Source organism: Lepidochelys kempii, chromosome 5 (genome assembly GCF_965140285.1).
Source record: "Lepidochelys kempii isolate rLepKem1 chromosome 5, rLepKem1.hap1, whole genome shotgun sequence".
NCBI classification, from domain to species: Eukaryota; Metazoa; Chordata; order Testudines; family Cheloniidae; genus Lepidochelys; species Lepidochelys kempii.
The window spans coordinates 15272073-15848788 of record NC_136384.1 but is presented as its reverse complement, the minus strand read 5'-3'; the positions used below and the strand labels follow the sequence as shown (position 1 = coordinate 15848788).

Genomic DNA, 576716 nt, shown 5'->3' with positions numbered 1-576716 from the left:
GGCCAATGGGAGCTGCAGAGTTGGTGCTTGGGACAGGGGCAGTGCATGGAGTCCCCTGGCTGCCCCTACGTCTAGGATCCAGAGAGGGGACATGCCGCTGCTTCTGGGAGCCATGGAGAGCCACGGTAGGCAGGGAGCCTGCCTTAGCCCTGCTGCACCACCGACTGGACTTTTAACAGCCCGGTCAGTGGTGCTGACCGGAGCCACCAGCGTCCCTTTTTGACCCGGTGTTCCAGTCAAAAACTGGAAACCTGGACACCCTAATGTGTGTGCAGAGCTTGCCACAGACCTCCAGCACAGGGATAGCAAAATGAGAGCTGTATTGACAGGGACACCAAAATGAGAGCTTCACTGTGGAAACTTGGAGTGCCGGATTGCTACCAGTCAGTGGGAAATGATTTTGGAGTTGAAAAATCCACTGTGTGTGGGGGGAGGTGGTGCCATGCAAGTCTGCCTAACCTGGATTTGTGTTGGAAATGGCCCACCTTGATTATCATGCACATTGTAGGGAGAGTGGTCGCTTTGGATAAGCTATTACCAGCAGGAGAGTGAGTTTGTGTGTGTGTGTTTTTTTCAAAAAAAAAAAGGGGGGTGGGGGGGTGAGAAAACCTGTATTTGTGCTGGAAATGGCCCACCTTGATTTTCATACACATTGTGAGGAGAGTGGTCACTTTGGATAAGCTATTACCAGCAGGAGAGTGAGTTTGTGTGTGTGGTTTTGGGGTGGGGGGGTGAGAAAACCTGGATTTGTGCTGGAAATGGCCCAACTTGATGATCACTTTAGATAAGCTATTACCAGCAGGAGAGTGGGGTGGGAGGAGGTATTGTTTCATGGTCTCTGTGTATATAATGTCTTCTGCAGTTTCCACGGTATGCATCCGATGAAGTGAGCTGTAGCTCACGAAAGCTCATGCTCAAATAAATTGGTTAGTCTCTAAGGTGCCACAAGTACTCCTTTTCTTTTTGCGAATACAGACTAACACGGCTGTTACTCTGAAAACTGGTCATTAATCATCTCCTACTACATGTGACTCTCAGCAGGACATAATGGATGGCTTTGCAGCTATGGGATTTCTGAACTGCGGTGGAGCAATAGATGGCATGTGTATCCCTATTCTGGCACTAGACCACCGAGCCACAGAGTAGATCAACAGAAAGGGCTACTTTTCCATGGTTATGCAAACTTTGGTGGATCACTGGGGACATCTCGGGGACATCATGTGGGCTGGTCAGAGAAGGTGTATGACATTCACATCTTTAAGAACACAGGACTCTTCAGAAAGCTTCAAGCAGGGATGTTCTTTCCTGAGTGGTGGATTACCACTGGGGATCTTGAAATGCCATTAGTGATCCTAGGGGGACCCAGCATACCCCTTGCTCTGCTGATCATGAAGCCATACGCTAGCCACCTCAATATTACCAAGGAAAGAATCAAAAACTGACTCAGAAGGTGCAGAATGACAGTGGAATGTGCTTTTGGTAGACTGAAGGGACGCTGGCATTGTTTATTTATAAGACTGGATCTCAGTGCAAAAACATCTCTGTGGTTACAGCTGCCTGCTGTATCCTGCGTAATATCTGTGAAGCAAAGGGGGAAAAGTGGCCACTGGGGTGGCATGGCTGACTCCTGGGTTTGGACAGCCGGACACAAGGGCTGTTAGAAGAGCTCAACATGGAGTTATGTGGCTCAGGAAGGCTTGGAAAGAGCACTTTAACAGTGAGCCCTGGTAATGTGTTGTGGTTTATTGTGCTCTAGCTGGCCCTGCTAGGAATTGTGTGGTGCTTGGTGCACATCTACAAATATAACCTTATCAATGCATCTATTAATTTTGTGGTGCTTGCTGTTCATGCCATGGGCCTGTGGCTCAGGCCCCCTGGAGGTATCCAGAGTGGGGCAGTGGTTGATGGTGGGGTGTCCACCAAGTATGGCCTGCAGCTCTTTGTAAAAGTGGCAGGTCTGCGGCTCAGCACCAGCTCAGCTGTTGGCCTCCTTGGCCTTCTGATATGCCTGATGCAGTTCCTTCGCTTCCACACAGCTCGGCTGCTGGTCCCTGTCGTAGCCCTTCTCCTGCATCCCCTGTGCAATCTGCTCACGGATGTCCACGTTTCTAGGGCTGGGCCATAGCTGTGCCTGCACAGTCTCTTCTCCCCACAGGCCCAGCAGACCCAGTACGTCCTGTCTACCCCAAGCCAGAGCACATCTGGAGTGAGTAGCCAGCGTGGTCAGCTGGGCAGTTGCACACAACAATGGGGAACTGGTAGTTGTGCTCACCACGCTGGACAATCAAGAAAAGGCATTTCAAAAATTTGCAAGGTTTTAAAGGGGGGTTGGGGGGGGAGAGGGGGAGGCTTCCAGTCTCCATGACTCCTGAACAGTGGAGTTCCCAACTGTAACCAGAGCGGTCAGTGTTGAGCATTGTGGGACAGCTGCTGGAGGACTGTTAGGGTCAACGTAAGTAACAGAGTCAACACTCATGCTGCATGGACCTCCATACATCCACCATGGCTCCACACCGCTCAGAGAGGCCGTGTTACTATGTTGCTGTAAGGGGGCGTTTACATCCGTGAGAGACAAACTGAAGTGTAGACACATGCACAACTAGGTCGATGCAAGGCAGCTTATGTCAACCTAACGTTAGTGTAGACCAGGCTGCAGCGTCTGTGTGTGTGTTATTACATTAGAAATACTAGTCTTAGGTTTTCATGCAGGGTGCATAAGAGCTAAAACAAGAAGTCCTTACACTACCGTGCACATACTTTGCCAGGCTGTATGGGAAAGTAACTGATATTGGAATGCCCAGATATCTGCTACCCTAGACCTTTCTGCAGCAAAGACTTACACACCTGCTTAACTTTATGCACTGTGAGTAGTCACATTGAAATCAATAGCGGTCCTTGCAGTGCATAAAGTAAGCATGTGCATAAGTCTTTGCAGGATTGGGGCTGTACTTAATTCAGACTCTCTCAATGTAGTCAGATTAATAATGAATGTCCTGATCCTCTGCTTTGGTACTGAGCAACTCCTGGGTGATGCTGAGCAACCTCACCTGCCGCTGAAGTCACAGGATGTCAGGGGCATTAAGTACTTTGGGGACCTTTGGAGTTGATGGAAAGACTCCTGTTGACTCCAATGTGAGCTGGAATTTATATTTAAAACATCAGAACAGACATTACTGTGTATTAGATGCACATTGTAGGGGGTGAGTTCCGCTGTGGGAAGAAAGAAGAGAGATGCTAAGTTTCTATAACAAAACATTTATTTTGCTAAAACAATGTGGTTTAGGTACAGGAAAAACACAGTGATTTTCTTCGTACCATAGAAGCGTCACTCCTCCCATTTCCTGTCCCTTGTTTCCTGCCTCCTTCCCTCTAGCGTCATTACTCCCAATCACTTGTCTTTCGAAACACAATAATCGTTATCCTATCATTTGGATACTAGCCACAGGTCAGACATTAATGTCAGCCAATCAGAAGTTTCCAGTGGTGTCCATAGCTCTTTCACCACTCCGCAACGGTGTCCATGGTCATGGTAGTTGTTCTAGAGATACAGTGAAGAAGGCACTTTTTATTCCGAGACCCTGTTTTCAGGGAGTCATAAATCACTGATCTTCAAGCTGAAATGTCTTAGGTTTGTTCTTAGTAAAAATTACATTGAGTTACTGATGTGTTTAAAACCCAGGATTTTATGCTGCAGGACGTTTTTCAGGTCTCTTCTCCCCCCACACACACATTTGGATGTGGGTAACTTTCTGGAGCAACTGCTTTTTAAAAACTTTAAATGCAGCTGACCTGGGAAGACTGCATGGCTCAGGGGTTGCTTAATAGGCTTTGGGTACCTAAACTGTCTACTGTCAGGTCAGTCAGCCAAACCCTGGTAGGGCTAATAGTGGTTGAAAGTCTTTATAGTCTACCCACAATTAAGTGGCTTATGTGAAAAATATCAGTGGTTTCAAACCAATTCAGTGGACTGGCCTCCATATCACAAAATCCACTGACCAAAAGGGAGGAGGGGAGGGATAGCTTAGGGGTTTGAGCATTGGCCTGCTAAACCCAGGGTTGTGAGTTCAATCCTTGAGGGGGCCATTTAGGGATCTGGGGCCAAAAATGGGGATTGGTCCTGCTTTGAGCAGGGAGTTGGACTAAGATGACCTCCTGAGGTCCCTTTCTACTCTGATATTCTATGAAAAGAGCTGGCTACCAAATGTCATGCCTTGGGCCTACCTGCTGCAATGTCACAGGAAGGATGCAATGTTTTCCCCAGTTTCTGTGTTGGATCCTGCCTGGTCTTTAGGCAGCTGAGCCTGTCCCTCTTTAAGTCCCAGTTTTCAGTGCCCCATGCAGGTTCCCTGCTTGGCTGCTCGCTACCGCACAGAACAGGACAATCAGGGGGAGAGGCAGAGACAACAGTGTAAAGGATCCTTTTTCAGCTGCCTCATCTTTGGAACTACACTTGGAGGGAACAAAGTGCCAGTGGGATTTTGGTGAGGGTCAGGTTCCTAGGCGGCCAAGAGGCTCTGGACCTGTATGTGCCCCATTCCTGTTAGTATGGGAGGAGATAGAAGAAGCTCATTTTTGTCAACAGAAGCATCACCCAAAGAGCTGAACGAATACTGGCAGCAATGGATGGTGGACCCCATTTTAAAAAACCCTTGAGCTATCCAGTCACCTCAGGTAATTATTTGTATTGCAGTAGCACCTCAAGGCCCCAGTCTGGGATCAGGGCCACATTTTCTGGTCATTGTATAGACATAAAAAAGACACTTCCTGCCCTGAAGGACTTATAGTATTCTCATATGACCTGAAACAACAGTTGAATCTGGCGAACAAATAAAGTGAGGAGGACACCTGTGACATTATTGACATGAATTGTGACTGTATATATCATTGTTGCAAACACTATTATATATTTGCAGCAAATATTGTACAAAGGTTGTCATGTGAGGTGTCTATGAAAAGGTTATGATTTGCTGGTTATGATTATGCTACCTGTATGTGTGTATCATTTTTGTAGGTGAACTTGTGAATATTGGCTATGTACTTGTATCTCAATGTGTTTGATTCCAATAAGATGACCAAATGCTTCAGTAATGCTACTTAGAAAGGAATTTGCAGATTAAGTGCCCAGTCAAGAAACACTTAGCTGACAACGGACCTTGGGAGACTCCAAACACTAACTGACAATGGACCTTGGGAGACTCCAATCCACATGAGAAGTCTTCCTGGGAACGTTCAAGGTAGCATGTGAGCAATGGCTGCTCTCCCTGTAAAAGAACTGAGTCATGCATGGACATGTGACTTGCCCATGTGACTCCAAACTCCATCTTATTACGGTGATTTTGCACAGGAGAACAAAGGGGTTTCTGCTCACAAGAGAGAGAATATAAAAGGCCTGGGAAACCCCTCCATTTTGTCTTCAGTCCTGCTTCTTACCTCTGGAGGAACTTTGCTACAGACTGAAGCTCTGAACAAAGGACTGAATGACCCATCCAAGCTGTGGATGTACTCCAGAGACTTGATTTAAGCTTGCAGTTTATTCCATCACTGCTACAAGCCTGAACCAAGAACTTTGCCATTACTGTATGTAATTGATTCCATTTAACCAATTTTAACTTTCATCTATATTTCTTTCTTTTATGAATAAACCTTTAGATTTTAAATTCTAAAGGATTGGCAACAGCGTGACTTGTGGGTAAGATCTGACTTGTATGTTGACCTGGGTCTGGGGCTTGGTCCTTTGGGATCAGGAGAACCCTTTTTTTCTTTTACTGGGATATTGGTTTTTATAACCATTCGTCCCCATAACAAGTGGCACTGGTGGTGATACTGGGAAACTGGAGTGTCTAAGGGAATTGCTTGTATGACTTATGGTTAGCCAGTGGGGTGAGACCGAAGTCCCCTCTGTTTGGCTGGTTTGTGCCTTAATAGTAAAGGAAACCCAACCTTGGGCTGTAACTGCCCTGCTCAAAGCAATTTGTCCTGAATTGCTACTCTCAGTTGTGTCCTGCCAGAGGCAGCATTGTTACCACATCATAACAATAGAATCATAGAAATGTAGATCTGGAAGGGACCTCGAAGGTCACTGCCCCTTGTGATGAGGCAGGACCAAGTAAATGTAGACCATCCCTCCCACGTGTTTGTTTAATCTGTCCTTAAAAGCCTCCAGTGATACAGATTCCACAACTCCCCTTGGAAGCCTATTTTCAGAGCTTAACTATCCTTTTAGTTACAAAATTCTTTCCTAATATCTAACCGAAATCTCCCTTGCTGCAGATTAAGTGCATTACTTCTTGTCCTACCTTCATCAGCCATGGAGAACAGGTGACCACTGTCCTCTTTAAAACAGCCCTTAACCTATTGGAAGACTGTTATCAGGTCCTCTGCTTAGTCTTCTTTTCTCAAGCTTAAATATGCCCAGTTTTTTAAGTCTTTCCTCATAGACCTGTTTTTCAAAACCTTTTGTGGCTTTCCTCTGGACTCTCCGATTTTCCTAAATGGTGGTGCGCAGGACTGGACGCAGTATTCCAGTTGAGGGCTCACCAGTGTTGAATAGAACAGGACAATTATCTCTCAGGTCTTACCTATGGCACTCCTGTTAATACACCAAGAATAATATTAGGCTTTTTTTCATCCACATCACTTTGTTGACTCCCATTCCATTTGTGATCCACCCGAACCCCGAGATCCTTTTCAGCAGTACTACTGCCGAGCCAATTGTTCCCCATTTTGGAGCTGGGCATTTGACTTTTTCCTTCCTAAGTGTAGTACTTTTGCCCTTGTCTTTACTGAATTTCATCTTGCCGATTTCAGACCAGTTCTCCAATTTGTGAAAGTGGTTCTGAGTTCTAGTTCTGTCCTCCAAAATGCTTGCAACGCCCCCGCCCCCGCCCCCCCAGCAATTTTTATAAGCATGTTCTCCACTCCATCCACCCAAGTCACTAATGACCAGTATTGGACCCAGGCCTGACTCCACTAAATGCACCCTCTGAATTTGACCGCAAACCATGGACAACTAATTACCCTTTGAGTACAGTTTTTTAACCAGTTGTGCAGCCACCTTATAGTAATTTCATAGAATCATAGAATCATAGAATATCAGGGTTGGAAGGGACCCCAGAAGGTCATCTAGTCCAACCCCCTGCTCAAAGCAGGACCAATTCCCAGTTAAATCATCCCAGCCAGGGCTTTGTCAAGCCTGACCTTAAAAACCTCTAAGGAAGGAGATTCTACCACCTCCCTAGGTAACGCATTCCAGTGTTTCACCACCCTCTTAGTGAAAAAGTTTTTCCTAATATCCAATCTAAACCTCCCCCACTGCAACTTGAGACCATTACTCCTCGTTCTGTCATCTGCTACCGTTGAGAACAGTCTAGAGCCATCCTCTTTGGAACCCCCTTTCAGGTAGTTGAAAGCAGCTATCAAATCCCCCCTCATTCTTCTCTTCTGCAGGCTAAACAATCCCAGCTCCCTCAGCTTCTCCTCATAACTCATGTGTTCCAGTCCCCTAATCATTTTTGTTGCCCTTCGCTGGACTCTCTCCAATTTATCCACATCCTTCTTGAAGTGTGGGGCCCAAAACTGGACACAGTACTCCAGATGAGGCCTCACCAATGTCGAATAGAGGGGAACGATCACGTCCCTCGATCTGCTCGCTATGCCCCTACTTATACATCCCAAAATGCCATTGGCCTTCTTGGCAACAAGGGCACACTGCTGACTCATATCCAGCTTCTCGTCCACTGTCACCCCTAGGTCCTTTTCCGCAGAACTGCTGCCTAGCCATTCGGTCCCTAGTCTGTAGCTGTGCATTGGGTTCTTCCGTCCTAAGTGCAGGACCCTGCACTTATCCTTATTGAACCTCATCAGATTCCTTTTGGCCCAATCTTCCAATTGGTCTAGGTCCTTCTGTATCCTATCCCTCCCCTCCAGCGTATCTACCACTCCTCCCAGTTTAGTATCATCCGCAAATTTGCTGAGAGTGCAATCCACACCATCCTCCAGATCATTTATGAAGATATTGAATAAAACCGGCCCCAGGACCGACCCCTGGGGCACTCCACTTGATACCGGCTGCCAACTAGACATGGAGCCATTGATCACTACCCGTTGAGCCCGACAATTTAGCCAGCTTTCTACCCACCTTATGGTGCATTCATCCAGCCCATACTTCCTTAACTTGCTGACAAGAATACTATGGGAGACCATGTCAAAAGCTTTGCTAAAGTCAAGAAACAATACATCCACTGCTTTCCCTTCATCCACAGAACCAGTAATCTCATCATAAAAGGCGATTAGATTAGTCAGGCATGACCTTCCCTTGGTGAATCCATGCTGGCTGTTCCTGATCACTTTCCTCTCATGCAAGTGCTTCAGGATTGATTCTTTGAGGACCTGCTCCATGATTTTTCCAGGGACTGAGGTGAGGCTGACTGGCCTGTAGTTCCCAGGATCTTCCTTCTTCCCTTTTTTAAAGATTGGCACTACATTAGCCTTTTTCCAGTCATCCGGGACTTCCCCGGTTCGCCACGAGTTTTCAAAGATAATGGCCAGTGGCTCTGCAATCACAGCCGCCAATTCCTTCAGCACTCTCGGATGCAACTCGTCCGGCCCCATGGACTTGTGCACGTCCAGCTTTTCTAAATAGTCCCTAACCGCCTCTATCTCCACAGAGGGCTGGCCATCTCTTCCGCATTTTGTGATGCCCAGCGCAGCAGTCTGGGAGCTGACCTTGTTAGTGAAAACAGAGGCAAAAAAAGCATTGAGTACATTAGCTTTTTCCACATCCTCTGTCACTAGGTTGCCTCCCTCATTCAGTAAGGGGCCCACACATTCCTTGGCTTTCTTCTTGTTGCCAACATACCTGAAGAAACCCTTCTTGTTACTCTTGACATCTCTGGCTAGCTGCAGCTCCAGGTGCGATTTGGCCCTCCTGATAACATTCCTACATGCCCGAGCAATATTTTTATACTCTTCCCTGGTCATATGTCCAACCTTCCACTTCTTGTAAGCTTCTTTTTTATGTTTAAGATCCGCTAGGATTTCACCATTAAGCCAAGTTGGTCGCCTGCCATATTTACTATTCTTTCGACTCATCGGGATGGTTTGTCCCTGTAACCTCAACAGGGATTCCTTGAAATACAGCCAGCTCTCCTGGACTCCTTTCCCCTTCAAGTTAGTCCCCCAGGGGATCCTGGCCATCCGTTCCCTGAGGGAGTCGAAGTCTGCTTTCCTGAAGTCCAGGGTCCGTATCCTGCTGCTTACCTTTGTTCCCTGCGTCAGGATCCTGAACTCAACCAACTCATGGTCACTGCCTCCCAGATTCCCATCCACTTTTGCTTCCCCCACTAATTCTACCCGGTTTGTGAGCAGCAGGTCAAGAAAAGCACCCCCCCTAGTTGGCTCCTCTAGCACTTGCGCCAGGAAATTGTCCCCTACGCTTTCCAAAAACTTCCTGGATTGTCTATGCACCGCTGTATTGCTCTCCCAGCAGATATCAGGAAAATTAAAGTCACCCATGAGAATCAGGGCATGCGATCTAGTAGCTTCCGTGAGCTGCCGGAAGAAAGCCTCATCCACCTCATCCCCCTGGTCCGGTGGTCTATAGCAGACTCCCACCACTACATCACTCTTGTTGCACACACTTCTAAACTTAATCCAGAGACACTCAGGTTTTTCTGCAGTTTCGTACCGGAGCTCTGAGCAGTCATACTGCTCCCTTACATACAGTGCTACTCCCCCACCTTTTCTGCCCTGCCTGTCCTTCCTGAACAGTTTATAACCATCCATGACAGTACTCCAGTCATATGAGTTATCCCACCAAGTCTCTGTTATTCCGATCACGTCATAGTTCCTTGACATCACCAGGACCTCCAGTTCTCCCTGCTTGTTTCCAAGGCTTTGTGCATTTGTATATAAGCACTTGAGATAACCTGTTGATCGCCCCTCATTGCCAGTATGAGGCAGGAGCCCTCCCCTCACAGACATTCCTGCCTGTGCTTCCTCCCGGTATCCCGCTTTCCCACTTACCTCAGGGCTTTGGTCTCCTTCCCCCGGTGAACCTAGTTTAAAGCCCTCCTCACTAGGTTAGCCAGCTAGTTCATCAAGATCACATTTCACTAGTTGGCTTATGAGAAAGTGATACGGGACCGTGTCAAAAGGCTCACTCCGATCAAGATACACTATGTCTACCACTGCCCTCCTATGCCCTAGGCCAGTGACCCTGTCAAAAATGAGCATGCTCAGTATAATAAGCTGCACCAACTGCCCAGCTGTTGTCCAGCATTCTGTGGGCATTGCAGCAAAGGTCAGGTTTAAGGGGGGAACTGAAGAATGACAATGCAGCGGCTATACGGGGAGCTTGTCTGGTGCATAGGGGATGGCTGGGGAGAAAACACAAAAGGTGTTTGAGGGGAAAATTAGACAAGAGGGCAATGAAGACTGGCACTGTCGGCAGAGCACAGCTGGGGGGGTCAATGACTTGATAGCCTGTTGGTGTGGGGCTGACCCCTGAAGGTAAAGACAAAGTTGTGTCTGTTTCTGTGAACAGTGCTGAAAGTGGGTGGGGCCACAGGGTGTTGCAGATCCGGTGGGGGGGGGGGATTAAAACTTAGGGGCAGGGAACAGAGCTTCTTCTACCAGTGCCCTGGGCTCTTGATGCTGCCCCATACTGCTCCTGGCAGGGGTTCTGCACTATACCCCTATGGGTGGTCACTGTCACTCACTCATTGGCTTGTCTGCCTGTCCATCACACACACACACGGGGCCTGAGATGAGCTGTAGGCTGGGATGTGCAGGAGCCCCAGGGAGTGGCCGATGTAACAGCTCTGGGAGTGTGAGGGGGCTGACCCCAGCACAGCCTAGAAGCTGGGGAGGGGCCAGGAGAAGACAGACCCTCCCCTGCTGGCCACCCAGAACTCTGTAGGAACAGGCTTGGCACTGGGCCAGCAGAGAGGGATGGGCTGGGGGAGCAAAAGCAGTACCCCCAGAATGGGCCTCAGGGATTCAGCCTCCCGCACCCTCACTGACTGTCACTGCACACACACCCCCTCCCCAGAGACCCACAACCCCACTCACTTCACCCCAGCCCCCCAAGCACAGAAAATCCCACAACTCCACTATCACTGCACCCACCAGCCCCGCTTCCCCAGAGACACTCGCAACCCCAATGACTGTCACAGCACCCTCCCATTCCCAGAGGCTGCAACCCCAGTGAATGTAACTGCACCCCCCCAAAGCTCAGAGACCCGAAACATCATTGATCTCACTGCACCCCTCAGGTCCCAAACTCACAGGATATATTTTAATAATTTGTATGAAGTCTATTGCTTCATTTAAAAACAGTAACAATGAGGTATAAATAGCTTACTGGGCTAAAAATTGCACGTAATTACATAATACAGGTATAAAAGAGATTGTGAATTGTCTGTATCAAGTGCTTGGACATTTTCTTCATCTGGGGTTATGATAGACACCCACACACACACACACACTTTTTTCAGGCTACGTTAAGCACTGTCCGTGCATGAAGGGGAGCCAGGGGGATCTAAAGGGAGTGGTGAGGCAATGATTTTGACAGAAGCATATTGAACATACCTGATATGGCCAGGGAAGAGGTGGGAGGAGGCAGCAGCCTGACAGGGCAAGTTTATATTTGTCAAGGCTACAGAGAAGGAGATTAGTAGTTAAGATGTGAGATGATTTGGGCCTAAAGGAGAGTTTTCGCTCTACAGACTGAGAGAAAAGGCCAAGTTTCATAGTATAACAGTGATTGATGGAAACCAATGAAACAGGAAAAGATTTGGCTTTTGACTTCAGTGTGCTGTACAGGATGTGGTTTTAATTAATGTCTTCGTATCCATCAGGATGTTTGTTTAAACCTTATACAACCTTGGTATCAACACTGAAATGAGACCAGAAGCTCTAGTTCCTTTTGTCACAATGACATCGGGTATTTAGCACTGATATATTTTAAAAGGACACCATCCATTTAAACTTCACAACTCTAATTCCCCACCGTACTTTTACTACAAATAACTTCTAAGGTGACCACAAATGAAAACAATCTGTGGCCCACGGGCTGCATGTGGCCATTGGCATAATCCACTGATGGGCCACGAGACAGTTTGTTTACATTTGCACGGCCACCCGCAGCTCCTAGTGGCTGTGGTTCACTGTTTCCAGCCAATGGGAGCTGCGGGAAGCGATGTCGGCTGCAGGGACATGCTGGCTGCCACTTCCTGCAGCTCCCATTGGCCGGGAACAGCAAACTGCAGCCACTGGGAGCTGCAGGCGGCCATGTAAATGTAAACAAACTGTCTGGCAGCTCGCCAGTGGATTACCCTGACGGGCCGCATGCAGCCCGCAGGCCACAGGTTGCCCACCACTGAATTAGAGGAACACCTATATTCCAATATCTTCTTTAATTGTTTGCAGTGTTGTTGTAGCTGGGTTGGTCCCAGGATATTAGAGAGACAAGGTGATTGAGGTATTGGGCCAATTTCAGTTGGTGAAAGAGACCAGCTTTTGAGCTACAGACACCAAAAGAAGTAAAAGACAGTACCTCACCCATCTTGCCTCTCTAATATTTTCTTTATGCATTTGACAGCACTTCACGTACATCTAACCTGCTTGCCTAATAGGGAGACAGATATCTCTTTGAGAAATCTAGAGAGAAGAGGGGAGGAATGAGTTGTGTCTGGGTCACTGTTGCTAGGCAGATGCATAATTAACATTTCATGCCTAGAAATTTCTGGAATTAGGCGCGGTAATTTGGGGCATGCTCAACAGGTTTCCTGTAGCTGGACTCATAGACTTCACTGAAGGCAAGTAGTCTGGGCAGCTGCTTTACAAAAGGACGTGTGACCCTGCGTAGGTTGGGAGAAGCTCAGTTACAGGTGCAGAAAGTAGATAGTTTTCCCCCTGCCTGAAGCATTTTGCTGCAGATTAGTGCTATTGTTAACTTTCCAACACAGGGTAGCCCTGGCAGTGTTAGTTATGGAAAGGGGAAATTGGAGCGAAAATGAACTGCTTTTGTTTTAATTGTATACCCAGAATGTTGTTTGATTTTTAGCCAAACTGTTTAAGCAATATGGGTCACCAACTCTTTTCTTATATAACTGTGATGATGGGGAAAGAGTCATCTTTAATTTGTTGTTCTCAGTTTTGTAGTTTTTTGGTAACTATTATTTATTTAATACTTAATACTGATTGGTTGGTTATTTAGTTAGCTGACTAGCTAATTGAATGACTCTAGCAGTTCAGCAGAGGAGGACAAAGTCTGCATGGGTTCCGACTGGAGATGTCTGCAAGCAAGAAGAGGGAAGTGATTGCACTGCTTTTCACTCAGCAAACTATAGCGAGTTGATGAACAAAGACTGAGACTCAGGTGAATTCAACCTAAGCTTTTGGACCTCTGAGTTACTTCCCACTGAGTTTCTGTGGGGCCTGATCTGTTTAGATTTACATTTTTTATTATATTTCTGTATAATTGTGAAGATAATGTAAGTAGATTAGGAAGTAGTCTTGTTATGTAGTCAAAATTAAGCAATTATTATTTTCTTTATCATTGTAAGATTTTATAAAGTTGGTACTTCATAATTAATTCATTCCTTTTGATCTTTTGGACTTGATTGTGGGGAGACTGACCCTGTACAATCCTTGCTGAAAATCCTTAGTGAGTGAATTCTGGGTCTCCATGTGCTTTTCCAGATGAGTTGTGAGGAGAGGGGCGGTGACATAAACTCTAGTCCACCCAAAGGTTACAGACAATCAGTTTTGCTCTTTCTTCTGTATAGTCAGTTTTCCCAATTGTCTCTGAGGAGCCTTTCACTCAGCAACAGGGGAGAGAAGAACATTTAAAAAGAAATAACAAAATAGACAAAGAAGTCAGTAAAGGGACTTTGGAACAATTATAGGATCTGGAGCTACTTTGGGCTCAATTTTAAAAAGCATACTAGATTTAAAGTTAATGGTGTCCGTTTAAGTACCTGTAGGCTGGACTATCATATCAGTCAATGTTATTTTACTATCATCAGTCAAAGTTACGATGTTATTGTTACTGCAACTTGCCTGGAATTAAAACAAGAGTTTAGGACAGCAACTGGGGGTGCTGGGAAGATGAGACCCAACAAAAATGTGAAGCTAATCCTCTAGCTTTGTGCCTTTTAGGGCCCAATCCTGTGAAGTGCTGAGTACCCTCCTCACCTAGGCCCAGATCCACAAAGAGATTTAGGTGCTTAAATCCTGGATTTAGGCTGTACTGCAATCCACAAAAGACATGTTGAGCTGCTGCCTCACCCTGTAGGTGCTTAAACTCACTCACCACCTAAATGTTTGCTGTGAACGTTACCTAGGTGCCTACCTTTCTGCCTCTGGGTATGTGCACTGGTGCCTCAAGCAACTGGATGCCTATCTCATGACTAAGCCTCAGGATGATCGTCAAATAAAGTGCAAATAGGCATTGTTCTGCCTGTCTTCCCTGTGGGGCCCGATCTGGTAGGTGTGCTGAAAGGATGCCTAACTCCACACAAAACAGCTGGAGGTGGGCTGGTGGCCTCCCTTATAACCTTTAGCCCAGTGGTTAGGCAACTCACCTGAAATGGGGTGTTCACCCCACACCGGAAAGGAAAGCATTAAAAGCAATCTAGGGGGGGCTGCACAGGGAGAAGCCAATTGGAAAGAGGCTGCACGGGACAGCCAATCAGGGCCCATCAGGCTAATATAAAAGAAGCTGCATGGCCACAAGCAGTCAGTTGCTGCAGGGAGCCCAAGGCGAGAGGACTGTGTCCCCAGCGGGCTGTAGGAAGGTAGCACCGTGGACAGAGCAGTTGCTGGCAGGGACCAGGTGTGCATGAGGAAGCTCCTGGCTGGCTGCTGGGACTTGTGGACTGGAGAAGAGGGTGAAAAAGGTGCTAGGACTGCGGGAAGTGGCCCAGGGAATTGAAGCAGTATTGGCAGAGAAGTTAAGGAGAGGCAGCAGGAGGCTGCTATCTACAGGGTCCCTGGGCCAGGACCTGGAGCAGTGGGCAGGCCTGGGTCCCCCTCCCACTTGCCACTGGGGAAGTGCCTGGACTATTCATGGAGATACTGAACCCCCGCCCCCGGAAGGGGGAAAACACAGATGTTGACATGGTGAGAGAGCTGATTCAAGAAAAGGACACTGCAGTTCCTGGGCTGAGACAGTTCTGCAGACGGAGAAGGCGGCAGGGAAGGTCACCAGGAGAGGGCACACCAGCTGAGAGCTAATCCCTGAGACGGCCAGCAGGAGGCGCCACTCTGGTGAGTGAACTCCCTGAGGCTGACACAGGGTGTGGGAGACCTCTGTTCAATTTTTTGCTCTGCCTAACGAGAGGGGATTTGTATAGGGGTTTCCCGCCTTTCAGGTGAGTACCCTAACCACTAGACCAGGGGTAGTTAATGGGCGGACTGCAGGCCAAATCTGGACCACCAGATGCTTTTGAATGGACTGTGAAATCTTTTTATTTACTTATTATTATCATTATTGTTGGTTTTGTATTTTGCCTGGAGTCTGGACCTCAACTGTACCTTGACCAAGAAATTTGGACCTTGGCAAAAAATAATTTGATTGCTTCCTGCCTAGACTATGGGATGTTGTTAAGGCCCTTTGTTTTCTGTTTTTATTTTTATTTCCCAGGAATTTATCAGTGTGTGTTCTAAAATTTAAAAAATGGAGGGGATCAGTAAAAGCTGAAAACAAAGGGCAGGGGGAGAGGTGCTCCGTGCACACGGGTGGGGGAAGGGGAGATGGTCTCAATGTAGTGGTCCCAGCTCCCTGCCCCTCTCGCTTCCCCCCCATGAAAAGAAAGCAGAGGGGCCACTCTGAAGGGTACTCTGTCTGGTGGGGAGGGGGTCAGTTCTCACTGGTACAGCCTTCCACTCCTTTCCTGACTCTGGCCCCTCAGTGAAGCCCCATCTGCTTCCTCTGCCAAAAAAAATTCTCAGATAGTGAGAATAGCTCTATACCCCAGTGGTTAGGGGCACTCCACTGAGAGCTGAGGAACCCCTGTTCAAATCCCTTCTCCTCACTGAGGTGGCATTGAACCATATCTTGGGTGAGATCACTAATCCCTGTGCTAAAAGATATAAGGGAGTTGTCATCCTTCTCCTTCTCTTTCCAAATGAGCCCCCCCATTTTGCATCTTCACCATTTTTAGAGGAAACAGCTCAGGTGCCTGACTCCAGCCAGGAACCCTCTCCTGGGGATCCCAAGCAGAGATAGGCACCTCCCTCCAGACCCAACTTAAGCACTAAACTCCCTCTCATCCACATCTGCTACTGGCTAGCTTAGGCGGCTCCCTGCCTAGTGTGCTGGCTTTTGTGGATCCCATTCTCAGGCATCTGTCTCTTCCCACACGTTCTATAGGGAACCTAGGCATCTAACCCATGGTCTGTGGATTCCACTGGGTGGCCGGACACCTAAAAGTTAAACATAGCAACACTTTGTGGATCTGAGCCCTAGTGACCTCAATGGGAGTTGAGTGCTTGTGACCTCGCAGGATCAGTGTTTGACGGAGTCATGCCTTTGGCTTCATCCAACTCCCATTGGAGTCGATGGAAAGAATCCCATTAATTTCAGTGGGAATCAGATTGGGCCCTGAGGCCTTGATCCTGCAAAGACTTATGCATTTGCTTAACTTTATGTGCTCTGAGCAGCCTCATTGACTTCTTCATGACTACTCCAGTGGCTAAAGCTAAACTTGTGCATAAGTCTGTGCAGAAGTGGGGCCACAAATTGTAAACCATTTGGGACAAGGGCACGGATCATTTTTGGGTCTGGTTCTGTTCAATATCTTCATCAGTTATTTAGATAATTGCATAGAGAGTACACTTATAAAGTTTGCAGACAATACCAAGCTGGGAGAGGTTTACAAGTTCTTTAGAAGATTCAAAATGATCTGGACAAACTGGAGAAATGGTCTGAAGTAAATAGGATGGAAGTCAATAAGGATAAATGCAAAGTACTCCACTTAGGAAGGAAGAATCAGTTGCACAAGTGCAAAATGGGAAATGGCGGCTGAGGAAGGAGTACTACAGAAAGGGATCTGGGGGTCATAGTGGATCACAAGCTAAATGAGTCAACAGAGCAACACTGTTGCAAAAAAAACAACAACAACAAAAAAACAAGCAAACATCATTCTGGGATGCATAAGCAGCAGTGACATGAGAAGTAATTCTTCTGCGCTACTCCGTGCTGATTAGGCCTCAACTGGAGTATTGTGTCCAGTTCTGGTCTAGAAGAATGACTTATGAGGGAAGATTGAAAAAATTTGGTTTGTTTAGCCTGGAGAAGAGAAGACTGTGATGGGCCACAAGTTTTCAAGTACATAAAAAGTTGTTACAAGGAGGAGGGAGAAAATTTGTTCTCCTTAACCTCTGAGGATAGGACAAGTAGCAGTGGGCTTAAATTGCAGCAAGGGAGGTTCAGGTTGGGCATTAGGAAAAACTTCCTGTCAGGGTGGTTAAGCACTGGAATAAATTGCCTAGGGAGGTTATGGAATCTCCATCATTGGAGATTTTTAAGAGCAAACACCTGTCAGGGATGGCCTAAACAATATTTAGTCCTGCCTTGAGAGCAGGGGACTGGACTCTCAAGGTCCCTTTCAGTCCTGTGATTCTATAATTATCTATTTAGCAAGGGCCACCTTCTGTATAGCCTCATGTATTCTTGAGGTGCTACATACATCATAATAGCAACTAATAATTTAATTGTAAATTATTTTCTTTGGATACTCACTCATCTGAAAAGAACCCAAGAGTTTGTTGTTCTTTTGTTGCACAATGTTTAGTTTGCATGCAAGGTCAAAAACAAAAGCAGATGTTTCTTCAAGTTGAAACTCTGTAGATGTTGCTTACATGCAAGCCAAAATATCATTTGACTTTGATTGTTTGGGCTTTATTTATTAACATAATTAAGGAAAATATTCAGTACACAAATGCTAACCTCTTTGTGTTAATTAAAAGTTTCTGCTAGAGCACTCTGAAGTAATATTGAATGCTTCTCCCTTCTTTTCCATACCAAGGATGGGAAGGAGTGGGGTTTTCAGCTGCTTTTCTCTTCTATATGGGCAGATGTATAAGCAGGAGATGGGTGAAAACAAGAGGGTTTTGGATAAGTGTCCAAAAGTCTGACTATTTGTCTGATATGTATAGAAGCCTCTTGGGGGAGAGTGCATGTCTAGTGGTTAGCACAGTTGATTTGGATCAGCACGTTTGAGTTCTGTTTCTGCCTCTTCCACTGATTTGTTGAGTAACAGTTGAGCCAGGCAGTTAATTCTCTCTCTGCCTCAGGTTGGGGGTGGCTGTTTTTTACAGAGTTTCTATCCTCTTTGAAAGATGCTGGGTTAACAACACTGGGCATTACTTTACCCACAGAACAGGAGACAGCACTGCAAAGTTCCCATCCAATGTGCCTCAATCCTGCCCAGGAAGCACTACCAGTCTCCATGCTCAGTCAGTTCTTGGCCTCTCTTCTGAGACTCTTTGCAATGGTGCAAGTTAATACCCATTACAGTGGTAGGTCTTGCAATGTGGATTCCCGTTTGATAGCTCTGAGACCAACAAATGCATTTGACTGAGGTCAGTGAACTCTGCCTTAATTTACACATCTGTAAAATAGATATGTCAATATTAATGTACTTGCTAGCATTATTTGATATTTATTTGAGGTCCATGATTGTACATGTATTATTAATTGGGCTCTCCCACAAGATGACCGTAAAGATCATTCCAGGGAATAACAAAACGTGGTTACTTCATGGAGATCTGTAAAAACACAGGTCCTCTTCTGCCTAACATTTCAGGATACTATGGGGCAGTCTCTTCTGAGAGGAAAATGACTAATAAGGATGATTTCAAGGTGTGACCAGAGTCCTGGGGGAGCCCACTGAGGTCACTCAATTATGGTGAACTGCAAAGAATGGGGCAGACAATCACCAAAGCTGGTGGATATTCCAAAACTTACATTTACCAAGCCAGCACAAAACAGCTTCTGTAATACTTCACTGGTTACCCAGAAGCCAACAACACTGTTCTCTTAAAGCAACCCAGCCTCAGTCCTCCACCCAGACACCCAAGTCAAATATGATGAGGATTACTGAAAATCTTATTCATCATATAAGAAAGTTCTACCAATCCCAAAGAATAGGACACATTACCTCCCAGGTTAATGAATATTCCAGCTGTTACCCGAATACATGCTTACAGCCAATTCTTATTAACTAAACTAAAATTTATCAAAAAAGAAAAGAGGGAGAGTATTGGTTAAAAGATCAGTATACATACAATGCTTATGTTCAGGGTGATTCCAGGTTAGGACGGGAGATCTCAATGTTGGGCTTAAGCTTCCCCTGCATGAAGCATCAAGTAGATTTGAAATAAAAAGGATCAGGACCCAACCTCTTTTTTAATACCGTTTCAGGCCTTCTTTGACAGGTTGGAGTCCTTCAGTGAACAATAGGCAATTATGGAGACTTATTTCCTAAGCACCAATGGTAATTAGCTACACAAATTAACATAAGGCAATTTATTCATTAGGCAGTCTGTCAGAAACTTCAAAGAGACATATAGACAATGACTTTATTGCACCCAAGATTCTCTGAATAAATAGCTGTAGTGACAGACAGGAACTGTCTGTTTACATGGCTAACCTTTACCAAGATATGAGTACACACATACAATTAGTATCCCCTCTAACTTCTAACAATATAGGTTTGCAGTTCAAAATTCTAGGCTATCTACCATGGAATGGCCATAATTACTATTTACATACTCTTCTAACATGTCTAAAGGTTGGCTTTGGGTCATTTAGCCTGCAAGCTGCTTAATCCTTTCTGGCCATGTGTCACACTTTGTATAAAATTTGTTTCAATTATATAACAGTGGTAGCAACAATGATTTGTGTGGTCATATTTTAATTCGATAATGTCACACAACATACTCCACTTCTTGAGGTATATTTTGCTCATCTGAAACTAAAACCAGCCTTGCTGTTGATATTTTGTTAGCCAAAAGGAGGCTGCACATGAAAAATTTAACCAGACTTAACTTTGGTCCAAGTTTGGGATTGTTTCTTTTTTTTATCTGAGCCAGTTTGCCCATTCCTTTATAACTAGGATCACTGATTATAAGAGATGGAATAGTGTGACCAGGAAAGAATTTATTGGTGGAATCTTATGTTCGTAACATGAATCTTATCTCTTCAACCCCCTCCCCAGTTTTCCTTCTTGTGGCAATCTGTGTCAGAAGGAATTTACTTGGAATACTCTGCCTTCTATGTCTTCTTTGTAATGCTGGCCATGAAAATCCTAGAGCTGGGTGAAACGTTTTGCAGAGTGACCTAGAACAAAAAAGGTAGGGATGTACAACAGTATTTTTTTCTTTTTTCAAACCTCAGAAAGAGATCTGATTCCATTTGACTTTAAGTTTGGAGTCTGGGTCAGTTCTTGTTTAGGTCTTGTCTACACTACAAAGTTTTGTCGGCAAAAGCTGCGTTTTGCCAACAAAACGGGAGGTGTACACACTACAAAGCTACTTTTGGCAGCAAAACTCTGCTGTTTTGCTGACAAAACAAAACCATCTCAATAAGAGACATAAAGCTTTTTGCGGGCAAAGTTAAAGCGACAAAGCATCCGCGTACACTGCTGTTTTGTCGACGTAACTGGCTTCCACCAGTATCCCACAGTGCCGGCAGTGACCCGCTCTGCTTACTGTTTTGATCTCTGCTGCCCTGCAGGCATGCGCCTCTCTCCTTTCAAAGTTCCAGGAAGTATCTAACAGCTGTGGGTGCTGCTCTGTTCTGGGAACAAAGAGAGCAAATCATTAATGTGGTATACTGTTGTTTTCCCCTGCACTCAGAACACAGGGGCAGGCAGACTGCTGCTGCGGAAGGGGCGGGAGGGAAGGAGGGCAGGAACTGATGTGCTGTTTTGACATTCCTCCGTACCAAGAGCTCACAGAGCGGCTCAGGATGCCACTTCCGGCAGCTAAGGATGCTGTAGGAGAACTCGGCAGGCAGAGCGGGCTGCTTGGGCAAGAAACTGCTGTGTCGAGTAGCAGATCTGGGGGCTATGTTGGGGGGCTGTTCCCCCTTCCCCTGCCTCAGGATAGGTCGGTCAGACTGCTGTCTGACCCGTCTCCTCCCAAACGCACCCTTCTCCCTCCCCCACTACACTTCAGTTGAAAAGCGGCTGACAGATGGGATTGAGAAATCTGCATCATGTGATGCTGTACCTGCCCCATGAGGCATTGCAAACCCTTCGCAAAGCACCCTGGCCAGCTACACAGTGGGATAGCTACCACAGTGCACTGCTCTCTGTGTCGATGCAAGAGCTGCTAGTGTGGATGCACTCTGCTGACACAAGGAGCTAGTGTGGACATGTAACAGCAGTTTTAATTAAAGAGCTTTCATTAAAGCAGCATAACTTTTGCCAACAAAACTTTGTAATGTAGCCAAGGCCTTAGGAAAGACTGTTATACCCATTCTTATCTGCGGTATAAAGTTTGCTGACACTTTTGCACAGATTTTAAAAAGTTGCTAAATTCTGTGTGTTCACTGCCAAGAAAAAATTCCTTGGAAGCCAGTGACTGTATAATTTGTGTTGGGATGTATACATTCTAGCAAGAGTAAAATCATAACTCATCCCATTGTTGTTTCAGGATCATTACCTTCAGGTCCTCAGATTTTTGCAATATGGCACACGTGAGGCTACCTTTGGAGCTTCACTTGTGGAAAATGACTATCTGTGTTGCACATTCTCTATGGTTTCCAGTGCTAAACACCACTACTGGCTTCCAGTTCAATTCAAGGCATTGATTTTGCTCTATAAAGATTTTATCATTTGGGAACTGTCTGCATGTGGGGAGATGGTACCACTTGCCCGCTGTAACATCTAGATAAGATGAGAAAATCTGAAGTACTCCTGCTAACAATCTGGTATTGGGGCTTAAAAAGCTGGAGTGAGTGGGGTTACTCTGGAGAATTGTGTGTGGCATTGTTACAAGAGAGTTGTCAGTTGGATGGAGATTGACTCTAAGCATGTGCATTAAAAAAACCACCCTACTTGGTCATTTCTATACTGCCTTTCCAAAAAGTAGCTATTTTCTTTGCATAAGCAACCATACCTCTGTTTTTAACATACAAAAAGGTTTACTCACCCCTGAGTTAAATCCTTCAGGGGGTATGGCACAGGTTTTAGATACTTACTTCCTCTGCAAAACCACTGTATTGATGGGATATGTGCCATCAGCGACCCAGACAAAAGATTTCCTTAAAGCCACAAGGATAGCCTGCCCAAAATGATTTTGTAAGATCGCTGCACTGGCCTTGTTACAGGTGGGGAGATTTGGAGAGTTAAGCTATTCTTGGGACAGTTAGAGTGAAGTTCATAAGTGCTTAGTGCTGGCCTAACTTGGCTTTGATTGAAGTCAAGGGGAGTAGTCTTCGGCCCATACTCAGCCTTTCTGAAAAAATCTCATTTTAGGAAAGTAAGATTAATGGAAGAAATCAATGGACCAGTGGGAAAAAGGACAAATTTGTCTTGGCAAGTTTTGGGGAGGCTGCTAAACACCAGCACTGGCCCCTGGAGTCAAACAAACATGTTCACTACCAAAATGGTGGTAGTTGCTTAAAGGCACAATAGGCTTCTAGAAAGCAAAACCCAGCCCACCAAGCACAAAGAAATTAGAGGGAAGTTACCTAGCCAAAGTAGAAATTCAGATCTTTAGTTCAGCACCAATTTGTATGTGGATCAGGCTAAGAGATAAGGAAAAGTGCTGTCTTGGCTGAAAACAGTAACTCTTAACTAGCCTGTTTCCTTCTCCCCTAGTAAGGTCGTCTTGGAAATTTCTGGTTTCAAAGTAGCAGCTGTGTTAGTCTGTATTTGCAAAAAGAAAAGGAGGACTTGTAGCACCTTAGAGACGAACAAATTTATTTGAGCATAAGCTTTCGGGAGCTACAGGTCACTTCATCGGATTTCTGGATCACTAAAGATCTCAGAATGAAACACTAGGAAGTATCATATTAGAATCCCTGGATAACTTATTTGCAGTTGATTAGCAGTATTTTTTTTTTACACAGATGTGCAAATTCAAAATGCACTCACTTTGCAGTTCCCTTTCAAAGGGAGGGTCATCCCTTTGGCAATGCAGGATTGTTACAGAACATTGTCAATACCTTTTTCTTTTTTCTTTTTAAAGTTAGAGGAATGTAAATGCGGGTGTTTGGAATGGCTGAAGTCTCACGAATTGTCCTGCTGCAGTAACTTGTCTAGACTGCTTTTTTGTTCTTAAAGCAAGTGTAATAAACTTCACTTCAGTGAGAGAGTCTAATCTAAATGTGGGCAAAGCTGTAGCAGGGAGAGCACCCAAGCTTCCTCACTAAAGTATGGAAAACTTTGCAGCTGAGATGGCGTAGAATGTGTTTCCTTGCCTGCCTCCACTAGAAATTCTTTCCCCTAGTCCCAATGGCTAGCATTACCCTTATGTTCACTGATCTCAGACACCATAGTTGAAGCTTAGACAAATTCAGACCGGAAATAAGGCACGAATTTAACAATAAGTAATGCTGTGGATTTTATGTCACTGAATTCTTAAATCAAGGTTGGACGTTATTCTAAAAGATAAACTCCAGGAATTATTTTGGAAATCAGACTAGATGATCACAGTATTCATTCTGGCCTTGGAATTTATTAACCACATCCTGTTCTCAGTGACTTCACTGGCAACAGTGTTTGACCTGCATTGTTTACAAGTTTGAATAAAATAGGCAGAAGGATTTCATGGCCAACTTACAGGGTGTTCTCCTTTCCCAGAATTACAAACTGTGCACCTTATTTCTACAAGAGACTTGTTTATTTTTCTGCTTAAAGTTTATAAAAACTGTTATTCCAAAGCAAAGTTTAAACTTTTTACAAATGTACATTTGAGAAATAAATAGTGTTCAAAGTCATACAAAAAACATAAATATACAAATAGAGCTTCAAGACCACTGTATAAATATATGGCATGGCGACAAATCACAGATAGTTACCAGAGGCTTCAATTATTGAAGACTGTATATAACCAAGACAAACATCACGCTATTCTCCAAATATGTATGGTTATTTTAACTTTGGTTGGAATGAGACACTAAGAAAGAAGCCAAACTAACGCACCCTTGTTGGCCCTTTAAAGAGACGTGGCTGATGACGGTCTTCATAACTTAAAGCATCAGGCCGCCTAGCAGCTCTGGTGTTTGTGTAGAAAGCATTGCACTTTCACACCAAAACCAAGAGTGATCCCAAATGTATTAAAATGCCCCCACCCCCTGAAAAGACAGTCAGGTCACCTCTGGCCTAAGCAGACTGAGTACCTGCAAGAATCTGGCCTTTTCAGAACAGTAGTTTCCCGCAGGATGGATTAAATTTAATTCCATTACAAAACCAAGCTTAGCTGGAATCCTGGAATAAAAATATCGTTAAAACACTTTTGGGGTGGAAGGGTGGTTATGTGTTGTAGGTTAAATTAGTTCCCAAACCTTGTCAAGTGCCTGCGTGTGCACATACTCACACAAAACCTTAAAATGTGCCTTGCTGCTACAGTTGCATTCAAGTTCAGTTTGCAGAGGTGAATGCATCCTCAAAATACATATTGCTGAATGATGTCAAGCTTGCCTGTAGCAGTACAGATACCTTCCAAGTATACAGTAAGTCGATGGCTGTTGCCCTTCTATATGGTTCAGGACAAGATCTGCATGAAGCAAGTACTGGATAGTCCTTGTTTAAATAAAATACTGACGTTTATCAGAACAAACATTTTAAAGGAAAGTAGCTGCCAATAACTTCAGGATCTGCGTTCTCGATAGAACAGAGGGGGATGGAGTAGTGGACTTTTTTACAGGATTAGCCATGTGTACTACAATATCTGGCAGATCTACAGTAATGGTCTCTGGGAAAAGCAAAGGACAGAATGGAGAGAAGATGGAAGTTAGAGGAGAGACTACCTTGTGCTTAGCCTTTTACACTTTGCTGGTTTGGGCTACTCATTCTTCCACATCGTTTAGTGCAATTTTAGACTCTGTAGTACTCCTAAGCTGTACATACACTGTTATGCATCCTCAGTAGCTTAGTCACCAGCTATTCTGATCAGCTAAATCAATTTCCCCTTGACTTCTACGGCACATAGGTAGACTAGAACCAAGGCACAGATTTATCTCAACTTTGTTGATACTTCCAATGGTCTGGGACAACTGGGAACAGACTATGCAGAGCATAACACAGATCAGGAAAATTAGGTTAATGCACATAAACTAGACTCCCCTAAGTAGGGTGAGTTTAGTAATTTTAATAAGTTATTCTAGGACAGCAACTGAATGCATATGGATCACTCCTCACCAGAAACATTGCCTGCATCAGTTCAACAAGACCGAGTTCTCTGTCCTGAATAGTAAGTGATACTAAGACAAACTGCATAAATGTCTCTCCACCTATGTAATCTTCTGCAGTAGGCTTCTCATATGTTTTGGATAGTTAGGTCCTTTTGTGCAAGTCTTCAGAAAAACCTTCAGTGGCGATTCAAAGCTGATCTAAGGAAAGAGTGGGGAGAAATGGATGAAAAGAAGAAATACCTGGTAAAATGCAAAGCTGGCTTTTTTTTTTTAAGTTCAAAATTGTAACATATGGATTCGTAAGAAAGCAAGCCATGGACACGTGAGACAGGCTGAAGACTAGGTGCAATTTAGTATTTTGTCTTATTTGGAACCTTTGCCTACAATAACTTTCAGAGAGCTGGAACCTTTTATGGGAACTCCAACTTGTACCAAGTGTAACGTGCATTTAGACAGACTTGCAGATGGCTGTGATGCAAGGCAAAAAGTGTAATTGCTAATAGACAAACTATATGTTTAAGATCTTTGACTCTAGAGCCTGCACATTCAGTTGTATTCAGGAATGGATTGATACTTTGACCTACAAATCTAACTACAACTTACTGAGGGCATAACTACATTGCAATTAAACACCTGTGGCTGGCCCATGTCAACTGACTCAGGCTAAGGAGCTGTTTAATTGTGGTGTAGACATTCACGCTCAGGCTGGAGTCAGAGCCCTGGGACCTTCCCCCTTGCAGGGTTTCAGAGCCCAGGCTCCAGCCCAAACTTGAAGGTCTACCCCACAATTAAACAGCCCCTTAGCCCAAGCCCCACAAATCCAAGTCAGCTGACACGGGCCAGCCACAGGTGTTTAATTGCAACGTAGATATACCCTGAGGGCCTAAATCTGCCCATCCATTAATACTCATCTACTTACTTGTCAAGTAAGCTACTACACCAGATGAGAAAGGGTGGTAGATTCCAGCCCCAAAGCAGTAATTCCAGGAGTGAACCTACACCATGAGGAAGAGTCTGGTTTGCCAGCTGTCTTTCTGCTATGTAGGCATTACTGGAAAGTGCATTACTGCAGCCTGCCTTTGTACCTTCTGGGTTAGGTCTGGGTATTTGTTTCAGCTAGCACATTCTCCAATTCCTTTGCCATGAGAATCTTATATTGGCCTTTGCACATGATCTCGTTTGTGAAATTCTTAATACACACAGCAGCAACACTAAAAGCAATTCACTATTTCTGCCAAATCTGGCACTAGATACCATCTGATATTGCTCAAAGACAGAATTCTGCCATCTGAGGTCACTGTGCAAGCAAACTTTTTACACAGGGCTTTGTTACAGCGTTTGCAAAAGCTCTAACAGTTTGCATTTTGATTAGTGTTGTACAGACTCTTCTTTTACAGCTTGGACTTTACGTCCAAGAGGTGCTAGACCTCTAGTGTATCTCAGATGAAGTCAGTGGAGTGATCTAGAACAAATTTGGACTTTTTTTTTACTACATAGGATAGTTAGAGTCATCAAATCCTCACTACTTAACACTTGATGGATTTAAAGTCACACTGCAGGAGCAATCCGAATTGATCAGGAGGGTGCACTAGAGTTTAGAGTACCTCCTTTGTAGAAGCGGTTATATAGCCCTAAATGGGCCAGCTGAGTTTTCATGAACATGCCTTTAGTAATTAGGAGTCCACTGAGTTCTATTAAGCTTTCTTGCTCAAGACTGTAAGAACATCTGTTGCAAATTTCTCCCCACTTACTGAAATTTCAGTGTCAATCTGGTTATACTTGTCCTCATTATACACAGCTTAATGCCTTAGACAATAGGATTTCAAAAGGTAAGCATTTAATTAAACCCTACCTTGTTTGGTTTTTTGTTGGCCATCCATCTCTACATTTCACAAACCAAAGATCTTTACCAGGAGATATGTTGGTCAGCTGAAGATCCTCTGCACAGAAAGTTAACCTGAAAGGAAAAGGTCAGAAGCCATGGAGACATTACACATACAAACCGATGCAAGTTATTTATACACTTTAGAAAGTAGCTTCTAAATGGAACACATAGCCATTATTCTTTTCTAGAGACAGAGAAGGGGTCAGCAAGAGTTATAGCACTGTTCACTGGCAGGAAGGCAATTCTTGTCAGATTTGGGCCATTTCTATTTCAAGAATGCTGTTTCACCACTCCTTCTAGAGTATTAGTTTTTAACAGTGATCAGTCTGCTATTGAATGGCATTCACAATAATTAGTTTCCTTCTCTAGTTTAGTGCTTTACAAGTAACATAAGGGGCAGTAAGAAGCCAAGTCCTTGACACAGCATGTATATTCTTCTGAATTAATTAGCTTCTCTAACCGGCAACATCAGGAAGTTCACCACTGTAAGCCCTGCTACAGGGTGCCATCTGACAGAGGCATTGCTTGAACCATCAAAGGTCCCTCACTGAGCAGCCATTAGCTACTTTTCTTGCTGTCTTTGACACATCTGAACACTCTTGATTCGGAAGTCTCAAACTCCCATCAAGTCACCAGTGTTCCCTAAAGAAATACTGCTCTACTCACTTCTGTTGCGTTTCCCCAGACTTCACACGTATACGTCTGATCTGCAGCTCTTTGGAAGGTTTAGCAGATCGGAACCAGTAACTTTTGAGCTCTCTCCACAGATTGTACCAAGACTGAGATGATCCCTCCCAGGTGAGCTTGATCCGTAAGAGGTCACCAATGTCTTCTTCAGTATAGACCAAGAACGGGTTAGTAGAATTCAGGCCAATTTGCTCAAGTCTGAAAAATAGGCAGAGACTCAGCATTCTTCCTCATTAATGAAGCAACTTACTGCACTTCTCAAACACTTGTGTTGGGAAAAGAAGAGTTTTAGAGAGAGCATCAAGCATTCCACACAGGCAGTTGACGATCATGGTTCTAATTTGTTACTGGTTTGATTAAAGAAAGTGACTCTGGCTATCTGGTTTAGTGTTATCCTTGTGGGGTGTCTCATATTTGGCTCCTTCATTTTTCTAGCACCTCCTAAGGCAACATGCAGTTACAATTCACATCATCCTTCTGGGGGAGTAAGTAAAGGAACTATACACCCTTTTTGTAATCCCCCAGATGAGGAATGCTTTTTGCCAAGGACAGACTACAGGGGGATGCTTTTAAACCACATAAAAATCCTCCATCATGCAAGGCAGAGGAGAGGTCTTTGGTAAGATTGGTGGTAGGGAAAGAAAAGAGGAAACAAGGCACATTACCCCTTACAGCCCAGGGATTTGTGTATCAGACTGGAAGCCAATCTACTGTCTCCTACATGGCAGTTCATCTCCCCAAGAGTAAAATCTGGCACTAATTAGGTTGCTGCTTTATCATCATTCAGCAGATCTTTGGATATTAGACTCTACTGCAACAATAGCAATAATTCTTTCTCAACTCTACTTTTATTGTTAACAGTTGCTTCTAGTTCCATGAGTCCTTCCCACTGTTCTGATCAAAATAGGGAGATGAGTCAGTTGAACTCCACTTACATTTCCAGAGAGAGGGGCTGAGACTCGCCATTGGTACCATGAAGAGTGACTGAGAACGTGGGTTCCGTTTCTCCTAAACTTTTGTAGCTGAAGATATGCATTTTCATCTGATAATGGTAAACTGAAGAGAGACAAGCACAGAGTCCAGTTTGTGAATAGAGGGCATTGTTTATTCCATGACAAGTTGTGGTTTGCAAGATGGTGCCAGCTGGCAGAGACGAGATCACCCATACAAGTAGCCTTAATGGGGGCCTATGAGCCTTAGCTCAGATTAGAAAGCTGATAATTACTCAGCCACAGATGGAACTCTAGGACCATTCCCTGAGCCTTGTGTTGCAGCAGAATCCTAGCGATCTTCTACCTTCCCCACACAGTTCCTACATAGAGGAACATTGTTGAAAGTGTCCTCTTACAGAAGTAGTCAGGGAAACATTTGTTTTAGTGGGGAGGTGGAGTGTTTATGTTCTTCCTTAATATTAAATGTTGCTATCTTGCTACCAGGAAGCAGATTTTATTCACGTGTATTAATGAAAGTTGCTTTTATTGTCACCATCTGTTGCACATCTGTACTATTTTAGTTTCTGCTAAGCCCTCCAAATTCTAAATCTGAATTCAAGAATTCTGAAACAGAGGGAGATAACTTTATAGAGAACAGAATATTTTTGTCAGAGAGATGAGTGGGTTATGATCTCAGTAGCTTAAAAAAAATACTACCTCTGAAAGGCATATCTGCTCTGGTTTTTAAGTACATCTTGCTGTTCCTTTTGTTCCTCATTTTCTTGGCATTGTAGCCAATGCTGTTGCAGCGGTTCTTTCGGCAGCTCAGGCAGATTCCCTTCTTGAAACGGCTGGAGTCGGTGCACTGAAAGGCGAAGCTCTGCTTATCTTGGTTCACAAGGGAGTCCACAAAGAGGTGTACAGCTCGCTCATGTTCACATCTAACAACATCCCCAATATCTAGCTCAATAGAGAAAGATGTGGTGGTAACTTCAGCAATTTAACATTCACCACCCCAACACCTACAATCTGCTGCAAAAGTTAGTGAGTTAAACTAATTGTAATTCAATACAAGTTAAGTCTGACCAAAACCAGATACGCTTCTCAATTAAAAACAATGAAACATTAATACAATACATTTAAGGCTGACAGACTTTTGTTCATACACATTTAGCTGTAGAGATGGAAGGCAAGACTTCAGAGCCAGTATAACATGGCCTGAAGTAGAAATTCATTTTTCAGCTCCTGATGCTTAACACCAGACTTACAAGATTTACTGATTTCAAGAGGAGAGGGCAGTCTAAAGACAGCTTAGATGGAGAACTGCCTCTTGTTAGATTGTAACTATTATTCCAATACACCTGCCTATGTAAGGTGTGTGTCTCTTCTCCCCCCCCCCTTCCCCAGTCAATTATTAAATAAAAAAATAAGAACTTACTCCCATATGCAATTGCTCCCAAAACATCACTTAATCCACAACCAGGCTGGAAATCTCCCCCGTTGGGATAAACATCAATGTGACCCACAGGCATCTGGATCCCAATGCTAACACCCAGTGTTTCCTTCGTAAATGTATGAAGAACGTCCACAAAGTCTGCATCATCAGGGGAGAGACGTCTGTGAGGATCAGCTCCTTCAAACATAGGGCCAGCTGGATCCAAGCCTGTTAAGCAGAGCGCACAATACAGCAGCAGCAAAAAATCTGCTAGGTACTTTCCTAGCAGAGGGTGACGCAACCAGACCCTACCCCCACAGGGTACAATCTAGAAAAACAAGTGTACAATTTTCATTCAATCACTGTCACACGGAGTGAGTGTGTGCATTAATAGCTGGAATCTTCCCAGGTTATTAAGGGACATTCCTTCAAAACTGCTGCTGTTAGAAGCTGTGATTCAAAGAACAGAAGTTTTTTAAAAAAAAAAAAAGGTAGTGAAATGTCCATGGTGCCGGACACTCCAGCCACTAGGCACTTGTGAGTCTGTATTAGAGGGGTCCAATGGCGTGGCAACCAGGGCAAGTACCACCACGAGGTGTCTGATCACCAGGAGAGAAAGCTGGTCATTTGTTTAGCCATTATTCATGTTGTGAATGGAGGAAGTTTGTGTTGATACAGTTCTGAAATGTGTCACTGTTAGTGCTTAGGTATTAAGGGCTAAATCTGGACTTCAAGAGGAGCAGTGAGTGAGCAGTGGATTGAACAAGTGAAGGCCTTTACCCTGTAGGACACTTTATTATCCCTTCACATGGTGTGGAATGAATATAAAACTAGAGGCGTAAAGTTTAGCTTAAATTTGGTTAAAGAAATGTGTTGTAAAGAAAGGCCCTAACTAGCAACTAAGAGAAAGGCCTTGAAAGTAATGAGTTATAAGTAGGGAGGGTGGCAGGTTCAAAAAATAACTAATGAAATAAGGGCAGTTTCTAAAAAGAAGGTCTCTGACTGATAGAGGTGACTGCAGATGGTTTTAAATAAGACATTGTCTGTCTTAAAATGAGCCAACATGGATCTTCCCACCCCACATACCAGTGTTATCTCAAAAATTAGAGCCTATGTGAACCCAGGTGCAACAAATAAAACCCGTTAGTCAGAAAGGAGGAGGGGAGGAATAGCCTTGGAGAAAGGTGGTTGTAAATCTTATCTGGACTAAGACTAGAAATGAGGGTAAACTGTCTCAAATTTGTTTTTCGCTGACATCAGTAATTGGCAATGACATCTCTTGTTAAAGGGTATAAAAAAAAATAAACTCTTAAAGGGTTCATTGCTAATACCTGCCTGACCACACTGGAGCCGACCAATATGGATCTAAGCATCCCTGGGTTTAGCCTGTTTTAGTATCTTGATCAAATGCTTATCAATATTTTGTTGCTGTTTCGATGTAATAACTTATTTAGGCATGTTTACAGCAATTGTATAAATAACATTTGGCCTTTGGATTTAATAAAGGAATTTATAGTTAAGTTAGCATTGTGCTAATACCCTGCATAAATAGTAACTCCAACACAAGGTAAGTTCTGTGGGTAGGTGTGTTAGTTGAGATTTTCATGTAGGGGCATAAGAGATGTGACTTGGAGACAGGTTCATTAGTACGGGAGGGGCAAAGGAGACAGTTTATGAAGCATGAATTTCTATAGGGGAGAGGAACCACTGCAGAATCCAGAAGGTAAATTGGCAGAGGAGAGATTGGTGGGGAAGAAGAGAGAGAGGTAGTAAAGAAAATCTGAACAACTGACCTTTCCCAGTGTTCAAGGGATCCAAATTCCTATTAGTAACACCATATTGATGCCTTGGACAATAGGAAATTTCTTTATGGTAATAAGGTCTAGACAAGAGTAGCTGGTTAACACTAAGAACTAAAGATAGGTCAAAACCAAAATGTTTTGTCTGAACCATCCTGTACGTTGGCAATTTTTAACCTGAGGAACCTGGTTATAAGTAGAGCCCCTTCCAAATGCACAGTCCATTTTAGTCAATTTCATGGTCAGAGGATTTTAAAAATCGTTAATTTCATGAGTTCAGCTATTTAAATCTGAAATTTCACAGTGTTGTAATTGTAGGGGTCCTGACCCAAAAAGGAGTTGGGGGGGGAGGTCACAAGGCTATTGAAGGGGGGTTGCAGTACTGGTACCCTTACTTCTGCGCAACTGCTGGTGGCTACATTGTCTTCAGAGCTGGGCAGCTGGAGAGCAGCAGCTGCTGGCTAGGAGCCCAGCTCTGAAGGCAGAGCTGCCGCCAGCAGAAGCAAGGATGGCACGGTGTGGTATTACCACCCTTACTTCTGCTCTGCTGCCTTCAGAGCTGGGCAGCCAGAAAGGGTGGCATGGTATGGTATTGCCACCCTGACTTCTATGCTGCTGCTGGCAGGGGGCTGCCTTCAGAGCTGAGCGCCCAGCCAACAGCCACTGCTTTCTGGTCGCCCAGCTTTGAAGGCAGCGCAGAAGTAAGGGTGGCAATACCCCGACCCCCCTAAAATAACCTGGAACCCCCCAGCAATTCCATTTGAGGTCAGGACCCCCAATTTGAGAAACGCCAGTCTTCCCCTGTGAAATCTGCATAGTATAGGGTAAAACGACACCAGACCAGATCTCACAGTCCAAGACCCATTTTTCATGGCCGTGAATTTGGTAGGGTCCTAGTTATAAGCCACTACTAGCCACTACCCTATTTTGTCTTATCTAATAAAAATGAACCTAGTTGTCTCTAAATTGAGGGCTTGTGACATTTGGAGGTCACCAGGTGGAAATGTCAATTTCCACTGTTTAGTAACTTTAAGTACTAGTTTATTCAAATGGTAGTATTATCTGCTTTCCCCGGTCACTTATACTGGTTTTGTTGCAAGTGTTTATGGGGAGATGCATATCTTATCCCTACTGTAGCAGGTAATTAAGCTATACACGTTATTGCAGGGAAAGTCCTGTTCCCAATGAGGCCCTCCCCACCATGTTTCCAAATAATCTCTACAAGATCCAAGTCATTCCACATGGAAAGATGAAAGTTTCTCTTTAGACTACTGGCTTTCTGAACCAATAGCACTTTACTAGGAAGTGAGTCATGGAGGGACAAAGTAGCTCTTCACAAAGGAAGAGCGGAGTTTAAAATTTGAAGTCGGCCAAAAGGGAAGCAAATGGCTCTCACGCTTAGGCTAGCTTGTAGGCCATGTCTACTCAGAGATTTAGAATTTTGATAGCAGGGATGGATCTGAGAGCATCTGAATGAATCCGTGTTTAGCTTGCACATCTAGTTGGGACCTGAAGCCAGTTAGTGCCAGCAGTCTCACTTTCATGAGAAAGCGTCAGGACTAATAAAAATCCAAGGATCTTTTTTTCTGGCAAAAAGTGAGAGGTAGAATCGCCTTAGTTTAATATCCTTTAGATGCAAGAAAAGCCATCAGTGAGGAGTGTGACTGGAGAATTACAAAAGAAAATAAGTTGGATACTTTAATTATTACTAACCCCAGACTAAGACATCTCAACAAAGCAGTTCAGATTTTGAGGTTCTGACAATCCTGTTAATATTGCAGGAGGAGACAAAAGTATTGCATGGTAGCAGTTTTAGGACAGCCTTACCTGTAATTCTGCCTATTGTTCCATTTGCATAGTTACCAGCATATCCAGCAACATGGGCACCAAGACTGTACCCAATTAAGTGGACATTCTCAAGCAGCAGGTTCTGCTTTTCCTGCAAGTGTAGAAATAATTAAGTTTGTTCATATTTTCAAGAGAGTTGATAACTCATATCTAGAAGAGGGACTCAAACTGCAAAGTTTAGGTCTAGACATCCCCAGTGTAAAAGTGGTTTTGGATCGTGCCTGTAACTGTTATGTTTTCTCAAGACACCGGCAAGGTGATTCAGTCGTTTGGAGACTAGTCAGTCCTGTCTTGTTTCTAGCCTTCAGTCACAGTAAAGGTATGCTTTGAGAAACTATCTGGAGTGAGGAGTCTGGGCTTCAGTGCATTCAACTTTAGTAACTTAGTAGCAGCATTAGCAGGGTAGCTTTTATTTTTTCCAGCAATGGTACTGATTTTTGGATGCCAAACTTGACATCCAAGTCATCTTCAGACATCTTCAGAGGTCTGAGCATCCAAATTCCAACTGAAGTCAATTGGTTCTGCAGGTGCTCAGCACCAAGGGCGCCAGAATGTTTGTAGAAGTGGGGACGGCCAACGGACACTGGAACCAGGGGGCTATGCCCTCCCCTTTTTTACATGGGCATCATTTGGGGGGTGCGGGGGTAGCGTTGCACTTCCCACCCCACCCCCCAAACTGCAAGCCTTGGGTAGGCGTGGAGAGGCACCACCAAGGGGGCTGCGATTTGTGGTGGGGGATCAGCTCAATTTGGAGGGCAACACTGCCCCCCAAACTACACCCATGTTAAAAAATGGGGGGCATGCCTCCCTACCCCAGTTCCAGCACTGTTGCTCAGCACCTCTGAACACATGCTCAAAGAGTCTCAATCTGGGGCATCTGCAAATAGAGGCACTCAGTCACTGGTCACCTCTTGAGAACTTGGGCCTTAATTTTGATCAAGTGAAGGGTCTAAACTTTTAAATTCAGTAAGCACTGTATATCTGCTCTTGTTTGTAGCATTAGATAAGGTCATCCCATTGGCCAGAACTCCAGTCCTGATGTAAGCAGATGTATCCTCACTAAAGCAGGAATAGAATCACTTAAGAGTTGCTCCTGCTTACACTAGGTTTGAATTTGGCACATCTTTGTGCTTGACTGTGCCACTGAACTGAGATCAAGAATTACACCATCTTTCACATTCCAGAAGTGCTAGAACTGGTGTACGTTCTGTTCCCCTGTGCAAATTGAACGATACAGTACACTACAGCACAGGGGGCAGTATTACAAGTTTTACCTGTAACCAGTTGAGCACCCTTGCAACGGCCTCTCCAACCACCTTTGTGTTGTTCACAGCATCAGTATAGAGCTGATGGGCAAGTCCAAGCCAGTCCACCACCACCACATTAGCACCCTTCTCTCTCTCCTGAAGAGCGGCCACCAGGCTTTCCAGCCAGTTTTCAAACAAGCCACTCATCTACAAGAGAGAAAATATAAGTTCTTCCTGGTCATAGAAAGCTGGACACACACATGCCATTAGGTTAGCCTTAAGCTTTAAAATTTACATGGTCAACTTTTTACAGTTACAGCTTTAACTAGGCACCAGTGCTTGTATCCAGCACTTCGCTAGTATCTCTATAAAAAAAGAGGTCTTCTCTTGAACACTGTCTCCACGCTTCATTTAGAAAGTTCGATTTCTTTGGTCAGCTTCATGTGGCACAAATATAAAATGAGGATAAAAGACCCGGGCTGGTCAGTTTGATTTTGCAGAGTTCTTATAAGTGCTAGCAACATTGCATCACTATGCTAATTATGCCTTCAAGCATAAGTAGTAGGAGGTTGCAAAGTACAGAACACGAAAAGTACAGTAGCCTGTATATTCTACACCAGAGACTACTTGGGCCTCCCCATACTGGAGGACGGGGGGGCGGCCCACAATCTAAAGGGGAGGACACATGACCGCCTCACAGGTCTCCTCTGCCCAGTGACACCTTCCGCCATGCAGAGATGGACAAGTGGCTCGTCCAAGGCCCCATTCCTCCACCCAGGGCTGGCCTGATCCTGCCGGTCACCCCCACTTCTCGTAGCCCCTTTTTGGTGATCAGTTGGCAAGAGCAAAGGGGTCAAATGCCCAATTTTGCCAAAAAAGTTGAGATATCCAGGGCCAAAACAGTCACCTGGTCACCCTAGGCCAGGGCTCCCCAAACTTTTTCAGTCATCCCCCTCCTCCCCATCCCCGCTGCGAAGCGGAGGCCTGGAGCTGGAAGTGGGGTTGCGGTCGGCAGCATGACCAGAGGTGCAGGTGGGGCACAGCCAGGAGCCGTGGCTGGGAGCAGAGCCATAGCTGGGGCTGGGGCAGGGCTGGGGTGGGGGCAGAGCGGAACTGGGGGCAGAGCAGGGCTGGGTGGCGCTCCCACCCTTCCCCCGTGGGGGCTGAGCCAAGCCCCACTGTGCCTCCCCCAGCCCTATTATGCTGCCCCCTCCCCTCCAAATTTTCCTCTGTGCCCCTCTAGGGGGACATACCCCACAGTTTGGGGGCCACCGCCCTAGACTGTGATAAGAGCTGCCCAGGGAGCCTGGGCAGCTATGGGGAGCCCAGAGCCCTCCATCTTCTGGGCAGGGGGCTGAGGTGCCTGAGAGCCCCTGGCCTGTGCGCCTGAGAGCCCCTGGCCTGTGCGCCTGCCCCCCAGGGCATCCCACTCAGGGCAGGTGGAAGGTCCAGGGCTCCCAACAATGGCCCAGGCTCCCTGGGCAGAATATAGAGGCTGTGTAGAATATACAGGCTACTGTACTTTTTGTGTTCTGTACTTTGCTTGTACCACGGCCCCAGCTTCCGGCCAGGCCAAGGGAAGGGCCTTGGGGGAAAGGGGTGAGCAGGGGGCGGGGCCCCATGGCGGAAAGCGGGAGGAGATGTGGAGGGACCCAAATGTTCTTTGTGCCCAGGACCCCAATAAATCTTAATCTGCCTCTGGGCACTTGACCCCTCCAACACCCCTTCTAGGGGTCGCCTCTGTTCTCGACAGAGACACATGCATGAAAACTCAAGCATACCAAATAATATTGTTAGAGCCGTTCGTGCTGCCCAATTAAAGAGCACAAAGAAAACTAAACAGTGCCTAGAGCTACATTGAATTCCCCATACTTACTGTCCATCCATGAATAATAAAGAAGGTTTTAGCTGTCAAATTGAATTTGCAGTCCTCTAAACATTTGTCTTGGCCTATGGAGAGAAAGCAGTCTTCATCCCCTGGAACTGTGGAGGAGCGAAGATTAAACTTCACTTGTAGTTTCTGAGCCTGTGCAAGTTCTTTTTCTTTCTTCGGCAGCTCAGCAATAGTGTCATCTGGAGACAGATCAGCAGGGTGCATGGTTACTACTTTTATGGTCTTATTCAACAAAGTAGATGCAAGGTAGGATTTAGAAGTAGAGTATTTTAAGAGTTTGCTGCCCTTTTGGTGTCAAACGAAGGCTGGGATATGGGAAATCAGATTCTCCACTTCTTCAATTTGAGGAAGGGGAGGTGATTTTCTGGTTCACACAAAATACAGTACTTCTAAAGATACCTCTAAAAGACACCAGCTGGCAGAGACAGCTGCACAGGGAGGATACCTCAACTTCTTTAAATGCCCTTGTCTACATCCTCTGCAAGTGATTCAAAGTCAGACACTACATCCCCCTACTTATCATCCATCCAGTAGAGCAGCATTTTCCAGCTCAACAGCTGGCTTTTGTTCTGTCAAAGCAAGAAGCTTCATGCCGTGTTCTTCTAAAGTTTTGAAAAACAGGTTTCTCAGTAATATCCAAACTTTTCTGAGGCCTGGGGCTTCTTTAATGGAAGATTGGGACTTCTGCCACTTTCCTGTAATTGAACTTCACACAGGATCTCCTACACACTATGGCAAACTATCCTGATTACAGATTGGTGAGCTGCCCAGTCACTTCAGTCTGCTAGCCACAGTAGTTTGGTATGGAATTACAGGAGGGAGGGAGGGTGTCCAGAAGGATGCCATGGGGGGATACTGTGCTGTTCATTTAATTAGTGTAAGTCAGTTATGCAGAGTAGATAATGTTGATTGGCTTTCAGGAGCATGGCTTGCTGCAGCTCAAATAGGCCAAAATGTATTGACCTTCCAAAATCTAATTATCCATGGAAAATGCTGCAGCCCTTATTAGCACAAAATCCCCATTGACTTTGATGGCAGTTCTGAGAAAGGGTTACAGAATTTGCCTTTCCCCTTCCCATCTGTACTTTAAGTGGAGGCAGGGAGTGATTAACAGCTGGGTTTCTGTGGAGCAACAAGTGCTATATTTGACACTGAATCAGTTTAGAATTCATTTCAAAATTGGTGTCGAGTTTTACTGTAAGTGCAACTTTTATAAACTGAAGGGAAATTTAGCCCTCGTGCAACTCCTGTGACTTCAGTGGAAGTACACCTGCTTTATACCACTGTCCCTTTACTAGAGTTTTACAGCTAACAGGTAGGATCAAGCCCACGTTAACATGAGATTACGTGTCTTGATCACCTCAACATGCTATTTGCCTTGTCTCTATCACCTTACAGAATGCACCAGGGCTCAGGAGAACAGGTGAGCAGAACTAGCTATGAAGAGGTGTGTATGTGAGAGTGTGTCTAACAGGTTTCCTGTATCCAGGCTCCAAGAAGTGACAGTTAGTTAGGGGTGCTGTTCGAGGGTACTGCTTATGCCTTGCTACACTATCTACATAACAGTTTGTTTAAAGCTTGTAGAGTGAGTAAAATATTTCTAGCGTTCAGAGGGAACTTTCATATATTTCCTAGAGCACTAGCTCGTCTACCTGTTCAGCTGAAAAAGGCTACTTCGATTTCCTACCCCATGCCTACACTGCGTGATGCATGTTCCAGCTTTCTACACACTCGTCTTATCAAATACTTAAAAAGAAATCAAGTTTTCTCTTAAGAGGTTTGCTATTACAGTAATGGAACCACCTCTCCCAGCAGTTATCCCCTTCAATCTGAAACTTTAGTGCCTTGTATGGATCAAGACTGTGGGTGGTAGGAGAAATCCACCATTATGTTAAACTAAACTTATATGAACTTTATTTTTACAATAGCAGTTTATTTAATACCCAGTACAAAAAGGTATGAAAGTAGGCATTGAACCAACCAAAGGAACACGGCCAAGAACAAGTTAAAGTCACCATGGAGTTATAAGTGGGGCACATAAATGACTGGAATCTGACTGTCTAGTCCATGCGTTAAGTCAATGAAATCACTGTTGCACTGATCCTTACACTAAGGGCTGGTGTCAGTTACCTTTCAGCAGTTCTTCCTTTGCAACCGGTGCGGAGTCCCTCGCTGCAATGCCAAAGACAATTCCAATGAGCAGCAGGAAAGCAGAGCTTCTCATTGCTTAAACGAGTCAGGATCTCTTCTTTTTGCGCGCGCGTGTGTGTGTGTGTGTGTGTGAGGGGGGGGTCTCTTCTCTTTTCCTGCTGCTGGCCGTATTCCAGTCGGAGCCGGGGAGATAGATGCACCCGGCTTCTCAGCCTCCCTCCTCCACCAGAAGGAACGAGAACGTAGCTCGTTCAAAGGAGAGAAAGGGAGAGGAGCAACTGCAAGGCGCCTAGAGCTGCCGGTGAAGCCTTGCTCCTGCCAAGAGGCGGGCTGGGGGGTAGTTGTTACCGTCAGAATTGGGAGTCACCTGACCCATGGCCAGATGGTTTTGACTAATTTATGCGTGGCTGCGGGATCCGATTGGTCACACCCTCCCCGGACGCGAGGCGGCAGTTTTCCAAATAGTCTGAATGAAGCCGGCAGCCCGCGGCGCAGCGAGGCAGGAGGGAGCCGGGGAGCAGCGTGGCGTTGCCGGCGGCGGCGGCCCGCCCTGCCGCCACGCGGGGCCGCTGGAGGCCGCCTGAGCTGCCCCCTGCGGTCCTGTGCCCGGGGGTGGCAGCGGGATCTTCCCGCTTGTCAGAGCCGGGCTGGGGCACGTCGCCCTCGCGTCCTCCCGCTCCGCTTCTCCGGGGTAACAGGAGGCCGCCGGGGGGAGGCTGAGTCCGTCCCCTTTCCGCAGCTGCTCTGGGGGAGGAGGGGACTCCGCTTCTAGACCTAGACTTGGGCGCCGCAGCGGGGTCCCAGAGTTGCTGGAGCCAGCCCTGATGCTTTACTGCTTCGTCCCTGGCACAGTGCTGCTTTCTGACTCAACACCCTTACCCCCCTCCCGCCATGCTACTGCCTTCTCCACCCAGCCCCTTGCCTGCTCCTCTTCCCCCCACACCCCCTTCCAGGGCAGCTACTTCCTGAGCCACTGCCCCCATGTCTGTCTACATCGTCCCAGTGCACCCATCACCAGGGGATCAGTTCTGGGTCCGGTTCTGTTCAACATCTTCATCAGTGATTTAGATAATGGCACAAAGAGGACACATAAAGTTTGCCGAGGATACCAAGCTGGGAGGGGTTGCAAGTGCTTTGGAGGATAGGGTTAAAATTCAAAATGATCTGGACAAGCTGGAGAAATGGTCTGAAGAAAACAGAATGAAATTAAGAAGGACACATGAAAAGTACTCTACTTAGGAACAATCAGTTGCACACGTACAAAATGGAAATGACTGCCTAGGAAGGAGCACTGGGGAAAGGGAGCTGTGGGTCATAGTGGATCACAAGCTAAATATGAGACAACACAACAGTGTAACACTTGCAAAAAAAGCAAACATTCCAGGATGTATTAGCAGGAGTGTCGTAAGCATGACACGAGAAGTAATTCTTCCACTTTACTCTGTGCTGATTAGGCCTTAACTGTAGTATTGTGTCCAGTGCTGGGTACCACATTTCAGGAAAGATGTGGACAAATTGGAGAAAGTCCAGAGAAGAGCAAGAAAAATGATTAAAGGTCTAGAAAACATGACCTGTGAGGGAAGATTGAAAAAATTGGGTTTGTTTAGTCTGGAGAAGAGAAGACTGAGAGGGGCCATGTTATCAGTTTTCAAGTACATAAAAGGTTATTACAAGGAGGAGGGAGAAAAATTATTCTCCTTAACATCTGAGGATAGGACAAGAAGCAATGGGCTTAAATTGCAGCAAGGGAGGTTTAGGTTGGACATTAGGAAAAACTTCCTATCTGTCAGGGTGGTTAAGCACTGGAATAAATTCCCTCGGCGGTTTGTGAAATCTCCATCAGTGGAGGTTTTTAAGAGCAGGTTGGACACACCTGTCAGGGATGGTCTAGATAATACTTAGTCCTGCCACGAGTGCAGTGGACTAAACTAGATGGCCTCTCGAGGCCCTTTCCAGTCCTATAATTATATGGCACTCTGTGGATGGCTGCTGACTTCTCTTGGATCCCCCCAGGGCTGCTTTTTAACAACACTTGCCCCCAGTAAACCCAGGGGTGGCATCTGTGCCCTTTTCAACAACCCCCATCCCAGGGTACTGGAAGGGATACTGCTGCTCCCCACTCCAATGCTCTGACTGCAGTATCCCCAGGGAACTGACTCACCAGGCCACTGTCTGCTCCCTATTGTGGAGCACTGACTGCTTCTTGCTCTACCCTGAAAGTGGCAACCTTCAGGGTGGCACTCCAAAGAGCGAGGCCTGGAGCTTACTGGCAGCTGGCCCAAGACTGGAATTGCTCCTGAAGGAGGGGAATAACCATGTGTATGCAGGGTCTGAATGAACTCTCCCCTGACAGCTAGTGATGAGCTGGGGAGGGGAAAAGACTTCAGGACCAGACTGTATTTACATGAACACACCCACTCTGCCTAGGTATGAGCAGACAGAGCTGTAGTGTTGGGTTACCCCGCCAGTGGGTTGGAGCGACCAGCAGGGTGGCGACACCAGAGCAAGCGCTCAGATGGTGGAGCGAGCAAGGTGCCTTCTCACTTCCAGCCCCCACAGGTACAGATACAGATACAAACAGATACAGCTCTGAACTCTGTGTCTTCGCTGACACTGTGAGTGGGATGTGGTGGAGGGAGAATGGGGGCAGTATGTTAAAGGACCTTTTGGTTGTTGGACTCGAGAACCTGAGGCAAAAGACGCTACCCAATGTAGTCTCGGGTGGGTGTTTTGTTCATGGTTTTATGATTATGAATCCTGCTTGGGGCATTTTCCCTAATCAATGCTGGGTGACTTCCCTTCTTTCATTAAAACTTTCTGTTCTACACTCAGACTCCATGCTTGTGAGAGGGGAAGTACTGCCTCTGAGAGGTGCCCAGGGGTGGTGTGTAATTTTCCTGGATTACTGAGTAGGGGGGTTGAGCCGGTTCTGCGTTGTATTGTTGAAAAGGAACCCCTAGATATTGAACCCAGCCCTGGTTGCTGCCAGCTCCACCTGGTTGAAGGGTTACACGTGGATCCCACCACCATTCACTGCAGTTAGCTTTCCCACAGCAAAGACTATCTGACAATGGTGGGAAAGGAGGAGGAATAATTGCGGCAGAGTAATTCCTGACTGCCTCAGTGGAAGATGGAATGTGGGCCTTGTGATGGAGGGGCTAATTCTGAAGTTAGGGGCTTGGACAGTGTAAATGCAAGGACCAAAAATACTGTCTGCAGTGACCCCTTCCCTCAGTAACCTGAATGGGCTGGAGAAATGACTACTCTCCTCATCTCAGCCATCTCACCATCTCACCTCCCTGTCCTGAGAGGCAGGGGTTGACCTGTCTCCCATCTGTAAACCAGAATAGAGCTCCCCGCAGAAAAGACAGGAAGGGAGTCAAGTTTTGAGGTGGGGGGAGTGTATTCTACTTGGAAAACCAACAGCGTTTATTTCCATGCCACCTTTCACACGGAATTGCCTCCCCCAGGCACTTTCCAAATCGTTACCGTCTCGACATTTACATGCACTTTCTAAACCATTCCCTCTCGACATTTAAAGCCTTTCCGAGAGATCTATTTTTTACTCTGTGCTCTGCCACTGACTCACTGTGTGTCCTGGGGCAAGGCCAGTTTGTCAAAAGTGGCCTCACATTTAATGTGTTTCCATTTTTGGGTGCCCACCAATGACACACTTGATCTGATTTACACAGGTGCTGTACTCCAGATGAAGTCACTAAGAGCTGTAGGTGCTCAGCAATGCCCAGAATCAAGCCTTTAAGGTGTCTCAAGTAAGGCATCTGAAACCAGAAGCCACTTTTCAAAAATGTGGCTTTGCCACCTCTGTGCCTCAGTTTCCCCATCTGTAAAATGGGGGTTGTGACACTTTCCTTCCCTTTGTTAAACACTATGAGGTCTATGAATAAACCATGCCATATAAGTGCTAAATCTATGAATAACCCATGCCATATAAGTGCTAACTGAAAAGTGAGAGTCCTGTGAAATCTCATCAAAAAGATCAAAGAACTTCAGAGGGTCCAGGTAACATATCTAGACTGAAATTTTTAATGGGAGATAAACAGCAACAAGCTGTGTGAATGGGGCTGAAGGTGAACTCACAAGCTACTTCAAACTCTCATCCTGAGCAATTCCAAGGAACTTCATTCATTAACACTAGATAAACCATTCAATACCGCAGGTCTATTATTTGTATTACCATAGCACGTAGGAGCCCTAGTCATGGATCAGGTCCCCATTGTGCTAGGTGCTGTACAAACACAGAACAAAACAGTCCCTTACCCAGCACTAGTGCATTTAGTTAGCCAGATAATAAATGTACATTTCCACATGGATCTGCAAATTATTCTCTCTTATAACTATAAACCTGCCTCATTAACCTTACAGATGGGGCAAAAGTGGAACACTGGGTCTGAATGGCCCCTCCTGAACTTTGGATCCAGGTCAGTAGAAGAACTTCTTAGCTTGGGCCTAACTATATAATAGACAGAAGCAGGAAAGTAGATAAGAAATGTGGATTGGATTCCGTACTGGGACGAACTCTCTGCAGGCCAAGCCATCTTTAGGTATTTTACTTTAGTCACAAACAAACAAGTCATTCTCTTAAAATGAGCTATTATGATGGCTTTGGGCTATTTGGGGTTAGCAGGGTATTTATTATTGAAATTAATGGCCCAACAATGGGATTGGGAGGTATTCCAATAAAGACTTTTGATTTGCACACCAAGGATACAAGTAAAACTGAATCAGAGTTTTATATTTTAATCTCTGATCAGAAATCCAGGGTATGGTAATGACCTAATACTAGGTTAAAAGAAAAGGAGTACTAGTGGCACCTTAGAGACTAACCAATTTACGAAAACTCACGAAAGCTTATGCTCAAATAAATTGGTTAGTCTCTAAGGTGCCTGTTCTTTTTGCGAATACAGACTAACACGGCTGCTACTCTGAAACCTAATACTGGGTTGTTAGGGTTCCTTTTCAATTCTCTTCCATGCACACCAATACACAGAACCTCTCCTCGTATATATTATCCACTGCCCTCCCGCCCGCCCCCTCCCGCTTCCCTTTATGTTCATTCCTCTTCTCCAGTTGGAGAGGAAGTGGAATGAAGGATTTACAGCTTTTTTTTTTTTAAAAGGTTTAGTTATAAAATGCAATTTGGGCATCAGGATTTAATGGGATAGACTTTGGTTACCAGGTTCCCTTCCCAGCTCCCTCCACCTAATCCGGGTTTGAGACGGATGGGAGCGGGGGCGGGGCAGACTCATGCTGGGGAATGAATGGAGCGATGGGGGGAAGGGACGGTTTTGACCGGCAGTAACCCTGGAGCACACAGGAGCTGGGGACAGGGAAAGGGCAGAGAATGTGCATCTGCTGGGCAGGGACACCGACCTGGCTAAAGGATCTGAAGGGAGTGTGGCAAATGGAGTGCTGCTGCGTGCACCCTACTGTTGGGACTCCCTCTGAGACCTCTTTCCTCTCGATTTCCCAAGAACTCCGTTTGACTACACCTACCAGCACCCTGTGTGTCAGGGACGTCTGAGCAGTCACTGACTCCATTATACTCTTATATGATCTTGCGCAGGGCACTTAGTGTATCTCCAAAGAAAGCACCACAGCACACACAATGCACTGCTCCCTGCTTCATACAAAAGAACAACCATCTCCTTTCCCAGCAGTTTTCCTTCTGATTCTTTTCCAGAACGTCCTCCTCTCCAAACCGGGCAAGAGCCCTACTTCTCCGCCAGGATTCAGAAAAGCAAAAGCCTTTCACTAGCCCATGGGAAATGTTGCCTGTTACACATCTTGGGCCAGATTCAGATGTCAGGTTCAACACCACTGAAGTCAATGGGGCTACTTGTGGAGTAAGCGTAGTCAAGAAGGGTAAGGGCAATGTGATCTGACCCTTGTCATTAAGTTATACAGTCTAGTAGTTGACTGAGCACAAGTCAGGAGCCCTGGGTGGTTGCTAATTATTATTTGCACAGCGTCAATTGTGTGCTGGATGTTCTGTAGATCTGATGGAGATAAGGTCCCCCTGTGATAACTTCCACTGAACAAAATGTTCCAGGTTTAGCAGAACTATTACAATAAGAAAGGGAATTTCCAGTTTATCTGCATTGCTGTAGCATCTGGGAGCCCCAGTCATGGACCAAGAACCTACTGTACACAGGACAAAGAGAGAGTCTCCGCCCCAAAGAGCTTACAGTCTAAGTACATTGTAGCCCATAGAACTAGCAGTAATGCATGGGACCTGCAGGCCTGTAACTTGTAAGACATTGGCTTCAGCAATTAGCATAATGCTTGAGGCCTAAGAACTTTGGCACAGATAAATGGCAAACAGTCACCTGTAAATTTTGGGGAACTGGGCTGCATTAGTAGGAGCATTGCCAGCAGATCGAGGGAAGTGATTATTCCCCTCTATTTGGCACTGGTGAAGCCACATCTGGAATATTGCATCCAGTTTTAGGCCCTCCACTACAGAAAGAATGCGGACAAATTGGAGAGAGTTCAGCGGAGGGCAACGAAAATGATTAGGGGATTGGGGCACATGACTTATGAGGAGAGGCTGAGGGAAGTGGGCTTATTTTGTCTGCAGAAGAGAAGAATGAGGGGGGATTTGATAGAAGCCTTCAACTACCTGAAGGGGGGTTCCAAAGAGGATGGAGCTAGGCTGTTCTCAGTGGTGGCAGATGACAGAACAAGGAGCAATGGTCTCAAGTTGCAGTGGGGAAGGTCTAGGTTGGAAATTAGGAAAAACTATTTCATGAGGAGGGTGGTGAAGCACTGGAATGGGGTACCTAGGGAGGTGGTGGAATCTCCATCCTTAGAGGTTTTTAAGGCCCGGCTTGACAAAGCCCTGGCTGGGATGATTTAGTTGGTTGGTCCTGCTTTGAGCAGAGGGTTGGACTAGATGACCTCCTGAGGTCTCTTCCAACTCTAATCTTCTATGATTCTGTGATTGTGCAAAATGGAGAGAGGTGTATGAAATGAAGGTAGAGTTGTAGGACTGGACCCAGCAGGCCTGAACCAACGTTACCCACCCATCTTTTCTGATAAAAACTGCATTTTGGGACAGAGTGTGCCCCAATAGTTAGAAATACAAAACACTTGAGCACAGCCAACATGGGGATGAGATTTTAGCATGGGCTGGTAGTTTCCTTTGTTTTGTTTTTTGGCAGGGAAAGGACAGTTTGGTTTTTGGTGAATGGAGGGGAGGGAGAGTAGAGAAAGACCAAGGACAAAGGAATAGAGAAAGGAGACTAGACTGGGATTGAGACTCTTTCTACACTACAGACCTTTAGAGCAGCACATCTGTCAGGTCTCTCGTGTAGCCGCTCTATGTCAATGGGAGAGAGCTCTCCTACTGGTATAATTAAACCACCCCCAACGAGCAGTGGTAGCTACGTTGGTGGAAGAGCATCTCCCACTGACATAGTGCTGTGCATACTGGTGCTTTTGTTGGTGAAATTTATGTTGTTCAGGGGTATGTTTTTTCACACCCCTGGCAAACAAACATTTTTCCAACAAAAATGATAGTGTAGACAAAGCTTTAAGGGGGAAATGTCTGAGTGGAGTAAAGGAAAGGAACCCAGAAAATTCTGCATAATTGGCAGGTGACCCTAATGTCATTGTTTCCCTTTGCTCGCACATACACGGTAGATTCATTACCAAAGAGCAGAATGTAGAGATGGAAAAAGCTTATAAGATCCTTCATACCAGTGGTTCTCAACCGTGGGTACGGAGGGGTCTTCGAAGGGGTACATCAATTCCTCTAGGTATTTGCCTAGTTTTATAACCGACTACATAAAAAGCACTAGTGAAATCAGTACAAACTAAAATTTCATATAGACAAATGAGAAAGTCAGCAATTTTTCAGTAATAGTGCACTGTGACACTTTTCTATTTTTATGTCTGTAATTGTAAGCAAGTAGTTTTTAAGTGAGGTGAAACTTGGGGTGTGCAAGACATATCAGACTCCTGAAAGGGGTACAGTAGTCTGGGAAGGTTGAGAACTACTGCTTCAGACCATTCTCACTGCCAATGCAGGGTTGTTCCCTGCTTAATATTTTCAAGTGATTTACATAGTCAACACCTGCCTACCTCCAGCCAGTTAACCTTCCTGGCTCTAGCTCTGATTACTTCCAGCAATTGGGATTCTACCACTTTTTCCATAAGGCTGGCCCTCAGTCTATGTCACCTTTGGAATCTCACCACCATTGAAATTAGGGCAGGCTTTTCCATTAGGTCACCTAGTTACCTCTCATGGCAGGATCATTTCCTACAGCTCCCATTCTTATGACTTGTCCAGTTTAATTTTACATGTCTCAGGCAATAGGGCTTAGCTCCACTCTGGATGCTTTCACTAGCTCAGGACTTGTCTGCACTGAGAATTTGCCCTGGTCACAGCCATCGGTAGCCGACCACCAGCATACCTCTATAAATCCATATTTGCGCTGATGTGTGTGGTTTGCCCCAGTTTCAAGCAGGGTTAAGCTGCACTAGTGTTAATCATGGCATTGCCTGTGTATATTAGGGCTTTGCACTGGGGCAGTTACACTAGCAGCTGTGGCTGGAAATCCCAGCGTAAATGAGGCCTCAATTCCATCCCATTTCTTTCAAAGCCATTCCTCTGTGAACCACCCTCAATACATTTCTTCTCTCCTCCCCCTGCTCCCGCATAGTGATTCCTTTCAGACACTGAACAGCTATGAGGACGCCAGCAGACAGATAACGCTTCGGTTCCTTCATGTTCTTCCATAAACACGTCTTTTTGCTTACAGAATAAGCTATCTCCTGGAGGTTTGGTGAAGCCAGGCCACAATCATCCGTGGCATTATCCTCTGTTGAAGGCCCAGTTTGATCTCTGCCAACCTGTCTTTGCTGAAGGTAACCCCCTCTCACATTTCTCCTAATCTGTTTTTTATGCAGCATCATTCAGGTTCAATATCCCCACTGATATTTAGATGCAGTAAAAGTGATCAAGGAGGATAAATTGCAGCTAGATGGCCAGCTAAACTGTCGGGCCCCTAAGTGTTCTGTTAGCTACAAATTTACTTTACCACAGCACATAATCCTTAAATGAATGCCTCTAATTGTGAATAGATATTTACAACAGACCCTGCCAGGGATCTGAAAACCTGTAGTGGGCCTCATGTCCACCACTAAATCCCCCGGCATCTGTTCGGTGTTCTTATCAAGCACATGCTCCCCTGGTGCAGTGTTCAGGCCCACTGTAGCCCTAAGAGCTGCAGTCTAAAGAGTAAATCCATGCATTCCTGGAAAATGTTAATTCTCATTCATGTTGTCAGACAGTGAGGAGAGTTACAGGGTGTACTTGCCTCCAGGCATCTCTGTCAGCTGTAGCTCACGAAAGCTTATGCTCAAATAAATTGGTTAGTCTCTAAGGTGCCACAAGTACTCCTTTTCTTTCTGTCAGCAGTGAGATTTTCAGAATGCTTTGAACTGAATCCACCCCCTCTTCCCCTGTGGCAAGTTGCTAGTCTGTGGTGGGCTGACCCTTAACCAAAGACAGGCTCTTTGCCTGTGACCCCTGCTCCCGCTGGCCTTCTTAACCAGTGCAGGCCAAGCTAGATCCTTATTTTAGTTGCTTTCTCCCCAAGACCTCTGACTTGCCTTAATGTTCAGATTGCTCTTGACTCACAGTGTTCTTCCAAAGTGTCTCAGGTAAGAGTTTCCTCTTTCTAGCTACTATGTTTCCAGGCAGGTGTCTGCTTGCTATTGCTCCTCTCCAACACCAGTTCTTTGTCTCAAAGACCCCTAGTACTGACTTGGTCCTTACAGTTGCACTCACCCTTTGAAGGTGTGGGGAAGAGGGATGAATACAAAATGGTGTTTTTCTGGCTTCTGTATCTTCACTTTTCTCCTCATCCAGTAACAGTAATTTTCTTAAAGAATAATATTTCTTTTCCTTCCCAGTTTTCTAAGTGCACCAGCTGCCTTTCCCATCCCTGCAGAAATTCTGATACCCTGCTACTTATCTACATATGTTTATAGCTCTCTTGAACTAGACTGGCCCTCTCACTCTCTTCCTCCAGATCTCTGGGGATGATTTGCCCAGTCCCTGAGGAGAGTGTGTGTGAGTGCCAATGAAACCTTTGGGTGGGGTAGAGTTTACTTCACTGCCCTTCTCCAGGGCCTAAAAAACCCCAACTCCCACAGAAAAGCACAGAGAGACCCACAGTTCAGTCACTGGGAATTTTCAGCAAGGATTGCACAGGGTCAGCCTCCCACAACCAAGTCCAAAAGGAACAAAATAAATGTACTTAATTATTAAATACCAACTTTATCAAATGGTATAATGATAAAGAAACATAATAACTTAATATCTATAACATAACATGGCTACTTTATAATCCACATCCATTACCTTCATTGATATATAAACATAAATAAAGAACACAAAATTAAATCTAAACAGGTCAGTCTGCACAGAAACACAGTGAGAAGTAACTGAGTTCCCAGAATCTTAGGTTGAGTTCACCTAAGTCTCAGTTACAGTCTTTGATCACCAAAATCTATACAGGCTGCTGGTCAAAAGAACTGCAACCAGAGGAACTGATGTCCTGAGTTCTTGCCGGGTGCTTGATTCCCACTCCATCCCAGGCCCCAATCCCACTGTGCCCCTTCCCCCAAAACCCCCACCCCACCTCTTCCTGCCCCCACCCCTTCCTGCCCCATTCTGCCCCTCCCCCCACCTCTTCCTGCCTCACTCCTCTCCCTCCCCTCCCAGTGCCTCCTGCATGCCGCTGAACAGCTAATCGCACTGGGTGGGAGGTGCTGGGAGGTAGGGGGAGGAGCTGATCTGTGGGGCTGCCAGTGGGCACTGAGCACCCACTTTTTTTTTTCTGGAGCACTCGCAGGCTCGGCGCCCATGACTGCAATAGTAATTTCCCTCCACCTGCTTGTAGAAATCTTAAGCTGGAATCCATACAGACTCTTCCTCCTTCTCTGCTGAAATCACTCTGTTAGCTAGTCAGCTAACTAATTAGCCAATTACTCAGTTTAAATATATAGATTATTTTTTAAAAAACCCCTGTAACAAGAAAAATATGAAACTGAGAATAGCAAAATATAAATGACTCTTTGCACACCATCACATCTTAAATAAGAGAAGAGTTGGTGAATCATACTGGCTGAGACCATTTAACTAAAACGGTTTGGCTAAAATCAAGCACCATTCCAAGTGTACAATTAAAATTAAATAGAAGAAATTAGTTTTCCCTCCCAATTTCCTCTTTCCATAACTAACAGTGCCAGTGCTTCCCTGTTGGAGAGTTAACAACATCACTAAACCGCTGCAAAATGTTTCAGAGCTAGGGAAAACGGCCTGCTTTCTGCTCCTCTGGTTCAGCTTCTCCTAACCCACGCGGGGCACATGGCCTTTTGTGAAGAAGCTCCCATGACTACTTGCTCTCATGGAGTCTGAGTCCAGCTGCAGGGAACCTATTGAGCATACCCAGAACTACCACCCCCGGTCCAGAAACTTCTGGGTGTGGAGTGCTAATTGTACGTCAGCCTAGCACAGCGGTTTTCAATTTGTGGTTCGTGGACCCCTGGAGTTCTGCAGACCGCGTCTAAGGTGTCCGCGAAAGGTGACTACGAAAATAGTTTCAGACCCCAGAAAAGGCATGCTGTTTTGTCTGATCAGTCAAAAGTATGTGAATATCCCCACCTACTGGTCAAAACCCAGAAGTGTTCTCGTGACTGAAGCAGCCCACAGTTTAGCACCCTTTCTTATGGTGCATCAAATGCCATGCCGAGCACATGCAACATTGGTAGCTGAATTCTGTTCACTTCGTTTTCAGTCGAAGGCTTCTATGGTAGGGGTCCACGGGCCAGAGGTTGAATTTCCAAAGGGATCCGCACCTCCATTTGAAATTTTCTGGAAATGGAAAAGGCTGATAACCAATGGCCGAGCAACAATCACTCAGGGCAGGTCTACACAACAGCTGGGATCGATGCTCTGAGATCGATTCACTGGCGGTCGATTTAGCCAGTCTACAAAAGACCCACCAAATCGACTGCAGATCGCTCTCCAGTCGACCCCTGTAATCTACCCATGATGAGAAGAATAAGGTAAGTCGACAGGAGATTTTCTCCCATCGACATCCCGCCCCCCAGTGTAGACAGCATCACAGAACCAGACACAATGACAGCACAAGGGACCATTATCAGCTTTCTTTACTCCACATTTAGCATCAGGAAGAGATACCCCTAAAAACATTAGAGTTTTTTTTTTTAAATCCCTCGCCAATGCATCTACATTAGCAACTTCTTCCCCACTGATAGGAAATACTGGGATATATTCTGCTTCATGACAGGTCATTGGCCTGCATGTTATAATACAAGAAATAGTCTTGGCCTGAATAGGCACAGAACTGTGTGATGATAAATCAATATATTCACATAGCTGGAGTTGCGTAGCGTAGGTCGACTTACCGCGGTAGTGTAGCCATAGCCTCAGACACAACTGATTCCCATCCCTCCTTCTCTATAGAGCTCTTAAAGAGATACCTACCTATTAGGCACATGGGTTACACCATCAAAATGAACATTCAGATTGAGGCTCAAAACAGACTGCAGTACATTGTTCAAATGAGCATTCACTTGCCCTGGTTTTGTGGCTATCAGGCATACCATTTGATGATGGGGTACATTTCCTAAGAGGATGACATGAATTCCATGGAGTTTGGAAAGGTGGAATTAAATAGAGGGAGAGGATTTATAAAACCTGCTATTCCTGTCTGCCTCCTCAGCTTTTGTAATAGGCTCAGACAGTCCACACTGAGCTCTGAGTGTTGGGAAGTGAGATTCGCTGCTCCCCGATGAAGTCACTAAGAGCTGAAATCACAAAAGACCTGAATTAAGCAGTGGAACATCAAACATGGCATCGCAGAAGGGGCAGTGAGTGTCCAACCGCAGCAGCATGTGACCAACAGTGATAGAGAAGAGCAGCGGCAGCATGCCACCAGTGGCAGCAGAGAAAAGCAGCGGGGGCAGCAACAACCAGCCAGTTGCAGAGGCACACAGCAACCACAGACATTGCTCCATGCCCCCGCCTCCCCCAACTGGGGAGGGAGGTGAACGCCTGTGAACCCTGGATCTTCGCTAACCAATGTAAGTGGGGTGCAGCGGAGGGAGAGGGGAGTGATGTGTTAAAGGGACATTCATTCTTTGGACTTTCCCATCACAGGGTGAGAAACTAGGCAAAGGGCACTGCCCAGCGCACTGTGGGTTTGGGTTTTTGCTTATGGTTACATGCTTTTGAATGTGGTTGTGGTGTTTTCCCAAACGAATGCTTGGTTCCTTTTATTAAAAGTTCTCTTTTGTTACCACAGACTCAGTGCTTGCAAGTGGGGAAATATTGCCTGTTAGAGGCACCCAGGGTGGTGTCAAGTGTCCCCAGATTACTGGTCGGGGCTTGAACTGGTTCTGTTTTTTATTGCTAAGAGGAACCCCTAGATATTGAGCCTGTCCCTTGTTGCTGCCGACTCCACCTGGCAGAAGGATCACACTGGATTAATACACTCCCTGTCATCCATATTAGAGGATATGTGTCGATATTTTAAGCTACAAATGAGCTTAACATGGTGTCTTCTATTTCAATAAGAGCAAGACAGAGAGGTATAAATTCAGCTCTTGGAAATACACAGTCCAAGGCTGTACTACATGCCAGCTCCTCTCTCAAATGACTATCTTGTTCTTCTGAATTCCAGCGTTCCTTTGATATATATAAAATATGTCTTTAATTGTTAGGGTTGCAAAGAGAACCTCAAAATGTGAACCAAGGATAAACTAATGCAGAGATGTCTACTGGACCGTGAAGATTGCCTGGAACAATACCTCTGACAGGTGTGAACTCTCCTATTCTTCTCAGTAAGGTCTTAACGCAGACATTAGTTTACAATGGTGACATTTTAAATTATTTCATTTCTCACAGATTTGCACAATTTGCTCCAACTCTCGTTTTGTTGCCACAAGTAGGTGGTATTTAGGAGAAACCATCATTTCCCTCCCCACCCCCCCAGTTAACGTGGAGCTTGACAAAGGCCAGTATGGACACATTCAACCTCACTGAAGATAAGCCAGTGACATTCAGAGAACACGCATTATCCTATCTTAAGCATCTGCCTAATATACTCTGAGCGGCATCTCATGCTAACAACTCATTTGGGCGGAGCTTAGAAGAGCCTCACCACCTTTCCCCGCCCCCCCAGCCTGACCCCTGGATGTACAATCGAAAGTTAATATAAACAAATCTACACGCTAATTGCATGTGAAATGTGAAGAACCTGTTGTTATGTGCAGGAAGAAAAGGATCAGGCAGGATCTGAAAATGGTACCCCACCATAGAACTCTTGTTTGCTCTCTGGCTGTTTACCATTTATTGCTTAACTTTTATCCTCTTAATTACTCACTCCCTTTATCAGTGGCTTGTATGTGAATAGAATATGGATATTATTAAAATGAGCAAGTTTACTGTAAGGGCCTGGGGTATGTATTATTAATTATTTATGTGTGTTTCCCCGCTTGCCAGACATTCAAGAAGGCTCAGTCTGTGCCCCAAGAAGCTCACAGCCCAAGGATAGGCAGGCAGACAAGTAGATAGAGGTCAGGGTAGGGGAGCAATGAAAGGAATTTTCTATACAAATCAGTAACAGGCAGCACAGCAGAAGTGGGTTCTTAAGAAGTTAAAAGCAGGAGCGAATAGGGGCCTGGTGGATGAGTTCAGAGAAGTCATAGTGTTCAATTCCCAGAGGCCTGCTGGGTCACCTTGCGTATGGCACTTCACCTCCTTGTGTCTGTCTCCACATCTGTAAACCGGGGATAATTATACTGACAGGTGAGATCTACTGATGAAAAGTGCTATAAGAGAGTTATTGTTATTATTCTAATGTGGGGTCATGTGGAAGCAAGCATAGATGGACTATAAGGTGGATAGAAAGCTGGCTAGATTGTCAGGCTCAACGGATAGTGATCAACGGCTTGATGTCTAGTTGGCAGCCGGTATTAAACGGAGTGCCCCAAGGGTTGGTGGTGAAGCACTGGAATGGGTTACCTAGGGAGGTGGTGGGATTTCCATCCTTAGAGGTTTTTAAGGCCTGGTCATGCTTTGAGCAGGGGCTTGGACTAGATGACCTCCTGAGGTTTCTTCCAACCCTGATATTCTATGATTCTATGATTGCCTATATTTGTATGCTTGTCTGTCTGTCTTTCAAGCAGAGTGGAGGGGCTGGAGAGGGGGAAGGAGGGAACGTTGTGAAAGTTATTTAAGGAGGACAAATAAATAAGGATAGATGATTTGAAGGAGGTGACTAGTAGTTTATATTTCATGCAACAGCAGATGGGGAGCCAGCGGTGGCTGGGATTCAAAATAGGGGAGTGACGTGATCAAGTCAATAAGCAAATAAAATGACTTAGAGCTGCATTTTGGGTGGACTGAAGTGGACCTGTGTGTGTGTTTTGGAGAAGAGAATGTGGCAGCAGTCAGGGCAGGCTACAACGAGGGCCTGGACAAGGGATTTGGCTGTGGGGATGGAAAGAAAACACAAATCTTGGAGATGTTGCAGGGAAAGAAATAGCTGAACTTGGACATGGCATGGATGGGGCCAGGGAAAGGGATCACCTCCAGCTGCCAGCCTGAATGACAGGCAGAAAGGGTAGTGTCCACAATGATGAAGAAGAGGGGAAGTGGAGAAGGTTTGAGAGGGAAGGTCAGGAGTTTGGTTATGTGCATGCTCAGTTTAATATGACAGCAGGAGGAGACCACTGAGCCAGAGAGTGAATGACTCTGTAGCCCACTGGTTAGGGAGGTGAGAGACCCTGGGTCCAGTCACTCTGCTCCAACCACGCTTTCATTACTTATTCACAGTGGAACAGCTTCAACAGGAGAGACTGAGGGTGTCCCACATCAGAATATCCCATAGTCTTGTGATCAGAGTACTGTCTTTAAAATCCTTTTTCTCCTTCTGGCAGAGAGGGGAATTGAACTTGGGTCTCCCACCTCTCAGGCAAGTGTTCTAACCAGGGGCTAAAAGTTATAAGGTTAGCATTGGTGGCACCACCATTGTTTGTGGAGCAAGGCACAGACCTAATTCAATCCTGCAAGAAGTGGCTCAGGAACCTAAACTGCTGACTGCAGGCAGCGGATTCCCATTCGTGGATTGCTAAGCACAGATGGGCTACCAGGAGGTGCCTGACTTAGCCATCTCCATCTCCATGAGAGGGGAGGAGCAGGGCTCAGCACTTACCCCTGTTGGCTGGCTTAGGTGTCTCCCTGCTTTGTGTGCTGGCTTTTGTGGATCACATTCTAAGGTGCCTATCACTGCCGTTCATTGTACACGGAGCCTCATCACTTAGCTCAGGCTTTGTGACTTGCACAGGTGTTTCTGTGATTTTTTTCTAGACACCTAAGACGTTGGCTCAGCATTGCAGCACCTAAGGCCCCTTGTGGTTATAGGCCCGTGTAAGTCCCTGATATGTAACTTATATCTGCAGCTCTCAAATTGCATTGATAGCCTTAATTAAATAAACTTTCCAGCATTCCTAGAAATTAGCATTGTCCACATTTTATAGAAGAGGCAATTGAGACACCGGGAGATCCAGGTTACATTTTCAAAAGCTGCTTCTCATCTTCAAATGACTCTCACATTTTTCAGAGCTCAAAATAAGACACTTAGAGGCTGATTTTCAGAGGAGCTGAATACCATACCTCTTTTTTTGTTTTTGTTTGCTTATCTGTAGGTTTGTCCCATTTACAAAGGACTGTGATTCCAAATATCTTGACAACAAGCTGTAAGGACCTGCCTGTGGGGGAGGTTTAGATTGGATATTAGGAAAAACTTTTTCACTAAGAGGGTGGTGAAACACTGGAATGCGTTACCTAGGGAGGTGGTAGAATCTCCTTCCTTAGAGGTTTTTAAGGTCAGGCTTGACAAAGCCCTGGCTGGGATGGTTTAACTGGGAATTGGTCCTGCTTCGAGCAGGGGGTTGGACTAGATGACCTTCTGGGGTCCCTTCCAACCCTGAGATTCTATGATTCTATGATCTTGTCTGGAACTACCCTCACCTTGAGCCAACTGTTAGATACGTGTACAGCTCTATTGTAGCAAATATGTATACATGATTTACAGTTTAATACCCTGAGAGAGTCACAAAAGTCTAGCTATAAATCCTCATTTGAGATCACCTATGTGACCTGGGAAAAGCCATTTAGGCTGAAATTTAACAAATGCCCACCAATTTGGGAGCCTCCATTTTAGAAAGTCCAACTAGGACTTGCCTGTCAAAGGTGTAGAGCAACCTGAGCTCCAGTTGAAGCTGATGGACGATGGAGGTGATCAATGCCTCTGAGAACTGGATAATAGGTATTTCAAACTGGATCCCCAAATATTTAAGTGCCAAAAGTTAGTGGGAGTTTCTGAAAATATGGGCTGCTGCCTCTCTCTGCCTCAATTTCCTCATCCATAGAATGGGGATGATAATAATTCCCCACTGTGAGGATTAATTCATCAGCACTTGCAAATTACTTTGAGATCCTGCAGAGAGACTGTGCTTAGATGCCAAGGTACAAGGCACTTGATAAAGATAGGTGGATGGAGTGGTAGGTGGACGAAATGCACTCTAGAAGTTCACATCGTCGCTATTAACATACAGCCATTCAACTTTCTCTTCTTTTATTCTGAAGCTTTTAATTTATTTATTATCACTTGCAATTTATAAAAGAAATTATTCCCGAAAAGTTATTATCCTTGCTCCATCTCTCAGATTGGTTTATTTTATCCTGTTGAAACACTTTCCCAGTCTATTTTTATTCTCATCCTAATCTGCCACCTAGCTGCTGCTCTCTGATTTGCTCCTTATTCTTTTCTCACTCTTAAAGTTCAGTTGTTTCCTATTGTAAATAGAAGTGACCTTGAGCCAGTAGTTAATAAAACTAGAATGAATGTGGCATTGCTACAATAACCAGGCATATGCATACAAAACACAAGGCACCATGAATGTCTTCAACTCAGTCATGGTTATGTCTGATTTCGTTCATTAAGAAGTTTGGCACACAAGTGTTTTGCACACTGAGATGTAAACAGCTGGCATGTCTGAATTGACCTGTAGGGTTTAAGTATTTCTTGTAGTTAGGGAAGACATCTCTTTCTTAGTACAAACAAGTCTGTCAGGAGCTAGTCTCCACACAAGCTCTCCAAAATACTGCTATTGCAAGATAGCTCCTGCTTTTCATACACATGTTCCTGTATACATGGTGTCTATGCATACACAAGGCATGTTGCTTCCTAAAAGGCTGTCTCAAATTATTCACATTCAGCGTGCTTCCCACCAACGTTACTGGAGCAAATTTGTTTTACATTGAAACTCTCGTCTGTGTATTCTGTCATCTACTGTGTTTTATTTACATATATGATCACAACCTAAGCTTTAGACATACATAATTTTATGTAGCACTCCAGTGTGTAGTAAACTTTACTTTCACTTTTTGTTCCATGGTATAAAATGATTTATATAAAAGTCACACTGGTGCGGTATACAGCTGTTGTCCTACAGTCTGCAAAACACACCAGTCTAACCTGCAAATGATGTGTGGATCAGTAGTTCTCAACCAGGGGTCCGGGGCCACCTACAGGGCCTCAAGCAGGTTTCAGGGGGGCCTCTAAGCAGCACCAGCATTAGACTCGCTGCGGCCCAGGTCAGAAAGCCGAAGCCCCATCGCCTGGGGCTGAAGCCCAGGTCCCTGAGTCCCACCACCCGGGGCTGAAGCTGAAGCCTGAGCAATGTAGCTTCGTGGGGGCCCCTGTGGCCTGGGGCCTGTCATAAATATAAAGGGAAGGGTAAACCCCTTTAAAATCCCTTCTGGCCAGAGGAAAAATCCTCTCACCTGTAAAGGGTTAAGAAGCTAGGATAACCTCACTGGCATCTGACCAAAATGACCAATGAGGAGACAAGATACTTTCAAAAGCTGCGGGGAGGGAAAAACAAAGGGTCTGTCTGTGTGATGCTTTTGCCGAGGACAGAACAGGAATGGAGTTTTAGAATTTAGTAAGTAATCTAGCTAGATATGCGTTAGATTATGATTTCTTTAAATGGCTGAGAAATTAAGCTGTGCTGAATAGAATGGATATTCCTGTGTGTCTTTTTGTAACTTAAGGTTTTGCCTAGAGGGATTCTCTATGTTTTGAATCTAATTACCCTGTAAGGTATTTACCATCCTGATTTTACAGAGGTAATTCTTTTTATTGTTACTTCTTTTTTACTGTTTCGTCTATTAAAATTCTTCTTGTAAGACCTGAATGCTTTTTTCATTGTTCTTAAGATCCAAGGGTTAGGGTCTGTTGTCACCTATACAAATTGGTGAGGATTTTTACCAAACCTTCCCCAGGAAGTGGGGTGCAAGGGTTGGGAGGATTTGCGGGGGAAAGACATTTCCAAACAACGCTTTCCTAATAAAATAAACCCAGATAAACGTTTGGTGGTGCCAGTGGAAGTCCAGGGGCAAAGGGTAAAATAGTTTGTACCTTGGGGAAGTTTTAACCTAAGCTGGTAAAAGTAAGCTTAGAAGGTTTTCATGCAGGTCCCCACATCTGTACCCTAGAGTTCAGAGTTGGGAAGGAACCTTGACAGGGCCCAGGCAATTGCCCTGCTTGCTACCCCTTAACGCCAGCCCTGGCTTTTATATGCAGAAAACCAGTTGTGGCACAGGTGGGCCGTGGAGTTTTTATAGCATGTTGGGGGGACCTTAGAAAGAAAAAGGTTGGGAACCTCTGGTGTAGATAGTTGATTTTATAGGGCTACTAACCAGCTCCACCTAGTGGCTTCTGGTTTTTTTTTTCAAGGGTTTTGCATTTGCAGTGTGGGTGATCTGCTGTGGCTCAAGGACACGGTATAACCATTAATGAAGGGGAGGAAAGCAAAGAACACAAGTTCTGTTACTTTGGTATATTTCCTTTCATACACTTTCCCCTGTATGTCGGGAGTGAAGGCATATTTAGGGCTGACAGAAGCCTGCTGTGGCTCTTAAGAGTTTGTTCTGATAACAGTTAACAGAATAAGCATAAGTAGAACTGTGCATGTGTAAGAAATTGCAGCGTAAAAAAGAAAAGATAAAGTAATTAAAAAGCTAGAAAAGACTGGTTTGAACTAACACAAAACCTGAACTGATGGGGGAAAAGAGTTAACATGGAAAGGAGACACTAATACCTATGTATAAGAAAAGATAACAAAGACATAAATAAGTTTGTGTAACAAAGAAAGGTTGAACCTGTATTGTCTGGTGCTGGAAGCGACTGTGATGAGATTGTCCTGTTGAGTTCCTACTTGGGGGCAATTGATCACTACCTGTTGAGTGTTTTGCCTTAATAAAATTTGTTCGACCCACCTGCTGAGTGAGTGCTCTTTTCCCCATGTGGAACGTCCGGTCTGTCCCCGGACCCCGCCCCTCCCTGCCAACACTTACCATGCTTTGGGTGTTCGCAGAGATGTGTGCTTGCCAAGGGTCAATGAGAAAGTGATTGTTATGTTGCAAAAGGTGTATTTTACTGAAATGTTTCAATGCTGTGCGTGAATTTAACAATCAGCTTCTGTGCATTGTTCCTTGTGTTTCGGCAGATGTGGCCTTCAGGAACACCCCCACACACCAGCTGAGCATCTCCACCAGATAAGAAATCTCCCAAGATGGCGCAAAGAAGATATGTTCTGGGAGATACTGCACTTAAGTCATGGAGGAGAAAATGCAGATGCTGAAGTCCTTAATAATGCTGCAGACTGAGCAGATCTGTGCCCGCACTCCCCTGCAGCATATTCAAAACTCTTTTCCATGCCTCCCCTCAACTCTGCCCGCACAGTCTTTCCGCTTTCTGAGACTTCTTGGTTTCCCTTTCACTGCACACCCTTGGACAACTTGCAAAATGATAGCTGGACCTACACACAGCTGTGAAAGTCTGCCCTTCCCTGGTACCTCCTTTCCCACCAAGCATCTTTGTGTGTTTATGTGTGTTGTTTCTTGTTTAATAAAAGCAAAGTTTTTGAATGGTAACTCATGTTTATTTGTTTCCTACAAATAGAGATAGCAGGCACTACCAATACATACACAGGCAGTTTAATCATCAGCTTACTGGAATGTAAGGCCCCAAATTTCACCATTGCTTCCTAGGAAAATTACATGTAATGTAACATTGCAGCACCAATCACAGAGATATACATTACTGGTTCTCATTTTCAAAGTGTTGCCTGAAAGCCTCCCTGATTCAAATTGCCCCCCTCTGGGCCCCTCTGATAGCCCTGGTATCTGGCTTCTCAAAATAAGCAGCCAAGTGGTCTGCCTCAATACTCCACCCCTGAGCAAACCTTTCACCCCTAGCATCACAGAGATTATGCAACGTACATCACGCGGCTATGACCATGGGAATATTATCCTCATTAAGGTCTAACCTGCCATAAAGGCCTCGCCAGCGCTCCTTTAATCTGCCAAAGGCACATTCCACTGCCATCCAGTAGCAGTTTGGAGTCACCATCTTCCACGCAGTGATTGCCACATGCTTCTCTACTGATAGTGCAGCTCCCATTCTGGTGTCCTTGCACCACAGTCCTGGGGCAAGCTCCGCACACAATTCCAGAAAGGTGGCTTTCTGCATCCAAAAGTTCCGTAGCCACTGCTCGTCATCCCACACCTGCATGACAATACAATCCCACCATTCAGTGCCTGTTTCCCGAGCCCAAAAGCAATGGTCTATCCTATGCATCTGTTCTCTGAATGCCAAAAGCAACATAAAGTTGCTCCTATCCATATCACACAGCATGTCAGGCAACTGGGAGTCTTATTCAGTTAGGAACTTTGTGATTAACTGCATTGCCATCCGTGATGTCTTCATGACAGTTAACAGAGCATAGGAGAGCAGTGCGAGATCCATCCCTTCTCACAAAGATGCCAGGGTGCACAGCAAAGAACGGCCATTGAAAAATTCTGTGAAAGAAATCCAGAAGCCCATGAAGTGCCGAGACAGAAAGCAATGCATCATGGGACACCGAGCCCAGTCCCAAGATGCACTGCGATCTGTTCTGCCTTCCCACAACACGTAGCAACAGAAGGTGTTGAGATGGATAGGTACCCACAGTAAATTGCTCACACTGTTGATGATAGTGCCCCAACTGTGGACGCACTCTGCCGACACAAGGAGCGAGTGTGAACATGACTTTCCAATTTTTATTATGCCAATTTTTGAGTGTCAGTGTCACTTTTGTCGACAAAACTTGATAGTGTAGAGAAGGTCTGACTCTTTTTTGTTTATTCTCTGGTTACGAATAATCCAGCTCATGATGATCCAGGCTACCCACATCTTATTATAGATGGGCTCCTTCCAGAGGTGAGGGAGGTAGTTAAAATGGTGTGTACTGGTCTCCACTCACGGTTTGGTTGGGAAGTGTGGCCTAGGAGTCACGGCCACAACCCCAGACTGCCAAAGGGGTTGTGGGGAGGGGAGCCCAGGCCCTCCCACTCCACCGGGCTCCGGCCCAGGGCTCTTTCAGCTACCAGTAACCTGGCAACCAAGACTACTTAGGGCTGTCCTCCCTGGGCCTCTTCCTCTCGTCTCCCCTTCTGGGGTCATCTCAGTCCCAGGCCTTCGACTGGTGGGAAAATCCAAATCAAAAGGAAGCAAGAGGGAGTCACCACTGTCCAGGGCCACAGGATACTTCCCTCTCTGCTTGTCTCTGCAGAGGGTCCTCCCTTCCCTCATGGAGGGCCCCTTTCGGCAGCTGTGTCAGAGCGGTGCGGTGCGGTGCTGTGCGGTGCAGTGTGCTGCAGCTTGGCTTGGCTTGGCTTGGCTTGGCTCGGCTCGGCTCGGCTCGGCTCGGCTTGGCTTGGCTCGGCTCACCTTCAGAGCTGCTTGCCAACTGAGTAATATGCTGCCTTTTAATTCCTCTAGCAGATGGAGTATTTGCTGCAGATGTGGTGGGGCGGGGCTGGCTGAGCCCAAAATGAGCCCTCAAGCTCTTGTTTCTCAGTGTGGGGTTTGTACACCCCATCATGTGGTGTTTGATACAGGTTGTACTAATGTTCAGATTTTGGTTGTAAAAGCAAAATATGCTGTTTTGCCATGCCCTGGAATGGGGCCTGAGTGGATGAGACTAAAGCTCTGAGGGTTGAAAGTGCCCAGGAACCCAATGAGAGTAACGCGGGAGCCCATGGGTATTGGAGAGGGCATGGACAAGGGAAAGGCGGTAGCCGTGAGTACCCATGGATTCCCTTTGCGGAAGAGAGGTGTAATGAGGAACAGGAGGAGGAGGTGCAGAGGCTTCAGGAACTGACCTTGGGAGCAGGGAGCAGTTTGCTGGCTGGAACTGTTTCCTCCACCCCCAAATAGGGATAGCAAGGCAGCCTCCTCCCACTCATCCAGGAATCTTACCTACGTTACCTTGAATGTGTGGGGATGCCCCATGGTGTCATCCGTTATCAAAGGCATTCATAAGCCAGCTTTGCTTGATAGTGGGGTGTTTCTATTCAATGCCTAGAATTCAGGCAGGGGATGTCACACACCAGGGTATTACCATGACTAGAGTGATAGGGCAAGGAGCCAATCACTGGCTTACTAAGCCCTTAAATGTAATTATAGAGCGTTTTTCTGTTACTCATGTTTTTGTTGTTACCAGATTTGCCCGTTACTTTGGGGTACACTCATTTATTAGGGTTACTTTTCTCGGGGGGGGGGCGGGTCTGTAATTCTATCAATGTACTGCTCGTGTCACTTGTGTTCTCATACGGAGCTTTACTCCTCCCTTCTGCAAGTTCCCGCCCAATGGAGCTGTCTTGCAGGACCTAGGTTCCCCAGGGCTGGGTTCTTCCAGCCACAGAATCAGATGAACACACACACATTAACTGAGCGCGTCTGAGAGGACCAGGTTAATCAGCACTCCCAACCTGACCCCTTCTATGTCCCTGGACTTAGTAGGCTGGATCGAGCAGCACTTCCAAGCTGTCACCCTCATATGCCATGGGCACCGCACCAGAATAGAGTACACCTGAGCAGGCTGGATTGAGCAGCACTTTCAATCTGCTGCCCTCATATGTCCCAGGTTCAGCACATCCCTATCCCCACTTTCATGTTACAATTGTTCTGGTAGTAACCCACTTGATGAGCAAACCCCACCAGATTTTTGGGTGCTGCAGGGATCTTTAGCTTAGGTATGAGAAGCGTTGCTGCAGAGAGAGCGAGAGAGAGAAGCAACCAGCTTAACCATGAAAGTTATTTATTGCCAGGTAATAACCATACAAGGGGAGCCAAACAAACAAAACAATTAAAATGTTAAATCTAACTTAAATTTAATTACAAAAGTCAGCTTTAGAAAACTATAACTGATCACACAAGACAGGGTCAGAAGGCTATACCTAGAGAGTTAGGTTCTCACCACTTTGTGAAGCTTGAATCGATCGGGGGTCCCAGGTGGTGGTGGTAGCTGAGGGTCTGGAGTGCTGGAGACAGGCAGAGCCCCCAGCACAATCAGCCAGGAGAAGATGAAGTCCCAGTGAAATCGAGGCAGATTTTGGATCCAGGCATCAGAACACTTACTTGAGCATGGGTAGGGGTTTTTGTAGGGAAAGAACAATGGTTCAAGGGAGAACAAGAGATTTGTTTATGGGTAAACTAATTGCTGAAGGGAGTATACCAAAGTGGTTTTGTTCAGGCTAGACAATGGGAACTGATCATTCCTGGCTATGGGCGGTGTTCCTTCCAGAGAGCTCACAATGCAATTAGGCAGCTTCAGTATTTTGGATACCAATAAAGGATGTATTTCTAGAATTGGTCTAATAACTACTGAGCTGAGAGTGTGCAGGCATGGGTTCATTAACATTTGGAGCAGAGATTCCCCATCATGCAGTGCTTCCCTGCTTTTCTGGTCCCAGAGTTCAGTGCAGTTCTTGCCTTGGAAGCTCTGTTCTCCATTGGTATGGTAATAGAGATGCCTCCCTGTCCCATCTTTGATGCAAATGAGGCTAGGGGAGTTTCCTTAATCCTGTCACCCTTGTCCCAGGGGTTTAGGTGTGTCTTCCACTGCCTTTTCATTGCTTTTTGTAAGTCTTTCTTCTGATTGGCTTTGGTTCAAGGACAGGCTGGCAGGGGGGAGGTCTTTCATGATTCAGACAAGCTGGGTACAGCACGCTGGTTCTCCAAGACCGCAGAGCTGATAGGTAACATTGTGGCCCATGACTCTCAGCAGACACAGCTACACAATGTGCTGGGCTGAAAAATGAGTATAAAAGGCACAGAGATAGGCTTAAAGGTGCTGAATATGTTGGCTGAAAACTGTGTCACACTGGGCGAAAAGGTAAAAAGTTTACAATCTCAGAACTTTGCAGCTCGTGAGGTGTTAGGAAATGGCCTGTTTTGCAATGACAAACTGAAGCTGAGTGATCTAAGAAAAAGAAATGTGAAGTTAAAAGGAGTTTGCTCAAACTCTAAGAACATTGTAGAGCTTGGAAGGGATGACAATCAGAGGTGGTGCAAGTGTTAAAAGTGTTAAAAAGTGATAGCTAATTACCAGTAGGTAGAGCTTATGCTCTAATAAATTGGTTAGTCTCTAAGGTGCCACAAGTCCTCCTTTTCTTTTTGAGAATACAGACTAACAGGGCTGTTACTCTGAAACCTACCAGTAGGAGAGTGAGTTTGGGGGGGGGGGGTGGAGGGTGAGAAAACCTGGATTTGTGCTGGAAATGGCCCAACTTGATGATCACTTTAGATAAGCTATTACCAGCAGGACAGTGGGGTGGGAGGAGGTATTGTTTCATGATCTCTGTGTGTATATAATGTCTGCTGCAGTTTCCACGGTATGCATCCGATGAAGTGAGCTGTAGCTCACGAAAGCTTATGCTCAAATAAATTGGTTAGTCTCTAAGGTGCCACAAGTACTCCTTTTCTTTTTGCGAATACAGACTAACACGGCTGTTACTCTGAAACCTGTCATTAAATTGGCTGAGACTCAGGAAAGAATAAAGAAGTTAAAGTGGCAGTAAAACAGAATGTTGCTAAAATACAGCAGTTAGATCCCTGGCCAAGAAAGCCAAAAACAAAAAACATCACCTTGAAAAATTTGTTCTAAGATGAAATATAAAAATAAAATTGCAATTTAGAAATGTGAGCTGCTTAATTTAGGGGCGGTCCAACAAACAATGACAAAGATATTTTGATGGCCAAGCTTCTGGCAAGGAGCATTAAGTGGGAGATCAAGTACTTGTGCAGTATGTCTCAGATAAAAAGCCCTTTCCAAAAACCAGCTGGGAGGATCCCTCCTGTGTAATGGACAAAGGTAGTCCAGCAGTGTATCCGGTTCAGGTAAAGAATGAAAAAGGGGTGGTGAATTGAGGAATGCATGGTGTGTAGGTGAAACCATATAGAGGGGAGGACAGAAGTGAATAGACTGCTGTAAAAAGAGGGAAATGAGAATATTTGTTATCTTTTTCAGGTGTTCATCACCATGAGAGGCATAAAATGAATTACACTGGGGTCCGTGGAATTCGTGATGCAGCAGAGGAACAAGGCAGTGACAGTGCATGAGGTGGGAAATGCCACCCTAGTGTTATGATTCCCGGGTTATCATGAAGGAAAGCCTACAGTGTTCTGGTACAGACTGGACCCCAGCCAAGGTGGAGGATCCTGCAGCACAAGCAGCTCTAAGGAGCAGGGACTTGGACCAGGGGACCTAGGGGGACCTAGAGAGACCAGTGGGTTTTAAATGGGACAGTAGTGGCTAACCTAACCATTCATAGCACACAGTTAACACATGCGGGAAGTATTTTATTTCCAATAATTTATTTTAGCAGATCACTGACCTACCGTGCCAGGAAAGTGATTGAGCCTTTGACCTTTTCTCTGAATGTAAATAAGGACTGGCAGAGTACCACTACCACTCCTGAGCATACTGGAGTAACAATGCCTCCTACTCCAGAAGTAAAGCAAAATGATGACCCATGCCCAGAAATGGAAGCAGGATCTGACAATGGATTAGTGATAAATCATGACTATCAAATGATGTATAATAATGTACAGTCCCAACTGATACTGTAGAATTGAATTTAATCAATTTGACATTACTACAGCGGCTCTATCATGCAAAATATGTGCAAGTCTATATGCAAGTGATAGCAAAAGTGGTGCAAAATTGGAGGTGGTGGAGGGGTGGAATTGGAGGAAATTTGGTGGCCTAAGAAGGGAAAGAGTCAAGGGAAGAGAGATAAGAGATATAGAAACAGTAGTAGGAGTTAGGGCAGTGGTTGCCAAACTTTTCAGGGTCACTTCCCCCCTTACCGCTGTCTGCATTCCCTCCGCACCAAAACCGGGGCCAGGAGCAAGGCTGTGGCTCCCAAAGTGGGGAGGACAGGGGTAAGTGGGCTGAGGCTAGGGCCACAGCTGGGGGTGGGTCTGGGGCCGGGAATGGAGCCATGGCCAGGGGCAGAGGCTGGGGGCGGGGGCTTGGCCGGGAGCCAGGGCCGCAGCTGCGGGCGGGGCCAGAGCAGAGTTGGGAGCTGAGGGGGGCTGGGTGGCATTCCCTCCCCACCCCCTGTGGGGGCTGGCCCAGGCCCCAATGTACCCTCTGTATGTTCCTCCGGGCTCTCCTAGCTGGGTGCACCCCACAGTTTGGGGACCTCTGAGTTAAGGGGTTGGGAACATCAACATGGATATCACAGTATTGTGGGAGGAAAATCAGAAAATGAGAGTTCAGTTACAAAATCTGTTAACAAAGTTAAACAAACAACAAAATGAGGATATAGGGGAGGATTGAAAGGGTGTTTGGGATGCTAGGATAACAGAACAGCTGTTTAGGGAAGTGGAAACAGCAATCAGTGTAATGGGGAAAATCAAGAACCATCCTAATATATCAAAGGCAGTTACTGTTTATGGTATGGCAGCTGCTTAATACAGGAACTGCAAGTGGGACTAAAGGAAATTTCAAGGTAGGGAAGTGCCTGGGTTCATAACAAATAAGATGCTAGAACAACAGACAAAAATAAAAGGAGTAGATTGGAACAGAGTTAAGCACTACTCAAGGGTCTGTTATGCTGAGACTAGGTGCAAGCTTGATGAACAATAGATCCTTCCTATGGTACTAGCAGTACCAGTGGACACAGGACTAAGTGAGGCATTACGAGTGCGTAGTGTCCAGTCCATATGTATGCTGGAGCCTACCATGGCAGGTTACATCTTAAAGGAATATGTCCCTCATCCTCAGATACTGTTAATGGCAGGTGGGGGAGTCTGGAAAGCCCCAGATACCTCATGTTGTTCCTAGAGGTATGGTACCTGGTTGTGATGTATTGCAAAGTTCATTGCTGTGTGGATTCACCTTGAATAAAAAAACCTGAAATTGCACAGTATGGTTGAGGCAATGGGGCAAGGTCAAACCAAGGTTGCAAAGGCTGAAGAAGGCAAATATTGTGTAACCTATTAGGTCACACACTTCCAGTATAGAACACAAACATGTTCTGATGACTGGCCAATGTTCTGTTTAGTTCCAAGAAAGGTTACTCGAATAGGGGACAAGGTAATTTTTCCAGATCCCCAGTATGAGATCCATAATGTATCACCTGATGCCCTTCTGATGGCTGCTGCCCTAAATCGTGTGGTACAACTAAGCTGAGTCAAAAGAAAAGGAGTACTTGTGGCACTTAGAGACTAACCAATTTATTTGAGCATAAGCTTTCGTGAGCTACAGCTCACTTCAAGCTTATGCTCAAATAAATTGGTTAGTCTCTAAGGTGCCACAAGTACTCCTTTTCTTTCTGTGAATACAGACTAACATGGCTGTTACTCTGTAAGCTGAGTCATTCCACTATTGCATTTAAATGTGCAGGCCTTAAGAAGCAGATGTCCAGAACATTTGTTGACCTTAAGACAGGCGAGTTGAAATATTCAAAATGACAGATACACTGGGGAAATGCCCCAGGGTGGAGATTAGCATACAATATTAGGAAACATCCATAGATACACATGATATCATGCAAAGGCATATTTAGGCCCGACAGAAGCCTGCTGTGGATCTTAAGAATCTGTTCTGATAACATTTAACAGTGCAGGCATAAGTAGAACTGCGTATTTGTAAGAAATTGCAGAGTAATCATGTTTGTAAGAAAAAGAAAAGATAAAGTAACTAAAAAGCTAGAAAAGACTGGTTTGAACTAACAGTAAACCTGTACTGACAGAGGAGGAGAGTTAACCTGGAAATGAGAGACTAATATATATGTATAAAAAGATACAGTGTGTGTAACAAAGATTGGTTGAAACTGTATTGTCAGGTGCTGGAGGCGATTGTGATGAGATCATACTGATGAGCGTGCCAATTGTGCATAATTGATCACTATTTGCTGAGTGTTTTGCCTCAATAAAAAGTTTTAGACCCATCTTCTGAGTAAGTGAATCTCAATCCAAAACTGTCGGTTTATTATGAATCCAAACTAAGTTGACTCTTTGTTCTCTAGCTGTTCTAAGGACAGGGAATGGCTGATACATGAACTGTCGTGCATCCACCCCAAAGTGCTTTGCACTCATATCTGCACCAAGGCTCAGAACTAGGCACCCACCAAAAAAGAACTGTTTTCTAATATTTAAATTGCTCTAAAACTCACATGCATTAGGATATTGTCTTGGAAATGTTATGACACAACAGGGCCTTTAGTGGAGTTTGTAATGCAAATTTGGGATTATTTTCTCAAGGAGTTCCTGAGATACAGCACACCTCTCCATCCCTCTCCCACCCCCATCTCCCCAAAATGAGCTGCTTAAAAGAATCTGAAAATTGTATAACTTTTTGCGGGGGAGGGGATGATAGGAGAGAAAAGGGCTCTGGGCCTCAGGAAGTGTATAGGTTTCAGAGTAGATGTGACGAAGTGCGAATATTCTTAATGTTTTCTCTGAACTCTGTGTGCATGCCTCAGTTTCCCCATGTATTACTCAAGTATCTAGGTAGCGGGATAAGGGGGTGTGATTGTTGCAGAGACCCCCTAGAGGGGAGGTGTGACTGCTGCCTGGGGACAGCGAATGGCTGATACTCTGTATCCTGGCAACTGATTGCCGGGGCCCCCTCCTCTGCAACCAAGAACAAAGAGACGAGGTGACCTGTTTGCATGGGAAAGAGACAGCCTGGAGGAGGGGCAGTGGAGATGTCTGAGGCTGGGCTGGTGGAAACTAGTCAGTCTCCTGGTTTGGGACTCAGGGGAGAGAGCCCAGGCCCTGGATCTGCCCCAAGATGTAGTTTACTGAATATTCCTGATTTCTGTGCTAAGATCTGTTCTAGGCTGTGTTCCTGACAGCTAATAAACCATTCTGTTTTACAACGTTGGCTGGGAGTCACTTCTGACTGTGAAGTTGGAGTGCATGGCTCCTTTGGGGGCATGTAATGCTTTCCCAGGTGTCCCATCCAGGTGGACTCACTTCCGGGAGCTCTCGGTGTGAACAGGGATGTTGAATGCTCCGAGGTCAGACCCAGGAAGCACTGAAGCCAAGGAGGCCCCAAAGGGAGACACACTGCACTAGAGTCCTGTCTGAACTAGAGTCCTCTCGGTGTGAACAGGGATGCTGAATGCTCCGAGGTCAGACCCAGGAAGCACTGAAGCCAAGGAGGCCCCAAAGGGAGACACACTGCACTAGAGTCCTGTCTGAACTTCATTCTGAGATGTGACTCCGTGACACATGGATTGTCCCTTATTGCAGCTGACTGGTACTTATGGACAAGTTTATGAATATTTCAAAAATTATTGCATTATAAACTCTTTAAAACCTCTGCAGCCAGAGAGTTTGACTCTCTGTAAGCTGTGGCTGGTGGGCAGGACTGTACCTGGCAGATGAAGCCTGGTATGGCAGTATTAGTCCAGATACAGGAAGGACTAGCTGCCATATTGCAAATGACACTAGAGAGACTGGTGCAAGAGTCCCTGCCAGGACGAATCAGTTCTCCGTTGAGAGAGGCTCACTGGGCAGTGTTGTGATAACTGGTCATGAGAGAGGTTGACGCATCGGCACCAACTTCTGCTCCCACCAGTGAGTGCTCGACCCCCCTCTGCCCCCGTCCCGACTCCCGCCCCTGCCCCGCCCCCATTCCAACCCCTTCCCCAAAGTCCCCTCCCCAGTTCTGCCTCCCTCCCTGCCCCTATTCCTACTCCCTCCCCAAATCCCCTCCCTGGCCCCACCTCTTCCCTGCCTCCTCCCCTGAGTGCGCCACATTCCCGCTGCAAGCACAGCAAGGTGGGAAGCGCTGGGAGGTAGACTGAGGAGCGAGGATGTGGCGCGCTCACCGGAGGAGGAGGTGGGGAGTGCGGGGGAGGGGGAACCTTGGCTGCTGGTGGGTCCAGAGCACCACTAATTTTTCTCCGTGGGTGCTCCTGCCCTGGAGCACCCTTGGAGTCGGCGCCTATGGGTTGACGTACAGGCTTCTTGGTGAGATTTGGTGGCAAGGACCCAGTATTCATGGTATGGGAAAATGAGGAGTCCATGATGCCTGACATGAGTTGCTACCACTAAAAATACCTTGGTAAACATAGAAAAATCTGTTCTTACCCCTACACATTCTTTGGACGTCACTGGAGCAGCCTTGAACTCCATCACCACAAGGGCATAGTTGTCCACAGACAGATTCCGGACCATGAACAATATCATAGCTCATATCACAAGCTACCCTCAGGTAATGGTCAACACATGTTTGTCCCCACATGGCCTCATGCACTCCATTTGCAAGACTCCACCTTAGTTGCCTTCAAGCATGGCTACAGTCGATTTACTCCCCAAACCGTCATTCTATGAACCTTATGTTGGCAGATCCCACCAAGGTACTGTCCTGACAAATCCTCATCACTTATGCACTTATGAGTGAGTTTTGACTCTTTTCTCCCCTCTTTGCCGGACAAGACCATCATTATGGATGTGTCCCTACTAGGTTGGGGAGTCCATAGGGATAGAGCCCTACAAATCTGCAGATATCCGCTTTATATCCAGATGCGGATATCTGCAGACCATGTTTGAGGATCGCAGATCGGATGTTGATACAAATTTTGTATCAGCGCAGGGCTCTGCACATGGGCAACCATACTGCACAAGAAATGTGGATAACTTGAGAGGCCAGACTGCGCATCAATGTCCTCAAATTACAGGGAGTAAGGAACACGTGAAAGGCCTTTTTTCTGTTCATCTGCTCTCACCTTGTCCTGATAATTTCAGACAACACTACAACAATGGTCTTCTACATCAGTACACAAAGGGGAGCAAGATCAGCCTCCCGGTGTGCAGAAGCAGTCCATCTCTGGAATTCGTGCATTCTAATCCTGTCCTCTACATTGCTTGCAACTATGCCAAGCTTAATGTCATCTGCAAATTTTATAAGCATACCTTTCATTAGCCAAGTCATTAATGAAAATATTGAAGAATGCTGTACCCAGGACAGACCCCTGCAGGACTCCACTAGATATGTCCTCCCACTATGACAGTAAATCTTTGATTAGTATTCTTTGAGAAGTTTCAACCACTTATGCACTCATTGTATAGTAATTTAATCTATATCATATTTCTCTCATTTCCTTTTGAGCATGTCATGTGAAATTGTGTCAAAAGCCTTATTAACATCCAAATAATATCACATCTACTGCTTCACCCCATCCAGTAGTCCAGTTATCCTGACTAAAAGAAAATTAGATGTACTGAAGAAAGAACAGAATCCATTTTCCAAAGAGTATACAATCTACGCATATGAATAGGTACAATCAGTGGCACCAAATTATCATGAGGCGTATGAAAGTCATTTCATGACAATAAGGTGACCATCTGTCCTGTTTTTAAATGGACTGTCCCGTTTTTTGGGACTTTTTCTTATATATGCGCCTATTATCCCGCACCCGCTGTACTGCTTTTTCACAAAAAGAACAAGGAGTACTTGTGGCACCTTAGAGTTGCTATCTGGTAACCCTACATGGCAAGGACAGTTTATGACCACATACCTAATTTCTGCAAGGGTGCCACAGAATTTTTCTTGCATCAGCCACTTAGGACTTTTGTAATTGGTGCATAATGTGTGGGGACTTTTTTATTAATTGCTGTTGTTAATAATTTATTATTAAATTATATTTTATCGTCTGGTTGTGCCCAGGACCCTCACTCCAGGATTCAAATAAGTAACAAAAAAGATCTGGGGGTTTGGTTCTGACCCACTTTCCGTGATTATGCCTGGTACCCTCCACATCCCCAGAACTGGCTGCATTTCAGGCTCTGTGGGATTTTTGACATGAAAGATGTTACATAAATGCATATTAATTATAAGTTTGAAATCACACAACTGACAGTTTTGTCATTTTCTTAGACGCTGGAGGTCTCAGTACTGGGAAAAACCCCAACACCTCTAGTTTTAGTCTTTTGCAGCACACTTTGAATTACCCAAATACATGTTATTTGCAGACGCTCCCTTGGTGCCCTTCTCGTCTATCGCCCAGCTCAGCTGCAGCACAGCACTCCCTAACTGAAATCCCATCCCACCTCGTAGACTCTCGCGAGACTTCGAGGTTTCAGGAAATCTCCCAGCAGGCCTTGTTCTTTCTCTTCCCCGGTGCGGGCGGCCCCTGAGGTGAGTCTGTTCTGGCTGCTGCGCCCGGCTGCCCCGGACCCGGCTTCAATCCGCCGCCCTTCGGCGCCATCCTGCCCTGGGAGTCCCGGAGCCGGCACCGGGCGGCGAGGGGACGGGCTCAGCCGCCTGCTGGCACCGATATTTCCGTGCCCGGGGGCCGCCACAGGGAGGCCGGGGGAGGGGGAGCAAAATGGCGGACTCTGAGTGCCCCCGCATGCAGGCTCCGAAAGACCCGGATGTGGCAGCTCGGGTGAGGAGCTGGGGAGAGGGCGCGGGGCGACAGAGTCCGTATGTCGGGTCTCGGGCGCCGGGGTGGGGGGACTGGGCTGGCTCACTGCAGCCGGAGGCGCGCTCTGTGCGTGGCTCGCTAATCGCTGCCCCTGCCTCTCCCGTTAGCGTCTGGGTAAGAGCCCTAGCTACCCCGGGGAAGTGAGGCTGTTACAGGCTGCAAGGAGCCCACTCGCTGGCTGGACCATTTGCATTGCTCGTTCTTGTGCTCGCGCTCATTGCTGTAGGATCTGAGCACCGGTGCCCAGTGCACTAGGGCTAAAACGTTACGGCAGTGGCTAGATTTCTATCTGAAACTGCCTGGGACTAAGATGTTTTAGGTAACACTTGTTTATAATTACAAGTTCTCTCTGTGGGTGCATGTATGTCTATGTGGTTTATACAACGAGTTTTCAGTATGGAAATCCACCTCAAAAAATGGTTCTGTGAGTCCCCCCTGTGTGTGTGATCTCCCAGAACTCCTGATAGATTAAGGATGTTTTACTGTTGTGTTGCAACAGGCCACAGGCAATGTGAGCGGTTTGTGAAAGGGGTAGGTTTTAAGGTCATGTGTATAGTGTATTTACCCTCTTAAAAATGCATGCTGGCAGTGTTTCCATTCTAATTTATATCAAACTGTTCTTAAAAACAGTTTTCATGAGAAGGTTGTGGCTGCAGTGATGACTTTCTTAGGACACCTTTGGATTAATCATGAAAATAAAATGGATTTCTGAGCGGCTGCTTCTCTCTGCTATCTCAGCCAAAGTAAGAAATAACTGCATATTGGACACGCATGTGATAGAACTCTGAAATCTATCTCTTTGTTAATGTTTTCCACAGGTAAGCTCTGAAAATGGTCCGCTACTCACTTGATCCAGAGAACCCCACCAAATGTAAGTGCTTTTTCAAGTATTGGTTGCACTTTTCAGGAATCAATCAGGTTCTGTAATTTCAAAATGTTGTTTTTTGTTTCCATAGCATGCAAGTCAAGGGGTTCTAACCTTCGAGTCCACTTCAAGGTATGCGGAGTGTATGTTTGGAAATATTTTTTTTGAGAATGTAAGGAATAGAAAAAACATTAATTTTAGAAGAAAATGCTTTCTCCCTTTGTATTTCATGAATTCATTAAAGTTACTACTTACGCAAGTACAGTAGGATAAAGTAGTGTCAGCACATGGGTAGTTCTACTGTGTAAGACTAGGTGATCACAATGGTTCCTTTTGGCCTTGGAATCTATTAAATCTGTTTGTAGTGGTAGTGTTCATAAATATAGAAACAAGACAGTCTGTGTCCCAAGGAGTTTGCTGTCTGATTATTATACAATACAGTGGGAAAAGTAGCTGCTTATAATGGGAACGTAGTAATTGATATATATCAGATCAGACCAGTGGTTCATCTAGTCCAGGGATCGGCAACCTTTGGCCCACAACCTGTCAGGGAAATATGCTGGCAGGTCGGGACGGTTTGTTTACCTGCAGTGTTCTCAGGTTTGGCCGATCGCAGCTCCCGCTGGCTGTGATTCCCCGTTCCAGGCCAATGGGGACTGTGGGAAGCAGTGGCTAGCACGTCCCTCGGCTCGGCTCGGCCCGCACCGCTTCCCGCAGCCTCCATTGGCCTGGAATGGCGAACTGCAGCCAGTGGGAGCTGTGATCTGCCGAACCTGCAGATGCTTCAGGTAAACATCTGCTGGTAGGCCGGAATGGTTTTTCCCTGATGGGTCGCGTGCCAAGGGTTGCTGATCCCTGATCTAGTCTAATTCTTTTGTTTCAGGCAATGGAAAAGTGTTCAAACATGTTGGTTTAAATGTTTTGTTGTTTATATGCTTAGGGATAGAGACATCTGAGAAGTTCTGTTAAATTTCATTAAATTATTTTTTACTGTTAGTAAAGACCATTATGCCAATCTTACCCATGTCATACTGACCATCAAGGAAAAATATTTGCATAATTGCAGTGTAATATCTGGCTACATATGAAAGAGTGCGTTCTTTATTGTTGGAGAAACAGTGTTGTGTGGCTGCAGTGATGACTTTCTTAGGACACCTTTGGATTAACCATGAAAAGAAAATGGAATTCTGAGCAGCTACTTCTCCAGAGGTTAAATTTCGTCTGTCATGCATCTTCCTCCATTTGATAGCTATTAATTCATTATTCAGCTATTAATATCTTCCTCCTTTCAGTTTTCTTATATGGCTTTGAAATTAATATGACCCCTTTTTGTTTCCTTGATTTTCTAATTGTTTTTTGGTTCAGTTCTGAGAATAGCCTTTACTGGCTATTTGGCTCTGAAGTAGTAGATGAAATAGCATTAAATTAGCCCAGTCCCCACTATAATAGAAGAGTGTATTATGTGAATATTTTGTGTCTGAACCAGCTGAATATTTGTAAATTTTTATGCATTTTATTTTGGCAAACATTGTCCAAATATCAGTAGTCGTATAATTAATAGGAACTATAGTCAAGGGTTTGGTCACTGCTGCTTGAAAGATCTGGTCCCCCACAGTGACCTCAAGGAGCAGCTAGGTTATACAAGAACCACAAAACTGTCAGTTGAAGTGGCAAGTGGATGGGGCTTATGGGTGCAGGAAGCACAACATTCATAAGTCAGTCCATGATTATGGAATTGAGTACCAGACAGATAATGTCTGCTAACCTCGTTGCATCCAAAACTAAATAAAAAATAATCTTACTCTGCGTTTATTAAGCTCTGCAGAGACAAATTATGCAACAAAACAAACTTGAACTAATCAGCTATTTTCCCTTCTCTGCTGAGTGCCTAGATGGAAGAATACTTAAATTGCCAGTAAAAAAAGAACTTAGAGAAACCTATCCATGAATGTACAATACTTTGTTTTGTTGCTAGAACACTCGTGAGACAGCTCAAGCTATCAAGGGCATGCATATCCGGAAAGCCACTAAATACTTAAAGGATGTGACCCTAAAAAAACAGTGTGTTCCCTTCCGTCGTTACAATGGTGGAGTTGGCAGATGTGCTCAGGTAAGAGTTGAGATTGAAATTTGGAAAGACTCCTTGAATAATTGATTCTCATGATAGAAGAGGGCTAGGTTGCATTGTTTGTAGCCCACTACTGATGACAAGCAAAAAATGGTGTATTTAGATCATAAGCAAAAAAGTATGAGCTCAGTCCATTCTAATGAATGTAAACCTCTGTATAACTTCACATAGTTGGCAGCTTTTGCTTAGGAGGTCCAGGGCAGCAGTCATTAGCAGTACTGTAAGTCAGAACTGATGTGTTCAGACATGCATTGGGGAGGCTGACATTATAGCACTCATATCTTTTTAAAAAAACAACAAAAAACGTGCACACAAAGCCAACTTGGACATGTATATAAAATGAGAGGACAGATGTATTTTGGTTGATCCTGGACACTGGTAAAGGGGAATGGAAAGCTTGTGGGGGGCTAGTTGCATCTGGAAAGAAAGTACAGTCATTTTGGTGTGTTAGCTAGAAAAGCAAAAAAGGGATTTCATCCTATATTTTTGGGTTAGAATTGCTTGTAGAGTTATGTGCATTTGTGGTTGCTATGATGACTTTCTTAGGACACCTTTGGATTAACCATGAAAAGAAATGTGTATTCTGAGCAACCTTTGTAAAAGACAGGTGTTTGTTTTTGTTTTGAGTAAAATTACAACTAAACTCTTTAACGTTCCAGGCCAAGCAATGGGGCTGGACACAGGGACGTTGGCCTAAAAAGAGTGCAGAGTTCCTACTGCACATGCTCAAAAATGCTGAGAGTAATGCTGAACTCAAGGTATGTTGAAAATGCAAATGGACATGGACAGTTTAACGCAGTAGTCCCCGAACTGTGGGGCCTAGCCCCGTATGGGGGCTTGGAGGAATGTTGGGGGAGCACAGTGGGGCCCAGACCAGCCCCCTTGGTGGGGGTTGGGAGTGCTGCTCAGCGGCAGCTTGGCTGCCAGACCCCACTCCTGGCTGCAGCTCTGCTCCTGGCCGGGGGGGAGGGGGTTGGTGGTGGACACATTCCATTATTGATAAAGGGGGATGTGAGAGGAAAAGTTTGGGTACCACGGGTTTAAAGCAGCTCAAAATCTTGGATCCAAATACTCCTACAACGGTTAAAAATCTGAAAGGTCAGAGGAGTCTGGAGAGCTTTGAGTTGTGTACTCAGGTCTGGATCTGTGGTTTTGGTTTGGTGTTGTATCTATTAACATAATTAATTTATGCAAATCTTTGGAGCACAGAACAAGGTGGGAAGTCTTATAAATTATACCTAGTTCATACACTAAATTTTCAACTTGACTACATAAAGAATGAGTACATGTGTCAAAAATGAGTCTAAGATCCACAGTTAGGTCTGTGGTTTTTTTTGTTTGGTTTTTGTTTGTTTTACACATGGAAAACTTGCATTTTGTTTATAGTGTTGTAACACTAAATTGTAGTGACCTGTGGTGGCAGTGATGACTATCTTAGGACACCTTTCGAATAACAATGAAACAAACTTCATTTCTGAGCCATCATAATATTGAATGTTTTTTGTAAAAGGCAGTCTGAAATTTTTAGTCTTCCTGAGCTATTAGTTGGCTCTTCCACTTTATAAATGCATAAAAATGCTATGTACTTTTGTGAGATTTGCCATGATAAACTAGCACATATTCCCATGCAATAACTCCAGTTTTCGTGTTCCGTCATTTTTGGTACAAACAAAAATGTTTTGTTACTAGAGTAAAATAAACCTAGAATAACCCTTACAAGTTTCTGTTGCATTTTTTCAGGGTCTTGATGTGGATTCTCTGGTAATTGAGCACATCCAAGTCAACAAGGCCCCCAAAATGCGCAGGCGTACCTACAGAGCTCATGGTCGTATCAACCCCTACATGAGCTCCCCCTGTCATATTGAGATGATCCTCACTGAGAAGGAGCAGATTGTTCCAAAGCCAGAAGAGGAAGTTGCTCAGAAGAAAAAGGTAAGAAGATAACTTATTGAGCAGTGGTATTATTGAGTGGTTTTGCTCTGAACTTGTGTATTACAGACTTGTTCATTTGTCAGTGTGTCTTAAACAAATCTGAATTTTTAAATTTGCATTTTTCAGATAAAATTGTTGCTACTATGACTATCTTAGGACACATTTAGAAATAACCATGAAAAAATGCATTCTGAGCAACCTTAATAGTGTTACAATTTAAATATACCATTCAGAATATGAAAGGATTCTCTGTACATAACTTCACTGAAAGAGATGGTTTTCATTTGTATGCTTTCCAGTCCCTGATTTAAAAATAATACTTATAATTATTCCTGAAGAAAAATCCACATGATAATGTCAAGGTAAAATAGCCACACTAAGAGGACAGCTGGTGAAATAGTACACGTTTCTAAGGTTTCCAAACTCTTATGTGAAACTGAGAATGACAGTGGCCTAATTGTAGGCCATGTTGTTGTAGCTGTGTTGGTCACAGGATATTAGACAAGGTGGGTGAGGTAATAATACCTTTTATTAGATTAACTTTTGTTGAGAGAGACAAGCTTTCAAGCAACTCAGAGCTCTTTTTCAGGTGTGAGAACGGTACTAAGAGCGTCACAGCTAAATAGAAGATTGAACAGTTTAGGACAGGGGTTCTCAAACTTCACTGTACTGCTACCCCCTTCTGACAACAAAAAATACTACACAACTCCAGGAGGCAGGACTGAAGCCTGAGCCCTGCCACCCCAGGTGGGGGTGGGGGGCAAAGCCTGAGAGCTTCAGCCCCAGGTGGGGGCCTGTAACCTGAGCCCTGCCACACAGGGCTGAAGCCCTCGGCCCCCAGCAAGTCTAATGCCAACCCTTGCGACCCCATTAAAATGGGGTCGTGACCCACTGTTATGAGAACCACTTAAGTAGTTAGCGCATATTCTAAGGGATGACTCAGGGTGAAGTGGCCTGATAAAATACCCCTGTAGTTATAGGACAAAGGGGGGGGGAATAGTGGGTTACTGATTTTTTTGTAATAAGCCATAAATTCAGTGTCTTTATTAAGACCATGATTTTTAGTGTCGAGCAAAGTTATGGATTTAAGCTCCCACGCTTGTCTTTTGAAAGTGTTTTGCAGGTTTCCTTTGAGGATGGGGACGGATAGGTCACACACAGAGTGGTGGTATAATCTCTTCTGTAGATACAGATTTTCATTCTTTCCTTTTTATTTTTCAGATCTCTCAAAAGAAGCTGAAGAAGCAAAAACTTATGGCTCGGGAGTAAATCTGACAAAACAGATGTACATAAATAAAAAAGAAAACTGATATCATGTGTGCTTCTTTTCTTGGGGAATTAACTTTTTTCAGGGTTTTGCTTTGTTGAGCATAACTTATTTGTAATATTTAATGGGTGGGGTTTTTTGCTCTATTTAAATATTTGCATGTTACTATCTGAGATTCTTCAAGGCTTTAAAAACTACTCCTTTCTAAACAGTTATTTACAAATTATCTCCCAGATTGGAGTTTGAAAATTGTATGTTTGGATTATCAACTGTGGCCTTCATTATAAGACACATCACAAAAGTTTCAGTAAAATCAACTGGTAGTGTAAACTTATTTTACAAAGTGTTTTGACTGCTTTTTAATGAACTTACCTTTGAAAGTTGTGTAATGTCCAGAGTTATGCCTGGTCTTTCATTTCTATCTCCACTACATCACTTTGGAAGCAATATTATTTTAGCTTTCATAAATGAGAACAGTAGGTTGAATAACTTGTAGTTGTCTTAGTTGAGGCAGGAAATTTAGTTTTGCATATATTGAATTTATTGCTGAAAGATGGCTATACATTTCAGTAGATTTAACTCTTCTGTTTACCCACAAACCAGTGCAGCATGTGCTGTGTTGGTGCAGATTTCTCCATCCTGTCCCAACAGTTTTTCAATCATGTTCTGTGGGAAGACCACTTTTAGGAGGTGACAGATGCCAAGGATCAAATGGGCATCAGGGGAGCACATGGGTACATTATGATGGTTTTCTGTGTAGATAGCTGTCCCATCATGAGCATGGACTGAGTCCAACCATTTATTTCACCTAGGCTGCTAAACAGTTTCTCATTAGTTACATTGGTTACCAATGACCAGAGCTGGATTTGAGGTGATAATAGTTGAAAGGCTTCCAATCCCCTGATCAGTCTTGTCCCTGGTGTATTTGTATTCTTGGAATAGATTAATTTGCTTGTTAACCTGCAGAATTACTCTAAATAGCACCATTTGACATCTGAAGTCTTGCATTTTTATTGTAAAAACAATTACATGTTTGGGATTTGTTAGTATTATGACATTGTTCATTTTTATATTGTCTACAATGCAAACATTCAGAAAAGGTTTTTCCTGAAATTAGGAATTATAATTCCTAGCCTGTTTTCTCGTAATCTCAGTAGTCTTCCTTTCTATTCTCCCCAAAACCTTGGGGAAATTTAAAGTATTTACATCTCTCATGTAGCAAAGTTTGAGGAATATATTTGATCTAAAAACACTGTACTCAAACTGATATTCTGAGTTGTACTGAAGTAAATGTGTGGACAAAAGCTAACTGATTGCTATTAGATCTATTTCTTCTACAAAATATAAAAATTACAAGTCAGCCTTTAAGGTGAAATCCTAATTTTAAAGCAGAGATGGGCAACTTTAAGGTAGTAAAGGGGCAACAAAATCCACTAAAAGCCTTTGGTGGACTATATAATCAATATTGATTTATTTTTAGTTTATTGCGTAACTCAAATGTTTGACGGTACAGTACGTTAGCATACAGCTAATTATTCAGTGTAAAACCAAAGTTCTTAATTTAATTTAAGAAAACATTTAAACATCTTTCATTAATATTTTTCAATATGCAGAAGAGCAGGGGATTAATAAATGAAAATAGCAACGTAATGTTTTTTCTCGGCTTATTGTTACAGTATCTTACAGTGAAACTTGAGGGTGAGCCTCAATGTATATATCAAATTACCTCTATCAATTTTAGTGCATCTAACTTGTTAAGATGGCAGAGTGTTTTCGTCTGTCAGTCAATTCCTTTTGTTTGACTTCAAGTGATTCAGTGTAGAGAAGTTACTTTCACAAATGTAAGCGCTTCCAAACAGAACAGTTTCGACAACCACTTTTTCAGATTTGGGAAACAGGACTCTGAAGCAGTTTCCAAAACTGAATATCACTTTCAGGGGCTGCACCCAAGAAAAAATCAGCCTGCAGTTTGCAGATACTGTTGCAATTCAGAAGGCTGGTCATTGACAACAGCTGCAAGTGGATCATTAAAAAAGATCAGATGAGGCTGAAAACTTGTAAAATTTGTTGATATTAAGCATAATTTCAACATCAGTAGTGTACCTGCTAAACTGACTTGCATTTGTGCCATGCTGCATGCAAGTGCAGCATGTTGTAAAGTGGACAAAATCCAAATGCAACAGCTGAGTCTTTTGAAAAGTGCACCTTTGCTTCTGAAACTATCCAAGTGATCAATGAGGTCTGACAAGTCTGGTCCATGCCTTGCAATTGCAGATTCCAATAATTTAGAGGTTCGTTTGTCGATAAAAAATACCATATTGAAAAGAAAAATGGAATATTCCAGCTTTTCCAGGAACATCTCAGTATCAAAACTTGCAGTGTTTTTCAGAAAAGCAATTATCTCTTTGAAGTGCAAGAAACCTCTCAAAAAGCATTTATCACAGTTCAGCCATCACACTTTGCATCCACTTCTTTGAGAAAAGCCACAAATCTGTGAAGATACAGTGATGTGTTGCCACTTCCAATCAAGTTTGTAACTCACAATCAGGTTCATGTTGAAACCTGACCTTTAGTTCACTCACAGCAGGTGCTCCATCTGTAACAACAGCCACCAACTTTTCAAAAATCTGCAACTGCCTCAACTACACCGAAAATATCTGGACCCTTTGTTATGTGTAATGAGGTTACCTTTTTTAAGTTCTTCGTGCAGATGAAAATTACTATCAACCCAAGAAGTGCACAGCCCCTCCCTCTAACACAGGAGTGGGCAAACTATGGAGTGCTGGGTAGGAAAGGCTGTGCATCCCCAAACAGCCTGGCCCTCGATCTCTATCTGCCCTCGACTGCCCCCTTCAGAACCCACCACCGATCCAACCCCCCCAATCCTTGTCCCCTAACTGCACCCCTGGGGCCCTACCCCTTATCCAACCCCGCTCCCTGACCCTTAACCACACTCTGCCCCCTGACAGGCCCCCTGACACTCCCATGCCTATCCAACACCCCTGTTCCCTGACTGCCCTCCCCACAAATCTCTACCCCATCCAACTGCCCCCCTGGGACACCCTGCCCCTTATCCAACCTCCCCATCCCCTTAACATGCTGCCCAGAGCAGCATGTCTGGCAGCTGCACTGCCCAAAGCCAGCCATGCTGGCGGCGCAGTGAGTTGAGGCTATGGGGGAGTGGGGACAGTGGGGGCTGAGGCCTCACTGAAAGAGGAAGGGTTGGGGTCAGGGCTCCTGCTTGTGTCCCACTTTTGCGTTTTGAAAAGGTGGTAACCCTATTCCCATTTCCCAAGCATTGAACAGCGCTACTGGTATGGTGCTAATGAGACTGACCTCCTTTATAAAGTGCTTTAAGGCAGCTCTTGTCAAACTGTGGTCAACAGACCACTCCATTCAAGCGGTCCACAGATCATTCCCTCTAAGGTGCGCGCCTGGGTGGCTGCACAGAGAGAACGGCCATCCACCTAATTAGTGGAGCAGCACAGGTGTGCCTTCACTAATCAGGTGCCTGGACCCTGGAGAAGACGCACATGTCAGGTGAGGTGGTGGCCTTGGGGGAAATAGGGGGTAGGTGAGAGGGGGCAGTGGGTGAGAAGAGGGACTGGGGGGAATTTGGGACGTGCAGGGCTGCGGCGGCCAGAGAAAGAGGCGACTTTCCCCAGCTCCGGGGCTGTGGTTGCTGTGGAGAGACCCCCCTCCTTCCCAGCCGCGGCAGGGGGGCAAGGACACATCCGTCGCACTAGAAAGGTAAGAGTACGGCTATTAAAATATCAGTTGTGTGCTTTTATTTGTAGAACAACAACAACAAAAAAGCGTATTAAGGTTTTTTTATCTAGAGCTTTTATCCAAAGCGCTTTACAATAGTTTGTTCAGGGCACACGCATTTAGAAAGGCCCTTAAGGGGTCCACCAACTGTTTCCAGTTCCCCGGCGGCTCAGCGGAACGGGGGGGTCGGGGGCCCGCTCCGCTCTAAGCCGCCTCCGGACTCTCCCCGGCCGCGGCTCTCGGCGCTCCCGGCCGGCTCGAGACACGGCGGGCGGGGGCAGAAACGGTCCGGACGCCGCAGCTTTGGCCGCTGACGCTTTGCCTCTGGCGTCCTGGCGGTTGGCGGCCACGCCCACCCCTCATGTTTTTGCGCACGTGATCAACGGGGCTCCTTTTCCCATTGGCGCTGGGCCGGCGACGTCATCAATCCCGTCCGGAAGGCGGAAGTGAAGAGGCGGCTTCCGGCGCGGCGTCGCTCACAGCCCGAGCGGTGCTTGGCTGCGGTTGGGGTCGTCGCAGGAGGAGGAGCCGGCAGGTGGGTCCGTTGCGGTCAGGGAGTCCCTTGTCCGTCCCCCTCCCTCCGTTCATAATGGGGGGGCGGGCTGTTCCCTCTGCCTCCCCGCGCCTCCTGCCGGGCGCCGCCCCTGCGGGAAGGGGAGCTGGCGTCTCCCTGGTGGCTTCCCCCGGTGTAGGGAGAACCCCCCACGCCCGCCGTCCCTGCCTGAGCTCCCGCCCCACCGGCTTGTCCCTGCGCGGATTCCCTCCTCCCCTGCCTGCTTTCCTCGTTCCCCTCCTTTCTGGTGCCCTGGACGCCCTCCCCCCAAGCCTGTGACCCCCGTGCGAGGTGGAGGCGGTGAAAGACGCCGGGCCCTTCTTGCCCTATGCCCAGGGTTGCTTCTGGCCTTGTGGAGGTGGCTGGGCCCCTGGCGTTTTTTGTGCTTATCCTTTCCCCCCAGCTTCTGGAAATAAATCCTTTTAGGAATGTGTGTGTCATAAACAGGAAAAGAGTTCATGTTTTTGTTGGTTGGTTTCAATCCTTTGTGCTGGTTTTCTAATAGAAAACTTCTCAGTCAACAATTCCAGCTTTGTGGCTGCAAAAACAAAACAAAAAAAACCTCTTGTGTAAAAAGAATACTGACCTTGAAACCATCTGGCCATTGAAATGTAATGCATGCCAGTTCTGGTCTTTGCTGGAAGACTTTTTGGGAGAAGGGGTGTCTAGACACACATTGATTGCTTGCATGCATAACTTAATGGAAGAGTTGGGATCGACTGAGGTTTTAACAAAGATTTCCTCTATCCACAATGTTAAATAGAATTTATGAAAACAAAGAATTTAACACTGACTAAAATCCCTTCCCCTTTCCGTTGCTCAGCCTTCACTTTCTTATTTCATGAACTCTCTATTCTTAGTCTTTTAGACAGCACCTGAATTTCTAATATAAAGAAATAAGCAGGGAAATCTTCAGGTCCCCTTTTTACAACATGAAGAGGAGGCAGAACAGGGTGACTAAGATCTTCACTGTTTCTATTGTATAAGCTGTTGGAAGGATGAATAGTAAGCAGAAGACATGTTGATCTAAATTAGAGACTGGCTTCTTAAACTTAAAGCATTGCAAAGATTTTTATAAGTTTTTTTTTTAAGACTTTTTAAAATGTCAGTCCCTTGGTTTTCAGTGCTATTTTATTGCCTCTTGTATCAACAGATTCTGTCAGAGGATTGGAAAGAACCATGGTGTGCATTCCTTGTATTGTCATTCCAGTTCTGCTCTGGGTCTATAAGAAATTCCTTGAGCCATATGTCTACCCTATAATTTCACCTTTCATTAAGCGCATATGGCCTAGGAAATCTGTGCAGGGAACACTGGCCACCAAACAAGGCCAAGGAGACAGTACTGGAACTATTCTGGGGACTTCAACCACAAACCTAGGCCCAACAGATGATTCTGGAATGTATAAGGTAAGTAATATATTTTAATGCATATGGGAGGGAGGTAGCTAAGCATGGAATCCCCAAGTAGAGCACCCTATAACAATCCAACCTGGAAGTCACAAGGGCATGGTGGATTGTTTTGGGGGAAATTCAGATATGACAGAAAAGGTTGTGAATGTCTAACCAGATACAGAGTAACAGCTGTGTTAGTCTGTATTCGCAAAAAGAAAAGTAGTACTTGTGGCACCTTTAGAGACTAACAAATTTATTTGAGCTTAAGCTTACGTGAGCTACAGCTCACTTCATCGGATGCATTCAATGAAGTGAGCTGTAGCTCACGAAAGCTTATGCTCAGATAAATTTGTTAGTGTCTAAGGTGCCACAGGTACTACTTTTTCTTTTAACCAGCTACAGTTTTCTCAAGTAGGAAGAACAATTGCCCCAAATCAACCTCTGAGACCTCTTAGAGAGAACAGAATCATTGTAGAATGGCATGCTCTATCCCAGCTATAGCTAATAATTCTGCTTAAAAACTTTTACTTTTCCACTCCAAAAAATTCAGGAATTAAATCTTAAATGACAGATCATCTGATGCATTAAGCAGAACAGAAGCCAGTTTCCTGTACTGGCTCTGCAGTCGCGGTAAACAATAGTGTGTACTGACCAACATGTTTCAAGTGCTGTGGTTTTTTTTTAACATGATAACATTTTTGTACCATAATTGCACTTTAATATCCAAAGAAATGGGCATAAGCTCTTCTATATACATTTTTTTTCCTCTGGCCTTTTAGAAAGTAAGAATTGTATATAAGGCTTTACCTAACTTTTTTAAATTTCAGTCTGTTACTGCAAATTTCTCAGAACTGAGGCAGATGTTCTGAACTTGTCTCTTCATTCTTTCCTCCCCAACTAAACTCTAGGGTTCTGAATGTGAAGAATTTTTTTTTGACATGGGTTCATGGTACTATCATTTACTTCCAATTTCAGATTGAAAGCAATGGGGTCGCAAATGGATTCACTACGGAGGGATCAACGGAAGTTTCTGACAAGAAGACTGATTAAAGGAACTTGTTCGTTAGGAGCTTCTCATTGCTGCACAATGTGAACTGGTGATATTGTTCCCTCTTTGAGATTTGGTGGCCCTTCTACCTGAAACGAAGCATGAGTTTGTTGCAGAGGGTTTCCTCTGCCACTGAAATGTGTGAGTTTAGCAGCTTTCTCTTTAAGATGTTTGAGAAGTTGTTTTAAACTATTCTTATTCCTTACTACATTTTCCTCACTGAAATTCTCTGCATCTGTAATGCAGTTCAGATGATATGGTTAGATATCCTAGATTAATTTATTTTTTATCAATAAATGAAGCTTTACATGGTAAATGTGTTAAATTCTTATAGTTGTCTTGTAATTCATCTAAAATCTATGTATTTTACAACAGTTCCTGAAACTCAAACTTCATTGTAGCTCATTACTCTGCTCTCAGAGCTGCATGCGAAAGGTTAGGGTTTCATCCAATATAGTTTGATGGAGTAATGTGCAATCTCTTGCTCTAAGAGCTATAACTTTCCCCATCTCTGCTAAACATGTTATGGATTGTACTGAGGACACCTGCGTGTTTCTTGGCAATGCTCTGAAGAAAATTTATAAAAGAGATCTCCACCTGGTAACCAATAAGCTAGAATAGGTGCAGTATTTACAGGATATATTTAGTTTATTGGACGCAGAAAGCAAGCCCGGAGGAATGGCAGGGACATAGCATGAGAGAATTACTACTTTGTGCAAGCTGCTGTAGTTAAGATGGTAGATGTCAGAATTGTAAAATTCAGAATGAGTCCAGAAAAATCTGGTTAACCTGCTTGTGTAACTTAACTAAAACAAACTGGCATTTTATTAAAACATTTGTTTCTTATAAAAATGTTTCTAGTTTCGTTTTCTTTCTAATTTAAAATTTTTGTTCTTGTAATGGAAAGGTCTCAAAGCTCAGGGGAATATTATATAGACCGGGACCCCACCACAGGGATGGCATCTGAACAGCTTGCTTTGTTTGTGGTGGCTTCCTGACTTCTCATGCTGTGCCAGGTCTGACCCCCAATAGAAAAAGAGGCTTCCTGTCCTGCTGTGCTTCATTAATGGAAACTGTGCTGTTTTACATGCCTCTCAGCTCTGCAGAGTGTAAAGGTAATAGTCCCTTTCTGTATACCTCTCCAGTGCAGGTGGGATACTGTTCTGTTTGGAGTGGTACATGAGTTGAGACAATTCAGAGGACAGAAGCAATAATGACCCATGGGTGGAGGGGCTCCTACTGAAGGGTCCAAAAATGCCATCAGTCTGGAGAAGAACTATTTTGGGTGGTTCATGGAGGGCATAACTAGGAGTAATGGAATGAAAATAGGAAAAGTTACTGATGTATATCAGGCTCTGGCCCACTCTTCCAATGCATGTGACTGGAGCCCCATCTCTTGGGATGTCCTAAAACTGAACTTGAAAAGATAATAGGAAACATTCTTGTATGACTAATACATGGTAGAGGGGAGGGGGAACTGAACTTCTTATTTTAATATTCCACTTAACAGTTGATTATTTTATTCTGTATGGCACAGGTAATACCTGTAGTTAAAGTTCCACAATAAAACCCTGTTGCAGTTTTTTATAACTTTGCCAAACTTCAACCATTGAGATTGAAATTTTCCATGCTTTAGTGCCTGTCTCAGCCTGAACTCTTTGTTAACTTTAAAAAAAAAATGGTTCAGCTGATTCCAAGAATGAGATTAGGGGAAAGTGTTGTTTTGGCCAGGTTAAATTTTTTTGCACCCATTTTGTTGAGAAGCTCTAGGGCTAATGAGCTTTGGAGCAGGGACTTGAAATTTAACCCGAGTCTCTTGTTCCTGTTGCTGTCCCTGTGAACACTTGCCCAAGTTATAAGCCTTTGAAAGATCTCAGTATGCAGATAATCAGACTTGTCGTGTTGGCTTCACAGTTCTTCCAAAGATTCCATTTGTGTTGAGCATGCTCTAGCTCAGGGCTGCAGGGGCCATGCAGGACCTTCCCTGCAATGAAGCTGCTAGGAAAAATTACATTCAAAACACTAAGGTTGCAAAGTCAAGCATTTGTAGGCTAGGAAATGACACTTGTTGCAGAGGGTAATGGGGTGAGGAGGGGAACATGGCCTCTAGTGGCTATAGAATCAGATGAGGCAACGGCTCTGCCCTGAGGATCACAGGTGAAGGCAGAGTCTCTGCAAGCAGGAATCCATAAAACAGATTCTACAGAGGGTGCTGGGGCTGATGCTGAGGTTGGTGGGTTTGTCTGCAGAGTCATGGGTTATGGTTCACACATTTCCCTTCTGCAGTCACTCCTCCCTGCTTCTCTTAGGCCTCCTGGATTTCTTGGGAGGCTCCCACCTAGATTATTACTATTCACTCAGCAGAAGCATGATACTTAATTGAATAGATATTGATGGATACAATAGAAAATCTTAAAATAACGTGCTACATAGCTATATACATACACACACTGGATGTTGCCAGAAGCAGGGTAAGTGATCAGATGTAGTATGCCAAATCTTATGTTCCTATCTCTGTAACAGTTGCTTTTCCTTCCACTTTTTATATTTATCTGAATTCCCATGAATTGAAAGTACTGTACTATTATCAGAAAATGAAATTAGGCCAAGACATTAAGGAATATCCCAGAATATCTCAAGAGGTAATGAGAAAAGCCTCTGGCTATAAGCAGAATTAATCAGAAGCATGACAACTGCAATATTATAGTTGTTTCCAGTCTTATAGGAAAGTGGGTGTTTTATGAATCCATGAATAGGACCCAAGTTCTGTGAGTCAAGGTTATAAATGTCCCAATGTAAAGGACTGTGTATGAACAATAATGATTTAAAAACTAAAATTTAAACAAGTTAAATAGACATTGACTGATGGAGTCACATCACTCCACATTGGACTGTGAACATATCAGATCTTATAAGCTAAACATGGATGCAATTAGTTAGCAATTAAATATGAGACAACCAAAGAAAACCCAAATCCTGCAGTCAGTAGTGTATGTGATGCAGTAGGTAATATCTGCAGTGTTTTTGTAATCCTATTGGTCCCAGAATATTAGAGAGACCAGTTGGGTGAGGTAATATCTTTTATCGGACCCATTTCTGTTGGTGAAAGAGACAAACTTTTGAGCTTACGCAGAGCTCTTCTTCAGGTCTGGGAGAGGTATTCAGAATGTCACACTTAAATGCATGGTGGGAGCTCGAAAGCTTGATCCTTACACCAACAGAAGTTGGTCCAACAAAAAGATATTATCTCAGCCATCTTGGCTCAGTAGGTGATAGTCTAGTGGGCCCCTGTACTGCTGGTGGTTTTGGAGGAGACATACAATTGGGACTCCAACCACACGAGATCATTAAGATCCCATAGTACTTTTCGCATGAGTTTGCTTTAATTCTGATGTCCTGACTAAATTAGCTATACTCTACCTACTTAAATTCCCCTGTAGAATCAAGGGGATACAATTTTTTTCTTTCCATCCTAAAATATGGTTATGCACTGTTAAACAGCTCCTGTGTTCCACCCCTAAGGTAATGGCATTTATTGGTGGATGAAGCAATCCCCAGTTATAGTTTGAGTATTTTAGAATCTTTTAACTAACAGGTGCAAAGTAAATCATCCTGGATCTTGTTATCTGGGATCTCACTCTTGGGAGCATTTATTAAACAAAACACCCCTTGGCTGCTCTCCTGCCAACATCGATACTGCTGCTTCTTGAGGATGGTTTAATTATGCTGAGGAGAGAGCTCTCTCCCATCGGGGCTACATGGGAGATCTTACAGTGGTGCAGCTGCAGCGGTATAGCTGAGCTGCTGTAAATCTGTAGTGTAAACATAGCCTTAGCCCCTGTCCCTAGGTCAGGATAACAGCACTTTCCTATCTCACTGGGCTGTTGCGATTCTGAAGTGCTCTGGTACTATAGTGATGAGAGCTGTATAAGTACTTTAGATAGAAGATTAGATAGTCTTTCTTAAAGCTTCAGCTCCTGGAGTCACATGGTAAATGAGAATATTGGCATTTGTTTAATAGAAAGTTTTTCTAATAAACTTCTCACAGTTGTGAAAGAAAAACATGAAAAAATAGATTCTAAGGACAGAAGGGACCACTGTGATCTTCTAGTTTAACCTATTATAGCCGAGGCCATATACCTGCATTAATTCCTGTTCAAAAATAGAACACATCTTTTCGAAAAACATCTAATCGTGACTTAAAAATTGTCAGCAGTAGAGAATCCACCACAATCCTTGGTAACTTTCTCTGTTAAAAAGTCCAGTATGAATGCTAATAGTTTCAAAAACCAGAATGCAAATAAAACAAGTCCAAAGTGTATTCTTTAAATTGAATGAACCCAATCTCTTGAGCTTGTCTCACAATTTTTTAACACATCAGGTTGTTAATACTGCCTCTCTCTTGTTAGGTTTTTATACCAGTACTCTCTGGATGACTTCTGCTGTCTTATGTATCTTGAACATTAATTGCAAGTTTAAAATTCAGGCCTGAGCCTTTCCCTTTTCTCTTGGCTTATGCCCTACCCTGTGATTTAAGACCCCTTTACCAATATTTAAAGCATCTTATATTAAGGGTAAATTACACCACACCCTGGAGATAAACTTTAAGGCACTGACAGTAAGTCAACACAATTTGTAACACAGCAACATGGAGAATACGGCAAGGAAAATTTGCTGAATAATGCAGTAGGAAAGGGCGTTCAGGTCATGCTCCTGAGGCAAGGACAGTTCTCTCTCTCCCCATTGCAAGGGAGAAATGCCTGATTCAAGCCCCTCTCTTGTCCTCCAGTGAATGGTAACTGGGGTAGATTTCCCTGCCTTATGGGCACTACCCGGGGTAGGTCCCCCACTCTCTCCCTGCCCTCTTCTAAGGGCACACTACCTCGGGCAGGTTCCCACCCCTTCCCTCCACTCCCCTTGGGGCACACTACATGGGGCAGGTCCTCCCACTCTCCCTGCCTAGGGGCACACTACCTGGGGCAGGTCCCCTCCCCTCTCTTCCTGCCCTCCCCCTGAGGGCACACCACCTGGGGCAGGTCCCCCGCCCTCCTCTAGGGGCACACTACCTGGGGCAGGTCCCCTCCTCTCTCTTCCTGCTCTCCCCCTAGGGGCACACCACCTGGGGCAGGTCCCCCACCCTCCCCCTAGGGGCACATGACCTGGGGCAGGTCCCCTCCTCTCTCTTCCTGCCCTCCCCCCTAAGGGCACACTACCTGGGGCAGGACCCTCCTCTCTCTTCCTGCCCTCCCCCTAGGGGCACACCACCTGGGGCAGGTCCCCCGCCCTCCCCCTAGGGGCACACGACCTGGGGCAGGTCCCCTCCCCTCTCTTCCTGCCCTCCCCCTAGGGGCACATGACCGGGGGCAGGTCCCCCGCCCTCCCCCTAGGGGCACACGACCTGGGGCAGGTCCCCTCCTCTCTCTTCCTGCCCTCCCCCCTAAGGTCACACTACCTGGGGCAGGACCCTCCTCTCTCTTCCTGCCCTCCCCCTAGGGGCACACGACCTGGGGCAGGTCCCCCGCCCTCCCCCTAGGGGCACACGACCTGGGGCAGGTCCCCTCCCCTCTCTTCCTGCCCTCCCCCTAGGGGCACATGACCGGGGGCAGGTCCCCCGCCCTCCCCCTAGGGGCACACGACCTGGGGCAGGTCCCCTCCCCTCTCTTCCTGCCCTCCCCCTAAGGGCACACTACCTGGGGCAGGTCCCCTCCCCTCTCTTCCTGCCCTCCCCCTAGGGGCACACAACCTGGGGCAGGTCCCCCGCCCTCCCCCTAGGGGCACACGACCTGGGGCAGGACCCTCCTCTCTCTTCCTGCCCTCCCCCTAGGGGCACACGACCTGGGGCAGGTCCCCTCCTCTCTCTTCCTGCCCTCCCCCTAGGGGTACACCACCTGGGGCAGGTCCCCCGCCCTCCCCCTAGGGGCACACGACCTGGGGCAGGTCCCGTCCCCTCTCTTCCTGCCCTCCCTCTAGGGGCACACGACCTGGGGCAGGTCCCCCGCCCTCCCCCTAGGGGCACACGACCTGGGGCAGGTCCCGTCCCCTCTCTTCCTGCCCTCCCTCTAGGGGCACACGACCTGGGGCAGGTCCCCCGCCCTCCCCCTAGGGGCACATGACCTGGGGCAGGTCCCGTCCCCTCTCTTCCTGCCCTCCCCCTGGGGGCACACCACCTGGGGCAGGTCCCCTGCCCTCCTCTAGGGGCACACGACCTGGGGCAGGTCCCCTCCTCTCTCTTCCTGCCCTCCCCCTAGGGGCACACCACCTGGGGCAGGTCCCCCGCCCTCCCCCTAGGGGCACATGACCTGGGGCAGGTCCCCTCCTCTCTCTTCCTGCCCTCCCCCTAGGGGCACACCACCTGGGGCAGGTCCCCCGCCCTCCCCCTAGGGGCACATGACCTGGGGCAGGTCCCCTCCTCTCTCTTCCTGCCCTCCCCCTAGGGGCACACGACCTGGGGCAGGTCCCCCGCCCTCCCCCTAGGGGCACACGACCTGGGGCAGGTCCCGTCCCCTCTCTTCCTGCCCTCCCCCTAGGGGCACACGACCTGGGGCAGGTCCCCCGCCCTCCCCCTAGGGGCACACGACCTGGGGCAGGTCCCGTCCCCTCTCTTCCTGCCCTCCCCCTAGGGGCACACGACCTGGGGCAGGTCCCGTCCCCTCTCTTCCTGCCCTCCCCCTAGGGGCACACCACCTGGGGCAGGCCCCCCTCTCCCCGTTCGTGGACGCGCTCAGTAGGAGTTAGGCAGGCTGCTCCTCCAGCGCTCACGCAGAGTCTCCCCCCCCCCGCAGAGAACTACATTTCCCAGCATGCTCCTCCTCGCCTGGCGCCGGCCGCGGACGGACGCAGCGGGGGGAGGGGAAGCTGCGGCGGTGACGACGTGGAAAGATGGACGCGGCCTGATCCCGGCGGAGCCGCGGGTGTGTGGGGTGTCCGGAGAGCGAGCCAGCCCGGCAGCCGCGCGGGGAAGGGCGCGACAGCCGCCGCCCCTCACCCCCTCTCACGGGAGCGGGAGCCAGGTGAGTCTCCGCCCCCTTTCCCCCCTCCCAAGGTGCGGGCTGAGCATCTCTGGGGAGAGGGGGTGGTGCCTGGAGGGGCGGCTTAGGGTTGGCTGGGGCTCGAGACGTGGGGCTGGCGGTTGGTTGTGTCTGGGTGGGGGTCGCTGCTGCCCGGGAGATGGCGGTTGGGGGGCGGGGGCGGTGTCAGGGGTGAGGGGGGGGAGTAGGACTGGGGGTTGCGATGGGGGGGGGCGGGCGATAGCGGGTGGCAGGTGGAGGAAGAAGTGGTGTAATGTAAGAAACTGCTCCCTGTCGGAACGTGCTACACCTGATGTAGCTAATTCCTACAGCGAGCAGTTTCTCACGCTGTCGGACTGTGCTACCCGGAGCAGGGAGGGGTAGTGAATTGTTGCCATTAGCAGTTACTGGTACGTAGGGTTGTTTTTATGTGCAGACGTGCCCTAATTTACTCAAACTTGACAGTGCTGTAGGGTGAAAGCATAAAGCGTTCAGCTTCCAAACGACCCTGCCTGGATTCATTGCAGTGGGATGTGGGACAGGTGGATAATTTAAACTCTGAATTTCGTTAGGCTTGGCCTTCAGTATACTTCTGTGCTGGTGCGATCTCCGACCGTTCTAGTTTGTCACCTTGGCAGGCATGCACAGGCAGCAAAGCACTTGTCCTGTTGCCTCGACTGAGAAAGGGGTTTCTGATCAGAGGGAGTGTAGATTCCAGGGAGCTCCTGTGGCAATAGCTCATTGCAGATGAAAGGGCTTGTTCACAAAGACATTTTGAAGTCTGTATGGTAAAGATGAGCCAGATGGGTTTGTCTCCATGCAGCTATATTTTATTCTCTGGGGGTTGGGTAGAAAGGAGAGAGAGAAGTATTTTGGATTTCCTCTTTCCCTTACTGAGGGCCATCTATGCTCACCTGAAATTTTTCCTGGCAGAAGTAGTTGCTATCTATTTATTACAGGTCAAAATATGGCTGCCATCCCACAGAGACATTGGTGGTGGTGGAGGTTAGAAGAGGGCAAAAAGTCCTTTCCCTCCCCCCCCCCCCAAATACTCCCATGCATGTGGAAGCTGTAATGTTGCGGCTGCCTGATGGCAGATGGGTAGGGGCAGAAGGCACTACCAGCTATACCAGAGGTGGGCCAACTATGGTCCGCAGGCCACATCCAGCTTGCAGGACTGTCCTGCCCGGCCCCTGAGCTCCCGGCCAGGGAGGCTAGCCCCCGGCCCTTCCCCCGCTTTCCCCCCTCCCCTGCATGCGAGGTGGCAGCACGGCTTGCGCCCGCCCACCTCCCAGGCTTTCCAATAAGCCTGTCTTGCTGGTCTGAGCGGCATGGTAAGGAGGAGGTGGGGGTTGGATAAGGGGCAGGAGGTCCCAGGGGGCAGTCAGGGGACAGGGGGCAGTTGGATGGGGGGGAGGTTTTGGGGGTGGGGGGGATGGTGTGGATTGCACTCTCAGCAAATTTGCGGATGATACTAAACTGGGAGGAGTGGTAAATATGCTGGAGGGGAGGGATAGGATACAGAAAGACCTAGACAAATTGGAGGATTGGGCCAAAAGAAATCTGATGAGGTTCAATAAGGATAAGTGCAGGGTCCTGCACTTAGGACGGAAGAACCCAATGCACAGTTACAGACTAGGGACCGAATGGCTAGGCAGCAGTTCTGCGGAAAAGGACCTAGGGGTGACAGTGGGCGAGAAGCTGGATATGAGTCAGCAGTGTGCCCTTGTTGCCAAGAAGGCCAATGGCATTTTGGGATGTATAAGTAGGGGCATAGCGAGCAGATCGAGGGACGTGATCGTTCCCCTCTATTCGACATTGGTGAGGCCTCATCTGGAGTACTGTGTCCAGTTTTGGGCCCCACACTTCAGGAAGGATGTGGATAAATTGGAGAGAGTCCAGCGAAGGGCAACAAAAATGATTAGGGGACTGGAACACATGAGTTATGAAGAGAGGCTGAGGGAGCTGGGATTGTTTAGCCTGCAGAAGAGAAGAATGAGGGGGGATTTGATAGCTGCTTTCAACTACCTGAAAGGGGGTTCCAAAGAGGATGGCTCTAGACTGTTCTCAATGGTAGCAAATGACAGAACGAGGAGTAATGGTCTCAAGTTGCAGTGGGGAAGGTTTAGATTGGATATTAGGAAAAACTTTTTCACTAAGAGGGTGGTGAAACACTGGAATGCGTTACCTAGGGAGGTGGTAGAATCTCCTTCCTTAGAGGTTTTTAAGGTCAGGCTTGACAAAGCCCTGACTGGGATGATTTAACTGGGAATTGGTCCTGCTTTGAGCAGGGGGTTGGACTAGATGACCTTCTGGGGTTCCTTCCAACCCTGATATTCTATGATTCTATGACGGTCAGGACACAGGGAGCAGGGTCGTTGGATAGGAGATGGGATCCCGAGGGGTCAGTTAGGGTCGGGGGGTCCCGGGAGGTGGCAGTCAGGGACAAGGAGCGGGGGGGGTTGGATGGGTTGGGGGGCCTGTCAGGGGGCGGGGGTGTGGATGGGGGTCAGGCAGTCAGGGGACAGGGAGCAGGGGGGTTGGATAGGGGTTGGGGTCTCGGGGGGGGCAGTTAGGGGCGGTTGGTCCTGGGAGGGGGTGGTCAGGGGTCAAGGAGCAGAGGGGGTTGGGTGGGTCGGGGGTTCTGAGGGGTGCAGTCAGGGGGCAGGAAGTGGGAGGGGGAAGATGGGGGTTGGGGCTAGGCTGTTGGCGGAGGCACAGCCTTCCCTACCTGGTCCTCCATACTGTTTTGCAACCCCGATGTGGCCCTCAGGCCAAAAGGTTTGCCCACCCTTGAGCTATACTGAGCACCCTAGAGAAGCCATGCACTGTGTGGTGTGTATACTGCTACATCTACTCTATACTGGTGAGGGCAACCCTCACTTCACAGTGCTCCTGGTGGTCCCGAGGCTTCCGCTCGCTTCCACCAGCACAAACACCCCTCCTACCACCACTGCTTGAAGATGTACCACCTTCTCCTCCTCCACCCCATTGTTCAAGCTTTAGAGCTATAACTGGGCCTGCAGTTGGTAAAGTGCTCATGATCTCTATAAAACATGGCGTAGAATGATTATAACTGTTGCTACTGAGGATCTCAAACTCAGACAGACCTAGTGGGGAGGCAGAGTGTTCTATTGAAAAAACAATGTGGTGGTTTCAGTGAGGTGAATAGCTTTTTAGAGGTTCAGGATTCTCCCATGAACAAATAAATGAGCCAGTGAAGCAGCCTCACAAAATAAACAAATCTATCCTGCTATTTACATTAGGAGCATAATTGATGCTGAATACTGCAGCTGACAGAATGTGATCTAAACAAGTATCAGACAGATCTCTCTATCTTTCCCAGAGCTTTTGGCTCAGCTCTGCACATGCCTATCCCAGTCACACTCCCTGTTTTCATCTGGCTTCTCTCACTCAACACAAAATGAAATACACACAAGATGACATTTGGAAAGATGAGAGTTTCAGTTGATGAACCTGCCAGGTAATAGCTGCTGCTGCTGGAAATACAGCAGGAGAGTATACCAGAGAGGCCTTTGAAGAATTTACAAGGGGAATCCAGAAAGTTTATAACTTGGGATTCTGCAGAAAAATATAGGGAAGTGAGCCAGGATTTCCACTGACTTGCTGTGTAACCTTGGGCAAGTCGCATCACCTTGTGTGCCTCCAGTTTCTCCTCTCAGCTTTCCCCTCCTCTGGTCCAGGGGTAGCAAAGTGTGATGGAGGAGGGTACCTCTGGCCCAATTTGGTATGAATGTGACGGGACATCAACCTGAGAGCACAGCATGAGACAGTTCAAAGGTAGAAAACCTTTAGGGATGATTGATGCCTTGTCACAATTTGTTACCATTGTGAAATCCCCATTGTAAATGTGGACTCAACTATAGAGAGGTATTTTTCAAAATATAAAACCTTTACTATTGTAACAAGATATATAAACAAGAACATTTTAGTTTTCATTCCAACAGTTTATTTAAAAAAAAAAAAAAAGCATCTGGACATATTTATAGATACAGTTATTAACACTTTTTTCTTTACTGAAATGTATAGTACTGTTACATTTCTCTACTTCTCATTTATATTTCAGCAGTGTTATTTGAAGAAAACCAAAATACTCCTCTTAACAAAATCATTCTACAATGTACATTTTAGTTAAATAGCTGAACTATGAACACTTGTTGCATCTGTACTCTTTCTTCCTATCAGTCAGGTTTTTTTCATTGATTCCCTCTGGAAGGAGTGCACATGTGCCCACCTCTTACAAGAGTCGCACTGCACCTTTGATAAGTAATAGATGAGAAAATTAAATCACAAAACTAACAATTGTACAGATCATTTCAACTAACTGGTAAAAGTTACAAAATAATATTGTTTCAACATATAATCACTCAAGATATGACTATCAGCAGCAGTGGAAATACTTGCTACTGTGGAATTATTACAAAAATCGTGATCCTTAGCAGGTTATTACGTTGGGACAATATGCAACTGGCTACATCTTCAGCCATGAGCTTTGTTCTTGTACTGCACATAAAAATATTCTTCTTACTTTTCTGCTCCGATATATGGTGTGTGTTTCTCATACCATTTTGTGTTTCCTACCATCATGCCATCTTTATTATTTTTTTTTTTGCAAGTCACATAACTGCAGTATAAGCAGTAGTCCTCCACACTCTCTGAAAAAATCAATAAAATGTTGTCAAATAATGGTTATATTGTGACCAAAACTGTAAATAGAAGGCTTGATTTATTCATTAGTATCAATTACACCAAAAAAATTACTGGTTTGCAAATACTTTTCCTTTTTGGGGGTGGGGTGTGGGGCTCATAGTTGAAATTTTATTTGGAGCCTCACTCTATGATTTTCCAAATTTTGGTTTACTGCTGGTGGTCTATAAAGATATCGACATAGATTTCACTGCTTGATCAATAGCAACCATTCACTCCCACCACATTTTTAATAGTACTTACAGACATTATTCATGCAGATTCACCATTAGAGAATCAAATATGTGACATATCCCATTGTAGGTGTATTAAGATAATTCTTTGTGATATGACTTTATTCCATTCTTTCAGTTATCTTCCCATATGCTATGGGCCCATTAAGTATATGTAACAAAGTTATTAGCTGACTCTTTCATTAAAAGAATTGCTATTTTTCTTCTAAATGTAGTTAGAGCCGCTTGTAGTTTCTATAGTACTGTAGTCTTTATACTGTAAATATGTTTCTGCAAACTAATAACACTTCTAATTGGAAAAAACATCATAATCATGTATCATTAACAATCAATATTGAACATCTGGTACTGAATACCTTTAGGATTAGTGGTCCACAGTTGTGCCCATCACTTTGTCTCTTGTGTTCCGCTATTTTGGTTTTCCAATTCCCTGACAGTTTTGCTGTTTGTTGGTAGAGGAAAGACCTGAAATTTGAAGGAAGTACAGTAGCCAACTGTATAGGAGGGTTTTGCTTTTTCTTGCAATTTCTGTACATGTTTTGTAAACCTTTCTTTCTCTGCTTGCAAGGACTGAATGATCACATGTATGCACTTGGTTTCATATAATTGTATCTGAGTCTTATGCTACATATATCACTTGCTTTGCTGTGGCCAGTGTTGCTACTAACACCTCATAACTCATGCTAAATGCTAGTATTTTGTGACCAATTTGTTAGTCTCTAAGGTGCCACAAATACGCCTGTTCTTTTTTCAGTGAAGTAGTTAGCTGTGCTCAAATCTCACAAGTTCACTCAATGTCCATTATTAAGCACAAGTGCATGGTGTTTCCATTTCTCTTTGTCGCTATCTGGAAGATATTATCCTCATTGTAACAGTTTTTAAAAACAATTTTCACAATAACAATACATGTGAATTGTGAAAGTAAAAATCACCTCCAATCCCTCAGGAATTCTCTTTCATATGTCATCTCATTACCCAAGGGGTCAATTATTACCAACTCTTTGGTTTCCATTAGTGTTATCTGTAAGTGAACATGCATCAACGTATGTTGTTGGAAATATGATAATTGCAACAATTTTCTAATGATTTTTCTAAACATTGCATGCAGATCTTATCATTGGTAGTGTGTTACTAATACACAAGAGAAAATCCTATTGTTAGTTCCTTGAATACAACAGTGCAGACTATATTCTTTATACTTACATTGCAAACAGAATAACACAATCTCTGCACTAGTGTTTTATTTTCTAAACTGCAGAATTTCAAGATTTACATTACAGTTCCATTTTCATTTTCCATGTATTGAAGTTATTAAAAGCCCAGTATAACAGGAAATTATGTCACTGGTACACAGCTCTATTTGAATCCTATGTAATAATATATTAAGTGCAGATAATCGCAAAGTATAACATTGGAAAGCATCTTACCACAATAACCCAGTGATTTGGAGAGTTGAAAGGAAGCACGACTATATCACTTCGCAGAATTCCACTCTGTGATCATTGAAAGAAGAATTAAAAATGCAGTTATATTTGCCTGTGAAGCAAAGCAGTCAGTGTGGATTACATTGTATTTCCCAATTTCAGGACATGCTTACTATTACTCATTCCCCAACATAGCATAGTATGATGGGGTCAGGCCTGATGGCTATAGGAGAGTGGTGGAAGGCAGGTATATTAGCCCCAGGATAAACAGGCCCCTTTTCCCTTGGAAACTGAGCAGGGGTTACTTCACCATAATTGGGACACCTGGGGTAAATCAAGGGGCTTGTCAGAACCTATTAAGAGCCTTCCCTCCAGCCAGCTAGAGGTGTGTGATAGGAGCTGTGGGAGAAAGGCGTACCACTGGAAAGGTGGGTGTGCAGACGCTGACAAGCACCAGGAGGGAAACCCCACAGGTGCAGAGGCAAAGGGCAGGGGAAACACTGCCCAACAGGGCGAACAGCCCTTCCAAACCCTGGAGGTCTGAGGGAAGAAACGCCACCAGAGGGGAGAGACTGAACTGGGTGTCTGGTCTGTCGCCACCACGTCTGGAGGTGTTACCACAGACTAAGAGCCTCCCCTCCCGCTCCCCCCGTCAAGGGGGCTGGGAGGAACCCTGCTCAGGCAAGGTGTGCACAGCAAGCCCAGGGACATGGGGAAATTCTGAGGGAGAGAGGAATACTCCCGCCTGCCGCTAAGTGGAGGTGGGAAACCCACCGAGGAGCAGAATGAACTCTGCCATAATAGTTTTTACTGTTTCTTAAGACTGTGCTTAACTGCCTTTCTGAAAATGGGAATTGCCCATGTTGGGCACGAAAGCTTGTTAACATTTACCTTCTCCATTTTCATTTGGCTTGCTCTGCCTGACAGAATGCTAGTAGCAACTACTGAGGAGATGGCTTTTACACTCCAGGAAATTGTTAATGTGGCACACAAAAAAACACAATGCAATTCATTTTTTAAAAAAGGGCATGGAAAAAATCCTTACTGTTACAAAAAACATATGTAAGATAGTTGACAAATCTTACGTTTTTAAGACCGCATGCGCTCTGTTGTACTTACTTTAAGAACTGACTAAGCAGTGCATATACTTGTGTTGCTATCATGGCTGCACTGAGCTGTATATCAAAACTCTGTACATGTCACGGATTGTATCTCAGGTATATACCTCAAATTACTTCTGAGTACATGTTTGGCAGCAGTAAGTACAGTGAGATGCAGCAATTAGAGGTTTGTATTCACAATTCCAGGCTATGTGCAGTTAAACATGTCTTAGCACATATTCATCTGATAGTTTGATAATTGATATAATTGCTATTTCCATGTAGCATCACAATAAGTGGCCTATCTTTCCACTTGCTTTCTCGACCACACAACACAGATACGCATCAATAACCTACAACAGATGTTGAAAGAATAGTTAACATTTGAAAACATCTGAGCAATCAATCCAGTCACCTTCTGTGTTTATAGCTATTTCAACGTATGTCATCGGTCAGTCATCTTTCTAGCATCAGGTCACAAAATGCAGCGTCATACAAACTGATTTTTCTTACTTTGGCCTCCAGTCTGTCCGCAATCTTGTGCGTCATTATGAATTTTACTCGAAAAAAACAAAACCAAATGCATATTACGTGCATGGTAATGCAATTACTTTTTTCCTCTGTTTGACCATCATGAAACCGTTCTTACATGAAAGCTATCGACATGCAAAGTGTTAACAAATTCTTTAAAAACAAATGTGTGGTAAGCAATACCTTTGAGAAACCATTCTTTGTCTTTATCATCCTCCATAGGCATGTCATCAGCATCACTTGGATGACTGCTTGCAACTTCTGCCACTACACACTCCTCTTCTTCTGTGTCTGTGACCTCTACCTTTATCACGTGGCTGTCGTGAGGCTTGTGAGATATATTGCCTCCCATTTCTCCTACCTCTTCTGAGGTGGCTGTTTTTACAGTGTCATCCACTACAGTTTCCATTTCCATGTTTTCCTGTGATCTGTTTTCAGCAGCTAATGTTGGAGGCTCTTTAAATAGTTTTAAATGGGAAATACTGTACATGGATCCTAAAAGTTTCCCTGAGATAGTTTCTAATTTAACTAAAAAAGAAAAGGAGTACTTGTGGCACCTTAGAGACTAACCAATTTATTTGAGCATAAGCTTTTGTGAGCTACAGCGAATACAGACTAACACGGCTGTTACTCTGAAACCTGTCTAATTTAACTGTTTTGCCCTCTACAGTGGTAACTTTGTATGGTCCACGGTAGGTAGGTTGCAGCGGCCCTCCCTTTCTTGTTTTCCTTCTCGCATTCAGTAACGTGACGCTGTCCCCAACCTCAAATGTTGTTTTCCCATGTTTACAAGTCTTAGTTTTGGCATACTGTATTTGTTGCTTTTCTTGTGCTTTAGAAATATTACTAATAGCCAGTTCAATGTCAGCATCACAGCTAGATTTCATATTTATGCTGTACTCTTTGTAGTATTCCTCACTGAGTTTCTCAAAATCTGTTGGCTTTGTAAACAAATAGAAAAGGAGTTGTGTTTTGTAAAATGAACAATCACAGAATAAACACATGCACCGGAAAGTTGATGGTTCTCAAAGACACTTACCATGTAATTGTCTGAGGCTTGGCCTGGCAATGTTGCTTCAAAGCCATACAGTAGTCAAAAGGGTGACATTTTGGTTGTTATGTTTGGTTTTGATTGCAAAGAAAATAAAATGTCACCAAGAAATTTGTCCCAATGACTCCCAGTGTCATCAGCCAACTTCCGCAATGCTCTGTAACAAATGAAGATGGATTATTTGTGGCGGGGAGGGGAAAGGACTGTCTTTACTGAGAGAAATTATATGCAATCCAAAGGGCGAAAAGAGGCCATCCTAGTGCATTGGTATGATTATTTTTTTCTTGAAATGCAAGACAATAGACTTGCAATTTACTAAAATTTTGAAGCAACTTGTAGCTTCTGTCATAGTGCATTCTCCTTGCTATTAATACTGTAATTTTCCCAGCCCTAAAATTACCTTTTAATGGATTTGTTTGTGTTTTCAGCCAATCCAGTGGTTTGTGGGTGCTATGGGCTGATGAAGCTACGTTGTATTCCCAATTTTTTGCCAATGTCTCGGTTATACTGAAAGAAAAAAAGTTATGCCATAAACTTTCCTTTGGACAGGTTTGGTGGCTAAAAAGAGACCAAAGAATAAAACGTTATAGCAACTCTGATGGGGTGACCAGCAGTAATCCTTGCCAAAGTTCATAGAAACTTGTTGAAAAAATGCCCATAAAGAAAAACTCACAAGGGCAATGAAGCCCATGTTCACTGTCAACTATCTGTGTTCTGAAAGTATGGTTTAAGACATAGTCAAAAACAACCTCAGAAATAAGTATTTACCTCATTAATGAATTCTGACCCACAATCTGTCAGTATATGCTGTGGACATCCAAATCACTGTATAATTTTGTACATTTTCTTTGACACCTCAGATGCTGACTTATTTCGAAGTGGAAATACTTCAACCCATCTTGTAGGATAGTTTGTGGCTGTCAGTATATACTGGTATCCCTTCTTTGTTGCTGGTAATGGTCCTATTAAATCCATTCCCACCAATTCAAAGGGCCGAATGACCTGTATGTAAGGGAACCAGTTGGAGTCATATTTTGGATTTCTCTTATTTCATATTCTCAATAAGCTCATAAGTAGTAAGCATACTGAACATTGTGATGTGGGTTACACAGCCACACTATCAGAATCTAATTTCCATTTGTAAAAACAGAATAAAAAGAAGTCAACAAAAAAGTAATATAGGAATACATATAAGAAAAATGATACAATAATAAACCTGCAGAAATACAGAAGTGCAAGGAGCAATAGAGCTCATTGTTGCACTCTGTTGTGCCACTGACATGCGTTGCGTTCGCTGGGAATTAAAGGCCTCGTGTAGCAATGGTAAAAATGGATAATAAGCAATTACCTTTGACTCTCTCTAAGATTTCTTAACGGTTTTTAAGGGAAGAGAATGAGACTTGATGTCATATATATGCAGTTCACACTAAGAACATTCCTAATGCTTTGACGCTGGAAGGAAGGTAAAAGGAAATTCTGAAGAAATTTAGTAGATGTCTCAGAGTTGAAAACTCACCTTTATGCTTTTCAGGGTGATATCCAGCTTTAATTCCTTTCTCACTTTCTGGCAATGCAGACATCGCGAAACCTAGTTTAGACGGAATAATAGGATGACATTAAAATTCTTGTATGAAAATATTATTGCAAGGGAAGGGATTGTACTTTTACAGCAAAAGTATAATTACTGTTCTTTGCAATGTAAATGTAAACTTTGTCTTTAAAATATAAAGTAAATATTCCAGGATTTAGTTTTATTCCGGTACAGACCCAATCGGCAATGTCTTTTGTCATCCCAGGCCAATAGTAATTTGTGTTCATGGCAATTGTCATTTTGACTATTCCTTGATGTCTACCCTGTGAGCTGTCATGATACTGTTCAAAGAGTTGTAGGGCTTGTTTCCTGGTGTGCACAACGACAATCTTGCTTCCTTTGGCGGAATGGAAAAGTGTCCCCTCTGATAATCAGAGAAGATGGAGATATGATGACATCACCTGCTGAGCTTAAGCAATTATCAGATATTTTCAAAGTCCTAGATTCATTATAAGGCATATGCATATACAAGATAGCTGAATACAGAATGGGTCATTCTGCCTTTGGTAAGGGGTGGGTGAGTGACATTTGTGAGCTGTAGCTCACGAAAGCTTATGCTCAAATAAATTGGTTAGTCTCTAAGGTGCCACAAGTCCTCCTTTTTCTTTTTGCCAATACAGACTAACACGGCTGTTACTCTGAAACATTTCAATATATGACTATAAGTAGATGTTAAATAAAAATGTTAAGCTAGAAGTCGTTGTTCAATGAACATTTATGGACTGTTGTTTGTAGGATACACTGGATAACATGCTTGAGAAATAAAGATACAATTTAGGCTTTTTTGGTAATATTTATATTTCATACTCTTCTCATATAACTGAGAAATACAGTTACAGTGCCTACATATGTAGGTGTGATAGAGTGCTAGGTAAGAAACCCTGAGTCAGCACTCTGTTCATAGCACCTCCAATCAGGCATAGCTGATTGGAGCTGATGAAGCAGCCCTGTGCCTAATTTGTGGGTGGGGCAGCAGAAAGGCTAATTAAGCCATTAGCCAGGCACAGGAAGGAAGTGGAAAGGGGGGAAAGAAGGCAGTGAGAAGGAGAGAGCAATTACTTTCCCCTTACTTGTGAAGGCGCTAGGTATGCTGTGAAGGTGGTAGGACTAGGGTTACCAACTTTCTACTTACTCAAAATCAAACACCCTTGCCCTGCCCCTCCTCTGAGGCCCCACCCCTGCTGGACCCCTTCTCCAAGGCCTGCCCCCCGCTCACTACATCACCCCTCTCTCTGTCGCTCGCTCTCTCCCGCCCTCACTCACTCGCTCATTTTCATTGTGCTGGCTCAAGGGGTTGGGGTGCGGGAGGGGGTACAGGCTCGGGGTGAGTTCTGGGATGAGGCCAAAAATGAGGGGTTTAGGGGGCTGGGGGTGGGTTGTGTGTGGGAGTGCAGGCTCTGGGGTGGAGCTGGAGATGAGGGGTTTGGGGTGCAGGAAGGTGCTCTGGGCTGGGGCCGAGAGGTTCGGCTGGCGGGAGGAGGATCAGGGCTGGGGCAGGGGGTTGGGGCACAGGAGGGGGTGAGGGGTGCAGTCTCGGTGTGGCGCATACCTCAGGTGGCTTCCAGAAGCAGCAGCATGTCCCCTCTACGGCTCCTGTGCGAGGTGCTGCCAGACGTCTCTGCGCGCTGTCCCATCCACAGGCACCTCCCCCACAGCTCCCATTGGCCACGGTTCTGGGCCAATGGGAGTTTCGGAGCCAGTGACTGTGGAAGGGGCAGAGCAGTGCACAGAGCCGCCTGGCTGCCTAGGAACTGGAGGGGGGGACATGCCACTGCTTCCGGGAGTCATGCGGAGCCACAGAATGCAGGGAGCCTGCCTTAGCCATGCTGCGCCGCTGACTGGACTTCTACCGGCCCGGTCAGCATTGCTGACCAGAGCTGCAAGGGTCCGTTTGCGACCAGGCATTCCGGTAGAAAACTGGACAGCTGACATCTGTAGGTGGGACTCAATTATAAATAAACTGCACAGGGTGTTGAACCAGAACAAGGATCAGTGCGTGGTTTGTATACCGAGACAGAAGTGGAACCGAGGAGGCCCTGTTGTGGTAGGCAAAGGAGATTTTCTTGGAAATGTGAAGAAAACTAATCCTAGTCCCAGTGAAGGTAAATTTAACACTTCAAGTAATCCCAGTGTTGCGAGATCAGGACCATCATGTATATGCTGAAGATTCTATTGTGTTCTGTGTATTTATTACATGAGAAAAAGAATTGCTTACCTTCCAAAGAAAAGTTGGCAGCAAATCGATGCAGGTTAAGTCTTCCTGCTTTATTCATTCCTTCTGGATGTGTCACTCCTTTTATATGCCAATAGCTGTGCAATTTTTTCCTCAAAAGATTTCACTGAGTATTGATCACAGAAGAGAACATTACACACTGTTTCATAGCTATTGTATGAAAAACCCTTAATGAAAGTCTGAGCATTTAAAAAGAAATCTTTTATTAGTCCCTTTCCACTGCATAGTAGGTCATACAGTCTATTAGTAAAGAAACATTGAATGCACACACAATATTGAGAGTAGTGAAAAGCATTATAAATGTTATGTAAAATACATATTAATTCCCTTTGAAAGCAAGCTCATAGGCAGAAAATCTGCCATTGTGCTTTATACAGACTTCCACTTTTGTCACTGTTATACACGTACACGGAGCAAAAAGGTATCACCACAAAAATTACACTCAGAGCCGTGGCGCTCACGTGTATCTCATTGCTCTCTCATTTAATTTTTGAGACATTTTCTTGAGTCTTTTTCCTCACTGTTAAACCTTAACTTGTTTTGTGTTTTTTTTATTTCATTAGTTTTTAGCAGTGAGGAAAAGGCCTATGTCTGCAAGTGTAGACACAAGAGATATTATACACACCTGAATTATTCTTCAGTGGTTGATAATGTCAGATCCTTCTCATTCTCAGTAGGCTGAAGTGCCTGTCTTCCCAGAGCGAGGGAGAGTGAGGCCCCCTCATGTTGTCATTGTCCCCCTTTTTAAATCTCCCCCCCCACTTGCTGGAAGGTTCTTTTGCCATGACCTGTGTCAAACAGTTCCCATTGTGTAGAGCTATCTCTGAGAGGTTTCTGTTGCACACAGTTCCTTATGCTTGTGTGCATTTCTTCAGTGAGCCACTCACATTGTCTGGCCTCATCCAACATAGCACATTTGAAATACAGAGATATGGTCAATGTTCCTATCTTCAGATACAAAAATGATACATGCATACAAATTGGATAAACACATTCAGTAGGTCATAACTTTATCAATGATCTTGCATAAAGTATATCTTAGCTATGTCATATCCATATCATAAGCATATTTTCATAAAGAATATGGAGTATAATGTCACACCCCACTTCTATGCTTGTTGCTCTGCAAATACTAAAGGATCATGCACCTTGGGATTGCAACGTTCCTGACAATAGTGGAGAGTCATCAGGCTCCATGCTTCTGTGTGAGATGGCAGGGAGTGAGGAGGGCCAGGCAGGTTTGTGGGTTTAGAAAAAAAAAAGGTGCAAACATTATATATATGTTTACTTATGGGATACATATAAAATTAGGGGATGGTTAACAATGCATTATGGGAAATTGATCCCATGAGTACAGTCGCCCCTGTGTGACCTGTTTGGGCCCCAGCATACAATGCCAAACCAAAGCTTCCCAAAATACAGTATGGTGGACTGTGATGAGTTGCACAGTGGGATATCTATTCATGGTGCACCTCACTCTGACTCTATGCAAGTACTTCTGGTGAGTACCCTCACACTGAGACAAGGAGTTCAGTAGGCATGCACACAAGTGACATAGTAACCGTAGTGAGCCTATGCTGCCGTAACTTGAGTTAACATACACTTGTAGTGTAGATATGACCTTAGGTATATGAAATGTTTGGGAGAGGTAATAGGAAAAGTATGAGGGTAGACTAAGATTCATGCACATGTTTGGGCTCCAGCTTTTGTGGAACTGGCCTTACTGCACCCTAAAGGCTCGGGAACAAAGAGGTGCATAAGAACAAAATATCATGTATTTATTAAAATGTCTTGACTTCAGGGTGTATAACTCATGTCTTCAGAATTCTTGTGGTTGTCAAAGTATCTTGGGGTTGTAGATGTGTATTCATTATATTTTGAAGGCCAAAAATATAAATGGGTTCAACAAAGAATTAGGTCAGTCCCTCAGGATAGGTGCATCAGCTATTAGTCAAGATAATCAGGGATGCAGCTCCAGGCTCTGTGGTCCCTAAACGGTTCTCTGACTGCCAGATGGGGGGAGTGGACAGTGGGATGGTTCACTCAGTGATTGCCTGTTCTGTTCATTCCCTTAGAAGCACCTGGCTCTGGCTGCTGTCAGAAGACAGGATACTGGACTATTCGTCTGACCCATTATGGCAGTTCTAATGTTCAGCAAAAGTTACAATAGATTTTTTCCTTTGAGAAAGCTGTTATAGGAGATAGTATACTGCCTTTATTGAATATTTGAGAATCCAGTTGTACACACAAGCAGTGGTATGCGGAAAAACACTAAGGGCTGGATTGATAGGCAAAATAACAGTTGCAAAATTCAATCACCATTGGTGGATTGAATGAAAAAAAATTTTTGAGACCAGTCCATAAATTCAGTCAGATGGGAACTCACATGACCCAACAGAATAAACTTCTGCTCTAAAAATAAGAAGAAAAAGTTAGAATTAAAAATTCCAAATTAGAAATCACAGTAAAAAATAGCAAGTGCAATACTAGAAACACAGATGTCATTGCTAAAACTACTAGCATAAACTTACTTATACATATTTACAAAGAGTATTTGCTGTTAAAATATAAATTAAATAGTGAAATGACATGCATCTGCACAATGACAAAGCTAAATGATGAAGTCCCGAGAGTCCCAGCAGCAGCAAAGACAAATGGGTGAATTGCTATGAGACTGTATGCAGTCAGATACACGTATTAGGGATTCTTTGTTTCTGAGGGGGGGTATATGTAAAATATTTCACTGAATTAAGTCAATTAAGTCACTGCAGCACCTCAGTAGGTTACATCAGACAAAGAGGAGCTGCGGTGACTAGGCTTTGGGATGCCTGTGCCTTTAAGAACCTAGCCCTGGAAAGCCCGTGCTGACAGGTACTGTCCTGTGGGAGGGTAAATAAAAAAGCCGCTCTGCCCCCTTTCCCCCCCATTTTTGCAAACACTGGTGTCTCAGTCCACTGGGGTAACTGTTACCCCCCCATACCCCTGCCTGTGCTGGGGTTTTGCTCTCTGGCACCCTCTGGCAGCGCCTCACCCCTGGGCTTAACCCTGGGTCCATCCCCCCGCAATTTTGCGCTTCAGGCCCTACCCTAACCCTGCCTCCAGCTGCTGACCCCCCCCCCCCGGTTAGTCACTTTTCGCCGCCTGCTCAGACCCTGGTCACCTTCCTCCGGTTTGTCTCCTTTGCCTCTTTTTAACCTTTTTAAAAAGCAGTCAGCAGAATCTTACGTCTAGAAAGGGCAGGGTGAAGGGCAGTGGCTTCAGCAGATGTTACTGAGCATGCTCAGTACACCATAAGTAGCACATTCCTACAGAAAGTAGTTTCCTACACTACACCTGCCCTCTCTGCAGAGCCTCCCCAGCTCACAGGGAGACACATTGGAAGTGGCCTCCCTTGGGCAGGTGTATCTCCACTGGGAAAGGGGCCGGGCAGGTATTTTAGGGGTGGTGACCTTTTTGAGAGGGGAGGAATTGTGACTTGGTAGGGTTTGGAGTTGGGGTGTGTGTGTGTGTGTGTGTGTGTGTGAGAGAGAGATATTTGTAGGAACATTGGAGTGTGTGTGCGTGCGTGCGTGAGAGAAGAGATTTGGAGGGATGTTCTATTTGGCAGGGTCCTAACTTGATAGGCCCAGAGCCCATTTAAACAAGGGGAATTCCAAAAAACATGCGTAAGATTTAAAAATGTGTTTGAAATGCAGAAAAATCCTTCATCATGAGCTGGTGATACAGTACTCTTAAAAAGTGTCTAAAAGACTAATCTATAGTGAAGGAATCTTCCTTTCCTCCTAGCAGATCTGCCAGAGTAAATGGGGATGACAAGGGAGGACTAACTAAATATTGTTGAAAGAAAAGGAGGACTAGTGGCTCCTTAGAGACTAACCAGTTTATTTGAGCATAAGCTTTCGTGAGCTACAGCTCACTTCATCGCTTGCATCCGATGAAGTGAGCTGTAGCTCACGAAAGCTCATGCTCAAATAAATTGCTTAGTCTCTAAGGTGCCACAAGTACTCCTTTTCTTTTTGCGAATACAGACTAACACGGCTGCTGCTCTGAAACCTAAATATTGTTGGATTTCAGTATAGTTCAATAACAAGTGTGTTTGCTATGCCTTGGTTGGTGCTGCCATCTGTACTTTGTTCCATTTACAATGTTCATTATTTTAGATAAACATACTAGTGAAAAGAGTAAGATGAGATTCAAAACAATTTATCATCGCAGTATCTGAGTGCCTTGCAATCTTTAATTTATCGTTGCAGGTAGTAGTAGTAGGCATCCTTCAGTCTTGAGAGACCATGGGTATGCATCCCTGAGAGGTAAAGAATTTACTCAGTTGGTTTTATGGCAGCCGCGAACGTGGCTGAAGGGACCCACTTGAGAGAGAGAGAATCTCTGCCGCATCTGTCACATTTAAAGGTGATGTTTCGAGGCTTTGGGCTCTGCCTTCTGCGAGGTCTTTTCTCCTCTGCTAAGCTGGACGGCTTCCTCTCATAACTTCGGAGTCCTCTGTTAAGCTCTTGTTTCCATAGGCTGCGGTCTTGAGTCTGATCTTCCCATTTGTCCACATCCATGTCCATTTCTTTGAGGTCTCACTTGCACACATCCTTGAAATACAATTTTGGGCGTCCTTTGGGTCTTTTTCCAGATGCCAATTTGCTGTAGAGGATGTCCTTTGGAATGCACCCATCATTCATTTGGCACACAAGCCCAAGCCAGTGAAGGCATCTCTGTTTGAGGAGTGTTTGCATGGTGGGTATTGCTGGCCCATTTGATCACCTCAGTGTTGGTGACTCTGTCCCTCCAGGAGATTCCAAAGATTAAACAAAAGCTATGCATATAAAAGCTGTTGAGCCTCTTTTCCTGATGAGAGTATAAGGTCCATGTCTCGCTCCCATACAAAAATGTGGTGATAACACATGCACGATAAACACAGATCTTTGTGCGTTCTGTCAGTTTGTTGTTTTCCCATACCCTCTTGTTCAGTCTAAACATTGTTGTGGCAGCTTTTCCAATGCGGATGTTGAGTTCTGTTTCAAGTGAAAGGTTGAGTGCGATAGTGGACCCCAGGTATGTCAACTCACAGGTAGAGAAGTGGTATTATTCCTATTTTATAGATGGGAAATAGAGTGACAGAGAGGCCCAGGGGCAGACAGAAAGTCTGTAGTAGATCAGGGAAATGAACTCTGGGTTCCTCGTTCCCAGATGAGCTCTGTAACAACTGGAAAAAGTGGTTCTCCTTTCTTCCTTTTTCTCTTTGCTTTTTCAAAGTGTCATAGGAGAGAATGCAGGAAATTTTGCCCAGATTTAGTGTGATGCACATAGGTGTTTCATACGCACACTGTAGTGTTCTGACTTAATGAAACCATCAGTAACGTATATTTTCACGGTACCCACTATTCTCATACTGTTGCACGTGTCCATTGGCTTGCTTTGCTGCTTTGGATTGCAAGTACAGGGTGTACTGCAGTAACTCCCAGCACTATCTCTGTGGAGAGTTCCCAGTATAGTGATAAAATGCTCAGACTTATCCTTGCTGTTCACTGAGTCTTCCTCCTTCTTTGAAAGGATTGGGCTTGCTATCCCCATATGTGTTGAAGATATATGTTGTAGCAGCTAAAGTTGCGAAGATAATGACTTTCAGTGCATGGTTAAATAGTCATGCTGTGGTCATCTCTGTCTAGGGAACCTTTTTGTTTGTATGCTTGTGAAGCCTGGGCCCTGTGCTGTTAGTATCTGTTGTTTGTAGCAGTTTACCATGAGAATAGTCACTAAGAAATTTCCCCAGTGTCGTCTTGTTGGAATCCTAAGGGATTCTCCTCAGTGCTCCAAGTTGCATCTATGATCTTTTTATATGCAGAGTCTAGAATGAGATCTTTAAGAGAGTTGTCTGTTTGTATATATTTTGTGTTATCAACGCCCTTACTAATTATGCCTCAGTTGCAATGGAGTGGTTCCAATTCTTGCTGTTTTTCTTTTTGCATTTAATAGAGCAGAGGACACTTACGGTGCTCAGGAAATAAATAAAATACTCAGCCTCTACAGTGAAACAAAACTGGTAATTGTCATTGACGTTTCCTAGTCACTTTCACTCTCTAGTTTCCTTACTGGAGAACAGGAGTTGGCAACCTATGGCAAGTGTGCCAAATACGGCACGCGAGCCGATTTTTAATGGCACGCTGCTGCCTGCCGGGTCCCAGCCACTGGCCCCGCTCAGCCCACTGCTGAACCCAGGCCGGGACCCCAGCAGGCAGCAATGTGCCATTAAAAATCCTGCCCGCTCTTCTCCGCTGCCCCCCCCCCCCGCACTCACGGGGGCAGGGTGATGAAGCTTGGTCCTGCCGGCTGCTACTGCCTGGCAGGCAAGCTCCCTCCTCCCCAGCCTCTTCCACCAGAGTGCTGCGTTCCTGCCCCTCCAGTTGATCGGTGGCAGGGAGGGAGAGGAGAAGTCCCTTGTGAGGGTGGGGGAGAAGGGGAACTGCAGAGCGCTCTCTGCTCCGGGGAGGAGGCAGAGAAGAGGTGGGGACAGGGCCTTGGGGAAGGGGGGTGGAATCAGGGCATATCCCCTCCAGCCCCCTGCCCAGAGCAGTTTCACAGCAGGGGGCTGGAAGCACCCCCACGACCCTACCCCACACCCTCAGCCCCGACCCCTGCACCCCCCACAACCCCAGCCCTGACTCTAGCACCCCTCACACATACCCAGTCCCCCCATTCCCTGACCCCTGCACCCCCCATGACCCCAGCCCTGACTCTTGCACCCTCCTCACACACCCCTAGCCCCCTGCCCTGACTCCTGCACCCCCCACATTCCCACCCCCACCCTAAGCACCAAACGGGAGCTCCTGCACACACCCCCACACACATTCCCACCTGCACCCCTCGCACCAAATGGGAGCTGCCCTGGTAAGCACTCCACACCCAAACCTCCTGCCCCAACCCTGAGCCCCCTCCCTCATTCTAGCTCCTGGCCAGACCCTACACCCCAACCCCCAGCCTGCTCCTTCACCCCCAGCCCTGTGCTCAGCTCAGTGCAGAGAGAGAGGAAGAGAATGGGATAGAACCAGGGAGAAGGTAGGAACCCACTCTATATGGGCAGGGCTGGGATCCCAGACTGGCAGCGGGCTGAGTGGGGCTGGCAGCCGGAACCCTGGCTGGAAGGAGCCGGCGGATGGAACCTTAGACCGTCAGTGGGCTGAGCGGCAGCAGGCTGAGCCGCTGAGCCCGCTGCCGGTCTGGGTTCCCGGCCACTGGCCCCACTCAGCCTGCTGCTGGTCTGGGGTTCTGGCTGCTGGCCCCTTGCCAGCTGAGGTCCCGGCCACAGGCCCTGCTCAGCCTGCTGCCGGCCTAAGTGAATGGAACCCTAGGCTGGCAGCGGGCTGAGCGGACCGGTGGCATAAGATCAGCATTTTAATTTAATTTTAAATTAAGCTTCTTAAACATTTTGAAAACCTTGTTTACTTTACATACGACAATAGTTTAGATAGACAGAGAGAGAGACCTTCTAAAAAAGGTTAAAATGTATTACTGGCACGTGAAACCTTAAATTAAAGTGAATAAATGAAGACTCGGCACACCCCTTCTGAAAGGTTGCCGACCCCTGCTCTAGCATGTTGTTCTTGGGTTCACAGTTAGGCTGGGAAATACTTATTTTAAAATATATTCTAATTAATCACAGTACGTTTTATATTAGGGTGTAAGTCAAGCACTGTCTTTTCATTATGCATCTCTCTAGTGCCTTGGGCCGTGAGGTACTGATTCTGCAATCTAAATTTTGTGCCTACAACTAGAAAAGAAGTTCTTGTGGCACCTTAGAGACTAACCAATTTATTTGAGCGTAAGCTTTCGTGAGCTACAGCTCACTTCCTCGGATGCTTATGCTCAAATAAATTGGTTAGTCTCTAAGGTGCCACTAGTACTCCTTTTCTTTTTGCAAATACAGACTAACACGGCTGCTACTGTGAAACGTGCCTACAACTAGTTTCTTTCACTGCATATAATATGGGGTAACATGCTAGTTCTAGGCAGTGGCAGTAATCGCTTTTGGTGTTTGTAGGAATAGATAGATTGCCCAGATCTAGGAAATATTTAATACATTTTAAAACCCTCACTGTGTGATTTAGGCCCTGAGGAACTCTTTTTAGAACCCTTCATCCCAACCTTTTAGTTGTTTGTGGAGAGCACAGGTCTAACCTTGTGTATGTTTAAACCTTTCCCATGATCACATGAGAGCTCAGTCCACTTGTCTCTCCCCCTATTCCCTCTGCAGTTCTGCTACTGGACATTTCTTGGTACTGGAGAAACTAACTGTCTGATCTCAATTTTTTCTTCTAGCTGGGGGGAGAAAAATGAGGAACAAACCTCCTTGGAAACTTTAGATTTAGTGCTGAGAGGCTTGACCCTGGATGTCTAAAATGTTTTACTACTTACTGTATTTGGTGCTCAGTGTATTGTGAGTTTCAGTGCAGCAGAAGTTTTCTTTAGCAAATATCAGTTTATATTAACTTAGAATTTTTTGACAGCTGTGCTCAATCTCAATATGTTTTTAATACTCTTAATGCTTTAATACTCTTATGACTAAGAGTTGGGCTTGCAAATTCATCTTTAGGCATCATAAAAATAAAATGGCAAGGCTTTTTATATAAAGCAGATACAATGACATATTTAAAATCTGAGAAATCCTATTTGGTGTCTGATGGTCTGTTATCCAAGAGGGTGAATAAAGCAGATCATCCTCATTTTTCAGAGCCTGAAAATGCTGTTCAAAATAGGAAACCTATTGTACCTTGCGGTAATTAAACTGATTGGCAAAGTTATTTTAATTTAGAGCAAGTGGTGGGAGCAGCTGACTCTGGTGGTAAGTGGTGGGAGCAGCTGACTCTGGTGGTATAGGTTGGGGGTAAAATACAAGACAGAAATCATAATGTGGAGTACAAGGTAACGTAGATGAATGTAAAAAAAAGCTAAACAAAGGTGGATTACTTTTGTTCTGTGCAGTATGCAGTTTTATACAGTGTACAGATTTCTAGCTATGTTTAAACTAGAGACACTTAGCTCTATTTTAGAGTCTGCATAACACTCACATGTGGCCAGATTACAGCAGCCAAAATAATTGCCTCTCTAACACTTGATCTATGCAAAAAGGTTATATCTGTATCAAACTTAATGAACGTCTAAGTATCTTTCCCATACCTACAAGGCACTGCAGATGCCCAGTTGAGATTTCCTTTGTGGAAATGTATTGTGACCAGTAGGCAAGTTCTTTGGGAGAGGAAAGTGGGCCATAAGGTTGAAATGAGTATACTTACAGCTTTTGTATCAAGGGAAGTCTCTTCTGGAAAGCGCCAGCTCTAACCTGGGTAAATCTGCCTGGATTGCAAAACAGTGCTTGGTTTGACATGATTTACATCATATGCAGCTGCCAGTTTTAACCATAATTTAAAGTGAATTGCTAAAGTTTTGAAATTTAATTTTTCTAGATACATATGTGTAGTAGGTAAAGAAAGAGATGGACAAAGTTGCCCTGGAATTTTCATACAGTAGTAACCAAACATTCTGATGTTAAGGAATGCTTCCAACAATAATAATTTTAATAGATTTTTTTTTGGTTAGGTAATCACTCGAAAAGAGAAAATTTGTCAAATTCATGCATTTAAAATGTCATCCCTATTATTGTGATAGCCCTCAAATTTTTATTTTCCAGTTACTGAGCAAAAATAAACAGTGAGGAGACATAGTACTATTATATGGGTGGGTACCATATTCCTAAACTGTAAAGTCAGTCCTCAGTTCAGGGGATGGAACACACAGATGTAAATTAGGGTTGTTAATTAATTGCAGTTAACTCACGTGATTAACTTAAAAAAATTAAGCGCGATTAAAAAAACTAATGGCACTGTTAAACAATAGAATACCAATTGTAATTTATTAAATATTTGTGGATGTTTTTCTACATTGTAAAATATATTGATTTGAGTTACAACATGGAATACAAAGTGTACAGTGCTCACTTTGTATTATTATTTTTGATTACAAATATTTGCACTGTAAAAATGATAAACAAAAGAAATAGTATTTTTCAATTCATCTCATATAAGTACTGTAGTGCAATCTCTTTGTCGTGAAAGTGCAACTTACAAATGTAGATTTTTTGTTACATAACTGCACTCAAAAACAAAACAATGTGAAACTTCAGAGTCTAGAAGTCCACTCAGTCCTACTTCTTGTTCAGCCAATCGCTCAGAAAAACAAGTTTGTTTACATTTACGGGAGGTAATGCTGCCTGCTTATTATTTAAAATGTCACCTGAAAGTGAGAACAGGTGTTCGCATGGCACTTTTGCAGCTGACATTGCAAGGTATTTACTTGCCAGGTATGCTAAACATTTGTATGCCCCTTCATGATGTGGCCATCATTCCAGAGTACATGCTTACATACTGTTGATGCTCGTTACAAAAAAAAGTGTTAATTAAATTTGTGACTGAACTCCTTGGTGGAGAATTGCATGTCTCCTGCTGTTTTACCCGTATTCTGCCATATATTTCATGTTATAGCAGTCTCAGATGATCACCCAGCACATGTTAATATTAAGAACACTTTCACTGCAGATTTGAAAAAACGCAAAGAAAGTACCAATGTGAGATTTTTAAGAGTAGCTGCAGCACTCGACCCAAGGTTTAAGAATCTGAAGTGCCTTCCAAAATCTGAGAGGGAGGAGGTGTAGAACATGCTTTCAGAAGAGTTAAAAGAACAACACTACAATACAGAAAGTTCAGAACCTGAACCACCAAAAAAAAAAATCAACTTTCTGCTAGTGGCATCTGACTTAGATAACGACAATGAATGTGCGTCGGTTTGCACTGCTTTGGATCATTATTGAGCAGACCCACTGCCCCCTTCCCTCCAGGGGCCACAGAGACGGTTCCCAGCCAAGGGGAGCTGCTGGGAGCTGCTGCCTCACCCCTCCCTCCTCCCAGGGGCTGCAGAGACATGCCAACAGTCAGCCACTTCTGGGAGCGGCGTGGGACCACAGCAGGCAGGCAGGGAGCCTGCCTGCGCCCCGCTGCGCTGCTGGCCACGGAGATCGCAGTTGACTGACAGAGGCTCCAGGATCGACCAGTCGATTGTGATCGATGGGTTGGTGACCACTGGTTTAGAGCAAGGAAGTTTTCAGCTCATCAGGGTATTGTAGTGAAAGGGGCTGCTTGTTCAAAGGGCTAATGGACCATGGGAATGTTCTGTGCTGCCAAAGCATTAGTTGAACTGTTGCACAGGTAAAATGGGCAAAGGCCCTGGAGGCCTACTGAATTAATCGGAACAGAAACTGAACTGTGGACAAGACAATCATGACCATTGCAAGAGTGGAAAAAAATAAAAAAATCAGATTTTTTTTTATAAAAGGCTTTTTCCTAGCCTATCTAAAGATAGTTTTAATTAAGATACATTATACAGATGCTCCCCGACTTATACAATCATTCCGTTCTGGAACGCCTTATGTAACTTGAGTTTTGCGTAAGTCGGAAACGTATACCCGACCATTATGCCAAACCTCCCTCCCCCAAAAAACTCCTATTTCTACCTTACGGAGCTTTTTCCGTAAGTGCGGATTTGCATAAATCGGGCCTTGCGTAACCTGGGGAGCGTCTGTAGTTCAAAGATATCTCATCATGGAATAGGGATTATAAATTCTAATTCTATAGTATGAGACAATATATTCATGTAATGTTAAAGAAAAGTTTTGTAAATGAGTTCCAATAGTTCATGGATTAGGGACCTAATGATATGGGGTTCCAGGGGCTTCTGTATAGATTATTTAGGTTAATCTTTCTATCTACCCAATGGGACTAAGTGCTCAGTCTAGAAGATACCATCAGAGATGCTTAGTTTTGCAGTTCTCAAACTGTGGATTTGTGTCTCCAGAGATAACATGCTTGTTAACAGCAAAAAAGTTTTTAAATAAATATCTAGAGGTGAGAAATAACAGACCTCAACCCTATTGTCCCTCTGCAAATTTGTGTACAGAGTCAATCCCTTACCTCTCTCTCTACAAGTGCAAAGTTTCAAAAAGTTCAATGAATAGAAGATTGTTGGGGACACAATAGATCTGGACAAGGAGAAGTCTGGAGATAGACGTGAGAAGGGAGGGACAGACAGTAGAAACAGAAGTGAAACTGTTTGAGCAAAATATTCCAAAAGTCTTGAGGTCTTTCTGAGAGTAGCCATCATTGATTTGAGATCTCCTATACCATTTTCTCACTAGAAGGGAAAACCTATAATGGCAGCAGGCCGTAAAAGAGACCCAGTTTGGGTCTCATCTATCTCTGAGTTGTGAAGAATATGTATTAAGGTTGTAACAACCAACAAGAATGCACTTTTATGTAGAAATCCATGATTAAATTGAGTCTTCCTGGCTAGTGATTTAAATCAAATCCACCCTGACAGTTGCACAGAAGGCAACCCCTAACTACACTGCTTGAAGCATTTCACCACCTCTCCTGCTACTGCTGGATAAGTGCATGAAGTTGGTTTGTAATGATTGTCTAGCACAAGTTAACAGCATCTACTAAGGGAAGAGAGTTGTCACTGAGATTCCTGCATCCTTCTTCCTTGCTAATGGTGCCAAAAAGCCCCCCGCCCTCTGTCAAAGAAAAACCAAAACCAAACTAAGCCTACCTGCCAGAGTGGAGAACTGCACAAGTTCAGTGTGTCAGACAAGTCCACAGACAACACTCATCAGGGGAACCATGATATTCACAGCTTTGTTGGAAGAGCAGTGGCACCAAGGACACTTGGCCGGGGGTGGGGGGAGGTGTCGTTTAGCTCTGATGAGCTGCCATAGACCTTGGATTGTGACTTCTAGTTATTTTTGTGGCAAATTCTTTTCCCAGTTTGCTGCACGTGGGAGTGAGCAGAAAGCAAATAGTGTAGCTTACATAGTTTGAGATAAGCTGAAGCTCTGAATTGTACAACTTTACAGTGGAAAGTAGTGTTCTTGTTAAAGCTTTACAGGGCCAAGGTCCCTTTCTATTTCAAACTTCTCCCTACTTTATTTGTCTTTAATGCCTGTGGAGCTCAGAGAACTGTTAGGTTGTGTAGTGCACAGGTCACTTGACGGTTCACTTCACTCTTAAAGGAGCCATGCTGTAAAATTGTTCAGCATAAATGATACTGGTATTCCTTGCATAGAAGTGAGTTTAAAAATTAGAGTAAGCCATTGCAGAGACTTCACGTCCAGATTTTGGAAGTGTTAGAACTGGAAGAAAAACAGCAACTAAAACTTGTGGATAATGAAAAAAGTCACACCATGCCCAAAAGTGGGTTAGATGTGGTGAAGAGTTTACAATCTAACTTTAAAATATGGTGAGATGGGGTGTGTAGAAAGGGGCTGGGTTAAGGAAGGACAGAGGTTACAGCGATACAGTCATGCAGTCAGTCAGTTAAGGCATTCATCCGTCTTGGTTCATTTAGACCTTTTTGTTAATAATAATAATAATTGTCTTCTTGTGAGAATAGTAGGAATGGTGAATCTTGAGAGTTTTTACTTGATGGATCACAATGAGGGGCATTCCATAAGTGGGGGGTGGTATGAATAAAGCATTGTTATGGTGAGAAGCAGACAAATGGAGCGTAGAAGCTGGCCTTGTTGGTGGAGTAGAAGATTCAAGGATCTGTAAGATGTGATGAGACTCGATTGGATCTCTAGGCAGGGACAGTTATACAGAAGCTTGAAGGCAAAGGCAAGAAGTTAAAACTTTTTGCAATAGACTGGGGAGAGCCAGTGAACTATAAACTTAGGCCCTGATTCTGCAAGCACTTACACATGTAACTGTGCACCTGAGTAGTTAAATGAAGCCGGTCAATTGGACTATTCTGTGAGCCTACTCTTGTTAGGTGTTTGGGATAAGGGCCATGTTTGTGTAGTACCTAACACAAGGGATCTTGATCAAGGCATCTGGGTGCTATTGAAGTACGAATAATCACAAGGCATTCAGAGTGAGATGATATGGTCATACTGGATGAGTATGATAATGTGAAAGAAAATATGAATGTCTGAACAGAGACTTTTAAATGCTCTTCTGGGCCTTCAGCAGCCTGGGGAATTCTTTGTATTGCAACCTGCCACTAACTTGATGGCAAGGTTTGCATTAGGATTATACGATCATAAAATAGAATGCACTAGTGAATATAGAATGGTTATTCATTAACTGCATAATGTTTCCAGATGAAATGTGCTCTATAAAGTATAATTCTCAAAGTACCAATATGCTCACTTAGTGAATCAATACTTTGACGTCTTAGTATAACTACTTGATTAATGCTGAATACACAGTATTATATAGATATCTTTTATTTTCTCATTTTTTGTAGTGCTCTAATCTACCTTGTTTAAAGGAAAAGAGCATCCGTTTGGCTCATTCTGGCAATCTTCGAGTTCCAAAGGTAAGAAGCACTTCTTATTACGTAGAAACAGAAGTAAATCAACATTTCAGCATTTTAACTAAAGCTAGCACTTATTAATTTACTATGTTTGGCAGCCACTTCAAATGTGAAAAGTTAGTCTCTTATTAATAACAGTATTGCCCAGAGGCTCCAATCAGGAATGTGGAACTGTTGTTGTAGGTGATGTACAAACACGCAATACTATCTCTGCCCTTACCCTTCTTCCATCACTTCAGTTGTAAGAGATACAGTCAAAAATATACAATTTACATGCAATCTTTACATACATACCTGAACTTTTCCACCTAATGTATAATAATCAGCTGTTTCTCAGTCTTGCCATCATTAGTTGACTGAATTCTTGTAAGTCTCTGAGTAGAAGTGCAAGCCTAGTGTGAGAGTGCTTTGTGAGAGTCAGTATTGCATTAGATTGAATGTTAGTTTATAATCAGTATATGTTTAATATGCTAATACAATTGTGTCAAAACACATGGCTTGGAGGCTAGATACAGCCTTCATGTTGGAGTTATACAGCCTACATTTGAGCCTAGACTCAAATTCAGATTGGTATTGGTGTGACCGCTATGGGTACACGGTGTCCAGTACTGGTGTCCACAGTTCAAGAAGGATCTTAATAGACTAGAGAGGGTTAACAGAAGGGCAACGGGAATGACTGAAGGATTGGAAAACATGCCTTCTAGTGATGGACCCAAGGATAGCAATCTGTTTAGTTTAACAAAGGGAAGATTAAGAGGTGACTTAATCATTTAAGTACCTACATGGGGAGCAGAAATTTGACAATAGGCTGGCTCTTCAATGTATCCACCAAAAGTATAACAAGATCCAATAGCTAGAAGCTGAAGCTAGACAAATTCACACTGGAAATAAGGTGACAATGTTGTATGTGTATGTATTTATAGATAAGTATTATATAATCTTCTTACTATATGTTCCATTCTATCTATCTGATGAAGTGGGCTGTAGCCTACGAAAGCTTATGCTCTAATAAATTTGTTAGTCTCTAAGGTGCCACAAGTACTCTTGTTCTTTTTGCGGATACTAACATGGCCGCTACTCTGAAACTTGTCACAGGGTTGTGGTGGATTCTCCATCACTGGCAATTTTAAAATCAAGACTGGATGGTTTTTGAAAAGATATGCTCTAGTTTTAAACAGGAATTAATTCAGGGAAGTCATATGGCCTGTGTTATTCAAGAGGGCAAATTAGATGACCACAGTGGTCCCTTCTACCTTTAGAATCTATTAATTTGTAATTATTACAACGTTTTCATTAATACCGTCACCCCCTTGTAGACTTCATAGTTGTGAATGGACATTTAGTTTGTGTTTTTAAAGTTTTATGGATGCAGTGCTGTCTGCCTGAATCTGCAGACAACCTGAAACAGTCGCTCTGAGAAGGGAAACTGCTTTACCTGAGCTAGATTTATTAGGGTATCAAAGGGACCACATCAACTTGGAAATCACAATTCCATGCGAAAGTTAGTTCTTACGACAAGTAATCTCTAAAATTACATGGAGAAAATGTTTTTCTCCATTTATTTTTAGTTTCCTTGCTTTGTGCTTAGTCAGTTTCATTGGTTTGTTGATGGCCAGCTGGATTGCTCTAAAGCAGTGGTTCCCAAACTGGCCCTCCCCCCTCCCCTGCCCAGGACATACATATAAGTACATATCCTACCCCTAGGAGTGTGTGGAGGAATGTTTGGGAGGGCCTGGGCAAAACCCCGGGGGGGGGCAGGAAAGGAGCGCCCCTCAGCTCTGCTTTGTGCCAAGCCGCAGCTCTTTTCCACCTGCCGCTCAGCTCTGCCATCATGCCCTCTCTGCTCCCCGGCCAGCTCCACCTCTGTCCCCAGCTCTTACCCCATCCCCAGCTCCACCCCCACCTCTGCCTTGAACCCATGCTCCTCTGCTGAGGAAGCCTTGGCTGTATAGTAATGGAGCGAGGGTGCAGACAGACTCCATTACTGGTAAGGGGAGGCACAACAGGAAAGGTTTGGGCACTACTGCTCTAAGACATTGCTGCTGTGGCAAAGCTTACATGCATTCTCTGCCTCTGCTCTGCAAGAGGGTGTTTACCGGTAATAACAGCAAAGCTGAAGAGGTGAGAAGAAGGTGGCGGAGAAAGAATGGGCCTGGGCATGTTTGGTGATGGTTGTGGCCGCAGGCCTGACCAAAAGACCCATATAAATTCAGTGAAGGAGCAGAAAAATCCTTTCCTTTCCTTTTTTTTTTTTAAAGAAGGAAATAAACACATGCTATTTGAGAGAAAATTTAGCTCCTGGATTCCAGTACGCAGACTGTTGAAGCAGGGCAGATTTTTGTATACAAAACTCTGGAAAGATCTTGCATGTATTGCTCCACTATGTTTATAATTTATGGGAAGAAAAATTATTTTCCTTTGCATTTATATGGATCTCAAATATTCAAAGTTGTAATAAGTAATGATAAAAAAATATGGAAGGGATTTAAAACCTCATGCTAAAGGCTTAAGCAAATCTTTAACTATTAGAGATCAGGATGGGACCTGATCTTCTTACTGGTCTGCCTACTGTGGGGTTTTTACACCTTCCTCTGAGGCATCTGGTTCTGACCACGTTGGGAGACAGTATATTGAACTCGCTGTGGCCTTGGGTTTGGTCCAGTGTGACACTTCCTGTGTGGGATAGGTTAGCTGGTTGGAGGCCAGCATTAAACAAACAATACCAGAAGCTAAAAGCATAAAGCAAGAAATTTGTGTTTGTATTTCTTTATCCCAACATTGGTAATAATAATTTCCTTATTAATTTAAATGTCATGTTAATTACATTGTTTTTGCTTTTATATTTTTTCTTGAAAAAATAATAAAATTAAACAGTTGTAATTTTATGAAGAAACTGACATTCCCTTTTTACTTCTGCAAGGACTTGTGCATTTATTTCATGTATTTGGGGAAGCCTTATATAATATTCCATCAGTTATTTACGTGTGTGGTGGGCAGCATCTCTCTTTGCGTGAAAGCACTGCTGTAGTATCTTTGCAAATGAAAGAAATTGGTGTTTCTGTTTTATCTTTTATTTTGTACTGATTTTAAAACTAGTATTACTCTAGCAGTGAAATGTCTCTCAGTAACAGGTATGGCGATAGTTTAGAGAAGTTCATGGACAAGTGACACTGTCACACTCACACTCTCTCTCTCTCTAAAAATCCCACTACGGTTAAGTGAAATCATTCAAGATGCTGATCAGCTCCTAATATCACTTATGCATGTAAACCCTTATCCTGTTGCCACCCAACCAGCATGCAGGATTCCACAGTAGCACCTCTTAACCCAGAGGATGACAAACCAGTTTGCAAACTTAAACAGTTATACATTTTGTACATTTTGTACACCCCTGAAGTGCACCCACTTCTGAAATGAAACATAGCCAGTATTTAACAGTGCACTGGTTTAGGGCAGGACATGAAGAATTTCAGATCTACCTGAAACTTCATGGGGAGTGTATGTAGGCAGAAAATAATTATCCAAGTTAGAATTCAGTCAAGGCACTGCGGGTTGACATGCATACTCTTATTAAGGATCCATGAGATCCATAAGACCTTGATTTTCATCTCATCTGAAAGATGGCACTTCCAGTAGTACAGAGCACCATGAACGTATGCAGGGCATTGGTTCAATGTGAAGTCAGAGGAGAGAGTGCCACTTACTGATTGCCAGTGTCTCTTTCTGCATCACCTATCCACAGGTGTTCCTTGAAAGTCTCTTGCCCAAGTATGGACACAGCCTTATATAGCTCAGTTTGTGGGATCTTATGAGATTTCAGTGGAAGGGTGCTATGTCTATAGGGGTGGGGCATTTTGTTAAGTGCTTATGCAGCTTGGATGGTCTGGAGTCCAGGTTAGTTTTATTAGGTCTTCATATATTTCCTTTTTAATCCAAATACCTTCTTCTAAGCTTCAGTTGCCCTTGGCTAGTTTCTTACTTCTCTAGTGGATTAATTAGTTAACGTTTGTAAAAATGGGAAAGCATAATTGACAGTCTGGAAGAATACACAGAACAGGTACAGCACAGCCAAGGATAATGTGATTATTTCCCCATATAACCTACTGTGTGCTGCTAACTAGTTCTGCAAGTATCACCTCTGAAAATGAGTTAATTCTTCATGAACATTTGGTCTTAGACCTTTCCACTAACCACTGGATTGGGACTAACCAACTCATTTCACATAGGTCAGCGAATAGCTATGAGACACTAATGACATTAGGAGGCTTGTCGCCTGATCTAAATTTAAAGTATTCGCCTAGAAGTGATAATATCTATGTGACGTTGTTGTGGTTTTGAACATAGAGAAGGGGAAAATCATCAGTGGTTCACAGGAATTTAGTTGCTTGATTCCCATTCTTGCCAATGGCAGTCACATACCCAAGGGTTTGTCTACATTGCATGCTGCTTTCGGCGATGCGTTGTGTGTATATATATATATATATCTCCTCTAGCACAGGTATAAATAGCAGTGTAGACTGTGAGGTATTGCTTAGGTTGGTAAAGACACCCCAGAAGGGCGTGGGTATGTACTTGAGTATATATCCTACACAGCTCTCTACTTGCCCAAGCTGTGCCTCCCCGTCGACATTGCTATTTTTAGCAATGTAGTGTCCAGCTGCCTCTCTGCTGCCTCCCTGTAGCTGGAGCAGGAAAAGATTCTGGCAGTGGGGGCAGTGCTGCTGAAGCCATCCTCTGCCACCTCCCCTGTGCTAGAGACTTTCACTGACATGGGTAGCTACACAGTGCAATGTGAACACAGATTGCTTTTCATTGCTGCACTATACGCTATACATCTCTGCCAGTAGTGTGCAGTGTAGATGTACTCTGAGTATCTGTGCACGACTTTGAAAATGCTAAATTTTTGAATAGTGGTCTCGCTAATGTGCCTGCTTAAATTGTAAGTTTCCTGCTACTTTCCCTTTTGCTTACAGCTGTTGTGTCAATGTGTTCTTTCTCTGACCACAGCTAATGAAGAATTCAGTGGAGAAGGCCTGGAATGTACGCCAATCAATTTTTTTTAATTTGGATATTAACTATATCTTACTGTCCTAAACTGTTGAAAGTAAACTATTCTAGCCTGCTCCTGTGCTCTTCAGTTTTGTGTCTTTTCAGCAACTGTTGTAGTTATGGAACTAGAGATTTATTGGTTTCTAGTTTGGTAAGTTCTGTATATCCCTTATATGTGCCAAAGATGTGTATTCCTGTTACTAGGATTTAAATATTTCCTCTCTCTCTTTTTTGTAGGCTTCTGTTGAAGGAATGAAGCTTTAAAAAGGAACTTACAAAATAAGAAAATGGGCGCAAACAGTAGCAGCATTTGTGAGCTCCCAGAAAATGAGTACTTAAAAAGATTATCGGGAGCCGAGGCTGTCTCTGAGAATGACCCATTCTGGAATCAGCTGCTTTCTTTTAGCTTTACTGCCCCAACAAGCAGGTAAGAGGATGCTTGCTGAAGGACTGAACGTTTGTGACAAATACATGAGCAATGGTGCCTAATAACTCTGAATGCAAAATAGACTTATTTTTCTTCTCTTTTGTGGAGGTAGGTCTGTGGAAAGTCCACCTGAGTGTGGGCTGTTGAGTACAATTCCACCATATTCTCTCATTCTTGCTGCTGCTTTTCCTCCTCATTGCAGCTGTAATTAGTCTCCTTTCTCCTCACAACCAAGAAAGGTCAGCAATAGGTCTATAATGGTGTTTGTCTAAATAGGTTGCTGGAAATGCTGAAGAATAACAGATGCGTGCCCCCTTTGCAGGACCTATAGTTTCCAGCTCTAGCAGATTAAAGCAGTGATGAAGTTATGGGTTAATCCTGCCATTGCTGAGCCCCTTAAACTCCCATTGAATTTAATGGGAGCTGAGGGTATTTAGCATTTTAGGTGATTGAGCTGTAAGTTTGTTACTGGATAGGGTCCCTTATAGTTTATGTTCTTGTGACATACCAGGATATAATCCAGACTTATGAGTAGCTGTATCACCCTGGTCCTGTAGCCTGGTGGGGAGCCCTTTACAATGCTTTGCTACTATAGTCTCCAGCCTGGACTGCTCACAAATGGTCTCCAGCATGTAAGTCTTCTCAGCTATGTCTGTGTGTGTGTTCCAGCCAGCCACAAGTAGGCTCTTACCAGCCTTAGTTATGCTGCAGGGTGACCCCATCACAGCCCTGGTCCTGGATTTCCCCCCAGAGATGTATGTCCTGTACTGTCCAGCTCTCTCCTGGACGGTACAAATAACTGAGTCTGTTATTCATGTAAGGGAATAATATGCACACAACTTTTTACCCCAAATGGAGTTACCAGACACTTTAACTTGAACACACTGGATTAGATAAAACTGTAAAAGAAATTAACTACGAAGAGGGAGATTTTAAGTGACTACAAATAATGAGGCATAGAAGTCAGAAACGATTACAAGAAAGATAGAGAGAGAATGCTTACTGGTGCCTAATTTAACAAATTACATTGGATTCAAAACAAAGTTTTCTCACCACGTGCTTTCATCAGTCTTACTGACCAAACTCTTTAGGTCAGGACCCCTCCCACAGAGTCCAACAACTGTTTCCTTTGTCTTTTCAGATGCAGTAAATGCAATGGTCAGAAAAAATGGGGGTGGGGAGGGTCCCTTGGGGTATTTGTTCTTCCTTTTAATAATTTCAGTCCACCCCTTGGAAAACATTTCCAGCTGAGGATTGGGAGACAAAGAATCTATGTGGAAGGATATTCCCTACTCTGTTTTTTTTTCTCTTCACCTATTTGAACTTCCTTTGTTTTCCCTCCCTGCTTGATGACTCTGTTTACTTCTTAAATGCAAATTAAGGCAAGCACACATTCCTTCTTTTGTTTAGGACAGACCTGACTTTGGGCAGGGCTGGGGTGTTTTGAACATGTGTTAATAAGATCATAACGCAGAATCTGAAATAGTGTTGTCACGCACATTTTATCAGGACAATACTGATCAGCAAATTATGAGTTTTTAAATACTACCTCACAGGGCATACTTTGTATAAAGATTATTACAATAGTGTGTAGGGTGTGAGTACAAGGGAGTATTCATCACAGTTGTTTCCTAGCACTTAATCATGAAAAATATTTTATTATTTTTATTTTTAGTGGCATTTGGAAGTTTTAAATTTTTTTGCTGGACAACTGGAAGCAGGGCAAAAAGTCTATACTGGCTTCAGGGTAACAGAATCACTCTTGATATGATGCATATGGTGCAGTACAAAGCTTGGCTTTGCTGTTCTTCACAACTCCCATATCAGACTTGTGAAGAATCACAGAAGTAGTATTGAAAGTGAACCCAGCCCTTTGGGTTCACATTTAGCCCCCAAGACAAGGCCAATTGCTTTTTGTCATCTTTCCATTTCTTTCTGCCTATTTTTAAGCCTGTTTTTACCAATGCAACAGGTAATACTTGAATGACAGTTACTGAAAGGATTGTCTCATCTCACAAATATAAAAGATTTTGTCATATAGTTGTCTAACTCCATCTCAATCATACCATTGATCAGACACTTTCCTGGCTTCCTTCTGCAGAAGAGAAGATGTTTGAGTAGCTTCCAAAGCCAGTTCCCTGTCATACTCAGTCCAGTGGAACACAATCTTATTTCAGGCTTTTCTGCTTATTTCTATAAACTTCTTGTGCTTATATACAAATGCTAGAAGTCTAAATATTAAGATGGGTGAACTTGAGTGCCTTGTATTAAATGAGGATATTGATATAATAGACATCACAGAAACTTGGTGGAATAAAGATAATCAATGGGACACAGTAATAGCAGGGTACAAAATGTATCAGAAGGACAGAACAGGCTGTGCTGGGTGGGGGAGTGGCACTATATGTGAAAGAAAGCGTAGAATCAAATGAAGTAAAAAATCTTAAATGAACCAAACTGTACCGTAGAATCTCTATGGATAGTAATTCCATGCTTGAATAATAAGAATATAGCAGTGGGGATATACTGCCGACCACCTGACCAGGATGATGATAGTGACTGAAATCCTCAGGTTGATTAGAGAGGCTATAAAAATAAAAAAACCTCAATAATAATGGGGGATTTCAACTATCCCCATATTGACTGGGTACATGTCACCTCAGGATGGGATGCAGAGATAAAGTTTCTCGACACCTTAAATGATGGCATCATGGAGCAGATAGTCCTGGAAACCAAAAGAGGACAGGCAATTCTTGATTTAGTCCTAAGTGGAGCACAGCATCTGATCCAAGAGGTGAATATAGCTGAACTGCTTGGTAATAGTGTCCATAATATAATAAAATTTAATATCCCTGTGTGTTTGTGGGTGGGGAGGGAAACCAATGCAGCCCACCACAGTAGCATTTAACTTTAGAAAGGGGAACTACATAAAAATGAGGAAGTTAGTGAAACAGAAATTAAAAGTTACAGTGCCAAAAGTGAAATCCCTGCAAGCTGCATGGAAACGTTTTAAAAACATCACAATAGAGGCTCAATTTAAATGTACACCCCAAATTAAAAAACCTAATGAGAGGACCAAAAAAGTGCCACTGTGGCTAAACAACAAAGTAATAGAAGCCGTTAAAAAAAGTGGAAGTTAAATCCTTTTGAGGAAAATAGAAAGGAGCATAAACTCTGGCAATTGAAGTGTAAAAATATAATGAGGAAGGCCAAAAAAGAATGTGAAGAACAGCTAGCCAAAGACTCAAAAAGTTAAAGCAAAAATTTTGTTTTAAGTACATCAGAAGCAGGAACCTGCTAAGCAACCAGTGGGGCCACTGGACTATTGATATGCTAAAGGAGCACTTGAGGACGATAAGGCCATTGCAGAGAAACTAAATGAATTCTTTGCATTGGTCCTCACAGCTGAGCATGTGAGGGAAATTGCCAAGCCTGAGCCATTCTTTTTGGGTGACAAGTCTGAGGAACTGTTCCGGATTGAGGTCTCTTTAGAGGAGTTTTGGAACAAATTGAAAATTAAACAGAAATAAGTCACCAGGACCTGATGATATTCATCCAAGAGTTCTGAAGGAACTCATATGTGAAATTGCAGAACTACTAACTGTGGTATGTAATCTATCACTTAAATCAGCTTCTGAACCAAGTGACTGGAGGATAGCTAATGTGATACCAACTTTTTAAAAAGGCTCCGAAGGTGGTCCTGGCAATTACAGTCTGGTAAGCCTAACTTCAGTACCAGGCAAATTGATGGAAACTATAGTAAGGAACAGAATTATCAGACACCTAGATGAACGCGGTTTGTTGGGGAAGAGTCAACAAGGTTTTTGTAAAGGGAAATCATGCCTCACCAATCTACTAGAATTCTTCGAGGGGGTTAACAAGAAATTGGCCAAGGGGGATCCAGTGGATATAGTGTACTTTGATTTTCAGAAAGCCTTTGACAAGGTCCCTTACCCAAGGCTCTGAAGCAATGTAAGCTGTCATGGGATAAGAGGAAGGGTCTTCTCCTGGATCAGTAACTGGTTAAAAGATAGGAAACAAAGGGTAGGAATAAGTGCTCAGTTTTCAGAATGGAGAGAGGTCAATAGTGGTGTCTCCCAGGCGTCTGCATCGGTACCAGTACTGTTCAATATATTCATAAATGATCTGGAAAAAGGGGTAAAGAGTGAGCTGGCAAAATTTGCAGATAATACAGAACTACTCAAGATAGTTAAATCCAAAGCAGACTGAAGAGTTACAGAGGAATCTCACAAAACTGGGTGACTGGGCAACAAAATGGCAGATGAAATTCAGTGTTGATAAATGCAAAGTAATGCACATTGGAAAACATAATTCCAACTCTACATATATAATGGTGGGGTCTAAATTAGCTGTTACCACTTAAGAAAGAGATCTTGGATTCATTGTGGATAGTTTTCTGAAAACATCCACTCCATGTGCAACAGCAGTCAAAAAATCTAACAATTCCTAACAATGTTGGGAATCATTAAGAAAGGGATAGATAAGAAGACAGAAAATTTCATATTGCCCCTATATAAATCCAAGATATGCCTACATCTTAAATATTGCATGCAGATCTGGTCTCCCCATCTCAAAAAAGATATATTGGAATTTGAAAAGGTACAGAAAAGGGAGGGGGGGGGGGAATGATTTGGGGTATGGAACAGCTTCCAAAAAGGAGAGCTTAATAATACTGGGACTTTTCAGCTTGGAAAGGAGATGATTGAGGGGTGACATAATAGAGGTCTATAAAATCATGAGAGATGTGGAGAAAGTAAATAAGGAAGTGTTATTTACTCCTTCTCATAAAACAAAAACTAGAGGGCACCATATGAAATTAATAGACAGGTTTAAAAGAAACAAAATGAAGTATTTCTTCACACAATACACAGTCAAGCTGTGGAACTCTTTGCCAGAGTATGTTGTGAAGGCCAAGACTATAACAGGGTCAAAAAAAGAACTAGATAAATTAATGGATAGGTCCATCAACGGCTGTTAGCCAGGATGGGCAGGGATAGTGTCCCTAGCTTCTGTTTGCTAGAAGCTGGGAATGGGCGACGGGATGGATCACTTGATGATTACCTGTTCTGTTCATTCCCTCTGGGGCACCTGGCATTGGCCACTGTTGGAAGACAGGATACTGAGCTAGATGGACCAATGGTCTGACCCAGTATGGCCATGCTTATGTTCTTGCTTTTTCCTCAGTAATGATTGATCTGGGTAGATTATTAGTGCACTGTCATAAATTTGGTTATTCTTCTTGGCAGATTTTAATAATGATGCACCCAAGATAGGATGCATGTTGTCTAGATTCTCCTCAAAGGTGTCTTATTTATGCCTCTTTAAGGGTGAGAGGAGGGCCTGAAAGCTATGTGTCAGCCTCAGAGAACAATCGTGCAGCCTGACCGCCTCTTCCACCGTTTCTGGGGTAATACAGTCTAGCTACCTGGTAGTGGGAATTTGTGCATCAGTTTCCAAACTTTTTTGGGGTAACTTTGTCCATCTGCCACTTAACCAAGGCTCTCACTATACCCATCTTCTGCATCATTGCATCTGCCCTCCTCCTCCATCCCCTCCCACAGGCTCCATTTTCTCCATCCTTGTTATCATCATCCCACTAAAGTTCCCAAGAGTTCTACCTACACTGCTCCCACCAGCTCAAATTCAGATTCCACATTCACAACCTTCTCAGCCTCCACCTCCTTACCGCTGATGACATTTGCCACAACTCCACCCTTTCCACGTCCCACATCTTTCCTCATCACCATCATTCCCCCTCATGTCACCATTGCTAACCCCATGCTCATCTTCCCACTTCCTTTTCCCTTTATCTTGCTGTCTCTGGAATGCCTGCTCCATCTCTAAAGAGATCTCCATTATCCATGATGTCGTCTTATCTTTCTCCCTCCAGTTCCTGACTCTCTAAGACCTGGATCCCTTTTGTTTTGTCTGACATTGCCTCTACAGCTTCCTTCTTACGAAGGCCTGTCCTTCTCTCACATTGCCTATACTGGATTGGACTTGCTGCTTCCAACCCCTTCCTCCTCTTGAACAGCACTGCCTCTGACTTGTCTTTCGTACCTCTCCATGTTGCTGTCATCTTTTGTCCACTCAGCTCCGCCCACTGATCCTCTTGTCTGGTTCCTCTGTCTCTTCCTCGCATCACAATCTCACATGCATATTCTCGGTAACTTCCATGTTGATGACCCATCCAGCTCTCTGTAGTTGCACGTTTCCTTGTCCTCACCTCTTCATTCAACCTGCAGCTGTGGCTCAACTCTCCTGGTCACCCAAAGGGCCCTTCACTTGACTTGGTCTTGCCAAGCATTGCTCTGTCCCTGATTTCTCTGTTGCTGAGTTTGAAGATAGCAGGCTCTCTCTTAATTAGTGGAAGCATTATCTGAAGATAGCAGGCCCTCTCTTAATTAGTGGAAGCATTGTCTGCTACAAAGAAGTCATGCATTCTTTAGTGATCTGAAGCAACTAGATCCAAACTATTTTATTGGCTATGCTGAGTGCACCAAACTGTCTGCAGTCTAAGATGACATATTTAGCTTTTACCTGTTTTCACTGAAAACATGTGCTGTATCCATTCTGGACTAATGTTTTCTGTCATTTTAAAAATACTTCTTTAATAAGGAGCTATTTTTCAAGTGAATTGTAGAGAGAGTTTTACTAATCTTAAAACCTTAAATTTTGAACATGAATGACAGACTGAATAAAGATGGGAAGATATTATATTAGAAATTTTAGTAAAATATGGATATGAATTTACATCAGTCCAACCCTTATTTACCGTAGCTTTTAGGTGGCTGTAAACTTGATGTTCCAAGGACTGGGTATAAGACAGGTATGGGGTGCCTATTTGGAATTTTCAGTAGGGTTTCTTATAGTTGGCAGGTGGACTGAGCCTCATGCATGGGTGTAGGAGACAGTTCAGGCAACTGGGAGATGGATCATCTCAAAAGGTATTTGGTATGTGGGAGTTGGTCTGCAAGTGGATGTTCAGATGAGAAAAATGGAGGGAATTAGCATCCTGAAGGCATGTTGTTATGCTCTTATCTAGAAAGATAGGAATGTTCTGTCTTCTGGGGAGAGGAAGGTTGGATGGGGGAATATTCAGGAGCCTAACGGAGGATCTAAAGGAGGGATATGAAGGGGTTGGTTTGCTTGTAGATGATCATAAGGGTTTGGTAGGTGGGAAGTGTAGTGAGAAGGAAGAATAAAGTTGTGACAAACTCACTTCTGTACTTTCTTGGTGCAATTGACTGAGGAAAAGCATACTTGTTTGCTAAGTATTAAGGGTTGTGTACATAGTGTTAAAATTATATTGTGGCTTTTTAGTGTATTGTTTAATATTTTCAAAATATTAAACAGTATACTGATTGATGGAGAAATGTTTGGGTTGTTTTTTTGTCTTGAGGAAAGTCTGTCTCTTAGGGTCTATTCAGCAACCTTTACTTGAGTGAGTTTCACAGTATCAGGCCCTATAAATGTTTTGGTTCTGTATAATAATCTGGAGTGACCAAGATCAGGAATAAAAACTGGTGTGAAGAATTCAGTGTACTGAACACCAGATGGTGCTCTTGCATGACAACTAGAATAGATAGTATTTTTAGAGGCATAGTACTGTCTTCTATGTGGCTTAATAATTAGGAGGAAACATGAATGTTTCTAGTTAAGCTGTGCCTAAGAAGTTTTACTGTTTTTACAAATAGTGTCAAACATTGCTCCCTGCATGCCACCTTGAACCAGTGGCTGAGCTGGATGATCTTACTTACATGAGCAAAATAAGAGTTCAACCACTCATTGTAAAAAAAGCAAGGTCAACCTTGTTAAGAAATCAGGGGTTAACCATGCTTTATTACAGTGGGTATTAAATATAGCTATTCCTGTTCACCCCAGAGGATCAGTCATTTTAAACAATGGCTTGAAGGGGTCAGGTTTGTCACTTGTCAAACATGGCAGAATTTTTTTTAGTTAATTCTAGAGTTATACCTCTTCATTGTAGTCTCTTGCAGAATTGGATGGTTTATCAGTAGATGCTAGGTTTCAGAGTAACAGCCGTGTTAGTCTGTATTCGCAAAAAGAAAAGGAGTACTTGTGGCACCTTAGAGACTAACCAATTTATTTGAGCATAAGCTTTCATGAGCTACAGCTCACTTCATCGGATGCTAGTTTTCAGGTTTTAATGAAAACGGTATCTATGCTAAGTTGAGGTAACTGATGGTGACTCTTCAGGGGGATAGTTTTCATAAGTGGTGTTGGATTAAATTGGGCAAGCTCTTACAAAGTTAAGGTGGATGCCATCTCCTGTGAGGACGTATATGTCATGTCAGCTTTGGCTTTTTAAGTTTTTAGTCCTCTAGCTCAGTGGTTCTCAAAGCTGGTCCGTTGCTTGTTCAGGGAAAGCCCAAGGGCCAGGCCTGTTTGTTTACCTGCCGCGTCCGCAGGTTCGGCCGATCGCGGCTCCCACTGGCCTGGGGGAAGCGGCACGGGCCAAGGGACGTGCTGGCTGCCCTTCCTGCAGCCCTCATTGGCCTGGAGCGGTGAACTGCGGCCAGTGGGAGCCGCGATCGGCCAAACCTGCGGATGTGGCAGGTAAACAAACTGGCCCGGCCACCACGGGCTTTCCCTGAACAAGCGGCGGATCGGCTTTGAGAATCACTGCTGTAGTTAGTAGTGTCAGGAGTGGGGAAGTTTAAGGGGAGATCTCTTCTCTCTTCCAGATCTCTAAAACTTCCTGGGTGTTGGGGCCAACAAGCTCCTATCTGTTACCTGCTACAGTGGATTCCTCCTCCTTCCCCTCCACCCCACCAGCTATGTGTGCTCTTTGCCCCTTACACATAGGAGGAAGCACACCAAGATGCAACATGCCGTCTGTGAAGAAAGCGGGTGATATTGGTGGTGGTGTTATGACTATTATGTGTTCCTTTGATTGTTATGATGGGGTTCTGCCATGTAGAGCCAAGGAGACAAGTGTGTAATAGCCAGAAGAAGGAGCTGAAAGGGAAACTGCTAGCTACCTGCAGCCCCTTGCGGCATGAGTGATAAGCTGCAGGGGCAAACGTTTGACTCACTCTATAGAGTGACATTTGGCAGCCATTGCCAGTGGGACCTCAGCAGAGTTTATGGGTAACGGAGGGTGGGCACTGCATGTGTATGTGGTATTATAGGGGGAACAAGCAGCGACCTCTGTTAGGTTGCCCAACACTTTCCATTGTAGACGATTCTGCATCCTTATTTTTGAGGAGCTCTAATACTCTGTTTGCAGTCAGGCTGTGGGTATTCATCAGGCAGACTCTCCTCAGGCTACAGAAGTGCCTTTTCTTTATCCCATGAAATTCCCCTAGTTTCAGCCCCCTTGTCCATATACATCATGATAGTCTTTAATTACATGATCTACATGTGATTTTTTTCCTACCAGATTCCTGGCTCATTCAGTTCAAAGGATGGACACACAAGGGGGCTGAATTAAGGTTACACAGGCAGCTATAAATTTGGCATTTCCTAACTTTTAGTTGCTTGACTTATCAGCCTAAATAATGTTTTTGTACGCAGAAGAACTGTTAACAATCTGTAGGCCTTTATCTAGCTTTGCCTGGTTTTAGGCCAAGAGCCATGGGACATGACATGTGATGTGTGAGCCTTGCTCTCAAGTCAGGCAGAGCAGTGCATTGCTGAGGGGAATGTGACCTTATTTTGAGGACTGTTGTTAGTTACAATGTTTTCATGATGGAAAGCTAAAACAGAATTAATTAAAGCAGAACTTGCTGAAAATCATAAGCTTAATATTTAACGTTCCACTTTGTTCTTTCCCTTGAGTTTTAGAAATGGCTGGTTGAAGAATAGTGTGCATGATTCTTTAATGGAAAGACATAAAATGAACAACTCTTAGGTTGCCTTAATATGGTGCATTTTTAAAATTGGTACAATAAATTATATGCAGCTTTTCATTCGATGTGCGTCTTATGAATAGTCCATTAAAGTCAGCATTCCCACAGTATGAATTTACTGAATGGGCTGATTCTTCTCTGTTTTGTGAATGATGGCAAGGGAAAAGCTTTGCTTAGTCAAGGGAAAAAGGACCAACGCGGCTACAACAACACTGCATAAGGGGGAAAGCTTCCTCTCCTCCTCTCTTTTAACAACCCCCTCTTCCCCCCCGGGGTGGTTGTGTACTACAGTTTGGGTCTTATTTATGCCTTATGAAGACTCGCCAGTGTTGTAGCATGTGTGTAACTGCAACTTGTGTGGGTGGTATTCTGACTGATGATTTGAGCCACTATGTTTTTTTTAAAGTAGAGATTCTGTTTCTAATGAAAAAAAGAAAAGGAGTACTTGTGGCACCTTAGAGACTAACCAATTTATTACAGCATAAGCTTTCGTGAGCTACAGCTCACTTCATCAGATGCATATCGTGGAAACTGCAGCAGACTTTATATATACACAGAGAATATGAACCAATACCTCCTCCCACCCCACTGTCCTGCTGGTAATAGCTTATCTAAAGTGATCATCAGGTGGGCCATTTCCAGCACAAATCCAGGTTTTCTCACCCTCCACCCCCCCACACAAATTCACTCTCCTGCTGGTGATAGCCCATCCAAAGTGACAACTCTTTACACAATGTGCATGACAATCAAGTTGGGCTATTTCCTGCACAAATCCAGGTTTTCTCACATCCCCCCCACCCCCATACACACACAAACTCACTCTCCTGCTGGTAATAGCTCATCCAAACTGACCACTCTTCAAGTTTAAATCCAAGTTAAACCAGAACATCTGGGGGGGGGGAGGGGTAGGAAAAAACAAGAGGAAACAGGCTACCTTGCATAATGACTTAGCCACTCCAAGTCTCTATTTAAGCCTAAATTAATAGTATCCAATTTGCAAATGAATTCCAATTCAGCAGTTTCTCGCTGGAGTCTGGATTTGAAGTTTTTTTGTTTTAAGATAGCGACCTTCATGTCTGTGATTGTGTGACCAGAGAGATTGAAGTGTTCTCCGACTGGTTTATGAATGTTATAATTCTTGACATCTGATTTGTGTCCATTTATTCTTTTACGTAGAGACTGTCCAGTTTGACCAATGTACATGGCAGAGGGGCATTGCTGGCACATGATGGCATATATCACATTGGTGGATGTGCAGGTGAACGAGCCTCTGATAGTGTGGCTGATGTTATTAGGCCCTGTGATGGTGTCCCCTGAATAGATATGTGGGCACAATTGGCAACGGGCTTTGTTGCAAGGATAAGTTCCTGGGTTAGTGGTTCTGTTGTGTGGTATGTGGTTGTTAGTGAGTATTTGCTTCAGGTTGCGGGGCTGTCTGTAGGCAAGGACTGGCCTGTCTCCCAAGATTTGTGAGAGTGTTGGGTCATCCTTTAGGATAGGTTGTAGATCCTTAATAATGCGTTGGAGGGGTTTTAGTTGGGGGCTGAAGGTGACGGCTAGTGGCGTTCTGTTATTTTCTTTGTTAGGCCTGTCCTGTAGTAGGTAACTTCTGGGAACTCTTCTGGCTCTATCAATCTGTTTCTTTACTTCTGCAGGTGGGTATTGTAGTTGTAAGAAAGCTTGACAGAGATCTTGTAGGTGTTTGTCTCTGTCTGAGGGGTTGGAGCAAATGCGGTTGTATCGCAGAGCTTGGCTGTAGACGATGGATCGTGTGGTGTGGTCAGGGTGAAAGCTGGAGGCATGCAGGTAGGAATAGCGGTCGGTAGGTTTCTGGTATAGGGTGGTGTTTATGTGACCATTGTTTATTAGCACTGTAGTGTCCAGGAAGTGGATCTCTTGTGTGGACTGGACCAGGCTGAGGTTGGTGGTGGGATGGAAATTGTTGAAATCATGGTGGAATTCCTCAAGGGCTTCTTTTCCATGGGTCCAGATGATGATGTTTCTAATGCTTTGACGTCATTAAATTAAAAGGAGAGTGGCTTCTCAAAAGAAGAATATTCTGTCCTGTCAACCTTTTCACATGGTCAGGCAGCAACTTTCACTCAGTCTCTGTTACTGTGACACTTTTGCTGAAGTCTCTGGGCCAGATTCTGGGCCAGTTACACTGGTATAAATCCAACATAACTGAGTTGAAATGAACTGGACCTACTGTAGATTAAATGCATTGATTTTAATAGGATTCTGGACTGGAATTATGCTGTAATAATTGAGAGCAGAATCTGGCCCTCTACTAATATTAAGCTAGAGATGAGACCAAGCTGAATATAAAAACATACAAGGAATGATAGCCATCAATTTTGGTCAGTAAACTGCCTTTCTTGGTCTTCTCCCCAATCTTTGCTTTTTAAAAAGGTTGTTTCTTACAGGAGATTACTCATCAATGGAAGAAACTCCTTGTGCTATAAGAAGTGATTACAGAAATAGAAACACAAAATAAATTAAAAAAAAAACATAAATATAAGATCAGGTGCTAACAGATTAAAATGTGAGTTCAACAAAGCAAAACAAAATTCTGGATTGTCCAAACAAAATACTGTGTGTGAATAGTGATTAGCGTAATACAAGAGTCACTCAATCTGAATAAAAAGAAAAGGAGGACTTGTGGCACCTTAGAGACTAACAAATTTATTTGAGCATAAGCTTTCGTGAGCTACAGCTCACTTCATCGGATGCATCCGATGAAGTGAGCTGTAGCTCACAAAAGGTTATGCTCAAATAAATTTGTTAGTCTCTAAGGTGCCACAAGTCCTCCTTTTCTTTTTGTGAATACAGACTAACACGGCTGCTACTCTGAAATCAATCTGGATAATGGCTCATAATAAGAGTGAGCAAACAATGGATTTGCTTGGTTCACTGGCAGTTCTGAAAAATAATAATAAAATCATGTTGGGGCCTTTTAAACTGGTTTTAATAGAAGTTAAGGAAATTTGGAAACAAAGGGTGAGATTCACAAGGGATATAGGCACATTTCACGGGGGGTGGTTGTCTCCTACCCACCATTAACTCAGTAGCTCAGTGGTTAGGGCACTCACCCAGGACGTGGGAGGAAGGACTGGAACTTGGCTGTCTTCCCTCCCAAATTAGTGCCCGAACTACCAGGCTATAGTCATTCTCTCGCTCTCTGGCTGAACGAGTATTTAATTGTTTATACCAAGTGGAGCAGCTTCCACAGGAGAGATTGAGGATCACCTAGAATATATTCCTATAGCCTGTGGTTAGGGCACTCACCTGAGAAGTGGGGGACAAGAGTTCAAGTCCCTGCCTCACATCAGGCAAAAGGGGGTTTAGACCCTGGGTCACTCACATCCTGGATGAGTGCTCTAACCACTTGGCCATTGGATACAAGGGGGTCCTTCTCCTCCTTCTTGGTTTTGTGAATGGCACCTCAGCCTTTGTTAATCTAGCCAGAAATATCAAAATGTGTCATTTCAGAAATGAAAAAATAAACCATGTCACAGTTCAAGGCTGCTGCCCCTATATTCTGCCTCTGTAGTCCAGCAAGGGCACCTACTCTCAGGCTTCTGGCTCCTCTGGTTGTCACCTCTCTTGGGTGGTGACTTGTCTTACCTCCTTCTGTCCAGAGTATTTGTAGGCTGCACAGCTTCCTGATTGTACTGTGAATTCACCTGGAAAGTCAGGCTGCCTAAGCGGGCCTGCTTTGCTTTCCTCCTCAACAACAGTTAACAGTGCAATTACCATAGTTATAAGTTACCACATAGTATTTCCTCTGCAAGCCTACTTTATTCTTAAGGTAAAAAAGCATTACAGAGAAAACATGAATAAAAGAACCTACACAAGTGCTAATAAGCTTACTAGACATCACTCCACCTCTGACATTGGCTCTGGCGGGAGCAGTCCTTCGACATCGTACCCAAAGGGTTTCCTTTATGGTCACCAGCTCATCACAGCTTTAGCTCAAAACAAGCACCCAGTCTTATGGGGCCTCAGTAGGCCAATTCATCCATTACTTCCCTAAGAATTGGAGCCCTTGATGGCCTAGAGGTCTTGTCTGTTGGCTGGTTCAGGAAGAAGGCCCTGAGCCAGTTTAAAATCAATTTGGCTATTTATCCAAAAATCCTTTCTTTGTCTGTTGGTCACTGTAGAAAGCAGTTTGGACTAGTTACTTACCTCTCCAGGGAGGTGGCGTCAAAGGGCTGAACAGAGGAAATATATTAGCATCCCCCTCCTACTAGAAAAGATACAGACAATGCCACAATAACATAAACACAATTGCATTTTGAGAACGGGCCCCAAAGGTATTGACCCTAATTCAGTAAGGTTTAACTTAACTCAGTAAACTTTATCTTAATTCCATAGGGTTTGATCAGGATATTGTCAGTCTGTCACAAACCATTTCAACATTTCTGATTTCTTTTTTTTTAACCAAACTTAATTGCCAAAACTGACCCAAATTCATGAAATGTTGTGGTCAATACAAAATTTTGCATTTCAGCAAATTAATTTCATCTAAAAAATGTTGTCCAGCGCTACTCATCATCTGCTGTGGGGTTCCACTGCACTCTCTCACTTATGAGTTGTGAAAGGTTGACCTTTCCTTGCTATAGTGTTTCTCAAGTGACTTTTGCTTTGTATGTGAACATATTAAATTAATGTTCCCCCCTGTCATAAATATAAAGGGAAGGGTAAACCCCTTTGAAATCCCTCCTGGCCAGGGGAAAGCTCCTCTCACCTGTAAAGGGTTAAGAAGCTAAAGGTAACCTCGCTGGCACCTGACCAAAATGACCAATGAGGAGACAAGATACTTTCAAAAGCTGGGAGGAGGGAGAGAAACAAAGGGTCTGTGTCTGTCTGTAGTCGTCTTGGCCAGGGACAGAACAGGAATGGAGTCTTAGAACTTTTAGTAAGTAATCTAGCTAGGTATGTGTTAGATTATGATTTCTTTAAATGGCTGAGAAAAGAATTGTGCGGAATAGAATAACTATTTCTGTCTGTGTATCTGTTTTGTAACTTAAGGTTTTGCCTAGAGGGGTTCTCTATGTTTTTGAATCTAATTACCCTGTAAGATATCTACCATCCTGATTTTACAGGGGGGATTTCTTTATTTCTATTTACTTCTATTTTTTTATTAAAAGTCTTCTTGTAAAACACTGAATGCTTTTTCATTGTTCTCAGATCCAAGGGTTTGGGTCTGTGGTCACCTATGCAAATTGGTGAGGCTTTTTATCCAACATTTCCCAGGAAAGGGGGGGTGCAAGTGTTGGGAGGATTGTTCATTGTTCTTAAGATCCAAGGGTCTGGGTCTGTAGTCCCCTAGGCAAATTGGTGAGGCTTTTTACCAAACCTTGTCCAGGAAGTGGGGTGCAAGGTTTTGGGAAGTATTTTGGGGGGAAAGACACGTCCAAACAGCTCTTCCCCAGTAACCAGTATTAGTTTGGTGGTGGTAGCGGCCAGTCCAAGGACAACGGGGGGGAATATTTTGTACCTTGGGGAAGTTTTGACCTAAGCTGGTAAAGATAAGCTTAGGAGGTTTTTCATGCAGGTCCCCACATCTGTACCCTAGAGTTCAGAGTGGGGGAGGAACCTTGACACCCCCCATCCCTCAAAAAACCCAAAATGTATGCAATGGTAAGTTGTGCGGTAAATAAGAGTGGGTTTTTGCATGTTCAGTGCATTGCTAAATTAGCTTCCCAAGCATGTACAAATCAGTGTACATTTGTTTTGAATATTGCTTAAAGTGCTGCTACTGTTTTTTAAAAATAAAGTTCTGTGCAAATAAATTATCCCTGTCCCCTCCCCGAGCTGGAAAGTGTTCACAACTTGGTAAAATCAAAACCACTGGAAGATCCAAAGGCATCTCCAAAGGTAATTGGACCACCTTCAGTTGGTGAGAGAAAGCTTTCTCTCACAGAAGTTTGTCCAGTGAAAGATACCACCCACCTTGTCTCTCCTTAGCAATACTTTGAAAGAGCAGTGGTCGTTGTTCATGCTGCTATTTGCTCATTACTAGTGATAGGCAACTCTCCTTGAGCAAGGCTGGCTGAGAACAGTGCATGAATATTGGCATAGCATGTACTTCGGAATCACAAGCCTCAGTGCTCTCCCCCCAAAGCCCACTTGACTGTAATGTTGGTACTTGCTCTAAGCAGCGTCTATTCTCTTGTGGCTGCCCTCAACCTGTGGAGGCTGTCTGGCTCAGTAAAAATTCAGGCACGTAATTAACTGAACTGTCATGCTAGAGTAAAATATACAACTTGTTAATGACTAATGTGTGTATTGTTTGCCTCTTCCTCCTCTTCAGTACAGTGTTAACACCTATTATATCCATACAATGGACTTCCATCTATTTATATTAGCCAATGTGATAATGTTAATCAGAATGAAATAAGAATTAATTGAGAATTTCTTCACCTTGCATTTATGACTTTGATACCCTGACTTTGAGTTAGTTGTTTAAGTAACTCCTGCTTCTACTGGGGGATTTATAAGACTTTCACCGGTAGACCTTCTTTCCTTGATACTTATCTCTTGAACATGTAGTAACTGCAAACACTCTACGTGAGGGCTCCATTCACCAGGGATTCCTTTGGCCTAGAAATGTTGGAAGTGCAGACTGAAGCTACTGTTTCTAGTGTGGTAGTTCATTATGTAGAGCAGTGATCAAATATTGTTTAAAGTAATCTGTTGGTTTTTTTTTCCATAAAATGTTTAATAATAAGGATGTAACTTGGTAAAACAAGAATGAAAAAGTGTCTCTAGGACAATATTCTTCAATGAAGATGTAAATAAATATTTCAAAAATTAACCTAGAAAAATATTCGTATCCAGTTTAATAGCATCACTGATTTCAGTTAAATTTAATTATTGTTTGAGAATAGTCTGTGGAGAGTAATCCAACAATGATGGTGGATGCAGTGTTGTTGTAGCTGTGTCGGTCCCAGGTTATTAGCGAGACAAGGTGAGTGTGGTAATATCTTTTACTGGACCAACTTCTGTTGGTGAGAGAGACAAACTTTGGAGCTTACACAGAGCTCATCTTCTGGTCTGGGAAACTTACTCAGACCTTGTCTACACTACAGGTTACTTTAGTATAACATTGTAACTTGTTGTAACTTATGTGATTAAACCACATGCCCCTGAGCAACATAAGTTATACCGACCTAAGCGCTGGTGTAGACAGCTTCTCCTGCTGACATAGCTACCGCCTCTCTTGGCAGCAGGAGTTTATTAAGCTGACGGGAGAGCTCTCTCCTTTTGGCTTAAAGCGTCTCCACCACAAATGCTACAGTGGCGCAGCTGTGCTGCTGTAAGTGCTGTAGTGCGGATGTAGCCTCAGGCTATCTCTACACTGCACTTTTGTCATTAAAGCTTTTGTCGGTCAGGGGTGTGAAAAAAAATCCAAACACCCCGACCGACAAAAGTTTTGACAAAATATGCCTCACTGGGAGTGGTTTTATTTTGCCAACAGCAGATCTCTCTCCTGCCAGCATCAAGTGGCTACACTGTGCCGTGCCACCGTAAGGTAGGCAGTATACACATAGCCTCAGAAAGTTACAGCTAAATGCAATTTGGAACAGATTGTTTAGCATAAGTGGTTAACACACATTTCAAGGGACCATTCAAGTTGAAGTGGCCCATTTACACCCCTCCAGTCATAGGGAAGAAAGGAGTGTGGGAGAGTACCTGGCGGGAGGGTTGTTAGTGGGTTATAGATTGTTTGTAATAAACCATAAATCCAGTGTGTCTGTTCAGTCCATAATTTTTAGTGTCTAGTAAAGTTTGAATTTAAGATAATCTTTTGAAAGTGGTATTGTGCAGGTTTCCTTTGAGGATGAGGACTGATAGGTCAAATATAGAGTGATTGCTTTGTGAAAAGTGATGGAGTCTAGCTTAGGTTCCTTTCATTCTGTGACGAATGTACAGGGACTCTCAAAAGTTTACCTGATAAAGTTGAGGGCTCTTTGATTGTTCTTCTGTGTGTATAAAACACATCTTCCTGGGATGAATTATTGCTTCAAACATACTTGATAGGTAGGTAGAGTGTATATTACTTTTGTGATTCTGATTCATAGGTTATTTCGCAAATTTGTTCTCCTGTCTGGGTGAGTAATCTTCTGAACAACATGACTTTAAGCATACACTGAACCTTATACCTGAAATCATAAATACTTTTTTGAAAAAAGTCCTACCTGACAATAAGGCTGCCATTACTTTATGGGGAGATTTTTTTGGCAGGGAAGGGGGATTGGAATTCTTGAACTGCGGTCTGTGATCAATCCACAACCTGAGCTTTACTCCTTGAAAAATATTCTCTCGTTGTTCATCAGTATTGGAAAATGGTTTGAAGTCTAACACTGCTACACTGTGGATTAATGAAAGGATCCATGCTTAAGATAAGTTTCCGTCTTTATATTCATTCATTAACTAAACAGCATCTCCGGGGGGGATGTGGTGCAAAGCAAATCCAATGGCTAGTGTTGTTGCTCTCATGCCACCTCATGAATCTTGGCTGATGACATGCAGAAGCATTTTCTGCATAAGTGGTTAATATAATCTATCTTCTGTCTTCATAACAGAAAAATTATTCAGGCAACTTTTTCCCCTTCTTGCACGTATTTTTTTCCCCTGCTTGAGTTTAGCTGGCTGTTACAGTTTACATGGCAGTTTACTTTGCATTTCCTGTTAAGCTTTGCCTCAGCTTCCTAAAAATGGGCTGATTTTTTAGGTGTACACTGCACCCTCTTCATAAGGCATCCTTGGGGGCCTAATAATAATTTTGAGTCGTGAAGGAATAGTGTTACAATGTTTGGGCACGGTAGCAATGCTGTACTTGTGGTGGAGGCACTTCCATTATAACCTTCCCCCCAGGTGCTTATAACTCTTGTGCTGAGATTTTGCAGGCATGTTTTTACCTAACGTGTACAATTTTAAAATGGCAAAATACAATTCTGTTTTTCTTCTTGTTGTCTGAACTTGAGGAAATGGGGTGTGTCTGGTTTTCAAGGTTTTAACTCTATATTTTATTCTCAGTGGAAAAAGACTAAAGAGGTAGAGAAGTCTGTGCTGTCCAACCATTTTGACCAAAGCAGGAAGTCTGTCTGGTTCTACAGAATGGTGGTAGTTTGGGTTTTTTCAGTTTGCTTTTCAAAATAACTAGGGAACAAAAACTATGTTAAAAGTGTTATGGTTGCAAAGATAAACACTCAAAATTAGGAAATACAAGAGGTTCAGTTATGAGATTATTGTCCCTTCATATTGAAAGCTTCAATCCTGTAGCAATTAAAAAAGCTATATTAACCATGTAATCTGAGTTACAAGAGCCTTTGGTGTCTTTTTAAGCACTCCTATTAAAAAAAACAACAACACCACACTCCTCCCCTCCCTTTTTGTTGGATTCAGATTATACTGCGTCCAAAGAGACACCCCCACCCTCTCCCAAGTGTAGTTGAAGTGCAATAAACGTTCTCCCAATCTGTCAGTGTCTGGAAGGAATACATCCTGATGACAAGCAGCCAGCTGGACAGATTTTTAGATAGAAAATTGAGAGAAGTCCCTGTTTCATTCAGACCCAGTAAATTGTAATGTCTGTAGGCGTTGATTCTGTTTCCCATTTTTATACCATTTGTCTTCAATTACAGCTGTGTTTCTAGAGCTGAAATAAGAGACCACCTCAGAGATGAAATTTTAACATTTCAAAAAATATGTATTGGCAAGTAAGTTTAATCTTTCTGAAATTCAGCTACAGAATGCTACTATAAAGCAGGCAACAATGCAAATGTGAGTTTCTCTGTAGTCAAACAAGCATAAATTAAAATTGTAGAGGCAGAGTATTAGACGTTGTGCCAGGTGACTGCTTTCTCTCTCATGCATGCAGTCAATTCACTATGCTGCAAAATAGTCTAATGCACAGGATAATCTGCTGATTTAAAAAAAAAATTAAATTTCAATTTGATGGCTCATCTCACTGATGAAGTTACTCTGTCGTGGAGCATTAACACTGGCTTTACTACTGGAAACCTTTTTAATAACTCCTTTGACTGAAGATCTTACCAAAACCCTATTCATTGGCTCCCATACGCTTGAAGAATGTAAGTATTTGCTCCAGGTTTATTCCCCTCCTAACTAAGGGCTTGTCTACATCATGCAGCTTTTAGCGACAAGGCTGTGTCGACAGCCTTGTCACTAAAAGTCAGCGTGTGTGAATACTCTTTTGCGGTATTTTGTCGGCACTTTTGCTGACAAAATATTTCCAGCCCTATAGGCGGCATAAACTTTGTCAGCAGGAGAGCACTCCTGCCGACAAAGCTGTGTTCACACTGCTGCTTGCGTCGGCAAAACTTTTCTTTTGCGGGGGGGCTTTTTTAAGTACCCACGAAAGACAAAAGTTTTGGCGACAACTGTGCAGTGTAGACAAACACTAAGGCTGTGTCTACGCTGAAGTACTTCAATGTAGACACTCACTGCAGCACAGGAGGGATTCTCCCATCACTGTAATTACTCCCCGTCTCTGAGAGGCAGTAGCTAAATTGATGGAACAATTCTTCTGTGTGTGGAGTTTTTGCACCCCTGGGTGATGTAGCTGGGTCAACCTAACTTTTCAGTGGAGACCTGTAGAGCCCTGCATGGATACAAGATTTATATCCACAGCCACGCCGGAGGAGCTGCCCGTGCTGGCTCCTGCGAGCGGCAACCTGACATGCTGCTGCTTTCACCGCTGCGGATCCTGGCCTGGTTGCAGGCCGTGGCCCTGCTGGTTTCGCTCATTGTCGCTAGAGCCCTGCAGCTTCTCGGATATCTGCATCCATGGATATAAATTTTGTATCCGTGCAGGGATCTAGCAGCCTGGTCTACGCATCTTTAATTACTTCGATTTTGTTTGTCAGATAGCCAGTGTTTTCCAATAGGCTAATGCTCAGTAAGGATGGGGAATGACTTAGCAAATTGATTATGATAAGACTTAATGCTTATGGAAGGCTGTATACTAGGGGTACTAGGACAGAGACTCTGCCACTGATTTGTGGTGAACTTGGACATCATCCTTGACTTCACTGTGCCTCAGTTTCCCCATCTGTAAATTGGTGACAATGATATTCCCTCACCTTTGAAGTGCTTTGAGATGAGATAAAGAGTGCTTGGAAGTACTAAGTATATGTTATGTAGCATATCTCATCTTCAGACATTAAACTGGCTTGACTGTATTTGTATTCTCAGACCTGCTAGAAAAATGCTGCTTAAAACAGTTGTCTCATTTCTACAGTTCAGACTCTGAATTAGCTGCTTCTGCACAGAGACTGTAGATGCCTTCTTTGACATCCTGGGTTTTGGACCAGTAAAACATTTCCAAATGGTGCCCACAGACCAAAGAAAACCCCTGTCTGGAAACTGAGCTTCCTTTTTCATGCAGTCAAAGCCACACTGGCAGCTGAGCCCCCAAGAAGGCAGAAACACCTGTGGACAGCAGAATTGGATTTGATGTGAATGTAGTCTTGAGTGTCATGCAATTTGAGACCTTAATCTTGTTAGGAAGAGAATGTGCAGCTAGTCTGTGTGTGCAGGTGGAGGAGACATGGAAGTGAGAGTAAATCATCCATTTGGAACATGGAAGGGCTTTTCAGGATGTAAGAGGCTTCACTAGGAATCTCTGAAGTGATTTTTGAAGTTGATGGATATAAATGGGTTTGGCTTATCCTTAGGTGTACATGAATGTTTACTAGCTAGGAGTGTGTGACCCAGACACTGTGTGCTGCCAGTGGGCAGAGGGCACAGTGGGTGCCTATGGTTTTATAGGGATCTCCTGGGTCAGATATATGCATAATAGTTCACTGAAGGGTGGCATTGTGATCTCTGAGAGCCAGTAGCCCACTGGTCATCATAGTCATTGTGAAATGTATGTATGGATAATATTTAAGGAGTTATGTATCTATATGGGAGATTATGTTCTTAAGGTTTTGAAGTTAAGGTAGGTCAACAGAAAGTGACATACCTCAGAAATACTCTGTGGCCAGAGGAATTGGGGATCTACTCATTGCAGGCACAGACAAGGCTTCCTCATGCTAAAAGCAGGTAGTAGCAAGGTGCCTCACAACCCTGGGTACCCCTGGGAAGCGTCACAGAGTGGATTTCTGTTTGTGATCATCCCGTAAATGTAAATCTATACATCTAGGAACAAAGAATGTAGACTATGCTTATAAGATAGGGGACTCTATCCTGGGAAGCAGCGACTCTGAAAAAGATTTAGGGGCGGTCGTGGATAATCCTTTGAACGTGAGCTCCGACTGTGACACGGTGGCCAATAGAGCTAATGCAATCTTGGGATTCATAAACAGAGGAATCTCGAGTAGGAATAGAGAGGTTATTTTACCTCTGTGCTTGGCATTAATGTGTCCACTGCTGGCCTACTGTGTCCCGTTCTGGTGTCACACTTCAAGAAGGATGTTGATAAATTGGAGGTAGTTCGGAGAAGAGCCAGGAGAATGATTAAAGGATTACACAACATGCTTTATAGTGATAGACTCAAAGAACTCAATCTATTTAGCTTAACAAAGAGAAGGTTAAAGGGTGACTCAATTACAGTCCATAAGTATCTACATGGGGAGCACATGTATAATATAATAGGCTCTTCAGTCTAGCAGAGAAACGTATAGCATGATCCCATGGCTGGAAGTTGAAGCTAGGCATAAATTTTTAATGGTGAGAGTAATTAACCATGGGAAAAATTTACCAAGGGTCATGGTGGATTCTCCATCACTGACCATTTTAAATCAGGAGTGAATGTCTTTCTGAAAGATATTCTTTAGGAATTATTTTGGAGATGTTCTGTGATGTGTGCTATACAGAAGGTCAGACTAGATGATCACAATGGTCCCTTCTGGCCTTACAATCTATGGATCTTTCCTGCCCACTGTCCTCCCATTTTCTCTCCTACTCCCACAAATATACTTCCATATTAAATGCTATGGCATTTAGTGAAGTGAGGTGAAGTTTGGGGATGTTTTTGGGTGATAAAGATTTCTCCAAACTTCATTTTTGTCACTGCACACAACCCAGCTGTGGAACTGGGTGCTCACCACAGAAGCATTTGGGCCCCAGGTTTCTGCAGATATGCGCCTTACTTTGTCAACTTGTAGATGAAAGGAAGTACTCTTTTAGTCAACATATAGTTAGACTATGGAACTCATTATCGCAAGATGTTATTGAGGCCAAGAATTCAGTAAGATTGGATGTTTATATGGATAACCAGAATATATCCAGAGTTGTTATAGTTAATGGGTAAAATAAGAGTATTTGTAAGGGATTTAAGACCTCATATTTCAGGGTTAAAGACAAAATCTAACCTTTAGGGATGAAGATTAGATCTTCATGGGGGCAAACTATCTGATATCTTTCCACTGTAAAGGGTTATTGCATTTTCCTATGAAGTGTCTGCTTCTGGCCACTGTCAGAGACTGGAGTACTGGACTAGATGGACCATGGATCTCATGCATTATAGCAGTTCCTATGGAATCTCAATTTGGAGGTTTCCTTGGAGTATGATGATTGGTTTGGCTAATCCATTAAATCCTGTTTTTCTATAGTTCTTTTGCGTGATTTGAGGGTGAGTGGGAGAGCCATACCTCCCAGGAACTAATCTGTTTCATATTTTAACCCACTGGAGAGGTTTGGGCTTCTGGATGCACCTCTCTTGGTTTTACAGGGAGGAATTCTATTGAGAACATGTGGGATGATATATAATTACTATATGAGCATGCAAACTGGAATGTACAAAAACAGCTTGGGCAAAATATCTCACAAGTAGAGGAGATTTGAGCTTTAAAGAAGGCTCTTGAGTCACTTTCTGCCAGAGAGAAAGTATACTCATGTCTTTGGGAACCTCTGACTGTAAAAGAGACTGGCAACTAGGTTAGTTTATGCTTGGAGATTTCTGAAACCACTGAAGTCGGTCTTTCCCCTAATTTCCCATTGTAAAGAGGGCTGAATAACTTTTAAACATAAATACTTTCAATTTCCGTAACATTTTCTGTCCAGGGACCTCAAAACATTTTGAAAACCGTAAGGATTGAATCCTCACTTTTCCCAGGCCTACTAACATACCTGCATTGGCAGGTGATACTGGGGTCTACTCACCCTTCACATCCCTTTGGTAACCTGTGTTTCAGATGATAAGCAGAGGGAGCCTGCCTGCTTACCTTCTATAAAAGCAGGACAAAGATGTATGGGAAATGCACAAGGGAAAAGATGAACAAAATTGAGAGAATCTACGGAGGCGAGAGAACTAGGTGAGGGTGTGTGCTGGAGCTGAGAAATAACAGTGCAGTAGAAAGAAATTAGTGTGTAGAAACCTTTGGGGCTGTGGAGAGAGAATGAAAAGATACAGCAAGACAGATGAAGCTTAAAAGAGGCAGAAAGAGGAGAGAATGAAAAAGCATAGTTTTCTATTCAACCCCTCTATGGTAAAGCAAACAAAAGCCCTCTAGATTTTTCTCAGCCTTGGGCTGATCTGATATCCTTCCCCTGGCCCAAATCCATTTAGGATGTTTGTGCCACCCTCATTTTCATTCTGAAAGACTGACCACAATGCTCCCTCCTGTATTGATTGCTATGCCCATTTTATAGATGACAGCTTCAGATCACTAGAATTGTTTACTTACACCAGCAATGAATTTGGCCTTGAGAGGTTAAGTGCCTTGCCCAAGGATAGCTGAGTGAGCTGATGATAGAGCGAGGAGCAGAAATCTAGTCTCTTAACTGTCTTCTTTACTTGCTAGACTCAGCTCCACCTCTAAACGTCTCTTGGTGCTTAGTGAAAATTCTGGTTGTGATATTTACCTTCTTTGTATTCAGAAGGTGACAAACTTAAAAAACAAAATCCCATTTCATAGTTGCACTTGGTAAAATATATCTAGCTCTTTTTGATGGGATAATAGGCAGTTACCTATAGACTGTCAGCTTGTCAGAAAACTCATTGAACTGCAGTTATCCTAGGCCGGGGGTTTTGAAAATGGAAGTTCAATAGACTCCAGCTTTTCTACTGATCATAGCATGTTTCTTTGTACCAGGTTTCTTAAAACAAACAAGCTGGGCCTGGAAGCGTAAAAGACCCCACCCAAAAAACCTTATTGGCTTTATATATATATATTTAGTGAAATACTTCTGTGATGGATTGTATTTACTGAGGGACAACCTATCCTAAATGCTCAATTACTGAGGGACAATCTACACTCATTGCTATATTTCCTTTCCACAAGCTACTCTCAGTATAACCTTTTATGAGTGATGTACCTGAATATTTGGATGTTAATATCTAAACTGTATCATTAAATCTATTAACCTTAATTTGGGTTACTGCAGATTATGTACTATATGTATTTTATGACTTTTAAACCAAAATTTGTACTTTTGGATAATGTAAGCATTATACCCAGATGTATAAACACTCTTTCCTTAACCTGTGTATTATATAATTTTAACATTAGCTTTAATACATTTTTTTAAATCTGTTCTTTTCAATGGAGTTTGTCAGGTTAATAACACTAAATTGGAAAAGGGGAAATTTACATTCTGTTGTTAAGGAATCTTGTCTTTCCTTGGTAATATTGGCAGGAGATAAGATCCTTAAATATCTAATATAGAAGCAATATAGAGGTGTTCCATTTAATGTGGCCTTGGGCAAGATGCCTACATACTGTTTCTGTTTTTCCTGTCTCTAAAATGCAAATACTTGATTTACTTCACAAGGATTATATGAGGATTAGTTAATTTGTACGATGCTTTGCAGGCCTACAGACTTAGCACCTCTAGTGGTGTATGTGTATTTTATAGGTTTCACATAGTTGGGATTATTTTAAGATTGTTTGGTTCCCTTCTCTCTTCCTCGCCATCCCCCCTTTTCATTGTAAAATCCTTATAAGTAGCTGTTTTGATATAGATATGTAATCTGGCAATTAGTGAACGTGTAAAAATCCTGTCCTCATGATATATACGTGATTTACAATTGCATCTGTTGTAACCACATGCTATAATTATTGAAACTGGGTTACAGTATTAAGTCTGAAATTAAATGTTTGCTTATGGAGGCACTTTCAGTTTTAGAAAAACGTTACATTCTTCCTTTTATATCCACACATGATGCAACAATATTCCTAGTACAAAAGCAAAACTTTTTCTACAAATTGAAACTGTAGACCTATGTTTATTTTCAGGGGCTTATTCCAAAACAAGCATCGGACGAGTGAAGTTTAGGACATAGAAATTATCTGTCCGCTTTAAATATGAATTGTTTGACAAAGTGAGATGAATGTTAATTGTCCATTGTGTGGCCACACTACTTCAAATAATGCATGCAGTCTGTGTGACTGAGGTAAATGGAGTAACTAAAATGACAGGTTTCGGTGGTAGCCATGTTAGTCTGTATCAGCAAAAAAAGCGAGGAGTCCTTGTGGCACCTTAGACTAACAAATTTATTTGGGCACAAGCTTTCTTGGGCTAGAAGCCATTTCATCAGATGTATGAAGTAAAAGATACAGGAGCAGGTATAAATACATGAAAGGATGTGGGTTGCTTTACCAAGTGTTAGGTCAGTCTAACGAGATAAATCAATTAACAGCAGGATACCAAGGGAGGAGTAATGCGGAACGCAATGCCATCCACAGCCTCAGAAACAACTCTGACATCATAATCAAAAAGGCTGACAAAGGAGGTGCTGTTGTCGTCATGAATAGGTCGGAATATGAACAAGAGGCTGCTCGGCAGCTCTCCAACACGAGTTTCTACAAGCCATTACCCTCTGATCCCACTGAGAGTTACCAAAAGCAACTACAGCATTTGCTCAAGAAACTTCATGAAAAAGCACAAGATCAAATCCGCACAGACACACCCCTGGAACCCCGACCTGGGATATTCTATCTACTACCCAAGATCCATAAACCTGGAAATCCTGGGCGCCCCATCATCTCAGGCATTGGCACCCTGACAGCAGGATTGTCTGGCTATGTAGACTCCCTCCTCAGGCCCTACGCTACCAGCACTCCCAGCTACCTTCGAGACACCACTGACTTCCTGAGGAAACTACAATCCATCGGTGATCTTCCTGATAACACCATCCTGGCCACTATGGATGTAGAAGCCCTCTACACCAACATTCCACACAAAGATGGACTACAAGCCGTCAAGAACACTATCCCCGATAATGTCACGGCTAACCTGGTGGCTGAACTTTGTGACTTTGTCCTTACCCATAACTACTTCACATTTGGGGACAATGTATACCTTCAGATCAGCGGCACTGCTATGGGTACCCGCATGGCCCCACAGTATGCCAACATTTTTATGGCTGATTTAGAACAACGCTTCCTCAGCTCTCGTCCCCTAAAGCCCCTACTCTACTTGCGCTATATTGATGACATCTTCATCATCTGGACCCATGGAAAAGAAGCCCTTGAGGAATTCCACCATGATTTCAACAATTTCCATCCCACCACCAACCTCAGCCTGGTCCAGTCCACACAAGAGATCCACTTCCTGGACACTACAGTGCTAATAAACAATGGTCACATAAACACCACCCTATACCGGAAACCTACTGACCGCTATTCCTACCTGCATGCCTCCAGCTTTCACCCTGACCACACCACACGATCCATCGTCTACAGCCAAGCTCTGCGATACAACCGCATTTGCTCCAACCCCTCAGACAGAGACAAACACCTACAAGATCTCTGTCAAGCTTTCTTACAACTACAATACCCACCTGCAGAAGTAAAGAAACAGATTGATAGAGCCAGAAGAGTTCCCAGAAGTTACCTACTACAGGACAGGCCTAACAAAGAAAATAACAGAACGCCACTAGCCGTCACCTTCAGCCCCCAACTAAAACCCCTCCAACGCATTATTAAGGATCTACAACCTATCCTAAAGGATGACCCAACACTCTCACAAATCTTGGGAGACAGGCCAGTCCTTGCCTACAGACAGCCCCGCAACCTGAAGCAAATACTCACCAACAACCACATACCACACAACAGAACCACTAACCCAGGAACTTATCCTTGCAACAAAGCCCGTTGCCAACTGTGCCCACATATCTATTCAGGGGACACCATCACAGGGCCTAATAACATCAGCCACACTATCAGAGGCTCGTTCACCTGCACATCCACCAATGTGATATATGCCATCATGTGCCAGCAATGCCCCTCTGCCATGTACATTGGTCAAACTGGACAGTCTCTACGTAAAAGAATAAATGGACACAAATCAGATGTCAAGAATTATAACATTCATAAACCAGTCGGAGAACACTTCAATCTCTCTGGTCACGCGATCACAGACATGAAGGTCGCTATCTTAAAACAAAAAAACTTCAAATCCAGACTCCAGCGAGAAACTGCTGAATTGGAATTCATTTGCAAATTGGATACTATTAATTTAGGCTTAAATAGAGACTTGGAGTGGCTAAGTCATTATGCAAGGTAGCCTGTTTCCTCTTGTTTTTTCCTACCCCCCCCCCCCAGATGTTCTGGTTTAACTTGGATTTTAACTTGAAGAGTGGTCAGTTTGGATGAGCTATTACCAGCAGGAGAGTGAGTTTGTGTGTGTATGGGGGTGGGGGGGATGTGAGAACCTGGATTTATGCAGGAAATAGCCCAGCTTAATTGTCATGCACATTGTGTAAAGAGTTATCACTTTGGATGGGCTATCACCAGCAGGAGAGTGAATTTGTGTGGGGGGGTGGAGGGTGAGAAAACCTGGATTTGTGCTGGAAATCACTTTAGATAAGCTATTACCAGCAGGACAGTGGGGTGGGAATAGGTATTGTTTCATATTCTCTGTGTATATATAAAGCCTGCTGCAGTTTCCACGATATGCATCTGAAGAAGTGAGCTGTAGCTCACGAAAGCTTATGCTCTAATAAATTGGTTAGTCTCTAAGGTGCCACAAGTCCTCCTTTTCTTTTTAAGGGAGGAGAAATAACTTTTGAAGTGGTAAGAGAGTGGCTCATTACACACAGTTGACAAGAAGGTGTGAGTAACAGTAGGGAGAAATTAGTATTGGGGAAGTTAAGTTTAGGTTTTGTAATGACGCAACCACTTCCAGTCTTTATTCAGACTAATCTGATGGTATCTAGTTTGCAAATTAATTCCAGTTCTTCAGCTTCACTTTGGAGTCTGTTTTTGATGGTTTTTTTGTTGAAGAATTGCCACTTTGAGGTCTGTTATTGAGCGACGAGAGAGATTGAAGTGTTCTCCTACTGGTTTTTGAACGTTATGCTTCCTGATGTCAGATTTGTGTCATTTATTCTTTTGCGTAGAGACTCTGGTTTGGCCAGTGTACCTGGCAGAGGGGCATTGCTGGCACATGATGGCATATATCAGATTGGTAGATGTGCAGGTGAACGAGCCCCGGATGGTGTGGCTGATGACTTAATTTCCCCAAGACTAATTTCTCCCTACTGTTACTCACACCTTCTTGTCAACTGTCTGTAATGGGCTACTCTCTTACCACTTCAAAAGTTATTTCTCCTCCCGTGGTATCCTGCTGTTAATTGATTTATCTCGTTAGACTGTCCTAACACTTGGTAAAGCAACCCACAGCCTTTCATGTATTTATACCTGCTCCTGTATCTTTTACTTCATAGAATATCAGGGTTGGAAGGGACCTCAGGAGGTCATCTAGTCCAACCTCCTGCTCAAAGCAGGACCAATCCCCAATTAAATCATCCCAGCCAGGGCTTTGTCAAGCCTGGCCTTAAAAAATTTCTAAGGAAAGAGATTCTACCACCTCCCTAGGTAACGCATTCCAGTGTTTCACCACCCTCCTAGTGAAAAAGTTTTTCCTAATATCCAAACTAAACCTCCCCCACTGCAACTTGAGACCATTACTCCTTGTCCTGTCCTCTTCTACCACTGAGAATAGTCTAGAACCATCCTCTCTGGAACCACCTCTCAGGTAGTTGAAAGCAGCTATCAGATCCCCCGCCTCATTCTTCTCTTCTGCAGACTAAACAATCCCAGTTCCCTCAGCCTCTCCTCATAAGTCATGAGTTCCAGACCCCTAATCATTTTTGTTGCCCTTCGCTGGACTCTCTCCAATTTATCCACATCCTTCTTGTGGTGTGGGGCCCAAAACTGGACACAGTACTCCAGATGAGGCCTCACCAATGTCGAATAGAGGGGGACGATCACGTCCCTCGATCTGCTCGCTATGCCCCTACTTATACATCCCAAAATGCCATTGGCCTTCTTGGCAACAAGGGCACACTGCTGACTCATATCCAACTTCTCGTCCACTGTCACCCCTAGGTCCTTTTCCGCAGAACTGCTGCCTAGCCATTCGGTCCCTAGTCTGTAGCTGTGCATTGGGTTCTTCCGTCCTAAGTGCAGGACCCTGCACTTATCCTTATTGAACCTCATCAGATTTCTTTTGGCCCAATCCTCCAATTTGTCTCGGTCCCTCTGTATCCTATCCCTCCCCTCCAGCATATCTACCACTCCTCCCAGTTTAGTATCATCCGCAAATTTGTTGAGAGTGCAATCCACACCATCCTCCAGATCATTTATGAAGATATTAAACAAAACTGGCCCCAGGACCGACCCCTGGGGCACTCCACTTGACACCGGCTGCCAACGAGACATGGAGCCATAGATCACTACCCGTTGAGCCCGACAATCTAGCCAACTTTCTACCCACCTTATAGTGCATTCATCCAGCCCATACTTCTTTAATTTGCTGACAAGAATACTGTGGGAGACCGTGTCAAAAGCTTTGCTAAAGTCAAGAAACAATACATCCACTGCTTTCCCTTCATCCACAGAACCAGTAATCTCATCATAGAAGGCGATTAGATTAGTCAGGCATGACCTTCCCTTGGTGAATCCATGCTGACTGTTCCTGATCACTTTCCTCTTATGTAAGTGCTTCAGGATTGATTCTTTGAGGACCTGCTCCATGATTTTTCCGGGGACTGAGGTGAGGCTGACTGGCCTGTAGTTCCCAGGATCCTCCTCCTTCCTTTTTTTAAAGATTGGCACTACATTAGCCTTTTTCCAGTCATCCGGGACTTCCTCCGTTTGCCACGAGTTTTCAAAGATAATGGCCAATGGCTCTGCAATCACAGCCGCCAATTCCTTTAGCATACATCTGATGAAGTGGGTTCTAGCCCACGAAAGCTTATGCCCAAATAAATTTGTTATTCTCTAAGGTGCAACAAGGACTCCTCGTTTGTTTTTTTTTAAATTACAAGGTCATAGGAATTGCAGTACTGCACTATAACAAATTTATTTAAATGCAGTAATTGTATTATACAAGCGGCAGGCCTCTATAGGCTCAGGGATTGTTATTGCTCATATAACTAAATGCTTCCTTTCTTCGTCTTCAGTGCCGAGCTAAAGCTGTTGGAAGAAGCCACCATCTCAATCTGCAAGTCTTTAGGTGAGAGAGATTATTTTGATGTCTTCACATATTTCTGTGTTTATCAACTTTTCTGATAAATCAGTGTTCATGTAAACTTCTATGTCTGTATTTATTTAATTTTGCTCATCTGCATTTCTATAATGAGATTTTTAAAATCATATTTATCTCCAAGTGGAAGATGAAAACACATTCTACTAATCTGTGTTGCTTAAATGTAATATTATCACGTTATTCTGGGTGTTGCCAACAGACGGAAGTGACTTGGGCATAGTTATTTTAGTAATTGAGCAGACTTCTTTTAAATAATGATTTTTAAAGCATTGCCCCTTTAGAAGTAGAAGATCAGTGGACAATATATAGAGTGTCAGTGGGCAAAGATGGAGTCTAGTGTGTGATACCTGTCATGTGGAGTTGACACTTGAATTAGAAGACGAGTGCATATTCTGCTTCTCATTCTGAATTTTAATTTGATTCCCTGGATGTTTTAAGTTTTAACTTGCAACGTTAACTCTGTTCTTTACACTATAGAAACTTCTAAAATATTGAAAGGGTAACAATGCTGATAGAGAGAGATTATGCAGGGAAGAACCAGGGATGGTAGAAGGGTGAGGAATGAAATGACATTGTCACAGTCAAAAAGAAAAGGATTACTTGTGGCACCTTAGAGACTAACCAATTTATTTGAGCATGAGCTTTCGTGAGCTGTAGCTCACGAAAGCTCATGCTCAAATAAATTGGTTAGTCTCTTAAGGTGCCACAAGTACTCCTTTTCTTTTTGCGAATACAGACTAACACGGCTGTTACTCTGAAACCTGTCACAGTCAGGCACACTTTCCTGATAGTGAGATCTATTGAGGTGTGGAATAGTCCCCTGAAAGAAACGCTGTGGGTCCGTTGTTTGGAATGTTTTAAATGTAGGTTGGAAAATGTAGTGTAGTGAACAATCTTGCAATATCAGAAACGTTGACAGGAGAATCTTGGAGGTTTTTGTCATCTTTAACTATAGACTGTTTAAAAAAAAAAACTAAAAAAAGTAGGCTTGTTGTGTGTGTGTGTGTTTATTTAAAAAAATACATAAAATGTGCAATGGAGAGTAATTCCCACTCTATATATCCTGTGTTTGAATTAATTATTCTAACTTAAATTACAAATGTACTCTAATCTTTTCAATCCCTCATCTAGTTGAGAACAATCCTCGAACAGGAAATCTTGGGGCATTGATTAAAGTTTTCCTTTCTAGAACCAAAGAGTTAAAAATTTCAGCGGAATGTCAAAAGTAAGTTGGCAGTGAAATGCCGGGTGTTCCCTTTTATGTTTTAAATGTTCATTTTGTTGATAGCGCTTGGGTAATGCAATGATGGCTGCTCCATAAATACCTTAATTGGCATGGTGAAAATTCAGGTTCTCTTAAAGTTTGTTTTTGTTTTTAAAAGATAAACTAATTTCAGAGGAACAAGTATCTTGTGTATTTCAAGCATTGGGAATGGAGCATAATATGTAAAGCTGTGCCATTACAGAAGAATAGAAATTTTCCATTTGCTTTACTGGTGTGAGTGGGTCTAAATGTTGCAACAAACATATGTTTATGTAACTTTGGATTAATCTCTTCCCTTCCCACTCTGCAGTCCTAGGCACTGCAGTCCCATTCCTTTCTGAGGGTGGGCATGACAGACAATAAAAATGCTACGCAAATACTCCTTTTTGCTAGGTTCATAGTCTGTGACTCAAAATTCCTTGGAGCATAAATAAAATTTAAGAGAACAAGTGATGCGCTAGGGATTTTGTTTCCCTTAAACTGTAGTAGCAGTGGCTCTGATGCCATGCTACTGGCTGCTTATTTTGCAAAATAAACATTTATTTTTCAACTTAAATGCTTTTTTAAGGCATAGTATAAACCATCTGATGATGCTTTTTAGCTAATCTAAATTTATTTTAAAATCAGTGCATTATTTCTAGAATACTTGAAACTCTGACCAGGCCAGAATAGAAAATGATATAAAATTCCACTGCTTTCAAATTGTATGATCAGATTGTCTTTCTAATCCTCTTCCCTCCCAGTGGGGGATGGAAATTTCAAGAGGTTATACTTTCAGAAGTATAGTTTTCCAAGAAACTTTCCAAAGATTTTTTTTTTTTTCCTGGAAACTTCTTTCCTGGCAGGGGAAGGAAGAGGAGTTTGCAGACATTTTGAGGCCAACTCCTCTTCTAATCTAGGGATCCATTGAGAAAGAATCTGTCTTATGTCCAGAGGAAAGAAGTCCTCCTTTTGGCTGCTGCTGTGTTGGCCCCTCAGCCCCTTGACAGCATGGCTTCAGCAGGAGCTGCATATATTGCTGTTGACAGGGTCCCCCTGCAGCTGGACATAGGGACCCAGAGGGACATAAAACAGTTCCCTGCTGGATTGCCTTCATGCCTAGAAATCTGGGGTTAAAGTTGTGAAGAGTAACTGGACTTACTGCTGTTGCTCCTGAAATCCACTGAGCATCTTCCACCTCGAGTGTCACCTGAGGAATATTTGTGCACGTAAAGGGATAAGATTGGGGATAAATTTCCATGCAGAAAGAATGAGATATTTGTAGAGGTCTCAATTCATTTGAGAAGATCTGCCCGATTGTAAGTAGGAGTGGGTCCCCAAACTTTTTACCTTGCACCTCCCCTTTCCCCTGTCCGTTCCCCCACCCCTGCTCCCCCTGGAGCTGGAGCCAGGAGTGGGAATGAGGGATATGGACAGGGATAAGGGGGCTGATGTTGGGGCCATAGCTGGGAGATGAACCTTGGCCAGGGGCTGAGCCGGCAGCTGGTGCCCTGAGCACAGGTGCCAGGGCCCAAGGCTGGAACCCCAGCCACGCTCTCCCAAACGTTCCTCCATGCCCCCCTGGGGGGGCGTGCCCCACAGATTGGGGACCTCTGGGATGTAGAGATTAAAAAAGATAATAGGGTAGCTAGTCAATTTCCTGAAGAGAATGGCACTTAATGGTAACTATGACGTTTTTAATAATAGTACTAAACTATATGTAGCAAGAAGGCTGCATCCTCTTGAAAAGAAGCGTTTGTTTAAATACATTTTCCTTGCTATTGAGTGTCCACACTTGAGACTTGCCTTTGCCTCATATGGGCTACAGAGACCTTTCCATTCACTGTTACACACAGGTGGTCATGACTATTGCTGAACATTAATAAGTAAAACATTATTGACTCTTGTTTACTTTTCTGTTTCCCTTCTAGCCATCTTTTTATTTGGCAGGCCCACAATGCGTTGTTCATTATTTGCTGTTTGTTAAAAGTGTTCATATGTCAGATGTCAGAAGAGGAACTGCAACTTCATTTTACTTATGAGGAGAGAATGCCAGGCTCATATGGTAGGTATTAAATATTGTCATGGAAACAAACAATGCCCCTGGGATGTGAATTTGTTGAAAAATGTTTTTTATTATTACTATAGCACCCAGTTCAGCTTCAAGTCCAAATGTCACTTTAAAATTTGAAATAGTAAAGTAATTATGCTATATACTGAGGTGTTCATCAGCCATGGAAAAACCAGATGGAGAAACTTTGAACCTGAGGAGATCCTGAAAGTGTGTCGGGTGGGATTTTCAAAAGCACTCAGCATGGGCTTACCTCTGCTCCCATTGCAGATGAAAGCTATCTGATCAGAAGACAGCATCATCCATATTTGTGCTCCATGAGCCCAACCCCAAAGTATAAGACCTGCCTAATCAGAGAACTAGGTTCCAAGCCTAGTAAAGGGGGAGAGAAGGGATGGGTGAAAGAGGAGACTCAGGGAGAAATATCATCTGCCTTGTTGAGTACAGGGAGATGGTGAGAACAAGAAAGTCGTTTGCAAATATACCTAGGATCAGCACTGTATATTGTGCTTCCATGGTAGGAAAAAATGATTTTATTGTCTCTCAGGAAATTGCATGTTGAGTAATTTGGGGGAATTTGAAAGCATTTGGTTTCTTAAACCAGCCACTCATCAAGTTCACTAACATCTAGAGATCTTTTTCCTTAATTGTTTGTGAGAAATGTGTATTTGATCCTCTTTGGTATTACTAATATGAAGCAAAAATGTTGTCCTGTAAGGGAATGTTCAGATCCATTATCTCTAATTTCTAGTGTCCTGCTGGATGCCTGCTGGCTTAATGGCAATGCTTTGGACTTTTATGTAAGACACCTGGGTTTGATTCCCACTGCTGATGGTTGTGCTCCCTAGTGTTTTAAATAATGCACCAACAAAACCTTAGTCCCCCTCTGCCCATGCGATGTGCTATGATTCTGCCAAGATCACAAGCTAAATAGAAATAATTCTTGTCGGGATTTGGAAGGAAAGCCTTCATCCGATGAAGTGAGCTGTAGTTCACGAAAGCTTATGCTCAGATAATTATGTTAGTCTCTAAGGTGCTACAAGTCCTCCTTTTCTTTTTGCGAATACAGACTAACACGGCTGCTACTCTGAAACCTCTAGGGATAGACACTCTGGTGTGTCCTTCAGACCACAGCTGCTGGAATCTATTCCTGCAGTTGTATCTGAAATTCCTCCTCATTGTCTGTGTATTCTATTTTTCATCTTTTTGATTTTTTTTTAAAGGAATGTACAATTTTATATGTAAAAGACAGAATTTCATAAAAAAAGAGCAGCCAAAGGGAATAAAGGGCTTTAATAATATATCAAGGGGAAAGAGCAGCACTATGGATACAGTAGAGCCATTAATAAATGATGCAGGTAAAATTCACTCATGGATAATGGAATACAACTATTAAAAAAAATAAAACTCTGACTCAACAAGAAAATACAGAAAAGTGAATTTAAGCTGAAAATTAGGAACAGCTTCCTCACATTGAAACCAGTTACAGTGTGTTTCTCAAATGCGGCCACCATGCCCGCATGCACCCACCAGAGGCTTTTCTTGCAGCCACAGCTTCCTGCGCAGTGATGGAGGAGAGGGGGGAAACAGTGGCCCCTCCCCTGGGGCTACCAGAAGGGATCTGGGGGCTGCCCTCCTCTGCAGCCACAAATGCCAGAGGAGCAGGCAGCTGATGTGAGTTCCCCACTTTCCCAGGGGTGGTGGGGCTCGGGCTTCTGGCTGCAGCCCTGGGGTGGCAGGTGCCAGGCTGCAGCCTCAGGGCTTCATGCTGCATCCCCACCTGGGAGCCCTGGGCTCACCCCTACCCCCATTGCCCCTGGCCCCCACTGCCTCCCTACCCACCTCTCCATCTGTGGCTTAATTTGTCCCCTGGCTTGCCGGGGCTCTGTAAGTCTGCTGTGAAAAACTATATTTGTATGTTTGTTAATATCACTTTTCACTGCCTCCCAGTTGGCTAGTAAGTCTGCTGTGAAAAGTTATACATACAAATATACATATATAATTTTTCACAGCAGCAGCCTTACTAGCTAGCAAGTCTTAAGAAAAAAGCAATCAATAAAGCAAAAGAAACAACAAAATAGACAAGAATGTGCAAAGCACATTATTTTGTTTCTATTCTGTTTAGGTCCAGTAAAGAATAGAGACAACTGTACATTATTTTTATTATTGAGTCTATAAAAAAACCTACATAAATAAATATAAATGATTTGGATATGTGCATATTTATTTGTTTTTCCTAAAGTTAATTAAGTATTTTAGGAAAAATTGTCAGAGTGGCCACCAAAAACTTTCTTGTGGGAACTTATAGAGACTGGAATAGTCTTCCAGTTAAGGTAATGGAAGCCCATTGCGTGGAGTGTTTAAATTTAAGATGGGCAAAAGACTGCACTGATAGGAAGCCGGGCTGCATGATCTTTTATACACAATCTCTTACAATTTTTCTGTGGTTCTGTTGAAAAAGTAATAATAGAGTCATAAATGCATTTCATAATGCAACAATTGGTGAGTGTAATGTAAATGTTGAGGCATTATTATTTATATAGCAGTCACAATGCATAAGTCGCATTGACAAATATCAGTTAACTGCCCCAGACCACTTAAAATGGAAATAATTTTCATTGCAGAAGTAAGGAAATGAAGAGCTGAGCTTACTTTAGCAACCTGAATTGTTATTCTCCTTATCACTTGCTGATATGTATTACAAAAAGTCTTTTAAAAACATGAACGCTGTGTATCCATTCCATTTACAATTATAAAAACATTCTTCATTATAATGCTTTATTTGCTGAAGACTGTTTTGAATAGTGTTGTCATTCTGAAATGAGACATTATTGTAGAGTGCACACACAAGGAGGCAGAGTGAAGGTTAGTGTGCAAACCTTGCCTCTCAATTTCCTGTCTTTACAATAAAGTTTTGGTTAAGGTTCTAATCATATGTGGCTTATTGAATAAAACTAATTACTTTGCTTTCTTCAGCATGGATGGCTGGTGTCAGAATTCTAATACAATACGTGTGGGTTGTGGAAAAAAGAACGCACAAGCATTTGAATATGGGCTTCCTTCAAACAGTCAGCCCAAGCAAGGGCATGTGTCTTGAAGACATAATAATTGTTTGTGCATAGACTAGTGAAAACCATTCATTAAAATCTATTTAACTCCTTGGCGCCTGCTGTTGCTCTGGGGAAACCAGACTTCTGGTGCCAAAAGATTAACAGCTACATATTGAAATGGTTTAATGTCTTTAAGCTGTGATGAGTAATCTCTAAGAATGAGGTCAGCTAGCTGATACATTAAACAAGCAGTGCCTGCTTACAATAAACTATCACTGCAGAGTGAATGTGGGCTTTCACCTGGTAAAGAAATGTTGCTGAGTTGTATCGTAACAACAGATGGGGAAATGCCAGCATTGTAACAACAGACAGGGAAATGCCACATGAGAAAAGTGACATTTAAGTGCTTTATTTTACAGTCAGAACCACAGTAATTTTTTTATTCTTAACAATGAGGGAATTCCATATTCTACAGTATTCAGAGTGACTAATATCACTGAGCTACGTCTGTACAGTAGATGTCTAGATATCTGTACAGTACTTACACAATATTTAGCACCATCTGACTAATTCATAAAGATATTTATGAAGTTTAAGTATAAGTTTGTGCATATGGACTAGTATAGACAAAGTTACTGAGCATTCATCTTAGATGAGCAGATTGTTAGTTGAATGCTATAAATTAAAAGGGTAGCTGTGTGTGGTCTGTTGGTTAGAGCAGGGGACCGGATTTCGGGAAATCTGGGTTCCTTTTCAACTCTGTCACTGCTTTGCTGTGGACTTGGGCCACTTACTTCTGTGCTTCAGTTTCCCCCTCTGTAAAATGGGATTATTTCTTACAAAACTCACTGGAATACTGGTTTATTTGAGGATCCTAAACAGTTTTACACAGTATTACGATTATGCATCTAATACTGTAGTAGGCTAATGGATTTTTACAGTCTGTAAATTTATGATATTGGAAAAATAAATGACTAAAGTGTCATCAAAAGAATACAATAAAAAAAAAAGCTGCTGTTTTTTGACCTAGTAAAGCAAAGAGGAAAAAATGTAATGAATTTAAGGTCCCTTGTATAACTATACTAACAGTAGCTTCCCAAAGTAATTTTTTTCATTCCTGGTACCTTAGAGTTCCCCCTAGTGTCACAAAGTATACGCTGATTTATTATTGCATTTTGTATTTGCTTATTTACCTAGCACTACATATGATGAACTGCTTTCTTATTAAAAAGAAACCATTTTGAACAGTTCTTACTGGCTTTTCAGCTGCTGCGCTAGGTTATTGGTATTTCTCCCTCTTTCAGGTGGCTGTGCGTTTGGGGAAACCTTATACATATTCTGAAATAAAGTACAAATAATATGTACATAAATGAAGACATTAGTTCCATATCTGGATTCTGAGGATGTTATCTGCTTTAGCTTTGTTATGGTTTATGAAGGACCTTTAGCATTACAGCCTGATGTACAGTTGGGCTTACTGTTATTCCTTATTGATTGTGCACAACACTAGATGGCCCACATCGACTTCTTCCATCCACAAACATAACTTTATTTAATCAGTAGAAATTATTGTTGTAAAGTTAATTGTAATCCACTTTCAAAGAATCACCTTCCATGGTCATTCAGAATAATCCATGCTTCCTGTGATTCCAGCCCTTCTCCTTATGTGTCATTCACCTTGAGGTTGAGAGAGCAGCTACCTTTTTTCAAGGTCACCTTGGCAAAATTCTTCCAAGGTCTCCTAAAAGCCGCCCTGTAAGTCACTATTGTGTACAGTCTGCTTTCCTACTCTCTCTCTCTCTCTTTTTTTTTTTTTTTTAGCATCTGTTCTGTAGTGTTTCTAGCCAGAGGCCCATATTTTAGTAAAAAGCACTCCTTGATTTTAATGTAGCTAACTTAGATACCTGGGATCTTGGCACAAACTGAGAACATAGCATTGCAGTACACCATAGTCTTGCTATAATGAACTAAAACATTAACACCTGCTGCAAGATTTCTGCTCTTTCTAAAGGGAAAAGGTTGTACAATGTATTAGAATAATGATGTGTGGGAAAATATTGTTGCCATTGGGCACTCACTATCTTTTATAAATATGTAAGCATTTTGTGTTCGGCAGATCATTGAATGCACAGTTTTTGACAGCAAATTATTAGATAGAGTATAGTAGTGTCTCATCTGAAAGATGGTACCTACTCATTTTATGTATAGTGTGTGATCTATGCAAGCGAGTCCAGCTTGTGCTTTCTCAGCAGACTATATTTTAGGTTTAAAGAGCTTCATATTGTTGTATTTAGCATCAATTCAAGTGCCCAGTGGCAACTTTTGTGTTCCAAAGAGTGTATAAGAAGAAAGGCTGTTAGAAGAGCATACTGTTGCAATTACAGTACTCGGCTTATAATGAGGAAAGTTATAGAACCAAGCATAAGAGGGAAATTGAAACATAACAATGGCATTTGTCTCCCTTCTATGGCTAGACCACATAGGGTCGTCTTCTGCATTCAGAAATTTCTATCTAATGCACTTGGTTATTTAGTACAAGCAGAAGAGGTTCATGTTTTTAAGCCCAGAGGTCCTGGGTTCAATCTCTGCAGATGACCTAGTCACTGCTGTTATTACTTAATGTTTTGGTGACTGTAAAATTCAAGACTATATTGTATTTTAAGAGTAAAATGAAATAAATATTATCCATTAGTTTAATGAGATTCTGAACTCTGTTAATAATTTATTTTTCCTTTTGTTACCTGTGCCATGGTGTACTAGCCACTTCACATTCTACTTGGAATTAAATTCTAACACTGTGTAGAGGATTGGATGACTTGTGAACTAACAATGGGATAGTGAGTTTTTCATCTGTAGGGGTGAAATCTTGGCTCTATTGGAAGTCAGGTAAAAACTCCAGTTGACTTTAGTGGGGTCAGGGTATTCACCCTAGGTGGTTGTTTTCTGTCTGGCCTAGAATTTTGAGTGAAAGTAGTTGATATCAGGTGGCTGTCCAGCATCCTGTGGAAATGAGTTGACTTCATTTGTTCTTTGCTGACAGCAGGTAACCATATCTCAGAATCTTCTATCACATTTTTAGCTCCTTATTGTGAGTCTTAGCAGAGAAGCAGAGGACTGAACAGACACATCTGAACCTAGAGAGTTAATCTCTTGTCAATCAGACACATTAGTGAAGTTTTTGCTGCCTGTACCATGCTGTTTCTGTGGGTAGAAAGTTTATCTTCATGGCCTTCAATCCAGTGCCATTCATACACACAAAATTCACTTGAAATAGATATGTGATGGTTTGTCCCCCTTTAGGATGCCACCTGATGTGCTGAGATACCACTGAGCCTGTCTGTTACGTCAGCCTGGGTATCCTTTTTACCTGTCTTGCTGAGCCAAGAAATTCTATTAAGCCTCCTCCAGCGCACACACAAGGAGGGCCACACCAAACTGCAGAATAGAACAGACACTGAGATTAGTTCTGCGAAGGCTCAGCTTAAGGGACTTGTCTCCAGCACTCAGGTGTCCACTTCTCTTGGTGTGCAGACCCAAAGATATATTATGAAATCTGTCTCCTCCCTCAATGTGGAGGAAGGGATGCACAACCTCTTAACACCCCTGCCCCACCCCGAATTGTGAATTGTACAACTGGGGTTATATTATAAACAAGAAATAAGTTTATTAACTACAAAAGGTGAATTTTAAGTGACTATAAGAGATAACCAACGGAACAAAGCAGATAACTGAGCAAATAAAATGAAATATGCAAGCTAAGCTCAAGATACTTTAAGAAACAGGTTACAAAATGTAATTTCTCATCCTAGATATTGTCACAGGTAGATTACAGAAAGTCTTGAAAGGCAGCTGCACTGGCCTGCAGCTGGAGATTTTAGGTATTTCCACTCACAGACTGGATGTCCTCCCAGCCTGGGTTCAGTCCGTCTCCCCTCAGTTCACTTCTTGCTTTCAGGTGTTTTTTCAATGTCTCTTTGGGTGGGGAGGCAGAGGAGAACCACAATGATGTCACTTCCCTGCCTTAGATAGCTCTTGTGTGTGATGGGAACCCTTTGTCTCCCAGTGGAAGAACACTGGCATTCCAAGGGGTGGATCCAGTACCAGGTGACTCAGACCCATGTCTCTGCAGGCCTGTGGCAGCCATACTTGTAGGCTGTCTGGAGTGTCCATAGGAAGACTAAGCTCTTTCACAGTTCATTGCCTCTGCCGTTGGCCCATTAGCCCTGTCTGGCTTTTCCATTGTTGTATCTGAAGGGCTGGTTGGGGGTGACACCCAAAGTAACACATTTGAAATACAGATACATAGTTAATATTCCTAACTTCAGATACAGAAATGATATCTGCATACACATTGGATAATCACATTCAGTAAATCATAACCTTTCCAACAGTACCTTACAAGAGCCATCTTACCTAAAGTATATCTCAGTTATGTCAGATCCATATTATAAGCATATTTTCATAAAGAATATGGAAAGAAATGTCAGAATATGTACCAACATAACTGTAAATCCATGTAGCCCATTCCCTGACCTGCAGCAGAAACTCTTATTTTTTCTGTATCACCCAGTTACAGTTCATTGAGCTGCTAATCATAACTATAAAATATTACAGTAACTGCAGAAACCCCCCAAAACTGCTCATGGAATGTGACTGAGAATTTCAAGTGAAAAGGCAGGAAATTAAAAGCTACAGTTTCTCTGAAAACACACTTGATCTTTTGCATATGTAGTGTTTTCTGTTACTGCATATTTCCATGCAAACAAGTGTTTAATGGAAAAAACACAGCAGCTATATTTACTACAGCCATTTGATGAGTACAGAAACTTTCATTAATCACATAGTGGAACTTAAACATTGAAATTGCCAGTGTGGAATCATGAATCAAGAAAATGCAGCCTGATGAAACTGTGTCAATTAAAGTAGATCAGACTGTGACCCAGAGAATAGCAGCTTTTCTGGGGGTCTTTTTTATAGTAAACCAAATGGAAACACCTTCTCTTTTCCCCTCCTCCCAGAGCATCAACAAAACACAGATTACTTTTAAAAAGAGCCATGGAAAATTGTCTCTCTTCTTGCAGACCTTACCCATCAGGTTGACAACGTGGCTGATTTTTGCTTCATTTTATATTTACATTTTTGCATATAGGGGATTTTAAAGAAGTAATGTAATGATTTAGTCCTATTTCACAAGTGGTTTGGAAATACTTATTTTATTACTTGTTTTTAGATTTTCATCTAGGACTGCTGGAGGGGGAAGCCTATGAGCTCTGGGCAGCAGCAGAGAAGCAGGCAGCAGCAGGAAGTGAGGCTGCCTCCTGATTAGCTTCCTCACCAGTGACCTTCAGGCTGCAGCTAGCAGAGGCTATGGTTTCTCCTGTGTGAGCTGCCTCAGACTTCACATGCTGCTGCCAGTGTAGGGACAAGAAAGTTGCTCTACAAGGCGGCAGACACTCAGTGTGCATGCATACAGCTGGGAACAGACAGGGCAAGTAGCCCAAGGAAATGACTAACCAGTCAGACACATGCCCAGTTGCCCAGCAGCTCAGGTTGAGTGTCAGTTCTACTACAACATGCCCGCTCCCTGTTGATGCATGCATGTGTGATCAGTAGCAAAGAAACTTCTTGGATTGGTTGATTGAGTCACACCACATATTTTCAAAATTGCAGCCATCATTTAGTGGAGCTGAGTTAGTGGAGGTTTTCCAGGTTTGCAGCCATCATTTAGTGGAGCTGAGTTAGTGGAGGTTTTCCAGGTCCAGGAAGACAGTGCTAAATATTAATAAAAGTGATTTGGGCCATATCTTTGTATGTAGTATAACAAGTGTAGGCTAATGCTTTCCTTGACTTGTCCACTGTTAATTTCAACCTCACAGGTACTGTAGAGATGATGTGAGTTAGTGACTATGTAGGGACCGGGCACGATGGAGTTGTAATCTGGGCTCTGTCATTGACTGGTTCTGCACTAGATTTGTCTTCCCAAAATTTTCCACCATTGCTACCACTCGTAGTAACAAACAGTAGGGGCACTAATGCACACCATCAACCAGCTGTTGTTGCAGCTCAGATCAAGTGTAGAAAGCACAGTGGTTAAAATCATGATGGCTGCCAGTGCTTTGTCTACCTAGAGCAGTGGCTCTCATCCTTTCCAGGCTACTGTACCCCTTGCAGGAGTCTGATTTGTCTAGCATACCCCAAGTTTCACCTCACTTAAAAACTACTTGCTTGCCAAATCAGGCCTAAAAATACAAAAGTGTCCCAGCACACTATTACTGAAAAATGGCTTGCTTTCTCATTTTTACCATATAGTTATAAAAGAAATCAATTGGAATATAAATATTGTACTTACATTTCAGTATATGGTATATAGAGCAGTATAAACAAATCATTGAATGAAATTTGTTTGCACTGACTTTGCTAGTGCTTTTTATGTAGCCTGTTATAAAACTAGACAAATATCTAGATGAGTTGATGTACCCCTGGAAGACCTCTGCGTACCCCAGGGATACACGTACCCCTGGTTGAGAATCGCTGTGTCTCTTTCTATGTCTGCAACTGGTGGAGCTGCACCAGTATTAGCAACAGTACGGCACACTAAGAAAAATGCCTAGTTGGCTTTGGGCAAGTCGTTTAGCCTCTCCAGTGTCTGTTTTTGCCATCTGCATCATGGGTGGTTTAGAAAATATTAAATGCTAAGTATTATTCCTATCACAAAATCCTATAAATAAAATAACCCATGTTTTGAAGAATTTACATAGCTGGTTAGTTAAATGGTGTTTAAGCCTTACCTCTGAATTTTCTGTCTCTGTGTTATTGTTTATTACTTTAGCATGGTTACTAAGACTAGATGACGTACCTCTGATTTCCCTCCATGCAAATTGGTTCGAATGTTATCTGGATTCACTTATCCCCTGTATGATTCGAGAGGGTACATCTCTCCTTTAATCAAGCATCTAATCTGTTAATATGAATGAGTAGGGTGTGTATTGTGTCTATCTTACTATTGAAAAAACATTGTTTATGAAAATACCTAGTTTTCCATTTTTATAGCTCTCTCTCACGTTATAGATTTGGCATGCATCCGTTTCATTGTCTTGGCAAGACAAAAATTAAACAAGAATGCATATGTCCCAGTCTGGAAAAGGATACATAAATTGTTTTAACAGAGTGCCATTGGTTACAGTAATTAACTAAAAAGGGATAACTTCTTGCATAATACATGAACATGCTAGAGGCAGATGTTTATCCTTTATGCTCAGTGGACATCTTCATGTTCTGTACATTTATAATAGTTCAAATCACATTCAACTCTACCCTAACAAAATGTGTTTACTATATGATGGAAAGATTCTTCTGACGTGCCCTTGATTTTATTTTTATTTCCAATTGCTAGGAAGAATTTTTAGAATACTTTGTAAGTTTTGGTCAGTTTATCAATTTTGCAGTGTTAGCATTTCCAACATTCAAAAAGTTAGGTAATTCCAAACTGAAACTTATCTTAGATTACATTACCTAGGGTTCATTTTTGGCTGTGGTTTTAAGTCCAAGGTTAAGTATGCTCATTTACTAATCCTGGTTTGTTGCTAACAGGAGCTACATTGTGTTACTCGTGGGGGATTCTATATAAAGGAAACCATGTTTCCGTAATAAAAAACGGATTTCCTTTAGAATGTGCAGTTCACTAGGTGACAATTTTAATGTGTTTTTAATAAACCAGTTGTGGAAAGAAATAATTTTGCTTTATTGTGAGTAGTCCTTATAGTGTGCTGCTTTAAACTGAGCCCTGAAATTAGGAGCAAACTCAGGTTAAACAGAATAGCACGAGTACTACTATACAGCGCTACCATAATTTGATTACGTTGAGCTTGTTGTAAGACATGTTTAATTGAACATATGAAGTACACCAATGTTTGGGAATTTTTTAATGCTCTGCTGCCCTTTATCTGATAGGCTGAAGGACAAGATTTGCCTGCTGTGAAGCATTATAAATAGAAAAATGAGAGTAAATTATGTTCCAAAGTATCTTTCTCTAATATGAAATGTTAAATTAAACACAGACACACCCTGCTGACTCAAGAATACATCTGAAACTTGCTTAGAGCTGTGACATTTTAATCTCCAAGGGTTTGTAATTGAGTTTTGCTCCATAAGAGAATTTTTTTTAAATTATGTTGTATGAATGTAAAACATTGGTGCTCTTATTAATTAGAAATACCTGGAATTCTTTTAAGAGACATTTTTTGAAGCACCAAGTGTGAGGTGAGTATTTTATATCTTGCCCTGGATGCATTTATGAGTTAAACAGTGAAGAACTCTTGTTCTAGCAAATAAAACCCTATTGGATTTCTTTGGAAGAGAATAATTCTTGATGGGCTCTGGCAGAGGCCTTGTTCTTAAAATGTGCTAAGCTTTGCACTAAATAAATACAGTTTTCCTTAAAAAGGGTTAAGTGATAATAAACTGGAGATTGAATTGCTTAAGTCTCCTAATGTAAAATGTGGACTGAATTCCTTTTGGAGGGAAGGCCATGATTTGGGATGATGAATAGTATGCATAGAGAAGTGTCCCTTCTGTTCTCCTGTCTAGAATTTATTAAAAAGATGCGAACTAACCTGTTCCTTTGGGCATTGTGGGCCTGTCATAAATGTAAAGGGAAGGGTAAACCCCTTTAAAATCCCTCCTGGCCAGAGGAAAAATCCTCTCACCTGTAAAGGGTTAAGAAGCTAAAGGTAACCTCGCTGGCACCTGACCAAAATGACCAATGAGGAGACAAGATACTTTCAAAAGCTGGGAGGAGGGAGAGAAACAAAGGGTCTGTGTGTCTGTTGGTATGCTGCTTTGCCGGGGATAGAACAGGAATGGAATCTTAGAACTTTTAGTAAGTAATCTAGCTAGGTATGTGTTAGATTATGATTTCTTTAAATGGCTGAGAAAAGAATTGTGCTGAATAGAATGACTATTTCTGTCTGTGTGTCTTTTTTGTAACTTAAAGTTTTGCCTAGAGGGATTCTCTGTGTTTTGAATCTAATTACCCTGTAAGGTACCCACCATCCTGATTTTACAGGGCTGATTCCTTTACTCCTATTTACTTCTATTTCTATTAAAAGTCGTCTTGTAAGAAACTGAATGCTTTTTCATTGTTCTCAGATCCAAGGGTTTGGGTCTGTGGTCACCTAGGGAAATTGGTGAGGATTTTTACCAAACCTTTCCCAGGAAGTGGGGTGCAAGGGTTGGGAGGATTTTGGGGGGAAAGACCTGTCCAAACTACGTTTCCCAGTAAACCCAGTTAGAGTTTGGTGGTGGCAGTGGTGAGAGAGAGTGGTGGTGGCAAGGACAAAGGATAAAATTAATTTGTACCTTGGGGAAGTTTTAACCTAAGCTGGTAAAAGTAAGCTTAGGAGGTTTTCATGCAGGTCCCCACATCTGTACCCTAGAGTTCAGAGTGGGGGAGGAACCTTGACAGGGCCTGTTCTGCATCTCTATTGTTAAATCAGCTAAACAAATAAACTTCTTCAGAAATGTGGTCAGTGATTAAACCAGCTAAATTGTGTTGGCTCTTCCCCAGCTGCCTCATCTAGAGGGAAACTGGATTAAAAGTGCCTCCTTAGACTGGAGATCCTCAGCTAGTATAAATCGTCATAGCTCCATTGAAGCTCTCTCCTGCCGACAAACAATGGCTACATTGCATGCCTTTTAGCGGCATGGCTGTTGCGGCACAGCGTGTCGCTAAAAGGTGCATAGTGTAGACAAAGCCTTAGAGTGATGGGAGAACCTTCAGTTTAGGGGGTTTTAGTTTTGGACCATGATGTGATCTTACTCTGTTCATTTTTATTTATATGTAATCTTTTTTTACATGCATCCAGAGCATTTAATCAAATAAAAATAAATATATACAATTATGTAACTGGAATCCTTGAAAGTCCTTTGCCCCTCCTTGTTCTCTATGTATAACTGGGTCTATCACCTTACATTTTAACTGGAGACTATGAATCCTAAGGATCTACATTATGCATCTACTGTTTGGCACTCCTACGCCCACTCTCCATATTGTGGCAAAGCGCCATGATAGCCAGCTTTCCCTTCTTGTGGTTCTGCTGACTGCGTAAGGATACTTCATGGTTTATTGCATAGTAGGCTTGTGGGAGACTGTAACGGGTACTCTTTTGCTGCTCTGGTGCCTCCTAGTGGCCCATATGGGGATTAGCTTGCCGCATGGTCCGACGCTCCTTCCTTATTCAGCTTGTTGTCCCACTCACTTGCTCCATGGTGTCTCTCATGCTCCCAAAGGTGCAGCACTTTCCTCTTTGTGGCTTAGCCTTCTAGCCAAGTCACATTGAAGTTGCCCTCCCTTCCGGGGTATTATCAAAGTCTTCTTCCAAACTGTCCCTGGCAGTCCCCAGATCGGCTGCCCCTAGCATGCCACTCCCCCAGTGTAGAGGAACCTGGGCCCATCCTCTACACCGGGTTCCAGTACCGGAACCCTCCACACAGAAGCTTGGGTCTCTGTTATGCCCGCCCTTGCTGCTCCTTGACTGGACTGCTTCCTACTCTGCCTATTACAGGCTCCTACTCTCTCCTCTTGAATCAGGGAGTGTGACTGTTTCTCCCCAGGTGAGCTTCATTCCTAGTTAAGCCTCATTTGCATCCTAGCTCTGCTCTAGATGCAGCCTCTGGCTAATTGGCCTCTGTTGCCTCAATTAACCCCTCCAGGGTTAGTGTACGGTGGATGCCACATCAAAGAGACACAGTATTTGTTGGTTTGCTGCCAGGGTCCAAGTGTTTGGTTTGTTACGGTAAACGACTGTACAAACTTGCCATGGCAGTACTGGCTTGCCTTATGGGGTCACTGTGAGGTCAAATTAGCCACCCCTCCCCCAATATTGATAAATAAGCGTTTACAAAACTTAAGTCAAAAGGCTTATAAACCAGAATTCCCTCCGTTGTGTGCAGTCCTAACATTGTATTGCGCTAGTGCAAAAAACATGAAAGCAAAATAGTCTTGATTTATAATTCCCAGAAAACAGATATTGTAAGGCCAATGCACCTTTGCCATAAAATTAAAATACAGTTGCCTAAAAAGGTTCACCAAGCAGATACTCCTTACCTTTAAACTAGAAAATATATTAACCAGAGATTAAATCAAACCTGAATTAATATCCACAAACACCAACCTTCATCAGAATCCTCAACACCAAAAGCCCATAGGAGGTGATGGATCTTTTAACATGCCCTGAAGGGCCATTGAGATTCAAAGGGGAGAAATGACTAGTAATTGATGGTTCACAAGAAAAAGTGAAACTGACCACTCATCTTAATCACCCAAACTGAGTGAAATCAAACCGTTAGTAAGAGGTGGATGTTTCAGCACTCAGGAGTCAGGTTGACTGGACATAATTTTTAATTAGCTCAGGCTTTTAGTGTTCTTTGGCTCAGGGACAGTCTTAATTCTTGGTTTGTTCAGGGCCTAGCATAATGACATCCTGGTCCATGACTGAAACTCATGCGAACTACAATAATACACATAAATAACAACTAGTTGCCACTGAGGCCTAGTTTGCCCACAGGTTTTGTACCATTGATATCAGTTAGGGATGTGATCTTTCTACTGAAATACTTGTACCAGTACAGCTCCTGGTGTAGATGCAATTATCAGTATAAATATAAAGGTTCCTTATACCACAATAGCTTATTAACCTTCCCTACAGAAATAACCGTATTGGTATAAGGCACCTTTATTCAAACATAACTGTGGCCAGACTAGGGGAGACTGGGAGTTGTACATCTTTGAGTGCACCAGCATGGTTAGTGTGTAGACAAGGCACCAAGTGCTTTGAGCTTAACAGTGATATTGGCATACTCCCTCTCACATTAACATTATATCATTTTATTTGCCTGGTTGCTCCCATGCTAGTAATTTGATACCTAACTTTAAAAAGTTTCAGTATGAGTTGAATCTGTAGTTTCTTTTCATATGTTTGAAATTCCAGAGACAAAGTGTGTCCTTTTATTCTGTTTCAGGAGTGGAATGTGAAGACCTTATAGAAGAGTTGCTGTGTTGCCTCATTCAGCTCATTGTTGAAATTCCCCTTCTGTAAGTGCTTTTGACAGGGATTTCTGTTTGAAACTTGGGATTTGTACTCTGTGGAGGGAATGTGTTCCTCATAATTTCCAAGTTTACTGTGCAAAAAAGAATGATTTTATTTGAGCATTAGCCAATTGCAAGATCATCATGTCTCATATAAATAGTGATATATTGTCCTCTGGATCTGATCTAAGTATTTTACTGCCCTAGATAAACTGCAGGCATGCAGCCCTCCTCAGTCCATCTGTTCTGCCCTGTCCCATTTTACTTGGTAGTTTCATTTCTGACCCTGCACAGTACCTCTGGGAGTACACAGAAAGCACAGCTACTACATTCTGAAAAGGTGCTATGTGCTTGGGAACAGCGGCACTCACTGTTATGGTGCGGACAGGGGTGAGACTCGGCATCATTCCCCTTCAGGCGAAGACGGCTGTTACTATAGGTGCTAACCTGAAACTCCTGCGTGACAGAATTGTAATTGTGCCTGCCTGCAGCACAGGGACACAACAATGTGTGAGAGAACGGCTTCTTGCCTCCTGCACTTATGCAGGGTTCTGGGTTTTTAAATTAAAAATTATGTTGCTCTTTTTAATCTAAAAGGTAATGGTGATAAGCTCTATTTCCAAACTACAGTTGAATTGAAATCTGAATAATAAAGAAATTATTGGGCAGACTGTTTCTACAGATCTCCAGAAATCCAACAGATTTGGTACCATGTTTATGTGATACTGCATTTTCACAGTTTCTACCATGTAAAAAATGTACATTGATTACCTGTTCATCTGGGAGATGTGCCTGGAAACATTCTTCACTAGGGGCTGTCTTTTTGTTCTGTGTTTGTACAGTGCCTAGCACAATGGGGTACTAGTCCAGGACTGGGACTTCTAGGCACTAGGATAATACAAATAATAGGTTCTTTATCTTCTAACCTCATTTTTATGGAATGGTACTTGCTTTCTTTTATTTGAAATAATGTGTTCCCCACACCAGTCTCTCTTAATTTTAAACTTCATTTCTCCAGTATAAATTTTAACAAGGCAGCTTTGGTCAACATTAACTTTTCATGTGTGTGATCACCTGGTAGCTTGTGCCTAAAATACGTATTGCCCAAACTGAAATGTAGTCAATTCTGAAAGAACTTCAGTGGAATCCATGTTTCTAACTTTTCTCAGATTATCTGTTGCTGTATGCATTTCACTTCATTGTTGCAGACTCGGGGCTCGTCTCTACTACTGGGTCGACCTAAGTTACACTACTCGAGCTACGTGAATAACATAGCTGGAGTCGACTTACCCCGCTGTCTTCACTATGCAGAGTTGATGTGAGGCGCTCGCCTGTTGACTTCCCTTACTCTTCTCTGAGAGCTGGAGTACTGGGCTCGACCAGAGAGCGCTCTACCATCGATTTAGCGGGTATTCACTAGGTCCGCTAAATCGATCCCTGCTGCAGTGTCGATCTCCCGATAGTGGAGACCAGCCCTCAGTGTTTACATTGCTAATTGTGCTTCTGATTGGAAAGCTGACAAATCTGTTTGCTTATTTATCTGTTTGATAAAGATACAACTGTTTTTGAAATATTGTGCTCATTAAATAGAATTCTGTCAGCGTTACACCAGTGTTTTGGGCTGTCACTGTTTCATGAATTAATGGTATGATTTAGAGTGTCAGTCTGCAGAGCAAAGAGGCATTGTCAATGCTTCCTGAAACTGTTACACTTTTTGTTCAGAACAAATTAGAGGAAATACTAAGAGGTGAAAGGGCTGAGACACATGGAGGCATTCATAAGTCCTGTATCTTTTTGTTGGAAGGCAGTCCACTATCATATACTGTGTGGAGCCCAATGTCATATATTCTGTCATTCTAGTTGTAAACATATTCTACAGCCAAAGTTGACTTAACCCTTTTCAACAGTTGGACCCTAGTGTCAGCGTCTCCACCTTTTCTGTGAATATACCTGTTCGGTATAGTAGTAGTTGTTGAAAGCCACAATCACACCAGCAGCAATATAGGAAGAAACATGTAGTGGGTTGATGGAGTCTTTACATACTTTAAAAAAAACACTTAGCTCTGTGGGAATAGGGTTGCCAGGTGTCTGGTTTCAACTGGAATACCTGGTCGAAAAGGGACCCTGGCAGCTCTGGTCAGCATTGCTGACTGGGCCGTTAAAGGTCCGGTTGGTGTGGGGCTGGCAGATTCCCTACCCAGCTCCATGCGGCTCCCGGAAAGCAGCTGGCATGTCCCTCTGGCTCCTAGGCATAGGGGTGGCTACAAGGGAAACCGCAATCACTCTGCAGCTCCCATTGGCTGGGAACTGCGGCCAGTGGGAGCTGCGGGGGCAGTGCACAGAGACACCTGGCCACGCCTCTGCCTAGGATCCAGAGAGACATGCTGGCTACTTCCTGGGAGCTGCCTGAGGTAAGCGCTGCCTGGAGCCTGCACCCCTCGCCCCCTCCCACACCCAAACTCCCTTCCGGCATCCGCACCCCCTCCTGCACCCCTGTCCCAGCCCAGAGTCCCCTCCTGCACCCTGAACCACTCATTTCTGGCCCCACCCCAGAGCCCACTCCCCCAGCCTAGAGCTTGTACTCCCTTCCACACCCCAACCCCCTGCCTCAGCCTGGAGCTCCCACACTCTGAACTCCTTGGCCTTACCCCCTAACCCCCTCCTGAACCCCAGACCTCTCATCCCCAGCCCCGCCCCAGAGCCCACAACCCCAGCTGGAGCCTCATTCCTCTGCTGCACCCCAACCCCCTGCCCCAGCCCAGAGCCCCCTCCTGCACCCTGCACCCCTCATTTATGGCCCCACCCCAGAGCCTGCACCCCCAGCCTAGAGCCCATACTCCCTCCCACACCCCAACCCCCTCCTCAGCCCAGACCCCCTCCCACACTCCGAACCCTTTGGCCAAACCCCAGAGCCCACACCCCCAGCTGGAGCCCTCACCTCCTCCTGCACCCCAAGCCCAGAGCCCCCTCCTGCACCCTGAACCCCTCATTTCTGGCCCCACCCTGGAGCCTGCACCCCCTCCCATACCCCAACTCCCTGCTCCAAGCTGGTGAAAATGAGATAGTGAAGGTGGGGGAGAGCGAGCGATGGAGTGAGTGGGAGGAGGGCCTCGGAGAAGGGGTGGGTCAGGGGCAGGACCTTGGGGAAGGGGTGGGGCAGCCGGAAGGTTGTTCGGTTTTGTGTGATTAGAAAGTTGGCAACATTGTGGGAAACATTATAGTTTAGTTTCTCTTTAGCTATATCTTCACTGCAATTAAAAATCAGTGACTGGGCCAAGTCAGCTGACTTGGCTCGCAGTGCTGTTTAATAGAGGTGTAGATGTTTGAGCTCTGGGACCCTCCCACCTCACAGGAGACTGGAGTCACGGCTCCAGGCTGAGCTCAAATGTCTACACTGCAGTTAAACAGCCCCTTAGCCTAAGTCCCATGAGCTCGAGTCAGCTGGCATGAGCCAACTGCAGGTGTCTAATTGGAATATAAACTTACATTCTTTATGTTTGTACTCTTGACTCTGTGAGTAATACACATGCAAAATATTTATATAGATCACAGGTTCTCAAACTTTTTTTGCTGAGACCCCCCACACCTTAAAAATATTTCAGGTGGTGGCAACCCCCTGCCCCCATACCATGCCACCCTTACTTTGCCACTGCTAGTGGTGGCGCTGCCTTTAGAGCTGGGCACCCAGCCAGCAGCTGCTGCTCTCCGGCCGCCCAGCTCTGAAGGCAGTGCAGATGTAAGGGTGGCAATGCCGCCCTACAATAGCCTTGTGACCCCCTTGTGGTCAGGACCTACTATTTGAAATGCTGAGCTAGATTTTTTTTTTTTTAGCCAAAATATTCCTAAGGTAGTATGTTAAGATGCTGATAGTTTTGACACATCTTAAGTACAAATATGGATACTTAAGAAAACGTTCATTTTGCTTACCTTTAACAATGTAAAACTGCTCCAGCCAGCAAGTTCTTTTGCGGGTCATTTGGTGGAGGGGACTACATGGAAAACTGCTCCCTCTAGTACACAATAAAAAAAAATCCTCATTGAGGATTTGCTCTTAGTTTAGTCTTTTCAAATTCAACTGTTGCTGAAGGTTGTCTTCCTAGTAGCTATAACATCATCCAGAGAGGGCTCAGAACTGCAAACTCTGTTGTGCTGTTTTTCAGAAAGATGTGGTACCGTTGAAAGGTGTTTTTTTTTTTTTTTTTTTGGATTATGGTAACTTCAGATTTTTATCCAGCTCATCAAGTTCTTTGGCAGTTAAATTTTTCTCTACCTGCAAGTCAGATTTACCAAATCAATTTTTTCCTTATTTTGGGCATAAAAGGTGTTTAATTATTGCCTTGACAGAAATAAGTCTAGAAAATCCACAAATTTGTATGTGAATTTTGGAAGGTCAAGCCGTTTCAGTACAGAGGTTGTCTAAATCGACTAAGTTACATGTTCAGACTTAATGTGACTTGCCTGGCTTTCCAATAGCAGAGGACTTGGGGCCCATTCCACTACAAGGTGGGCAGCTTCTGCAACTTGTATTATTAGTGTCTCTGTAGTTGTGGTCTGTAAACCTGCTCTTGGATTTGAAGTCTCACTTCCATAGACCATCAGTATTCCAATGGGGAGTTCAGATTGGAAGCTCTGCTTAGTAGAGTATCCATTAGTAGTCATCAGTATACCTCCAGAGGACTGTCACTGCTAGCTGTTGCCCTACTCGGGGGTTCTGAATAGGCAATTTCATGAAGAAAAGGTTACTTACCAGTAACTGCTCTCTGAATATATCCCTTCTTTAGATCCTTACTTATACTGCATTCCTCCCCTTAGTAAAAGGTTTTAATGACCTGTCTTGGAGAAGTTGACGGATAGTTATATAGTAGCCTCCTTGTGTCCAGAATGCAGAACGGGAGTAACATTTTCATGTCCCCCAGCTGCTTTACTACTTAAATGGTTCTATGGCTCTCCTGGCAGGACATTTGACTCCTACAGAGGCAGTACATTCCACGCAGTTACTGGAAAGTAACTGTTTTCTCTGTGACTGCATTTCAGTGTGTTATTGCAAATTATCTCTTGGAGAACACATTATTCAGTAGAGAACCAGCCTGTTGTGAATGGAGCTGTTCAAACTCCATTACAGAGCGGAGAGAATACTTGAATTACAGACCATGGTGAAATTATTATTGTAAGATAAACTGAGGAAGACTTCTTCACAGAGGTTCAATCTCAGGTATCCCAGAGAGCTTCAGTTTGAATCGGATGTAGATGACTGAACAGACACTCTGGGGGCATGTAGGAGAGGAGTCTGAAAATTGCAATGGACAGCATAGCCTCCCAATTTTTTGGATCTATTTATTTGTTTAGAAAGTTTTTACAGGTTTACAAATCATTGCCATGTATCGGTCAGAGACAAAAAGATAATCATTAGAACCGTGAGCTTTTGTTTAGAGAAATGTTATACAATAATATAATCATCAGAGCTCTCTACTTAAGGTGTTATCTACTTATAGAGTGAGCCTCTTTAAGCTACAAGAATGTGATGTTTCTGGTGATTTTAGTAAATTGAGTGAAACTTCTGATTACACATTTATCAAACCAACCATATCTATCAAATGTAAATATTCAAAAACATTGGAGAGTTGTGCTGGGTTTTGGTGCAGGCAAATGTACTGAGCATTGAGTAAATGGTAACAAATATCTATTTGTCCTCTATTTTGGTGGATACATAATTGGTATTTTAATTTTTCCATAACTTACTATAGTTTTATTAACCATTCCTCTATGACTGGACTTTTTCCAGTAGTCTAGCAGCTGCTAGCAGATAAGAGATGAATTCTCTGTTTCTTTTTGTGTGACCATTTGTACCAGGAAGCCCCAAGAGGATTAGAAAAAGATCATTTGGAATAGATAGCCAACAGTTTGTAATATTTGGTTATGAATTGCATTCCAATACTCTCTCTAATAACTGGACGTCCACCATACATACATGGAATCTCCTCCTTCACAACAGTTTCTCCAGCGTTTATCCCCCTTAAATCTATATATATACATTTTAACGTGACTAGTATGAAGTACCATTGAAACAGTATCTTAAAAACATTTTCTGTGATCACGCTACAGATTGAGGTTGCTGGTCTTCTTTGCCACATAAAATCCCATTCCTCTGGGGTAATTTGTCTATGCAGATCCTTTTTCTAGGGTGTTACATATGACCATTTTTTGTTAAGAAATTTGTATGCAAATATTGATATGAATTAGTTCTTTTGTTTCCTAATTGACCGGACACCACCGCTTCTATTAAAGTTAGCTTTCTGTATAAAACAACTTTCTAGAAAGTTAAGAGCCATAATGCCTAACTTAAAGATACTGACACCATGGTAGGAGTGGGCCAGTTAAAGTTAATTTTGATTTCTAAATAATTTAGAAAAGCTTTTTTTCAGCCTAGCCTAGTATTAATAACATATGTGCTCCAGCAAAAGACAAAACAGAAATCTAGAACAACCTCCTACTCTCAAGTATACAAACACCTCCCACAAAATGTAAATGAAGAAACAAAATGTCTTGAGCCTTGTCTGGAAAGGATCCAGAGACGTATTCTGGGATATATGATGGGAGAACATTTCAGTGTTGTAGCCATGGATGGAGGAAGCCCCATTTTCTTGAAATTAGTGTCTACCTGAGGACTGCTTGCTGCCCGGTGCCTCATCATGGAAGTTGCCATCAGCTGGGTTGGAGCAGGTGGCATATGGATCATATGACAGCAGCCTATATTATTTAAGGCTTACTAATGAGACCTTGAATTACCCTTGCTGAATAACAGGCAGCCAGTGTCATTCACAAAATGCTAAGTGGAAAAGCTTTTAACATATAAAACTTTTAATTTTAAAACATGAATATGGCCTAAAGAACATTATTGCTCTTTAAAAATCAGCATTGTGTAATCCCAGTAAGAGACAAGTTATTGTTCAACGCTGTTTGATTTATGGATGCCTCAGGTGTGTTGCAGATACTGGTCTTCCTTTGGTGGTCTTGTTACTATGCGCACCCAAAGGTGTGCATTAACAAGTATTACTACACTGGCCATTGTATAGTACTGCTTAAATATGTCATCCAATATGCTTTGTGTAGCAACTGTTACTAACATTTTGTTGTAAGATGGAGTTCCAAAAATGTTAAATTATAGAGGCATCTTTCAGCAGCTTGTTAGGAATTGGTGTACGTAACAGAACATCTGGTTATTATTAGTACATTTTCACTTCATTAAGAACTATAAATACATGTTGGGAAAAGAATGAAATACTCTGATCCAGTTACACCATTGTTAAGCAGCACCCTGTAGTGCCCACTGTAGGTTAGCGAACATTTCCATTACATTCCGTTATTTTCTGTAGTTTTAAAAAAAACCTGCTGTTGGCTAAAATCTTCCAAATTTGAAAATAATTAGGACCATTTTCAATTTAATAAGATTTTACTGGTTTAAGATGCTCTTTGCATTTCCTGGAATTTAAAAATGAAATGTAGCAGCTGGCAGGTTCACAGTGTGATCTAGATATAGTAACTTTTGAGAGAGATATTGCAAAATTATAGTGAGTATAATAGCATTTATATAGCACTTTATAATTTCATGGCACTGTAAAAAAAAAAACAAAAAAACAAAACCCATAAATACATAATGAAAATTACAATTCCTTTTTTCTTTTTTCCTCAGTAATCGTATGAAAGGGAGGAAGCTAAGCTTTTTTTCCCCTCCTTTACATTTTGAAAAGGTTGCTATATTGGATGCTAGTTTTGGTACTCTCCAAAAATAATTTAAAGACTTCCATTTAGATAGAGAACTACTTAGGAGACTTTACCAATGTCATGGTAGTTGTAGTATTTGAGAATTGTTTGACTATAACCCTTTATTTAGGAAAATCTATCTTAATTATAAAGGGAAAAAATCCTCCTAGTCAGTCTCATCTTTGAATATAACCGAAATGTCCAAATCATGAGACAGTTAGATTGTTCAGAACACAACCATCAGCACGCTGATTTCAAACCTCCTTCCCAGGTCACCATGGTTTAGTGATAACCTACTATAAAAACAGATAGCAAAAAGCTAGAATGTTGGTGGTGGTGGTCTGGTGATTAATGTGTAAGACATTTCTGTGGTGGTGTGTCACAGGCTTGACTGGCCCTTTAAGGAAAGCTGGGCTTAACCTTGCCTGTGACCTAGCAGCTATCTCAGGTGTACCGGTGATCTAACAATGTACTGATAGTTACTGATCCCAGCTGAGTGTGTAGGAGCTTAATTATGATGCCAGATCTCAGCTTCAAGGGATGAGAGTGAGGACAACTTAAAAAAAGCTTTATGCTCAATAAATTTGTTAGTCTCTAAGGTGCCACAAGTACTCCTTTTCTTTTTGCGGATACAGATTAACATGGCTGCTGCTCTGAAACCTGTCATTCAGAATTCAGTTTCCTTTTGTAGTAACTTTAATGTGTGATCATATATGGCTAGGTATTTAGGCATTTGTCTTAAGTCTTCTCTTACATAAATGACAATATCTCAGATTTGGTTACAGCTAACATTTTCAGGAAAACCTGTGTTGTTGGTGTGAAGGATCAGCTGAAGCATTAAAAAAATGCTTGTATAGGGTTTTAATGAAATCCTCTCTTACCTATTTTTACCAGGATGAGATAGTTTATTGCCCAGATGGAAAAACTGAGGTACAGGGAGGCTGAGATTTGTGCCCACCACACAAGGAGCCAGAGATGATCTGGGAATAGAACTCATAAATCTTGATTCCCAATTCACTGACCTGTTCATTAGACGCACTCCCTTCCTATCTATGGAGATGGGAGAACTAGATGGGAATATTTCCTGTTCTTTCATTTGAGAGAGAGTAGTAGAAAAGGCCAGTGGGTGCCATTTGCTTTCAATTCATATTTCTTGAGTGCATGTTTTAGAAATTTCCCAAATCTTTCAAGTCAGTTATAACTAGTGTAGTGTATTTCTTGACTGCCACCGTGTGCATTTTTGCCATCATTGGGTATAAATTTGGAAGTGATTCCAAGAGGAAATATTATGTTCACTTTGACCTATTGTACTTACATTCAGAGTCCAATGATCAGATACTCTACTTCTTTTCAGTGTTCAAAACTGATCTATTCTCTGTGGTGACTTTTCTTTCACCTTTCTTGTGGGCCCCGAGGAAGCATTCTAATAAAACCTGGTTCCTGTATGATTTGAAACTTTTTGTGTGACTCAGCCCTTTTGGCAACCATCCTTAATTAGAAAATTAGTTACATTTTAACCTTTTGATACTTATAGGAACCTGAATTGGCATGGTGAAAGTTCAAGAAAATAATTAAAAGGTGGGAAGCAGAGAGAGAGAGTTTGGTTCTTCTTCGAGTGATATCCCTATGGGTATTCCACTGTAGGCATGGCAGCCCCTGCACCTGGGATTGGAGATCTTCCTCAGCAGTGCCCATCGGACCGCAAATGCACACCTCCGCCCTCCCATGCTGTGAGTGGGATGTATATATAGTGCTGTGCAGTCTGTGCAGTCCAGTTCCTTCTCTACCGCCTTGTGGATGGAATCCACAGCAGAGTCTACTTCTCCTATTTCCTCAGTAGTTAGTGCCTTCCACGTTAGATGTCATGTAGTTAGTATTTTCTTCTTTCTTTTTCTTCTACTCTAAAAAAACAACAACCCCCAGTTTTTTGTTTTTCTTTACCTTTACAGTTTTATTTCATAGCTTAGGTTTCATTTCCCCCCGGCCCTTCACGACTGGGAAGCTTTTTTTCCTTCACCCTTCTGCCTCAGTCCCCCGGGCTTAAGAGGCATATCTTTTGTGGGGCCACCTTCCCAGTAATGGATGGCCACTTGCATTGTATTTGCTGTCTTGGAGAGGGACATGTTTCACAAAAATGTTCACTGCCATGGTCAGGGCCAGAAATGACTGGGGCATTTGCTTAAAACTTCTCATCATGGGGAAATCACTGGGGCCTGCATCAGACCTGGGCCCGGACTCTCTTCCTATGAGGCCCTCACGTTCTGCCAGGTTGAGGAATGAGGATCAGAAGACGAAGAGAAAGTTGTCCCTTTCTTGCTCGGGTGAGAAGAAACAGGCTCCCACCTCACATTTTGAGGCACAGCCCACCAGAACACCATCACCTGCAAGGTCAGTTGCCTCAACAGCATCTGACAGGGGACACAGCTCTAGGGCCCACCCAAGTACCTCTGGTATCAGAATATAGAAACAGTAACCAGACAGCCTAACCAGGCAGCCCTCGGCACAATCAATCACATCTGGAGATCGAGACAGGCTGATTGCAGGAGCTATGGCACCAGCATTCTTTTCGGCACCGAGCAAGCCCTTGCTGCCAGTCAAATCTCTGGCTCCCTCTACTGACACCTTAGGGGAATACACCACTCCTTTGGCACCGAGTCATACATTGGAACCAATGGTCTTTTCCCCCCCTCCAGTAGACTTTAGATACTCAAAAGACCTTCTGATATCACACACTCCTGAGTCACTTCTTCGGCGTGACCTCCCCGCACTCTCCAGGCTCACAACACTCCTCCCTTTCTCCCCCACGGAGGACACATCCCTTCCCCAGCGATGAGGAGGAAGAACAGGAGGAGGAAGCTCCTCCTACATTACATTTCTTTTCCTCTTCACCTGATGAGGCTATCGTACCTCCACTCCCTACATCTGCCAAAAATTTTGGACATTTTCAAGACTTGTTCTGCAGGATTGCAGATTCCCTGCAGATTCCTTTGGAGGAAGTCAAGGATTAGCAGCATTAAACTGCTTGATATTCTTCACACTTCTTCTTCTTCTTCCAAGATCTCTCTACCAATCAGTGAAGCTCTTCTCAACCCCGCAAAAGTTCTCTGGCAGACCCCGGCATCCATCCCTATGACTTGCAAATGCACCAACAAAAAGTACTGCATTCCAGCGAAAGATGCTGAATTTCTATTCTCGCACCCTACCCCAAATTCTCTGGTGGTCAATACGGTGCAAGAGAGAGGCCACCATTACCAATCCTGTGCGAAAAGCCTTTGCCTGAGTTGTCCTGAACAGACTTGAGACCATTGCAAGCAGAATCTATCCTGAATCATAATGTGGCTTCAGAGCTGAAAGCTTTACTATTGACATGATCTTCTTGCTGAGACAGCTACAAGAGAAATGCGGAGAACAAAAAAAGCCCCTCTATATAGCCTTCATCGATCTCACAAAGCCTTTGACTTTGTCAGTAGAAGTGGACTATTCACACTTCTAGAAAAGATTGGATGTCCCCCAAGCTCTTAAGCATGATTCAATCCTTCCACGAAAACATGCATGGCACCGTCCAACATGACGGCTCAGTGTCTGGGGCTTTCCAGATTTGTAGTGGAGTTAAGCAAGGTTGTGTATTTGCCGCAGCTGTTTGGGATCTTCTTTTCCCTGCTACTGAAACAAGCTTTTGGTTCATCAACTGAGGCAATTTGCTTGCACACAAGATCTCATGGAAAGCTGTTCAATCTTACGAGACTCAGATCTAAAACCAAGACTCAGGAGGCCCTTATCCAACACCTCCTCTTTGCTGATGATGCAGCAGTGACAACCCACACAGAAGCTCATCTTCAAAGCCTAATGGACAGTTTTTCCAAAGCCTGCCAAGTCTTTGGGCTTACTATAAACCTAAAAAAGACTAACATAATGTGCCAAGGAGTTGAGGAAGCATCCTCCATCAAGATCAACAACTATGAACTTGAAGTGGTGAATGAGTTTACGTACCTGGGGTCCACTATCACAGTCAACCTTTCACTTGAAACAGAACTCAACATCCGCATTGGAAAAGCTGCCACAACAATGTCTAGACTGAACAAGAGGGTATGGCAAAACAACAAACTAACAGAACGCACAAAGATCTGTGAATATTGTACATGTGTTATCAGCACATTTTTGTATGGGAGCGAAATATGGACTTATACTCTCATCAGGAAAAGAGGCTCAACAGCTTTCATAGGCATAGCTTTTGTCTAATCTTTGGAATCTCCTGGAGGGACAGAATCACCAACACTGAGGTGCTCAAACGGGCCAGCAATACTCATCATGCAAACACTCCTCAAACAGAGATACCGTCACTGGCTTGGGCATGTGTGCCAAATGAATGATGGGTGCATTCCAAAAGACATCCTCTACAGCAAATTGGCATCTGGAAAAAGATCCAAAGGACGCCCAAAATTACATTTCAAGGGTGCGTGCAAGTGAGACTTCAAAGAAGTGGAGATGGATGTGGACAAATGGGAAGATCAGATTCAAGACCGCAGCCTTTGGAAACAAGAGCTTAACAGAGGTCTCCGGAGTTATGAGAGGAAGCCGTCCAGCTTAGCAGAGGAGAAAAGAGCTCGCAGAAGGCAGAGTCTAAGGGCTCGAAACATCACCTTTAAATGTGACAGATGCGGCAGAGACTGTCTCTCTCAAGTGGGTCTCTTCAGCCATGTTTGCGGCTGCCATAAAACCAACTGAGTAAATTCTTTCTCTCTCAGGGGTGCATACCCATGGTCTCTCAAGACTGAAGGATTCCTACTACTAGAGTCATCATGGCCCGATCCATTGCAACTCCTGTGGTCATAAGGTGCGCATCATGGCTCCATCCACGGGTATTCCTAAAGAGGTCCAAACCACCTGCGGAAGACTTACCTTTTGAGGGACAAAAACTGTTCTTGGAGCACATGGATGATTCCCTGCACTCCCTTTAAGACTCCTGAGCTACACTCCGATCGCTTGGCACCTACAGGCCTGTGCCAAAGAGACGTCTGGGAAAGTACTATTTCCCCTCTCGCTCCCAACCACCGCAATATACTCCTCAATGGCATTATGACTTCAGCGCCGTAAACAAAGGCCTCTCTCTAAAGTACACCCACTCCTCAGGGGCTACCTCTCATGCACTCGCACCGAAGCAACAATGTTGAAGGTGTGGTCAAGGCACCGAGAAGCCTCTCCCTCTTTGACGTCCCAACAGTTTGGTGACCGACTAGCTCAGTTTCTCCCATCATAGAGACTAATTACCTTGGACACGTGGGTTCTAGAGGTAATCAAGGAAGGATATTTCATCCCCTTCCTATCTATCCTGCTCTGCCAGACCCTCTCTCCATCTTTCTTCAGGGACCCTTCTCATGAATTCATTCTATGGAGAGAAATAAATAATCTTCTGCAGCTGGGAGCCATAGAACCAGTCCCTTTCCAACACGGGGGATAGGTTTTCTACTCCCATTGTTTCCTCATCGAGAAGAAAGCTGGTGACTCATCCTGGACCTTTGCAATCTAATCAAGTTTGTCAAACTGCAATATTTCAAGATTGTTAGCCTCTCTCTATTATCCCAACACTGGAACAGGGGGTCTGGTTCTTGGCCCTCAGCTTCCAAAACACATACTTCCATATCGCAATACACCCTGCCCACAGACAGTTTCTCAATTTGTCATGAGCGATGACCACTACCAGTAGAAGGTGTTGCCTTTGGTCTATTCATAGCCCCTTGGGTATTCTCCAAGGTCCTGGCAATAGTCACTGTCTACCTAAGGAAACAAGGTGTCATCATCTTTCCATACTTGGACAACTGTCTCCTCAAGGCCCCATCTGAAACCGATGCTCTCCGAGCCATACACATAACAATGGACCTGTTTATGAAGCTAGGCCCCCTCATGAACCTAGAAAAGTCCTCTTTAACACCAGTACAAGACCTTTAACACCAGTACAAGAATTCATTGGCAGACAATTGGGCATCATACAAGCCAGAACCTTCCTACCACCTCACAGATTCTCAGCGATACTAGATCTGATATCCAACGTATGGGTCTGCCCTGAGATCTCTGCAAGAATGTGCCTCCAACTTCTAGGCCACATGGCAGCAGCCACTTTTGTAGTGAGGCATATAAGACTGCACAAGCTATGTCTTCAGGCATGGCTTCGCACAGTATATCTCCCTCCACAAACACAGCCTCCACAAAATCTTATCTATGCCGATGAGTCAAGGACTTACTACTTTGGTGGACACAGCCCAACAATGTTTGTGTCGGAGTTCCTTTCCTACAACCATCACCAATTATGATCCTAACCACCAATGCCTCCCTAATCATTTGGGGAGCACATCTACACGAACACACAGTGCTGGGCAGATGGTCATCTACCAAATCCACCTTACACATCAACCTCCTAGAGCTATGAGTGGTCTGCAGTGCCTGCTGATATTTCCTACCTCTTCTCATACCATAAGAGTGATGACGGACAATCTCACCTGCATGTATTACATTAAGAGGCAGGGCGCAGCAAAGTCCCACTCTTTATGCTCGAAGGTGATCAAACTGTGCGACTGGTGTGTCCATAACAACATCTCCATTTCAGCCGCATAGCTCCCGGGATAAGCGAGCAGTTCAACCCATATTCAACCAATGGGGCCATCCCACCATAGATCTCTTTGCCACTCAACACAATGCCCACTGCCCTCAATTCTGTTCCAGGGCGGGACTGGGGCGCAGATTGCTTGAAGACTCATTCCTCATAACCTGACATGCACCATTCCTTTATGCCTTCCCTCTCTTTCCCTTCCTATTCCAAATACTTTGCAAAATACAGAAGGACAGAGCTCATGTCATACTAATAGCTCCAACATGGCCACAAAAGGTCTGGTATACTTACCTTCTATGCATGATCGTATACTGACTGATTTCTTTTCATGTAATGCCGTGTCTCCTCTCACAATACAGAGGATGCATCCTCCATCCCAATCGACAGATGCTCCACCTCAAAGTCTGGCTCCTCTGTGGTTCCAGGATCTGGAAATAACCTGCTCAGACACAGTCAAACAGATACTTTTGAATAGCAGGTGTGACACAACCAGAGACACTTACATTTATAAGTGAACTAGATTCACTGCTGGTGCACCTCAGACCAGGTTGTTGCAGTGCACTCTTTGTTGCCACTTATTCTTGACTACATTCTACACTTTAAACAGTCAGGATTAGTCAATAGCTCTATTAGGATACCCTTGGTGGCAATCACAACCTTTTACTCCTACATTGACAGCCACTCAATCTTCGCACACCCACTCATGAAGCACTTCTTGCAGGGTATTCAAAATCTTATCTTCATATACCAGAGCTGATCCCAGCCTGGGACCCCAGCCTAGTCTTACATTCTCTGACTAAGCCCCTGAATGAACCAATGGCAACCTGTTCTTGTGTACACCTATCAGTGAAAATGGCCTTTCTTGTCGCCATTACTTCTGCTAGATGGTTGGGCGAAATTGCGGCCCTCATGGCATCTCCACCATACACAGTGTTTTATAAAGACAAAGTTACACTATGCCCACACCCAAGATTCTTATCTAAGGTCCCAGTATAATTTCATCTAAATCAACCGATAACACCTCCCTTGCTTCTTGCCTCACAGTAATCAACAGGAGACAGCTCTACACACCCTAGACATGAGGCGTGCATTCTCCTTGGACAGGACTAAACCCTTCCAGAAATCGCCACGATTATTCCTCTCCACCACCAAAAGATCCATAGGCACTGCTATATCTAAACAACGCCTCTCTTAATGCATCTCACAGTGTATACGTTTATCTTATGAACTCCACGATAGACAACCTGCTACTTCAATCAGAACACATTCCACAGGATTGTTATCTACATTGATTGCCTTTCTTAATAAAGTCCCCAATGATGACATTTGTAAGGCTGCCACCTAGGCATCGACAGGCACTTTCACCCATGACTACACTATTACGCATGATGTCTATCCTCAGCAGTACGTGTCGGTCCGAAGCCCCAGCCTTCCAATTAGAGGCACTGCTTTATAGTCACCTACAGTGGAGCACCCATAGGGACATCACTTGAAGAAGAGAGAGTTACTCACCTGTGCAGTAACTGAAGTTCTTCGAAATGTGTGTTCCTACCCGTCTTCCTCCCCTCTTCTTTGGAGCTGAAAACATAAGCTCTGCAGCAGAAAAGGAACTGGGCGTGGTCGGACTGCACAGCGCTATATATACGTCCTGCGCATAGCAAGGGAGGTGTGCATGTGTGGTCCAACGAGCACTGCTTGTGACCATCGGGAGACGCATCTCAAAGAGCCTCAGTTACTGCACAGGGTGAGTAATCGTTTCTTATGGAGGGAAAAAACCAAAACACAACAACAAACCCATAACACAGGAGGAAGCCAGAGTCTGGAATATAATGTGTAACTTAATTAGCCAGATGTGCTGTGTGTATGAACTGACTGCCTCATGTTTTTTACCTTTTCTGTGTGCACTCAAGATTTTCTTTGAAAAGTTAGAAAAGATTGCTGCTAGAGTCTTTTGGGGCTTTAGAAAGACTTGAGTTAAGAACTCGCCCTCAGGACAGGCAGGCATTGGGCTCTCAAACTTCAAGCAGTGTTACTGAGCAGGTAACTTACGAACAGCATCTTGGAATAATGGAAAACAGGGTTTTCGTTGGATTTAGGAGAAAAGGTTTAATTTAGATAGTCTGCCCATGCTCTTCTGCAAGCTGAAAGTAAGGAACATACACTTAAACATCCCTTAATTATGACAATGCTGGGGATATAGGCTTGAATAAAAAAGAACATGGGAATAAGACATAAAATAACTCCAGTTACTGAATTTTACCAGTTTTGCTTCTGAACAATTAAATAATATGAAAAGAAGCTTTTTAGAAAGTGGCATAATATATTACGCTAACATCTTACAAATTTTTTTTTTAAAGTCTGACTCATATAAGAAAGAGGAAGGGACTTCCTAATTTCTCCTCAAACTCATATTTCCACTTATGTAGTTTTGCCACTGGAAAAAAACCTGCTAATTCATGGAATAAATGACTTGGGGTATGTCTACATTACGAAATTAAGTTGATTTTGTAGAAGTCGATTTCTAGAAATCTGTTTTATACAGTTGATTGCGTACGTCCCAACTAAGCGCATTAAGTCAGTGGAGTGTGTCCTCAATATCGTGGCTAGCATTGACATACAGAGCCGTGCACTGTGGGTAGCTATCCCACAGTTCCCGCAGTTTCCGCTGCCCATTGGAATGTTGGGTTAAGCTCCCAATGCCTGATGAGGCAAAAACATTGTCGAGGGTGGTTTTGGGTACGTGTCGTCAGTCGCCCCTCCTTCCCTCTGTGAAAGCAACGGCAGACGATTGTTTCGCGCCTTTTTTCCTGGGTTACCCAGACGCCATACCAGGGCAAGCATGGAGCCCACTCAGCCCACCGCTGCTGTTGTAAGCATTGTAAACACCTTGCGCTTTATCCTGGAGTATGTGCAGAACAGGGCTAAGAGACGCCAACACGAGGATGATTGTGATGAGGACATGGACGCAGACATTCCTGAAAGCACGGGTTGTGGCAATTGGGACATCATGGTGGCAGTGGGGCTGGTTGGTACAGTGGAACGCCGATTCTGGGCCCGGCAAACAAGCACAGACTGGTGGAACTGCATAGTGTTGCAGGTATGGGATGATTCACAGTGGCTGCGAAACTTTCGCATGGGTAAGGCCACTTTCCTTGAACTTTGTGAGTTGCTTTCCCCCCGCCCTGAAGCGCAGGAATACCAAGATGAGAGTTGCCCTGACAGTTGAGAAGCGAGTGGTGATAGCCCTGTGGAAGCTTGCAACGCCTGACTGCTACCGGTCAGTTGGGAATCAATTTGGAGTGGGCAAGTCTACTGTGGGGACTGCTGTGATCCAAGTAGCCAATGCAATCACTGACATTCTGTTACCAAGGGTAGTGACTCTGGCAAATGTGCAGGTCATAGTGGATGGCTTTGCAGCAGTGGGGTTCCCTAACTGTGGTGGAGCAATAGACGGATCCTATCTTGGCACCGGACCACCTTGCCAACCAGTATATAAACCGCAAAGGGTACTTCTCAATGGTGCTGCAAGCACTGGTGGATCACAAGGGACGTTTCACTGACATCAACGTGGGATGGCTGGGAAAGGTGCATGACACTCACATCTTTCGGAACTCAGGGCTGTTCGAGCAGTTGCAAGAAGGGACTTACTTTCCAGACCAGAAAATTACCTTTAGGAATGCTGAAATACCAATAGTTATGCTTGGGGACCCAGCCTACCCCTTGCTCTCCTGGCTCATGAAGCCGTACACAGGCAGCCTGGACAGTAGTAAGGAGCAGTTCAGCTATAGGCTGAGCAGTGCAGAATGGTGGTAGAATGTGCCTTTGGACTTTTAAAAGCTCGCTGGTGCTGTTTGCTGACGAGGTTAGGCCTCAGTGCAACCAACATTCCCACTGTTATTGCTGCTTGCTGTGTGCTCCATAATATCTGTGAGAGTAAGGGGGAGATGTTTATGGCTGGGTGGCAGGTTGAGGCAAATGGCCTGGCGGCCAATTTTGAGCAGCCAGACACCAGGGCGAATAGAAGAGCACAGCTAGGCACACTGTATCAGAGAGGCTTTAAAAAACAGTTTCATGACTGGCCAGGCTCCAGTGTGACAGCTGTGTGTGTTACTCGTTGCTGCAAACCCGCCCCCTTTGTTGATTTTAATTCCCTGTAAGCCAACCACCCTCCCCCCTTCAATCACAGCTGGCAAAGGAAATAAAGTGACTATTGTTTTGAAACCATGCATTCTTTCTTTATTAATTTAAAAAAAAGAAGTGAGATAACTGACAAGATAGCCCGGGTGGGGTGTGGTGTGGGAAGAGGGAAGGAAAAGGCTACATTGCTTATTGAGCCACACTACCAATCAAAATTGTTTGAATGACAGCCTTCTGTTGCTTGGGCCATCCTCTGGAGTGGAGTGGCTGGGTGCCCTGGGTGGGGGAGGGGGGGCGGCATGCGTTCTTGGGTGTCTGGGTGAGGAGAATATGGAACTTGGGGAGGAGGGCAGGCAGTTATACAATGGATGCAGCGGGGGTCTGTGCTCTTGTTGGTTTTCCTGCAGCTCCAACATATTCTTCATCATGTCCGTTTGCTCCCCCATTAGCTTCAGAATCACCTCCTGCCTCTACTCTTCGCACTCACTTAATGCTTTCCTGGCCTCTGCCACTGAATGCCTCCATGCATTAAGCTGTGCCCTACCAGTGCGGGAGGACTGCATGAACTCGGAAAACATGTAATCGCGAGTGCAGTTTTTTTTGCATTCTAATCTGCAATAAACTCAGGGACGGAGATGATGGAGGGAGTACAGAAACATTTGCACCTGGGGGGACATAAAAAGGGAGAGTAAAATTTAAGATGATACATTTCTGAGAACAAAGGGGAGACTCTTTCCAAAGAAATCAAGCAATTCACAGCACTTGTGCTTTAGGTACAAGGTCGCATTTTGCCTTTTATATTGAGCGCCTGCCGGTATGGTGACACATTTCACACGGTTGGGCAACAGAATTTGGTTTCCAGACAGCCATGGTAAGTGTTTTGGTATGCAGGGTTGGCTTCTTCCTCCTTCATAACATGTGGGAATGGTTTCAAACTGCAGCACCATCCTTTCCCATAGCAAGCAATGCCGGTTGGGTTTCACATTTGAAAGAAGGAGCTGCGGTTTTAGGGTGGATGTGCAGCATGCACTTCCCCCCACCCCGCTGCGTGGCTATTCTCCAGGATGATCCCTTTTAGCTAAGCGCAAACAACCCAGCCTGACCGGGGTCCTTTTACTGTTCTCTTACAAAAATTCCCCTATTTCAACCAGGTGACCATGAATTATATAACTCTCCTGAGATAAAGACTGAATGTTGCTTGAATGCGACCAAAACCCAGGACCATTCGCTGCCATGCTTTGTGTTGCAGTGATTCCAGACTACTTGCTACTGGCTTGCTGTGGTAGAGTGTCCTACCGTGGAGGACAAAATAAGGCAGCCCTCCCCAGAAACCTTCTGCAAAGGCTTTCAGAGTACCTCCAGGAGAGTTTCATGGAGATGTCCCTGGAGGATTCCTGCTCCATCCCCAGACATGTTAACAGACTTTTCCAATAGCTGTAGTGGCCGCTAATGCATCTGAATTCTTCAGGGCAAATCAAACATTAAACACTATTGCTTTTAAACCTTGTACTGTAGTTACAAATGTGCACTCACCAGAGGTGCCTTCTCTAGCTTCAGGGTTGGGGATCCCGCCTTGGGAGTGTATTGGCTCCAGGGTGATAAAAAGGCCCTGGCTGCTGGGGAGAACGGATTCACTGCTTGCCTGCTGTGCATTCTCCTCCTCCTCTTCCTCCTCCCTGTTGTGTGAGACTCCCCCATTGGAGGTGTCCTCGGACAGTGGTGGGGTAGTGGTGGGGTCCCCCCTTAGAATGCCATGCAGCTGATCATAGAAGCGGCATGTATGGGGCTCTGACCCGGAGCGACCGTTTGCCTCCTTTGTCTTTTGGTAGGCTTGCCTGAGCTCCTTAACTTTCACACGGCACTGCTGTGTGTCCCTGTTGTAGCCTCCCTCTAACATGCCCTGTGCGATTTTGGCATATATATTAGCATTTCTTCTTTTTGATCCGAGTTCGGCCTACACAGATTCTTCTCCCCATACAGCAATCAGATCCAGTGTCTCCCTTTCAGTTCATGCTGGAGCTCGTTTGCAATTCTGCGGGAACTGCATGGTCACCTATGCTGTTGAGTTCGCCACGCTGACCAAACAGGAAATGAAATTTAAAATTTCCCGGGGCTTTTCCTGTGTACCTGGCTAGTGTATCGGAGTCAAAGCGCTGTCCAGAGCGGTCCCCTTGGAGCATTCTGGGATAGCTCCCGGAGGCCAATACCATCGAATTGCGTCTGCACTACCCCAAATTTGACCCAGCAAGGTCGATTTTAGCGCTACTCCCCTTGGCGGGAAGAAGTACAGAAGTAGATTTTAAGAGCCCTTTAGGTCGACTGAACGGGGTTGGTTGTGTAGATGCATTCATTTTAAAGTTGACCTAATGCGGCTAAATTCGACCTAACTCCATCGTATAGACCAGGGCTTGGAGACAGTTGTATTGCTGGACGTTTATTGGAAAAGAATTATAGGTAGAATACATAAAAATTGTATATAATTTGAACATCCTAGATTCTCGGAGTATATTTTAAACCTTTTTCTGTATGCTTCCAGTGAAAACACATAAGTATCCTGGATTTTATGGTAGTTTCTGTATCCAGGGCAAATCAGCCTCCCTGTTCATTCTGTCGATGAGAGAGAGAGAATCAGTCTCCATATACCCTTCAGCCTTGGGGAAAGTGCACGTTTGAATGTATTTTATTTTTTTGGTCATTAAAAAGCCAAACACAGTAAGTTCTACATAGATGCCTCCTGTAAAGAGCCCTAGATTTCTAATCCCTGTGTGGTGTAATCGGCTGCAGTGCTCTGATTGGAACTGATGTAGGTGTCAATTATTATGCAGCACAATCTGGCGAGAACCTGCTAGCAGCTCCTAGCTCAGCATTGTTTCTGGCTTAGATTAATTTGCGGTGGAACTGGTTCACAGTGTAATGTCTGATCTTGGATCTTAACCAACTTTTTCAATGACTAACTTTCTAAGTAGTAGGCAAAAAGTCAGGCAACTCACGGAAACTAGAACTAATTAAACTAGAGCCAGCAATTTTTAAGGAAGAATGTTATTAAAGCAGAAATATCTTACTGAAGTGTGCAATAAAAATGTATGGATTAAAATGTTTATGTAAATAGTGAGAGCAAGAATAAAACAGTAGTCAGCCTTTTTTTTTTTTTTTTTAAACTAAAAGGAAAATGTTAGTCTGCCTAACCTTGTAAAATGTGTTTCAGTGTTGGAGGTAGCATAGTCGAATGGACTGTGTATGGGACTGGGAGCCAGGAAAGTGTAATTTCACTTCTGCTATTGGCTCAGTGGGAGGGATAGCTCAGTGGTTTGAGCTTTGGCCTGCTAAACCCAGGGTTGTGAGTTCAATCCTTGAGGGGGCCATTTAGGGATCTGGGGCAAAAATTGGGGATTGGTCCTGCTTTGAGCAGGGGGTTGGACTAGATGACCTCCTGAGGTCCCTTCCAACCCTGATATTCTATGACTTTGAGCAAATATTAACCTCTTGGTTAATGTGTTTAATATCTACTACGGTGGGATATTAGGAGATTTGGTTACTGAATATCTATGCAATATTGTATATGTTCTAAGTATTTCATAATGGCCATTCCTTATGATTTATAGTTATGCAAATTATTGGCAGTCTTTGAAATAGTAAACTTGAGAATACCAAAAATTGCATCTGATGAAGTGAGCTGTAGCTCACGAAAGCTTATGCTCAAATAAATTGGTTAGTCTCTAAGGTGCCACAAGTACTCCTTTTCTTTTTGCAAATACAGACTAACACGGCTGCTACTCTGAAACCAAAAATTCTTGGGTTTACTAAACATCACATTACTTTTTTCATAGGGAGAGAACTTGTGCATTTTTTAAATTGGATCATTTCCAGTGTAATCTTGAGACTAATTAGCAGAGCAGTGAGTTTTAGTTCAGCCTGCTTTTAAATTCAATTGTCCATTCACATTCAGTGCACTAGAGCATAACTTTTTTTTTAAGTTGTCATTATTTGAAAGAGCCTGATTTTACACTATAATTAATTTTTAAAGGAAGGAAAAATGTCATTGTATCTTTGACACTGAACTATATATAGGTCAAGGGATAGGTCTAGCATAATGTAAAGATTCTAGTTTTCAGAGAATAGTAACTATGGCAAAATTTTCAAAAGTGACTAGTGACAGACCAGCCAAGTGCCATGCATTTTTTTGGTGGTAGCACATCATGAGAGAGACTCATCCTTCCCCTCATGAAATACTTGTTGGCATTCAGGAATGCCCATTGGTCTGGGAGTTAGAAGATCTTTGGTTCACATCTCACTCCTTTTACTAAGTGGTATTCATGTTGCTGTGAAGTTCACATCCAGGGCAAATTCCAGGGTTTGGGGGAGCAAGGTGATCACTGAGTGTCTGACTGTTTCTTTTTGTTTTTTGTTTGCTCAGCCGTGGGTGGGATGGTGCCAGCGAGGTGCTCAGCTTCAGAAATTTGTTTTCTTTGAAGTCATCTTCCACTTCAGAAACTCTGTGTTCTGCTTCACCTGTCCATCTGAATCTCTGTCATGGTGGTCTGTAGGGTGGAAACTGTAGATTTAATTTCAACAGTATTTGCAGCCACCTGTTGTGGGACAGTCATCAGCTGCGTTCCATCAGGCTCAGGCACTATCTTGATTGTAGAAGTCGGGGAGGCAGATCTTAGGGTTTTTTTTGGTGCTTTTGGAATCAGGGGAAGATGCAAGCTACAGGGCATCTTGGGGGTTTCAGTAGTGTGGTGCAATATTTCTTGGGGTTAGATGTTGTGTTTTAGGGGACAATGTTTGTGGATTCCGGTGGGCCTCTTTAGAGCTCAAGCAACCTGCATCCACATTGGTCTCAGTGCCCTCTGGTGTCCCTAAATATTTCCTGTATTAGAGCTGGCCTCTCACTGTTCTTTGTTCATTTTTAAAACAAATGCATATGAAGTGCAAATGTCAGAGCAGTTTTTTAAGATATATGCATTATTTTAGTGAGTGACTAAGCTTGGTCAAAAATTTAAAATTTTAGCTTGTGTATTTTGGGTATTTAATTGTGGGGTTTTTTTAAATACAGTCTCCTTTTTTTGCGGGGTGGGGTGGGGTGGGGGGGGTGGTCTCTTTTTTGGAAACAGGCATAGATTGGATACAGGCCCAATGTGCTAAGCATTGTATAAACATGTGAATTTAGAGCATTTTCTCATAATGTAAAAGTCAGTTTGTAAATAGAAACAATAGCTTGATCCTTATGACTATTCTCTCTTCTCCCTGCAGAGACATAACATACAGCATTTCCCTGGAAGCTGTGACGACACTTCTTGTCTTCCTTTCCTGCCAACTATTTCACAAGGAAATTCTGCGAGAGAGCATCATTCATAAATACCTGATGCGTGGCCGATGGTACGTCACATTACAGTGTTGCATTCAACACAGAAAAAAGCAAATAGTTTTTCATGCTGTTGATAAACTTCTGTTTTGTGTTCATAGATTGTTGCACTTGTAGACAGTGTAAGGAGAGGAAAATATAATAAGTTTTATTGCATTATTCTGCCATTTTAAAAACAAAAAAACAAAAACCCCAAAACATTGCCAAATGTTAGTGAAGTGTTTCACATTTAAGGTTCCCCATACCCTGGTTTCAGCACAGCTTTATTCTGGATCCCATTTGCCCTTATCATAGAATATCAGGGTTGGAAGGACCTTATAACTTGATATGTATCATTTATAAATTTTATTAATTACTTAAAACTTTTATTTTAAAAGAAGTCATTTACTTTTTGTTTTTATATTTATCTGTGGGCTTTTTCTATAGTATTCCTCTCTCTGTAGTACCTGAGTGCCTCAAAAATGCTCCTGAATTATTCTGTTAGATAAGGAAGTATGAACCCTATTTGTATAGATGGGGGAAGTGAGAGACAGAGGCTTAGTAGGCCCTGATCTTGTAAACACTGAATCACGTACTTAACTTTACTTACATGAGTAGTCCCATTGGCATTGGAGAATTTAGGTAATTAATTCTGAATTGTTTTTAAACATATTGCGGTGGTTTCCCTTTAATTCATTTAGTTCCAGCAACTCTCTTCTCTACCACTAACAGTCACTGAGGTGAGGTCATGTGTTTCACTAATCAATGTAAATTGGTTGCAACTAGTTTCGTAACTATAAACGTTGGAGAAAATACAGTCTACCTGTTTTGTGTAGCCAAAATGCCGAGGAATAATGGAATAAGTACCGTATATTTCCTTTCACTGAATAAAAATGTTCTTCTTGGGTGGCGAAATATGATGGAGCAAATTGAAGGGACACTAGCAGTTTAAAAATCATACTGAAAACAAACATAGGTCTGTAGTCCCCAGTCCTGCAAGTGATTCCATACAGTACCCTGTTGAAGTCAGTGGTGCTCGGCAGGAGTCCACTTGTGCAGAGCTTCTTGTTGCAGTATTATTACAATACTGATAACATCATAGATTATTAAAAGTGAAAGAATATTTTTTAAAAAACCACTTTCCTGTGTGCTATTTATGCTCTAGCTTTAAACTGTAAGAGAAACAAAAAATAAACATTGGCAATATTAGCTGTAGATAGTAATTCTCCTGTAGACCTGCTGTTGCTGCTTACTCCTTTCTATATAGCTGATGGAGTGCTTGGCACACATGTACAGCAATGGGCAAATCAACATAAGTGTCGGGATGGATAAAAACCCCAGATTTTTAAAAATTTAATTGAAATAGAGATTTATTAATTAAAAATAGATCTATTAAAATTAAATTTGAAACTGACAACATACGTTAAGACCTAAATTTATAATCTATTACAGTCATTGAAATTAAATACAAAAATATGAAGCAGTATGTGTTTGCTGCGAAGTTTCAAAGGGAGTCAGGCCACTAAACTGGTGGAAATCACTGTCTAAGCATGGGGAACCAGAGTTTGCTAAGGTGCTGAATCAGCTTTTGAAAGCAATAACTTCATCTGCAGCTGCACAGAGAATATTTTCTTCATTTCAGGTTATTGAACTAGTTTATTCAAAGTTAATAAACCAAATGAGAGTTGAAAAAGCAGGAAAGCTTGTTTTCCTCTTCCAATCTATGGATAAAAACTAATGTGAGGGGACGAGAGCTACTAATTCTGTAATCTTTAAGGATGTGGTGATCAGAAACAAACAGTTCAATTCACTAACTACAGATACTTCCTTGGTTTACAAAAATTGATTTAAAATGAAAAATATGTTTTCATTAACTTTTTTTATATGTATTCAGCACATTTAAGGCAGTTTTATTTAATAAAAAATGTTTTTGTTCATTTTCAAATTAATTTGATTTTCCAGCCAAATAGAGCTTGGCACATATCACAAGTAAAATATTAGTCAACTAGTAAGAAGTTAAGCTATTCAATTGCTTAAATAAATGAGTATACAGTGTATCCTCCTGGTTAACAAGAAACAACACTAAATTTAGTGTAAATGTTCTATGTAGTTGCAAATCAAACATTTTAATAGTTATCAACCAGTGAGATTCAACCTGTCTTTAGGAAAATAAATAAAATGTAAAAATGCAAAACACAATGAAAATCTATTACTTAAATCATGGTTTCTTGCTTGTTGTTTAAAATCAGTGATTTAAATTGCTTTGATTTAAATCAATCCACTCTAATACGTTTTAATGTCCTTAAGATGGAGAAAATGACCAGCATCAGGAGAGAGTCTTTAAACAAGTGTCTATAACCCTGGCTACCATTTACATTCTGGAGAATAAAAGGAGGCATCAAACCTATAACTTTATCAAGATGCATACCTCACTAAGTTTCCCTATTAAAGAGAAGAATGATGGACTTGTAGATGAAGCATTGGACTGCGAGAGGAGATACCTGGGATCTATTCCTGGCTGTCTTTGCCTCTATCAACTATTCCAGTCTTTATCTGTCTCAAATATTTCTTTAGAACTCGTTGCCATGGCACTTAATAATAATCTGCCATAATTTCTACTTTCTTGACTTTATGTTTAAGTAGTGAATATTGGAAAACCACTCTGAAGATGCAAGGCTCTAAGAATTTATGGCATTTATTTTTTTCTCTTAAATTACTATAGGACAGGAAAAATTATATTAAACATACTTATGTCTTATTTAACCTCAGGCAAGATACTTAGTTTCATTTTGCCTCAGCTTCCCCATCTGTAAAATAGGGATGTTTACTGAATTAAGCTTCTGTGGGTTAGGTAATGTCTGCCGAGATCATTAAGTTGCTTGGATGGAATGCACTGTAGTGGTGCTAAATATTCCAGTTCTGAGTTTTTATTCACATGGTTAATACCTGCCCTGTTGTGCAAATATATTTATATTAATCTCTCTTTTAAGTTCTAGTGCAGTTACCAATGTAGTTACTTCATGTACTTTGATAAATATTAGATTTCTTTCTTTTCAGTCTCCCATACACCAGCAGACTTGTGAAAACATTATTATATAACTTCATTAGACAAGAGAGAAGCCCTCCCCCAGGTTCCCATGTCTTCCAGCAGCAGACAGATGGAGGAGGATTGCTTTATGGTTTTGCATCAGGGGTGGCAAGTAAGTCTTCTCTTTCCTCTAAACAGCTACCTAAATCTGTAGTTTGTGTAATACATGTTTGTATACATGCAGTTCATTTCCTTTTGCAGCACTAATACCTGTACCTCTGATTGTGGGGACTTAACCAGTAGCAGGGGGGAGTGAGCAGGAGCAGGGCCCAGCAGCGGAGGGGAGGACTTTTTTTGCAGGTTTTAATAGGCTTGAGGACAGATCTGGAAGGTAGAGCTGGCACTCGGCAAAGTTAGAAATAATTCAGAATCTCTGCCACTCTTAAGTATTCCAGTCATTATCAGTCTAGAATATTTCTATAGAACCCATCACCATAGCACTTAAAGAATAATAGTCTGCCATAATTTCTACCTCTTTGGCTTTATGTTTAAGTAGTGAACATTGGGAAACCACTCTGAAGATGTAAGACTCTAAGGGTTATGGCAGTTATTGTTTTCTCTTAAATTACTGTACTACAGGAAAAATTACATTAAATAAGTGTAATTACAAGGGAAAGCTTCTCCCAAGATATGATATGAATCAGTCTTGTAAGCCATCCTTTTCTGGATGTCTGCTATAGTTCAAAGTAATTTTGTCTCTGCAATGATTGCGGATAAGTCTTAGCTGCAGCATTGCATGTGGTGGAAAGGTTGTCACATGCATTTTATTTTAATTTTCCTCTTGTTTAGAAGTGTATTGAAGAAAAATTAATTAGAAATAATTGTCTGTACTTCTGCCAAATTACACATTGCACGATATGTAAAATGTTGACCATAAACTGATTGACCCTTTAACACAGAGATGGGCAAACTACGGCCCGCGGGCCACATCTGGCCTACCTGCCTGGCCCCTGAGCTCCTGGCCTGGGAGGCTAGCCCCTGGCCCCTCCTCCCCTGTCCCTCCTCCCCTGCAGCCACGCCGGCAGCGCTCTGAGTGGCATGGTAAGGGGGCCGGGGGGTTGGATAAAGGGCACGGGTCCTGGGGGGCAGTCATGGGACAGGGAGCAGGGGGCAGAGGTTTGGGGGTGGTGGTGATCAGGGGACGGGGAACAGAGGGTGGTTGGATAGGGCAGAGGTTCTAGGGGGCGGCAGTCAGGGGACGGGGAGCGGAGGGGGGACTAGATGGGGGTGGGGTCCTGGTGGGTAGTTAGGGGCAGGGGTCCCAGGAGGGGGCGGTCGGGGACAAGGAGCCGGCAGTGGGGGGTTGGATGGGTTGGAGGTTCTGAGGGGGGGCAGTCAGAGGGAAGTGGGAGGGGGCGGATAGGGGGCGGGGCCAGGCTGTTTGGGGAGGCACAGCTTTCCCTACCCAGCCCTCCATACAGTTTTGCATCCTGATGTGGCCCTCGGGCCAAAAAGTTTGCCCACCCCTGCTTTAACACCTCTGATCATTTTAATCTTGGATTATACATTTTATTTTTTTTTGGTTGAATAGGAAGCAACAAACTTACATAATTATCTATTTGTTGTACTTGCTTGATGGAGCTGGAGGGATAGTGGCCTAATATCAGTTTTGCAATACTTTATCTGTGCACACTATGGGCACTGTGTGGCACTGTAAGCCATACTGTAGACCTAGAATACAGCGATTTAAAGGGGTTTTGTCCGTCACTGTAACAGGATTTTCCCTGAGCAAGAGTAGCTAGGTTGACAGAAGCATTCTTCTCTTGACCTAGTTGAATCTACACTGCGGGTTAGTTCAACATAGCTATTGCACTCAGGACTGTGGAGCTGTGTTTACCTAAGTTTGAAGTGTAGACCAGACCTTATGCTCCAACATGTCCAGATTCTAGAATTCTGATGGTTAATTGCTTTCATCACAGGCAAGGTGTATAAACTGAGCACAATGTAGCTTCTTGTGGTTTGGTCTTCTGCTTAAAAATGCAGAGGTACTGTGTGCTGAGATGATACTAAAGGTCCTATGTCATCTTCCTAAGAGTAGGGGGGTTTTCCTACTGTCCTTGATAAGTTTTTAATCTGTCTTACTTTTGTGCTGAGCTCTGGCTTGTTATTGCCCTCATCAACCCCCAAGGGGGGTTGTATTTCTGCATGTGTGTGTTCAGTGTGTAGTTTGCAAAGTCCTTTGAGATGAGTAGTGCTACATAATGGGAAGAAGAGAATATATCTACTACGTTAAATAAACATTGTACATTTCTTTTTTTTAATCTGACTAGTTAAATGACTACTCTGTGCAAGTGTGTTGCTACTGGACTGTAGGCTTTTTATTTTATTCTTTTGTGCAATCCTTTCAGTGACTGCTTCTCTGAGGAGTATTAAAGTTCAGACCCTGAGTAGTTTGCCAGGAAATACTTTACAGTCCAACTGGGACTGTGTATCTGGATCTCCTCACGGAGGCAGTAAAAGAGCATGTCTTTATAGTACATAGTGCTAAACATGGTGCTGTTTACACATAAAGAGATATAGTCACACACATCTTTATATCTGTTAGCCCATATTTCTTTTCTAGTTTCAAATTCTGTTTACAGTTTTCTAACAGGGAAATATACTGACACTGACAATGTTTGAATGCTGCCCAGAATCTGTCATAAAGCAGTTGTTTCTCTTGCAATATAATTTGACACTTCTTTATTAAATAACTGAACATTTATGTATACATACATTGTTCATAAAAATCATGTTATCCTGAGGGTCCTGACACCCCAGTCCCTGTTCTACCCACCAATCCACTTTTCTTCCTCTTATTTAAGTCTTAGAATGATATAGTGATAATTACTTAAAAACTGTTTAAAAGGTGAGTTTCTGTATGGTTTGTGATCTTGTTTATGACATGGAAAACAACCTTTACTGTATATTTTCTTGATTCCTGCTGTTCCTCCCAATCTTTTTGTTTCTCTCCATGTCTTCCTCCATAGTCTCAGGCTTTCAAATCATGCTCCAATATCTGCACACTTCAAAGGGACATCAGCTACCATGGGCAAATTAGGGATTTTTTTGTCTTCAATCGTTTTTAAGCAAGCTGACCTCTACAGATGTTTTGTTTACCCCTTCAGCTTTCCATCATATGACGCTTGACCTTGTAGGAACTTTCTCACTGGCCCTATGAATCCTAGAGAGAGACATATTTGAAAAGAACAAATTCAAAACACTATTTAGACTTTACTCCCCTCTGACAAATTTTGAATGCTCTTTGGCCTCCAGTGTCAACAGACCAAACCATGTGTAAAGTCACTTTCAGAATGTGCTGATACATGGATTCATTGTTTTCTTTGTGTAACATAATCATTGTTCAAAATCTGGGGAAGGCAAGGTGAACTTATGTTTTGAAATGAATCTCAAATTACTCCTGGGGGAATGCTGTGCCACTGTGTGTGCACAGAATTCACGTCCCCTGCAGATTTCTTTACTTCTCTACAGAAAAATGACTTCTGACAAGGAAGCAAAGGGAAGCCACAAGAGTGGTCACACACCCCTCCCCCGCAGTGCGGACCCATTGTTTCAGGCACCCACAGCAGCTGACAGAGAGGTAAATCACTGTGGGCTCGCACCCTGCGCTGGGCTCAGCTGCTAGTCCCAGCTGAGCTGGGGGTGGGAGAGGATGTCAGATCCACCCCTAGACTCCCCTTCTGGCTGCAGGAAGCTCCACAGGCCCCATCGCTCCTCAGCCATGAGGGGGAAAAGGTCACTGTATGGGGAGCTGTTCTCCTATCTGCCCTACCCCTCCATACCCAGACCCTCCCTGCCGACCCTCACCCCCTGCATCCAAACCCTCACTCCGCCAAGCCTCACCCTCCCCGGAGTCTGGACCCCTTATGAGCTCCTCCCCCTGCACCCAGACCACCTGCTGCTGAGCTCCCTCTTGAATTCGCACCCCGATGAGCCCCCCCCGCACCTGAACTACCCCGACGAGCCTTCACCCCCACCCCGCCACTAAGCCCCAACCACCTGCACCTGGACCCCACCCCACCAAGGCCCACTCTCCCAGGACCAAAGTTCCCTTTAAGCTGCGCGGCCATGCAAGAGTCAATCAAGTACCATGCACTTGATTAGTAGAACCGTGCACAGCAGTGACGTGTGCCCCTCCCCCTGCTGCCACGCTGCTCCTGCCCTCTGCCTTGGAGCCCTTGGCCAGCTGCTCCGAAGACCCTCTTGCTTTCTGTGCAGGGCAGAGTGGGGGGTGTGCTGATGTCAGGGTGTCCCCTCCCCCCACCTCACCTCCCTCCATGTTCCACATTTCCGCAGAGCCGGGGAGGGGGGACAGGGTTTAGGAGTTAGATCTCGCTGCGGTCTGTAGGAGCCTTCACTGGTGAGTGCTTCTCTGCTTAAAGAGACAGTGCAAGGTCTCTCATACACTTCCCCAGCAGCCAGCGCGCACCCACACACGCGCACTCTGTCTCTTTCACAATCGCCTCCCAACACACATTTGTGTTATTGTTTTTGTTGTTACTTGGTACTTCCTGCAATGCACATATATTCTCTGTAACTTTATTCTTTCAAAGTGCTGTTATTTTAGTTTTTTGACTGGTCTATGCATTTCATGATTTTTTTTCTCCCTTAATTTAATTCTTTGAGTACTGAGTTCTAAAATGCCTAACGTGTCCTAACTGGAGTAATTATCCCTATGATACCTTTTAAAAATATATATTATATCTAGGTTTTTTGTTTCTACTGGTGGCACACATCCTCACATTACCTTGATATTGGCGCACATAACAAAATTCATTCCACACATGGGTGGAAAAAATTAGAGGATCCCCCTGCACCTGGAATCTTCAATGTGCCCCTATGCATCCAGATCCCCCACACATTCAGACCCCTCACCAAGCTGCCTGCACCCAGATTGCCCCACAATGAACCCTCTCACCCCACACCAAGCTCCTCCACATTTGGATCCTGCTGGGCTGAACCTACTTGCCCCACACCTGGATTGGGGCCCAGGGCGGGATATGCATGGGAGACTCTGTCCCTCTCGCTTGTTGTCTTGGTGCACCTGGTGTGGAGGGGTAGGGCCCCGGGCTGTTTCTGGGCAGTGCACTGTCAAGAGTCAGGTGCAGCCTCACTGCAGGGTCTGTGTTCTGGGGTGGGTGGGGGGCCTACAGAGTGATCTCCCATCTCTGTGCAGCCAGTGGCCTGTGCTCCCCACTGCCATGGTGGAGCCTTCACAATTATGTATTGACAAATAAAATATGCAGAATTTTGCAGAATTTTAAAATATTGTGCACAGAATTATTTTTTTGGGGTGCAGAATTTTTAATTTATTGGCACAAAATTCCCTCGGGAGTAAACAAATACAGCACTTGTGTAGACTGGGCCTGTGTGCAGTGGATGGGATTGCTGGAATACAAGAAAGTTAAGCATCACAGATTACAGTATTTGCGTGCCCTCAAGTCAATGATATAGAGAATACGGTAATCTGCTTGCCCTGTTCCAATCTATTCAAATTGCCACTGTTACAAATTCTTTTTCACATGCAGCTCTAATGACATGGTGCCTCTGTGTGAATCCCTTCTTACTATATTTCCTTATCAGATTCAAATTTTTTGTCCTCACCTCTGAAGTTCCGCACACATGTGCACTGTTCTCAGCTCCTCCTATGCCTCTCCCCTCTTCACTCTTCCTGAACAAAACTTCTAACAGCTCCCTGGGTGTCCAAGCAGTGGATGTATTGTTTCTTGACTTTAGCAAAGCTTTTGACACGGTCTCCCACAGTATTCTTGTCAGCAAGTTAAGGAAGTATGGGCTGGATGAATGCACTATAAGGTGGGTAGAAAGCTGGCTAGATTGTCGGGCTCAACGGGTAGTGATCAACGGCTCCATGTCTAGTTGGCAGCCGGTATCAAGTGGAGTGCCCCAAGGGTTGGTCCTGGGGCCGGTTTTGTTCAATATCTTCATAAATGATCTGGAGGATGGTGTGGATTGCACTCTCAGCAAATTTGTGGATGATACTAAACTGGGAGGAGTGGTAGATATGCTGGAGGGCAGGGATAGGATACAGAGGGCCCTAGACAAATTGGAGGATTGGGCCAAAAGAAATCTGATGAGGTTCAATAAGGATAAGTGCAGGGTCCTGCACTTAGGACAGAAGAACCCAATGCACAGCTACAGACTAGGGACCGAATAGCTAGGCAGCAGTTCTGCAGAAAAGGACCTAGGGGTTACAGTGGACGAGAAGCTGGATATGAGTCAGCAGTGTGCCCTTGTTGCCAAGAAGGCCAATGGTATTTTGGGATGTATAAGTAGGGGCATAGCGAGCAGATCGAGGGACGTGATCGTCCCCCTCTATTTGACATTGGTGAGGCCTCATCTGGAGTACTGTGTCCAGTTTTGGGCCCCACACTACAAGAAGGATGTGGATAAATTGGAAAGAGTCCAGCGAAGGGCAACAAAAATGATTAGGAGTCTGGAACACATGAGTTATGAGGAGAGGCTGAGGGAACTGGGATTGTTTAGTCTGCAGAAGAGAAGAATGAGGGGGGATTTGATAGCTGCTTTCAACTACCTGAGAGGTGGTTCCAGAGAGGATGGTTCTAGACTATTCTCAGTGGTGGAAGAGGACAGGACAAGGAGTAATGGTCTCAAGTTGCAGTGGGGGAGGTTTAGTTTGGATATTAGGAAAAACTTTTTCACTAGGAGGGTGGTGAAACACTGGAATGCGTTGCCTAGGGAGGTGGTGGAATCTCCTTCTTTAGAAGTTTTTAAGGTCAGGCTTGACAAAGCCCTGGCTGGGATGATTTAATTGAGGATGGGTCCTGCTTTTGAGCAGGGGGTTGGACTAGATGACCTCCTGAGGTCCCTTCCAACCCTGATATTCTATGATTCTAACAAAAAAGATTCAGGAAATGTTTTTTGACAAATAGATTCCTTACTAGGTATATTAATACAGAACTCTGAGTAATAATTTATTTAAACTACAATATGGAACCGTATTTCCCACACCCCCAGAAGCAGTGCAAAGGCTTGGGGAGTCAGGGGTAACAAAGGAGCTGAGGGAGAGGGAAGTAAATTACTGGGAAGGAGCTTGGGTGTGAACTTGGAGAGTTGTTGGGTACGGGTGGGAAAAGTATGGATCAGGTTTTTTGGAGTGGTGGGGAGGGATTGTTATGGAGCTTCCCCCGTGCAGACCCTGGCTGACCCCTAGCTTCTCCCATTCAGTCAGGCACATCTGCCTCTGTCCCATGTGTCTCTGTGCCCCCACCCTGCCACTCCCCTGTCCCTGTGTAGCTCTTTACCCCCTCACCCATCACTGTGTGTCTCTGTGCCCTCACCCAGCTAGTCCCTGTGCCTAAGTCCCTCTGTACCCTTCTCCCATCCCCATGTCTCTGTGCCCTCACCCGGCCTCCCTGTGTCCCTGTACCCTCTCCCCCTGTCCCCATGTGTCTCTGTGCCCCCATCCAGCCACTCCCCTGTCCCCAGGTGTCTCTGTACCTCCCTCCCCCCTGTGGCCCTGTGCCTCCACTCCCATTCAGCCCCTGCCCCAGTCTGTCTTCCCCCACTAGCCCTTATGAGCCTCAGACTGACCCCACAGCAACCCCACACGTCTTTCCATAGCCCCTGTCTCCTGACCGGGCCCACTGCAAAGAAGGCAGCTCTCTTTCTCTTCCTTCACTGGTGGGGAGCGGCAGCTTTGTTCTATCACCACACCGCCCTCTGGTGGGTAAAAGGCAGAAGTAAAGAAGATATTTTCTGCTGGGAGCTGCTCCCATTCTTCCGCCACAGCGCCCTATGGTGGGCAAAAGGCAGAACTGCAGCAAAATTTTAGCAGAAGCTTTTTTCTGTGCAAAAACTTAGAAATCTGCAGGGCTCATTAATTATGCGCATGCGCAGTAGTGCATAATTCCCCCAGGAGTATCTAGTTATATCCATATGTGAGTCAGCTAGTGTTTTGTGTGCCTGATTTGTATTCTTTGTCATTTTAGAATATTAAATTTCTTTGGGGGTATGGATCATAAGTGAAAATAAGAGGCCATGTAGTGGTAGTGTAAATTACATGTTGGTCAGTTCCTGACACTTCTAAATTAAGCTCTGTGTGCTCCTCTGTTTTATACAGCATCAAATACACTGGCAGGGCACAAGAAATAAGGATTTTGAAAATATAAACATGAGTTTGCTGCCATGAAAAATTAAAAAGGTTGTAGAAGAGTTTTTAAATTAAGAGCTGGAGGAATACTGACAAGTGTGGACAGAGACATCCCTTAAAGGAAGATCTATTGATGTGGATTCTCTATATCTGAGTAAGGAGGAGAGTATAGAAGTTGATAAAGCACAGGTAGGAACTGAAGGGAAACAATCAAATGAAAAAGAGTCCCATTCAGTTGCATCACTTAACAGCAGACAGCTAAAAAGTGACACATTTTGTAAGTACTTGCATACAAATGCTGGAAGTCTATATACTAAAATGGGTGAACTTGAGTACCTGGTATTAAAATGAGATCAAACTAGCTAGAGACATAAAGGATAACAAGAAAACATTCTACAAATACATTAGAAGCAAGAGGAGGTCCAAGAACAGGTTAGGCCTGTTACTCTATGAGGGGGGGAAAACAATAACAGAAAATGTGGAAATGACAGAGGTGCTTAATGACTTTTGTTTTGGTTTTCACCAAGAAGGTTGGTGGTGATTGGATGTCTACCTTAGTGAATACCAGTGAAAATGAGGTAGGATCAGAAGAGGCTAAAATACAGAAAGAACAAGTTAAAAATTACTTAGACAAATTAGATGTCTTCAAGTCACCAGGGTCTGATAAAGTGCATCTTAGAATACTCAAGGAGCTGACTGAGTAGATATCTGAGCCATTAGCGATTATCTTTGAAAAGTCATGGAAGATGGGAGAGGTTCCAAAACACTGGAAAAGGGCAGATATAGTGCCAATTTATAAAAAGGGAAATGAGGACAACCCGGGGAATTACAGACCAGTCATCTTAACTTCTGTACCCAGAAAGATAGTGGAGCAAATAATTAAGCAATCAGTTTGCAAACATCTAAAAAATAATAAGGTAATAAGTAACCGTATGGATTTGTCAAGAACAAATCATGTCAAACTAACCTGATAGCTTTCTTTGACAGGGTGACAAGCCTTGTGGATGGGAGAAAGTGGTAGATGTGGTGTATCTTGACTTTAGAAAAACTTTTGATACTGTCTTGCATGACCTTCTCATAAACAAATGAGGGAACTACAACCTAGTTGGAGCTACTATAAGGTGGGTGCAAAACTGGTTGGAAAACCGTTCCCAGAGAGTAGTTATCAGTGGTTCACAGTAATGCTGGAAGGGCATAATGAGTGGGGTCCCGCAGGGATCAGTTCTGTGTCCGGTTCTGCTCAGTATCTTTATGAATGGTTTAGATAATGGCAGAGTACAATTATATAGTTTTCGGACAATACCAAGCTGGAGGGGTTGCAAGTTCTTTGGAGGATAGGATTAAAATTCAAAATGATTTGGACAAACTGGAGAAGTGGTCTGAAGCAAGCTGAAGTAAATGGTCTGAAGTAAACACTATGTCATATCCATACAGAAAGCTGCCGCAAGGATCAGCCTCCATCTCCTACATGTAAAATTTTTGAAGAAGTCCTTTTGTGCTTTCTTCCATGCTGCCCTTCACACTTGGGAAAAGCTCCATGTAAACATTCACAAAACTGATTCATTATCTTCCTTAACATCCCCCTTTTCTGTGACGTCTGCAAATCCTGGCAGTGGTTAGGCTGCTGATGTGTTGAGACCACTGCTTATAGTGCTGGCCAATACTGTCTCATTGTTTTCTTGTGCTACCCCGTCTGTCTGTCTGTCCATTTGTGGTCTATTGTCTTATATTGTACTCTCTTCGGGGCAGGCATTATCTTTTTTGTTCTGTGTTTGTATAGCGCTTAGCACAATGAGGTCTTGGTCTATGACTAGATGCTATGGTAATACAAATAGTAATTATAGTGGTGACCATACGGTCCAGCTTGTTTACCAAGAGTTCTGCAGTAAATTTCACATTATCTGGAGATGATGTATATTTATTTGTATCATGTTAATACGCAGAGGTCCCCTGCTACGTACACATTAAAAGACTGTCCCCTTAGTGTATACACACCGCATGGGGTGGTGGTATCCATGTCAGAATTTAGACTTACTATGCAGTTTAGAATTCTTGCCTGCATTATGATCACTATTTTATCTCACTGAGATTATTCTAATATTCCATATCCATGCCAGCTGAAAATAATCACCTTAAAAAAAACAAAAACAAAACCTTGCCGTAAAAATATTTGTCTCCTCCAATGTGGAATTTCCCCACAGAATTAAAGAAATCTGAGACCCAAGATGGGATACTGAGTCCTGAAAAAGAGACAGTTTTAAGGTGTGATATCTCACAACCAGAAAAAGGAGCTTCATATTGTTTGAAAGGAGAGATTCTCTGCTTGCTAGAGACTCTTGCTTCTAGCTCTGGGAGCGCCTGAGTGATTGAATTTGGAATTTAGGGCATTCTGGACAGTACAGCAAAGCTTCTATAGATAATTCTTAGAATTCTACATTTTAATTTTTTTCTAAATCTGTTATATTTGGACTCATGGTAAATAAGGGACCCTGCCTTTGCAGGCAGAGAGAGACCAAATAATAATAATACCTAGCTATAGTAGTGCTTTTCATCAGTAAATCTCAAAGCTCTTTGCAGAGGAGGTCAGTTTTATCACCACTTTACAGAAGGGGAAATTGAGGTGAAGTGACTTGCTTATGGTCACCCAGCGGGCAGTTGCAGAGCTGGAAATAGAACCCAGGTCTCTTGAGAGCCAGTTGAGTGGTTTAACCACTAGGTTCCACTGTCTCTTAGTAGCATTTTCAGACTCTCAACCCTTTTCTAAAATAGTTGTTCTGTAAATTTTATGTGCAATGTACAGAACAGTTGGTGTCCTGGTGCTCATGGAAGATCTTCGTAAGTGTTGTGAACAGTAATGGGTGAAATTTTTTTACGAACTTTTTTCAGTAGAAGATGCAGATTTGGTGGCTCCATAACATTTTATGAATTTGTGTCAATGTTGCTAAATTATTTTGGTTTAAAAAAACTTGGAAAAAGCCCTAAAATACATATCTGCAAAATTTAAAAAGATTTGTTTTGACATTTTCTAAACTAGACGTTTAAATTTTTTGATTAATTTCTTGCTTACAAATTTCCCTATAATATTTTTTTTTAAGTAAAAAATTGTTCAAAGTCAAAATGAAACATTTTTGTTTTTGGATCAAACTAAATGTTTTGTTCGACCCCAAAATGATTATGCCCATCCCCAATTGTATATATTTTGGTACTACCAGTGAACCAAAAATATCCGTTATTCTCCTGGCTCTGATTGACTTTACAACTCATTGTTACAATGCCTTAAGCACAAGTGATTTATAAAGCATAACGTTTGGGGATGCCTATAAAGGTAAATTAATCTAATGTGTTTTCTGCTGAAGTGAGGTTTTCACCATCCCGATGCCTCAAAATCAGTTAAATAAATGGTTGAACTCATATATGCCATATTGAAAATATATTCATGCTGGGACATCCACAGTATACAAGACCTAGCACACAACTTCATCAAATTTATCTGAAAACAGGCAGCCTTAACTATGACCATAATGTGTAATTGTTAAATTTTGTCTCACTGGCTGTATTGGTGAACTTGGTTAACAGTATATGTGTAGTGTGCTTTATGGTTAAAAGTGAGAGGTATGTGTCTATTGTGACTGGCATACACTATGCAGATTATATACTTTTTGTATCTGTTACGTTGGGTAATGTAGGTTTTCAGTAATAGGGACATTTACTTGTAATGTAAACAAACATTCCAACCTGTCCCATATATGTGTGGTTCTAATTAAACCTGCATGTTTGCTGGTGAGTTTGACAGGGGAGTGCTGCCTCAGGCCTGGGCTACACTACATAGTTATGTCGACGTAAGCTGCCTTGCATCACCCTAGTCATGCAAGTGTCTACACTAAAATTTGTTTTCCACCAATGTAAGCGCCCCATTATGCGGACCTAGTAACACCACCTCCCTGAGCAGCATTAAGCCAAGGTCGACATAAAGAGGTTGATGCAGCACACGTGTAGACACCATGTTACCTATGTCGACCCTAACAGTCCTCCAACAGCTGTCCCTCGGTGCCCAACACTGATTGCTCTGATTACAGTTGTGAACTGCACTGCCCAGAGGTCATGTAGACTGGAAGCCCCGTCTCCCCTTTAAAGCCCTATGCATTTTTAAAATTCCTTTTCCTGATTGCCTGTCTTGGCAAGCACACCTAGCAGCTCTCCATTGCTGAGTGCAACTGCCCCGCTGACCATGCCGGCTAAACATTCCTGGTGCGCTTTTGCCAGAAATAGACAGGAAATGTTGGATTACCTGGGCTGTGGGGAGAAGAGGCTGCGCAGGCACAGCTCCAATCCAGTTGTAGAAATATGGACATCTACAAACAGATTGCTCAGGGCATACAGGAGAAGGGATTGCAGTGAAAGCTGGACCATGTGAAAGCTAAGGAGCTACGGCAGTCATACAAGGAAGGCCAACAATTGATCCAGTGTCAAGCTGCAGGTCTGCTGCTTTTATAACAAGCTGCTGTCATACTTGGCTAAGATCCCACACACCACGGTGGATACCTCTGAGAAGACTGAGACACAGCCACCTGCTGTGAACGGCAAGGAGGAGTGAGGGGGACAGGAGATCCAGCTGTGCAGTGAGCCAGGACCATTTTTTGACTCCAGTGCAGTCCAGCCCATCAAGCATGGGCAAGCCCGATGCATGGGAAGAAACCTTGGGTAGGTGTGTGGATAAATTTTCTGTTACCGGAGTGCCCGCGGTGCGCGCATGCCCTCCTGCCTCCATTCTCCCTCCCCCTCCCCCCCCAAAAAAAATTGTAGGACACTCCTTTTAACTTTTCATTAATTTACTCATGCGGGAAGAAGTAACAGTACAACAAAGAGAGGTAGCATTATCTGCTTTTCATTCCCCTGTAGATTTGGGTGGGGGGGGAGCATATGGAGCAATTTGTTTATGGACACAGTGATGTCGTTTAAATCCTCCTGAAAGATCTCAATGAAATTTTCATGGAGGTACTCTGCAATCCTGTGCCAAAGGTTTCTAGAGATGGCTGCCTTATTTCTTCCCCCATGATAGGACACTTTCCCACATGAGTCAGCGATAACTTCATTGCAGTATACAGGCTAGCAGCATTTGGGCCCGGGCAACTTCAAGACGCCAGCAGCAGCTTTGTTGTCTCTCTCTGTTACCTTCAGGAGTGAGATATCTGCTAAAATCAGCATCGTCTGTGGAAAATAGTGCCAATATTCAATGCTGTTGCCATATACTACAAGATTCGTGCAACTGAACAATTCCATCCTCATGTCCCTAACACCCAGCAAACCATATTCAGCATGGTGGATGCTGTGACAGGCGCCATGCACCAGCAGTCCCAAGCAGAGGTGAGAATCTAGTGCTTAAAACTTTAGGGGAGCCAGGGGAGTTAATTCTGCATCTTAAGTTTTGCTTTCTGTAGTGAATAGACTGACACGGGCACATCCGTGTGTGTTATCTGCAGCTGCTGCTATTGTGGCCTTCAGTGTCTCCCCCTCCGTTCCCATGGAATGTCTGAACCAGGTGAAGAGGAGAAAGAAGAGGACTCAGGATGACATGTTGAATGAGATCCTGCAAGCCTGTGCTGCATCGGGCTGTGAGCATAGGGCCTGGAGGATGAACGTTGGAGATAGCCTGGAGATGAAAAATAGTGGAGAGAAGAAAGGCACAGGAAAAGGATTGGGAAATGCACCAGGATATAATGGGGATTCTCAGTCAGCAAACACAGATGCTACAGATTCTGGTGGACCTGCAGGTTCAAAAATCTTGGACTCTCCTCCTTCTGCAGCCCACTGAGAACTCAACATTGGGACCTCCCTATACACCCCCCCCCATAACATTCCTGGTGGCATCAGGAGTTGCTGCACTACCACTCCACTCCGGGGGCTATTAAAGACAAGCACAGCTACCGTGACCTGTGAAAGCCATGGTTGGTGTACGTGTAATTGAAATGGACCTAAATGTTCTTTCCCCTTCATAAATTCTGTTCTCTTAATTTATTTAGTTTTATTAGATTTTAAATACATTTGTTTTAAAATTTAACGGTTTCTTTTTTATACTGAATTCTGTTTCAAAATACATGTCTATTATAAGCCACAAACAAAATTAGTAGATGTATTGAAAATGTTATATTCCTGCGTGTACAGCAGTCAGCACACAATTCCTAACATGGCACAAAAGAGCAGCGCCCGGTAGAGCACACTACAACAAAACGCATTACTGTGGCTAACTATTAAAACTGACTTTTGAAGCCTTCCTGAGCTCTATACCTCTGTGCGGAACTCTTGTAATAGCACTTGTGTCTGGCAGACAGCCACTCCAGCTGCGCCCTCCACTCCAGTGTAAACTTTCTCCCTTTGCATCACATGTATTGTGCAAGACACAGAAGGCATCTATAACCCCTATGGTGGATTTCCTGCCTACAAATTGATTTCTGACTGACTTGTAGCAATCTGGCATTGCAGGCTTTCTTTCACAGTGTGATTGCCACTCACTTCTCCACAGTCAGTGCAGCTCACTTTTTGCTGTCCCTGTGCTGGAGGGCTGGGGCAAGCTCAGCGCACAGATCCAGGTATGTGGCCTTGCATATAGAAAAGTTCTGCAGCTATTGCTCATCATCCCAAGCCTGCATCATGATGCGATCCCACCAGTCAGTGCTAGTTTCTCAGGCCCAGAAGCATCGCTCCACCATCTGCAGCTGCTCCATGAATGCTACCAACAACTGTGAATTGGTTCTCACTATGACCCACAGCAGACTGTCCTCCAAGAAATATTTCCTTGTCTTAGAATATGTGCTAAATTCTTACGTTAAACTATCTGTTAGAGTGTCACAGCTAACTATAAGATCAGAGTACCTTTCCCAGACCCAAGGAAGATACTGTGTAGCTCGAAAGCTCGTCTCTCTCACTAACCGAAGTTGGTCCTATACAAGATATTAACCTCACTCACCTTTTCTCTTCAAGAAATCGTCATGTTCACCACTGATTTGGTTCTTCTTGCCGATCTGCAGATAATGCAGATTGTGCAACCTGTGTTTGCAACGCTCATGACAGTAGTGCAGAGCTGTGCAGGCTCCATGCTTCTGTCCAAGATGGTGGACACTGAGGAGGACCATGCGGGTTTGCGGGATTTTGGAAAAGGTGTGAAAATTATGGGATAACAATGACATTATGGGATGGAGGTAGCTGTAAACTGGGACGTTGACCCCATGCTTCCCGTCATCCTTGTGTGACTTGTTTCAGGCTCATTATGCATTGCCAAGATGTCCCAAAAGCTGGTGTGGTGGATGGTGGTGACTTTCACAATGGGCTTTCTACCCTTTGTGCACTGCACTGTGCATCAGTACAAGCACTCCTGGTGAGTATGCACACTACCGACACAAGGAGCCAAGTGTGCACATGCACAAGTAATGTACTAACTGCAACAGCTTCATGCAAATGTGAATTAGGGGTTTTTGTCTGGGCCAGAGCAAGTGAGGGCCCCCTCCCCACCCCTTCCTCCTGCTGGCTCCCCTCCGCACTCCTACCTACTCCAGGGAAATGGGGTCGGAGTGTAGGGGGCTTACTCTGCCTGGCTGCCTGCCCGGCACTCCTTCAGGGAAGTGGTGTGGGAGATTCCCTCGCTCGCTGGCAGGAGCGCCAGGCGGGAAGAACGGGGCAAGCGACCCAACCCCACTCCCCAGCAAGAGCGCTGGGTGGAGTGGAGCAGCGTGGGTATAGGGGCTCCCATTTTCTGGGGGCCCCCCAATTCACCGGAGCCCCTGGGCACAGGCTCCATTTGCCCAGTTTCTAGTCTGCTATTGGCTTTATGCCAATGTATCTTGCGTCAACATAACTTTGTAGTGTAGACATGACCTCAGCTGGCACCTAATGACTGAGAGAAGAGATGGAAGACAGGGACATAGAGGCGGTTAGGGACTATTTAGAAAAGCTGGACGTGCACAAGTCCATGGGGCCGGACGAGTTGCATCCGAGAGTGCTGAAGGAATTGGCGGCTGTGATTGCAGAGCCACTGGCCATTATCTTTGAAAACTCGTGGCGAACCGGGGAAGTCCCGGATGACTGGAAAAAGGCTAATGTAGTGCCAATCTTTAAAAAAGGGAAGAAGGAAGATCCTGGGAACTACAGGCCAGTCAGCCTCACCTCAGTCCCTGGAAAAATCATGGAGCAGGTCCTCAAAGAATCAATCCTGAAGCACTTGCATGAGAGGAAAGTGATCAGGAACAGCCAGCATGGATTCACCAAGGGAAGGTCATGCCTGACTAATCTAATCGCCTTTTATGATGAGATTACTGGTTCTGTGGATGAAGGGAAAGCAGTGGATGTATTGTTTCTTGACTTTAGCAAAGCTTTTGACACGGTCTCCCATAGTATTCTTGTCAGCAAGTTAAGGAAGTATGGGCTGGATGAATGCACTATAAGGTGGGTAGAAAGCTGGCTAAATTGTCGGGCTCAACGGGTAGTGATCAATGGCTCCATGTCTAGTTGGCAGCCGGTATCAAGTGGAGTGCCCCAAGGGTCGGTCCTGGGGCCGGTTTTATTCAATATCTTCATAAATGATCTGGAGGATGGTGTGGATTGCACTCTCAGCAAATTTGCGGATGATACTAAACTGGGAGGAGTGGTAGATACGCTGGAGGGGAGGGATAGGATACAGAAGGACCTAGACCAATTGGAAGATTGGGCCAAAAGGAATCTGATGAGGTTCAATAAGGATAAGTGCAGGGTCCTGCACTTAGGACGGAAGAACCCAATGCACAGCTACAGACTAGGGACCGAATGGCTAGGCAGCAGTTCTGCAGAAAAGGACCTAGGGGTGACAGTGGACGAGAAGCTGGATATGAGTCAGCAGTGTGCCCTTGTTGCCAAGAAGGCCAATGGCATTTTGGGATGTATAAGTAGGGGCATAGCGAGCAGATCGAGGGACGTGATCGTTCCCCTCTATTCGACATTGGTGAGGCCTCATCTGGAGTACTGTGTCCAGTTTTGGGCCCCACACTTCAAGAAGGATGTGGATAAATTGGAGAGAGTCCAGCGAAGGGCAACAAAAATGATTAGGGGACTGGAACACATGAGTTATGAGGAGAGGCTGAGGGAGCTGGGATTGTTTAGCCTGCAGAAGAGAAGAATGAGGGGGGATTTGATAGCTGCTTTCAACTACCTGAAAGGGGGTTCCAAAGAGGATGGCTCTAGACTGTTCTCAATGGTAGCAGATGACAGAACGAGGAGTAATGGTCTCAAGTTGCAGTGGGGGAGGTTTAGATTGGATATTAGGAAAAACTTTTTCACTAAGAGTGTGGTGAAACACTGGAATGTGTTACCTAGGGAGGTGGTAGAATCTCCTTCCTTAGAGGTTTTTAAGGTCAGGCTTGACAAAGCCCTGGCTGGGATGATTTAACTGGGAATTGGTCCTGCTTTGAGCAGGGGGTTGGACTAGATGACCTTCTGGGGTCCCTTCCAACCCTGATATTCTATGATTCTATGATTCTATGACATATATTCAAAAAGTAGCACCAACTTCATACCTGTTAGGTATACAAAGTGTTATCTTTTGTGCGTGTCTTGCGTGGATGTCTGTGCGTATTTGCAATATGGTCTGTATGAACTAAAATGTTTGTTCTTCTCTTTACTTCAGCAATGTTAGTTCATAGTTAACAAAGTTTTTTATGGGGGAATAAAAAAGTTCTAAAATACTGGAAAATATCAAATTGAATGTGGAAGCCTTCATTATATCCTTAATCTATGCTGTTGGTCCTAGGGATTGCAGCCATGTTTCCTATCCATTGTGCACTTTCTTCATGACTCCTACAATGTCTAGGTCCAATAAAGGGTGAGCTAAGGTTTTTATGAGGGCTTTGATTCTGAAAATTCGTGTCTTTGTTGGATTAGGATAAACCCTTCACATGATTATAGCAAACATATTTATTTTGTATTTAATGTTTTAAAAGAGCCAGCTCTAATTAAATGTGTTCTGCCAAACTGGAATTTTCATCACAAGTATGAGATTTTTACATAACCTCTGATAAATGACTATTTTTCCTTTTGAACAAGCCATTGAAAACATTTTTTCCTTATTTCTGTGAAAGAGTTTCCCGGCCAAATTTTAAGGCCAAAATAGTAATTCTGTGCTTAGCAAAATAACAGTGTAGTGGTAAAACTAACTATTTAACTGTTGCAGATTAATTTTATTTCCTCCTCCTAAAACCAGTGATTATTGATGGGTAGATTTGGGATTTTTTTTTTTTTTTTGGTGGTTGCAACTGGGGGATGGTTGGTATGTGGTAGTAATAATATATAGCAACAATCATTATTTTTCATGACAGTTGGGTTAGCTTGTCAGTTTCCTCTCGAGTTCAAGTGAGTGGCATTTTCCAGAATGACTCATTTGGGGGAAAGAAAAACACTATTAACAGGAAAAGTATGTGGCACCTAGGAACAGGCGTCCTGTTGAAAAGAATGGATTTCCACTTTTAAAAATATATTTTTGAGTTATAGGGATGTTTAACCAGTATCCCAACAGGAATTTGTTTTCACCTTCCAGTAATTTGACTCCTTTGTGGATTTGGAAATGAAGTAAGGCCAGATCTATGCTACAAACTTTTGCTGGCATAACTATGCCAATCAGGGGTGTGTTGAGGGGTTATTTGTGACTGACATAGCTCTGTATAACATATTTTGATGGAGAGGAGAAAGGGGAAAGAAGCTTGGGATATGCTAGCAAAAGCGCAGTTTTTCAGATATAAGCTGTGTCCACACTAGGAGTATTTTATTGATATAACGGTAGACATGTCCTGGCAAAGCCTGCCAAGTGGTGTAGACCAAGCCTAACAAAAACAGCTTTAAAGCTGGAGTTAACAAAACCAAGATGTACAGCTGTAATGGTTTTAAACTGTTTTTCACCTTGTAAGGTGATAGTCTTGTTTTAAACTATCGCTTAGTTAACCTTGCCAGCTTTTAAAATGCTTATTTGCAATTATGTTTAAATGTTCTATAACTTTAAATGTTTTCTATAAGGGCCCAGTCCTGCTCCCACTGAAGTCAAGAGGAGTTTAGCTATCAATTTTAGTGATAACAGGCCTGGGGCTCTAAAAAGTCTCTGAAGTACTATAGTTGCACTATAATTTTACCTGGTAGTTACCAACATCTAATCCAGGGGTCGGCAACCTTTCAGAAGTGGTGTGCCAAGTCTTCATTTATTCACTCAAATTTAAGGTTTTGTGTGCCAGTAATACAATTTTAATGTTTTTAGAAGGTCTCTTTCTATAAGTCTATAATATATAACTAAACTATTGTTGTATGTAAAGTAAATAAGGTTTTTAAAATGTTTAAGAAGCTTCATTTAAAATTAAATTAAAATGCAGAGCCCCCCCTGGACCGGTGGCCAGGACCCGGGCAGTGTGAGTGCCACTGAAAATCAGCTCACGTGCCACCAGTTGCCTACCCCATATCTAATCAGAGAGATTTAATTTTAAAAAAGTATAAATTTAAAGAGGAATGTGGGAAGGAGAATGGGTGGATAGATGGAAGAGGCTGGAAGGGAGTATATAGGAACCTTTTCCCCTTTCCCCACTCTCTCTCTCAGTTCCTTCCAGCCTGCCTCATTTCCCAGTCCTATAAAGTGGAACAGGTGGAGAAGCATGGAACTGAGGAGGTGATTTGAGGGAGGCAGGCTGAATGGCGTGGAGCCATGCTTCCTAGCTCCATTCCCTACGTCTCTGTAGCTCAGCTGCAGTCTGTCAGGTCATACTTTATTACAGGCTCATTATTTAGGGCTTGATCCTGCAAGGTGCTGAGTACCCTGATCCAGCAAAGCACTTAAGTATGTGCCTTTACACAGCTAGCCAGTCCCCAGATCCTGCGTTTCTTCCTTCACCCCTTGTATAAGCTCTTTCCCACAAATTTTCAAGGATCTGATAGGGTTCACCAGTGGCACCGCTGGTTTGATGGACTTGCTACAGTTTAGTGAGCAGGGTTTCTCTCTGATGAACCATAAGAGGTTTGCCAGACAGAGAAGATACCTCCATGTGGCGGAGATCCAAACTCTGCCTGTTAGACAAACTTGCTTTTTTGTCCTAGCCTCTAACAGCAACAGAGTTGAGACGTTGCCACTTTTCCTCTGAACAGTGTGTGTGGCAAATTTGGAGACTAAATTCAATGAACGAACTGTGGAAAAAGAGGGATTTGAATCCTACATCAAGTGAAAAGTTCAATACAATCTTAACTCTCGAGTTGCTCCTGACACTTCCATAATAATCTTAAAATCCTGTTTGTTACAAAAGCTTAATGTGCTAACATCTTTCCTGGTTTCATTAGTGATTTGAAGCTGTTTGTTCAGCATAATGAAAATTTGTAATCAGTGAATGTGCACATGGGAATAAGATCTCAACTTCAATGTAGTAAAATAACTTTCACTTTCCAACCAGACTGCGTATTAGTTCACAAAATAACACAGTAATCTCATTTATTTGAATAACTTATTTTGAATCTTAACAACTATAACACAAAACACTTAATCAGTTCAATATAAGTCCATTTATTTCAGACAGGAACATACACTACTATTAATTTTTTTATTAAACAGCTGTTATTATACGTTACATAAGGCCTAAGATGTGTCCTTGGAGTATATGTAGGTTTGTAATTCACTCAGGCTCTGCTGACAGCTTGTATATGGCAATAGAGCTACTCAAATCAGCTGCAGCTGGCATTCATTTTGAAGCCATATTTTATTTATAATATAGAATGCCAGGTTCTCCACTCCACTTAATTCACTTTGCACCTCCTAAATGGTATAAAGTAAACTTAAAAGAATGGAGAGTGACCTTGGAAAATGCCCACTATGTTGCTGCCTCCTGTATGAACATCCCCTACACCCTTCTTGGTATAAGAGCACTGTGGTGATGGTGGTGAGATCTAAAGGCCTATCCAGAAGGCAGTTTGGATCAGATCTTGCTCTTGCTACTACAGGACCTCCGATCTCTCTACTGGCTGGTCTCTGAAAACTCCTGGGAGAGCCCTGAAGACAGGTATCCGGATGGATGTTCATATTTAGTATAGTGGCCCAAGAAAATTGGGGAAAATCTTTAAAAAAAAAAAAAAAAAAAAAAAATCCAGCCAAAAACTCAGTCTCTCCTCTGGAGCATTAGGGATCAGGCAGCTCAGGAGTCTTGCTTTTTCCTCCTCTTGAGAGTGTCGTGGAATGAGCAAGCAGGGAAAAAACCATCATCCCTACTCTTCCCGCTCAACCCCTCTCACCACAACACATGCACACCTTGCTGAAGTTGTGGCAAGGAGGAGGTATATTGAAACTGTCAAGTCTCTGGAACTACTTATTTAGGTCTGGTCCTTGCCATAATAGAGTATATCACCAGTATCTAAGGTCTGGTTTACACTAGAGAAATTTAAACCGGTTAAAGCCTTGTGATGATTGTAATACGCTATTTCCACACTCAAAAATCCTCAGTTTACAATTGTCTAGTAAGTGGTTAGAGCAGACTACTTTTCAGCAGGTGTGATAACCACGTAAAGCATAATTGAAACAGTCTGAATCAACTTAGTGCTAGTGTGGATGAAGACAAAAGTAGTCTTCCTCCTACTAGCCAACAGGACACCAGTGATTTAGACAAATCTTCCTGAATGCGCTGCTTTGGGAAACTGAGATGGAAATTGTGGGATGGATTGGCACATTGATCAACTTGAGAAAGGAATCATTTGCTGAAAACCATGTTATCTGTTCTCCCCTCAGTATATTTAGGCAGTTCTGATCTTAAAGTGGGTAGGCCCACTGTAATTAATGAGCAATAGAACCAGTCATTATTGTATAAGATGTGCCCTCTAGGCATACTACTCAGACGACAATGTGGAGTTAAGAGATAAGCAAAGTAGGCCATGATCCTGTAATGTGATGCACACAGGCACACCTGTGTGCCCATGCAGAGTCCCAGTGACATTCAGTGGGATCACCTTGTGAAAAAGGGGCTGGGGGAGGGAGCTTTTAACTCTGTTGCAGAGGAATCTGCTCCAATTAGTTTTTGCCAAAATTGTTAGTTTTCTCATGGAAAAAGTTTAATTCCGAAGGGCATTTCCTGATAGTTTTTCGCAACCTGTAATTTCTAGTAATGGAGGAAATAAGAACACACCTTCTTCATTGCTCATTTGCCTACCATACCGGGAACAATGAAAAGTAAATTATATTTAACACTTCCAAAAAACCAAATGTGTGATCAACAGTTGTCAGAGAATCAATAATCTCACATTTCAGTTCCATCTCAACCAGATGGAAGATGGGGCAAAGTATAGGATTAAAACATAAGAAGATATGTTTAGTCCAATAATGCATGCATGAAGTTTTGTGTGAATTCGTGTGTTAGAAGGCATGAAGTAGTGTCTCTAACTAACCATAGCAGGCACCAATACATTACTCATATGTGCACTGGAGAATGTTCATGATTTCCTGAATTTCAAATGTTATTTAATTAAACAACAACAACAACAAAACCCATACCTTTTCTGCACATCCCTTAGCCACTGGGGATGAGAATGGGTCAACAGTAGGAAGCAGGTTACCACCATTGTTGAAATCATAATTTATGTATTTAAAGAAATGCTCCATTTCCATGGAAAGTATATCCATGTAGTCCATCATATACCTCCCATCAAGACTGGGGGTGCCTTTGCTGCAATTATCCCTTTGATCAGCTGCACACCTGAGCAGATGTATATTTTGGTGAGTGTTTGCCTTTCAAAATGCCTGAATACACATTTATGTTCAGCATGTATTTTCTAAATAGTATTTTGCGTGTTCAGGACAATTATCATGAAAATGTTTAGTACAAGTATTATTGATCAAATAGACCATATCAACATCTGTAATGTATTTTTCACGAATTTCTGCTTAGAAATTGATCAGCTACTGGTGCATGGAATATGGTATAATGTACTTCATTAAACTAAAATACCAAACCCCAATACCTAGGACATTACTTAATTACGTGTAAAAATTTAATTTAAGGATAGAATGTTTTAGGAACTACTGAAAGCCCCAAAAGCATCACTGTTTAACTGTCTTATCATTTATATATAACTGAGTCAATTTCCTTACAACTTTATTTAAAAAACAAATAATTTAGCTTCTGGAATTCAGCCCAGATTGAAATTTTTCCCCCATCAGAGGTTTATAATGGAAATGCTAACACACAATTGTAACTATACCAACATGAATACAGTCACTATGATTCTGCACCTTGAAGTCATCCCTTTTCTATATGCTTTTAAGTTATTTAATTTGATTTTTTTGCTAAGATTTAGCAGATTTTTATGCATTAAAAAAATTACTGATCTTGGAGTCTGCAGTTGTTCCTTATATGAGAGAGTCAGCTTTTAACATTAAATGTAATTACTTATTTTTTTTAAAGAAATGGAGAAAAAAGTGTACTCCTTTATTACATTGTGAAATGTTAATATATTTTATCCTGTGAGAGTAGTTCTTGCGTTTCTGCAGGATTTTGATATCAGGGATATGTCTGCTTCAGGATTCATGTTATTCTCTCAGTCCCAATATAAATAAAAGGGATAGAGGTCAGATTTCTCCCAAGTGGCCGAGGGTATGTCTACACTGCAGTTAAAAACCGATAGCTGGCCCATGCCAGCTAACTTGGACTCACGGGGCTAGGCTAAGGAGCTGTTTAATGACGGTGTAGGTGTTTGGGCTCGGGCAGCAGCCCAGGCTCTAGGACTCTGTGAGGTGGGAGGCTCCCAGAGCTTGCGCTGCAGCCTGAGCCCAAATGTCTACTCTGCAAATTAAACAGCCCCTTAACCCGAGCCCTGTGAGCCCGAGACAGCTGGCATAGACTAGCTGCAGCTGCCTAATTGCAGTGTAGACATACCCTGAAACTTTATGTATTTTTTTTCAAGTCGTTAGAAAACCTTATCCCATCCTCTGCTGACATGTTTCATGATGTTTGGCTTTTGCATTTGAGAATCTTGATATCTTGATATCTTGCACTTGATATCTAGGTGATTAAATGGCACTTTGTGAAAGACTATGGGTCTCTGTGCACTATTGAAGAACACTTAACAGTGAAGGCTCAAATAAGTTTTACAGTAATTGCTGTTAATTTCCTACAAAGAATTATGGCAGACATTGAAATGGAAATTGTAATAAAGTGGATCCAAAGAGACAAATATTGTGTTACCAAACAGGCGGTCTGATCCTGCTCTCATTGAAGCCAGTTGCCAAATTTCCATTCACTTCAACAGTGCAGTATCAAGCCAAGATATAGGAAAATTGATTAAATATGTTAATTTCATAGTAAATTTTTATACTAGCTGTAACAAGAAAAATTCAATGCTAGTCATAGCTTTTTATGAGACTCTGGGTAAGAGATAAAAAAAATAGAGTAGCAATAAATAGGCAATTTTCAAAATGCTAGAAGGCTAGCCATGGAATGCCCCAAGGATACATGCTACATTAATATAGATACATTAGTAAACTGTGTTTATTAATATGTGGGAAAAGATGCCATCAGAATTGCTCTTCCCCTGGGGCAGCTCTGCTCAATATTTTTGGCATCACACCTTACAAACTAATAGCTGCAGATTGAAAATATCCCAAGACAACTATTTGCAAAGCTGCATATCTATAACAAAAATAGAACCAGTAAAGTAAACCAAGGTAATTTAGCAAGGATTCCTTTGGGCTGGCAATTGTCTCTTCAGAGAAAAGATAGTTGTTACAGGTAAGCAAAAAATTTGTCCTTTTGTAAACACATTTAAAATCATTGATCCAAAGGATATTGCTAGGATATCATATCGGGGTGGCCAGACTGGCTTGTGAGCCCTAGCAGGCACATCCCACTGTGTTGAAGCCCTGAGATCCCCACTCCCTGCAGGGCCAAAGCCCCAAACGCTGGCAGGTGTATCCTGGCTCTCGAACTTCTGAAGATTGTTGCATGCAGCTCACAGGGTCAGTAACTTTGGTCACCCCTGTTATATGCAGTAACACAGGAAAGGAAAAAAGACAATTAAGGTGGGAAGAATATTACCAATACAAGTTTTAAAAATTGGTGAATGGCGCTAAATAAAATGTATAGCCTGCAGATCCACCAGTTAAAGTCTAAGAAGATTCTCCCAGTGAATAACCACAGAATCATAGAAATGTAGGGCTGGAAGGGACCTCAGGATGTCAAGTCCAGTCCTCTGAAGTAGGACTGAGTACGACTAGACCATCCCTGACAGGTATTTGGAGCTTTTTAAGAACAGTTGGACAATGATGGGGATTCCATAACCTCCCGTGGAAGCCCATTCCGTGTTTAACTATCCTTATAGTTAGAAAGTTTTTCCTAATATCTAACCTAAATCTTCCTTGCTATGGATTAATCTCATTACTGCTTGTCCCCGCTTCAGTAAACATGGAAAACAGTTGATCAGTGTCCTCTTTGTAACAACCCTTAACATATCTGAGAACTGTCATCTTTTTTTCCAGACTAAACATGCCCATTTTTTTTAACCTTTCCTCCTAGGTCTGGTTTTCTAAACTTTTATAGTTTCTGTGGCTCTTTTTCCAGTCTTTCCTCATCTTTCCTAAAGTGTGGTGCCCCGAATTGGACACAGTACTCCAGCTGTGGCCTCACCAGTGCTGAGGAGAGTAGGACAGTTACCTCCCATGTCTTACATATGATATTCCTGTTAATACATCCTAGGACAGGGGTAGGGAAGGCTGTGCCTCCCCAAACTCTAACCCTATCTGCCCCTTCCCACTTCCCGCCCCCGGACCGCCCCCCTCAGAACTCCCGACCCATCCAACCCCCCGCCCCCACTCCTTGTCCCCTGACTGCCCCCTCCTGGGGTCCTCTGCCCCTAACTGCCCCCCCAGGACCCCACCCCCTATCCAACCCCCCTGACTGCCCCGCCCCTATCCACACCTCCGCCCCCTGACAGGCCCCCCCCGGAACCCTCCCAGCCCCTTTCAGAATGTGACCCTGCGAACATGGGCGGAGCAGGGACAGCCACGCAGCTGGAGTGAAGCGGCAGTTTCCCCTTCAAAGCGCCGCTTCTCTCCGGCCGGCTGCGTGGCCTCCCAGTGCTCCTCCTGAGTCCTCTGTGCACGTTCGCTGCGCACCTGCACCGCCTGTCTGCTCCCCTGAGGCTGCAGGGCAGCCCCCTCCCGCGCTGGCGGCGTGGTGTGCTGAGGCTGTGGGGGAGGGGCTCGGGACTAGCCTCCCCGGCCGGGAGCTCAAGGGCCGGGCAGGACTGTCCCACGAGCCGTAGTTTGCCCACCTCTGTCCTAGAATATTAGCCTTTTTCACAACTGCATCATGTTGTTGACTCATTAAATTTGTTATCCACTCTAAACCCCAGATGCTTTTCAGCAGTACTGCCACCTCTCCTGTTATTCCCCTTTTTGTACTTGTCCATTTGGTTTTTCCTTCCTAAGTAAAGTACTTTGCATTTGTCATTAATTAATTTCATTTTACTGATTTCAGTCAAGTTCTCTAATTTGTCAAGGTTATTTTGAATTATAATCCTGTCCTCCAAAATGCTTGCAACCCCTCCCAGTTTGGTGTCATCTGGAAATTTTATAAGCACACTGAGCAAGTGATTGACAGTTGCAGTCTGCTCTCACTACAGGAATGTACCCAGCCATGAGAGACTGGGATGAGTGTATAGACTGAAGATTACTGGCTCTCAAAGCCTCTCCCTTCCATCTCAATTTTTCCCACACTGGGAAAGCACTTCTTGAGATTCTACGGTCTATGAGACAGAGAATCAGAAACACGGGATAAGAATCTCTATGTACTCAAGGGACTTATATAGCCCTTTTAACTGTAGTATCTGAGTATCTCACAAATATTTAATTAATTTATTCTCTCAACACTGCTGTGAGGTAGGGAAGTGTTGTTTATCCCCGTTTTGTAATCAGGAACTGAGGCACAGAGAGATTAAGTGACTTACTCAAGTTCACGTAGCATGCCTTTGGCAGAACAGGAAATTGAATTCAGGTCTATCGATTCTCAGTCCACAACATTAACAGCAAGGCCATGCTTCTCCTGGTGGCAGGAAGCCAAATTCTGTGTTCAGTGAGTAGGGTGCAGATGACCTCTCATTTGGTGATGGGCTTTGAAAACTCCACCTGTAGGAACTGTCTTGTGCTTGAACTCTAGCTTCTGTGGCTCAGGTTTAAAGGGAAGAAGAGATTCTCCCCTTCAGGAAGAAATTTCCTTTTGGACAAGGGAGCCCTTGGATTTGGCATGAAAACACCTTCACCTTAGAGGTCGCCATCTTGTGATCTCCAGGCAACAGCTGCAGTGTCCCCTTGCAGGCATGCTATTCACTCTCAAAGGGACTAAGATATAGAGCTGCCTCTTAGCAGAGCCATCTGACTCAGGTTCCCAAATCCCACATCCGGTAGGGAGTACAATTTTTCTGAACTTAACTCTTAAACTTAGGAGAAAACTGGCCTGTTCTTCTGGGAATAGCAGTTCATCTGACTCATCACCAGAAGGTGCCAGAGCTAAAGGCTCTGCTCCCAAGATTTTCCTACACGGAAAGAAAAAGCATAGAATTTTTTGTCTGGTTCTTCTTCATCTTTATTGTCATTTAATTCATTTTCATCCTTATCTTCCTGGACATTGCCAAAGGAGGAGAAGGTTAGGAAATCTGTTCAATCTAAGTCCAACGGGTTGCGGGGGGGAGTTAAGAGGAAAGTCAGGATCTTCTTCACAAAAGGAAAATGAACTCTTAATCTCAGAGTCTGAATTGTGGGATGAAGCAAAGTAGGAGGATCTTTTTTCCTAATGAATCATTTGAGATGTTACAAAAGGTGATTAGATACTTGGGTATTCTGTCAGATGAGCCCATTAGAAAAAGATTCTAAAAGGAAGAAGAAAGGATGGGTACAAAAATTACAAAAAAGTGTTTTCCAACTGGTTCAAAATCTGAACCACTCATTTCCCTTCACCTCTTTTTGGCAAAAGTAATTAAGACCAAATGGAAAACACTAGCACAGTCTATCAGATTGTGCTGGTGTGCCAAATAATTCTACAATATGCACCATAGCAAAGCAGATTTTGTGCCTCTTCTGAAAGAGGATGGAGCAGTTTCAGCACTAAACAGACGCTGTACTGATGGAAGAGGACTTTTTCCCAAAAGAACCCAGTGACCGCAGAATGAAAATATCACAGCACCAAAAGCCTTCCTCTCTGAGGACTTCTGCTGCGGCAACATATTTACAAGAGCAGTACTGGCTTGGACTAACTGTTTGGCAGCCAGACTGCCAAAAAAGGCTAAGGCCACGTCTACACTACCCGGCGTATCGGCGGGTAGTGATTGATCTATCGGGGATCGATTTATTGCATCTAGTGTAGCCATGATAAATCGATCCCCGATCGCTCTGCCGTCGACTCCGGAACTCCACCACGGCGAGAGGCGGAAGCGGAGTCGATGGGGGAGCGGCAGCCGTCGATCCCGCGCTGCGAGGACGCGAAGTAAGTGATTCTAAGTCGATCTAAGATACGTCAACTTCAGCTAGGCTATTCTCATAGCTGAAGTTGCGTATCTTAGATCAATCCCACCCCTCGTGTAGACCAGGCCTTAGAGATCATTGCAGTTAGGTTTGGAGTTAAAGAAAATCTCTAGGGCTTCAGCATTCGTAGCCGATGCAGCTAGGGATACTTTGATGTTTTCAGCACATGCCATAGCCACCAACATACCAGATGGCACCTCTGGTTGTGAGCCTGGAAAGGAAATATATGGGCCAAAATCATGTTAGTGGCTTGGAAATATGTAGGAGGTTCAGTCTTGGGGAGCTGTTAGACAAAGTGGTGGCAAAATCCTCAGGTAAATAAAATAAGACCTGCATCTGGGACACCAAATCTGGAAAAGGGGGTAGCCGGCCTTATTATAGGTCTAAATAGTCTTTTCATGCAAGGAGACTACAGCAGAAGCAAATGGAATGAGTCTAAGCCTGGAAAGGGGAGAGACCAATCTTCCCACAATGAAAATTCCAACACTAGAAAAAAAAATGCCTGACTGCTGTCAGGAGAGTTCTGGTGAGCAACTCCTCGGGGAGAGACTATTAAAATTCAAGGACCTATAATCTCCCACCATGTTGGACAGATGAGTTTTGTATGTGGTTCAACAAGGGAATGCTATCAGATTTTCCAGGATTCCAACCTGTTGTTTTCTCCCTTCTCTAGTATCTTCAGCTCCGCTAAAGAACTGAAATATGTTAATTGGCATGAATCATCTTTTGTAAAGTGGCACAATATAGAGAATATCTGAAGCAGAGATAGTCTCTGGCCACTATTAAATCTTGTTTCTGGTACACATAAGATCCAGGGAGGACAGAGCTGTGTTGGACTTAAAATACCTGAACAAGTTCATAAGGAGGACCAGATTCAAGACGGAGACTTTGAAGTCTGCAGTGGAGGTGATCTGCCAGGGGGATTACCTTGTGTCAGTCAGTTTGAAAGTTGCTTATCTTCATGTTCCAATTCACCAAGTGCACAGAAGGTTTTGAAGAATTGCTCATGAGACCAATTGTTTCCAATACAAAGCACTGCCTTTTAGACTGTCATCCGTGCCTCTAATGTTCACGAAAGTCTTTGTTGTTCTGGTGGCTTTCCTCAGGCAGAAGAGGATACAGGTGCACCCTTTCCTGGACAACAGCTCTCAAGGCGGCGCCCCGCCAGCAGCAGCACAGGTGTAAGGGTGGCAATAGCATACCATGCCACCCTTACTCCTGCGCTGCTGACTTCAGCTCTGAGAATGGTGGTTGCTGACTGAGGGCCCAGCTCTGCAGGCAGCAGTGCAGAAGTAGGGGTGGCAATACCATACCATGCCATCCTTACTTCTGTGCTGCTACTGGCAGTGGCTCTGCCTTCAGAGTTGGGCTCCCGGCCAGCAGCTGCAGCTCTCCAGCTGCCCAGCTCTGAAGGGAGCTGCCACCAGCAGCAGCACAGAAGTAAGGGTAGCAGTACCGCAACCCTCCATACAATAACCTTGTCACCCCCCCTGCACAACTCCTTTTTAGGTCAGGACCTCTACAATTACAACACCGTGGAATTTCAGATTTAAGTAGCTGAAATCATGAAATTTACGATTTAAAAAATCCTATGACCATGAAAAATTGACCAAAATGGACCGTGAATTTGGTAGAGCCCAAGCAATAAAGTAAACTTTTCAACAGCTGGTCCTAGTGTTGCCGAGCGGTTTTGTTCTGGTAATAGTGAACAGTACGTTGGCAATGTCATATGTGAACCATTAGGAAGGTACGAGGTTTAAGGGACCTACAAAAGGAAGCATCATTGATGCGGTGGGTGGAAGTCCATCTACTGGGTATCAGGGCCTTGGATATCAAGAGCACCAGCAATGTGAAGGCTGACTGCCTGAGCAGAGAAAAATTGATCAGGCACAGTGGACTCTTCACAACAAATCCTTCTGATTGATCATAAAAAAATTTGGAGGTCCAATTCTGGATCTTTGTGCATCCAAGGCAAACTGGAAGGTTCACCAATATTTAGCAAGAAAAGGGGTATCAAGAGCCCTGGGCATAGATGCTCAGGTGGCAAAAGGGCTTACTTTATGGTTTTCATCCGGTTCCCATCATCACCAGGGTAATACAAAAGAGCAGAAAGGAGGAAGCAGAAGTGATCTTATTGGTCCCTCAGTGACACCCAGGGCAGAGATGAGGTGATGGGAAGCTCAGAAGAAAAATTCAAGAGGGAGGTTTTTTGCTCACTCGTTTACACTGCTTTAGTGTCCCTTGAAGAAAGGTTTGGACAAATGAAGCACCACAAAAGGACCTGGGGGTGCGGGGGTGGGAACTGTATTACCTTAGTAACATTCTTGAACAGTTGTACAGACCTTCACCAGACACTGACACATGGGGAATGTAATGTTCAGATGTCAATTATAAAGATCTCTATGTTGAATTGAACACCACCTGTCACATTTGGCAACATGGAAAGCACTCTCCACCCCAAGTTCTCCAATTCATTCATGATGCAGAGCTGAAGGACACTTTTCCAAATGTGTGGATAGCTTTGAGGAGTCTGCTCACACTGCCAGTCACAGTTGTGAGTGGTGATCGCTACTTTTCGAAGCTCAGGCTCATTAAAACATATATTCGATCAACGATGGCCAACAAGAGATGACATCGCTTGCTATTTTATCACTTGAAAATGCCATTGGCCAGTCTTTGGATCTCTCTGACACTTTGTGCTTCAGTTCGCAACCAAACCAAAAATCAAGTTCATACTTAGACTAGGGAAACAGAATACATACTTCCCTGTGGAGCTTTCTAATGGCCTCTCCTGGAATTATTCCCCTGAGGGTCATCGTGTAAGGGAGGAAAAAGGCTTACAAATATAAACATTGATTTGTACAAGAGACACATGACACAGCTGCATCTAGAGATGCCCATTCAAGGGCTCAGGAAGCAAAACATTCCTTAAAGTAAGGTGGGACACCTTTAAGACCCTTCCAATCCTTACTGACTTGGTAAGGAAAAGCCCTAATGATGCCCTAATCAGTAAGTTTGACACAGGCAATATCCGCATGATATTTTGCACACCTCATTGATACAAGCTGCAGAGTCCTTAGCCAAGAGCAGGAGTCTTAGAAACTGCTTTAAAAATGAAAGCCAAGCAAGTCAGATTTGGTTCTAGATTTAGATCTTAAGAGCTGTCTCATATAATGTCTTGCTAATAATCCGGAAAAGGGCATGAACAGCACACTAAAACCTGACAGGACATAAAAAATGGAGCAAGGTACAGAATTAATATATAATCTACCAAGAGATATAATGGATTCCCCATCATTTGGAGTCTTTAAAATCAAGATTGGATGTCTTTGTGAAAGATACACGTAACCTTCACGAGCAGTTATGAGTTTGATGTAGGAGGTACTGGATTAAATTCTATGGCCTATATTATGCAGGTAGTGTGGCCTTAGAATGCATGAGCAGAAAACAAAATCTAGGAAGCAAGTTGGAAAAATATACTCAGCTACTTCTGGGAAAAATAATCCATCATACATATTCAAAAGGAGGGAGGCACCTGGAATTATTAATGCTGAAAGAGACCTGCGGGTGACAGTCAAGTAGAACTACATTTGTATTGTGATATAGCGACAAAAGAAAGAGCTGATACAGGTTTGGACAGCATTCAGAAAGGCAGAGCAAGCGGTAAACCTTCATTTCTGCATAGCCATGGGGCAACAATATTACATAGCATCACAAACATGAGGGATATAACTCGTAATAATGGGAATAAATTAAGAAAGGGCATGTTTAGGCTGAATATCGGGATGGGAAACTTTCTGACAGAGAAAACAGAGCTGGGGAATTGCCTCTTTATTATTACCTCTTCATTATTACTTGCTCCACCTGGCAGAAGGGTTACAAATTCATAAAAAATTGATTGACCTTATGGCAAGGAAGGTTCTTGATAACATATTGATGCGGCTTGGAAAAGTGAAGTACTATGCCATAATAATGGACTGCACTCCCAACATTAGTCACACGGAAAAGATGTCTTTTATAGTAAGATTTGTTGATGACACGGATGGCTGTATCCAAGTAAAGGAACACTTTATCTGTTTCCAGTCAGTGGATGACTCTACTGGAAAAGGCTTAACTCTTTGTGAACGTTCTGAATGAGAATAAAATAAAACTTCAGGACCGTCTCAGCCAAGGCTACAATAACAGCATGAATATGAAGGGAGGAACCATATGGCAGACCCCAGCATCGGTGGCGCCTAGCTACAGGCAGGCCAACAAAAAATATTATGTCCCAGCTAGGGAGACGGAATTCCTCTTCTCCCACCCTCCACCTAACTCCATTGTGGTGGACACTGAACTCTTGTGGCCATCTACACCAAATGAGGTCCACTCCCTATGACAGGGATTGGAAGTGTTTGGATCTCTTTGGGAGGAAAGCCTATTCCTCAGCCACGCTATAATTTCAAATTGCCAATTACAAAGCCCTCTGTCAACTATTCAAAACTTAATTTTATTGATCAGCAGCCTGAGTTGCACCACCATCAGTTCAAAGTCATCATTCAGGAGGATCAGCCAAGACAATGCTACAGTCTGCTGTCGATGCAGCAACACAGTGACCAGGCCTATCTCCACTGCAATGGTTATGCGATGTGCGTCGTGGCTACATCTGTTGGGCTTCCCTAAAGAGGTGCAGTCAACCGTCGAAGACCTTCCCTTTGAAGGCACAAAGCTCTTCACAGAGAAGATGAATGCCTCTCTTCATACCCTAAAAGAATCTAGGGCTATTCTCTGCTTGCTGGGCATCTGCATGCCAGGACAAAAGAGAAAACTTAATCTGCAGCCCCAGCACAAACCACACACCTCCCAATATCCAACTCAGTGCTATTACGAGCCACAGAAGTAAACTAAGTTCCCTAAACATAAACCATCTGGCCCATAGTCTTCCATGTTCGAACCATCTGCTTCCAATCATCAATTTTAATGCTTTGTTCAAGGCGTCGATAGAGTACTCCCCCCAACCACTGTAGCTGAACACTGTTTCCTGTCAATTTGGCTACCACAGATCTGTTTGCCACTTACCTGAACAAGAAATGTTCACGCTACTGCTCCAGAGAAGGGATGGGGCAACACTCTTTCTCCCTGGGGGCAGGGACCTTTTCTATGCCTTTCCTCTGTTCCTTCTACAGATGAAGGTCCTATTAAAAATAAAAAGAGAAGGAGCACACATCATACTGATTGCTCCTTACTTTGCTGAGACATACCTGTTATCCTTACCTGTTACAACTCGCGACTTGCCCGCCAGTGTCTCCAATCCACTCCATGCCTCCTCTCGTAGAACAAAGGATGCACCCTACATCCTGACCTGGGGATTCTTTGTGTCAAGGCATGGATCCTTCATGGTTCCAAAATATAGAGAGCTCCTGCTTGAAGGAGATACAAGACACATTGAAACAGTAGGAAGTCCTCAACATACCGGACTTAACCACAAAAGTGGTCCAGGTTTTGGATTTGGCGTACTTCTCATCAAATCTCCCTGACATCTGTGACTCTTCCAGAGATCTTAGACTATGTACTGACTCTAAAAAAAATTCTGAACTATCTCTCTGCTCCCTTGGTGGCTATAGAAGTTTTTCACCACCAAGTAGAGGATTACTCAGTGATATCACACCCGACCAACATTCTACTCCCATGTGGGACCTGAACCTGCTATTGAAAGGCCTGACTAGACCTCCCTTCGAACCTGTGGCCACCTGCTTGCTTGCATACCTTTCAGTGAAGACGATCTTCCTGATAGCAATCACATCGGCTAGGAAAATAGAAGAAATAGCGGCTCAGATGGTACATCCCCCCCATACACAGTATTCTTTCAGGACAAGGTTACTCTCAGGCCACGTCCAAAATTCATCCCTAAAGTAAGGGGATTCCACATGAACCAATTGATTCACCTTCCAATTTTCTATCACAAGCCTCACTGCGACAACAGGGAGGCTGTATTACACATGCGAGATGTCAGGAGGGCTCTAGCATATTACTTGGATAGGACAAACATTTTCAGGAGATCTCCTAAACGTTTCCTTTCTATTGCAGAAAGATCTAAGGGCTCAGCAATATCAGCCCAGAGACTCTCCAAATGGGTCTTGAACTGCATTAAACAAAGCTATCAGATCTGCAGATAGCATTCACACACACTCAAAGAGGTCAACCTCCTTATCTGTTGCCGCCTTCAGGAATGTCCCTATCTCAGAAATCTGTAGAGCAGCAACATGGGCATCAGTCCACACCTTCACAGAATATTATGCGATTACTGGGGACTCTGCCTCCAATGCCATCTTCAGCTCCACAGTATTGTCATTGTAGCTGACCCAACTCCAGTGTCCCAGCCCTCCAGGAGGGATACTACTCGGGAGTGACTTACAGTGGAGCACCCATAGGGACACTACTTGAAGAAGTTATTCACCTTGTGCAGTAACAATGGTTCTTCAAGATGTGTGTCCCTATGGGTGCCCCGCAACCCACTCTCCTTCCCACTAGTTCCGAGTTCTTGTCAATGACTCTGTGATAGAGAAGGACCGGCGGTGGGGGGGAAATTAACCTGCTCTTACTGGCTAGCCTCGTGGCAGGGCACGAAGAGAGTGCATTTGTGGGCCTAATGAGCACTGCTACTGATCAGTAGCACAGGGACACAAGCACACTTACAGTGGAGTCACCCATAGGGACACACATTTACTGCCCAAAGCGAGTAACTTCTTTTTCTTTCCATTGCCATGTCCCTCCTCTCTCTTCTTCAGCCTTCTTTCTTCCTACCCAATCATAGACCTTTTAAACTTTGCATTGTGACTTTCTCTGATGTTTAGATCACTCATACCATTCTCAGGATCATCTCTATGTGCTATAAACTGGCATAGCTGAAAATTGAAGTTGTGTTCATGGAGCATCTGATCTATGGAATTGTTTGCTTCTGAGTACGTTTTGACCCATAAAGTTAGTGGATTTGAAATTTAATTTTCACTAAGAATTGAAGAGTGCTTTAGAACAAACACATGCCAACCACTACAGATGGCAACCTTCAAATTCAAATGTGTAATTATTACACACACTGTATAATGTTAGATTTTGACAATCCCTGCATTTTGTAGGCTTGACATTTTTGCTAACAATTTCTTCTCATTAGGAGGCAGATTGCAGAAAAGGAAGAAAGACTTTATAAAAGGTAATTTATATTTCTCTCTGGTAGTGTGGGTGTAGTGCTAGACATAATTCCTTATGAAGTATGGTGTTCATTATGTAAATCATTATTGTATCCTTTCTTAAGCGTAGGAAGGGACATAATAATCTGCTAGAATGCCAAATGCTTTTGGCCAGAATTGAACATGGTCCATCATCCATAAATTATAATCATACATGCATGTGGGCGACTTATCGTTAAACTCTAATGTCTGTGTGAGAAGTGTGGGAGGTAATAAAAGCTTGCGCCATAGTGGTTAATATATGGAATATGTGTGTTCAGAAATTTGTTCTGAATGTATTTTGGGGTCCCTTTTAACTACAGCACTGATGTCTTAAATGAAGATTTTACTTAATCAGTTAATGGAGCAGCAATTAAACATTACAGCATTTATTTCTCTCATGCATGTCTGCACCTAATACTGATCAGTCTAGCTAGAGAGGCTTACAGAAACTGCTTGAGCATCTAAACTGGTTTACACATGGTTTTGGTACCGATTTAATTATTTTCATTAGGGACGTGAGACTTTCTACTGAAGTAGATGAATTGGGAATCCTGACTGTGATGTAGTCATATTGGTATAAAGATGTTTTATGCTGTGTGACAGGGTTGGGCCAGATGGCTACAGGAGAGTAATAGAAAGCAGATATATTAGCCCCAGGTTAAGTAGGTCCCTTTCCCCTGGGTAAGGGAACAGGGAAGGTTCCAGAACAATCAGAAACCTTCTGGAGACAATTAAGGCAGGCTAATCAGGGCACCTGGGTTTAAAACAGAGCTCATTTCAGTTTGTGGTGCGCATGTAAGGAGCTGGGAGCAAGAGGTGCTAGGAGCTGAGAGTGAGAACGCATACTGTTGGAGGACTGAGGAGTACAAGCATTATCAGACACCAGGAGGAAGATCCTATGGTGAGGATAAAGAAGGTGTTGGGAGGAGGCCATGGGGAAGTAGCCCAGGGAGTTGTAGCTGTTGCACAGCTTTTCCAGGAGGCAGTCTAGACAGCTGCATTCCACAGGGCCCTGGGCTGGAACCCGGAGTAGAGGCGGGCCCGGGTTCCCCCTAAACCTCCCAACTCCTGGTCAGACACAGGAGGAGTTGACCTGGACTGTGGGTTCACGAAAACGGCCAAACTGAGGGCTGCCGTGAAGCTCCAAGGCGAGCAAATCTGCCAATAAGCACAATACCCACCAAGGTAGAGGAGGAACTTTGTCACAACTTTCAGAGTAGCGGCTGTGTTAGTCTGTATTCGCAAAAAGAAAAGGAGTACTTTTGGCACCTTAGAGACTAACAAATTTATTTGAGCATAAGCTTTCGTGAACATCCAATGAAGTGAGCTGTAGCTCACGAAAGCTTATGCTCAAATAAATTTGTTAGTCTCTTAGGTGCCACAAGTACTCCTTTTCTTTTTGTCGCAACTAATATTGTAGTTTATCATCTTTCCCTTAAGGAAATAAGCTGTAACAGTGTAAGCACCCTTATACAGCTATACCCATGTCTATTCTTGAAGTGTTGTGGGGTCCTGGTTCATGACTAGGGCTTATAGATGCTACACTAATAGAAATTAATGATTATACCTGTATTGTTAGTGTTACATCATCTTTAGCTTATCCCTTGCTGGATCAATAACTGATTTACAAAGCGTCAGTACTATAGCATCTGAGTATCTCACAATCTTTTATTGTATTTTTTTTCCACATCATACATGTGTAATGTTATGGAAGTATATCAAGTCAATTTTGGGCGCACTATAAAAACACTCAATTACAATATAACAGGATGCTTCGGGGCTGGATAAACCTTTTGTTCCTTGGATTAATTCACATTTTAATTGTATAATATTGGTGCAAGTGGATTTGTGTGTAAAAAAGAAAGAAAGAAAGGAAGGATACCAGATCCTGTTCTGGAGTAGGGATTTTCTGCTTCTGAAAGAGAGAGAAATTGGTTGTGGCAAGACTTCACGTGTACAAAATTTGTAGTCTGCAGGGGGAGAGCAGTCTGAGACAAATTATTCCTGCCATGGATGGAGAAGTTTCCAGGCACCACAGATGTTGCAGTGGATCAGTTTAATTCTTCTTTTTAAAACAAATGTACCTAAAACTTCTGAAAGGCATATCTATAAATACTTTGAAATAAATTATTTGACTGCTTGACCAATAAATAACTTGTAAGTTTGTCAGGCAGGTTTGGGTTTGATTATAAGCTTCTAATGCACACTTTCATACAAGTCAGTGGCAAGTCCCTTTTTTAAAAAAAAAAAAGCTTTTGGAAAATATGAGATCTTGTGTTGAAAATAAAGACATGAGCTATTCAATATGAAGCCTATGGGTCTTTTCATTAATTTTTCAATACTGACTGGAAGATGTGGCTTATTTACTTGCCTTTTGGGGAAACTATAATTTTTATTATTGAACAATCAGGTCTTGTCTTGGAAGATCTTGTGGCATCTTGAGAGCTAATGAAATTATATGTGACAAGAGGCTGAAAGGAGAGAGGATTTTTAGTAGCACTGAAAACTATTTTTTGGTTTGTGCAGTTTCCATCCTGGCTTCACAGTTGTTCATACAATTCACAAATTACCTCTAAATTGGACGCTGGCTATTTTATGGTGCTGATTATTTTGGTGCCTTGCTGATTATAATATTTCTGTTAATATGATCCATCTTTTTGTTGGATTTTCATGCTTGCGTTCGTTTCTGCTTCAGAGCCAGTTCTCAAAATCATTGTAATTGAAAGTTTCCATATCCAGGGTGGAGTTATTCTCCAAAATGTAGGTCTCTTCTACTCTTGTGCATCCATCCATAAATTGGGACTGGAACTCACTCATTCTTTCTCTAATGCTTCTCTAGAATCATTACAGATTCTTAAAGCAAATTGGAATCATATATACATAGTAGCTGTCTGTAGCTTCAGCAAGGTTAGTCTGTCAGGTGACCTGTACTGTAGCCTCATGCAACTCTGCTTTTGTTTATATAAATAGTAATCAGGTGACTTGGACAATTTACTTTACATGGCCTCTGTTCCTTAGTCTTAATTCAAGAATTATTTCTGGAAACCAGTTTTATGTTCAGAAATACTCTTTCAGGCCCCAGTTCAGCAAGGTATGTTAGCAAGTGCAGAACTATGCACGGGAGTAGTCCCATTAGGGCCAAAGGGACTGTTCAGTGCTTGAAGTAATGCATGTGATCAAGTACCTTGCTGAATTATGGCTTCGATGAAGAAGACTCATGGTATTGTTTATTGCTCTGTTGACTAAGTGACTTGCCTAAGGTTGCACAGAAAGTCTGAGAACCAGAAAATTAATCCATAGCTCCTGAATCTCAGTCCAGTGCCTTAAACCACAAGACCACATATAGCACCCTCAATCCGAGGGCACCCAGATGTTTTACAGATTATCCAACAAGTGTATTTAGGTTTTACTCTCCTTTTATAGATGGTGGGGAAAGAGAGGAAACGAAAAGGTTGTGACCTGACTAAGATTACACAGTGAGTTGGCTTTAGAACCAGAATCCCAGAGTCCTGACTGCTAGTGCCATGTTGTAACCATTAGAACTTATTTCAAGATCTATTAAACTTACTGCTGTGTGTGTAATAACTTACTATATAAGGTCCCTGTTTCAAGAACTAAAATGGTTAACTTGTAAGGATGGGTCTGTAGCTGTACAGTACCTATTCTTTGCAAGGGTAATATTTTATGTTTTAAGTGCCGTATAATACTTGGGTAATCAATGTCATTTTTTTCCCTTCAAGGATGTTGGTAACATTACTGTCTCAGAATAACCTTTATTATGAGGTGTAAAAAACAATCATGTCAAATGTAATTCTAATTGATAAAAATACAATTAAGTATTTTGGTGTATGGCTATTGTGACAGACCCAGACCTGTGGGATATAGGGGTCTGGTAGAAGGCAAATATATTGGCCAGTGGATGAACAGTTTTCTGTTCCCTGAGTGACCAGAGCAGGGGCTGCCCTAGAGCAATCAGGAACCTGATAGAACCAATTAAGATAGGCAAGCTAATCAAGATACCAGGAGCCAATTAAGAACTTTCAAGATTCAGTTATGCCAGGCAAGCTAATCATAGAATCATAGAATGTCAGGGTTGGAAGGGACCTCAGGAGGTCATCTAGTCCAACCCCCTGCTCAAAGCAGGACCAATCCCCAACTGAATCATCCCAGCCAGGGCTTTGTCAAGCCTGACCTTAAAAATATCTAAGGAAGGAGATTCCACCACCTCCCGAGGTAACGCATTCCAGTGTTTCACCACCCTCCTAGTGAAAATTTTTTTCCTAATATCCAACCTAAACTTCCCCCACTGCAACTTGAGACCATTACTCCTTGTTCTGTCATCAGCTACCACTGAGAACAGTCTAGATCCATCCTCTTTGGAACCCCCTTTCAGGTAGTTGAAAGCAGCTATCAAATCCCCCCTCATTCTTCTCTTCCGCAGACTAAACAATCCCAGTTCCCTCAGCCTCTCCTCATAAGTCATGTGTTCCAGTCCCCTAATCATTTTTGTTGCCCTCCGCTGGACTCTTTCCAATTTTTCCACATCCTTCTTGTAGTGTGTGGCCCAGAACTGGACACAGTACTCCAGATGAGGCCTCACCAATGTTGAATAGAGGGGAACGATCACGTCCCTCGATCTGCTGGCAATGCCCCTATGTATACATCCCAAAATGCCATTAGCCTTCTTGGCAACAAGGGCACACTGCTGACTCATATCCAGCTTCTCGTCCACTGTAACCCCTAGGTCCTTTTCGGCAGAACTGCTGCCGAGCCATTCGGTCCCTAGTCTGTAGCGGTGCATGGGGTTCTTCCGTCCTAATTGCAGGACTCTGCACTTGTCCTTGTTGAATCTCATCAGATTTCTTTTGGCCCAATCCTCTAATTTGTCTAGGTCCCTCTGTATCCTATCCCTACCCTCCAGCGTATCTACCTCTCCTCCCAGTTTAGTGTCATCTGCAAACTTGCTGAGGGTGCGATTCACACCATCCTCCAGATCATTTATGAAGATATTGAACAAAACCGGCCCCAGGACCAACCCTTGGGGCACTCCACTTGATATCGGCTGCCAGCTAGACAGGGAGCCATTGATCACTACTTGTTGAGCCCGACAATCTAGCCAGCTTTCTATCCACCTTATAGTCCATTCATCCAGCCCATACTTCTTTAACTTGCTGGCAAGAATACTGTGGGAGACCGTGTCAAAAGCTTTGCTAAAGTCAGGGAACAACACGTCCACTGCTTTCCCCTCATCCACAGCGCCAGTTGTCTTGTCATAGAAGGCAATTAGATTAGTCAGACATGACTTGCCCTTGGTGAATCCATGCTGACTGTTCCTGATCACTTTCCCCTCCTCGAAGTGCTTCAGAATTGATTCCTTGAGGACCTGCGCCATGATTTTTCCAGGGACTGAGGTGAGGCTGACTCGCCTGTAGTTCCCCAGATCCTCCTCCTTCCCTTTTTTAAAGATGGGCACTACATTAGCCTTTTTCCAGTCGTCCGGGACTTCCCCCGATCGCCATGAGTTTTCACAGATAATGGACAATGGCTCTGCAATCACATCTGCCAACTCCCTTAGCACTCTCGGATGCAGCTCATCTGGCCCCATGGACTTGTTCTCGTCCAGCTTTTCTAAATAGTCCCGAACCACTTCTTTCTCCACAGAGGGCTGGTCACCTCCTCCCCATGCTGTGCTGCCCAGTGCAGTAGTCTGGGAGCTGACCTTGTTCGTGAAGACAGAGGCAAAAAAAGCATTGAGTACCTTAGCTTTTTCCACATCCTCTGTCACTAGGTTGCCTCCCTCATTCAGTAAGGGGCCCACACTTTCCTTGACTTTCTTCTTGTTGCTAACATACCTGAAGAAACCCTTCTTGTTACTCTTAACATCTCTTGCTAGCTGCAACTCCAAGTGTGATTTGGCCTTCCAATTTCACTCCTGCGTCCCCGAGCAATATTTTTATACTCTTCCCTGGTCATTTGTCCAATCTTCCACTTCTTGTGAGCTTCTTTTTTGTGTTTAAGATCAGCAAGGATTTCACTGTTAAGCCAAGCTGGTCGCCCTCCATTTTTACTGTTCTTTCTACACATCGGGATGGTTTGTCCCTGTAACCGCAGTAAGGATTCTTTAAAATACAGCCAGCTCTCCTGGACTCCTTTCCCCCTCATGTTATTCTCCCAGGGGATCCTACCCATCAGTTCCCTGAGGGAGTCAAAGTCTGCTTTTCTGAAGTCCAGGGTCCGTATTCTGCTGCTCTTCTTTCTTCCCTATGTCAGGATCCTGAACTCAACCATCTCATGGTCACTGCCTCCCAGGTTCCCATCCACTTTTGCTTCCCCTACTAATTCTTCCTGGTTTGTGAGCAGCAGGTCAAGAAGAGCTCTGCCCCTAGTTGGTTCCTCCAGCACTTGCACCAGGAAATTGTCCCCTACCCTTTCCAAAAACTTCTTGGATTGCCTGTGCACTGCTGTATTGCTCTCCCAGCAGATATCAGGGTGATTGAAGTCCCCCATGAGAACCAGGGCCTGCGATCTAGTAACGTCCGTGAGTTGCTGGAAGAAAGCCTCGTCCACTTCATCCCCCTGGTCCGGTGGTCTATAGCAGACTCCCACCATGACATCACCCTTGTTGCTCACGCTTCTAAACTTAATCCAGAGAACTCAGGTTTTTCTGCACTTTCATACTTGAGCTCTGAGCTGTCATACTGCTCCCTTACATACAGTGCAACTTCCCCACCTTTTCTGCCCTTCCTGTCCTTCCTGAACAGTTTATATCCATCCATGACAACAGTCCAGTCATCTGAGTTGTCCCACCAAGTCTCTATTATTCCAATCGCATCATAATTCCTTGACTGTGCCAGGACTTCCAGTTCTCCCTGCTTGTTTCCCAGGCTTCTTGCATCTGTGTAAAGGCACTTGAGAGAACTCGCTGATCGTCCCTCTTTCTCAGTATGAGGCAGGAGCCCTGCCCTCTTGCGCGCTCCTGCTTCCTCCCGGTATCCCACTTCCCCAATTACCTGAGGGCTTTGGTCTCCTTCCCCCAGTGAACCTAGTTTAAAGCCCTCCTCACTAGGTTTAAAGCCCTCCTCACTAATCAGGACACCTGGTTTAAAAAGGACCTCCCATCAGTTAGTGGGGGGCGCGCCAGGAGCAGGGAGTGAGAAGGCGTGCTGCTGGAGGAGTGAAGAGTTCAAGCGTGATCAGGCTTCAGGAGGAAGATCCTGCAGTGAGGATAAAGAAGGTGCTGGGGGAAAAGCCATGGGGAAGTAGCCCAGGGAGTTGTAGCTGTCACGCAGCTGATACAGGAAACATTGTGGACAGCTGCTATCCACAGGGCCCTGTGCTGGAACCCGGCGTAGAGGATGGGCCCGGGTTCCCTCCCATCCCCCCAACTCCTGATCGGACACAGGAGGAGTTGACCTGGCCTGTGACAAACACCAGAAGGGAAGGTCTAAATTGGAAAGGATCTGCGCTGTCCCCACCCACTAGGTGGGACACAGAGACTGTGGGGATTGTTCTCCATTCCCCCATGCTGGCCAGTGATGAGGTTAGCTGAGTGGACGGCAGGTTTGAGCCACTAGCACGAGTGGCCAAACTGAGGGCTGCCGTGAATCTCTGAGACAAGCAAATCCGCCAATAAGCACAGGATTCACGGAGGCAGAGGAGGAACTTTATCACGCTGTTTAAATATATGGAGTTTAAATTGTTTGTCAAAAGTGACTAAATAAACAACCAACCTCAGTAAATGTGATTACAGTAGGTAAAAGGGACCAGCCAAGAAGAAGAGAGAGTGAAAGAGGATCTGGAAGCTTTGGAAATGTGTCCAGTCAGTCAGGAAGTAGTCATGCCAAGACTTGGAGGCTGGAGCCTTGGTCTAGTCTCTCTGGTGCCAGTGATGTACAGGGGTCGGTCACAAGACCTTGCTATCTTAACTCACCCTGTCAGTTCTGTACACTGCAGCTGGAGATAGCTTATTAGACAGAGGATGTAAGTACTTGAAGAGCTTGGCAATGATACCAGTTTGTCTGTTTTTCATGAAGTTAACTGAAACTGACAATTGCACAAATAATAAGTGAACACTAGGAAAAAATGCAGTATTTTCACAGATATTAAAATATTCATATCCATCTACACAAAACCATTTATTCATTAAAAATCAGTTCTCTATAAAAGTGACAGCCACAGATTTTGAAGGCCTACAAAGGTTTTGTATAATATACTGAAGGGTTTGTGTGCACGGGCTTTCAAAACAGTGGCACAAGATAGAGCTTAGCTAGAAATTGAAACATTCAGTTTATGAAAAGAAAGTGGATCAGGTAGGTAAGAGAGCAGTGTGCAGTCTTTCAGTCTTGAAGACGATAATGTAACTTGAAGCAACATCCAGTGCCTGATCTAGTCTGGTGGGGAATCAAAATTGTGGTAAGCTAGTAATTTCTGTTTCTCTAAGTGTAGGCTTAGAAATACCGTAAACAGTATAATCTAAGACTGAGTCATAGAAAATACCCCATATGTACTTCCAAACATCTCTCACAGAGAGCTGACACCAGACCTTTAATGACAACCATCATTATGAAATGTTTATGAAGAGGAGAAGCCAAAGGGATCCCTTGCCCTGTGGTAACAATTTGTGGACAGTGAAGGAAAGACAAGACCTTTAGGAGGTCTTAAGGTCTGAGAATGTGCATGAAAAAATGTTAAGACAAATATGATTTCAACACTGTCCTGTGGGGAAAATGCAAATCCTTGTATACAGTCAGACCTTACCCTTGATTAATATATTTAAGTGCAATTGGCAAATATCAAATCATTGCCCAGAACCAAAACTTTCTTTTTATTATTTTCTAATTCAAGGTTTAACTGCCGAAGTTGGTGAAAGTTGGCACGCACTTTCCATGTTTTCAGTGTTGTGCTATTTTTCGTCTGTATTTTTGTTTGTGTAAAATATGTATAAAAATAATGCTTGGAATCAGATTCCATTTTGTCTAAGGGTCTGTACCCTATTAAGTTTTACATATTTAAATATGCTGCTGCAAATCCATTGAACGTGACCTCCCTACACCTCCCCTCTCAGCCCCCCCAAAAAGAAGGGATTTAATAGGAATTAGATCAGGGAGGCCAACCTGAGCCTAAGAAGGAGCCAGAATTTATCAATGTACATTGCCAAAGAGCCACAGTAATACATCAGCAGCCCCTGATCCGCTCCCCCTCCACCCGCTCCCAGCGCCTCCCACCCACTGGCAACTCCACCGATTAGCGCCTCCCCCTTCCTCCCCGTACCTCCCAGTCATCTCTTTCGTGGCATGCAGGAGGCTCTGAGGGTGTGGGGGGAGAAGTGAGGGCATGGCAGGCTTGGGGAGATGGCGGGAAGGGGTGGAGTGGGGGCAGGGCCCGTGGCAGAGCCAGAGGTTGAGCAGTGAGCACCCCCCGGTACATTGGAAAGTACATGTACCTCCAGCCCTGGACTTCATGCCTATATAAGGAGCGACATATTAACTTCTGATGAGCCACATGTGGCTCCGGAGCCACAGGTCGGCCACCCCTGGATTAGATAGATCAGAGGATTGATAATGGGGTATCATGTTTTTCATCTCCATGTCACTGGTTTCAATCCAGCCTGGGTGACTAGTGACAGAAAGTTGTTACCATCTGATGTCTGTGGCGTTGATTTCAGTTCTTAGAGCCAAGCAAGAGGCAGCCATGAATAGAAAACAACCTATCAGCACTGGCAATCATTTAAGTTCTTCTTGAAGAAACAACAGGGAGACCAAGGACTAGACTCACTCAGCCTTAGAGGTAGTCCCATGCAGTCAAGGTTGAGGCAAGTTGTGGTGAAGATTTTACTCGTTTGACCATGATACACCTGTTCTAGGAATAGGACTTCAATCTGCAGGCCAATCACTGTAGCACCATTGTCGGAACCAAAATCTCGCACACATACACACAAGTGCCATTTCCATCATCTTATTATTTGTATTATAGGCAGAGCTAGTAGTGATTTCCATGGGCAGGGTTACCTGATACTTTATATAATGAGACTCCATTTTAAGTTGTGTATAACTTTGCCAAACTTTAACTATTTGAGTTGAAATTTTCCATGCTGGGTGTCTGCCTCAGACTAAATTTTTGGGGATAATTTGAACAAAAATGGTTCTGCCATTTCTGAGAATAAGGTTAAGGAAAAATGTTTTAACAATTTAACATTGGAAAGCAACTGTTTTTGTTGAGAAGCTCTGGTGCCTGCATGAAGTGGAACTGCACTTGAGATTTGGCATATCAGGGCTCCCCTGGGGACAAGGATGTACTATTTGCTATCCCCACGAAAATCTACCCAAACTTGGCAAAGTTATAAGCTTCTGAAAAATAGCTGTTTGCACATGCTCAGTAGAGGGAGCTGGGAGAAAAATAGTCTGAACACTTCATGAAAACGGAATGCGTCCCACCCCTACAAAGCACCATGACAACCACACTGAACATACGTGCGCCCTTAGAGTTCACCGAGCATGCTCCAACCCCAGGGCTGCAGGAGCTTAGTAATTGCTCTTTATGGTTAGCTGGGGACCTGTGACTCCAAGCAGCAGAACTGAGACCATGGAGACTGTCTTCTCTGTACTCTTAATTCCCCCTGCTGATACCTGGCATCACGGAAGAGGAAGTTGCCTGAGTGGAATATAGAGGGGTGAGGAGGAGAAGAGGAATAGGGGCAGGACAATTAAGGCTGCACAAGCATTCTTAATTTTGGCATTTCCTAACTTCCGAGTACTTGACTGTGGCACCTTAACCTCTTTTAGTATAGGTATTTTGTAATGGATAGGCACTGCTGCGTAAGGGAAAGAGAGGGTTGTGCAGATTTGTTTTCAGCTGTATCTTTAATCTTAGGGAAATCCATAAAATTCTTGCATAGGATCAAATAATTTTTCCGAGGCAGAATTCACTTTCAGTGAGTGGGACTTCCTAGTGAGCAAAATTGCTTGCACAGGAAGCCTTTCTACTGGTATTGCACTTGGATGCCCTTGGGATGGCTTTCAAAGGTACTGTGTTTCATTTCCAGCTTTTCTGTCCAGTGATGTGAGAGAGCATCACTGTTTGAAGCAACTATTGGTGCATCCCAGGCTGTCCAGCAAGGACTGCTATAGTGAAATTCATCCATTCATTTGCCTGTGGAGGTCAACAAAGTTTCTCAGTGTCTTCCTCTTGCTGACATTCTAGGAATCATAAATCTTCTGAAAAAAGATTAGCCACAAATTATTTTGGTTGTAGGCTGACTTCTTCAATTTTCGTCTGCCTTTTAAAAGTTTTTTGCAGTGTTGTTGTAGCCATGTTGGTCCCAGGATGTTAGCAAGACAAGGTGGGTGAGGTAATAGCTTGTTTGTGCCAACTTGTGTTTAGCGAGAGAGGCAAGTACCTTTCCCAGTCCAGAAAAAGAGCTCTGTGTAGGTCAAAAGCTCGTCTCTTTCATCCACAGAAGTTGGTTTAATAAAAGATATTACCTCACCCACCGTGTCTCTTTAATAAGTTACACTTGCTTGGTGGGAAGCCTGTGGCAGTACTTCAGGAATCCTGCTTTCTTTATTAGTGCAGACTAGAGCTTTTGCTGGGGGGAAGGCTTTTGCTGAGGAAAGCATGCTGACTTACAGGATATTCTAGAAGTAGGGTATCAACCTGTGCATTGACAGTAACTAGTGGTGGTCATTAAAAGACTTTCCACCTGCCCTCTCAAATGGGAACTGACACAGTTCTCTATGAATTTGTGATTTAGATAACACATGCTTGGAGCACTGTAGACCCACATTGTACCATAAATAATTTGGGGGCAAGGGAATTGGGATAAATCCAGACCATCCTCTGAAGTAAGACAAAGTTCTAAAACTTTTACCTGTGTGTAATTTAATAACAAGAGAGCAGACTTTCAGTAGTGCTCAGTATCCAGCAGCTCTGGTTGTTCTAGTGCAAATTTTAGGAAGATGATTGCTTGAAAATCCAGCCTCTTCACCTAGGTACCCAAACAAGGACTGCTTGCTCTTGAAATCTGGTCCCACTTGTGGATGCTGAGCACTTTTGAAAATCTCGACCCAAAGAATTTTTAGTTTTCATTCTCTGAAGATTTAGAAAGATTCAAAATATTCCCTTAACTTTAGGAAGCCAAGTTATTTCAAAACGTAAAACCTCGGTACCTGATTTCAATTCATCACATTTCTCTAGCTATCTTTGACGTGGTTACACTGAAATTATTGTTGGGTGTAGCATAACATGATCACTGTGGCTATGTCCTCGACAGCTTCAGATTAGTCTATTATCTCTCTCATAATTATCAAGCTACAGTATTTGTAGCTGCTTTAGTGTAATAAAATCACCTAGGACAATTGTATTCTGCTTTCCATAGCCCTTCTTTTCTTGAGTGCTACTTAGCCCTGGTCTACACTAGGACTTTAGGTCGAATTTAGCAGCGTTAAATCGATGTAAACCTCCACCCGTCCACACGATGAAGCCCTTTATTTCGACTTAAAGGGCTTTTAAAATCAATTTCCTTACTCCACCCCGACAAGTGGATTAGCGCTTAAATCGGCCTTGCCGGGTCGAATTTGGGGTACTGTGGACACAATTCGACGGTATTGGTCTCCGGGAGCTATCCCAGAGTGCTCCATTGTGACTGCTCTGGACAGCACTCTCAACTCAGATGCATGATTGTTTGCCGTTGCTCTGACGCAGGGAGGGGCAACTGACGACACGGCTTACAGGGTTGGCTTACAGGGAGTTAAAATCAAAAAAGGGGGTGGCTTTACATCAAGGAGTATCTCAGGCAGGACTTCACGGAGGGTTCCAATAAGAAATGGTGCACCTAAGTTATTGTTCTTATTGGAACAAGGAGGTTAGTCTGGCCTCTGATTGATACATGGCTAGATTTACCTCGCTGCATCTTCTCTGTGAGTGACTGCAGTGTGACCTAGAGGAATGAGTCCCCTAGGCGGGGGAGGGGGGCTTTGCAAATGAGTACAAAACAGATCTGGTCGATGTCTTGTTTTGATCCACTCCATCTATCTTTTACATCTTTGGCTGGCAGCAGACGGTGCAGAAGGACTGCATGCCATCCACATCTCATGGCTGCTCGGCAGAAGATGGTACAATAGGACTGCTAGCCATCCTCATCTCTTGCCTGCCCGGCAGAAGATGATGCAATAGGACTGCTAGCAATCCGTATCACCTGCCTGCTCACCATAAGACAGTTCAATAGGACTGACTGCAGGACTAAAGAGAATGACCTGATCAAGTCACTCCAAATTTAGTCCCTGCGCCCATGTCTGCCCAGGCGCTCCTGATCGACCTCACAGAGGCGACCAGGAGCACCTCGGACATGACGATGACGGCTACCAGTCCTATTGCACCGTCTGCTGCCACAAGGCAATGGGTTGCTGCTGCTGTGTAGCAATGCAGTACCGCATCTGCCAGCACCCAGGAGACATACGGTGACAGTGAGCTGAGCGGGCTCCATGCTTGCCGTGGTATGGCATCTGCACAGGTAACTCAGGAAAAAAGGCGCGAAATGATTGTCTGCCCTTGCTTTCACGGAGGGAGGGAGGGAGGGAAGGGGGCCTGACGATATGTACCCAGAACCACCCGCGACAATGTTTTAGCCCCATCAGGCTCTGGGATCTCAACCCAGAATTCCAATGGGCAGCAGAGACTGTGGGAACTGTGGGATAGCTACCCACAGTGTAACACTCCGGAAGTCGACTCTAGCCTTGGTACTGTGGAAGCACTCCACCAAGTTAATGCACTTAATGCACTTAGAGCATTTTCTGTGGGGACACACACACACTCGAATATATAAAACCAATTTCTAAAAAACCGACTTCTATAAATTCGACCTAATTTCATAGTGTAGACATACCCTTAGTGAAACAGGTTTATTATACTGTTAACTCTTTCCTCCTCTCCCTGCCCCCCCCCCACCTGGAGTCTTTTGTCATATGCTAAGATTGTAAGCTCGCTAGGGCAGACATTAGCTTTTTTCTTTATTACATGTGTTTAGATTGCCTAGCACTGGGGCTCCAGTTCCTAGATTTCACTGCAAATAATAAAACATAATGTAACGGAGAGAAATTTGGCTTGCTATTTTTTGTTTTAACCAAAAATTTCTCTGGTGCTAGTAGATTAAGTTAAAATTTTCCTTTGAATTTTTAAATATGCCAATAGTAGGGTTGAAGTTATCTACGTTCATTTAAAATATATCTACACTTTGGTCATGATATCCATTTAAAAATGTTTCTGTAGCAATCCAATCCACTTGATCTGTTACTTTAAATACCTTCTAAAATGAAAGTAAATGTGAAAAAACTGGATTTGAATTGAGTGCCAATATTTCTCATTTTTCCCAGAAAACTCTGCAGAATAACCTTTTTAAATATAGATGGATTTTCTTCTGTCCTTCCCCTTGAATCTGCTTTAAACACAAATTGGTAAAGGTGAATTTGGAAGGTAAAAGACTTGCAAATTTTAGATATCAAGAACCTATTATACAAACATTTCCTGATGTTTTACTGGGAAACAACAGTTATTTATAGGTTTTTATATAGTCAGTTTACATGTTTGGATCCTTTTTCTCGTAAATTTGTTGTCTGTACTTTTCCTCCTTTGTCCAGTCTCTGAAGCATGTGTTGTTTTTGGTAGTATTTTTCTCCATCAGACCAGCTGGATCATTTTGTTTTCACAGTCAATACTGCAAATAAATGTTGCTGTCTTTTGCCAGGAGAAATTTTTTGACATGCTATGTTTCTCTCTCTTGTTTCTGTCTGATAACCATTGATAGATCATATTATTGATTCTAAATGTAGTTACACATAGCTACAATGTGCTCTCCCTCCCTGCCCCTCCGAAACCAAACAGAAAACCGAAAAGGAGGAGTCACAAAGTAGGACAGTGCGTAGAAGCCAGGGGAGTTTTCTATAAAATTTCCTCTTTCTTATGTCTCATTTTGTGGTTTTCTTTTTGGCTTGGGGTTTACTGTTCTGAGACCTGATAGCTGATGGAGTCAGTTATTATGTAATTGAATCCCAAACTAGGTGGATTGCAGTCTTTCCCATACTTCTCACAGACTTTTAATCTCGATCAGCAGCAGCACCTTCCCAGGTTTCTAAGGTTTAAAAGCAGCCTTAATGTGGTGATACTATGTTTTTGTGTAAGGTTGTAAAACTTTCTTTATTATTTGTATTTTGTTAGTAGCTGTGGGCCTCAGTTAGGGATCTCTGTGTTAGGCATTGTACAAGTGTGTAACAAAAAGATGGTCCCTTTCCCAAAGATCTTACAATCTTCGTATAAAATGAGAGACAATAGGTGGATCCAATGAACAGAAAGGGGGAGCACAAGTAAACAATGACAGGATTGTGTGGTGTGATAAGCAATGGTCTAGCACATTAGCTGTTTAGCCTTTGTTGTGTTTTTCTTCCTGTTACTATTAATTGTAAACTAAGATACAAAAAAAATGAAACTAATTTAGGCCCAGTTCAGCAAAGACACACAAGCATGTGCATAGTGCCTACATTGATGAATTAGGTCCTTTTTTGGAAAGAACAGCTGTTCTTACTCAGCCTGTTGTCATTTTGTCTACACTGATTGAGAGTGAGTTGATGGTTTCACTGTTTGTTCCATATTCAGTTTTATAATTTGGTAGTTTTAAAACTTTTTGAATTGGAGTTTGTCATACAGTTTGCCTGTCCGATGCAATTTTTTCAGATGGGTATCTCATGATATGCTCACTACTCTGAAGCATGCTCTAGATAGGAAACATGTTGGGGTTTGGGGTTGTTATGGTATCTCTTGCATGACATTACAACTAGAAACAGGATTATCCTTCTCTGTGGCTATGTGTAAACCAGGGATATAGATCATGTTTAAAAATGGGTTAACTAACATGTTTTAAGTGACATCTTTAAGCACTAATATAGTCAGAGTTAAGGCCTATCATCTCGTCTGATCTCCTGTATATCACAGGCCCACAACACTACCCAGCATCCATGCACTAAACCTTCTTCTTTTTTCTTCTTTTTCCTTTATGCCACTTCTCCTCGTGAGGGCCACAGTGGCAGCATGGAGAGTAGGGAAGATCAGACCTCCCTTTCCTCCGTAACAGGTTCCAGCTCCTCCTGGGGGATTCCCAAGCGTTCCCAGGCCAGCCAGAGATATAATCCCTCCAGCGTGTCCTGGGTTGGCCTGAAGGCCTTCTCCCAACAAGTGAAATTGGACCAAAGAATTACAGCCCACAAGAGACTAGACTAGTATGTGCTACATGCAGAGAACAGGAAGGACCAAGGTACACCAGTTTCTGAGGCCCCCAAAATGCCAGGGAAATGATTAAGTGAGATATACCCAGATAATCCTGGCAAGTGACCAACACCCACATACTGCAAAGGAAGACGAAAACCCCACAAGGTCACTGCCAGTTTGACCTGGGGGAAAATTTATTCCCAACCCCACATATGGCAATCAGTTAGACCCTAAGCATCAGAGAAAGAACTAGCCAGCCAAGCACTTGAGAAAGGGAGAGGGGGAAAGAGAGAGAGAGAGAATGCTTGGTGCCACCTAAGGGCCCTGGCCCTCCCCATCCAATGTCCCATGTCAGCCATGGCCATTCCTGATGCTTCAGAGGAAGGATATTTGAAAAATACCCACAATGCATTACTTGGAGAAGGTGGGAAATCTCTTCCTGGCCCTTGCAGGTGATATTCTGAAACTCTGAAGTTGAGTTCTTAGAGCTGAAGGGAAAGTGAACCCAGGGCTGCGAAACCCTGCCCCCTACCATCACAAACAACCCTGTCATACAATCACACTCATAAATTTGTCCAGCTCTGATTAAGTTGTTAATCCTCTCAACTCCCATTGGGAGGTTGTTCCAGAATCCCACTCTTCTAAACTTCTTCTAATTTCCACCCTGAATTTGTTCATGGCCAGTTTATATCCATTTGTTTTTGTGCCATCATTGTTATTTAGCTTAAATAGCTCTTCATCCTCCCTGGTATTCAGCCCCCTAATGAATCTAGAGAGAGAACAATCATATCCCCTCTTAGCCTTCTTTTTGTTAGACTAAAGCCAATGTCTTCCAGTCTCCTATCAAAAGATAGGCTCTCCATTCCCTTGGTCATCCTAGTAGCTGTTCTTTGCACCTGTTCCAGTTTAAATTTGTTTTGAGCATGGATGACCAGAATTGTACACAGTATTTCAGATGTCGTCTTACTAGTGCCTTCTAGAAAAGCATTAATACTTCTTTATCTCTCCTGGAAATGCCTGGCCTAATAGATTCTAGGACTTCGTGTCTTTTTCGGAATCACATTACAGTAGTGGTTTATAGTAATTTTGTGATTGACCCACACACCCAGGTTTCTCTGACTTACAGCTAATGAGCCTCCACCTTATAGCAGAAATTCTTATTATTAGACCCTACATGCATTACCTTAAACTTTGTACTAATGAATTTCATCCCATTTCTGTCATTCCAGTCTTCAAGTTCATTCAGATCTTCCATTATAATATTCTGATCCTCCTCTTTAGTAATGATGACTTCCAATGTTGTGTCACCAGCAAATTTCATTTTTTGACTCCTACTTTTTGTGCCAAGGTCATTAATAAAAATATTGAATGAAATTGGACCCAAGACTGATCCTTCTGAAACTCCACTAGTAAGCTCCCTCCAGTCCAATAGTTCATTTCTTAGCACATCCTGTTGCCTTCTCCCTAGCTGTGACCAGCTAACACTGTTCCACAGGAGTTCAATACAATAGTGTTTAAAAATGTTTTTGTTAGGACTGTAGATTAATCACAGTTATGACATGTGATTAACTCAAAAAAATTAATTGTGACTTAAAAATTAATCATAATTAATCGCACTGTTAAACAATAGAATACCAATTGAAATTTATTAAATATTTGTGGGTGTTTTTCTACATTTTCAAATATATAGATTTCAGTTGCAACAAAGAATACAAAGTGTACAGTGCTCAATTTATATTAATTTTGTACTGTAAAAATGATCAACAAAATAGTATTTTTTCAGTTCACCTCATACAAGTACTCTAGTGCAATCTCTTTGTCATGAAAATGCAATTTACAAATGTAGATTTGTTTTTACATAACTGCACTCAAAAACAAAACAATGTACAACTTTAGAGCCTACAAGTCCACTTGGTCCTACTTCTTGTTCAGCAATCGCTAAGAGAAACAAGTTTGTTTATATTTATGGGAGATAATGCTGCCCACTTTTTATTTACAATGTCACATGAAAGTGAGAACAGGCATTCGCATGGCACTGTTGTAACTGGTGTCGCAATATATTTACATGCCAGATGTGCTAAAGGTTCATATGCCTCTTCGTGCATTAATTAAATTTGTGACTGAACTCCTTGAGGGAGAATTGTATGTCTCCTGCTCTATTTTACCTGCATTCTACTATATATTTCATGTTATAGCAGTCTCGGATGATGACCTAGTACATGTTGTTCATTTTAAGAACTCTTTTACTGCAAATGTGACAAAATGCAAAGAAGATACCAATGTGAAATATCTAAAGATAGCTGTAGTACTCGACCGAAGATTTAAGAATTTGAAGTGCTTCCAAAATCTGAGAGGGATGAAGTGTGGCGCATGTTTTCAGAAGTCTTAAAAGGGCAACGTTCTGATGCGGAAACTACAGATCGCAAACCACCAAAAAAGAAAATCAACCTTCTGCTGGTGGCATCTGACTCGGATGATGAAAATGAATATGCGTCAGTCCACACTGCTTTGGTTCATTATCAAGGAGAACCCGTCATCAGCTTGGACGCATGTCTTCTGGAATAGTGGTTGAGCATGAAGGGACATATGACTCTTCAGAACATCTGGCATGTAAATATCTTGCGATGCCGGCTACAACAGTGTCATGCAAACACCTGTTGTCACTTTCAGGAGACATAGTAAACAAGAAGCAGGCAGCATTATCTTCTGCAAATGTAAACAAACTTCTTTGAGTGATTGCTGAACAAGAAGTAGGACTGAGTGGACTTGTAGGTTCTAAAGTTTACATTATTTTATTTTTGAATGCAGGTTTTTTTTTTTACATAATTCTACATTTATAAGTTCAACTTTAATGATAAAGAGATTGCACTACAGTATTTGTATTAGGTGAATTGAGAAATACTATTTATTTTGTTTTTTACAGTGCAAAAAAAAATAAAGTGAGCACTGTACGCTTTGTATTGTGTTGTCATTGAAATCAATATATTTGAAAATGTAGAAAACAACATCCAAAATATTTAAATAAATGATATTCTATTCTTAACAGCACAGTTAATCATGATTAATTTTTTTAATAGCTTGACATCCCTAGTTTTTGTTAAAATGTGCTATTTGACATTGATGAGGCTGCACCTGGAATATGTATAATTAAGTGTATCCAGGAAGAGGTTGACCGTTTGGAGGGAACTCAGACATGATTAAAAATTATTACTGGGCTGGGAAGGACTGACCAATTATTTATCATTATACATTTAGTGGAAAAAAGATGTTTGAGTCTTTAAAGACAAAGCGAAGATTTCTGACTTAAAAAGCCTATTTTAAATTAGGTGTTGTAATGAAACAGGGACTAATCTTTGAGGACAGTGAGAAAGGAGAAAAGGTAGAGGATGAAGGAAAATGAATACAGCTATTGAAAGTGTACTCTTTACATATAATTATGCTCATTTGTTTTGTCAAATGTATTGCTGTTTATTATTTGTATTACTATAGCACCTAGGAGCCCTTGCCATTGACCAGGACCCCATTGTGCAAGGTGCTGTATAAACACGGAACAAATGGACTCTCCCTGCCGCAGGGGTTTTACAATGTCAGTACAAGATAAAAGACAACAGATGGATATAAACAGACAAAGGAGTACAAGTAAACAATGAGGCAGTATAGGTCAGCGTGATACACAGTGATCTCTACATGCTAGCAATTTATTTTTGATATTTTTTCATTGTGATGTTTGAGGTCACAGAGTGCTGGAGCTAGAATTAATCATAGGAAACAAAAGTGAAAAGTGACTTTAAAAGAAGTGATTTAAAGGAAAACCCTATATGTGTAGTTTGGCTAAACAACAAAAGAGACAATGACTGTCTGCCTTTATTTAAGGGGTCTGAACACCAAGGTGGGGCGGGGGTGTTATGGTATTACATAGAATTACCTGTAGGAGTAAATGGATAAAGTGGAACAGTTGAAGTTTATTAGATCATGGAACTTTCTTCTTCAAGTTATTCAAGCTTCGTTGCTGGTCACTAAAAATTAGACTGGACAGAATAGCAGAATGTACTGTAAGGAAGACTCCTGCATTGGGAAGGGGAAAGGTAATTTCTTGAAAAGCTGCTTCCAGATTGTTAATGACACCAGAGCCTTGGCCTCCTCAAACACATTCATCCTTCTTAGTAACACCTTTTTCAGTGGTAATCAATGTTCCCTCTAATCTTTGACAGGCAAATTTGTGCACCATGAGGCAAATGCGCCCAAGCAAGTAAAATGCTTATACATTATACATTATCCCTTCCCCCCCCCTTGCCAGCTAGTAGAATCTGGCTGTGTTGATAGATGGTGGGCAAACAACATCAAAAGTCGCCCATAAATGATATTTCGGCCTGGTTCCGATGTAGTATTTCATTTTTTGTGTGCGCAGTGTTGCGCCATGTGCGCAGGATTTAGGATCTTTGTGTGCGCGTGTGCACATGAGCACAGCTTAGAGGGAACAGTGGTGGTAATATACCCACACGTTGAAAAATCTACTCATCCAAGGATCTCTGGTGTGTGCCATAATTTCTGTATAATCTGAACTCTCATTGAAAAAACGTTAAATTTTCTGGCCATTGTGATTGAGAGAATCTTCCAGTTGTAAATTAAGTGTAAATTGATGCTCTTTGGCCTTGTTCAGATAGCTTCACAGCTTTCCCATGCTGCAACTACATTGGATTATTGAGAACCATGTGGATAGCAGTGAATCAGGTGACTTTTACTGTGCTGTTCCCAGGAAAGCTATGATCAAAAGTGGAGACAGGCAGTAGATTTCTCACTTCACAGTTTGACCTATTAGAAGTTTTTAGTTTGTTTTCCTTGGCAGCAGGGAGAGAGTACTTTTCTGCTTTAGAGTAGTATTATGTGTTAAAGAACTTTGACCCAAGAAAAATCTTCTGTACCAATAACCAAATGTCCTGTTGACAGTCAAATATTTGCATGTGACCCAATATTAATGGACTTGTTATGTTGATTTGATCAAAAGATGGACACATACTGTGAAAAGTAGCTTCTCTGCAAACTGTCCCTTAAAAAAAACAACTCCCTTAATGTGTACTTGAAGGGAGATTTTTTTTAATTAGTCTAGACCCAGAGAATTATATTTTTCCAATGGTGTGTGCAGATTTAGTAATGCCACCCTTATTAAAATCTTATGAGAGTCTCCTATTAAAGTTCATGAAAATCATGAGACTAAAATATTGCATGTACAGTACTTCAGATTTCGGAGTAAATGTTTGCTTGATATGATTCTGCTTATTAATTGTCCTGCTGCCTCCATCTGGTATGCACTTACATTGATATGTACAGTTATTGTGCGTGTTTATATTCCAAAAGGTAAAAACAAAATAAAGATTTGCTGCTATTTAGTTTTCATCTCAAAACATTTAAAACATTGCACAAATTTCTTTAAATTCAATATTTCTCTTGCATTCATTCTTGTCATGCTCTGCTAATGTCTTAAAAATAAGCCAGTCTACAAGTATTTAAAAACTGAACTTATTTTACCAGACTCTGTGTATGCTAGAAACTAGTCTTTCAGAATCAGTTTTTAAATGTTCTTTCTTTTATGTTGCAAGCTAGTTTTGGTTAATTATCTTATCCAAATGCCAGGCAGTGGATTAAGTAAACACTTATGATTGCACAAAGCATGTTAAATACTGCTGAAAATTAGAAATTCTGTTGCTATTATTATGATTTTATTATTATTTGTGTTATGTAGTACCACATATATTGTCAGATTTTTAAGATATGTTATTCTATTAAAACTTGTGTCTACTGCAGATAGCATTCTAAATATTTTAAAAAACTGTTGTCCCTCTGAAGTTTTATAATTTCACTGCCTCAAAAAGACAATGCATGAAGGATATAACTACTCCTGTCCTAATTTATGAGGCCTTGCTCTTAGTTACTTTGACTCATTGGACGAAGTGATCCCTCTGTATAGTTTGTATAACAGTGTGTTAAACTTTTTAAGAGCAGTAGGATAATTTTGAGGATGAAAGATTTTTGACCTAAAAGATCACTATCCAGATGAAATTACCCCATGTTTCCTTTGTTTCAGCTTTGCCAGTTTCTCTCTATGCTGAGTCTTTCAGAGACTTGTAATGGGAATTTCCTAAGTGTATTTAGGTGCAATAGTATCCAAGTCATTAATCAACAGGACAGGGCTAGGCTGGTGATCCCCAATTTTAGCTTTATTTTAGTTCTTTAAAATCTGTCTCAGGATTTAAAAAAAATTGCTAAGAAATTATAAAAACGTTCTTTGATGTAAGACAGGGGTTCTCAAACCTTTTCATTATGGGAACCACAATTTGATACAGAGATGGCCTTGTGGATCTGTCCTCTCTCATTAATGATTCCATGGACCACTTTTTCCTTTCCCATTTATTATCACATAACATCACCGTGGCAACTAGCGAAATTGCTTACAGGGAAAAGTAATATTAGGAAAATATTTATGTATGTTTAGCTTTCGTCTAATACAATATAGCAGCTGGGAACAAGAATGAGAGCACCATGTGAACAGCCAGCTCTCCACAGGCCATGAGCAAGTGCTTCTCAGACCACAATTTGAGAACCATTGATTTAAGAAATTCGGTATGCATGCTGAATATTAAACAAATGACCTGAAGTTCCTAAAGCTGCTGTCTGGACATAATAATCAAATATTAGTTCTGTTGATTTTTTTTTATTTTATTTTTTTTAAGAACAGTTAGTCATTGTTCTTGGTGGAAGAAGGACTTGATAGCATTAGGTGAGTGTTTAAAGAAACTTTTTTGTGCTGTTGTCCTTCACAGTCAACTTTTACTTTCACAGTAAGCTTTTTGGGATGCAGCAGAAAACAACTGCCTGTATTTCAAAAGTTTCACCAAATGTTGGGACTTGACATGGAGCTAGTTCTTGAGCTGAGTTCACATGTGCAACTAGATGTATGTTCATTTTTTTCCCCTTAAATCCAATCTGTAAGTATTTTTCTTCTTTCTAGTTGGTAGCTCGGGATATGATTGTCAGGTTGGAAATGTTTAAAATGAGACCAAAACAAGTTACCAGGATGTCTAGGCCCTACTGTCTCTGAAATGCCTACATCTTCTCCTTCAGCCAAAAAGTGGCTACAGGCTGCCAAATAAATCTGCTTCATGCAAGGCTCTAATGAAGGCTCTCAGAAAAAGTCTGATGGCCAGCAGCTGGCACTTAGTGTCAATTTTTTTAAATCAATAAACTCAATGGCAGAGTGGAGAATGTAAAGTAGAGGTTGAGGCTGCTGGGAAAAATGGATGTGCTGTACTATTAGGCTCCGGTGATGAGAAACATGAGCAATCCAAAAAGATTATGTCAGCATGAATTAAAATAAAATGTTAAGCTTAGACTTAAAATGATGGATAGTCAGTTTAATGGAAAATTGTTTGAGACTTGGGAAAATGTGTAGTTGACTGACCCATGTAAGTTCATTGAAAGTTTGTCTTGCATTCTGTCATAAATGTGGAGACTGATAATGTGTGGCTGAATGATACAGGATCCTGCTTTGTAAGATTCTAATAGTGAAGTAAGATGGTGCTAGAACTTAAATCTTGAAGGTAGCAATAGATGTTGGAACAGTAATGGATTCTTGCAGCAACTAGGAAAAAACATTTCTAAAATAATTTTTAAATTCCCCTTCCATTTTTCTTTTCCAGTCAGAAACATGAAATAAGCAACAAAGGGAATTCATGCTGAATTAGTTCTTATTTCAGGAAGAAGGCTCAGAAGTGGCCATTTTATCCCCTACTAAACTAAAGGTCATGAAATAGAACAAAACATTCATTCTGAGATCATTAACTACTGATTTTAATAAGTATCCCAGGAAAAGCCCCAAACTCAATAGAACTGTTGCAATGAAGCCACTAATTTCCAGAGGGGCAAAACGCTTGGAAATATTGTGTATGTCTAAATAATGTATGGTTCTAACATGAGAGTCAGCAAAAATTAAATCAGTGCAACATTTTCTATTGAATCTAAATATTTTTAAGTAGGCTCTCCATTCTCCCATCCATCATTCAAACGTAAAATCTTTCACCTTGAAACCAAGCCATTAAAATTTTTGTTTAATCACATGAAAGCATAAATGTGTGCAGTGAAGTTTAAAACTTATCTGAGTGGAAGCCCAAACATGAACATCACCCAGATGTGTCCGATTTTTCCTGGATAATGGAAATACAATCTTTAGCATTCAATTTCTTTAGTTTTCTCCTTATATAAAGGACTATGTAGGATGGTGAATGGAGGTTCCTTATTGTCATAAAATCTCATTTCATGCATTTGATATTGTTCCACAAATTGTCAAGCTAAATTCAAATCCCAAGTTTGTGTTTACTGATACAGAAAATGTTTCCAATCACTTCATAAAAGCCCTGAAATTCTCTGCTGAACAAATGTACCCTGCATCCAGAAGGTTTCTTCCCTTCTTATTCAAAGCATAACCACACAGAGATGGAGCTTCAGATTCTTTTATTACAGAAAGTTGATGATTTTGAAGACAGGAATTGAAGCAATAGGGACAAGGTTTTAGTAGGAGCAAATAATTAAGCAGTCAATTTGCAAATACCAGAAGATAATAAGGCAGGGGTCGGCAACCTTCGGCACACGGCATATCAGGGTAATTCTCTGGCAGGCCATGAGACATTTTGTTTATGTTGCCCGTCCACAGGCACGGCCTCCCTGTAGCTCCCAGTGGCCACCGTCTGCTGTTGCTGGCCAATGGGAGCTGCGGGAAGTGGCACGGGCTGCAGGGATGTGCTGGCTGCTGCTTCCCGCAGCTCCCATTGGCCGGGAACAGCGAACCATGGCTACTGGGAACTCCAGGGGGCTGTGCCTGCGGATGGCCAATGTAAACAAAATGTCTCGCGGCCCACCAGCGGATTACCCTGATGGGCCGCATGCCGAAGGTTACCAACCCCTGTAATAAGGTGATAAGTAACAGCATGGATTTGTCAAGAACAAATCGTGTCAAACCAACCAAATAGCTTTCTTTGACAGGGTAACAAGCCTTGTGGATAGCAGGATAGCAGTAGATGTGGTATAACTTGACTTTAGTAAGGCTTTTGTTATGATTTCACGTGACCTTCTGTGACAGGATGCTGATAAGGAGGGCTTAATCAGCCTTCTGCCACTCCAGCCCCAATCAAGGGAAATGGACTGGAGCTGGTTGAATGGCCCTGTGCCTGCCTGGCAATGAGGAACAGCTGCCAGCCTAATTAGCCGCAGCCTATAAAGTTTGTGAGGAAGGAAGCTAGAGTAGGAGTAGGGAAGAGAAAGGCCAGGCACGAATTGGGGTGGGGCCCTCTAGTCTGCTGCTGGCCAGGCCTGCTGCTGGCAGAGTTTGGCTGTGAAAAACCTGTACATAGATGGTAAAAGAGGGGGGGGGGGGAAACAGCTGTAAATAAAGAACACTGGCGTTTGCATCAACCTGAGGTGTCCCTGACTGATTTGCAAGGGAAGCAGGGGCAGAAACCAGAGGGGCCCAGCTTACGCCTTGCTACACCTCATAAACAAACTAGTGAAATAGAGCCTAGATGGAGCTATTATAAAGTGGGTGCATAACTGGTTGGAAACCAGTTTCCAGAGCGTAGTTATCATTGGTTCACAGTCAAGCTGGAAGGGCATAACGATTGGTGTCCCGCAGGTATCAGTTCTGGATCCGGTGCTGTTCAGTATCTCATCAATGATTTAGATAATGGCATAGAGAGGACACTTATAAAATTTGTGGACAATACCAAGCTGAGAGGGGTTGCAAGTGCTTTGGAGGATAGGATTAAAATTCAAAATGATCTGGACAAGCTGGAGAAATGGTCTGAAGTAAATAGGATGAAATTCAATAATGACAAATGTAAAGTACTCCACTTAGGGAGGAACAATCAGTTGTACATGTACAGAATGTTCCAAAGAGGATGGCTGTAGACTGTTCTCAGTGGTAGCACATGACAGAACAAGAAGTAATGGTCTCAAGTTGCAGTGTGGGAGATTTAGGTTGGATATTAGGAAAACTTTTTCACTAGGAGGGTGGTGAAACACTGGAATGCGTTACCTAGGGAGGTGGTGGAATCTCCTTCCTTAGAAGTTTTTAAGGTCAGGCTTGACAAAGCCCTGGCTGGGATGATTTAATTGGGGATAGGTCCTGCTTTGAGTAGGGGGTTGGACTAGATGACCTCCTGAGGTCCCTTCCAACCCTGATATTCTATGATTCTATGAAAATGGAAAATGACTGCCTAGGAAGGAGTACTGCAGAAAGGGATTGGGGTGGGGGAGGACACGGGCACAGTGGATCACAAGCTAAATATGAGTCAGCAGTATTAACACTGTTGTAAAAAAAGCAAACATCATTCTGATATGTATTAGCAGGAGTGTTGAAAGCAAGAATCTTTGTAATTCTTCTGCTTTACTCCGTGCTGATAAGACCTCAACTGGAGTATTGTGTCTGGTTCTGGGCACCACATTTCAGGAAGGATGTGGACAAATTGGAGAAAGTCCAGAAGAGAGCAACAAAAATGATTAAGGGTCTAGAAAACAGGATCTATGAGATTGGAAAAAAATGGGTTTGTTTAGTCTGGAGTAGAGAAAACTGAGGGGGAACATGACAGTTTTCAAGTACATAAAAGGTTGTTACAAGGAAGAGGGAGAAAATTTGTTCCCTTAACCTTTGAGGGAGGATAGGACAAGAAGCGGTGGACTTAAATTGCGGCAAGGGCGGTTTAGGTTGAACATTAGGAAAAACTTCCTAACTGTCAGGGTAGTTATGCACTAGAATAAATTGCCAAGGGGGGTTGTGGAATCTCCATCATTGGAGGTTTTTAAGAACAGGTTGGACAAACACCTGTCAGGGATGGTCTAGATATTACTTAGTCCTGCCATGAGTGCAGGGAACTGGATCTCTCGAGGTCCCTTTCTGTTCTATGATTGTATGATATCGTGAGGGAATCAGAAGGTATGACCTTGTTGGGTTTGTAAGCAAAACTCTCATCAGTATTTTCGATTTAAACATAAAATGGCTGCTTGAAACACTGGAACATAGCAAGGAAAAAATGTTTGATTACATGCTATGTTTGACATTGAACCATTATTACAGGAGGGGAGAGAATTTTGCAACCTAGTGTCTCCCACAGTTCTAAACTTCTAGGCTGCTTTTCTCTCTCTGCAGCTTCACAGAGACAGTTAAGCATTTTGGGTTCACACACTCTGGCCACGCCCCCTCTGCTCTGACTTACTGCAAATTCTCTACCTTTGCAGCAGCAGATGGACGGTCTCTGTTGCTCCTGCCCTTACTTTGAAAATTGAGCTGTTTCGTCCCACCTTTTGGGCAATGAGGATCAATGTTCTCTCTGTCTGACATTCCTTCTTCTCTCTGGGTTAGTTAACTTATTGGAGGTTTAACCCTCCCTGAAGCCTTTGCTGCAGTGTTTGCGTGCCAGCAACTCTATCCGTTGCAGGCATGACACAGCAGCAAGGAAAGCACAGGGCTAAATCCAAGCAGTGCTCTATCTGTGCAGCAGCCTTCCCAGGCTTGGCAGATGGTGAGTTGTGCCCAGCCTGCACCTAGCCTTCCATTCCTCATTCTGTTAGGACCTCAGGTTACGAGTCAGATGGGGTGGGATATCCTACTCACAGTGACTTCAATGGTAAAAAGCAAACTAGGAATCCCAGTCTAGAGCAGGGAGAGGTTCTAAAAGGACCCTGACCAGTTGACTCAAGGAATAAGTCACAGGAGGGGAGGACCCTGACCAGTTGACTCAAGGAATAAGTCACAGGAGATCCCTGCAGAAGAAAGAGGGGAGCTTTGCGGGGCCGTACATCCCCCCGCTCCCAACATTTTAAAGTGGGTCATGAGCACCTGGGGAAGAAGCAAAGCTTCTAATCATCCCTCCTCCTTCCCAAGTTCATCAAGAGGATTCTGACAACAAATTCTGCCCTCCTATGGGGAATAGGACCTATGGGGAGAGGATTCTGTCAGACCTCTTGAGGGGGCTCCAGGCCCTAAGGAAGGCAGCCACAAGAGTCCTCCCTGGAGCTGCAGCAGAACCTTTGCACTCTTGACGTGCTAAAAAGTCAAAAGAGGAAAGAAAAAGCATGAAAAATCCAGGAGAGATGAATTCTCTGACTTGTTTTCCTCCCCATCCTCCACTGAGTAAGCTGAGCAGTCTGGCTTTGAATCTAAACAGGGTGGGGTAAAATACAGCAAAGGTTTTTTCCCCTTGGAAAATTTCAAGCTCTGTGCAATAAGGTTGTTTCCATTATTCAAATCCCACCTGAGCAGGCCTCAGAGTAAATTCCTCGCCTCACAATCCTCCCTGGAGGTGGCAATGCTCTTTCATTCCTCCTTTAAGGATGTGATTAGGGATGAATGGAACAAGCCTGATAAGGGCAAGCACGTTAACCAGAGCAACCTCAGGCTCTATAATATTCAAGAGCCAAAGGGCTCTATTATTAAGATATAGAAGGTGGATATCGTTATAGCATCTCTTGCCAGGGTTATGGATATTCACTCAGATGGGGAGTTCTACTTTAAGTACCCGACGGGTAGAAAGATGGAGGCCATGCTCAAAAAGGCCTTTGAAGCTGCCTCTGTCACCCTCTGAGTATCCTAAGCAGCTACATGTTTTGGAAGAGTAACTCTTTCCTGACTGGAAGATCTCAAAGCCCTTAAGGTCAGAAATCATGCAGCCTCTGGTTCAATTTTAAAGAAGTCTCCCAAGGAACAGTGTTTGTAGCTGGCGCCTCAATGGATGCACTGAGGTTCTCAGGCCAACCCGTGGCTTCCAGTTCAGTAGCCAGGTGCCACATATGGTTCCATCCCTGAAAGTTGGACACTCACTCTAAGCAGGTCCTATGATCAGCCAACTTTACAGGTTCCTTTCTCTTTGGAGAAGAGCTGGAGAATGTTGTGGCAGATGATGTGGAAAAATCCAAACACTCTCTCCCTGCCCCAATACGTATCCCTAGGAGAGGGTACAGACTGCTTTCAGACAGAGACAGTCCTTTCACTCGCCCTTACAGAGACATCAGCAAAGGGATAACAGATTCTCTGAGGGAAAACAGTGGCATTGAGGTGCAGGGAGACAATCTAGAGGGACCTCACTCCTCCACCCTCCAAATTTAGTTGATGACAAAGATCACATCTACCCAGAACTGAAGCTAGGAGGCAAAATTTCTCATTTCCTAGAGGAATGGTTTTCATCAACCACAGACAAATGGACCAGGGAGGTAGTCAGCCAGGGGTACTCCCTTGAGCTGAGGGCTCTATCCCATCCATTTTTCATCCAGTCACCCAGTTCCGAGTACCCTGTAAAACACAGTCTGATCCAGAATGAAATAACTCATCTTCTGGATATGGGAGTGGTGGAGAATGTTCCCTCAGAAGAAAGGTTCTCTGGGTTCTGCTCCATCTTTTTCCATTGTGCAAAATTCTTGACTTCAAAAGTCTCATTCTTGGCCCTGGTCTTAATGGTGTCATCTCTGTCAAGGGAGGACTTTTTGACTTTTGTAGGTCTACCAGATGCATATCTTCATATCCCCATCAGATCGTGCTTCCGCAGATTTCTGAGGTTTGCTCATGATGGGAACCTTTATCAGTACTGCACACTTCTGTTCTGGTCTCCAGGGTTTTTACAAGGTGTTGGTAATGATAATTGCCAGACTCAAGTCACAGAGAGCCCATCCTATACCCTTTCTTAGTCGACATTCTGATCAGAGCTCCATCGCCCAGGGCCATATCTTGGATGTTGAATCTCCTTTAGGTGCACGGCTTCATCACCAACGCCAAGAAAAGTTCCTTGGTTCTATCCACCAGAATAATCCACCTGGGGGAAAAAATAGACACCTTGGTAGCAAGGATATACCTATCATAAGAAAGGTTTCAGAAAATTCTGAAATTTATCGTCTTGCTCAAGAGCCACAGGAGACTCTACCATAGCATTACCAACTGCTATGACTCCTGGTGTCGTGCACAGGGATCGCTTCATGGTCACAGTCACTCATCAGATGTCTTCAAGCCTTCATTTTAAACTTATGGGAACACTCCTTGGAATGCAGGAAAAATCAGCTCCTTACAGTGGTGGTCAATCCATGACATTTGCAAAATCATGCCCATCTGCCTTCCACATTAGTTAGTCCTCACAACTAGTGCCAGTCTGGAGGGCTGGGGAGCTCACTTGGAGACCTAGAGTCTCTAGAGCCAGGAGGAAAAGTCTGACAACATAAACCTCTAGTGTTGAGAGTGGTCGAATTAGCTCTGCAAAGGTTCCAGCCCACCCTAAGGTGGAACTATGTCCTGATTCAGTCATACACTAGTATTGTGGTTACGTATTTAAACGATCAAGGGGGAACAATGAGTCTGACACCACTCAGAAGCCCTGGAAATATTGAAGTGCGTGGAACAGTTCCTCCTTTCCCTCAGAACGATCCACATCAAAGGGGATCTGGACTAAAAGGCAGACTGGTTCAGAAGGCTCAGGGTTGACAACTCACAGTTGGTCCTGAATCAAGAGGTTTTCAGTCTCATCTGTCAGATGGTTACTCTCCTTTCAACTGACCTGTTTGTGAATCACACAAACACAAAGAGGCTGATATACTTCACCAGGGAGGCAGATCCCTGTGTGCCTTATCACACAGTTGCACACAAGACCTATTTTGCGTGTTTCCATGCTTTCTGCTACTGCGGAAAGTGGTTCAGAAAATCAGACAAGAACAGGCAACTGTAATTCTTATAATTCCTCGTTGGCCAAGAAGACCTTGGTTTTCAGACCTGATAGAGCTGAAACTGGAATCCCCACCCCAGCTTCCATGGAGACTGGGCATTCTCTTGAAAGGTCCTCTTTTTCATCCGGAACTGAAACTGCTTCAACTAACAGCCTGACTATTGAGAGGGAATCACTAGGAGGTATGTCCTCCACAGTCATCAAGACATTGCTTTCATCTAAGAGGGTATGTCATAAATATAAAGGGAAGGGTAAACCCCTTTGAAATCCCTCCTGGCCAGGGGAAAGCTCCTCTCACCTGTAAAGGGTTAAGAAGCTAAAGGTAACCTCGCTGGCACCTGACCAAAATGACCAATGAGGAGACAAGATACTTTCAAAAGCTGGGAGGAGGGAGAGAAACAAAGGGTCTGTGTGTCTGTCTTTATGCTGGTTTCTGCCAGGGATAGACCAGGAATGGAGTCTTAGAACTTTTAGTAAGTAATCTAGCTAGGTATGTGTTAGATTATGATTTCTTTAAATGGCTGAGAAAAGAATTGTGCGGAATAGAATAACTATTTCTGTCTGTGTATCTTTTTTGTAACTTAAGGTTTTGCCTAGAGGGGTTCTTTATGTTTTTGAATCTAATTACCCTGCAAGATATCTACCATCCTGATTTTACAGGGGGGATTTCTTTATTTCTATTTACTTCTATTTTTATTAAAAGTCTTCTTGTAAGAAAACTGAATGCTTTTTCATTGTTCTCAGATCCAAGGATTTGGGTCGGTGGTCACCTATGCAAATTGGTGAGGCTTTTTATCCAACATTTCCCAGGAAAGGGGGGGTGCAAGTGTTGGGAGGATTGTTTATTGTTCTTAAGATCCAAGGGTCTGGGTCTGTAGTCCCCTAGGCAAATTGGTGAGGCTTTTTACCAAACCTTGTCCAGGAAGTGGGGTGCAAGGTTTTGGGAAGTATTTTGGGGGGAAGGACGCGTCCAAACAGCTCTTCCCCAGTAACCAGTATTAGTTTGGTGGTGGTAGCGGCCAGTCCAAGGACAACGGGTGGAATATTTTGTACCTTGGGGAAGTTTTGACCTAAGCTGGTAAAGAGAAGCTTAGGAGGTTTTTCATGCAGGTCCCCACATCTGTACCCTAGAGTTCAGAGTGGGGGAGGAACCTTGACAGGGTATCAACACTAAAAGCATATTCCTTTATCTGGACCACATTCTGTAACTGATGCCAAGAATACAGTGCTGATCCCAGAGATCCTGGAATTCTAGCCATTCTGGATTTTCTCCAAGAAGGCCTAAACAGAGGCCTTCATCCCAGCACCATTGCATGTAACGTCCACTTTTAGTGTGCTATTTGTAGGATTTTCAAGCATCCAGGTGTACAGTCCACAGGTAGCCAGATTCCTTTGAGCAGTCTGACTAGCCAGATCAGTGGTCAGGCTACTTTCCAAAATGGGACCTACCTCTAGTTTTGAGGGCACTGACAAACCATCTCTGTGAACCTTTGCTTTCAGTGTTGGCTCTTTATTTATCCATTAAGGCTTGTTTCTTAGTAGCTGTCACATCCACCAGGCGAATGTCTGAGTTGGCAGCCTTATCTATACAGAAACCTTGCTGTATATTCCGGGAGGACAAGGTGGTTCTTAGGGCACCAGAGTCCTTTCTAAGGTGAATTCTTCCTTCCAAGAGGTTGTGCTTCCTTCATTTTGTCCAAAACCACAATAGCCAACTGAAAAGGCATAGCTCACCTTAGATTTTGGAATAGTGTTGAAAATCTTTCTCAAGTGTGCAAAATCCATGAGAAGATCGGACTTCCCATTTGTGTCCTTCCACCCAAAGTGCTAGGGATGTGGAGTTTCCAAAACCTCCTCCGCAAGGTGGATTAGACAGATCATCAGAGGTTCCTGCCCCAAAAGGGATCAAGGCTCACTCCATGAGATCTTTAGCAGTGGCACGAGCAAGTTCATTCACCTCAGAAATTTGCAAACTGGTCCCTTGTTCTATAGCTAACATCTTCATTAAGCACTACAAAGTGGAATTTTGTCTTCTGCAGAGGCCTCCTTTGGCAGGAAGGTGCTGAGGTGGCAGTCCAGAAATAATACAGAACTTTGAGCAGTCTGTATTAAAGGGGGGTACTTCTTATCTATTGAACTCTTTTAGGGATGGTTATGAAAACATCTGCTCTCTGCTCAATACTTCCCCAACATCCAGAATTGAGGGAGAAGCTGGGCTATAGAATGGAAAATTTCTTACTGATAATTTCCTTTCTGCCAGTAGCATCTCCCAAAATTCTTCCCACCTAAATGGCTTGTGAGCCAAAGGTCAAACATTAAGTGGAATTGTTACCATAGGATAGTTTTTCCTTGGTCACATGTACATAGTTATTTCATTATCTGGAACATTTTGTAAGTACTGATATTATGCAGGTTTTACATCTTGGGAATAACTCATCTGGTGGCAAGTGGGAGCAGAGGGGGCATGGCTTGAATGTGCGGAGCCAAAGCACTAATCTGCCTCCAGGAAGCTGCAGAGAGAGGAGAGTAGCCCAGAAATCCAGAATTGTGGGAGATGCTGTTTGCAGAAATGAAATTATCAGTAAGAAATTTTCCATTCTCTGAGCTGCCAGAGGAAAAAATTGATTAGTGTTTAAGATCAAAACAAAATGTTCTCTCCAGACTCTTCTGTGTATTTGCCAAAACAAAATAATTTTTTTAGAAATTTGTTGGCAATTTTATAGTTAGAGGGAAAAAACCACAGGTAATAGGGTACCCTGTTGTCGAATGCATCAGTAGAATCATATGAGAGAATTTCAATTATAGAATTCACTGCAAATATTCTTACATGCAACATTAAGGCATAAATGTAAATAAAACACCCAAAAATATGCTTATTGAAAACACATGGAGAAATAATTTTTTATGGCTATGGGTTTGTTGCTTTTATATACTGACAACTAGGGTAGTTGAAGCAAAGCCTTTTGTGTTAACTAATATAGAAATCTTCAACAGGAAAGAGGTATTTTAGAGGCAAGGAGTCGCAGCTAGTGTTTGTCATCTTCTGGGATGGAAACGGCCTTTAAGAAAACTTCTATCTAATTCTCGCATTCTGGATCTTCTTAAAACAACTAATAGCAAATAAAATTGAAAGTGAAGATTACATTTGAAAAGAAATCCAAACATGGTATGGAAATGCACAGTTAAGTCATCCAAACAACTTTCACTCTCTGCTGTAGTGAGTGTAATATCTTACTCATGAACAGACCGATATCCAGATAAACCTTTATTATGAACAGAACTAAATATGGAATAATATAACAAACTTTCTACTGCTCTGTGTATCTGCAGCCTGGGACTTCACTGTCCTGGGCTTTCTTGTTTCAGCCCAGCAGGAATGGGTAACTGGGAAACCAAAGACTGCATGAAGAGTGTACAAAAATTGTGGCGCAGTGACAATCCAATAACAATACAATTCTGAATAGTGAATAATTACATTTATGGTCCCAAATAGATTCAACTCTTTTTTTTAAAGATGCATTTCCCCCCCCCCCCTTTTTTTTTTTGGCGATTGTCACTATAGGGCAGAGTTAAGGCTGTGTGAGTGCCTTAGTTGTGTATTTCTATACCTTTAATGTTTGGATTTCTTTTAAATTTAACCTTGGTTTTGAGTTTCTTGGGTTTGCAATGCTTATTTTGGGGATAATTGCAACATCCCTTTGTAATTTTACCTTTAACTTATTGTCAAGTATCAGAGGGGTAGCCGTGTTAGTCTGGATCTGTAAAAGCGGCAGAGAGTCCTGTGACACCCAGAAAGCTTATGCTCCAATATGTCTGTTAGTCTACAAGGTGCCACAGGACTCTTTGCCGCTTTTACATCCACTTACTGATATATGTGTGTGTACACACACACACACACCCCGCTCAATTTTAATTCCAGTTTAACAAATTTTTTATCTGAAAACTTTCTTGTTTCAAAATTATTAAATTATTACCTGACACTAAATAAAAAAGACAAAGACAACGTTACAATTTGATATTTTGATGATTTGAGATATGGAATGTACCTTAAATATCTTTATTTTACTTGTAGGACCAGATTAGTTTTAAGAACCAGAACATGCTAGTTATTGTTTTCTCTTAAAATGTTGACAACGGGTGTAAAGAACTATTAAACCTTTGAGTGACATATCTTGCCAGCCAATGTTTTGAGAATGTCAGTTACAGCATATATGTGTTACATACCATTCATCCTCTTGACAGCCACACATTAATAGGGTACTCTCCATTTTTTATTGGGTCTTGACAACCTTTTCTTTTTCACCAAATGTAGCATTCTTGATGTGCACCCTGTATATCTGTCACTCTCATGACAGATGCTTAAGGTGTTTAAGGTGGATATGAGACTGGTTTTGTTCCTATATTTAATTTTATATAGCTCCTGAATCTGTTTTTTCCAGCCTCTCCGAACTATTTGTTTCAGTATTTTGCGTTCCTGATAATCGGGAAGGAATAGTTTAAGAATTTCTTCTGGTTTGAGGACATTGGGAGCAACCACTCATAACATTCAGTGCCAAATTTTGAGATGCCCTATGGATCTGAAGTGAATGTTATGTGTCTCTTTTAGGATGATATTGCTCTTCCAGAAAGTTGCCAACTGAGAGACAGAGCTTCAGGAGGATAGCTGGGTCATATATCACTGTCATGAGTTTGGCTGTGTACCTCTTTTCCTAAATTCAGAGGAAAGGTGTAGTAATTGCAGATGCTATTACAGAAGGGAGGGGATGGTGGAAAATAAAAATTCTGATTTATCTGAGAATAGTAAATACATAATAGTTGTGATTTAAAAGGGGGGAAATGTATTACAATCTGATTTGTTTAATGAGTGAAGATAAAATAAATGATTATCTCCGTTTTTTTTAACCTTCTTTGCAAAATGTGGCCAGCCAAATTACACTTCCAAATGGCTCTAATGTGAGTTAAAGGGACACTTCAGTGTTGAGGTTGAGCAGCATTTTTATTCAGCTGTATTGTTTCAATTTGGGAGCAGCTGATCAAAAATTTACTGATAAAGGGTGATTCATGTAACATGATTGTTTCTGTGAAGTATCTAATTATAATAGCTCTTCATTAAGGGATCTCCTTCAAACTAATTAATGCTGAGTGGCATTATTTATCTTTCTTTTGGCATTGTAATAATTTCTTTGCAGTGAGCTTGAGGAAGTGAGTGTTGGTTTATTACAGAATCTGAATGTATAACTGTTTTTGCAGAAAAGTGCCATTCCGGTGGCTTGAGTTTATACAAGGCCAAGTGTAGTTTAAGCTGTTTTTGTACACAGTCCCACATGACATTCTGATAAGTAAGATGGCGAAATGTGGGCTTGGCGGAACTACCATTAAATGGCTACATAATTAGTTAAACAACTGCAAACAAAGAATAACTATTAATTGAATGATGTCAGATTGGAAGGAGGTCTCAAAAGTGGAGTTCCACAGGGATCTGTTCTAGGTCTGGTGGTGTTTAACATCTTATTAATGATCTGGATGTAGGAGTAGAGAGCATACTGATCAAATTTTCAAATGACACAAAGTTGGAGAGTTGCAAACACTTTGGCAGATAGAGCTAAAATTCAAATGGATCTTGATAAATTGGAGTACTGGGCTATAGACAAGAAAATGAAATTCAACAAAGACAAATGTAAGGTGCTACTCTCAGGGAAGAAAAATCAAATACACAGATACAGGATGGAGGATAACTGGCTTAGCACTAGCACTGCTGTGAAGGGTCTGGGAGTTGTGGTGGGTCACAACCTCAACAGCAGTCAACAATGCAATGTTGTTGCAAAAAAAGCAAATGCATTTTTGGTTGCATTAACGGAGACATAGCATGCAAGTCACAGGAGGTGATAGTACTGCTTCAGTCGACGCTGGTTAGGCCTCAGCCGGAGTATTGTGTCCAATTTTGGTCACCAATGTATAAAAAGGGTGTCGAAAAACTGGAAAGGATCCATAGGTGAGTGACAAAGATGATCAAAGAGATGGAATGCAAGCCATATGAGCAAAGGCTGAAGAAACTGGGTATGTATAGTTTGAAAAAGAGGAGAATGGGGGTCATGATAGTCGTCTTCAAATACTTGAATGGCTCCCATAAAAAAGATGGAGAAAAATTGTTCTCTTGCCGTAAAAGGCAGGACAAGAGGCAATGGGTTCAAACAACAGCATACCAGATAAAAGTCTCAGGAAAAAGTTCCTCACTGTAAGAATAGTAGGACAATGGAACAACTGCCTATGGTAGTCATGGAATCTCCTTCACTGGAGGATTTCAAAAAGAGGCTGGATAGCCATCTGTCTTGGATGGTTTAGACATGACAAATCCTGCATCTTTGCAGGGGGTTAAACAAGCTGACCCTTGTAAACCTGTTGTTCTGTGATTCTATCAGGTAGAGTATATTTCTGCTTTAAATTCAAAAGGATCCGTATGGGCTCTCATGTCCAATGTGTCTAGAGTCTCAAAGAAGACTAAATTGCCTCAATTGTTTCTTTACATTGGAGAAATACATTGTATTTATTGTAAATCAAAATTTTAGTTTACAGGTGATGAGTAAGAATTTCTAATGCTGGGATTGTTCATTTCATGATCCTGAGCTATGAGTTTCAAGATTTTGCTGGTCAAGCAGCATTTTAATCCTTATGAGGAAATGGTCAGTTTCTGTCATACAATGTGGGGAAACAGGGCTGTGCTGGGGGATGTATTGAGTGCTAAACAGAAATGTAGCTGATCAACTTCGTTAATCATCAGTACTTTAATAAGAAGTGGGCATTTCAAGTATGCTGTTTTACGATATTAACACATTTAACTTAAAATGAACCTACAATATGCAAATTAGCACTCTTGATCATCCAAAGCTTGGAAAATATGGAAATTAAGTTTAACGCATAATCTTAACTCTTTCACAGAAACTCTTCAGCTACATGATGACATACTATTTCATATAAAATAGTAGAAATTATCTTAGATATACATGCATATTTATAATAACGTGATTGTGTAATTAAAGACTGTATCATAATGACTTCAAGTAAGGGGCTAGAGTTAAGGTCCTTTGCTTTTCCTTTCTTTTGAGTGCTTAATTGTGCAACCATAGCATTGCATAATGTAATTTTTTGTAATTACACCTCTACCCCGATATAACGCGATCCGATATAACATGAATTCAGATATAATGCGGTAAAGCAAAAATGATTTTCTGTCTCGTCTACAACATACAGTACTTTTATTCTGTTTAATCCCAGTTTATACAGTTAATGATTACTGCGTACATATTCAGTATGTATGTATTTATAAGCCTTTCTTGGATCAAAAGTCAAAATTCAAAGCCGAGCGCATTTACAGCATTTTTAAACTTTCACTCCGATCTTCATTGCATAAAAAAAGTCTTGTCTGCAAGTCTTAATTAAAGTTATAATGTTGACAGTTTAAATCCATTGATAGTTTAAAACCACTGAAAGTTTAAATTCGTTTTGCGGACAACAAAACCATGTGCGAGGTGGTAGCTAATTTTCAGTGGCTGTTATAATAAAAAACAGCCTTTGTATTTATAACCATGACTAATTTATCAAAAAGGAGAGTTCGGTCTAACTTTGTCGTTGACTAACCTGCTGCCTCCTTGTCAGTGTAAAGTTGTTACAAAACCATATGTGGTCGGCGCCTCGGCTCTTAAAATGTGGCTTGTATCAAATTACGTACATACTGTACATTGTCTGTACAAATGTGCATGTATCAAAGTGGTGGAACGAATATGCAACAATGAGAAGGCAGGGGTAAATGTATGTTGCGCGCCCATGGTCCCATTAGGCGTTCTCATCTCTCCCGCCTATTTTAATCTCGTTTCTAAATTGTGTGCAGTATAGACTAAGCTTAAATTGTCTCACTAGTTGTGTTTTGGAAACATTGTAATACTGCGCTGACATTTTCTAAACAATTAAAAAAATTGTTAGCATTAATATTAAAGTACCATTGACATGATGGCAAGTAGTTCACAGTCACGGAAATGAAAGGCATGGACAGTCAAATAAAAATTGGAAGCTTTGGACAGACTGAAATCAGAAATGAGCCAAGCGAAGGTCTCAAAAGGACTAGGAGTGGGGGAATCAACATTAAGAGGGGTGGATCAAAGATGAGGAAAAATTACGACCAACGCTAGTTGAACTGGATGAAAGTGACGGCCTGGAAAGGAAGCACCTAAAAACTGCCCAGGATAACCAACTAGATAGAGCAGTATTTATGTGGTTTACCCAAGACATGCTGACAGCACGCCAATTTCCAGTGACATTATAAGGAAACAAGCGGAGAAATTGAGGAAGGATCTTGATTTTAGATGCTCGGGCAAGGATGCTTCTGCACATCAAGGTAACGAATTTAAAGCTAGCAGTGGATGGCTTAATCGTTTTTTAAAACGTCATGGCGTTCACGCTCTGCAGATATAAAAGCTTGCAACGAATACCCGCTAAAGTTACAAGAAATTATCATCGAGGGTGGCTATGCTCCGGAGCAAATCTATAAAGCTGATGAAACCGGCTTATGTTACCGTATGCTGCCAGATAGAACACTTGCTTCTAGGACCGAAGAACAAAAGGTCGAAGGTTTTAAGCTGATAAAAGAGAGAGTGACAATACTTTTCTGCATGAATAAAACCGGTTCACATAAACTTAAACCTCTGTGAATAGACCAATCCAGGTCACCTAGGGCTTTCCACCATAAGAACATGGATTCGCTTTCATTCATTTATCGCCATTCAAAAAATGCCTGGATGACATCGGATATTTTCGAGGAATGGTTTAATAAATATTTTGTACCAGCTGTCCGGAGCCACCTATGCAGACAAAACCTGGAGCCAAAGGCATTGCTCCTACTTGACAACTGTCCCGCCCACCCCCCAGTTGAGGCCATAACCAGCAAAGACGGGAAGATAAAGATGAGCTACCTTCCTAAGAACACAACGTCCAAAATACAGCCCCTCGATCAAGGCATTATAGCCACATTTAAAATGAACTATCATAAAGCCTTAGTAAAGAAAATTGTTGAGGGCAACAGTAGCATAACGGATGTAATCAAAAAATTGAATTTGCTGGATATATTTAACTTAGACGAGACAGCCTGGCTAGGAGTCATTCCTTCAATGATAAAGAAATGTTGGCATCGTGGTCTCAAAAGTGCTTTTGTCACTGAAAGCAATGACAACCAAGATGAGGAAGAAGACGAAGATGAGAACAACTTTGAAGGTTTTATGGAAGAAGAGGCCATGGAGGCAGAATGAGTCTACAGGGAACGTATGGCTCAAAGTGGGATAGCTGATGATCAAGAGTGGATGGAGGTGGATGCTATGTGTCCAACCTATGAACGACTTACAGATGTAGATATAATTCATAATGTTGCCCTTCAACCACCTGGTGCCTCAGAAAATGTGTCTAACCCTGTGGATAGTGACGAAGAACCCTCGGAGCTACCGCCCAAAACTGCTGATGCAGTTGTAGGGTTAGAGATTGGTCTTAAGTGGCTAGAAAGCCAGGATGTGGATAGACTGCAAATACTGCAGTTAAAATCCATACTTGACCTGGTGAAGAAGGTGGCTCGCAGTAGCATGAAGCAACAAAGTGTAACAAGGTTTTTTTTTAATTAAAAAAATTTTAAGAGGTGTAGCTTAAATAAGAAAGCATCTTGAACACCAAAAAAAGGTATTTACCATTTTATCAGTGTCTCTAGAACTTGATGACTGTACCTTTTTTAGCTTCATTTTAATCTTTTCTATAAGTAAAAACTCCCATCTCCAAAATGTTTTCAAACTATTTAATAGTTAACAGTTCATATTACTTAATAATCTACGTATAACATAGTTGGCTAAATAACAAAGTGGCCCATGCTCCTATTTGCTAAAATACCAAAATCCTTTTTTACAACAATTTGTAAGGATGTGTAATTAAAATTGTTTTCTGATATTTTATGTGAATTTTGCATTTTCCTAAGCATTAAACGCAGTCCACCTAGCCCACATGGTTGCATTTAATAGCGTTTAGTACCAGTGTTGTTAATACACTGTATCTTTTAAGTAAGCTTGTAAAATAATTGTTGTAATTAAAGAAAGGAGATACAATTTAACCATTGTAGAACAGATTTATTTATTGCATACACTGTGTTAGTTCTAACAAAAATGATTTGCTGACTGTTAATAACGGAAATGCTCGAGGCCAAAACAAGTTCGATATAATGTGGTTTCACCTATAATGCGGTAAGATTTTTTGGCTCCTGAGGACTGCGTTATATTGGGGTAGAGGTGTAATTACTTTGGCGGCGGGAGGGGGGGGGTTGTGTGGGGAAGCTACCACTTTACTAAGAGGCATCAATCAATAAAGGTGACTAGTTCCCAACAGAATTACTAGTAAATTGTGTACTTTAAGCTTAGCAGAAGCCAATTGGTCAAAGGTAAACTATTATCTGCTAGTTTTGCAGGCTAAATTTGTATTTCCATAACTGCATGTGTTCTATGTAATCCATTAAAAAAGTCTAACAGGTAGCATAAGTGCCTCCCACTGTCTCAAGTTTCATTCATTTATTCTAAATCCTAACTTAAAAATCAAAGGGTGGATCTGATTAAAACAGAATTGAGGTTATTCGTTATTAGTTTTGCCTTGTCCCCATTAAGAACATTGTATGGAATTTGAAAGACGTGACATTCCTCCACAGTGAAGTGTACAGTGTTGCTGTCTTTTGCATAACTGTAAATCTGGCTATTAAAGTTTAAGAAATACTAGCAATTATTATGTTCCCTGGTCATGAGCTAACTGTGCTTCTCCTAAAACTTGTGAATTGTTTAAGAACATCTTATTAGATGCCCCAAAACCCACAATCAAGGAAGAAGGCTGTATTGGATAAAAACACGACCTGGTTTAGAGAGCAAGTGAAGAAAGTTATAAAAAAAAAATTTTTTTTAATGGAAGAAAGGGAAAGTTGATAGTAATAAATATAAATTAGAAGATAGGAATTGAAGAAAACTGCTTAGGCAATCAGAGTTAAGGACAATAAGATGTCATTTTATAAGTATATTAGGAACAAAAAAAATTCCTAACAATTGTTTTCGTCCATTACTAGATGGAAATGGTAAAATTGTCATAAATAACGCAAAAAAATTCTGTTCTGTATGGGGGGGGCAGAATGTGATGGAGTCATATCATGTGGTAACACACTTTCCATTCCACTTGTATCTCAGGCGGATGTTAAACAGTAGCTACTAAAGTTAGACATTTTAAAATCAGTAGATCTGGATAACTTGTGTATGTGAGTTTTAAAAGAGCTGGCTGAGGAGCTTGCTACATTGTTAATATTTTCAGTAAGTCCTGGAACACTGGGGAAGTTCCAGAAGACTGGAAGAAAGCTAATGTTGTGCCAATATTTATAAAGGGTAGTAGGGATTAAACGGGATGGCCTGGGTTTATAGGTTTGTCAGTCTGACATTGATCTCAGGCAAAATAATGGAGTGGCTGATACGGGACTCGATTAATAAAGAATTAAAGGAGGATAGTATAATTAATACCAATCAATATCAGCTGGGTGGTCATTGAACGATCATCGCCAGCCATTGACCAGCAGAATAGTAAACAAGGGATTTACAATTTAATGACAGTTGTGCAAGCACCACACAATGGGGACTGCTCAACTCAATGACTAAATTGTACAAGACCACACCGGGGGGTGGCTCAATGCTGTGACTTAACAAGGCCCACCAGGCATGTCTGAGCTAGTGTCTTCCTGGTACATGGACTGAGGATATAAAATAGGGGACGGTGATGTCATGCTTTGGGCCTTTCTCCTCCCACACCTACACTGGAAGCAACAAGAATGCTGGGAAGACGAAGACTTGAACTGAGGAGACTGGTCCCAGGCTTAAAGGGCAAGCCTGTGTACTAAGAACTGTAGCACCTAGTGGGGTGATAAAACTGCTTGATCCAAATACTGCCTAGTCTAATAAGGTTTAAGATTTAGACTGTTTTTATTTTCTATCTCTGACCTATTGTGCCTACCACTTATAATAATTTAAAATCTATCTTTCTGTAGTTAATAAATCTGTTTTATATTTTACCTAAAACTGTGTGTTTTCGATGAGGTGGTCGGGAAATATCAGCTCAGGTTACAAAGGATGATGTGTGCCCTCTCTACATGGAGGGAGGGGCACACTAGGTAATGAACTTACACTGGTCAGGCTTCTGACCAGGGAAAGAAAGTACAGTTGTGGGGTCCAAGGCTAGGGGCTTGGGAGATTTTCTGGTGCCTTTCTCTGTGTGATTCGTGAGTGACTCAAGCAGCATTCATGCACTCTAGCTGAGTGTGGGGCTCCACATGCTGTTGTGCTGAGTGATAACAGCACCTGAAAAGGTTTGTTGCATTTCACTAACAAAGCATTGTGAGAGAAAGCCCAGGCTGGAGAGTTAAGGGGGCACAGCAGTTGGCCAGTTCCAGGTTGTACCCTGGGGATCCTGTCACAGTGACACCAAAATAGGGGGATTGGTAAATAACGAAGAGAACCAGTCACTGGTACAGAATGATCTGCATTACTTGGTGTACTGGGCGCAAGCAAGCAATATGCATTTTAATATGGCTAAATGTAAATTGTATGCGTCTGGGAACAAAGAATGGGGCATTCTATCCTGGGAAGCAGTGACTCTGAAAAAGTTTGTGTGTTGTGGTGGATAATCAGCTAAATGTGAGCTCCCAGTGTGATGCTGTAACTGAAAGGGCTAATGCAATCGTTGGATGGAAAAACTGGAAGCTTGAATAGGAGTAGAGAGGTTATTTTACTTCTCTGAATTTGGCACTGGTGTGACCTCTTCTGGAATACTGCGTCCAGTTCTGGTGTCTCCAATTCACGAAGGATGTTGATATGTTGGAGGGGTTTCAGAGAAGATACATGAGAATGAGTAAAGGGCTAAAAAGCTTTATGGTGATAGACTCAAAGAGCTCCATCTATTTAACTTTACAAAGAGACGGTTAAGGTGTGACTTGATTACAGTCTATAGGTACCTGCATGGGGAACAGATATTTAATAATGGGCTCTTCAGTCTAGCAGGGAAGGGTATAATACATTCCACTAGCTGGAAGTTGAAGCTAGACAAATTCAGAGTGGGAATAAGGCATACATTCTTAACCGTGAGAGAGAGTAATCATTGGAACAACTTACCAGGGTCATGGTAGATTCTCCATCACTAAACATTTTAAAATCAAGATTGGGTTCTTTTCTAAAAGATCTTCACTAGGAATTTTTTTGGGGAAGTTCTATGGCCTGTGTTATACAAGAGGTCAGACTGCATGATCACAGTGGGCCTTCTGGCCTTGGAATCTATTATAACATTCTGGGTTTAATAAAAAAGCACATTAAGAAATGCATCATGCTGGAATCTATTTGCGTTTTTAAAGGAGATTATCTGATTGCAAATATACTGTACAAATTCGTCTTCCTCTTCCTGTGCACCAATTGTGTCAGTGCCCCTTTCTTGAATCCCCTCATAGGCTTTGTGTCTTCTATCACATCAGGTTTAATCTCTTTACCTTCAGAGACTTGCACCATTATGGCGCTGCCTCTTTCTCCTAATCACATCTTTCATCTCCTCCTGCACTATTACCTCTTACACTTCCAGCAGCCTCCCTGTTCTCATCTGCCAAATGCTCTACCCCTACTCCTTTGAAATGTGCTTTCATGATTCTTCCACCATCAAATTCATGATCAATGTTGTCCCTTTATTGTCTCAGGATGAATTGTTTTTCTCTGTATTGTAGCTGTACTTTGGGGTAGACCAAAAGAAACCTCTTACTCATTTGTAAAGACGGGTGTGCCCCTTAAAGCACACCATAAATATTTAATAACATTCACTAAGAGGATTGTCTTCTTCAATTCTTCCCTTTAGCTGGCCTGTGGACAGTATTCACATTGGGTGGAGTAGGAAGTAAACCAGCACCACAGCAGGAACAGTCATCACCTTTAGCTAATCAGAGCCTTCTGCTTCTGCTTGTGCTAGCTAATTTGACTGATGCTCCAGATACACCAAACCCATACAGACAAGCTATTATGTCCTTCAAGAACACACAAGGTTTGTACCTTTTCTTAATCTTCTAGTGTGAATAGAAGCAACTGCGGCATTGTGTTATCCTGGCTTCTAAACCATTTTTCTTACCAAGGTGTGCTATAATACAGGTTCTGTCCTGTAAACCCAGGAAATGTACAGAAAGGGAGTTTCTCTTCCATAGGTCCTGTGAAGTTCCTGAGCCAGCATGTCTCAGCCCATGAAACTTAAAAGACACTGTGGCGGGGGGGAAGGGTGTTTAAACACTGAAGGGTACTGTGCAATTTGGTTTTGGAAAATGGAGTTCCTATAGCTTGCTTTCTTGCAAAGTTTTTAAGACCGTTTCTCTTCTGCATAGCTCTGCAACTTCACAAGATAGAAATAGAAATGGGAAGGTGAGGGGGTGGGTGGCGGGCGGCAAGTCAGGTAGCCAAAAGGATCCTGTTGGCTTTAGGAACGCTATAGGCATTGGGAGATCTGGGCACCCTGGACCATGTTTCATTGGTTAGTTTTATATGCATAGATGTGAACTTGTTTGTAGCTGAGCTGGTTTGACACTTATATTTATACTCTATACTTATATTTATAAGTATAAGTGTCATTTATATATAGAGTATACTCTATACTTATATTTATACTCCTTTAAACTAGTTCGCTTATTTAAGCAGGAAATTTTAATCAGTTCAGCATGATCCGGAGCTGCTTTCATTATCCAGAAAAGCTCTTAGTCCTCACAGAGTCCTTGGGCTACCGCGGCCCTAATTTCATAATGTTATTCTTGGTGTTGCTGTTTTAAATGACGTGCTGACTACTTGCAGTGTTTGTGTAATTTATTTAGACTCATTTTTAAGTGTTGGGAAACATTGTATCTGCATTGAACAATTAGAAAAAACTAATTCTGCTCCTCCCAATGATAACTAGACAATTCTTCAGATCAAATTTATTCCTCTGGAAAAACTGGGAGGCAGGGAAAACAAACGTGCATGACAACAGTGTTTGCCTCTTTTTCCAGATCACCTAGTTAACATATTCCTAAATGATCTGGAAAAAGGGTAAACAGTGAGATGGCAAAATTTGAAGATGACGTAAAACTACTCAAGATAGTTAAGTCCCAAGCAAACTGCAAAGAGCTGCAAAAGGATTTCACAAAACTGGGTGTCTGGGCAACACAATGGCAGATGAAATTCAGTGTTGATAAATGCAAAAATAATGTACACTGAAAAACATAATCCCAAGTATACATGTAAAATGATGGGGTCTAAATTAGCTGTTACCACTCAAGAAAGAGATATTGGAGTCATTGTGGATAGTTTTCTGAAAACATGAATTCAATGTACTGTGACAGTTAAAAAAGTGAATAGAATGTTGGGAATCATTAAGAAAGGGATATATAATAAGACAGAAAATATCATATTGCCTCTATATAAATCCATGGTATGCCCATATCTTGAATATTGCATGCAGATGTGGTCGCCCCATCTCAAAAAAGATCTACTGTACTTGGAAAAGGTTCAGAAAAGGGCAACAAAAATTATTAGGAGTATGGAATGGCTTCCATCTGAGGACAGATTAATAAGACTGTGACTTTTCAGCTTGGAAAAGAGACGACTGTGGGGGGATATGATAGAGGTCTATAAAATCATGACTGGTGTGAAGAAAGTAAATAAGGAAGTGTTATTTACTCCTTCTCATAACACAAGAACTAGGGGTCACCAAATACAATTAATAGGCAGCAGGTTTAAAACAAAACAAAAGGAAGTATTTTTTCACACAACACACAGTCAGCCTGTGGAGCTCCTTGCCAGATGATGTTGTGATGGCCAAGACTATAACAGGATTCAAATAAGAACTAGATAAATTCATGGAGAATCGGTCCATCGATGGCTATTAGCCAGGATGGGCGGGGTGGTGTCCCTAGTCTCTGTTTGCCAGAAGCTGGGAATGGGCGACAGGGGTTGGATCACTTGATGATTACCTGTTCTGTTCATTCCCTTTGAGGCACCTGGCATTGGCCACTGTCTGAAGACAGGATACTGGGCTAGATGGACCTTTGGTCTGACCCAATGTGGCTGTTCTTATGTTCTTAACAAGAATTATAATGGAAGCCTTGTTGCAACTTTAACTATATAAAAGGTCTGAATATAATACAAGAATTATCTGTTTTCATTATGAAGATATCCTGTCTAATTTATTGGGGATGAGACCAATAGTGTTCTAGAGAAATTACTCTGAAACCTGTAGAATTTAATAAAGAGTAACTACATCTTTTCTATAGAATTTTTAAAACCATTCTGTGGAATATAATACAGATTATATCCCTGCTATTGAAGTCCATAAATAGGTTTGGAAAGATTATCTGTCTTTATTAAATTCTTTAGGACTCTTCTTCCATAATGTTTTTAAAAGATTCTTTTGGTAGTTTTTGGCAATTTTTAAAAAGGTTTGTAAGTGTCTCTATAACAAAACTGGTAAAGAAAAGTTGCAACTGTTAGTGGTTTTGTTTAGTAATTCACACAGCTTGAGCCTTGAGACATGTAGAATTCTCAGCTGACAATAGCATCTAAGTGCTCCTTTAGTAAAGTGTGTTGAATTAATCTGCTTCGTCATCTCTAGCTACACTTACATTTTAAATTTTAATAAAAAATATTTTCACAAAGTAGCAGTTGTTTTGGATTAATGGAATACAACCTGACAATGGTTTATTCTGGGAATATGGAAGGAAAAGAAAGAGAAAAGTAGTGGCTTTTTTAAAAACGGGAGTGTTTTTGATGCACAGGAGTTTTTGATGCATACGCTGCACAGATGTAAAAGTTTATTAAGAAAAGTTGAAAAGCATAGTAGAGAAGTGCAGGACTGCTCATTTGAAGATTAAATTCGTATTGGCTTGCAGTTCTTTTCCATAGCAGCATAGCTGGTGAGAATGTTGAAGTCACCACTGTTTTCATGGTGGTATAATGTGTAATATTTGATCATTATCTTGCTTTTATGAAAAATAGAGGATTCACATGCAAAGTATTAGCTGTTCTCCAGCACCCCTAATATGCTAATTCAAGTCCTGGGGAGATTAAGAGTAGATTCTGAAGTTCTGATCGCTTTGAAAACTCTATAGCTGACGCTGTTACGTGAAACAACGTTAAAACTGCTTAGTCCAATTTTCAGCTTTTGAAAGCTTGGTATGGAAAGTAATCAGCAAATCAGCTCAGACACACACACACATGCTTGCCTACCTTCACCATGGTGATCACAATTTTAAAAAAACCACAACAAAAATAAACAAAACCGCCTGCTAGGTTTTCCATTCTATCTTAAAAATTACTCTGGGCAAGAGAGCAAGTGTTATCTTGAAAGGCTGCTTTAATTTTTCCTGGTGCTCCAGACAGCTCACCTTCTCTGAAAATAAAGCTATGTCCAGTTGACTTAGTGCAGCATTCTGGAATCTCATATAGCAAGAAATATCTTTTTCCATGTATCCACTTACAAGTTTTTTTTATTTTAAATGGACATTTCTGAGCTGCTTATATCTCAGATATAGCTGAAAAGTCACATAGTTCCACAAACATCATAGAAACACACAGAAACCAGTTTTCAACCTTTTTTACTGTTACTTTCATAATATTCTGTTCTGCTTCCATCTCCACCTTCACCCTAAGTTATGCCATACACACCATAACCACCTGACACAATTTTCAAGGAGTTAAACTGTGCTAAGTGATGTTTCAAATCACATTAGCTAATCTAATTTAAAACAGAACACACCTTTCTTTCTAGACTAACCAAGGCCTATATTATGGCCATTGAACATAGATTACTTACAGTATGTCTACACTTAAAATTCTACAGCTGCAATACTGTAATGCTTCAGTGTAGACACTCACCACAGCAATGGGAGGGCTTCTCCCATTTCTGTAGTTAATCCACCTCCCTAAGAGATAGTAGCTAAATTGAGAGAATTCTTCTGCTGATCTAGCACCGTCTGCATGGAGGGTTAGGTCGGCATAGCTCAGTCTCTTTGGGGTATGGATTTTTCACAACTCTGAGAGACGTAACTAAGCCAATTTAAGTTTTCAATGTAGACTAGCCCTTTGAAAGATTAATACATACCAGTAAATACAGATGTGATACTCCTAGAGCACTGTAAACTAAACCCGGAAGTTGGATCATTTTGGGACTAGAAACAAACCTACTCCTTCATGTTCCCTTGGAATTCTAGCTCTTAAGAAAAGCCCTGTAGCTTCACCATTACCCAGCATTTCCTGAGCTGCCTTCTTTTCTTACCTTGAGAGTCAGGAAGGGAAATAAAGGGTGACAAGGCTGCTTTGTTACAGGCATGACTGAGTTGGAGGGAGGAGCAAGAAAGACTACTATGGGTATAAGGAAGGCTCACCAGTTCTCAGGTGTGAAAACAGTTGTAACTTTGACATAACTAAAGTTTTATGAGACTTGGCTAAGGTTTATGGTCACCAGTAAAAGTTGAACCAAGACTGACTGAAGATTATTTCTGCAGATATTTAGCTCCAGTTCTTTCTGTGGTGCCTGTGTCAGACATGAAAGTGTCTGTAAAACAAACAGAAGCCGAGGTGGTAAATTTTTTTTTTAAATATGTTTTTGGTTTCTTTATTCCAGATAGCACTGCTTTTCCTTCACCAAGTCCACATGCTTTCCAGATTAATTTTAACAGTTTGTACACAGCTTTGTGTGAACAGCAGAAATCTGATCAAGCAACTCTCCTTTTATACATATTACTGCATCAGAACAGCAATGTTCGGACATATATGTTGGCCCGCACTGATATGGAAAATCTTGTAAGTATTGTACTGCATATTTAATACTTAATATTTGGCAATTGGGGTTGATTTGTGGAGGTTTGTGTATGGTTGTGTGATGTTATTCAATATTCTGGGGGTAGAGAGAATCTCTATAGGACAATGGATTGTGAATTACTTGTCCATGATTCGTCATGTCTTGTTCATATTATTATGCTCAGCATGTGACTGGATTAAGAGATAGCACTGATAAAAGTATAAATCTCTGGAATGTAAGCAAAATTGATAGGGAAATTTAATGTGTTTAAATGCGGGGGGAGATTGGATAGAATAAGAATGGCATGGGTGGGCCAAGATGGCAGGAGACTTAAGACCATAGGTGTTTAGTGGCCTGTGATATACAGGAGGTCAGGCTACATGATCTGGTGGTCCCTTTGCAACTTAAACTCTATCACTCTGATATTTTTAACAGGGTTCCAAAAATGCATTTGCAAACTTGCACGTGCAGAAACCTGTATTTGCACAGACAGATTCAGTATCAGCATGCAGCTCCGCATGTGCTTGTATAATGTGACATGTTGTAACAGGCCTATATAGATTTGGTCCTTAGTGACATAATGGTCTTCCATTTGTTTTAGATATAAATATCATTAGTTGGTATTCTTTAATGAATAATGTGAGGAGAAATCAAAAGGAAAACTTTGAATTCATATAAATAAACTGTGTTTCAGGCTTTCATTAGCCAGGAAAGTATTAGTCAACACAGATCTAAATGTGTTAGAGTGTCGACAGGTAAAAATTTGTGACTATTAGTTAAAGGTGTGATGAATTGTCCACACTTCTTACGGTATTTCCTAGAATAAGGAGCACAGCTTCGACAGTGTCCTCCCAAACTGTTCCTGAGTTGTTATTTAGCTGGGATAGCCTCTCCTGACCATGGTAAAGCCACTTCTGCTCAAATTGGGCAGCATCTTCTGAAGCCACTTACTAGCTTTACCCCTTTCCTGTTTTCAGGTGTCCTAACTACAGGAGCATGAGAGGTGGTGTCCACCCAGGACAGCTATTCTAAGATCACCATCTTTTCTCTTCTGCTCTTCCCTCCGCTGCCCTGTTTGTGCATGCACATACCCCACATTTAAAATACTAGGAACAGACCTCTTGTGCTGCTTTTCCCCCCCTCTCTGTTAAGGATCAGTAGTGAGCAAAATGCTGTGATCTTCATTTCAGGCTCTTAAACTCTTCATGCCTAATGATCCTTACTGGACAATTTCTCATCTCCCCTTCACACACTATAGTTGGTTTGATATAGCCCAAATCTGTTGACCTTCAGGATATGCTCAAGAAATTTAATCAGTTCTATTATTTCTAGTTAATTATACTCAGACTGCAAAGCTAAGTAAGTTTTAACTGCAGAGTGTAACTACTTGGCTTATTAATGTAATGAAAGTTGACCTGTTCTGGAGTACAGAAATAAAACAGGCAATTCTAAAGGTTCTGGGAGGGAGGCTGTCAAAGTTTAGTTAGAAATGTTATGGTAGCAAAAACTTTCTAACTGCTTTGAATTGAGGTCATGACTTGGACTGGTCCGGAACTTTTTTCAACTAAACTTTTTTTATTCAGGAAAATGCTGTGTCAAAACTGAAATATTTTGTGGAAACATTTTGCTGGGGAGGTTTCTTGTCAGGGTGAGGGTTAAAAGAAAGACCTTCCCAGAATACCCAATAGTCTGGTGATTAGGACACTAACCAGAGATGTTGGAGAGACCTAGATTCAAGTTCCTGCTCTGCTTGATTCGTCTATTGGCTATTCTGGGGTTGAAGAGGTGTGTGGCTCCTCTCTCTTTATTTTTTCATGAAAAGTTTCAAAAGGTCTGTCTCATTCCAATGCAAAGCTGAAACAAATGTTCAAACCTTGAATTTTTTTGTTAAATTAATTTTTTGTTTTCCAGCAGCGCTAGCTGCAGCTAATGGCCAGTGTGATCCTACCTGATCTGTGGTTCTGTAGTATGGCAGTTTATAGAACATCACTTTTCTATATAGTGCAGACGTGCTGGCAATCTTTTATGCAAATCATATTTTATAAAAATTCTTGTAAGGATAGAATTGGATGTCTCAGGGGTTGGTAAAAGAAAAGAGAGCCTTTCATAGTTAGATAACCTAACAACCTAAGCTGGATTTCAGTGAGCATCTGAAGGCTGTTTGGGGACCTGTATGGAATGTGTTTGGTCTCTGTCTGATTCCTAGTGGACAGATAAGGACATGATGAAAATTAGCACTCATAGGCACACTTGTTGGCAAATTCAGGAAGGAAGCCAGCCACTGAACTACCAATGAAGATTGAATTCCTCTCTATCCCCCCTTACTTGAACAGTCTAGGTCAGGGCTGAGTCACTCTGGTGGATCACTTCTGTGGATCAATAGCGGCATTAAGTTTCCAGGCTGTCAATGTGACAGGCACTAAGTGTACTAGTTTTCTGTCTCTGTGGAAAAATATTCATAAGTTTGAGGGTTTTTGCTAGTTTTTTAAAATTATTTTAATTGATATACTGTGGACTTTGGACGTTTCCTTAGGGATTATATGTCAGAACTACTCCAGATCTTTTATTCTGTGATGTAGAATCTCATGGTGTACTATCCTCCTTCCTTCCTCCCTCTCCCAATAAAGTCAGCTGCCAAAAAGCTGCTTGAAAGCCCAGAAATAACATGCAAAGGAAAACGTCTTGCTTTCTGAAAAGCTGACAGAATTGAAGAAAACATCACTGAGTAATCATATATATTTATATATGTACCAGGGTATGAAACTGCCTGTTCTGCCCTATAACAAGTACAAGTAAAAAATTGCTTAGATGGGTTAGGTGTCTTCAAATTGGCAGGGTCTGATGAAATAAAATACTCAAAGAGCTGACTGCGGAGATATCTGAGCCATTAGCGATTATCTTTGAAAACTCATGGAAGATGGGAGAGATTCCAGAGGACTGGAAGAGAGCAAATATGATGCCAATCTATAAGAAGGGGAATAAGGGCAATTCAAGGAATTACAGACCAGTCAGTTTAACTTGCATACTGTAGCTGGAAAGATAATGGAGCAAATAATCAAGCAATCAATTTGCAAACAACTATAAGATAATAAGGTTTTAGTGACAGTCAACATGGATGTGTCAAGAACAAATCATGTCAAACTAACCTAATAGCTTTCTTTGGCAGGGTAACAAACCTTGTGGATAGCAGGGTAGCAGTAGATGTGGTATATCTTGACTTTAGTAAGGGTTTTGATACTATCTTGACATGACCTTCTCATAAACAAACTAGTGAAATATAGCCTCGATAGAGCTACCATAGTGTGGGTGCATAACTGGTTGGAAAACAGTTTCCAGAGAGTAGTTATCAGTGGTTCAGAGTCAAACTAGAAGGCCGTATTGAGTGGGGTCCTGCGGGGATTGGTCCTAGGTCCGTTTCTGTTCAATATCTTCATCTGTGATTTAGATAATGGCATAGAGAGGACATTTATAAAGTTTGTGGACAATACCAGGCTGAGAGGGTTGCAAATGCTTAGGAGGATAGGATTAAAATGAAAAATAATTGGACAAACTGGAGAAATGGTCTGAAATAAATAAGATGAAATTCAATAAGGACAAATGTAAAGTACTCCACTTGGGAAGGAACAATCAATTGTACACATACAAAATGGGAAATGGCTGCCTAGACAGGAGTACTGCGGAAAGGGATCTGGGGGTTATAGTTGACAACAAGCTAAATATGAGTCAACAGTGCAACACTGTTGCAAAAAAAGCAAACATCATTCTGACATTAATTAGGAGGAGTGTTGTATGCAAGATACGAGAAATAATTCTTCCACTCTACTTTGCACTGATAAGGCCTCAGCTGGAGCATTTTGCCCAGTTCTGGGTGCCACATTTCAGGAAAGATGTGGCCAAACTGGAGAAAGTCCAGAGGAGAGCAACAAAAATGATTAAAGGTCTAGAAAACATGACCTATGAGGGAAGATTGAAAAAAGTTGGGTGGTTTTGTCTGGAGAAGAGAAGACGGGGGGCGAGGGGGAGGCAGGGGGAATATGGTAACATAAAAGGTTTTTACAAGGAGGAGGGTGAAAAATTGTTTTTGTTAACCTCTTTGGTTAGGACAAGAAGCAATGTGATTAAATTGCGGCAAGGGACATTAGGAAAAACTTCCTCACTGTCAGGGTAATCAAGCACATGAATTTAGTAAGGGGCATCCCTAGTTCATATTTGGAAAGGAGGTCCCTGGGAAATACTCTCAAACTGTTGCAAGAAGCGATGCTGGTGTTGCAGTAGGTGGCACTTTGCAAAGCCAGTGCCCCAACATGGTGTCATGGAACAGCTTTTCAGATATAAAAAACAAGCTGTGTATTACTTGTGTTCATGAAAAATGTTGACTCCTTCTGTAAGGATATGGATTGTTAACCCTGTTTTCAAGGCTAAATATTAGTTGGGTAATTGCAAATCAATATTAAGTATGCTAAATGTAGTTTCTAATGGATGCAGTAATTCTTTGTTTTGGGTCCTGTACGGTTGTGCGGTGTTGCTATGGACTATTCATTAGTTGCCTCTCTCCTCCCAGAAATGATTGTATTTAAGGAATGGATGAGATGATGTATTATTATAGAATATGATTTGTTATAATTTTCATTGGCAAAGATTTGGTATGACAATATTGATCATAAATATTCACACCATTGTATATTTTGTCATGTACTTTAGATAAGATTCATATAAAAACTTTTTTTTTTCCTGGTTAAATAGCTCTGGCCCTGGACCGACTATAGTATCTATAAATTTCAATGTCTGTTTTTATTTGGCCCACATTTGGGGGACTAGAAGTAACTTTTTAATGGTGAATTCTTTCTGTAAAAATGTCAGCTGATTAAAGACCACTCAGCGACAAGGAAAGAAGTAGTAGATCTAGTAGAGATGAGTTAGTGTGTGTAAGGCGGGCCCATTGTGCAGAATAAATGGTTTATTACATGTTTTTGCAGTTTATTTCATGTTTTGTAGAAGTAAAGGAGCTTATTCAATGAATATCAGTACCACATATGCAGTAGAGTAGTATAAGGCAAGATCTTTGAATGAAAGGAGCATGTGAATATCTTATTTTTAAATAATGGATTTATAAGCATAAATATATTTCATATAGAAATATTTTTATTAACTCTAGTATGTGAAAATGCATTTATTGAGAAGTCTGGAAATAAGAATTTTGGTTATGCTTAAATGCAAGAGATCTCATCTGCACTTAAAATATTTTGTCTGTGATCAAGCCCTGGTGTATATAGTGATTTAGCAATTTTTTTATTAATGATAATTAATAATATTTCGTTACTACCCACTGTATGCCCGGTGCTGTCCACACACACAGAGCCACACGTATAAAGAATGTCACTTCCCTGAAGTGCTTACAAACTAACACAAGATATAGTACATGAAGGAGGAAAAAGAGAGAGACAAAAATATGTATTTTAATTACCACATTAATCCCCATTTAATGCCTGCAACCTAACCAAAATTTGTTGGCTAATTTCTTATAAACATTTTAGCAGGACTGGGCCTTGAAGAGAGTTTGGAGAAGGAAAAGGTATGAATAGAGCTGGTTGGGAATTTTCCAACAAAACAAAGCTTAATTGGAAGATACTGATTCATCAAATCCAAAATGTTTTGTGGAAACATCTTGGTTCATGAACTTTCATCTAATCACATGCAGATTTTTGTCACAGCCCTGCCTGCTTCCTGGTAGGCTGCTGGGACACCGGGCTTCCAGGTTCTGTGGCTCCAGGCCAGCCGTGCCTCAGGATGGGGACTGTGGAATCCTGGATCCCTAGCCCCAAGCAGTCTGCAGGGCTGGGCTCCCCAGAACTGCAGACCTTAGGAGCCCTAGAAGCTGCTGACTGAAACTGATACGATTCTTGTCAATTTCACAACTGCAGCAGTGATACTGATCAGATGCATGTTAATTTCAGTAGTAACTGGAAGGGTCCTGGGGGAATATATTTAGTTTTGCAAAGGCCATGTGTCAGTGTTTCAGAAACAAAAATGTTTCAGAATTTCTGGTTCACAGAAAATTTAAAAATATCTAAATTTGCGGTGAACCAGAAATCTTAAGGTTCAGATGGTCCACTTATGAATCATTTCAGGTTCAATATGCAAAGGGCAGCATGGAAGAGGGCACAATAACAGTTGTTAGGGAAGCAAATGGGTGTTAAGTCTGGCCTAATTCCCAGAGCAGAGGAGGCTTGGGCAAAATGCTGAGAGATAAGGATATATAAGTAGGGAGGGGCACAGATATGAAAGGCCTTGAAGGTGAGGACAAGGAAGTTAAATTTGCAGTGAATTGGGGAACCTGTGGAGGGCTTCAAAGAGAAGGTGACATGATCGGAATGATAATGAAGAAATCTAATTTTAGAAGCTGTGTTATAAATGGAGTGTAGGGTGGAAACAGGGGTGTCTGGTTTATTTCCAAATTACTGCTGATTGAGCTGATATACAATATTTCACTCAGTGCCAATAAGGGTGATTTTAGTTCAGTTATCCCTGCACCTTTAGTGCCGTGGGTGCTTCTTGAACATGAATACACTCCTCCAGCTATGGTTTATGAACTAACATCCTTTCAAATAGAGATAATGTGTATCTTGGGCGGTTCTGAAGCAACATGTGTCCCAGATGTGCTTGGTTCAGTGTTATTCAGCACTAACAAGTCTGCTTGACAATTATTACAAGGCCCTATAACTTGCATGGCAACATATTAAATTTTGATTAGTAATAAATATTAACAGGTTTCAGAATAGCATCCATGTTAGTCTGTATCCGCAAAAAGAAAAGGAGTACTTGTGGCACCTTAGAGACTAACAAATTTATTTGAGCATAAGCTTTTGTGAGCTACAGCTCTCTTCTTAAGGTGCCACAAGTCCTCCTTTTCTTTTAATAAATATTAGTATTTTACTGTAATAAATCCTACAGGACTAAAAAGCTGATGTTCCTATATTTCTCCACTTAGCAGCCATCTAAGAAACTAAGTATTTACCTCACTATTTACGTTGGGGAAAACTTCAAAAAGCTTTTTGTTGTTTTCACTGCAAAGCGAAATTGTAAATGAAACTCTGCAGTACTTTTATATTACTTTATGTTGTGCAAAGAGAATTATCTATTGGAATTTATAACTGTACTAGCACTAGGAATAACTGTACTAGCACTAGGAAAGGTTTTGGATTTTGAACGTATGCAATGCAAAGCCATGTGCAATATACATATAGTAGAACCTCAGAGTTACAAACACCAGAGTTACGAACTGACCTGTCACCACACACCTCATTTGGAACCAGACTTACACAATCAGGCCGCAGAAACAAAAACAAATGCAAATACTGTATAGCACAGTACTGTGTTAAATGTAACTACTACAAGAATAAAGGTTTCAGAGTAGCAGCCATGTTGGTCTGTATTCACAAAAAGAAATGGAGGACTTGTGGCACCTTAGAGACTTACAAATTTATTTGAGCATAAGCTTTCGTGAGCTACAGCTCACTTCATCGGATGCATTCAGTGGAAAATACAGTGGGGAGATTTATATACATAGAGAACATGAAACAATGGGTGTTACCATACACACTGTAAGGACAGTGATCACTTAAGGTGAGCTATTACCAGCGGGGGCGGGGAGGAGATGACCTTTTGTAGTGATAATCAAGGTGGGCCATTTCCAGCAGTTGACAAGACCATCTGAGGAACGGGGGGGGGGGGGGGAATAAACATGGGGAAATAGTTTTACTTTGTGTAATGACCCATCCACTCCCAGGCTCTATTGAAGCCTAAGTTAATTGTATCCAGTTTGCAAATTAATTCCAATTCAGCGGTCTCTCGTTGGGGTCTGGAAGTTTAAAAGTTTAAATTTTTTTTTGACAAGATAAAGAAACTGTTTCTGTGCTTGTTTCATTTAAATTAGGATGGTTAACATCAGCATTTTTCTTCTGCATCGTAAAGTTTTAAAGCTGTATTGAGTCATTGTTCAGTTGTAAACTTTTGAAAGAACAGCCATAATGTTTTGTTCAGAGTAACGAACGTTTCAGAGTTACGAACAACCTCCATTCCAACCTGTTCATAACTCTGAGGTTCTACTGTATTTTAGTTGGAAGCAATTGGAGCTGTGAGCTCAGGCAGTAAGCCTTGTATGAGGTAGTTTTGAATTTTTTTCTTTTTCAGTTGAAAAACTTGTGAAAGACAGAACAAGCCAGTAATAACACTAAAGAGATCTAGGCTTCATGTCAGAAAAACAAATGTCTTTAGTCATTATCTGCTTTTCTTATGCTTAAAAATATCGAAGAAGGGATGATCTGGATGGCAGTGTTCTGTGCTACCATCCAGGAGAACTGAGTCCTTCTCTAAACTTGTTCTCCTCGCCTCAAGGCAGGAGTTCCTGGGAATGCAACAGAGAGCGAGTGAGCACACGTTGATTCTGATTGGAGCTGGGAGATGAGTGTCTCGCGTTCCTTAACAGAAATGCTCAGTTTCTAATGAACGAATTTTAGTGGCATCTAACGCTGGTGAGAGTTGTGTCCATTTCAGCCATAACAATGGTACTTGTTATATTTAGGGATAGATAGAAATGAAGAGCTGTTTGCTCAAGGATATGGGGAAAACCACTTCCCACTGAGGGATGGGGAAGTAAATATATTTTATTTTTAGCACTGATATTGTTCTGTCTGAAATACAAATGATATAACAATGTTGTCTTCGTTTCAATGATCATGTAGTTCAGAGAAAAAAATCTCAATCCCTACTATTGCAGGATGTAGAAAAATGAACGGTTTTTAACAGCAAAGAAGTGACTGTTTGAAATCCCTAACTTTTGAATTTGTAGAGAAAGATGTTTGGTTCTAATGATGGGAAAAACGTGTTTTTAAAAAAGTCTCATTCTTTCCTGTGGTGTTATCTTCATCCTGGTTAATGTGCCCCAGAAAAGGTATGTGCCAGAAGCCCATAAAGACAAACCCACTGGTTTTATAAGAAACTGTAAAAATGTCTTTCATGTGTCGAGCCAAAACAAGCTGTTTTGGAACTTGGTGATTATAACAGAACATTTCTGGTAATTTTAGAGGCATATGATGCATTCAGAGTACTGGCTGGTCACCAGAAAAGGTTTCACATGATTCATCCTGCTATGTTTGGTTTGTTTTTTAAAACATCAAGCTAAGTCTTTAAGCATCTATAATCTCTTAGGAAGAGTTCTCTGTGTCTCATTCACTCTTGGAAATAAGAATCTTCTGAAGTCCTTTTACTATATTATTTTGTGATTTAGGAATCATGGAAAGGGGAAATTATACCGAGTCAATGTAAAGCTAATATCCAAAGAAATGGTGAGGAGACAGTAATAAGTTTAGGCTGGAGTTTGAGGACAAATCAAGACTAGAGTTTAGGTACTAATTCTGTGGCAATGAAATCCTGTCAGCCCTTCTTTCAAGACTTTGGCTCAAGCTGGCCATCTTGTGGAAATGTTGCAAGACCTTGGGCTGAACTCCCATAAGAATGGGAACACTGAAACACTGGCAGTATATGAATTAGAATTGGAAAAACAGGCTTTTATTGGTTTTGGATCCAACCCAAATTGTTTTTCAGATCTGGGGATTCTAATTTGTTCACCTCCACCCCTTTAAATTCCAAGAGGTTTGGATTAAGGTGCCAGTTTTTGCCCTCCTCTGATTGTACAATGGTTCTGAATAGTGCAGTTCAAACACTGTCTAGCTATGATGGATGGGACAAAACAATTTCAAATCATAGTTCTGTGTTGACTAAACCTTTGTAAAATGTTGTGAGGAAGATGATTGGGCCCCGTGTGTTGTAGCCAGGCAAACTGTGTTTCAACTGAGTTAGCCGTGGACTGGTATAAATTTGGTTCAGCAAACAGTTTTTCTATCAGATGGGAGATGGAATTTTCAGAGCCTTATAGTAATTGGTGTGGCTAGGAATTCCATTGATTAGGAATTAAAATTCAGTGTCTCACTACAAGAAAGAATATGTTTAGACTGTTAATGACTCTGACGGAGACATAAAAAGCAGATGGAAGGCCTTTGAGCATTTTACATCAGTATTTAGGGGTGGCTATTTCAGGAGGGAAAGGATGCTGTGATATTATGAAGGACAGGATGACACAAGGAGGGTTTAAAACCTTCTGTGTTTATTGTTTGTGATGATTGAAAGGCTAAACTAATGCATTCTTGTTTTTCCCCCTCAAGGTTTTGCCAATTCTTGAAATTCTCTATCAAGTTGAAGAAAGGAATTCACACCATGTTTACATGGCTCTTATAATTTTGTTGATCCTTACAGAGGATGATGGCTTCAATCGATCTATTCATGAAGTGGTGAGTTACTGTTATGGTAAATAACTCTTAGAAAATAAAAATCATTTAGATGTTTATCTGAATAGAAATAAGCTTGCACGTTTCAGGACAATAATTGTCTCCTCAGTGGAACTGGTTTACAGATTAAATTTGCTCTTCAAGATTTGAGGATATATACTCATTTCCTACAGGACTAATTAAAAGAGGGTTACAAGTTTCCTTTCAATAATCTTTGTTTAGTGATGTGTACAAATGATTTTCCTGCCACTAGGATAACTTTGTTCTTCTCTGGTGTTTCCTCTTTCCAACTGAGCATGGAAGTAGGCAGGCAGGTTGCCTCAAGGATACTGCCAAGGAAGAAAAAGAAATAGAATGATGGGTAAACCGTCCTATGCTTTCACAGCAACCTTACTTAAGCAGCTTATATGTCAACTGAAGGGACTTTAGTGGGAGTTTTTATTTCCCAAACTGGATGTAACTTCCTTACTTGGCATCTCCAGTCTGTCTTTTGTCCAGATTAATATATTTTTTTATATTAGCCATATAACATGGTCCAAATTCTGAATAGATTTCATTGGCCTTGACCAACTGTGCTAGAGACTGACAGGGATGGTCGTTCTAGTTTCCTAGCTTGTAAAACTATCACAATGTAGAAGAAGTTTTATCTAATTTTATCTGATTTTTGGCTCGGACATGCAAAGTATCTCCTGGGATTATGTGATGCATTGATTCATAAAGGAGATGTGAAAAGCTGAAAGCAAGTGTTCAGGTAGTTAAACAGAATCTTTCTCACAGGTAAGTTTGTCCTGTCTTAGCAGGAATGTGACTTTTTCCCCAGGTTATCAAAATGATAGAGGTTTATAAAAACCCGAGAGAGAGAATTTTGGTCACAAATTTCTGTAGCCTCATAGGAGATTATGTAGATCTATATGTAGAAAACAGGAGGACTTTGTGTGTATGTGAAATTTCTTGGGACTAATAAGCAACTTTGCGGATGAAAACAGACGGCAAATATGCAAACTGCTGAGGCCAACATTTCTCTGGAGACTTTTCCTTCCGCCCCACACACCATGGGTGTATATATTTGGATGCAGTGTCTATAGATTTAATATCTCCTTAACATTCAAGTTTTTTGCTCATGAATTGAGTTTATTGAACTATTGAGATACAGTACGCCACCACCTTGCCATCACTTCCTTGCCTCATCTTTCTTCATTTATTTTAAAGGCTTTAAACATGCTCTGTCAACAGATCTCTCATTGTTTTGGCAAACATGGCAGATTTTCCTAAAATGGCCAGTGTAGGTTAAGCCATGGGGTGAGAGCATAATTCGCTTTCTATGTCCATTTAATCCTTGTAATCACTGCTGAGATTGCCAACATTGGTATAATGGTGGCTTTATAATGTGAGTGATATTTACTATCTCCCTTTAATTAAAACAAGTATTTGCCCTCCTTTTTCCTGCCAGTTTTCACGTGCTTCCCCTTCTCTGCCTCTGTTCTCTTTTCTTTTCCATATCTTCTCTTTCACTATTTTCTTTGCTGCCTTATCTTATGCCTCTGTTTCCCTCTTCAGCGGAGGATGCTTGGTAGGATATCCTTTGGTGGCTCCAGGCGGCCAGGACATACATCTTTTTGTTCCTTAAATGAGTACTATGGGAATGGGGGAGAGAATCCTGGGCCTGTGGGCTGCTGCCTGAGCCTATAGTCATAGAACCATAGAATATCAGGGTTGGAAGAGACCTCAGGAGGTCATCTAGTCCAACCCCCTGCTCAAAGCAGGACCAAGCCCCAATTAAATCATCCCAGCCAGGGCTTTGTCAAGCCTGACCTTAAAAACTTCTAAGGAAGGAGATTCTACCACCTCCCTAGGTAACGTATTCCAGTGTTTCACCACCCTCCTAGTGAAAAAGTTTTTCCTAATATCCAACCTAAACCTCCCCCACTGCAACTTGAGACCATTACTCCTTGTCCTGTCCTCTTCTACCACTGAGAATAGTCTAGAACCATCCTCTCTGGAACCACCTCTCAGGTAGTTGAAAGCAGCTATCAAATCCCCCCTCATTCTTCTCTTCTGCAGACTAAACAATCCCAGTTCCCTCAGCCTCTCCTCATAAGTCATGTGTTCCAGACCCCTAATCATTTTTGTTGCCCTTCGCTGGACTCTTTCCAATTTATCCACATCCTTCTTGTAGTGTGGGGCCCAAAACTGGACACAGTACTCCAGATGAGGCCTCACCAATGTCAAATAGAGGGGGACGATCACGTCCCTCGATCTGCTCGCTATGCCCCTACTTATACATCCCAAAATGCCATTGGCCTTCTTGGCAACAAGGGCACACTGTTGACTCATATCCAGCTTCTCGTCCACTGTCACCCCTAGGTCCTTTTCCACACAACTGCTGCCTAACCATTCGGTCCCTAGTCTGTAGCTGTGCATTGGGTTCTTCTGTCCTAAGTGCAGGACCCTGCACTTATCCTTATTGAACCTCATCAGATTTCTTTTGGCCCAATCCTCCAATTTGTCTAGGTCCCTCTGTATCCTATCCCTGCCCTCCAGCGTATCTACCGCTCCTCCCAGTTTAGTATCATCCGCAAATTTGTTGAGAGTGCAATCCACACCATCCTCCAGATCATTTATGAAGATATTGAACAAAACCGGCCCCAGGACCAACCCCTGGGGCACTCCACTTGACACTGGCTGCCAACTAGACATGGAGTCATTGATCACTACCCGTTGAGCCCGGCAATCTAGCCAACTTTCTACCCACCAGCCAACTTTCTACCCACCTTGTCCTGTACATGTGAACTGCTCATGTGACCAGCTTTTCGCTGCATCTGGAAAGAGGGCCAAAAATGAATGACTTTCAAGGAGTTGCATGCTGCTCTATCGACAGCTGAAGGAACACAGAGGGCAGACCCGGGCATCATTCAACCTTTTCCACCCTCCTCTGTTTCTTTCCTCTGTGCAGTCCTCTTTTCTATCCCTTCTTTCACGCCCCATGAATGGTCTGTACTCCCCTCTGTGCATAAGGCCTAAAGTCAAACAAAATGCACCTTTGCTACTTCTGTAGCATTGCTTACATTGAACTCCAGGGCTTTTGTTTCCCCTTGCACTCCAAAACTTTGTCACAGAGATGGATGGGTGCAATGAAGAGGAGAGGTTGGGTATCTCCTGCCCTCACCCAGAGAATTCACCTCTGGGTGTGCAGGTGAGTTCCCGTTGCCTTAGCAGCCATGACACTACAACATTGCCTTAGCAGCCATGACATACTTGACTAGAAGTGGGTCAAAGACTATGACCCTGAGGCCCCAGGATTCCTGTGTTTCAAGAAAATTCCCCTCCAGTTATTTGCTTTACCCACGACCCTGGGCAAGCAGCATTTTCTGATTCCCTTGTTTCATTCCTAATTCTGAACATCACTGAACTTTGTAGAAGAGGGGAAGAGAAGGAGGATTTCAAAATCCAGATATGAATATTGCAGGTTAAGCCCAACCCTGTTTTGATGGACAGTTTGTGAAAGGATCTTCCTGATGCCAGTTCCTGAGGACCCACTCACCTGTATATGGCTGTCAGAAGAAAATAAAAGGACAGATAAAGCCATGTTTTTTCTTTTCCTCTGGAAATCAGGTGTAAGAATGCATTGGTGCATCTGACACCAGTTTACATCCTTTTCAATGTTTTTAGGTGTGTATTCTCAGTGTGAAAGGTGTGGGACTAGCTTCCAAACAGATTTTGTATAGTGTTAATTAGTTTCATTAAATGTCTTAAATCTCAAACACACAACTCCCGAAATGCTGAGAGGCTCTCAGAGGGAAGAAAAAAACTTATCAATGAAGAGAAGGGAGCTATCTAAATCTGTCTGTAAAATGTGAATGTCTAGCACCAGTCATAGAACCTGAATGAAGCTCTTATTCACTGTAAGCATTTATTGCATTTTAGCAATTTCAGCAGGAAGCTTCTTCCATCACTTGGCTGAAGTCTGAGAAAATAAGAGAATAATTTAATGTATTTTGAGTCGACCTTTTTTTCTCTGTGCTGATGCATATCCTGTAATGTTCTTATAACAGTCATTACTGTGTGATCCATTTATGGGCATATTTTCCTTTGTGGTATTACACCCACATTTATTTATTTATTGATTTTTAAGATTAATTTTAGTAAGCACAGTTTTATAAATCTTTTGATTATACAGACTGGTAAAGAGCCCAGGAAACCACAGAAACTCTTCTAACTGCTAAAGGGTTTTTATTTCAAATAAATGTGGTCTTAGCTGCATGGAAGAGGTGATCAAAACATAGATCTTGTTCCTGCAATTGACTCCATGCAGGCAGACCCCTGGGACTCGCACAGAACCCACTTTAATTCAGTAGTAACAATGGAGTAAACGGATGGGTCTTTGGTGAATTGATTCCCTCCCACCCGTCCCCACCCCCCAGCAACATGAAACCATAATTTAATTGAGATCTTCAAATGAGATGCAGTGTCACAAAGTTTTATGGTACTTTTTTCCTACAGACAGCTATATTTATTTCTAAATGTTATTTTGTTTCCAGATTGCAACAGTACACTTAAAATGAGCTCTTCAGTGACTTTGTGCTGCCCATTAGCAAATGCTTCTGTAACTCTTCATAGCACTGTACAAATACTAACGAACACCTTCTTATAGCTCTCTAAATTAGCGTTCCCCAAACTGTGGGTTGTGACCTCAGGGGAGTTGTGAGACATTGGAGGAAATAAAGAAACCACAAGAAAGCCAGAATAGGTCCCAGTTGAGCTGGCTCCTGTCCCGCAGGCTGGCTGGGCTGGGCTCCCCACTCTCAGCATTGTGACCTGGCCACTGGTGCATGGGGTTTGCAATGCCACTCACTCAAATTTGACCCAGACACACCCCTCTGCTCTGCCTCCCACCCCGCCATGGGGGCTGGGCTAAACCTCAGTGGTGCTATGACGCTGTTATCAAATAATAATAACTGGAAATATGTTGTGTATGTTGCAGTTTAAAATTTTAACACTGAGTCAGTCTTCCTCAGATTCTGAAGAAATGCCTCATAATCAGAGCTGTGGGAAATTCTGAGGTTTCAGTTCTCAGAGTTTCATGCAAACACATTTTCGAAGTACTGTTCTCTTGGGTCTATAGCCCTTGTTTCACTTTGAGAATTCAGAGCAAAACTCAAGTCAAAATTTGCAGACTTTTCTCTGGGTATTGTGTGCAAAGCTTTAGGTTTTATTTTCATTTTCTGTGCAAATCCATAAATCGTACTAGATTTGTTTGAAACTGGGTCCGCATTCTGTCTCAAAATGTTTGAACCTTAGCAAAACTTTCTTATAACCTTAACTAAATTTTGAATTTATGAAACCTTAAAACCTGATAAATTGAATGTGTTTGGGGGATTTGTTGTGAGCATTTTATGCTGCTTACTTAGTTATGTTACTTTTTGTGAGATTATTTGCTGAAGAATAGTTGAACAATGCAAGAAAACATACACGGTTGGGCTAGTAATTGCCTCTGTTTTGTAGCTCATTGTCATTTTGATAAGAAATGTATTTTCTGTTATGACTACTCTTTATACCCATTAATTTGTAAGCTTCAGTGAGAATAGAGGTAGAAATGTCACAATTTCTCTAATTAAACCTTAATTTAAAGTTCCTGTTTTTACTGAGAGTTTATGGATTTTTTTTTTGATGAAGCTACTTTGAAGCTGAACAGTCATGTAATGAAATTTTATTGTGTGTGAAAATAACACATTTTGTCAAGCATTTAAAAGCACTTTACAAAGACAGAAGTTTCATTTTCCCCATTTGTTTAAAAAAAATGTTGATTGTGAGAGTCAGGTGTTGGTTCCCTGTTTCCAGAGGAACTGAGTATTCACATTTCCCTTTAACTTCAGCTGGAATTGTGATGCTCAGCACCTCTGAAAATCAGCCACAGGTTATTTACTTAATGACCTAATGAGTCTCTGGCAGAGTTGGTAACCAAGATCTCCTGACTACCAGTCCCCTTATGAGATGACTTATTATTATTATTATCATTATTTATTTGTACTACCACAGCGCATCAGAGCACAAGTCATGGGCCAGGACCCCGTTGTGCTAGGTACTGTACAAACATAGAACAAAAAGATAGTCCCTGCCCCAATTCGCTTACAGTCTAAGTATAGGACAAGAGACAACATTTGACACTGCTGAATTCTGTGCTTCTTTGTTAGTTGGTGACATGTTTTTAATGTGCTGGTATACTACTATTGTTTCAGAAACCAAGCATTCTTTTTTTGGGAATTTTTTGTATCTTAAAGGCCTAATTGGTGTAAACCGAAATATGAAATGAAAGAGTTGTAGGCATGACATACAGGAGTTAAAGGTTTGTTCTTTTGACCACCATGATTCAGTCAAAATTTCTGAAACATTTTTTCTTGAGGAATGAAGTCATATTAGTGTGTTCTGGGGCTACTCTGGAATGCAGGCTATTATTTTGATGTGTTCTGTTTTACTGAAATCTCTGTGTGCGTATATAGCACTCAGCCTTACAGTCAACTGTGCTGGTTTTGGTTTCATGGTATTCAGGTTACTTTTCCCCCTTCTAGGCTCATTAAAAGTATAATCAGTCGTCTTAGCCATCAGAACTGACTTGGTTTATTATCTATCTTCACCTGAACTGTAGCTGTAATATCACTAGTTCCTCCTTCCTAAAGATTCATGTAGCAGTGATAGAACTTCAAATGTATGTTCTCAGAATCAGTAGAAAGGAGCGTTCCACATCCTTTACTCTTTTTTGCGTGTGATTATTAGTATGCCTTTTGATTTGACACTAGGAAGTTACTAGAGCTGAAGAGTCAGCGGAGTATATAGTTAGGTAATTATTATAAGAGTCTTAAAAGTAGAGTACCCAAGTATCTTGTAGGTCAGGACTGAACATAGCTCTACGTAGTGCTATTAAACGCCGATGAGTGGGAAATTATATTATAGGTGTGGCTAGTAAGCCTATTATTAAGGTTGCTTGACACTTCCATTATAAGACTTTATTTTCAGTTTTACCGCTTTGGCAAACTTTAACCACTGGGCCTGAAATTCTCTGGGTGTCCACCTTAGGCTGAATATTTTGGAAAGTTTTAACTGAAATGGATTAGCAATTTCCAGAATGAGGACAGGGAAAAGCATGTTGTTTAGGACATGTTAAAAATTTGGGTGACCTTTTATTTGAGAAGCTCCATACTTTGGACCATGGGGTGGCCTTTGTGTCAAGGATGTGTCTTTTGCTGTTTGTGGAAGAGTGGACTCATCACAAGAGCCCCTCCTTGGAGATGGGCATGATAGAACACCAAAGGACTGGAGCAACTGTTGACCAAGGGCACTAGAAAAGACTGAGGGCAAGTCTACACTTCAAACACTGCATTGGCGCTGCTGCAGTGCTTTAATGAAGGCACTCTACACGGACAGGAGAAAGCTCTCCCATTGGCATAGCTGCCGCCCCTCAGGGAGATGGATTAGTTATGTCAGCTGGAGAAGCTCTGTCTTCACAGCGGGTTAGGTCAGTATAACTACGTCATTCCGGGGGGTGGATTTTCCACATCCTTGAGTGATGTGATTGTACCAATATAGGTCTGTAGTGTAGACCAGACCTGAGCTGCTGCTACTCTCGCAACTCAGCCTTCCAGCCCTATTGCATTTAAATCCATCACTTCCAGATTAGCAGAATGTCCAATGCCCTTATGTCAGATTTTCTGTCTCTGACGCTGGGCCCCATTGTCCACACCCTTCTCTCAGGGTTTTATTATCCTTATCCTGTTCTTTCAGGGGAGCTTTCCCACCACCTTCCCCAGTAGCTAGTAGGGGAACTCAGACCCTCCCTCTCCTCTGGATTCTAGCCCAGGGACCCTGTAGTTAGCAAGCAAGGTCTGTCTATATTCAGACCCACTCCCTGCTAACTTCTAGGGCTTCCTTCTATCTGAGCCTATCAGCAGGCCTCTCTAAAGCCTCTGTAAACTCACCCTTCTTGCGGGGCTAGGACTCAAAGGGCTCTCCCCTGGAATCCTCCTATAAACCCCAGTGTAAAAGTATGAATTTAAACCCCCTTCTGTCATCCTCAGGCTTGATCTTTCATCACATGCTGGGCCCTCAACTGCCTCTCTGGGCTCTTTCCATGCTCTGATCCCAGAAGGTGACTGCAGAGTTCCTTCCCTCTCTCTACTGCAGACCCTTTTTGCTGCAAACTTCTTCTCTTTACAGTAGCCCCCAGCTCCTTCCCGAGATGGGATTCATCAGTAACTGGGGCTGGCACATCCTCCAGGTGTGGCCAGTATCTTAATTGAGCTCTTTAGCTCCTGATAACTTTTTTTGTGCTAAAGTAGGATAGACATCCCATCCCTCTGATCCTGTGAAAAACTGCTTGAATTTGGCTAAGATATAAACTTTTGAAAAATCTCCATTTGCACATGCTCAGTAGAGACTTCTGAGATCTTTGAATGTAACAGTCCAAAACATTTCATTCTCACTGGGCATTAACTCCTAGTATAAACCAGACTGCACGTGCGCAGTCCCCACAGTGTGACTGAGCATGCTTTATTCTTTCACAGCTCCTAGTGCTGACTGGACTGTATTTGCACCAGCCGCACAGAGCAACTGAGCATGCACCAGACCAGTGCTACAGGGGCAAAGCCAGACTTTCCTTGTAATTGCTGTCCCAGTTGCTTTGGGATGGGAGGTTGGATATCAGAGCTGAGAGCAGGGAACCTCTCTCTTGTGTGGTCAGTGACACTCCTGCTGATGCCCAGGCAGCACTGAGGAGGAATCTGCCTGACCTGAATACAGAGGGGACAAGAGCCAGACCAGCAGGCATCTAGTAAATTTCTGTTGAATAATTCCTAATTATCATTCACATTTTTCTGATGAAATTCTTCCACCCACGTGATTTGGCTGAAAGTTGTTTTCAGATTTGTGAAATTGACACTTTTGGAGCACCAAGTATCTATATTACTGGTCTGGACTTTTTTTCTGTTTGCACATTATAAATGTGATAAAGTCATCATCATTTGTATCTAAGCTACCATTAATTTTTAGACTGGTACTGGGAACTAAGTGGGGTGGGGAAAAAGGGAGGCAGGAAAAGGAGGAAAAAGAGATCTAACCAGGAGCCAGGTTGTGGGGGAATAACTTGACTGACTGCAAAAAGATAGTGTCAGGGGAAACTGGGACAAGGAGCATGGGAGCGGGGAGACTGAGATTAGAACTGGAACCCTGGGAGGAAGACTGGCACTGGAAGCTATTGCGTAGTGTAAAAATGGGAGTGGCAGGCGGAGGGGAGGAAGATATGATGAGGAGCTGGCAGGGGTGACTGACTTGAATTGAGAATTGTGGGGAGACTGGACATGGACTGAAAGCCTGAAGGGGCAAACTAGGAGACAAGGACAATTTGAGCAAGGAGATTGGGCCTGGGATGAAGAGCCAGGGGTGGGGAAGAGAGCAGACTTGGACAGAGACAAGATGGATAGGGAAGGGGCAAAAGGGGTCAAGGTTGGGGGAGGAACATGCAGAACTGTCTGTGACCAAACAGAACACTTTCCTCTCCAAAGCCTGAAATCGAACCTGAGATTCCTGACTGTCACCATTATCCTGCTGTCAGCAAATATTTGCAACACACTGGCAAAGTGTGTCTTATCTCTCTCTAGTGATGGTCCATATAGCAATAAGAAAAGGAGTACTTGTGGCACCTTAGAGACTAACCAATTTATTTGAGCATGAGCTTTCGATGGGCTATTACCAGCAGGAGAGTGAGTTTGTGTGTGTGTGTGGGGGGGGGGGGGGGCGGAGGGTGAGAAAACCTGGATTTGTGCTGGAAATGGCCCAACTTGATGATCACTTTAGATAAGCTATTACCAGCAGGACAGTGGGCTGGGAGGAGGTATTGTTTCATATTCTCTGTGTGTATATAAAGTCTGCTGCAGTTTCCACGGTATGCATCCGATGAAGTGAGCTGTAGCTCACGAAAGCTCATGCTCAAATAAATTGGTTAGTCTCTAAGGTGCCACAAGTACTCCTTTTCTTTTTGCGAATACAGACTAACACGGCTGTTACTCTGAAATCTGTCATATAGCAATAGTAGGTTGTCATCCTATCAGTTCCTCCATTAGCTCAAGCGGTAGAGGTCTGTGGATCTAAAGGTTCCAACCCTGCTGACAAACCATGTGGATGTGGATATGATGTCACATGATGGAATTTGTTTTGTCACTTCGCCTTTTTAAGAAAAAACTGTTTTTTGTTTGCAATTTCTATATTAAAAGAACATTCTTAAGGTTGCAAGTCAAGCTCTCCAATTCTCCAAGGCATTCAACTGCATTAACCATGAGGCAATCCTTTCTCTTCCCTTAGACCTCTATCTCATTCACTACATGTCTTCCAACTTCTGCAACAAGTGAGACAGGCATCCTACGGAAAACAGACAATTTGTCCCCAGAGCAGGTTCATCCTGTGCACAGAGTGAGGCAGTGGTCTTGGGGAAAAATAGTATGTAATCATGTGATTAGACTGCATTATAATGCATGTGAACAAGGGGGCTGAATTAAGGTTGCACAGACTAATTCAAGATAACATTATGCATATTAAACTACTATTTGTAACTAATAGTACATAACAACTGAGTAATCCCATTCAGCATCCAAGCCAAATGCTCAGCAATGACCAGTTTAAAATACCCAGGCAGGAGCTGTGTTGTATATCATTAGATATCTAAGAATAAATTCTACTCTGTTCTGTTGTGGGGAGAAGAGCATGTGGGTGCCTCTCCTCCTTGTCTCTTCCACACATATACATCAGAGCAATGTCCATACAGAGCAGTTAGGATAGCATTAGAAGAAGTCAGTCTTCAGTGTGCACATCACTTGCTTGTAGCCTCCCCTGTGCCTTCTTGTTTTGTGCCACTTGGATGGCTCTGGCACAATGCCACTTCATCACCAGCATCATTCCACTTCACTGTGTCTCCCTCAAATTAGGGCAGGAACTGTCCTATAAATAATTATTAAATATTGTTGTGTAGATTGCCATTAATATTTAAGATAATCCTCTTTATTCATCGGATGTGTTATGGACCAATAGGTCCAGGGCCAGATTTAGGGGCAGGCAACCACTTGGGCTGCTGGGCTTGGGGGGTGCCGGGTTCAGGGTGCTGTTTTCGTTGTTAGCGGCAAAAGGGAAAATAGAACGTTTGAAGTAAAATGTTTCAGGTATTCCATATGTGGATTCATTTTTTCACTAACCTCCTAGAATATTCTGGACTTTGTAGTATCTCGTGGAACCTTCCAGTCTTTCTGAGAACTACATTTTCCTTGAACCTCCAAGAATGTTGTCAGCTGTGCCCCGCGGGTATATAAGGGGTGGGATGTCGCCAATCAGTCAGGGAGAAATAAGAACTAACTGAAGTGAAAGGAGAGCACAGCTGCGATATTATGAACCTTATTTTATTGTGTAATTGTGAAAATTTACTTGTGTTTTAAGACTTGAAAAGTGTAAACAGCAACTAATAAAGGACATTTAATGAGATGCCAGAGATATCTATCAAACCCTTATCTATGCAACAATATAAAAGAAATACTGTTATTTTTTTCCCATACTTAACATGTAATGTTTGATGACTTTATAATACTGCAGAATATAGTCTTTTGCTTTCCCTAATGCTCGCTGTTTTTGCCTGTAGAAAATTAAAGATGCCCCCTAAGAAGCCTTGAGGAGCTCAGTATAGGAAGCGAAAAGCTCAATTGCAATCTAGTTTTCAGCAAAGGGCAAATTCAGTGGGAAAATATCTGAAATAGAACAACATAGACCTGGCTTTAGGCAGTAGCGATTGTCTCAGTGCAGAAGAAATTGAGGAGCAAAGCGTAAATGATGGAAGTCCTGTTACTAAGGAATTAGCAGGTTTACCTGAAGATGAGGAATGGAAATGTGAGGAAAGTGATGGAGAATCGTCCTTTTTTTTTCTGCAGCAGTAAAGGAAAGTGATGATGGTGAAGAATGTGGCTCACATGAAAAGGAGAGTAATGACAAAAAATCTGGTTTACATGAAAAGGAGGGAAATGATAAAGAAGAATCAGCCTTGCATGATGACAGAAACAGCAGTAAGGAAAATTGCATACCACAAATTGATACATCAGATCCTGGTTTCTGGCCGGTGATCCTAAACTCTGCTGCTATTGATTGTACAATTTTGAATGGGCTGGGCAAAATCGAGGATATGATGTTTCCAGTAAATGAGCAGAAGTGACACTTTTCAAAGTCACACTGCGAAAGAGTGCTTGAGAATGGTGAGAAACTGAATTGGCATTGGCTAGTTTACTTGAAATCAAGTGACAAAGTGTTGTTTTTTGTTTCAAAATATTTGACAAGAATCCCAAATCGTTGCTTGCGCTTTCCTGATACTATTACTGGCAAAACTTAGCTGATGCTCTGAAGCAACATTAAAAGTTCCCAGACATTTTACGGCCTACTCCAAATGGATGGAAGTCAAGTCCATGCTCAAGCTAAATAAATGCATAGACACAGAAAACCAGCACATTATTGATGCAGAAACCCAGCTTCGGAGGAATGTGCTGGAGCGTGGCTCTCAATTACCCTCTTCTTTGCAAAGAATAATTTGGCTTTCTGGGGCTCGTCAGATAAATTGTTCACTAAACATAATGGTAATTTCCTCAGTTTGGTAGAGCTTCTTGGGAAATAAGGTAATATCATGAGTGAATACCTTCATCAAGTAGTTTGTAAGGAAACTGTGAACCATTACTGCAGCAAAACAATTCAAAATGAATTGATTGGCCTTATGGCACGGAAACTGCTTGATAACATACTGATGCGGCTCAGCAAAGCAAAATACTGTGCTCTAATAATGGACTACACTCCCAACATTTAGTCACAGTGAAACAGTGTCTTTTATAGTAAGATTTGTTGACGACGAGGATGGTTGTATCCAAGTAAAGGAACACTTTATCTGTTTCTGGTCTGTGGATGATTCTACTGGAAAAGGCCTAATAAAACTCTTTATGAACGATTTGAGTGAGAATAAAATGAAGCTTCAGGACTGTTACAGTCAAGGGTACAACAACAGTGTGAACAAGGAGGGAAGAAACAGTGGCGTCAAGGCAAGTATCCTTACGCTGAATCCAAGAGTTTTCTTCAGGCCTTGTGGATGCCATTCCCTCAGCCTGGTTGTGTCAGATGCAGCATCATCATCTTTAGATTCAATATTTCTCTTCGAAATACTGCAAAGTATACATCGTGTTTTCAGCATCAACTATCAGGTGGAAAATCCTCACGGACAGTGCTACAAATCTGACTGTGAAGCTGCTAAGTGATACTTGCTGGGAGAGCCGCATTACCGGTGTAAGGCCAGTGAGGTACCAAGTGGCTGAGGTTTACGACATCCTAATGGAACTGGTGCAGTCAAGTAAAGCTGAGGTCAGAATCCAAACCAAGCCTGGCAAACCAGATCACTCACTTCAAATTTCTGGTTTCAATTGTGGTTTGACACGATATTGTGTTCCAAGCCAATGTTGTAAGCCAGCCTTTACAAACTCAGTCAATGGACATCGTGACCACTACCGCTTTCATGAGAAACTGCCTTGATTTCATTGTGGCCTACAGAGACAACGGATTTGAAGATGCCATCACTGCTGCCAAAGAAATGGTGGAAAACTTAGGAGTTGAGCCTGTCTTCAAGGAAACTTGTACTCATTGGAAGAAGAGACAGTTTGGCTACGAGGACAGAGATGAGAAGTTAGGAAGCTCAGAAGAAAAATTCAAGAGGGATTTTTCTTTTTGCATGCTCGTTGACACTGCTCAAGTGTCCATCAAAGAAGGGTTTAGACAAATGAAGCACCAAGGAAAGACCTTGGGCGGTTTTGTATGACCTTAGTAAGCTGCTGGCACACAGGAAAACACTCTTGAACAATTGTATGGGCCTTCACCAGACACTGACACGTGGGGAATGTTCAGACATCACATTTTGCAACCCAACATAAGGAAGGCTTTCTCCACTCCAAGTTCTCCAATTCATTCATGATGCAGAGTTCAAGGACACTTTTCATAATGTGTGGGTAGCTTTGAGGATTCTGATCATGAGTGGTGAGCATAGCTTTTCAAAGCTCAGGCTCGTTAAAAGATATTTTCGATCGATGATAGCCAACAAGAGACTGACATGGCTTGCTACTTTATCGCTTAAAAATACCATTGGCCAGTCTTTGGATCTCTGTGATGCTGTGTTTCAATTTGCGAGGGCAAAGGCGAGAAAAGCGACCTTTAGAACTAAAGGACTAGGGTTATCTTTCTAAGGCTGTCACCTATTGTAATACTATTTAACATTGGTACACCCAGTGTTGGTATATCTTTCAATTTCTTGATGTTAGTACATTTCAGTTATTCTTAAAATTAAGAAGTTTCTATAAGCTTAGAGGAAATTATTTTTTATTTGCTTATATATGGTATGAGTAAATACAGATTTACAGATCCTAGCATGCAAATTTGTCGTCTTCTATGACAGGGATAAATCATGCATGCAAATCATGCATAAAGTCATGAAATGAGCTACAAATGCAAAAAAAATAAGGTATTCAAAAGTTTAACAAATGGCAGGGGGAGGGCAGAAGACATTCCTCACCTGGGGAGCAATTTGGTCTAGGGTTGGCCCTGAATAGGCCTATTTTATGCAATTTATCATAGTGTCTTTTTCAGTCTCTCATTATTTGTCTTCCCTACAGATACCATGGCTTTCATTTTCTATGTATAGTTCTAATTTTCCAAAACTTCATGCATGCTTTGCTTTAATTTTATACCCCTGTCAGTTTAATCTCAAACTAGTAGAAATGGCCACATAAAACCATAAATTATACCTTTCCCTCGTCCATTCACATACACTGCAACTGAAAAACTTTTTATGGTACTTTATGCGTCCTGTTGAGTTCCTCAGCCTTCTTTGTGCTTTCAGTAAATATTAATTTCCCTTTAGTCTCTCTCCTTTAGAGTTTCCAAGCCCTTTCGGCGTAAAATGCCTGCCGGAAATGTTCACACTTAATCACATCTGTAGCACCACCATCACTTCATCCAGTACTACACAACTGTGTAACATAACATGAGGGCATGTGGCTTTTCCCCAATGTAGATTTCAATTGTTGCCTTCCCTTTCCTCCAGTGTGGGAAATTAGAACGTGCTGACAGAAGATGGCCTGCTCTTCACTACTACTTCATTCTTCATTTGTTTTTGTGTTCTGTATCACTGTTTATGAAAGTTTATTTTTCAGGTTTTTCTTCAGGTTCTACTCAGTCTTTCTGAACCGTGTTAATACATATTTTTACTCATTTTTTCTTACTTAGTGACAAATCCTTTCTTTTTTAGGATATGCATTATGGTTACTTCTGATTTACAAACTACAGTCTACCCCTTTTCTTTCTCCTCACTCATCCTTGGATACCTATCTCCTCTATGTCTCTTCCATATTCTGAACTACTATTAGTCTGATGATGACCATTTCTTGCTTAGTCTAACCGTGTTGTACTTTCCTCACTTCATTCTTTGAGCAGCTTATTCTCATTATTGATTATGCTTACCTTGAATTTCTATCACTGATAGAGAGCCGCATTTTTTGTGACTTACCCATACAATAAGATTCAGCATTTGTTAGCCAGATGGCATTCTTTAACATTTCCATGATGACTTTTACAACACATAGTTATTGAAAATGTGTCCCTGTTTTAATGATCAATCACTTATTTTGTCTCCATATATGAAAGGAATCTCCTATATCCAGGGCTGCCGTTTAGGCATTAACACACCACAATTATATTAGTAGCACTAAGTTTTCCTTCCCTGGCCATACCTTTTTTAAATGTATCTAGTCTGTGATGGTATTTGTTTGGTATCTAGTCTGTGATGGTGTGGCTCTTGTTGAATTGATCTATATGGTGGTCTACAAAGTGTAAATGTGCTAAACAGACAAGAATGTTTGCCTCCTAGAGGCTTCAGAGTGGTAGCGGTGTTAGTCTGTATCAGCAAAAAGAACAAATACTTGTGGCACCTTAGAGACTAACACATTTATTTGGGCATAAGCTTTCGTGGGCTAAAACCCACTTCATCAGATGCATGGAGTGGAAAATACAGTAGGTAAGTAGGTAGATAGATAGAAACAGAGAACATGAAAAGATGGGGGTTGCCTTACCAACTCTAATGAGACAAATCTATTACAGTGGGCTATTATCAGCAGGAGGAAAAATCACTTTTATAGTGGTAATTAGGATGGCCCATTTCAAACAGTTGACAAAAAGGTGCGAGTAACAGTAGGGGGGGGGATTTGCATGTGGAAATAGTTTTTAGTTTGTGTAATGACCCATCCACTCCCAGTCTTTATTCAGGCCTAATTTGATGGTGTCCGGTTTGCAAATTAATTACAGTTCTGCAGTTTCTCGTGGAGTCTGTTTTTGAAGTTTTTTTGTTGAAGAATTGCCACTTTTAGGTCTGTAATTGAGTGTCCAGGGAGGTTGAAGTGTTCTCCGACTGGTTTTTAAATGTTATAATTCTTGACGTCTGATTTGTGTCCATTTATTCTTTTGAGTAGAGACTGTCCAGTTTGGCCAATGTACATGGCAGAGGGGCATTGCTGGCACATGATGTTCTCTGTTTTTATATATATCTTCCTACTGTATTTTCCACTCAATGCATCTGATGAAGTGGGTTTTAGTCACGAAAGCTTATGCCCAAATAAATTTGTTAGTCTCTAAGGTGCCACAAGTACTCCTCATTCTTTTTGCCTCTTAGAGGTTAGTCTAAAAGGCATTAGATGGTACAGTGCAGAACAGTACAAATAGGGCCATCAAAGGAAGTGCATAGTCTTTGTAGTGGGACTACATCATGAAAGAGATGGATCTTTGAGAAATTTTTGAAGGAGGTCTGGAAGAGAGCCAAATTACAGTGCTATTTCAGGCATATTGGATTGCATGAAAGAGAACATGAATTTGGGTGCAGACCAAAGAGACATGGAAACAGTTAACAGAGCACAATGAATGCAGCACAGAAAGCAGATGGTGGTGTGAGAGGAAATAAATGCAGAGAGGACAGGCAAGTGCAAAACTGTGTGGAGCCTTGAAAAATTAGAATGTTTTTAGAGCTGGTGTTTGCAAAGTATTATTCCTCTAAACAATCATTTTTATTAACTTGATTCTTTTGCTTGAACTTCCAGTTGGAATCTGTTGACTAACATGTAGATAAAATGGATCACCTACTTCTTGATAGCTGGAATGTAATTTTGTGTAGTACCCCATAAGGTATTTGGGGTAATATAATGTGTCAGATCTTCATCTCAGATCCTTACATACATTGTGCTGTCAGTACTAGCGTTGGTGGCCCAATTAGTGCCCCTAGTATACGTGTCAGAGCTGCACTTCAGGTGCTCTGCAAAGGAGCCCTGTTCATAACCAAATCCCAAAAGCATGTGGGTCAGTGGCTATAAAACAGGTAGAATTAGTGGAGTACCTGGCACTGTGGTAAGGGATCAGAGGACTGGCCTCTATTGGAGGAGGTTGGTGCCTCAGGACGAGTTAGGCAAATAGAGCAATGTGCATCATACAGTAGTAGGAGGAAGATAGAGAGACCAGTTGTGCAACAAAAGCAGATCAGTGGTGGCACAAAAGCAGAATTGTTCTTTGGCTTAACATTGTGTGCAGTTTTTCTATTTTGAAACACAAGAACAAATGGATATAAACTGGCCATCGGGAAGTTTAGACTTGAAATTCGACGAAGGTTTCTAACCATCAGAGGAGTGTAATTCTGGAACAGCCTTCCAAGGGGAGCAGTGGGGGCAGAAAAATGAACTGGCTTAAAGACTGAGCTTAATAAGTTTATGGAGGAGATAGTATGTTACTCTTTTTAAAAAAAAAGAAGAAGAAGAGAGAGAGAGTAAATTACTTACCTTCACAGCAACAGAATTATAGCTATCTCACTCACCCCACACTTCCTAAATGTTTAAGAAGTTTGCCGTAGGAGGTCGTATGTTGACTTTTTGAGTGATTATATCATACATCTTTAGGGGTGATGTTTTATATTTGGCTTTCATAGGGTAACTCTTACTTCTCTCTTGTTTGGAATTGGCAAGAATATTCTTAATGGCTTAGGCACTGGCATTAGGCAAAGAGGGAGGGGGAACCATGCCTAGCTAACAAGACTAAACCCCATTGCTAAGGGATGCCTGGCCTGACTTGTACTTACAGTTTGAGACTTAAGGGTGCAAGTTCTGTCACTGTTCAGGGTAACTGCACCTATATTCTCTCTCCAAGGTCCAACAAAAGCACCCGCTCTAGACTCCTGGCTCCTCAGCCGTCACCTCTCTTGGGCAGTGACTCGTGTTTCTCTCCCCCTGACTTGGGTTTTTCTGGGCTGCACAGTTCCCTGCCTACTCTGTGTTATTCCCAGCAGTCCAGACTGCATAAAAGACCAGCATCTGTGCTTTACGTTCTCTTCAGAGGCTATAAACAGCATAACTGCCAGCAGTTAAAAGCTACCACACAGCCCTTTCTAAGCAAGCATGTTTATTCTTAAAATGAAAGCATTACAAAGAAAACATATTAAAACAATAAAAGAACCTACACACATGCTAATAAGCTTATGAAAGGTCAGCCCCAACTCCAACAAGGGTTCTGACAGGAGTCAGTCCTTCAAACCCCACTAAGGGGTTGTTCTGTGATTACAAATTCGGAGCAGCCTCAGCTCACAACTAGCACCATGATGAATCAGTCAGCCATTCCTGTATACAGCTTGGGCCTTTGATCCTAAGACTCTGGGAACAAATAATCAGCAGACAAAGGTCCCCTCCTCAGGGCGTAGTTTCAAAAGACTGAGTTTTTTGCATAACTGGAGGTGGCATATTTGCAGTCACCTCACCCCTTGAGATTGAACCAAAAGTTCATTCTTGTTTCGCACATTGTTTCAAATAGTCCTTTGAAGCTCTTAACATTTCCTAGGGTTTACATTGGTCATGTGTCCCCACTATACCAGTTACATACATTTTCCACTATAATTCATAAACTTTGTCTTTTTAATGCAATGAACTCCAAAGCTACTTAAATTTAATTAAATAAGGGTTTTCAAGCATATTGCTGGGAATTGCCATATTTGTCACAACATCTTCAAAGAAGCTGATTTACACATAGATTATTTCCCCTTTGCTTTGTGAGTATTTCTGTACTTCACAGGATGGCTGTCATAAAGCAATCAGAAACTAATCTGTCTGTCCTACATACTAATATAGCCTCTTGGTGTCTGAGTGCACCCCATGTATATAAAAATAGAAGCAACACTAAAAATCTTTCTTCCTTCGCAGGCTGAGAAGAAGTAACTTGATTAGTTCATGGAGTTTCGTGGGTGGAAGTATAGGGAGTATATGTAAAGACATGCTGAGGAAAAGCTATAGTCACTGGCTGGAAAAGCGATGCATGCTTTAAAATACACACATACATTTTGAAACATAAAACTCCTTTGCTGTTTGACATCCGTTTGGAATTTGATCAGCAGAGTTCTACTGTCTTATAATGGCATTAGTGATGTCCCAAACACACACTCCAGGAAGTTTCAGAAAATTCAACAAAGAAAAGAGAAGATTGGTGAATTCAGAAAGTTCAGAAAGATGGATAAGAAGGGAGGATGAGAAGAGCCATCCTCTTACTATATTCTTTCTACAAAATCCAGTCTTTTTCTTTGTCCCTCCCCAAAGAAATGTCTAAATTAAAAACAAAATAATTACTGTGTGTCTTGGTCTCTGGTTTTAAAACCACCGCACAGCCCTGACAATCTTTTTATAGTACCGATCACATATCCTATTGCTGTTCTGTTGCATGAAAACTATCCTATGTTTGGGACTTTAAAAAATTATTTTAAATTACTTTTAAAAAAATTAAAAACTTGGGATTGTGAGTAAATGCTACCAATGCACAACTTATTTGTTTGGGGAGGAGAGAGGTGGTTGTTTTTTTGTTTTTATAAAACAAAGAAAGAATCAGTAGTGGCAAAATACATAGTATTTAGCAGCCATGCATGGTCCTCAGTGTTTCTGCATTAATGGTAAAGTGTTTTATTTTTCTTGAAGAAGTAGTGAAAATGCTGCAAATGTGTGTACCGATAGGCTTAGGAAGTGGGTTTGTAAAGGTGTTTTGGATTTGTAAATTTGCAGACGACACACAAATTATGGGAGTGGTAAATCCTGAAAGGGACAGGTCATTGATTCAGAGCAATCTGCATTGCTTGGTAAACTGGGCAGAAGCAAACAATATTCATTTTAGTATGGCTAAATGTAAATGTCTGTATCTAGGAACAAAGAATGTAGACCATTCTCACAGGAAGGGAGATTCCTTTTGTGGGAATCAGGGACTGGAAAAGATTTAGGGATCATGATGGATAATCAGCTGAACATGAGCTCCCAGTGTGACACTGTGGCCAAAAGAGCTAATGTAATCCTAGGATGCAAGTGGAATCTTGAGTAGGAATAGAGAGGTTATTTTACCTCTGCATTTGGCACTGCTGCTATCACTGCTGGAATACTGTGTCCAGTTTTGTATCCACAGTTCAAGAAGGATGTTGATAAATTGGAGAGGGTTCAAAGAAGAGCCATGAGAATGATTAAAAGATTAGAAAAACATACCTCATAGTGGTAGATTGAGCTCTTTTATTCTATTTTGTTTAACACAGCAGAAGTTAAGGGGTAACTTCATTTCACTCTGTAAGTATCTACGTGGGGAACAAATATTTAATAATGGGCTCTCCAGTCTAGCAGAGAAAAGTATAACACAATCCAGTGTCTGGAAGTTAAAGCTAGACAAATTCAGACTGGAAATAAGGCATAAATTTTTAACAGTGACAGTAACGAGCCATTGGTGCAACTTAACCATGGTTGTGGTGGCTTTTCCATTATTGAGGATTTTTAAATCAAAATTGGATGATTTTTTAAAAGATCTGTTCTAGGAATTATTTTGGGGAAGTTCTGTGAACTGAAGGTCAGAATAGATGATCAGAATGGTGCCTTCTGGCCTTGGAATCTGTAAATCTGTGATGCTTCAATATATTTATGAACAAAATATTTTGACTGCTAGGTAAGTTAGTCATTTATTTTTTTTAAAAGATGTGGCTTGTTAAGTCTAGCTTTATTGGACAGAAAAAATGAATAAGGTTTTGTCCTAGGGCTTATCCTGGCTAAATTGGGACTATTGGCAACTCTGAGTTTTTGGTGCTAGGGCAAGTATAAAATAAAGAGGGGGAGGGAGCCAGGAGATGCCTTGGTTTGGCATCTGGAAGAGTGAGTGAAGTAGTACATTAATAAAACAATTGTACTTAAAGGGTTTTGCTTAACAGGAGTGGGGGAGATACTTGCAGAGCAACAATAATGAGAAAGACCTGGGGTGATGATGTACAGCAAATTGAATACGAGCCTTCTATAGGATGATTTTTTCTGAAGGGTGGGGAGTTGATTCCATTTTGATCAGCCTGCAAAGGCGTTGTGTTATGGACCAGGAAATTTATAAGAAGTCACTGTTGAGACTGCACCTAAAATATACCATAAGTTTCTGTGCACTTTGGTACTTAAAAAGTTTTTAAATTGGAAGTAGGAAAAATTACAAGAATAAAAAATGTAAAGTGTGGTCAGGTGGAGACTAAAATAACTCAGGGAAAGGGGAGGGAGGAATATATGATTTATTTGGAGAGCATAAATGCTGCGGGAAAGGAAATGCCCATGATAATCCAGTGGAGTATAACTAATTAGAATTGGGATGAGATTGGGTAAAGAGGAAGAAATAGGCTGAAAATTAAGAAAAATTTCCTAACATTTAGATCGTTTAGGCTGTAGAATAATAACCTTCCAAGGGAATTGATGGGAAGTTAAATTGTTTTAGTCACTTAAAACTGGACTGGACAAAGCACTTGAGAATGTACTGTTTGGGAGTAATCCTGTATTGGCAGTAGAATGGGCAATATGTTTCTTTCCATCCCTAATATGATTCTGTGATTCATAATTTCCATAGTAAAGCTATGAAACAAACTGGATAGAAGTTGAATCACTGGCTTCCAGTATTACAGTAACTCCTTGCTTAATGTAGCTATGTTCCTGAAAAATGCTACTTTAAGCGAAACGATGTTAAGCGAATCCAGTTTCCCCATAAAAATTAATGTAAATGTTGGGGTTAGATTCAAGGGAAAAATCTTCGCCAGACAAAAAATACATACACACAGTATAAGTTTTAAACAAACAATTTAATACTGTGCACAGCAATGATGATTGTGAAGCTTGGTTGAGGTGGTGGAGTCAGAGGGTGGAAGAGGGTGGGATATTTCCCAGGGAATGCCTTACTGCTAAATGATGAACTAGCACTGGGCTGAGCCCTCAAGGGTTAACACGTTGTTAATGTAGCCTCACACTCTACAAGGCAGTACGAATGGAGGGAGGAGACACAGCATGGCAGAGAGAGACAGACACACACCATGTGTGTGTGAGAGAGACAGAGACACACACCCCGTGTTTGTGTGTGTCTGAGAGAGATGTGCATTGCCCCTTTAATTACGCTGACCCCACTCTGAGTACACTGCCTTTTTAAGTAGATCAGCAAGTTGAGACAGCAGCTGCTGCCAGCAAGCTCCCTCCATCCTGAGCCCTGTCATGTCATCTCCCCATCTCTGTGGAGATGGGGTACAGGAGTGGGGGGAGGGGGTCACCCTGACATTAGCACCCTTCCTTCCTCCCCCCCTTCCCCCCCCCCCCGCACAGCAAGCAGGAGGCTCCCAGGAGCAGCTCCAAGGCAGAGGGCAGGAGCAGCATATGGCAGTGGGGGGAGGGACAGCTGAACTGCCTGGCAATTGATAGCCTGCTTGGGGGCTCCTGGTCCACCCTGGTTCCAAGCCCCCACCAGCTAGCTGCAACGGGCTGCTCTTCCTGCAAGCAGTGGACAAAGCAGGTGGCTGCCAAACAACATTATAAGGGAGCATTGCGCATTTTTAAATGAGCATGTTCTCTAATTGATCAGTAACTAGCAACGAAACAACGTTAACCAGGACAACCTTAAGTGAGGAGTTACTGTATATGTTGAGGAGACACACAAGTGATCTAGATTCAAGTTAATGGCCAGTCCTTGCTATATATTATGTTGTTCCTTATAGGGGCTTTCTTCCACCTCAGTTATAAAATACTTTTGCCCTTGTTACCATTCATTGTAGAAATCTAGTAATCTGCCAAAATGCTAATTTAAAGCAAATGTCATTCAAAATTGTCTGAACAGATATGAGATCCAGAGTATGGGCCAAATGGGGAAAGCTATGTTAATAAACTGACTTTGGATTTCATATCTGAGCTGATGGAGCTTCTCAGAGAGAGGTAAAGAAAAGGTTATTTGCAAGAAGTGTGCTGAACATGCTGTTGTGGACAGTTGGTCCTTGATGTTCTACTCTTCCCTCAAAATGTGTATGTAAGTATGGTTAATATTAATGGGAGGACTGATGCAGTCAGAAGCTCCAGACGGAAGCAGCTTGCTTGCTTTTCAGCTGCAGATGAAGTATGCCAGTGACAGACGGGGGTGAGGGCAGAGAAGGGATGGCATGGAAAGGCAAAGAACACAAGTACAAAATAGTTCCAGACAGTCCACCATCCTCTTCAGATAAAAATTAAAGTTGGCACAGTCCATTGAAGTGTGAAACAAGCCATTAGGCACCTTACATAGCTTAACAATTTTTTCTTAAATCATATATTAATTAGGAAATAACGTTTGACATTAAAATCCTTTAATAGAAGGAGTTTAAGAGCTTAAGTAGCAGCAAAGGGAGCATAATGATGTGGAATGTTATGTGATCAGTAAATGACCTGAATATTGTGTATTACAGCATTCATTATTCTCCTAAATTTGACATTTGAACTTCAAAGGACACATTAAGTCTGGGAAAGCTACAAATGTGGGATGTACTTTTAGGCTTGCAGTTCTGTTACTCTTTCAACAGCTGGCAACCAACCAGTCACTTTACTGATGTGTGTGGTGTGCAATTAAACTTTAGATTGTAAAGTAATCATAGAATCATGAAATGTAGGGATAGAAGGGATCTTGAGAGGTTATCTAGTCCTTGAGAGGTTACCTACTCACTCCGTGGCTGGACCAAATATATGAAGATCATCCCTGACAGGTGTTCCTGTAACTTGTTCTTAAAAAAGATCCAGTGATGGGGATTCCACAACATCCCTTGATAACCTACTTCAGAACTTAACTATTCCAGTATTTAGCTATACTCATAGTTAGAAAGGTTTTCCTCATATCTAATCTAAATCTCCGTTGCTACAGATTACTTCCTGCCCTGACTTTAGTGGATATGGAGAACAATTGATCACCATCCTCTTTATAACAGCCCTTCATATAGACTGTTTCAGGTCCCTTCTGTCTCGTTTTCTCAGAAACATGGCCACTGTTTATAACGTTTCCTCAGAGATCTGGTTTCCTAACCTTTTATCATTTTTGTTGCTCTCCTCTGGACATTCTCCAATTTATCCACATCTTTCCTAACGTGTGGCACCCAGACTGGACATAGTGCTGTAACTGGGACATCACCTGCGCCTAGAATAGCGGGACAGTTACCTCCAGTGTCTTATGTACAACACACATGTAAATACACCCCAGAATGACATTAGCCTTTTTTACAACTGCATCACATTTTTGGCTCATGTTCAATTTGTGATCCACTATAACCCCCAGGTCCTTTTTCTGCAGTACTACTGCCTAGCCTGTTATTCCCCATTTTGTATTTGTGCATTTGATTTTTTCCTAAGTATAGTACTTCACATTCATCTTTCTTTAATTTCATCTTGTTGATTTCTGATCAATTTGTCAAGGTCGTTTTGAATTCTAATCCTGTCCTCCAAAGTGCTTGCAAGACCTCCCAGCTTGGTGTCATCTGCAAATTCAATAAGCTTACTTTCTTCTTTGAGTGCTTGCTCGTGTCCATTCCATTGTAGGTATGTGTGCTCACCACATGCACTGGTGCCAGAAGTTTCTCCCTCAGCGGTATCCATAGGGGACCAGCTCTGGTGCCCTCTGAAGTGGCACCTGTATGCCGCGATATAAGGGGTGTCACCTGTTCCCCCCACCCTCAGTTCCTTCCTACCACCAGTGAAGGTGCTAGAATGTCTTCTTGCTTCGCCAACCCTTCTCTTTCTCAAACTGTTGTTACAAACTTTTCTCCTGTAAATAGTTGAAAATTGTTAGTAGTTTCCCTTAGTCAGTTCGTCCGGGATGGGACTCAGCCTTGGGGTGGAGAATGCCCTGATCCCCAGGCTTCAAACCCTGTGACTGCTTAAAAAGCCAGTGCCCATCAACGATCCTCATGGTTGCTGTGCCTGTGCGAAACCCACATCAGCAACAAGTGTAAAGGCATCAAACCTCGGACAAAAAGGGAGCGGGACATCGTCTCTGGGCACTCCGTATGGAGTCGGTGCTGGCACCAGGACCGGAACAGTCCAGATCGAACTCTGCTCCCAGCTCTGCGGCATCGGCGTGGAGTGCTCTGCCGGTGCCATCTTTGGACCGACACCGATCCCCCTTCCCGGAACCAGCAAGAAAGCAAAGAAAGGCCTGGAGGAGATGATTGCCTACATCTCTTAAAGGGAAAAACAGGGCTGGAGGAGAGCGAAGACCTGACAGGGGCAGCTCCTCACCTCCGAGTGGGAGTCGGGCCCCAGCTCGGGTGGAGTGGGTTAGCCCACCCCGAGACGCGCCTGCCACCCCAGATAGCGGCATAGTCGCTCAGCACCTGGATGTGCCGTCAAAGCCTTAGGCCCTACAGGCTGCACAGGACGTCCTAGTGCTACCGGTGCCTCCCACACCAGCTACAGCAGTGCCCCGTTCCAGTGGTAAACCTGCCCTGGGACCTTTCCAGTGGTCCCCATCACTGCTCCTCACCACATGGAATGTCCCGCCAATGCTTGTCCACACAGAGCTACCACCCCTCAGACATGGGGCGGCCCGCCCAGTGGAGTTCCTGCCGCCAGTTTCCAGACTCAGGGCACTGCTCGCTGGGCTCAAAATGCCGATCTTCGGTGACACAACCCAGAACCATGGAGGTGAGCCTATCCCTGCAGCCCCACAACCAGGAATGCCTGAGCCACTCCCCTAGTGTTTGGCACCATTCCGGGGACTCTAGCCGATGGTCCCAGGAACCTCACTACTGGTCGCCTGAGTGCCGGTATGGGTTGCCATGGCCGCACCGACGTTCCCCAGCTCGGTTCCCTACTCCTTCCCGCTCTCATTTGACAGACCAGCACTGGTCAAAAACCATGAGGTATAGATCACTGGTTTACCGTCGCTGATCCACTGAACGCCACCGGTCTCTGTGATCTCGGCATGAGGAGTTGTTGCGCTCAGGCAGTTCTCCGTTGCTACATCTGAATCAGCAGTGACGTGACCGGGGTGAACAGTCGGCCTCTGCACCATCCTGGTCCCCCGGACGCAATCCGTTCTCTTCAGATTCTGGTACCCAGCAGAAGTCTTTACCAGCGGTCCAGGATCCCACATCGGGGTACCCATTATGTGTGTGGTACTGCCCGAAGCACTGTGGCCCCAGGGCCAGTGGCCTACCTCCGGCACCCTTGAAATCCCTGGGGGTTCCCGCAGCCCTTGCAAGGGCTCTGGTCGGCCTCGGTGGCCTCAAATAAACCATCGGCCCCCATCTCCCGACCGCCCCCCGATATGAAGGTGACTGGGGAAAAGACTCCTCAGATTCACCCAGGCCCCATTGAGGGACCACTTGAACAGTCATCTGAGGTGGCAGATCCTCCTGTGCCTGCTTTCTCCTTATCCTTGGCTGACGAGGCGATCACAAGGGCCCCTCGTCCAGTCCCACCGGATGATTCCAGAGCCCATCAGGAGCTACTAAAGTGGGTCGCCTCAAACTTGGGGCTACATGCTGAGGAGCTGGAGGAACCCTCAGACTGTCTATTTGAAGTCCTCAGCTTGGTGGCTCCAGCCCTTGTGCCCTTGCACAAGGTGGTAACAAAAATTACAAAATCCTTGTGGCAGACTCCCTCATCACTGCTCCCATCTCCTCACTGCTCCCATCTGCAAAAGGGCAGAACAAAAGTACTGTGTGCCTGCTATCTTTACAAACACCCTGCCCCAAGCTCACTGGTGGTCTCACCCATTAATGAACGGGAAAGGCAAGGCCAACCAGATGCAACCTCCCCAAAAACAAGAACTCAAAGAGACTCTATTTATTCAGAAGGAAAATGTATTCATCATTGAGCCTCTAGCTGTGGGTGGTCAACTATCAGAGCCTGCTTGGCCGCTACAATTTTAACATGTGGCAGTCCATGGCCAAGTTCAAGGATTCGCAGCCCAAGGACCCCAGGAAGGAGTTCCAGGTGATCCTCAATTAGGGCAAAGCAGTGGCTACAGCAGCCCTCCAGGTGGCCTCAGACGTGGTGGACTCTGCGGCCAGAATCATGAGCTCTGCCATCTCGATGAGAAGGGCATCCTGGCTGCAGTCGTCGGGCTTGTTGACGGAGGTTGAACAGTCAATACAGGATCTCCCATTTGATGGCCAAGCTCTGTTGAACAAACAGACACAAAATTGCAAAGGCTGAAGGACTCCCAGGCAACATTATGGACCCTGGGCCTCTACGCCCCAGGCCTGGCTAGAAAGTGGTTTAAGCCGTAGCAGCCCCAAGGGTTTGGAAACCAGAACAGATTGGATCCCTCCCGTAAGAAGGGCAAAGGCTATAAATGCTGGCAAGGCCACCAGCTGGCGTCCTCTGCTCAGTCGAGCTCCACCCGCAACCAGCAGGGTGGTACGTGGGCATTTTGAGGGTGCGCCAGAGGGCGCTGCCTGGGCCTGTCCCTGCCTGGGCCTCCCTAACTTTGGACCGCTGGGTTCTCAACACCGTGGCTCAGGGTTATACCCTCCAGTTTATTTCTTTCCCCCCCACACACACTCCTTCCCTGTCCCTCTTCAGGGACCCTTCTCACGAGAGCCTGCTCGCGCAGGAGGTAAAAGGCCTTCTGCAAGTGTGGCCTCTGAAGGAAGTCCCTCAAGAGTACAGAGGCAAGGGGTTTTACTCCTGGTACTTTCTAATCCCAAAGGCCAAAGTGAGTCTGAGACCCATCCTGGACCTGCGAGACCTCAACAAATGCCTCAAGAAGTTGAAGTTTCGCATGGTCTCCCTGGCCTCCATCATCCCCTCTGGATCTGTGAGACTGGTACGCTGCCCTCTATTTTGAGGGACGCTTACTTCCACATATCAATTTGCCAAAGACACAGACAATTCCTGCGCTTCACAGTGGGGTCCGCTCCTTACCAGTTTGTGGTGTTCCCATTCGGCCTGGCTACAGCCCCAAGGGTGTTTATCAAGTGCATGGCTGTGGTGGCTGCTTACCTCAGGTGTTGGAGTATCCAGATTTACCCGTACCTCAACGACTGGCTCATCAAGGGCCGCTCCAGGTCTCGGGTCCAGCGTGACGTCTCAGAACTACAGGTCATGTGCTGTGCCCTGGGCCTGCTGATAAACGAGGAAAAATTAACGTTAATTCCAGTACAGAAAATTTAGTTTATCAGAGCTGTCCTCAACTCTACCCGTGCCAGAGCATTTCTGCCACAGGACAGGTTCAAGACGATGGCAGGTCTCATTGCCAGTGTCTCTGCATATCCCCTCACCACAGCCTGGGTCTGCCTCAGGCTGTTGGACCACATGCTGGTGTGTACTTATGTCATCCACCATGAGAGGCTCAGACTGTGACCCCTCCAACGGTGGCTGGCAACAGTCTATGCCCTGTCCAGGGATCATCTGGACAAATCATCACAATCCCACCGAACGTATTTACCTCCCTGCAGTGGTGGACCAACTTGAGGGTGGTCCTAGAAGGAGTTCCCTTCAAGAGTCCTCGATCGTTGGTATCTCTAATATCGGATGCCTCCGACCTCGGCTGGGGAGCACATCTCGGCGAGCTGCGGACCCAAGAAACATGGTCCCCAGAGGAACTGACATTGCACATAAATGTCAGGGAACTCAGAGCAGTCCGCCTAGCCTGCGGAGTCTTCCTGCCACATCTTTCCGGTCAAGTGGTATGGATACTCACAGACAACATGGCCTCAATGTTCTACATCAAGAGGTAAGGGGGAGCCCGCTCGTTGGCTCTGTGTCAGGAAGCGTTCCGATTGTGGGACTTCTGCATCCAGCACGACATCCACCTTGAGGCATCGTACCTCCCTGGCATCCAGAATGCGCTGACGGATCACCTCAGCAGATCCTCCTTCTCTCACCACGAGTGGTCCCTCCACCCGGAGGTTGTACAGGTCCTCTTCTGAAGGTGGGAAACTCCCCGAGTGAACCTGTTCACCACCAGACAGAACAGGACGTGCCAGCAGTTCTGTTCCCTCCAGGGCCTAAGCAGGGACTTCCTCACTGACACCTTCCTTCTGTCATCGGAAGGGGATCTGACATACACATTCCCGCTGGTTCCACTGGTCAGCAGGATACTAGCAAAAGTCAAAACAGACAAAGCATGAGTCTCATGACTGCCCCAGCGTGGCCTTGCCAACATTGGTTTGGCATGCTCATGGACCTGGCCGTGGCTCCCACATGGCCATTGCCCAGCCGCCCAGATCTCCTCTTGCAAGACCACGGATGGGTCCTGCACCCGAACTTTCACTCCCTTCACCTAACGGCTTGGTGAATGGCTTAACCCAGAGGAAAGGGCCTGCTCCAGTCAGGTACAGCAAGTCCTCTTGGAAAGCAGAAAATCCTCCAGCAGAGCGACTTACCTGGCAAAGTGGAAGTGATTCATTGGTGAGGCCTCATCTGGAGTACTGTGTCCAGTTTTGGGCCCCACACTACAAGAAGGATGTGGATAAATTGGAGAGAGTCCAGCGAAGGGCAACAAAAATGATTAGGGGTCTGGAACACATGACTTATGAGGAGAGGCTGAGGGAGCTGGGATTGTTTAGCCTGCAGAAGAGAAGAATGAGGGGGGATTTGATAGCTGCTTTCAACTACCTGAAAGGGGGTTCCAAAGAGGATGGCTCTAAACTGTTCTCAATGGTAGCAGATGACAGAATGAGGAGTAATGGTCTCAAGTTGCAGTGGGGGAGGTTTAGATTGGATATTAGGAAAAACTTTTTCACTAAGAGGGTGGTGAAACACTGGAATGCGTTACCTAGGGAGGTGGTAGAATCTCCTTCCTTAGAGGTTTTTAAGGTCAGGCTTGACAAAGCCCTGACTGGGATGATTTAACTGGGAATTGGTCCTGCTTCGAGCAGGGGGTTGGACTAGATGACCTTCTGGGGTCCCTTCCAACCCTGATATTCTATGATTCTATGATTCTCCTGCTGGGCGGAGAAGCGTGGCATCTCCCCAACGAGGTCGTCTTTGCAATCCATCCTTGATTACCTGCTACACCTTAAGCATCAAGGCCTCACGCTTTCTCCATCAAGGTGCACTTAGCAGCCATATCAGCTTTCCACCAGCATGTCCAGGGCAAATCGGTGTTCTCACATGACATGTTCATCCAGTTCCTAAAAGGACTAGAGTGACTCTTCCCACTGGTCCAGGACCTGATTCTGCAATGGGACCTCAACATCGTCCTCTCAAGGCTCCTGGGGCCTCCCTTTGGGTCCTTGGTCTCGTGTTCCATTTCACATCTGTCAAGATTGCTTTCCTTATAGCCATTACCTCAGCAAGGCAAGTATCCAAGATTAAAGCCTTCACTTCGGAGCCTCCTTTCATGGTTTTCTACAAGGACAAGATCCAGCTGCGACCCTCCCACCCCACATTCTTGCCTAAGGTAGTGTCCCACTTCTGTGTTAACTAGGATATCTTTCTCCTGGTTTTCTGTCCAAAGCTGCACTCAACTGCGGAGGAGAGGCAGCTGCACACCTTGGATGGTCAGTGCGCCCTAGCGTTCTACCTGGAGTGCACCAAGTCCTTCTGCGTATTGACCCAACTCTTCATCACAACAGTGGACAGGATGAAAGGTATCCGGTGTCCTCTCAGAGGATCTTGAACTGGATCACCTCCTGAATCCAGACCTGTTATGACTTAGTTCGGTCAAACCACCACCTAAGGGCCCACTCAACCAGAGCACAAGCGTCCTCAGCAGCCTTCGTACCACACCGACCCATCCAAGACATCTGCAGGGCTGCCATGTGGTCTTTAGTGCACATGTTCACAGCACATTACGCCATCACCCAGCAGGCCAGAGATGATGCTGGATTTGGCAGAGCTGTGTTACAGTCGACACGTCCATGAACTCCTACCCACCTCCGGTGGTACTGCTTGGGAGGCACCTGGAATGGACATGAGCAAGCACTTGAAGAAGAAAAGATGTTTACCTTTTCGTAACTGGTGCTGCTCATGTCCATTCCATGACCCATCCTCCTTCCCCACTGTCAGAGTTTCCAGCAAGAAGGAACTGAGGGTTGGGGGAACCGGCAGCGCCCCTTATACCGCAGCATACAGTCACCACTCCAGAGGGCACCAGAACCGGTCCCCCACAGATACCTCTGAGGGAAAAACTTCCGGCACTGGTGCGTGTACCAAGCACACACACTTACAATGGAATGGACATGAGCAACACATCTCGAAGAACGCCAGTCTAACACGGCTGTTACTCTGAAACCAGTTACAAAAAGGTAACTGTCTTTTCCATTCCATTAATGAAAAGGTTGAATAGTTCAGGAGGTAGGAGTCCCGCAGGACTTCACTAGATACATCCTCTCAGTTTGACAGTGAATCATTGATAACTGCTCTTTGAATATGATTTTTCAACCAGTTGTGCACACACTTTGTAGTAATTTCATCTACATCATGTTTCCGTAGTTTGCTTATGAGAATGTCATGTGGGATTATCAAAAGCTTTACTAATGTCAAGACAAGTCATGTTACCTGCTTATACCTATCCAGTTGGCCAGTAACTCTGTCAAAGAAGGAAATAGTGTGACTATCAGAGATTCTGCCCACAGCTGCTTCCACTATCATCGGTGAGAAGTGTGAGTGCTACATATCTCTAAAAATCAAGCCATTCATTTGTTATTTAAATACCCATTGGGACAGACTGACAGTATCTTGAAGAAACTTTATGGAATTAAGATAAACTTTATTGAGTTAAGTTAAACCTTGCTGAGTTTGAATTAACATCTTTAGAAGTAAATTTTATTAAAAGTACAATTGTATATGTGTTGTTGTGACATTGTATGTACCTTCTCTAGTGGGGGGGGGGGGAGACACACTAATGAACTTCCTCTGTTATTAGCCTTTGAAGTTCCCCTGGAGAGATATGCATATACTAGTTCAAACAGAATTCTCCAGAGACCAATAGACAAAGAACAGACTTTTGGGTAAAAACCTTGATTTTCAGCTGACTTGGGGCCTTCTTCCTGATCCAGCAAATGGACAAGACCCCTGATCCACAGAGGCCCCCAATCCTTAGGGGAGGATAGGAAAAACTTGGCTTACTGAGGCTTCATAAGACACTGTGCTTGTTCTGAGCTGAAGCTTTGATGAACTTGTTACCACAAGGATGCCCTTACAATGGGTTATTAAAAGACTGCAGTTGCCAGAGCCCCTGTGAGAGTTGGTATGAACTCTGATAAGTTTATTAACATACGTGTAGGTTCTTTTATTGTTTTTAATGTGTTTTCTGTAATGCTTTGTACCTTAAGAGTAGAATAGGCTTGCTTAGAAAGAACAGTGTGGTAAATTATATCTGTTATCTGTCTCTGAAGAGAAAGCAAGCAGGTGGCCTAAGGAACCTGTCTGTGCTGGGAATTACACAGCAGAGGCAAGGGAATGGGGCAGTCTGGGTGTAGCCAGTCAGAAGGAGGAGAGATGTGTATCTCCACTCAAGAGAGGCAACAGCTGGGGAGCTGGAAGCCTGAGAGTTGGGTACTCTTGCTGAACCCTTGAGTGGTGCATTTGCCCTGAGCTCTGACATCCATATTTAGAGAGGTACATTCTTGCAGACTAATGTATGTCCCAGGACTACAATATCACTAAAGAATAATGGGCTCTCTCTGTTGAGGCACAACCAGTGCATTTATTTTCAAATGCATTTGCCCTGTAATCATGTGGAATTACAATGCTATGATTTCCAGTATACCAAATTGCCATTATATACTAATGTTAAGTGTAATGGTAAGACACCCCTAGTGTACTTTTTAATAACAACCTCCTATACTTTTTTGCTTTCATTCCAAATGTTGTGGCACAGTTTTTGCAGAGTTAACAACCTTAATGCTGCATTCCTCCAGAATCCCCTGTCGACTTCAGAACACAGGCTGCCCTCTTTTTCTGGTAATTGTATATGTTAGGACTTCTGGTTCACAAGACATCTTGTAACTTTTTAAAAAACTTTCTGGAGTTTCACCGAATGCATTTTATTTTGTGAAACCCGGACACTTTCTGTATAGAACGTTTTAAAGCCTTTCCCATAGGACTCCCTCTTTTGCTTTAGGTACCTCCTGTGACTTCTGTTTGAAAGGGGGAGGGGTGTATATGCAAATCCTTGATCCACCCCATTAATCCCAGAGAGGAAGTGAGTGTAAAGATGCCAGAACCTGAAGTAGCATCAGGTGTCACCTCCTCCCTTTGTCTGTGTGTGTATTGTAGTGATCACCCCTTCAGGTCTCTGTTTCTTTCTGAGGATAGTGGCTGCCACCTCCTGATCCTTTTCTCTTCTGGAGGAAAGATTTCCCTCTCAGTCTGTTACCCTAGAGGCTGTAAAAGTCAGCAGACGAGAGGACAGTTTTTCATTGCTGCTTCTTTGGAATATGTTTGTCATCTGAAGAGCCTTTACTTGGAAAAGAGAGAGTATTGGTCTTTCTTGGTGACATCCAAAGAAGAGATGAGAAGATGAACACAATCACCCTGAAAGACAAGTGGGGATGTTGCCTCTGTATATTCTCCCATCTTCCCACCCTCCTATTCCTTATGCTGAGGTTGGGCTCCATCCAGTAGAGTGAAAGTAGTTATTAGATTGGATTAGCTTTAGGGAAGTTGACCAGTAGTAGTATCCCTCACTTTGAAGTAGGGTGTGGAACTTGGATACAGCCTGGGCTCCCAGAAGAATAACTGGTTTCAGAGTAACATCCGTGTTAGTCTGTATTTGCAAAAAGAAAAGGAGTACTTGTGGCACCTTAGAGACTAACCAATTTATTTGAGCATAAGCTGTTGAGCTTATGCTCAAATAAGTTGGTTAGTCTCTAAGGTGCCACAAGTACTCCTTTTCTTTTTAGAAGAATAACTGAAGGCTCAAGAGTCACTGAAGTGCTGATACGTTGGCAAAATGTTCTAGTCCTGATGTACTGGTCTGTACCAGTCCAATTTGAGCTCTGCCAAGGGCTGCTTTTAATTTGACTCTTAAACTAGAAGTTTAATTATAGGAAGGAAGTGAATACTTGTGCATGTGGTGCAATACAGATGCACAAAATGTTATTTTTAAAGGGTGTGTTTGAGTCTGAACGCTTTCTATTCAACATTTTGTAAAAGATGGTCTGGTTCCAGGAATGCGGAAGGGGAACCTAGCTAACAAAATGATTCATAACAATTCCTTTAAACCACAACTGGAGAAGGAAAAGATAGCCATAGTCTCTGTTGTTCCTTTGGCATAGACCTCTCTATGTACTCTTATTTCATAACTTGTAAATTATCTCATAACTTGTAAATATGTCAAGATGCACGTAGACTGAATTCCCTTTCTGGGGAGATAAAATGATGTAAAAAACTCAGTGGATCTGAGACTGATTGACTGACTTGAAAACTACATCTGCCACGAGGATTTACTTATCATACTTACTCCTGAGGGCATTCTGTGCAAAAAATTAAAAATTCTGCACCAAAAAAATTAAAAATTCTGAGCGCAATATTTAAAAATTCTGTAAGTTTTATTGGTAAATAAATAAATTGGGCTTTTGAAATTTCATCCATGCTAAGCGAAGGTTTTGTACTGGCTTTGTTAACAAGAGGCAGTTCCTTGTCTCATTTTATTACTAATGTTGATTTAAACCTACAATAAATGACCATTCGGAGGGCTGACAAATCTGTCCCTTAATAGGGTGGCTGTTTAATAAATGTGGAGCAGAATAGTACTCTGTTGTTTTGAGATTATTTTTGAATGGTCTCAAGACAAGAGGTTTGCTAATAAATTGTTAAACTATTGCATAGGTTTCGTTGTATACATTTCGCATGCATTTTTATGCTATTATATTTTTTTGTAAATCTCATATATTGCATTGAAACTTAACTCATACTAATTTCTTTCATTTACTCTACGTGTAACCACCCTTATTAGACAACTTCCTATTTCACTAGTTTCCCAGAGTGTTCCCAAATGCACTGAGTACAATTCTTCTCCACCTTTAATGAGATACCTCTATTATAAATTTATTTGTATTGTCCATAGAACCTAGGAGCTCTAGTCATGGTAAACAGCTGATCTTTGCTAGTCTCTCAAATAGACTTTCAAGACAGGTTTCACTTTGCATAAGAACATAAGAACAGCCATACTCGGTCAGAGCAAAGGTCCATCTAGCCCAGTAGCCTGTCTTCTGACAGTGGCCAATGCCAGGTGCCCCAGAGGGAATGAACAGAACAGGTAATCATCAAATGATTCATTCCCTATTGCTCATTCCCAGCTTCTGGCAAACAGAGGCTAGAGACACAATCCCTGCCCATCCTAGCCACTGATGGACCTATCCTCCATGAACTTATCTAGTTCTTTTTTGAACCCTGTTATATAGTCTTGGCCTTCACAACATCCTCTGACAAACAGTTCCACAGGTTGACTGTGTGTTGTGTGAAGAAATAATTACTTTTATTTGTTTTAAACCTGCTGCCTATTAATTTCATTTGGTGACCCCTAGTTCTTGTGTTATGAGAAGGAGTAAATAACACTTCTTTATTTACTTTCGCCACACACATATGTGTGCGGGTGTGGCTACATATGTGTGTATATATATGTGTGTGTGTGTGTGTGTACACTTATACTGCTTAATTAAAGTTAGTTCAGCACACCAGTAATTTTTTATTCACATATTTCCTCTTTGTACCTTCTCCACATGACCTGCAGAACAAAGTTAATGAGATCTACAAGTTGGATACTACTGCAATATCTTTTGAAACTCTAGAACAGAGTACATTTTAGTGTATTGAACTTGGAGGGTAATTTATTTGTCTCGAGGGAAGCAAGAGCCCAGAGAACTGCATGATTTTATGTCATCTCACTCACAATTGAAATGTGGTGTTGAAACCTATTTTTTTTCCTCATTGCAGATATTGAAAAATATCACTTGGTACTCAGAGCGTGTTCTAACCGAGATTTCACTAGGGAGTCTCCTGATACTGGTGGTGATAAGAACCATTCAGTACAACATGACAAGGACAAGGGTAAGAGTTATATTTAGAACTTACATATGTAGTGTATATCTGCAGTCTTCCATCAGCTGGTGTTCAGTTCCAAACAGAGGTAAAAAAACCAAAAGTGAACCTTTTTGCAGCAAATGAGCACCTAAACACAGTGGGGGAGGCAGAAAAAAGGTCAGCACTCAGGTACAGTATGAAGTGCTTCTGAATTTGTAAAGCAGTTTCTGTGATATCATTCAGGTCTGCTGCTTTGATTACTAACATACAAAGTCCAGTCGTAGTAGTAGTTGCATAGTTCCTGAAAAAAGTAATAGATTTCTGATGAGAGAAAAAAATATCAGCATTAAATTATGTGTGGGATTTTTTACCTATATTAAATTATCCAGAAGTATGGATTTGGGTTCCTTGCTATTTGATAGTATAGTTTTATAAACAGTTGTGGAAATTGGGGTGGAAGAAAATTACTTTTACTTTTTTTCTTATGAGTATAATTGAGAGATCTGGGGCAAAACATGGTTGTTTTAGATACATTCCCCATCATGCATTATTTCACTTCTGACTTCCCTAAAATCCATTAGGTTATATGTTGTGGATCTTTAATGTAGGAGCACTTCAAGTGTATCTCTCTAATGTGTGTAGCAGACATGTAAACTACATTAAAGGCTTCTGTACGTTTCTTTCATTGCTGAAAATGTTGAGAAGCTTTTGCAATAAAATTAACTAAAGCATGGTGTTAGTTGTACTAGATCAAATAATTTAAAACCAAAATCACCATCTCTGTGGTCACACCAAAATATAGATGAGAGAATTGTATGGTAATAATATTAACACCACCCCTATTAACTACTTAAAACAGACATTAATTGGCTGTAATTTCTGTTTCATGAAATAACAGACACAATGAGATGGAAGGCAAGGAAGCTGATACTGGTTGCAGAGTTTATATTGGATTAAATGTAAGCTGTACTTTGTCAAGTAACATTTCATAAACAGGAATAAGGGTTTGCGAGCCATTTAACCAGTAAATGGTTTCTTGTAAATAGGCTGCATTTTGGTATTAAATTCCAAATATTTATCAGATTTACCCACTGGTTTAACTTAGAGGCTTTACAGAATATTCAGTTGGAACCAGAAACTCCCCCATTCTTTCGCGTCCCCCCCTTTTTTTTTGAGTCCTGGGTAAGTTCTAGCCAGCAATGCTGAATGAATCTTCTTGCTCACAAGAGGAGCTTTATACTTTGAACATGGGAGCACAGGAATTCTATCTAGCCTCGTTACAGACAAGGCAAGTGCAGGTGACATAGGAAATGGAATTTTGAATATATATCTGATTTCAGCCTACTGTACTGATTGCCATAATATACAGATTCCCCAGGCACTGGCAGAATAAGTAGTAGAAGGAGCCAGAGGCCACTCCGTGTTTACATCAATTAGAATGGAAGATACTCGGAATTTATATGTGGCATTGGGGGTCTGTGTTACTCATAAGGAGAATAAATGCACATTTTAGTCCTGAGTAGGGAAGAGGAACTTCTTAATGAAGGAAGTCATTAAACATTGCTCCATGTTGTAGAGGGATTGGTCAAACATATGACTAGAGATAAAGCCTGGGAGTGGAGAATCTAATTTTCTGCAAAAGGTGAGGATACAATAAGCAACCCCTACCACTTTTAATATCTATTACAATAAATTAATCCCTCCAATATGCTGTTTAAGATTTATTGTCTTCCCTTGAAGAATAGCACAATCCATGTTTATTTGCCTCTCTCCTGTGAGCAAGATACATATTGCATAAGCCATAGGATTGTGGATTCCACCGTTTTGTCTGTGCTCTGCAGTTCTCTGACTTTGAGTGAGCCAATGTTTAAACATTTATCTGGAAAGATGGCAGTTAAAATGGGCTTCAGAAACTCCAACTATACAGGAGCAGAACTTATAACATACTACATTAGTGGTAGTTGTGGAGAAGTTGAATGTTTTGAAATAATTAATATGGAGGTCAGAGTATAGGGCAAAAAGGGTTGGGTAAGTTTGGAGAGAATTGGGGCAAAGGAAAGGAGAGAGAATTAAAAAGCAGTATAGACTATTTTCTCTACCATTTATCAATTATATTCATGATCCCGTTGTATATCAACTTTGATTTTAAAATATATATGTACAGTGAAATCTGTACAAGAGCCCACCCTTATTAGGCAAATTCATGTCTAAAGAGACCATTATTAAAGCATCTCTAAATATACAAAGTGTAATTCTGCTCCACCTTTATTAGAAGACCACCTGTGTTAAGCAACGGATGTTTGTTAGTCCTTTGAGTGGTTTCTTATGACAGGTCTTAGTGTATGTGAAAAGGACAGTTTGATGTGTTTTTTCCCCTCTTTTCCAACAGGACAAATACCTTCATACAAATTGTCTGGCAGCCTTAGCAAATATGTCAGCACAGTTCCGCTCCCTTCATCAGTATGCTGCTCAGAGAATCATCAGGTAAATATAAGCCTTTTAAAAATATTTAAACTGGTCTTCCAACTAAATTCAGAGGAAAAGGGACTTGAATTTTCTATGACTGAATAGATATAAGTGAAATTGGAATTAAATTATACCAGATAAATCTTATTTCCCTTCATGAAGTCTGGGTTATATTTTGAGTTAGTGAAAAATATTATGAATCTTTATCAAAGAAACTTTTGATTTTTTCTGTTCTCCATAGAGCAGCCATAGCAACTGCTTTTAAACTGGAATATTTTTCAGTCACTTCTTCTGTTATGACAAAAATGCAGGGGGTGATAGTTCTCCAGAACATTGTTAACTGGACTTTCAACTTACTATATTTCTGCCTGTGCTGAGGACGGAGGACTTTATTTTTAACGTAGACAAAACATAGCCATCCCTTTGTGATGGGGTATTGTGCACTTTTTGCAGTTACTTACTTTTGTGCCTTTTTGAATGGTCAAGTTCACTAGCCTTTCTTGTAACAAGTCAGTTAATGTCAGCTTGTGTTCTAATAAAAGGGACACTGCTTTCATAGAGTCTTAGATATAGAAGATGGGAAGGACCAAGTTCCACCAGTTCCAGAGGCCACCATGTAATTACAGGTACTCATGTGGGATGTGTCTAGTTTATTTTAGCAGCTCATCTACTCAGTGCTCCAAAGGAAACCAAAAAGGTCCATGACATTACATCCCAGGGGAAAATTTTTTCAATGCTTGGCAAATATAGATTTTATGCCAAAAATTAGTTCAAAATATCACATATTTCTTTGATAAGTATGTATGTATTTTGTAAAAGTCTAGACTAACAAGAAGTACAGTATTTTTAAAAAATATTGGTTTTGTGGAACTATTTCTGTGATGGTCCTTCCTGCTCTTGAGGTGCTCACTTCTATGTATGCCATCATCATCTCCCTGCTTGACACAAGTCTTCTATTCACGCACAATGGCTGTAGCCTACAGTACATGTTCAACTTAAATCTGAGCTCTCTTCCTTACAGTGTTTACCAAGTCTGTAACTCTAATTGTTGCCTATGTTTGATATTGTCCTAAATAACTCTTGTGCTGCTATTCTTATTCATTTCCTGATTCCTGGTCTCTACATCCAACATTCTTACATATTACCCTTTATGGTCTCTAAGTCCAACTTTCCAAATATCAACCTGTGAAATGTGAAATAATAATGAGACTAATGGATGCCTTTGAAAGCAAGCATAAATCACCTCAGTCCTTGGAAAACTTGCAGACTTTTTACCCATTTCAGAATATGATATGTACAGCCTCTTCCACATTCTGCAGGGAATTGCCTTTCCTATATTCCCAATCTCTCTCATAGAATCATAGAATATCAGGGTTGGAAGGGACCTCAGGAGGCCATCTAGTCCAACCCCCTGCTCAAAGCAGGACCAATCCCCAATTTGTGCCCCAGATCCCTAAATGGCCCCCTCAAGGATTGAACTCACAATCCTGGGTTTAGCAGGCCAATGCTCAAACCACTGAGGTATACTTCCCTCCCTCCCTGCCTTTCTTTTCATCCCTTTCCACTCTCCAATCCCTCTGCATTTCAAACATTTGTCACTATGTCTCTACCAGTCACTCTCCCTGCACTCCACCAAAACCTTCTCTACAGTGATCACTGGATCCTTCCTGCATGCTATTCCCACCATCTAGGCAGCAGATTGACTCCCTGACATTTCTCAGATCCTATCTCAAGACCCAGGCAAGGACATGTAACTCAACCAAATAATGTTAGGCGCTTCATACACAACAATTCACTATGAGCTTGGGTTTTTTGTGTCCACTGCATCCATCTCACGATATAACTGCTCTGATATATGAACCTACTTGTTTTTATTTGGATGTGAAGACTAGTTGCTCTGTATTCTTATATGAAAGGTGTGATACAAAATTGCATTGTATTTCTCCCTCACACATACAGAATGGTTATGTATTTAAAGCTATGATGCGTAATGATGGAAAAAACAGCAAAATCTCTGTCATGTTTAAATTAAAAGTACGAAATTGCATATTGCACAGTATTCTTGCATTGTATAAGGAACTAGTAAAGCCGCATTTGAAATAGTGTGTCTAATTCTACTCATGCTGGAATAAAAATCAGAGTTGGAGCAACCAAAATAATACTAAAAACGAGGAGTCCTTGTGGCACCTTAGAGACTAACAAATGTATTTGGGCATAAGCTTTCGTGCATCTGATGAAGTGGGTTATAGCCCATGAAAGCTTATACCCAAATACATTTGTTAGTCTCTAAGGTGCCACAAGGACTCCTCATTGTTTTTGCTGATACAGACTAACACGGCTACCCTCTGAAACCTGTCAAAATAATACTGGAATTCAAAACCGTAGTTTTTCAAAAGAGTAATCCCTTAGAAACAGGAATCATTTTTTGTTCTGTGTTTGTACAGTGATTAATACATTAGGGTCCTGGTCCAAGACTGGGGCTCTTGGGTGCTACTGCAATACAAATAATAACAATAAGGTCAAAACCACTAGGGACTGGCCTAGCAGTTCTTATTCAGGAGAAGTTATATCTGAGTAACAACTGCAGGAACATGCCTAAAATCAGCATGTTGGTAATCTTTCGGGGCAGGTGGAAAAATCTGAGAACTCATTGCATTTACAGAATTCTTCACTACAGATTGTACAGATTTACTGATTGTTCGCTAAGTGAGAGGTGGTGGTTATTCCAGTGGTGCCCGTGGGGTCCTGTCGGCATCGAGGCCATGCTTTGCTGGGTTGAAACACAGAAGAAAAAGTGGCTGCATTATCTAGTTTAAGACAGGACACAACAAGTGACTGTGAACAACACTAGGAGGGAAGGACAAATTAAGACAAGGGTAACAGTAATAATGTAATGTTTTTACAGTCTAAATTTGCTGAGACAGGCAAAGCTTAATTTCTCAGAGACTATTTCCTGGAGCTCCCCATCCCCCACCCCCATTCAGGGATCTTGGCTTCAGCTGCAGGGCGGGGCTCAGGGCTTTAGCCACACAGGAAGGCACCAGGATTGGGGTTTCAGCCACACAGGCTGCCTTGGGGCTTCAGCCCCATGGAGCGCGCTGGGGCTTCCACGGGTTTGAAAATATTTACTGGAGCTCCACTCTGGATGGCTCCAGCTCAATTTAAGCCCTACTGACACGTGTTTGTCAAAACTGTTAATCTCCAGTCATGGGGATTCCAAAACGTTCCTGAGACACCTATATACTTATCTGTCTTTATAGTTAGAAAGCTTTTTCATAATATGTAACCTAAATCTCCCCTGCTTCAGGTTAAGCCCATCCCTTTCTGTTCTTCCTTCAGTGGACATTGAAAATAATTGATCACCATCCTCTTTACAAGAACTCTTCGCATATTTGAAGACTGTTATCGGGTTCCCCTTCAGTCTTCTTTTCTCAAAACTAAACAAGCCCGGTTTTACTAACTTTTCCCCATAGGTCAGGTTTTCTAAACCTTTTATCATTTTTGTTACGCTTCTCTGGACTCGCTCCAATTTGTCCATTCCTAAAGCATGGTGCCCGGAACTGGACACAGTACTCCAGCTGAGACCTCACCAGTGCCAAATAGAGTGGGAGAATGACCTCCAATGTCCTACAGATGACAGTCCTGTTAACAGAAAAGGAGTACTTGTGGCACCTTAGAGACTAACCAATTTATTTGAGCATAAGCTTTCGTGAGCTACAGCTCACTTCATCAGATGCATACCGTGGAAACTGCAGCAGACTTTATATATACACAGAGGATATGAAACAATACCTCCTCCCACCCCACTGTCCTGCTGGTAATAGCTTATCTAAAGTGATCATCAGGTGGGCCATTTCCAGCACAAATCCAGGTTTTCTCACCCTCCACCCCCCCCACACAAATTCACTCTCCTGCTGGTGATAGCCCATCCAAAGTGACAACACATACACAATGTGCATGACAATCAAGTTGGGCTATTTCCTGCACAAATCCAGGTTTTCTCACATCCCCCCCACCCCCATACACACACAAACTCACTCTCCTGCTGGTAATAGCTCATCCAAACTGACCACTCTTCAAGTTTAAATCCAAGTTAAACCAGAACATCTGGGGGGGGGGGGGTAGGAAAAAACAAGAGGACACAGGTTACCTTGCATAATGACTTAGCCACTCCCAGTCTCTATTTAAGCCTAAATTAATAGTATCCAATTTGCAAATGAATTCCAATTCAGCAGTTTCTCGCTGGAGTCTGGATTTGAAGTTTTTTTTGTTTTAAGATAGCGACCTTCATGTCTGTGATTGCGTGACCAGAGAGATTGAAGTGTTCTCCGACTGGTTTATGAATATTATAATTCTTGACATCTGATTTGTGTCCATTTATTCTTTTAAGTAGAGACTGTCCAGTTTGACCAATGTACATGGCAGAGGGGCATTGCTGGCACATGATGGCATATATCACATTGGTGGATGTGCAGGTGAATGAGCCTCTGATAGTGTGGCTGATGTTATTAGGCCCTGTGATGGTGTCCCCTGAATAGATATGTGGACACAGTTGGCAACGGGCTTTGTTGCAAGGATAAGTTCCTGGGTTAATGGTTCTGTTGTGTGGTATGTGGTTGTTGGTGAGTATTTGCTTCAGGTTGCAGGGCTGTCTGTAGGCAAGGACTGGCCTGTCTCCCAAGATTTGTGAGAGTGCTGGGTCATCCTTTAGGATAGGTTGTAGATCCTTAATAATGCGTTGGAGGGGTTTTAGTTGGGGGCTGAAGGTGACGGCTAGTGGCGTTCTGTTATTTTCTTTGTTAGGCCTGTCCTGTAGTAGGTAACTTCTGGGAACTCTTCTGGCTCTATCAATCTGTTTCTTTACTTCTGCAGGTGGGTATTGTAGTTGTAAGAAAGCTTGACAGAGATCTTGTAGGTGTTTGTCTCTGTCTGAGGGGTTGGAGCAAATGCGGTTGTATCGCAGAGCTTGGCTGTAGACGATGGATCGTGTGGTGTGGTCAGGGTGAAAGCTGGAGGCATGCAGGTAGGAATAGCGGTCGGTAGGTTTCCGGTATAGGGTGGTGTTTATGTGACCATTGTTTATTAGCACTGTAGTGTCCAGGAAGTGGATCTCTTGTGTGGACTGGACCAGGCTGAGGTTGGTGGTGGGATGGAAATTGTTGAAATCATGGTGGAATTCCTCAAGGGCTTCTTTTCCATGGGTCCAGATGATGAAGATGTCATCAATATAGCGCAAGTAGAGTAGGGGCTTTAGGGGACGAGAGCTGAGGAAGCGTTGTTCTAAATCAGCCATAAAAATGTTGGCATACTGTGGGGCCATGCGGGTACCCATAGCAGTGCCGCTGATCTGAAGGTATACATTGTCCCCAAATGTGAAATAGTTATGGGTAAGGACAAAGTCACAAAGTTCAGCCACCAGGTTAGCCGTGACATTATCGGGGATAGTGTTCTTGACGGCTTGTAGTCCATCTTTGTGTGGAATGTTGGTGTAGAGGGCTTCTACATCCATAGTGGCCAGGATGGTGTTATCAGGAAGATCACCGATGGATTGAAGTTTCCTCAGGAAGTCAGTGGTGTCTCGAAGGTAGCTGGGAGTGCTGGTAGCGTAGGGCCTGAGGAGGGAGTCTACATAGCCAGACAATCCTGCTGTCAGGGTGCCAATGCCTGAGATGATGGGGCGCCGAGGATTTCCAGGTTTATGGATCTTGGGTAGTAGATAGAATATCCCAGGTCGGGGTTCCACAACAGAACCACTAACCCAGGAACTTATCCTTGCAACAAAGCCCGTTGCCAACTGTGTCCACATATCTATTCAGGGGACACCATCACAGGGCCTAATAACATCAGCCACACTATCAGAGGCTCGTTCACCTGCACATCCACCAATGTGATATATGCCATCATGTGCCAGCAATGCCCCTCTGCCATGTACATTGGTCAAACTGGACAGTCTCTACGTAAAAGAATAAATGGACACAAATCAGATGTCAAGAATTATAATATTCATAAACCAGTCGGAGAACACTTCAATCTCTCTGGTCACGCAATCACAGACATGAAGGTCGCTATCTTAAAACAAAAAAACTTCAAATCCAGACTCCAGCGAGAAACTGCTGAATTGGAATTCATTTGCAAATTGGATACTATTAATTTAGGCTTAAATAGAGACTGGGAGTGGCTAAGTCATTATGCAAGGTAGCCTGTGTCCTCTTGTTTTTTCCTACCCCCCCCCCCAGATGTTCTGGTTTAACTTGGATTTAAACTTGGAGAGTGGTCAGTTTGGATGAGCTATTACCAGCAGGAGAGTGAGTTTGTGTGTGTATGGGGGTGGGGGGATGTGAGAAAACCTGGATTTGTGCAGGAAATAGCCCAACTTGATTGTCATGCACATTGTGTATGTGTTGTCACTTTGGATGGGCTATCACCAGCAGGAGAGTGAATTTGTGTGGGGGGGTGGAGGGTGAGAAAACCTGGATTTGTGCTGGAAATGGCCCACCTGATGATCACTTTAGATAAGCTATTACCAGCAGGACAGTGGGGTGGGAGGAGGTATTGTTTCATATCCTCTGTGTATATATAAAGTCTGCTGCAGTTTCCACGGTATGCATCCGATGAAGTGAGCTGTAGCTCACGAAAGCTTATGCTCTAATAAATTGGTTAGTCTCTCAGGTGCCACAAGTACTCCTTTTCTTTTTGCGAATACAGACTAACACGGCTGTTACTCTGACTCCTGTTAACATATCCCAGAATGGTATTACACTTTTCTTTTGCGACTGCATTGTTGGCTTATATTCAATTTGTGATCCACTATAACTCCCAAATTCTTTTCGGTACTACTGCCTAGCGAGTTACTCACCATTTTTTAATTATGCTTTTGATTTTGCCTTCCTCAGCACATGTAGTACTTTGCACTTGTCTTTATTGAATTTCATCTGGTTGATTTCAGACAAATTCTTCAATTTGTCAAGGTGGTTCTGAATTCTCATTTTGTGCCCCAAAGGGCTTACAACCTCTCACAACTTAATGACATCTGCGAATTTTATTAGCATACTCTCCACTCCGTTATCCAAGTCAAAAATGAAAATATTGAATAGTAATGGACCCAGGACTGAGTTCTGCAGGACTCCACAAGGATATATCATCACAGATTGACAGCAAATCATTGCTAACTATTCTTTGAGTACAGTCTTTCCACTGATGATGCACTCACCTTAAAGTATTTCATCTAGACCATATTTCCCTAGTTTGCTTATAAGATTGTCATGTGGGATTGTGTCAAAAGCTTTACTACATCAAAATATATCATTTCTACTGCTTCTCCCTATCCCCTAGGCTAGTAACCCTGTCAAAGAAGGAAATTAGGTTGGTTTGGCATGATTATTGAAAAATCCATGTTGGCTATTACTTATTGCCCTATTGTCATCTAGGTGCTTACAAATTGATAAATAATTTGTTCCAGAATTTTTCCAGGTATTGAAGTTAGGCTGACTGGTCTGTAATTCCTCGAGTCCTCTTTTTCTGCATTTTAAAGATAGGTACTATGTTTGCCTTTCTCCAGTCCTTTGGGACCTCACCCATCCTCCATGAATTCTCTAAGATAGTCGCTGACTGTTCCGAGATTGCTTCAGCTAGGTCCTTTAGTATTCTAGGGTGATTTTTGTCAGACGCTGCCCACTTGAATACATCTAAATGTTTTTTAACCTGTTCCTTCCCTATTTGGTGTGAGTTAATATTAGTTGTGTTATGTATCTGGTTTCAACCTTTTTAGTGACGACTGATGCAAAATAGACATAAAACACCTCAGTCTTCTTGATGTCATCCATTATTACCTCTCTTTTCCCACTAAATAGTGGACCTACACTTTCCTTTGTCTTTCCCTTATTCCCAGTGTATTTATAGATCCTCCTCTTACTGCCTCTTATGTCCCTTACTACATATAACTCACTTTGTGCCATAGCCTTTCTGATTTTGTCCCTACATGTTTGTGCTGTTCTTTTATATCCTTCCTTAGCAGTTTGTCCATGTTCCCACTTTGTATAATTTCTTTTTGGTTTTCAGGTCATTATTAAAGAGATCCTCATGCAGCCATATTGGCCTCTTACCATTCTTCCTATCTTTCTTTTGCACTGGGATAGTTTGCTGTTACATATCTGTAATATTACAGGTGAGCCACATCATACGCGCATTTAACTTACGCGAATTCAACTATACTCACTCAGCAAAAAAAAAGAAAAATAACAAGATACCTGTAAATAGTGCAGGCGATTCTGCCCACCATTCCACCCGGAGTGAGCGTGAGATGGGAGACGTGAATCTGCTGTTCCCTCAGTCGGTCTCAGTTCCCGCATGCCTCTCATAGTGTGAGCATCTCGCCGCACTGAGTGTGAGTCTAGTGTTTAAAGATACGTATTTTTCATACAACATGGCCCCTAAACGCAAGCCAACTACTTCATCTAGTGCTCAACCGAAGAAATAGCGATCTGTTCCAAAGCTGGAGGAAAAACTGGCTCTGTTGGACTTATTGAAAGACGATATGTCGGTCTCCAACGTGGCACGTAAATATGGCTGCAACAAATCTAGCATCCGTGCCATCAAGATTTGAGAGAGAGGAATTTGTCAAGCCGTGGAATCAAGTGCTCCTATAACTGCTAAGGTGACGAGCCAGGTGTGTGATAAGACTTTAGTGAAGACTGAAAAGGCATTAAACTTATGGCTGGAAGACATGAACCATAAACATGTGCCTATCAATGGCAACACGTTGTAAGAAAAGGCTCTTAGCCTCTATGCGCTGTTCAAACCTCCCACCGAAGAGGGACAGCCTTCTGATGAGAAGGAATTCAAAGCCAGTCAAGGTTGGCTTAACAGTTTTAGGAAGCACTTCAACCTCAGAAATGTTGTGATTGATGTAATTACCCCCCTGTAATTATGCTGTAATTAGAAATACAGTACAGTAAAATTATATTTGCATATGTACTCTTTATTATATACTGTACATTACTGTATACATTATACATTTATACATATTACTGTATAGAGTTGTATACACAAAATCATGTACAGTATACTGTACTTTATGGACGATTTAAGGGATTTTCAAGGGTAATTTTGACTATACGTGATTTTTAGCTTTACGCACTGACTTTAGAACCTAACCCTTGTGTAAGATGCGACTCCACTGTATGTCTTTGAGAAACTGCCGCTCTCCTGAACCGCTTTTATCTTTAGATTTTTTTCTTAGGGGACCTGACCTTACCAGGTCTCTGAGTTTGTTAAAGCCTCCTTGTTGAAGTCCATTGTCCTTATTCTGCTGCTGTCACTCTTTCCTTTCCTTAGAATCATGAAGTGTATCATTTCATGCTCCCTTTCACGCAAATTGACTTTCACCTCAGGTCAGATTTGCAACCAATTCCTCCCTGTTAGTCAGAATCAAGTCTAAGACGGGTGTCCCTTGGTTACTTCCTCCACTTCTGAAACAAGAAGTTGATCCCAGTACATTCCAAGGACCATTTTGTATTTTCCCAGAGTACTTTTCCAACAGATGTTTGGGTAGTTACAGTCCCCCATTAATACCAGGTCTTGTGTTTTGGGTGTGTGTTTGTTCTAAAAATACCTCATCCACTTCCTCCTCCTGATTTGGTGATCTGTAGTAGACTTCTATGATGACATCACTCCTGTTTTTTCCCCTTTTACTTTCAGCCAAAGACTTTCAACTAGTCTGCCTCTCACCTCCCTCTGGACCACAGAACAAGTATATATATTCTAAATGATTAATGCAACACCTCCTCCCTTTTTTCCCTGTCTGTACTTTCAGAACAAACTATCCCCCTGTATACCAATAATTCCAGTCATGAGATTTATCCCACCAAGTCTCAGTGATGCCAGTTAAGCCATAATTTAGCTTATGCCCTAATACTTCCAGTTCTACCGGTGTAGTTCTCATGCTCTTTCCATTTTTGTATAGACATCTAAACCATTGAGGAGATCCCCCACTGTTTTCCCTCTTGCTGCTCCTGTGGCTCTATTGTAATTTTCCGTTCCCACCCCCAGCATCTAGCCCTCTATTAAGGTCACCCTTTTTTGTACATACCTGTGGACTTTTGTCTCCTGGTCCCTTTGAACCTAGTTTAAAGCCTTCCTCACTAGGTTGGTGACTCAGAATACATCTACACAGCAATTAAACACCCCCGGCTGGCTCGGTCAGCTGGCTTGGGCTCCTGGGGCTTGAGTTGTGAGGCTGTACAATTGCTGTGAAGACGACTGGGTTTGGCTTGGAGCCCAAGCTCTGGTACTCTGCAAGGCCAGGACCCTTAATGTCATCTCCAGGATGTGTGTGTTTCTGCCTAGGCCCCTAACCTTAATTGGGAGGATGGCCAAGAATACAACTTGCACCCCCGACTCCTTCACCTTCGCTCAGAGAGCCCTGTAGTCGCTGCTGATATGCTCTAGGTCATAGGCAGTATCATTAGTTCCCACATGAATGGGGTAGTGGTCTGAAGGATGAACCTTGGCAACCTTTTGTAATGTCTCGGACATGGGCTCCAGACAGGCAGCACACCGCCCAGGACATCATGTCAGGTCAAGACATAGATGCCTCTATTCCCCTCAGAAGGGAGTCCACAACCACAAATATCCTATTTCTTCTCCTCTATGAGTGTGGAGGCAATGAGTCTCCCAGCCTCAGGGCAGGTGGCTCCTTTTCCCCAACCTTTAGGGTGCTCCTCTCCTTTTGTTGCCAGTACAGTATATAGGTTCTTGACCTCAGTGGGTTGGGGCGTTTGCCCAAGGTGATCAGCAGGTAATCTCATCGCAGAGTAGCCTGTTCTTCTTCATCCTCTGGTCCCTCTGTACGTCATGATATCGTATCACACGTCAAGTGTTAAATATTCGATGGGGTACTCTTTGTGTTCATCCCTCCTTTTCATACCCCACAATCGAATAGCCACTGTGATTAAACTGTTTCAGCACCCAGTGGACCCCAACTGCTCCATGTTTTCTGGTAGGAATAAAGCAGAATTATATTTATATCTAGATTCTTACTCTGAATCCATCAGAATACAAATGTCTCTCTGAAGGGAAATTAAGGAACTGTTGTACTCATAATAAAAAGGTGCCCTCTATGAGGGCCACAGGAAAGCCCTAAAAAGCAGATAATACTTTACAACTACATATTTTTTATTTTAGGATATACAGTTTTAAAATAAAATAGCCAATAGCTTAGCCATACAACAGAATGCAGTCAGTCATAATTCAAGCCTCACCAGATGCTCTAATAATTTCTTCTTTAATGTGAGAAGTAATTCAGTTTCCATGCAAGCTTTTTCATAATTCTCTTCTGAGCAGAGACTGCCAATTTTTTTTAAATTATGAAGACTATTGTCCATTAAAGACTGAGAATATCTAATACAGTGCACCTAGGATCTCAAAAAAATATAACTTTATGACATCAGAAAATTTACATAACATTCCTGCAAACATCAGAGTTGACAGATATGTGTAAATATTTTCATTATGTTCAGCAACTGGGAATGGAAATAGATATAACATTATTGATAATAAAATCCAGGGCAGCACTCAATTAATATTGGATACGTCCTGTATTGAAGACTGTCCTGCTTTGTGCATGTGGAGAGCCTTCCCATCTCTTAACTGTTAGGATCCTCTTCATTGGTTACATTGCTCATTAATTACACACAGGCTATTTTTCCACAATGAGCTAAGGATATTATCTGCCACTGTCTAACTCTTTTTGTATTTGGAGAGCGCTGACAAATGTAGTGTCCAGAATTATACTGGTAGATTACGGTAAAACAATTGTGTAAGTGTGATTATCGTCAGTTAAGTGATTGAACTACTGAAGCCATCCATACTTTTGCCTAGCTCTTTTACAGGCTATGTATATTCATATTAAATGTGCTGCTAGCTTCTGACCTGCGTATTGTTTCTAAAGAAAGAGAACATACTCCCTTGCTTATATTTTCTTCTCTGTTGTCAGTTACTCCTCAAGTTAAAAACAAGAATGAAATTAATCAAACTTCCTGTATTATGCTTGGTAGAAGTACAGAAATTCACAAATGCATATATTATTTAGATCTCGTTTCATGAGCTGCTTTTTGTTTTGTTTGTGACCTTTGCAAATTTTATAAAAATAAGAAGTTTCATTTTTAGAAGTTTATCTTGGTGAAATATTTTAAACAGCTAGAGATAAAATAACCCACTGGAACGGAAAACAAAGAGAAGAGGTGGGGTGCAGATTGAGAAATGGAGCTTAATGCTTTGGGTAACTTGTATATATAGAGTTTGAATTTTCATTTGGTTTTGTTAATTTATAGCAGCCTTTTGAAGTCTTATAAGGACCAATCCTGTAATGTGCTTGGAACTTCCAATTCCCATTTCTTTCAAGAGGAGTTGAAGGATATCTGCACCTTACAGGATCTAAAGCAAAAAGTAACTTCAAGATAGCTTAATGTCTCTCACCAATTCCTCAGATGTGAATTGTAGTAATAATGTGTTTTTTGGGGTGTGTGGTTTTTTTTACTCCAAACCCTAACCTTCAAAAAGGATCTTTGTATTTAGAAGTGGAAGATGTTTTGACTTGGCCAAGCTTTGGTTTATTCAATTAGTACAGTACATGTTTTCTGTCAAGAAGTAAAAACATTTGTACAGCAGCAAGATACATGTGATCTGAGCTGATTATTAGGGGCCTTGTTGGACTTAGAGTCCTGAAATTAATAGTCTAAAAATATGGTGGGAGATTAGAAGTCTCTGATTGGTTAATAAAGTTTCCTAGCAGTGACATTACCAAAACATAATTACTAGCTCAGAACGCATTAGGCTGCTGGCACAGGAAGATAAATGAATGGGTGTATCACACTGCTTTACCCAATGTGAGCATTCCAGTCTTCCTGCCTATTTATTTTTTTCTTTGATGGTCACTATGCTAGAGGGAAACTTTTTTAAAATATGGCTTCTTGTTTCATATAGGCATAGTAGTGGACAAACAGGGCAGAAATGCAGTGAAATTGGGCTACCCACAACAGCACTTTTCAGGGAGCAGAACTTAAAAGGAAAATGTTCTGCTCTTCTTCAAATAAATGCAGCCATGTATTGCATGTGGGTGTAAGCACACCAGAGCCAGAGAACTTTACCTAGCTGCACCTCTGGGGACAGTGCTCATGACCTGTGGCCATATCCCCTCCCCTGGCCATATAAGAGCAATACCACCTCTGACCCTCCCGATTCCTTCTCTCCATCCATCACGAGAGTTGGAGCTTTCTTTGGCATGTCCACTTCACACTTTCACTCTGTTTTCTTAGAAAGTTTCTTGCATATAGTAATAGTAGTTCCTTGGTTTAGTTTAAGTGTTAGTAGAGTAGTTGGCTGCCCTGTGTGGTGCCCTCACCAGGTTTCAGGCATTGTCCATTGTGTAAGGGGGCCACCCCCCAACAGCAGTGCCCACATAAGGTGCTTGTTGTGTCTTGGTGAGGGACACATTAAAGAGAGTGCTTCTTCTGCAACTCATTTACAAAGAGGTGGCAAGAGACTTGTGGTTGAAGCAGAACCTTCTGAAGCAGGCCATGAGGCCTGCTTTGGCACTGGGGCCCTTGTCTGATCAGCAGTTGCCTTCAGATCCGGCAAGTGATGCCTCCCCACATTTGGGATCTGGTGTTTCCCCCAAGAGGAAGAGGTCATTCACCCTCCTCTGGTGTGGTGAGGAAGAGGTCCCATAAAATGAGTTTGAACCATTCCAGGGCTTGGGGAGACTCCTCCTCCTCTTCTAGGAGGAGTGCTGACCAACACCATCCTCCCTCTGGCATGTGGGATGGAGCAGGTCCGTCCAACTGCTCCCACTGCCAAGATCAAAAAGGACCCGTACCATTGATTCTGGTTCTGGCCATGGGGCGTCCATTGAGTCCAGTACCAATGATGTCAGCCACCATGCTGTCTCCATTCTGATGGCATGCCAGGTGGCATCAGATCTGCTTTGACCCCCAATCCCAGACTCTCTGCTGGTTCAGGAGTTCTCCAATGCTATAGCTTCTACCAGCTCATCCTATGTTGTGCCCTTGGCATCTTCTGCCCATGTCGCAGAGCTGACGCGTCCTTCAGCACTGCAGCTCATGTCATCTGGGCCGTAGACTATGGATTCGAGGCTGGGCCCAACACTGAAGGCCATCTTAACACTCGTGCATGCCATCATTGAGTTTGGTACCAGCCTTGGTGCTGATACCTCTCCTGGCACCCAGTGGGAATGTCTCATTCGGTGCCACTGGCGCTGATTCCCCTCTCCTCTTCAGCACTGATGTCACCTCCTTACTGGGCTTCAGATGAATCTGACAGGTTGTTTGCCCCATTGGGGCTGGCTCCTCTGTTGTCATCACAGAACCTCCGGGATTCCTCAAGATCCAGTTCAAGGTTGCCCTCCCTCTCCTCATCGGCTAGGCACCAGTCCTTGGATTGCTGTTGGTACTGAGATTGGCATGTGTCCTGCAGTCGAGACAAGGGCTCTTGGCCCAGTGTGTACTGGCCACCTGTGCCTTGTTTGTATAGCCTCTTTGCAATCCCTGGGACACTCCTCAGTCCCTGAGGTCCCACTCCAATGCAAGATCACTGGTCCTGACAGTGGCTTCCACTTTCCTGTCATCTCAGCTGCAAGTGACCACTGAGTCTGTTTCCCCTGGACCTATGGGGCTCTTCCAACCGGATCCTGTGGTAAAAGAGAAGGATGTGTCACTGGTGCAGCAAACCACCTCCTCGTCTTCCCTGGATGACTCTACTGTGCTGTCATCTTCCTTTACCTCGGTGCCCAAGGACTTTAAGTCATGAAGCATATGGCTGCTACCTTGGGTATCCAAGCAGAATTCCCGCAGGAGAATATGCGTAAGTTGGTGGATATTCTCCAACCATCAGCTCCAGGGAGAATAGCCCTCTTGATAAATGAGGTTCTCCTGGAGCCTACAATGGCCCTCTGGAATACTTCATACTTCATTGCTCCCTACTGCAAAGCATTAGGAGAAATGATATTTTTCTCTCACGCAAGTGTTTGAGGGTTTCTACTCCCACCTGGCCCCTAACTCCATGATGGTGACTGCAGAAAATGACAGGGGTAGGCAGGGAAGGTATAAATCCACCTCCAAGGACAGAGAGTGCAAGAGAATAGACTTGATGGGGATGCTCATTGCTGTTTTTGCCCAAGTTAACTAATGTGGGTTAGCTAGCCTGAGTTAAGAATGTACCTTTGTTTTCAGTGTAGACATACCCTTAGTTGCAAGAATGCACATGTAGTGTTGTGTGTCAGAGGAATGCAGGAACAATACATGAAAGTCTTGAGGTAATAATACAAAAAAAGAAACATATGCTGGCGGTATTAGTAGGTTGTTGACCTAGTTCAGCCGTGGGGAGTTCGATAAGCTGATAATTATTGGGAGGTGTCACTGCAATTAATAAAAAGTGATGTAGCAAAAATGAAGATGCTATTGTTAAAATAGGGGAAAGATAAGACATTGAAAAGGGGCACAAATGTCTCCTGCAAATGTCTTTGCAAAGTAAAGTTTAATTAAATTGATTGGTGAATGAGTGAAATACTCTTCTACTGTAGTTTTAACCATGAAATTGCCCCTTACTGTCCAGTTTACTATACATCTAGTGTAGTGGTGCTCATATGCATTAGGGTGACATCCCTGCTGCTTTAGCTGCATCATCAAAAAATGAGTGCTACACGTGGTGGGCATGTCTGCTGGGTGTGGAACATATGGAGAGGAGGTTTAGGCTAATATCAGCTGTTTCCAACATGGAAATACCATTGAACCTTGGTTTAATCCTGGTCGAAGCTGCTGGGGTTTCAGAAGTGGGCACTTGGCGGGTTATTAATACTCTTGTTGTTCATCTGGTGTAAGTGGCTTAGCACATAACGTTTCATTAGAAGGGAGTTCTGAGCCTAGAGGCCTGGCAGTCATAGGTTATAGAGATTACCCAAATGGACAGACTCTCAGATTTATTTTGAAATGGACTGGATGGGTATGAAACAGTATAGAATATACCCTGGCAAATACCTAGGTTCTGAATAGCTCCTCTGGCTTTGAAAATGACGACAACCATGAGTTCAGGCTGGAACTGTGGCAGAAGAGAACTTTGAGGCATTGTTGTCTAGCGTATAGAACACTGGCCTGAGACTTAGGGGAACGTGATTCTGTTCCCAGTTCTTCCATTAGTCTGCTGTGTACCTTTGGCAAATCATTTCACCTCTCTGTGCCTTAGTTCCCCTTCTGTAAAAAGGGGATAATGATACTGAGTTCTTTTCTAAAGTGCTTTGAGATCTACTGATGAAAAGCGGTAGATAAGAGGTAGGTTCTTTCTTTCTTTCTTTCTTTCTTTCTTTCTTTCTTTCTTTCTTTCTTTCTTTCTTTCTTTCTTTCTTTCTTTCTTTCTTTCTTTCTTTCTTTCTTTCGCAATTAGTCATGCTCCCTGCAGTGTATTATGGCATAGCGGTCCTTAAATTGTTACATGACTTGGCTCTGCAAGTGCTTGAGACATGGTAATGAGAAACAGTCACTTGCTTGAGAAGGAGAGCTGAGACCAGAGTGAGAGCAGGCTTGAAGATGGGCTGAGCTTTGGAAAACACCCTGTTGTCTTATCTGACCCTTTTTTGTATCTACTTTAAGAGCCACACTACTTGAGAGAGAATTTTTATGACCATTTTCTTCACTTACTGCTGCTTCTCTGGTCTGGTATGGGGATTGTACATTTTGCCACAATACATTGAGAAGCTGTCAATCAGTGCTCAAGATTTGATCTTAAATAAAAAAATATGTTATGTGTTAAGTTAATGGGTGAGATCTTGACTGTTTTGAAATCAATGAGAGTTTTGCCATGGACTTCAGTGGAGCCAGGATTTCACCCAATATTTCTAAGAGACTTGAAGCTGCAATTCAGAAGCTGAAATTCCAGCAGCTGTAGATTCATAGATTCAGAGTTTTAAACACCATCATTAGAGGTTTTTATGAACAAGTTCATAGGGAGGGTCAGAGGACAGGCCATCTCTACTCTCAGAATATCAAATTGTATCATCCAGTGAATTAGATCATGTTGCCAGCTAGCAGACATGCAGCCGTCCAAATGGGTATATGCTCACTCCACCAGAGCAAAATCCCCATCTACGTAGTTTCTCTAGTGAACCTCCTTATTCAGGACATTGCGGCGCAGCCACCTGGTCCTCCACACATGCGTTTGCAAAACATTATGTCTTGGTGCAGGGAGCCAGTAATGATGCAAGATTTGGAAGATCTGTTTTGCAACCCATTTTCACAGAGACTCCTTGTATCCACCCCCCTGTAACAACTGTTGTTAGGGAGTCACCTAATGTTGAATATGTGCACAGATTAGCACTCAAAGAAAAAGCTGTTATTGCTGCTCTTCAGGATGTATAATCCCTTTACATATTCCACAATCCACACGCCTCTCGCTTCTTCAGAGTCCTGAGATCACAGACACTTGCAGTAGCGGAGGAACTGGGTATGTCAGGGCAGTTCCACCCTTTATACGCTCCCAAAGTGCACAAGGACAAGAAGGACCCTGGTGAATACTGCTGACTAGATAATCTCTGTGTGCATTGGACATGCATTCACCTAATTATGACTATGTGTTTGGACTGCACATCTCGAAAAACATTAGTTACTGTACAGGGAAGTAACCTTTTTTCCAGGTTAATTTTCCCATATAAATTAAAGAATTATCTTTCAGTTCTTGATAAAAGGAAATTATGGAGTTTAATTGCATAAAATGTATTCAATATGCTCACCCAGCAGCAAGTAACTCATGAAGTCTAACCAGGCTAATGTCCAGAGACTTGACATCAACTATGTATTCCTGTCCTTGCTGTCTGAGCCCTGAGCATAAGGATCATGAAACAATATCAAATCTTAAAATACAAAACTCTTCCTCTTGTAATAAAGGATGGTTCTCATGTCTTTATAAAATTATATTTATAAAAGCTGAACTCTGACCTCTTCTAAGGCCAGTATGAGTCTGACCATGTGTAAATTGATTGTTTCAACAGAAGTAACTGTTATGGAGGAAAGCACAGTAGGTGCTCTTCTAAAGAAATTATTTTTGCTGTAAATCACTGGGGGTGAGTGGTAGTTGCCAAAAGAACAGTCACAGTCATTGGTAGCACTGTCTTTGATCTCTCCTTCTTCTGATGACTTGGCTAGTGAGAGAGGAAAGACTAGAACAAATACAGGTTTCAGAGTAACAGCCGTGTTAGTCTGTATTTGCAAAAAGAAAAGGAGTACTTGTGGCACCTTAGAGACTAACCAATTTATTTGAGCATCCGATGAAGTGAGCTGTAGCTCACGAAAGCTCATGCTCAAATAAATTGGTTAGTCTCTAAGGTGCCACAAGTACTCCTTTTCTTCTTAGAACAAATACAGTTTATCTGATCCTGTCTTGCATATTGTCCTATCAGCCAGAAAACAATCCACAAATTCCTTCTGTTCTCCCTTTTACAGAAGTAGTTAGCCTTGTGTCTACCCCTCTCAATCATACTAGAGTATTTTACCAAGATATTCCAGTCTTTGATGGCAAGAAACAACTTCCAAATAGAATAGCTTGCATTATATTTGCTTTGAAAATTGGCATTTAAGCAACTGCCAGTTATTTGTAAGCTTTTGGGAGAGGGTTAAATAAAGGTTAGGCTTGTATCCAGTCTACAGCTTTCAACCTGAGGGAGATCTGAGATCTAACATCTCATGTGTGGTTAGGTGCCAGCGTTTGTTCACTGGTCTTTGGTGAAGAGGGGGTAACGCCAACTCAGCTTTCCACTCCTCTTGCGCTGGTTGCCTAGGCCTAGGTCTGTAAGAGTGAGTGCTTAGGATACAGAGGAGAGAGACTACCTGACTCCATAGAGTTCAACCCCAACTTGGGCATCTTCTGACTCTATTCTGCTGGATGGTCTGTTTTGTTTGTTGTGAACGTTCAATTTTTAACTTCAAGGACAAACCTTGAGGAAGATGACTGACTGACTGTCTTCTGTTTTCTGGTTTTTGCTGCTGAGCAATTCTGTATTCTCTTCAGCCCCCAAAACTCGTGACATTAGGTTCCTCTCTTGTTAAACAGTGCTAGGAAGGAGAGTGGAAGAACTACCAGCAGTATGCACGCCCTGTTGACACTATACTTCTTCTCAGTTTTTGGAAAGCACAGTAACATAGTTCAAAAGTGGTTAACATGTGTCCCATTATTTTACTTGGGATTTGTCTAATCTGCAGTGCAATGCTCTGAAAATGTAAATCCTACATGTTAATGCATCATTTCCTTTAAAAAAAAATAATAAAGGCGACTATGTGTGGTAATGACTGCGTTACATGGGTTTTCTCTGAGCATTAGAAAAAGAAAATTAAAAAAAAAGATATTTCAGTAGAATGTTAGAAACAATTCTGTTATTCCAGTAGAACCTTAGAAACAGCAGTCATTCCTGACCAGATCTTCTCAGTCTGTTTTAAGTTAAACATATTTATAGAACTATGAGCCACATTCTGTAACAAAGAAAGAAGGAGAGAAATTCAGGATAAGTGATGATTTGGTTGAGCCTGTCCATCATCTCCAGTTGGGTGGTAGTTTGATTGTCGACTGTTTCTGCAAGCATCAGTGAGGAGTTCTAACACATAGTGCATGTGGTCTTAGTTCAGGTCTGACACACAATGATTCCTGTTATAAATTTTCTTTTTGGGAGTGAAAATCTGGTCTATATTAGGGAATGACTATTGAAGATTTAGGAATGATCTCTTACCAGCTTAATTAAAGACTATATTACTTTTCTGTGTAAAGAATAACGCACAGTAAAATTTTCAACTGCTTATAAAACATGATTTGTCTTGTGAGATTTGTTCTCTGCTCTTCACACTTTATTAATGGCATTATTTTTATTGCACCATTGCAGTACAGTGAGTGATATAATCACTGTGTCTAGGGATTATGGAGAGTGTGGGAAGTACAGGATTAGGATAGGTATGTGTGAGGAAGTAGCTGCTGAAGAGGAAATAAAAGAGGGTGGTAGCATTCCCAAATAAACTGTATCAGTCAGAGTCTAAGTGCCATAGCTTCCATCCCAAATAGATCTACTCTTCCCCCAGGAATCTGTAATTCTGACTCTGACCTCAACTTTATCCTAAGGATCCTGGCTAAGGATGGAATCTTGAAGCGATCTCAAATAAGAGAAGTCTGGATCTGTCTGTCCAGTTAAGCACTTCATCTAAGATATCTACTAACTCCATATGCTTATATCTCAACTTGCCAAGTCCTCAAAGGTGGAACATTGGCTTTTAAAATCTCTAATGCAGATTTAAATGAAGGGTGAAGCTGTAGCTACAGAGGAAAGAAGCTTGAAATGATGTAGGATTTGACAATTACAGCATGCATCAAGTTTTCTATAAGTCTTTTATGATTCAGCATTTCTAAAGCTAATAGTTTACAGTAAATATTGGAAATAACAGCAGGCTTTGTGTGGTGGAAATAAAGTTAAGTCTGCAATGAATGACTAACCTTGCAATGAGGTCATGTGAAGAGGTGTTACTGACTCATTAACTACTTTTTGGGTCCACAAGTGGCTCTTTCCCCAAAGTCAATGTGTGTGTTAGGGCAGAGATGGGAGGATGCTGGTAAAAGGAGTGATGGCTTAGAAAACCAGCTCTAAAGACTTGTCAGGTTACAGTTGGAAGGCCCTCTTTCGGAAACCAGCTGGCTCATGCAAATACTTGTTCTCATGACTGAGGATTTTCAAGTTCATACAGACTGCACAAAAATGCCAGTGTCTGTGTTAATACCAGTGTACTAAGAAATTCCTTTAATCCTCTGTAGAGTTTGTGAATTATCACAAGTGTCTAACCGAACGATAAACGGATAAATACATTTCAAAGGTAGCATTCCAGTAGTAATATTCCTTAAGCTGCCCTGGATACATTCCTTCTAAATAGCTGGTTCATCTGCATGATTAAACTTTTTTGTGCTTTGTCTTTAACATTGGTACCCTGTAAACACCTCTTCTCATCTCTTCCATATTTTTCTTCATATGGGTCATCACTTCCTTCTGTCTGGCTCTAATTTAGAAATCCTTTTGTTCAGAAAGGTAATGTGGACTCTATATAATGAGACTCCTTTTTATTGTAAATGTATAACTAGAATTTCAGTCTAGCCAATGAATCACCAAATCTGTATCCATTTTCCATATTCCTCCATAATAAATGCCAATAGTATGGCAGTAATACCCTTCTGATAAGACTTTTGTTTGTGTTTCATCATTAGTCACATTATTAAATAAGAATATAAGAATGGTCATACTGGATCAGAACAATGGTCCATCTAGCCCAGTATCCGCTCTCTGACAATGGCAATGCCCGATGTTTCAGAGGGAATGAACAGAACAGGGCAATTTCAAGTGATCCAGTCCCAGCTGGTATGTCCAGTCCCAGCTTCTGGCAGCTGGAGATGTAAGGGCATCCAGAGCATGGGGTTGTATCCATGACCATCTTGATCGACCATCTCCAGGAACTTATCTAATTCTCTTTTGAACCCAGTTATGGTTTTGGAATTCACAACATTCCTTTGACTGTGCCTTGTGCGAAGAAGTACTTCCTTTTGTTTGTTTTAAACCTACTGTCTATTACATTCATTAAATAGGGATCTGCTGTGACAGAGACATGCATCCAACAAAGTGGGCATTCACCCACGAAAGCTTATGCTCCAATAAGTCTGTTAGTCTATAAGGTGCCACAGGACTCTTTGCCACTTTTGCAGATCTAGACTAACACTGATACCGTTCTGATACTGTGACAGAGTGTTTCTTCAAGGGTGTGGGAACTCATGCTCATTATGCATTAGCACAAGTTATTCCTTTTTCTGGAATTTAAATAATAATTTGCTGTGCTATAGGTCTTTCCCTTCCAGGACTTCACAGTGCTTTCCAGTCATTCATTCAGTAAGCCTTACTTCACCTCTGTATGGCAGATAAAAATCAAGAGCTCAGAAAAGTGCTCTCCCATAGAGTGGGGTATGTAAGTTGTTTAACAATGTACAGGGAAATTACCTGATAATTTAGGATAAGAAGTGAAGAAAAATCCAGTATTCAACTGAAATTGTAGGGAGGATGTATATAAGCAGAATATAATTACCATAGTTTGGCCAGCAGACTAGGAATTAATACTCTCATTTTTACTGCTCCTCTCTCCCCCTCCCTCCCCCCAAAAAAGGGGGGGGGGTAAAAATTCAGAAAGTACCGTGGAATCTTTTCATGATCACAAACTGCCGGGGCCTTGATTTTACTTCTCTTCTAAAAGAGAGCATTTCCAGCAGTGCCTCCTAGCTTCATGCCAGGGCCCTGGTTTGGTGTTGATTCCAAAGGAACAGTTACTACCTACTGAATTCTTAACACCAATTTTTGCAGTATTTGAATTGGGCTGACTGTGCTTAGCATGTGAAATTGATGAGGCAGAGTAGCAAAAAGGAGCTTGATACACAAACAAATATGCACTAAACGTTTAGATCATTCTCAGTGCTTAGATACCGCTGCCAATATGCATTAGTTGCAAGATGGAAGAGTATTTATATGTAAAAGAGCATTATGGTCAGAAATTTTATTTACTATACTGTACATGCCTATTTCCAAGACGCCATATACAACTTTGAGCCATCATGCTTTTATGCCAACTCCAGTAGCTGGAGGAAGGTGTTTATAGCATGTATATGAGCAAAATCACCATTATGTGAATTGTCAGTTTATAAACCAGGGGGAAAACTGACTCTGTTTTGTATTTGTGGGTATCATTAAACTTGAGGCTATGCCAATGTGAGATTATTTGTTTTCCTAATAATAAAAGTACTTCATTTTGAGGAAGGGAGAACAAGACGAGCCTGAGAACCAGAAATGTAACAAATTAAGATGAAATGTAGCGTTAAGCTAATATGCGAACACGTGGAACAATCCAGCGTTTGCCCCCAGGAAATGGATTGGATGATCTAATAGGTCGTCGTCATCATCATCACCTGTATCCTTCTTGGGTCTACATGGTGTACATTTTTACTGTCGCTCTTTGGGACCGTCTGAGTAAGTCACTACTAGATCACATTCTCGAGACATATGTGTGTCGTTTGGATGCTCACAAACACTTGGGCATGTCCACAAACCCTGTGGACTTTCACCATTCCTTTACCAAATAATTTTAGCTGGGTTTTTCCACGCGGGTCTCATGGCGTATGATGACTGTCATTTGAAAAGATAAATGATTAGACCTTTAAGATCTTCCTAACTCTTCATGTAGCAAACAGTGTTGTGTAATGTATATTTTTCAGACCCTGCTGCAGAAACAATATGACCTAAATATTTAATCAGGCTTTGTAGAATTGGCTTTTTTTCATGGCTCCAGATTAATCTAGCTTCTCTGAGCTAATATGTGTGGCATGCATGTCTTGAAGACTTAAAATCAAAACCTTACTTTTTCTGAGTAATTTTAAAGATTTATAGCCTTCATAAAATCTCTCTGCCATTTGTTGAGAGCCAGATTATGAACTACAATAACTGAAACGTTAATATTTGGAATTATTTCCTTTTTGAATATGTCTGGATATGCTGCTTTAGACTTTCTTGTGTTAACAGAACGGGTGAAGCACAATATTCACAAACTGAAACACACTTTCTGTGCCACATCTCAGTCAGTTTGTTAGTTTAGGTCTGTGCACTCATAAGGACATTGGCTCAGTACAGTTTGCAGTTGAGTCTTCTGTATATTTGTTATAAAACTTCAGCTGCTATCCACAATGACTCCAATATCTCTTTCTTGAGTGGTAACGGCTAATGTAGAGCCCGTCATTTTATATGTATAGTTGGGATTATGTTTTCCAATGTGTGTTACTTTGCATTTATCAACATTGAATTTCATCTGCCATTTTGTTTCCCAGTCACCAAGTTTTGAGAGATCCTTTTGTAGCTCTTCACAGTCTGCCTGCGACTTAATTATCCTGAGCAGTTTTGTATTAAAAATAAAACAAGTTTATTAATCAGAAAGACATAAATTTAAGTGATACCAAACATCTGATGAAGTGAGCTGTAGCTCACGAAAGCTTATGCTCAAATACATTCCTTAGTCTCTAAGGTGCCACAAGTACTCCTTTTCTTTTTGCGAATACAGACTAACACAGCTGCTACTCTGAAACAAGTATAAGTCATAAAGTTAGAAAGGGTTACAAGCAAGCAAAAGCAAAATATGCTCATAAGATTAAAACCTGATTTAACAAAGTGGAGTCTTTTGTTCCAGAAAAAGGAACGTTTCTCACCAAGTCTCTTTTCCAGCAATGGGTCATTAATTCTGGTTAGGATCCTTTACGGAGTCCAAAGTGCTCAGTTTCTTTATCTCGTCAGGTAAAAGGATAACTTAGGGGTTTGCTCCCCCTGTCTTCATAGAACAGTAAGCCTTTGAAATGTGTTTGTAGATAAAGTTCCTTTTTTCCTGCTGGGAAGAGATCCCATGCAGTCTGGTGAAGACTGCATGATGGTTCCTCCCTTGCTTATAGATATGAAGGTCAGAAGGGACCATTATGATCATCTAGTCTGACCTCCTGCACAACGCAGGGCACAGAATCTCACCCACCCACTCCTGGGGATAGATGAGTGGTTGCAACCTCCTCGTGTTAGCTTGATGGCTTTGTTTACTTTTTAAGTAAATGTATGTCCAGTGTCTCTCAATTTACCCTGGAGAGACATTCAATCAGGTGGCACCACTTTCCTTTGTGTGGGGAGAGATGGATTCCTTGTGTCCTATCTGGGAGACATTTTAAGAACATAATGTCAGCACACGTTTGTAACTTTGCACATACACCACACAGTAAAATTAATGATCAGTGAATTGTGAGTTTTCCAGAGATAAATTACATACCCCCTTTGGGTAAGTATCATAACTGTGTGCCAGTTGGCATTGGGGTGCTTTTAGGATCACAGACATGATGAGGGGGATATCAAGAAGATAGTAAAAATAAACTTATGTTTCTCACATGTCTAGTGATTATAGATAGGCTGGGGAGGTGCCTAAAATCTTCCGGTGGAGCTTTAATGGAATGGGGAGGCAGTGGATAGTAGCAGTGGCTGTTGCAGGCTTCCTCCTTATCTCACACATATCTCTGGGCCAGATTAGAAGAGGCCACAAGCAGGGGAGAGAGCATTGCAGTAGATGTCAGAACTGTGGGTCAGAGAAGGTAAATAAACCTCCAGCTAGAGCAGACAGGCATGCCCAAGTGATGGAAGATTCCTTCACCTAACTCTGCTGCAGCTTGAACTTTTTAGGTACATTTTGGTTTAAAAGGCAATTACTGTTTTTGCAGTTAGCATATTATTAACTCTTTTCACTTTGATTTTAGTGTCTATTAGATTCCTGCCTTCCCTTTCCTTCTGTTTTTTCTAGCATTGCAGAACTACTAACTGTGGTGTATAACCTATTGCTTAAAACAGCCTCTGTACCAGATAACTGGAGGATAGCTAATGTAATGCCAATTTTTAAATAAGGCTCCAGAGGCAATCCTAGCAATTACAGGCCAGTAAACCTAACTTCACTACCAGGCAGAATGCTTGAAACTATTGTAAAGAACAGAATTATCAGACACAGATAAACATGATATATTGTGAAAGCGTCAACACAGCTTTTCTAAGGAGAAGTCATGCCTCACCAATCTATTAGAATTCTTTGAGGGTGTCAACTAATGTGAACAAGAATGATCCAGTGGATATAGTGTACTTGGACTTTCAGAAAGACTTTGATAAAGTCCCTCACTAAAGGCTCTTAAGCAAAGTAAACAGTCATGTGATAAGAGGGAAGGTCCTGTTATGAATAAGTAAGTAGTTAAAAGATAGGAAACAAAGGGTAGGAATAAATAGTCAGTTTTCACAGTGGAGAGAGATAAATAGAGGGGGTCCCGCAAAGATCTGTACTGGGACTTAACTGTTTAACATATTCATAAATGATCTGGGAAAAGGGGTAAATTGTGAAGTGGCAAAGTTTGCGGACAATACAAAATTATTCAAGATAATTAAGTCCAAAGCAGACTGCCAAGAATTACAAAGGGATCTCATAAAACTAGATGACTGAGCAACAAAATGGCAGATGAAATTCAGTGTTGATCATTGCAAAGTAATGCATATTGGAAAACATCCCAACTATACAGACAAAATGATGGGATCTAAGTTAGCTATTACCACTCAAGAAAGAGATATTGGAGTTGTGGATAGTTCTCTGAAAACATCTGCTCAGTGTGCAGCACCAGTTGAAAAAGTGAACAGTGTTAGGAATGGGATAGATAATAAGACAATAAATATCATGATGTCATTATATAAATCCTTGGTAAGCTCACACCTTGACTATTGTATGCAGTTCTGGTCACACCATCTCAAAGAAGATATATAGTAGCATTAGAAAAAGTGGAGAGAATGGCAACAAAAATGATGAATCATATGGAACAGCTTCCATATGAGGAGAGATTAAAAAGATTAGGACTGTTCATTTTAGAAAAGAGATGACTAAGGAGGGATATGATGGAGGCCTATATAATTATGATTGATGTGAAGAAAATGAATAAGGAAGTGTTATTTACCCCGTCACATAACACAAGAACCCCCAATCCAATTAATAGGCAGCACATTTAAAACAAACAAAAGGAAGTATTTCTTCACACACAGACAACTTGTGGAACTAGTTGCCAGGGGATGTTGTGAAGGTCAAAAGTATAACTGGGTTCAAAAAAGAATTAGATATGTTCATTTAGGATAGGTCCATCAATGGCTATTAGCCAAGATGGTCAGTGCTGCACCCCCATGCTCTGGGTGTCGCTAACCTCTGACTGCCAGAAGATGGGGCTGGATGATAGGGATGGATCACTCGATAATTGCTCTGTTCTGTTCATTCCCTCTGAATCTTCTGGCATTAGCCACTGTCAAAAGACAGGATTCTGGTCTATATTGACTATTGGTCTGATCCAGTATGGCCACTCTTACGTTCCTGTCACTTTGGTTTCTGAAATAGTAATGTTAATCTCCTATTTAAATGACTTTCTCTGTGCACATTTCATTTTCTTTTGATTTGGCACTGTAAGGTCTTGGGCAGGGGTGGGCAAACTTTTTGGCCCAAGGGCCACATCTGCGTGGGAAAATTGCATGCAAGGCCATGAATGTAGGGCTGGGGCAGGGGTTTGGAGTGCGGGACAGAGTGCAGGGTGTGGGAGGGGGTGCGGTGTGCAGGAAGGGGCTCAGGGCAAGGGGTTGGGGCAGAGGAGGGGTGTGGGGTATACAAGGGGACTCAGGAAAGGGGGTTGGAGTGTGGGACGGGGCTCAAGGCAGGGGGTTGGGGTGCAGGCAGCGTGTGGCAGGGTCTCAGGGCAGGGAGTTGAGGTGCAGGGTACAGGAGGGGTTTAGGGTGCAGGCTCTGGCCCAGCGCTGCTTACCTGGAGCGGCTCCGGGGTGGCAGCGACACGCACTGGGGCCAGGGCAGGCTCCCTGCTTGCCCTGGCCCCGCGCCACTCCCAGAAGCAGCTGGCACCATGTTCCTGCAGCCCCTGAGTGGGCAGGCAGAGGGATCCGTGCACTGCACTCGCCTGTGGGTAGCTCCCCTAAAGCTCCCATTGGCCGCAGTTCCCTGTTCCCAGCCAATGGGAGCTGCGGGGGCTGGTGCCTGCAGGCAAGGGCAGCGCACGGAGCCCTCTGCTCCCCCTCCCCAAGGGGCCGCAGGAACATGGTGCCGGTCGCTTCCGGGAGCTGTGCCAGGGTAGGCAGGGAGCCATGACGGGCCAGATCCGGCCCGCGGGCCGTAGTTTCCCTACCCCCTGGTCTTGTGTCTTATTTTGATTCTTACTGAGTAGTAGTTATTCCAGATCATTAAGAATTTGATATCTTTAGATTTAATGGAGCAGATGAGAATATTTTATTACTAATAACTTCTCAGATTTATGCAGCATATAACCCTGGAAATATTTATATGGTGAGAAGACACTAGAGATGTTTTACTATTTTCATTATCTCAGAAAATGGCAAAGTTTCATCTTTTAAGTAAGAACAACTGTTTTTGATGGGATAACTCCAGACCACACTTAATGATTTCCCAGGCTCCAGTTACCCAGAGGTTCCAAATTTGAACTATTGGGAGTTGATATTGATTCCTTAACATTTTACTATCAAATCTCAAGATATTCAGTTTGATGTTTTACTATTTAAAAGAGGAAAATGCACAAATCTAATTTGCTGTGCTGGTGCATCTTTTTCTTTTTAAAGGATAAAATACATGCTTGGGCTTTTTGTGTTTAGGATTAAATATCTATCTATATCTATGTACAGTGTGTATATATCGAGAGAGAGAGTATACATACACATGTGTGAATGCACATATCCCTACCCCTCAGTATTTAACAGTATTCTTCATTTGCTGTAATCATTTGTTTTTCAGAAATTTTAATAATAAATTGCAAATACAAAATAGGCATTTGCTTTAAAATGAAAGTAGTCAACCCAATAAAAAGTATTAAAAATAACAAAATTTCCCATAGCATTTGATTCTAGCTTGAATGCCCATTGGAACATTAGTTTTCAGACTCTGGTTAAGATCCATGTTTAAACTGGTATTAGCTCTAGCTTCCAAATTTCAGTTGTTTTTCTTTACATACAAATATACGGAGAGAGTTATGCCTTGGTTATATACAGAGTTGGCCCAGTTTAACCTGAAGTCGTTTTAAAAACTGATTTAGTTAAAGTGGTGCAAAACACTGTGGACATTCTTTAATTCAGTTTAATGTATATTAATCTTATATTTAAACTTGTATTAATAGCTTAAATCAATTCAGTGCTAAATTAAGTTAAATCAGTATGAGCCAGGTTTATATGAATGAGTGTTTATGTGGCAGTTTATAGTTTAAACTGGTTCAACTTTGAATATAGGTAAGACCTAACGCATACATGGCACAGTCTTGCCTTGCTATTTGGAACCATGGAAGTGGGGATAGCAAAGCAATGCTCATCACAAAAAGAGTCCCAGAGCCATCTATTAGTTATTTATTTATATTTTAGTGGTGCCCAGAGATCCCAATCAGAATTGAGGCTCTGTTGTGCCGGGAAATGTACAAACATACAAAGACATGGCCCATATTTTGAAGAATTTATAATCTAAACTGCAATCTGGTTCTGGGGAGGTTTGTACATTGAGAGTATGCCTTCGCTTCAGAGTTAACTTGGGCTCTTTCTTCGCTGTTGTCCCTAACCCTCTCTCCAGTCCACACACACAAACCTCTCCTGAATTTGGTGGTGCCTTAAATCCAAGCTAGCAGCCCCATAAGGTTGTGGTCTACTGTCCAGACTGAAAACTAGTCTATCACTCTAGAACTTTGAGTGCTGAATTGCTGGGTGGGGGAGCGGTAATAACAGTGGTTACTCTTTCTTTCTCCATCTAGTGTGCCCCATTTTAATTTTGCCCACAGAACAGAATTTTGCCCACAGAACATTAAACCAAAAGGAAAGTAATTTGGTAAATAATCTTCAGTAGAATACATGGAATACCATTCAGCATTTTATGGTGAGCCAGGTTTTTTCCTGACTAACATTTCCTCTCTCTTTAAATATTAGCATTAAAGATAATTTAAGGAATTTTCTGGTGAATGTGCCACTTTGTGTACCCTGAGTAGATTGCCTGAGTCGTCTCTTTGGTCACTGCGTGTGTGTGATCTAATCTGTCGTGTGCATACACTACTCCCTTACTATACAGTAACTGTAATGATATACATTTTTTGTGGATCTAAAGTGTGTGCACATGGTAGTGTGACAGCAGTACAGTATATTGCAGGTGAACTGTTCTACTGATCAGCTTATTCTCCAGTAAATTCATGAGTGCGAGAACACCGTGTGAAACAGCATTGACACAGATTGTTTGAACTTTGACTCAAGAGTGATCAACGTATTTTCAGGGTTTCTGTCTACATGTTGTATTATTAACACTAAAGCCAGACATCTCAGAGTGATTTCCCCAGAATTCTCGCCATCTGCCAACTCTAAGACAGAAGTATATATTTCTTGAAAGTAATTACAAGAGGTTTCTCATGGAAGGACTGACCAACCCTGTTCAAATAACCGATAGGCTGTCTCCACTGCAGGAATTCTAGAGTGCATGAGTACTTCAGAGTAATGATTCAGTAGTTCTACATGACTTTTTCACTCCAATGAGGTAAGATGTCATTTTCCATGAAGCCAGTTAAATTCTATGAATATTCTCATTTTTTTCTGGTAACATTGTAAACCAGGTCCACAGTCTCATGTGTTCATGTCTTCAAGCCAAGTTAAAAGTTAGCTTACAATTTTATTTAATTTTTTTGTGTGTTTACAAGCCCCCAAACTTGGCAAACTCCCCAGCACATGACCATAGACGATCAGTTCTTTCTGCCTTTCTAATTTTTTGTTGTTTTAGTTTGAACTGCTACTTTGCTGTGTTTGGCATCTTCTGCTGAGTGTCGGCACAAAACCTCTTTGGACAAAACATTAATTGGCTTTCTTAAAGGAAAATTCCTCTTTCTGTTTTTCTCCCTTTACCCTTGTCTTTCAGTTATGCCTGCCGCCACTTGCGGAGATATGTATATGTCTTGGACAAACTGTATTTTCCTCACTCTCACTGCTCTACGCTGCAGCATTGCTTCTCGACCCTCAGTGACAATGGAGAGGAACTTTTGTCTTTAACTTGTTCTCACATTCTCAGATCCTATGCTTCCAGGTTATTAACCTCTGCTCTGCATTTATTGCATGCTGCATGCTGTGTGTGACTGATCTTTGCATGCTTAAGTGAACAGATGTAAAACATGAAATGGTCAAGGAGGTTATTTGTATCTTTAATATCATACAACTAATGGCATCCTAGATATGCGTCATAACAAGTGTGGTATAAATAGAGGACCTAAGGTTAGGTTTTGTGATACACAACATAGTGTCTGTCACCATAAGTCGAGCACAAGCTTTCATAAGTTGTGTGTAGCTTGTGGAAGCTTTAGATTTTTACATTAGATATAAATTATGTTAACATTCTTCCAAAATGCCATAATACTTAAAATATAAGACTCATGGGCTATAATATTCAAGCTACTGCATAATTATCTATTTGCTTTGCACTGTAGAGCTGGTATAGCGATGCGTCTGTCTTAAACACAAGCCTGAGTCCTGTTGTTGCAGTTATTTTGTACAGCAGTGTTGGTTTAGGGAATGGAGATAGAGCCTTCTCTCTTTTCTTGCACCTTACTTCATTTCATTTTCGTGATCGCTCATACCTGAGAGCTGCCATTTTTTGACATATAGTTGTAGACTAGATTAGACATAATGAGGCGAGTAATGAATAGCCATCCATCCCAAATAACAATAGAAAGTCAATATCTTTCTAATCAGAATTGTTAGATCATACATAAAAACAGTAAAATAGAAAGAAATGTTTTAAAATCTCTACTAGGAAGGACAGAATATAAGGGTGTTTTTTTTTAAATAAAAATAGTTCTACCCATACTATTCTGTTGACTAGGTAGATAATTTAATGTATTATCCAAGATGCCAAGAGTTTTAGGAAAACAAGGAAAAAATTGCATGACAAAATTTACCAGAACATGGAAAGAATCCAGAATGGAAATGCAGCTTCCCAGCAAAGCAAGCATACAATAGCAACAGACCACACAGTAAACATAAGTAAAACCAGCTTGATTATCAAGGGAAGAAGAAACTGTGGCATGCAAGTTGAAATAGCTCTGTTTGTATGAATTTTATAGTAGTCCATAATGATGGGGAATTATGCCAAAGAATCCTAACAGGCAATGAAAATCTAGCTATCCCAGAAGCAATCACCAACTAATTAGGAAGAGAAGACACTGTTTTAAAAAAAAATTAAAGAATACAAAGGCATTGCTTAAAAGTAATAGTAGTAATAATAATGAAGAAAAATTCACATACTAAATGTTATGCTGTGCTAGGGACTGAAATCCTGTACACATAATGACATGGTTTCACATAAAATTATTCCGTGTATTCACTTGTTAGTTAAATATCTGTATTATTAGTAAATATATGTATTGTGGGTAGTGCCCAAAGGGCCCATTTTGGCTTGAGGCCCCTGACTGTAGTTTATGAACTAAAAAAGCTAATTAATCTGCAGAACTCTAGAAAATCTATTAAAATGGATATTGTTGAGCCAAATTGTATTTAGTTGCACTAGTGTTAATCCAGAATAATTGAACACGCTTATGCCCATTCTATGTAACACTTGGGCTGTCTTGAACAGCAATTATGTCCCGGTTGGATACTTTTGATGCTCGTGTGAGTGAAGAACTAGTAACATCACTGGCTGGAGCCATGCATCAAATAGGCAGGTTCTGTGCATGCTCCTTTCAAAGGTTTTTCCAAAGCACTTCAGTCCTGAATTCCTTTGTCCCCGCTCTTCTAAGCTGGGGCTTCTCCTAAGACCATGCCAATTTGTATGTTGGTTTTATGATATGGACAAATACTAAGATCCCCACACTCGTTCGTATTAGTAACAGAAGGGTCTGAACCCAGGTTTCTAGAGCAAAAGAACAGAGCTCACTGATCGTTATGGTACTCAGTGTCCACAGTAAAGCTGAAAATGAACCAAACCTCCATAAAGACATAAAGGTGGAAAGCGTTGAATAACTGTGTCAGGATTATTGAAGTACCACATAGCAAACTGCTTCGTTTCAAATTTTCTGGTCTTACATATTATATTTTCATAGTTCTCACTGACAACAGCACTGGAATCAATTCTTGACACTGCCCCTGTCCTGGCTTATGCATGCGTGTATCATCATGATGCTAGCACTAATACTGAGTTATTGTTTATGCCTGTCTATAGTAGCTCTGCCAGAGGGTTACAACTTGGAAATATCCAAGTGGAATCAGAGATTACTGCAACAGTGGTTTAGGCAGATTAGTACCATGGGGATATTTCCAAGACTCCTGCAAATAAGATGCAGGAGTAGGAAGATTAGTTATGTTTGTGCTGGCAATTACGGGGATGGGTGGAAGAGTGGAGCGTACACCCAATAGATAATACAGTGGTGTGGGGCAATATCAAAACCTATATAGAATAGAAAGAACCTTTAAATCAGCACTCAGTACAATTGTAAAGCTCTTCTAAAATGCTGCAGTCAAAATGATCCAATCCAGTGCTGGGATTGTGAAAATCATCAGTGGTTCTACCCAGTAACTATACTTATGAATTACAATGTGTTGGAAAGGCCAAAAAATCTTGCCTTTTGTTTACAAAATGTGTGCACTTTTTTCCCATACAAAACATATGTTCTTGAAAATAAATAAATACAAAAAGTGACAACAGCTCAGCACTTAAAATAGCTTTACAGTAACAAAGCATGTATGTATATGTGTAGTGGAAGGAAACAGCTTTGGTACTGGAATACTGTAAATAATGAATACATTTTTATAAACTATCGACTAACTTGCCATTATTCTTTTATGAAATGTGACTTGTACACCAGTTGAGAGGTATCAGAATATATCAGCCCAAGAAGTTTTGAGAATTAGCTTTTTAAACTGAAAACCAATCTTTTTACAAGACAAACTGAGGTTGTTAAAACCAAAGATATTTCAAATAAAGATCCCTGCTCATGAAAATATTCAAATGCCTTTTTTGCGCTAGCTATTTCTTTTTTATATGGATAATTAATGATTTGGGAATGGAAACACCTACCAGTATGTGTGCTGTTCTCAGCTAAAAGTAAAACTCTGTATAAATCTGTAGATAAAAAAATCAAATTCTATATGTTGGTATAAAAGGAGTTAGTGAAAAGCATCTAAAACTTAGATGTTCTTATTGACAGTATGGGTTCATGCACACATTCTGTACAAACATCACAGTAGTATTCATTATCAATAACTTTATCCTATCTTAGAGGTTGCAAATATTATTTATACTCCAGGAATCAGAAGTGAACATGGGAAGCAATGAATTACAACAGTTTGCTAATCCTGAGCCCAGCAACCCAAAACTCCCATTGCGCTGTAGTAAGCTCCTACTGCGCTACAGCACTACGGTCCTCATTCCAGCAGAACTCTCACTGAAGTATATGGGACTTTTCCCTGAGTAAGGACAATAGAATCAGTCTCCAAAAACTGTACAAATAGTGTGTTAATCTTCTGAAGCCATGTATTTGCTCCTGTGAGGTGGTGTTCCCCTCCATAGCACCACATGGGATCAGGCCTTTTATTTGCATGTGTACTGTGAACAGTGATACCATTTTAATTTTTTTAAATGGAGGGTAGAGAGAGAGCATCCACCAAAGAAAAAAGGAAAGGGAGAAGGAAGGGCATCAGGGAACCTTTAGAGGTGACTGAGTTAAGAAAAATTAACACAGTTCATGCCTGCTCTTATTCATTGCAAGTTATGTTTAGTCTTTTTTTAAATGTACTTTAGTTGGTGTTTGTTGAACACTATTTTCACATTTTGAGACTGGTGACTTGTAAAAGCTTCTGGTGGCCTGTTGTTTCTTGGGTTTGTAAACATGTTTATACCACGCTTGTTGAACAACAAACACTGGTTAAAATTAATGGGCTTTTAAAAGAAGAAAAGGTGGGGATGGCTGTATTCGGTTATTATCACTTGTATTGCCTGAGCACTGTCAGCCTGTGGTACCTGTTCTCGAGGCACTTTAAAAGGGAATGCAGTTTCAGCTCTGTCTTAATGACAGTGTCACTCTGGTGACTTGTGGGGACACGCGTATTGGGTGTTTTATTATACCATGCATTCATGTAGCTTCAATACTTGAAGCTGGGATCATAGTCTCTACATTTGTTTGATACTGTCTTAATAATTCTGTTGTGGCTGTACTATTTATTGATTTCCATGGTATTTCTAACTCATGAAATGAAATGTATTATCCCACTTCAACCATTATGGTTTCCTTTTGGATTACATATTCATTGTGTGATGTTCTATTAGTCATGTATTCACTTTCTATTTCAAACCTCTTTGAGCTACAGTCAACCCTAGAGAATAACTCTAGAAAGTCAAACAGACTCCTTGCAGTATGTATTAGCAAAAGGCAGCTAACAAGATAATGGTTTTGGGGATGCTAAACAAATTAAGGGCAGTTTTATTTTCTGTGTGGGAGGAAGGGAGAGAGAGAAAACAAACAGGAAATATGTTTTTGATGAGCCTGGTAAACTGAGTAAGCAAATTCATGAAGTAATATAGCTACGGTTCTCAAACTGTGGGTTGGGACCCCAAAGTGGGTCACAATCCCATTTTAATAGGGTCCCCTGGACTGGTGTTAGACTTGCTGGGACCCGGGGCTGAAGCAGAAGCCTGAGCCTTGCCACCAGGGGGCTGAAGCTGAAGCCCAAGGGCTTCAGCCTGGGACAGCGGGCCTCAGGCTGAGGCTTCCGCCTGGCATGGAGGTGGGGGTGTGTAGTAATTTTTATTGTCAGAAGAGGGTCACGGTGCAATGAAGTTTGAGAACCACTGTAATAGAGTGAAAGAAAAATTATTGGGATTAATTTGAGTTGAGCTTTTGCTAGAGGAAGAAAAGGAAAGGAATATGTTGTCAAAATTTTAGTCTTAGCTATTTGAATATTGTTTATAATTTTATTTTAGGTTTATGTAACCACAGGAACCACACAGTAAGATTATGTAGGCCCTTTTTTTTTTTTTTTTTTTGGAGGTATTCTGGCATAAAGCCTTCCTCATAAAGTCCTGCAGAGACTTAAGCATATGCTTCACTTTACAGACCTGGGAAGTTCTAGTGCCACTGAAGTCAATGGGGATTATTCACTTCCATAAAGTTAAGCGCATGTGCAGTCATTGCAGTCTATGATTTGTATCAAGACAAAAAAGGACAGAGCCTTGTACTGTTGGAATTCAGTCCCAATGTCTGATTAGAAGGAATTAAACAGAAAGAAAAGTCATTATAACTCCAGAATAAAAAGAATAACTGTAAGATGATCATGGTAGGAATAAGAAGTCGGGGGTAAATTTTCAAAAGTGACTAGTGATTTTAGGTACCAAACTTGAGACTGCATCAGCCCTCTGATCATCAAGTCCTTTTAAGTTATCAAGCTGGGCATCCAAAATCATTAGACACTTTTAAAAATGTATATTTTTTTAAAGTGCAAAGTGCTCAGTTAGGGGAGGAACTGAGCATTCACCTTTACTTCAGTGGGACTTGCCTGAGAGTTGAAGGAAATCACATTTTACAGGAGTGTGCAGCATTTTGCAGATCAAGCCATAAATGAGAAATAAAATAAACTAATAACTTGGGCTCATAAGATTGCAGTAGCAATGCTTCAGTTATAGTTGCAATGGTGTGTGCATTTTAAGTTTCCATCCCAAGCAAAATAATAGAATGGCTGATACAGGACTAAATAGAGAATTAAGAGAGTACTATAATTAATGTCAATCAGCATGGGTTTATGGAAAATAGATCTTGTTGAACTATCTTTTTTGGATGAGATTACAAGTTTGTTTGCTATAATAGACTTCTGTAACGTATTTGACTTAGTACCACATAACGTTCTGAACTATACAAAATTAGAACCATACAAAGTGAGAGGCCAAGTGGGTAAGGTAATATCTTTTTTTGGACCAACTTCCGTTGGTGAGAGATACAAGCTTTCGAGCTTACACAAAGCTCTTCTTCAGATCATGTGTAAGCTCAAAAGCTTGACTCTCTCACCAACAGAAATTGGTCCAATAAAAGATACTCACCAACCTTGTCTCTCTGATATCCTAGGACCAACACAGCTACACCAATACTGCATACAAAATCAACATGGCACATTAAATGGATTACAAACTGGCTAACAGATCTCAAAATTTAATTGTAACAATAAATGGAGAATTATCGCTGTGTTTCTAATGGAGTCCTACAAGGATCAATTCTTGTTGTTATGCTATTTGATATTTTTATCAATGATCTGGAAGAAAACATAAAATTATTACTGATCAAGTTTGTAGATGGTACAAAGATTGGGAGAGTAGTAAATAATGAAGATGACTGATTAATGACATAGACCTATCTGGATTGTTTGGTAAGCATGATGCAAGCACACAATGTGTGTTTCAATATGGTCAAATGTAAGGGAGTGGTAATTTGCATAAAGGCATGCATTTAGGAGCAAAGAATGCAGGCTATATACTTACAGGATGGGGAACTCTATCCTGGGAAGCAATAACTGAAAAAGACTTGGGGGTCATCTAGGATGAACATGAGTTCCCTGGACAATGGTGTAGCTAGAAGGGCTAATGTGATCCTTGGATGTATGAACAGGGGAATTTCGCATAGGAGTAGAAAGGTTACATTACCTCTGTATTTGATACTGGTGCAACCACTGCTGGAGTATTGTGTCCACACTTCAAGAAGAATGTTGAAAAATTGGAGAGGGTTCAGAGAAGAGCCATGAGAACGATTAAAGGATTGGAAAACATGCCTTAGAGCAATTGTGCACAAACTTTTCCAGTTGCGCGCCCCTCCCCTGCACCATTAACAGACTCTATCTGCGTCTCCCCCCCCCCCCCATTAGTGCTAAGCCAAGGCTTCCACAGCAGCGGAGCTAGGGATGGGGGAGGAGCTGGCCTGGGGGCGGAAAGGGAATGAGAGCAGAGCTGGGGTGGAGTGGAACTAAAGCTGGAGGCAAAGCAGGATTGGTGCTAGAGAGGGAATGGGATGGATCTGGGCTGGAGGCTGAATGAGGTTGGGGGTGGTGCATATTGTTCCTTTTTGTTTTATATATTATCTATAATTATAAAAACACCTAGAGCTTGGGCAGATGCTATTAAATACAAATATAAATCCAGTTATTGTTCTTTGGAAGGCTGTTCTACTACATGTATGGTAAATAGTTTAGATTTGCAAGTGTGTTTAGTATTCAGAGTAGTTTGCAGTAGAAATTAGTCCAAATTACTAATGCAGTGAAGTGAGCATTGTGGTATTTGCATAAATTTTGCTGTCTGCTGTGTAAATTAATGTCTCGGAATGAGACATATCAGCATGGTCTAGAAACCAATATTTCTTGTATTCTCTGGGCAAAGGCTTTGCATCCCGTTGAGAATGCTATGGGGACCTGTGATTGATGGGTTCATCTATGTTGCCATGTGTTCCCCAGAGCAATGGGATTAGCATTCTCCATGAACATATAAAGCATACACTTAGAGTGCTGCATTATACATTTTATAGTATTGTATCTGGGATCCTGCAGTTGCTGGCTTTATCATTATGCCCAGTTCTACCTTTAGTTGTGTACCTGCGACTCCCATTGGCTTTAATGAGGACACAGTGTGATCTGGAGAATAGAATTTTCCTCTTAATTTGTAAATGGAGTAATTTCAGGTACAGAATGTAGTAAAGCTGGTGTTTTTTATTTGCTTGGGTGTTCTTTGTTTTTTGTGGGTTTTTTTGGTTGGTTGGTTTTTGCATAAGGAAAGATTAAAACGCTGAAATAAAATGTGAAGGAACAAAGAGCAAACCCTGTTTCCTCTGTGGAAATGAGGTTAATTTCCATACAAACTGAAGACAATGTAAATTTAATTACTGTGCTCTTCGGGGCCTGAGACTTTTTTTTAAAAGAATGCCATGGTGGTTTTACGGATGGAAAAAACTTGCACAACTGCAAGTACTGTATGTTAGTAAGAATCATAAGACAAATCTGTATTGATTTTCCCAGCAATCCTGAAGTTTGTGTATATATTTGTTGAAAAACTCCTTTTACTGACTTCTTAGAATATACATATTCCCATGGATTGTAACAAATAAAATGAATAGTCTGCTGCAGAGATAGTATATACATGGATTAGTAACTGTTCTCCTACTAGAAGGGTAATTTAATTTTAAAATATTTTACCTATTGTAAAATCAACTCGTTCCTTTAATAGCATGCCCATTAATGGATATTTGCTTGTATAGCATTTATAAATCTTAAGACTGATGAAATCTGTAAAGAAACTGTTCTTTTAGAAAAATATTAGTCCCTGACTACACTAGAAATATGACCACCTTAAAGACCTTGAATACACCATGGTCTGACCTAGCTCTTGTTGTAAAATAATGTTAAGATCCATCCTATGCCAAAGACTGAAACCTTGTTTGTAACCTGGTAGCGGGCAGTCTTGTAATGAAGTTCTTTGAATGGTTGTGTTCGTAATATGGACAATGGTTATCTGCTGAAATTACCTGATCTTCATATTTTTGGGCTGAGTAAATGAAAGTTATTATTTCACTGCTCTCTTATGCTTTTTGTGTCTATTTAGCTGTATTTTAGCAGGAAATCATTTTTTTTAGTTTTAATTAGCTGTTTTCAATACCTTTGGAATCTGCTAATATCAATAATAATACTAGTGTATGATACACATGTATGCTTTTTTATTTACTTGTTAGAACTGAAATCCACTTGAGTGAATACATCGTGGATTGGTCTTATAATGCATTCATCACTCATGCTCCATTTACATTTAAAATAATACCAAGTAAGCACTTGGAGGAGAGGAAGGTGATCAGGAACAGTCAATATGGATTCACTAAGGGCAAGTCATGCCTGACCAACCTGATTGCCTTCTATGATGAGATAACTGGCACTGTGGATATGGGGAAAGTGGTGGATGTGATATATCTTGACTTTAGCAAAGCTTTTGATACGGTCTCCCACAGTATTCTTGCCAGCAAGTTAAAAAAGTATGGATTGGATGAATAGACTGTAAGGTGGTTAGAAAGCTGGCTAGATTGTTGGGCTCAACAGGTAGTGATCAATGGCTCCATGTCTAGTTTGCAGCCGGTATCAAGCGAAGTGCCCCAGGGGTCAGTCCTGTGACCGGTTTTGTTCAATATCTTCATTAATGATCTGGATGATGGGATTAATTGCACCCTCGGCAAATTCGCAGGTGACACTCAACTGTGGGAGAGGTAGATATGCTGGAGGGTAGGGATAGGGTCCAGAGGGACCTAGACAAATTGTAGGATTGGGCCAAAAGAAATCTGATGAGATTCAACAATCACAAGTGCAGAGTCCTGCACTTAGGAAGAAAGAATCCCATGCACCGCTACAGGCTGGGGACCGACTGGCTAAGCAGTCCCGACTGGCTAAGCGGGACCTGGGGATTGCAGTGGATGAGAAGCTGGATATGAGTCAGCAGTGTGCCCTTGTTGCCAAGAAGGCCAACGGCATATTGTGTTGTATTAGTAGGAGCATTGCCAGCAGATCGAGGTAAGTGATTATTCCCCTCTACTCAGCACTGGTGAGGCCACACCTGGAGTATTGCATCCAGTTTTGGTCCCCCCACTACAGGAGGGATGTGGACACATTGGAGAGAGTCCAGCGGAGGGCAATGAAAATGATCAGGGGGCTGGGGCACATGACTTACGAGGACAGGCTGAGGGAACTGGGGTTGTTTAGTCTACAGAAGAGAAGAGTGAGGGGAGATTTGATAGCAACCTTCAACTACCTTAAGGGGGGTTCCAAAGAGTATGGAGCTCAACTGTTCTCAGTGATGGCAGATGACAGAACAGGGAGCAATGGTCTCAAGTTGCAGTGGGGGAGGTCTAGGTTGGATATTAGGAAACACTGTTTTACTAGGAGGGTGGTGAAGCACTGGAATGGATTACCTAGGGAGGTGTTGGAATCTCCATCCTTGGAGGTTTTTAAGGCCTGGCTTGACAAAGCCCTGGCTGGGATGAGTTAGTGGGTGTTGGTCCTGCTTTGAGCAGAGGGTTGGACTAGATGACCTCCTGAGGTCTCTTCCAACCCTAATATAAATAATAATAACCAGTGTACTAAACTAATAACTGGAGGTGTTTCATTTGTCTGCAAAAGTTTAGATCAGAGAGACGAGGTGGTTGAGGTAATATCTTTTATTGGACCAACTTCTGTTGGTGAAAGAGACCAGCTTTGTGAGCTCATTTGAAAGAGTAGCAATTGTCTGGTTTCAACCACACAGTTGTTATTGGGGCATGTAGTGCACTGTATGAGGTACACCACATGTTGTGATAGTCATGCATAGGACCCGTGAGATACATCCGTGATATTTCCATACTCTGATTACCTGGTCCAGACCTGAAGAAGAGCTCTGTGCAGCTCTAATGTTTGTCTGTTTCACCAACAGAAGTTGGTCCAATAGAAACTATTACCTCACCCACCTTGTCTCGTGAATATCTTGGGACCAACGCGGCAGCGGCAACAGCAACACAGAAAACAACAAAGCTTAGAACAGTAAAACTTGTGGAGTAATATTTTGATTGTGACTAATGAGCCAACAGAGGGAGTATAAATTATTGTTTATAATGGGACCCTATGTAGATATTATCTGTCTTTCAGTGATGCATTAAACAGTAGCTCAAAAACCAAAGGTACAGCTACAACATAGAGGACGTTCTCCATAAGATTATATTAACTTTAAAAGAGGTAAAATTTTGAGTCTAAGCTATTCTCATGTCTTTATATAAAGGGGTTCTTTTCTAATGGAATTATGATGGTGAAATACAAGCTGTAGAATACCATTGATTAAGGTGTGGTTCTATAATGTATGGCCTTTATGGCCTGTATTTAATTTTGTAACTTTATTACTTTTTTAAATTGAGGACAGTAATACACTTGGCATGTGAAAATGAGAGAGAAGAGAAACAATAATTCAGAGAATATTACTGTAATATTAGAGTACATAACTACCCACGTGTGCCCCAGGTGTGCCTAGGGCAGCCCACACTGGAAATGCCAACGTCAGGGCACGCTGCAAAAGGGAGAACAAATACTCCTAAGACTAGTGGGTAACATTAAAGTTAAACTCCTCAACCAGTCATGAACTGTGCTTCTGATCCCCTACACTGGTCATCAAAAGCTAAAAAGAAATCACACAGTCCCCTTTATTGTATTCCAGTTCTCTGGCTCCTAATCAGCATATAGGGCCAGGACAGTGAGAAGTTATTTAAAAAACTCTGCTCACTATACAAAATGTTCTTCTGATCCCAAAGGGTCAGCCACGTTACCAGGTCAATATAGGTTTGGATCTTACCCAAAATACCACGCTGCCAGCCAATCCTTTAGTCTCTAAAACTAAAGGTTTATTATAAAGAAAAAAGAAAGAACAAGAAGAGAGAGGTTAAATGGTAAAACAGTCACATACATACAGAGACTTGAAAGTTACATATATCAGGTTCTTAGCAGTATTGGTGAGTTTGCTGGCTTGAAAGTCCCTCTGGAACACATCCACAGCTTGGATGGAAGTCCTTTGTTCAGAGCTTCCTTTGTAGAAAGGTTACTCCAAAGGTAAGAAGCAGGAATGATGAAGACATAATGGAGAAGATGCAGCTGCCTTTTATAGTCTTTTGGCATGCAGCTTCTATTTCCTTTGTTCCAAACACAAGCTGCCCAGCACATGGCCTGGAAGTGTTAGAATTCTATCCATAGGCATGCCCCTGCATGTCTTGCTGAGTCATAAGGTGTAGCCCCTGGCCTTTTCAATGGGTTCATTGTACAGTTGATGCCCCTTGGTGGGCCATGAAGCAGTCTAGGCAGTGCTGATGCCAATCTGTCTGGGGATGTCACCCAGATGCACAGCACAAGTTTGGAACTACAGACATACCATACATATAACTTACAATACAAAGGTGATACAAACACATTTGCAAGATTACCATACTTGGCAAATTAGAACATTTTTGCAGATACCTTACACGGCATATCTGGCACAACTCATTGCTATTTTACAATATTGGTATTCATAATATCCTAAAGTGTCCCCCAAATTCCCTATCACACCATGTTCATCCAATTTCTGTCCCACTAGGCTGTGTTTACAGCTGCATGGCTTTTTTTGTGTGTTTAGCTGCTGCTCAGTTTATCATCATGTACTTCCTGAAAGGGGAATTACATGAGACCTCTGGGTCTCCACACACCAATTACAAACAATGCTATAGTTCTTGAGTATTCCCATACTCAGAGATTTTACTAATTATTTTTGATTGATCTGATAAATTAAAATTAACTACCGTCCTTGAAAATTGGGGGAGGGAGGGAGAGGTTCTGTCCTTGGTTCCCTTTTCTTCTCTCTCACAGTTTTGTTTATTTTTTCTGTTCCAGTAACTCTCAGTTTACCTTTCTTCCTTTGACCTTACCCCTTTCTTTCAACCTCTCACTTCTTCCTGGACATCCTAGCACCTGTTTAAACTCAATTTGGGGAACTCTGAGCTGCTCCTCTTCCCTACCATACCTTCTCTTCTTCCTCTCTTCTCTGCTGTTGTTGCTAACACAACCATCTTCCTCATCACCCAGGCTCCAAACCTCAGTGTCGTTTTTGACTTCTCCTCTTACCATCAGAGGAGGCAGGGAACTTTAGAGTATTATGTCGCCAATCCTACAGTCTTATTCACACAGGAGTCCTTCAGCTGACATGCATGCAGCTGCAGGATTGAAGCCTAATGTCACTGCCTGCCTGAATAGTCAGTTAAACATTTTCAAATAAAAAAAAATGATTTATGTAATTAAATATAGTGATTAATCATTGCAGCTTTAATTACAAATAGGGACATGGATAATAGCAATACAGATCCAATGCTAATATTGCCTTTCTGTATGGTTGCGTGGGTCTGTGAGGGTGCTAATGCAAGAGTGTAGTTCTGATGAGACCTTTGCCAGTTTACCCATTTTAATTATATTGATTTTCTTTATGCCAGAAAACCCATCTCCCACAAAGATTTGTTTGTCTTGTCTGCCTCTTTCTTTAGGTTATGTCTGATGGCAAACCACAAAATAGAAATATATGCAAATTTTACTGCAGCCTTTCCTCTCTCTTTCTTTTCATTTAGTATTTGTTGTAGGGCATTCCTTAAATTCATAGATTTTTTTTAAGTCCAGAAGAGACCACTGTCATCATCTAATCTGACCTCTGACAAAACAGAGGCCATAGAACTTCCCTGAATTAATTCCTGTTTGATCTAGGCATATCTATTAGAAAAACATCCAGTCTTGATTTAAAACATTTCCAGTGATGGAGAATTCACGACAACCCTTGGTAAGTTGTTCCAATGGTTAATTACTCTCCCTGTTAAAAATTAGCACCTTATTTGCACTCTGAACTTGTCTACCTTCAACTACCAGCTGTTGAATGTTAGTATGTGTTTATCTGATAGATTGAAGAACCCCCCGTTATCAAATTTCTGTTCCTCATGTAGATACTTATAGACTGCGATCAAGTCATCCCTTAACTTTCTCTTGGATAAGCTAAATAGACTGAACTCCTTGAGGTCCATCACCATAATGCACATGTTCCAATCCATTAATCACTCTTGTGGCCCTTCTTTGAACCCTCTCCAGTTTTTCAGCATCCTCCTTGAAGTATGATACTAGAACTGGACACAGTATTTTAGTAGTGGTTGTGCCAGTGCCAAATACAGAGGCAATATAACCTCTCTGTGCTTATTCAATATTCCTGTTTAAACATCTGAGGATCACATATGTCCTTTCACCCACACCATTGTACAAGGAGCTCCATGTTCAGCTGATTATTCACCATGATCCCCCATCCCAAGTCGCTGTTTTCCAGAATAGAGTTCTCCACCTTATGAATATATGTCTTCATTCTTTGTTCCTAGATGTATACATTTAAATTTAGCCATATTGAAATGGTTATTGTTTGCTTGTATCTCTCTTACAAAGCGATCAAGATTGTTCTATATCAGTGACCTATGCTTGTCATTATTTGCCACTCTTCCAATCTTTGTTCCATGGTAAATTTTATCAGTAATGATTTTGGGGTTTTTCCAGGTCATTAATAAAAATATTAAGTAGTATAATGCCAAGAATTGATCCCTGTGATTGACCAATAGAAACATACCTACTTGATCATTATTCTCCATTTACAATTACATTTTGAGGCCTATCTGTTAGCCAGTATTTAATCCATTTAGTGTATAGCATGCTGAGTTTCTGTGGTTCTAATTTCTTAATCAAAATGTCGTGTGGAACCAAGCCAAATGCCTTACAGAAGTCTTAGCTATATTATATCAAAAATGTATATTATATTAAGTGTCTAATTTTAGTAGCTGCTTTTTAACATCCTCACTAGTTACTGTTGTAATGGAAAGTATTTCATCATAAGATATAAATACATCATATATTTTTTTACCAAATACAGAACTGAAATATTTATTGACCGCTTCTGCCTTTTTTGCATTATTATTCATCTACCATTTCTAGTGTGGGACCAATATCATTTTTAGAACTTGTTTGTTCTTTATATACTTTAAAAACTCATTATTTTCTTTAGCTCTGTTAGCCATTGATTTCTGCTTGTGTTCTTTTGCTTCCTTTATCAATATTCTGTAATTCCTACCTTCTAATTTATATTCATTACTACCAACTTCCCCTTTTTTTCTATTTGTTATATATATTTTTAAAAATAGCTACTTTCACATCCCTTCGAAGACAGCTTGTTGTTGTTTTTTTAACCCGGCTTCTCTTCTTTCTTAATTGTGGTATTGGGTGTCTAGTAAAATTATTTTAAACAGTTTCCAATTATCATTGACAGTTGTCTTTTAAAATTCTTTATCCCAGCTGATTTGGTTCATAATTGTTTTAATTCTTTGATCCTTTAAAAGCACCATATATATATTTTACTGCTTTGGACTTTACATTTGTTATACATAAACAAAATAATCAACTCATGGTCACTTGCAGCTATTCAACCACTAATTTTTAGTTCTGCTATAAAGAGGAATTGATCTGTCAAGATCAGGTCTAATATACAGTTCCCTAATGTTAGATTCAACACCTTCCGAGTTAGAATTCCTAACAATTATTTATGACAATTGCCTAAGGACACTTTAGTACTGGCAGCATGAAACTTTGAGGTCTCCCATGATAACTCAGGGGGTTTTTTCCCCTACACATTATAGATATGTGCTTAAGAAGTTGGTCTTCCTGTTCTCTAGTGTGATTTTAGAGGTCCATTGATTCATAAGCATTCTTATGAAAGGATGTGGTAAGGAGGTCCCTGTGTATTTGAGCTTTAACTGTTCTGAACTTGAGTACATTGTTAATATATAAGTTACATATCATCACAGAAAGTAATGTTGGAAAACCCCACACTATCGTCATCTTATTTAGTCTATCCACCCTGACCGTGAAGGATTTTTTCCTACTATATATTTTTCCATTGTTGTGTCCAGTCTAGTCTTAAATAGGCAGAAGTAGAAGTGTGATTAAGGCATATGAATGGGAATTAGGAGACATTTTTATGACTCTGCCACGGGTAAATGGGAATAACAATACTGCCTTTAGGTGGTGCTCTGAGGCTGAATTAATATTTTACCAGTTGCTCTCAGATGCTCGGAGAGAGGGTGCTACACAAAGTGCAAATTATTATTCTAATTCATTAAGTGTCTTGAGTGATGAGGCTTCCCCAGACTTCGCCATTGCACTGTTCCACACTCCTTGAGATGTAAGTGTTCAGCAGTTATTCCTGATATTCAGCCTATATTTTCCTTTGCCTAATTTCATCGCATCCCAGGAATTCTGTGAAATTAATAGTTAGTTCACCTTATCACACACCCTCCAGAAGTAGAAATTGATAGGGGAGGTTTCAGCAGCTAATCTTCTAATTAAATTATCTGACCTTTTAAATTATAGGAAGAAAAGGGAAAATCAGACAAGAAGAGGGAATGAGGCAACCTTTTTTCTCTCTCTCTAATTCTGCTGTTCCTTCCCCTCTCCTCACTCATCCTCCTCTATTTTCCTGGGGGGTCGGGGAGGGGGGGGGATTCATTTTGCTATATGTTTTCCAGTTCTGTGCAGGAGGATTAATATTGTGTATGTTTCCATTCTCACATGCTGAAGAAATGCATTACTCAAAATCCTGCTGCCTTATTCTGTGTTTTGTATTTAAATTCCCTTTGCAGCCAAAGCAGCTCATAGGGTTTTCCCCAAAAAGCTACTTATGGTGAAGTCCCTCTTCTTTCCAGAGCTGCATTCTTCCTCTTCTTGAAATGAACTGTACCTTTCAAAATAGACTGAGACACTTTGTTTAATCTGCCCTTGAACTCACTGCACTAGACACCTCTAGATCAGTTTTAACCAAAGGTGCTGTCTGCACAGCACTAGATGGTTTTGATGACACTACTGAATTAGCAGTACTAATGACTGCAGAAGTAACACTGCATTCCCCGTTGCAGGTAAACAACCAGTTTTCAAAGCCAAGCTTTAGACAAGCTGAAAATCTGTCTGCAAATGAGCAATTTACTGTGTAAAACAGCAACTGGATTTGGGAAGGGAAAAGGAACTGTGCTGCTGTGTATGCCATTATCCTGGATGATCTTATTTTTGTGTTCTTATTCACTTTCAGTAGTCTTATCCAAGTGTTTCCAGTTATAACAGTTGCCGATTGGTGGGAGGCTGATATGAGGCCTAACCAGGTAGATATCTTGATAAAAGACTGGAGATGGATCCACTTTTCTCTGGGATACAGATTTTCACTGTCTTCAGATCTATTGAATTATCCTGAATGCTGTAGGTATTGATCACCACCTATACCTATCACAAAGGATTAGTATTTCTTAATCTTATCTAACACTATTTGTATATCAGACTAATTGAGAGAGGTGTGGTTCAGTGATAGTTTCATCCTGGGGCTAGGACTCAGGAAGCTGTATTTCTAACACCAGCTCTGATCCTGATTCCCTCTGGTCTTGAGCTTGTTACTTCATTATTCTGCTTCAGTTTCTCCATCTGTAACATAGGGAGGACAATATACAGCTATCATAAAGGTAGTTGTGAGGATTTATTAGATAATGACTGATAAGGAATTTGAATATAAAGTGTTATAGAAATCAAGCTATTAATACTATTCCTAAGATGACACAGACTGAAGAGATGTTGGGAACGGATAGGACATTGAATTGGCTCTTAAGAGAAAAGGTAAGGTGTGGGTTTGAAAAACTAATTATTTCCTCTTGACTCCCTCAGAAGAATATTGCAAAAATCTCTTGTCTTTTGCAGAGGTTCTTGGATAACAATAAAGAAACAGGATATTGTTAGTGTGAGCAACTTACTCTACATGCTGTAAAAGATACTGACTGTATTTTAAGCAAATAAAGAACAAAGAAGACTTGCTCAAATTCTGATCAACACTTTTGCAGAGAGAAAAGTTTTGAGTTCTCTCTGCTCTTCAAAGCACTAAAACTGTCTCTCAGGTCCCCAAAAGATTCTGTATCTATAGTATATTAACCCAGGAAATATTCTGCCTCTTGCATACTATTTTATGAAACTGGCTATATAAATGTATATATTTGTTTATATAAATGTAACATATGAACAGAGTAGGCTCTGCTGCTGCACCCTGGTGCCCATCAAGAGAGACTACCAAGCATTCCCCAATGCTAACACCACCACTTCATTGTTAGTGGGTGTCACTAGCTTAGATTTACCCTGTTTTGTGTTGTCACTTTTATATTCTCTAATAAATGACTAATTAATATTAGTGATTTTTGTGAAATCTTATACCAGCTCTAAATCCTTATGAATGCTCTGAAAATAAGCCAGCAGGAGATGATAAAAGAATGTACAACAGCAGAGCTCTTCTACTTATGGTAAATCATGTCACCTCTAGGATATAATTGACTGCACCAAGAAAAAAAAGTTTTTTACAATTATGACCATCCAGAGCTCTGGGTGCATGTAGAAGAATTATATAATAAAACATTCAAATTAGGACACAAACCAATCCAAACTCTCCAACCATCCAGATAAAACTCACTCAGTCCACAATTCCAGAAAAACATGCAGGGGTGGCAGGGAAATATATGAGCTTAACAAATTCAGGTTCTGATGAACCAGTGTGAGGAAGCAGGTTCCAGAACTGAGGTGGATTCTCTGGAAATGCTCTCTGAAATCAATCTAGCTTACATTGTGCCTATTACCATACTATCTGAGTGCCTTATCTCCAGTTCCCCTCCCTTTTAAATCCAGGAGTTAGTAGTTTAAGCAACTGAGACTATTTCAGCAGTTACGATATCACATAATTATTGATCTATCTGCAAACTGAAAGCACTGCAGCCTCAGACTGTGTCACTGTATATTCTGATTGTCTCACAAGCATGTTGAACAGGAAGAGCCCTATGGTACCCTCCAAAAGAGGGATTCTTAGAGCAGTGCTACCATGTAGATTCTCTCCGAGATAAAGGAATGGAGCCACTCAAGCATGGTTTATTCTATCCTTGCCAAGAACTGCAGCCTTGTCGTCAGTGGTATCAAAGGCAACTGAGAGATCTCAAAGAATCTGCATGGACATGGATTACCTCAAACAGGCTATAATTGACAAATGAGACCAGTGCTGTCTGTGAGCCATATCCAGAACTAAAACATGGTTGATTTTCAAGTGTCTTTTGAGTTTCTCTCTTACCTTGTTCTGGTGGCACATCACACTTTCAGAATGGTTATAGCCATCAAAGAGAAGCAAAAGTGTCTGTCCTTTGTCTCTGTGTGTAAAATATAAAATATGGGGAGATCAAAAATAGAGGTGGTGAATGGATTTGAGGGTAAAAGTAGTAAGCTAACTGCCTGGGAGAAAAAGAAAAGTTAGAAATTACAATAAAGAGGTTGGGGAGCTTCATAAAGCAGGGATCCAGAAAGTAATAAATTGTATGATTTGTGAGTTAGTAAATGTATGGTATGAGTAGGGCAATATAACATTTGTCAACCCCAAAGGCTGAACACTTCAAGGCTGTACACAGCTCTGCTCCTGCATTCTTCTAGGCCAAGATTTTCAAAAGTGACTAGCAATTTTGGAGGTCTCCATTTTTTGGATACTCAACTCGAGGCACCTTACAGGGGTTCTGATTGTCAGAAAGTGCTGAGCACTTATCCTAGTCTTTTATTTCCTACTGCTACTGACATCAGGGCCTTCCCTCTGCCTTCACCTTCAGTTTACGTACTCCTACATTCACTGCCATACTTCCTTACATGACTGCCCTATATGTCTGGAATGACCTCTCTCATCTACATCATTCAAGCTGCGTTCCTCCTTCATATCTCTCCATCAAACACTGTGGTGCATATGTTAAACAGACAATTTCTTGACTTTCTGTTGTGCAACACTATTCCTTGCTTTTCCACTTCCTTGACTACATCCTGTCTCCCTATGCCTTGCCTCCCTTAGATTGTACGATGCTCAGGCAGGGACCTGTCTTTCTGTGTCTTTAAAGCACCATCTCTGTGTTAACATTAGACAAGGCAGTACAGTATTGTGATGTCTTTGTGTTTACAATAAATATACAGCATAACGATTACATTCCCTATTAAATTTGTTTAAAATATTAAGATTTATAGTCATTGTCAAGGTTCCTCCCCCACTCTGAACTCTAGGGTACAGACGTGGGGACCTGCATGAAAAACCTCCTAAGCTTCTCTTTACCAGCTTAGGTCAAAACTTCCCCAAGGTACAAAATATTCCACCCGTTGTCCTTGGACTGGCCGCTACCACCACCAAACTAATACTGGTTACTGGGGAAGAGCTGTTTGGACGCGTCTTTCCCCCCAAAATACTTCCCAAAACCCTGCACCCCACTTCCTGGACAAGGTTTGGTAAAAAGCCTCACCAATTTGCCTAGGTGACTACAGACCCAGACCCTTGGATTTTAAGAACAATGAACAATCCTCCCAACACTTGCACCCCCCCTTTCCTGGGAAATGTTGGATAAAAAGCCTCACCAATTTGCATAGGTGACCACAGACCCAAACCCTTGGACCTGAGAACAATGAAAAAGCATTCAGTTTTCTTACAAGAAGACTTTTAAAAAAAATAGAAGTAAATAGATATAAAGAAATCCCCCCTGTAAAATCAGGATGGTAGATATCTTACAGGGTAATTAGATTCAAAAACATAGAGAACCCCTCTAGGCAAAACCTTAAGTTACAAAAAAGATACACAGACAGAAATAGTTATTCTATTCAGCACAATTCTTTTCTCAGCCATTTAAAGAAATCATAATCTAACACATACCTAGCTAGATTACTTACTAAAAGTTCTAAGACTCCATTCCTGGTCTATCCCCGACAAGGACCAGCATATAGACAGACACACAGACCCTTTGTTTCTCTCCCTCCTCCCAGCTTTTGAAAGTATCTTGTCTCCTCATTGGTCATTTTGGTCAGGTGCCAGCGAGGTTACCTTTAGCTTCTTAACCCTTTACAGGTGAGAGGAGCTTTCCCCTGGCCAGGAGGGATTTCAAAGGGGTTTACCCTTCCCTTTATATTTATGACAGTCATGCTCTACCTAAACATCAACGTCCAGGAACATACCCATACATCTGAAAACGAAGCTGAACCTGTGAGTTTAATGTGATTGAGAGCTGAAGGATAGATTTAAACTGATTGATTGAAAGGCCAGTGTTTTATCCATCAAACCACCCAACTTGTAAATCATCTATTAACCTTAATGAAAATAAATTTTGATTTAATTTTTTGCGGGGTGTGGTAGGGTAACGTTTTAAAATCTGAAAAATTAAAACAAATGGATATCCTGGTGAAGGGACCTACATGCATGAAGTGAAAGTAAGAAGCAGTCAACTGCCTGTGAATTATTTTTATGATAATGTAATAGATCAGGCTAAACGCACAAAACCCCATAATTCTTGGCCATTGTGTCACTTTGATGTTCTATTATGTACAGTGTTCAGCTTTGATCACCTCACCTAGAGAATGATTTACAGTAGCAGAGACCAACAAAGTCTTGAAGGGCAACAAAACAGTTTATGCATGATTTACATATGAAGCCAGATTCTTGAAGTTCTTTAGCCTGAAGAGAAAGATTAGGTGATGTACAAAATAGTGAAGGGTACAGTGAAGACACTCAACAAAGGAACACCAGTGGCACTAAAGAGCAGTCCCTTTAAAATACAAAACTTCTAAAATAGTACTTTCATCTGTGTAGTTAACCTGAACCAGTAAATTCACTGCCGAGGAGCTCATACAAATTCAGACTGGAAATAAGGTGCCCCTTTTTTAACTGTAACTAACCATTGGTAATTTGGAATGGATTATAGTGGATTCTCCATCACTAGCACTTTTTAAATCAGGATTGGATGTTTTTCTAAAAGTTAGGCTCAAATGCAAATAGGAATTAATTCAGGGAAATTTTATGGCCTTTGTTATGCAAGTCAGATTAGATGATCACAGTGTTCCTTTCTGGGCTTGTCTATGAATCTGTACAGTTACGGACTGCATAATTTACATTTTTCTTCAGACTTAGTACATCTGTTTAGCATCTCATAGTACTATGTATGCCAGGTGGTGCATGTAAAATAATTTATTTGGGGAATACACAGTGCTTACCCCAATTAGTAAAGATTAAGCACAGGACTTTTAAACGATCCAAAGTGATTTCTGAGCATAAGGGAATGTCTTTAGTGAGACTTTTTATAAGGATGTAAGTCACTTAGATGATTTTGAAATTTCCACCCAAAGTATAAGAAGTTAAAAATAATAAAAAACAATGCAGACATACAAAGCCCCTCTAAATTCACAGAGGAATTACCTTTGTAATTCAGTTCCTCATCCTCTGAATTGCACCTGAAGTCTCTGCTGCTCCTTGAAAAGAAAACGTATAGTATGGGATTGCTGACTAAATTTGTAAAATACATATCTTTATTAACTTGGTTTTTTTTAATGTACTAGAACATTAACAAACTGAAACATAAAAAGTGGGGGGAAATGTACAATGTATCCAAGGTTGTGGAAAATAAGTATATTGCATTGAGATAGTGAGCTTGAAGACTTAATTGTTATGAATACACAGGAGCAGAATTTAAGTTGCACATACAATCTTAACTTTGTTATTCCCAAACTTTTGAATATTTAAGCATGAAAACTTAACATTCTTTCTCCATATTTTATAGTATGGAATTCAAAGTTCTTTTTCGCTTACCTAAGATGTAAAGCATATATTACCCATACAATTGATGTGCATTGTATTTTTCTTTAAATCTCCCAATTCAAGGAAATATTATGGAGAGTTTCTTCTAATTGAATAGTCTAGCTTACTGGAAGTAGAGGGTCGCTTGTGGATTCTTATTATAGTAAACATTTTCCGATTTTTGTGTTCTTTTTCAGTTTGTTTTCTTTGTTGTCTAAAAAACACAACAAAGTTTTGGAGCAAGCCACACAAACCTTGCGAGGTTCCCTCAGTTCAGATGACTCTCCACTTCCTGATTACGTGAGTATTGAGCTTAATGTTTTAGTGAACTTCTCAAAATAGAAACAGCAACATCCCTAAATCTGCAAAAGTTTATCAAAGTGTGTGACAATGAGGCAACCACCAACACCAAAATATAGGAACCTCTCAAAATGACATCATGTCTGAAACTGAGTAAGAAAATGAAAAATATACTTAAAAATGGCAAAACAAAACCACAGCTATTCAAAGCTGAGAAACCTTCCATAGCCTGTCAGCTTGCAGTTTTCAAGAGAGTTGCAATCAGATGTATTTGAGAGAGATAGTTAAAAGCATACTTTAAAAAAACAAACCTCTTCGGCATCTACCAATATTTTAAAAGGCCTAAAATATTATGCATATCTGCTATTGAAACAAACCCTAATTCGTCTGTGAAACAGCAGTGCCCAATATATGAATGAAGTTGTAGACCAAACTGGTGTTTTCTGAACATGCATGCACACATGCACTTCTAAGGATGGCTTCTCATCTGTTCTAAGCCAATATCTTCAGATGGGACAATAATTTGTAAATTGATAGCATGACTGTCAGAAAACTCCTTGTTTACTATACTGTTAATTTATACAACAAAGAAAGTTCCTCCCAGGTCTTCAATGGTATTATTTATATATTCTTTTCAAATGTCTCTGGTTTATATTGATTTACATTGTTACATTTTATTTTATAAAACTTGTGCAAAAATGTTTTTCCTCTTTTATAAATTGCTATGAGTTTGACCATGGAAATATAACCATATTTTACCTTGAGTTTTAGTAAGTGTTTCAGGAAACCAAACTCTGAGGGATTACAAACTGTACAACTCCATCTTCACATATTTCAAGCTTTTAAAAGCCTATGTACCTTCTAGAACATCTTTTATTATTATTATTTATTATTTGCATTATCATATAACCTAGGAGCTCCAGTCATGGAACAGAACCCAAGGGTAGGCACTGTACAAATAGAAAAAAAGATAGTCCCTGCCTACAGACCCTAAGTATAAGACAAGAGACAACTGATGAATACAGACAGACTAATAGGGGAGTACAAGAAAACAATATTGGTCAGCACGATAGGCTGTGGTCTCAACACACTAGCTAATAGCTATTGAAACTATTACTTTTTATCTAACAGGTTATATTTTGGGGGCTCAAAATGATTAATTTAACTAGCAACATCTCTTGGCTCGCATGTCCTGGCCAGAGTTGTTTATATGCAATACACAAACAATGCCATTTTGCTATTCAAAAGCAGAGGGCTGGCTAAGTTATTGAGTAAACAATCCTTGCCACCTGTGATGCCATATTTCAGAGTAACTTCTTACGACAACAGTGAGTTTATGCTCTCTGATTTGTCTGTTGTGCTTTTGAGAAGTAACACTCTAACCTTTAACATATCAACTAATTTGTAACTCAAAACTTGGTGTTAAACAAACAAAACAAAAAGTCACTTATTAGCATAAGGAAAGAACCATATCATGTGTTTTATTAAAAGAGAATATAACATAAGTCTAAAAGCTCTTTCAGTTGGGTAAGCATGAACAACCAGATGTCCTTTAGACTTTGCAAGAGTCTGAATGGGTTGGTGCTCTAACTTTATAAGTAAAAAGAAAAGGAGTGCTTGTGGCACCTTAGAGACTAACAAATTTATTTGAGCATAAGCTTTCGTGAGCTACAGCTCACTTCCGATGAAGTGAGCTGTAGCTCACGAAAGCTTATGCTCAAATAAATTTGTTAGTCTCTAAGGTGCCACAAGTACTCCTTTTCTTTTTGCAGATACAGACTAATACAGCTGCTACTCTGAAACCTGTCAGTTAGGTGCTGGAGTTCTAAATGATCCCATCTTTGGGGATGTCACTTGAATGTCATTTCAAAGGCAATTAAAAGCTTGTCAGTGGCCGGAAGTACCCTCTAGCAATTAAACCTCTGGCTTATTCATATAGCATTTGGAAATCCCTCTGATGAAAGGTGCTGTACAAGTACAAAATATTATTTTTTCATCCCACAAGATCTATAGAGTAACTACACAGTTGTCAATACATACTTTTACTAAACATTTATTTCTTGGACACATTTTAAAGTTGGTCTCAAGAAATTCCTAGTGTTTTAGAGCACTCTGGTGCCATATGTTGAAGGTCATGTGACCAAATCATATGAAATGTGCAAGAAAGTTCCTTTGCAACGCATTTTTCATATGTGGGGCATATGACCCCATCTTTTTAAATACAAAAAATGCTCTCATAATCCATCCTCCAAAGCACAGTCCAGAATGTTACTTTTCTGCATTAGTTAAGGCCTAGAAATTGATCTACTTTTATAGTCAATAAGGAAAGTTTAAATAATATGAGCAAAGTAAGCCATGCAATTTGAGTCCAGTAGCAAAGCCTGATGGATTTGTAAGAACTGCTGATCAGAGCTGAATTTTTCCTGGCCAATTCCCAGTCTAGTGAATTATTTCTTACCTGCTGTGCAAAGCTAATGTTGTTTGGAAGCCCAGGATTCTACAAATGTTGCTGCATTTCCTCCTCCTTTGTTAATAATCTAAATAAAACTTCGTAATTGCTTGATGAGATGTTTCTCTCTTTCTATTCTTTTTCTTTCTCAGCTTGTGCTCTATAATGGCGGTAAATGAAGTCCACTATTTAGATTCTTCTTTGATTTATCCTTGATTTATATGGTAAATAGAAAGCAGCTGTCTATTTAAGCATCTAATTCTTGAAACCCTTAGGCCCCTCAAGCATCATCTGGAAATAATGTAGCTTGTAAAACAAAGCTAAGAAGAAAAAGCAATGTTTGTTTTATGTGGGATGAATGACTTCAGTTGGGGTCCTTCTAATTCGGCCATTATGAGGGTTATTAAAAAGCAGTATTACAAAAGTGGTTTCAACAAAAAGAATTTTTTGTAAATTCTATCTTGTTATTATTATTAGTCAAAGCTGAAAGTACTTATTAATAGACCTTCATTTCAGTTCCCCCAACTGAGAACCAAAGGATCTGTAATCTTGCTCTCTCATATATGGGTGGATGTTAAATGGTTCCCTTATTTCATTTAATTCCTTAAAACAATCAGTGTGTTAGAAGTCAAATCTACATATTTGTCTTGTATGTCTTGGGATCTGTAAAGTCTAGCTGAAGGAAGGTCTCTGAACAGAAATATTATTAGCTATCTTTTAAACAAGGTGAAACAACATAGAAAGCTACATGTTTTATTCAGGATTTAATGACGTTGCTGTTGATAAAAAATGACTGCATATAAGAACTAGACAAGCTTTATCTTCAGTATGTGTGATTTAATCTCAGTTTTGTTAAACTGCTGAAGCAAAGTTAATGCTCTGTAACATAAATTATTTCACCCTACCATGCCACCATATCTCCTGTCCTGTCCTTGTCCTTTAGGAATAAATTTCTGTGACGTTCTCTCAGCTGTGATCTCTTTAGACAATCACTTGATCTGTTAGCTGAGATTGCCAACAGTAGTACCAGCTGAGGTGGTGGTTTTTGTGACCTGGACAAATGAGTTGTTAATCTGTCTACCAAACTGCCAATATATAAGAATTTCAGTCACTCAATCTGGACAATGTAAAAACTGTAACTAAGAGATCATAACGTTTTGGCACCATGTAAAGTCTTGTATGCTTACATAGGTACAACCCATAGGCACAGCTGCACCTAACAAAAGTTTGGTTTTAGAGCTATATTAAGGTAAACAGACTTTACTTGTGATATTCTCAGCATCTAAAGAAGAACTGCATCACAGTGGGCAATAAGCATTTCTTACGAAGGTGAGCTGCCTATCATTAAATGAATAGATTGATTAATGAGAAATAGAACTAAGAAGACAGTCTTCTGCGCTACAGTCTGGTAACTTTAGTAGTGTTTTAGAGGTGAAACTAAACCAGTTAGCCATCCAGCTACTATGATACAATTAATAATGTCTAGACCAGTGGTGGGCAACCTGCGGCCCGCCAGGATAATCCGCTGGTGGCCATGAGACAGTTTGTTTACATTGACCATCCGCAGCTCCCAGTGGCTGAGGTTCGCCGTTCCCGGCCAATGGGAGCTGCAGGACGCGGTGGCCAGTACATCCCTGCAGCCCATGCTGCTTCCTGCAGCTCCCATTGTCCGGGAACGGCGAACTGCAGCCACTGGGAGCTGCGGACGGTCAATGTAAACAAACTGCCTCATGGCCCGCTAGAGGATTACTCTGACAGGCCACAGGTTGCCCACCACTGGTCTAGACAATAGACTGTCGACATACTGTCTAGCAGTAATTACACATAGTGACTGTGTATTGCATTAGAGTTCCTTAATTGTATCCTTTGTTATGCTAGCAGTAGAAGTTGAGTCATTTTTTGCTGAACGAGAAAAGGCTTCTCATCATCAAATATAAAAAAGAAAGTAATCTTTCTGGCATAGTGTTTACTCGAGTCATATTTAAAATCTATTGTTTAGCCCTGTTCTTCCCATTGAAGCTCTGTCGGCGTCTTTCCAGAATTATTTTCCTATGTAACTTCTTCCATTTTTACTTGTCAAGGTCCCGACATAATTTAAGCTTTTCAGGGTTTGATTTACCAAAATCAAAATGATAGTATTTAGTTCCATCATATTAATGAATGAATGGCATTGTTAGTATTCACTTACTCCTAAATGTTTGTCTTTGAATTTTAGACCTTTTTATGGCTGCACTTAATATGGTTTTCTAGTGTAATTATGAAATAAAATGATTATGCCATGCGGGTACTCATAGCAGTGCCGCTGATTTGAAGGTATATATTGTCCCCAAATGTGAGTATTCACTTACTCCTAAATGTTTGTCTTTGAATTTTAGACCTTTTTATGGCTGCACTTAATATGGTTTTCTAGTGTAATTATGAAATAAAATGATTATGCCATGCAGGTACTCATAGCAGTGCCGCTGATTTGAAGGTATATATTGTCCCCAAATGTGAAATAGTTATGGGTGAGGACAAAGTCACAAAGTTCAGCCACCAGGTTTGCCGTGACATTATCAGGGATAGTGTTCCTGACAGCTTGTAGTCCATCTTTGTGTGGAATGTTGGTGTAGAGGGCTTCTACATCCATAGTGGCCAGGATGGTGTTTTCAGGAAGATCACCGATGGATTGTAGTTTCCTCAGGAAGTCGGTGGTGTCTCGAAGATAGCTAGGAGTGCTGGTAGCGTAGGGCCTGAGGAGGGAGTCTGCGTGGCCAGACAATCCTGCTGTCAGGGTGCCAATGCCTGAGATGATGGGGCGCCCAGGATTTCCAGGTTTATGGATCTTGGGTAGCAGATAGAATACTCCAGGTCGGGGTTCCAGGGGTGTGTCTGTGCAGATTTGTTCTTGTGCTTTTTCAGGGATTTTCTTGAGCAAATGCTGTAGTTTCTTTTGGTAACCCTCAGTGGGATCAGAGGGTAATGGCTTGTAGAAAGTGGTGTTGGAGAGCTGCCAAGCAGCCTCTTGTTCATATTCCAACCTATTCATGATGACAACAGCACCTCCTTTGTCAGCCTTTTTGATTATGATGTCAGAGTTGTTTCTGAGGCTGTGGATGGCATTGTAATCTGCACGGCTGAGGTTATGGGGTAAGTGATGCTGCTTTTCCACAATTTCAGCTCATGCACGTCGGCGGAAGCACTCTATGTAGAAGTCCAGTCTGCTGTTTCGACCTTCAGGAGGAGCCCACCTAGAATCCTTCTTTTTGTAGTGTTGGTAGGGAGGTCTCTGTGGATTAGTATGTTGTTCAGAGGTGTTTTGGAAATATTTCTTGAGTCAGAGATGTCGAAAATAGGATTCTAGGTCACTACAGAACTGTATCATGTTCGTGGGGGTGGAGGGGCAGAAGGAGAGGCCCCGAGATGGGACAGATTCTTCTGCTGGGCTAAGAATTCACCTGCACATCTACCAATGTGATATATGCCATCATGTGCCAGCAATGCCCCTCTGCCATATACATTGGGCAAACTGGATAGTCTCTACGTAAAAGAATAAATGGACACGTTGCAGTGGGGGAGGTTTAGATTGGATATTAGGAAATACTTTTTCACTAAGAGGGTGGTGAAACACTGGAATGCGTTACCTAGGGAGGTGGTAGAATCTCCTTCCTTAGAGGTTTTTAAGGTCAGGCTTGACAAAGCCCTGGCTGGGATGATTTAACTGGGAATTGGTCCTGCTTTGAGCAGGGGGTTGGACTAGATGACCTTCTGGGGTCCCTTCCAACCCTGATATTCTATGATTCTATGATTCTATGACACAAATCAGATGTCAAGAATTATAACATTCATAAACCAGTCGGAGAACACTTCAATCTCTCTGGTCACTCGATTTCTGATCTAAAAGTGACTATTCTTCAACAAAAAAACTTCAAAAACAGACTCCAACGAGAGATTGATGAATTGGAATTAATTTGCAAATTGGATGCAATTAACCTAGGCTTGAATAGAGACTGGGAGTGGTTGAGTCATTATACAAAGTAAAACTATTTCCCCTTGTTTATTCTCTTCCCCAGCCCCCACCCCCACCCCCGTTCCTCAGACGTTCTTGTTAACTCCTGGAAATGTGCTGGAAATGGCCCATCTTGATTATCACTTCAAAAGGTTTTCTCTCCCCCCATCCCACTCTCCTGCTGGTAATAGCTCATCTTAAGTGATCACTCTCCTTACAATGTGTATGGTTAACATCCATTTTTGCATGATCTGTGTGTATATAAATCTCCTCACTGTGTTTTCCACTTTATGCATCCGATGAAGTGAGCTGTAGCTCACGAAAGCTTATGCTCAGATAAATTGGTTAGTCTCTAAGGTGCTACAAGTCCTCCTTTTCTTTTTGCGAATACAGACTAACACAGCTGCTACTCTGAAGCCAGAGATTATATAGACAAACAATAGCAAAGTGGGAACTATAATGACAAAACAATACAGAAGTGAGGATTTCACATCCCAGCTATTGATAAGTGAGTTCTTGCCAGACAGGATGCTATCAAACTAAGTTTTGTTTTACATCTTCTAGGCACTTCCCTTTCTCTGGAGGTAATAGGCACTAACTATCAGGAGAGGATTGTATTCCTAACAGCCCAATAGCACCTTCTTTCAATGTGACTAGTTTGGAATGTGAGGATGTGACCGGTCGCTTCCCAGCTTATGGCTGCCTCTGTTGCTTAGCCAAAGGCCTTAGCCTAAAAACAGGGCCTCAGACTGTCACAGTAAGAGAAGGCCCTTACACCAGCAGACAGTGATTTTGGTTCTTTTATATCTCTATAACTAGCCAAGTGATAAGAATACACCTAAATTCTTAAAGTATAGGCCTTTACAGACAGGCCTGAATATCTATATCCGAACAAGGAGGATCAGAATATCATACAAGATTTGGATGACCTTTAAAACTGGAATAATAGAAATGGGATGAAATTTAATAATGCAAAGTGCAAGGTTATACACTTAGAGACTAACCATAAGAATTTTTGCTGTAAACTGGGGACATATAAATTGGAAGTGACAAAGGAGAGGAAAGACTTGGGTGTATTGGGCGATCACAGGATGACTATGAGCCATTGATATGATGCGGCCATGAAAAAAGGGTAATGCAGTCCTAGGATGCATCAGGCAAGGTATTTACATTAGAGATAAGGAAGTGTTAGTACCATTATGCAAGGCACTGGTGAGACCTCATCTGGAATACTGTGCAATTCTGGTCTCCCATGTTTTAGAAAGATGAATTCAAACTGGAACAGGTGCAGAGCAGATCATCTAGGATGATCAGAAGAGTGGAAAACCTACCTTACAAGAGGAGACTTAAGGAGCTTGGCTTGTTTAGCCTAACCAAATGAAGACTGAGGGGGAATATGATTGCTCTCTATAAATACATTAGCGAGATAAACACAAGGGAGGGAGAGGAGTTATTTAAGTTAAGGGCCAATGTTGGCACAAGAACAAATGGATATAAACTGGCCATCAACAAGTTAAGGCTTGAAATGACATGAAGGTTTCTAACCATCAGAGGAGTGAAATTCTGGAACAGCTTTTCAAGGGGACATAAATTCTAACTGTTTTCAGGACTGAGTTTGATAAATTTATGGAGGGGATGGTATGATGAGATTGCCTACAATGGCATGTGGCCCTGTTGCAACTGCTAGTAACAAATATCTCCATCAGCCAGATATGGGACAATAGATGGGGAGGACTCTGAGGTACTACTGTGAATTCTTTCCCTGGTGTCTGGCTGGTGGGTCTCATTGACATGCTCAGGGTCTAACTGATGGTTGTATTATGGGGTAGGAAAATAATTTTTCCCCAGGTCAATTTGGTAGAGACCCTGGTGGGTTTTGCCTTCCTCTGCAGCATGGACAAAGGTCATTTGCTGATTTGAAGTAAATGGTAGATTTTCTATAACTTGAAGTCTTTAAATCATGATTTGAGGACTTCAGTAACTCAGCCAGTCTATTACAGGAGTGGGTGGGTGAGGTTCTGTGACCTGCGATGTGCAGGAGGTCAAACTAGAGGATCGCGATTGTCCCTTCTGGCCTTAAAGTCTATAAGTTCCTCTTTATCGGTTAAGACGAGGTTTAATTATAGAATTCTCCTTCAACACTTCTTGTCTTAGGAAATTGTCATCTATTATAATTAGAAATTCGAAGGATGTTATTGTACTGGCTGCATGAAACCTCCAGCATATGTCACTCAAATTGAAGTTGTCCATTATCATGCAGGTATAGATAGGTGCATAAGGAGCTGTTCATTCTGTTTCCACGTGTGATTTGGTGATCTGTAGCAGACACCAACTAGTACCCCGACTTCTGCTTTATCTGTTAGGACATTGATGCAGAAGCATTCAGGATCATTTTCTTGTGAGTTATCAGTAACTCTGAAACAGGTAATTTCATTTTTGACATAGAGTGCCACTTCCCCTCCCCTTTTGCCCACTCAATCCTTCCTAAGTAGGTAACATATAACCATTGATCTTAACATTCCAATCATGCAAATTATACTAGCAGGCTTCAATAACACCAACTAGATAGAATTTCTGCTCATAAATGAGCAATTCCAATTCTTCTTGTTTGTTACCCAGGCTCCTCTCATTTTGGTGTATAAGCAATTCAGGTATTTCTTCTCTTCATGTCCTTTGGTTCCTTGATTAATGTTGTTCTCTGCATTTTGGTTGTGTACTGAGTGCTTGTATCTTCCCTCTTCTTACCCTCTCTTTAGCTATAAGTTTAATCCCCTTCTGACTATTCTGGTTGCTGTCTGATTCTTGACAACCCTACACTGTTGGCTTATAAATGGAATTGCCATTTAATATCAGATTCTTTTTAGGGTGCTCTTCCTTCCACTGTGAGTGCTGAGCTGCAGGCTATAAATATATTTTCTAAGTATTAGTCATCCTCTCCCCCAGATGAATTATGTTTTAGCATGAGAGAAAATTACTCCTACCTAATCCCACAATTTTTATATAATTAAAAGGTAGCAATTTTTGGGCAGACTTGAATAACTGTCTAACTTAAGAGCCAGAATGAGCTCCTTTATTAAGTAAGTGCCAAATTCTGCAGTTCCTTCTGAATTCTTACTCAGCACCTCCCCTTGAATCCATTTGGAGTCTTTACTAAGTAAAGACTGCATGATTTACCCCTAAACAAAAGGAACAAATTAACCTAAAATTATGTGACAAAATGCTGGTTTGGTTCAAACTGTTTAAACTTCTGATTATTTGTACAGAAGACTGTAGTATGTTTTGTTTGGGGATTTTTTGTTTGTTTTTTGCAATTGCTCTTCACATTGTTTTTTGTTTAGTAACAAGTTTGTAGCTGAAGGATTTTTGGACAATTTTAAGTTCAAGAAAATGCTTTTGATGTATAACACCAGGAATTTCATGAAAGTCTAATGTGTCATATCATCTATGTTTCATATACTAGATATATCTTATGTTACCTAGAAATTGAGTTATTTTAGCATCTACATTTGCTTTAAGGATATTCTGTGTAGTAGAAATGTTTCATGATCTTCTGGTCAAAAGAGCTGCATCCTTTGGACATATGAAGCATGAAAATAAACTTCAAGAAATGGCGAGAGCAATTAGCAATAGCAATTAGATTTGCATCTCAAAAATTTCTCTCCACAGACTACATATATAACATTAATACACATTGAAGTATAAAGATGCAACAACTCTACAATTATTTGAAGAGACTTAAATACTGAATTTGTATTTGTTATTTTCCGTTGAAATGTGGTGGTTATTGTTCCTCAGATTTCATTGTCATAATTCTGGAGAAAAAAGGTTTAGAAGATTTTTATTTTTATTTACACTCAGAAGAAATATATTGGGGAAGCAATTCATGTGAACATAATTAAAGGTGAAAGTGATTAGTTAGCTAAATGAATTGTGGAATAATTGCTTTAGAAACTACAGAGTGCTCTCATATTGGACCCCCAAAAAAACCCATTAAAAGGTACATTTTTGTGCACGGCTTTCCACATCAATATTATAGTTGCCTGGGTTTAAAAAAATGGATTTAGAACACTGATGCAGTCCAGTGTTTAAAAAACCCAAGATGATTCTTTTTAAACTCTTGATAGCAGATACCACCATTGTGGGGGAAGAGAGTCTTCATAGGCCTTCTCTTTGTAAACACAATTTACTGCTGGCTTGCAAGTGAAGGGGGGTTCCAAAGAGGATGGAGCTAGGCTGTTCTCGATGGCAGATGACAGAACAAGAAGCAGTGGTCTCAAGTTGCAGTGCGAGAGGTCTAGGTTGGATATTCGGAATCACTATTTCATTAGGAGGGTGGTGAAGCACTGGAATGGATTACCTAGGGAGGTGGTAGAATCTCCATCCTTAGAGGTTTTTAAGGCCCAGTTTGACAAAGCCTTGGCTGGGATGATTTAGTTGGTGTTGGTCCTGCTTTGAGCAGGGCATTGGACTTGATGACCTCCTGAGGTCTCTTCCAACCCTAATATTCTATGATTCTATGAAGGTGCTGACCTATGTTAATAAGCTTCTGACTTGATTAATTTGTGTTAGTAAAGAATTTTGAATTCCTTAGATACAAATGCTATATAAGTATTCATGTTCACATTCCCCAACAAGCTTGTTCCTCATTTTTACTTGTTGATTGGCCTTTGAAAAGTTTCCCCGCTGCCATCCAAGAGTGGATTTATAGTAATAGACCTATAGATGAAAGCATCAGTGTAGGAGAGTCTGAATGCAACAGCCAGTAATACAGTATATGCTGTTGGTTGAGAATGTTTTAATTGTCTGTGGTGTGACCTATTCCTCTGTCTGAATGGGTTGCTCAGGACATTTTCTAAAAGGTTGATTATTCTTTGTGGAGTTGAGCTTTATCAAGGATCCATGGGGAGTGAGAAATTCCGTATTCAGTAGTTCTCCAAAATAAGTCTAAGTGTTTACAGGAGCAGTTCCTAATTCTTCCAACGTTTCTGGAAAGAGTGAGATTATTTTTGTAGCATCTGTATATTGCATCAGTTTAGTAAAACGGAGTGTTAACAGTCATAAAGCAGAGTTTGGAACAAAGAAAATAACCTTTAGAAAGCCCAAAGTATGTTTCCTTATTTTACAGATGTCTAAATATTTCTCTTTATAAACATACAAAGATGGGGGGAGGGGAAGTAGGTGACAGAGACACTGAAAGGAATATATATTAGGTTTTTCAAGCTTTTGTTAAAATAAATTCTTTAAAATTTGAAATATTCTGTTATCTTTTCTATCTGAGATACTGGTGAAATTTCATAGCACAAAAGACCTGGCCCTTTTATTTCTAATTACTCTTAGCTTTCCTTTAATCCCTGTTTTATGACATAACCAATGCCCCTAACCAATAGGGCCTTTGAACTCTTCTAGTTGGATGACTGGCATTTTTAAACAATATCTGTATGCATTGGAAAGAAGTTATACTGTTGTGTAAGGAGAATAAAACAAGTTCTCTGGCGTTTCCTTCACTATCGAGTTGTATTATGGGCAGTGATTTGGCTGGAAGTTGTGTGCAATGGAGAGACCTCTCTCTAGAAAAAGTGGCAAGAAATAGAAAATAAAAAAGAGCTGCAAGTAAATGAAAGTTAGTAACATAGAGACAGAAAATATTCTGTAGTAGACTGGGTGCTTAGGGCATGGATAAAAGAGTATATAAAGCCTTTCTCCTCTGGGTTGCTTGTTCAACTCCAGCCCAGGTTGGAAGTGACCAGAAGTTACAATCTGATGACCATTTGATGGTCAACCTGAAAATATTAGGTCTGAAACCAAATATGCCCACATCACAAAAACCACCAGCACCACAACTGGCACTAATTGGCAAAACTCTGTCTCTAGGGCATTTACACTATTTAAACCATACAAGGGATCTGATTGCCTTGTTAGCTGCGTAAGCAGAGATGCCAAAGATTCATTGGGACATGGAAGCTGAACTAACCACTCACTCTTAAAGCTGGTCTGTCCATTTGAAGATTTCAGTGCTCAGGTACAAGAATGGTGGGCATGATATAAATATTTGTAGGGCTAGAGAGATGTATTGGTTGGGTAAATTATAGTTCTTTTTCCAATAGGGCCCAGCAGGGCTATGCACTGTACAAACAGCACAGTAAGAGACATAAGAAAAGTGTGCACTCCTCTCTGTGAAGGAAGTTTTGGTCTCATGTCTTCCAGCAGCAATCAATTTATCAAAATTTGGGAGAGCAGGGGGTAGAAACTTAACCCAACATGTAGATATTTTGCTGCAATTATTCAGCTGTTCTTTTATATTTTTTCTGGCCTCTTTTAAAGAAAAAATTATCGCCATTCCTTAAACTCTGTCAGTTGGTAGGCCTGCAAATATATTCACCTTGATAGTAACCTGATATCTAGGTTTTTTGAGTGATGTGGGTGGAGGATTTTGTGTGTGAAAATATTTTTTAAACTCTGAGGTTCACAGTCAGTTGGATGGATGTCCTCAAAAATAAAATGAAAGTAAGAATACTTGTAAACTCATTGGTTCTAAGGGTTTTTTTAATGGTACCCATCACTGTAGTATCTAAGTACTATCATCACAGTGAGTGCACATGCACTGGTTTGTTTGCTTTTGACTGGTAGTCAAATAGTTGTTTTCACATAACTTTATAAAATCTCAATCCAAGCAGTAATCTGTTTAAAAAAAATGTAAAGGTTTCATTTGAGGCTACAGGAAACATGGTCCATCACTGCACATTCTTGTCCCCTGGAACAACATTGCACGCTGTCCCATTGAGAGCTGTTAGTAGTGCTTCTCACATGAACGTCTGTTGTTAGTAGGGTTTGCAGCATTACGTGTGAACTATAGTTAATGTGTAAATGCTTGACTTGCTTGAAGTGTGAATGGCCAAGGAAGCAGGTATTAGAGGACTATGGCCAAGGTTTCAGACGGAGGAAGGGAAGTGTACTTAAGGGATCAGGCAAAATGGAAAAGATTGAAAGAATGAAGGAGTGGGAGAAGAAAGAGGAAGGAAGAGGAAAATGGAGAAGATAGGCAGAAATACAGGAAGACAAAACATCCCACCAAAGCCAGGTACTCTTGTCAGTTACATACAAGCCCTGCTGCCTCACGTGGAAAGCCAAGTAATTTATTGGAAAGTGGCTCATCCAACAGAGGATTAAGTCACTTGACCCAAGGGACAATATGAAGAAACAGAAAATGGGACATTTAAAAAAATGGTGGACCTTGTCTTCCTTTGACAAACCGCCGAAAAGAACCCTACCAATATACTCATGTAAGAATTTACAGAGAGGACCATTTTTAGGAGAAGCTAATCTTCATTCCTACTGCCCTTCTTAAGGATACAGTTTCCCCAAACATTATTGCAAGGACACGGTTCAGTTTTGTTTGTTTGCTCATTAAATTCTATCTCATTTCTCATTTCTTTATGGTTTTATATTCTAAATGAGTTATTAGAATAAGTTGTGCATTTCGTGTGCTCAGTTCTTGTAAATATGAATTCTTCTGCAAAATGAATTAGTGCAAATACAGCAACTACTGAGCAACCCTGAAATGGGGACAAAGTAATGATTTTAAACAATTCTTTTGGAACTGGATAATAATTATAAATGTCCCAGAATGACTGCAAGCACATAAATGTGATGTTCTGCATTCATAAGAATAACTAGAATCCCAAGCTGGAATTTTCAAAGCAGCCTAAGTGAACTCAGATCCCATTGAAATTCCATGGGCGATGGATACCTAATTTCTTTAGGTGCATCCTACGAAGTCGGTATTCACCCACAAAAGCTTATGCTCCAATACATCTGTTAGTCTATAGGATGCCACAGGACTCTCTGCCTAATTTCTTTAGGCTCATTTAAAATCCCAGACTGAATTTTAAAATAGTGCTTTACCTTTTCAAAGTGCTACAAATACTATAAATAGTTCTTCACATCACCCCCATAAGTTAAGTAAATATTATTGCCCTCTTTTTAATTATGGGAAAAATGAAGCATCGTATTTGATAAGTATTATGTAATTAGACTGCATTGGGATGTATATACCCATTGGGCCAGAGTTAAGATTGCGATTTCAACCTTTAATTTCTCATTTCCTGGCTTTTGAGTGTTTTATCTTAAATTTTTCCTCCACTTCATTTTTTTGCACATAATTATAAATAACGATTCATTGTCTTATTCATTCTTAGGTTGCTTGAAACTTCATAAAAGCACAAATACAGTTTTCTAAATCTAAAAAAAAAAGAGAGAGAAAGAAAAGAAGAAAGGCCCAATCATCTTTTGAAATCCTGATTCTCACTTTCTTACACTGGTTTTATGCTGTGAAACTTCAGGTATAAAACCAATGGAACAAAGTGGAGATTCAGGTCCAAGATCTTTTAAAACATGCATAAAGAGAATAGACTTATTTTACCTCGAGATGTAATACTGCCATATTCTTCTCCTCTGAACCTTTGGGAGTTGTATGTGATTAACCGACTACTGGTAATGCTACTTTTAAAACAGAGTTGAGGCAAATAAGATTTTTATTATCCTTCAGATATGTTACTGGAATGTAGTGGAGATTTTCCAGAATTGCTGCTGTTCATATTTAGACTTGAGCCGAAACTTAGAGAGCTGTAGACTGCTATTGAAGTCTATGACTCTATTTCAAAGACACCCTGTTTTACTGCATCTCTTTGATTGATGCAAATCTGGGATAGTGTGTACAGAGTCTGTTCCACATGAGCACGTCGGTGTATGTTAACCCAGACATCAGAACTTAGAGAATCTCTTCTTTGCTCTTAACAAAAAGTAAATCTCCCTTTCTCTCCTACAGAACGGGATAAAGTCTTTCCAGTTATATTTCCAAACCTTTATTACAATAGCAATTATTTTCTGCATTATAGGTAAACATCAAAGTTTAAATTGTAGTTGCTTAGGGCATGGCTTTGAGTTGCTCAGCAGCAACCTGCCCCCATCCTGTAAAAAAAAAATTTTTTTTTTCATAAGATCACCCACTGTTGCCAGCACTTATCCAGCCTGGAGAAAAACAAAAACTGTTGACTGAGCCAGTGATTGTGAGTTTTCCCGTTCCCACACTGTTCTTTCAACTTGCTGTGTATCAAAACCATGGCGAGACTTATGTTACATTGCCCTGGGAAAAAGCATAATTGAATTTTCCTGAAATATAAAGTCCAGTTTTTCATCATAAAGTTATCATCTCACCTTGCTCTTGACTCCTATTATCTGTTCATCAGAAAACTTACCCTTGAGTTGTTGCTCTTAATTTCTAGGCAAATAATTATCACTGCTGACTGGGTTTCTGTTTCAAGCAATTAAATGACGCCAGTATGGATGTGCAGTATATATGGTCTACTTCTCTGTTCTCTCCTACATACACCACTCTGCTGCCCTACCTATATCTGTCAGTTCTATATTTTCTGAAATGTACTGCTTAGAATAAGTTTCATACCTAAAATAGATAATTCTTCAGAAATATTTTGTTGCACTTAATTGATATGGCAATAACTTTATTTAAATTAAGAGAATTTTAATAAATATGTATAAATATCTCATTATTTTTTCATCCTGGTAAATAGGGATATAAGGGAAATAACATTTGAAAGCTGTTCTTATATCCTGTCTTTTGGAATCATATTTTGAAAAGTCCATTTTTCAGCATCCTTTAATAATGCTGTCTGATGTGTGCTCCCAGTGCATTAGGCAGGAAGTTGAGTAGCGTCATCAACTCCTATGTTTATCTGAAATCATACAGTGCTCTTATCCAGTGTCTAGGTGAATGCACCACAAAAGAAAAAAAAAGGAATGCAGTAAAAAACAACATTTAATCTAAAAGTTGCCCTGCTCATTTGGCTTGCCTGCTATCAGCTCTCAAAAGTCTGTCTCCTGTCTCCTTCCTGTTTGCACTTTCCTCAATCTGTGAAGAGGTTCTTGTAGTTTCTTCTTGTTGTTATTTATGTTGCTTTTTTGTATATACATATATATATATATATATATATATATATATATATATATATATATATATATATATATAAAACACTAGTCTCTTCCTTGATAGATTAGTGGATGATGATGAAAACTGTAATTAGCAATAGGCCCATTTTAAAGAGGAAGTAAGCTATAGAAATAAAACCACTTTGGCAATTCTTCTAAAAGGCTTTATCTATATGCACTTTAGGCTGCAAACCACTTCAAAGGCCAATATTGCAGTTTTGCTTCACAATACAGTATGTTTCTAACATCTGTGTCTGTCCAACTGTATTTTCTAAATATTTAATAACACTTAACTCATTAAGATAGGTACAGTGTGTATGTCAATAGCTCTCATAAAGTGTTGCACTTCTGAATTAATTTTCTGACCATGTTGTCGTTCCTCGGGGTCTCATGATTTAGCTTCAGTTGCAGGGTAAAATGATGGCTGTAAAGTAACATATTCTTGCTCTTACAGTCTGGGAGTCTTGTACCATAATTCCTATCAAGTGCTTATTATCTGGACCTGAACTCTTTGTAGTGCATTGCTAATATGTGCAGCACCTTCATTCAAAAGCTTTCTTGTGTATCCACTGCACCTCCCATGTGAAATGCAACTGGCTAAATTATAGTTCTGTTTTCAGTCTTCTTTAATATTTTCAGGAGGCCTTTTATCAGAAGGTAATTGTGACGGGTTGGGTCACAGAGATCCCCTTGGGACTGTCAACTGATGTGCTGAAATTACCTCTGAGCCCATTTTTCCTGCCAGCTTGGGACTTCCAGAACACTGTCTTGTTGAGCCAGACAGGCTAGCCTGCCACAACACAGACCTAAGGTGTGGTCCATGACCCCAAAGCTGCAGATTTAACTGAAAACAGCTCAGCAGGTTACTTGTCTCCAACACCCAGACACCCAGCTCCCAATGGGATCCAGACCCTAAATAAATCCCTTTTACTCTATATAAAGCTTATACAGGGTAAATTCATAAATTGTCCTCTTTCTATAACACTGATAGAGAGATATGCAAAGCTGTTGCTCCACCAGGTATTAATCACTTACTCTGGGTTTATTAATAAACAGAGGTGATTTTATTAAGTATAAAAAGTAGAATTTAAGTGGTTTCAATTATTAACAGAGAAAACAAAGAAAGTCACAAAGGAAAATAAGACAAAATATACAAGTCTAAGCCTAATACATTAAGAAACTGTTTACACCCTCAAAGATGTTCCAATAAGCTTCTTTTACAGACTAGACTCCTTCCTAGTCTGGGCCCAATCCTTTCCCCTGGTACAGTCTTTGTTAGATCCAGCAGACATCTCAGGTAGTAAGCAGGGGTTTTCTCGTGACTGGCCACTCCCTTTGTCCTGCTCCACCCCCTTTTATAGCTTTGGCACAAGGCGGGAATCTTTTGTCTCTCTGGGTCCCCACCCCTCCTTCTAAATGAAAAAGTACCAGATTTAAGATGGATTTCATTATCAGGTGACATGGTTACATGTCACTGTAAGACCCCAGTCTCCATTCCCTATGGGCTGGCCCACATGTACACAGGAAGGTTTGCAGGTAAATAAACCATTTACAACCAATTGTTCTAGTCAATGGGAACCATTAAGATTCTAAACCACCATTAATGGCCCACACTTTGCATAATTACAATGGGACCTCAGAGTTATACTTCATATTTCTAGATTCAGATACAAGAATAATACATGCATACAAATAGGAGGAATATATTCAGTAGGTTATAACCTTTATTATGACACCTTACAAGAGACCTTTTGCATAAAGTATATTCCAGTTACATCATATTCACATATTCCATATTTTCATAAAACATATGGAATACAACGTGACAGTAATGTTGCTTCATTCATTTACCTACTACAACATTGATATATAGGTTAAAGTGGTAGAAAAGAGGCTATTGAAAAAGAAGTCCTTAGGGTAGTTTGTCTTGTCATTAACTTTTAATTTGTGAAATTCTTTTTAGGGAATCAGGATCACAAGCAATTGTAAACTGTACTCAGTCATTTGAACTACAACAAAGAGGTAGTGAAGTCCAGTGGTCAGAGCTCTGGACAGGGACTCCGCAAACCTGGGTTCTAGTCTCAGCTCTTACATGTGAACTGCTTTGTGATCTTGGCCAAGTCACTTCAGCCCTCTGTGTCTGTTTCCCCTCCCATGTTTGTCTGTCTTGTCTATTTAGATTGTAAACTCTTTGGGACAGGGACTGTCATTTACTATGTGTTCAGTGGTTAGCACAATAGGGCCTTGATCTTGACTAGGGTCTCTAGGTGCCACCATGACACAAGTAATAAAAACTCTGCACAAAATGGAAATAGAAAGCAGGCCTATTTATTTTTTTCTTCCTTGGATTTTGTGGTGATGTTCTACTAGTCTCTTCTTCAGCATAGATTGATTTTGAATGGATCGGCTTTGAAACCTTTCTCATTGAGCAAACTATTGTTCTTAAAGCAAGGAGTTGCCATATGGACGTTCTAGACCAGCCTTTCTCAAATGCAGCCACCAGGGGTTTTTCCTGCAACCACAGTCTCCTGGGCTGTGATTGGGATGGGGGGAGGGCAAAGTAGCACCCCTTTCCCCTCCATAGCACCTGCATGCACTACCTTGGTAGGGCCCTGCTCCCCTCTGGAGACACCTGGGGCACAATGCTGTAGGTATAGGCAGCCAGTGAGTTCCCCACTTTCCCTGGGGTGATAGGGCTCAGACTTCAGGCTTCAGCCCTGGGGTGGCGGGATGACAGGCTCTGGCCCTGGGCTCTGGCCTTCAGACTCCAGCCTTGGGCTCTGGCTGCATGACAGCAGGCCCCAGGCTTGGCCCACACAGCTTTGGGCTCTGGCCGCGAGACTTTGGACTATGGCCGCAGGGCTTCAGTCTCTAGCCCCCTGCTGCTTCCCCCAACCCTCGATCCAGGCTTTAATTTGTCTCCAGGCTTGCCAGGGGTGAGTAAGTCTGCAGTGAAAAGTGATACTTGTATGTTTAATATCACTTTTCACAATAGACTTACTAGCTAGTGTGACAGGGTCAGGCTAGATGTCTACAGGAGAGCGATAGAAGGTAGATACGTTAGCCCTAGATTAAGCAGGTCCCTTTTCCCTGAGTACGGTAATGGGCTGATCCAGAATAATCAGGAAGTCACTGGAACCAATTATGGCAGGCAGGCTAATGAGGACACCAGGAACCAATTAAGAAGCAACTAGAATCGATTAGGATAGGCAGGCTAATGGTTTAAAAAGGACCTCACTTCAGTTAGTGAGGCCCGTGCGAGGAGCTGGGAGCAAGAGGGTGCAAGGAGCTGAGAGTGAGAAGGCGTACTGCTGGAGGACTGAGTACAAGCATTATCAGACATCAGGAGGAAGGTCCTGTGGTGAGGATAAAGAAGAAGTTGGGAGGAGGCCATGGTGAAGTAGAGTTGCCCAGGGAGTTGTAGCTGTCACACAGCTCTTACAAGAAACACTGTAGAAAGCTGTGATCCACAAGGCCCTGGGCTGGAACGCGGAGTAGAGGGAAGGCCCGGGTTCCCCCCATTCTCCCAAACTCCCTATTGAATACAGGAGGAGTTGACCGGGACTGTGGGGTCCCACCAGAGGGGAAGGTCCCTGGCCTGTCCCCCAACCCACTAGGTGGGCCAGCAGAGACTGCTGGAATTGTTCTCCTTCCTTTTTCCCATGTTGGCCAGTGATGAGGTTAGCTGAATGGGCGGCAGGTTTGAGCCACTAGCAAAAGTGGCCAAACTGAGGGCTGCCGTGAATCTCTGAGGCGATCAGATCCGCCAATAAGCGCAGGACCCACCAAGGCAGAGGAGGAACTTTGTCACACTAGCTATAAATAAGTTACAATTAGTTGGATGTGTATATGTGCATATTTATTTGGTTTTCCTAAAGCTAATTAAGTATTTTAGGAGAAAGTGTGTGAGCGGCCACCAGCAAGAGTTGGTGGCCGCATTCTGAGGCCACCAAAAAATTTGTCCTGAGAACCCCGGTTCTAGACAGTCTTAGAAGCGACAACATTTTTGTTTGTTTTTCTGGCATCAAAAAAATGTCATAAAGGTTTGAAACTTCTGTTTTGTGAACTCAGGCTAACTTCTTTGTGCCACATGCAATCACTTCAAAAGTAATTTTCACCCTAAAGATAAAAGCACTTAAAGGCTTTTTAGCTGCTATGTGAAGTCTGTGAACAAATGTCTCTGAGGCTACTGAGATGGCATGCATTACAAGGGACAGTAGCTATCAAGCTACTAGTACTTCACATAAGATATTCTGTTTGCTATTTCTGTTGTTACTTCACATTATAGAAACACACAGATGCTGCATCACAAAAGCACATGTTCCTGTCTAACTTATCTACTTATATGGACCCCATTATCCTAATAACTTAGTATTTTAGTCCATTTAGCAATAATAACTATCTTTCTTCTTTCTCACTTTGTATGACAAATAACTTTAATTAGTCACTGTATAGTATTATGTATGTGTGACTTACTGAGAGAAAAGCTAAATAAAAAAAATGAATTTTATTTAGATTAGTCCTGCAAGTGTTGAGGTCCATAGTTGTTCTTACCTCTTGTGTGGAGTACATTCCATAGTCTCTGTCCAGCTTCTGTGAAACTTCCAGCTTCCACACTCATAAATTTTCCCAAAAAATTCAAAATGGGCTGACAGTTCAGTTGTGTAATGGAATGTATCTGTCATGGAAGGTCAGACAGTATCTGCTACCTAGGCCAACTCAATGAAGGACTTCAAATTGCAGGACAGAGATCTTAAAATTATACTCTGCAGTCAATGAGGAACTAGTCCAGAGAGTCTGAACTCAAAGGAGTCCAGGATACTGGAAGTTGATAGGTGATTGTTTTTTTGCTAGCTTCTCAAGGAAGCGTGTTTAAACAGTAGTCCATCAGGTCTCTAACTGTTACATTTCACTTCTTAAACGTTTTACAGTAGACATTTTACAGTTGCTAAGCTATGTATGTCAACTTGAATCTGAAACCATTACATTGTGTAGCGTCATTTAAGTTATTGGGCTCAACAGTGGCTAGGCAGTTAGTTCTTTCCATGATGTAGTTTACTAATCCATTAAAACAATCTGTCAATTATTTATATACCACCAGAAACTTTATATGTTGATGTATAATAGGAAAATGGGATCAAACATATAACAGTTTTCCTGTTGCAAAAGCCTGAGTCAATAAGGATAGAGTATGTTCAGAACAAAGATGGACTAGTAGCTGGATTTCAGCAGTGAGATATGTCACAGAATTGGTGGATTGTAAGAAGCTTTTTAGAGGAGGATGTCAAAAAAGTTCTGATTACTTGAGAGGCTATTTTATCATGAATAAAGAAAGCAACTGTTTAGGACTGGGACTAGTTTTAAAGTGCGTGGGTTGAAGAGGAGAAGGCAGAGATGTGTCCAGGCATCAAGTTATGGATTAACTGGAAATTGAAGGGACACAGCAGTTGATGATAAAATATAGTAAATTGTATAAAAAGTACAGGTCAATTCATTTGACTTGCAGCGGTGTGCTGTCCTGAAGACAGGAGGTATGCACAGTGTTTGCGCAGTATGGACAGCTACGAGAAGGGATTTGACTATTTATCGTATAGAGAAATAAAGTTACTCGTGTAAGGAATGATGAGATCAAACACTCATACATTTTGTGAGACGATAAAGGCTGCCTGCATCAATTAAGATAATCTGTCATCACTAAAGGTCATCTGCAGGAGACTCCAGTTCTAATTTAGATTTGTTATGATGCATTGGAGGAAGAGTATGCCTTTTGGCATGTACTTCCAACATGCATTTTAATTGCAGACTACCCACTTGACTTGAGCAGAAGTTCAACTTGGGTGTCTATAAATCCTCACAGACAATTTTTGATTGAGCGCTCTTGTCAGCATCTGTTGCTGTTAAACCATCTAAAAGGGTTAGCAAAGCTAACATAGTTGTTGGGGTCATCACCTTGCCAGTTTTCATTTGGCACATATTTTACTTTGGGTCAGGCTGGTTGCTGGCTGTTTGCTCTGGTATGGAACACAGCTTGTCTTCTCTTCCCCCAGTTTCTCCCTTGCTGTTCTGAGTGACAGCTGTAGTTTTAAAAAGCTTCTGCCTCCCATCACTGAAAGAGTTCTTCCATATGATGGAGAGTGACAGTACACATTGCTTGTTGAAGAATCTAATTTAGCATGGTAGGATATAGGCAGGCATACACTATGGAGAAGGCAGATGGACATCACTTCTTAAAAACCTCATTTTTAATAATAGAATGACAAAAAGCGAATGATAGTGAAAGAGCCCTAGTCCCAAGGATATTAAATTTATTATTTATTATTATAAATTTTGATCCCAAAGTGACAACCCCATTTTCAATTCTGAGTAATGCGCATAGCACTCTGATTTAGTCTTTTTTGATGGTATATTCATTTATGAGCCATGTAATTTTTCTCTTAACAGTGGAGTCCCCTTCTTTCTCCCCACAGCAACTCAGCATTGTGGCTGAAAGCTAGTCAGGTTTTGAGGTATGAGAGCCACAAAGTATTATATGTGCCAGTAAATTAGCTACACAGAGATAACAGAGCTGAATCACTAAATGATTGGCTTTAAAGACCATTTGTGCATTAACTTTAAAAGCGACTTTCTTGCGCACTTCCTTCTTTCCCCCAACACCCCACCCCTTTGGCAAAGCCACATCATTTTGTTAAAGGTTTTATTTTCTGCTGAAAATGCAGGAAATTCAGACAACCCTCTTGGAAGCTCCCCAAAGCTAATACAAACAAGATACATATGCTTCTCTTAAAGTAACTAAAAATAAAGTAAATGATTTGAAACCAGTTAACTTTATAAATTCCCCTCCAAAGAGGAAAAGGAAGTTTACATAATGAGCACTGTGATTGTGGATGATGTTAAATGATGTTATCGAAGTAAAATTCCCCCAAGTGCCAACTTGTCTATTGGATGTAAAATAGTGCCTTGATACCAGACTTTCTGGTAATTAAATTAGAAGTAGGCAAGGAAGAACCAACTGCTAAACATCCAAAAACCTAATCATTTGCATTTATGAAGCTAGCGGCATTAAAACATAGTGGTGAATTAGCCAAGAACATCCATCTAATATCAATCTGGGTTTTCTATGGATAAAGGTGGATCCTAGCTATCAATTACCAAATTTCATCTGTTCGAGCATCTCTGGTGAGAGCAGAGTTTGGTTCAGGAGAAGATAGTTAATAGAAAAGCTCCAGAGCTCCTTATAATTCTGTATTTATTTTCAAGAAACAGCTGCCACCTAGGGATTAATACCAGTGGTGAGCTGGAGCCGGTTTGCACCGGTTCACGCAAACCGGTTGTTAAATTTTGAAGCAGTTTTAGAACCGGTTGTTAACCCGCTTCCCTGCAGGGGGTGCTGAGGCTTTGATGGGCTCTGGCCGGGAAGTGATGTAATTCCTCCTCTGGCCGCCGGGGGCGCTGCGCTGCGGGAGCCATGTGGGCTGCCGCCTGGCCCTGGGCACGAGCCCTGTTGCTGCTGCTGCTCCCCTGGCCCTGGGGCTCCCGATGATGCCAGGTTGGTCCCCGGCTGCTCTGCTGGGCCTGGGCTGCATCCTGCTGCTCTCCCCGTGAGTACCCACCACCCTGCCCGCAGCCAGCCCCTGCCTGCAGCCACCCCTGCCGCACTCCTCGCCCTGCCTCCAGCCACCCCCGCACCCTCTGCCTGCAACCAGCCCCTGCCGCACCCTCTGGCCTGCCCGCAGTCAGCCCCTGTCTCCAGCCACCCCTGTACCCCCTGCCCGCAACCAACCCCTGCTGCACGCACCCCCTGCCCTGCTTGCAGCCAGTCCCTGTCTCCAGCCACCCCCGCACACCCTGCCTGCAGCCAGCCCCTGCCACACGCACTCCCTGCTCTGCCCGCAGCCCCCCTGTCTCCAGCCCCCCCTGCCCTGCCCTCAGCCCCCCGTCTCCAGCCACCCCCTGCCCTGCCCGCAGCCCCCCAGTCTCCAGCCACCCCCTGCCCTGCCCGCAGCCACCCCGTCTCCAGCCACCCCCTGCCCTGCCCGCAGCCACCGCGTCTCCAGCCACCCCCTGCCCTGCCCACACCAGCCCATCTCCAGCTACCCCCTGCCCTGCCCACACCAGCCCCTGCCGCACCCCCTGCCTGCAGCCAGCCCTTGTCTCCAGCCACCCCGTGCCCTGCCTTCAGCCAGCCCCTACCCTGTCTCCAGCCAGCCCCACACCCCCTTGCCTCCAGCCAACCCCGCACCCTCCTGTCTCCAGCCAGCCCTGCACCCCCAGCTAGCCCTGCCCCACACTCCTGTCTTCAGCTGGCCCCACGTCCACTGGTGCCCTGCAGTTCCCATGGCAGTAACCCTGCACACCTGCTTCAATGAGGGGGGCAGGGAGCAGCTGGGACCCACACATGTGCATACCCTAGGGTGACCAGACAGCAAGTGTGAAAAATCAGGACAGGGGGTGGGGGGTAATAGGAGCCTATATAAGAAAAAGACCCAAAAATCGGGACTGTCCCTATAAAATCAGGACATCTGGTCTCCCTAGCACACCCCCAGGGAGTGGCGGGGACCCACGCATGTGAAACGGAACTCATTTCTAGTTCAGGCCCATCTTTTTAAAAAAGAACTTTAGGCAGGGTTAACACACACCCGTATTGTCCCGGACAGGTCAGGCTTTTTGGTTCTTAAATCAGCGTCCGGGAGGAATTTTTAAATTTTAAAAATTCCTCCCAGGAAAATACAGACATATGGTAACCCTGCTGGTACAAAAAATACATACTGGGGCACATCCCTTAAATCAGAACTTTTTATAGGGAACCGGTTGTTAAGATTTTGGCAGCTCATCACTGGTTAATACAACATACTCATATGCCTTTTGGTATATGTAATGGACATTTCCTTGTACTTTCCATTGTTAGCAGTACCCACTTAAAACTGTATCTATATATTAATGGAACTGGTCATGGTATTATGGTTCAGGTTGCAGATTTAAGTTTAATAGGAGTTGTAAATTTTTATATACAATATTGCACACAGACAGGTATGTTAAAGGAACATTAAGGTTGCAAAATTGAGCACTAAAAATCTCGTTCAAAGCCCAGCGACGTTAATGGACAGTGTGATAAAGATGGGAGATAGCTGTATTATTTTTATGAATATTATACAGTCCTCATTCTATTTGATTACTATCATGCAATCAGTCCTGAGTGATTTTTTTGCACATCACAAGGAACCCAAAATCAGTGGTTGTAAGTAGCTAATCACCAGTATTTAAACGATATAGGTGTCAATACCTTTGAAGATTTATCCCCATCATGCTCTGATCAGGAGGCTGGCTTAGCAACCCCAAGAGGGTGGGGGAATCCAAGTGGGGGAAAATGAGGCAAAGGATTTAGGATGGATTAAAGCCTCAGTCCTGAACCTCAGAGAGAGACGGAAGGAGGCAGTGATTGCTGAGAAGACACTGATCCTCCTCTCCCAGATGTTGGAGTACAGGGATGAGTCAGGCCTTCCTAAATCTTGAGAGAAATGCTAAGCTTAAAACACCCCTGATAATATGAGGGGGTATTATTATTCCAGTTTTACAGATGGGGGACTGTGGTATGCAGTGGTTCTCAACCGGGGGTCCGCAGCCCCCGAACCCCTGCGCTGAAGCTGGGAGTGGCTCGGGGCTGAAGCTGGTGCGAGTGGTGTGGGGCTGAAGCCGGCGGCTCTCCCCCCCAAGCCAGGAGCAGCGGATGGCTGAAGCCAGGAACCCCAGCGCCTCCCCCAGTTGAATTGGGGAGCCACACTGGGACCCGCCCCACCGCCTATACACAGCCCCTAGCTACCCCCTGAGCTACCGCCCTGCCTGCACACAGCCCTAGCTACCCCCTCCCTTCACCCTGAGCTACCCCCCTGCCTACACACAGCCCCTGGCTACCCCACTACCTGCACCCTGAGCTTCCCCCTGCCCGCACAGCTCCTAGCTACCACTTCCGTGCACCCTGAGCTACTCCCCTCACTTCACACAGCCCCGAGCTGCCTCCTCCCTGAACCCTGAGTAGTTTTCAAACTTTTTGAACTTAGTCCCCCCTTTGAGTTATATTTTTGGTTGCGTCCCCCCCACAGCCCAGACAGGCTGGTTGGCCTCCTGAGTGAGTCCGGGGGTGGAGGTGGCGTTTCTTCCCTGAACCCTGCTGTGTGGAGTTGGCTTGAGCTCTGCCAGCCCTTCTTCCCCCACCCCGAAGTAAAACTATGCCTATGCCCAAGAGTCCACCCCACAGCCTGGAGCCCGCGCTCCCTTCATCATCTCCCCCTGCCCCGGCCAGGCCTTGGCTTTTTTATAGCATGTTGAAGTGGGCCTCAGCAAAAAAAAAAAAAAGCGGGGGAGGTGAGGGGGGTTTGAGAACCTCCAGTATAGAGAGAAGAAGGTCAGAAGTGTCCACTGATTTGGGATGCCCAATTTGATCTGGGCCTGATTTTTCAGAGTACTTAGCATTATATAGGACTTTATACATTCAAAATACTGCTCCTATTTATTTCACTTGTAGCTCAGGCTTCGCTTCCCTTCCCTCCCTTCACCTACTGGGTCCCAGTCTCCTGGCCCAGCTATTCCCAGTCTCTCCCTGAGGCTCTATGTCAGTCTACCTCCCTCCCAATCTCTTGTTCCTTCTGCATTCAAGTTGGGCATCATGATGGAGGAAACTTGCTAGGTATTGACTGTGGGGAGAATTTAAAGCACAGAAGAACGTGTGTCCCTGGTCTTGGTTCTGGTGCCTCGCACCACAGTGACCCACTGCACCCGAGAGCTGCAATTGCAGGGGAAGTCATCTTCAGACCTCAAGATGGAGCATATTTATGGAGCATATTTATTCACTCTGTTGGGATGGCACATGTACAGTCTGGTTGGCATATGGGAGCTGGGAAGGGATGGAGCATGCTCAGTGCAGATGGAAAATTTCAGCCTGAATAGGTATATTTGGCAAAGTTATAAGCAACTGAAAACTGGGTCTTATAATAGAAAGCTTCAGACGACCTTAAGTATAGAAGTTGCTAACTGCACCTCCTATAATGTATCCTTTTTGATTTTGTTCTCTCTGTTTTAGAGCTGTCCATTAATCGCAGTTAATGCATGCGATTAATGCAAAAAAAAATTAAGTAGATTTAAAAAATAGTTGCAATTAATCTGTTTTAATCACACTGTTTAACAAGAATAGAATACCAATTTAAATTTATTATAAATATTTGTGGATATTTTTCTACATTTTCAAATATATTGATTTCAATTACAACACAGAATACAGAGTGCACAGTGCTCACTGTATATTTTTTTTACAAATATTTGCACCGTAAAAAAGATAAAAGAAATAGTAGTTTTCAATTCACCTCAGACATGTACTGTAGTGCAATCTCGTTATTGTGAAAGTGCAATACATCACTGCACTCAAAATCAAAACAATGTAAAACTTAAGAGCCTCCGAGTCGAAGCATGCAGGGGCATAGGAATGTTTAGCACATCTGGCCCGTAAATACCTTACAACGCTGGCTACAGCAGTGTCATGCAAGCGCCTGTTCTCACTTTCAGGTGACATTGTAAATAAGAAGCATCGAAATCTCAACTATCCACTTCAAAACATCAATTTTGAGAATTTGGTGGAGGCTCCACGGTGCCTCCCCCAGACCTATGTGCTACAACAACCAGTCAGTTTGATCTCGACAGTTCACACCAGCCTGCAGATATCAGCCAGAACCTGCTTACAACTACTAGGGTATATGACTAGAGCCCTGAAAATCTGTGGATATCCACTTTATATTGGATCGCGTATTGGATACGGATACAAGTTTTGTATCCATATTCACTACTTTAATCTAGAAGTTCTCCACCTGAAAGCATGGTTCCTTGATGGTTTCAAAATGTTTACATGACCTGTTCAGAAGACTTAAAAGAGATACTATTAAATAGCAGAAAAACAAATGGCAGAGATTCCAGATTTGGTGTGACAGTAAACACATTATGGCTATATCCTCTCTTTTGTCACTGGTGCTGGACTATATACTAGAATTTTAAAAATCAGGATTATCCTCAAGTTCACTGAGAGTACATCTTGCAGCCATTATGGCCTTCCACCACAAGATCAACAGACATTCAGTATTCACCCATCCTATAACAAAAAGGTTTCTCAGAGACATTCAAAACTTCTACCCTGAAGTTTGAGATCCTACTCCACCTTTGGACCTTAACCTAGTTCTAAGGTGCCTCTCTGGACCCCTTTTGAACCATGGTGACCTGCTCATTCATACATCTTTCTATGAAGACTGCCTTTCTTGTGGGCATCATATCCCCTTGAAGAGTGAGGGAAATAGGGGCTCTCATGGCATAACCCCCTTTACAGTTTTCTTCAGTGATAGTCACTTTCAGACTACATTCAAAGTTCCTACCTAAAATACCTTCATCCTTCCACCTGAATCAGCTGATCCATCTTCCATTGTTCTTCGCCAAACCGCATGCGAATAAAAGGGAAGCAAAGTTCCACACACTAGATGTTAGAAAGGTATGAGCCATCTATCTCAAAAGGACCAAACCCTTCAGGAAATTACCAAGGCTATTCCTTTCAATTGCGGAGCGATCTAAGGGATCAGCCATATCTAAATAAAGACTTTCTAAATCAATTTCCGAATACATTAGCCTTCGTTATCATCAACATGACTTGCAACCCCCACCAAGAACTTGAACACACTCCACACAACTGAGATGTGAGATGTGGGAACTGAGAGGTGTGAGATGGGGAAAGCACATGTGCGGCTCAAACAGGCACTGCTACTAAAAATCTCTGATCCTAGGCTCAGGGTCACAGATACCTCTAAAGTGTGGAGCAACCATAGGGACACGCATCTTGAGGAACCTCAGTTACTACACAGGATGAGTAACCTTCTCTTTAGCCTGTATCTCAGGACGAGCTAGCTACTCTGGGCTGGAAGCACCACCACATTTGAGCAAGAGGGTTTTTTGTGTGGATGGGAACTGGGTTAAGGGCAACACCTGAGTAAGAGCCCAAGTTAGCTCAGCACTGAAGACAAGCCCTGAGTGGCTGCTGAAGGCTAACTGAAGTAAAAATGTAGTTGGCAAATTGGTATAGGCTGAAAATGAACTGAGAATGGTTTTGTCTAGAAATCTAGTATTCTTTAAAAGAACACCCCTCTCACACATTCTGGAGCTTAGCAGAATGCTAAGCTTAGCACAAGCTTTATTTCAGCCTGTGAGATGGATTAATCAATTAGTTTCTCTTTGGATAAGGGAATGAACTCTCATAAATGACCAAAATTCTGATCTTATGTGACTAAAATTTTCCATCTAAAGTTAAATTAGCATCATAGGAAAGGAACCAAGAAACAAAGTACCGGTAGTTTATCTCAGTTCCTGTTGGATAGATTTTTAATAGTAGTTTGAAGTGGGGAAAAAGCAAGAATAAAAAACCTACAAGGTAGGTCTAGATTGGCAAGGGAGACATCTTTTTCCTCGGAAATTGACTTTGGAATCAAAAACTTTAGAGGTTGGGAGTTCACTCTCACTCACCATAGAACTTGTTAAGGTATTTTTTTTAAGCGTTTAACATAAAATTAAAAAGAAGATCAATCAATAAATATTATGGCCAGAATATTAAAATTTAGAAGCCAAAAGTTAGGCACTTAACTAAACGTGAGCAGATTTCCAAATGCATTGAGCATCTGTATCTTCCACTTACTGAAAAGCAGTCTACTTTTGTTTAGATGTCTAAACGTGGTTTTAAGGAGCCTAGCTTTGGATACGCAGTTTTGAATGTTTAGGCAGGTATTAATGTCGTTTTAAGCAGTACACTTTTGAACAATTATACTGCAGCTGGTGTTTTAAGGAACAAGACTTATGGGCCAAATGGCTTTAAACACTCAAGGATTGCACTGAATCATCTGAAACGCAATGCCTGGAGTGTTGTCCTGCTATTCATGAAATGGATTATATTAAGAAATAAGGAAATCAGTGATTTAGAATGGATGGAGACTAGACCATCTAGGTTTGTCCACCAGTTTTTTAGTCTTTGCACTCTCATTTGTATCTTTTTCCTCAGTGATTATCTAGCTTGCTCATATATTTTGTTATCCGCCCATTTCTGTGTCTATCAGTTGTCTCTGTTTTCATTCTCTTCTCTTTCTGAATCTCGTTTGCCTGTTCCTTTCTCTCTCTCTACACAAAAGGAACAGGCTGCACAGAGCAGCACCAGGATCAAGGGACTCCAAAGTTGATCTTTTGGCCACCTTTGCACAGCACCAGCTGAATTGTGCCCCAGGCCAGGGGTCTATTTAAAAAGTAAATATTTGCCAACAAAGTTACCAAAGTTATTTCCTATTCTGAGTAGAAGGGAAAACCTGTGGTACGTAAGGTTACCGCTCTGTTGCCAAATGCTAATGGCAACTGTTGTTCCAACTTTGCCCTGCTTTCAGTGCCCAATTTCCTGTCACAAGCAGTTGCAAAGTGATGCTCTTAGAGTTTCAAATCCTATTTTACTGGTAGATTGAGTGATTTCTATTTGCATAGATTTAAAAATAGTCAAATTTATTTTCTGATCTTTTTGTGTGAAAAGCCTTACATAAATCCAAGATATCACCAAGCACATTTGACAGCACAAATAAGGGTCCTGATCTAGTTGAGCCCTATGCATCTGAGATGTTTTTGATACTGGTATCTTAATGAGTAATTAACAGTCAGCAAATGTGGTGGTAAACTGAATTACGAAGAACATGCAGAATTTGCACTCAGCCCTTTAGGCACTGTAGAAACTTCACTAGTTCAAACTAGTATCTTGTTTGGATTCACCATTGCCACATAACAGCTAGACTGGTGGGCACAAAAATATCAGCATAATTGTTTTCTTTTTCTTATGGATAACATCTAATCTACTCAAGAAAAGAGCTCCTAAAATTTTGCTGTTTCTAGCCATCATCTCAGACACACACATTCTGTGTTTCCCTTGTGTTGAAACTGGTCTGTAAGTTATTACACAGGGTGATAAAAACTTTTTTCTTTAACTATGAAATGTTTTTATAACCTCGTTTATATCTTTCCTGACGCCACATCTAGATGCAGAGGTGCCTTAGCTTGATACTAGTGATGCAAAGCAACAAAAGTGCAATATTTTATCAGCTCTGACAGCATGTCTGCATTCTCCAATCCAAATGCTGTCCTTGGCTTTCAACTTGGTTTTTTTTTTTTTCCTGTTTGTAGAAATTTAAGGTTTAAAGGTATTCAGAATGCTTTAATCAGAAATTATAGCAGCAAATTTGCAAATGCTATGTGTGGAATAATAGGATTATCAACAATTCTTTTCTTTAACATTCATTTATATAGCTCATTCTACATAATATATATGTAGAAAATTACAGGTAGAAATCTGAAATATGACATCTAACACTGTTCCCCCTATTTGTTAATTATACTTGGAATTAAAAAGTGAGGGAAAGGAAATTCCACCTACTAAATGCTAAAGTAACCTGAGACCTTATTACTGAGGAGTTACTTCATGTTCTTTTAGGTGTTTGATGCAGACTGTGTGCTTAGCAGTGAACAGGTTTGTTTTTCAGTAAACATCATGCCGGTAGATACTAATATTTTTCTGTTTAAATTAGCTTTACTTCCCATGTTTTAGGTGAGCATTTTTGGTTAAAAAAAATTTACTTGTGGGAATTGGGTATCCAGGTTTCAGGCAGCAGGATATATCTGCTATAGTAAGATCTGCTTTCTGTCCATCGTGAAACCAAGGGTGCAGGTGTTTTGGAGAGGGCATGAGGGTTACAACTCTGTCATAAAATTTGCTAGTGACTCAAAGCTTAGCAAACCAAATCCTTACCCCGGAAGACTTTTTAATGACTGCTTTGGAATACTTGATAGTTCATCAGTTTAGTAATGGGATACAAGGCTTTTCCCCTCTTTGCTAACGAATTCAGTCCAGGTTGGTAGTGATTTAATGTTACCATGCAATAGCCATTTAGTGATTTTAACCTTCTTAAAGTCTTAGACAATTGGAGTCTTACTATCAGCTTTAAACTGTTTGCTTTAGGAATTTATGTGGCCTCTATTACTGTAGTATCAGAGTGCCTCAAGGTCTTTAATGTATTTATTCTCACACCACCATGGGGTAAGGAAGTGCTGTTATCCCCATTTCGCAGATGGGAACTTGGGCACAGAGAGGTTAAGTGACTTGTCCAGGGTCAAACAGGGGGTCCGTGGTGGGACAGGGAATTGAACTCTAGTCTCCCAAGTCTCAAACTAGTGTCCTAATTGCTGGATTATCCTTCCTCTTCTCCCCACTTCAGTGGGAGTAGAGTTAAACAAGCAAGGAGAGCTTTTGAAAATCCTACCGTAGTATTCGATTTATCCTCCCATAATTCAAAAAACATTGAGACAAATTCAAACCTAATTAAGCAGGTACAACTCAGCTGATGTCACGGGAGATGCACCTTGCTTAGCCAGGTCTGAATTTTTCACTATAACTCAGTTGAAGTAATTATTCCATGTTTTCTCTAAAAATGCACTTAGTTACTCAAAGCCAGGTATTGGGACTATTACAGAGAGAGCACATCTTGTCCTAACCGCCGAGACTGCTTTCTATCACAAAACACTATGGTCCCTTTGGCTGATTAAATAGCCACAGTGATCATCTCTGCAGTGATTTTCTGCCAGGATTCTATTGGCCACCGTACAAAGGACCTTCAAGATGGGTGACACCAAAGCAGTAAAAAATGGGATATCCTCAGGACTGGAACAAGGACCATAACCCCCCTTCAAAAGAAACCTCTTGCATTAGAATAAAAAAGTCAAAACAGCTGGCATGCTGAGGTTTAAAAATGAATTAGAACATGTGCACGGTACAATGTTATTCCAACAAGCATTTCATAAGGACTTTATAATTTAGACCTGCTTTGTATACATGGGAGACAAACGGACATGAAAGACTGGAGTCTATCTGATCTACATTGCTTACTTCACTGAAGAATAAAGTGGGGGCAGGGACATAGTTGCACAGGGAACTTGAAGCTGTGGAGGAGATGAAGGTGGGGGAAAAGAGGTAGACATATCTTCACTTCCAATACGGAGAAGCTGCAGGGAGACTAACTTCTCTCCACTGTGGATAGGAAGTAGCTGCAGCAAAGTGAAAGTCCTGAATTCCTTTTTTCCCCTTGTCTTCCCCCAGGTGGAATAGTGGCAACTTTTCTTCTCCTCCTCTGCCTTGGCAAAGGAGGCAGTGTTAACTGATATGTGATAATAGCTGCAATCTGAAGGGATTTTAAAAAGTGGTATTGCTTTATACTGGAAAGAAACTTCACTATTTGCAGATTGAAAGTCCAGTAAAATGCACTGGAATGATTTTCACTCCCCACACAGAGTTCAGCAGAGTTCCATTATGAAATAGGGAAGTGCTATTGGGTAGTTAATGGGTTTTTCTGAAATGTAGAAGGCAAAACCAATGCTTGGCTCATGAGCTAATATTCTCAATCAAGTTTTCAGGCTAATAGGAAAGACTGAAGCCATCTTAAAAAGAAAAGGAGTACTTGTGGCACCTTAGAGACTAACCAATTTATATGAGCATAAGCTTTCGTGAGCTGTAGCTCACTTCATCAGATGCATACTGTGGAAAGTATAGAAGATCTTTTTATACACACAAAGCATGAAAAAATGGGTGTTTACCACTACAAAAGGTTTTCTCTCCCCCCACCCCACTCTCCTGCTGGTAAAAGCTTATCTAAAGTGATCACTCTCCTTACAATGAAGCCATCTTGGGGTGCTTTTGCTCTCCCTTACTAGGTCTCTAAAGTATCTTTATCAACAGTGTCAAATGCTGCTGAGAAGTTGAACAATATGAGTTGGGAGATTTGCCCATTGTCCACAACCAAGAGAGGACTATTCTCCAATGCAAAGACTGTCTTTATGCCATATCCTGGTGTGAAGGCCCAGTGAGAGGAGTGTAGGATATTGTCAGGTGGTGTTGGAGATGGAATTTTGCTAGCTTCTCTGTGATCTAGTTCAGAATGGAAGGTTGGGTTATGGGTGGTCATTATCTGGATTGGTTGTCAAATGCAATTGATCTAAAGTATGGTGGCCTAGTGCACTACCAGTAGGCTACTTTTTCACAGACCATCAGTGATCCAACTTCAGTAGCGTAGAGTGCCAAAATAATGTGCAATAGAAAAGTTTGGAGGAGGAATGTGTTTTGGTCCAGACTGTCTTCCTACTTTTTGTTTCTTTCTCTTTTTCCCTGCCATCTTTTGTTTTCCTTCTTGCTGACTTTTTCTGGCTCTCTGTCTTTCTCCTTTTTGTTTTCCACAATGAGTGCTGAACAGAAAATAAAATGCAGTGCACCAGTACTGACCTGCATTTACCTGCAGCACCTGCTGTGAGTTGAAATTGACTAAAATCACATAACTTCAGTGAATTTAACTCACTGCAGTGACTGTGGCTAAAATTCTTTGGGGCGGGAGCATTCTGCAAAGTGGAAGCTAGAGTCCATTGACCTTTAAGGTAAAAGTTTGGATGTTAAAGGAGAAAGCATAGCTATGTTACCAGACAAGCAAGAATGCAAGACTTGTTCATATTGATGAGAGATCAGCCAGCTAATAGCTACATTAGTAATAATACCTGAGTACTATCATTTCTGCCTAATATATAGTGGAAAGGGGCACATGCTAACCTTTTGTTTGTTTCTTAAAGGCACAAGACCTGAATGTGATTGAAGAAGTGATCAGAATGATGTTAGAGATTATCAATTCCTGCTTGACAAATTCTCTCCATCACAACCCCAATTTGGTGTATGCATTGCTTTACAAGCGGGATCTGTTTGAACAGTTTCGAACTCACCCTTCCTTCCAGGACATAATGCAAAATATAGACCTGGTAAGTAATATTTATTAATCAGTTGCAAGCAGTAAAACAAGTCTCTTAAACACATTGTTAGCTGAATATGCTTTTGAGAGAAGTGGTGATTTTTTTCACATTTATATATCCCTTTCTTTTGCTAGATATTTTTAGACTCTATTAGAAATATTGAGCTTCCAAATCATGATTGAAGCTAAAAGAGGGGTGGAACTTGGGTTGTTCTCAACTCCTCTCCCTTCCTTCTGTCTCAGGGACTCCACCATGAACTGTACTGGATTCCATCCTTACTTGGCAGACACCATGACTTGTGCCATGAGATCTGGGGAGCCCACTAATGCGGATTTCCCCAAGCCGCAACAAATCCTCTTCTGGAAGGAACCCCCTCCAAGTAGTTGCCTTTCAGTTTTCTAAGGGAGGCTAGTGGCAGCTACTCTTTATATCTGTCAATACTCCAGTGATGGAAGTGAAGGAAAAAATTGTGTAGGAGAGTTTCTCCTTCAGCTAACTGTAGGCAGGCAGCATGTCCTATCTGAACTTGTGCTGCTTTGACTACAGAAGAGTCTGGTGAGTAGGAGTTTAGGAAAAGCATAAAATGGAATTCTTAGCCCTAATTGCCCTGTAGGGTGAAAGAGCCCCTACTGCCACTTTCAAGTGGACCTGTGCTGGTTATTAGAAAGGATGAATTTCACTTTCTCTGTAGGAAGCCATGTTAGACCCTCGTATGTGGCTCCATACATAGCAGGCTGCTGTGATGGGGGATTTGGTAGGAAAAGGGGTTGGTAGTTAAGTATTTTCTAGTATGAAATTTAGTGGTGCCTTTAATATTTATATATTTAGGACCTGGATGATGATACTAGAAAATAACAAATGTTAAGGTTCAGTAGATCAGTATTTTGGCCTCCATTAGTTGGTATTTATACAGTAATTAAATGCAAATAGTTTTTTACCATCTCTTCTGGCCATAGTTCAGGCATACTGTTGGCTAGTTACACTCCAGTGATTTACTGATATTTTAATTTAATCTCACCAATGGTTTGTTTTCTTCTTTACTAGAAGAGCCAAATTAGCATTAGCAGCCTTATTTAGAAATTTAGATGGTAATTCACCACATTTCAAATCCATCGCCCTCTTTCAGTTTGGGTAACCAAATGAGTAGGTATAGATTAGCCAAATGGTACAGATTCATTCTGGCCCTGATCATAGCAAGGGAGGACAGAGGATTGGTTGATTTAAAAAACAAACAAACAACATATTTATATTCTGCAGGAGCACTTGGCATTTATAAAAATGAGGCCAGAGCCAGTGGTATAGGGAGCAGCTGGTATGCCGCCTTCCCTATCCAATCTTTTCCCTGGACCTGCAGCGTTCCACTTTTGTGTCATTGTATCTGCTGCATACAGTGGGGAACACACATGACCCGCTGAAGCTTTAGCTACGGTTAAGTGCTTTTTTTCCACAACTGCACCGTATCTAAACCTGAGCATAATTGTTATCTTTCTGTGGAAAAGTAAATGAAATGAAAACCACGAGTGTTTGAGTATAAAACAAAACTTGTTTTCATTTTTCCCTTCAGTTTTAATTAACCTGCTTTATAATTACAGATTGCTGTGTACCAAAATATTTTCCTTCTCCCACTTCTCTCTTAATTGTGCAATGCTGATATCCATGCCATGTAGTCCTTATTAGTTGCTCCTTTGACATTTGAGGTCACTAATGAGAAGAGATGCACTAAAATTGTTAAAGAAGCTCTTGTTATATGAGACATTACAAATACAGCATTTGAATACCCATAGTAATTCCAGGAGCTCCCTTTGACTTCAATAGGCATTCTACATGCACAGCATGGTTTCCAAGATCAGACTCCTAATTATCAGGAATTTACTGTAATTTTGTCCTACTAAGAGCAATGGATTCAAGCTGCTGGAGCTTTAAGCTCTACAGCATGTTGAATTTCTTGTTGCAGTGGTTACCTAATTTTTCATGTGATGTTACTAAAAGCCTGTTTGTGAGTCGTGTATTGGGTTACTTTTACTTTAAAATACCACAGGAGTTTGACACACTTCTAAAGATCCATAAGCAAAGCCATTTTCATTCTTCTCTGAAGTGGCTCAATTGCTGTTCTTTCTCCTCCACCCACTGTTTTCATTTTGCCAAAGATTTTTGAGGGGTAGAGTTCAGACCTCAAAATGCCCCAGGGTCTTTTGCAGCTACAGTGTTCAAAGGATGTAATGATGCCGGATTGGCGAGAAGAGGTGACCTATAGTACTTCATTTACAGGGTGTGGGAATGGGAACAATGTTCCATCTAGACTAACTGAATAACTAACTAACCTTCACAGTTCCCCAGTGAGGTGGGTAGCCTCTGTACTTATTTTATCAAGAGGTTTGACTTGTCTGTGACCACGCGAGTCAGAGGCAGAGCCAGGAATAGAGCCCTGGCATTGCTGCCTGACAACCCATGCCCGCTAGGCTACGCCTTCTGTGGAAGACAGAGGCGTTCTTCCCCATGTAACAGTTAAATGTGGATTTACTAATGTAACCATTTAAACAAAACCCTTTAATGTTAGGATATAGGATAATGCCAGGCAGGTTCTGAAGCCTTCTAACTATTTAAAGCCTTCCAAGGGAGTGTCTTGAAGTTTTAAATAACTTCTTTGTTAGGAAAGCAAAGATGTCAGAAATTTTATTTTTAAAATGTACCTGTCACCAGCTAGCAGATGGTGAGAGCTGTCAGCTTTCCCATCTGAATAAATGATTGGACTCAACAGACTCCTCTCCTCACCCCCAGTCCAGAAGTAGTGCCTGCACAGTCGCCCTTCCCTGGAGAAAAGAATCAGTCTTTTTTAGACTGTAGTTGCGAAACCATATGGACAAGTCCTCCCAACACTCTCAAGAGAGTAGTAAGGAGTGTTACCCCCACTTTACAGATGGAAACACTGAGGCAATGAGGTTAAGACCACAGAAGGCGTAAGCATCTGAATAGAGCCCAAGTGTCCCTGACTCCCAGAACTGTGCTCTTGCCACTACATTTCCCTTCTCTGCTCTGTGGACTTGATCCTGCCATTATATGGTTCTCAGGGTGCTGCAGAGTGCATGGAGTCCTGTGGGAGGATGCTGACCACCCTATGGAGTGGCACACAATCTAAAGCCCATCTTTGTGCAGGGATTCGCCCATGCAGCAGGAAACAGCCCCCCCCCCCCCATGGAAAGTTGGTGCCAAGGATGATTTAATGGCTTCACAACACTGCAAAGGGGGATTCCATCTGGAGTCTCTCTCTGACCGGCAGTGGTCAGCCAAGGCTGGCCAGCCTTCAGACATGCCTCTTCTCCAGCAGCTGCCCAGTCCTTTTCTCTTTGACCACACTAAACATTCTCTTTGTGTTTCGGGTGCAGCTGCCCAGTCCCTGGCTACATGATGGCCCCTAAGCTTCCAGCTGTAGGGATATTTGGCAGTGGGACGGCATCTTCCTCATGCCTTCTAACTCACTTGTCTGACTCTGCAGAGATTGTGATGCCACATGCCGACTCCACCCATCATCACCCTTATCTGACCCCTACCACATGGCAAAGGTGTGTAGCTCTCCACACCAGGTGCCACTGGGGACTCCTGCTAGCAGGGGTGCTGCGCTCATCACTTATGCAGACCCCATTCGTGCAGTACCGCTACTCCTCGCACAGCTGGCAGGATCAGGAGTCACCAGCAAAATCCTGCTTACAGAGTGGAATCATTCTCCCTTCACACTGGACATAGGATTTTTCCCACTTAAACTGTAAGCAGCATGAAAGCGTTCAGTGCAGAAGGTAGCTGATGGTTTATCCAGTGTGAAAAATCTGTAGAGTTTTTCATACAGTGGTCACTGTTAAAAACTTGCTCAGCTGCCTTAGATAACTAATAACTTTGTCTCAGTATTTGAAGTATTCAAGTTATTCCCTAGAGGTAATGTTGCAGATACCGATGTAACCTCTATATTTATGGTAGGTGTTTAAGGGTAACCAGAGTAAAAAGCACTTTCCAATGTAAACTTGACATTAATTATATTTCCCTTCTCTGTATCTTTTATAAACAAATTAGTAGTCACCATCACAGTATGACTGGGAACATATGGGCACACTTATGACTGGGAACATATGGGCATACTGTAAACAATAGACTGAAATCAAAATACCTTCCATTTACTATTAATTTACTTTTAAATTTAGAAAGTCATCTTCCTGGGATATTGTGTATCTTGTTGAGCTAAATGGGATATTCTTGCTCTGGCTCATCTAGCACAGAGGAATGGTATGATTTCTATTCCGACTTACTACTGAAACCCCGCATTGCAGACTGTGTACCTGTCTTTATTCCACAAATGATCCCTAATTTGGTAAACAGCCTCATATGTCCCTGGAGTTTGATAGAGGCTCCTAACAGGTAATTGCTAGGGCTGGACCTGTGCCAGGAATGTCATGGAGAGTCATTGACTTCATTACTTTCACGACTGCTGTGAGAGTTGGATGGATGTGATAAGTAGTTGAACAAACTACATTAGGAGCTGCTAAAATCCTTGTTTGATAGGTAGGCTGATAGAGAGCAGGAGCTCAGCAGCATCAGTGTGATGATGAAGATGATCAGCCCAGTGTTTTCTAGTGAGAACTTTAATTCCGCGGTGTGTCTCATGGCTCCCATCTCCCTTCCCAGTTAGAGACTTCTAAATTAGGAGATTTGGCTTGGCTCTAATATGGCAGCTTTTATTTTTGGGCCTGTTATTACAGAACTTATACTGCGCATGAGCACTCTTTTGCATTAAAAATGGAATGCAAAGGTTATTTTTGGTACCAAACACTGTTAATGGCTTGTGGGGTTTCTTTTGTTCAGTTAGGTTTTTTTTACTACATTTCCACTTTCTGAAAATGTATGCTGGAAAAATTGCAGCCTTGCTGATTACAAGAGTCTGTTGAAATATTCCCAATGAAAGATTTTTCATGATAATTTGCCTGGTTTTGATTTGTAAAACTTACCCAGTACTGTAGCATTCTTACAATATTTAATAATTTTCCGTGAAAGGGTCACTTGAAAATGGTCCCAGAGTTCCACAGAAGGTTCTCAGATTATTTAGTGAACCTACTCTGAGCTTTAAGGTCCCGCCAGGTGTGTTTACTGTTACTTTGGGTTTGATGTTGAACCTTTTGCACAGTTCTCATTGCTGATGCCTGAGGCCACTGTTGTTAGGGCTAAAGAGACAGAGGGTCTGTTTCACCTGTGCTGCAGGCCAGTAGGGGCCAACAGCAGTCACCATACTCTAGCCATGTGTTACTTTTATGTATTGATCTATGTCTTCCTAAGGGATCTGCTTAGGTGAGGTGCTGATCCTTACTGTCTGTTCTCATGAGATGTTTGTTTTGTCCCCTTCTTCTTTTGATTTGCTTGAGGGTTTGGCATGTTACTCAGTGTGTGATGACCCATGCTGCAAATCTAAAATATCAAACCTCGGAATATAAAAGTGCCTTTCTGTTTTCACCATTTTAAAAAAGTCAAGATTTTTGTATTTATTGCAGGCTATTTTCCTCTTTCACAGAGTTAACCTTGAAAATTGTGGGCTGAGATGGCAGCAATGAATCCTGCTGTTGTTTTTATCTCTGAAAGAAAGTTGAGTTGTGAGATTGCTAGTTAGACAGACAGTGGGTCTGCACTGCAAAGGCTCACAGGCTCTGCAGCACTTCAGCTTAACCTGAAATAGAATCCAAGCTGAGGAAATGCAGATGAGTGGATATGTTTTTAGAAGCTTTGGTTTTTAATACGCATTTTATAAATATTTCTTTATTTCAAAATGTCAAATGGCTTCAGCAGACAGGCAAAATGATAGACATTTTGGATTCTCTGCCATTTCTTAAAAAACACCAAAACACCTTTATCATAAATTATCCTTGCAATCTAGTTGTGTGATATGAAAAGAGGAACTAAAGGTGCATCTCTACTGGGAAATTGACAAAGTGGGACAAAAATTGTTTAGGCACTATTGTCAACCAGGCCAAACTGCTTTGAATACCCATTACAGAAAAGTGCTTTCTGTAATAGGGGAGGGAAGCCGTTTGGCCCTGACTACACTGATCACCAAAGATTATTCGATGAGTCGAAAGAATAGAAAGATTATTTCGATGAGTCGAAAGAATAGTAAATATGGCAGGCGACCAGCTTGGCTTAATGGTGAAATTCTAGCGGATCTTAAACATAAAAAAGAAGCTTACAAGAAGTGGAAGGTTGGACATATGACCAGGGAAGAGTATAAAAATATTGCTTGGGCATGTAGGAATGATATCAGGAGGGCCAAATCGCACCTGGAGCTGCAGCTAGCAAGAGATGTCAAGAGTAACAAGAAGGGTTTCTTCAGGTATGCTGGCAACAAGAAGAAAGCCAAGGAAAATGTGGGCCCCTTACTGAATGAGGGAGGCAACCTAGTGACAGAGGATGTGGAAAAAGCTAATGTACTCAATGCTTTTTTTGCCTCTGTCTTCACTAACAAGGTCAGCTCCCAGACTGATGCGCTGGGCATCACAAAATGGGGAAGAGATGGCCAGCCCTCTGTGGAGATAGAGGTGGTTAGGGACTATTTAGAAAAGCTGGACGTGCACAAGTCCATGGGGCCGGACGAGTTGCATCCGAGAGTGCTGAAGGAATTGGCGGCTGTGATTGCAGAGCCATTGGCCATTATCTTTGAAAACTCGTGGCGAACGGGGGAAGTCCCGGATGACTGGAAAAAGGCTAATGTAGTGCCAATCTTTAAAAAAGGGAAGAAGGAGGATCCAGGGAACTACAGGCCAGTCAGCCTCACCTCAGTCCCTGGAAAAATCATGGAGCAGGTCCTCAAAGAATCAATCCTGAAGCACTTGCATGAGAGGAAAGTGATCAGGAACAGCCAGCATGGATTCACCAAGGGAAGGTCATGCCTGACTAATCTAATTGCCTTTTATGATGAGATTACTGGTTCTGTGGATGAAGGGAAAGCAGTGGATGTATTGTTTCTTGACTTTAGCAAAGCTTTTGACACGGTCTCCCACAGTATTCTTGTCAGCAAGTTAAGGAAGTATGGGTTGGATGAATGCACTATAAGGTGGGTAGAAAGCTGGCTAGATTGTCGGGCTCAACGGGTAGTGATCAATGGCTCCATGTCTAGTTGGCAGCCGGTATCAAGTGGAGTGCCCCAAGGGTCGGTCCTGGGGCCGGTTTTGTTCAATATCTTCATAAATGATCTGGAGGATGGTGTGGATTGCACTCTCAGCAAATTTGCGGATGATACTAAACTGGGAGGAGTGGTAGATACGCTGGAGGGGAGGGATAGGATACAGAAGGACCTAGACAAATCGGAGGATTGGGCCAAAAGAAATCTGATGAGGTTCAATAAGGATAAGTGCAGGGTCCTGCACTTAGGATGGAAGAATCCAATGCACCGCTACAGACTAGGGACCGAATGGCTAGGCAGCAGTTCTGCGGAAAAGGACCTAGGGGTGACAGTGGACGAGAAGCTGGATATGAGTCAGCAGTGTGCCCTTGTTGCCAAGAAGGCCAATGGCATTTTGGGATGTATAAGTAGGGGCATAGTGAGCAGATCGAGGGACGTGATCGTTCCCCTCTATTCGACATTGGTGAGGCCTCATCTGGAGTACTGTGTCCAGTTTTGGGCCCCACACTACAAGAAGGATGTGGATAAATTGGAGAGAGTCCAGCGAAGGGCAACAAAAATGATTAGGGGTCTGGAACACATGACTTATGAGGAGAAGCTGAGGGAGCTGGGATTGTTTAGCCTGCAGAAGAGAAGAATGAGGGGGGATTTGATAGCTGCTTTCAACTACCTGAAAGGGGGTTCCAAAGAGGATGGCTCTAGACTGTTCTCAATGGTAGCAGATGACAGAACGAGGAGTAATGGTCTCAAGTTGCAGTGGGGGAGGTTTAGATTGGATATTAGGAAAAACTTTTTCACTAAGAGGGTGGTGAAACACTGGAATGCATTACCTACGGAGGTGGTAGAATCTCCTTCCTTAGAGGTTTTTAAGGTCAGGCTTGACAAAGCCCTGGCTGGGATGATTTAGTTGGGGATTGGTCCTGCTTCAAGCAGGGGATTGGACTAGATGACCTTCAGGGGTCCCTTCCAACCCTGATATTCTATGATTCTATGATTCTATTCAATCCCTTTTAAAGGTTGGGCCAGGGTGGAGGAACAACTTTTTACCATGGGTCATCTTCTTTCTGTAGACAGGATTCTTGTATATTTAAATTTGTAGGGCTTTAAATAATTCAGAGGGACTAGCCTGGGTTGCCCATTTTCATCTTTGAAGTTACTTACTGTTTCCATCAGACCAGTTGCTCAAATGATTAGAGAGAACAATCACTTCCAAGATATCAAAATGGATACTATGGAATATAAAAGTCCTCAATACATGGAAACTATTCTTCTTTTGGCCTCAAACCCTCCTTGCAAAAGGTAGAAAAAATGTGTGTTTACCCTCAGGTTTTAAAATAACTATGATAAAACTGAAGCACTTTCAATTTCACAAGCCTTCTTTTAAGTAAGCAAGAGGTTGAGTTGAGGTTTCAGTTAATTATTGGGATTTATTTAAATATAGTTATTTAGGAGTGGGATCTAGTTAAGCATCTTGACCACTGGAAAATACAGTAAAAGCTGTTTTATCCAGCATATTCAGCACCCCACACCCCTTCCTGTGCCCCAACGCACTGCCCTGAGCCCCCTCCTGCACCCACACTGCCTCCCAGAGCCCACGCTCCACACCGCCTCCTGCGCCCCAACCCTCTGCCGGCCCCACGCCAACCAGACTATGAACCGGAATTTCAATGAAGATCAGAAATGATGATTTATAGAGCTTTCCGATTGGTGAAGTGCTGGATAAAACGGCTTTTATTGTACTTAGCTTTTATTGAATAACTCCTAATTCTAAAAATGATTTTCTGTCTGTAATGAATTATTTGTATCTGATTTTTCCTTCTTTTTCTGAAAACAAACAAAAAACCAGTCTAAACTACCACCCACAACATCTTACCATAATACATCTGCACGTTTGTTTGGATTAATAAATTGTATAAAATCAGTTACCTTGTGTTACAGCAGAATAGATGTATAAAATCAGTTACCTTGTGTTACAGCAGAGAAGTGGCTTGGAGGAAGAAAGGTGGTGTTCTTCTCTCCAAGCTGTTTTGTAGGTACCATGGTTTTCTTTGCCCATACTGGTTGAATATTGAACAATACCGTACCACTGTTGTTGTTTTTTTCACCATTCACCTCAACACATGATATACCTCTTCATTTCTCTGAGAAGCTGCCATCAAAGTCAGACTTGAGCTATGTGGCTTGAAATACTTTGTATACTATGCCATATATACAGGTTTCAGAGTAACAGCCATGTTAGTCTGTATTCGCAAAAAGAAAAGGAGTACTTGTGGCACCTTAGAGACTAACCAATTTATTTGAGCATGAGCTTTCGTGAGCTACAGCTCATTTCATCGGATGCATACCGTGGAAACTGCAGAAGACATTATATACACAGAGACCATGAAACAATACCTCCTCCCGCCCCACTCTCCTGCTGGTAATAGCTTATCTAAAGTGATCATCAAGTTGGGCCATTTCCAGCACAAATCCAGGTTTTCTCACCCTCCGCCCCCCACCACACACAAACTCACTCTCCTGCTGGTAATAGCCCATCCAAAGTGACCACTCTCTTTAAAATGTGTATGATAATCAAGGTGGGCCATTTCCAGCACAAATCCAGGTTTTCTCACTCCCCCACCCCCCTCCAAAAACCACACACACAAACTCACTCTCTTTGGAGGGGGGTGGGGGGATGAGAAAACCTGGATTTGTGCTGGAAATGGCCCACCTTGATTATCATACACATTTTAAAGAGAGTGGTCACTTTGGATGGGCTATTACCAGCAGGAGAGTGAGTTTGTGTGTGGTGGGGGGCGGAGGGTGAGAAAACCTGGATTTGTGCTGGAAATGGCCCAACTTGATGATCACTTTAGATAAGCTATTACCAGCAGGAGAGTGGGGTGGAAGGAGGTATTGTTTCATGGTCTCTGTGTATATAATGTCTTCTGCAGCTGTAGCTCACGAAAGCTCATGCTCAAATAAATTGGTTAGTCTTTAAGGTGCCACAAGTACTCCTTTTCTTTTTGCAGTTTCTACAGTATGCATCCGATGAAGTGAGCTGTAGCTCACGAAAGCTCATGCTCAAATAAATTGGTTAGTCTCTAAGGTGCCACAAGTACTCCTTTTCTTTATGCCATATATAGTGCATCTCTTTTTTTGTAAACCCAGTGGTTCACTTGGGAGATTTTAATATTTGGGTTAAAAATGGAATTACTCAACTATGCCATCTAATCGATAACTATAAGGTCCTAACACTTAAACAATTGTATATTTTTATCTTAATATATCTATTTATTTAGATTTCAGTCTTAAACTCCACACCAAAGAATACCCATCCAAAGCTCTGTGTGCTTTGACATACATTGAAAACACAATATTGGAGATAAAAGTAAAAATTGACCAAAGCAGCAGCTCTTCCTCCCACTTACCTCTATATGAAATACAAGATTACTTACACATATATTGGTATCTTTTCCTCATTGTTTTACACAAAATGGTGCACACAATACCAGGATTGCCCACAATTCCTTCAACAGAAATCGTTTTGTGTGGAGCGATCTTATATAGCTTGGTTAGATACATGAGGTAACTTTTTTGTTCAGTGAAGCCACAAATACACATATTAAAACATTGTATTGTATTTAGGCTAGACATATCAAGATTAAATAAATAAATATAGATCCACTTTATCAAGTGTTCACATGCTCCCAGTATTTTTGGGTATTTCCCATTATTTAATTAAACGCCCATCTTAGCCAGTGAGCTGTTAGCATTATTTGCTTGACAGAACATTTCAAACATAATAATTTTATGTCCTTTGCGTAACACATTGCTTAAGGACAAGATATTTATGTGTGGTGTAAAAGATGTGTCTGTTGGTTTGATGGGACTGACTAAAAGTTAAAAGATTTTGTAACTTTATAGGTTTCAGAGTAACAGCCGTGTTAGTCTGTATTCCCAAAAAGAAAAGGAGTACTTGTGGCACCTTAGAGACTAACCAATTTATTTGAGCATGAGCTTTCATGAGCTACAGCTCATTTCATCGGATGCATACCGTGGAAACTGCAGAAGACATTATATACACAGAGATCATGAAACAATACCTCCTCCCACCCCACTGTCCTGCTGGTAATAGCTTATCTAAAGTGATCATCAAGTTGGGCCATTTCCAGCACAAATACAGGTTTTCTCACTCTCCACCCCCCCACACACACAAACTCACTCTCCTGCTGGTAATAGCCCATCCAAAGTGACAACTCTCTACACAATGTGCATGATGTGGTCAGTTTGGATGAGCTATTGCCAGCAACAGGAGAGTGAGTTTGTGTGTGTATGGGGGTGGGGGGGTGAGAAAACCTGGATTTGTGCTGGAAATGGCCCACCTTGATTATTATGCACATTGTAGGGAGAGTGGTCACTTTGGATGGGCTATTACCAGCAGGATAGTGAGTTTGTGTGTGTGGTTTTTGGAGGGGGGTGACGGGGTGAGAGAACCTGGATTTGTGCAGGAAATGGCCCACCTTGATTATCATACACATTTTAAAGAGAGTGGTCACTTTGGATGGGCTATTACCAGCAGGAGAGTGAGTTTGTGTGTGGGGGGGTGGAGGGTGAGAAAACCTGGATTTGTGCTGGAAATGGCCCAGCTTGATGATCACTTTAGATAAGCTATTACCAGCAGGACAGTGGGGTGGGAGGAGGTATTGTCTCATGATCTCTGTGTGTATATAAAGTCTGCTGCAGTATCCACGGTATGCATCCGATGAAGTGAGCTGTAGCTCACGAAAGCTCATGCTCAAATAAATTGGTTAGTCTCTAAGGTGCCACAAGTACTCCTTTTCTTTTTTGTAACTTTATAATGACATATCCAAACCACTTTTTTAACTGTATTATTTCCCTTTAAACCGTTGCTTAAATTCTCTTGTGAAAAGGATCCCTGCAGTGATTGTAATATAATATTTTTGTATTTAATTTGTTTTGTACTTTGCAATTTCCAGAGAAGATTGCTCTGCAGCCTGGCAAATCTACCTGTTCTGAAAGGTAGCAGAGTTTGCAGGCTCAGGGTAAAGGAGTGCCTAATTTGAATCCCAAAGTAATCAAGCCATCAGCTGTCTTTGTTTTACTAACAGCAGCCCAGTTGTGAGGCATAATTAGGTTAATGGTTCCTGGCTCCAGCTGTGTGTCTCACTCAACAGAACAAAGGCAGCTCCGCTGAGATTTTATAATACAGTATGCTTTTTTTAAAAAACTTGGAGATGATTAACAAAGGTTACTTCAGTGTGCTAGAGTTGTAAAGCTTCAGATGCATAATGTGGAATTACTGCTTTTCTAAAATGACGCACACAGTTTCACCCATCTAGACTGCATCCCCACATTACAGGAACATGTACACAGACGTATTTGCATATGGAATATGTACACTGATTTGGGTATTTGCATATGGAGATAGTCAATTAGACATCCAACTACTCACTTGTGCATGCAGACTTGTGGTATTTCTGTAGGCCCAGTAAGTACATGCAGTTGTGCTCTGGGAATTGGGTTCTGAATTGTCCCCCTTTTTCGTAGAACTGCAGGCAGGATCTTGTGTCCTTGGTCAGAATTTCTCCTCTCTTCCCTCTTGTACACTGTACTGTGCTTCATGGTTGCCACCATCTTCCAGATGAACTAATGTCAAGTGCTTTAGGTTCTTTGGGGATGAAAGGAGCTAGAGAAATGTAGGATGACTGAATTATTGTTCAGTGTTGTTCCAAATCAGGAACTGGGGCCGGACCACCTGCTTCTACTGGAACCTGAAGGTGAATGATGGGGCTGAACCCCTGACTGACAGGGCAAGCTGGACCAGAGAAGGGAGAATAAAATATGGCCCGTGGGGTGCATGAGGAGTTCAGAACTTTGGGGGAGCAGCAATAGGAAGGGACAAACAGGGTAGACATGTGGGGAACCTGGATGTATGCTTAGTTTTAATCACTGTGATTTGGGTACCTCTGAAGTTCCACTCTAGTGTTGCCAACTCTCGCAGTTTTAGCACCCTATTTCATGATTTTTTTAAATCCCCAGTCCTTGGGAGTCATGTGATTACATGCAAATCTCAGTTTCCATTTTTGAAAACAAAAGTACATTTCTGGCCATCGTGGTTGTGGAGAAAAGCTTGAAAAGTTGGACCCTAAAGGCTCAAAATGTAGAGGTGCACACATGAAACTAAAAAAAATTTCCTGATTTGGAGGGACCTGACTCATGATATTTGGACACTTGGGATTGGCGATACTGCCAGCCACCTGTCTATGGTCTGTGATTTGTGTGGGTTTTGGATCTCTTCCCTCCACACTCCACCTTTATTAACACTGAGTCCCAAACCCTGTGCTCCCTGGGTGCCTCGTTTCTCTGCTCACTCTGCCTCTGGTTTAGTTACGTTGATGGGTTTATTCTATTTTTCTTTAACCCCAGTAATCACCCACTCCTTGGGGCTCAGCCAGCTTATAGCTGGAGAGGCAGAGAGCCAGGGCAGTAGTTTGTTCAGTGATTGTTCTCAGTGTATGGGTCTGGGAAGAGTGCTCATTTCCCAGTTTTCCAAGAGCAGCAAAATCTCAAGTTAGCACCAAGATACTACTTTGAATGTGAGAGTTGGCATCTCTGAATACTTGAGTCCAACTGTGATGGAAACATTAATCTATCCCATTTTCTAAAATTGATGCTTTGCTTCAACCACAAGTTATTGGTCCTGAGGCAGGAATAATTGGATAACATTTTATGGTCTGTATTATGCTAGAGGTTAGACTGCCAAAGCAAGATTGTTCCCAACAGTGCTTTTGCTAATCCTTTCTCCAGTCTAGTTTTGAAATTGTTTTTGCAATGTGACATCCACTGTGAAGCCTTAGGTAGTCCATGAATTTGTTTCAATAGAAACTGACTCGTTATAAGCCTGTTTCAGTCACATTTTACCCAGAAGTTTTCTTGTATATATATAACAGTGGAAGAAATAAATCAGGTATTGCACAGATTTCTGTTGTTTAGGAAACTTTCTACGTGTGCACATTAGCAACATAATATATATGAACAGAATGTCAACAGATCTGTTGATGCTGGCACTAAAAATTGTAAATCTATTAACTGAATTGCATTGCTAAATAAACTGTATTAAATTAATCATCCACCAACATTGACCATTGAAGAATGCTGATAATTTTTATTAACTTGCCATAAATCAACAAATTTCTTGATTGTGGCGTAAGTAATTACGAGTGCTTTGAAAAGAACAGTTTAAAGATATTCTGATCAAGAGAGGGAGAGAAAATGATTGTTTCATTTGTAAACTGGTAAAATTATCTCTTTCTTGCACTTGTTTATATGTTATCACTTTCTATTACAGGTAATCAGCTTTTTCAGCTCACGGTTAGAGCAAGCTGGAGCCCAGCTGTCAGTGGAGAGAGTTCTGGAAATTATCAAACAAGGAGCTGTTGCATTGCCCAAAGACAGACTAAGAGTAAGTGGTGTCAAAGACTTAGTCAATTCAAATGTAATGTTCCAATTAATTATGTCAAAATGTCTTTTTTCTTTTGAGGTCAGGTCATACAGTACTGCATTATGGATTGTAATATGCTTGTGTTTTAATTTAAAATACCTCATTAGTTTGGACTGTAAGCTTATGTTTGGATTTTGTGTGTGTGTGTGTGAAATGTATTTTCTTGCTTTGCTAGTGAATTTTGGTGCCTACGATTTGGAGAAATTAGAACACGTCCAAGGTGGGGCTTTCTCATAATGTCTCAGAGATGGAGTCTTTTCTCTTTGACCACACTAAACATTCTCAACCAGGCCCTCCTCATTTCCCATTTTTACTACTGCGTCGTCATCCTCTCTGGCCTTCCAGACACCCACATTGCTCCCTTCAAGTCCATTCAAAACACGGCTAAGATCATTTTCCTGACCCATGGTTTGGGGGTAGGAACAAAATGGTCTAGTGGTAACAAGCCTACGGCCTGGGTAATCCTAATGTTGCTCAGCCACAAGCATCCTGGGCGAGCCACTTAATCTACCCAGAGCTTCAGTTCCCCATCTGTATAATAGGGATTATAGCACTTTCCTACCTCTCAGGGGAGTGTTATGAGGGTAAAATCCACTAATGATTGTGTGATACTACAGAAATGAGGGCCATATAAGTACCTAGATAGGTAGATGTAACTCCTGTATTTGAAACACTCCCCCTTCTCCACTACATCAAATAGATGCTTTGTAATCCTTATATTTAAGGCTCTTCACAGCCCAACCCTCCCTCAATATCCAATCTTGTATTACTGCATTGTTTCTCTCTACTGCTGTTCCGCTGACAATGCCACCTTCCAGCACCCATTCATCTACATCTTACACCACCACCTTTGCACTCTCTTCCATGCTGTCCCTTACGCATTGTACTCCTTCCCCTGTCTAGTCTATAAAGCCACTACTTTGTCCTTCATCAGATTCCTCCTCCAGATCCGCTTCTAGTGTGGTACTTTCAGGAAACTATCGACTGATAATAGTGTATGGCAGAGGATGAATGACCAGTTGTGACTGCTGATATTTTATTGATTTGTATCTTATTTAAAAAAAAAATCCCAGGAACCATCTAGCTGTGCATGTAATTAGTCTATGTAAGCACATGTTTTTATTACAGTTTCCTTCATCTTCCTTGTTCCACTTCCTCTGGTACCACAGAGACTGTCTGAAAATGAACACTACATCTTGAGTCATTTCCATTCCATGTATGGAATTGTTTGAGAAAAAGCATTCTTGTATGAATAAATAAAGCTCCAGGTAATCAAAAGATTAATAGTGTTGCTTGACATAAATTCATTGTTAGATAGTGAATTGAAGTACACAAAGATCTGAGGTTTATTCATTACCTTTTTCCAAAAGCCACCCAAGTTAGAGACAGGGCCGGAAGAGAGGCCAGGCATTCTGACTGCCAGTCTGCTACTCTGATCACTAGACAACACTTGCTCCCAAATACTGACTTTAGTATTGTTGCCCCATTGCTGACCAAAGGTCAGATCAGAGCAGGTCAGTTTTTTGTCTGGAGCAGATATCAGTGATTCAGAGTCAAGGTTTTCCTTAGTGTGTCTGTGTGTTTGTTTATAAAATGTACACAAGCCCCATTTTCTCAAGTGGGTGGTAACAAACAGTAGTCCAAGCAACTGTCTCTTGCAGAAACCTCAGGGCAGGCCCCTCAGCCCTGTCCCTCAAAAGAAGCTGTTTTGTGCCTCTGTCTCTCTCTCTCTCTCTGTCCATGGCGCCTCATAGCTCTTCCTGTTGTAGCCCCTGACTTTTTCACCTGGGAAACTCCTAGCCCAAGGCTAGAGTAGATGCCTGAAGGGCAGCTTCAGCATCTACCCTCTTTTTCTGCAGCAGCACTGCGCCATAAAAAGAACCTCAGAGCTTCAACTACCAGACAAAGGAGAGTGCCTTAATCCTATAATACCGTGAATGACTCTCTGGGTATGGCACTGCATGCCATGGTTAGCTCCGTCCACAGGGAGTTTCGTCTTGAGTGCTCAAACATCAGTAATCCCTGATGTTGAGTGAGGTTGATGAACAGTAAACAGGCCCTGGGGTGGAAGGGTGAGGACTGAAGCCGTCCTTTCCCTCACTGACTCAAGGCAGACACGCATCCTGGTAGCTCCATTCTTGACTCGGTTATTGTGGGCTTAGTGGAAGAAATAACTTCAGATTAATTAGATTTACTTAGATTTTGAGCATATTGTTGGAGCCATTGTTGAAGTACGAAAAAATGTAAACCAAAAAAAAAGCACTTGCAGCCATGACCCTGATCTGCACAGTGGTGCTTATGCATTTCACTGTACTCCATGCCACTCCTCGTCACTTTCACACTGGGAAGTGGCATGTGACTGACAGGAACACATACCTGTAACTCAAATGCAAATGTCAGATTGCTAATTAAATTGACCTTTTTTAGGTAAATATGTGAAAAATCATCCCCTGAATCAATTTGGCAAATACATGCCAAGAACTGGAGGCTCTGTGTCTTAGTATCCTTACAAGAAGCAACCTCACTGCTCTTCAAGATAAACCTAGTGTAATTAACATGACTTTAAATCATGTGCTTTTAGCCATACACTGTGTAAGTCAGGGAAAGTCCAAGCTGAGTAATTAGCCTTTTAGAAGACTCCTGCATAAACAGAGAGATAAAGGGCAGGTGCTGAAATCAAGAACTGGTTATTTCTCTTTCAGCCTGAGAGAGAAGATAAATTAAGCTAATAAGCCTGGGACTGAGGTGGAAACCACAGCTCATAGATAGAGCTGTCTCCTTTGCAGACAAGCAGGCCACAATCCAGGCTCCCTTTTTTATTGCAGAAGCTTATTAAAGGCAATTTAAAGATCATGGTGATAGGTGAAAATTGGTCTTCGTGTCTCGCTCTCTCTTTTAGATTCACAAGTTGTCTTTTCTTCCTTTCAGTGAATCCTCTGTAGTTTGAGGATTAGGAACGTGAGAGAAGTGAGACTGTGTCTGGAGTCTGGGATTTATCTCAGGATTTTCAATGGGAGTTAGCCAGCAGATAACTGCTATTTTACAATAAGTGGGAAAACTTGTTCTGAATGCCAGATATTAACTGGAAGCTGACATTTGGGTTCATGGAGTGAGCACACTTGAGAGACCACATTTCATGCTTTTGAAAGAAATTCCCCACTGGCTAAGCCATTTAAACTAAAATCATTTTATTTTTACAAGCACTTGCTTAAGTTGGGTTTCCGCCCTGCCTGAATTTTCCCACTGCGTTGATTTGTATTTGCTTCTTTTTTCTCTGTTTCTTTATCATCTCTCCCTGTGCTCGACAGAAGCAGTTATGCTCTTATACTGTGCCTCTCTGATATGAGTCAAGCATGCAACAGTCATTAGAACTTGTTCTAGTTTTACGAGCAATAAAATTCACTCAACAAAATGGAAAAGGGAAAAAACCTTTCTCCGTCCAATCCCTGGACCCTGACTGAACAAAAAAACAGGGTTTGAGTGTTCAGGGCACGTCTCAGGGTATGTCAACAAAGCATTTTGGAGCGAGCCTCCCAGCTCAGGTCACTTCCGAGTCCGAGCTCCAACCCATGCCTCAATTTCAAGGCACTGTCTATACAGCTATTTTTAGGGCACTAGCATGAGCCCTGCTAGGCCAAGTCTGTCGACCTGGGCTGGGAGGTTCACTCCAGAAACCCTGTGTAAACATACCCTCTGAGGCTTGCTCCTCTCTTAGCTGAGCAGTTCCAGGTCCTTCAACTCCTGTTTGTTACATCGGAAGCAAGCCCTTAGTCACCAGATAGCAGGGGGTAGGGAGGGAATGGGAAATTGGAGACAAGATAGTTCCTGAGTGCTGCCTAACAGCTGTCCCAGAACTGCAGTACAGCCTTGGCATACCATCCAGCTGGTTTCAGGAGTACTGTCAACCCCAAAAGTTAGTCCATCAGAAGACAGACAATGAAATTGTGGTTATAATTAAAATAAATCGTGGTTTTGGGCCAAGGTGGCAATGGAGGACTCCGTCTTCTGGTCGCTAAATTGTAGGGCTTGTCTGCACTGCAAAGTTAACTCGAGTTATAGCTCAAGAGTTGCCCCTAACTTGACTCTTGTCCATGCACAAAACCCTTAATTTGAGTGCAGTGGTGCTTTTCACTCAAGTTGGCTGGCCCAAGAGAGGGGGTATAGACTTAAGCTAGAGTGAGCACAACATGTCTGCTGCTAACGTAACCACTGCAGCATCGACACAGGCTAGCATCACTCAACTGCCTCTAATTCTCCAGTGTTTTCCCACAAGTCCCCCCATGCGCTCAGAAAGGACAGACAAGTTCTCCCACAATACAGTGTGAAAGAATTCGTAGAGCAGCTTATCTTACTGCAGTCCTAAAAATCCTAGCATGTGCCCTCCGAAATCTTAGCACAAGTGCGTGTGGTGCTAGTATGGCTGCAGCAACTCAAGTGTGTTTTCACAGTGTGGCTACTCTCACTTTGAGCTAAGCTAACTTGAGAGGCGTAACTGGACTGTAGATAACTCAAGTTAGCTCTGCAGCGAAGACATACCCTTCGAGGAAAGTGCCTTTTACCTCCCAGAAATTGGAGGGAGGAAGCTCCTGAATTTACAATGCAGAGGGCAGGCAATTTGCTGGTTCTGCTCCTGACTTCTCAGAAGCCTGGAAGGGTTCTGTTCTCTCCTCTGGGGTGATCAGAAGGGCGTTGGCATTTTTTGTTCACTTCCTTGCCCCTTTATGAGACTCATAGTCCGGTACTGTCTGAGCCCATGAAGAGTGAGGGGAGTGCCATTCAGCAAAGAAATACTGGGTTCATAAATCTTGTGCAGTATGAAATCAACCCCCACATTGGTGTAACTTGCAAATAATTGACTTATATTGGCAACTGCAGTTCGATACTAGAGTGAGTCATCCTCGGTCTTCCATTGCACTGGGATTCTCAGATACTGGCCTTGGCCTGTAGAACACTTTTTCATCAAGGCTGGCTAGACAGCTTGGGCCTCTGTTTGAATGCAGACACTGCCACGGTTATGCTTGCCATTGCTAGCTTCCAACTATATTACTGCAATGTGCTCTTCAGTGTTTATTGTATATCTGGTGCAAAATGAAAAGACCCACGTCCTGAGTACATTGGGTCACTATGTGTACGTTAAACCAGTGCTCCATGCTGTGGATTGACCACCTATTTGCATTTGGGTCCAAGATCCAAGGATCTCTCAAAGCTAAGTGACATTGGCAACAAAATGGCAGATGAAATTCAATGTTGATAAATGCAAAGTAATGCACGTTAGAAAACATAATCCCAACTATACATATAAAATGATGGGGTCTAAATTAGCTGTTACCACTCAAGGAAGAGATCTTGGAGTCATTGTGGATAGTTCTCTGAAAACATCCACTCAGTGTGCAGTGGCAGTCAAAAAAGCAAACAGAATGTTGGGAATCATTAAGAAAGGGATAATGATAAGACAGAAAATATCATATTGCTTCCATATAAATCCATGGTATGCCCACATCTCGAATACTGCGTGCAGATGTGGTCGTCAAATCTCTAAAAAAGATATATTGGAATTGAAAAGGGAAACAAAAATTATTAGGGGTACGGAATGGCTTTTGTATGAGGAGAGATTAATAAGGCTGGGACTTTTCAGCTTGGAAAAGAGACGACTAAGGGGGAATATGATAGAGGTTTATAAAATCTTGACTTTTGTGGAGAGAGTAAATAAGTAAGTGTTGTTTACTCCTCCTCCTAACACAAGAACTAGGGTTCACCACATGAAATTAATAGGCAGCAGGTTTAAAACAAACCAAAGGAAGAATTTCTTCACACAACGCACAGTCAGCCTGGGAACTCTTTGCCAGAGGATGTTTTGAAGGCCAACAGGGTTCAAAAAAGAACTAGATAAATTCATGGAGGATAGGTCCGTCAGTGGCTATTACCCAGAATGGGCAGGGATGGTGCCCCTAGCCTCTGTTTGCCCAAAGCTCGGAATGAGCAACAGGAGATGGATCACTTGATGATTACCTGTTCTGTTCATTCCCTCTGGGGCACCTGGCATTGGCCACTGTCGGAAGACAGGACACTGGGCTAGATGGACCTTTGGTCTGATCCAGTATAGCCGTTCTTATGTAATTGAGGGTATTGGTTACAATCTGTAAAACCTTACATGGTCTAGGGTGCAACTACGTGGGAGATCATCCCTCACTCTCTGAACCATGACATCAGTTGATATCAGCTGGATTGCTCTTGCTGATGATTCATGGAGTTTCACTGTAGGAGTCCTTGCAACAGGGCATTCCCCACTGAGTTCCCCAGTGCTTGGAGGTCATGCTGCTGTGCTGTGCCAGAACAAGACTTTGAGGAGTTTCAGGGCACAATGCAAGGCACATTTGTTTACACAGGCCTTTAATTAAGCTATTGCAGACATACGGTTTACTAATTTAAACGGGTTGTCTCTGCCTGTGACTGTTTTATGTTTGTTTTAATTGTTGTAATAGTGCCCAGCTGCCATGGACGCTGGGCACTGCATAAGAATATGTAAATTAATGCCACATGGCATTGCAAAGGAGAAAATGGCAGATTAATGATGGAGACTAGGGATTGTGGGGCGTAGTGCTGGGTGAGGGAGACAGAAAACTTCCTAAAATAAATTTATCAGATTTTTCTCCATATTTATGTTTTTCTGCTCTGGAAGGTCAAGGATCTGACAGTACTGGAAACTGACTGTGTCTAATACATCCTTAGATCTGACATTATGCAGGCAGCTGTAATGCAGACTTCCCTTTACTAACCCACAGCTGCTGTTAACCCTTAACCTGAGGAATATCAAACTGGAAGGAGGAATATAGGATGTATTTTTGGCAAACTGCTTTTGCGGCTTTCAAAAACTGATATACGTAGTGGTTTTATTGGGGCAGCATGGACCATGACTAAAAATGAAAGCACAGTTCTAGTGTATGTCTACAGACCAAAGCAATGCAACTCAGACGTTGGGCTGAATGTCATTGTTTCACAGTGAAAGAGACTAAGGCCTGGTCTGCAGCTAAAATTTAGGTTCTCATACCCGGTGTGACATAGTTGAGTCAACCTAACCCCCACTGTAGCAGACACAGCCAAATCGGCTGAAGAATTCTTCTGTCATCTTAGCTCACCATCTCTCGAGGGAGCAGATTTACTGCAGCAACAGAAAAATCCCTTCTGTTGCTGTAGTAAGTGCCTATGCTACAGTAGACAAGCTGCAGCTTTGCCACTGTGGTGCTTGTAGTGTAGACATACCCCTAGAGATATCACTTTCTCACTTTGGAGCTGTTTGAGAAGCAGTGAATAATAATTCATGTTCCTTTTGAAAGCATTCATACCTAGAGGTCATATTCTCACAGGCTTTTGGCAGAGAAGAATGTGCTGCTTGTCCCTCAACAAATATGCTTTGGGACAGTCAGGTGTTCCAGGAACAATTATGTGAAGCGTTGTGACAGGACTTATGACAGTAGATGGCCCCATTGAGGATGGTGCCCAAGGGCTTGTCTACGTACAAACTTGCACTGGTTTAATTAAATAGCCTTAGTTAAAGTGGTTGAAAACCCTTGTGTGGAAGCTCTTATTTAATAGTGGCTTATTTCCATTTAGTTTCAACCTGTTCCTAATTGTCTTAAACTAAGGCTGTGTTTACACTAGCACTTCTGTCGGTAAAACTTTTGTCCCTTGGACAAAAAAAAAACCCACCCCTGACCGATGTAAATTTCAGCGACAAAAGCACCGGTGCAAATAGCGCTGTGTCGGCGGGAGACACTCTCCACTGACATAGCTACCACCACTGGTTGGGGGTGGTCTAATTATGCCAATGGAAGATCATTCGTCTGTCAGCATAAAGCAGCTGCACAGGAGACCTTACAGCGGTGCGGCTGTAAGGTCTGTAGTGTAGACAGAGCCTAAATTGAAATAAGAGCCCACACAGGGATTTACACCAGTTTAACTAAAGGGGAGTTTAAGGGGAGTTATTCCGGAATAGCTATTCCTGATTAACTCCATGTGTGGACACTCTTATTTTGGAATGAGAGTGCCTCAGGCCTGTCTATGCTATGGGTGCAGCAACGACACAGCTACAGCACCGTAGCACAGGTCTAAATAACAGTGTAAATGGTGAGGCACTGCTTAGGTGAATGGAGCAAAGACACGCCAGAACCTCGAGGTATATACCGTACAAGGCTCTCTACACACACAGTCAGTGCCTCCCCCATCTACACTGCTGTTTTTAGCAACATAGCATCCTGCTGCCGCCCCAATCCTGGAACCTTTCTCTGCTGCAGGGAAAGGCTCTGGCAGGGGGAGGCAGCAGGAAACAGCTATGTCCGCTCCCTGCCATAGGGAGCTGCTGGAGCCTTTCTCCACTGCCCCCTGCCTATCAGAGCTTTTCCCCACTGCTAGAGTCTTTCCCTGTGGCACTGCTCTTTATACCCTGGCTAGGGAGGCGAGCAGTGTGTGTGTGTGCTCTACTCGGTGCTGTAAGTATAGACATAGTCTCCAGCACTACATCAACATCGCTATGGCAAGTAAGGGGGGAGGTTTGAGCACTGGCCTGCTAAACCCAGGGTTGTGAGTTCAATCCTTGAGGGTGCCATTTAGGGATCTGGGGCAAAAATTGGGGATTGGTCCTGCTTTGAGCAGGGGGTTGGACTAGATGACCTCCCGAGGTCCCTTCCAACCCTGATATTCTATGATTAAGTGCACGGAAATAACTTAGCAGCAGCAGTTTTGAGATCCACAATCATTTGAAAAATGGGTTGACCTCAGTTGCGATGATGCTCTCAAAAACCCATCGCTGAAACTTTCTTCGTCTAAAATGTATTTCAGCAGGCTCTGAAGAGATGAAATATGGCCTATTTCTATGTCCATACAATATATATAGTGCAAATACTGTAGATGAGGGGGATGAGTTAGTGATCAACTACTAACAAAGCTGTTTTCCAAGCCATGTTTCCAGTATAAGTTGTAAAAATGCATGTAAGTTGGAAGCTTTAAGGAAAGTGAAATAAATGTATAGTGTGACTGTTTGGAATGTAGTTCAGCTTGAAACATTCAATAAGTGAGAAGCTTCATATTACTGAACCTCTAGACTTTTAAAATGTTTGCTTAATGTGGTGAGTCATTTGTAAAGCATATTGATATAAAAAAGATTGTTTTTGTGTTAGAATTTTTAAATCTAAAAAGCAACGAAAATGCCCAATACAATTACTGCTCCACTAAACCTATATATGGAATTTTAAATGTTGCACATTCCAAGATTTGGCTTACTTTGGTGGTATAAGAAAAGTTCTTTTGCACATAAGGTCCTAGTTACAGTCAAGTTATCTGTCAAAAGATTGCCAGGTCTAGCAGCAGTAGTGTATACCATGGCATCTACAACCTCTGTGTGGCACTCCCAAAGAGAGTTAGTTAATGTTGTAATAGATACCATATTTATACATTACTTTCAAGACTGTTTGAAAAGGGGATGTGCAGTCCACCTCTCCCCAGGTGTCTTCTGGATATGAAAATTCTATAATATACATTTTTATTAAATTATTTTTATAGGCTTATGTGCAAAAATAACCCTCAAGTGGCTTTAGGAAACTCATTTCAAAAATGTGGCTGCTCTTGAGAACCCAAACAACTTAGGTTTGCTTTTATATTGCAGCTGTCAGTCATTTCAGGAATTAAAACAGCATTTTCGCTTAAATTTGTTTCAAGGGCCTGCTATGGATTCTTCCAGCAGTGATGGTGGGGAAACCTAGTAAATGGGAGGTGGGGTGCCGAGGGGAGGAATTAAAAAGCAACTTATTGGCATTGCTAACCAGGGCTAGTAAGAAACAGCAATTTTAGTTTACTTGTACTCCTGGCACAAAGTCAAAGCTACAGTAATGCTTTTCTGACACCTCCCTATCAAAGAGTAATATAAACATCATTACAGCATCAGCATAGGAAAATATGCATTAGCAACCTCTTGAGTCTCTGCTCTTTAAACTCTTTCCCATGTAATATTAGATTCTCACTGTAAACGAGCCAGAATGTTTTCCAGCAGAAAATAATAATCATGCCTTCAACTTGGAAAGAGCACTCCATAAAACTTTTTCTTTGTAGATCAAGAGTAAACAGAGAACTTCAGCTCTGTTTCCCTCCTAAAACGTGCATTCCTATTCCTTAGCATTTTAAAGATTCATGGTTGAACTACTGGCCCTAATTAAGTCAGTGGGGCCAGGATTTTGCCCTGTAGTTTTAAATGTTATGAACCATTACTACTAGTTTAATAATAGGAAACAAGGACTATTCCAACTCCTAGTAAAGTTAACAGGAGTCTCCAGTGGGAGTAGATCAGGCCCCCAAATGGTATGGGGACTTGACTGCGGGGCTGGGATTCAGGTCTCCTGGGTTCTTTGCTTGGCTCTTCTATTGGCTCATTGTAAAACTGTGAGTTTCAATCCCTTGGTTTCCCTCTTTGTAAAACAAGTTTAATTCTTGCCTACTTCATAAATCCAGGCCTATTCTTTGTCAAGTGTTTTGAGATACTCAGATAAATGATGCTATTTAAGCATATGTTGTTCATTTTTATTATGACCACTATTTTGTAATAGTGGCACTGGTGCAATATTTTACCAGAATATTTCACAATGAACATATATACATGTTGCTTTTCTAATCGTGTGTCACCTGTGGAGCCAACTTAGCAATAGTAGTTTGCATTGCTGTTGCCTAGATGTAGGTGACCAGAGTCTTACTCCCCATATCAGCAGGGACTGAGGATGCTGCACAGCGATCATGTTTATTCTTTAGTAGAGGCAGGCATCCATCACCCTGATCAACAGGCCGATTAGAAGAGCACTTGTTGGATTTGTGTCCAGTCTGCTTTGGCCTTATCCCCTCACAGATAACTCTTGCATCAGTAAATATTTCATTGTTATCCAGTAAAGTCACTACTCATGTACACTTGCTATTCCCTCAGTTACCTTACCCACTTTTAAATCCACACCTCTGTCCATCTTGCCATGCATTTGGGGTCACAGGACTGGTATATCTCGTATAGCACGCCAACATGTTTTTCTTCTTATGCATATGTAAGTGGAGCAGCAAAGTGGAATTTAGGAGACCCCAGTGCTTCAAACATGTTGCCAATTTCACTTTGCTGCTCTGCACTCTAATGGAGCTGAATAGCAGGGGTTATGGAAGCAAAGTAATGTTGAGTGGGTGGGAAAAGATGGGATTAGTAGCATGGCTAATGAGGAAATCTCAGCTTGAGGGAGCTGTGGGTGAGTCTTGAGTACCATATTGCCACTTTTCTCTCCCAATCTAACTGTTGGGTGCCTGAGTGTTGAAGTTGCTGGTAAATCACATACTCCATAGAACCTGCCTAAGGAATCATCTCATTTGCATTGCATTATGCTTACAATGAGAGAGTGCTGAAATGTCTTCATTTTGCTTTGGCTAGTAACCTCAGAAGCTATTTATAAATTTCTGTCCTTCAGTAGAGGTTTTCAGTTAAGTCACCCAGTTTACAATACACCATAACCTGTAGTATATTGCCTTTCATTCTCATACCACAGCCAATGAGCTATGTTTGCTGCTGAAGAGAGAAGAAAATACTCTTCCTATTTTCAATACCTTAATACTTGAATTGTGGAGCAGGGGTGGAGAGAAATCATATATATGTAACGTATATAGCACTAACTGCTTTAACCAAAGGGTATTAATAATACTTAGCATTTAGATGCTCCTTTCTATCTTCAGAATGCTTTGCAATCATAACTAATCCTCCCAGTGTCCAGGTAAGGTAAATCGTATCTTCCCCATTTTACAGATGGGGAATCTGAAGTACAGAGGATTTAAGTTACTTGACTAAGGCCACAGAAGGTACTCAGTGTCAACTGGGATTATGACTCCTGGAGTTCCTAGCTCTGAATTCTAAAATTAAACCATGCTGCTCTCTCCAAGGTGCATTCTGGTATTCATGTACCTTGCTTACAAACCAGGGTTTGAATGGTAAATACTTAACATGGAGAACTTTCCTTTTTTAATGTATCCACCCTGGGATTATCAAACACAGAACCATCCCTTCAGTTTGGACCTCAAGTACAATATACCTTAGATCCCAGCAAATCAGTGTATGATTATATCATGATAAAGTGTGAAATGAATCAGATGAGCAAAATTTTCCTTCAAAGTGAAGAATTTCTCCTGTGGTTACTACAGCAATAGAAGATGCAGGGAAAATGAGTTCTGACATTTGGGCTAAGAGCGAGCATATAATATTTCTCTGACTTTCCTGGTTTCCTTTTTTAATATTTTGTTGTTCATCAGTGAAATTGTGCTCTTTCTTGTAAACTCTAGAACCTATAGCCTTTTTCTCCCTGTTACTGTGACATCTGTTTGTGAGGGTGCAGCTAATCAGCTACAGACTCCACTGCTAATCTAAGCCTGCAAGCCACTTGAAAAGTTAGCCAGTATTTTGTAATGAAGGCCTGAAGTTATTATTTGGGCTATTTTTTTCTTTTATCTTCCCTTCAGGGGTCATCAGACTGGCAATATTTTTTTTACAAGCTCAGGCTTTGGACTTTTAAAAGTTAAATCTCTACATGTCAACCTACGTGAATTTCCTGTAAAAATGTTTGAGTTGTGAATCAATTTGTAATAATATAAAAATGAACAAACAGTTTAGCTCCATTTTGAAATATGTTTTTTAAATATACTGTCATATCTAAAAACATACCACAGCTTGTCTAGCAAGTTGAAGAGTTCTGGTTACTTTGCAGGTAGATGTGATATATACTGTTAATGTTGTGCTGTAAAATGATCACATATACTAGTTATGATAACTTTAAAAAAGAAAAGCACTCAGAGAGGGTTTACTTAGATTAAAACCAGAAACTCCAAAATGCTAGAGATTGCTCAACTTTGCAAGCAACATAGCCGGTCAATTCCTTTGAAAAATTTCCCTAGTCGCTCTCTTGCCAAAATATAGCCGTACTTGAATTATTTATTTTCTGTACTAATATTTCTCCAGTTAAAATACATAAATAAAATAAAAATCTAAACTCATTCTACATACAAAGTTGCTTTTAGGGCTTGGCTTTAAAATACATAAACGATAAAGACAGTTAAAAGCCATATACCAGTGTGTGTTTTATTCAATCATGTGTTTCCAGCTCAGTGGCTTAAAGCATAATATAGGAGGTGTACTATAGCCGTTTCATTTTTTAAGGGGATACCACATGTTGATGAAGTACTATCATGTTGTGCTTCAGTAAGAGTTCTAAATGGAATCTGGCCGTTCCAATGTTTGCATGGTGCTATTTGGCTCAGCAGTGATAAGCAATAGACTGTCTGGCTCCTTCAAGGAGTCTTTCAGTAATGTCTGAGCACTCGACAGTTCCGAAACCCTCTGGCTGACTTTCCCCTGTGGACCGTTCATTTATCAGGAAATGAAATTGGTTACAGGATTTCTCACGTTGCCAAACCTCACTGACGAAATATGGTTTGTTCCTAATTTCAGAAGAAGCAAGAACACATTAACTGTTTACTCTTGTTAGTTTCTTTATGACTTTGCTAAGAAGACTTCATGTCCTTTTTACATTTAAATATTGTATGAGGTTGCTGACATGCATTCTCACTATATAAACTTATTGAAGATAGTGAACTTGATAATTTGAACCCTTACATTCAGGTTTGTTCCTTTGCATTATAGTTAGAAATGATTTTCAACCAGTTCTCAGTTTTATCATACCTGAATGGTTTTAACTTGTGATTCAGTGTGATGGCAAGTTAAGCATATTCTTCATGTTATGGATCAACTTGTGCATAAAGTAGAAGGAACAAAATTGAGAGAAGCATGCATTTGAACAACACAGATAAGGTTTTGTTGTTTACCGGGAAGTTTAACTCTTAAAGTAGATAATCTAATTTATGTGATCTTGGCCAGAACTGGACCAGATTTTTTTTTTTTAAACTTATTCTGTTGTACTGACCATCAAAAGTATAAACAGGATATAGTCATCTTTGCATGCACTTTTCTTTTAACTTTGCATTTTACTTTTATTTACAAACCACTACTGGCTACAAACAATTTTTAAAGGTATTTGGGGTATCATAATCTTTTATTATGTATATAGTTTCCATAGATTATACTAAACCTGTAAAATCAGATATGCATTTATAAATTCAAGTTAATTGATAAAATAAAATTAAAATACAACTTAGTTACTGGGAAATATCACATTATATTTAGATGTAAGGGTTGCTCAGCAGTTTATATAACACGTCTGTGTGGCACTTACTGCTGCTGTGAACATAAATCGATAATCTGGCAGATCTCAGTGAGAAGGGAGAGTCATTGATACAAAACGTACCCGGAACAATGTTGCAACTATGTAGGAGACAGCATCTGTCTCTCAAGACTGTGAGGGCTTTGTCTGCTAGACAGCTAAGGGAGCTGTTGTCATTCTTCTGGTGTAATACTGTTTTTGTCTTTGAGCACAGAGAGGATTGATCACCAGCAAGTTGTCTGGTGGTCAGAGCTGACTCCTGTTTCCCTATCACCCAAATCATTTCAGTTTATGTAACAGAATATTACAATAAGAGCATTTCTATTGTGACATTAATGTGTTCTAATGCAGTCTATAGCTGTATCCTCTTATGTGTGGAATTAATAGGCCCAGAGGTAAAGCACAGTGCACATGTGGTAATTATTATGATTGGAAGTGGTTCCCGCATTAATTGATGGCAGTAGCAACTAAAACCAGCCTTATTTAATTTTCATCAGTTCTTATGACAAGATCCTGTAAACAGGATCCTTTGCAGTCTCATCATTATTGCTCTTTCTCTTTTTCATTAAGAATGGGACACAAGGAAAATATTTTAGGGTTCTTTATGCTCAGGCTTTGTCAGTGTTTTGGATCCTTCTTTCATTAACAAGTTGTTATTAAATACAGCTACCCAGCAACCTGCTGTAGAGAACTGGATGTCTTGTCTACCACCTACTGAGATTGACGTGGTGTCACAAGACCAGTCCTTGGCTGGCGCCAACTAGTGGCCTTGCTCACAGTCTGGACCCTGTAGGGACAAGCCATTGCAAAAGAGAATAAATGAATGACTCTGTCTCATCAAGTGAAGCCTTGTCACTGATGTAATTGAGAATCATAAAAATCAGACATTTTCAAAGCTGTGTCTGCAGCTAAAATTGTACTTACAAGTCTTACAAAGGTAGCCATTTTGTTTTTATTATTATTGTATAAACAAAACGTTCCTGCTAACAAGCGACATTCTTAAAACACATACACAGTGTAGAGAACATATGACTGAAAAGTTCAAACAGAGACTTGGTTCATCTTTTTTTTCCCCCTAGATACTCAAGCCAGAAAGTAAATAAAAGCCCTAAGTGCTTGCATTTGGCATCCTTCCTGTTACAAATGAAAGAATTAATGGTGAAAGGTGCCCCAGAAAACAAATATCATTAGTCTTTCACCCAGGGGCTCCAACATTCAAATACAGACTTGCCTCACGGTGGAAAAATATTTGGTGGGCTCATAATGATCCCAGATGGACACCTGTCATCATTAAACCACCATAGACCTTAACACTGTTCGATCTGTAAGGACAGTGCCCTTTCCTCCTTCTCACAATACAGTTCTGCCCTGATGCCTACAAAATATCAGGCAGTTGAGAATGGACAGGTCCAGGGGCAGTAGGTTATAGTAATTTAAGTATATCAAGATAAATACAGTATACATAAACATTATGGTCAAGATTTTCAAAGGCACTGGTAAAACTTTCATGGACTTCAGTGGAAGTCAGTTGGCTGACAGTGAGTGATTTTGCAAATCCCACCTTGTATATGTCTTGATTGCCTCTCCTTCTGCCCTACCCTTCATAAGCTGCTGCTTGTATTCTTTGATTGTAAATTCTTTGTGACAGGGACAGTGTATTTCCTGTTCAAAGACATCACTTTGCACATTGTAGGAATTACTGATATGCAAATAATTAAGTTTGATAAGATTGGCAGTCCTTGATCCAGAGGCCAAAGACTGGAGTGGGGTAGGTTGTTGCACAAAAGCACTGAGGTGCATTGGCAGAGGTAGGTTTCAGGTGACTAATTGAAGTAATAGTGATTCCACAGTTCAGGGATGAGATGTGTCACTTTTATTCCGGAACAGAGTGTCTACCCAGGGGATTTATTCCATGAGTGCCACATTATTATGGAATAGCCGTGTGAGTCAGTTCCCTCCAGACAAACATGGTCTGGCCAGCACTGTTGATGCTTCACATGTTACCTGTTGAAGCATGAAATACAAGCACTCAGACGCTGCCGTGATGAGTGCTGTATAAAAGCCTATATAGAATTGAAGAGAAAAAACAGTGCAAATGAACTAACGTGTGGTTGGCCCATAAAAACGAATTCTAACTTTTCAAATAATTGCAATTAAAACTTTTTACAGTGTTCCGCATCCAGTGGCCAAACTGTTTGCTTAGCTTTAGAGATTCTGGAGCCTTTTGTGATACTGATGTTGGAGTTGGGAGTGTTTACAGTTTTGCTGTGCCCCTTGCTACATTGGCTGTTACAGTAGCTGCTAATTTCCAACATTTTAAAGCCAGTAGGGCTGTGCCAAGTCCATCTAGTCCAGTGTCCTCTCTTGGACAGTGATCAGTATCAGGCACATCAGAGGAAAAAGTGGAATCATAGAATATCAGGGTTGGAAAGGACCTCAGGAGGTCATTTAGTCCAACGCCCTGCTCAAAGCAGGACCAATCCCCAACTAAATCATCCCAGCCAGGGCTTTGTGAAGCCTGACCTTAAAAACCTCTATGGAAGGAGATTCCACCAATCTAAACCTCCCGCACTGCAACTTGAGACCATTACTCCTTGTTCTGCCATCTGTAGAACTCCCATAATGAGCAATCGTGCAATAATTTGCCCAAGGAGGATCTTATCTCCTCACCACTAGGCAGTTAACATTTGGTTTATGTTCTCAAATGTCAGGGGTGCTATACAAATGCAAAATCAATATCATGAAAATTTCCATGTATCAAAACTTGATTATGTAAATAGTAATAATAATGAATAATGCATAACTTATTCTGTGGTGAGCCTAGCAATAGTTGTTCTGCCACTGGAAGAGCCATTTCATCGGTTCTCCCTCCTTCAATCAAAAGGTAGCAGACTTAGCCTTGAGAAGGGAGGGTTCAGTGTCTTATGACTCCTTCGGTTGAGTGTCATTGACTGGCTCCAGAGGGACTCTTCGCCCAGTTCTTATCCATAAAGAAGGTGGCTGCACTGCGGGGGTGTAAAGTGAGGGGATGTGGAGGGAAGGCTTGATCCACAGGACTTTCAGGGACATTGTCAGGGACATTGTCAGGATGGGGGGGTGTTTTCATATTTCCACCTACAAAGGTTTGTTTTCCTCCCTATTGAAGAACAGCCACTGATTGAACAGTCCTAGCAAAAGCCAAGGCTCTGTGTTTGTTTTTAAGCTGGCATGATGAATGTGCGACCCGACCTTACAATTAGATGTTTTGAAAACCTTGTGGAGGAGAGGGCAGCCCATTAAATACGAATTCCCATCATTAAAGGGAGTTTGAATGACCAAGAGAAATAAAGCAAATGTTTCTCTTTCTCTCTTTACACAAGCTACAGTCTAGACTAGACTTCTCATTGTAGTATGAAGTGCCACAACGGGATCAGCTGGAAATGAGTACGGCAATAGAAAAACTGATTTTCTAGGCAGGCCTTGGGATGGCATAGCTGGTAAGTCAGTCTACCTTGTCTGGCATCAATTTGTCTATGCAGTTTAAAAAAAACAACCTACTAGTTTAAGAGGGCCCTAAAAGTTCCTTCAACGCTTCAGAAAGATAGGAAGGTCTGACTTCATAGAAATGAAGTGACAAGCAAAAGACCTGACATACTACACACAAAGCATAGCATGCTGTGTGGCCCATTGCAATTTAGTGTCTCTTGGTTATCTGGCACCGGTTCTATTAGATATGTTGCTTTGGTTAGGCATTGACTTAAAGAAACTGATGCGAAAACAAAAAGAATACTGTAAGATACAGGACAAAAGAAAACACTAAGATAAATGATTCGAGGTTAGAGGACTTTGTTCAAACAGGAAAATGGAGCATGAACAAACTCCCAGGTATTCACAAAATTGCTCTGACTTTGCAGGCCATTTAACCCCCGTGTCATTTAAGCCGTGTTTATTTTTAAGGATGATTCAAACATTTTTAAGAGCGCATAAAAGAATTGTCTCTAATATCCAGGACTTCAAAGCTGCTCTGGCTTTGCAACAAATTGTCAATAATCCAAAACTGTCAGTCTAAACAAGCCCAGAACGCCCTGTCCCTTACAAGCACTGTGGGGAAGAGCCCCTCTCTTACAAATCTTAGGAGCCACACAGTTGAAGAAGTTGACGTCTCCCATAGATCCCTTCTCCTCATGACACTTTTCTCTATCTAGCTAAACTAGTTCACCATGCACTGTGCAGCCTCCCTTAGCTACACACACTATTAGTGTAGTGAAAAGCCCTGTGTCAAATGCACTGCGGAGGCATGACATGTTATTTCCAAAGGACTTGTAACTCAGGTCAAATCAAAGGAAAATTTCACAAGAATACTCAAAGGCATTTTCTTTCATTGAGGGCTACCTCCTTACCATGTGTTAGCTTTTTACCCTCAGCTTTTCGGGTTGGAGAGCTTTTCAAAAGAGTCTCATTTTTAATAATAATTTACATTATTGTATTTTATTATAATAAAGTCAGTGTTTTCTTTTCAGTCTTGTGTTTAAAAATCACTTTTTTCCAGACTTCAAAATATAATATTAATAACTGGGCTGAGGCCAAGTCTGGAAAGCTGTAGCCCAGAAACTGCAAAACTCACAGTTACAAGCAACTGAATACAAGGTTAGAATGGAAACCATCACGCAACCTTAACTGCCATTCACTAACTCTCCTGCTATGACATTTTTAAATTAAACTTCCAGTAACATGTGGCACATGGAAGAATATAATGTATGGAACAGAGCTGCCTGGACTGACAGATGGGCTAGGTAATGGAGTAGAAGATAAGACTTTTTCTGAGATTAGACAAATTTTCACTGTAGTGTTTATGTTTAAATTAGGAAGCCTAAAATAAAGTTGAGATATGGCTTATGATTTCTAGGCAAGACTACAACTTTTGTTGCAGTTTTGGTTTATGTTTAACCACTAAGAACAATACAAATATCTTTCCTCTGAATGCTGAAGTAGAGATAAATTTTAGAATATTTACAGTAACCACCCAAAAATGAAAATAAGGAACAAATGTACTTTGTTGACTGATAGTTGCTTCAACTGCATTCCAATCCATGGGTTAAATTCTATAATAACTTTCAGTACAAGTTGCAAATGCTTTTATCAAGCTGATTTTGTTCTTTTTGAGAAAGATTGTTTTTGTTGACTTTTTTTTTTCTAAGCCAGCTATGAGGTTCACTTTTTCAACTATTCCAGCATTTGTAATAAAGATTCTGCAATTAGAATTTAGGGGCAGTTTGTTTAGTGCTCCATAGCTCTCCTCTAGCTATGCAGTCGAGCTGGGTGAAGTGGTTTTAGTGAACTTTGAATCCATGTGAATTTAGCCTGTGTTTAAGGTCCATACGTTTGAAGCGGCAGCCCGTGGTGCAGGTTTGCAAACAGGAGCTGAGGTCCTTGGTCATGTTCACACACTTCTCCCTTGTCCCAACAAACTCTGTGGATTCTGATGGCCCAATTAGCCAGTTTCTGTCCCTCTGCCCTCGAGTCAGGTGGCAGTCTAATTGTTTTTAGGGATGACAGCTGCTGCATTCCACAATCCATCAAACTTCTACTGGTGGAGTAAGCAGGGAAACACTATGAATTTCAATGGATGTATCCCCAAATTCCTACTAACACGCCTGCTAGAGAATCTATGGGAGTTCACGTGCCACAGCAAGAGTTTAAGCTAAGACATGCTGTGTCTCTTCCAGCTCAGCAAAGATCCAGATGCTGCAGAGTGAATGTTTCCCAAGTCTAGTTGCAGTGAGGTGCAGACTACTTCTCTACAGAGCCACTTTTATGGGTAGGATAATGGGGCTCATTTCACTGAAGAGACTGCTGGAAGGTACAGTCAAGTGGCATACTCAAAAACCAAGGTAGGCAATCTCCTGGCCAAAGAATAGGGCAAGTGGAGAGGGAACCCAGCCCTCAAATTCGATCTCTTACTCAAGGTGAGACGTGCGAAACCCTGGTGGCTGATATAGTCCCAAGCCCTGTGGACCAAACAACTGGGTACTGTTCATGAACTCCTCACTAACTGATCTCATTACGGTTTGTTTGCAATGTTTGGCACCGTGTCAGTCCCAGGATATTAGAGAGCCAAGGTGGGAGAGGTAGTATCTTTTATTGGACCAACTTCTGTTGGTGAGAGGGACAACAAAAGTTGGTCCATTAAAAGATACTATCTCACCCACCTTGTCTCTCCTTAGGGTTTGCACAGCTCTGTTCTTCAGTGCTAACAGCAGCAAAAACTAGTTGTCAGTAAGGTTGCAGATGTGACTTGCATACCACAGAGAGCAGATTTGTGGAGTAATAAAAGGCCACCGTAATTCTTTTACCAAAACTGCCCTTTAAAAATCAGCTACAGTAGGGGACAGCATCCTATGAACCACTTCTCTCAGGCCATAGATATAACATCTATAGGATAGGGGACATGTGGACTCTGAACTCACTTAGGGTGAGTGGATATAGAGAAATTCCATCCACAGTGAAGCAAAATAGAAGGCCCAAATTGTTCCCATGTATTATTACAATGTGAAAAGAGCCTTTCTGTTTCCAGTGAAACCTTCACTTAGAGCAAGGCTATTGTGTCAATAAAAAAATAGCTTCCCTATAAGCTTCCACTATATAAACCACTAAGTATGGGGCGATACAATGGAGAGCAATTCACTTATAAGAGTGACCCAGTCACCAACTCAAGACCCTCCTATACTCTGCTATTCACAAATGATGCAGTCACCCAAACACAGACAAGTATAAGTGCCCTCCACCCTAAGCTAATGCATATTTCTCACTGTCTGTCTGTCTCTCGCGCTCTGGTTTACTCTCTCACCCAAAGTCTCTTTTCCACTGTGTAGTAAAGTTGGAGAGGCTTTGCTGTCATTACACTTCTGTATATTTCTTCTGAATACAAATTAATTTGATTTCTTACATTTTAGTGGGGGGGCCCTGCTTATCTCAGAGCACGGTTCTCTGTTTGCTGAGCCTCTAGTTCAGAAGGGAGTATGTCAGTCATTGTGTACATTTTCCAGTTCACAAAGATTACAGAGCCAAAGGTCTGCAGACTGAACAGGGATGTTAGTCAGCATGTCCTGAACTTAAGACAGATAAGGGTCCACTTCCTAGGCTGCCCTGATCAGAAAGTTAACAGTTGGTGACAGTAAGTCTGTCTCTGTTCTTAAGTAATTGTTATCATTTTGTAATATTTACAGGTCTGGCTCCTTCAGATTAAAATGTAGAAAATCAAAAAGAACTTCTTCCTTCAGAAATATACACCACTGCTTTCTCCTAGACACGTTTTTTTTTTTAAGGGGGAGGATGTTGCAGGCTTGGCACGCCATGCAGGCGACATACTTAGGGGGTGGGGGTGGGGGAAGAGGATATCAGTTCTGTCTTCATCTCTGTGGGCTACTACTATGTAAAAGTAAAACTACAAAATGAGCTGCACGGAGCCCTCTGATGCAGAAGTAAATCGGCTGTAAAAGTCAGCAATAAAAAGACAAATGGAGAACTTGTTCAACTTGGCTCTGGCATGGTGGGGTGGGGACAGAGATTATATTTCTCCACTCACTGTGTGAAACCAAGATTAGTGGGGGTTTTGGACCTGGATGGAGTGACATCAGAGATAGTTGCCCAAAGCAATGTCGTTTGGCTGATTGAACCTTGTGGATACTGTTATAGCTTTACACCAACTTCCAGTGAAAGCACATCTGGGACCTCGTCACTAGAAAACTATGCAAACTGAATCACTGTGCTCCTCCTCTTGCCACCCTCTAGGACTTGGGAGCATTACAACTTTTACACAGCTAAAAAGAAAAAATTGCAAAACTCTGTTTTAACCTCCTACACTTTATTTTTCGGGAAGCTCATCTACTGAGTCCCTGGAGTTTGATGACCACTTTATTCCCTGCCTCTGTGGGTGAAACGGGAAGCCTCCATAACTAAATCCTGGGATAATGGGAAAGTCTCAGAAAAAATCATAGGGCTGGAAGGGACCTCAAGAGGTCATCTAGTGCAGTCCCCTGCACTCAAGGCAGGACTAAGTATTTTCTAGACCATCCTTGACAGGTGTTTGTCTAACCTGCTCTTAAAAAATCTTCACAGATGGAGATTCCGCAACCTCCCTAGGCAATTTATTCCAGTGCTTAACCACTCTGACAGAAAGTTTTTCCTAATATCCAACCTAAACCTCCCTTGCTGCAATTTAAATGGTAACTTTCAAAAAAACCTCCTTAACTGTGTTATCTAAAGTGTAGTTTTTACTCCCAAATCCCTTTCCCCCTTCTGTTTCATTACAGGCACCAATCAGAAATAGGGGGAAGAAACACCAGAGGTTTCACAGGTGATCAGTGACTCTTCTTTATGATAAACAAAAAAGACACAATTTCATACAAGGACAACAAAAATTTCCTCTCGTTTCCTCCCTAGTGAAAACTACTACAGCCGTAACAGTACCTAGAAAAAGAATTTGAAAACACAATCATGCTCCAAATTGCCATGTTTGTGAATAATGCTCCAATAATGAGCCAGATCAGAATTTGCATTCCTACCTCCCAGCACATCTGAATCACGTGTCAGGAGCAGTAATGCATGCCCTGTTCTGGCTTATTGCTTAAACATAAAATGCTGGTCTTGTTCTTGAAGCTTAATTGTTTCTTTTGTTGCTACGGAATGAAATAAACATACAGTATGATTATTTTATACTGCTGATCAGAACTCCCTGGTTCAGTCTGAATTTTATTTGCGCAGTTGGTAGATTACAGTATCTGGGAGGAGGAGAGAAGAGGGTAGGTCAGCTTGTAATGAGGGTTTTTATCTGATATTGCTCTTGTACAAGAGCATCACTCTTGTTATGGGGAGCACTAGATATGGGGCGTGTATGTTAACATAGGTGGAGCAAGATTAGAAGATGGTATCTCTAGCACAAAATATTTCCCTAGTAAACAACATTCCTTCTGTTTTATACCAGTCATCTTTCAAAATCAAAATAGCAGTGAAAGCATCATCACTTTGCTGTTGTGACTTTGAAGATAAAAGTACAGTAGCTCTCTTTATATGAAGTTTATTTCCTATATTTTCACTAACGTGTGGATGACTATAAAATTTATGTACAGGACATTGCACTAGATCCTCGTCTCTGAATAAACAACTAAATATAATGAGTGAATTCATTATTCAGTTGTTTCTTGCTCTCAGAACCTTGTTGTGTGTGTTTTACATTTAGAGACCCCTTTAAAACTTTTTGCAATTCTTTTTCAAGACAGTTTAATTTTTCATAGCTAAGATTTTTAACAAATCTGCTTAACAAGAGATAAAAGCAGTGATTAACTTTTGAGAAGATAGTTGGCATGCTGTTGTTTCCGACAAGACAATTGGAATATCTTTGTCATTGATTGTAATATTGTAAAAATGCATATTTTATGAGGTACAGAATGAAGACAGGGCTGTAATTTTATCCATAGTACTCTACTGATATAGGCCAGCATTTATAGTTCTGTATATTGCGGGTGCCATTCTGTGCACATGTCCTCCAGGAACACTATCCTCAGAATGCACTGATACACAGTGTGGCTGGTGTAAGTGCAGATGTAGACACAGTTGACACATGGGTGTGTTGTGGAAAGCTGCTGTGGAGACACGATTCAGTCCTGTTTCCAGGCCAGATGAGTTTCATGCACTCATTACCAAAGCATGGCTGTATTTGTAGTCTAGACAGGGCTTAATTGGCTGGTACTTCCTTCACAGTCCATTGGGGCCATTCCTAGATCAGCAAGAGAGACTGCTGCAGGGAGACCCAGTGCAGGGCTCATTTTCCAAAAAACCCACGGGTGCTCTGTCCTCACACCCAGCAGTCAGGAGGACAGACCCAGAAACTGAGCTCAGTAGTAGTAACCACACTAAGATTAAAACATTAAACTTAGGACAAAATGAAAGCACCCGCACAAGAGTTGTTTTAACCCTTTCCTTTGTGGTGTCAGTTGCAACCTTCAAAGAGCATTTACCTGTTTATAAACTGTCATCATTTGTAGAGACACCAACTTCAAAGTTCATGTTGTTGTACAAGGCTTGGACAGGATTGGCTTTTTCTTCCTATGTACCAATAGGTAATTTGTTTGGGCTGGATGCAACTCCCCCAAGAAAGCCATCACCACTCCCTTCATTGACCAAGAGAGTAGTTTTGAGCTGATATGTTGTGCCTCCTCCCCCCTTCCCCCCCCCCCCCCCGCTTCTCCCCAGATGCTAAGTGCTAACTTCCACACCTCCTGCTGGCCTGGGGAGGGAGAGATCACATTTCTGTTGCAGCTTTGTGCCTTTTTAGATTGTCGTTAAAGGGGAAAGATGTTCACTTGCTTTAATAGCCATAAAATTATGTCAAAAATCTACCTTAATTTATACAGGATGCTCAAGTCCCTTAGGATTGAATGTGGTATCAGTGTTGCAATATGGTCCCAGCCCATTTTTTCATCTGTTATATTGGACATTTGTTGCATGTTGGCATTGCACTTTCTGTCTATATGGCTCCTGTCATCATATTGTATCTAAGTGCCTCATAATCTTTAATGCAATTATCCTCACAACACTCGTCTGAGGTAGGAAAGTCCTCTTGTCTCCATATTACAGATTGGAACTGTGGCAGAGAGACACACCAAGTGACTTGCCCAAGGTTACACAGGAAGTTTGCTGTGAAACTGGGAATTGAAACCAGGAATCTTGAGTCCCAAGGAAGCCCCTAAATGTGCAGATCTGTGTTGTGTATTCTGCACTCATTCACCAAGTCAAATTCCCATTAATGTCAAAGCAAGCTACAAACACAGAATACGCAATAGAAAATCTACTGTGTGAAAATCTAATCTACAAAAGATTTTTGCCCTGATTTATATAGGTAAGTTCTTGGATTCCAAGCCAATCTTATTATCTCTGACATGCTCCTCTATAAATGTGCTCCTTTCACTAAATACTAAAACCAAGCAGAAATATATCTGTATAAGACCCTGGAAACCTCTGGGAAATCCTGAACTATCCAATATTCCTTTTGTTTTGTTTTAGCAGCCATTGCACTGCACAGGTGAAACTATGGATCTGAGGGCACTCTTAGCTTTGAACTACAGTTACAGAAACACCTGTGCTACTAATAACAGTGTTGATCCACTGTGCTCAGGAACCCCAGTCCCACTTTATATAAGCCCACGTGTAGCACCAACAGACCCCAGTCATTGGGGCGGGATCAAACTGGGGACCTCTGGAGTTTAGTGCATGAGCCTCTACAGCATGAGCTAAAAGCCATTTGGCTGTTACCTAAGGCTGTAGAGCAGACTCCTTTTATCTGTCTCTCTAAGTGGTCTCCGTGCCACTAGATGGGGCAGAACACCACACCCAGGAGGTGTGTGGGTTACACATAGATGATTTTTTTTTATTTCCTATCTCTGGCAGTATGATCTAGTTGCAATTTGGATTCAGAACAAATCCTGTTGGTATTCCAGGTCTACACCTTTGAGGAGTTTTTCCCCTCTTTACCCAGCCTGATTTGTGCATTTGGGATTCTTGATTTCCTTAAGTCGATTTCTTTGTTTTGAGTTTAGATGTAGCATATTTGAAAGGGAGCACGTTTTAAACATGATCCATTTACCAAAGCCAGAGATGAAAGTCTTAGAAATCACTTTTTTTTAAAGATACAAGATTAGTTTTGAACCACGTAAAAACACAGTAATTTCTAGTCTGTATTACATTATTTGGCTTCCATTTTAATTCCTATTACAGATTCATAGATATTAAGGTCAGAAGGGACCATTATGATCATCTAGTCTGACCTCTTGCACAATGCAGGCCACAGAATCTCACCCACCCACTCCTGCGATAAACCTCTCACCTATGTCTAAGCTATTGAAGTCCTCAAATCATGGTTTAAAGACTTCAAGGAGCAGAGAATCCTCCAGCAAGTGACCCATGCCCCATGCTACAGAGGAAGGCGAAAAACCTCCAGGGCCTCTTCCAATCTGCCCTGGAGGAAAATTCCTTCCCAACCCCAAATATGGCGATCAGCTGAACCCTGAGCATATGGGCAAGATTCACCAGCCAGACACCCAGGAAAGAATTCTCTGTAGTAACTCAGATCCCGCCCCATCTAACATCCCATCCCAGGCCATTGGGCCTATTTACCATGAATATTTAAAGATCAATTAATTGCCAAAATCATGTTATCCCATCATACCATCTCCTCCGTAAACTTACCGAGTTTAATCTTAAAGCCAGATAGGTCTTTTGCCCCCACTGGTTCCCTTGGAAGGCTATTCCAAAACTTCACTCCACCCTACGTCTTGATCAGGGCGGTCTTAAAACACATTTCTACTCAGAAAAGTAAAGTTATGAAAGGACTCTGCTTCCTGTGTATTCTGCAGAACACACAGGTCCTCTGGTTATAAAGTTAACTTCCTGGAATTCACTTAATGTAACTAGAACACATTAAAACACTTGAAGGATGGGAGTGACTTAAGGTGAAATCCTGCTTGGTGACTTCAATAGGGCCAGGGTTTCACCCTTAGGGCAGGTCTACACTTAAAAGACTGTAGCAGATGAAGACAGTACTGTGGCAACAGGAGAGCTTCTCCCATCAGCGTAGTTAATCCACCCATGTCACTTGCAGGTTTAAACTAGTGTAAATGGTATAGTCTCTGTAACTTGAAGAGTTTAAATCATGATTTGAGGACTTCAGTAACTCAGCCAGAGGTTATGGGTATCTATTACAGGAGTAAGGTTCTGTGGCCTGCAACATGCAAGAGGTCAGACTGGATTATCGTGATGGTCCCTTCTGACCTTAAAGTCTACAAGTCTGAGTCTGAGATGCCGTGGCTATGTTGACGGACGAACGGGCACATCTGAGGGCCTGATTCTATAGTCTCACTCAGACACAGCTCTTCCTGACTTTAGTCTGGGTCGTGCCTGAATAAGATTTGCAGGGTTTGTAAACCAGGAGCCATATTTTTGTACTCTTGATCAAGTTACAAATATCAACATCTTGTCTGTATATTTAACAGTAAATCTATGGTTGCTTATGTGATATAAACAGTTCAGATTTATAATCAGAATAGTTTCTCCAAGCACACTGCTTTTTCATGTTGTGAAAAGCTTTACCCAGCTGTATGAGTTTTGAATGAAGAGCAAGAAGTTTGAGCTGTAAACTCATTTACCTTTTCCTTATCACTGACAAAAGTAGCATTTACTCATTACGAAATGTGCATTCTCTGCAAATCTCTAGTTAGGAAGCAATATATGTCCATTTCATGTCAATAAAGGTTATCTCTGTTTGTCCAGTAGGCTCATCTCCATTTGTGCGGTAGGAAAGCTGATGATTTGCAGCGATATATTTTAATGCCAGTGAGAAACAGGTCTAGGGATTATTCTGTTTTTCAGTTTTTAATTCCCCAAATTCAAAAACATCCAAAGGATTTTACTTATCTGTCTGAGTAGTCTATCAGATATTTGCCTAATGATATCACATGCTCCAGCAGAGTCAGAAGCTGGAACCTTTTTATATAATTTTGTCGGTAGTTTGCTTGCTTGTTTATTCAGTGGGTTTAAAATGTCCCCTGACTTGTGTCCCAGGGTTTCAGCCTGGAAAACTTTCCTCAGCGCTGTTACTTATATGTCATGAAGTTATTCATTATCACCTGCAGCACCACCATTGTATTTTCTCCATTACAAGATAAAGACTTCACTTGTATCTTCTGGAAAACCTGTTTTGGACCCAAACAGATCTTGCAATGGCTGGAAATATTTTTCTTCCTCTTTATGACTGTGGTTCTTCTTTTACAATCCACTGATTTCCATTCTTCGGATATTTACACCTCTCTTCCAGGGCTATCATCTTATAACATGTCAACCTTATTCCGACTGTAGCTGCTTCTTCAGCACTTAGCTGAACAGTTGGCCATAGCAGTCATTCGTCATTTGGTCCATTCCTGTGCGGCTGCAGGAAGGATCGTATCAGCGACCTAAACTTATTGAAACATTTTGTCTCTTCAGATTGTAAATTCTTCAGGGCAGGGAGTGTTGTACCTGGATTTGTAAAGGGCTGTGTAAATGTACATGTTTTATTAGAACTAATAGTAAATATGTGTCATAATTACAGTCATTTCACTTAAGATGAGCATGGGTTACCCGGACAATTGAGTTACCCCACAAAAATACCATTTTCCCAAACTAATTTTCTGTACAGGCCATGCTATTGTTTAAACTATATAAAAAATGTAACCCATGCAGCCGTTTTCCATGCCTTCCCTTTTTTCACGCTTCAGGTTCCCTTTTTTTCCTCATTCTCTAGACAGACTTCCCACTTGCAGCTTCCCTCCCTCCCTGATGATCCCCACCCAGCCCACACACAGAGATCCTTGAATAAAATCTACAAATCTTGCTTTGCCTAGTACATTTCCTGTGGCTTCCTCTGTCTCTCACAACACGAGTTTTTCATAGTTGGTATCTATTCTGTAAATCTGAAAAAAATATTCTGAGGCAGACGTGGTGGACACCACACTGACACTTAACTGAACCACGTCAGATAGGCTGTCTGTCAGCAGCAAAAGGAGAAGCGATGCAGATATTGCTGATGGAACCAAAGAGAGAGGAACAGTATGGCCTCCCCAGAAAGAACTGAAGTACCACTTTCAGGGATATCGTCTGGTAGCCTAAAACAGCAGATGAGAAACAGCCTTCCAGAAATGATGGAAAACCAGATACCTCCAAAGCACATAGTCGTCTTATACATTCCAGGGAATGGGTACAAAGTACAGCTGTTGCAACACTTTGATTGGTCAGCTATTAGTTTGGCATAAATTGAGACTGTTGGGATAAAGTCTGGGAAAAGAGCTCCTAGGTTTTTCTGGGCTGTTTAGCTGGTCTTCTTGTGCAGATGACATCTTTAACACCTTGTATATTGGCATATTTGTGGGGGACTGACATGCTGTAAGAATAGATAAGCCTCATTATGTCATTCCAGTACATTAAGTAGCCATGTAAGGATAAATTTTCATTGTAATGCATATAACATTAGCAGTAAGGCTTCACTATCATGCTGAATCTTTAGCTAATTCTTTTTGCTAACTTTGATGAATTGCTAATGCAGAGTCTGATCACACAGCTGCTCCCCACACAGCACTCCTATTAGCAGAGGCAGTATCAAGCCCGTAATTTGACAATATGCCACAGGGCTGCTAAATGAGACTAATGGTACAATTTTCAAAAGCACCTATGTCCCATATTCAAACTGATTTAAGAGTTTCAGTCTCCCTGAAAGTCAACAGGAGTTTGGCTGTTAAGTGCCTAAGTCTCTTTTTAAAATGGGACTTAGTTTAATGTTTTCAAAAGCACCTAAATGACTTAGGAGCCTGCATGTCTTGCAGTTGCTTTCTAGAAACAATATACATATACAATATTTGAGAAAAAGAAGTGTCTCTAATGTCATATAGGTAACCCCATATTTTCATACTTTGCCCTTCCCCTGTTACTGCCCCAGTCCATGTGACTGGGCCAGCTTTTCATCCAAAGCAATACCTAGGCTATTATGAGACCACCTATACCAATTTACTCAGTCGTAGACCAGTTCTATCTGCCATTGCTTACGTTTTGTTTCTAAATGGAGATCATCCACTGACATGACATTGAGCCCTAAATCATAACTTTATTTTTTTTTAAATGTACTGAGGAGGTATTGAATTTTAATAAGCATTAGCCCCTCTGGAGCTATGCTGGGGTAGTCGGCTACTCGTGATACTATCCTTCACATCTTTAGGTGCAGGAGGAAAAATGTTGTTGAACTTTTGCGGTAGCAAAGTTATTGCAGTTTATTTCTACATCTGTTCATTGGACTTCCTGTGGTTTTTCATCGAGTCGTATGATAGACAGCTCAGACAGTCTGTAGCTCCTGCTCTGTCTAGTTATACCGCTGCTCCAACCACTAAATCTGACTTCTGCTTTTTCTAGCAGAAGAAAGCGAGATAGGCCACTGTGGTAGGTTGATTCATCTGAGCTGATAAATTTGCTGTCTGGATCGAAGGCTGCAGTTAAAATCCTAGCATTACCCCAGCCTTTAAAATTCAAAGCAACTGAATGTCTTTAGGATTGTTTCTGTTTTAAACTAGCTTGGCTTTATTGGATTGTCTTTGCTTAATGAGGTAGTGGCTGCCTACAAATGCATAGAATGCCCAGACCTGTTTAGGTCAGGACAGTAAGTTCAAAGACTAATTGCAAAAGGGCAGGTGAATAATAATTTGTGTGCATTCTACATGCTTTCTCTTAGTTGAAGGGTGTAGCTGTTAGCCAGCTGAGAGAAAGCGCAAGTGAATAGAGCTAGGGAGAAAGAACTAGGTGCTGATTTGTCCCTGGACGAGATTTTCAAAAGTTATTAGTGATTTTGAATGCACAGCTTGAAGTGTCCTAGGCTCGGCCTCTGATTTTCAGAAAGCACTGAGGACCCAACCTCTGAAAATCCAGGCCCTTTGAAGTAATTCATCTTCGGTATCCAGAAACTGAACCATGCAAAATCAATAGCCATTTCTGAGAAATCTTGGCCTCCGTGTTTGTTTTTCCAGTATTCAGCCAGATTAAACGGAACACAAAAGAAAAAAGATTAACTCCTTCACACCATGAAAGATTCTAGAGTGACACTGCACACCCTGGGCATTCACCCATCTCTTCCCAGGAGACAACTATACCAACCCTACCAAAGACCACGCACACAACAGTATTATCGGCCTCAACCCAAACCATACCACATAACTAGGAAATCACGCTAGACCCCCTAAGCGCAGACAAAATCAAGCTCAAGCAACCACCTCCCACCCATTGGGGAATAAACAACAATTTTGAAACGTTGGTTGAGGGTCTGCATGACCACTCCTTGATTCCACCACCTACTTGCCCATTTGGCCACCGCCTCCAGAGTTTCCAACATGCCTGGCAGCGGATTACACAGGACCGCTGGGTACTCGAAATAGTTCAGTCCGGTTACTCTATCCCATTTATATCCTACCCTCCTACCCTTCTCCCTACCGCTTCCCTCTTCAGGGACCCCTTTCACAAACACTTACTTCGCGCAGAAGTGGTGCACCTTCTTCGAGGTGCAGTGAAACCTGTGCCGACACAACATCAAGGGAAAGGATTCTACTCCCATTACTTTCTGACCCAGAAAAAGACCGGGGGATGGAGACCTATACTAGACCTATGCCGACTGAACAAATTGGTGAGAATACAAAAATTCAAGATGGTCACACTGGGCACAATAATTCCTTCACTGGATCAAGGAGGCTGATTCACAGCCCTCAACCTACAGGACGCTTATTTTCATATATCAATTCATCCAGCTCACAGACACTTCCTACGATTCACAATCGGTCACAACCATTTTCAATACAGAGTTCTTCCTTTCGGACTCTCCACAGCACTGAGAGTCTTTTTCAAGACTCTTTGTTCCTGTAGAACCCGGTGTGGCTAGAACATTAGACTGGAAGAGTTTGCAACAAAAACAGTATGCTGCTTTCTGGGTTTTTGAGTACATAAGCCATGGCCTCTCCACTTTGTCACCATTGGGGATTTCAAGCCAGTAATGTGTTGGATGGAAACTTCTATTTTCATTGTCTTTGGGGAACATGAAGTTTTTCACTTGCTGTGGCCCATGCAGTACAAGGAAGTCCCTCAGACTACTACTCAAGTGGGTCCACAGTCCTGGATCATCTAGACGTAGGGAACTAAACTCAGCAGCAGCTGTTTCTTGCGCCTCCACCACACTCTTCTCTGATCTACACTTTTCTTCAGGAATGTGCATGGTTACATCCATTTGAGATGGAGATATGGATGTAGCTGCCAGGTCACCTATACTCTGATTAACTGGAAGATCAGGCATCTCCTCACCACTCACATCCTCCCTGGGGCCAGAAGGCTCACCGTGAACATTTGTGTCTATGTATCTCAGGAGAGCTCCTTCCTGTTTAGGTAGAAAAGCTTCCTTTGCTTTCTTTTTCTGAATGCTGCCCCAGAGGGGCGTTTTCTTCTTTCACTCATGACTGCTGCTCTGTGCCAGCTATAGTGGCTCTCAACACTCAGTTGAAGGGGACAATAAGCAGGCTGGTAACAGGGCCTGAGTGAGGGAAGATACCAGCGTCTTAAGGGCCTAACTGGCTCCTACTACTTCAGTTGACTGCCTGTTCTCAGGTGGGTTCACGGAAGCAGCAGGAATCAGGAAGCTCCCTGAGAAGCTGGTGTTAATCAGTCCAGGCTCCTGGGGGTGCTAGAGAGGTACATAAGAGGATCCTCCTCCTCTCTCTCTCCCTGCAGCTCCTGCTGCTTTATGTTATTCCATCTCACCTTTTCTCCTGCCTGCCTGTTATGTCTCTTGTGCCCTCCTTCCTCCAGCACAGCACTCCACCCTCTCTGTGCATCTAGAGCAGAGAGAATACAGATGCACGAGCAGCAGACACAATTTTCTACACACTGGGTCCTAGTGGTGCCCCCCACAGTCTGGCACCTGAGGCAACTGCCTCAGTTCACCTCATGGTAAGGCCAGCCCTGTGGAGGGGCCACCATTAGGAACAAGATGGCTCAGTCTCCACACACATTCACTTCTTGGCCTCTTTGTTGAAATTGCCAGAAAGGGTGTCAGTTCCGATAGCCTTTTATGCATGATGTGGATACCTTTTCACATTAGGCCACCAATTAGTTTGACACAGTCCACTAAACGGCCATTGATAATTATACTTCCCTTACGGAGGCGGGATTTGAATTAGTCAGCTAGAAGTGAAAAGCTCCATATCTCATCATCAGCCCAGTGAGCCATCCAGTGTCTACTGCTTAGGTATTTAATCAAAGTCTGGTCATATCTGTCATTACTTGTACTCATTTTGTGAAGACATAACGGAAATTGCATGCCGTAACTACAAACCATAGAGACGCTGACATAAAACATAGATATCTAAAATCTCATTATTGACATCTAAATTTTCAAGCCAAACCTGAAAAATTTTCAGGAAAAAAAGTTCAGCATGACAATGAGACAAATTTGATTGCAATGGGTTATAATTTCTAATCCTTAAATTGATTATTTAATTGCTACCGTAGTCACAGTTAATGACAGCACTGATCAGTCTGAAGAAAGTCTTGATGAGAAAATCAACAAAAAACAGCTATTGGCAGAAAAATTTAACACCATCAGGAATATTCTACACTTTCCTTTCAACTGAGAGTAAGTGGTATAGGGAGAGCTGAACATCTCAGGCACTGCTGTTGATAGTTCTTAAGCCATGACTTGTGGGGGAGGAATATATATATATAATATATATAGTTTTGTTTACCTCAGTAGCAGCATTTATTATAATTTATGTTTTATCCTTTCATTTCAAAGGATCCAAAACCACTTTAATAACATACATTCTCAACCCTGAAGCACAACCACCTCTGGCATGGCAGGTGGCAGCTATTTAAGGACTTGTCTACACTAGGAAATTTAATCATGCTTTAAATATGAGTTTTAAGCATTGAGCTAGCTGGTGCAAAACTGAACATGGTTTGGCCTTGTCTACACTGACCACAAAATCAGGAAATAATTAGGGGGAATGCAGAGGATCAGCAGGATGGAAATTTGGAGGAAGGTAATTCTTAGGATGAGAGGTCAACATACCAGAAGTATCCTCGAGATACCAGGATGCCAGGGGTAAGGTAGATGAGAAAGACTTGAGATTTTGGATGCCAAGAAGGAAGGCAACACGGGATTTAGTGAAAAGTGTGGGGTGCTAATGGGCAAGAGATTTTTAAGGGGGTTGTAGGTCATGCAGGAGTCCAGTAGGTTTTGGGAGTGGGTGGGGAAGGAGTGACACTTCAGGGAACTGAGGATGGCATGAAAATTGGGGATACCAATGGAGTGTGAAGGGATTCCCAGGGAATCCTGAGGGTAGAAAGGAAAAGAGAAGTGCCTGGAAGACTGTAGGAATGAGGAGGAATGGGGGATGCCAGTAGTTGAAGGGAAACCTAGGGGAGCATCAAGGGAGGATGAAGAGGGGATGTGAGGCAGATGCCCGGTTACTGTGAAGTTCACCAGGACAGCTCAGGGAGTGTTATCTATGGGAAGACATGAAAATATGCACAGCAGAGTTCTAAGCAAGGAGAGTGTGGGTTGGGGATGATGGATGAAAAACAGGGCATTTGGAATTAAGGAGGGAGAGAGTGAAGTGAGAGAGGAAACACTGGGAAGGAGAAGTCTGGAATGCTTGGCAGAAGGAAGGAGCAAATGTTGGGTAAGCACAGACTGGAAGGATGTGGTAAGCAGGAGAGATTTCTGGGGCATAGTGATGGCATTGAGAGTAGATAATGAGTGGAGGAAATAGGAGGGAGACGGGAGAGAAGAGGATGAGAGATGAAAAGATTTGGGAAGGGGAACAGACTGGGAGGAGGAGATGAGATTGGGGAGATTTAAGAGAAGGGAGGAGATTGTTGGGGAGAAGAGGTGGAGGGAATAAGATTGGTTTGAGGCTGTGAGAGGGCTTTGAAGAGGAAGCTGCTCTGCCACAGACTTCCTGAGTGAGCAAGTCACATAGGCCATGTCTACACTACAAAATTATGTTGACCTGTGTGATGTCGGCATATAACTATCGCAGTTATTATATCGCTTGTGTGTGTGCTCCTTGTGTTGGCAGTGTGCATCCACCAGGAGCACTTGTATCAACACAGAGTGCAGTGCACCGTGGGTAAGTATCCCACTGTGCAACTCGCCACCGTCCAGCTCAGAGTGTTTTGGGAAGTTTTTGCAATGCCTCAAGGGAGTGAAACAAGTCGTTCAGGGGTGACTGGGAGCAAGCGTTCAACTTTACATAAGGCAGTGTTCTCCATCCCATAATTTCATCTGAGTCCTGTAGTATTTCACACCTCTTTTCAAAATCCCTGCAAAATCGCATGTCCCTTCTCACTGTCTGCCATCTATGACAGAAGCATAGAGCCCGCACAGGTCTGCACTATTGTCATGGGCGTCACAAGCACTCGGTGCCTGATTCCGCAGCGTTTGCAGAGCTGCAAGAGGAGCTGCAGGGAACGTGACAATTCCTTGGAGGCTAGATTGCTGTGGGACATAGGAAGAAACAGCGAGAAGCGGAGCGACGTGGCTGGGAGCTGGTAGAGTGGAGCAGGCTGGGCCAGGTTGCTCCGCTTCCCACCGCTGCCGATGAGTGTGGGGTCGCTGGGAGAAGAGGTGGAATGGGGGCGGGCCGGGGCAGAGCAGGGAGGAAGGGTAAGAGGTGGGGCAGAGGGTGTTGTCCGGGGCCCCACACCCCACTAGGGATGGCCCTGCCTCTTGCAGTGGGTGCAGCCCGTGTGGGGGAGTGGCCGAGGGATAGGGCTGGTCACCGGGGCTGGTGCTGCCGCGTATGCTTCAAGCTAAGGCCAGACTAGTTTGTGGCTTGTTGGATTCACAGTATAGGAAGGTACTGCTTGCATCAAACTACTATATTACATTCACAGTGATGACAACACAGGGAAATATCTGAAATAATAATTTCCATGTTTTTGTTGCTCCCTAGAGCACAAACAAATAAGATGAATAAATGTAAATAAACCTGAAAGCCAAGGGGCCAAGAAAACTCCATTCTGTAGTGAGAAATTCCGATGGGAAGAGTCTTTTGGGCCAACACGAGGAAGCACTGACAGTCTGAGCTAGAGAGAGGTGATAAGGTATCCCTTCATTATTAATGGGCAGAGGCTTCTAAGCTATTGTCATCCTTGTTCTAATCATGTTGCACCATGGCAGTTTATTCTTAGCCTTAGCCACATTCTTATAAATAATGAAATGAGCCATGTTTTATCTTACCCCAATGATTACTGTAATGTGGCTTTTATCTGCATCCCTGCCAGACTGTTGACAGAGGCAACGTTTAGAAGTAGATAAGCAGATTTGGTGCCCCAAATTTCATGGTGCCCTACGCAGCTGCATATGCCTAAGGACGGCCCTGCCTGTTGTAGCCCTTCTCCTACATCCCCCAAGCAATCTGCTCATAGATGTCCATGTTTCTATGGCTGAATCAGAGCTGTGTCTTCTCCCCACAGGCCCAGGAGATCCAATACGTCCTGTCTACTCCAGGCAGCAGCGAGTCTGGAGCACATAGCCAGCAGGGTCAGCTGGGCAGTTGCACTCAACAGTGGAGAGAGCTGCTAGGTGTGCTTGTCAAACTGGGCAACCAGGAAAAGGAATTCCAAAAATGCACGGAGTTTTAAAGGGGAGGGGCAGCTTCCTGTGTACCTGACCCCTGGGCAGTGGAGTTCACAAAAATACCAGAGCAGTCCGTGTGGGACGTTATAGGACACCTCTTGCCGGCCAGTGATAGTCAACATATATAACAGCAGTGTCCACTCTGTTGCTACATCGACCTAATTACATCAACCCTGACTCTACACACTCGGGGACATGGTGTTATTAAGTCGGTGTAGCAGGGCACTTACATCAGTGTGCTTGAAATTTAAGTGTAGAAACATCCACAGCTAGGTTGACGTAAGCTGCCTTGCGTTGACCTAACCATATAGTGTGACCAGGCCTTAGTCTCTCTGTGGCTCGATTCCCCATCTGTAAAATAGGGATAATAATCCTGTCCAACTAACGGGTATTGGGGAGAAAAATATACCAAAGACTGTGGGGCTCTCAGATACTCAGTAATGGGGGCCGTATAAGTACCGAAGATACCTCTGTCTTAGGGCGTATCTATACTAGGATCAGAACCAAACGAGTTAGAACTGCGTTTAGGATTGTAGCTCTCTCCATCCTGATCCCACTGTGAGCAGAGCCATCGTGTGCCAGTCTAGAAGAGGGAGTCAGCACATACTGACAAAGAGCAGCGCACAGCAAGGTGTGCTTGGCATTGCTTTGAATGTACTAAACCCGACACCTTATACAAGCCCAAGAGCATGGCTGTTCGCTTTTCTGTCCATCTACAAAATGTTCCTAATACAACACGCTTCAAGCTAAGGCCAGACTAGTTTGTGGCTTGTTGGATTCACAGTATAGGAAGCTACTGCTTGCATCGAACTACTATATTACATTCACAGTGATGACAACACAGGGAAATATCTGAAATAATAATTTCCATGTTTTTGTTGCTCCCTAGAGCACAAACAAACAAGATGAATAAATGTAAATAAACCTGAAAGCCAAGGGGCCAAGAAAACTCCATTCTGTAGAGAGAAATTCCGATGGGAAGAGTCTTTTGGGCCAACACGAGGAAGCACTGACAGTCTGAGCTAGAGAAAGGTGATAAGGTATCCCTTCATTATTAATGGGCAGAGGCTTCTAAGCCATTGTCATCCTTGTTCTAATCATGTTGCACCATGGCAGTTTATTCTTAGCCTTAGCCACATCCTTATAAACAATTAAATGAGCCATGTTTTATCTTACTTACCCCAATGATTACTGTAATGTGGCTTTTCTCTGTATCCCTGCCAGGCTGTTGACACAGGCAACATTTAGAAGTAGATAAAATGAATAAATTGCACAATATAAAAATAGGTCCATCTCTTCCCCCCAAAAAAAAAAAAGTGCTTATTGATAGTCAACTAATAGGTGCCTTGTTAGGAACTGTCTATGCTGGCTTTCTGGTGGGCTGACTTTCTGTCCTGTACATTACACTAGAGGAGGGAAGAGAGAAAAGAGACTGGAGACTGTGGACACAGGCTAACTGGGGACGGGCTGCATGGCACATCCATGCTATGTTAATTCTGGAAAGTGTTTTACTCGCAGATGGTACAGCAGAGCACCAGACATTGTGGAAATGATTGTGTGCAGTGTAGTTGTAGCTATGTCAGTCCCAGAATATGAGAGAGACAAGGTGGGTGAGGTAATATCTTTTATTGGATCAACTTCTGTTGGTGAGAGAGACAAGCTTTCCAGCCACACCCAGCTCTTCTTAAAGTTTAGGAAAGGTACTCTCAGCATCACAGCTAAATGCAAGATGGTAACGGGCCACTCTACCTTGAATGGTCCCTTAGAATGCGTCCTAACTACTTATGCTAAACAATCTGTTCCACCTTGCAGTTACTGTGACTCTGAGTACCTTTCCCAGACCTGAAGAAGAGCTGTGTGTGGCTCAAAAGCTTTCTCTCTCACCAGCTGAAGTTAGTCCAATAAGAGATATTACCTCACCTACCTTGTTTCTCTAATTGTGGAAATGATACAGTTTGGCCAGTAATTTGGGGGAGAAGGAGTTATCTGTGTGTGAGGATAACAGGGTAATAAGGCTCTCAGATGGGAATAGTGTGAGAACTTAAATAGAATGGAATACATATTTAATGCATTTCATCTGAAGGGCTCAAATGGCTTTTCAAGCAATTTAATTAGGCCTCACAGCAGCCCTGTGAGATGGATTAGTACTATTCTCTCTTTAAAGATGGGGAAACTGAGGCACGGGAAATTAATGACTTGCCCAAAGCCACAAAGTGAGTTATTGGGAAAGCTAGGAATAATATACAGGAGTCCAGGCACCCAGCTGCCCTAATCTAACCACACTTCTTTCCTCAGACCACACTTCCTGGAAGGAGAGCACTAGCTTCTATACTGGAGACATCTGTGTATAGAACAATCTTTAAAAATTGGAGAAATAAGTCAATTTATCATAACATTCCTGAAAACAAATCATAAAGTATCATACAGGTTCCTAGGGCCTGTCAAAATGAGTCTCTTCTCAAGGACCTATGGACCATAATAGCATAATTCATTTTTATATTGACTGAAATAGCCAGGTCTGCATGTGCATGGACAGCAGTGTTGACCTGGGGCTTCTATATCTTACGGTTTTCCTTTTCGCAACTTTTTATGTTTGTAAGGTTCCATCTGCTTAGCGTTAGTTAATGGCCCATCTCGTGTGTGACTCCTGGAGATCTACTGAAGCAGCCAGAGCGAGGTGTGTAACCAACAGCAAAGGGCTAAATATAGCACGTGTCAATATAGCATACATTTAAAAGAGAAAACTCTGCTGGTCTTTTAACCTCCTTGTTAAGTGTATTTTCCTTTCAGGTCTGACGGTTCAGTTCCCTTACAGCTCTTTTTATCACCACTTACTTGAGCTCTTACGCAGTCTACAGGTTTACGAATTGATGCAAACCCTCACTCAACAGACTTTTTTCTTGTTGTAGAAATTCCCAGAACTGAAGTTTAAGTATGTGGAGGAGGAGCAGCCTGAAGAGTTCTTCATCCCCTATGTCTGGTCCCTGGTGTACAATTCTGCTGTGGCCCTGTACTGGAACCCACAGGACATCCAGCTTTTTACTATGGACTCTGGCTGAGGGAGAAGAAGCCAAACAGCAGAGCCAGCTCTGCTCTGTCTTATTACAAGCAAAGAAACTCGAAACTGCGTGTGAATATGTGACCCCTCCCAGCTTGCGTCCTCTAAACCTGAAGCTTAGTGAGAATAAAGCTTGCTACTATTGTACAGTGCGACTTTGACATTTTGGTACCAGACTGCAGGAGACACACTGGAAGCAGATTGTGGTGTGGGAGAGAAACTGACAAGCTTGGTTGCAAACTTTTATTTCTATTTCGTAAAACCTAGAGCTTCTCCAATGAAAATGAGACCTTAGACATGCAGTGTGATGTTACCACCACCAAGAAAACTGATAGCTTTTACAACTAAAATGGGGGAATGGGAAAATCAAGGGTGTTAGTTGATTTGGAAGTGGCATTTATGTTTTTATTACCTTTGACTTCTTTGAGTCAAAGTCTTTGAACACTATCGTTTTCTACAATGGACTGTTCATCTCACCAGTACCACGTCTCCTCTCATGGCCATTTATTTTGGTGACATTGTAATGTCTACAGTCTCTAAAATATCCATATTAATGTCATCTGCTTGAACTAGGCTGCATTTTAATCAAATGAGGTTTCTAGACAGAGAGAATACTGTGCTGTGTGGGGGGTGGTTTTCAACTGGGAGATTTTTCTTTTGAAGAGCTATCAAAACACTTTTGATGGTTAATACTCTTTATGGGGCTTGAATCACTAGCTTCCAAAGGAAAGTCCCTCGCAGACTCACATTATGGTACTTCTGTACAAAAGATTTTCCTGGAAATTGACCACATAAACAAATCTCCAGAGAAGAGTGTTCGAGTTTGTAAAAGTAGAGCTATGTCACGTAAACAGTTTGTGCACTTTCAGCAGTGTCTGATGGGAATCCCTAGTGAAGCTTTATGTTAAAAATCCCCTTTTTGCTGCTAAAGGGATTATAGCAGAGGTGTGGTTTTAACAGAATGTGGAACACTTTAAAATGAATGTTTTAAAGTATTCTTTCCTGGTGTACCTAGCTTAGTGAAAATAATTAAAATACTCTCTCCGCAGGTAGAAAACTGAAAGAAATAGGTTGACATTATTTTAACAGAATGTCTTCTCCCCCCCTCCCCCACCCACATGTCAAGGATCTGTTTGTCTCTGGGACAAGCTCCTGACAGTGTTCACTTCCACGTGCTCACAGAAACTCCTGCTACACCTTGGGCTGCTTTGTGGAAGTCTCTGTCACTAAATCAAGTGTACTGCATGCCAAAATATAAAGATAAGGGAGTTCGTGCTTACACATATATGGCAAATCCCTTAATTCACTGCCTGACCCCGCATGTTCTGTTTATAGACTCAGAGGATAGTGCACATTCGCTTTCTCACACAATCCTCTGAATGGCTTTAAACAGACTTTCCTGTGCTCATTTTCTTTTGCTGAAGAAGCTGGAATTGTACCTTTTTTTTTTTTAACCTGCTTGTTTGGAAGCAAAGTCCTTTTGGACAAATGGAACTGCTGGGTTTTCAAAAAACTCCTTTCCCTATTTAATTAAAACCGTAAGTACAAAGAGCTGTGCACAGCATAAGCATTCCTAGTGCTTTCAAGTAGAGGTCATTTTGGGAAGAGGCAACATGAAGACAGGAGCTGCGACTCTTCTGAGTGTAAAATATGGGAAACAATTGAACTGTGACTGAAGATATGGGTATGTTTGTGCTACATTTTGGGGTTGTTTGGTTTTTTACCTCTCTGAACAAAAGTCAAAGGGGAATGAATGGCTTTTGTGTTTGCTGTAGTGATTTGTAATTTTACCTTTAAATAAAGGACTAGAGTGTTTGTGAGCCGGGAGAGCTGCACGGCCTTTAGAATGGTCATTCTAACAGTGCACTTTGAAGTGTGGATTCTGAGACTAACTGGCTGGTTCAGTTCTTCAAGTCACTTAACCGCACTGAGAGTCTGATCCTGGCAAGTAAAGAGCATCCTCCACCCCCATTGATTTCAGGGTAGCTGGGGACATCGAGGACCTCCTGGTTATTGGCTGGTGTGTCAACTTTGAGAAAATCTGATTTTCTTTAAAAGAACTTTATATAAGCACAGGGGTGTATAAAGCAGCAATCTGATATAGGTAGGTCAAACAAGACTACTGAATTGATGAAGGAGTCACGTAATAATTTCAGTTTGTCCTCTTAATGACATTGCACTAATGTAAACAAGAAGCATGCTTGTTCCAGTGCAATACTTTTCTTGTGCAGTTAATTAAAATGCAGTGCATATGAAGCCAGCAGGTTTGTAACAGCGGGAGCCAGAATCCAAAGTTGAAGCAGTAGGATGAAATCCATCCTAGTATGATTAATTCTTTCAAGTTTCCGAGCATTATACAGGTATACAAATGTCTTGGAGTCTGCAGTCTGACGCGTTCACAAATACTCTATTTTCCTTCAGATCTGTAAAGTACCACCTGAGGGATCCTTTTCATTATTTTTGTGTGAAAGATTTATTATGTAGTAATAAAAAAAAAAAAAAAAAAACCACAGACTGTTGTATTTGTTTTGCATAGTAATTACTTACTGCACATAACACTTGGCCCCAGAGGGTTTGGGTTTTCTTTTTAGACTTAACATGCATGCAGTTTTATAACGTTATCAGTGGTTTCCAATACAGAGAACTAGAGTTAATTTTACTAAATAAGAGATCATTTAAATCCTGCATTTAATATGAGGAATTAAATTGTGTTTATTCTTTCCTGTTGCTCCTGGACACACAATTTCAGTAGATGACCTCTCCCCCACCTTGCTGTCTTCTTACCAGAATCTCAAGCCATATCTATACTAAAGAGCTAAGTTTTGTCAACTATCATAAGTTGCATTAATAACATCGGTAGAGCATGTCCACACAACACGCCTTGTGTCGGCTGAGCACGTCCACAGTCGTGGCTCTTGCATCGACAGAGAGAGCGTTGCATCGTGGGTAGCTATCTCGCTGTGCGACTGGTCACCCTTTGCCTCTGGGAACGGTGGGGTTGCCGTCAAGGATGGCGTGCTGCTCCTTATAGAAGTGGCATGTCTTCAGCACTGCGTCAGAGTGACCGTTGGCCTCCCTTGGCTTCTGGTACGCCTGCCTCAGCTCCTTGACTTTGGCATCACACTGCTGCGTGTCCCTTTCATGCTCATTCTCCTGCATGCCACGAGCGATCAGCCCACAGGTCTGGAAGTTCCTACGGCTGGTGTGAAGCTGTGGTTGCACAGCGTCCTCTCCCCGTATAGTTATGCTATTGCTGGACCGGTACTTTTCAGACACTGTCTTAGGTTGGTACGGTTTCATTGCAAATGAATTCTTTCAAGTATCATGCTTAAAAGTGGAAGGTACTGTAACCACCCACGCACTGTACATTCACTTATAAGCTCTCAGATAAATGAATTATGTTATTGTCCCTGAATCGCTCCAAGTCACAAATCAAATACACTCCAGAATAGCCAAGCTGGGACAATTTGAATGAAAGATTTAAAGAGAGAGATTTTAAATGCTGCTGAAACACTGCATTAATCCTTCATCATCACTTTAAAAACTGCCTTAAAATTAATCTGGAATGAATGAGACTTGGCAAGGCTGGTGAAATGTTCAGCTGTACATGAAGTTTTCACTGAACGGCTTGGCAAACTCAATGGCAGACTTCAATCTTTCTTAAGTTAATATTTGTGCTGTTGAAAGGTGCCAGATTTGACAGCACTGGGGAAAATGGGAGTCCTCTGTTTCAGTGGGTTTCAAACTTTTTTTGTGGTGACCCAGTTGAAGAAAACTGTTGATGCTTGCGACCCAACGGAGCTGGGAATGAGGGAGTTGGGGTGTGGGAGGGGCTCAGGGCTGGGACAGAGGGTTGGAGTGCGGGGGTGAGGGCTGCAGGGTGGGCCCAGGAATGGGTTCAGGATGTGGCAGGGGACTAAGGGCTGGGGCAGGGGGTTGGGGTGCGGGAGGGGGTCAGGGCTCTGGGCTGGGGATGCAGTCTCTGGGGGGACCAGGGATGAGGGCTTTGGGGTGAAGGAGGTGGCTCTGGGTTTGGGGGCGCTCAGGGCTGGGGCAGGAGGTTGGGGTGCGGGAGGGGGTCAGGGCTCTGGGCTGGGAGTGCTGGCTCTGGGGTGGGGCCGGGGATGAGGACAGCACTCGGGGCAGGGACAATACGCTGAGCCTCGTGGCCCGCTGCCTCGGAGCTGGACCTGCTGCTGGCCGCTTCTGGGGCGCAGCACGGTGTCAGAACAGGTAGGAACTAGCCTGTCTTAGCCGGGCAGCACTTGTGTCGGGACTTTTAACAGCCCAGTCGGTGGTGCTGACCAGAGCCACCACAACCCAGTACCTTACATCTGGGTCACGACCCACAGTTTGAAAACCACTGCTCTATTTAGTCAGAGAGCAGCTTTAAACTGAGCAACAGCAGAACAAGATTGACTACATGTAGAATATTCAAGTGTGATTGTCTAAACCCCCTCTGAGGACTCTATGAAATGCTCATGGTCCCCACTACTAGGCTACAGCTCCACCCTACAAAGATCTCCACTAGCAATGAGAGGATAGTTCAATCTCCTACCATGCCCAGTAATCTCTTGGCTTATTTAACGCTACTTGCCAGCAAGGCTGCTACAGATCTATGATGAGGATGCTGATCCGCTTTGACCTGGACCAAGACCACCAACTCATGGCACCAAAGAGTAGTTAGATGATGCTCATTCACTACCAACCTGGGTTGGATTCAAACTAGGGACCTAATAATAGCAAATGATCTTATCAGTTAGTGCTTTTCATCCCAAAGTGTTTTACCAAGCTATGTACATACTGGGGGGTCACTTCATCCTGGACTGAACATCAGAACAGGCAAGAGGGCCATGGAACCTTCAACCAGCACAAGGGGGCAGGACCTTATTTTTGTATTCATCTGAAAGCTCCGATCTCCTACTCCCCAGCCTTTTACATTACATACATATGGAGGCTTTAATTTTAAAAATCAGTCACCTAAGAGCTGACTGTGGAAGTGGCACTTGAACATTTATGCACTTAAGAAACTCTCAATACCAGGGGCTGTTTACACATTCTTCAGTACTGTAATATTATAGGCCACTTAGCGTGCTAGGTGATCTACATCGCTGTATTAAACATGCCCATTCATTGTTTTTACAAAACTTGCATTTTTTGCTTTGAAGCTGTTCATCATTCCATTCTGTAAACGCCTTGGCAGCAGGAGTCTAATTTGTATATTTTTCCCCCCATTGCAAAAACATCCATTGTGCTCCATCCCCTCACAAGGGTGGACAGGAGACCAGCCACATCCCCGAACATCCACCTCTGAACACTTCAAACCTGCTGCAGCAAATCTTAAAGAAGACTGGAGAGAGAGAAATGAAGCCACACTGAGGAAAGGCAGGGAAGGAAACCATTTGGCATTTGTGTCGCCCCTGCTTAATGGTATGAGTTTCTGTAGTCCTCTGCTACTCTGCGGGGTGGTTGCAAATTCAGTAGATTTACTAAGCGTGCAGGTTGCTGCTTATTTTTTATTTATATGTGTTATACAAGCATTTAGAGGCCTCAAAAGGGATCGAGGCCCCATTGTCATACACACAATGGATACCATTTAAGTAGATAACAGACAAAGTGTGGGAGAAAGGAAGGATTTTCTCTATTTTATAGATGGGGAAATTGAGGCACAGAGCAAGTAATTGGTTTGTTCAAGGTCAAAGAGAGAAGTCTGTTTCACAGACAGGAATTTAATCCAGATCTCCGAAGTCCTTAACCGCAAGATCACCCTTCATTTTATTAACACATTGACTTGCCCATCAACTTTAAGGAAGAACAGGGGTTTTGTCTATGTACTGTGTGGCTATTTTGGTTTTTTAGAATCATAGACATGTAGGGCTGGAAAGAACCTTGAGAGGTAGTTTAGTCCAGCCCTCTGCACTGAGGCAGGACCAAGTAAATCCTAGACCATCTCTAGCTCTAATTTATTTGTCTAACCTGTTCTTAAAAACCTCCAATGACGAGGATTCCACAACCTGCTGCTCTTGTGCTGTAGCTCACGAAAGCTTATGCTCAAATAAATTTGTTAGTCTCTAAGGTGCCACAAGTCCTCCTTTTCTTTTTGTTGGATCTGTGTCACACACACACACAGAGTATCTGTGTCTCACTCTCACTCACACACACACACACACACCATTCCTTCTTATACAACTGAAGTTCTGTCTAGAAAAATGCTTCTCTTTGCCTCAATTGTTTGTTTAAAGAATAACCAGCCCAGCACAGTGGGAGATAAACCTGTTCCCTGAGCAAGACCGGAATAAATTCTCATGGAAGCCGTCTAGCCTGTTCTCCATACACACGTCCAGACCTTGCCTGCTGTAGCACTCTCAGCTAGTAGCCTGGGGAAGAGCCTAGGTGCCAGAAAATCCTGATAGACCGGCTCCTTGGCTACATTGTGGTTCCTTGGGTGAAGTGCCTTCGGCACATTAGAAGTTCAGATTACACTGGAAAACCAGCTACTCACAGGTCTGCGGCGGAACCTCACCCTAAGGACTTCCCTAATTTGCCACGTGAACAGCAGGACCAGTTCAAACGGTGCTGCCAAACCTGCAGCCATAGGCCGTTGGGCCCCAAGACAACAGGGATAGGTTGAAAGGCTAGCCTGACATTTTCTATTCATGCATCAATGCTGTGTAGTGTGGGGTAGGAGCTCTGATCTGGGGATACGTTGAGCCCCCTGGCGAGTCAGGATGCCGCCTGCTTTATCTTAGCTCCACCTGGCACATGTTGCAGATTTCCCCCTTCTTCTGTTCAGCAGGGAACCTCCATCCATTATTCCCCTGTCCCCAACGTACACTGGTGCAGTAGTTCTCCACCTTTCCGTGCTGCATCCCTTTTTCCACACTGGGGCCCTAACCCTCTCCCCTTTATTGCTATGGGAAGGCAGGACAATCCTGACCCCTTGACACCTGTTTGTGGCTGTGGGGCTGAAAACATCTGCACTAGGGTCAAGCAAGCTTGTATCTAGACTGTCTAGGCTGGAATGAAGACCTAAGGAGTTTATTCCGGGCACTTGAAGCAGTAAAGGAAACAGCAGAGTGAGCAGCAGGTGAGGGAGCTGTTCCTGTTAGTATTCACAGTGCACGTTCCTGGGAAGCAAAGTAGGTGGCTGAGGCTGCTGCTGGAAAATACACTCAGCAATTATGCTTTTTCTCTTTGAATTTCCCTGGATCCAGTTCTGAATTTATTTGAATTAAAACCATATCTATTTTCTAGATCGTTCTGAATTATCTAGCTCTTCAAGCTCTTACTTGTGTCCATTCCAACGTAGGGGTGTGCGTGCCTGGTGTCCCTGTTCTCCTTTGTTCTGGGTCTGAAGCTCTTGCCAATCCTGCAACGCTCCCGCATGTGGGCCTCCCCCAGACACTTGAGGCAACTGGAATGTAGGTCCCTAACTGGCATCGGCTTACGACACGACACGCACGGCTTGAACCCCAGCGACCAAGGCATATCCCAGTGGAGGGAAAGGGCTAACTCTGGTAAGCGGGGTCTAACTAACTACTAACTAAGTAAAACTGAAACGTAAACTTTAGATAAATCAACAAAGTCCACTGAGAGAGGTACTTGCAGGAAAACACAAGGACAAGCAGCAGTTCCAGCAACCAGCCTGGGCGGTAAGAGGGAACTGAGGGGGTGGTGGGGCCCTATATATCAGCACCATGAGGGCGTGACTCCAGGGGGCACCAGAGCTGCCCTGACAGATACCACTGAGGAAAATACTTTCCAGTGGCCATGCTTGGGGCAAACAGACTTCCATTGGAATGGACATGAGCAGCACATGGGAAGTAACCATTTTTCAGTGCCCTGAGTGTGCTTCCATAGAACGGGGGAGGAGCGTGCGGCAGGAGAGGGCCGATGTGTGCGTCACTTTTGCCGTGGTGGAAACAACTGCCTTCATAGGCAACTGGTGCCTCCCCATACTGGGGGGGGGCACTAGCTAAAGGGGAGGACACGTGACCTCCACATATGTCTCCTCCCTGTCCTGCCCCCAGTCCAGGGCCCCCATCCCACATTACCTGAGAGGGGGAAGGGGCTCTGTCCTCCCACTGTGCTGGCTTTCCCCCATCCCCGGCACAGTCATGCAGCCAGGCCCGGGCCGGGAGTGGGATGGAGCCACTCCTGGTCGCTGCTCTGACTGTGCAGCATAGCCAGCTGCCTGGGAGAAAGCCTGGCGGGGGAGGGGCGGCAGCCTGCTCCCAGCCCAGGCTCGGCTTCTGGAGACAGAGGCCGACTCTGAGCATGCGGGAGGGAGCTACAACCATGAGCAGAGCAACCCAGCCTTCACGAATTGTGGTCCAGTACCTTGGCACTGGCCCTGGGGCAGCTCTCTCCAAATCTCTGACAGTACAGGGTATGGGAACCAGGCTGCCAGGGCTCTCCCCCAACCCCACAGTCACTGCCCCTGGAATCCCTAGCAAGAGGAGTCCTCCCCAGCATTACGGGGTTCTTGGAAGAATTAATGTACTTCCACGAATCTGACCCTCCCCTTCTACCCAGGAGAATCCTCCCTAGCCTTCCCCATCCTGCTTCTGGTCGTCCCATTCCCCAGCCATAGCTCCTTGCCCCTCTAGAGCGGGCTTTGATGTATCTGAGTTGCCGGGATGGATGGTGGCTGATATCACCTCACCTCACACACTCATTCTTGAGCCTAATATTGGCCAGAAGATCTAGCTCCAGATGAACAAAATAGAAGTTGACATCAAAAACGGCCTTCTAGGCAGCATAAGGAGCTGGGGTATCTCTAGGGAACGGCATATAGGGACACAGTGAAGCCAAGGTTTGAGAATTCAGAGAACACAGTAGATCACCTCTGTCATTTCCCAAGCCACTGGGAATTGAAGATAGTTCACAGAGTTACTAGAAAGAGACTTTTCCTTCATTAGCAGCAAAGTCTTGGTTTTGGCCTGTGACTTCCAATGTTATGTGCAGGCCCAAACCAAAACCCCTGAATCCAAACTGTGGGGAATGGTGTATGCAGATGCTACCTGTCTAGGCAGTCTGTGGGGCTTGGAACTGCTGCTCGTTCTGTAGGAGGAAAGCCCGACCCCTGGAATCCTTCCTGGGTTTCCACTGGGTATTCCTGCCAGAGGGAGCAATCTGAGCCCTGCCCGGCCCCTTGGCCCATCTGTGGCATTAAAGACGACTGTGCAATATAATGGCAACGTCGTTAAAAAGTTGTTAATTTACAAGGATAAACAGAGCTGCAATGGTGGAGCTTTAGCAGTCTGCTTTCCGAGAGGGGCTGCCTGCCCTATTGGGTGAGTAATACTGAATTCCTATGAGAGAGACGCTCCCTTCTTTTGGGTGGGAATGTAGCTTATGGAGTTACAGCAGAGAGCCCCTTAATGCTTAGCAATGTGATTGCCTCGTGTGGATTGTTCCTGCTCCTGTAATTTCAGCTACAAGGCAGACAGTGAGCAAGCATCCCAATAAGGGGAGAGTTATGTGGACTTCTGAACGGGCATTTCTCGCTTGTGACAGTGCACCCAGATTATGGCTTGGAACTCAGATATGGGAAACATCTTCCTTTTATTTTGCCCCTTGACTGGTGACGTTTCCAGCAACTTTATCCCCGGTTAGAAAAGAATGTCCCCTCCGTTCATTTACAAAATTAAGTTACTACAAAAAATATTTTTCAAAGAACAAAATAACTCTATGAAACACTGGAAGATGTAAACGGGAAACATCTGTCTACTTCCCGCTGCTGCTGTTTGCATCCCATAAGCCGATGCTTCATGATATCCTTGGAGATGCTGCTCTTCTTAAAAAGGATCCCCAGTCTCAAAAAGCAACAGACGTACCATACGCCGGCATGGTTGTTACAGAAACTATGCATTGGGATGCCCGGGGTTGATCTCATGGCTACTCCATCTCCCTGAAAACACGGGATGAGCCCAATCCTCTCTTGTTTTTATTGCTCATGAACTCAGACAAATACGGTACTTTTCCCCTGCCTTTGTTTTATGGTACAGCACACACAGGAGAAGAAACCACTTCAGAGGCAAACTGTAGTCACTAGCAATGGGACCTCAGGGCCTGGCCCTGCGGAGTGCTGAGCCACCTTCCAGTCTACTGTAGTCAACAGAGACAAGTGGGGGGCCTGGCCCTGCCCTGCCCCCTTCTTCCTGCCAGTGATGTGGGGGTGTGCTCTCTGCCACGAGTCCATGCCTCCAGACACCCAGCTTCAACACTCTCCATTCTGCCTGAAACAGGTGCCCTGAGCAGAGAGCCAAGCCCCTCTGCTGAGCTCATACCACCAGCTCCTCACTTTGGCCATGTGTGCCAGGAGGAGCAAAGGCAAGAAACATCTCAGATGTGGGGGGAACGTGTCGGGCAGTCAGTAGCTCTCCCATGCTGTAAGCAGGGTGTGGATAGGGCAGGGGGGGCATGCGATGAGGAAGAGGTGCCAGGTACAAAGCAGTTTCAAATCTCCATCCATTCCTATATAATCTCCCTCCAGCCTATTGCTGAAACCTGGTGGATTTGCATCAGCTAGAGCTTTACAATGGGAGACACTGAAGAGGGCTGCAGGGAGTTAGGGGTTGGTGCTACAGATTCAGGCATTTCCCCCTCTGGCTCAGTATTGACCCCATGCCCCAGAGTAGCAGTAGGGGATGCTGAGCTTGGTGGAGGTGGCATCTCTTGGAGGAAGAGGTAAAACAGCGATCCTGACTGTGTTCATAATAAAACTCCTATAGCCTTTTCAGAAGAGATGTACTACTACCCCCACAATCCTGGCCAGCTCCCTCCACCATCGGGAATTATATTCCACCTCCATTCATTCCACCTGCACTTTGTTAAGAGATCCTTATGTTTGGTTAGTATTGCTGAGGCAGAGGGGCTGACACAGTGTATCCTACAGCTGGTTGCGTTTCAGTGGTGGGGGAGTGATCTTTACATAGCCATCGGTAAAGTGCTGTGGGAAGCTTCAGGCAATATTACTGCTATTCCTAAATAGAGCTGCTTGAATAATTCACAATGCCATTGGAAAACGCTTTGAGATCTACCGATGAAAAGTGCTAGCTGCCATTATTATTATTAATTCATTCCGGAAATTTTGCCTCTTGCTCTCAGACCATGAGTTTATTTCTTGGAAATGATTTCCTGACAATTGCTTGGGCTGAAGTTGGTTTGGGAGTGGCAGCTTGTTGCAAATATTTGTTCTGAAATTTGAGCTCATGGCATTTTTTTTTCTCTTTCCCAACCAACTGAGAGTAATCCTTAGAATCAGGTTTCTGGTACTGGCAATTCATTATTGATGCTGTTGTTTATTTTATTATCTAATAGCACCAAAAGGAGTGTGGGATACTTCAAAGAAGAAGGTCCTGTCTACATTAAGAACATTCATATTGGAATGAACAGCAACGGTGTAAACCCTGCTTTACGCTGGTGCTGTCCATCTGCAGTTCCATTGTGTAGCGCTGTAACGATACCATTATAGTTACGCCAGTAGAAATGCCCTTAATGTAGGCAGAGCCTTAGAAAACTCAGTGTTCACTGCCAGTCCCATCTTCATGAAAGTTGTCACAATGAGCAGCAGTGACAAACAGGAGTAGATATATGGATGCAAAGGAAGAAGAATAGCTAATTTAATTGGCTTACGCAGTTTTGGTGTAAAGTACTGGATTGACATCTCTGAAGACTGAAGTCCTCTCCTTCCAGGACAAGCATGGCTCAGGTGTTGATGAGGCAAGATTCCTATACGTTGCCTAGCTAATGGGCTTCAGCCCTGTATAGCGAGAACCCCTTCTGAAAGGGGCCATGTAGCTCCGTTTGTGCTCAGGCCTTAGTCACTCTGCTAGAACTCCCCCAAGGGTGAACAATTCATGTCTGAATTGCCTCAGGTGTGGATCCACCAGCTCATTTCATAGCCAAGCAATAAGCTGGGTCAGATCTGAACACTCCACTTCCCATTGCCAGCTTCTCTGAGTTTCCAAGGAGTGGAGCCAAAACCCACTGAAATCAATGAGAGGCTTTCCATGGACGTCAGCGGACTTTGGATTAGAACCCATAACCCTCCAGTTTCTCTGGAGATTTTGTTCAGGTTTTACAATACAAGGAGTTGCTCTTTTCGGACCACTGCCTCAAATGTTCTGCTGAGTGGTGGGCCTTGACTGATCAAAACTTGCCACCCTTCAGATCGGTGTATTTTAAACCTAGTGGGGAGCATTAGGAGCCCAGCCTCACTATTATGTGTGTCTGTTCAATGCTTCTCCATCCCATGCACAGTTGCTTTAGAACAATACTCCTGACTTCCAAATAAAGCTTAGGAATAATTCTGTGTACAAAATAAGCTGTTGTCAAAATAGGTGGGTAAATAGTAACTATTTATGGAATGTTTGCCCTGAGCTTCAGCCAACTTTAACTATACGTACAGCCTGTGGTGAGAGGGGGAGACTATAAATAGGCCATTGCTTTGTGCGAGGCTTTATAAAACAGGCTGAAGAAATGATGGAAATATAATTGGCCAATGAGAATTCCATACCTGGCAGGTTTCCATTATGCTCTCATGTGTCAGTGTTCATTGTTCAATTTGTCCTGCTTGCATTTAAATACCCACAGGCTGTGCAGAAAAGGCAAGGCCCCATTTACTGGCTAAATCACCTCCCGCCTCTGAGGAGCTGGACCTTGTGTCCTGATCCTTCAGTTCGGTTCAGGACTCTTAACACTTCAGCTAAAAGGGCTCTTGCCTAGTTGGGACGAGTAGGAGTAGATTCAGGTCGGGCTGCCAGAGAGCGCCATCGACGAACCAAGCGCACTTGGGCGCTCCTAATCCCTGTCTACACATTACTTTATGGAACTTAGCTGAAAACAGCTTTCAGCACCAGTGCTCCCTGAACCAACTGTGGGAATGGCTCACGTTCTAGTGCAGTGTTTCACAGTGTGTCTCTAGGTAGGAGTTTTCTGTGATTTGTGCAGCATGGCTAGCTCTCGTGATTTTATTGCAAGGCTCCCAGCTCCTACAGTCCAATGATTAGGTGCGAATCTCAGCTTACTTTTTTTTTTTTTTTTTTTTTTAAAGGAAAGTTTCAAGCTCTCAGGGTTGTAGAGAAAAGCTTGAAGATGTGACTCCTAAAGACTGTGACACCGGAAGACAAAAAGAGCCCCAGGGGCGCTCTGGCTTAGAAACCATGTGATTAAAAAAAACAACCTCCTATTTTGTGGGCTCAGCTCATGGTTTTTGAACTCATTTTACAATGACAGTGAGCGGCATGTTCTCAACGAAGCAGGGGCTCTTCGGTATGAGTGACATGCTTTAGTTTATTATATCAGCCACACAGTGTATTATCCTGGATTCAGTGTCTACCGTCCTACAACCAAGGAGCTTTCTTTGAATTACATTGCCCCAGCAGAGTGTCAACCACCTCTTGGCCCGACGGCCTCCATTGCCTGATGACAGATCTCATCTCTGGAAAGGGTCAGTTCTGCAGAGAGGAGAGGAAAGTTGGGCTTGAGGGCTTATATCAGTCCCTGGCATCAGGGGCATCTGATGTAATGAGGCAAAAGAAGCCACATTGTCCAAAAAAAAAAGAAAAAACAACTCCATCGTGGTTGGCTTATGCCCTGAATCCCAGAGGCTTTATCCTCCTAGATAATGGAGGCACAGGTGTGCTCGTCATTAAGGATATGATTTGGTCCATGAAAGTCACGGGTTCCGTGACTTCACCAGACCTCTGTGACTTATTTGGCTTCAGCTGTCAGCGGCTGCAGCTGGGGCTGGAGCCGGGGCTGTGTGCCCCTCCCATGGCTGGAGTCGGAGCTGTGAATACCCGCCCCGCTGCGGCGGGGCTCGGGCTGCCAGTCCCGCCCATGGGACTCCAGCTGTCATTCCTTCTCCCCTCAACCCCTCCCCTCCCGTTATTTTTAGTAAAAGTCACACACAGGTCATGGGCTCCTTTGAATTTTTGTTTATTGCCCATGACCTGTCCGTGACTTTTACTAAAAATAGCAATGACAAAATCTTAATCTTAGTCATCATGCATGTCAATGTCCGATCTTCTTTTGAATCCTCTTGTCTTTAAATATAACTTGTGGCAGTGAGTTCCATAGGTTAACTGCATTTTATAACAGGCTATTTCCTTTTACTGGTTTAATATCCCTTGCCTGTCATTCTTGAATTTCTCCTTATTCTCATCTTATGGAAGAGGTATGGAAGAGAACATAATTTATTTTTTTCTACACCTTTTAGTATATTGTACACCTCAATCACATCCCTGCTTATCTGTTCAATGATTTCTCCTTACGCTAACTCCAGAAGGGACCACTGTGATCATCTGACCTCCTGTATAACGTAGGCCATAAAACTTCCCCAAAACAATTCTTAGAGCAGATATTTTAGGAAAAACATTCAATCTTAATTTTAAAATGTTCAATGATGGAGCATCCACCATGACCCTTAGTGAATTGTTCCAATGGTTAATTACTCTCACGGTTAAAAATTAGCACCTTATTCTCAGTCTGAATTTGTCTAGCTTCAACTTCTAGCCACTGGATCGTGTTCTACCTTTCTCCGCTAGATTTAGGAGCTCATTATTAAATATTTGTTCCCCATGTATGTACTTACAGACTATAATCAAGTCACTCCTCAACCTTTCCTTTGTTAAGCTAAAGAGATTGAGCTCTGTCTAGCACTAAAAGTCATGTTTTCAAATCCTTTAATCATTTTTGTGGCTCTTAGAATCATAGAATCATAGAATATCAGGGTTGGAAGGGACCCCAGAAGGTCATCTAGTCCAACCCCCTGCTCAAAGCAGGACCAATTCCCAGTTAAATCATCCCAGCCAGGGCTTTGTCAAGCCTGACCTTAAAAACCTCTAAGGAAGGAGATTCTACCACCTCCCTAGGTAACGCATTCCAGTGTTTCACCACCCTCTTAGTGAAAAAGTTTTTCCTAATATCCAATCTAAACCTCCCCCACTGCAACTTGAGACCATTACTCCTCGTTCTGTCATCTGCTACCATTGAGAACAGTCTAGAGCCATCCTCTTTGGAACCCCCTTTCAGGTAGTTGAAAGCAGCTATCAAATCCCCCCTCATTCTTCTCTTCTGCAGGCTAAACAATCCCAGCTCCCTCAGCCTCTCCTCATAACTCATGTGTTCCAGTCCCCTAATCATTTTTGTTGCTCTTCGCTGGACTCTCTCCAATTTATCCACATCCTTCTTGTAGTGTGGGGCCCAAAACTGGACACAGTACTCCAGATGAGGCCTCACCAATGTCGAATAGAGGGGAACGATCACGTCCCTCGATCTGCTCGCTATGCCCCTACTTATACATCCCAAAATGCCATTGGCCTTCTTGGCAACTAGGGCACACTGCTGACTCATATCCAGCTTCTCGTCCACTGTCACCCCTAGGTCCTTTTCTGCAGAACTGCTGCCTAGCCATTCGGTCCCTAGTCTGTAGCTGTGCATTGGGTTCTTCCGTCCTAAGTGCAGGACCCTGCACTTATCCTTATTGAACCTCATCAGATTCCTTTTGGCCCAATCTTCCAATTGGTCTAGGTCCTTCTGTATCCTATCCCTCCCCTCCAGCGTATCTACCACTCCTCCCTGTTTAGTATCATCCGCAAATTTGCTGAGAGTGCAATCCACACCATCCTCCAGATCATTTATGAAGATATTGAATAAAACCGGCCCCAGGACCGACCCTTGGGGCACTCCACTTGATACCGGCTGCCAACTAGACATGGAGCCATTGATCACTACCCGTTGAGCCCGACAATTTAGCCAGCTTTCTACCCACCTTATAGTGCATTCATCCAGCCCATACTTCCTTAACTTGCTGACAAGAATACTATGGGAGACCGTGTCAAAAGCTTTGCTAAAGTCAAGAAACAATACATCCACTGCTTTCCCTTCATCCACAGAACCAGTAATCTCATCATAAAAGGCGATTAGATTAGTCAGGCATGACCTTCCCTTGGTGAATCCATGCTGGCTGTTCCTGATCACTTTCCTCTCATGCAAGTGCTTCAGGATTGATTCTTTGAGGACCTGCTCCATGATTTTTCCAGGGACTGAGGTGAGGCTGACTGGCCTGTAGTTCCCAGGATCTTCCTTCTTCCCTTTTTTAAAGATTGGCACTACATCAGCCTCTTCTCTGAACCCTCTCAAATTTATCAATATCCTTTTTGAATTTTGGGCACCAGAACTGGACACAGTATTCCAGCAGTGCCAAAGACAGAGGTAAAATAACCTCTCTACTGCTACTTGAGATTCCCCTGTTCATGCATCCCAGGATGGCAGTAGCTCTTTTGGCCACAGCATCACACTGGGAGCTTGTGTTCAGCTCATTATCCACCAACCCCCAATCTTTTTCAGAGTCACTCCTTCCCAGGATAGATCCCCCATCCTGTAAGTGTGGCCTGTGTTCTTTGTTTCCTAGAAGTATGCATTTAAATTTAGCTATGTTAAAACATACATTGTTTGCTTGCACCCCGATTACAAATGATTCAGATTGCTCTGAATCAGTGACCTGTTCTCTTCATTATTTACCACTCCCCCAATTTTTGTGTCATCTGCAAACCTTATCAGTGATGATTTTATGTTTATTTCCAAGCCATTGATAAAAATGTTAAATAGCATAGGCCAAGTACCAATCCCTGCGGGACCCCCCAGAAATAGGCCTGCTTGATGACAATTCTCTGTTTACATTTTTGAGACCTATCAGTTAGCCAGTTTTTAATCCATTTAATGTGTCCCATGTTAATTTTATATTACTCTAGTTTGTTAATCAAAATGTCATACAGTACCAAGCCAAATACCTTACAGCAGGGGTAGGCAGCCTACAGCATGTGAGCTGATTTTCAGCGGCACTCACGCTGCCTGGGTCCTGGCCACCTGTCAGGGGGGCTCTGCATTTAAATTAATTTTAAATGAACCTTCTTAAACATTTTAAAAACCTTATTTACTTTACATACAACAATAGTTTAGTTATATATTATAGACTTACAGAAAGAGACCTTCTAAAACGTTAAAATGTATTACTGTCATGCAAAACCTTAAATTAGAGTGAATAAATGAAGACTCGGCACACCACTTCTGAAAGGTTGCCAACCCCTGCCTTACAGAAATCTAAGTATATTATAGCAACACTATTACTTTTATCAACCAAACTTGTAACCTCATCAAAACAAGATATCAAGTTAGTTTGACAGGATCTATTTGCCATAAATTCATGTTGATTTGCATTAATTACATTACCCACCTTTAGTTCTTTATCATTTGAGTCCCAATTAATAAAGCCTCCAAGCCTCTAATCACTTTTACTACCCCTCTCTGGACCTCTTTGATTTCTGCTGTATATTTTGGGAGGCGAAATGTCCAGAGTTGTATGCAGTATTCCAGGCAGATTCTTGCCATTGGTTTATATAATGACACACTCTTTAAAGACAGCCTGCATTAAATAGTTTGCCTGGTAACACAAAAATCTGAGCACTTTGCACTGGATAATAGGGTAGAGCATCTTTCTCTTCTGTCACTGATTTCAATCCCCCAGGTCAGTGCTGACCAACAGTTATAGGGGGGCCAGTGTTTGATCTAGTGTTTGTATTCCAGTAGGGCACAGATAGTCCACTTGCTTGTGTTTAGTTGCTCGGGCTTTGTAAACTCCTTTGTACCGCTGGGAGGGAGAGCAGAACCAAGTGAGGTGGATCAACAGTGCAATTTTCTCTCTGAAGCAAGGCAGTTTGCTCACACCTTTAAAATAAAACAGCAGAAGAGTCCTTGGCATCTGCTCTTCTGCAAGTTTCTCCCAACCAAAATATGAAGTGAAAATTAAATTTAAATTCTTTTCCTTCCCCTAAATCAAATCTTGCAGGCACCAATTGCCATTTGAAAGGTCAACCTTTCCACCTCAAAGTCTGTAATCAATAAATTATTGACCTAAACAACATCCATAAACTTCAGCCTGTCTTTATCTTTTTCTCCCTCCCCCCCGGCCCCCGCCTTAAAGAATACATGAAGGGGTGGGAATGAGGAGGATGGAAGTCTGCATAATCTCGCAGCTGGGGAGCTTGTAAACGCAGGTGTCTACAGCAGTTGGGGAGATATGTGCACATCTTCAAAGTCACGCTATTTTCCATGTCCTTTGGGCAATTTAAAATCAAGTTTGTAAAAGTGGAATTTTAATTGCTGACATGTTTTGTGTTTTTTCCCTCTGCTGCAGAGCAGAGGTCTGAGTGGACTGTGTTCCTGCAAACCAAATTAGATGAATAATTTTAAAGGATTTATCTTTTTTTACATGTAAGTACCATAAAAAGACATGATGCTGGCAGTGTTTCCAGCTCACAATGTTTGGAGCTTTTCTTTCAGCCCGCCTTCTTCCGTCATCATTATGATGTAAGAATCTCAGCTTGCGGGGGGTTGTTGTTGTTTTCAAAATAAGTTTCTAGCCTTTATGGTTGTAGAGAGCAGCTTGAAAATATGACCCTCAAAGTTTCCAACAGCAGAGGCAAATAAAAAGAAACCTTGCTGTATTATGTTTAAAAACTCATGATTTATGAGCCAATCTCAGGATTTTGGGGGGCCTGATTTGTGATTTTTGATTGATTGGGGTTGGCCAATACTGCACGGGATCCTTTTGTGTACATTTGTATTACTTATTGGTGGGAGGAAAGTTTTCAGTTGATGTTTCCATTCACAAAGAGAGAACACTAGCTTTCAGTCTAAAACACATTTTCTTTTTCTACTAAGGAAAACAACATCAAGAAAGGACAAAACCCAAGTCTCCCCCGGAGAACATACAGTGTGTGTCCGTGTCCTCTTGTCTCTGTGCAGTAGCTCTGAGAATAGCAACCTGGCTGCTGAGTTTTGCAAACAGGGAGAGCTTTTAAAGATTTAAAGGGGCAGTACACCGAAGACTAAGGCATTTCAGTTGCATAGCTATAGCCACCATGGTTAATGGGAGCAGCTTAGCATGACTTAAGACTCAAAAAAAAAAAAAAAAAAACCCTCTAATTTCTTGCACCCCACCCTGTAATAGTGGAACAGTGTGTTGAGATAAGAGTTGGCCCATTACAAACCATGATGCGAAATCTTCCATTCCAATCTCTTCAGACAATAATGTTGTCTGACTGACTGACTGAATCTTTCTCTATGCCTCAGGATGAAAGGAAATGAGTATGTGCCTTTTCTGGCCCTTTTAAAGGAGACCTAAAAATGTTGTTTAGTTTTTGTCTTTTAAAAATACATTGGTTTTGCTGCTTGTGTTTTTTGCCTTAGGAACATCTGGATGTCAAGTCTCTTCTTCCCTGGCTTTGCTTGAGGTTTCACTGGTAATTTATGTGGTTTCCTGACCCCTACTTGCAAAGAGCATTGAAAGTTTACCAAAGATGGCTTTTCTCCCAACTGTTCTTACGGCTGTTTGACTTAGGCCAGTTCTGCACTAGAAAGTTTGCCTGCTATGGCAACGTCAGTTTGGTGTGTGATTTTTGTGTGTGACATTTCTATGCTGGTAAAAGCCCTAGTGTTGGCTTTTGCCCTTAAGGTTTCCGCCTATGATGGATCAGCTAGCTTCAACACAACTGATCCTGACTGGCTGGAGATCAGGTGGCTCCATTTAGTTATCAGACGCAGCTAGGAAGAGCTGGGGATTTTCCCAAAGAGCTGGATGAGCTAATTGGAGAAGGAGGAGAGGAGGTGGAAAGCAGCCTGAAAGAAGGTTGAGAAGCAGAAAGGGGAGACAGGCTACACCCAGGGTGAGCTGTAAGCTTGAACAGAGGTAGGAACCCTGATGAGTGGCAGCCTGCCTGAACCCCTGAGCGAGAGGAGAAGCGTGCCAGCCCCTGAACAGTGGGGGTGATGGAGGCCCAAGAGTCTGGGGAGAGGCATGGGGGCAGACGAGGAGTGGAGGTGCATCTGTGAGAAAGAGCCAGGCTGAAGGTTTGGTTGTGTTCATATTCTTGTTGGAGGTTGGTAAAAGACTCTGAGGCCCCAGGAGGGATAGGACTCTGTAAAGTGGCCTACATCTGAAGCAGTTCAAAGGGAGGTGGGGAAAAGGTGCTGTAATGCCATGCCAGCCAGGAAGGGGGCATGTTCAGGTGGCAACTTTATCACAAAGCTATAGCAGCAAAAACACGTTTTTGCTGGTACAAGCTGTTTCTCCACTATGAGGGTTTGCTGGTGTACCTAAACCAGCATAGTTATACCAGCAAACCTTTGCTAATGTAGATTGGCCTGAATTATTTGTTGTTAAACACAAGCAAAAAACAAAGGGCCAGATTCTCTGGTCTGCTACTGCCACTTTGCAACATGCTAAGTGGTACAAAGTGGCCTTAAAGTGGCAGGGAAAGGCCAGTGGAGATTCTGCCCTGTGCAAGGGAATTCTTCACTGGCAAAAAGGTAGGTGGACTGTTGTCCACTCCCTCCTGCACTGGCCGCCGTCAGGGACATTCTGAGAGACAAGGAAGAATGGCAGAGTGGGGGTTGGGTGAAGGGGAAGAATCAAGGCTAAGTTTTGAACAATCAGAGTAAACGTCCCATTCCTCTGAACTCTCTCTGATGCCAGGATTCTACAAAGTCTGCAGTCATCCATAGAGTCTTCCAAGAAAAAACAGGAAGGACAAGACTTTAAGAATATATATCTTTTTTTTTAAAAAAAAAAAAAGAAAAAATCCTTTCTGGCCTCCTTCAGCCACCATGAAAATCCAAAATAAATACCTAAAAAGGGCACAAAGCCACATTTCCCCCCACTTTGCAGGTCACCTTCAATATGTTCATGATCCTGCCAAGTAGTTTGCGTTCTCAGCCCCCAATGAAGTCCTCAACTCACCTCCCGGCACCACTCAGGACCAAACCCTTGATGTGTAGTGTAACATCTTCCTTCTTCTTCTTCTCACTGGCAAAACGGAAAGGGACCACAAGTGCAATTAGCTTTTCATGGTGACATTCACCCCTATGCAGAGAGGAATAGCACAAAGCCTGTGTACCAAAGACCTGATCCAAAGTTCCCTAGAGACAATAGAAAGACCTTGATGGTCTTTAGATATGAGTCCCGCTTAGAAGGCTTGAGGTGAACTTAAATGTTACATACACCACGTACTGACTTCTGTACAGGGATGGATTTCCCCCCACATGCTAAGTGTGCTCAATAGGAAGTATGCATGCTTAAGTAAGTGTTAGATCAGTGGTTCTCAACCTTTTCCGACTACCCCTTTCAGGAGTCTGAAACTTGAGCCGCACTGCCCAGGCCTCCAGCACATAACAGTTTGGTGGGGCCCTGAGCAATTGCCCTGCTTGCCATCTCCTAACACTGGCCCTGCACTTGCGAACCCCCTAAACCCATCCTGCTACCCCCCCGGGAGTCGTGACCCTCAGGCTGAGAAACACTGATCTAGATGAGCTGATGCACCCCCTGGAAGACTTCTGCATACACTCAGTGGTATGCGTGCCCCTGGTCTCAGACATTTCCGGCAACCATTCATCCTCAGCAGAGCTCAGATCCGTCTTTCCCTCAAATCCTCAGCTGTCTGGGCCTGTAGTTTCTCCCTGTCTGCACGCATACTTCCTATTGAGCAGTCAAAGCACCATGAGGCTTTATAGGCATCATTAACTGTTAGGGCCCTGCGGGGGACTTGGCGTGAATCCTCATACAACCATCACAGCAATGCACAAAAAGCTGAAGCTGGCCACCCATGCTATCCATCTATGAATATGCATGCGGTGCATGGGTGTGCATTACCGCATGCATCTGAATGTGTAAGAGTGCGTGTGTTGACCCAATACATCAAACATAGGTTAGTCTCTGACTAATTGTGAGGGCTGATTTCATCAATTTTTACAATTGTTACAGACCTGTAATAAACCAAAGGAAATGCAACTGCATCCTTTAATATTGAACTCTACTGGGCCTTTATAGTTATATTGCTAATCACAGGTATTTCGCAGGCACAGACTTGACACTGCTCACTAAAAGTAACTGATGATTAAAGGTGCCCGTTTGGCAGGTCTGTGCATTGCCAGCCGTATGAATAGGCAACATGTCGGGAATTTCCAGGATACTTCCTTACAAACACTATTATTAGATGCATATTTCAAGAGGCAAGTGTTGTCAGAGCACGGAGGCAGCTGAGGTAAATCTAATGAACAGAAGGCAAGGACTGTACAAGGAATTTATATTTATAGGCCATTCCAGGAAAGGCTGAACTTAATTTCCCAATACCTTTACACCTTCTGGCTTGGGAAAGACAACATTTTTCTTCCGGCAAACATCAAGGGATGTCTCCCAGCCAAATACATTGTCTGTTACAATAGATGTGTCAAATAGGTTGGAACATCATTAGAGCACTTCAGGCAGCATCAGCAAATTCAACAGAGTTTAAGCTTTCCTTAAATGAATAGGGGCTGATCCAAAGTTTGCTAAAGTCAGTGGCAAAGCTCCCGCTGACTTTAGTGAGATTTGGCTCAGGCTTGTTTGTATTCCTTTTTAATGGGCGGGGGGTGGGGGGGAACCTTCCAGATGTGAAACAAGGCAGGGCTGTGTGTCTGAGTCTGCAGACAGACAGACTGGGGAAAAATTGGGAGTGACCACTGCGCCAGTCATCTCAATGAGGTGTACGCTCTGAAGCCTAATGATGAATCACTTAAATGCCAACATTAATTGATCACACAGCAGAAGTATCCAGATAGGCTGTGGATGGTAAATGGAGCTAGGGATTGGGGAAGGAGACTGAGTAGGATATTACTTCTGTCCCCTCCCATTTGTATCAGAATGGCAAAGCAACATGCTATGTACTGCAGCTGTTTTTAGGACTAGGGAATTACAAAGACTCAAGGGCTATTGAGAACTGTCGTCTCTTTTGACAGAAAGCATGAAAAGCTGCTTGAACTGTGGCTGAGAGCAGCAGTAGGCATATCTATCAGCTAGACTCCCAGCACCTTCTCTTGAGCTTTGGTAGCTCTTAGTTCCAAACTTGCAATGAATTGAAAGAGTTTGAGTCCTGTCCCCCAGTGCCGAACCCCAAAGGAAGAACTGTTGAGAACTTACATTGCTTAAGACACCATACCTTGTCTTTCTGAAAGTGTTTTGGGAATGTTGCTAATGCAGATATATTCTCTCTTGAGTTCCACAGAACTTTCCCATAGGGTGAGGTTTAGCGGACACCCATCACTCATAGATATATTCTCTCTTAAATTCTAGGCATTGGTTTAAAAATCCAATAGAATGGAGAGCATTCTATTAAATACTATGAGCCAGGCCCCCTTCTGGTTTAAATTGGTCCTACTCTGATATACACCAGCTATGGATCTTGGTCTAGAAGAGAAGAAGCATGGTCCAGTGGTTAGGGTAGTAGCCTGGGACTGGGAAACATGAGAAAGTAACTTTGTCTCTGTGCCTCAAGTTCCTCATCTGTTAAATGGGGATAATAGCACTGCCCTATTTCATAGGCATGTTGTGAAGAGAAATACATTGAAGATTGTGAAACACTCAATATTATAGTGATGGAGGCCACATAAGTATAATCAATAGAATAATTAAGTGTGCTTGTGATGCATAGCCATTTTCATGTAATATTTTGTTTTACTACTTGCAATTTATGGACACACACAATCATATCCAAGTAGCCATATGCAATTGTTATAGCATGCAAAAGTGCTCACAATCGGATATTGAATATGAAGTGGTGAGTAAGCACAAATAGTAAAAGGATGGGTTGAAGAAGGACAAATTTATCTTGTAGTTACTTGGGCTATGCGTGTGCACATCTGGCTTGGATAATGGAGTATAGGGTTTGCTTATAAAATTTGCAGATGACACCAGCCTGGGAGAGACTGCAAGCACTTTGGAGGACAGGATTAGAATTTAAAATGATCTTGACAAATTGGAGAACTGGTGTGAAATCAACAAGAGAAATTCAGTAAAGACAAGTGCAAAGTACTGAACTTAAGAAGGAAAAATCAAATGCAGAACTACAGAATGGGGAGATGGAAGAACGGACTTAGGACAGAAGAATCCCACGCACCGCTACTGACTAGGGACCGAATGGCTAGGCAGCAGTTCTGCAGAAAAGGACCTAGGGGTTACAGTGGACGAGAAGCTGGATACGAGTCAACAGTGTGCCCTTGTTGCCAAGAAGGCTAACAGCATTTTTGGCTGTATAAGTAGGAGCATTGCCAGCAGATCACGGGACGTGATCATTCCTCTCTATTTGGCATTGGTGAGGCCTCATCTGGAGTACTGTGTCCAGTTTTGGGCCCCACACTACAAGAAAGATGTGAAAAAATTGGAAAGCGTCCAGCGGAGGGCAACAAAAATGATTAGGGAACTGGAACACATGACTTATGAGGAAAGGCTGAGGGAACTGGGATCGTTTAGTCTGCAGAAGAGAAGAATGAGGGGGGATTTGATAGCTGCTTTCAAGTACCTGAAAGGGAGTTCCAAAGAGGATGGATCTAGACTGTTCTCAGTGGTAGCAGATGACAGAACGAGGAGTAATGGTCTCAAGTTGCGGTGGGGGACATTTAGGTTGGATATTAGGAAAAACTTTTTCACTAGGAGGGTGGTGAAACACTGGAATGCGTTACCTAGGGAGGTGGTGGAATCTCCTTCCTTTGAGGTTTTTTAAGGTCGGGCTTGACAAAGCCCTGGCTGGGATGATTTAGTTGGAGATTAGTCCTGCTTCGAGCAGGGGGTTGGACACTAGATGACCTCCTGAGGTCCCTTCCAACCCTGATATTCTATGGTAGTACCACTGAAAAGGATCTGGGGGCTACAGTGGATCACAAATTGAATATGAGTCAACAGTGTGATGCATTTACAAAAAGGCTAATCATTCTGGGCATATTAACAGGCACTGGAAAAAGTCTCAGCTGGAGTATTTTGTGCGGTTGTGGGCACCACACATTAAAAAGGATGTGGACAAATTGGACACAGGAGAGCAACAAAATTATGAAAGATTTAGAAAACCTGACCTAGGAGGAAAGGTTAAAAACTGGGCATGTTTAGTCTTGAGAAGAGAAGACTTGGGGAGGGAATATGATAGCAGTCTTGAAATATGTTAGGGTTGGGATGTTTTAAAGAGGACAATGATCAATTGTTCTCTGCGTCCATTGAAGGTAGGTCAAGAAGTAATGGGCTTAATTTGCAGCAAGGGAGATTTAGACTAAATATTAGGGGAAACTTTCTAACTTGAACTGTAGTTAAACTCTGGAAGAGGCTTCCAAGGGACGTTGTGGAATCCCTGTCATTGGAGGTTTTATTAGGAACGAGTTAGACAAACACCTGTCAGGGATGGTCTGAGTTTCTTTGGTCCTGCTTCAGCTTAGGGGTTTGGACTTGATGACTTCTCAAGGTCCCATCCAGCCCTACATCTCTGAGTCGATGATTCTGTGGTGTGGAGCAATTATATGTATATAATGATCATTATTGATCCGCTCATTGTGGGCATTGAGCCTAAAGGAGGGATGTGAATGTAATGATAGTGAATACCTATTATGTCACTGAACAATGAGTTACAAGCTAACAGTATTGGAATTCATGACGTTTTGGGATCAGGAATGCCCTGAAGCCTTGGGGAAATCTGCATTTGCCTGAGCTTTGTGATGTGGACCCACCTCTGCTTGTTGTGAGCACTGGGTTTGTCATTAAGATGTTCAGTCTGACTGATGGGTGGAGAGCTGATTTGGATGCATCCATGTTAGATTGTTAATAACATTAATCTGCATGGGGAGGCAGAGCTGGGGGAAACCTAATAACTGTCCAGAAGCCATTTTCAACAGCAAACTGAAGGCTTCAGTGAAGACAATAAAATAAGTCATCCCCAAATCACCTTCATCAACAGCACTTCCCAAGTAATTCACAAGTATCAATGGAACATCAGCCAGTAAGTGACTGATGCTGGGGAAACCCAGACAGATTAGGGGCCATCAAGACCTCACATTGTACATTTCCTATCAATGCAGCTAGAATCCATTAAGGTGATCATGACTGGATATCACAAATGGTCTCTGTTTTGGTGATTTGTTGCACCTGGGCCAATTTTAGGGGTTGTAAAGTGTTGGTGATTAAAGCCCAGGACTGGAAGACAGGAAGGCTGGATTCGTGTCTGGTTCTGCCACTGGTCTGGGAGCCAGGATTCCCAGGCTTTATTACTGGTTCTGCCACTGTTAGCTTAGACAAGTGATTTAAATTCTCTGGCCCAGTCTGTAATAGGGGTGTAATAGTATCAGTTGTGAGACTGAAGCAATGTGTGTAAAGTGCTATGAGATCCTCGAGTGCAAGGTGCTATGTAGATTCAAAGCATTACTTTTACATAAAACTTCCCTTCTGTGGGGCTCGTTTCTAGCTTTTGTGTCAGGAGTACAAGCGGAGTCACAGAGAGCACATTTCTAGGCAGATGATATTCCCAACTCTGATCGTTCCAGCTCTAGCTGACCCAGTTTGGTACCTTACCTTATTCAGCTTACACGTAGTGAAACACGCCTAGTTTCAGCAGCCTTACAGTATTTTCAGTCTAGCCAGTTTTCCAGCTGTAGTCTGGAGGATAAGGATAAGAAGTCACTAGTGCACATGACTGTATATGTCTGTTTATATTGTGGCTACAAGCATTAGACAACGGTAGATTAGTTGTGTTTGTGCAGCTGCCGAGCTCACTGTTGTGATGTTACCATCCACTGTGCTGTTGTATAAACCTGCCCTCCCATTAAATTAAAACAAAGTATTCCTTCCTTTTCGGCTGTGAAAGTCAGAACAGAGAATTGTGAGAGTGTATTCTCCAAACACTTAGAAAACCTAGTAAAGCCTGTGTATTACAGAGAGGCCCAAACCAAAACTCCAGAGCCAAGCACCTCCTGCACTTTGGGGTCAAAGTCTCAGATCTGGACCTACATTTTGCAAAGGCTACATAGCTTCTCTCCAGCTTCTGCCAGCCACAGGGCCTGCATATAGATAAGTATTGTGGAACCAAAGAATGCCATGACTCATTCCATAGCTGTGGTGCTGGATTTCCTAACCACCTCTGAAAGCTTTAATGAAACATTAGAGAACATAATAGTCTTCCTCAGTAATTGCCCCAAAACACTGAAGGCTTGTGTCCACTTGAAACGTCACCATAGTGCTTCGGTGTAGACACTACCTGTGCTGATGGGAAGCATTGTCCTCTTGGCGTAGGTAATCCTCCTCCCCGAGAGGTAGTAGCTAGGTCAATGGAAGAATTCATCCATCAGCCTCATGCTGTCTACACTGGGGATTAGGTTGGCTTGACTCTGCTGCTGAGGGGGATGGATTTTTCACACCCCTGAGCGATGTAGCTGGGTTGACCAAACTTTTTAGTGTAGACCAGGCCTGAGAGAGACCTACACCCTCTAGTCCTTACACTCTGGGCTGATCTACTACACTGAAAATTAACATTGGCATGGCAATGTCTCTTAGGGGAGTGACAAATCTACGCCCCTGCCAGAAGTAGTTAAGCCGACCTAACCCACAGTGTGGACAGCACTAGGCTGACAGAATAATTTCTTCTGTTGACCTACCTACCTCCTCTTGGGGAGGTGGATTATGTACAGAAATGGGAGAATGCCTCCCGTCACTGAAGTGAGTGTCTACGTTGAAATACTACAGCAGCCCAGCTGCATCTGTCCCACTGTAGCATTTTAAGTGTAGACTTAGCATTAGATGACATCACTTGTTTTCTGCACCCACTCACTGTGCTGCTTCTGACAGGAAGGGTGGGAAGTTGCCCTTTGAAATGCTGTTGATTTGAGTCTTGAAAAAGCACTCTCTGAAATCTTGGCGTGAGGATGTTTAGTATTTTTATTCATAGCATTTGCCACAGATCTCTCCACCTTCAGAAGAAACTGTAGGAGCCCTCTCTTTGTATTAGCTTTCCCCCATTTCAGTAATCGCCCTACGGGTGGCAAGAGGGGCCAGAGTGAGAAGGAGTTTGTACCAAACACAGTTTCACTGAGAAGGTGAAGACGACAGTCCAAGTGTCAGAATGTTGTGTACCTGACTGGGTGCCCCTTTGGAGCCAGTCTACAAGGGACATGAGTCTATGACCGTTCCAGCTGGAAACCTTTAGCTCAGGCTGTAGCTAGATCATGTTTTCAGCTCTGGAGGTCCCTGGTTCAATCCCTAGTGTGTTGGCCAAGATAGCAAACGTCCAATTTGCTTAATACAATTTTATAACCCAGCAGACACCACCGTGATGGGCAAGTTACAGAGGGACACTCAAAGAACTGTCAGGTCTGTCATTGCCCTGCCATGGAATTGCATCAGTTCCTAACACAATTTCATAGAAACTTTTCATTCTTTGCACTATCCCAGCCATCTGCAAAATGCAGTCTAGATCTTGCTTCAGATTTTGGACACCAGCGGACACCAGGGGCTGGGCCTCAGGGAAGGGGTGGGGTTAGGGTGTTTGGTATTGTGCAATTGGAAAATTGGCAACCCTATGACATGGGCTAGATGGCCTTGCTGAAGGGCTGGGACATTGGGACTGCAAGGACAAGAGAAGACCCTGGGCAGCAGGACCTTGGAAGATGGGCCCAGGATTATTTGGAAGTGGTCCCAGGGGAGTAGCCCCGGGGGAGAGACAAAGGCAACTGGAGAAAGGAGGTGGAACCCCAAGTGGTGAGGGGGTAAACGCGAGATTTCAGGCGCCTGGCAGCAAAAGAATGATTGTACCAGTCATCGTGGGTGGGTGCTGTAGGAGTTGGGAACGATAAGAGGTTGAAGGACTAGGTGACCCTCCCCCCACACCCCCGAAAGGGGACTGCACCTCAAAGGCAATTTGGCTGGAGGACCAGGTCACAAACGCGAACGCATGTCTGGAGAACCATGTGGGGGAGAGGGGAGAGCAGGCGACCCTCTACAAGAATGTTGAAATTCAAACCATTGCTACCCCAAACCTCTGCTGGTGAACCCTGCAAAGGTGCAACGGTTCTGTCTGGATCCTTAGCGCCAAACCTCTTGGGCAGGAAACCTCATGAAAACAGGCTCTCATGTAAGAGTTCTGTGTTGCTGACCCAGAATGAAGGGAGCCGGGAGTGTGGAGGTCTGCCCTTCCAGGGAGGGGGGTTTGTTTGCCATGGGAAATTACATCCTGTTCGAACAAAACCCTGTAGAGTTGTGGTAATTAACATGATGATGAACACACCTTAGCATAGAGGGGCCCTATTGTGTTTCATTAATGTCATAGCAGCTGATTGTGGGTGGCCCTTGGGTCTACAGGACCAGCTGATAGGATGTTAAACACGATAGCTCCTTGCCTACATGAGCCATTTAACATTGTGTTTGTTACCACAGCTCCTCCAGGCCATGTTCCAACATCAGGTAATGCCCCAGGGTCGAGAAACCCTGCAGGAGAGACACAAACTGAGTGCTGCCCTGGGAGAGTGGGGATGCTGCAGTCAGGGTCTGAACATGGGCTCCAGAAGAAATGATGCCATAGGAAACAGTCAGGGCAGGGTTAATCCACCCCACATGGAGGCCCCCAATGGCCCCACCTCTGTATCATGGCTATGCCTCAGCCTGAGGTGGTAGACACAGAGTGACCCCCGACCATGAGCCATCTGCTGAGCTGGTGGCAGAGTGGGGAACACTCCCTCTCCTCTTGAGGCAAGATGGGGCCTCCCTGCTCTCTCTGTCTTTAGCCAGGCTACTTGTTCAAGAGAAGGGGAGACTCAGGCCCGCGGAGCCAGTGGCAGAGGGATCTGTGTGGGTATGGGGGGAGCAGCTCTGCTGGTACTACCCCAGCAGATCCATTAAAGTAGTGGCAATGAGGAACAAACCCCAGGATTTGCTGCTGGGGGGTGTCAGCAGGGCCCCATCTGAGCACCAGGTTTTAGAGTGAGGCTCATACTGTCTGCAGACTTTGGCAAATGTCACTGCATTAGTTGCACTTGTTTTCCAACTTTTCTTTGCAACCAGGAGAGCTAGAAACATATTTTTTGTTGCGCTTCTGTCACCATCACATGACTCCTGGATCTGGGGGCCAAGGCATATCCTTAACGTGCCTACATCTTAATCCAGCCTTGGAAACAATATGGCTTTGCAAGTGTACTGAACCAAAGCCATTCCACTCAAGTGTTGTGCCAAGCAAGGTAGAAGGAATACAGCTAAATCTGTGACTTCCCAGAATATGCTCCCAGCGAACCCGTTCCTTTACCCAGCTATCTGACATCACAGATGTCCTCTCCATGCTTCCAGATGGTGTCGAGGACCAAGTCTGGCCAACAAATACATTCAGCTCTGTGAGCCAGAAGGTTATGTAAAAAAGTGGCTGTTATGAGGGCAGATTAGAAAAGACACTTTGTTGATGTTAAACGTTCTCTGAGGGCCAGATTCTGCCATACTTTACTCCAGGGTAGTTCACGGAGACGACTCACAGAATAAGGTAATACTCACTGTCAACAGGGGTGGCAGAATCCAACCCTAAAACCTCTAGACACAGTTTTTGGACTGGTGTAAACTATTTCGGTTTTACCAATATAGCTATACCAGTACAACCCCTAGTGTGGAAACAGCCATCCCGGTATAAAAGTGCCTTCTGCCAGGCTAGGGTATTGCCCTCACAAAATAGAAATAGCTATACCAGCATAAGCACATTTACACTGGTGTAACTGTGTCCACACTAGGAGGGTTCTACTGCTTTAATTATACTGTTATAGGTAATACGGTACAACTATCTTTACACAGAGCTCGTGAAAATCACTTTGCTGTTTACACAGAGAGATGTACTGTGTACAAACACCCATTTTTTAAATCATAATAGCTATTCCTGGCTCTGTGACCTTCGATGAGTCACTTAATCTCACTGTGCCTCATTTTATTCCTATCTGTAAAATAGACTATGACTCTAAAGGGCTATATTAAATTCTAGGCATTTATTTAAATATATTCTTTGGTGGTAACTAGAAAAGTCTTTCCCCCTTCTCCCCAATATCTGTCTCCATTTAGAAAGGACAGCCCCTATTCTCTACCACAAAATATTCATAATTTTCATTCTCATTCATCCAAAAATCTCTTCCAGTTGCCTATAATTAGAAGGTACATTCTTGTTTTTTCCCCAAACACACACAGGGCATAGCAGGGATGTATTAGCAGAGCTAAGTGTGGGCTCCAAGGAAAGCCAGTCTCAGAAATCCATGTAAAGGGGCAGGTGGTGGAAATCTCTAAACAGAATCTACATACAAGGGTTAGCTAGATGGGCCTAATCAATCCATTGATGCAAACATGGGTTCCTGAATCCATTCTAAACCAAATCTATCCATACATTAATTCCTCTAACTCTGGTGTGCGCACTGCACATTAATAGTCTCCTGTTAGCTGTAATTTGATCATAGTAATTGTGACAAAGTTCTTCCTCTACCTTGGTGGGTCTTGCACTTATTGGCTGATTTGCTCACCTTGGAGCTTCACAGCAGCCCTCAGTTTGGCCATTTTCATGAACCCACAGTCCAGGTCAACTCCTCCTGTGTCTGACCAGGAGTTGGGAGCGTTGGGGAGAACCTGGGCCCGCCCTCTACTCTGGGTTCCAGCCCAGGGCCCTGTGGAATGCAGCTGTCTAGAGTGCCTCCTGGAACAGCTGTGTGACAGCTACAACTCCCTGGGCTACTTCTCCATGGCCTCCTCCCAACACCTTCTTTATCTTCACCATAGGACCTTCCTCCTGGTGTCTGATAATGCTTGTACTCCTCAGTCCTCCAACAGTCTGTGTTCTCACTCTCAACTCCTAGCGCCTCTTGCTCCCAGCTCCTTACATGTGCACTGCAAACTGAAGTGAGCTCCTTTTTAAGCTCAGGTGCCCTGATTAGCCTGCCTTAATTAATTCTAGCAGCTTCTTGATTGGCTGCAGGTGTTCTAATCAGCCTGTCTGTCTTAATTGTCTCCAGAAGGTTCCTGATTGTTCTGGAACCTTCCCTGTTACCTTACCCAGGGAAAAGGGACCTACTTAACCTGGGGCTAATATATCTGCCTTCTATTACTCTCCTGTAGCCATCCGGCCCAACCCTGCCACATAATACTCCGAGCAACGTGCTGAAGCAAATGGATCATTTCCCACTTGAATTCAATTCTGCTCTTTATCGCAATGCGCTGTGAAGCGGGGCTTGCTGGAGCCGGGGCTCTTAATGGGTGTGGTTTGGGGGGAGGGCTACTAATGCGAGTAAAGCACTCAGAAATTAAGTTGTGAAAAGCTTAAAGGCAACAAAGCAGAAAGGCCCTTTTGCATCTTTTTGGCATGGCCATGATTGCATGATCAGTTTAGGGTGATTACTGCCTGTTACAGCTGCTTACAGCATCAGGGGTTCCAGTTAATTAAGGCTAGTTGTGGAGTTGACTGGAGCAAGAATAATCTGGATTAACTCATCAGTGGCAAAAGGTCTCAGCATAAAGAGCAGTTGCCCAGGATAATGAGGACAAACATGAGATTACCCTTCAGCAGGCAGAGGGGAGGAAAGGAGACAAACTGTGCAGCAGGATGGGGGATAAGTTTCATACAGTTCTGTGCAAACTGCTCCGATTTTATCTCCCTTCTATTCTGCGCAGAGTATCTGAGATGGTCATTAGTATTTATTTGTATTGCTGTAGTGCCTGGAGCCATGGGCGGCGGGTATCGTAGGCTGTGGGAGGCTGTGCCTCCCCAAACAACCTGGTATGGCTCCGCCCATGCTCTGCCCCCAGGCTCCCTCCTGCACTTCCCAGCACTCTGCCTTGGCCCAGGCTGGCTGGGACTGGGGCTAGCTGGCCTGCCTCCTGTAGGGACTCCAGGCGGCTGACGTGGGGGCAGCACTGCTCACCTGGCGCTTGGATTATTCCACCCTGGCACTCCAGGGCTGGGGGCGCTGCTGCCTGGAGCTCCGGAACTGATCACCCGGCGCACTGGGGCTGGGAGTGCTGCGACCGCGCTGCCCGGCGCTGGGGCCGGGGACCACAGTGGTGGTGCTCTCTGGGTTCCTGCGGGGGAGGGAGGCAAAAGGTGAGGGGCGGGGCCTCGGGCACAAGGGGAGGGACGGGGGCTAGCCTCCCCCAAAGGCCAGATCGCTGGCCGCTCGTGCCTCTACCGAGATGAAGGGTCCCATCATCTTTGGTCTTGTACAAGCACGCAGTGAGAGACTGTCCTTGGCCCAAAGAATTTACAGTCTAACCAGACAAGGCGTGGCTGGTAAAAGGTGGTTGGAAGAGGGGCAGCGACTTGCCCAAGGTCACACAGCAGGTCAGTGGCAGAGTACAGGCTAGAACAGGCTCTTCTGGCTCCTTGTCCGGTGCCCTCTCCACTGATGCACAGGCCTCCCAAATTTATATTAGATTTAAATGAAAATGACCCCCTTGGGCCTTTGGCAATTTTTCTCTTATTTGTGACTCTGAAGCCATGTCTACATGTACAGTGCTGCAGCGGCGTGGCTATACTGATGCATCTGCACTGTTGCAACCCGTCTGATGAAGATGCTCTATGCTGATGGGAGAGAGTTCACCAGTCGGCATAATAAAACCACCTTCCCGATTGGCAGAAGCTGTGTCGGTGGGAGAAGCTCTCCTGCTGACATAGCGCTGTGCAGACAAGCACTTACGTCAGCGTAACTTATGTCGCTCAGGAGGGTGGTTTATTCACACCACTGAGCGACATAGATTATAAGCATAAGCTGTAGTGTAGACATAGCCTTACAGTTAAACAAAAGAAAGTCACACATCATTCACAGCAGCTGTATTGTCGCTGGCCTAAGATAACACATGCTCTCATTGCCACTTTCCTTAGCCTTCCGCTCCCCTTCTTTCCTCCCCTTTCTTATCCTCACTGTCGAATCTTGCCTTGGCTTCAATCATGCCTTGATCCTTCATACAGCCCTGCATGGGCTGACCCTCACATACACATGGCGCCCCAGGATCTTCAGTGAGTCTTTGCGTGGGCACAAGGGTCGGTCCATACAGAGCAGCTTGCAGGACCATGGCTTTAGATTGTAAATGTATCGCAACAGGAACTGTCCCTCTGCTCTGTATTTGTCCAGTACCTGGTGCAACAGGATTCTGATCTGATCAGGGCTAGGAGATGCTACTGTAATACAGAGACATTAATAAATCAGGTGTAAGGAGATGTCTGCTGGGCTTATAGGAACACCATAGGAAACTTGTAATCTATTATGGCAATAGGGTCATATATGTACCTAGGTAGGTAGATATTGAGGTGATTGGTAGTCTGTTGGTAAGGCTGAGAGATCAAAGTGGATGTTAAGGAAAGGGGAGATGACAGATGGGCTCGGCAAGATAGAGAGATGTGCATGTTAAGGAAAGGGGAGAAGGTAGCTAAGGCTATAACTTTGTGCCATGAAACTCATGAATTTGAGTAAAGCCTGTGAAATCTTGGAAATGGCTGTAAAAACACATTTGATTAGGCCTCCAAACCCAGTGGCATTGCAACCTAGCACATAGAGTTGCAAAACCACTGAGGTTCAGTTTGTCCACCCTTCTGTCTCTATCTACAGACGGGCAGATAAGCCAAACCTGAGTGGTGCTGCAACCCCATGCACCAGGTCACAACGCCCATAGTGGGAAGCCAGACCTAGCCTAGCTGAAGCCACCACTGAGGTGAGCTCACTCTCCAATGCCCTTCTCCCCTTTCGCTGACTTATCACTTTTTCCTGCACCTGTGCCATGAAATTTACTAAAAACTTCCACGCCAAAATCATAGCCTTAGTGATAGGTGGTCTATAGGTAAGATAAAGAGATGCATGTTAAGAGAGGAAGAATTGGCCCATGTAATGAACATATTACACATACTTTTTTGTTTTCAAAATATTAAGAAATGTGGAGAAAATTAGGTGCATACATTTAAAGCAACTGTTTCACGGCTGATGATAGGTAGCAAATCACATAATCTCATAATCATTGTGAGGAGTGCTGTTGTTTCCACACAAGTGAACAGGTGAACTTGAAGAGTATATCCAATGTGGTAGATGCAATCTGACTTTTCTACAGCATCCAGAAAGAAGAAAGAAGTCAAAATTCCTTCCACAGGGTCATAAGACATGCTCATTGTACTGATATCAGGCTGTCCCCTCCAAGTGTGGAAGTTCCATTTCTGCACATGTGAGGAAAGCAGAATATAGCAGTTGCTTTCCACCACAGCTCTGAGAGGAGAATCTTGTCCATAGTGGATGCTAACAGTAAAATAAAGAGACCACTCCCGCATCATATTTGAGCTCTTTCATCAACCTGTATGGTGCCCCAGAACAGTAAAGGATTTGTCCCATTGCTGATGGGTTATTACTTGGAGTGACTTCTCTTCACAACTCTGGTGCCACAGAGCTGAAACATAGTACTGATTGTTCTTCTCCATCACTACTTCTATTTTTAGGGGAGGCTTGAAAGAGATCATCTTTCTGAAGTGTGAAGATCCAGATTGTGCTTCTTGTCTGTCATCCAAGAAGGAAGCACTGGCATCAATAGCAGGGCTACGTTCTTGGCAGAAGCACAATTTTGCTAGACAAACCTCCAAAATGTGTAGTGTTCTAGGTGGATGGTGACCAAAGATGTATCATAGAAGAATCATAGAATATTAGAGTTGGAAGAGACCTCAGGAGGTCATCTAGTCCAACCCCTGATCAAAGCAGGACCAACACCAACTAAATCAATCTGTATCTAAATATGAATTTCAGGTGTGAGCCTAGGAAAGTCCGTTTTTTAATCTCTTAATGGAAGAGTCTAGTTCATAATGGGTGAAATTGGAAAGATGGCTGGTGATGGAACAGGGGTGACATGCAACAGATGTGCCATGCACTCTTTCCAGCCTGAAGACTGCAGGGATTTCATGTGCCTGAAGTACCAATTTAATGGCTGTGCTGGAAGAAAAATTCTTGGATTGGAGGAGCAGTGAATCAGAGAAGCTGAGGAGTTCCTAGATAGCCAGGTTCAGGAACCACCAGTACACAAGGTTCAAGGAAGAATGGAGCTGGCCACCAAGGATTTGGAGCAAGAGGAAGTCAGAGAGGAAGCCTAGCAGTTCATAACCACCAGTGGCAAGAGATCATGGCAATATTCTACATGGCTGGACACAGATTGGCATGCTGTGGCCACCAGAGAGTAGAGGACCAGGACGAATTCCATACAGCTAGAAGTTTCAAATTGATACCAGGTCCTCAATATGGAATCTTTGGAAGATACCTCTCAAGATCCAGTAGGTCCAAGGGAATGGAGAAATGTACAAGACATTCATGGATGTCAATTCAGCCCAACCTGTAAGAAAATCAAGCGCGCCCACAAAGAGTTCTCCAAGCATCCAGGGCAGATGGACATTTCTTCTTGGAGATTCAATATTCAGAAGAACTAAAAGAAATTCTGCAATGGACAGGTGGTCAACAGAATGGTGTGCTGCCTTTTCAGAGCCAAGACGTGAGATATCATTCTAAGATTGGATAGGCTTCTGAAGTTGACAGGCCAGGATCCATTGGTGATGGTTCATTTCGGTAATAATGACAGTATTTCTTGGGATATCTTGCAGATAGTAGATGACTTCAGGGAAGACAGAAGTATGCTGAAGAAGAATGACAAGCAATCTTCTTAGGCACAAGATCCTCGCTGTCCCACAAGCAAAGGAATCACTGGCTAGGTAAGTGGTGGAGGGTTTTGGTGTTGTGGAATGTTGGTCCGGCTTCTATAGTGAGAGGGGGTTATATAGTTTGGATGGCCTCTATCTCAGTAGAAGGAGAACCAATCTCCTGGGGACAGGCTGGCTAGAGTAGTGAGAAGAGTATTAAATTATTAGTTTAAACAAAAGGGGAGGGTAAAAAGAGGGAACATATGAGCACTGAGAACAAAATTAATCAAGGAACCAAAGGACACGAAGAGAAGAAATACTTGAATTGCTTATACACCAATGCTAGGAGCGTGGGTAACAAACAGAGGAATTGGAATTGTTCATTTATTAGCATAAATTCAGTCTAGCTGGTATTACTGAAACCTGGTGGGATGATTCACATGATTTGAATGTTAAGATCAATGGTTATAACCTATTTAGGAAGGATCCAGTGCGCAAAAGAGAAGAGGGAGTGGCACTCTTTGTCAAAAATGACATTACCTGTTTCCTAATCACTGATTACTTGGAAGAAAATTATCTTGAATGCTTATAGATCAATTTTCTAACAGATAAAGCACAAGATGGGGCACTAATTGGTGTCTGCAATAGACCACCAAATCACATTAGGGAACAGGATGACTGTCTCCTTACACACCTATCTATAAGTATGGGGGGAAAAAACCTGTGTGATCATGGGGGACTTCAGTTTCAGTGACATATGGTACATCCTTGGAATTTCTAAACATTATAGATGACAATTTCCTGACTCAAAAAGTGTTGCAGAGAACACGGGGGGATTCTATGTTAGACCTTGTCCTAATAGATAAAGAGGAACTGATCACAGACCTAAAAATTAATGGGAGCTTAGGCACAAGTGATGATGACTTGATCACACTTATAATGTGCAAGCAGAATGAAGTCCAGACCAGTAATATATAAACTTGTTGCTTTAATAGGGCCAATTTCACAAAGCTGAAAACAATTATGAGCCAAATCAGCTGGGAGGAAGAATTTAATCAGAAAAATGTGAATGATAATTGGGAATAATTTAAGGATACCTTAGTTTAGGAATCAGAGTAGCAGCCGTGTTAGTCTGTATTCGCAAAAAGAAAAGGAGTACCTTCTTTGGATGAAGCTGTAGCTCACGAAAGCTTATGCTCAAATAAATTGGTTAGTCTCTAAGGTGCCACAAGTCCTCCTTTTCTTTTTAGTTTAGGAAGAAGGCTGTATTGGTTAAAAAGCTGACCTAGTTTAGAGGGGAAAGGAAGGCAGCTATAAAAAATGAATATATAACCAATGGAAGAAAGGGGAAGTTTATAATAATGACTGACCTGAAAGTAAACATAAAATCTTCACTGATAAAGTTTGCAGATGACCCAAAAAGTGGGGGAGTGGTAAATAATGAAGAGGACATTCAGAGTGATCTGGATTGCTTAGTAAACTGGGTGCAAGCAAACAATATATGTTTTAATACCACTAATTGTAAATGTAAACATCTAGGAACAACGAACATAGGCCATACTTATAGGATGGGGCACTCTGAAAAAGATTTGGGGTCATGGTGGATAATCAGCTGCACACGAGCTCCTAATGTGATGCTGTGGCCAAAAGAGCTAATGTGATCCTGGGATGCATGACCAGAGGAATCTCAAATAGGAGTCAGAGGGGTATCCAGTGTTAGTCTGTTTCAGCAAAAACGAGGAATCCTTGTGGCACCTTAGAGACTAACAAATTTATTTGGGCATAAGCTTTCGTGGACTAAAACCCACTTCATCAGATGCATGGATGGGTCACTACAAAAAGTAATTTTCCCTCTGCTGATACTTACACCTTCTTGTCTACTGTTGTAAATGGGTGACATCCACCTTGATTGCATTGGCCTCGTTAGCACTACAAAAGTAATTTCCCCTCCCTTGGTATTCACCCCTTCTTGTCAACTGTTGAGAACAGGCCACTTCCACCTTAATTGAATTGGCTCGTTAGCACTGACCTCCCCACACTTGGTAAGGCAACTCCCATCTTTTCATGTGCTATAATATATATTCTGCTTACTGTATTTTTCACTCCATGCATCTGATGAAGTGGGTTTTCGCCCACGAAAGCTTATGCCCAAATAAATTTGTTAGCCTCTAAGGCTCCACAAGAACTCCTCAAATAGGAGTATAGAGGTTATTTTACCTCTGTATTCGGCATTGGTGCGACCGCTGATGGAATACTGTGTCCAGTTCTGCCCATAATTCAAGAGGGAGGTTGACAAATTGGAGTGGGTTCAGAGAAGAGTCACAAGAATGATTAAAGGATTAGAAAACCTGCCTTATAGTGATAGACTCAAGAAGCTCAATCTATTTAGTTTAACAAAGAGAAGGTTAAGGGGTGACTTGATTACAACCTATAAGCATCTGAATAGGGAACAAATATTTAATAATGGACTTTTCAATCTAGCAGAGAAAGTTAGAACATGATCCAATAGCTGGAAGGTGAAGCTAGTCAAATTCAGACTGGAAATGAGGTGTAAATTTTTGACAGTGAGGGAGAGTAACCATTGAAGCAATTTACCAAAGGTCATGGTGGATTCTCCATCAATGACAATATTTTAAATTGAGAATGGATATTTTTCTGAAAAGTCTGCTCTAGGAATTATTTGGGGGAAGTTCTAAGGTCTGTGTTACACAGGAGGTCAGACTAGATGATCGCAGACTAGATGATCAGACTAGATGATCGTGGTCCCTTCTGTGACCAGGTCTATGGCATAGGCCACTAAGATTTATTTTGGGGGGTTATGTGGTGTTTGTACTAGCTGTTGGCACAAGATTGTATTTCAGCCGGCACAGGTAGGGTGACCAGATATCCTGATTTTACGGGGACAGTCCCAATATTTGGGGCTTTGTTTTATATTGGTGCCTATTCCCCCCTCCCCCCCGCCCTGATTTTTCACACTTGCTACCTGGTCACTCTAGCACAGGGCACACTGTACCCAGCCTTCTGCTTCCCAAAAAAGACACATGCCATCCTTCATCATCAGGTGATGGACAGAACCTGTACTTGGATTCATGCAGGATATGGAAAGGTAGAACACCCTGAACACAGTCCTGGCCGCAGGGGCGTAGCTATAATGATACAAGTGGTGAGGTTATACCAGGACCCACGAGGTTATGGGGGCCAACCAGCAGAGAATGCCCTACTGTAGGCACCATTTTAGTTACACCACAGTTTGCCGAGAGGCAGACTACATAGCCACCATCTCCAGGGGCTCTGAGGAGTCGGGAGTGGCCACCAGCCCGGCTGCCAGGGAAGCACCCCTGCCCTTTCCCAGCCGCTCCTGTTGCAGGTAAGATCCTGGCTATGGCTCCGGTGCTGAGCGACTTGGTGTGATTCCCGGCACCACTGCACTGCTGGGCCTTAGGCCACAAATGCAGCCACCCACTTGGCTCTAGGTTTGTGCCCGGCCTACACCTGCCACTTGGGGCCCTGCCCTGGCTGCATGCGACTTGCACCGCGGCCGATGCTTCAACAGCCAGGAAGTCACCCAGAAAGGTGTGTGGGAGGGGTAGGGAGTTGCCGGGGACCAGGCAGGGGGTAGAGAGGGTGGGGGCTGGTGATGCAGAGTGTAGGGGACCAGGTGGGGGTGCAGGCTGGGGTGGGCGAGTGATGCAGTGTGTGCGGGGTCAGGCTGGAGTGCAGGCTGGGCTGGGCTGGGGTGCGGGGAGCCAGACTGGGGTGAGGGCTGGGCTGGGGTGCAGGGAGCCAGGCCGGTGTGTGGGCTGGGTTGGGCTGGGCTGGCCTGGGGTGTGGGGTTCAGGGAGCCAGACCGGGGTGTGGGCTGGGCTGCAGGGTACAGGGAGCCAGGCCAGGGTGTGGGCTGGGCTGGGGTGCGGGGTACAGGGAGCCAGGCTGGGGTGTGAGCTGGGCTGGGCTGGGGTGCGGAGTGCAGGGAGCCAGGCTGGGGTGTGGGCTGGGTTGGGCTGGGCTGGGATGCAGGGTACAGGGAGCCAGGCCAGGGTGTGGGCTGGGCTGGGGTGTGGGGTGCAGGGAGCCAGACTGAGGTGTGGGCTGGCCTGGGCTGGGGTGCAGGGAGCCAGGCCAGGGTGTGGGCTGGCCTGGGCTGGGAGTATGGAATGCATGGGAGGGTGGCCCAGGTCCTTTGGCCTTGAACTGAGCAGCTACAGGAGGAGGGTGAATGGGGTCATAGAATCATAGAATATCAGGGTTGGAAGGTGTCATAAATATAAAGGGAAGGGTAAACCCCTTTGAAATCCCTCCTGGCCAGGGGAAAGCTCCTCTCACCTGTAAAGGGTTAAGAAGCTAAAGGTAACCTCGCTGGCACCTGACCAAAATGACCAATGAGGAGACAAGATACTTTCAAAAGCTGGGAGGAGGGAGAGAAACAAAGGGTCTGTGTGTCTGTCTATATGCTGGTTTTCTGCCGGGGATAGACCAGGAATGGAGTCTTAGAACTTTTAGTAAGTAATCTAGCTAGGCATGTGTTAGATTATGATTTCTTTAAATGGCTGAGAAAAGAATTGTGCTGAATAGAATAACTATTTCTATCTGTGTATCTTTTTTGTAACTTAAGGTTTTGCCTAGAGGGGTTCTCTATGTTTTTGAATCTAATTACCCTGTAAGATATCTACCATCCTGATTTTACAGGGGGAATTTCTTTATTTCTATTTACTTCTATTTTTATTAAAAGTCTTCTTGTAAGAAACTGAATGCTTTTTCATTGTTCTCAGATCCAAGGGTTTGGGTCTGTGGTCACCTATGCAAATTGGTGAGGCTTTTTATCCAACATTTCCCAGGAAAGGGGGGGTGCAAGTGTTGGGAGGATTGTTCATTGTTCTTAAGATCCAAGGGTCTGGGTCTGTAGTCCCCTAGGCAAATTGGTGAGGCTTTTTACCAAACCTTGTCCAGGAAGTGGGGTGCAAGGTTTTGGGAAGTATTTTGGGGGGAAAGACGCGTCCAAATAGCTCTTCCCCAGTAACCAGTATTAGTTTGGTGGTGGTAGCGGCCAATCCAAGGACAACGGGTGGAATATTTTGTACCTTGGGGAAGTTTTGACCTAAGCTGGTAAAGATAAGCTTAGGAGGTTTTTCATGCAGGTCCCCACATCTGTACCCTAGAGTTCAGAGTGGGGGAGGAACCTTGACAGAAGGGACCTCAGAAGGTCATCTAGTCCAACCCCCTGCTCAAAGCAGGACCAATCCCCAACTAAATCATCCCAGCCAGGGCTTTGTCAAGCCTGACCTTAAAAACTTCTAAGGAAGGAGATTCCATCACCTCCCTACGTAACCCATTCCAGTGTTTCACCACCGTCCTAGTGAAAAAGGTTTTCCTAATATCCAACCTAAACCTCCCCCACCGCAACTTGAGACCATTACTCCTCGTTCTGTCATCTACTACCACTGAGAACAGTCTAGATCCATTCTCTTTAGAACCCCCTTTCAGGTACTTGAAAGCAGCTATCAAATCCCCCCTCATTCTTCTCTTCCGCAGACTAAACGATCCCAGTTCCCTCAGCCTCTCCTAATAAGTCATGTGTTCAGTCCCCTAATCATTTTTGTTGCCCTCCGCTGGACATTTTCCAGTATTTCCACATCCTTCTTGTAGTGTGGGGCCCAAAACTGGACACAGTATTCCAGATGAGACCTAACCAATGTGGAATAGAGGGGAACGATCACGTCCCTCAATCTGCTGGCGATGCCCCTACTTATACATCCCAAAATGCCATTGACCTTCTTGGCAACAACGGCACACTGTTGACTCATATCCAGCTTCTCATCCACTGTAACCCCTAGGTCCTTTTCTGCAGAACTGCTGCCTAGCCATTCAGTCCCTAGTCTGCAGCGGTGTATGGGATTCTTCCGTCCTAACTGCACTTGTCCTTGTTGAACCTCATCAGATTTCTTTTGGCCCAATCCTCTAATTTGTCTAGGGCCCTCTGTATCCTATCCCTACCCTCCAGCATATCTACCTCTCCTCCCAGCTTAGTGTCATCTGCAAACTTGCTGAGGGTGCAATCCACACCATCCTCCAGATCATTAATGAAGATATTGAACAAAACCAGCCCGAGGACCGACCCTTGGGGCACTCCACTTGATACCGGCTGCCAACTAGACATGGAGCCATTGATCACTAACTGTTGACCCCGACAATCTAGCCAACTTTCTATCCACTTTATAGTCCATTCATCCAGCCCATACGTCTTTAACTTGCTGGCAAGAATACTGTGGGAGGCCATGTCAAAAGCTTTGCTAAAGTCAGGGAACAACACTTCCACTGCTTTCCCCTCATCCACAGAGCCAGTTATCTAGTCATAGAAGGCAATTAGATTAGTCAGACATGACTTGCCCTTGGTGAATCCATGCTGACTGTTCCTGATCACTTTCCTCTCTTCGAAGTCCTTCAGAATTGATTCCTTGAGGACCTGCTCCATGATTTTTCCAGGAACTGAGGTGAGGCTGACTGGCCTGTAGTTCCCAGGATCCTCCTTCTTCCCTTTTTTAAAGATGGGCACTACATTAGCCTTTTTCCAGTCATCCGGGACTCCCCCGGTCGCCATGACTTTTCAAAGATAATGGCCAATGGCTCTGCATTCACATCCGCCAACTCCTTTAGCACTCTCGGATGCAGCACATCTGGCTCCATGGACTTGTGCTCGTCCAGCTTTTCTAAATGGTCCCGTACGACTTCTTTCTTCACAGAGGGTTGGTCACCTCCTTCCCATGCTGTGCTGCCCGGTGCAGCAGTCTGGGAGCTGACCTTGTTCGTGAAGACAGAGGCAAAAAAAGCATTGAGTACATTAGCTTTTTCCAAATCCTCTGTCACTAGGTTGCCTTCCTCATTCAGTAAGGGGCCCACACTTTCCTTGACTTTCTTCTTGTTGCTAACATACCTGAAGAAACCCTTCTTGTTACTCTTAACATCTCTTGCTAGCTGCAACTCCAAGTGTGATTTGGCCTTCCTGATTTCACTCCTGCATGCCCGAGCAATATTTTTATACTCTTCCCTGGTCATTTGTCCAATCTTCCACTTCTTGTAAGCTTCTTTTTTGTGTTTAAGATCAGCAAGGATTTCACTGTTAAGCCAAGCTGGTCGCCTGCCATATTTACTATTCTTTCTACACATCGGGATGGTTTGTCCCTGTAACCTCAATAAGGATTCTTTAAAATACAGCCAACTCTCCTGGACTCCTTTCCCCCTCGTGTTATTCTCCCAGGGGATCCTGCCCATCAGTTCCCTGAGGGAGTCAAAGTCTGCTTTTCTGAAGTCCAGGGTCCATATTCTGCTGCTCTCCTTTCTTCCCTGTGTCAGGATCCTGAGCTCGACCATCTCATGGTCACTGCCCCCCAGCTTCCCACCCACTTTTGCTTCCCCTACTAATTCTTCCTGGTTTGTGAGCAGCAGGTCAAGAAGAGCTCTGCCCCTAGTTGGTTCCTCCAGCACTTGCACCCGGAAATTGTCCCCTACACTTTCCAAAAACTTCCTCGATTGTCTGTGCACCACTGTATTGCTCTCTCAGCAGATATCAGGGTGACTGACGTCTCCCATAAGAACCAGGGCCTGCGATCTAGTAACTTCCATGAGTTGCCAGAAGAAAGCCTCATCCACCTCATCCCCCTGGTCTGGTGGTCTATAGCAGACTCCCACCACGACATCACCCTTGTTGCTCACGCTTCTAAACTTAATCCAGAGACACTCAGGTTTTTCTGCAGTTTCATACCGGAGCTCTGAGCAGTCATACTGCTCTCTTACATACAATGCTACTCCCCCACCTTTTCTGCCCTGCCTGTCCTTCCTGAACAGTTTATATCCATCCATGACAGTACTCCAGTCATGTGAGTTATTCCAATCACATCATAATCCCTTGACTGTGCCAGGACTTCCAGTTCTCCCTGCTTGTTTCCCAGGCTTCTTGCATTTGTGTATAGGCACTTGAGATAACTTGCTGTTTGTCCTGCTTTCTTAGTATGAGGCAGGAGCCCTCCCCTTTTTCGCTCTCCTGCTTGTGCTTCCTTCCAGTATCCCACGTCCCCACTTACCTTAGGGCTTTGGTCTCCTTCCCCCGGTGAACCTAGTTTAAAGTCCTCCTCACTAGGTTAGCCAGCCTGCTTGCAAAGATGCTCTTCCCTCTCCTCGTTAGGTGGAGCCCGTCTCTGCCTCGCACTTCTCCTTCTTGGAATACCATCCCATGGTCAAAGAATCCAAAGCCTTCTCTCCGACACCACCTGCATAGCCATTTGTTGACTTCCACGATTCGACGGTCTCTACCCAGGCCTTTTCCTTCCAGGGGAGGATGGATGAGAACACCACTTGTGCCTCAGACTCCTTTATCCTTCTTCCTAGAGCCATGTAGTCTGCAGTGATCTGCTCAAGGTCATTCTTGACAGTATCATTGGAGCCCACGTGGAGAAGCAGGAAGGGGTGGCGATCTGAGGGCTTGATGAGTCTTGGCAGTCTCTCCATCACATCGTGAATCCTAGCTCCTGGCAAGCAGCAGACTTCTCGGTTTTCCCGGTCGGGCCGGCAGATAGATGTCTCAGTTCCCCTGAGGAGAGAGTCCCCAACCCCACCACCCACCTCCTCTTCTTGGGAGCGGTGGTCGTGGAACCCCCATCCCTAGAACAGTGCATCTCATGCCTTCCAATTGGCGGAGTCTCCTTCTGTTCCCTTCCCTCAGATGTATCATCTAGTCCACTCTCCGCATTAGTACCTGTGGAGAGAACACGAAAATGGTTGCTTACCTGTATCTGCGTTGCTGGTACATGGATGCTCCCCTTTCTTCTTCTGGAGGTCACATGCTGCCAAATTTCTTCACCATCCTCCTGTCCCCACAGCGCAGCCTGCTCTGAATCTTCAGAACATTGTGTTCATAGAAGCATATCCTGACGTCTGTCCAGGAAATCTTCAGTTTCTCTTATGCAACGCAGGGTCAATACTTGTTTCTCCAGACCTTGAACCTTCTCTTCCAATATGGAGACCAGCTTGCACTTTGTACAAAGTCGCTTCTGTCCTGTGGAAGAAAGACAAACATGGCACATCCAGTGCAGGTCACAACAGCTGAACACTCCCCACCCATATTACCTTCCTTCTACGAGCTTCCTCAGGAGTTGTAGTAACTACTCAGAGAAGCCTGCAAGATGTAAGCCTCAATGGGCTCTCCCCAGGCAAACTCCCTCTGTTAGCCTCTCTGCTGTTCGCTGCTCAGCAGGCTCGCAGCTGACTGGCTTTTTATAACAGTCAGGCCCACTCAGGGCTCACCTGGAACAAAGCACTCCCAATTCACACTTTTCAAACAACCAATCAAGCACACTGTCAAACTGTCCCCACAACAGACACTCAGATACTCACCAACACAGCCTCCCTAATGCAGCCCTTAGTGTACCTCCTCTCAGACAGATCCCAGGCAAACTCCCTCTGTTAGCCGCTCTGCTGTTCGCGCTCAGCTGGTTCGCAGCTGACTGGCTTTTTATAACAGTCCCTGGCCCTAGGGGCAGAGAAAGCCGGGGGAGGGTGCTAAGCACTGGGCCTCATTTGGTACTTCTCTGTCGTGAATCAATGTGGCATATGCAGTTGCAGTATTATTATTAATCCTGAGGCACTTCCATGGCACCTTTCCAACATTAACTAACATTAACAGCGTTGTCCTGGCAAAGGGATCCTTAGGCTCTTCCTTAAACTAAGACTTTAGACCTTGGTTTCTGGATTCCACGCTTTGTATTGTTTTTAGAGATACTCAGAGACCCCCGTGGGAACATGCTGTGCAGCCCAAGGGTTAAATGTCCAGGGCCTTGCTTACAGCTGGGCAAAAGCATTAGGCAGAAACCAGAGTAAGGGAGGTGGATAGTTGAACTGCTCCAGGGGCATTGTGTCTCCAAGGCACTATTGTTCTCCAGGACCAAGAGGCTGTGTGGTCCAGTGATTAGGCACTGCACTTGGAGCCAGGAGACCTAGATTCTACTCTTAGGTTTGCTGCTGATCTGATGAGTGACCTTGGCAAGCCACTTCCCATCTCTCTGCCTCTGTTTCCCTTTCCCCCCTTTGCCTGCCTTATCTATGTAGATTGTGAGCTGTTTGCAGCAGGGACTGTCCCTCACTAAGGGTCTGCACAGCACCTCTCTGTCAGCTGGGGCCTCTCCTACAATTAATAATCTTCTCCCACTGGAGGGGTGTCCTTTTTAGAGTGTAGCATGCTCCCTCTTGGGCACTCAGGCAGCTCTGCTGGCTGCCATGTAATGGGGAAGAGCCAGTGGGTGGGCGGGGATAACAGTCACATAGGCCCTACTCTCCCTCCCCTCAACTCCCAGAGCTGCGATCAGGGAGGTTTTGCGCCATCTCACCGGGAAGGAGGGGTACACCATGTAAGATGAAGGCCCCATCTAGCCCTTAGCTTTTACTGAGTCCTTACTCCTAAGGAGAGTTTTGTCTGAGAAGAAAGGTGTTAAAAACCTGAGAAGTAGGCCCTGGATTGTAACTAGAACCAAACGCAAGTATCCTGATTGTTCCTGCTTTTAAAAATTGTATTTTAACTGGTCTTTTTAATCAAAATGCGGCTCTGCAAAGGTGTCAGGACAGAGTACACAGCAGTACAAATATCACTAATCAGCCTAGGTCTCTCTGTGGTACTTATAAGTCCCCCTATGCCATGGCACCTGAGCACCTCACAGTCTTTAACATAGTTACTCTCACAACACCCCTGTGAGGCAGGGAAGTGCTATTTTAAAGATGTCCATCACGCTACATTTATACCATGCTCATCACCACTGGCTCTGTGGGGAGGTGAGTGACACTCCTGTTATTTGCTGTGTCTGTTTCTATTTCCTCTCTTTTTTCCCCAAGGCGGGATGATGGGTTATTTGGTTTTGTAATTATGAAGGCTGGTATTGTTAAAGAATCCTGGTATTGTTAAAGGAGTCAGGTGCCCACCTGCTACTGAAATTAGGCCCTCTTTTATAAATCCCACCCAAAAACTGGAATAGACAGAAACAGTAGGGGTGAAATCCTGGTACCATTGACATCAATGGCAAAACTTCCATTGACTTAAGTAGGGCCAGGAGTTCATCCAAAGGGTTAAGAAAAAAAGAGAATCCAGAGCTAGTATCCAAGCTAATGTGTCATGTTAAATCCATGTTCCTGAATGGAATTCTAGCAGTGTTAGACACAAAATGGTGGTCAATGCAAGATATGAGCAGCTTGATATTTCACACCCCATTTATTTGTATGTCTGATTTAAAAAAATTGATTGCAGTATTGTTGTAGCCGTGTTGGTCCCAGGAGACGAGAGACACAAGATAGGTGAGGAAGTATATTTTATTGGACCAACTTTTGTTGGTGGGTGAGACAAGCTTTTGGGCTTCACAGAGCTCTTCCTCAGGTCTGGAGATGGTAACCAGAGAGTCCAAGCTAAATACAAGATGGGACAGAATAAGCATAAGGGGTTCACACATTTTGGGAGGCCACTTAAAAGGAAGTGAGCAATTAACACTTCTGCAATCCTTGGACAATGGAGGGTTAGAAGGTTGTAGGATGTGTCACAAATTGTTGTAATGTGTCATAAAACCAGTTTCTCTGTTAAGTTCCTGGTTTTTAGTGACCAGCAGAGTTATGAATTTACATTCCCAGGCTTGTCTTTTGGATGTGTTGTGCGTGTTTCCTTTGAAGGCAAGCACTGAGAGGTCAGACAAGGAGCGATCGCTGGCTTTGTGACAAGTGTTTGCCCACAAGTGAGAGGACGTTTTTGTCTTTTATCATTTTTCTATGTCGTGAGAGTGTCGTGATCGTGAGAGTGTCATGATCATGAGAGTGTCGTGATTGTCTGGTTTCACCCACATATTTGTTATTGGGGCACTTGATGCATTTGATGAGGTACACCATATGTTGTGATAGGCATGCGTAGGACCAATGGATCATGGATGGTGGGTGGAGCCCCCCTTTGGGGAGACTATCCCCCGGCTCTGCTCCTTCTGCCTGCACGCACACACCCTGTGGCCAGAGCCCCGAGATGCCCTACCCAGAGGAGCTCTGAGCTCCCCGCCCCCGGCTGGAGGAGGCCTGAGCACCCCCCTGCCCCGGCTGGAGGAGCCCCAGGCTGGCCGGAGGCCTGAGTGACCACTCCAAGCCCCTCCATTTGCCTGGAGGTGCCCTGAGTTTTCTGCCCCCCTCCCCTGACCTTCCCAGAGGAGCCACGGGCCAGCCGCTGCCACTCTGCGCCTCCCCTCCGCAGACCCCAAACTGCCCTGGGGAAAAGAAGACGCTTTTGATATGTCCCATGCAGGTTCTGGGGCGGCTGAGGAGCTGGTGTTTGCTGCTTGGCTTCCTGGGTTCATCAGTTGTCTTTCTGAATTCCAGAGATATTAATGATGAACCCGGGAAGCTGAATAGCACATACCACATCCTCAGCCCTCCCAGAACCTGCATGGGGCATAATAAAGCAAAAACTTCCCCCACCAAACCCTGCGGGGGTCCAGAGGCAGCAGCAGCACCACAGGAAGCTGAGTCTCCCCTGGCCTATTATACCTGCCATGCATGCAATGGATCTTGAAAGGTGTGTTGTGGAGGGTGCTGATCCTGGTAGCAGTGGCAGAATGTCAGCAGGTTTTGCATCTGTTGTTCTGGCAAGGTCTGGTGCCACTCTGAGTTAAAAACATAGGAACGGTCATACTGGGTCAGACCAAAGGTCCATCTAGCCCAGTATCCTGTCTGCTGACAGTGGCTAATGCCAGGTGCCCCAGAGGGAATGAACGGAACAGGTAATCATCAAGTGATCCATCCCCTGTTGCCCGTTCCCAGCTTCTGGCAAACAGAGGCTAAGGACACCATCCCTGCCCATTCTGGCTAATAGCCATTGATGGACCGATCCTCCATGAACTTATCTAGTTCTTTTTTGAACCTTGTTATAGTCTTGGCCTTCACAACATCCTCTGGCAAACAGTTCCACAGGTTGACTGTGTGTTGTGTGAAGAAATACTTCCTTTTGTTTGTTTTAAACCTGCTGCCTATTAACTGCATTGGGTGACCCCTAGTTCTTGTGTTCCTTGAAGGAGTAAATAACACTTCCTTATTTACTTTTTCCACACCAGTCATGATTTTATATACCTCTATCATATCCTCCCTTAGTCGCCTATTTTCCAAGCTGAAAAGTTCCAGTCTTATTAACCTATCTTCCTATGGAAGCTGTCAAATTTCCTTCCCCACTCTGAACTCTAGGGTACAGATGTGGGGACCTGCATGAAAAACCCCCTAAGCTTATTTTTACTAGCTTAGGTTAAAACTTCCCCAAGGTACGAACTATTTTACCTTTTGTCCCTGGATCTTATTGTTTCCACCACCAAGCGTCTAACAAAAATAACAGGGAAAGAGCCCACTTGGAAACATCTTTCCCGCAAAATCCCCCCAAGCCCTACACCCCTTTTCCTGGGGAAGGCTTGATAAAAATCCTTGCCAATTTGCATAGGTGAACACAGATCCAAACGCTTGGATCTTAAGAACAATGAAAAAGCAATCAGGTTCTTAAAAGAAGAATTTTAATTAAAGAAAAAGTAAAAGAATCACCTCTGTAAAATCAGGATGATAAATACCTTACAGGGTAATCAGATTCAAAACATAGAGAATCCCTCTAGGCAAAACCTTAAGTTACAAAAAGACACAAAACCAGGAATATACATTCCATTCAGCACAACTTGTTTTATCAGCCATTTAAACAAAACAGAATCTAACACCTATCTAACTAGATTGCTTATTAACTCTTTACAGGAGTTCTGACCTGCATTCCTGCTCTGGTCCCGGCAAAAGCAACACACAGACAGAGAGAACCCTTTGTTCCCCCCGCCCCCCAACTTTGAAAGTATCTTTTCTCCTCGTTGGTCATTTTGGTCAGGTGCCAGCGAGGTTATCTTAGCTTCTTAACCCTTTACAGGTGAAAGGGTTTTTCCTCTGGCCAGGAGGGATTTAAAGTTGTTTACCCTTCCCTTTATTTATGACAGAAGCAGTTCCATACCCATAATAATTTTTGTTGCCCTTTTCTGTACCTTTTCCAATTCATATATATATATATATTTTTGAGATGGAGCGACCAGATCTGTATGCAGTATTCAAGATGTGGGTGCAGATGATATTTTTCTGTCTTATTATCTGTCCCTTTCCTAATGATTCCCAACATTCTGTTCACTTTTTTTACTGCCACTGCACTTGAGTGGATGTTTTCAGAGAACTAACCACAATGACTCCAAAATCTCTTTCTTCAGTGGTAACAGCTAATTTAGACCCCATCATTTTATATGTATAGTTGGGATTATGTTTTCCAATGTGCATTACTCTACATTTGTCAACACAGAATTGCATCTACCGTTTTGTTGCCCAATTACTTTTTTGTGAGGTCCCTTTATAACTGTTCACAGTCTGCTTTGGACTTAACTCCCTTGAGTAGTTTTGTATCATCTGCAAATTTTGCCTCCTCACTCTTTACCCCTTTCCCAGATGATTTATTAATATACTGAATAGGACTGGTCCCAGTACAGACCCCTGAGGGACTCCATTATTTACCTCTCTCCATCCTGAAAACTGACCATTTATTCCTACTTTTTGTTTCCTATCTTTTAACCAGTTACTGATCCATGGGAGGACCTTCCCTCTCATCCCATGACAGCATACTTTGCTTAAGAGCCTTTGGTGAAGGACCTTGTCAAAGGCTTTCTGAAAATCTAAGTACACTGTATCCACTGGGTCCCCCTTGTCCACATGCTTGTTGACCCCCTCAACAAATTCTGGTAGATTCGTGAGGCATGATTTCGCTTTACAAAAACCATGTTGACTTTTCCCCAACAAATCATGTTCATCTACGTGTCTGATAGTTCTGCTCTTTACTATAGTTTCAACCAATTTGCCCAGTACCGAAGTTGGGCTTACCAGCTTGTAATTGCCGGGCTTGCCTGTGAAGCCTTTTTTAAGAAACTGGTGTCACATTAGCTATCCTCCAGTCATCTGCTACAGAAGCTGATTTAAATGATAGGTTATAATACCACAGTTAATAGATCTGCAATTCTACATTTGAGTTCCTTCAGAACTCTTGGGTGAATACCATCTGGATTTGGTGACTTATTACTGTTTAATTATCATTTTTTTCCAAAATCTCCTCTTATGACACCTCAGTCTGGGACAGTTCCTCAGATTTGTCACCTAAAAAGAATGGCTCAGGTTTGGGAATCTCCTTCACATCCTCAGCCGTGAAGACCAATACAAAGAATTTATTTAGTTTCTCCAGTTGATGTGTCCTGGTCCATGAGTTTGGTGAGGTTGGTTTTTTTTGAGGGGGGAGGGGTTTGAAGGCTAGCAGAGGGGGTTTGTGAAAGATTTATTTCAGAATGTGGTCCTCATTGAGTATGGGTTATAATTGTTTGATGATACCCCGTATGCAGTACCAGGTTTACCATGGTGCCACTCTACTTCCCGCCACCCCATGAGTAGGATGTGGAGGAGATGGGGCAGTGGGGAAGGGGCATGGGATGGGGAAGAGAAGGAGGCAGGGGAAGCGGGGGCAGGGGGGAAAGAGGCAGGGGGGTGGGATGGGGAGGAGATGGAGCAGTGGGGAAGAGAAGGGGATGGGGGAATCGGGGGCAGGGGGAAAGAGGCAGTGGGGAAGGAAGGGGGTGGGGTGGGGAATGGGCATGGGATGGGGAAGAGAAGGGGATAGGGGAAGTGGGGGCCCAGCATGCATATCCCCTTGGCAGCAGCTGGGGCTCCCCTGTTAAGCAGGCCCATCAAACCCTCACCCTGATAAGCCCCACCTCCCTTGCATCTGTACCACCCCGATGAGCCCCCCCAGACATCCTCCCCACTGAGCCCCAACCACCTACACCTAGATCCCCCCCCAATGAACCCCACCTCCCCTGCCCGCAGACCACCACCCGCTGATCTCCAACCACTTTCACTTGGTCCCCCCTGCAGATTCCCATTGCCCCTGCACTTGGAACCTCCCTGTGTATTCAGATTCCCCACTGAGCTGCCTGCACCCAGGCTGCCCCACACAGAACCCTCTTACCTCCATCTGGACCCCCACACACTAAGTCCCTCTGCACTTGGATCCTGCTGCCAGGCTGAGCCGCCCTGCCCACATCTAGTGGGCCTGGCATAAAAGGGGCAGGGTCCCAGGGTGTTTCTGCAGCAGGCATGGCCCTGTGTCAGGGTCAGGTTCAGGCTCACTGCCAAGTCCCTGTCCCGGGGGGGTGGGGGAGGCTGCAGGGTATTCTCCCACCTCCATGCAGCAAGTGGCCTGTGCTCCCCACTGCCATGGTGGAGCTTGTAAAAAAAAAATTGCAGAATATTAAAATATTATGCACAGAATCTGATGCAGAATTCCCTTAGGAAGATGGGGCGCTGTACAGCTGTGATGGTGGGACTGGGAAGCGGGAGCTGGACAGTAGGGGATCTGTGGGTGGGGGAGCTGGGCAGGGGCTATGGTGTGCAGGGTGCTGTGCAGTTGTGGTGCGAGGTCAGTGGAAGGGGTCTCTGGGCAGGGGGTGCTGGGCACAGCGGGTCTGGGGGCACTGGGATCTGTGGGGGAAGTCTGTGGGCGACGGGGTGCAGGGCATAGGGAACTGTGGGGGAAGACTCTGGGTGAGGGGGTGCTGGGCATAAGGGCAGGGGGGCAGTGTGGAAGGGGCACGCTGGCAGCGCAGGACTGGGCGGGCCAGTGTGCATCTAGCAGTTGTGGGTTTGTAAACAGTGCCCTTGTGCTGGGCTGAGTGGGGCCACTCCCGCTGTGCTGCGCCTCATTGTCCCCAACTGGCCCCTCGCTCTGCAGACTGCTTCCCATCAGATGCCTGATTTCCCCAATGGAGGCTGTAGTGGGGTGGCTGCCCGACTCCCGGAGAACAGCAGTTGAAAGCAGCCAAGCTAGGCTGATCGGGGAAGCAGCCACAGCTGTGGCCAGCTCAATCAGGGACCAGCTGGCTCTTATAAAAGGGCTGTGAGCCAGCCCTGGAGGGAGAAGGGCTAGCTGCTTAAGAGGAAGGTACCTGAAGCAGAGCAGTGCTGGGGAATAAGGCACGGAAGCTGGGGAGACTCCAGCCTGGTAAAACCCCAGGCTGCAGGCCTTGTTGAAGGCCTACAAAAGGTACTGGGGCTGCAGAGGGGCAGCCTGAGGATAGGCAAAGGCAGCAGGTCCTAACCCCTTGCCAATGATGAGTGGCCATTATAGACTGCAATCTGCCCCAGTGAAAAGGGGCTAGACGATGACTGGCAGTAGCCACTGAGGCAAGGTGGGTTTAGAGGGTTGGTGGCTCCCCTGGGAGGGGAGACCCAGAGTGAGGGGGTACTGCTGGGGCAGAACCTCGAGGTAAAGGGCACCGGGGTCTGAGAAGGACACGGGGGCCTGAGGCAGGTGAGCCACTGGCCAGCAGAGGGCGCTCCAGGGCTGAAAAATAGCTAATTCCCAAGATGACCAGCAGGAGGCGCTGCACCGGTGAGTCTTCGCTTCGCTGCATGGACCCACAAATATGTTTGGTGCTGGGCCCACAAAAAGCTAATCCGGCCCTGCATGTCTGGCTTCCAGCATGACGTATTGCATGACAAGCAGGGGTGTGCAGTCGGTGGAGGTTTTCTTGGAATATTTGAGTGGCCCGTTCCATGCTGCCCACCACTTTTCTGGACGAGTGTGCTTGTTTAGCAAGGCAGTTTTTAAGTGTTAAGGTGTGTATCCTGGACTGTCTCTTTGAAGCATGTTCTGTGGTGTCTGCGTGCATAGCTGTAGATAACAAATTCTTGGTATGTCTAGGAGGTTACTAGATCTATGGAGGCAGGTGTGGCAATTTCTGGGTTTCTTGTATTTAGTTGTCTGTAGTGTTCCATTGTTGAAACTCTTCATGGTGTCCAAGAAGTTGATGCAAATGTGGGAGTATTGTACAGAGTTTGATGGATCGGTGGTGGTTATTGAAGTCGTGGTGGAAAGCTAAGGGGGAGTTTAGGTCATTGGTCCAGAGGATGAAAATATCATTGATGTGTATCTCAGGTATATCATTGGTTTCCTGATGCATTTTTCCAGAAATTCTTCTTCGAGGTGGCCCATGAAGGGGCTGGCATATCGGGGAGCCATCCTAGTACACACGGCTGTTCCCATCATTTGAACAAAGTGTTTGTTGTTAAAAGTAAAGTTGTTACAGGTGAAGATGAAATGGATGAGTTTGGTGAAGCATTTGGTGTGGATTTCTGAGTTGTCTTATAGATATTTGAATCCGGCAGCGATGAAAAATGATCAAACAACTAAGTGACTGAATAGAGAGTCTCCCTTTTCCTCTAATTAATAAACTCTGCTCTAATAAATAACTTCTCTTCATGTAATACATCTCAGTGAAGGAATTTATACTCACTGGGATTTGGTCTCAGATGTCTGATGGGGGGGATATGCCACATAGATGGAAGGAAAAAAACAACAAAAAGATCAAAAAAATCTAGATTGCAGCTCTCTGTCAGACATAATTTAAAATGATCCCAAACATCTACATTTCACTCCCTGTAGACAAAACAGTGTCACATATATCATTTTGGAAGCACTTCATATAACTGAGAGCAACTTTACAATGAACACATTTCCTTGAATAAAGGCCAAATCTCCCTCCCCTTACTCATGCAAACAGTCTCATTGAAGCTAGTAGGATCTGGCCCTCAATTGGGCCCAATCCTGCAAGGCAGGAAGCACTTCTTTTGCAGTCAGCACCTGGCAGGAGGTGCTCATCTCAGGAGCAACAGAAGGTCCCTAAAAGTGTGGGGGCTACCGGTGCCTGAATCGTGGCCCCACCCCTTGTGCCGTCCCTTTCCCCCAAGGCCCCACCCTCATACCGCCCCTGAAGCCCCGCTCCTGCGCTGCCTCTTCCCCACCCCTCGCTTGCTCTTCTCCAGCGCCTCCTCCTGGTTGCTTGCCTTTATGACCTGTAAAAAGTGGGAGGGCATACCCCCCTGTTCTGGTGCCCCGGCTCCGCTCCTTGCAGGATCAGACCACTGTGTTTAAGGAAGAAATGATAACCTGTGTGGATTCCTTATATTGCACACAGTTGAGTCAAAGTCAGGTTCAATCCCCTTTGTCCTATGAGAATCTCATTAAATGGAACTTTCCCTTGTCTGTTTCCTACAGCATTGTGGATATTAGGTATAATATTTGTATGTATGGCTATGCAGCTAGCTTCATATTGGTCTGACAAGGAGCCCTACAGAAATCCATGGAGCTTCTTGCATAAGTACTACCCAGCAGGAATAAGGGTTGCACAACTGGGCCCTACGTGAACAGCGTGACTCTTACTTGATTCATTCAAAACCAGCACTGTCCTAGTGACTGGCACACCGCATTGGCTTTTTACGTAATTATCAACCTTGGGCCTAAAGAGAGCTGTCAAAAACAGTAGATTTGCAGTGGTTAGAATTCCCAGTGCATTGGGTCTAAGGTCCTTCCCTTGGAAGAAGTACCGTGAAGAGCAATTTCCTTCTCCAGGGGTATATGCTGAAATTTAAGAAATTCTGTAAGGTGCCTGACATCCCTTGCCCTGGAAATCACTGCACATGCAGAGCATCTTGCCTGGTCATACTTTAATAGATGCAGGCTTGGATTTTAACTAAAGCTGTCTAATGGAGATTAAACAACTCCATAAGCAGCTGCTACATGGTGATAATAAGTGGAGACTGGATAAAGTTATCAATTTAGATTGAGCTGGGGAAGTTCGGCTAATGCACTTGAACAACAAAGGTGTACAGATGGCAACTGAAATACTTAAAGAACTTCTTAAGAAAAATCCAGCTGAGTCTTACAAACAAATATCCTTTCTACAGCTGGCAACTCAGGCGTCAGCGAGGGAGACCCTTGTCTGAACTGCTTTTATGAAAATCCTTGCCATCAGGGAGCTGCCTGAAAGGTGAGAGGTGAAATTGTCAGTGCCATTGGGAGGGTTTCATAGCTGACTTACTGCAGGGAGTGACAGGGTAAAGCTTGCACTTGCAGACTGTCCTTCCCCAGGGCAGTGTCACCACTTGTAAAAGTAAAATGCAGTTATCTTCCCTTCACTGGTGAAAAACATCTTTATACAATACCTTACCAGCAACTGGTATGGATCTTCTGCACTGCAGTATTATTGCATCTGTTCAGGGAGGTCTCTGTGGGCCAAACTGTAGTGTCAATTACACTGGTACTTACAATTTAGTTAATACAGGTACCCTGGATTTACATCAGGAATATAGCCCTTGCTTGCTTGATGGCTTTGAAATAATGCATATGCCTTCCAGTTATTTAAAATGCACAACAAGATGAACATCAATGTCATGAGCAAGAATAAATGATGTGTTATCCTGCTAGGGTATATAGCTTGGCTTATAATTTATTGAAGACAGAGACCTTAGAATTGTGCTATATTGTAACTGTGCATGGCTTTAGACTCTCTTGTTGGGTCAGGGACTTATTTGTTTGCCATCTGTCGACTTTTATGATGCTCTATAAATAATTGTTGGGTTAGAGTGACCCTGTGGTTAAAATGACTGTGAGCATGCTTCAATGTCAAAGAAGCTGTTCTTTTGATAGTCAGTCATTAACTGACAACAGAGTATTTATTTTTATTCTGATGAATCCAACATGATGTATTTATTGGTATCCCTTCTTATTCCCCCCCTCCCGCCCCAGGTTTCACCTCCAGTTGCCTTGAACATTCAGATTTCTCAGAATTAGATGTGCATACACTTGGGTGCCCATATGTACAACCGTAGCATTTGTGTGTGAATATTCACACTGTGCGTGTATGTCAGGTACTTGTGCATGCTCAAGGCCAACAAGGGACCCAGCTGGTTAGTTATGTGTGCAAATACATGAGTTACACAGGCATATTGAGGATTTGCATGTATAAAACACTGGAGTGTGTGTTGTGTTCCGCTCTAGGGAGGTGCTTAAGAGGATCAGAGCCTACTTCTGCTACAACTGGTGGAGGTACTCCATTAGTTCAAGCAGAAGAGGCCAATGTGATGGCTGCCATTTTGGCTGACACACAAGGGATTGAAATGGGGCCTTCCAGAGCTAAAATCATGGGCTGCTACAGCTTGACTGTTTAGCTGGGACTGTAACAGATTCTTATCCTCTGAGGACTGAGCGCAGAGGATGTTACAGTACCTGTAACACACCAGGGGGCTATACCAGCGCACAGGAGCTTCTGCTTAAGTCCTACTTGTAACCCATCAGGGCGTCATTATATATGGATAAACAGTCTACATTTAGTTGTGCATTCCTACCTTTGGAAATGTGCCCCCGGTTCTCTAAAACCCTTTTCTCATTTGGTCTCCTAGATCAACTTCTCCTACTCCACCCGCAACGGATTTTATTTTCTACTTGCTGCTTCTCACTGTGTCCTATGGCAGAGTGCAGTGTCATCCATACCGGCAGGAGACAGAACTCCGATGCCTCAGTGTTTCTCAAACCCTGAGGCTCTGACCGTTCCGTGGGTTGGCGTAGTGGTGCTGGCCCCAGGAAAGTAGAGAGACAAGGTGGGAGAGGTAATATCCTTTTGAAAAAGTTGTTCCAATAAAAGGTATTGTCTCTCCAATAAAACAATAGACAAAAAGCATGGGCCAGTATTTACAAATCTGGGATTGAAATCCTGACTCCATTTAATTATAGGGGTTTTGTCATTGATTTCACTGAGGCCAGAATTTCACTCTGGGTGCCCTAGGTTATGCACCTAAATAGATATAGATGCAGATATTGATAAATGTATAACTCATTTGATTTTCAAAGGAATGAGCTTCCCCAACATCCATTAAGGAGGCCCAAACTTGACAACCTTTTGGACCGAATGCAAACGGCACTAATTCAACAGAGCTTTGGGGAAAGGCTGACGGTGAAGGGTTTGTTTTGCTCCTTTGACTTACTGTCTAGCAGAATTAAATTATTATTAATACATGATTATTTGTGATGCAGCATGGCTGTCATTTGCCACTGTAAATTCAACTTATGGTTAGAACACGTAGAACTTCAAAGTTTTAATCTCAATGATTTGTGTTATGAATTATGCCTTTAAACATAATTCATAACACAAACCATTGAGATTAAAACTTTTACTAATACCCCTTAAAGAAAAGATTGATTCCAAATCAATGAAAACACCATTTGCAAGAACAGCAGTCCCACCTACAACTTAGGAAAGGCTGCACTGTGTATTAATCTTCTCTGGGTAAATTTCTAGTTCAGCCCACCAATATTCCATATATCCACAAAGATGTGTTCACAGGCTGATACTCAGTTTTTCACACTTGTCCATTTAACGGCTCCTTATTGTGGGACACATTAACAAAAGTTAGATCTAAAAAAATGACAAGAATATTTAAAACAACAACCAGCCTCTTCTCATTAGGATTATAGTGCTGATATAAATTTTTGTGGCAAACATTTTACTAGCATGTTACCAACAACATTTCCCTATGCTCAGGGTCTAACTGGTTGCCATATTTAGGGTTGGGAAGGAATTTCCCCCCAGGTCAGATTGGGGGACTCTGGGGTTTTTCGCCTTCCTCTGCAGTATGGGGCATGGGTCACTTGCAGGTTTAAATTAGTGTAAATGGTGGATTCTCTGTAACTTGAATTCTTTAAATCATGACTTGAAGACTTCAGTAACTCAGCCAGTGGTTATGGGTCTATTACAGGAATGGGTGGGTGATATTCTGTGGCCTGCCATCTCTGGTGCAACGTTATATAATTGGGAAATCAGAAGAACACCAAACTCAGAAAAAATAGCATAACTATTTATTACTTGCTGCTGTAGCTACTCCCTGGTAACCGTTCACCAAGCCCTAATTCAGTACCTTACAGAACTCCCATTAAGAACATAAGAATGGCTATACTGGATCAGACCAATGGTCCATCTAGCCCAGTATCCTGTCTTCTGACAGTGGCCAATGCCAGGTGCTTCAGAGGGAATGAACAGAACAGGCTATCCTCAATTGAGCCATCCTCTGTCGCCCATTCCCAGCTTCTGGCACACAGAGGCTAGGGACACTTCAGAGCATGGTTTGCATCCCTGCCCATCCTAGCTAATAGCCACTGATGGACCTATCCTCCATGAACTCATTTAGTTCTTTTTTGAACCTTGTTATAGTCTTGGCCTTTACAACATCCTCTGGAAAGGAGTTCCACAGGTTGACTGTGCGTTGTGTGAAGAAAGGCTTCCTTTTTTTTGTTTTAAACCTGCTGCCTATTAATTTCATTTGATGACCCCTAGTCCTTGTGTTATGAGAAGAAGTGAATAACACTTTTCTCCACACAGTCCTGATTTTATAGACCTCTATCATATCCCCTCTCAGTCGTCTCTTTTCCAAGCTGAAAAGTCCCAGTCGTATTAATTTCCCAATACAGAAGCTGTTCCATACCCCTAATTGAGTTTTGCATGAGTAGGGAGTGAAGGTCTGATCCTGCAAACACCAAATTTCCTGTTGTGAGATTACTCATCACAGGACATGCTATGCCTAGTGGTAAGTATTCTGAGAAAGGGCTGCAGAATTTGGCCCAGTAGTAGGGCCCATTTCTGTGAATTACTGAAGACAATGGGAGGTAGGAATTCTCAGCACCTTGCAGGGTTAGGACCCTACCTCCCTTTCAGTTCAAGAGTGCAGGGAGAGAAATAGGGAAAATAGGATTGAGAGTGTTCAGTGTGCCACAGGACTGAGCGCAATATTTGTACGAAAGTACTGCCATTTTTTCTATTACATAGTCAAAGAATTCAGGCCCTTTGAATATTGAGCTGATTTAAAAGAGGAACCTAAGTCATGCAATGTTTACAGTGACCACGAGTATGTCTATAATGCAAATTAAAACCAGTGGCATTGAGTCTCCAAGCCTGGTCAGGGGAGAGGGTCTCAGAGAATGGGCTCCAGCGTGAGTGGGAATGCTGCTATATTTAGCCCCATAGCCGCAAGCCCTACTCAGTTGTCCTGGGCTCCGAAACTCGGTGCTGTGGGGTTTTCTTTGAAGTGTAGACATACTCTGTATGTCCTCGTTTTTCATGTCACATGCATCACCTGAAATGTCCTGGTTTTTAATATGCTCAGTCAAAACATTTTTTTTTAAATAGCTACCCAATGTTTATTCAAAACCAAGTTGAATTTGCTCTCTGATTATCAGAAATAAACAACCAAGTGAAGGGAGTGTTCAGCTGCCAGGAGCAGTATGTAGGGTGAAAAGAGAAGTCAGAGGGGTGCAGACATTATCAAAGTTGTTCTTCGGCTCAAAGTGAACTCTAATGACACTTGTTCATGGTTTTATGACAAACTTCTTCAGAACATGAGTTCACTTAAAAAATCCTCCACTCTGCCAAATCTTCCCATGTTTCACTGAGCCAGAAGCTGCATACTTTTTTCCAAAGTGCACTTTTCATGAGTATTTCATGACCCTAAAAACACATCACCAGAAAAGTATGCCCCTTATTGGTTTTGCAAACATGGCCATTTTAGCAATGCTGTCAATAACAAACAAATGTTTATGGAAGCAGACAGCAGGCAAGTTAGTCAGTGGTGGACTCTGGAATCGTGCACGCTGTGGGAGAGGGTCTGGGTGGGTCTGTTGTAGTCCGCCTCCTGGCCCATAAGGAGTGTTTGCGCTGAGGAGGAGGAGACTGAGCTGCATGAGTCCCAGCACGAGCTGGGAAATGCAAAGAGTTAGGCCTTGAGGAATGTTGGGTTTTCTTGAGAGGAGAATTCTGGTAGCCAGTCCCCCGGTGAGCAGACAAGATCTCCCAGAGAGGCCACGCGAAATCGTCCCGGAGCTGGGAACTTTGAGGTGTGTGCCAAAGAGCCACAGTGCCTAGCATGATTGGAGGCTGCACGAGTGTGGATGCTTGGCATAAGAGTTAGGCTTACGTAGGAAAAGCCAGTGCGGATGCACTCAATTGTGTTAGCTTGAGTTCAGCTACAAACTCAGTGTTGCTCTGTAATCTAGACAAACCCAAGGAGTGTCTGTGGTGAGTAAGGGCTGACTGAGTTGTTGGAGACGTAAGTTGTCATACTAGGTGGAGAGGCCCAATCCCCTGGAACAATAAACTGTCTACGCAGTAGCCTCATGGAGGAAAGAAACGATTTTTTCAGAAAGAGGACAGAGACTGTATTATGAAGGAGTAATTTGCTGTGGAGGTGATCCCTCCACCGCTACATGTAAGAAGAGCTGGCTGAAAGCAGGAGGGACTCTGCCTAGCCTGAAAGGCTGACGAGGCCTCAGACACACAGAAGGGGTGAGATCAGACATGGGGAGGGGTGTGTCTTAGAACTAATGGTATTTTGCAAAGATCTGTAACTCTAGCGTTCTTTTAAGTGACTATGGTTAAGAAACCCCTTGCTAAGCCTGTGTTCCAGGTCTTCCTGCCACCTTGTCCTTGAAGGGGTTAAACTAGAAGTCCAGTGGTGGAACTCTGAGAGAACATGTGTAAGCAACTAGGGGGCTCAGGAGGTGTGACACGCTAGTCCTAGGGTCTGGGATGACAGGACAGACAGGTCTCCTGTCCCAAGGAAGGACTCAGGCAGGGGGTCTGAGCCTGGGAGCGTGCTCTTGAGACGCTGAGCGGGGAAAACAGTGTCCCAGCTCAGCCCAGACTCAGTGGGCTTAGAAGCACATATGGGATCCTGCAGTTGGGTCCACTCGCAACAGACTGGGGACACTAGTCTTCTAGTCTAGCAGGACTGCCCTTTTTGCAAGAGTGGGATTCGTTTGCTCTGAATGCTTTTTTGAATTGTTCTGACTCCTCAAAGAGTTGAATCCTTTCAAAGAAACTATTCAAGGCTCTTGTTTACCTCAGTCATGCCCAATCTTTTTCTAAATACGATTCAGTTAAATAATGCACAGCCTAACACGATAAAGCTACACAGTGAGCTAGTGATTCAGACCTGTCGAAGTTAGAACCAACGCTGTGTATACAAAACCTGCAGGTTTTTGGGCATCCAGAGTATTCCAAGGCCAAAGAGACTCTCAAGACATATCACCTCCTTGTGAGAGTAAACATGGGATTTGTACTTAAAGGGCTTCTTGGGCTGCAAAAAGAGTTCATAAAAGAGATTTCACTAATTAAGACAGTTACTTTTAAAGGGCCTTCCATTGACTTCATGTTGTGGGAGGCTTGGCCGGGAGTCGGGAGACCTTGGTTCTTTTGCTGGCTCTGCTGTTGACCTGCTTTATGTGCCTGTGCAAGTCGCAGCTTCACTCTGTGCCTCACTTTCCCCACCTGTAAAAGAGAGAATTGTTCTTAATCTCCCCCCTCCCCTGTTTTTTTAGCACTTTGAAGTCTGCAAATGAAAAGTGCTACAGAAGTGCTAAGTTTTGTCGTTATTAATTGCTATACGCAGAAAGACAAGGGCAAGGAGTATTTTTAGGAGGCAAGTGAGGTTTTAGGAGGGAAGGCATCAAGTGGGGAAGGTTTGTCTGAATCCTCACTAGCTGCGGAGGGGAAGGAAGCAAATGTCTGAGGCACAGCAATGGAGCGCCCCCTGGAAGCTGGCACACAGGGTGACCACCCTGCTTGCCCACCCCTGGAACTGGCCTTGTTGCCTGGTGTGGATATGCAGTAGCTAAGTATTAAGTGTATTTTCCCCAAGAACTTTTTTCCAGAGACAAAAATGGGCTTCCCTTAATTCCTTAAATAGCATGCACTTGGGAATCACACACCTCATCTGGTGGTATTAGAGGGGATAGGAAGGAATTCTGGGTACCACATTTCAGGAAGGATGTGGACAAATTGGAGAGAGTCCAGAGAAGAGCAACAAAAATGATTAAAGATCTAGAAAACATGACCTATGTGAAAAGGTTGAAAAAAATGTGGTTTGTTTGATCTGGAAAAGAGAAGACTGATAGGGGACATAACAGTTTTCAAGTATGTAAAAGGTTGTTACAAGGAGGAGGAAGAAAAATTGTTTTTCTTAACCTCTGAGGATAGGACAAGAAGCAATGGGCTTAAATTGCGGCAAGGGCGGTTTAGGTTGGACATCAGGAAAAACTTCCTAACTGTCAGGGTGGTTAAGCACTGGAATAAATTGCCTAGGGAGGTTGTGGAAGATTTTAAAGAGCAGGTTAGACAAACACCCGTCAGGGATGGTCTAGATAATTAGTTCTGCCACAAGTGCAGGGGACTGGACTAGATGACCTCTTTAGGTCCCTTCCAGTCCTATGATTCTATCTGGAAGATTTAAAGGCATGTTGGCAGGCTTCAGAAGTTACCGTGTTCAAATGAGGTCCAAAGAAACCTGACAGGAGCCTGCAGAAGACACACAATCTGGATACAGCAGAGCATGCCATCAGCTGCTTCTCCAGTATGGATGTGTTGCCTCCAAAGGGAAGGCTGCATCTTTAGCTGGGAGGCCAGGCCCCAAAACTGCATATGGGGAAATGTAGGTTTCATGTACCGCACCTCTATATTCAAACTGTGGGTGACTGTGAACTGCTGTATTTTGGCCTTGAGCCCACAGACCCAGGCATGTTGTGTTGCAATGTGCATAGGTTTGCTGAGCTCCAGCAAAGTTAAGCGCTATGTGTAGTCCACCCAGCTGAGCCACAGGCTCAAGACCCCTACAGGCCTGCTCTCCTATTTGCAAGAGAGCAGATTTAACAAGGGATGGTGGAGAAGAAGGTGGGGAACGGCTGTGTGAGGAAACATGGGTTTAAGACCAATCCATGCTAACGAAGGGCTTAGCTCTAATCTCCCTCTGGCACCCAACTCCTGCTACTAGATAGGAATAAGTTGGTGGCCACATAGTAGACTCTCATTAATGCAGGATCAGGTGCCCTCTGTGCTCCCTAAGCCCTGAGATCAAAGCCATTGGGAGTCTTTCATTAACTTAAGTGGCTCTTGGATCCAGTCCCCTACCATGCATATCACTTTTTAGCTTGGGCTGTGCTGGATCAAGCTTTTTATGCAATGGACTTGGCTGGATGCTGGGATCTGTAGATGGAGCACCATATGCTGGGACCTGGATTTTATGTTAGGTCAGTCAAGATGGAGCAATGAATTTCGGGACCTCTATTTCCTACGTGTGACATCTGTGACTCAAAGACGAGGACAGCTCTGGGTCTGATGGTAGACTGTGATGGGATGCATTAGGCTCCCATATACCACTTGGGAAAGTCCAGACTTAAATTTGCTACTCTAGGCCTTCATTTCTGTGCTTTCTTTTTATACCTATTTTGGAAATGTTTTAGGCTCACATTTAATAATTTAAAGGCATCAGTCTTGTGGTTTGCTAACTGTGATTGTAGTGTGTTAGCAAATACTGGTAATAGTGAAGATATTTATTTAGTTGTTTTGAAAGCGTGGGTATGATGTATAAATATGTATCAAATTACAGAAGATTGCTTTCCTCCTACAGATGAGTGGTAGCAAAATTGGTCACTTCTCCGAAAGACTGAGATGAAGGTGACAGTAAGTACTCCAACGTCATGGCAACAACAGATGTTAGAACTGTGAGGAAATCAACATCGTCAGCATGCAGTTCTGGTTGTTCTTCATACTAATCTGACTCAGGCAGTTTAGCATCAATAACACTGCTCCCATTGAAGGCAGATAGGTAAGAAAGCACTATAATATTAATACAGAATCATAAGTGTGCATAGTGCTTTTCAGTAAGAAAATATTAAATATGCGGATGCCCAAGCTAATTTAGCTTGAACAAAACCGTTTGATTGACTGGGGGCAGTTCTACTCCCATTAGATTTAATGGCAAAACTCCCATTGCCTTCAGTGAGAGCAAGACTGGGGTCAATTCTGACCCAGTCCAGCTCCCACTGAACTCATTGGAGAGATTCCCATTGACTTCAAGGGGAAGTTGGATAAGGCCCTTACTGAATTACTTTGTGATCCCCTTCTTTATGTCAGTAACTGGATAATTTCACTCTTTGGTTCCAGGAGTTTGGATCAGGTTAAACAATCATTAATTAATTTGTAGTAATATTAGTTATTTGTATTGCAGTAGGCACTTTGCACTAGGCACTGTAGAAACACAGAACAAAAAGACAGTCCCTGCCCCCAAGAGCTTACAATCTAATGTGTATTTTAAATAGTACAGCTATCGCTAAATACTAATAATACTAAAAATGTATGGTTGTCTGTTGTATCCAAAGATGGCATCACATATTCTCATGCAGCTAGATAATCTGAATCACAAGGAGCAAGATCACGAACAGATATCACACAGGAATGTGCAGGCTCCCACTGAAGGCTTAGTGTGTGGCTTGGCCTTGTTTTTGATCTTTTTTTGGATCTGTCATCTTCAAAGTATTTACAACCTTTATTGACACTTGCTTTCCATTCAGATCTGTCTGTGGCTGTCTTCAAAGTTATCAATATTTATGTATCACGAGGTGAAATTCTGCTTCAGGAGATCTTGAAGTGTTTTCATTGACTACCCCTCTTGCTTTCTCCGAGTTTCAGTTCGTAACAGAAAACGTTTTTCAAGAGTCTGTCATCGCCCATTCTGATGATGTGACCTGTCCATGTAAGCTTAGCTTTGATGATCATTGCCTTGATGCGTTTTTTTTTCCCTGTTCCAAGGATGTTAATATTTGAGACTTTGTCTCACCAGGGAATCTTTAGAATAGAGTGGAGACAGTGCATGTGAAATTTTTCAAGATTTTTAATGTGTCCGCAGTAAACTGTCTATGTTGCCCACTCACGTAAAAGGGATGCTTTCACTGCTATATTGCATATCATCAGATTTGTTTGATGATCTGCTGGTTGAGTATCCTATGGCAAAGTCTTCTTGCTTTTCATATTCTATTTGATATTTCTTGATCCAGAGAACCATCACTTGACGTAGTACTTCCAAGGCACATAAACCTGCTGGCACCAGCCCTTTTGGGTCTCTTCTTTGCAGCCAGTCTGAATTATGCCATAGACAGCCTTCAAAAGGGCATCTACGTAAGATACAGAGCAGGATGGAGAACTCTTCAATCTCTGAAGGTTTACTGCAAAGACAAAAGTTCTTGAAAAAAGAAAAGGAGTACTTGTGGCAAGTTAGCGGTTTGGTAACACCCATTGTTTCATGTTCCCTGTGTATATAAAATCTCCTTACTGTATTTTCCACTGCATGTATCTGATGAAGTGAGCTGTAGCTCATGGAAGCTTATGCTCAAATAAATTTGTTAGCCTCTAAGGCGCCACAAGTACTCCTTTTCTTTTTTGTGGATACAGATTAACATGGCCGCTACTCTGAAACATGTTGTCACGGAGTCCCTGGGCGATGCTCTGGAACTGCTCCCCATGAAACCAGTCAGGACTCTGGGGTAGTCACCTTTCTGTGAGCAGCCTGTCTTCAGGACACACAGCTCACACAGCTTCCACCTTCCTGGGTCTGACCTCGGAGCATTCAGCATCCTCTGCCCCTCCGTGCGCTTCCCCCCAGCGAGTCCACTCAGGTGGGGCTCCTGGGGAAGCCAGAGGGTCCTGCACCCCAACTCCGCAGTCAGACGTGACTCTCAGCCAGCCAGTAAAACAGAAGGTTTATTAGACGACAGGAACATGGTCTAAAACAGAGCTTGCAGGTGCAGAGAACGGGACCCCTCAGCTGGGTCCATTTTGGGGGGCAGTGAGCCAGACAACCACGTCTGCACTTCACTCCATGTCCCAGCCAGCCCCAAACTGAAACTCCCTCCAGCCCCTCCTCCTCTGGGCTTTGTTCCTTTCCCGGGCCAGGTGGTCACCTGATTCCTTTGTTCTCCAACCCTTTAGCTCTCACCTCCCAGGGGGGAAGGGCCCAGGCCATCAGTTGCCAGGAAACAGGGTGTCGGCCATTCTCTGTGTCCAGACTCCTGCACACACCGGCCCTCTAGGGCTCTGCAATGATCATACACCCTTACCCCACCACCTAGATACTTAAGAACTGCCTAGGGGAAACTGAGGCACCCCCATACTATTCAGAGGAAACATTAAGAAGAGTCCCACTTCGTCACACATGTCATTATGAAAAGTTCTTGAGGCACTCATATGTGACATCCTTTTTGTGGATGATGGTGCTCTACTTAGCCATAGTGAAAGGGACCTACAACTTATCCTTGTCTGGTTCTCACCAGCAATAAACCATTTGGATTTACCATCAGCCTGGGAAAAAAACTCTTCCAACCAGTTCCATCAACTCTTACCTCTCAGCTAAACAACACAATTGATGGTATAGAACTAAAGATCGTCAAACACTTTAAATACTGAAAATATCATTTAGTTATACTAGCTAAAATAAACCTTTATATGGGTAATAAATCCCCATGCTTCACTACGTAAATCAACCTCTAATGGCTTGGGGGTAGAAATAATCTGTCCTTTTAGGAATGGTATTGCTTGCTTGTCACTTATGGGGTTTTTACATTTTCCTCTGAAGCATTTGGTATTGGCCACTACGAGAGACAGGATACCAAGCTAGACAGATTCTGGTATTGCAATTCCTGTGTTCCTAAGTGGGTTTGTTTTTTTTTTAATCTTAAACACCTTTAATAGCACAATGCCACATAATATAGTGTGAATTGATTCAGTAAAGGTACAAGACAGTCATTGTAAAACAGATGTGTGGGCGGTATTTATTAATTGTGCGTGTTGAAGTAAAAAAATTTTATGCAGCTTAAGTGCTGTGTAACAAATTTAGGGTTGTAAGCAGAGGCTTACATTTTCTTTCTATTCCCAGAGAAGATACATGGCAGCGAAGGCTGAGACAATGCAGACTTTTACAACAGGGTATCTCTTGCCTCACGTTCAATGTGCAGCCAGTAGTCAGGAATCCCAGGGAAAAATAAACAAATCAGGCCTGTGCACCTTGAAATAAAGACTTAGAGGGTAAAAGGTTTAATTAAAAAAAAATTCTTTGCAAATATTTTCACATCTCCGAATAGGACTTTGGTATTTAGCTTCCAGTCCTTAATGAGAACATCTAGCAAAATATCAGGAGTTCTCAGCAGTAATACAAACAACAAGAATAACTATTGTCAGTTGGCATGCGTGCATGCTTTCACTATATGTTGAACCAGCTCTGCAGATAGCTGGCTCAGTAGTCCTCAATAGTATTACCCAGAAAGACTACAGACCAGGTTTATTGTCAATAAAGCACAGTACTAGTACCAAGAAAAGGAGGACTTGTGGCACCTTAGAGACTAACCAATTTATTTGAGCATAAGCTTTCGTGAGCTATGATGCATCCGATGAAGTGAGCTGTAGCTCACGAAAGCTTATGCTCAAATAAATTTGTTAGTCTCTAAGGTGCCACAAGTCCTCCTTTTCTTTTTGCGAATACAGACTAACACGGCTATTACTCTGAAACCAGTACTAGTACCCTGGCTCAATGATTGCAGGTACACGGATAATGTATGTCTGACAATGGACTCAGCTCAGTCAGCAGCAGGACTTTCTGCTGCCCGCTAGGCTGGACAAAAATGACCCTCCTATGATTGCTCTTTTATGCATTGCTATTAACAAGTTATGTATTAAACTCCTGATGTGTTACTAACATGTTACCGACCGTACACCATGCACCTGCTGGTTCAAACAAAACGTAGAATCATAGAATATCAGAGTTGGAAGGGACCTCAGGAGGTCATCTAGTCCAACCCCCTGCTCAAAGCAGGACCAACCCCCAACTAAATCATCCCAGCCAGGGCTTTGTCAAGCCTGACCTTAAAAACCTCTGAGGAAGGAGATTCCACTATCTCTCCATCTATTATCCTGTCATCCTGACTTTATCTGATGAGCGTTTAGTGTGTCCCTGTACCATCTTCAGGGAGCATGTTTATACTGTAACTTTATGTCAGGGTCTAGTTGCACTAGCCTTCTGGAATGTATTTACGTGAGTATCTAGTGCCTAATACTACTTCGGCATGCCTGTGTTTTAAATGCCAGCCATGTTTTTGCCACATTCATGTATCGGACAGTGAACTCGTAAGCAGGTGTTTGATTTATGACAAGGACCTGATGTTTGCTCATAGCCTGGTCAGGCCTCAGGCCCTGCACCAGGCCCCGTGCTCCAGGCCCTCTCTTTCTACCACAACAGTAACAGCTAGAAGGCCCAGCTGAGATCAAGGGCCCATTGTGTTGGACATTGTACATACATATAGTAAGAGACAGGTGTGGTGATTCTCGAGGCACCCAGGACTGTCACCTTGTCTCATCCCCAATCTCCCCACCCTTCAGCGTGATGAGGTCTTGCCTGTGCCTGGCTAGGTGTTAGCTCCCTGACACCACCAGCCTTTCAGCCACTCAAGCATTCTCCTCTGGGCTATGCCAGCCCTGTCTTCACCTCGCAGGTTAATAACAAGTGCACCCCAGTCCCTCTGAATGGTTCTCCTGTGATATCTAGCCCTGGCCACTGGCTAAGCACGGAAATTCGAATTCCTTTACAGCCAAAAATGCAGTGTACCCCAGTTCACCACTTTTACTTTAAACCACTGCTCCTATAAACCACAGAGCACTTCTGAGCACTTATAATCAAACAGAAGTAGGTTTATTTTGGAAAGATTTAACTTGGAATGAGAGAAAGCAATGGAAACAACTGATTACAATACAAAACAAAATAATAAAATGTGAACCTGGAGCTACACTTATTAATAGTTCCCTGTTCTGTCTAACAAAGTAGGTTTTTCCCCCCCAGAGTTCAGTCTGTTACAGAACTGGCTGGTTTCACAAGAACCAGAATCCAAACATTCATGAAAAACCCCTTGTGGAGTGTGTGTGGGGGTGATCCTCAGTGAATGGCTGCAGAGTGCTTCTTCATCCTCTGTGTTATACTGAAACCAGACTTTTGTTTCAGGTTGAAATATTACCTGTACATACATCTCACAATGATTATGAATCTTGACAAGTTACAAGCTTTCTGCAGATCCTTTACAGGTGATGCGTTAGAGAGATATATCCTGTAAGATGTGTGTGGGGTGTAGTGAGTTTGTCAGGTCTGAGGTGAGAGCTGGTTGCAAAGAACAGGGGACCCATTGTCAAGAGGTCTCTGTGTCACAGCAAGTCTGCCCTGAAGAACATACAATCTGCATAGACAAAACAAAGGAAGTATCACTGTCCTCATTTTACAGATGTTAAACTGAGCACAGTGACTTGCCCAATGGCAGGGGCTTAGTGAAGGGGGAGGTCCAGGGGGCCCAATCCCCCTGCCCAGGCCTTGGCCATAGATATAGATGCTACTATAAATTCACGGTTCCTGCCCCTCTGATGGGAGGAGAGGGGTATAGGTCCCAGACAGTCTCTTGCAGGGCCAGTCCCGGAGATGGGGAGGAAGCAGCAATTGAAGCTGTCAGGGACCAGCATGGCCTGAAGGGGTGTGTGGAGTAGTGTCCTCCTAGGGCTCTGGACCCTGGAACAGGGCTGCTGGAACAATTTGTATGGTGGGGGTGGTCAGAGCCATTGAACCAAACTGTAAGCCCTGGATACGATGGAAATCACTTCAAGTCACCCGCATCCCTAGTTCCAGAACCTATGCCCTGGAACCTTCCAGACCTGCCCCCCACCCCGAATCCTGGGCCGCCATCTCCTTATGCGGACTCCTCCACCTGTTCCACTTTTGGGCCCACTCCAGAAGGCGAAATGATGGCTTGGTGACGACATATGTGTGCTGTGCAGTAGTGTAAAGGGGGGGAACCCCCATACACCTTTTGCAGACACATCTGCTACTTGCCAGGTAGCCTGGGCCCCCTCCTTAATAAAATTCTGGTTTTGTCCCACCCATGTCACACAGGAAGTCTGTAGGTGAGCAGCCAAGAACCAAACCTGGATTTCCCAAGCCCGAGCCTGTACCTTATTCACAAGACCAACCTTCCTCTTCTGCTGCTTACATTGTATCAAATCTGATACACACTTTCCCCATTGCTCACACTGGAGTGCATTACAAGGAGAGTACTGCGTGGTAGAAGTTGCCCGTCACCTCTCGCATGAGATACTAAACTGTCTGTTGCAGACATACGAGTTATCAGTGAGTGCATCATGGCTGGTATAGTGGCCACTTCTAGAGTCCTGTAATCCTGCAGCACCTAGCTATTCCAGAAAGGGACTAAGGGAAAATACCTTATGAAAGGTGTTACATACAAATATATTCTATTCTTTATCTGCAATTTGTATCTTGAGACATGCCATCTGTCCAAGGGGTCTTCATTACTGGTTTTTAGAAATCTTTCTCTCGTATTTGTCACTTGTACCACCTAAAGTTGTGATCTAGTGAGATGTCCCAAGACCAGCAGAGCCAGGGTAAGGCTGTATTTGCATAGGAGACCTCACCCCAGTAGGGAGCCAATGCCCCAATGTGGTGCTAAGGAACGCAGCACTACTGGCGAGACATAAAATTAAGCTCCTGAGTACTTGTGGTCATTAAAATCCCATTTTACGTTTACAAGCGTAGAGGCATTTACTCCCAGCGTGACTCCAGGCCAAAGTCCAGCTTGAGTAATCCGTTACATTCTGCCAGCTTACCTACAAGCCCTTTGCAGTTTCAACTGAACATCATATTCTTCTCTTCTTGTCCTAAACTGTGGTGTCGTGTTCTTGGGCAATGTTAAATGGCTGTTGCAAGACCACGCCCGAGAGGCTGCACTTCAGTGCTTTTGTGGTCTAGACGAGTGGTTCTCAACCTGTGGTCTGCTCAACCCTGCGGGGCAGTCTGCAGACTAGGTCTAAGGGGTCCGTGAAAGGTTGCTGTTACCACAGAACAATGGTTACACTCCCGGAGGCCACAGACTCTGTCTAAGATTTCCAAAGGGATTCTCACCTCTATTTGAAAATTTGTAGGGGTCTGCAAATGAACAAAGGGTTGAGAACCACTTGTCTCGTGGATAGGGCATTGCACTGGGAGTCAGAAGATCTCGTTTCTATTCCTAGCTCTGGCACGGCTTGATTGTGCAGCTTCCCTGTTCTGTACCTCAGTTTACCCCACGTGTAAAAGGAGGATAACCATTCTCTGAAAAGCACTTTGAAAGCTACATCTGAAACATGCCAACTATTTTGATTTAGATTTTGTACAACTAGCATCATTTGTAAAGCACTTTGGAATCCATGTGGTTGAGTGGTGCTATATAATATTTAGACCATTATACGTTCTTATTTCGAGACAACTCTCACAACTATATTAGGCTTGTCTTGTGCTTCTGAGGCTCAGGAAGCCACAACTTTCTGTATCCATTGGCCACAAGTGACTCCTGTGATCTGAACTGCTATCCAGAATGGCAGACCAATTGCTAATTCAAGGATCTATTCGACAGTGTCACAATTCTGCAAGATGGAGCTACAGTTATTTTATCTGGCTGTTTTTTATGTACATCTGTGTGAAGGACATTGTTGCTGGGCTTACCATTCACAGCATTGCTCTCATTAGATTTTTAAAGCAGACTGAGTTTAGCCATTAATGTAATACCAAATTCTGGGCTCAGGAAAGATGATCGGAGACAGCTTGAGGGCGTCATTTAAGTGTCTCAACAAATATTTTGTTCCTGATATCCAAAGAAACAAACATTTCCTGCAAGGTGGAGCCAGAGTTATGTCTCTATGTTTGTTCTCCTGGAACAACCCTATAATCAGTGATGTGTTATTTTAGGGAAATAAGATCAAATGCAGATATCAGTTCCCTTAAGCTACTTTTGACCCAGTACTTCTGTCTATTTTTGAGTGCTTATGATGGGAACACTACACATTAGGAAGCGCTGTAGCCTTGAAATAAAACAGTACATCTCAACTAACACTAGAGAAATTGTTCTGAATGCCTATAGAGTAGACGATTACCTGACAACCAAAATCTGAATGTGAAAACAATGAGATATAGAAATGTACTGTAGCCTAGCACCATGTGTTACATACAAATCCCAGAATGGAGTGAGACAGCCTAGCCTTTTGGAATATATATGTATATTCATAGAATAATCTATGCAAAAATGTACTGTACCTTCCTTTCCCTAATACTTTTAAAGCTTACCTTTTAAATAGATTTTTCTACCACAAACATCTACATTGGAAACACCTATTGCCTTGATGAGCTGTTCATTTTCTACATGATCCTGAAAAAAATCTATTAAATTTTGCTGTAGAAATCCATTTGGGAAAACCTCTGCCCCCTTTTGACTGCTAATTCTAGATGATCATTTTCTTGTACTGAGTGTTCCCAAATAAAACGTGTATATAGAAGAAAAATCTTCATTTGGCCAGGACAGGGCGAGCTCTAAGAGGCTTTTCTTTTTCAGTGCCAAGAAAGGTCAGTCAAATTATTGTTGGCTCTTAGTAGCATTCCCCCAAGCTATTGAATTCTTTACCTGCAGCTGAGTGGCACTCAAAAAGGTACAAAATTACTTCTTGCCTTTTGAAAATTTCAGTGAGAACCAAGTAATTACGAAGCCCTTCTAACAACCAATAACCCCCAGGCACCAGTGTTAGCAAACGGTTGGGACATCAGGCCAAATTTGTCCGAAGTGTAACTCAGTGAAGTCAGTGACTTTAGACCAGAGGTGAATCTGGACTATGGGAATTGTCTTTTGTGAAGCTGGGCCCTGTCATATGAGGTGTTGAGCACCATCAACTATTACTGACTTCAGTGGAAGATATGGAAGGTTCTCAGGTACTACAGTGATGGGCGACCGTATAAAACCCTAATATAGATTGAGGGCGTACAGAACCTCACAGGATCGGGTCCATAGATTTGGGATAAAAATTTCAAAGGCACTTAAGTGACAGAGCCTAAGTCCAAGAGGCTCATAAGTGCCTAAGGGCTTGTCTACATGGACAATAGCTATGCCAGTCAATTTCCCCATGTAGATGAGCCCATAGGCACTTTTGAAAATGAAACTTAGTCCCATACTCTACCCATGATCCGCATAGCCAAATGAATACAGTCAGTAACCACCATATTCCATTGTTAAACTCAACCAAGGTCTACAGATAGTTCAAAAAGTTTAATTTTGTGCAGCAGCGCAGAAGAGTCATTCAGAATGCTCTCCCGTGTGGGGAGGAGCCCAAGAAGGGCTTATGTGGGCTCCATGCACCCGCCGCGCCCTCTCACAGCATGGCATTCTCCTGTGAATCTCCTTTCAGCCTCCAGCTACATAAAGTAAGGGAATAAAAACATTCTTAATGACTAAGAATGTGCATCTGCACCAGCACAGGGGAAAGGCAGCACCTTGTAGTCAAGAGCTGCAGGAAGCACTGAGGGGAATGGAGCCCACACAGGTGCAAATAGGTTATGGACTCATGCATCTCTGACTAAAATATCACTACTAATTTCTGCCCCGTTAAATTTAAAACCACCTTTGCTCTCTAGAACTGCCAAAATGCCAGTGCTTTATGCAGAAGAAGCAGAATGCCTGGCCACCGGCTTCCCAGTAACACCTTTTGCTACCAGTGCCTCAAGAGGGGGATGGAGTGTTATACCAATAAAATAAAAAACCAGCAGGATCTTATTAAAGGGGAAAAGACAAAATGCCATGTTTATTGTGAATACAGAAAGAATCATAGTAAGCAGTTAGTTACAGCTATAACATTCCATTCCATTTCATATTTATTCACACACACACACACACACACACACACACACACACACACACACACACACTCACACTCTCTCTCTCACACTGTTCTGCAAGGTTGTTATCATAGTTACCAGCCTTAGAGTTGCTCATACCAAGCCACTGGCCAGGCAGCCCGGACATGAGGAGGGAGCAGAGCCTTGTCAGATGCTCATCTGATGCTCCTGGAAGTTAGTTTGCAGAATCAGACCCCAAAGTTCTCACTTTCTAGAGTCCATTTTTATAGGAATTTCTTCCTATGCCAGTCTATGGGAATTGCTTCATCATGCTGTTGCTGAGTCAATCAGCAGATGGCACATTCCTGATGGCTCTGTGCTGCCAGATGTTATCTTGTTCTTTGGTTCTCCCATTCTTGAGGCTGTTGGGTGGATTCCAGTCTGCCCTCCGGGGGTCCTCTGGTTATTTCCACTTGACGCCTTCTTCAGCCGATTCTTAGGCTGGCACCTCCCTGATCATTCAGTTATTATCCACAGCAAGCATCCATCCACATACATCCTCTATCTCTGTTTTAATCACAATTATTAACAAAGCGAGATGAATACAACAAAAGGGCGGGGAGTCTCTGGGTGCTGTTTCTATTGTTACAGAGTATTGCTTTGAGTCTCTCTCTGTGTGAGTAGTTATTGTTACAAAGAATTGCTTTGAGAACAGACTCTGTCTTAGAATGTACTAATACAATTAGCAGCTTGCAAGTTTCACACAGAAAGGGAGAGAAACAGTACCAAAAACCAAGAGACCTCTTAGTTTAAATTCCAGGGTATTACTAATTATGGGGAATCAAACTCATTTGTGATTTTAATACAGAACTTCTTTAATATGATCCAACAGGAGTTCTGGTGAGGGGAAGTGTTCCTTCCCTCTCTGCTGGAATCTACACCCTCAGTGCTGGTTCCATGTCACAATCGAGTCTCGATGTTGGCAGCCCCATTTTTGTCTCTCTGAAGTGGGGGGTACCAGTGAGATCAACATGAGCAGATGGAGGTCTTAAGCAAGTACTATTTTAAGTAAGTACATTTAACCACCTGGCTCCATCTACTGAAGCAGGACCTAGCTTTATTGTATCTCTGCTGGAACCTGACCTTGAAAGGTGCTGAGTCCCTCCTATGAGGTGCCAAGTACTCTCAACTGATTTCAGTGGAGTTGAGGGTGCTCAGCACCATGAAGGATTAAGCCCTTTTTCTCCAGCCACATTAAATAGGTGTTTTGGGTGCTGGGTTATTTTGGTGTCCCCTCTGAAATATTCCTATTGCGCATGAAGCAATGACACCAGAATTAAGTGGCAGTGATTTATGCTTCTGTTTTTCAATGGCCTTCTGGAAACCAGTAAACAAATCACAATTACTATTGTTATTTATTATTTGTTTGTGGTAGCACTCAGATTATGCTGGGTGATTTCCAGACATTCAAGAAGGAATGGACCCTGTTCCAGAGACTGTAGCACATGGGCAGACACACAGATAGCTCAACAGAGGTCAGGGAAGGGAAACAACACAAAGGAACAGAAAAGAGGGAAATCATTTGGGTAAATCTGTTTCTAGGGTCCAATTCTGCACACCCTTACTTGGATGAGTAGTCCCACTCACATGTAATAGTCAATGAGACTCATCTGAGGGTTTGCAGGATTGGGCCTCAGTCCGGGATTCATACAGAAATACTCCTCTGAGGCCAAGGCTGGCTGGTATTTGCACTGATATGCGTGCCAGAAAAGTTGCCGACTGAGGAGGGAAAGATTCTGGCTCCCCACAGAAAACCAGAGGAAGAGCCGCTCTGCAGATACTCCAGGAGTTGGGCCCTAGATGGGCACTGAAAAAGAGAGGCTAGGTTGCATGACTGGCACTTTTAGTGCATCCTTACCCTAACCTCCTCTCCATGCCTTGCAAATTATTCCTTCAGAAATGAGCTGTAGGGATCCAGTGTATGGGGACACAGTATGGCCAGCCAGTTAACATGGCTTGTACAGTATTAATATATGTCTGTTTGGGGTGAAAAACCAGAGAGACAGAATTTGGGTTTTAATTTCCAGTATCTAGTATTTTATCCATCATATTTTTAACTTCTTTAGAAAGAGTAAAAAAGCCCATTATAATTAAACTTGGTTTTGCTTTGGCAACACAAATATAATTTTACTATGTTTTACATTGGCAATAAAAATATGTATGAAAGACTAGGTGTTGAATGACAATATTCAGTTAGGAGGCAACTGGTTATTACATACGGCTTGCTAATAGTGGCAGTTTTCACCTAGTTTTAATTTTAAAGGGACACCATCAACTTAGTAAAAACTGGAAGTATGTTTTTTAACAAAAAAAAAATCTCTTTTTTGATTCACTTTGTGCATTTGGTAGCACTTGCTGTATAGTCAATTTCACTTCATAGTCAGTAAATCAACTTCCTCTTGTTTGGATGGGTCTTTCAGAAAGTAAGAGAAGGGAGAGAGAGACTTTAAAAATAGGAAAATGTGATTGTAAAACCACAGGAACTGACAGAGGGACTGCAGGTCAGATCTGTACTACCTGAAACTACTATTAACTCAGTTTTGAAACTCTCAGTGTTGCTTTAATTCCCCAGATTATTATATAACATAGACCATATATTTCCTTATGGAACTAAGCCAGCCCTGTTAGAAATGATTGGATTTAATATTTTCATCATCAGATGACAGGAGGAGATGGTGATACATGTCCCCTCTACATGCCATTTCCCACGAGGACTAAAAAAGATCATCATACTTTATTTTATGATCAACGGGTCATTCATTTATATCTGCTTTAAAGCCACAGTAGACCTTTTGCCAATCACTAATAGAAACTAAATAAACACAGCCAAACAGTGTCATCTATCTATGTAGTGAGTAATTATGAGGGATTCCTCTTTAAATAGATGTTTAAGTAAATATAGAAATATCATTTTACCAATGCGGGCTCAAGAGGAGTTGTTGGAGGAATTACAAAAATGGGACACCTCACTTAAATATGTGCACATCTCAGAGCATATATGAAGGTACATAGTTATTAAGCACATAGCAGAGAGACTCGTACTTTATCTTTTTATGTACTTCAAAAAAAAACCCATCAGCTGATAGGCAGGTTTGGTATATTTTTTTATTTTAGAAGCTTCATTCATAAAAGTTACTCATTAGCGGTTTCCACTATAATGTACAAAAGAATTTATTTTTCAGGAAGGGTGGCGGGGAAATTTTTTATATAGCAAATTACAAGCTTGTGCAATATGAAGTAATGCAGCTGTATGTACTTATTATATCCTGTCTACGCTGGTCATTAATGATCCCATAGCACCTTTTTTGCAAGCATAGGGGTGTTACCCTGGGTGTCCTAGCCAAATTCCAACTCAAGGAATTTCATTTTGCCTCCCTAAATTCTCCCGGCAATTTCAATAGGATATAGTTTTCTTAATTTCTTTCCCTAAACTGGAGTGTAATACTGCTGTAGGCGGTTAAACAGCTCTTCAGAGATGGCTGCATTTCAGCAATGCGCGGAGCAATTCTCATCTATCATTTAGCAGTTTGTAGTTAATATTTGTACAGTGCACTAAATCTGTAATGCCCATTATCAGGACTTTTATTATTATTTTTAATAAAACACTTTGGGATCTTTTGAAATGGAAGACTAAATCATATGCAATACGCATATTGTAAACTGTGTTGTGAAAGTTATCTATACCCATATTACCTTCACAGCAATGTCCCCTCTGCCACAACATAAAAGACAAATAAAGACACAAGTAAATCCTGGGTTCTGGTCTCTGCTTTGACACTATGTAATTTTTATGCTAAAATTGTCAAAAGTGTCTACTAATTTTGTGTGCCCAACAGTCAATAGGAAGAATGGGTGATCAGCCACTCTGAAAATCAGGCCCTGAATGTCTCAAGATGGGCACCTAAAATTAGTGAACACTAATGTAAGTGGTGGAAAATGTAGGCCTTAGCCTCTTTGCCTCAGTTTCCCCACCTGTAAAATGGGGATAATAACTGTGATCTATCTTCACCACAGGCGTGGGCTTATTAGCCGATTATTGTAAAGCACTGTATGAGTTCTATTAGTATAATAAGTATTATTGTTATACCCCTCCACAGAAAGTGCACGGTAAAAGAGAAAATGACCTGGAAGGAGTCAGGGATCAACTATTCTAAGAGGCATATTCTCTTATGTGCGTGGACTAATTTCTGCATTAAATAAGGGGTTGCTTGATGCTCTGCTCCAACACTCTGGTTTCATGCTGGTGTAACTCCACTGAAGCCAGTGGAGGCACAGAATGACCATAAGGAAATGGAGAATCAGGCTCAGGATGCTTGATGCAGCATCAGTTCTTTTGTACTCTGTAAATCCCGTTGAAGGGGTCACAGGATGCGCTCACAGCACAGGAGCTAATGGTAGCCCAGCAGCAAAGCCGGATATGCTGCCCTTAGTGGAGAGCCCTGGAAGCATGGCCAGGGATCTGCAGGGTTTGAGCATGGTTTTCCAGTATATTCCTGGCTTTTGCACTTTTTCCTATTACTCCTGGGGAAAATTCTGCGGCATTACGCATACGCAGAATTCATGTCCCCTGCAGATTCCCCCACCCCACCCCGGCAGAAAATACATTCTACTGGAGAGAAACTTCAACTCTACCTTTTGCCCACCAGGGGCTGCTGGGGTGCCAGAACAGCGGGCAGCTAGCTCACCTGCTGGAGCAATCAGCTGCAGAGGGAGGAGGAGAGGCTACTTTCTTCACAGCACCCTGCCTGTGGGGCCAGGTGAGAAGGCACAGGATACGCCGGGGAGGGGGCGATGGACAAAGCGGGGCACATGGGGCTGTTGGGGCATCACATAGACCTGCGTTCAGAAGGGCTAGTGTGTGGGGGACAGACAGGGGTGGGGGCACAGGAGCTACTGTGGTGACAGCATTGAGCCAGATGCTGAATGGGAGTGGGGGGTAGGAGGACACATGGGGATATGGGAAGGGGTGGCTGAGTGGCTGTGCAGGGACACATAGGGAAACGGGGGTGCAGGAACAACTGGAGATGAGGTAGATGTACATGACTGAATGGGTGAGACTCAAAGTCAGCCATCATCTGCATGGGGGAGGCTTCCCAACTCCCTAACAATCCCTTTCCACCTCCCCCCAAAAACTGTTCCATAATTCTCTCACCCCCACCCAACAACCCTCCAAGTTCATTCCCAGGCTCCTGCCCAGTAATTATTTCCCTCTCCCTCAGTTCCTCCATTACCCCTGACTCCCCCAAGCCTTTGCACTGCTTCTGAGGGGTGCGTGAAATACATTTCTGTATAGTAGTTTAAATGAATTCTTACTCAAAGTTCTGTATTAATATGCCTAGTAAGGAATCTGTTTGTCAAAAAACATTTCCTGAATCTTTTTTGTTGTCTGTATTGTTACAGGCATACTTGCTGACAGGTATTTTGAAATAAATTACCAAAATAATTGAAACTGGCATGATTATCTTGTGTTATTTTGACAAATAAAATTTGCAGAATTTTAAAATATTGTGTGCAGAATTTTAAAATTTTTGGTGCAGAATTTCCCCAGGAGTAAGGTCCTATGCAGTGTCCCCTGCCTCTACTGCCAAGTCTTATGGACCAGGAGGGAAGAAGCAGCCAAACATGGGCCTTTTAAGATGCAGCTGCAACCAGGTTGGGAGGGAGGGACCAGAAGTGAGTATTCATTTCATGGGACCCATAGGGAGACATGAACAGGATAGTAACAAGTAGCGGGGGACCTGATCCCACCTGCCTATGCTTTAAGAGCTTCTGGATTCTTGACTAATTTGCACCCTTCCACATGTTTAAAGCAGGAGGAGAACATAAAGGACTATAAGAAAAGGAGGACTTGTGGCACCTTAGAGACTAACAAATTTATTTGAGCATAAACTTTGGATCTTTGCCATCTTTGGATCACAATATCCAGTGAGCTATGAAGGTGGTATATCCATTTACAGATGGTTACATTGAGGCAGGGGATCTATCTGTGCTATAGTTTAATAGGAATTAAACCAGTAATTTTATAGAAATCTCTCTAAAACCTACAGAATTTCATTTTTTTTAAAATGAGATCCTTTCAAAGGTTTCTTAAAACAAGGATGTTGTTTTCTATGAAATTCTACAAAATTGTCCCCAAAACAACAACAAAACCATGCAGGGAAGTTATCATTTTCTATGAAACTCTATTCAGAGTAGCAGCTGTGTTAGTCTGTATTCGCAAAAAGAAAAGGAGTACTTGTGGCACCTTAGAGACTAACCAATTTATTTGAGCATAAGTTTTCCTGAGCTACAGCTCACTTCATTGGATGCATTCAGGTATTTTCCACTGTAGCTCACGAAAGCTTATGCTCTAATAAATTGGTTAGTCTCTAAAGTGCCACTAATTCTCCTTTTCTTTTTATGAAACTCTATGGGAGTTTTCCATAAAGGTAAGATCACTTAGGCCCCAGTTCTGAAAACACTTCAGTTTGTGCTTAATTTTAAACATGTGAATAACTGAAGTCCATGAGACTATACATGTGAGTAAAATTACACACGTTTGCAGGATTGGGCCCTCAGTGAGACAATGACAGAGCTAGGCCTAGGAGCACAGAGCTGGACTACGCCCTGCATATGTCGCATAGGCCCTGGGTCAAATATCTAACTAAACTGTGGATGCGCAGGGGTGAATGTATTTATAAATCAGACTATGGTGCAAATGACCAAAGCTCTGGAGGGGAGGAATGGCTTCTTCGCCGGTTTCCCCTTCCTGTCTCCTCCTCTTCACCCTTCTCTCTTTCCACTTCCTTATTCACATCCCTTGCCCTTTTCTTTCTTCCCTATTTCTCTGCCTCTTCCCCTCTCATCTGTCTCCCTTTTTCGTGTCCGTTCCATCTCTGCCTTTTCATGTCCAGCTCTCCTTAGAACGTATTTCCCCTTCCCTCCATCTCTCCCCCATTCTCTCTCGCTGCCTCTCTCCCCCATTCACTTTTTTCTCTTCCCTTTCCCCACTCACGTTCTTTCCTTCTCTCCCCCATTCACTCTTTTCTCCCCCCACATTCATCTTTTCTCTCGCTCGCCCCTAGTACTCACATGGTCTCTCTCTCCCCCATTCACTCTTTTCTCTCCCCGGGCCCGCGGCGCTTTGCCCTGGGCGGCGCCCTGCCTCCCCCGGCTGAACCTCCCGCTGACTTGCTACCTGCGCCGCCGGCGGGGGCTGGGAGGGGAGCGCAGACGGACGCGGCGCCAGCTGCCGCTGCACCGCGGAGGCCCGGCGGCTGGCGCGGCGCCGCCCCGAACGCCGCTGCCGGGTCCCGCCGCGGGACGCGGCCGGCCCCCGCGCTCGGGGAGCCCTGCCGGGCGGGCGCTGAGCAATCGCCTGGCGGCCGCCGGGCTGGGCACCCGCCGCCTGACTCATGGGTGCCGCTGTGCATGTGGCAAGGCGGGGGCCGGCTGCGTGCGGAGCGGGGAGAGACGGAGCCTCCCCGCAGGGTCACCGCCTCCTGCCGCGCCGCCCGGCAGCCAGGGAATCCCCGCCCCGCCCTGTCTGCGTCCCGGCTCCCAGCCCGGCCGGGCAATCACCCGGCAGGGAGCGCACAGCGCGCACGCACAGCCAGGCCTGGCCGGGGCAGGGAGAGACAGAGAGAGACACCCCCAGCCTGGCCCCAGCATGGACACACACACATACACACACACCCAGCCTGGCCTGGGCATGGACACACACACACACCCAGCCTGGCCTGGGCATGGACACACACACACACACCCAGCCTGGCCCGGGCATGGACACACATACACACACCCAGCCTGGCCTGGGCATGGACACACACACCCCCAGCCTGGCCCCAGCATGGACACACACACATACACACACACCCAGCCTGGCCTGGGCATGGACACACACACACACCCAGCCTGGCCTGGGCATGGACACACACACACACACCCAGCCTGGCCCGGGCATGGACACACATACACACACCCAGCCTGGCCTGGGCATGGACACACACACACCCAGCCTGGCCCCAGCATGGACACACACACATACACACACACCCAGCCTGGCCTGGGCATGGACACACACACACCCAGCCTGGCCCCGGCATGGACACACACACACACACCCCCAGCCTGGCCTGGGCATGGACACACACACACACCCAGCCTGGCCTGGGCATGGACACACACACACCCAGCCTGGCCCCGGCATGGACACACACACACCCCCAGCCTGGCCTGGGCATGGACACACACACACACCCAGCCTGGCCTGGGCATGGACACACACACACACACAGAGCCTGGCCTGGGCATGGACACACACACCCAGCCTGGCCCCGGCATGGACACACACACACACACACCCAGCCTGGCCTGGGCATGGACACACACACACACACACACACAGAGCCTGGCCTGGGCATGGACACACACACACACACACCCAGCCTGGCCCCGGCATGGACACACACACACACCCAGCCTGGCCTGGGCATGGACACACACACACACACACACACAGAGCCTGGCCTGGGCATGGACACACACACACACACACCCAGCCTGGCCCCGGCATGGACACACACACACACCCAGCCTGGCCTGGGCATGGACACACACACACACACACACACAGAGCCTGGCCTGGGCATGGACACACACACACACAAACACACAGCCTGGCCCCGGCATGGACACACACACATACACACACACAGAGCCTGGCCTGGGCATGGACACACACACACACACACCCAGCCTGGCCCCGGCATGGACACACACACACACACACACACCCAGCCTGGCCTGGGCATGGACACACACACACACACCCCCAGCCTGGCCCCGGCATGGACACACACACACACCCAGCCTGGCCTGGGCATGGACACACACACACACACACACACAGAGCCTGGCCCCGGCATGGACACACACACACACACCCAGCCTGGCCCCGGCATGGACGGACACACACACACACACACAGAGCCTGGCCCCTGCATGGACACACACACACACCCAGCCTGGCCCCGGCATGGACACACACACACACACACCCAGCCTGGCCTGGGCATGGACACACACACACACACACAGAGCCTGGCCCCGGCATGGACACACACACACACACACCCAGCCTGGCCTGGGCATGGACACACACACACACACACACACACAGAGCCTGGCCTGGGCATGGACACACACACACACACACCCAGCCTGTCCCCGGCATGGACACACACACATACACACACACCCAGCCTGGCCCCGGCATGGACACACACACACACACACACACACACACCCAGCCTGGCCCCGGCATGGACACACACACACACACACAGAGCCTGGCCCCTGCATGGACACACACACACACCCAGCCTGGCCCCGGCATGGACACACACACACACACACACACCCAGCCTGGCCCCGGCATGGACACACACACACACCCAGCCTGGCCCGGGCATGGACGCACACGCACACGCACACCCAGCCTGGCCCCAGCATGGACACACACACACACCCAGACTGGCCTGGGCATGGACACACACACACACACACACACACAGCCTGGCCCCAGCATGGACACACACACACACCCAGCCTGGCCCCGGCATGGACACACACACACACACAGAGCCTGGCCTGGGCATGGACACACACACACACACACAGCCTGGCCCCGGCATGGACACACACACACACACACACACACAGCCTGGCCTGGGCATGGACACACACACACACACACAGAGCCTGGCCCCGGCATGGACACACACACACACACACAGAGCCTGGCCCCTGCATGGACACACACACACACCCAGCCTGGCCCCGGCATGGACACACACACACACACACACACCCAGCCTGGCCCCAGCATGGACACACCCACACACCCAGCCTGGCCCCAGCATGGACACACACACACACCCAGCCTGGCCTGGGCATGGACACACACACACACACACACACACAGAGCCTGGCCTGGGCATGGACACACACACACACACACACACAGCCTGGCCCCGGCATGGACACACACACATACACACACACCCAGCCTGGCCCCGGCATGGACACACACACACACACACACACACACCCAGCCTGGCCCCGGCATGGACACACACACACACACACACCCAGCCTGGCCTGGGCATGGACACACACACACACACACACACACAGAGCCTGGCCCCTGCATGGACACACACACACACCCAGCCTGGCCCCGGCATGGACACACACACACACACACACACCCAGCCTGGCCCCGGCATGGACACACACACACACACACACACACACACAGAGCCTGGCCCCTGCATGGACACACACACACACACACACAGAGCCTGGCCCCTGCATGGACACACACACACACCCAGCCTGGCCCCGGCATGGACACACACACACACCCAGCCTGGCCCGGGCATGGACGCACACGCACACACACACCCAGCCTGGCCCCAGCATGGACACACACACACACCCAGACTGGCCTGGGCATGGACACACACACACACACACACACACAGCCTGGCCCCAGCATGGACACACACACACACCCAGCCTGGCCCCGGCATGGACACACACACACACACAGAGCCTGGCCTGGGCATGGACACACACACACACACACAGCCTGGCCCCGGCATGGACACACACACACACACACACACACAGCCTGGCCTGGGCATGGACACACACACACAGAGCCTGGCCCCGGCATGGACACACACACACACACACACACAGAGCCTGGCCCCTGCATGGACACACACACACACCCAGCCTGGCCCCGGCATGGACACACACACACACCCAGCCTGGCCTGGGCATGGACACACACACACACACACCCAGCCTGGCCCCAGCATGGACACACACACACACCCAGCCTGGCCCCAGCATGGACACACACACACACCCAGACTGGCCTGGGCATGGACACACACACACACACACACACCCAGCCTGGCCCCGGCATGGACACACACACACACACACACACCCAGCCTGGCCCCGGCATGGACACACACACACACACAGAGCCTGGCCTAGGCATGGACACACACACACACACACAGCCTGGCCTGGGCATGGACACACACACACACACAGCCTGGCCCCGGCATGGACACACACACACACACACAGAGCCTGGCCCCTGCATGGACACACTCACACACACACACACCCAGCCTGGCCTGGGCATGGACACACACACACACAGAGCCTGGCCCCTGCATGGACACACTCAACACACACAGCCTGGCCCCGGCATGGACACACTCAACACACAGAGCCTGGCCCCGGCATGGACACACACACGCACACACACACACAGAGCCTGGCCCCTGCATGGACACACTCACACACACAGCCTGGCCCCTGCATGGACACGGACATGCACACACCCAGCCTGGCCTGGGCATGGACACAAACACACACAGAGCCTGGCCCCTGCATGGACACACTCAACACACACACAGCCTGGCTCCTGCATGGACACACTCAACACACACAGAGCCTGGCCCCTGCATGGACACACTCAACACACACAGCCTGGCCCCTGCATGGACACACTCAACACACACAGAGCCTGGCTCCTGCATGGACACACTCACACACACAGCCTGGCCCCTGCATGGACACACTCACACACACACACACCCAGCCTGGCCTGGGCATGGACACGGACACACAGCCTGGCCTCGGCATGGACACACTCACACACAGCCTGGCCCCTGCATGGACACACTCAACACACACAGAGCCTGGCTCCTGCATGGACACACTCAACACACACAGAGCCTGGCCCCTGCATGGACACACTCAACACAAAAAGAAAAGGAGGACTTGTGGCACCTTAGAGACTAACCAATTTATTAGAGCATAAGCTTTCGTGAGCTACAGCTCACTTCATCAGATGCATATCGTGGAAACTGCAGCAGACTTTATATACACTCAAGACACACAGCCTGGCCCCTGCATGGACACACTCAACACACACAGAGCCTGGCCCCTTCATGGACACACTCAACACACACAGAGCCTGGCCCCTGCATGGACACACTCAACACACACAGCCTGGCCCCTGCATGGACACACTCAACACACAGAGCCTGGCCCCGGCATGGACACACACACACACACACACACACAGCCTGGCCCCGGCATGGACACACTCACACACAGCCTGGCCCGGGGCAGGGACAAACAGACACACCCATCCTCCCTGGAAGATGGTCACAGACAGACACACAACCTGGCTAGAGGATGGACGTACACACACTGCCAGTCCAGCCAGCGGATTGGACAGGCAGAGTGAGAGACACACACACACACAGCATGTCAGGGGAATGGACGGATGGACAGACAGACACATACACCCCCTGCCAGGGAAATGGACTGGCAGACAGACAGCCTAGCCAGGAGGCTGGATAGACAGACATACACAGCCTGGCCGGGGGATGGACAGTCAGACACACACTCAGAGCCTGGCCAGGGAAGGGATTGACAGGCAGACACACACACACACCCTGAGCCCTACCAGGAGATGGACAGACAAACACTTAGCCTGGCTGGGGGACAGACAGACAGACACACACAGCCCCACCACGGAGTGGACAGAAAGGCGTGTGTGTGGGTGCCCCCCCCCCGCCACATACCTGGCCAATGGACAGACACACACATCCCCTGCCCTTCAGGGAAATAAGACACACACGCACCCTGAGCCTGGCCAGGGGATGGACAGACAGACACAGCCTAGCTGGGGGATGGGCAGACACACACACACCCATCCCAGCCAGGGAATGGACAGACATACAGACACACAGCCTGACCAGGGAATGGACAGACACAGCCTTTCTAGTCAGGAAATGGACATCCACCCTCCCAGCCCAATGAGGGAATGGGCACGCACACACACACACCCTTCCCAGCCAGGGAATGGGGATACGCATCTATACACACCAAACAGGGAATCGACATACACCCACATCCCAGCCTGGGAATAGGGATACACACGCAATCAAATCCCAGCCCAGGAATAGGGACAGGCACACAACCCCAGTCCAGTCTGGCAATAAGGACGTACACGCTCCATGCCCATCAGGGAATAGGGACACACACAGACCAGCCAGGAAATGGCTGCATACACACTTTCTAGTCAGGGAATGGGGACGCACACATAGAGGGAATGTTCAGACACATACTCATCCCAGCCAGGGCATATGCTCTCACAAACACTCTCTCCAGATGGGAGGTGTACAGACACACATGCCAACCAAGAAATGTGCAATCACACACACCTACACATCAGCCTGGGAATAAACACGCCAGCCTGGGAATGCACAAACACTGTTTGTCTTTCTTTGGGATACACACACACACACCAGTCAACACACAGCCACACACAGCTTTACGCCAGTCAAGGCATGTTTTCACATGGACACATACGTCCCTTTTCCTTCATATACATTTTTCTGTAGTTTCTAGCCTTGTTTGATCAATATTAGAAACGTTCCCCAACTGGTCCCCCGAACCCAAACATCATCAACATTGGAAAGAAAAATATATCCATGTCCAATTGATTTTACTTTATAAGATGGAACTGAATTGTAGCGCCAGTTTCAGACTCTCCTGGAACTTTGGGTAACTTCATACCCAGATCCAAATTCTCAGACTTGGGCCCATTTCTGTTAGATGGATCTGAACCAGAGCATTAGATCTGAACACTCTGATGCTTTGGGACCATTATAAAATTCTGAGAACATGCCGTTTAAACCACCCTGCTACTATAAGGCTTTGTTTAGCTTCTCACACCCTCCCAGGAATTTTTACAAGTAAAATCACTGTGTGTGTTGGGGGGTGCGTGGGGAAGAAGCTGCTGTTAGTTCTTCTGCCAAAAAAGGGTCCTCTTAACTTCCAAAAGAGTGGGCAGCAGTTTATTTCCGAAACACCTGATTCTTTTTGTGTACGTGCCCTGTTCAGGCTGAAATTGGACTGACCGGTGTCAGCTGTCACATGGAGCGGGGCAGCAGTGACTGGTAGGCAAGCTCCATTGTACGTGTTGCAATGTGATCTGACCAAATATTTCACCTTTGGGCTCTTGAAAGATGCTCAGAAGTGATGGTGCCACTTCCCAGCCCTGCTGGCATAAACAAGGCTACATCCAAGCAATCACTAAGCTGAAATCCTTGGGGGATCTTGTCAGCAGAGTTCTGCCTGCAGAGCTAGCACTTAAAATGGTCCTGCTGTATAGAAAATACTGGCGTCTTTACCAGCTTCCAAGGCTCCGGAATGGGCCTCCTAGTCTAGCCTTTAAGTAAAAAACAATGGCCAACATGCATATTAAGAACCCATTGCTTTACTAGTCTGCCAGAGTTTTCCTGTTTGTTTGTTTGTTACTGTGGTGGGGGTGGGGGTATTGTGTCATTCTTTAACTAGTCCTTATTAGAACAACATTAGAGGCTTCAAAAAACTTGATGATCCACTGGAAATATATGTGCAGAAAATAAACAGGTAGCCAAATTCCTTCCCTCCCCCACCAAATAATGGGGTGCCTGACACACCTATAGGCACCTGTGTAGACATGATATATGTATATTCTATTGCATACCTGATTTATGGGTTCAGTTATTGCAGCAGCATGTGAAAATTAAGTACTTGCAAGCACAAAGGGCCAGGTGGACATATAACTGGCCATATGGACAGACCAAATATCCTATTTGTGTAATTGTTCACATAAACGAAGCATGCATTTTAATTTGCATAGTTTCATGCATCCATACGCTCCTAGGAATTTGAAACACAGGCGCACAACTTAAGTTCCATTTTTAAAAAATGTATATTAACTGCTTTTTTTAAAATGCCGTTACAATTTTAATAGTCTGTGCCTTTCTCATGGGTTCCAGCGGGACACAGCGTTTGCTGTGTTTTTAAAGGTGAACAGATGAAGAGTTTGCTACAAGTTAAGAACTTGTTAAAATTCCAAGAGGAAAAATGGTCTGTGACTGTTGCTTCAACAGAATGTCATTAGAGCTGCGTTCGAACAAAATTACCTCTCTGATTTTGATCCTGTGAGGTGCCATGTAGCCCCAAAGCATTTTGCAGAGTTGAGCCCAATGATATCTAAGCTGCAGACTTCCCAGTACATCACAAGTACCATAAACAAAAGAAGTGATGATTATAATAAAATAATAATGATAATAAATAATAAATACTTAGCACGTCATGACAATAAGGGTTGAAGTTTTGAATGGAATGGTTCTTTTAAACATCTGTCTATGGTGCCTGTGATATCATTCAGTTTGGCAGGAATTCTGCAGCTCAGATTTCGTAAGATCTTGAATAAGTGGTAATTGTCTCACTGTTTCTTTAAATACAGTGTTAATTACATTTTTAAACAATGACTATAAATGTCTTTACGTTGTTTTTTTTAAAGCGTTCTTGGCATAATGTATAATTTTTTTTCAGCTTTGCAGTTCACCTTTAATTTCCATCACTAGAGAATCAAAGTGGCAGCTTCTGATGTATTTATGTATTTATATTTGATGGATTTTAATTTTTAAAGTGATTTTTTTTCTTGGAAGTTAGATGTGGCGTCTATAATAAAGTCTACTTACAGAGCAGTTTCCCTTCGGCCTTTTGTTTGAATATGTGGATGGATGTAATTTTGTTTTTGGTTTAATTACATGTTCTTTAATTATATCAACAACACAACAAGTAAGGAAAAAAGGTAGAAAATGTGTATGTGATATACTTTGGGGCTCAGGGTCTCTTTGGACCTGAAATCATGCCCATGGTGAAAAAATCATTAATAAAATAGAGACATTATGAATCTAATCCTGCAGTCCATATTTACGGAATATTTCCATTTTCTCTTAAGTAAGGACAGCAAGATTGGCCCCTCTATGCATTAATCATTCAAATCATAATGCATGGCTTTCTCTAGATATGTACTGTGTATGTGAGTTAGGCCAACACTAAGTGCTTATGAAAGAGCCCATCTTTAATTTCCTTTTTACTAGTTATGCATTTTATTTAATTTTTGCAAGTTGGATAATAGAAACAGGATAGTCAGTTTCATTGTAAGCGGGGAATGGTCCCGCTATTGTGAGGAACTTTCCTGGCTTCTGCACTACCCCGGTTAAGTGGGCTAGCGAAAGGATCTGAGTCCTCACTCCCACTTCCTTTACCCAGAGGCCTCCCTTGCCCTTCAGGACTCCCCTTCCACTCTCCTGTCTGGCAGAGTCCTTGCAACCTTGACAAGGCTGAGCCCAGGATTCCTGGGGGGCTCGACCCCCAACCCTCCTGTGGTCACCTAGGACAGGGGCTAGGGTGTCCCCACTCCAGGGTACTCTCTCTGCACTGGGCAGTTCCTTGACCCACTGATCATTTCATACAATTTAAAGCAAATACAAGTTGTTTAATTAACAGTTAATTTTAAAAAAGAATAAGGAAAAATGTGAAAGGTTAAAGGAAAACACATCACCCTGCTTTGTGGCAGGGAACATTACACAGTGTCTCTGGACGTCAGGGCACTTCATAGTCTGTTCCTTGTAGGTCCCAGGTCTCCTTCTCAGGCCCTGGCTGTGCTGCAGGGCTGCTGCGGGTTGGACACTTGCAATGGGGGTGGCCATACACCTTTGGGCTTTGGGTTGTGGGACCCTTCTTCCCAGCCCCTTGTCGGGTTAAGATCCCTCTCCCAGTCTGGCCTGCAAGGACGCTTGGCTGGGGGTGTCTTTCTGCGCTGGGTTCTTCACCCAGGGTCCCCCCTTGGTTGGCCCCAGTTGCTCACCACACCTGGCTCTGTGGCTGAAGCTCTGCTCCCAACACAGGATCTGCTCTCCCTGGGCTGCTTCTGTGACTGCTCCCAACTGTGACTTGCTTCCTGGGCTCCTTCTCTGGTCCCACTGGATCTGGCACGGCTCTGCTCCCCAGCTCAGCTTTGGCCCCTGCTTTATCCTTAGCTCTGCCCCCTTCTGTCTGCCCTAGGCAATTCCAGATCACATGGTGGACAGGACCCCCCTGGCCTCCTGACTCCCTGATTAGCCTGCCTGTCCTGTCATTCAGGCTGACCTGGAGCATTGGCCTCTCCCCATTGTTCCTGGGGACTGTCATTCTCAGGGTCCTGATTTCCCATCGACCCTTCCCCCTTTTTAGTACTGGGAGATAGCCAACCAAAACACCCCCACTGAATGTTAGTAAGAGGGCAACAGTCCCCTTACATCATGTTTGTTTACAGGACCCGGTCTGGCATTTCTTGTCTACCTAAAACTCCAGTTGATTTAAGCTTCAATCAGTGGAGATTTCTGATGCTATGTTGTCTACATCATAGAGGTCTGCTGGCATAGCTGCGTGGACAGAAGTCCCTGTTATAGATGCAGCTATACTGGCAAAGTTGTGGAATAGCTTGCTTCTCTCATTGGGGGAAGTTGTTACACTGAAACAAAGCACAGTTTTCCTGGTATAATTCTGTCCACATTAGGATCATTTTACTGGTATAGTATATGGCAGTGGTTCTCAACCTATCTACCATTGTGGGCCGCATATTCAGCTCTCTATTTGTTATGTGGGCTGCGTCCACCGCAATATATATACTATCTGTATGGCCCTGAGGATGTCACATGGGTTGCAGCTGTGAGGTGATTAGGCTGAGGGTTGAGAAAAGCTGGTGTAGGGTATTCCCATATCGGTAAAGTGCTGCTCATATACTCATAAACTGTAAATGAATTTTCTGTCAATTTCACTGTCAGATTCTCATGGGATATTTTCCACTCAAATATTGTGGGACTGTTAAATTCCAAGTGGGCTATTTTCATCATAATTAAGCTACCTGGAAGCTTTTCCTGGAAACATTTCTATTGGACTTAGGGTTTGTAAAACCTACATGTAGGACAAATGAGACCTGTCTGTGCCTCTTTAGTACATTATGGATGAATACACCTGCAAAAAAACCACCCCAAAACAACAACCACCACCCATGAAAAACTGGTGAAAATTAATTACTGTGATGGGCAGAATTTTGTTTGTCAAAATCATACCAGGCCTACACCAGGCATTTTTGCTGGTCAGCTAGGGGGTGTGATAATGTTCAGGCCTAGGCAATATGGATAAATGTTCAACAATTTTTTTTCTATTTTAAACTCAAAAGTAATTTGTAATTACTTGAGGACAAGAAATTCAGGTGTGATTTAAAAAAAAATTATTTGCGCTACTATAAGTTAAACGTTTTACATGTTTAATTTTAATTGATTAAAAAGCATGCTCCTGGCATCAGATCTCACATGCCAAATTTCAGTCGCAGTGGTTCTCAAACTTTTTGTACTGGTGAGCCCTTTCACACAGCAAGCCTCTGTGTGTGACCCCCCTTATAAATTAAAAATCGGGATTTATCATTTAATTTAATTTTAATTTAATTTAACTGCGGCTCCAGCTGTCAGCCCCGCTGACCCCCAGTTTGAGAACCCCTGGTGTAGAGGAACTTTCTGAGTCAGATTAGGAGATAGCAGTGGTGATGCTGGGCAGTCCTACACTAACATAGGAATTCTTTTAGGGGAACAGACAAGCAGTCCATACAGCACTTGATCCCGCCATCTTTACTCAGGCTAAACTCCCCAGTCAGTGGGAATTTTGCCTGAGAAAGGACTGCGGTCAGACTCCTAGTTCGATATCTCACGTCCAACAATGACTAATGCTTTGTGTTTCAGAGGAAGAGAAATGCACTCCATAATACATCTGGCTATGCCACTGCAATAAATATACGAAAGACATGTAAATAATGTTAAGGTTATGACCTATAGTGTTAAAAGGAAGGAACTCCAAAGCTATAACCATACCTGCCAACAATAGGAAACGGAGAAGACTGAGATTTTCCTCTTGCCTGCATGACATTCTCCCATCCCCTCTCCAGTTGTTTCTCTCTGCCAGTGGGGGGTGGGGTGGGGCGGAATGCCAAAGTCATTTTTAACAAGGAAATTGAAATCTCCACCAGACAGTGGTGGAACACAGTAACTCTCTTCTTTCTGGGCAACTTGAATGTGCTCCATCTCTCAGCTCCTCCATCCAGCATCACCCAGTGCTGTGCTGCCATTTAAGGTCCTGAGATTTTGGAGCCCTACCTAAGGAGCTAAGAAATCCCCCGAAAGCCTGAGACTCATGCCAAAAATCTTGAGATTAGCCAGCAAGGCTTATGACTGAAGCACTGTACTTACTTCATTGACACTCCACCCTGTACTTGTCCCTTTGGGCATAGGTGTTGCAGCATGATGTTTCATACTAGGAGGTCTAGTTTCCAAAAGGCAGCATTCATGTTGGGTCTGTATTCTGACTTCTCCTGGAGCATCCTGCCCAATCTCCATGGTGCTGCGAGTACAAGGTACTTCTGTCAGTGCTGTGTAAGTCATATGAACAGGGAGAAGGTGCTTTGGGACCACAGACAGATCAGGGGGGTTGTGTGAGAACAGAAAGATCACATTCCTCCACTTCTAAGCCTTACCCTTGACGCTAGACGTTTTGGGTGAATAAGCAGAGGGGTATGACACTGGCAAATTTTGATGTCCAAAATGGCAGAGTTTTCAGATATACACATTACCCGAAGACTGGATCTGGCCCAGAATTTTCCAAAATATGACTACTAGTTAGAAAACGTAGAAAGGGCACTTGGCAAATGTAATAATTTTTTTAAATGGTTTTGACTTACACGATTGTAAAAATAATTCTGAAAATGAGAACCCTCTATGTTTTTCAAACTTGTGTAGCTTAAAAAATGCCCACAGAATTTTTAAATTTTCTGTTCACTTAAAAATCTCTCTTGTTGCAAGCTCTCACAACAAGAGCAGCTTGAAAACATACATTTATGGACTGATTATAAGGTCTGAAATATAGTAAATGTAATAATAAAATGTGCAGGGTAGATAATGTGACACCATTATTGCACCAAAAATGCCAGTGTATAATTCTTTTCCATTAAGAATACATACTATACATTTAAATAGCACCTTCCATCCTAGAGGCTTGCACAGAGCCTCACAAACTATATACATACACATTCAGAAATGCAGCCATCTCTGGGTTGACTCCCCTCAAGAAGGAACCTGAAATTGTACAGATTATAACATGTTTCTTGGTCCAGCAAAAGGGATCACACTCTTTTTTTACTCTGAATCAGATCTTCCATTTGCCTCCATTTTCTGATTCTCTTCTTTGTACTTGACTTTAAACTCTTTCTTCTCCCTCATCTTCTGCCTCCCAATCTACCTACCACCATCTCCCACAATATCGTCTGTGTGCCCCACTCCCTCGATTCTGCCTCTGCTGAAATCCTCTTCTGCGCTGTTGTTGTTTCTCAACCTGATTAACCTAAATCCCTTTTCTTTGACCTTCCTAATCTCCAGCTCCATAGACACCATGGGCCAAATTCAAGGTGAGATGTGCTTGCTTCCTCCAGGGCTGAATATGGCCTCCACAGGGATGCCAGCACAGATTGCTTGTTAGTGCTGTGTGAGTAATATGGGCAGGGAGAAGATGCAGTAGTGTCACAGATAGATCAGGAGGTCTGTGTAAAAACCAAAAGACGCTATCCCTTGATGACTTCAGTCCTCCTATTCAAATGAACAAAGAAATATAATCATATCATCCCATCTTGAGATAATTCCACTGGCTCCTCATTTAGGTCAGGATCACTATAAAAATGTCCTCCTTGTTATTAAAATCCTCCATGATCTTGCCCCAGGCTACATAATAGATATTCAGAGATGATGAGGCCAGAAGGAACCACTGTGATCATTGTCCGACCTCCTATATAACAGAAGTCATAGGACTTCCTTGAATTAATTCCTGTTTAAACTACAGTATATGTTTTAGAAAAACAGACAATCTTGATTTAAAAATTACCTGTGGTGGAGAATCCACCACATCCCTGTGCAAGTTGTTCCAATGATGAATTATGCTCTGTTAATAGTTTGCGCTTTATTTCCAGGCTGAGGCTTGTTCTGCAATACCAACTTATGACAGTATAACTACATTGCTCAGGGGTGTGGATTTTCCTGAGCGATGTAGTTATACTGACCTAACTCCTGGTCTAGACAGTGTTATGTCGATGGCAGGCTTTCTCCCGTCAACATAGCTACCTCCTCTCCGGAAGGTGGAGTATCTACACCAATGGCCAAAGCCCTCCCATCAGCATAGATAGCATCTTCACTAACTGCTAGAGCAGCTCAGCTGAGTGGATACAGCTGCAGCGCTGTAAGACCATATCTTCTGCACTACAAAATATAGCCACCGCAGATATGAAATCACACGTG

At 43.0% G+C, this 576716-nt stretch overlaps 4 protein-coding genes, 1 long non-coding RNA gene and 5 other non-coding genes across 15 annotated transcripts; 8 read left to right on the top strand and 2 right to left on the bottom strand.

Annotated features, from left to right (window-relative positions):
- Positions 1-23655: 23655 nt before the first annotated feature.
- LIPG (lipase G, endothelial type) lies at positions 23656-39575 on the bottom strand. Of its 2 annotated transcripts, XM_073343519.2 has the most exons (10): positions 39233-39575; positions 37085-37281; positions 35236-35415; positions 33941-34052; positions 30318-30542; positions 29597-29839; positions 28883-29003; positions 27927-28145; positions 27228-27332; positions 23656-25573 (listed from the first exon to the last, which is right to left on the bottom strand). In XM_073343519.2, the coding sequence occupies exons 1-10, from the start codon at positions 39324-39326 to the stop codon at positions 25552-25554; spliced, it is 1518 nt and encodes a 505-aa protein (XP_073199620.1). In that variant the 5' UTR covers positions 39327-39575; the 3' UTR covers positions 23656-25551. The 2 variants fall into 2 exon arrangements, with proteins under 2 accessions (XP_073199620.1, XP_073199621.1); XM_073343520.2 differs by lacking the exon at positions 35236-35415.
- Positions 39576-72816: 33241 nt separating this feature from the next.
- RPL17 (ribosomal protein L17) lies at positions 72817-79395 on the top strand. Of its 2 annotated transcripts, none has more exons than XM_073343517.2 (7): positions 72817-72871; positions 73979-74031; positions 74117-74157; positions 76001-76135; positions 76813-76911; positions 77894-78085; positions 79307-79395. In XM_073343517.2, exons 2-7 carry the CDS (start codon positions 73992-73994, stop codon positions 79352-79354), a joined length of 555 nt encoding a protein of 184 aa, XP_073199618.1. In that variant the 5' UTR covers positions 72817-72871; positions 73979-73991; the 3' UTR covers positions 79355-79395. The 2 variants fall into 2 exon arrangements, with proteins under 2 accessions (XP_073199618.1, XP_073199619.1); XM_073343518.2 differs by lacking the exon at positions 72817-72871 and adding an exon at positions 73026-73121.
- LOC140912170 (small nucleolar RNA SNORD58) lies at positions 73811-73877 on the top strand. Its single transcript, XR_012159248.1, has one exon. It is a non-coding gene; the product is annotated as a small nucleolar RNA SNORD58 (small nucleolar RNA).
- Positions 75155-75221, top strand: LOC140912167 (small nucleolar RNA SNORD58). The gene has a single exon (XR_012159245.1). It is a non-coding gene; the product is annotated as a small nucleolar RNA SNORD58 (small nucleolar RNA).
- LOC140912168 (small nucleolar RNA SNORD58) lies at positions 76679-76745 on the top strand. The gene has a single exon (XR_012159246.1). It is a non-coding gene; the product is annotated as a small nucleolar RNA SNORD58 (small nucleolar RNA).
- LOC140912171 (small nucleolar RNA SNORD58) lies at positions 77571-77636 on the top strand. The gene has a single exon (XR_012159249.1). It is a non-coding gene; the product is annotated as a small nucleolar RNA SNORD58 (small nucleolar RNA).
- Positions 78221-78284, top strand: LOC140912172 (small nucleolar RNA SNORD58). The gene has a single exon (XR_012159250.1). It is a non-coding gene; the product is annotated as a small nucleolar RNA SNORD58 (small nucleolar RNA).
- Positions 79396-83544: 4149 nt separating the features above from the next.
- C5H18orf32 (chromosome 5 C18orf32 homolog) lies at positions 83545-86965 on the top strand. Its single transcript, XM_073343516.1, has 3 exons — positions 83545-83655; positions 84827-85080; positions 86041-86965. Exons 2-3 carry the CDS (start codon positions 84853-84855, stop codon positions 86113-86115), a joined length of 303 nt encoding a protein of 100 aa, XP_073199617.1. The 5' UTR covers positions 83545-83655; positions 84827-84852; the 3' UTR covers positions 86116-86965.
- A 5990-nt stretch (positions 86966-92955) lies between these two features.
- DYM (dymeclin) lies at positions 92956-482850 on the top strand. Of its 4 annotated transcripts, XM_073343512.2 has the most exons (19): positions 92956-93123; positions 120367-120438; positions 125722-125911; positions 157199-157251; positions 158416-158509; positions 160459-160592; positions 175667-175739; positions 199489-199614; positions 202637-202779; positions 283470-283652; positions 288249-288427; positions 298646-298771; positions 335041-335154; positions 337517-337611; positions 368193-368357; positions 390728-390830; positions 425975-426157; positions 440650-440763; positions 480213-482850. In XM_073343512.2, exons 3-19 carry the CDS (start codon positions 125772-125774, stop codon positions 480360-480362), a joined length of 2175 nt encoding a protein of 724 aa, XP_073199613.1. In that variant the 5' UTR covers positions 92956-93123; positions 120367-120438; positions 125722-125771; the 3' UTR covers positions 480363-482850. The 4 variants fall into 4 exon arrangements, with proteins under 4 accessions (XP_073199613.1, XP_073199615.1, XP_078708832.1 ...); XM_073343514.2 differs by lacking the exon at positions 368193-368357; XM_078852706.1 differs by lacking the exons at positions 92956-93123; positions 120367-120438; positions 125722-125911; positions 368193-368357 and adding exons at positions 154019-154292; positions 238485-238523.
- Positions 167333-180633, bottom strand: LOC140911130 (uncharacterized). The gene is made up of 4 exons (XR_012158840.1): positions 180481-180633; positions 179661-179743; positions 176505-176621; positions 167333-167904 (listed from the first exon to the last, which is right to left on the bottom strand). It is a non-coding gene; the product is annotated as an uncharacterized LOC140911130 (long non-coding RNA).
- Positions 482851-576716: the final 93866 nt, after the last annotated feature.

Coding starts and splice junctions, on each gene's coding strand:
- DYM (XM_078852706.1), top strand. CDS start 154,024: ATGTACATTGGTCAAACTGGACAGTCTCTACGTAAAAGAATAAATGGA. Junction 157,252..158,415: donor CTCAATCTGCAAGTCTTTAG/GTGAGAGAGATT, acceptor TCCCTCATCTAG/TTGAGAACAATCCTCGAACA. Junction 175,740..199,488: donor ATTGTTGAAATTCCCCTTCT/GTAAGTGCTTTT, acceptor TTCTCCCTGCAG/AGACATAACATACAGCATTT.
- C5H18orf32 (XM_073343516.1), top strand. CDS start 84,853: ATGGTGTGCATTCCTTGTATTGTCATTCCAGTTCTGCTCTGGGTCTAT. Junction 85,081..86,040: donor ATGATTCTGGAATGTATAAG/GTAAGTAATATA, acceptor TTCCAATTTCAG/ATTGAAAGCAATGGGGTCGC.
- RPL17 (XM_073343517.2), top strand. CDS start 73,992: ATGGTCCGCTACTCACTTGATCCAGAGAACCCCACCAAAT. Junction 74,158..76,000: donor ACCTTCGAGTCCACTTCAAG/GTATGCGGAGTG, acceptor TTTTGTTGCTAG/AACACTCGTGAGACAGCTCA. Junction 76,136..76,812: donor GAGTTGGCAGATGTGCTCAG/GTAAGAGTTGAG, acceptor TTAACGTTCCAG/GCCAAGCAATGGGGCTGGAC.
- LIPG (XM_073343519.2), bottom strand. CDS start 39,326: ATGAGAAGCTCTGCTTTCCTGCTGCTCATTGGAATTGTCTTTGGCATT. Junction 34,053..35,235: donor GGGTGCTCAACTGGTTACAG/GTAAAACTTGTA, acceptor CTACACTTGCAG/GAAAAGCAGAACCTGCTGCT. Junction 25,574..27,227: donor CCAACAAAAAACCAAACAAG/GTAGGGTTTAAT, acceptor CTCTTTCCTTAG/ATCAGCTTTGAATCGCCACT.